Source organism: Triticum urartu, chromosome 3A (genome assembly GCF_056163025.1).
Source record: "Triticum urartu cultivar PI428250 chromosome 3A, HENAU_Tu73, whole genome shotgun sequence".
Lineage (NCBI taxonomy): Eukaryota > Viridiplantae > Streptophyta > Magnoliopsida > Poales > Poaceae > Triticum > Triticum urartu.
This window is the reverse complement of record NC_141875.1, coordinates 260,957,885-261,534,600: the sequence shown is the minus strand read 5'-3', so window position 1 is coordinate 261,534,600 and position 576,716 is coordinate 260,957,885. Positions and strand designations below refer to the sequence as shown.

The 576,716-nt window shown below is 46.7% G+C and overlaps 1 protein-coding gene across 1 annotated transcript; it reads left to right on the top strand.

Moving 5' to 3' along the window:
* Positions 1-33,861: 33,861 nt before the first annotated feature.
* On the top strand, positions 33,862-35,566 carry LOC147979392 (uncharacterized). Its single transcript, XM_087515182.1, has 3 exons — positions 33,862-34,182; positions 34,242-34,540; positions 35,548-35,566. Exons 1-3 carry the CDS (start codon positions 33,862-33,864, stop codon positions 35,564-35,566), a joined length of 639 nt encoding a protein of 212 aa, XP_087371308.1.
* The last annotated feature ends 541,150 nt before the right edge of the window (positions 35,567-576,716 follow it).

Genomic DNA, 576,716 nt, shown 5'->3' with positions numbered 1-576,716 from the left:
ATTGACAAGTTTGATATTCTTGTCTTCCATATTCTTGACGCGCGTTTAGAGCGCCGACAGCTCATCGGACGAAGACCAATCCAGGCCCTTCTTGGGCCAGGACGTAAGCCGCAGGGGGCTTCGGATCGGAATTCAGGAGTAGCGGCCCAATTCGTGTCGCGCGGCTCAGTGATGTAAAACCACTGCTGCTGCCACCCTTTGACGGAATCATTGAAAGTACCTGTTGGCCATGTGACGTTGGGCATCTTGCTCACCATGGCGCCTCCGCACTCGGCATGATCACCGCCCACTACCTTGGGCTTCACATTAAAGATCTTCAGCCATAAGCCGAAGTGTGGCGAGATGCAGAGAAAGGCCTCGCACACGACGATGACCGTCGAGATGTTGAGGAAGGAATTGGGGGATAGATCATGAAAATTGATCCCATAGTAGTACATGATGCCGCGAACGAATGGGTGGAGGGGAAACCCCGGCCCGCGGACAAAATGTGGGAGGAAAACAACCCTCTCGTGGGGTTCCGGAGTAGGAACAATCTGTCCTGCCGTCGGGAGATGATGGCTGATTTTCTGGGCCAGGTACTAGGCCTCCCGAAGCTTTTTGATATCCTTCTCCTGGACGGTAGAGGCCATCCATTTGCCACCTGCCCCGGATCCAGACATTTTCGGAAGGCCTTTGTGGCCGGAGAGGACGAATGCTTGGGCATTGGGGCTCGAGCGGAGGGGAAAGGATAAGCAGAAGAAGAAGGCGTGGGTGAAAAAGGCGGCAGGGATCCAACGCCTCCCACTTGCCCGGTAAACTCGCTTATTCCCCAAGCGTCCCGCTAAAGACGCGGTTGGATTACCCATACCCGTATTGATGAGAATCCCGAGATAGGGGGACACGATCGCTGCTTCGATAAGACATGCCCATAAAACCGCCTCGCGACATGCGTAGTAGCTGGTTAGGGAGAACAGTTCGAATAAAGACCGGATCATGGCATGGTGTCATGTTAGGAAAAGTTGTCAGCGGATTAGATTTGTGGAATATTGTACTCTCTGCAGTGGTATGTGGAATTTGTTTTCCAGAGCCGGACACGATCCTTGTATTCAAAATCTTCTATGGAGTATTCAGAGAAGGAACCCACCTTGCAATGCCGAAGACAATCTGCGCGCCGAACTCTTCATCATTGAAGCCTGGTTCAGGGGCTACTAGGGAGTCCTGGATTAGGGGGTCCTCGGACAGCCGGACTATATACTTTGGCCGGCCTGCTGGACTATGAAGATACAAGATTGAAGGCTCCGTCCCGTGTCCGGGTGGGACTCTCCTTTGCGTGGAAGGCAAGCTTGGCGATTCGGATATGTGGATCTCCTTCTCTGTAACCGACTCTATGTAACCCTAGCCCCCTCCGGTGTCTATAGTCCGTAGGACAACAACAATCATAATCATATGCTAGCTTCTAGGGTTTAGCCTCTACGATCTCGTGGTAGATCAACTCTTGTAATACTCATATCATCAAGATCAATCAAGCAGGAAGTAGTGTATTACCTCCATCGAGAGGGCTCGAACCTGGGTAAACATTGTGTCCCTCGCCTCCTGTTACCATCAACCTTAGACGCACAGTTCGGGACCCCCTACCCGAGATCCGACGGTTTTGACACCGACAGTGGCTGCCCCGCAGCCACTTGTGGCCTCGCCACCCGCCAAGCCGCCACCTGAGGCGTTTCCACGGGCCAACTGGGCGCTGCCACGTCGCCAAGCCGCCGCTCCCCCTCCAATCCGTGGCCTCCACATCGCCCTCCTGCTCCTCCCAGCCACGCCAGGCCGCGAAGCCCATCGTCGGCTCGCCCCGGGCCGCAACTGGGCCTAAGGCGCCCATCCTGCACCACAGCCCGTCCCGTCGCCTCCTTGCTCGCGCCGCCCGGCTCCCAAGCAGTGCCTCCCGCACCGAGCATCATCGCCGCCTCGCCAGAACCCCGCCACGTCGGATCCTCGCCGTTGGTGAGCAGCGCGCCGCCGCGCCACTTCTCCTCCTTCCCCCCCTCGGTTCCCCTCACCTCGCTCTCTGGTTCTCGCGCAGGTGCGCCGCCCCGCTATGGCTCTGAGCTCGCCGCCGGCCCCGTTCTGCCTCGCCCCGCCCTGATCCGGTGGTCCTCGCCGCGGATCCGCCGTCCCCGCCACCGGTCGCACTTCTCCACCGTCCTGCCGCAAGTCCCGCCTCCGCCGCCCGGCCCCATGCCGTAGCCTCGCCGTTCGCTGCCGCCGCCATGCCCAGGGTCGAGCAGTTGCTCGACCTGGCCTTGCGCGCGTGCGTGGGCCGCAGGAGCCGACGGCCCATCTCCCCCGCAAGGCCAAGCCGTGGCCTCCTCTCAGGCCAGCTAGGGTGACTGCCCTGGTCCAGTTCTCAGTTTCGGCCCGCCCCGTGTTTTTTTCCTTTGGAGCATTTAGCTATTTATCCAGGATTTATCTGTTTTATAGAATAGTCCCTAGAGTTCATGCATTTAATAACTCATCAACCGTGCATCATTTTAAAATGTTTTATATATTTAAAATGCTTAGAATTTTATCTAGTTTCATAATATGCAACTTTCAACCATGTTTAAAATGCGGTTTGTGTTTATTTTGTATAATGCCATGTTAAACTGATTTATTTCATAACTAAATAACCGTAGCTCCAAATTTAATAAACTCTATATGTAAATGGGGTAGAAAAATGCCTAGTTTAACATGGTGCACTCATCTTGCATGTTTAACAACTCTAAAAATATGGTTTAGGGTAGAACAGTACCAAATTCATAATATGCATGTCGGGATTTTCTAGAATTGTTGTTGTTGTTTCCGGCCTCATTTAAACTTGCTTAATTGTGTAGTTTTCATATGCTTCACCTCTTGCCATGCTTAACAACATTTAAAATTGTTGGGTACATAAACAAGACAGAACTAAATAATTGATGTGGTGTTTCGTCAATGTGCAACTCGTTGCATATTGAGCTCCATTTTATTTGTAGTATTGTTTGTGCACTTTGCCATGCCATGCCTCTTTAAACCGGGCATGCATCATTATGGGTTGCTTGCTTCTTTATGGGTTGCTTCTCTCATTAGCTTCGATTTCGTTTCGGAGTTGTGAGGATCCGTTTGACTACATCCGTTTGTCTTCTTCGTGGAATCGTTCTTCTTCCTTGCGGGATCTCAAGCAAGATGACCATACCCTCGAAATCACTTCTATCTTTGATTGCTAGTTGTTCGCTCTATCGCTATGTCGCGCTACCTACCACTCATTATATCATGCCTCCCATATTGTCATGTCAAGCCTCTAAGCCACCTTCCTAGCAAACCATTGTTTGGCTATGTTGTCGCTTTTGCTCAGCCCCTCTTATAGCGTTGCTAGTTGCAGGTGAAGTTGAAGTTTGTTCCATGTTGGGACATGGATATGTTGGGATATCACAATATCTCTTATTTTAATTAATGCATCTATATACTTGGTAAAGGGTGGAAGGCTCGGCCTTATGCCTGGTGTTTTGTTCCACTCTTGCCGCCCTAGTTTCCGTCATACCGGTGTTATGTTCCTTGATTTTGGGTTCCTTACGCGGTTGGGTGTTATGGGAACCCATTGACAGTTTGCTTTGAATAAAACTCCTCTAGCAAGGCCCAACCTTGGTTTTACCATTTGCCTAACAACCTATCACCTTCCCTTGGGTTCTGCAGACCCGATTGTCATCTTTATTTTAACCCCCCCAGGCCAGTGCTTCTCTAAGTGTTGGTCCGAACCAAGCCGCCTGTGGGGCCACGTTGGGGAAACTCGAGGGATGGTTTTACTTGTTGCCTGTCTCATCCGGTGCTGCCCTGAGAACGAGATACGTGCGACTCCTATCGGGATTGTCGGCACATCGGTTGGCTTTGCTGGTCTTGTTTTACCATTGTCGAATTGTCTTCTAACCGGGATTCCAAGACTGATCGGGTCTTCCCGGGAGAAGGAATATCCTTCGTTGACCATGAGAGCTTGTGATGGGCTAAGTTGGGACACCCCTGCAGGGTATAAACTTTCGAGAGTCGTGCCCGCAGTTATGTGGAAGATGGGAATTTGTTAATATCCGGTAGTAGAGAACTTGACACTTAACTTAATTAAAATGCATCAACCGCGCGTGTAGCCGTGATGGTCTCTTTTTGGCTGAGTCCGGGATGTGAACACGGTTTTGGAGTTATGTTTGAACGTAAGTAGTTTCAGGATCACTTTTTGATCACTTCTAGCTTCTTGACCATTGCGTTGCTTCTCTTCTCATTCTTATTTGCGTAGGTTAGCCACCATATATGCTTAGTGCTTGCTGCAGCTCCACCTCATTACCTAACCCTAGCCATAGGCATAAATAGTCTTGATCTCGCGGGTGTGAGATTGTTGAGTCCTCGTGACTCACAGATACTTCCAAACAGTTGTAGGTGCCGATGATACCAGTGCAGGTGACGCAATAGAGCTCAAGTGGGAGCTCAATGAAGATCTTGATCATTTTTATGTGTCTTTTTTGGTTGATCAGTAGTGATTCCCAGTTGGTACGATCGGGATCTAGCATTTGGGGTTGTCTTCTTTTATTTTGGTTCCGTAGTCAGACCTTGGTTGTACTCTAGATGATGTATGTTTAACTTGTTATTTGTGTGAAGTGGCGATTGTAAGCAAACTCTTTATCCCTTTCTTATTCAGTACATGGGATTGTGTGAAGATTACCCCTCTTGCGACAAAACCACCATGCGGTTATGCCTCTAAGTCGTGCCTCTACACGTGGGAGATATAGTCGCATCGTGGGTGTTACACCGCGGTTATGTGGGCAGATGGGAATTTGTTAATATCCGGTTGTAGTGGACTTGAACTAAACTCAATTAAAAGACACCAACCACATGCGTATCCGTGACTATCTCTTTTCGGGTGTGTCCGAGAAGAGAACATGGTTGGGTTATGTTTGAACGTAAGTAGGTTAGGATCACTTCTTGATCATTACTAGTTTGCGACCGTTGCATAGTTTCTCATCTTATTCTTGTACTCATAAGTTAGCGACCGTTGCAACCTCACCACTTACCCTTTCCTACCCATTAAGCTTTGCTAGTCTTGATACCCATGGTAATGGGATTGCTGAGTCCTCGTGGCTCACAGGTTACTACAACAACAGTTGTAGGTACAGGTAATGCGATGACCCGACGTGAGAGCGATGCTTGAATGCTTTTGGAGTTCTTCTTTGATCAAGGGATAGGTTCTGGTTCGGGGAGCCTAGGATTAGTAGGGTGGATGTCGTTCTTCTTTTTCGTTTGATTTCATCCGTAGTCGGATCCTGCTCTTCTATATGATGATTGCTATGCATTAATGAACTATTGTATTCATGTTGTAGCTTGTGGTGAGTGTAAGCCTTTATCTTGTATTCTCATCTGTTCACTACATGGTATGTTGTAATGATATCCACCTTGCTATGCGCTCGAAATGTGATTGTGCCCAAATCATGAATTCATCACGTGATTGGGATTGAATCACATCTTGGGCGCTACTAGTTGGTATCAGAGCCTTACCGACCTTAGGAGCCCCCTTGATTGATCGAACTGCTGCCGTTGTTGAGTCTAGAAGAACACTATTTTGAGTCTAGTTATATATCAGAGAGTAGGAATTCTTTTCACTCCTTATCCCCTTCGTCGCTCTGGTGAGGACTCGTGACGTAGGTGTTTTCCCACTCTTCTGTTCTTTTTCACCCAAATTTTTTTTAGGATCACACAGGTATTGATGGATCGTTGTGATATCATTGTGACATGAATTCTCTATTGGTGCCTCTTGACATTTAGGGGTTGTGACAGTGTCCTAGGAGTTGAGCTCCAAGGTGTTTTCGTCATAGTGCTCATCGTTTCAGTTCTGGAATACCAGAGGTCGCCGACATAAAAAACGCTTCTATACGCTTTGTGGTGAGAGTAGTTTGATGACACCCAGTACTAGGGAGAGCGATCAGATGTGTTGCCACATCTAGTATATCGGATGTTTTCAAAGGTCCGAGGTACATGATTTCTGAAGGTTTCTTGGATATGTACTGACGGATGGATACAGTTGGAGCATAGGGCTTATTAGTTGTGTGATATATTTGTGCCTCCCTGTATCCCAACACTAGATTGCATGACCAAAAAGTCTCAGGAGTTCTGAGGTGGGAATTCCGGTATCACGTAGGATATCCTTCCAACTCTCACATGATACGATATGGGGTCTATCATATGTTTGTTCCGGCTTATTCTGCATGCCAAATCCTTTGTTTTGTTTTGAGTTGTGGTATTCGAGTTGCTTCAATGTCATGTATTAATTCCATACCTTTTCCTAAGTGGTGTTCTCATATTTCTATGAGAGTGCTAATCTGTTCAGGATTGTCATGTCTTTTCAATCGGTCAGCTTCTCTTCAAATTAATCTAATCCTTTCGATAATTGAAAGATCAATTCTAAATTCTCTCAACGGTGTTCTTTTCTTCCGTTCCAACTTGCCTTTGTTTTCCCACCATCCCACCTGCTACTTCAAGGACTCATATATCTTAATCAAGTATCCATTTTATTCATGAGAAGCCTCTTCATTTTTCCTTTCAATGTTCTTATCCGGTTGAGGGAGTCCTGGATTAGGGGGTCTCCGGACAGCCGAACTATATCCTTTGGCCGGACTATTGGACTATGAAGATACAAGATTGAAGACTTCGTCCCGTGTCTGGATGGGACTCTCCTTGGCATGGAAGGCAAGCTTGGCAATACGGATATGTAGATCTCCTCCCTTGTAACCGACTCTGTGTAACCCTAGCCCCCTTCGGTGTCTATATAAACCGGAGGGTTTAGTCCGTAGGACAACATACAATAATACCATACGCTAGCTTCTAGGGTTTAGCCTCTACGATCTCATGGTAGATAAACTCTTGTAATACTCATATAATCAAGATCAATCAAGCAGGACGTAGGGTTTTACCTCCATCGAGAGGGCCCGAACCTGGGTAAACATCGTGTCCCCTGCCTCCTGTTACCATCCGCCTTAGACGCATAGTTCGGGACCCCCTACCCGAGATCCGCCAGTTTTGACACCGACATTGGTGCTTTCATTGAGAGTTCCACTATGCCGTCACCGTAAGGAGAGATTGCTCCTTCGATCATCGGTAACGATGCGATCCAGGGTGAGGTTTTCCTCCCCGGATAGATCTTCGTATTCGGCGGCTTCGCACTGCGGGCCAGCTCACTTGGCCATCTGGAGCAGATCGAGCGCTACGCCCCTGGCCATCAGGTCAGGTTCGGAAACTTAAACTACACTGCTTACATCCGCGGAGACTTGGTCTTTGATGGATTCGAGCCCATGTCAGGTGTGCCGCATGATCACGATGAGCATGATTTGGCTCTACCGTCGGACAGTGTTTGGGAGATCACACCTACAACTACTCCGGCCTTCAATCTGGAGAAAATTGCGCCATCCAAGGACAGAGAGATAGACCCCGCCATGGAGGCCGCACTCTCAGTGGCGATGGCGCCGGATACTGATTTCACCCCTTACGAGAGCCGTGTTGCCGAACTACTGGATTCGTCTCTGGCCACGGACTCCAAGTTGCCTACATCCGTGCCTATCGAATCCGATTGGGCGTCGATCATGGAGTTTACCTCCGCGGATATCTTTCAGCACTCGCCTTTCGGTGATGTGCTAAATTCATTAAGGTCTCTCTCCTTGTCAGGAGAACCTTGGCCGAACTATGTCCGGCTAGAATGGGATGCGGTTGACGAAGAAATTCACTCCCCACCCACCACCCACTTAGTAGCCAATGTCGACGATTTAACCGACATGCTCGACTTCGACTCTGAAGACATCGACGGTATGGACGATGATGCAGGAGACGAACAGGAACCACCGCCCACAGGGCACTGGACCGCCACCTCATCATATGATATATACATGGTGGACACCCCCAAAGAACGCAATGGCGACGAGACAGCGGAGGATGACCCCTCCAAGAAGCAACCCAAGCACCGACGTCAGCTGCGCCGCTCTAAGTCCCGCCACAACAAAAGTAGTGATACCGGCACAAGAGACAATAACACTCCGGATAGTGCCGAAGACAACCACAATACCCTCCAGCACGATGTAGAGCGGGAGGGTCCACAAGATAGCCCTCCAGAGCAGGTAGCAGATGGAGAATCAGAGGAGGACAATTACATGCCTCTCTCCGAAGACGAGGTGAGCCTCGGCGATGAAGAATTTATCGTGCCTGAGGATCCCGTCGAGCAGGAGCGCTTCAAGCGCTGGCTTATGGCCACAATAAATAGCCTGAAGAAAAAGCAACAACAGCTTAAAGATGATCAAGACTTGCTAGCAGACAGATAGACCGAAGTCCTTGTGGCCGAGGAATACGAACTCGAGCGCCCCTCCAAGAGTTACCCAAAGCGCAGGTTGCTACCTCACCTCGAGGAGGAAGCATTGAAACCTCCATCACCAGTGTGCGATGCGGCTGACCGACCACCGCGTGGCCGAGCCAGAGAGGCGTTTCAGCTTGAAGTTCAGCCTGCATCCCGCCGCCAATCAATCAAAAATACCAAGGCCCGGGGCAACACACGGGACCTGCGAGACGTATTGAACAGCAGGGCAAAACATGCAATGTCAATATACGGGTCACGGGGGCACGCGCCAACGCGGGATGATGACCGTCGCGCCAGATACACTAAAAGTAAATCCGACCGGGCCGAATACAGCAGACAAGACTCATATGAACTATGTCGTGATATAGCCCGGCACAGAGGCGCGGCACACCCCCTATGCTTCACTGATGAAGTTGTGGATCATGAATTCCCGGAGGGTTTTAAACCCGTAAATATCGAATCATATGATGGTAACACATATCCCGTTGTATGGATTGAGGATTTCCTCCTTCACATCCACATGGCTCGCGGTGATGATCTACATGCCATGAAGTACCTCCCACTAAAACTCAAAGGACCAGCTCGGTATTGGCTGAATAGCTTGCCAGCAGACTCCGTCGGCAGTTGGGAGGATTTGGAAGACGCATTCCTTGACAACTTCCAGGGCACTTATGTGCAACCACCGGATGCTGATGACTTGAGCCATATGACTCAGCAGCTAGGGGAATCGGCAAGGCAATTTTGGACACGGTTCCTAACTAAGAAAACCCAAATTGTCGACTGTCCGGATGCAGAGGCCTTAGCGGCATTCAAGCATAACTTCTGCGACGAGTGGCTTGCTCGGCACCTCGGCCAGGAGAATCCGAAGTCTATGGCAGCCCCCACGACACTCATGACCCGCTTTTGCGCGGGCGAGGATAGCTGGCTGGCTCGCAGCAACAACACATCAAGGAATCTCGGCACTCCGAATACCAAAGATGCCAACGGCAGACCCCGTCGTAACAGACAAAAGCACCACAACAACGGCGATAACACTGATGATACGGCAGTCAATGCCGGATTCAGAGGCTCTAGATCCGGTCAGCGGAAAAAGCCATTCAAAAGAAGTACTCCAGGCCCGTCCAGTTTGGATCGCATACTAGATCGCTCGTGTCAAATCCACAGCACCCCCGATAAGCCAGCCAATCACATCAACAGAGAATGCTGGGTGTTCAAGCAGGACGACAAGTTAAATGCCGAAAACAAGGACAAGGGGCTGCATAGTGATGACGAGGAGGATCCCCGCCCGCCGAACACGGGAGGATAGAAGAGGTTCCCCCCACAAGTGAAGACGGTGAACATGATATACGCAACCCACATTCCAAAGAGGGAACGGAAGCGTGCACTAAGGGACTTCTATGCGATGGAGCCGTCGCCCCAAAGTTCAACCCATGGTCCGCTTGTTCGATCACCTTTGATCGCAGGGACCACCCCACTAGTATCCATTATGGCGGATCCACCGCACTGGTCCTAGACCCCATCATCGACGGATTTCACCTCACTCGAGTCCTTATGGACGGCAGCAGTAGCCTGAACCTGCTCTATCAGGATACAGTGCGCAAAATGGGTATAGATCCCTCAAGGATCAAACCCACCAAAACCACCTTTAAGGGCGTCATCCCAGGTGTAGAGGCCCATTGCACAGGCTCAATCACACTGGAAGTGGTCTTTGGATCTCAGGACAACTTCCGAAGCGAGGAGTTAATCTTCGATATCATCCCGTTCCGCAGTGGCTATCACGCAATGCTTGGTCGAACCGCATTTGCTAAATTCAATGTGGTACCGCATTACGCATACCTCAAGCTCAAGATGAAAGGACCTAGGGGGTCATAACAGTCAATGGAAACACAAAACGCTCGCTCCACACGGAAGAGCACACTACGGCCCTCGCAGCAGAAGCACAAAGCAGCCTTTTAAGGCAAACCACCAATTCGGCGATACAGCCCCCAGACACTGTCAAGCGATTTCGGAGTAAACTACAATAGGATTGCATGTCACGTTTAGAGCTCGCCTAGCAATTCGGCCTTCGCCCTAGTCCCAGTCAAGCGACAAAATCGGTGCCGCGCGTACATAATTACGCATGGAAAATACCATGGGCATAGGTGGGGCACGATCAGGGCACGTCCCGCAATGCGGCTTAACCGCCCCAGGGGCTGTATACCTTTATCATTTTTTTCTCTTTTAGGACCTAACTCTCTGAAAGCCCTTTCCGGCAGTACTATTGCTGGACACATTACGGGAAGGAACAACCAAGGAGGCAAGAAACTAAGATGTACACAGGAACCCCGAAGTGGTCTCTAATAATAATCGATATACCCGCTCTCTACTATCCATACGCAGCTTGCCTTTGGGTAGGACACGTCAAATAGTCCTATTTTCTGCTTATTGCACTACTTGTATCAGTACGCTTCGATGTATTATTTAAATAACAATGCATAGCATTAGTCTATTATTGCATTATTCATCCCTTTTTTTCCTTATATGTTCATTTACGACAACTTGCACCCATACATTCTAGTACGGTCAGTGCGCAAGGGGCTCTCGTTTACCCCATAATACGGTGTGAGAAGTCCGAACACTTTCGACAGTGCGGCACCCCGAACTTATAGCATTATATGCATCAGCTCCGAATCATCTCTTGGGTCAATAGTTGGGTTTGCCCGGCTCCCATGCTTTGGTACCTTATGGTCCGCTATATCGGCTAAGGTAGCACTGGGAGAACTACTGCGATTGTGTCCCGGTTCTTCCGGACGAGCACCTCAGTAGAGAAAGCCGAAAACTGACTGTCATGATAAGGCGAGAGCTGGTCGCTGTTCGAGAGGTCTCAAGTCCTTAAAGAGTTTTTCCGCTTCGGGCGAGGAGTCGTCCTTGTCCGACTTTGGCATGTATGATCCTTGCTCACCGGCGGCCCTCCTTCACCAGCTTCACGGCGTCCAGCTTCGCCCAGTGCACCTTCGCCCGGGGCAAAAGCCCTGCACGCACCCTCGATGCAGACGGACCGCTTTATGACTTCAAGCCGAGGGCAGGCATCCACAAGCTACCTCACCAGACCAAAGTAGCTGCTGGGCAGGGGCTCGCCAGGCCACATCCGAACTATAAGACCCTTCATGGCATGTTCGGTCGCCTTGTGAAGCTCTACCAATTGCTTCAGCTGGTCGCTCAAGGGCATTGGTTGTTCGGTCCTAGTATATTGAGACCATAACAACTTTTTCGTCGAGCTCCCCTCCTCAGCTCGGTAAAACTCCACGGCATCCAGTGCACTGCGGGGAAGATTTGCGAACACTCCTGGAGAACTCCGAACTCGGGTAAGTAAAAGGAAAGTTTCCTTCACATGCTTGCCTTGCATAATGAATGCCTTACCCTCTGCTATCTTCTTCACCGCATCAATCTCCTGGAGGGCCTTGTGGGCTTCAGCCTTGGCGCTCCGGGCGCTTTCGAGCGCCTTCGCATGCTCGGACTCTCGCGTCTTAGAGTCAAGCTCCAAGGACTTGTGTTTTTTGGCGAGAGCCTCGAGCTCTTGCTGCACCTCGCCTACCCGGGCTTCTTTCTTTTCCCGCTCAATGTGCTTCTTGGCCACTTTGTCTTCGGCCTCGGACAACGCCTTCTTCAGGGTCGCCACTTCAGTCGTGGCCCCTGGCAAATTCATGATGATCCTATTAATTTACACCTGAACTTCTTTTTAAATATATAGACAAGGTATACTTACCTTTGCTCTCCTCGAGCTGCCTCTTGGTAAGGCCGAGCTCGTCCTCGGACCGCTCCAGGTCCTGCTTCAGTGCAGAGACCTCCGCAGCACGTGCGGCAGCGGCCAGCAGTGAAGCCTGCACATACACATAGACATATTCTGATTAGACTCCTGAGTCATCATTTGATCCTTTATTCGGCCTTTCTTCACGAACGCCGAACAGAGCATCAGGGACTACTGTCTATGCGGTAATATTTTCTTATATTTTGATTGTTTACCACAAAGCCTATTAGGAGGCTGGCGCTAGCTTCGGTCAGTCCGTTTTTGGCGGACTGAACTTTCTCGATCACTGCACTCATGATAGTGCGGTGTTCTTCGTCGATGGAAGCGCCACGAAGCGCTTTCAGCAAGTTGTCCGGTGCCTCTGGATGAACAGAGGACACCGGCACGGGCGGCATTCCCCCCTTAATGGGGCATCGCCTGCCGGAGTCCGGAACCACCGAAGGTTCCAGGGCAGTATTCTACTGGGGGACAAATTGGAGCCCGTGGGAGTCTTGCTCCCTTTGCGCCTAGGGTCCGGAAGGTCACCTCGAGGCGCCCCCGGGACTACCTCCCCTCGGCTCGGTGCCTTTCGGGACAACACCTCGACGTTGTCCGTAGGGCAAGGGGTGGAGGCGGTCGGAAGTGAATCACTATTCATATCCGACGAGTCCAATGAGCCGTCCGACGAATATATGTCAAGATGAGCTCGGGACGGACTGCATAATCATGTGCGGCGTAATGAGAAACAGTGCAATAAAACATACCATGAATTACTATGGTGTCCGGATACTTATGACTTCGCCAGGGGCTTCTCCCTGGGTAACCACTCGTCGCCGCTATAGGCGGCCGTCGTGGAGCAGTCCGGAAGGAGGGTCCTTCCCTTGTTGGACCCTTCGGCCTCCCCGGTTGGGTCGACCTTCCTTTTCTTGTCTCCCCCGGCTGGGGGGGAGAACTTTCCTCCTCCTCCTCCTCCTCCTCCTCGTTTTCGTGGGAGGAGTGTGCGTCGGAGTCATCGGACGATGAGTCCGATAATACCTTGCGCCGGAGACCCTTTCGAGTCCCCGTGGCCTTCTTCTTGGTCTTCTTCACCGGCACCTCGTAAGGTGTCGGAGCCAGCATCTCCGTTAGGAGAGCGTCTGCAGGGCTAGGCAATCGAGCTGCTCCGCTGTCTTTACCCAGTCCTGTCAATGGCGTGGAAGCTTAGATCCTACTTGGTTAATCCGGACATGCATCATACTTGGTTGTGCACCATGTCATGCTTATGTGGTGGTTGCATACTATGTTGTTTGCTTCTTTCCGGTGCTGCTTTTTCGGGTTGGTTCTGATAACGTCGTGTTTGTGAGGATCCGTTCGACTATGTCCGTTTGTCTTCTTCATGGACTCGTTCTTCTTCCTTGCGGGATCTCAGGCAAGATGACCATACCCTCGAAATCACTTCTATCTTTACTTGCTAGTTGCTCGCTCTATTGCTATGCCTATGCCTCGATACCTACCACATGCTTTATCATGCCTCCCATATTGCCATGTCAAACCTCTAACCCACCTTGTCCTAGCAAACCGTTGTTTGGCTATGTTACCTCTTTGCTCAGCCCCTCTTATAGCGTTGTTAGTAGCAGGTGAGGATTGGAGTTTGTTCCATGTTGGAACATGATTATTGTTGGGATATCACAATATCTCTTATTTAATTAATGCACCTATATACTTGGTAAAGGGTGGAAGGCTCGGCCTTATGCCTGGTGTTTTGTTCCACTCTTGCCGCCCTAGTTTCCGTCACACCGGTGTTATGTTCCTTGATTTTGAGTTCCTTATGCGGTTGGGTTATAATGGGAACCCCTTGACAGTTCGCCTTGAATAAAACTCCTCCAGCAAGGCCCAACCTTGGTTTTACCATTTGCACTAGCAACCTATCACCTTCCCTTGGGTTCTGCAGACTCAAGGGTCATCTTTATTTTAACCCCCCCGGGCCAGTGCTCTTCTGAGTGTTGGTCCGAAATGGTCAGCCTGCGGGGCCACCTCGGGGCAACTCGAGGGTTGGTTTTAATCGTAGCTTGACCTATCCGGTGTGCCCTGAGAACGAGATGCGTGCGACTCCTATTGGGATTTGTCGGCACATTGGGCAGCTTTGCTGGCCTTGTTTTACCTTTGTCGAAATGTCTTGTAACCGGGATTCCGAGCCTGATCGGGTCGTCCTGGGAGAAGGAATATCCTTTGTTGACCGTGAGAGCTTCTGATGGGCTAAGTTGGGACAACCCTACAGGGTTTTGAACTTTCGAAAGATGTGCCCGCGGTTATGGGCAGATGGGAATTTGTTAATGTTTGGTTGTAGAGAACTTGTCACTTGACTTAAATTAAAATGCATCAACCGCATGTGTAGCCGTGATGGTCTCTTTCCGGCAGAGTCCGGGAAGTGAACATGGTGTTGGAGTTATGCTTGAACGTAAGTAGTTTCGGGATCACTTCTTGATCACTTCTAGTTCACGACCGTGCTTTGCCTTCTCTCCTCGCTCTCATTTGCATATGTTAGCCACCGTATATGCTAGTGCTTGCTGCAGCTCCACCTCATACCTTTTCCCTACCCATAAGCTTAAATAGTCTTGATCACGAGGGTTTGAGATTGCTGAATCCCCGTGACTGACAGATTACTTCCAAAACCAGTTTGCAGGTGCCGATCATATCGTGCAGGTGACGCAACCAAGCTCAAGGAGGAGCTCGATGAAGATCGTGTTCGTTGTGTTGTTTCGTTTTCCTTTCGATCAGTAGTGGAGCCCAGTTGGGTCGATCGGGGATCTGTAGCATTAGGGGTAGTCTTCTTTTATTTTGGTTCCGTAGTCAGAGCTTGTTTGTATCTGAATGATGTAATGCTTTATTCATGTATTGTGTGAAGTGGCGATTGTAAGCCAACTCTGTACCTCTTTCTTATTTAGTACATGGGATGTGTAAAGATTACCCCTCTTGCGACATGCCTACAATGCGGTTATGCCTCTAAGTCGTGCTCCGACACGTGGGAGATATAGCCGCATCGTGGGTGTTACACATATCTTGCTGTTAGAATTTTTTTTCCTAATTGTTCACCTATGTCTATCCACTGTTTCAACCATAACACTTCATATAGTTTTTTTTGTTATCGTAATTCAATTTCATCATTAGTCTAATTTGATTCTTGATTCAACTTTCTTGAGAAGATCATTCGGAACCTCTCTGGTCATATGCTATCATTATACAAATTTAGACTTCACGGGATGTTACATACATTTTGCAACATAAATCTTTGTGCAACAAATTCCATCTACCATTTTCATTATAGACTTTGTCGTAGAACCTTGCCTCACAACTCTTCAGCCCGTGATCTTCACTTTGACCCAACCCTAGAACAAAACCTATATCATATTTTCATTCATGATCTTATCTCAACCCATTACCAAGTCCTAACAACTTATGTAGGAATGTTTTTTATTTATTTTGTATTGTAATTTGAATATTTTATTTGGATTCTTATTTGGATGTTGTTGTGTGTTAAAGTACTTTCTTATATCGTTAGATATATCGTAACGAGAAGGAGAGACGACTCAATATAATATTTCATGTTCATCAACAGTACAAGGCAAGTTACATATTCATCATATTTTTTATACCTATGTTTTATATATGCATTTAGTCCTTTGATGTAGGGTTTGCATGAATATGTTAATTGGCTATATTATAAACCTAGTAGTGCAATGAGTTAGGTCTGAGCCTTTACTTCTTTGTCGCCAACGTTGTAGGGATTTTTGCTATGCCATTGTAGACGGGGATTGGTATGTGAGATCATGAAAGTTATGAGTGATATAATAATTAAGGGTAACCTTAATGTGGCAACATTAACACACATCTGGGTGGATTGGTAAGGGGCACCCTGGAGAAACCAGTGGACTTGCCTGGGCACCCTAGAGAAACCAGTTGACTTGCCCAGGGGATCCCGGAGTACCCATGTGATCACCCTATGGACTGCCACCCAGGCTCAAAGGGATTCATCAATTTTTCATGACTAGAAGCTTACCTGCACAGCCACAAGCTATTATGGGCTCTGGCTTAGTTGATTACGTTGTGTGACCTCTTACAGTGGTAGACTAGCAGATGTAGTTATATATATGTTGGTGTACCGGTCTACCCAGGGTTAAGAGGGAACACTTCAGAAAGACTATGTCTCGATCTTTTGGCTCTCAAACACCAGGCAGTGCGAGGACTACAAAGGAGGTGATCGAGTCTTGTGGGGAAAATTGTGCAAAACTCTGCAGAGTGTAAAACAAATCGATTAGCCGTGTCCCCGGTTATGGACAATTTGAGCATCTGGAAAGTGGGAATTGAGCAATCTCATCACTCTAAATAATATAATGGGTTTTAATAAATTTGGGTATAAATTGAATGGAGTAACCATCTCAATCATATTATGATGAATTATGTGGTAACAATATGATATTATTTTGATGACAGTGACAAATCAGCTTTATGCAAATTAAATTTAGAACCAACCACTAGCCATATTGCATCTCTTGTGGTGTGACTTGCCAGTACATTCAACGTACTGACCTACACAGCTGCAACATATTATGTTGCAGGTATTATCCGACGAGTAAGTGATACGATAGGGTTACGGTCCGCACTCAACTTGCCGATAGCATTGATGGGACTCCACACCCGTTTGCCTGTTTCCGCTGAGATTCTTAAGGTATATATTAGTTTTTTGGTTACTTATACATGTGATTGCACTTTGATATATACATTGATGTACTATGTGTGCTAGCATACCGATCCAGGGATAGCACAGATACACAGAGACTTGACCGTTTGAGGTCGGGTCGCTACAAAAACAATAGCACTATTATGTCATGACACTAATAATATTCCCTCCCTACTCCAGCCCATGATTCACCTCCATAGACAAACATACACACATACATGATTCAGCATAAGGTGCTACAAAAGATTTGTTTAACTCCGACAGGAAAATTAGGCAGCAATAAATTAGTGGTACTTAAGTACTCCAAATTAATTAAGTGACCTTGCAGGAGAGACAACAAAAGTGGAAGGGCTCCCTGGAGGATCATGTCACATGTAAGGTAGACGTTGTCAGAGCCATTGAATGGCCTCGACTGAGGCCTCTGGCTTCAGCAAGATGACCATGGCACTCTTTCTTCTTCTTCTTCCTCTTCATGCTCTGTTTCTCTTTCTCCTCACCTGTTGGTGAAACCAAGTACATGATTGGCCTTCTATTCCGAATTGGTTTTGTCAGTGAGGGAGTGCAAGTGTACTAGTAAACAATAGCATTATTTTCTCATGGGAGTCGCAAAATAGAGATGAACACATCCATTAAATATCATTCTTACCTAAAGGAAGGTTATGGTGCCAATATGGATGATGAGGATTCGAACACATATCTCCCTTTGTGCAGTTCCACCGAAATGAATCAATTCTTGCATTCTGACATTCCAGTTAAACAACACAAAAGTCACTTCTTTTGAGAAGTGTTTTGTGCAGTGCACCAAAAGGTCACAACAGTAACCTGGTGAAACGGATATCCCTGTTTGCACAAAAAGCTACAATGGAAGAAGTCAGAGTCTCAAACAATTATAGGTAAAAACATTTGGCTAAACTTGTCATGGCTTATAACAGTGGCATGGCTTCATTTTACCAGAGGCAAAGATTAAGAACAGCTAAATATTTGGTATAAGGGCATGGGACAGTGGGTGCACCAGCAGTCTAGCACCATGTACCTAAATAGGGGCATAAAGTGGTGATTCAGAGTTTGTTGCCCCGAGAAACAAACATCCAAGAAACATATCTGGGTTGGTCCCATTTTTGTTAAATCTAGACACCTACTCCTATATGTGGATAGCAAATCTAGTCCTGGTCATACCACTATGTACAGCGTTACCCTGATATTTCCCTTTTCGACCAAGAGACCGGTTGGATGACCAGTCTGTACTACTTTCACCCCAATTCCATCCTGTTTGTACCAAGTCCGATGTACATACTAAATTCCCCCACCCCCACTTTATTTCTTGTTTGAACCAAGTACAAGATTCGACTCCATGAAGTACCTTTACCTCTAAAAATAGAAGAGAAAAAATAGGTGACGTTGGACCATCTGATCGAGAGGGGCTGAGAGGCAGAAAATGATGCACATGCAGTGACGTAGCGAGCTGGGGAAGTAGAGCTAAGGCGGTTTCGAAGGAAGATATACCTGAAGGTCATCGGGATGTGGATAGGTGGGTGGCCGGAGGCCGGATCCGCCCACACTAGGGCAACGACGAAGGGATCGGAGGACGTCCCGCGCTAGCGCTCAGCCAGAGATAATGGTGCGGCCGGCAGTGGGTCTCCTCCATCACTGTCGACGATGGCCTAAACGCTGCCCTTCACCGGCGGAGTGGGATACGTCCGGATCTGTAACCAGCGGTGAGGATAGAAAGATAGTGTGTTTTGAAGGGAGAAAGATAGTGTTACCACTGCAATCTTGTTTAGATCTGGAGAGGATGAGAGTGTGTGAATAGAGCAACCCTAGCAAGCAAGCGCGGAGGCTCCAGCCTATATATACGTAGCTGTGCGACCTCTTGGGAGGAGCTGCGCGACCACTTCATCACGCGCTTCGGGGGACGAGCGCCCCTGGTCGCCGCGCCTCTCCTCGGTGGCTCGCAAGCGCCACGCACGGTCCGTCACATCAAGCCGTTCTTTCGCCAGATCGGCGCCGCCTCCACGCGGCAGGGGCCTCCCCGGGGGTTGGCAGTGCCCAAGGCCGACCTGATCTGCGACTTAGGAGATCACCCAGTCAACACCGTAGGCTCGAGTGTGCTTCCAATGCTTTGCACGCTGACCATCTGTAGTGTAGTCATCACCAAGGCTCTCATCGATGGCGGCGCCGGCCTCAACGTGCTCTCTGTGGAGGCATTTAGTTTTCTTCACGTACCGCTCAAGTGGCTCCGCCCCAGCTGATCCTTCTCTGGAGTCGGCGGTGGCTCCTCCAACCCCCTGGGGCAAATCCGTCTCCCTGTGACTTTCGGCACACGTGACAACTACCGCACCGAGCTAATTGACTTCGACATCGCCCGCATCGGTTTTCCGTATAACACCAACCTCGGGTACACGGCGCTGGCCCAGTTCATGGCGGCGACCCATCCTGCCTAGAAGCACATGAAGATGTCAGGAAGCAGTGGCGTCCTTACCGTGGCCGAGGACACCAAGGAAGTTGTGGCGACCCTCAAGCTAGCCTTCAGGGCCACGGTGGTAGTTTGCCCGTCCGACAAGGCCATGCCCAGGGCCAAGGGGGTTGCGCCGACCAAGAAGAAGTAGTTGTTCAACCAAGGTGAAGCCAAGACGAAGCAGATACCGGTCGACGTGGACGAGGCCTCTGGCCCTACCTTTATCATAGGTGCCGACCTTGCCCCAGCTCAAGAGAAGGAGTTGGTGGACTTCCTGCGAGCGAACAAGGAAGTATTCACCGGGGAGCCCGAGCAGCTAGTTGGGGTCCCGAGAGGAGTAATTGAACATCATCTGAGGGTGTGCCCCAATGTGCACCCAGTGAAGCAGAAGGCAGGGAAACAATCCACGGAGAAGCAGTCCTTCATTGTTCAGGAAACCCGCAAGCTAAAGGCGGCAGGTGTCATTCGCGTGGTCTGGTACACGGAGTGGCTGGCAAACCCAGTTGTTGTTCCAAAGAAAGGAGGAAAGGAACGCATGTGTGTCGACTTCACCGACCTCAACAAGGCTTGCCCTCAAGACCCGTTTCCGCTACCACGCATCGACCAGATTGTGGACTCCACCACGGAGTGTGACCTGCTGTGCTTCCTGGATGCGTTCTGAGGATACTACCAGATCAAGATGGCAGTGGAAGATGTGGAGAAGACAGCTTTCTTAACCCCTTGCATGGTATACTGCTACACTTGCATGCCATTCGGACTTTGCAATGCAGGAGCAACCTTCCAACGGCTGATGCACATCGCCTTGGGGCAGCAGCTCGGGAGGAATGCTGAGGCCTACGTCGACGACATTGTGGTAAAGTCTCGGGAGGCAAGAACTTTGATGCAGGACATGGAGGAGACCTTCGCGAGGCTGCGCTAGGTGGAACTGTGGCTCAATCCAGAGAAGTGTGTGTTTGGTTTCCCTTCCGGCAAGCTGCTAGGCTTCCTCGTATCCCACAGAGGGATCGAGGCCAACCTGGAGAAGGTCAAGGCAATCGAAGACATGAGTCCACCAAAAACCTCAGAGAGATGCAGAAGCTTGCAGGCTGCGTGACTTTGCTGGGGTGCTTCATCTCCAAGTTGGGGGAGCGTGCCTTGCCATTCTTCAAGCTGATGAAGAAGAAAGGTCTGTTCGAGTGGACCCCCGAGGCCGACCTAGCATTTCAAGACCTCAAGAGATAGTTAACCAGCCCGCCGGCGATGGTGGCGCCTCGTCCTCGCGAGCCCTTTGTACTCTACCTCTCTGCCACACCCCATTCCGCTAGCGCGGCGCAGGTGGGCCTCAGATAGGAGCCCCAAGTCAAGGGCTCGCCAGATGAAGCCGCCAAGCCGGATAAGACTGCACACCACCAAGACGATGTTCCTAAAGCATCCGCTGGACTGGCTAGTCATCAAGCTACAGAAGCTGGGGATCCACAGGAAACACCTCGGTCCCCGAGAGCCGAAAACTCCGTCAGCTCTCCCACCCTTGTCGAGCACCCGGTATACTTCGACAACACGGTGCTGCGAGATGCGAGAGCACGATACCCCATGCCTTAGAAGCTCTTTCTCGTGCTCCTGGTGGCCTCGCGTAAGCTGCGCCACTACTTCCAAGGTCACCCCATCAAGGTCGTCTCAGCTTACCCGCTGGAGAGAGTGCTCAGGAGCCCCAATGCTGCAGGGAGGGTCGCCGAATGGAACATTGAGCTAGAAGCGTTTGACTTGGAGTTCAGCACAAGCAGGGTCATCAAGGGCACATCGCTCGCCGATTTTTTGGAGGAATAGACCAATATACCGGAGCTCGAAGCGGGCGAGAACCGACCCCTCTCACCAGGGAATGAAGCGCCTGACGACTGGGTCATGTACTTTGATGGCGCATTCGCACGCCAGGGCGCGGGGTCTAGAGCCGTACTCATGTCGCCCACTCAAGACAAAGTTTATTACGCCGTGCAGCTCTGCTTCCAGTGGGGCGAGAAGTTCTCCAACAACATCATAGAGTACGAGGGTGTAACGCCCTCGATGCAAGTATAGCTCCCACGTGTCGAAGCACGACTTAGAGATATAATCGCATTGAAGGCATATGTCGCAAGTGAGGTAATCTTCACACAACCCATGTAATACAATAGGGAAAAAGATACATAGATGGCTTACAATCGCCACTTCACACAATTACATGATTAAAGCATTACATCATCCAAATACAATCAAGGTCCGACTACGGAACCAAAATAAAAGAAGAACCCCAAATGCGACAAAGGTCCCCGATCGACCCCAACTGGGCTCCACTACTGATCAACTAGAACGGAACAACACAAAGGACAAGATATTCATCGAGCTCCTTCTGAGCTTGATTGCGTCATCCGCTCGGTCTCATCGGCATCTGCAAACTGGTTTTGGAAGTATCTGTGAGCCACATGGACTCAGCAATCTCGCACCCTCGCGATCAAGACTATTTAAGCTTCTGGGTAGGACAAAAGTATGAGGTGGAGCTGCAGTAAGCGACTAGCATATATGGTGGCTAACATACGCAAATGAGAGCGAGAAGAGAAGGCAAAGCACGGTCGATGAAAGTATGATCAAGAAGTGATCCTAAAACAACCTACGTCAAGCATAACTCCAACAACCGTGTTCACTTCCCGGACTCCGCCGGAAAGAGACCATCACGGTTACACACGCGGTTGATTCATTTTAATTACGGTCAACTTCAGGTTTTCTACAACCAGACGTTAACAAATTCCCATCTGCCCATAACCGCGGGCACGGCTTTCGAAAGTTCAAATCCCTGCAGGGGTGTCCCAACTTAGCCCATGACAAGCTCTCACGATCAATGAAGGAATAGACCTCCTCCCGAGACATTCCGATCAGACTCGGTATCCTGGTTCTACAAGACATCCTCGACAATGGTAAAACAAGTCCAGCAAGACCACCCGATGCGCCGACATCCTGATAGGAGCTGCACATATCTCGTTCTCAGGGCAACACCGGATAAGCAATCCGTACAACTAAAACCAGCCCTCGAGTTTCCCCAAGGTGGCGCTGCAAGGGGCTCTAGTTTCGACCAACGCTTAGATAAGCACTGGGCCGGGGGGGTTAAAATGAAGATGACCCTCGGGATGCGCGACTCCCAAGGGAAAAAAGCTAGGTGGCGAATGGTAAAACCAAAGTTGGGCCTTGCTGGAGGAGTTTTATTCAAAGCAAACTATCAAGGGGTTCCCATTATAACCCAACCGCGTAAGGAACGTAAAATCCGGGAACATAACACCGATATGACGGAAACTAGGGCGGCAAGAGTGGAACAAAACACCAGGCATAAGGCCGAGCCTTCCACTCTTTACAAAATATATAGATGCATTAATTAAATAAGATATAATGTGATATCCCAACAAGTAAACATGTTCCAACAAGGAACAACATCTCCGTGTTCCAACAAGGAACAAACTTCAATATTCACCTGCAGCTAACAACGCTATAAGAGGGGCTGAGCAAAGCGGTAACATAGCCAATCAACGGTTTGCTAGGACAAGGTGGGTTAGAGGCTTGGTTCAACAATATGGAAGACATGATAAGCAAGTGGTAGGTATCGCAGCATAGGAATAGCAAAAGAGAGAGCAACTAGCAAGCAAAGATAGAAGTGATTTTGAGGGTATGGTCATCTTGCCTGAAATCCCACAAGGAAGAAGAACGAGTCCATGAAGAAGACAAACGGACGTAGTCGAACGGGTCCTCACAAACGCGACGTTAACGGAACCAACCCGAAGAAGCAAACACCGGAAAAGAGCACACAACATAGTAAACAACCAACACATGAACAAGGTACGATATGCGGGATGCGGTATGCGATGCATATGCATGATGTGACAAGGAATGCATGAACCTGGTCTCAAATTGGAAATCCAAGTGTTCCACTGGAAAGATGAGATGAAGTCGCTTGAAAACGATATAAAGATCACCGGAATCGGAGTTACGGTTTGGAAGTGGCAAGCGATTCAAAATTGGCACCGGTCTATGATTTACAGCAAGTAGGCATCTAAATGCAATGAGATGAACATGCTACAGCACTCAAACATGGCATCAAAATACATGGCAGGGAAGCATTCAAGATGCTTAACAAAAGTCTAGCACTCAGCTACGGCCAATTCATCCATTAACAGGTTCAAACAAGCATGGCAAAAACGCAAATGGCAAACATATCCCAAATTTAGTGAAATTAACACTTGTCTGAAATTTCAGATCAGATAGCACTCTTCGGAGCAACAAAACTACATGCTACAGGACCTGAACATGGCAAATAAGAACATTGCATGGAGCTACTCAAATAGCTTAACAAAAGTCCCTTAGTGACCTTGAGCCAAAAGGGATCAGAAAATATACTAACAAGCACACAAACATAGCAAAAACATAATCAGTTTTCAGACTTAGTGAAAACTGGCACATTCTGAAACATAACTCAAGTAGGCATGTTTACGAGCTCAATGCACTCACTACGGTGCAAGTCATGGCAAGAAAAGCATACATCCGTTAAGAAGGCACAAAATGCAAGCTAGACATGGCAAGAACAATGGCATAGCATGCACGGATCAACTACAACAACATCGGCAAAATCGCAAACAAGTTGACGATCTGCCCAGATTCACAACGAAGCAAAAGTAGAGCTCATTTGACTCAAGCTAGGGTGCTCCATAATTGCAAACAAAGACATGGATGGATAGAGCACTACAATATTAACAAAACTCCTTTACTGATCATCCTCAAAAGAGGCACGGATCACTAGGAAACAGCATGAACATATGGCATCATGAACTAAACAATCCCAGGACTTAGTGAAATTACTAAGTCCCTGAAAACAGATTTACCGGGTGCCTCACTTTGCAAGCTTGCACTAGGCACCACACACATCAAAAAAATACATGGGTTGCACCTCTGGAAAGATGAAAAAACCCTTAACAAAACATATGTAGAACTCATGGTCATATCAAGCACACAATAATCATGGCAAAAATGACAAATGTCTAAGATAAAGTAGCAGATCTGACAATAAACTCAAGTAGCCCTCTTCTAACAGCATTTCGGGCATCAAGATGATCTCAAATGAAAATGATGCAATGAGATGAAATGATGTACTCTCTGAGACGAACATTTTCATATGCTATATGTATGAATCGGAGCTGCGATGCAAAGTTACAAGGCCTCGAAGAGGGCAACATGGATCTGCAATTCCGGGGACTTAGTGAAAATATACCCTCTGAAAACTGGACGGGGTGATGCGGGACGAGGAGATCCGGGCTCGGGCGGCGTGTTTGGTTGGCGGGCCGGGTGGATATCATCCCACCCGGCCGGATCTCGGACGGGGCGGCGGCCGGGTCCGGCGAGGTCGCCGGAGGCGCACGGGAGCCGAGGCAGCGTCGAGGAGGCGGTGGCGCACGGCCAGGGCGGCGGGGATCGCCGGAGTCCGGTGAGGCGCGGTCAGAGGAGGCGGCGACCGGCTTGGGCGGCGCAGCGACCGGCTTGGGCGGCGCGGCGACGTTGCATGGCGGCGGCGGAGCACGCGTCCCGCGGGGTGCCGGCGAGGAGCACACGCGGCGGGGCGGCGCGCTGCAGGCGGCGGCGCTGGCGATCCGGCCGGCGACCGGAGGCGGAGAAGACAACGGGCGCGAGGCGCGGGACGACTTGGCGGCGGCGGGTAGATCCGGGCCCGGGAGGGCCTGCCTCGGGTCCGGCGGGCCGCGGGAGGAGGCGCGGTGAGGTGGGGCGCGGCGCGGGCAACGTGGCACCGCGGGGTTGGAGGAGGGAGTCGGCGGCGCTGATGTGGCGGCGCGCGATTGGTCCGGGTGATGTGGCGGCGGGGTGGACGCATCCGGCGGCGGAGTGGACATGTCCGGCGGCGCTGAGGGAGTAGTTTTAGGGTTTGGACTGCGGGATTTCGGAGGGGATCACATATTTATAGGTAGAGGGAGCTAGGAGAGTCCAAATGAGGTGCGGTTTGCGGCCACGCGATCGTGATCGAACGCTCTAGATGATGGAGCAGAGTTAGGTGGGTTTTGGGCCAAATTGGAGGGGTGTTGGGCTGCAACACACACGAGGCCTTTTCGGTCCCTCGGTTAACCGTTGGAGTGTCAAATGAAGTCCAAATGATACGAAACATGACAGGCGGTCTACCGGTAGTAAACCAAGGTTGCTTGGCAGGTCTCGGTCCAATGCGGAAATGTTTAATCCCCACACACGAAAGAAAGGTAGAAATGACCACCGGAGGAGAACGAAGCACCGGAATGCAAAACGGACAACGGGGAAAACGCTCGGATGCATGAGACGAACACGTATGCAAATGAAATGTGCATGATGACATGATATGCAATGCATGACACGCAAGCAAAGACAAAGCAACAACATCGAATAACTGCACGACACCTGGCACATCGGTCTCAGGGCGTTACAACACTCCACCACTACGAGAGGATCTCGTCCCGAGATCTAGAATGGCACTGGAGGGAAAAACGGAAGAGAAAAGAGAAGAGGTAAAACTAAGTTGCTCCTTTGAAAAACGAGTGAAACCAAAGAACCTTGAAAAGGTTAAGCCATATCGAGAAAAGAATACAACGGAAATGAATGAAGTTGAAAACACTCCGTTAGAAAAGAGGGACAAAGAACATTGCAAAAAACCTTGAGGTTGAAGGGAAGATATATATTGAAACCACTCCGGTTAAAACAAGATAAAGAAGGATTAAGAATGATATAATTTGGGCAGCACTCCGACTGAAAAGAAAAGGAATTGAATAAGAACTTGATAAGATGAGAAGATACTTGATGAAATCACAATACACTTCCTCCAGAACGAAATAATAGACTATAGATAATTGAAATAAAAGAATGGAGAAGAAAAGCCAACTTCTGTCACAGAGAGTTTGAGAAGGCATCCTTAGAGAAGGGTCGGACAGAGTTGTTGGAAAACCAACAACGAAAAGAGTAATCTTGATATGGTCTTATGGAATACAACTCAAACATTATGAGGTGACCACCTGCCACTCACGGGAAGAAGAATTGGATTGGCATGAACAAGGAGACGAGAAGCTTATCACCGGAAGGATATATGAAGAACTTGGATCATATATGAGCACAATTATAGCAACAATCCTTAGAGAAGGCTATAGGTGAAATATAAACCAAGATACTCCGATGAAGAGATTGATGGATTGAGAACAGCTCATACTCGAAGAAATTGATGGGTTTAACTATCTTATTCCTGACAACTTGCGAATCATGAAACACGAAAGAAATTGTCAAAATGACATAACACCGCCTGAAAAGATAAGGTAGAAGGAATTGCGCTCCGGATTGCACGAAGAAGAATACTTAAGATCCTTTGAAAAGAATCTTGATGAACGCTTCAAGAAGGAATTAAATCCTTGATGAACCATCATGTAGAACCCTCATGAAGAACTCCGGCAACAAAAGAATGATCACACGAAAAGAAGGATGAAAAGAATAAGGTTGAAGCCTTGCGATGATTTAGATGGAGCTTCACGATGATATAATTGAGAGATCTTGGAATTTCGGGAAGAAAAGATGAAACAATTGAAACCGAAAATTTTGATGAGCGTCCAGAATAAGGAATTAATCGCTTGGATGAAACAAGAATAAGAATTACATTATGCTTATCCTTCATCAATTAAATTGATGCCAAGCAACGGATTTGGCACACTACTTATTCTCGTAGCAAGGATTAAGAGAGATATAGCGCCAACTTGGGAAGGTCTTCTTTGAACCACCGGTAGGATTGACAACGAATAAATTGATAAGGAAGAGAAACCCTGGAAGAACCACCGTAAGAAATGAAAATGAACAAAGATACTTGAGAGAATTTAGATACAACTGAAACGAAGAGATCACGCGTTGATTAAAGAATATTGAATGATGCACCGGTGAGATTTGGGGAACGAGAGCTGAAAGCTGAGAATGAACAAGTCTTCCGAAATGATGGGCTCCAGATAATGGAACTGAAAATACCCTTGAATATATCCTGATGGGTGAAAAAAAGATTGTCACAGTTGAAACTAATTATGAGAGGATGGCAACAAGCTAGCACCATGAATCTTGAAGAGAATGGAGCAAGATTAAAGAGAAACTCTTCTTCGGTCTTCAAATGTTGAGAATGACGACGAGAAACACCACCAAGAATTATTTGGACACTCCGGAAGATTCAAAACAAAGAGGTTTAGCCAACGATGAAAAGAATTTGAAAGATCTTGGAGAATTACATTTGACTAATGATAATTCATTATTACGTCAAACTTTATAAGATTTGAGGAAAACTCCGGAAAGATTAGAAAAGTCAGGTAAGATCCTAGAAAAAAAACCTGTGGGTTAGGGCCCACTCAAAAGATACACCGTTAAAAAGATTACTTGAAAAGAGAGATTGCACCGGTTGAATTAAAAGGCTTAAATGATATAACATCCTCAAAAGAGTTTGAACGAAAGCAGAGTGGTAACATGAATCTTCGAGACATCTTCAGCACTCCGGAACAATTGAATAGCGAGAGGAGAATGAATATGAGGTGCACCGGCATGAGAAGGTATTTGAAACGAGGAAAAAGGATATGGTCAACACCGCAAACATGGATTAAATCTACCGGAGAAGGGAAAAGAACGAAGGATGACGAACTTGATGCTCCGTTAGTATCTTCATGAGAATCACCGGATAAGAACATTGAAGGAAAAGAATGGAGAGACTTCACATCAATAAGATGGATACTTGATTAAGAAATCTTAGTCCTTGAAGAAAAACAAGGGAGGGAGGGTGGGAAAAAACAATGACAATTTGGAATGGATGAAACGAACACCGTTGAGAAACTTAGAATTGATCTTGCGGATGTTGAAATGATCGGATCCACTTGAAGAGAAGCACATCGGTGAAAAGGATTGACATGACAATCTCGATTATCATGAAGGATTTGTATTCACATTGGGGTATTAGAACACCGTTTAGGAAAGGTATGGAATCAACACTTGACTTCAAAGCAACTCGAATACCACAACTCAAAAACAAAACAAGGATTGGCTTGCCGAATAAGCCGGAACAAACATATGATAGAGATTTCGTCCGAAGTTTTCGTGGTGGGGCCTACACGGGCTCGATCGTATAGCACCATCATGTACAAGGCAGTGCACATGACATACGAAGCATCCCCGAGTCGGCATAGCCAAGGACTCTTTAAGACACAACGAGACCACTGTAAAACCGACCGTGAATAGGCGGATCACGAGACGTCGAACCCCAATTTCAAATCATACATCTGTCGGAAAGATATCCTAAGAACTACTTGAATTCCCACTTATAAACTCCCGAAATTTTTCCGGTTATGCAATCAGGTGTTGGGGATACAGGGGAAGCATAATATCTCACCCAAAACTAGCAAATCCTTCATCCAGCTGTATCCATCCTTCAACACATAACCAAGAAACCTTCGGAAATCATCTACCTCAACCTTCGAAAATCATCCGTTATACAAGTTATGGCGATACTCCCGAACTCCCGCCCCAGTACTGGGTGGCGTCGAGGTTATCTCACCAACGAACTACATAAAAGAGATTTTCGATGTCGGCGTACTAAACTCAGGTATTCCAGAACTGCAACGATAAAATTATGACGACAACACCTCAGAGCTCAACTCCCCGGGACACTTCCACAAAACCCCTGACAGGAGGCACCAAGACAATGTTCTCATCATAAAACCATCGGAACGATTCCAAGATACCCGCGTGATCCTAAAAATTTTTTTAGTGAAATTTGAGAAGAGAAGGGTCAAAACTCTACGTCAGGATGCCTTACCAGAGCGATGAGGAAACTGGGAAGTAAAAAGAATTCCTAAAGTCTACGATATATAATTCCTAATGACTCAAAAAAATTTTCTAGACTCGACTCGGCTGCTAAAAACGATCAAGCAATGGGGCTCCGAGGGTCGGGGAAGGCTCTGATACCAACTTGTAACGCCCTCGATGCGACTATAGCTCCCACGTGTCGAAGCACGACTTAGAGATATAATCGCATTGAAGGCATATGTCGCAAGTGAGGTAATCTTCACACAACCCATGTAATACAATAGGGAAAAAGATACATAGAGGGCTTACAATCGCCAGTTCACACAATTACATGATTAAAGCATTACATCATCCAAATACAATCAAGGTCCGACTACGGAACCAAAATAAAAGAAGAACCCCAAATGCGACAAAGGTCCCCGATCGACCCCAACTGGGCTCCACTACTGATCAACTAGAACGGAACAACACAAAGGACAAGATCTTCATCGAGCTCCTTCTGAGCTTGATTGCGTCATCCGCTCGGTCTCATCGGCACCTGCAAACTGGTTTTGGAAGTATCTGTGAGCCACATGGACTCAGCAATCTCGCACCCTCGCGATCAAGACTATTTAAGCTTCTGGGTAGGACAAAAGTATGAGGTGGAGCTGCAGTAAGCGACTAGCATATATGGTGGCTAACATACGCAAATGAGAGCGAGAAGAGAAGGCAAAGCACGGTCGATGAAAGTATGATCAAGAAGTGATCCTAAAACAACCTACGTCAAGCATAACTCCAACAACCGTGTTCACTTCCCGGACTCCGCCGGAAAGAGACCATCACGGTTACACACGCGGTTGATTCATTTTAATTAAGGTCAACTTCAGGTTTTCTACAACCGGACGTTAACAAATTCCCATCTGCCCATAACCGCGGGCACGGCTTTCGAAAGTTCAAATCCCTGCAGGGGTGTCCCAACTTAGCCCATGACAAGCTCTCACGATCAACGAAGGAATAGACCTCCTCCCGAGACATTCCGATCAGACTCGGTATCCCGGTACTACAAGACATCCTCGACAATGGTAAAACAAGTCCAGCAAGACCACCCGATGCGCCGACATCCCGATAGGAGCTGCACATATCTCGTTCTCAGGGCAACACCGGATAAGCAATCCGTACAACTAAAACCAGCCCTCGAGTTTCCCCGAGGTGGTGCTGCAAGGAGCTCTAGTTTGGACCAACGCTTAGACAAGCACTGGCCTGGGGGGGCGGGGGGTTAAAATGAAGATGACCCTCGGGATGCGCGACTCCCAAGGGAAAAAGGCTAGGTGGCGAATGGTAAAACCAAAGTTGGGCCTTGCTGGAGGAGTTTTATTCAAAGCGAACTGTCAAGGGATTCCCATTATAACCCAACCGCGTAAGGAACGTAAAATCCGGGAACATAACACCGATATGACGGAAACTAGGGCGGCAAGAGTGGAACAAAACACCAGGCATAAGGCCGAGCCTTCCACTCTTTACAAAATATATAGATGCATTAATTAAATAAGATATAATGTGATATCCCAACAAGTAAACATGTTCCAACAAGGAACAACATCTCCGTGTTCCAACAAGGAACAAACTTCAATATTCACCTGCAGCTAACAACGCTATAAGAGGGGCTGAGCAAAGCGGTAACATAGCCAATCAACGGTTTGCTAGGACAAGGTGGGTTAGAGGCTTGGTTCAACAATATGGAAGACATGATAAGCAAGTGGTAGGTATCGCAGCATAGGAATAGCAAAAGAGAGAGCAACTAGCAAGCAAAGATAGAAGTGATTTTGAGGGTATGGTCATCTTGCCTGAAATCCCACAAGGAAGAAGAACGAGTCCATGAAGAAGACAAACGGACATAGTCGAACGGGTCCTCACAAACGCGACACTAACGGAACCAACCCGAAGAAGCAAACACCGGAAAAGAGCACACAACATAGTAAACAACCAACACATGAACAAGGTACGATATGCGGGATGCGGTATGCGATGCATATGCATGATGTGACAAGGAATGCATGAACCTGGTCTCAACTTGGAAATCCAAGTGTTCCACTGGAAAGATGAGATGAAATCGCTTGAAAACTATATAAAGATCACCGGAATCGGAGTTACGGTTTGGAAGTGGCAAGCGATTCAAAATTGGCACCGGTCTATGATTTACAGCAAGTAAGCATCTAAATGCAATGAGATGAACATGCTATAGCACTCAAACATGGCATCAAAATACATGGCAGGGAAGCATTCAAGATGCTTAACAAAAGTCTAGCACTGAGCTACGGCCAATTCATCCATTAACAGGTTCAAACAAGCATGGCAAAAACGCAAATGGCAAACAGATCCCAGACTTGGTGAAATTAACACTTGTCTGAAATTTCAGATCAGATAGCACTCTTCGGAGCAACAAAACTACATGCTACAGGACCTGAACGTGGCAAAGAAGAACATGGCATGGAGCTACTCAAATAGCTTAACAAAAGTCCCTTAGTGACCTTGAGCCAAAAGGGATCAGAAAATATACTAACAAGCACACAAACATAGCAAAAACATAATCAGTTTTCGGACTTAGTGAAAACTGGCACATTCTGAAACATAACTCAAGTAGGCATGTTTACGAGCTCAATGCACTCACTACGGTGCAAGTCATGGCAAGACAAGCATACATACATGAAGAAGGCACAAAATGCAAGCTAGACATGGCAAGAACAATGGCATAGCATGCACGGATCAACTACAACAACATCGGCAAAATCGCAAACAAGTTGACGATCTGCCCAGATTCACAATGAAGCAAAAGTAGAGCTCGATTGACTCAAGCTAGGGTGCTCCATAATTGCAAACAAAGACATGTATGGATAGATCACTACAATATTAACAAAACTCCTTTAATGATCATCCTCAAAAGAGGCACGGATCACTAGGAAACAGCATGAACATATGGCATAATGAACTAAACAATCCCAGGACTTTGTGAAATTACTAAGTCCCTGAAAACAGATTTACCGGGTGCCTCACTTTGCAAGCTTGCACTATGCACCACACACATCACAAAAATACATAGGTTGCAGCTCTGGAAAGATGACAAAACCCTTAACAAAACATATGTAGAACTCATGGTCATATCATGCACACAATAATCATGGCAAAAATGACAAATGTCTAAGATGAAGTAGCAGATCTGACAATAAACTCAAGTAGCCCTCTTCTAACAGCATTTCGGGCATCAAGATGATCTCAAATGAAAATGATGCAATGAGATGAAATGATGTACTCTCTAAGACGAACATTTTCATATGCTATATGTATGAATCGGAGCTACGGATGCAAAGTTACGAGGCCTCGAACAGGGCAACATGGATCTGCAATTCCAGGGACTTAGTGAAAATATACCCTCTGAAAACTGGACGGGCTGATGCGGGATGAGGAGATTCGGGCTCGGGCGGCGTGTTTGGTTGGCGGGCCGGGTGAATCTCATCCCACCCGGCCGGATCTCGGACGGGGCGGCGACCGGGTCCGGCGAGGTCGCAGGAGGTGCACGGGAGCCGAGGCGGCGTCGAGGAGGCGGTGGCGCTCGGCCAGGGCGGCGGGGATCGCCGGAGTCCGGTGAGGCGCGGTCGGAGGAGGCGGCGACCGGCTTGGGCGGTGCGGCGACGTTGCATGGCGGCGGCGGAGCACGCGTCCCGCGGGGCGCCAGCGAGGAGCACATGCGGCGAGGCGGCGCGCTGCAGGCGGAGGTGCTGGCGATCCGGCCGGCGACCGGAGGCGGAGAAGACAACGGGCGCGAGGCACGGGACAACTTGGCGGCGGCGGGCAGATCCGGGCCCGGGCGGGCCTGCCTCGGGTCCGGCGGGCCGCGGGAGGAGGCGCGGTGAGGTGGGGCGCGGCGCGGGCAACGTGGCACCGCGGGGTTGGAGGAGGGAATCGGCGGCGCTGATGTGGCGGCGCGCGATTGGTCCGGGTGATGTGGCGGCGGGGTGGACGCGTCCGGCGGCGGAGTGGACATGTCCGGCGACGCTGAGGGAGGAGTTTTAGGGTTTGGACTGCGGGATTTCGGAGGGGATCACATATTTATAGGTAGAGGGAGCTAGGAGAGTCCAAATGAGGTGCGGTTTGTGGCCACGCGATCGTGATCGAACGCTCTAGATGATGGAGTAGAGTTAGGTGGGTTTTGGGCCAAATTGGAGGGGTGTTGGGCTGCAACACACACAAGGCCTTTTCGGTCCCTCGGTTAACCGTTGGAGTATCAAATGAAGTCCACATGATACGGAACTTGACAGGCGGTCTACCGGTAGTAAACCAAGGTTGCTTGACAAGTCTCGGTCCAATCCGGAAATGTTTAATCCCCACACATGAAAGAAAGGTAGAAATGACCACCGGAGGAGAACGAAGCGCCGGAATGGAAAACGGACAACGGGGAAAATGCTCGGATGCATGAGACGAACACGTATGCAAATGAAATGCGCATGATGACATGATATGCAATGCATGACACGCAAGCAAAGACAAAGCAACAACATCGAATAACTGCACGACACCTGGCACATCGGTCTCGGGGTGTTACAGAGGGCCTCATCGCCGGCCTCAAGGCGGCGGCAGCCCTGGGAGTGAAGCGCCTCACCATTAGGGGAGACTCGCAACTCCTCATCAACTTCTCCAACAAGGTTTACGAGCCAAAGGACGAGCACATGGAAGCATATCTCATGGAGGTACGCAAAATGGAGAAGCAGTTCCTGGGCCAGGAGCTGCAGCATGTGCCATGTGGCACCAACCAAGAGGTCGATGACATCGCCAGAAGGGCGTCTAAGCGTCTGCCCCAAGAGCCCGACGTCTTTGAGGAACGACTCTTCAAGCCTTCAGCAGCACCTCATCCTGCGGAGCCAGCGCCACCTCAGGAGGAGCGCCCTCAGCCGCAGGTGTTGGGAGCCCCCGCCTGCGGCCCAACCTTAGGAGCGCGCCTCCTCTTAGCACGTTGCTGGAGAAGGATGAAGATGCACAGCGCGTGGGCCGGTAGGCTACGACATATTGCATTCAGGACGGTGAGTTATACAGGAGGCGTCCAAATGATGTTTCTCCGCGGTGCATTTCCAGGGAACAGGAGAACGAGCTACTCGCTGACATACATGGTGGAGATTATGGGCACCACTCGTCGTCGCGCACCCTGGTCGGCAAGGCTTTTCGCAGTGGGTTCTACTGGCCCACAACACTCAATGACGCGGCCGGGCTGGTGAAGTCCTGTGAGGCATGCCAATTCCACGTCAAGCAGATCCACCAGCCGGCTCAGGGCCTCCAGACTATCCAGCTCTCATGGCCGTTCGCGGTCTGGCGGCTGGATATCCTGGGTCCATTCCCTCGAGCGCCTGCAGGTTACCGCCACCTCTACGTCGCCATCGACAAGTTCACCAAGTGGGCGGAAGTGGAAGCCGTCCGCACCATTCAAGCCGGGTCAGCAGTCATGTTCATCAAGGGCATTGTGAGCCGATTTGGGGTCCCTAACTGCATCATCACTGACAACGGTTCACAATTCACTAGCAATCTCTTCAAAACATATTGTGCTAACCTTGGGACACAGATCTGCTATGCCTCCGTGGCACACCCCTGGAGCAATGGCCAAGCCGAACGCGCCAACGCGGAAGGCTTGAGGGGTCTCAAGACAAGGACCTTCAAGAATAAGCTCGAGGCCTGCGGCAGGAGCTGGCACGACGAGCTCCAGTCCGTGTTGTGGTCCATCGACACCACCGCCACCAGGCCGACAAGCGAAGCCCCGTTCTTCCTCGTCTATGGAGAAGAAGCGATTCTCCCACACGAGGTCAGGCATCGCTCCACGCGGGTCCTGGCGTTTGATGAAACATGGCAGGGCACCATGCGGGGGATGGATCTCGTGCTGGGGGAGGAACGCCGCCGGGAAGCCTCGCTCCGAGCTGCGAGGTACCAGCGGGCGCTGCAGTGGTAGCACTCCCGCAGCGTCCACTCCAGGACGCTCGAGGTGGGTGACCTTGTCCTGAGGCGGGTGCTCTCCAGGGAAGGGCTGCACAAGCTCTTGCCCATGTGGTAGGGCCCGTTTCGGGTTGCCCACGTCTCTAGGCCTGGCGCCGCGCTCCTGGAGACGCAGGACGGGGTCCCCATCCAGAACGCCTGGAACATCCAGCACCTCAGGAAGTTCTACCCATTAAGCAAGGCCCGGTGCCTGTGAAGCAAGGCCCAGTGCATGTGAAGAATCTCCGCTCATGACACTCTCACGTAATAATGAGTGGGGCTGTACACGCCCCGGAGTCTCAGGAGTGCCGCCCTCGGGTCTAGGGGGCTCCCTACCACGACTAGTGGCAGCACTTAGCTCCGCGCTGGTGAGAAGACAAGAAGACTATACTAGGTGCCAGACGCGGCTTTTCATTTGCTTTCTGCAGTTGGCTTGCCGCTCTTTAATCGAAATTTGCTTTCCGGTGTTACTTGCTGATCTTGTTCCTTCAATTCTGCCCTTGTTTCTTCCTTCGGTTCTTCGTTTGACCTATACCCTCTCTCGCATCCCTCGCGAGGGGGCTGGACAGGTGCCCCTCGGGCCCTCGTGAGCGTCTTGTCTATTTTTCACGAGGCACCCTCGTGCGAGCCGCAAGCTGACGCACCACCTCGATCCGTTCCCTTCGGGTACTGCGACAGGAGGTGCTGGGTCGTGGCCATACGCAGGTGACGCGCACTAGCCAGCAGGCTAAATACGACATGGACCAGGTACGGATCTCCTAGCAAATTTTCGTAGTTCCTCCTTGTCAGGTACGGAGAAACGCGCGTCTTGCGAAGCAGGATCTACTTCTGGCACATCGAGCTAAGTCATTCTACGCGCAAGCATAGATCATAACGTTGCAACACATCACAGGAATGATAAACACAACATAACAACCCGGAAATCATAGTTTGTTGCACGCCCCCACGAGGCCCCAGACTTGTCTTTCTCTAATGCAGGAAGGAAAGGAAGAACGAAACAAAAGCGGGATGTGTTCTTGCAGCAGGTCGCGAGGAAGGGCTCGCGGTGCTCTCCTGATATCAGCTGGACCCCTCCTCGCCCTTCACCAGCGTGCGGCGACGAGCCGACCTGCTGCCACCTTCGAAGCGTGTGCGGCGGCATGGAGGCTAGTCGTAGCCACCGCTGCTCGATCTGCCACTAGAAGAAGAGTCGCTGTAGCTGGACGAGACATGGCCGGGCCCGCCTCCGTCCTCGTCACGACCATCGCTAAGGCCAAGCACCTCGTCGCCGTTGTTGTCCTCGGGGCAGCACCCGACATGACGACCATCTTCCCCAAACACCCTCACAAAGAGGGTCGCATGGCCGTCGTACTTGATGTGGAGGGCGCACCGCCTGCCCAGCCCGCGCGCGCGGGCGAACATCTCCCAGCCGCGGGCCAGGACCGCGTTGCCCGCGGCGGAGATCTCCACCGCGACCCATGAAGCCCTGCTACAGCAACCGTCCGCCTGCAGCCAAAGACCGCCTGGACCTACGGACGACAGTTCGCCGACGAAGAACCTCGGGAGCTAAAGCCAGGTGCCAGCCGGGTTCTCCAGCCACATGATGAACTTCGGCATCACCTCCGCCGAATGGAAGCGCAGTTGGGGAGGCCGCGCAACCACGACACGCCTCACCTCATGAACGGGGCTGCAGCGATCTCGGTGGCTGCCACCACATGAAGAGGCGCCACCGCGGCTGCGAGGGGCCGCAGCGGGTGTCACAGTGTGCTTGCGGGGGCCACTGCGCCCCCTCTTGGGTGGCGGTGAGCCAGGCCCCTCCTAGCGAGCTTTCCCCTTCTCTGCGACTAAGAGCCTCTTCACAGGTGCCATGGGTGTCGCTGCCGACGGTGGAGCAAGGAAGAAGAAGAAGCGGGAGAGGCAGAGGAGAGACGGATGATGGGGGCTCCGCCCCTACTTCCGATTTATAGCTAAGGGGAGGCCAGCCGTTGGCCTCCATGATCTAAGGTAATAATGATCTTTTTCCTACATGCAGTAACGACCGTCAAGTCGGGCAGTTGCCGAGGCAGCGTGGGGAAGCGGAGACGCCCATGTCCAATCAGTCGCCACATGTCGACCAAGGCCGCAGGATGTTGTGGCCTGCGGCGCTTCGCACTTGCCCTTTGGCTTCGCCTTGAAGCCAAGCCCGAGCTCGCCTTGGGCCCGGGGGCTACTCTCGGCATTCTGGGAACAGGGGTGTGGGAGTCCTGGACTAGGGAGTCCTCAGGCGTTCGACCTGTTAGCCATGGGCCGGACTAGTGGGCTATGAAGATACGAAGACCGAAGACTGCACCCGTGTCCGAATAGGACTCTCCTTCGCGTGGAAATCAAGCTTGGCGACTAGATATGTAGATTCCTTTCTTTGTAACCGACCTTGTGTAACCCTAGATCCTCCCGGTGTCTATATAAACCGGAGGACTTATTCCGGAGGACAGACATTACCATAACCATACAAGCTAGGCCTCTAGGGTTTAACCATTACGATCTCCTGGTAGATCAACTCTTGTAATACTCATATTCATGAAGATCAATCAAGCAGGACGTAGGGCATTACCTCCATAGAGAGGGCCCGAACCGTGGTAAAACATTGTGTCCCCTGTCCACTGTTACCATTGACCTTAGACGCACAGTTCGGGACCCCCTACCCGAGATCCGTCGGTTTTGACACCGACATTGGTGCTTTCATTGAGAGTTCTGCTATGCCGTCGTCGAGAGGGTTGATGGCCCGACTTATCATCAAGGAAACTATCATCTCTGGAGGAGCTCTGGCCTCAGGCCAAACCCTTCGGCTGGGCGGTTTTATCATCACCGCCCGTTCGGCCCTTGAGCTGACAAAGATGACCTCTCGAGTCATCGAAAATCGCCTCTATGTTGATTCTAAATATGCATAACGGATGGATCCGACGGAGTTATCATCTTTAAAAGAACTCCTAGATCGCATTGCCGCCTTGGGGTCGCTACAGACTATGATCGGATTGGGCTTAAACCTGACCAGAGAGAAATTAAATCTCCACCGATCACCCACCAGAGAGCGGTAGTCGAGGAGCAAGATAACTCTTCCTCTATATTGAGGACGAACTACGTTCGGATCTCCGACCTCGAGAAGCCAGACACCTACCGACAGAAAGACACGCCTTATCCTCCGAACATAGAATCGGGCGATAGGCTTCAAAAATCAGTTGATATCCCGAAGCTCGAGCCACTAAGTCCGGAAGATCTTCGGACTCCGGACCAAAAATTGGGTCAGGGTTCGGATTTAATTCCACCCACCCACCCAGACATAAGCGCTCTATTGAGCACGCAGTAGCAATCTTAGGAAACGGTCCACCACTTTTGGGCCAGATTCCTCCTTGTCAAAAACAAGATCAAAGATTGTCGCGATGAAGACGCAATCTCAGTATTTCGCAACAATTGCACGGACGAAGGAATCCTCAACGCCATTCGCCGTCACATATTACACTTTCCTGACTGCTACCTCTTGAGCACTGCGTTGGTTTTCCCTTGAAGAGGAAAGGGTGATGCAGCAGAGCAGCGTAAGTATTTCCCTCAGTTTTTGAGAACCAAGGTATCAATCCAGTAGGAGGCCGCGCGCGATTCCCTAGCACATACACAAACAAATAAAATCCTCGTAACCAATGCGATAAAGGGGTTGTCAATCCCTTCACGGTTACCTATGAGAGTGAGATCTGCTAGATATGATAAGATAATATTTTTGGTATTTTTATGGTAAAGAGAAATAAAGATGCAAGTGAAATAAATGGCAAAGGAAATAACTAAGTATTGGAAGATTAATATGATGGAAAATAGACCCAGGGGCCATAGGTTTCACTAGAGGCTTCTCTCGAGAGCGTAAGTATTATGGTGGGTGAGCAAATTACTGTTGAGCAATTGATAGAATTGAGCATAGTTATGAGAATATCTAGGTATGATCATGTATATAGGCATCACGTCCAAGACAAGTAGACAGACTCCTGCCTGCATCTACTACTATTACTCCACACATCAACTGCTATCCAGCATGCATCTAGAGTAATAGATTCAAGAGAACAGGGTAATGCTTTAAGCAAGATGACATGATGTAGAGGGATAAACTCATGTAATATGATATAAACCCCATCTTGTTATCCTCGATGGCAACAATACAATACGTGTGTTGCTGCCCTTACTGTCACTGGGAAAGGACACCGCAAGATTGAAGCCAAAGCTAAGCACTTCTCCCATTGCAAGAAAGATCAATCTAGTAGGCCAAACCAAACTGATAAATCGAAGAGACTTGCAAAGATAACGAATCATACATAAAAGAATTCAGAGAAGATTCAAATATTGTTCATAGATAAACTTGATCATAAAGCCACAATTCATCGATCTCAACAAACACACCGCAAAAGAAGATTACATCGAATAGATCTCCACAAGAGAGGGGGATAACTTTGTATTGAGATCCAAAAAGAGAGAAGAAGCCATCTAGCTAATAACTATGGACCCATAGGTCTGAAGGAAACTATTCACACTTCATCAGAGGGGCTATGGTGCTGGTGTAGAAGCCCTCCGTGATCGATGCCCCCTTCGGCGAAGCTTCGGAAAAGGCCCCAAGATGGGATCTCTTGGATACAAAAAGTTACGGCGGTGGAATTAGAGTTTTGGCTCCGTATCTGGTAGTTTGTGGGTACGTAGGTATATATAGGAGGAAGGAGTACGTCGGTGGAGCAACATGGGCCCGACGAGGGTGGAGGGCGCGCCTGGGAGGGTGGGGTAGGCGCACCCCCTACCTCGTGTCTTCCTGGTTGATTGCTTGACTTAGGGTCCAAGTCCTCTGGATCATGTTGGTTCCGAAAATCACATTCCCGAAGGTTTCATTCCGTTTGGACTCTATTTGATATTCTTTTCTATGAAACCCTAAAATAGGCAAAAAAAACAGCAATTCTGGGCTAGGCCTCCTGTTAATAGGTTCGTCCCAAAAATAATATAAAAGTGTATAATAAAGCCCAATAATGTCCAAAACAGGATATAATATAGCATGGAGCAATCAAAAATTATAGATACGTTGGAGACGTATCAAGCATCCCCAAGCTTAATTCCTGCTCGTCCTCGAGTAGGTAAATGATAAAAACAGAATTTTTGATGTGGACTGCTACTTGGCATAATTTCAATGTAATTCTCTTAATTGTGGTATGAATATTCAGATCTTAAAAATTCAAGACAAAAGTTCAATATTGACATAGAAATAATAATACTTCGAGCATACTAACTAAGCAATTATGTCTCTTCAAAATAACATGGCCAAAGAAAGTTATCCCTACAAAATCATATAGTCTGGCCATGCTCCATCTCAACCACACAAAGTATTTAAATCATGCACAACCCCGATGACAAGCCAAGCAATTGTTTCATACTTTTGGTGTTCTCAAACTTTTTCAATCTTCACGCAATACATGAGCGTGAGCCATGGACATAGCACTATATGTGGAATAGAATGGTGGTTGTGGAGGTGACAAAAAGGGAGAAGATAGTCTCACATCAACTAGGCATATCAACGGGCTATGGACATGCCCATTAATAGATATCAATGTGTGTGAGTAGGGATTGCCATGCAACGGATGCACTAGAGCTATAATTATATGAAAGCTCAACAATAAGAACTAAGTGGGTGTGCATCCAACTTGCTTGCTCACGAAGACCTAGGGCATTTTGAGGAAGCCCATCGTTGGAATATACAAGCCAAGTTTTATAATGACAAATTGCCACTAGTATATGAAAGTGATAGAATAGGAGACTCTCTATCATGAAGATCATGGTGCTACTTTGAAGCATAAGTGCGGAAAAAAAGATAGTAGTATTGCCCCTTTTTATTTATTTATTCTCTTTTTTTTGGGCCTTTTTTTGGCCTTTATCTTCTTTTTTTTCTTCTTTTTCTTTTTTTATTGGGACAATACTCTATGAATGATGATCATCACACTTCTATTTATTTACAACTCAATGATTACAACTCGATACTAGAACAAAGTATGACTCTATATGAATGCCTCCGGCGGTATACCGAGATAGCAATGATGCATTAGTGACTTATATGAAACAATTATGAATGGTGGCTTTGCCACAACTAGAATGCCAACTACACGATCATGCGAAGCAATATGACAATGATGGAACGTGTCATAGTAAATGGAACGGTGGAAATTTGCAAGGCAATATATCTCGGAATGGCTATGGAAATGCCATGATAGGTAGGTATGTTGGCTGTTTTGAGGAAGGTATATGGTGGGTGTATGATACCGGCGAAAGGTGCGCAGTATTAGAGAGGCTAGCAATGGTGGAAGGGTGAGAGTGCGTATAATCCATGGACTCAACATTAGTCATAAAGAACTCACATATTTATTGCAAAAATCTATTAGTTATCAAAGCAAAGTACTACGCGCCTGCTCCTAGGGGGATAGATTGGTAGGAAAAGACCATCGCTTGTCCCCGACCGCCACTCATAAGGAGGACAATCAATAGATACATCATGCTCCGACTTCTTAACATAACGGTTCACCATACATGCATGCTATGGGAATCACAAACTTCAACACAAGCATTTCTCAAATTCACAACTACTCAACTAGCATGACTCTAATATCACCATCTCCATATCTCAAAACAATTATCAAGTTTCAAACTTCTCATAGTATTCAACACACCCATAAGAATTTTTTTTTATAAATCTTGAATGCCTAAATTAATTAAACAAAATTACCATGCTATTTTGTAGGACTGTCAAAATAATATAAGTGAAGCATGAGAGAACAAAAGTTTCTATAGAACAAATCCACCATCATGCTCTAAAAGATATAAGTGAAGCACTAGAGCAAAAACTATGTAAATCAAAAGATATAAGTGAAGCACATAGAGCATTCTAACAATTTTCGAATGATGTGTGTCTCTCTCAAAAAGGTGTGTGCATCAAGGATGATTGTGGGAAACTAACAAATAAAGACTCAAATAATACAAGCCGCTCCAAGCAAAACACATATCATGTGGTAAATAAAAATATAGCTCCAAGTAAAGTTACCGATAGAAGTAGACGAAAGAGGGGATGCCTTCCGGGGCATCCCCAAGCTTTGGCTTTTAGTTGTCCTTAGACTATCTTGGGGTGCCATGGGCATCCCCAAGCTTTGTCTCGTGACACTCCTTGTTCCATAATCCATCAAATCTTTTACCCAAAACTTGAAAACTTCACAACACAAAACTTAAAGTAGAAAAGCTCGTGAGCTCCGTTAGCAAAAGAAAACAAAACACCACATCAAGGTACTGTAATGAACTCATTATTTATTTATATTGGTGTTAAACCTACTGTATTCCAAATTATCTATGGTTTATAAACTATTTTACTAGCCATTGATTCATTAAAATAAGCAAACAACACACGAAAAACAGAATCTGTCAAAAACAGACCAGTCTGTAGTAATCTGTAGCTAACGCAAGCTCTGGAACCCCAAAAATTCTAAAATAAATTTCTGGACGTGAGGAATTTATCTATTAATCATATTCAAAAATAATTAGCTAAATATCACTTTCCAAATAAAAATGGCAGCAGTTCTCGTGAGCGCTAAAGTTTCTGTTTTTTATAGCAAGATTAAAAAGACTTTCCCCAACTCTTCCCAACGGTTCTACTTGGCACAAACACTAATTAAACACAAAAAACACAACCAAAACAGAGTCTAGATAAATTATTCATTACTAAACAGGAGCAAAAAGCAAGGAATAAAAATAAAATTTGGTGGCCTCCCAACAAGGGCTATCGTTTAACACCCGTAGCTAGGCATGAAAGCAAGGATAGATCTATGTATTGCCATAATAATAAGATAGATCATTAAAACTCATTTCATATTCTCTACGTTCGGCAGCAAGTTTTCTTTGAGGCAAGAAAAATTAATCAAAAGGGCTAAATTTGATGGGACAAAAGTCCTCAAGATCAACTTTTTGAGGTATAGGTTCCTCCTTTGGCCCTTCGTATTGCACAACTAGTTCATCATTATAAGCATTCTTTTGACAGAAATTTGTGAGCCTATACTCAAGAGAATATCCTAGTTCATTATTTCAAATAGCAAAATCATTATTAAGTTCAGAAATTCTATCAACTAGTACATTTGTAGGAACCCTTTTTCTAAGATTTTCATTGAAAGCAACATAGTCTAGAGATTGAAAACACATTATTTCTTCTTGATCAAAAGGATAGACTCTATGGGAGGACGGAAATTGTCCACCCTATAATGCACAAAGATTTCTTTGGCCTCTTATGTTATGAATCTAAACTCATGAGCCAAAAAAATAGTAGCGGCACGCTTAACAGAAGAATACTCAGTATTAGAAAATTCTAAGAAAATCCTTTGTATGCAAGGATGCATGTGCATAAATTGTCTTTCAAGTTCAACTACAAGCATGGTGATAGCGTCCGTAAGACTACTAGTTCTACGAAGGATAGAGCTACCCAGGGAAGGCAAATCACCGGCACAAGTAAAGAAATCTTGGATAACTCCTTTTCCAATAATATTACCACTACCAATTCGGAATTTTTTGTATGTAAGATAGGGGGTTCTTCAGCAGGAGCATCAGAAATTTTAATGATATTATTATTGTCCATATCGACAATAATTTCCCTGATTTCAGACATAATGACGGAAAGTGCAAGGGGCAAAAAGAAGCAAATAGAGAAAGAGAGGGAGGAAGGAGATAGAGAGAGGGCGAATAGAACGGCAAGGGTGAAGTGGGGGGAGAGGCAAACGAGAGGCAAATGGAAAATAATGTAATGCGGGAGATACGGGTTTGTGATGGGTACTTGGTATGTTGACTTTTGCGTAGACTCCCCAGCAACGGCGCCAGAAATCCTTCTTGCTACCTCTTGAGCACTGCGTTGGTTTTCCCTTGAAGAGGAAAGGGTGATGCAGCAGAGCAGCGTAAGTATGTCCCTCAGTTTTAGAGAACCAAGGTATCAATCCAGTAGGAGGCCACGCACGATTCCTTCGCACCTACACAAACAAATAAACTCCTCGCAACCAATGCAATAAAGGGGTTGTCAATCCCTTCATGGTCACCTACGAGAGTGAAATCTGATAGATATGATAAGATAATTTCTTTGGTATTTTTATGATAAAGAAAAATAAATATGCAAGTAAAATAAATGGCAAAGGAAATAACTAAGTATTGGAAGATTAATATGATGGAAAATACACCCGGGAGCCATAGGTTTCACTAAAGGCTTCTCTCGAAAGCATAAGTGTCGGTGTCAAAACCGGCGGATCTCGGGTAGGGGGTCCCGAACTGTGCGCCTAGGTCGGATGGTAACAGGAGGCAGGGGACACGATGTTTTACCCAAGTTCGGGCCCTCTTGATGGAGGTAAAACCCTACATCCTACATGATTAATATTGATGATATGGGTAGTACAAGAGTAGATCTACCACGAGATCAAGGAGGCTAAACCCTAGAAGCTAGACTATGGTATGATTTTTGTTCGTCCTATGGACTAAAAACCCCCTAATAGTCCAGGAGTCCAGCCGGAGGTATAGTCCGGCTATCCAGACACCCCCTAATCCAGGACTCCCTCAGTAGCCCCTGAACCAGGCTTCAATGACGATGAGTCCGGCACGCAGATTGTCTTCGGCATTGCAAGGCGGGTTCCTCCTCCAAGTACTTCATAGAAGATTTTGAACACAAAGGTAGTGTCCGGCTCTGCAAAACAAGTTTCCACATATTGCCATAGAGAGAATAATATCTACACAAATCTAATCTGCTGACGTATTCCACAGCATGACATCACACCACAGCCAAGTCTTTATTCGAATCGTTTTACTGTTCCACCTCAGCGCGTTTAGCGAGGCGGTTTCCTTGGCATGTCTTGTCAAAGCAGAGATCATGTCCCCTTATTCCGGGATTCTCATCAATACGGGCGTGGGTAACCCAACCGCGCCATTGATTATGGCGCTTGGGAGATAAGCGAGTTTTACCAGGCTGGTGGGGACAAGTAGTCGCTTCCGCCCATATAAGGGGATAAGGATCCACCTTTTCATCCACGCCTTCTTCCTCCTTTGCCTATCCATTTCCACGCACTCGAGCTCCAGCGCCCAAGTCCGCACTCCTCACCTCAACCTTCTCCAGCCATGTCCGGAGCGGGAGGCAAGTGGATGGTTTCCTCCGTCATGGAGGGACACATGAAAAAACTAAGGAAGGCTGGATACTTGTCTAACGAAATTGCGCACCGGCTTCCCGAAGAGGGGCAGCTCATCCCCACCCCTAGGCCCCATGGGAGGGTGGTGTTCCTCCCCCATTTCCTCCGCGGACTTGGATTCCCTCTCCACCCATTTGTCCGGGGGCTCATGTTCTACTATGGCCTGGATTTACATGATCTAGCCCCGAACTTTGTCCTCAACATCTCGGCGTTTATCATCGTGTGCGAGGCCTTCCTCCGCATCCGCCCCCATTTCGGCCTATGGCTCAAGACTTTCAATGTCAAGCCGAAGGTGGTGCGCGGCACCCAGGCGGAGTGCGGAGGCGCCATGGTGGGCAAGATGCCCAACGTCCTGTGGCTCGAGGGCTCGTTCGTGGAGTCCCTAAAGGGGTGGAAATCGGGGTGGTTTTACATCACCGAGCAGCGCGACCCTAAATGGGTCGCAGCCCCTGAGTTCCGATCCTGACCCCCTACGAGGCTCTCCTCCTGGAAAGAGATGGGCCTGTCGTGGGGTAAAAAAGGAGAGCTGACCGGACTCCAAACATGCGTCCAAACCTTGGTGGACAAGAAGCTCAAACTTGTTAACGTAGTCCAGGTTATGCTCATCCGCTGGATCCTCCCGTGTCAACAACGGGCTTTCAAACTGTGGGAGTTCGACCCGGCGCGGCACCAAACTCTGAGCAGGCTCTTCGACACGACGTACGAAGATGCCTGGAAGGTGCTTTTCAAGGGCGCCGAGGCCCCCGCATCCGCTGCCGAGGATCGCGGATTCAGCACGCAGTGTCACGCTCGTGCGGTAAGCTATTTTTACCGTTACAGGGTATTAGTTTTTCATAGTTTGACTCCATGCAGGATCTAAGTTCCCTTACCCTTGACAGGATTGGCAGGAGACGTCTGGACAGATCAACTGTCCGGCTCCTTTGCCCGAAGGCCCAGCGGACGCTCGCTTGGCGAAGCTGCTGGTTCCGGCACCCTATGTGGTGCCGGAGAAGAAGGCCCAGAAGAAGGCCACGGGAACTCGAAAGAGTGCCCGGCGCCAGGAGGTGTCGGGTTCATCCGACGACTCCAAGGCGCCCTCCTCCCATGAAGACGAGGAGGAGGAAGAAGAGACATCTCCCCCTCTAGTGGGGGGAGAGAAGAAAAGGAAGGCCGCCTGACTGGGGAGGCCGAAGGGTCCAAGAGGGGGAAGACCCTTCCTCCGGACTACTCCACCAACGCCGACGACAGTGAAGAGGAGAGGCCGCACAGGGCCAAGCCCCTGGTGAGATCGTAAGTGTTCGAACACCAGAGCAATTCATAGTGTTCCTTTTTTGCACAGCTCCTCCTTACGCCGAATATGACTATGCAGTCCGCCCAAGGCCAGGCTCGATGAGTCGTCGAGCGGCTCCCTGGATTCGTCGGATGTGAATTCGCTTCCGACGGCTACCTCTCCCCACCCTACGGGCAACGCCGAGGTGGCGTCCCAACAGGTTCCAAGCCAGGAGGAGGTGGTCCTGGAGGCACCGCAAGGCGACCTCCCGGACTCCAGGGTTGAAGGGGATAGAACCCTCAAGGGCTCCAGGTCGGGCTTTGAGCCGGACACCGCGCCAGAACCTTCAACGGTTCCGGACTCCGGTAGGCATCCTCCTTCCAAGAGGAGCAAGCCTACCGAGCCGGTGACCTCCGTCCAACCGGAGGCACCGGACAACTTGCTGGAGGTGCTTAACGGCGCCTCCATCGACGAGGAGCACCGCACTATTATGAGTGCGGTGATCCATAAGGTTCAGCCCGCCAAGAGCGGACTGACTGAAGCCTGTGCCAGCCTTCTAACAGGCTTTGAGGTAAGTAAAGAATATGTAAAAATATAACCACATAGACACTAGCCCCTGATGCTCTGTTCGGTGTTCAGAAAGAAAAGCCGAATAGAGGATCTAAATGACATTCGCAGGAGTCTAACAGAAGTAAGTCAATATGTGTATGCAGGCTTCGCTGCTAGCATCCGCCGCACTGACTGCGGAGGTGGGCACGCTGAAGCAGAACCTCGAGCGGTCCGAGCAAGAGTTTGGCCTAGCCAAGCAGCAGCTCGAGGAGAAGGAAGCTAAGAAATACCTTATTTAAATATGTGGAAGGCACAATTGCAAAAAGTCACAGGATTAATGTGGCTATTGTAGGGGCCACAACTGAGGTGGCGACCCTTAAGCAAGCGTTGTCTGAGGCCGAGAAGAGGGCGGCCACGAAGCGCACCGAGCGAAAGAAGCATGAGACGCACGTTGGCGAGGTGCGGCAAGAGCTCCGGGCTCTCATGATAAGACATGAGAGTTTGGAGCTTGACTCGAAGACGCAAGAGTCTGAGCTCGCGGCGGCCATTGAAGATGCCAAGTCTGCCAAGGCCGAAGCCCATAAGGCCCTCCAGGAGGTTGAGGTGATAAAAAAGATAGCGGCGGGTAAGGCATTTTTTATGCAAAGCAAGCACGTAAAAGTGAATTACTTGTTACTTACCCGAATCCGGAGCTCTCCAGGAGCGTTCGCAGACTTGCCCCGTAGCATGTCGGATGCCGCCGCCTTCTACCGAGCTGAGGAGGGAAGCTCGACGGAGAAGGTGTTTTGGTCTCAATACGCTAAGGCCGAACACCCGGTGCCCTTAAGCGACCAGCTAAAACAGCTGGTCGAGCTCCATAAGGTGGCCGAACAGGCCATGAAGAGCCTCATAGTCCGGCTGTGGCCTGGAGAGGCCATGCCTGGGAGCTACTTCGGGCTAGTGAGGCGGCTGGTGGAGGCCTGTCCAAGGCGCGAAGTCATCAAGCGCTCCGTATGCATCGAGGGTGCCCGTAGGGCGCTTGCCCGTGCGAAGGTGCACTGGGCAAGCTGGATGCTGAGAAGCTTGTGAAGGACGGGCCACCGCCGGCAAGGAGCATCGCAAGCCCGAGATGTATTATGAGGGCGTTCTGAAGGGTGCCCGCCTTGTGGCGGATGAATGTTCCATGGATGTAATTTTTCATTAAACTCGCTTGTTTTGTCCTGTGCGCTGAAAACTTGTTCATGTGCGCCAAGCAATGCTTTTTGAATTTAAAATATTACCTTCTGTGTGGTCGTTTATCAAATTTGAGAGATGGCGAGTCGTCGGCTTCTGTCCCCATGCCATGAGTGCTGGGGTGTTCGAGATAAACATGAGCGCTCTTTTTCCCATTCTTGGGTCCTTCGAGGGAGGCGCTCAACACAACGAACAAGGCAATCAGACTATAATGCTTGAACACTCTCACTTAGCCATAGAATTCTATAATTTTAAATTTCGGCGAAGCCCCTAGTGTTCGGAAGATCGAGTTCGGGGCGCTATCCACACCTAGGCCGGACAAAGCCGGCTCCTCGCTCTAAGCGGCATAAGTCTTTAGGGACTCGAAAACCTCTCGAATAGCGACCAGCTCTCGCCTCATCGCGACGGTCAGTTTTAGCTTTCTCTACTGAGGTGCTTAGCCCAGCTCAACTGGGGCACAATCGCAGTAGTTCTCCTAGTGCTACCTTAGCCGATATAACGGAACGTAAGGTACCAAAACATAGGAGCCGGGCAAACCCAACTATTGACCCAAGACATGATTCAGAGCTGATGCATATAATGCTATAAGTTCGGGGTGCCGCACTTGTGAAAGTGTTCGGACTTCTCACACCGTATTATGGGGTACTTAAGCCCCTGGCGTATTGGCCGTACCAAAGTGTACGGGTGCAACATGTCATTAATGAACATATATTCGTAAAAAAGTAATGCGATAATAGATGGAAGCTATGCATTGTTTATTTAGAAAAGCTGCGATCAAAGCAGGACGATACAAATACTGCAATAAGCAAAGGATGGGACTATTTAACATGTCCTTTCCAGGGGCAAGCTGTGGAACGTTATGTGAAACAGGTATACTGCTCGTTATAGAGACCACCTTAGAGTTCCATAGTGCGGTGTAGTTTCTGCTTCCCTGGTTGTATCGTTTGTGCGGAAATTGTACTGCCGAACAAGCCTTCCGAAGAATGGGGTCCTGAAAATAAGAGAAAATTAAGAAATCGGCAGCCCCTAGTGCAGTTTAAGCCACGTTTCGGGCGTGTCGTGATGGTGCCCCTCACCCTGTGCCCATGGTATTTCCAGAGCGTAGTTATGTACGCGCAACACTGGTTTCGCAAATTCGCGAGGGCTGGGGTTGGGGCCGTATTGCTACGCTTGCTCGGAACGTGCCAGGCGGTTTTGTTGTAGGTTACTCCGGGCGCGCTTGATGGTGTCTAGACGTTTAATGGCCGCACTGGAGAATTGCCTTGAGAGGCTGCTTTGTACTTCCGCTGCGATAGCCGCCTTATGCTCCTCCGTTCGGAGAGAGCGTTCGGTGTTTCCATTGACCGTGATGACGCCTCGAGGGCCTGGCATCTTGAGCTTGAGGTATGCATAGTGCGGCACCGCATTGAACTTGGCAAATGCGGTTAACCCGAGCAGTGCGTGATAGCCACTGCGGAACGGGACTATGTCGAAGATTAACTCCTCGCTTCGGAAATTATCCGGAGATCCGAAGACCACTTCAAGTGTAACTAAGCCTGTACAGTTGGCCTCTACACCTGGTATGACGCCTTTAAAGGTCATTTTGGTGGGTTTAATCCTCGAGGGATCGAGGCCCATTTTCCGCACTATATCCTGGTAAAGTAGGTTCAGGCTGCTGCCGCCGTCCATAAGGACTCTAGTGAGGTGAAATCCGTCAATAATTGGGTCTAGAACCAATGCGGCGAATCCGCCATGACGGGTGCTAGTGGGGTGGTCCCTTCGGGCAGGAAGACCATGGGTTGAACTTTGGGGCGACTGGCTCCATCGCGTATACGTCCCTTAGCGCATGCTTCCGCTCCCTCTTGGGGACGTGGGTAGCGTATATCATGTTCACCGTCTGCACTTGTGTGGGAAAACCTTTCTGTCCACTGTTGTTCGGCGGACGGGGCTCCTCCTCGTCATCGCTATGCAGCCCCTTGTCTCTGCTTTCGGCATTTAACTTGCTTGCCTACTTGAACACCCAACAATCCCTGTTGGTGTGATTGGCTGGTGTTTCGGGGGTGCCATGTATCTGGCATGAGCGGTCGAGTATTCGGTCCAAGCTGGACGGGCCCGGAGTATTTCTTTTGAATGGCTTTTTCCGCTGACCGGGTTTAGAGCCTCTGAATCCGGCATTAACTGTCGTATCCTCAGCATTGTCGCTGTTAATGTGGTGCTTTTGCTTGTTCCGACGTGACCTCCCACTGCTGTCCTTGGTATCCGAATTACCAGGGCTCTTGGTCATGTTATTGCTGCGAGCTAGCCAGCTGTCTTCTCCCGCTCAAAAGCGGGTCATAAGCGTCGTGAGGGCTGCCATAGATTTCGGCTTTTCCTGTCCTAGGTGCCGTGCAAGCCACTCGTCGCGGATGTTATGCTTGAAGGCTGCTAGGGCCTCTGCGTCCGGACAGTCGACGATTTGATTTTTCTTGGTTAGGAACCATGTCCAGAATTGTCTGGCCGATTCCTCTGGCTGCTGAATTATGTGGCTGAGGTCATCAGCGTCTGGTGGTCGCACATAAGTGCCCTGGAAATTGTCGAGGAATGCGGTTTCCAGGTCCTCCCAACAATCAATTGATTCTGCTGGCAAGCTGTTAAGCCAATGCCGAGCTGGTCCTTTAAGCTTGAGTGGGAGGTATTTGATGGCGTGTAGGTCATCACCGCGGGCCATGTGGATATGAAGGAGATAGTCCTCGATCCATACCGCAGGATCTGTTGTGCCATCGTATGATTCAATGTTCACGGGTTTGAAACCCTCAGGGATTTGATGATCCATTACTTCATTTGTGAAGCATAGTGGGTGTGCGGCACCTCTGTATTGGGCTATATCACGACGCAGCTCAAACGAACTTTGTCTACTGTGTTCGGCCCGGCCGGATTTACTGTATCCGAAGAGATGATTACCGTCTTGTGCCGTGGGGCGCCCACGCGATCCATAGATTGATTTTGTTTGCCTTGCCTTGTCCTCCAATATATCTCGCAGGTCTGGCGCATTTTCCCATGCCTTGGTATTTTTTGAGCGGCGCCGGGGTGCGGCTTGAGCGGAGGGCCAAGAGGCCTCTCTGTCGCGGCCACGGGGTGGCCGGCTGGCCGCATCATGCGCTTGTGATGTAGGTTTAGGTGCTTCCTCCTCTAATTGGGGTAGAAACCTGCGCTTTGGGTAGCTCTTGGAGGGGCGTTCGAGTTTATGCTCTTCGGCCGCAAGGACTTCAGTCCATCTGTCGGCTAGCAAATATTGATCAGCTCTAAGTTATTGTTGTTTTTTCTTGAGGCTGCTCGCCGTGGCCATAAGCCTGTGTTTGAAACGCTCTTGTTCGACGGGATCCGCCGGCACGACAAATTCGTCGTCGTCGAGGCTTGCCTCGTCTTCGGAGGGAGGCATATAATTATCGTCCTCGACCTCTCTGTCTGCCGCTCTCTCATGAGGGCTGGCTTCTCGATCCTCCTGTGCTGAATCTTGCTGGAGGTGGTTGTCTTCGGCACTGTCCGGGGTGTTATTATCTCCCGTGCCGGAATCACCGTTTTTGCTTTGGCGGGATTTAGAGCGGCACCGCTGACGCCGGCGCTTAGGCTGCTTCTTGGAGGGGTCATCCTCCGCTGTTCCATCGCCATTGCGTTCTTTTGGGGTGTCCACCATGTATATATCATACGACGAGGTGGCTTTCCAGTGCCCTATAGGCGCTGGTTCTTGATCGTCTCCTGCATCGGCATCCATACCGTCGATGTCTTCGGAGTCGAAGTCGAGCATGTCGGTTAAATCATCGACAGTAGCCATGATGTGGGTGGTGGGTGGGTTTTGAATTTCTTCATCATCTGCATACCAACCTTGCTGACCATAGTCCGGCCAGGGCTCTCCTGATAAAGAGAGAGACTTTAGTGAATTCAGAATATCGCCGAGGGGCAAGTGCTGAAAGATGTCCATGATCGGTGCCCAATCAGATTCGATCGGTAGGGGCGCGGAGGGCTCAGAGTCTGGAGAGGAGGCCGTCTCCTTGGAGTCACGGGCTTCTCAGAGAATAGGGCTGGTGTTCGGCTCGATCACCATAGAGATTGCAGCCTCGAGGCCGTGTCTAACCACCCATCCTCGGTTGGTGTGATCGGCTCCGAGCTAAGGGTCGGAGCGGACACAGGTGCGGCCTCTAGGGCACTGTTCGGCGGCAGAGATAAATCATGCCCATCATGACAGTGCGGCGCACTCGGCTGTGGCTCGAATCCGTCGAAGATCAAGTCTCCGCGGATGTCGGCCGTGTAGTTCAAACTTCAAATCTGACGTGATGGCCAGGGGCGTAGCTTTCGATCTGCTCTAGATGACCAAGCGAATTGGCCCGCAGTGCAAAGCCGCCGAATACGAAGATATATCCGGGGAGAAAAGTCTCATGCTGGATCGCATCGCTGTTAATGATCGGAGAAGCCATCGGGCCTAAAAGTGACGACACAGAGGAACTCTCAATGAAAGCACCAATGTCGATGTCAAAACTGGCGGATCTCGGGTAGGGGATCCCGAACTGTGCGTCTAGGTCGGATGGTAACAGGAGGCAGGGGACACGATGTTTTACCCAGGTTCGGGCCCTATTGATGGAGGTAAAACCCTACGTCTAGTTGATTAATATTGATGATATGGGTAGTACAAGAGTAGATCTACCACGAGATCAAGGAGGCTAAACCCTAGAATCTAGCCTATGGTATGATTGTTGTTCGTCCTAAGGACTAAAAACCCTCCGGTTTATATAGACACCGGAGAGGGCTAGGGTTACACAGAGTCGATTACAATGGTAGGAGATCTACATATCCGTATCGCCAAGCTTGCCTTCCACGCCAAGGAAAGTCCCTTCCGGACACGGGACGAAGTCTTCAATGTTGTATCTTCATAGTCCAGGAGTCCAGCCGAAGGTATATGTGGGGACCCCGACTGATAAGTCGTGATCACCGAGTGCACGTGTATAGTGATCCCAGAGATCAATGCTCACTGAACACACAGAAGCTGAATAACAAGAGTCTTACATCCATACATATCGTCTTACACAAATTATGACCATTATGGTCAAGTCTTACATAGATAAAGCCTTAAGGGCTGAACATCAAATGAAACACAAGCAGCGAAAATCTTCGTTGATAAGTAGAACCCATGCCATCTGCCTTAACCCTACAGGCATTCTGACTGGGAAGCATCCTTGTTCGCATGCTCGTCTCCAAAGAATTCTTCTTCGAACTCTTGTTCTTCCATGCCTGGCCAATTAAATAACCAGTGGCAAGCCAATGAGTACTTTGAATGTACTTGCAAGCAACCCATGTTTTGGTTCAAGATACAACAAGGCATGATAGAGGTAAATTTTTGTGGAAAGCTAGTTTTGAGTGCAATGACATGTTCAACAGCATGTAAGACATGCATCAGGAGAATTCAAGTAACCATCAGGACAGGTTACAGATATCAACATAAATAGAGTGGGCACCAACCCAACTCAATTATGTCAAGTCCTTGACTTGATCCAAGTAGTTCTTCCCACTTATCCAACACACACACTGGTTTGTAAAAAGGTGGACGTAGCCCAAGAGCGGTTACCCAACTGTCCTTGACCGAGGACACGGCTATTCGAATAGTTTTACACTCTGTAGAGGTTGCACACTTTACCCACAAGATCCGGGGAACTTCCGGGTCATCCACGACCCGCGGTACCTCAAGTACCCGGGGTAAGCACCCGATCACTATCTTTCCCTAGACGACACTAACAAGGAGTCCACTCGTTGTTCCGTATCCTCACAATGTTCATCATATGAGATTCACTCGAGATCGTAACATCCGAGAGGGGACGCAACAGTGTATCCGGTGCCCTGTAAAAACAGTCATGGCCGCCCTACCTGGCACGACCCCGTCCCGAGAGAGAGCACCAACTCTCCCCCGTCACTAGTAATGCGGGCTCTGAGCTAGTATCGGCCTAGGTAATCAATAATGTCCTTTCCCATATAAGGGTAGAGTGGTTGCGCATGTAAGGTTGGAATAACGGTCGCAACTTAAACCAATCTGTTTTTGAAAACAACACATACACTTGCCTCAGTACACCACTTCGTCATCAAGTGGTTACCCAACTCATCATCTCCCTCGGGCATAAGTGTCACCCAACGGGGTTTTCGAAAAGTCCTTTGAAAATATTTTGTCTCCATCACTATGCATATTCCCGTCCCTTTTTGCGTCGCACTACTTAGCATCCTATCTACTCCCACTGGCATAAACCTCATAAGAAGGTAGGGTCATGCACAATGCAAGTATCAACGAGGAAGTAATAGAGGCAACCCATCAAAGTGGTTACCATCTCATCATGATTCCGATGGAACACTAATAAAGTTCTATATGACATGCATAAAAAGGGCTTCATAGACATGGTCAAAGGGCTGCTTTCCTGTTTTAACAAAGTCTTCGAGGTCTTCAAATAGCTCTGGTCCAACTCCAAGCATTTCGTTTACTCCGTCAACTATCGTTGAAAGCAACCATAATAAGCAACACAACAAGGCAGAAATAAAAGTGCGCCAAAAATATTGATTTGACTTTTCTAGGATACCTCTAGCCATGTGAGGAATGACCAAAGTGATTTCATTGGAATTGGATCAATGGATATTTCTAAACATTTTGATATGATGGAATCAAGGGGTTTATGGATTTGCAAGAAGTGTAGAGAAACAAATTTTTGAAAAATGAGCAAAGGCACCCATTTAACAAACCATGATTTTAGAAGCACCTAGGAGTTGGTTTCACTGGATTAGGAGTTCAAATGATTTTCCTATGAATTTACAAAGTTGGCTATATATGAAGAAATAGACCATTATTTGAGGTGATACAGAAAGTATTAGTAAAAATGTTCAAAAACTAAGTTTTAAACTTATAGACATCTAGGATTTTGAATCATGGAATTTGGATCAAAAATGGGCTCTCTGTGATTTCCTAAAGTTCAGCACAGAAATAAGAAAATAGGATTTATTTAATATGTGTGAAGGGAAATGTGCTAGAAAAATGTGCAAAAAGCACCATGTGATAGGGCATGATTTTAGGAACTACTAGAAATTTGAATCATCCAACTTGGAGTTAATTTGAACTATGTATGGATTTACAAAGGCATATTTAAATGCTTAAAATCACATTTAAATATTTAAAGTGAAGAAAAGGTTATTGGATTTGAATGAAAGTTGCACCATTAAATAGGTTGCAATATTTTAGGAATTTAGGAATTGGAATTAATTCATTTGGACATATATTCTGTCCTGTAGAATTTTTGGAAACATGACTGAAAAAGAAAAAGGGGAAGGAGCACTGTGCCTGCTGGGCCAGAACAGCCGCAGCGCAGCAGGCCCAGCCAGAGAGGCGGCCCAACGCACTAGTGCACGCGCGCGCGCCAGGTTTAAACCTGACGGGCGGGGCCCAGGCGTCGGCGAGAGAGAGGGGGGCAATGAAGGGGAGAGGCTGACAGGCGGGGCCCGCCTGTCATCCCTTACCCTGAGTCCAGGCGGCTGGCGAGCTCACCGGCGACCATGCAGGGCACGGCGAGGTCGGGCGAGGGCACGGCTGGGCTCAGCGTCGTGTCGCTGTTCGGGTGGTGGTGGTGGACGTCACCAGAGTTGCCTGGTTCGCCGGCGACGAGGTCTTGCGGCGGACAAGCTTCGGGCGTCGACGGCTCCGGCCGTTTTCGGCTGCAAAAGAGGCGGGGAAGAAGGGGGAAATGGTCAGGGGTGCTCGGGGGTTCCAGACTGAGGGAGAGGAGGAGCAGGGGAGGCTTGTACCATGGAATCGACGGCGACCCGAGGCGGCGGAGCTCGAGCTCGATCTCGAGCTCGGGCTAGTCTGGAGAGGGGTGAGTGGTGTAGGGGGGTGTTTAGGGGAGTGAGAGAGCGAGTGCTGAGGAGAGGGGGGCTCGGGGAAGCCTTTAAGTAGGCGAGCCACGGCTCACCGTAGACCCGTGCGCCGGCGAGGTCCTGCTCGTTGCCACAGGGCTCGGGAGGAGCTGGCGCCGTGTCTGGGGTGTTCCTGGGCGTGGTCTATGCCGAGGAGAGCTAAGGGAGAGAGCGGGGATGGGTCAGAGACGCGCGCATGTGAGCCGCACCATTGGCGCGCTTGGGTGGCCTCTGTTTGCTAGCGCGGAGGCGCGGGGAGGAGGAGAGAGGAAGGGGACAGCGCCGTGGCGTGTTGCAGACGGTGAGGCGCATCGTCGGGCGCGCTAGGGAGGCCCGAGGTGGCCGGTGGCGGTTGGAAGGGGGCGGCTATAGTGCGGGAGCGCACTGTAGTGCGCTCCAGAGCGCCCAAATGGCATGCCATGGCATAAAAAAAGGGGAAGTGGGCGCGACCACTTGTGTCCAGTAGCTCATGGGTGGAGTAAAGAAGTAGGGAGGGGCATTGGAAGCTCTGGATGGCCACTGGGGTGAGGAGAGAGGAAGAAGAAGTGTGCAAATGGCTGTCCAGAGGGGTAAATGAGGTGGGTTCACCCCTCAATCATTGGGCTAAGATGCAGCCATGTTTACTGGAGGTAGAGGGGGACTAGGAGGAGATGTGGTAAAAAGTGGAGCTTAAGGAGAATAGTTTAATGGTCAAAATGGGGATTTTTGAAAAGTGGCAGAAGGTGTTTGATAAGGTTTTGGCATGCAAATTATTTCCAATTGCAATGATACTCCACAGGGTGAAATGACACATATAATTAGGGCCTTCCACCAATTTGGAGCTTATTTGGGCAAAGTTGCCAATGCAACTTTTGTAAACCCTAGAAATGAGCAGAAATGCACTTGTGTAGATCCAGTTGAGCATAACACTTCTCCTTGATGCACTACTTGGTGTAGTGGCCTCATTTGGTCATATGAACATGTCCACAAAAGTTGAGATCAAAAGGAGAAAGTTGCCAATGTAGAGTTGTTCAAATTTGGTTCTGAACAGGAAGGCTTTTGGGGCACTTTGAGCAAGATAACATTCTCTCCAACTTGTGCCATTTGGTCTAGATGAATAATTAGACCATTTGAGCATGTTCACAAGGTTTGAGAACATTTGGACATGTTTGGCAATGTAAAGTTGCTGAAACTTCAAAATGGACAGAAATGGTTTTGGGGAGATTTTATGGGGTTATACTATTCTCCATGACATGATACTTGGCAAGATCATCAAACATGTCATATGTGACATGCTAGAATTTTCTTGGAATTGTTGGGGAATATTTCCTGTAGAAATATTTCAAATCCTTGAAATGGGCAGAAATGGTTTTTGAGGGATTTGACCAATATTTTGAACATTACCATGTGTTGAAACTCTTATATATGGACAATATATGTCCATTGAGTTTCCCTGATTTTTGTCAAATATTTTTGAAACAATAAAATAATTTTTCCCTATTAAAGACCATTTCTGGCCTTAAGAAAAAGCTTTTAAATAAAATAGTAAAATAACTTTTAAAATTTTATTTTTGTGGTTTCTGGGTATCCTATATCTAATAGGAGTCAAACATATTTTTGGAAAGATTTTTACTGCCCTGAATTAAGTACTTGCAGTACAAATCTTAATTCAGGGGTTTTTGGAAAACTAATTTTTGAAAATACTTTTTGGCCAAATTATTTTTGTAAAAAAATACTATATTGCTCTATACACATGGCATGATCATTGTTTCAAGAGTTTGGAGCAAGGAGATGAAGTATAGGAGTTGGAGGATTTATTTGATTTTTAGAGCACTTGCAAACAATAGACAAAAATCCAATCAAGGCAAGGTCCAAAACACTCAAAAGTTTTTGTCAAACCACATTTTATCATGATTGTTAGCTTAAGTGTTGTGGCATGAAAATCAGGGTGTGAAAGTATAGTCCGGCTGTCCGGACACCCCGTAATCTAGGATTCCCTCAATAAGTATTACGGTGGGTGAACAAATTACTGTTGAGCAATTGACAGAATTGAGCATAGTTATGAGAATATCTAGGTATGATCATGTATATAGGCATCACATCCAAGACAAGTAGACCGACTCCTTCCTGCATCTAGTACTATTACTCAACACATCGACCGCTATCCAGCATGCATCTAGAGTATTACGTTCAAGAGAACAGAGTAACGCTTTAAGCAAGATGACATGATGTAGAGGGATAAACTCATGCAATATGATATAAACCCCATCTTGTTATCCTTGATGGCAACAATACAATACGTGCCTTGCTGCCCTCACTGTCACTGGGAAAGGACACCACATGATTGAACCCAAAGCTAAGCACTTCTCTCATTGCAAGAAAGATCAATCTAGTAGGCCAAACCAAACTGATAATTCGAAGAGACTTGCAAAGATAACCAATCATACATAAAAGAATTCAGAGAAGATTCAAATATTGTTCATAGATAAACTTGATCATAAACCCACAATTCATCGATCTCAACAAACACACCGCAAAAGAAGATTACATCGAATACATCTCCACAAGAGAGGGGGAAAACTTTGTATTGAGATCCAAAAAGAGAGAAGAAGCCATCTAGCTAATAACTATGGACCAATAGGTCTGAAGTAAACTATTCACACTTCATCGGAGGGGCTATGGTGTTCATGTAGAAGCCCTCCGTGATTGATGCCCCCTTCGGCAGAGCTCCGGAAAAGGCCCCAAGATGGGATCTCGTGGATACAGAAAGTTATGGTGGTGGAATTAGGGTTTTGGCTCCATATCTGGTAGTTTGTGGGTACGTAGGTATATATAGGAGGAAGGAGTACGTCGATGGAGCAACGTGGGCCCCACGAGGGTGGAGGGCACGCCTGGGGGGGTAGGCGCGCCCCCTACCTCGTGTCTTCCTGGTTGATTGCTTGACGTAGGGTCCAAGTCCTCTGGATCATGTTCGTTCCGAAAATCACATTCCCGAAGGTTTCATTCCGTTTGGACTCCGTTTGATATTCTTTTTCTGCGAAACCCTAAAATAGGCAAAAAACAGTAATTCTAGGCCGGGCCTCCGGTTAATAGGTTAGTCCCAAAAATAATATAAAAGTGTATAATAAAGCCCAATAATGTTCAAAACAAGATATAATATAGCATGGAACAATAAAAAATTATAGATACGTTGGAGACGTATCACTGACTTGGCAACTATCGTGCAGAAGTACAGCGCAATGGAAAGCACGTGGAAAACTCAGGCAACACAGTGGGAACCAACAATCCCCACTCAATCCCTCGTTCAGAAGAAAAGGGTGCATCCTAATGGCATGCCGCGACAAATGGTAAAGAAACACAAGCCCGTTACGGGGCGCGGAACCGTTCTTGAAGGATGGCTCGACGGGCCATGCAAAATACACACAACACCGGATAGCATACCAACCCCCAGCCTTAGAGCATGTTGGATACTCCGGCAGGTGGCCAAGAGCGGTGAAGGTATCCACACCAGTAATACCCCAAAGCAACACCCCTAGAAGATGATGACATCAAAGTATTGACGGTCATCGAGACATTCGCCTCAAACAATAGGCGCAAAAGGGCACTCCACGAACTTGCCGAAGTCTGCCAGATTGCAACAATAAACCCTTGGAACGACATGGCGAAAACCTTTAATGTTGGTGACGAGCCAAAATACAGGACAGTCCAAGCACCAGCCGCCTTGGTTCTCAGCCCAATTGTGGACGGCTTTCGGCTCACCAAGGTTCTCATGGACAGCGGCAGCGGACTAAACCTCATCTATGAGGATACAATACAAAAATGGAAATAGATCGGAGCCGCATCGAACAAAGCAACAAGACCTTCCGAGGAATCATTCCCAGTCGGGAGGCACGGTGTGCAGGAAAAATAACACTCGACGTGGTATTCGGCACACCGTAGAACTATCGGTCCGAAGAAATAACCTTCCTAGTGGCCCCTTTCAACAGCGGATATCACGCCCTCTTAGGGAGAGATGCAATTACGCGCTTCCAAGCGGTACCCCATTATGGATACATGAAGCTTAAGATGCCTGTGCCCAATGGTATAATCACTCTAGCCAGTGATCCGGACAGAGCACTCCGCGCCGAGAATAAAACCGCTTCCCTGGCCCTCGAGGCATTATCTGAAGTCCTCGCGGCCGAAGAATTAACCGCGCTACGCTCCACGGTGGATAGGGATGATGTGGTCCTAGACAAACGACCCAAATCCACCTCCTTCAAACCAGCAGAAGAAATAGTCAAATTCCAAGTCCATCCAACGGACCCCAGGAAGACAGCATCCATTGGAGCACAACTAGACCTAATGGTTGATGCCGCGCTACGAGAGTTCTTGTGCGAGAATTGGGATATATTTTCCTGGCACCCTTCTGATATGCCAGGAATCTTGCGCGAGTTGGCTGGACACAGCCTCAATATATTGAAGGGATATAGACCGGTCAAGTAAACACGGTGGCGCTTTTCCGAACCCAAACGTCATGCTATGGGGGAAGAGCTAGCCAAGCTAATTGAGGCAGGATTCATTAGAGAAATAAAACATCCGGACTGGCTGGCAATCCTGGTGATGGTTCCAAAGAAGGACAAGTCCTGGCACCTGTGTGTCAATTTCAAAGACCTCGACAAGGCTTACCCTAAGGATCCCTTCCCCCTCCCCCGCATTGACCAGATCATTGATGCTAACACAGGACACGACTCATTATGCTTCCTTGATGCATATTCTTGGATACCATGAAATTAAAATGAAGGAGTCCATCAAGCTGCAACAGCATTCATCACCCCATATGGGTCATTCTGCTTCAACACCATGCCCTTCGGACTCAAGAACGCCGACGCCACTTATCAACACATGATACAAACATGCCTGGAGAAAACGGATTAGAAAGACAGTTGAAGCCGATGTTGATGACGTCATAATCAAGACAAGGCACGTCGAAACACTAATAGACGACCTATGCCTCACATTTGACAACCTCCGCGCATATGACATTAAGCTCAATCTGGAAAAGTGTGTTTTTGGCGTCCCCGCAGGAAAGCTGTTGGGCTTCATCGTTTCCAATAGAGGAATTGAAGTAAATCCAGCCAAAATCCTAGCTCTGTCACAATTGGCTACGCTAACAGACCTTAAACAAGTCCAAAAACTCATGGGTTGCGTGGCAGCTATAAGACGCTTTATCTCCAGATTGGGAGAAAAGGCACTGCCACTCTATCGTCTTCTACGGCTAACCGATAACTTCGAGTGGACAAACGCCGCAACAGCCGGACTAGAAGAAATAAAAACCCTTCTAGCGAGCAACCCAATCCTGGCCGCACCAAACATCGGCGAACCCATGTTGCTATACATATCGGCAACACATCAGGTGGTGAGCGCCGTACTCGTCATTGAACGAGAACATGATGTACACAAATTCCCGCTTCAGAAGCTGGTATACTACGTATCCACTGTCCTTACACCATGCAAATCTCGGTACCCCCATTATCAAAAGATAGCATACGCGGTCTTCATGGCATCCCGAAAGCTACAACATTACTTCTAGGAGTGTTCGGTCACGTTGGCTTCCGAAGTACCACTCAACGACATAATAAACAACCATGATGCCACGGGCCAGATTGCCAAATGGGCCATTGAGATCCTCCCATTTGACATTACATATAAACCACGTCGAGCTATTAAATCCCAAGTACTGGCTGACTTCGTCACCAAATGGACAGAGGCCGAACTCCCTAAAGTGTACGACACATATTCCAATTGGGTTATGTATTTCGATGGCTCCAAAATGCTGGCAGGACTGGGAGCGGGCGTCATTTTAACGTCCCCTACTGGAGACGGCATTCAATACGTACTCCAAATACTATACACAGACTCCAATAATGCAGTCGAATACGAGGCCTTATTGAATGGTCTCTGGGTCGCTGTCTCCATGGGCATACAGCGCCTGGAAGTGTGCAGGGACTAAAACCTTGCAATATCTCAAATAAATTGAGACTTCGATGCCAAAGACCCGAAGATGGCAGCTTATCATAATGTTGTCCTAAAAATGTCGGCTCGGTTCGAGGGACTCGAGTTCCATCATGTGGCCCGAGAAAGTAATCATGCGGCGGACTTTCTTGCTCGCATAGGCGCTAAGCGCGACCCAGTCCCACCTAACATTTTTTGGGAAGGCTTTTTAAGCCATCCGTGGTGTGTGTGTGGGGGGAAGGGCGGCAACACGCCGATATCGTCGGAGGCTCAACCACCGAAATAACACCATCGGCCCATCTCTTTATGGCAGTCATTGCCCAATGGACCGAACCATTCCTGGCCTACCTTAATAAGAAGGAGCTTCCCAAGGATCAGAACGAGGCCCGCTGCCTTGTCGGGTGCTCGAAGGCCTAGAAGGTTCATGACGGAGAGCTCTATAAGAAAAGCGCTACCGGAGTCCTTCAAAGATGTATCTCCGAAGAGGAGGGGTGACAGCTTCTGGCTGAGATTCATGCAGGTCTCAGCGGGCACCACGCCGCATCTCAGGCCCTTGTTAGCAAGGCCTTCCGTACATGGTTTTATTAGCCGACGGCCCGAGCAGATGCACAAGACCTTGTCCAACGTTGCTTCGGATGCCAACTCTTCGCCAACCAAAGCCATATGCCCCCTGAGGGAGTCCTGGATTAGGGGGTCCTCATACAGCCGTACTATATATTTTGGCCGGACTGTTGGACTCTGAAGATAGAAGATCGAAGACTTCGTCCCGTGTCCGGGTGGGACTCTCCTTTGCGTGGAAGGCAATCTTGGCAATTCGGATATGTAGATCTCCTCCCTTGTAATCGACTATGTGTAACCCTAGCCCCCTCCGGTGTCTATATAAACTGGAAGGTTTAGTCTGTAGGACGACAACAATCATAATCATAGGCTAGCTTCTAGGGTTTAGCCTCTACGATCTCGTGGTAGATCAACTCTTGTAATACTCATATCATCAAGATCAATAAAGCAGGACGTAGGCTATAACCTCCATCGAGAGGGCCCAAACCTGGGTAAACATTGTGTCCCCTGCCTCCTGTTACCATCCGCCTTAGACGCACAGTTCGGGACCCCCTACCTGAGATCCGTCGGTTTTGACACCGACATTGGTGCTTTCATTGAGAGTTCCACTATGTCGTCACCATAAGGTTTGATGGCTCCTTCAATCATCAGCAATGATGAGGTCCAGGGTGAGATTTTTCTCCCTGGACAGATCTTCGTATTTGGCGGCTTCGTACTGCTAGCCAACTCGCTTGGTCATCTGGAGCAGATCGATAGCCACGCCCTGGCCATCCGGTCAGGTTTGGAAGCTTGTACTATACTGCCGACATCCGCGGAGACTTGATCTTCGACGGATTCGAGCCCATGTCAGGTGAGCCGCACAGTCGCGATGAGCATGACTTAGCTCTGCCACCGGACGGTGTTCGGGAGATCACACCTGTGGCTACTCCAGCCCTTAATCCGGAGCAGATCGTGCCATCCGAGGACGGGTGGATGGACCCCGCCACGGAGGTCGCACACCCAGCAGCGATAGAGCCGAACACTGACTCCACCTCCTATGAGACCTGTGTTGCCGGATCCTTGGATTCGTCCCCGGCCACATGCTCTGAACTGCCTGCTTCTGTGCCTATCGAATCCAATTGGGCACCGATCATGGAGTTTACCTCCGTGGATATCTTTCAGCACTCATCCTTGGGCTACGTGCTAAATTCATTGAGGTCTCTCTCCTTGTCAGAAGACCCTTGACCGAACTATGTCTGGCTTAAATAGGAAGCGGACGACGAAGAAATTCATTCCGCACCCACCACCCACCTAATAGCCACTGTCGACGTCCTAACCGACATGCTTGATTTCGACTCCGAAGACATCGACAGTATGGATGACGATGCAGGAGAGGAAGAGGAACCACCGCCTAGAGGGCGCTGGACAGCCACTTCATCACATGATATATACATGGTGGATACACCCAAAGAAAACAATGACGAGGAACGGAAGGATGCAGCGGAGGATAATTCCCTCGAGAAGCAACCAAAGCGACGACGTAGGCGCCGCTCCAAACCCCGCCTCGGCAAAAACATCGATAACAGCGCAAGAAAGAATAATACCCCGGTCGACTCCAAAGCAAACGACGACCACATGGACCCAGTGACAGAGCAGGATAAACCGGTGGATGGCGAACATAGCACGGAGCCACTATCCGATTACGGCGACGCCGAGGGTAAAGCTCAGCAACCTGTCTCCGGAGAGGAGAACAGTCCGGACGATGATGCACACATCATCCCGGAAAGGAGCTTCGAGCAAGAGGACCTCCATAGAAGGCTTATCGCCACCGCGAGGAGTCTGAAGAAAGAGAAGCAAAGGCTTAAGGCCGCGCAAAATACACTCAACAGTAGATGGAAGGAAGTACTCGACACTGAAGAAAAATACGGGGGCGGCCGCCACACAAAGAGCTATCCAAAACGCAAGTTGCTGCCCGAATTCGATGACAAGGCCTTAGAGGCTATAAAGCCAAAACATAAAATGGACAATCAGCCGGATCGACCACCCCGTGGCTATGATAGGGCCGCTAACGATGTCGCACATAAGTCGGCACACGATTTACGTGAGGACTTGCACCAAAAAGCTAGTATGACCAGGTCCATCTACGGATCTAGGAAGCACGCTCCGACGCAGAATCAAAACCGAACACTACAACCGTCAGAATGCCATGACACATCCAAATATAGAGGTGCCGCGCACCCCCTATGCTTCACCGATGAGGTTCTGGATCACGAATTCCCAGAAGGACTCAAACCCGTGAACATAGAGGCATATGACAGAACGACAGACCCTGGGGTCTGGATTGAGGACTTTATCCTTCATATCCACATGGCTCACGGAGATGATCTCCACGCCATCAAATACTTACCCCTCAAGTTGAAAGGACCAGCTAGGCATTGGCTGAAGAGCTTGAAGTTGGGAAGAGCTTGAATATTCTTTTCGGGCTAATTTTCAAGGGACCTATGTCCGACCTCCGGATGCAGACGATTTAAGTCACATAATTCAACAGCCCGGAGAGTCAGCCCGAAAGCTTTGGAACAAATTCCTTACTAAAAAGAATCAAATTGTCAACTGCCCGGATGCCGAAGCCTTAGCGGCTTTCAAACATAGTGTCCGGGACGAATGGCTCGCCAGACACCTCGGCAGGAAAAACTGAGGACAATTGCAGGCCTAACAAGCCTTATGACCCGCTTTTGCGCGGGCAAAGATAGTTGGCTGGCCCGTAGCGGCACCAGCGAACCAGGCACATTCGAAGTCAGGGATGGCAATGAAAAACCACGATGCAATAAAAGCAAGCATCGAAACAAGGAAGACAGCCCAGACAACACGGTGGTAAACACCGGATTTAGGAGCTCTCGACCCGGTCAACGAAAAAAGCCATTTAAAGTTAGCAGAGATGGACCGTCCAGCCTAAACAAGATTCTAGATATATCATGTCAGATTCATGGCACCTCCGACAAACCCACAAATCACACCAACGGAGAATGCTGGGTCTTCAAGCAGGCCGGCAAGCTAAACGTCGAACACAAGGGGAGGGAGACACCAAGCAAAGACGAGGATTAGCCTCGCCAGCCGAACACTAGGGGACAGAAAAAATTCCCAGCGGAGGTGAAAAGAGTGAACATGATTCACCTAACGAAGAGGAGGAGCAAACACACACTCCGAGACGTATGCGCCGTGGAGCCCTCTACCCCCATGTTCAACCCTTGGTCAGCCTGCCCGATCACTTTTGATCGGAGGGATCACCCGACTAATATCCGGCACAGAGGATTGGCTGCCTTGGTACTAGACCAAATAATTGACGGATACCATCTCACCCGGGTCCTTATGGACGGCTGCAGTAGTCTTAATCTGATATATCAGGACACAGTCCGCAAAATGGGGATAGACCCGACAAGCATTAGCCAAAGCAATACTACCTTTAAAGGAGTAATACCAGGCTCAAAGGCCCGCTGCACGGGCTCTCAAGGACTAGAGGTTGTATTCGGTTCTCCCGACAACTTCCAAAGTGAAAAGTTAACCTTTGACATCGCTCCATTCTGAAGTGGCTATCAAGCACTACTCGGAAGAACGGCCTTCGCTCGTTTTAACGCAATACCGCATTACGCTTATCTTAAGCTTAAGATGCCCGGTCCACGTGGCATCATCATAGTTAGCGGAAACACAGAACGTACCTTATGTGCGGAAGAACGTGTGGCGGCTTTAGCAGCCGAACACTGAACGCCGTCTCCAACCAGAATAAACGAAAGGTCATCAAGACTGCGGACACGGCTAGACGAGTCCGTCGCACAACTAGCTGTAACAGCTGAGATAAACCCAAGACTAGGTCGATGGATACACCCCCATAGGTGGTGCTAAGGGATTCCCACATGTAAAAAGGACTACAGTTCGGCTTGATCTTATTTAGATTGAATTTTAAAGGTTTATTAAGAATAACCATTTTTTCGCACGAAAACATTCACGTTGGATTTTCTCTCTTAAATATGATCATCGTGCTACACCCTTCCATGATACGGCACAACGGAGACACAGGCGCAGACATGCAGTAGGCCCGTTCAAAGGTTTCTTTTTAGATTAAGACCCTGTGTAAACCTTTTTTACTGTCTCTTGTTGCTTCACCCCTTAGGATACTCAACATAACCAAGAGGGATGCTGGCGTTATTGACATTTTGTCACGTCAAACTAATGCACGTACCTGGAAATTCAGGGCTTATTATCGAGGGTGATACTCAGCCCAGTATACATTGTAAAGACCGAATACCTTAGGGAGTGTTCGGCGTCGCGAGTTTGGCCTTATATGCATCAGCTCCGAATCATGTCTTTGGTCAATAGTTGGGTTTGCTCGGCTCCCGTGTTTTACTACCTTACGTTCCGCTCTATCGGCTAAGGTGGCACCGGGAGAACTACTGCGATTGTGCCCTGGTTCATCTTGACGAGCACCTCAGTAGAGAAAGCCAAAAACTGACTGTCATGATAAAGCGCAAGACTGCTCAACCACTCGAGGACTCAGCGGAATCTTCGCGATTCCTCTGCATTAACGAAGGACCGGTTTCCCGGTCATGTATGTACGCGCACCGCATTCGGATAAGCACGGAAGTACCAGGGGCTATATAGTAGCCCCACTGTCAAACTCCTATGGCAAAGTGAAAGTGTTAAAGCAATATAGTCCGATTGCCTTGTTCACCGCGCTATCACCTCCTTAATGGACCAAGACGTTGGATCAAGTGTGAATACGCGCTTTTCCGAACACCCCCGCATTATATGCCTGGGGGCTGAAGCCGACAAGTGCAAACTTTCACGTTATATAAATACATAAAACGGCCGCACAGGAGGCATCATAATACTTTCAGGCAAAAGTATAAACACAGTCTTTTATAAGCCAAATAGCACTGTTTTTACAAATTGGGATACATGTCACTCGAACATGATACTCTTCGAGCATTGAGCCTCTAGTAGACGAGCGCCTTCTAGGACTTATTCAAAATACTGCTCGGACGAGACCTGGCCTATGGGTGGACCCCGGGTTGTAATAGAAGTGGCATCCATCTCTGCCAAGTATGTCTTAACACGGGAAAGAGCCATCCATGCACCCTCTATGCACACCGACCTCTTTACAGCGTCGATATGCGGCACAGCACCAAGGAATCTTTGCACTAACCCAAAATAACTATTCGGCCTTGGTCCTTTCGGCCAAAGTTGATCCACGACAGACACATGGAAAGCCCGGACAACCTATGGAGCTCAGCCCACTCGGCCATTTGCTCATTTAACAGTAGCGGACGCGTTGGAGCACTGAACTGCGACCAGAACAACTTTTCCACTTCGTGATCTTTTTAATCTTTGAAAAACTCAGTCGCATAAGCAGCACTCATTGCCAGGTCCGAATACGCGTCTTCAGCACTCCATAATTGATCTAGAGGGGCATACTTCGGATCTTCGAACTTTGTCCGCAACAAAAAGGGCTTCCCAGCTGTGATATCTCCGGCTTGACAAAGGTCCTCCATCGCCGCTCTGATTTTAGAGCGGGTCTCCTTGGCTGCTACCATGGTTTTCTCTAGGTCCGCCGCTTTCGCTTGGCTTTCCTTTTCAAGAAGCTCATACCGGTCGGCGGCATCCTTCAGCTCAATAGCCATCTTGGCTATTTTATCTTCGATCTGGCGACGAGCAGCCCGTTCGGCTCTTAACTCTTCGGCCGCCTTTAGGGCGGCCACATCACTCCTCCTGGCTTGTTCCTTGGCTTAGGCAAGTTCCGCCTGAAGGGTCTCCACGGCGCCAGCTCCATCTGCAGTCACAACACATTATAGATACTAGCATCATGCTCCTCTTAATATTTGTTGACCACCCAAAAATACATACCCTGTGCCTTGTCAAGCCGCTTGTTCACAAGCACGATGTCAGCATCTGCTGCGTCATGTTGCCGGCTAAGTCCGGCAAATTCAGCAGTCCGGCGAGCCACCGGACCGTCAGCCGCTTGCACATGAAAGCAGCGCAATCATTACCTGGGACTACGATCCTCTGTTTGCCACCTCTGGACAGCAACCAGAGTCTCAGGGGCTACTATTTGTATAGAGCACACTTAGTGTGTGCGGTACCATCAAAAAATTTATATATTACTTTGCGTACCTCAATGCCTCTTAGCAGACTCACAAAAGCTTCATGCAACCCACTTTTGGCAGATGAAATCCTCTCAACTACCGTACCCATTAATGTACGATGCACCTCTGAGATAGCCGCTTTCTCCAAAAGACTCATCAGTGCGTCCGGTCGCACACCGGACAGTCCCGGACTCTTTCTGTTGCTCTCCATAGGAGATGAATATTTCGGACATCGGGTGGCCGAAGGGTTACCTTCTGCCCTTGGCGGGTCAGGAGAAACCCTCCATGACGACACCTCAGGGTCGTCCGCCCCAGGAGGCGGGGAGGCAGGGGAGGCGTTTCGCTCTACATCATCTCCGGAAGAAGATCCCCCGAAGACGAACTCTGTTGAGAAGGGAAACGAGCCAGACTGCAAGATATATGTCTCGTTTATTGTCCTCGGAGATAAAGCAGGATATATTTTCCAAAAATACTCTTGATTCACTTACAGGTCGGTGGAGGGCTGGCCCCCTTGCAGGCACTGTGTGGTAAGGACGCCCTCTAGGGCAGGGCCCCCTGGCGAAGGTTTCTTCCCTCGTTTGGAATCCTTCGTTTCCAGGTCTTCAGGGGTGGTTCTTTTCCTTCCTTGGGGAGAGGGGATTCTAGATTCTTCTCCCCGATTATCCTCCTTCACGGAGACACTAATTCCCCCGGTTTGGATGAGTAATGCGTGAGGCCCACTTTCGGCTTATTTGTCTTTCCCTTTATCTTCCCCTGATGGCACTTGATAAAGTCGGTGCTCAAGCATCCTGGCTAGCACACGATCCGGTGAGCCTTCGGGAAGGGGGCCAAACACCTGATCATCTTCACCTTTCTTATACAGTCCTGGCCAACAACAATGTTTCCAGAACGATGTTGTGATAAATGAAAAGACAACATGTTCAGCCGCAAAATTACTTACATGGATATCTGGACGATTGCAGTTTAGACCCGCATCATCGGTGGTGTCCGGACACTTTATCCGTGATCCGAACAACAATCCATACATCCCTTCGAGCGTCATGCCGAAGAATGGCTGAATAGTTCGCGGTCCTTCTGGGTTGAACTCCCACATACGGAGAGATCAACGTTGGCATGGCAGGACCCGGCGAACTAGCATAACCTGCATTACCTTGACGAGACTGACATCCCTCTTTAGGAGATCTTGGATGCGACTTTGCAATGTCGGCACGTCATTAACTGGCCCCCAGTCCAGCCCCTTGTTGACCCATGAGGCCATTTGTGGCGGGGGCGCCAAACGGAAGGCAGGGGCAGCTACCCACTTAGTACTTCAGGGTGCTGTGATGTAAAACCACTCCCGCTGCCATAAGTTGGACACCTTCGGGAAGGAACCCTTTGGCCATGGAGCATTGGCGCCTTTGCTTATTATGGCACCTCCGCATTCCACGTTTAGCCCATCGATCATCTTCGGCTTCACATTGAAGGTCTTGAGCCATAAGCCGAAGTGTGGGGTGATGCAGAGGAAGGCCTCACACACAACGATAAAAGACGAGATGTGAAGGATGTAATCCGGGGCTAGATCATGGAAATCGAGCCCGTAATAGAACATAAGCCCTCTGACAAAGGGATCAAGACTAAAGCCTAGCCCTTGGAGGAAGTGGGAAACAAATACGACGCTCTCGTTGGGTTTGGGAATTTGGATGACCTCCCCTTAAGCAGGCAGCCTGTGCGAGATTTCGACGGTCAGATACTTAGCTTCTCTTAGCTTCTTTATGTCCCCCTCTGTGACAGAGGAGGCCATTCACCGGCCTTGAAGGTTGGATCCGGACATGGTTGAAGGTCCGAGGCGTTTAGCCTGAACCTTGGGTGTTGGAACTCGAGGTGGGGGAGGGGAAGGATTGAGTGTGAGAAGAAAAGGACAGGCCTGGGCCCCTTTATAAAGAGGATGAATATCAAGCGTCCTCCACATGGCCGTTCGGAACATGCCTAAAATCGAGGAGTCATACCAGCAAGCGCGGTTGGGTTACCCACACCCGTATTGATGAGAATCCCGTGATAAGGGGGCATGATCTCTGCTTCGACAAGACGTGCCAAGAAAACCGCCTCGCAATATGTGCGGTAGCTAGTTGAGAAAAACAGGTCGAATAATGACTCGGCCATGGCGTGATGTCACGTTATGAAAATTTGTCAGCAGATTAGATTTGTGGAAATATTGTACTCTCTATGGTGGTATGTGGAATTTCTTTTCCAGAGCTGCACACAATCCTTGTGTTCAAAATGTTCTATGAAGTATTCGGAGAAGGAACTCGCCTTGCAATGCCAAAGACAATTTGCGCGCCTGACTCATCGTCATTGAAGCCTGGTTCAGGGGCTACTGAGGGAGTCTTGGATTAGGGGGTCCTCGGACAGCCGGACAATATATTTTGGCCGGACTGTTGGACTATGAAGATACAAGATTGAAGACTTCGTCCCGTGTCCAGGTTCGACTCTCCTTTGCCTGGAAGGCAGGCTTGGCAACTCGGATATGTAGATCTCCTCCCTTGTAACCGACTCTGTGTAACCCTAGCCCCTCCGGTGTCTATATAAACCGGAGGGTTTAGTCCGTAGAACGACAACAATCATAATCATAGGCTAGCTTCTAGGGTTTAGCCTCTACGATCTCGTGGTAGATCAACTCTTGTAATACTCATATCATCAAGATCAATCAAGCAGGACGTAGGGTCTTACCTCCATCAAGAGGGCCCGAACCTGGGTAAACATTGTGTCCCCTACCTCCTGTTACCATTCGCCTTAGATGCACAGTTTGGGACCCCCTACCCGAGATCCGCCGGTTTCGACACTGACACCCCCACTGCCGTACAAACAATGCCCATCACTTGGCCTTTTGCGGTCTGGGGACTCAATATGGTCGGACCCCTTAAAGGAGTGGTACACCGTTATGGTGTTCCACACAACATCATCACTGATAATGGCTCCAATTTCACAGCCGATGAAGTGAAAACTTCGTGTGCTAATCTGGGCATTAAGCTTGATTACGCCTCTGTCTATCACCCGCAGACAAACAGTCAAGTCGAGCGGGCTAATGGTCTTATTATGAGCGGCATCAAACCTAGACTAGTGCGGTCTTTGAAAGAATCAGACAAGCACTGGGTGGAGGAACTTGACTTCATACTCTGGGGGCTGTGGACCACGCCCAACCGAACTACTGGATATACACCTTTCTTCATGGTGTACGATGCGAAAGTAGTGTTACCCTGCGACATTATTGATGACTCACTTCAAGTGCGCATGTACGAAGAGAGAGAGGGCGAGCTTGATCGGCAGGATAGCTTAGATGCCCTAGAGGAGTAGCGCAGCGTTGCAAAAGCCCGTTCCGCATTTTAACAATAGCAGGCTCGCATGTATCAAAGCAGAGAAGTGCGGGCCAAGACTTATAACGTTGGTGAACTCGTTCTACGCCTGTCGGAGAAGAAAAAGGACAAACTCAAGCCCAAGTGGGAGGGTCCCTTCATCATTGACGAAGTCCTCACTGGAGGAGTATACCGCCTGCGTGATGCGTCAGACAATCACTTGGAGCCGAACTCCTAGAATGCGGCCAGACTCCGATGATTCTATGCCTAGCGCCAAACTCTATGTTCGTCTCCTTCCTCCTGTTATTAACATTATTTTTTCTCTCTTTTCGCTTTTTATCTCTTTTCATTTTGCTCTTTAGCCCTACGGCTTTAGTATGGCTAGACCGTGCTCCGCTGATGCGTACATCTCCAAATATGTACGTCCATTATACCTGGGGGCTTCTTGTACATAAGCTTGCTATTATTCTTCAAGCATCATATTCACCACATATGCATTCTTCCCATATGTACCTTTTCTTCACCATTATATGCATCGATATGACTTATGTTTTGGCCAAGCTGGGTTGGCTGGCTCCTGTGCTTATGCCCTACGTTCCCGTTAGTTCGGCTAGGGCATAAAGGGAGCACCTCTGTGATTGTTACTGCCGGGTCATCCGGATGTGTACCTCAGACTGGGTGAAGGCAAAAGCTAGCGTTCTTAAGGGAATATTCGGTCGGTGAATTAAAGACGTTCCCGCATTCACTCCATTATGAAACCCTAGAAGTTACTTACTCTATGATTTTTTCAATCACAGTTCAGACGTGCACATTAAAGGCATGCACACCCAGGGAAAGGAACCCTTAACGGAACTATTCTCTCTGGAATTTGTTTCTTACATAATGAAATATAACATAACTAGCATGATACACATTGTCTGTTCAAGCAACTATGACCCCTATGCCTGGTTCCCATGCATACCCCGGTATATTTTACCACTAGGGTATTCGGAAACACTCCGCACCTTCGGGTCCAGAGGTCGAAGCGAAAAGGTCGGCCATGACAATTGTTTTTACAATCCAGCTTGAAGGAAAGTACATAGTTACTGAGGACTTAAAGACTTCCTCCTCCATACCGTCCAACATGTAGTCTAACGTACAATCCTGTTGGGAATATCTCGCGGCCACCTCTACTTGGTCATATACTAAACTAACGGGAATTTCTTCCCCATTTGACCCTTGGGGTCTAACCCGGGCCATGTGGTTCAGATCCATCTTGGTATACCATGTTACCATGGCCCGAGCCTCTCGCGCACCCTCTCGGCAGGCGGATATCTTCCATAGTCAGATACACCGTCGCGCTCCCTTGAACAGCTCTACAAGCTTCTCCATACTCCCTGGAGGGGAGGCGGATGGCGATAAGGCCTTGGCTACACTCCGCATTGCATGCCGATTTTGCTCGTGTAACTGCGACAGCTCTTGCAGAAGATCACTTGATGATCCGGACACTTCCTCTTCGGGATGGCCCGTCAACATACCTGCAATCACAGCTATATCAGCTAATTGTACCCCCAAACTGTTATAAGATAGATTTAGCCACATACTGAATATGCCACCTCGCAGCTTTTTGTTCTCCTTCACGGAATCGGCCAGCTGGGCTGGCACATCTTTCAGTTCTTCATCCAGTTTGGTGTTTGAATCCTGGAGTTTGTTTTTCTCCTCTCTGACTCGGGTCAAAACGCGCTCGCCTGCGGCATGTTGTCTCTTCGCCTCTTTTTCGCTCGTTTGAGCGGCCTTCAATTCCTCTCCCAGTTGGTCTGATGACCCTATTATGAGACAAGCAGCAGGGGCAATACAGCTGGTGTATAATTTTTTCTTTCTCGATGAAGTGAAATATTACTGGAGGACGCCTTCTTGAACTTTCCCAGTTCGGTGATAGTAGCAGATAGCTGTGTCCGGCACTGCTCTAGCAATTGGGCTAGCTGGTTGTTCTTCTCTGTAAGAAACTGGTTATACAATGATCCTTATAACATTTGTCCCAACTGCTTCAAGTCTCGGGGGGCTATGGGCACATGGTTATCCAATTCGGACAAGGTAAACTTACCTGCACATCTTTCAAATGTTTCTCGGTAGCTCTATTAAGCCCATCTCGAGCAGCTCCGATGTATGCATCAGCCGAGCTGAAGGCACCGAACGCCTCTTTTGAGAAGCGGGGATTTTATAAAATGGCCCTCCGGCGCCGGTGATTCATGGTGCTCTCCACTTCCGAATTGTTGGCGGACATATTTTCCGAACCCTCAGCAGAAGGACAGTCCGGCGCCACTCCGATATCGGGCCCCGTCTCTTCGGCTAGGACCAAATCTTGGTGAATAGGAGTTCGACTGGTCGGGTCCCCGGACACAGTCCGTCGAACCTTTTCCCTGATACAAAATGAACATATAAGTCACAGTTGGACGCGACTACTAAAAAGAGCATAACTGCAAACACATACCTCTTCAAGGAAGGCCCGACCGTATCTCTGTTTGCCTTCCTCTTCGAAGGCCTGCCCAACGCGGGAGCCGCTCTCTCTGGAGATGCCCCCAGGGCAGCACGATGTGCCAAACACCTCCCCTTCTGAGCACAGGATGGTGCGGTGAGTGAAGAAGAATGAGAAAACCCTCTCGGACAAAGTGTGTCCTGATTACTTACGTGCGAAACACGAAGGAGGCCGGGGTAATCGGCGATGATGGGTACATCCATGCCGTTATAGCTCGTCTGATAGAAAAATCCATCTTTGATCCCCACGAATATGTCCGGATCTTCCTCATATCCAGGGTCAAGATCCCGATTGTGATTCTCCGGCTGAGGGGCAGGGTCATGGATCCCCTTGACAGCCTTTCGCCATTCCTGTCATGAATGAATAAGATACCGCCCATCAAAATTAATTCAGGGAGAGGAGTCAAATAGTGGAGTTAGAGCTTACCCAGCTAGGAGGATTGTACATGAAAAACCCATATCAATTTTGAAAAACCCATTCCTGTTGCCCTTTATACAGTTTGGCCAATAATTTGGCCAGAGCGGCAAGAGTCTTCGGGCCCTTCCGACTGCAGCGGGAGGCGTCGTCTTCCCCATTGTAATGACACATGGGTAGCCCTCTATATTGGAGTGGTTGGACCCCCCGCGTTATGGAGACCGCCATTACCTCGACTATTGACAATCCGGACTGGGCGAGCATCTTAATCTTACCCAGCAGCAGACTGAGCTCTCCGCTATCCTCTTCCTCGAGGCTTCGAGGACGCCAGCTATAGAGTTTCTTCAACAGAGCACTTGAAAATTCGGGGAGGCCCATCCAGACTGGGTCATGAAGAGCGACGTCGTCAACAAAAAAACATTCAAAGGTCCACTCTTCGGAAGCTTTCTTAGGTGTGCCGGATAGGTATCCGGTCTCAGCAATGCACCACATTTCGGCCCCGCCCACTTCAAATATTGAGACCTCGTGGTTGCGCGGGACAAGACAAAACAACCTTCTCCACAGATCAAAATGGGCCTCACAACCCAGGAATAATTCACATAAAGCGACATAACCCGCAATGTGTAGGATGGAGGCTGGGGTAAAATTGTGTAGCTGGAGGCCATAATACTCTAGAAGCCCTCGGAGGAATGGGTGAATTGGAAATCCCACGCCCCTCAGCAGATAGGGGACGAAGTACACTCGTTCCCCTGCAGAAGGATTGGGGGAATCCTCCGTCTGGGTTTTGCCGTTGAAGGAAGCCAACCCTGCTCGAACAGGGGTCAGATCCGCGGGGGGGGGGGGATCCCTGCGTTTGAAACTTCGGCAATTGACTATGGGACACAAAGCACCTCTTCCACTCACCTTCTCTGGGTCGGAACGGGAGGAGCTGGGAATGCTAGCCATGTTGGAATGGTCTTTCCTAGCAATCTCTGAGGATTTTCTCCGCGTGGTGCTAAATGGATCTGAGACTCAATCTCTTTAAATAGACGCTCTTTCTTGCATGGCCAGGGTGTTATTTGCAAAAAATACCCTGGCCGTCTGCATTCGCCCGACACATGGAATCTGAAGTTATTGATGCACAGAAGCCAAGGGGCGCGACCTTGAATTAAAAACTAAATACATTACTTGGAAGTCATCGGAGGAGGAACCCGCCTTGCAATGCCGAAGATAATCTGTGCGCCGAACACCTCGTCATTGAAGCCTGGTTCAGGGGCTATTGAGGGGGTCCTGGACTAAGGGATCCTCGGGCGTCCGGTCTGTTAGCCATGGGCTGAATTGGCCGGCTGTGAAGATACGAAGACCAAAGACTGCACCTGTGTTGGGATAGGACTCTCCTTGGCGTGGAAGGCAAGCTTGGCGACTAGATATGTACATTCCTTTCTTTGTAACCGACCTTGTGTAACCCAAGATCCTCCCGGTATCTATATAAAGCGGAGGACTTATTCCGGAGGACAGACATTACCATAACCATACAAGCTAGGCCTCTAGGGTTTACCCGATATCCGCCGGTTTTGACACCGACATTGGTGCTTTCATTGAGAGTTCTGCTATGTCGTCGTCGAAAGGATTGATGCCTCGACTTATCGACAAAGAAACTATCACCTCTGGAGGAGCTTTGGCCTCAGGGTTTAGTCCGTTGGACGACAACAATCATAATCATAGGCTAGCTTCTAGGGTTTAGCCATTACGATCTCGTGGTAGATCAACTCTTGTAATACTCATATTTACCAAGATCAATCAAGCAGGACGTAGGGTATTACCTCCATAGAGAGGGCCCGAACCTGGGTAAAACATTGTGTCCCCTGTCTCCTGTTACCATCGACCTTATACACACAGTTCGGGACCCCCTACCCGAGATCCACCGATTTTGACACAGATAGGGGGTCCCCAGACTTGCCTGCCTGCGGCCCGCAGCGTGGCTCCTCCGGCGGCCACGTACGGCCCATCTTCACCGGCAAACACCCAAGGCCCTCACGAGGCGTACGATGCAAGACCTCCTCAGGGGCGGCCTCACCAGGCTGGCTCGCGAGGGGCGGAGAGATCAAGGCAAGGCGAACCTCGCGAGTTTCAACTGACGTAAGCCAGGATGATCAAGACCAGGCAGGCGCTAGCGAGTGTAGTGTCCTCGCTTCCTCTTTGGTGCTAAGGAGGCAAATGCAAGCGAGGAGTTCCAAGGTATCAGGCAAAGGTTTCCATATCGGTGCAACAAGACCAAGACCAACAGGACGGCAGGACGGTAGTCACCACGGAGCCCAAGACGACATCACAACCAGAGCCTTTGGTAGGCGAAGACTACTTTTGTCAGGATAACTTGTACTAGTTATCTCCCTTCGAATTTGGTCGTTGTGGGATCCCTTCCCGCTCCATATTTGGGAAGAGGACCAAGGCCACTATAAATAGGACTAGCGACCATAGAAAGAGGAGGATGGGTCGGAAGGAGAGAGAAAGATCATCCTCAACCACACAAGCTCACTGAGCACAAGAACACCTCTCCTCAGGAGGCTGTTCTTCCCTTATAACTGTTCATCCTCAGCTCAAGAGGCAATCCAGCACACCACACTGGAGTAGGGTATTACACCACAACGGTGGCCCGAAACAGTATAAATCTTGTGTCTTGTGTTCTTTGGGTCCATCAAGCTAGGCCGTGAGATCGTTGAGTGTGCGAGCTTGAGAGGGGGGAGATCCTCGCGCGCACCCCAGTGTTTGATCCTCAAGGGTTTTGCCAGAACCCAAAATCCGATAGAAGTATTCGGAGGAGTAACCCGCCTTGCAATACCGAAGACAATCTGCAAGCCAGACACATCATCATTGAAGACTAGTTTAGGGGCTGCTGAGGGAGTCCAGGATTATGGGGTCCTCAGGTGTCCAGGCTATGTGGTATGGGCTGGACTAATGGGCCGTGGAGAACAAGACAAAAGATTTTCCCTGTGTCCGGATGGGACTCTCCTTGGTGTGGAAGGCAAGCTTAGGCCCCTCCATTGTTTATATAAACCTGAGGGTTTAGTCTGTAGAGGCAGTCATAATCATACATGCTAGACAATTAGGGTTTAGCATTAAGATCTTGTGGTAGATCAACTCTTGTAACCCGTATACTCATCAAAGTCAATCAAGCAGGAAGTAGGGCATTACCTCCATCAAGAGGGCTCGAACCTGGGTAAACACCGTGTCCCCTGCCTCCTATTACCTTCGATCCTTAGACACACAGTTCGGGACCCCCTACCCGAGATCTGTCGGTTTTGACACTGACACTATGTGCTCGAAATGCGATTGTGCCCCAATCATGAATTCATCACATGATTGGGATAGAATCGCATCTTGGGTGCTACTTTACCGTCCTATCCCCAACCAACTAATATTGCTCTGATGTAGGAAATTTTAAACGGGGGCTAAGTTTGTAAATTTCCTCGCATTTGAGACAAGCCCGCTCTATAGACATGGTTCCCCCCTTCCACTCTCCCTCCATTTCGCCATTCATACTTTGTGGGCGCCAAAACACCCTCTCCACCCCAACCTCCTCCGTCCGCACCCCATCCATCACCGTCCTCCTCCACCATGCCAGAGCAGAAACCCCGACGCCGTCGTCCATTACAAGAGATTGACCTCTCTCATCCACAGCTTCGGACCAGGATCCTTGCATCCCGTCCTCTCGCTTCATCCCCGCCGTCGTCCACCTTGCCGGCGCCGCTCCTACGACTGTCTCATCCACTGCGTCGGGATATTTCCCCCGCCACCACCATCTACCATCCTAGATCTGCTTCCATGCCATTGGCAGCCATTGCTTCCGTAGCATCATCAAATTCTCAGCAGATGCATACATGGTGCTGCACCAGAGCTAGTGCTCTTTCGTATCTGCTCAAGTTATTTATCGCAGCAAGAAAATAGATCGCCACTTCTTTACTCTGATTTCTTGTCAATCACTTTTGTTAATTGAAAGAAAACATTGGTTGCGAAGTTGCCTTCGTCCAGTTTGCACCTTCAGATCCTCCATGGCATGCTCAGCACTATACTCGCAATGCTTATGGTTCTCCCCTTTTATATTCCACACTATTTAAATGACAGTAGACTAAATTTAAAAATTGGCTCAATCGATTTTTGAGAGCTCGCCGGAGTTTGCTAGTTCAAAGGAAGGGGCTCGGGTGTGGACGGTGGTTGTGGGGGAGGTGGTGGGGCCTCGCCCAACGAGGAAAAGTTGACACAGGTGGGGGCGAGGGTGGGGGTGGGGGTGGCGGAGGAACACAGGCAGTGGGGCGGTTCAGGGGAGGGCGGGGGTTGGGGGGTTGGGGCCGGTGGTTCGGGCGGTGGCCCGTGCGGTGTTCTATATGGGAAGAATCAGAGAAGAGGAAGAAGAATGGTTAGGAGACGTAGGATCTTCATCCAACCGCCTGAAATGGTTGACTGACCCAAATGGCAAAAATCACGCGACTTACATGCACACATGCCTTTATATTCAGTACCATCATCGTAGCTGCTTAGCACTGCTCCTGAATCTATCAAGCTAAACAACGTGCCACTCATAATTCCAAACTTGTTGCTCAAATACGAATCTGATATGATGCTGATATTACTAAAACAGATAACGTTTAATTGGTCATCTAATGTTCCTAATTTACTTTCGAAAAGCACGTGCACCACATATAGAGAGACAGCAGGTAGTTGCATTCTTAATGCGCTCTGGTTCATCATGTGTGGGCGGTGCGCAACGAACATTTTATTATCCAAAATATGCTTGCTCTTCTTTAGCATGTTCCTCTTCCATTCTTCTTCAATAAGTACTCTCTCTGTTCCTAAATAGAAGTCTTTTAATAGATTCCACCATGGACTACATATGGAGCAAAATGAGTGAATCTACACTCTAAAATGTATCTGTATACATCTGTATGTGATCCGTAGTGGAAATCTCTACATAGACTTATATTTTGGAATGGAGGGAGTATGATAGTAGTACAATATATTCCTTGTAGTGAAGAGGAGCAGGGACATTTGCAGTGTAGAGGTCTATTCGGTCGGTTGTGATGGACACTTTCAACTCTTCGGGCCTCTTTGATTCATAGGATTTTGTAAACATAGGAATAGGAATTGTAGTGGCCTTCCCACTTGAATCCTGTAAGATTAGCAAGGAAATTTGGGGAGTTGTGTCGCCTTTGAGAGATACACTGATATTAACAGTACTGCACTTTCAGTTGAAGAGAGCTGGTATCCGAAGCCTTTCTAGCTGTACCGGCAATACTAGCACATATATTCTAGCAAGTTGCACTTTCCTAATTTTACTCCTGATGCTTAGGGTTTTCCCATTATATCTACACTACGATCTGCGTAGGTGCTTTGTGTCCTACTAGCAGCTGTCCACCCTTTAAAGCTAAATAACACACCAATCATACGTCCTAAGGTTCTTCAAATACGAATGCGATATGATACTAACATTAGCTAACAGACACACATTTAGTTGGTTAGCTAATGCTCCCAATTGAGTTTCCAAATGCATGTGGCCACAAATAGAGAGACATCATGGAATTGCATTTCTTTGCGCACTCTGATTCATCATGGGTGGGCAACCAACATTGTATAGAAAGAAGGGGAATCTCAATAATATGCTTCCCCTTCTATTCTTTAACATTTTCCTCTTCTGTTCTTCTTTACTAAGAATAGTATGTTCCTTGTCAGGAAGGGGAGCAGTGACATGAGCAGTCGACAGCTCTATTGGACCAGTTCTGCTAAATGCCTTCGCACTTCGAGTTGGTCTGCCAAAATACCTCGGAAATGGTGGGAGCTACGCGGTCTTTGATAGACTAAACTGATAGTAACAGATGTGCGCCTTCAGATGAATAGAGCTGGCCTGTAGGTGATCGATATGCTGCATATTAGTAGCGGCAAACCCCTGTGTTTTCCAGCCAGTTCCGCTTTCCCGATTTATTTATGGTGGTTATGGTGTAGCCCTATTATCTACACTATGATATACCTACTGGCTCTGCACTCGCGTTATCATGTTTTGGCAATAAACTTCCTATACAATATATTATGAACCTATCATCTGCAAACTATCCTTACATTTGGGCACCCAACAGGGAGCCTATTTTTTGAGTAGTTGTGCCAGACTATATTAATCTACTCACCATATTACAGCACGCATGGGCTCTCTCACAATAATCCAGTGATAGCACACAAGGGTTTACAGGGAGCCTCTATTATATTACAATATCCTCTGCATTACAAAGATAATCTCACTACTATTTATGTTTTCACCCTTTACAGATATTGTACGTAATCACAATGAATATAAGAATGCGCACAGCAGAAGAATATTGCGGAACAGTTCAATGGGTAACAAACTTGGCATCAAGGGATTGAGTCCATTGTGGATGCAATGAAACCCACATGCTCCCGGCCTATAGATTCATATTCAAAAGATGATCCTAATGACTATTCTCTCAAGGTGTCAAAGGCAGATGGCCTATCCTGTTCACCCAATAAGGTGCCTGTTCTAATTTGGCAAGGTTTTATTGGTTGCACATATCTTGCATAAGGTGTCTTGCATTTCTTTTGCTTCGTTGCACTGCCATTTGCTTAGTTTACTCATGATATATGTGAAGATGCCATGCCCATCCATTATCAACACCTATTCCATTTGTTGTCATACCATGTTTTTCCATTCAAATGTTGTTCTTGTGTTTCAGACATCCAAAAGGAAGAGGGTGATTGCAGAACTTGAAGGAGTACAAGCAAAGTCCATGAAAAAGGTGATGCTACCGGAGAAATCACATAGCACCCGACGTATATTGGCAATAGAACCAGTCCCGCAAAACCTAGGATATCACAACTATGCTGGTCGCTGCTTTGCTCTTGTGAGTACCTATTGTCCTATCGCTATCCTTACATTCAATCCTGGTGGATTATGTACATCATTGTCCTATCGCTCCAAATTATCAGATCTATATTAATGCTTAAATTAATGTAGAACAAACCCAATGCTTATGAAGAAATTTAGTTCTGCATTGTTCTTGTAAGTATGTGTTGTCCTTCATCACTGTACTTATATTTGTTAGTTAGTTCTTCATGTACACTTTGTAGCTTATTTTCCCTTGTCCTCCATTTTTCTACACATCAGATCTACATTTACTCTTGCCAAAATATTGAATAAAACCAATGTTACTGAAGAAGTTTAGCTCCAGCATTGCTCTTGTCAGTGCCTTCTGCCTGGATGGTGTATTTACATTTGTACTCTGCATCTTAAGTTAAATCATCGCCATTTGTTCCTATATTTTCACATCTATATTTACTTCTTGAATTTCCCCCCATCAATATAGACAAGGCCTTTATAGAGGCTGTCTTCACTACTAATGTAAGTTTGTCCTCCTAGAGCCTTCAAATTTTTTTGTGTATATTGGGATAGCTATGAGTGCAAATGTTGTTTATTTTGTCGTCTGCATCAAATTGCTTGTTTAATGTTTATAAGGTAGAAGTACATGAACATAAGTTTGTCCTTCTCAATTTTAGTCTTTAGTTGTACAACCTAGTTCCTTATTCGTACCATGCAAATTAAACTAAACATAGATATTTATCTTCTTTAGCACTATCTGTATGCTTGTGTTCTTGATCTGTAATCCAGTGATGTGGTGAGACTACCAACAATAGCACAATTTCATATCCTGCTATGTCTCAACTATGAACAATGCCATATTAAATTAATGTTATTTAAATCATGTCTCTTTATTTACCAATTTGAAATGGTATAATTTGACAGTACAGCCACCATTCATGCTTATACGTTGTTTAGAACTACATCTATGCTTGTGTTCTTGATCTGTAATCCAGTGGTCTGGTGAAGCTGGCCGCTCCTGGACAGTGCCATTTCCTGCCTTCTTAACAATGAAAAATGCCTATTACGTTAATGTTATTTTAAACCATGTCTCTTTATTTCTGACAAAAAATTAGATGAATCGACAGCGCTGATGCTTATACGTGCAAAACCTATTATCTACCTACTTGTTTCTCTTTCAGGGTGAAAACACTGCTGCTCGGAAGAACTGCCACAATGATAGTGAGACGAACCCATTGTTTGTCCCTCTAACACATATTCCATAGGAGAACGCAACACATCTTTAAGTTAGGGATACATCCACGAAGTCGCATCATGATGTAGTGTCAAACTTACCCAGTGACACAAGCTCGATGAAGTCGCCACCTGATTCTGTTCGACTTCTTCAGTCTGAAATTCAAGAAGAAATACATGCTTCTGCTCAAATCCGACTGTAACTACAATCTCTTTGCAAGATTAACCCTAATTACATGACGTTTATTGATGCTATCCAGCTTAAGTTGGTGGATATGAGCGCCAAAGGAGCGCAGTCTCATCAGGTTGCTGAGCTGCTTGCGCTGCAGCTCCTGGGTCGGGCTAACCTTTCTTGAACTATGTTGAAGTGTTGTCGGTTCTGTCTATTATTTTGTCCGCCTGTTAACTTCCACTGGTGGCGACCTGCCCAGTTTATGTAATCCGCTGTCTGGTTGCCCTTTATTATCACTGGTGGCGAACTTTGATGCCTAGTGGATGTAATATGCTGTAATTTCTTTGTTGTATAGTCTAGGTTTATTCTTCATCATGATGTTGCAATTTATTTGTTGTTTCTGCTGTCGCCGCTCTGAGAAAAGGTCGTAATCTTCAATCGGTGTGCAATGAGCCAATATGTTAGGTTTGTAAAATAATAATTTCTGTACAAAAACTGGCCAGTCGCCAATCGCTAGTACGGGCCGAACCATAGGCCTACAATCATCTTGGGCCATTAGTTTGGTCTAGTCTTAATCTGGCCCACTATTAGTTTCGGGCCTTTAAAAGGCCGAGTAAACCGCTTGCCTTAATTGGGCCCCTAAAAAATAGGCCTTTAACAGATTGAAATGTTTTTGGGACTTGGCTGACCTAATTACATGATGGGCGGGTGAGGGAGTCCTGGACTAAGGGTCCTCGGGCGCGCGACCTATTAGACGTGGGCCGGACTGATGGACTCTGAAGATACAAAGACCAAAGACACCACCCATGCCCGGATAGGGCTCTCCTTGGCATGGAAGGCAAGCTTGGCAACCAAATATGAAGATTCATTTCTCTGTAACCGACCTTATGTAACCCTAGATCCCTCCGGTGTCTATATAGACCGGAGGGCTAGGTCCGTAGATAGATATCATCATAATCATAGTCAGACAGGCTAGACTTTTAGGGTTTAGCCATTACGATCTCATGGTAGATCTACTCTTGTAATACTAATATTTCATCAAGATGAATCAAGTAGGAAGTAGGGTGTTACCTCCATAGAGAGGGCCCGAACCTGGGTAAACATTGTGTCCCCTGTCTCCTGTTACCATCGCCCTTAGACGAACAGTCCAGGACCCCTACCCGAGATCCGCCGGTTTTGACTCCGACATTGGTGTTTTCATTGAGAGTTCCACTGTGTTGTCGTCAAAAGGCTTGATTGCTCCTTCAATCATCTACAACAATGTTGTCCAAGGGGAAACCTTCCTCCCTGGACAGATCTTTGTATTCGGCGGCTTCAACACGGGCCAAATCGCTTGGCCATCTGGAGCAGATCGAAAACTACGCCCCTGGCCATTAGGTCAGATTTGGAAGCTTAAACTACGACGTTGATATCCGCGGAGACTTGATCTTCGACGAATTCGAGACCACGGTAGCCGCTCCTTGCCACCACGATGAACATGACGTAAATCTGTCATCGAATCATACCCAGGAGATAGTACATGTAACTGCTCTAGACCTAGATCCGGAGCAGATCGCGTCATCCGAAGACGGGAAGCTCAATCCCTCCGCGGAATCCGCAGACTCAGTAGCGTTGGAGCCGCACACATACCTAACTTCAAGTGACACCTATGTCACTGGAACCAGGGACTCGTCTTCGGCTATAGGTTCCGAACCTTATGTGTCCGTGTACGTCGAGCTTGGTCGGTCATCGATCGTCTAATTCAGCTCCGCGGACATCTTCCGACACTCACCTTCGGGCGACATGGCAAACTCACTAAAAAAATCTATCCCTGGCAGTGGACTCTCACCCGAATTATATCCGGTTCGAACTGTAGGCTGATGATGGAGAATTTCGTTTCCTACCGACAGCCCACTTCATAGCCACTGTCGAGGACCTAACCGACATGCTCGATTACGACTCTAAAGACATCGACGGTACGAATGACGATGCATGAGAAGAGGAGGCCGAAAACCCGCCGTTCACCAGAGGATGGACGACCACCTCGTCATATGACGTATACATGGTGGATGCACCAAAAGAAAATAGCGGCGAAGAAAAAGAGAATCTAGTTGAAGATGAACCTCCTAAGACAGAACCAAAGCGCTAGTGTCAGCGGCGCCGCTCTAAATCACGCCGCAGCAAAGACAACAACACTGGCACGGGAGACGATAACACTCCGGACGGTGCTGAAGACAGAGAACATCCAGATGAATGAACTGCCGAACAGGATGACGAGAAGACAGTCAAGTTATCCCTGACGAACAGGCCATAAATGACGACTCAGAGGACAGTAATTATCTTCCACTCTGCAAGGATGAGGTGAGCCTCGGCAGCAAGGATTTTGTCGTGCCTGAGGATCCTCAGGAGCAGGAGCGCTTTAAGCGCCAGCTAATAGCCACTGCAAGGAGCCTAAAAAAGAAGCAGCAGCAGCTTCAAGCTGACCAAGATCTGCTCAATGATAGATGGACCGATGTCCTAGTAGCCGAAGAATACGGCCTCAAGCGCCCAGCCAAATGCTACCCGAAGCACAAATTGCTCCCTCAGTTCGACGACGAGGCACCGGAGCCCATACCATCATCGTGCAATGCGGCTGACCGACCGCCATGTGGTCGGGATAAAACGGCAACGCAAGCCGAACACCAGCCCACCCCGCCTCATCGTAAAGGCAAAGATAAAACAGGTCATGGTTATAAATATGACCTTCGGCAGGACATGGACAATAGAGCAGGACATACCAGATTGATCTATGAATGGCAAGGACGTGCCCTGACATGTGACGGCGGCTATCTATTCGGACGTGACAAGCCTAGTCATGCGCGGGCCGAAAACCGCAGACGGACTCCATCGGAGCTACGTCGCGATGTGGCCCGATATAGAGGCGCCGCACACCCTCTTTGCTTCACTGACAAAGTAATGGAGCATGAATTCCCAAAAGGGTTTAAACCCGTGAATATTGAATCATACGATGGAACAACTGATCCCGCTATGTGGATTGAGGATTTTCTTCTCCATATCCATATGGCTCGCGGAGATGACCTCCACGCCATTTAATACCTTCCGTTAAAACTCAATGGGCCAGCTCGGCACTGGTTAAACAGTCCGCCTAAAAACTCTAGTGACAGCTGGGAGGATTTGGAAGACGCCTTCCGCGACAACTTCCAAGGTACATATGTCCGGCCACCAGATGTCGATGACTTAAGCCATATAGTACAACAGCCCGGAGAGTCAGCCAGGAAATTCTGGACTAGGTTTCTAACCAAAAAGAACCAGATCGTCGATTGTCCGGATGCCGAAGCCCTAGCAGCCTTTAAACACAGCATCCGCGATGAATGGCTCGCCCACCACCTCGGCCAAGAAAAGCGGAAGTCCATGCCAGCCCTCACGACACTCATTACCTGCTTTTGTGTGGGTGAGGATAGTTGGCTGGCCTGTAGCAAAAACAATGCAAGCAACACCGGCACCTCTGAAGCCAGAAATAGCAACAACATGTCCCGACGCAACAGACACAAGCGTCGAAACAACAATGACAACACCAATGATACGACAGTCAGTGCCGGATTCAGTGGCTCTAAGTCCAGTCAGCGGAAGAAGCCCTTCAAAAAGAACAATTCGGGCTCATCCATCTTGGACCGCATACTCGATTGTCCGTGCCAGATCCATGGCACCCCAGACAAACCACCCAATCATACCAACAGAGAATGTTGGGTTCTTAAATAGGCTGGCAAGTTAAATGCCGAAAGCAAGGAGAAGGGATCGCAAAGCAAGGACGATGACAAGGAGCCACAACCACCGAACACAGGGGGACAGAAGAAGTTTCTCCCTCGGGTCAAAACGGTGAACATGATATACGCTACCCACATCCCCAAGAGGGGGCGCAACCGCGTGCTCAGGGACGTCTACACGGTAGAGCCAGTCGCGCCAAAATTTAATCTATGGTTGTCATGCCCGATCACTGTCGATCATCGGGATCATCTGACCAGTATCCGTCATGGTGATTCAGCCGCACTGGTCCTGGACCCAATAATTGATGGGTTCCACCTGACACGAGTCCTGATGGACGGGGGCAATAGCCTCAACCTCCTCTATCAGGATACAGTGCGCAAAATGGGCATTAACCCATCACAGATCAAACCCACAAAGACTACCTTTACAGGAGTCATACCAGGTGTAGAAGCCCGTTGTATGGACTCAATCACACTAGAGCTTGTCTTCCGATCTCCGGACAACTTCCTAAGTGATAAGTTAATCTTTGATATCGTCCTCTTTCGTAGCGGCTATCACGCACTGCTTGGACGAATCGCATTTTCTCGATTCAATGTGGTGCCACATTACGCTTATCTCAAGCTCAAGAAGCCCAGACCATGCGGGGTCATAACAGTTAATGGAAACATGGAATGCTCCCTCTGCGCCGAGGAGCATACTGTTACCCTAGCAGTAGAAGTCACAGCGGCCTTTTCAAGCAGAACCGTAATTCGGCGGCCGAGCTCCCGGACACTGTCAAGAGAGTCCGGACTATACTGCAACAGGACATCTCGGCTCGTCAAGAGCTCGACTAGAAATTCAGCCTTCGTCCCAGTCCCGACCAAGTGGTGGCAATTGTACCACGCGTACATAACTATGCACTCAAAATACCATGGGCATGGATGGAGTCATAACTAGCTTGTGATCCACAATACGGCTCGACCGCCCCCGGACACACGTACTTTCACTTTTTCTTCTTTCTCCTTTTTAGGTTTCTATTCCACATGCCTTTTTTGACGGCCTGACCATCGGTCCTTTTCGAAGGATAAACACACAAAGACGGCAAGAAGCATGGACGTACAGGGGGATTTTTAGGTGGTTTCTTTAACGATCCCTCTACCTATTTTCAGGACCCACACGCAGCTCTCCATTGGTTAAGGCATATTAAGTAGCCTCCTGCTTATTGCACTACGTGTATAAATGAGCTTTGATGCACTAATCTTTACCTAATATTAAGGAACGGATTGTTTCTCCACTTTTTCTGGTCCGTAAGATGTTTTTAGTATGTTTTATGTTTTTTTCGTCCACCGCCGTTTTACATTAATTTTTTTTGCCCTATATCGGACTCGAACCCTGTCCATTTAGTTTTAGCCACACAACACCAAGCAGTCCACCTAGCAAACTTACTGCTCCAAAAAAGGTAGGAGGCTTTTTATTCATATGCTTTCCTACCGCACGCCCTAGTGGGCCAGGCCATTAGCGGGGATCCCCTGTTTTCTTATTTCATTTTGGTTATTTTTTCCTTATTTAAAATAATTTGGGATTTCCGAAAATTTCCAAATTTTCAAAAGAAAATGTGAATTTTGAAAAAAGTTTCAGAAAACCATGTGCCCTGTTGGGCTGGCCCATGAGCGGGGAGGGACGACACTAGTTCTCTTATTTTGTTTTTCCTTTTTATTTTTTATTCTTGAAAATAATTTTGGATTTCAGAAAAGTTTCAAATTTCAAAAGAAAATGTGAACTTCTAAAAATGTTTCAGAAGTAGTAAAATGTTAATGAATTTGAACAAAGATTTCATGAATTCAAAACATGTTCATGAATTTATAAAACAACGTTCACAAAAACAGAAAATAATCATGAATTACGAAAATAAGAATTCATCAATTCAAAAAATGTTCGCTGGTTGAAAATCTTCATAGACATTAATTATTATATATCAATATTAAAGGAAGGAATGATTCTTCCCTCCAATTTTAGTTTCATCCATCATCTATCTTCCGATGGACCACACAACATTTCTGTTTCTCCGACACGTGGGCCGTGCTAGGCTGCTCCACACTTTTTTCTTTATTTGATTCAGTTGTGGATCAATGTAAATAATATGATTTTTGTTTTGCCCCTACATGGGCTGAGATGGCCCTATTCCAAAACTTCTTTTTATTTCTTTTCAATTGATCGTGGCATGGAGGTGGGAATGGAACTATGAGGCCGCAAACTGAATTGTAATCATTTTGCAAAGACAGTATGATTGAAAGCATCATTCTTTTCTATTTTGGGAAAAATTGTTGTGGATTATAAATTAAATAATGGTTTATATTTTAGCCTAGGCAAGGGAACTTAATTAAATTTTCTCCCATTGCAACGCACGGGCATTTTTGCTAGTGAAATTATCATGGAAATAGTTTGCAGCCCAAATTCTACGGCTCTAGCTTACTACCATTTCTTCTTTATCTTTTTGGATAACTTTGTCAAATAGCACCCGTACACTTTGGGATGTTTCAATTTGCTAGGAGCTTCATAGCACCGCACAACATGGCAACAAAGTCCGAACACTTTTTACAGTATAGTTCGGCACCCTGAATTTAGCACTATATGCATTGGCTCTGAATCATGTCTTTGGTCAATAGTTGGGTTTCCCGGCTCCTATGCTTGCTACCTTATTTTGCGCTGTGTCGGCTAGGGTAGTAAAGGGAGAACTACTGCGATTGTGCCCTGGTTTACTCGGATGAGCACCTTAATAGAGAAAGCCGAAAACTGACTGTCATGATGCGGCGAGAGGCGGTCAGCTCTTCGGACGTCTCAAATGTTTAGAGATTTTTGCCGCATTACGCGAGGGATCGGTACTTACCCGATCAGGTGTTTACAGCATCCTAGTTCGGATACTAGGGGCTGTGCCTATATTTTTATTGTCAAACTCCTATGGCTAAGTGAGGGTGATAAAGCCGCATAGTCCAATTTCCTGGTTCGTCGCGCTAAACACCTCCTTCAAGGACCAAACAATTGGATCAAGAGTGTTTAGATTACATCCCGAACACCCCCGTACTACCTACGTGGGGGCACAAGCCGATGATTGGCCAACTCTCAGATTTCACACAACACGGCCGCACAGGAGGTGAATTTTTTTTAATAACAAACATTATATTACATAATGACTTCGTTTCATCATACAAGGCAGAGACAACATGAATGCATTCATTCGAAAATAATGTCTTGCGCACATTGCTTTGCCACAATAGGAGACCCCTCCAAGACGTCTTCAAAGTACCGCTCGGGCATGCGGTGCTCCTTGCCCTCTGGCGGTCCCCCGGTCATAAGCTTGATAGCGTCCATCTTCGCCCACCACAGCTTGACACGGGCGAAGGCCATGCGTACGCCCTTGATATAGACCGACCGCTTGATGACGTCTAGCCGAGGGGAGGCATTCACCAGCCACTTCACGAGCCCGAAGTAGCTGCTGGGCATAGCTTCGATAGGCCACAACCGGATTATTAAATCCTTCATGGACAGTTCAGCCACCCAATGAAGCTCGACTAGCTATTTTAGCTGATCGCTAAAGCGCACTGGATGTTCTGGCACAAGATATGGCGACCAGAATAGCTTGTCCATTGAGCTCCCTTCTTTGGCTTGGAAGAACTCCGCAGCGTCCGACACACTGCGCGGCAGATCTGCAAACGCCCCTGGAGAACTCTGAATCTGGGTTAGTAAGAGATACTTCTTCTTCACATACTTGCTTTGCATACTAAATGCCTTACCCGTCATGATTTTCCTGACCTCCTGGATCTCCTAGAGGGCGCCCTTGGCCTCAACCCGGGCCTCTTCCGCGCTTTGGCGAGCCTTAGCGAGTTCGGTCTCTCGAGCTGAAACGTCGCGCTCCAAGGATTCACATTTCTTCATTGCATCCTGGAGCTCTTGCTGGACCTCATCAAGCCCGGGCTCGTGCTTCTCGCGGGCGGCATTTTCCTTGACAACTCTCTTCTCGGCCTCGGCCAGGGCCTGTTTAAGGACCTCGACCTTGGTTGCCGCTCCTACACATATCATGGCACTACGGTCAATACGCATCATTGATTCTTTCTGAATATATGACAAGTCATTTACATACCTTGCTTGTCTTCTAGCTGCTTCCTCACTTGGCCGAGCTCCTCCTCGGCCCGCTCCAGTCTTTGCTTTAGTCCAGAGACTTCGGCAGTGTGTGAGGTTGCGACCAACAACGATGCCTACTTATTCATATAAGACATATTTAGTTAGTTTCCTGCAAAAATAAATTGATCCTCTGTCTGGCTCTTCTTTCCGAACACCGGACAGTGTCTCAGGGGCTACTATCTATATTAGGACATTTTGTTTTGTTTTGCTTACCTCAAAGCCTGTCAGCAGGCTGCAGGCTTCGGTCAGTCCGCTATTGATGGACTGAACCCTCTCAATCACCGTACCCATAAGGATATGATGTTCACCCACAATGGAAGCGCCTCGTATCACTTCCAATAGATAATCTGGTGCCTCTGGTTGGACAGAGGTCACCGGCGGAATAGGCACACCCCCTTCTTTTGAAGGAGGTTGCTCGTTGGATTCCCAAGCCGTATAGGTCTCCGGAGTTGTATTCGGCTGGGGGCCGAATTGAGCCAGGCCCCCATCCCCAGTCGCCATATGGGTCTGCTCCCCCATGTGTCCGGCAGCCGATGTTCTGCCCTCGCATCCTGAACCTCTCCCTAGCCTGGGAAGGTCCTTCGGGACAACACCTCCTCGTCGCCCTTGGCCGTGGGAGAGTGAGCGGCCGGCGGTGACTCCCTAGCCATCGCCTTCGAATCCAACGAACCTCTTGATGAGTATCGCTGGGAGCTGTCGTGGGCCGGACTGCAATGGCATCATTTAAACATATTAATATCATGAAGCAAGAGAGGCCGGATGTATGGACATATGCGTGCTTTTAGTACTTACAATGCGGCCAGGGGCTTGTTTCGAGGGCGTCGCTCCGGGCCGCTGTCGACGTCCCACGCGATGTTATCCGCAAGGGGACCCTTTCCCCTCTTGGGTGCCTCCGCCTCCAGATTTGTGGAGGTCACCCTTTTCTTCCTCCCCCATCAGGGGGAGAGGTGCTTTCTTCCTCCTCCTCGTCATCGTCTTCAGCGGCGGAGGAGTGATTCTTGTCTTCGGATGACACGTCTGAAGCTCCCTTCTGGCGGGGGCCACTCCGGACCCCCTTGGCCTTCTTCCCAGCCTTTTTCTCCGGCGCCTTATAGGGCACCGGTACCAGCATCTTCGCCAGGAGCGGGATGGCTAGTTCCTCGGGCAGCGGAGCCGAAAATTGTATCTGCTCCACTCTCTCTATCCATACCTGAAAAAATAAAGTTTAGATATCCTCCTTGAAACAAGCAAATAGAGGATGCGCCTTGAGACGTGAAAGACTTACCGCATTGACATGATGTGTAATATCGTGCCCGCGGTCTGAGTCCATGGCTGGCGGCGTCTCGTTGCCTTTAAAGAGCAACTTCCAGGCATCGTCGTGAGTGGTTCCGAAGAGCCTTTCCAAGGTTTGGTGCTTCTTCGGATCGAATTCCCATAAAGGGTAGGTTCGGCTTTGGCATGGGAGGATCCGACATACCAGCATCACCTGGATTACGTCGACGAGCTTGATGTTTTTATCCACCATGCTTTGGATGTGCGTTTGCAGCACTATCAGTTCGTTCGGTGAAGACCAATTTGGGACCTTCTCTATCCAGGTGGTGAGCCGCATTGGATCTTCGAAGTTGAATTCGGAAGCCGCGGCCCAGGTGGCGTCGCGGGGCTCTGTGATGTAGAACCACAGTTTCTGCCACTCCTTGATGGTCTCCACAAAAGTACCTTTGGGCCATGTGACATTGGGCATCTTGCTCACCGTGGCACCTCCGCACTCCGCGTGCTGGCCATCCACCACCTTCGGCTTCACGTTGAAGATCTTGAGCCATAGTCCCAAGTGGGGTTGGATGCGGAGGAAGGCCTCACACACGACAATGAATGCCGAGATGTTGAGGAAAGAGTTCGAGGCTAGGTCATGGAAATCTAGCCCGTAATGGAAGATAATCCCACAGACGAAAGGGTGGAGAGGAAACCCTAATCCTTGGATGAAATGAGGGATGAACACCACCCTCTCGTTGGGCTTCAGGGTGGGGACGATTTCTTTCGCCAGATACCCGGCCTCCTGAAGGTTGGTGATGTCCTTCTCCCTTACGGAGGAGGCCATCCACTTGCCTTGCCCTCCAAATCCGGACATGGCTGAGTGCTTCCTTGAGGCGGAAAGAATGAGGACTTGGGCGCTGGAGCTCGAGAATGGAAGGACATAGAAAGAGAGAAGGCGTGGGTGAAGAAAGGGAATCCTTATCTCCTTATAAAGGCAGTGAATATCAGGTGCCTCCCCACTCGCCTTAAAACTCACATGTTCCCAAGGGCTGTGTAAATGGCACGGTTATATTACCCATGCCCGTATTGATGAGAATCCCGCAATAAGGGGACACGATCTCTGCTTTGACAAGACGTGCCTATTAAAGCCGCGTCTCAAAATGTCGAACGGCAGACGGAAATGGTTCAAAATGATGATCAAGCAAACGTGATGTCACATTACAAAAAGTTGTCAGTGGATTGGACTCGTGCAATATTATATTCTTTGCGGTTGTGTGTGGTACTTGTGTTGGAGATCCGAACACGTTCATTCCGTCCGAAGACTATCTTGGAGTATTCGGAAAGGGGAACCCGCCTTGTAATGCCAAAGACAATCTGCGCACCGGATACCTCGTCATTGAAGCTTGGTTCAGGGGCTACTGAGGGAGTCCGGGACTAAAGGGTCCTCAGGCATCCGACCTATTAGACGTGGGTCGGACTGATGGGCTATGAAGATACAAAGACCGAAGACTCCACCCTTGGCATGGAAGGCAATCTTGGTAACCAAATATGAAGATTCCTTTCTCTGTAACCGACCTTATGTAACCCTAGATCCCTCTGGTGTCTATATAAACTGGAGGGCTAGGTCCATAGACAGATATCCTCATAATCATAGTTAGACAGGCTAGACATTTAGGGTTTAGCCATTACGATCTCGTGGTAGATCTACTATTGTAATACTCATATTTCATCAAGATCAATCAAGTAGGATGTAGGGTCTTACCTCCATAAAGAGGGCCCAAACCTGGGTAAACATTGTGTCCCATGTCTCCTGTTACCATCGACCTTAGACACACGGTTCGGGACCCCCTACCCGACATCCGCCAGTTTTGACACCGACAGCGGGAAGCAGGCCGGATGTATAACGGGCCTAAATTAGGCCCAACACTCTCAAGGGCCTTTACGGGCCGATAAGCAGTTTGGGCTAGAATGTATCCACGAAGACTATGGGCCATTAAGAGGCCGAAAGTAACTACGGACCATAATTAGGCCCAGGTGCAACTCGGGCCTTTAAATGGCCGAAAGTGAAACCGGGCCAAAAGAGGCCCATCTATAGATAGGGCCGCTGACAGGTCGAAACTAGTATTGGGCCAAACTGTTGAATTGGCCATTAAGAGGCCGAAGAGAAAATCAGGCCGCCAATGGGCCCAATGGAACAATAATTGTTAGAAGGGTCGTATCTATTATGGGCCGTAATTTGGCCCAAGAAATAAAAGTTAGTTAACAGGCCGAATCAGGTGTGGACCGTAATTTGGCCCAAACTATTGCAGGATGTTAACAGGCCAGATCTAACATGGGCCGTAAACCGGACTAGAATATTGCAGTCATTTAACGGCCCGTATCTGATGTGGGCTATAATTTGGTCCAGAAAATGTTAGGTTGTTAACGGGCCGGCCAAATAGATCTGATGAAATCTTGTGGGCCTATTCCTAGGCCGGCTTTTAGACCTATTGAAAGTGCAAGTATCCCTGGCTGGTTTTGGTAATTCCTAACAACATATAGCTCATTGAGCTAATACTATTTCAAGATAAATATTTCAGGAAAGCTCAATGATTGGCATGCCATGGATTAGAAATGTGGACCCCTCAAAATGCTTAGGACAAAAGATTGGCTCAAGACTCTACATTTTACCATTTAGTGATCCAAGGTCACATTGAGTCCAGAGGAAAAGACAATACTATTAAAAGGGGATGAGGTGTTGCTTAATGGGTTACTTGCTCAAAATGCTTAGTGATATGCTCCAAAACCCTCAACCACTTTCTCATATCCACATATGTCCCAAACCAAAAGTCAAACTCGGCCCCACTGAAACTTTACAACCGGAGCCATCGAGTTTAGTTGACATAGCCACTGCCACAAAACCCTAGTCTTTTCGGTCTCGCCGATAGGGATCTCGGTCTCACCGAGATGGGATTGCAAAATCTTTGTTTCCCTTCATAACGTTTCGGTCTAACCGAGATGAGCGATTGGTCCCACCGAGTTCACAATGCAAACTCTCCATCTCCCCTTCGTAATATTTCGGTCCAACCGAGATGAGCGAATCGGTCCCACCGAGTTTGCCTGACCAACTCTCTGGTTAGCTTATAACCAAAATTGGTCCCACCGAGTTTGTGTAATCAGTCTCACCGAGCCCTAACCCTAATGAAATCAGTCCCACTGAGTTGACGTGTCGGTCCCACCGAAAAACCTAGCGTTCTCATTTTGAACAAAATCTGTCAGACTGAGTTTCACGATTCGGTCTCACCGAGTTTGGTAAATTGTGTGTAACAGTTAGATTTTGTGTGGAGTCTATATATACCCCTCCACCGACACTTCATTCATGGAGAGAGCCATCAGAACATGCTTACACTTCCAACTTACAATTTCTGAGAGAGAACCACCTACACTTGTGTTGAGATCAAGATCTTCCATTCCAACCACATAAACCTTGATTTCTAGCCATCGCCAAGTTGCTTTCCACTCAAATCATCTTTCCACTGCATATTTTTAATTTCAGCTCATCTTGATGTCCGAAATGCTGTTGGAAGAGGGCTATGTAATGAATTTGTCCGATCCGTTTCAGCAAATGGCATTTTGTCATTTTTGCCATGATTAATGTGTGCATGCTATGATTCTGAGCTTTGCATGTGTTTTGTTATATGCCATGCCATCTTTACAGAGGTGCTTGCCATGTATTTTTGTGATATTTGTGGTGACTAGCACAAGCTTGCAAAGTAGCGTAATCGGGAATGCTGATTTCAGGGACTTAGAATTTCACCAAGTCCTTGTCCGGTTTTCGTTGTTATGCCATATGTTCATGTTGTTTCCTACTGATCCGTGCCTCTTTTGAGGATGATCAGTAAGGATGCTTTGTTAACATTGTGGTGCTCTATCCATCCATGTCTTTGTTTGCATTTAGGGAGCAACCTAGCTTGAGTCAATCGAGCTCTACTTTTGCTATAAAATGATCCTGGCAGATTGTTGACATGTTTAGCGATTTTGCCCAGGATGTTACTATTGATCCGTGCATGCTATGTTCTTATTCTTGCCATGTCTAGCTTCTATGCCATTTCTTCTTGATGAGTGTATGCTTAGTTTGTCATTCCATAATTTGTAGTGAGTGCATCGAGCTCGTAAACATGCCTACTCGTTAAACTGTTTTGCATGCTCCAGTTTTTCACTAAGTCTGAATCTGTTTATGTTTTTCCATATTCACATGCTTGCAATTGTATTTTCTGATCCCTTTTAGCTCAAGGTCACTAAGGGACTTTTGTTAAGTGCTTTGAGTAGCTTCATTCCATGCCTTGCTTTACCATGTTAAGTTCCTGTAGCATGTGGTTTTCATGCTCTAAAGTATGCTTCCTGACGATAAATTCCAGACTTGTGTTGATTTCACTAAGTCTGAAACCTGCTATCATTTGCACTTTTGCCATGCTTGTTTGAACCTGTTAATGGATGAATTAGCCATAGCTCAGTGTTCAACTTTTGTCAAGCATCTTGAGTGGATCCCTACCATGTATTTTGTTGCCATGTTTGAGTGCAGTAGCTTATTTAACTTGTTGCATTCAGATGGCTACTTGCTGATTATCGCAGACCGGTGCCATATTTGTTTTGCTTGCCATTTCCAAACCGTGCATCCGATTCCGGTGATCTTTATATCGATTTCAACCGAAATCACCTCACCTTTCCAGTGGCACTCTTGGATTTCCATGTTGAAGCCAGGTTCAATCATTCCTTTCCAAATCATGCATATGCATCACATACCGCATCCCGCATATCATACCATGCTCGTGTGTTGGTTGTTTACTATGTTGTGTGCTTCTTTCCGGTGTTGCTTCTTCGGGTTGGTTCTGATAATGCCACGTTTGTGAGGACCCGTTCGACTACGTCCGTTTGTCTTCTTCATGGACTCATTCTTCTTCCTTGCAGGATTTTAGGCAAGATGACCATACCCTCGAAATCACTTCTATCTTTGCTTGCTAGTTGCTCGCTCTTTTGCTATGCCTATGCCGCGATACCTAACACTTGCTTATCATGCCTCCCATATTGTTGAACCAAGCCTCTAACCCATCTTGTCCTAGCAAACCGTTGTTTGGCTATGTTACCGCTTTGCTTAGCCCCCTCTTATAGCGTTGTTAGTTGCAGGTGAAGACGAAGTTTGTTCCTTGTTGGAACATGGAGATGTTGTTCCTTGTTGGAACATGTTTACTTGTTGTGATATCACAATATCTCTTATCTAATTAATGCATTTATATACTTAGTAGAGGGTGGAAGGTTCGGCCTTATGCCTGGTGCTTTGTTCCACTCTTGCCGCCCTATTTTCCGTCATATCGCTGTTATGTTCCCGGATTTTGCGTTCCTTACGCGGTTGGGTTATAATGGGAACCCCTTGACAGTTCGCCTTGAATAAAACTCCTCCAGCAATGCCCAACCTTGGTTTTACCATTCACCACCTAGCCTTTTCTTTCCCTTGGGTTCTGCAGACTCAAGTGTCATCTTTATTTTAACCCCCCCCCGGGCCAGTGCTTCTCTAAGTGTTGGTCCAACTGAGCGATGTCCGGGGCTACCAGGGGCAACTCTGGGCTGGCCCACCCAACGTCTAGCTCAGCCAGTGTGCCCTGAGAATGAGATGTGTGCAGCTCCTATCGGGATTTGTCGGCGCATCTAGGTGGCTTTGCTGGTCTTGTTTTACCATTGTCGAGGATGTCTTGTAATCGGGATGCCGAGTCTGATCGGATGTCTTGGGATAACGAATATCCTTCGTTGACCATGAGAGCTTGTGATGGGCTAAGTTGGGACACCCCTGCAGGGATTTGAACTTTCGAAAGCCGTGCCCGCGGTTATGGGCAGACGGGAATTTGTTAATGCCTGGTTGTAGAAAACCTGAAGTTGACCTTAATTAAAATACATCAACCGCGTGTGTAACCGTGATGGTCTCTTCTCGGCGGAGTTCGGTAAGTGAACACGGTGTTGGAGTTATGCTTGACGTAGGTTGTACTAGGATCACTTCTTGATCATAGTTTTATCGACCGTGCCTTGCCTTCTCTTCTCGCTCTCTTTTGCGTATGTTAGCCACCATATATGCTAGTCGCTTGCTGCAGCTCTACCTCATACCTTTTACCTTACCCATAAGCTTAAATACTCTTGATCGCGAGGGGGTGAGATTGCTGAGTCCCCGTGACTCACAGATACTTCCAAAACCAGCTTGCAGGTGCTGATGTTACCAAGAAGGTGACGCAACCAAGCTCAAGGAGGAGCTCGATGAAGACCTTGTCCTTTGTGTTGTTTCATTCTAGTTGATTAGTAGTGGAGCCCAGTTGGGGTCGATCGGGGATCTGTGTAGCATTTGGGGTAGTCTTCTTTTATTTTGGCCCCGTAGTCGGGCCTTGATTGTATTTGGATGTTGTAATGGTTTATTCATGTATTTGTGTGAAGTGGCGATTGTAAGACATCTATGTATCTTTTTCCCTTATGTATTACATGGGTTGTGTGAAGATTACCTCACTTGCAACATTCCTTTCAATGCGGTTATGCCTCTAAGTCGTGCTTCGACACGTGGGAGATATACCCGCATCGAGGGCATTACAAGTTGGCATTTTCTTCTCAATTCTCCTATTTCAATTATTTATCATCTATTCTTTTGCTCCGGAGTCAGTGTATTGTGATTTCATCAAGTATCTTCTCATCTTATCAAGTTCTTATTCAATTCCTTTTCTTTTCAATCGGAATGTTACCCGAAGTTGTTCTCCCTTGTTCCTCTTTTCTAACATAGTGTTTTCAACTTCGTCATCTCCATTGTATTCTTTTCTCGAAATGGCTTAACCTTTTTCAAGGTTCTTTGGTTTCACTCTTTGATCAAAGAAGCAATTTAGTTTTACCTCTTCTCTTTTCTCTTCCGTTTTCCCTCCGGTGCCATTCTAGATCTCGGGACGAGATCCTCTCATAGTGGTGGAGAATTGTAACGCCCCGAGACCGATGTGCCAGGTGTCCTCCAGTTATTCACTGTTGTTTCCTTGTCATTGCTTGCGTGTCATGCATCTCATATCATGTCATCATGTGCATTTCATTTGCATACATGTTCGTCTCATGCATCCGAGCATTTTCCCCGTTGTCCGTTTTGCAATCCTGCGCTCCTATGTCACCCGGCGTCCGTTTCTACGTTTTCGGATTGGACCGAGACTTGTCATGCGGCCTTGGGCTACTACCGGTAGACTGCCTGTCAAGTTTCGTACCATTTGGACTTCGTTTGATACTCCAATAGTTAACCGAGGGACCGAAAAGGCCTCATGTGTGTTGCAGCCCGACACCCTTCCAAAGTAGCCCAAAACCCACCTAAACCTCCTCCATCCTCTCGGTCGTTCGATCACGATCGCGTGGTCAAAAACCGCACCTCATTTGGACTCTCCTAGCTCCCTCTACCTATAAATATGCGATCCCCTCCGAAATTTGCAGTCTAACCCTAGCCTTCCTCTACCTCGCGCCACCGGACAATAATCCCCGCCGCCGGACATCTCCGCCCTCCACCTCGCTCCGGCCAGTGGCGTCGTGCCACGTCACCCCGGCGCCGCCGCAGTCCTATCAGTGTGCGCCACCTCACCCGGCCGCCTCCCTCTCCACCACGTGGCCCGCGGGGACCAGATCCGGCCCGCGCGGGCCCGGTCGCCGCCGCCGCCGCCTGCGGGCGTGTGCCCGCCCCCGCCGCCGCGCATCTCGCCGGAATCCCGCGCCGTCCTCTCCGGACCTTGCGCCGCCTACCCGCACCACCACGCAGCACCCCGCCGCTGTCTGCTTTCGCCGCCGTCGCCGTTTTCGTTCGCCAGCGACCCTGCGCCGCTCCGCCACCGAGCTTCGCCGCGGCGCCGCCCGGCCTCGTCGTCACCAGATCCAGGCGCCCCATGCCCGGACCTACCGCTTCTGCTCGCGGCGGTCCTGCCCTCGCCGGAGCGCCGCCAGGTTCTCGTCGGCCGCGCCCGCTAGCTCCGGTGGCCTCGTCCCGCTCGGGAGGACGACGTTCCCCGTCGGCCCGACCTCGTGGACCCGCGTAGGCCAGCGCATCGGCCCAGCGTCGGCCCATCTTCTCCGGGCCCAGCTCCACTTTCTCCGGCCTGTTGTGTTTTTTTCTCACGAGGGTATATTTCTCTAAGTCCCAGTAATTTTTGCACATGTTCACACCATCATAACTCCCTCATCGTGGCTCTGATTCGTGTTTGTATCTTATCAAAATGTCGTCTCAACGAGTACATCATTTCATCTCATTGCACCATTTTCATGTGAGCTCATCTTGATGCCTGAAATGCTGTTGGAAGAAGGCTATGTGATGAATTTGTTGGGGAACGTTGCAGAAAACAAAAATTTTCCTACGGTTTCACCAAGATCCATCTATGAGTTCATCTAGCAACGAGTGATCGGATTGCATCTACATACCTTTGTAGATCGCGAGCGGAAGCGTTCAAAGAACGGGGATGAGGGAGTCGTACTCGACGTGATCCAAATCACCGGAGATCCTAGCGCCGAACGGACGACACCTCCGCGTTCAACACATGTACGGTCAGCATGACGTCTCCTCCTTCTTGATCCAGCAAGGGGGAAGGAGAGGTTGATGAAGATCCAGCAGCACGACGGCGTGGTGGTGGATGCAGCAGTCACTGCAGCAGGGCTTTGCCGTTCTCTACGGAGGAGGAGGAGGTCTTGGAGGGGAGAGGGAGGCGCCAGGGGCATGGGGTGCGGCTGCCCTCCCTCCCCCCCTCTATATATAGGGTCCCCAAGGGGGGGGGCGCCGGCCCTGGAGATCCAATCTCCCAAGGGGGTGGCGGCCAAGGGGGGTGGAGTGCCCCCCAAGGCAAGTGGGGCGCCCCCCACCCTAGAGTTCCCAACCCTAGGCGCAGGGGGAAGGCCCAAGGGGGGCACACCAGCCCACTAGGGGCTGGTTCCCCTCCCACTTCAGCCCATGGGGCCCTCCGGGATAGGTGGCCCCACCCGGTGGACCCCCGGGACCCTTCCGGTGGTCCCGGTACAATACCGGTGACCCCGAAACTTGTCCCGATGCCCGAAATAGCCCTTCCTATATATAATTCTTTACCTCCGGACCATTCCGGAACTCCTCATGATGTCCGGGATCTCATCCGGGACTCCGAACAACTTTTGGGTTACTGCATATACATATCTCTACAACCCTAGCGTCACCGAACCTTAAGTGTGTAGACCCTACGGGTTCGGAAGACATGTAGACATGACCGAGATGGCTCTCCGGTCAATAACCAACAGCGGGATCTGGATACCCATGTTGGCTCCCACATGCTCCTCGATGATCTCATCGGATGAACCACGATGTCGAGGATTCACGCAACCCCGTATACAATTCCCTTTGTCAATCGGTACGTTACTTGCCCGAGATTCGATCGTCGGTATCCCAATACCTCGTTCAATCTCGTTACCGGCAAGTCACTTTACTCGTACCGTAATGCATGATCCCATGACCAGACACTTGGTCACATTGAGCTCATTATGATGATGCATTACCGAGTGGGCCCAGAGATACCTCTCCGTCATACGGAGTGAAAAATCCCAGTCTTGATCCGTGTCAACCCAACAGACACTTTCGGAGATACCCGTAGCATACCTTTATAGTCACCCAGTTACGTTGTGATGTTTGTACACCCAAAGCACCCCTACAGTATCCGGGAGTTACATGATCTCATGGTCTAAGGAAAAGACACTTGACATTGGAAAAAGCTCTAGCAAAATGAACTACACGATCTTGTGCTATGCTTAGGATTGGGTCTTGTCCATCACATCATTCTCCCAATGATGTGATCTCGTTATCAACGACGTCCAATGCCCATAGTCAGGAAACCATGACTATTAGTTAATCAACGAGCTAGTCAACTAGAGGCTTACTAGGGACATATTGGTGTCTATGTATTCACACATGTATTACGATTTCCGGATAACACAATTATAGCATGAATAAAAGACAATTATCATGAACAAGGAAATATAATAATAATCCTTTTATTATTGCCTCTAGGGCATATTTCCAACAGTCTCCCACTTGCACTAGAGTCAATAATCTAGTTACATTGTGATGAATCGAACACCCATAGAGTTCTGGTGTTGATCATGTTTTGCTCGCGGAAGAGGTTTAGTCAATGGATCTGCGACATTCAGATCCGTATGCACTTTACAAATATCTATGTCTCCATCTTGAACATTTTCATGGATGGAGTTGAAGCGACGCTTGGTGTGCCTGGTCTTCTTGTGAAACCTGGGCTCCTTGGCAAGTGCAATAGCTCCAGTGTTGTCACAGAAGAGTTTGATCGGCCCCGATGCATTGGTATGACTCCTAGGTCGGTGATGAACTCCTTCACCCAAATTGCTTCATGTGCTGCCTCCGAGGCTGCCATGTACTCCGCTTCACATGTAGATCCCGCCACAATGCTCTGCTTGCAGCTGCACCAGCTCACTGCCCCACCATTCAACATATACACGTATCCGGTTTGTGACTTAGAGTCATCCAGATCTGTGTCGAAGCTAGCGTCGACGTAACCCTTTACGACAAGCTCTTCGTCACCTCCATAAACGAGAAACATGTCCTTAGTCCTTTTCAGGTACTTCAGGATATTCTTGACCGCTCTCCAGTGTTCCTTGCCGGGATTACTTTGGTATCTTCCTACCAAACTTACAGCAAGGTTTACATCAGGTCTGGTACACAGCATGGCATACATAATAGACCCTATGGCTGAGGCATAGGGGATGACACTCATCTCTTCTATATCTTCTGCCGTGGTCGGACATTGAGCTGAGCTCAATTTCATACCTTGCAACACAGGCAAGAACCCCTTCTTAGACTGATCCATATTGAACTTCTTCAATATCTTATCAAGGTATGTGCTTTGCGAAAGACCTATGAGGCGTCTTGATCTATCTCTATAGATCTTGATGCCTAATATATAAGCAGCTTCTCCAAGGTCCTTCATTGAAAAACTCTTATTCAAGTAGGCCTTAATGCTGTCCAAAAGTTCTATATCATTTCCCATCAAAACTATGTCATCTACATATAATATGAGAAATTCTACAGAGCTCCCACGCACTTTCTTGTAAACGCAGGCTTCTCCATAAGTCTGCATAAACCCAAACGCTTTGATCATCTCATCAAAGCGAATGTTCCAACTCCGAGATGCTTGCACCAGCCCATAAATGGATCGCTGGAGCTTGCATACCTTGTTAGCATTCTTAGGGTCGACAAAACCTTCCGGCTGCATCATATACAGTTCTTCCTTAAGATAACCATTAAGGAATGCCGTTTTGACGTCCATTTGCCATATCTCATAATCATAGTATGCGGCAATTGCTAACATGATTCAGACGGACTTCAGCTTCGCTACGGGAGAGAAAGTCTCATCGTAGTCAACCCCTTGAACTTGTCGATAACCCTTAGCGACAAGTCGAGCTTTATAGATGGTAACATTACCATCTGCGTCCGTCTTCTTCTTAAAGATCCATTTGTTTTCTATCGCTCGCCAATCATCGGGCAAGTCTGTCAAAGTCCACACTTTGTTTTCATACATGGATCCTATCTCGGATTGCATGGCTTCAAGCCATTTGTTGGAATTGGGGCCCGCCATCGCTTCTTCATAGTTCGAAGGTTCACCGTTGTCCAACAACATGATTTCTAAGACAGGGTTGCCGTAGCACTCTGGTGCGGAACGTGTCCTTGTGGACCTACGAAGTTCAGTAGCAACTTGATCTAAAGTTTCATGATCATCATCATTAACTTCCTCTCTAGTCGGTGCAGGCACCTCAGGAACATTTTCTTGAGCTGCGGTACTTACCGGTTCAAGAGGTAATACTTCATCAAGTTCCACTTTCCTCCCACTTATTTCTTTCGAGAGAAACTCTTTCTCTAGAAAGGATCCATTCTTGGCAACAAAGATCTTGCCTTCGGATCTGAGGTAGAAGGTATACCCAATAGTTTCTTTAGGGTATCCTATGAATATGCATTTTTCCGACTTGGGTTCGAGCTTTTCAAGTTGAAGTTTCTTGACATAAGCATCGCATCCCCAAACTTTTAGAAACGACAGCTTACGCTTCTTCCCAAACCATAATTCATACGGTGTCGTCTCAACGGATTTCTACGGAGCCCTATTTAAAGTGAATCCGGCAGTCTCTAAAGCATAGCCCCAAAATGACAGCGGTAAATCGGTAAGAGACATCATAGATCGCACCATATCCAATAGAGTGCGATTACGACATTCAGACACACCATTATGCTGAGGTGTTCCAGGCAGCGTGAGTTGTGAAACTATTCCACATTTTCGTAAGTGTGTACCAAATTCGTGACTCAAGTATTCTCCTCCACGTTCTGATCGCAAAAACTTGATTTTTCTGTCATGTTGATTCTCAGCCTCACTCTGAAATTCCTTGAACTTTTCAAAGGTTTCAGACTTGTGTTTCATTAAGTAGACATACCCATATCTACTCAAGTCATCAGTGAGGGTGAGAACATAACGATAGCCACCATGAGCCTTAACACTCATTGGACCGCACACATCAGTATGTATGATTTCCAATAGGTTGGTTGCTCGCTCCATTGTTCCTGAGAACAGAGTCTTGGTCATCTTACCCATGAGTCATGGTTCGCACGTGTCAAATGATTCGTAATCAAGAGACTCTAAAAGTCCATCTACATGGAGCTTCTTCATGCATTTGACACCTATGTGACCAAGGCGGCAGTGCCACAAGTATGTGGGACTATCATTATCAACCTTACATCTTTTGGTATTCACACTATGAATATGTCTAGCATTACGCTCGAGATTCATTAAGAATAAACCATTCACCATAGGAGCATGACCATAAAACATATCTCTCATATAAATAGAACAACCATTATTCTCGGATTTAAATGAGTAGACATCTCGAATTAAACGAGATCCTGATACAATGTTCATGCTGAAAGATGGTACTAAATAACAATTATTGAGGTTTAAAACTAATCCCGTGGGTAAATGTAGAGGTAGCATGCCGACGGAGATCACATCGACCTTGGAACCATTCCCGACGCGCATCGTCACCTCGTCCTTCGCCAGTCTCCGTTTATTCCGCAGCTCCTGCTTTGAGTTACAAATGTGAGCAACCGCACCGGTATCAAATACCCAGGAGCTACTACGAATACTGGTAAGGTACACATCAATTACATGTATATCACATATACCTTTTGTGTTGCCGGCCTTCTTGTCCGCTAAGTATTTGGGGCAGTTCCGCTTCCAGTGACCACTTCCCTTGCAATAAAAGCACTAAGTCTCGGGCTTGGGTCCATTCTTTGGCTTCTTCCCGGCAGCTTGCTTACCGGGCGCGGCAACTCCCTTGCCGTCCTTCTTGAAGTTCTTTTTACCCTTGCCTTTCTTGAACTTGGTAGTTTTATTGACCATCAACACTTGATGTTCCTTTTTGATTTCTACCTCTGCTAATTTCACCATTGAAAATACCTCAGGAATGGTCTTTTCCATCCCCTGCATATTGAAGTTCATCACAAAGCTCTTGTAGCTCGATGGAAGCGACGGAAGGATTCTGTCAATGACAGCGTCATCCGGGAGATTAACTCCCAGCTGAGTTAAGCGGTTATGTAATCCAGACATAGTGAGTATGTGCTCACTGACAGAACTATTTTCCTCCATCTTACAGCTGAAGAACTTGTCGGAGACTTCATATCTCTCGACCCGGGCATGAGCTTGAAAAACCATTTTCAGCTCTTCGAACATCTCATATGCTCCGTGTCTCTCAAAATGCTTTTGGAGCCCCGGTTCTAAGCTGTAAAGCATGCCGCACTGAACGAGGGAGTAGTCATCAGCACGTGTCTGCCAAGCGTTCATAACATCTTGGTTCTGTGGGACAGGTGCGTCACCTAGCGGTGCTTCTAGGACATAATCTTTCTTTGCGGCTATGAGGATGATCCTCAGGTTCTGGACCCAGTCCGTATAATTGCTGCCATCGTCTTTCAGCTTGGTTTTCTCTAGGAACGCGTTGAAGTTGAAGACAACATTGGCCATTTGATCTACAAGACATATTGTAAAGATTTTAGACTAAGTTCATGATGATTAAGTTCATCTAATCAAATTATATAATGAACTCCCACTCAGATAGGCATCCCTCCAGTCATCTAAGTATAACATGATCCGAGTTAACTAGGCCGTGTCCGATCATCACGTGAGACGGACTAGTCAACATCGGTGAACATCTTCATGTTGATCGTATCTTCTATACGACTCATGCTCGAACTTTCGGTCTTCTGTGTTCCAAGGCCATGTCTGTACATGCTAGGCTCATCAAGTCAACCTAAGTGTTTGCATGTGTAAATCTGTCTTACACCCGTTGTATGTGAACGTTGGAATCTATCACACCCGATCATCACGTGGTGCTTTGAAACAACGAACTGTCGCAACGGTGCATAGTTAGGGGGAACACTTTCTTGAAATTATTATGAGGGATCATCTTATTTACTACCATCGTTCTAAGTAAACAAGATGCAAAAACATGATAAACATCACATGCAATCAAATAATAATAGTGACATGATATGGCCAATATCACATAGCTCCTTTGATCTCCATCTTGGGGCTCCATGATCATCTTGTCACCGGCATGACACCATGATCTCCATCATCGTGTCTCCATGAAGTTGCTCGCCAACTATTACTTCTACTACTATGGCTAACACGTTTAGCAATAAAGTAAAGTAATTTAGATGGCGTTTCTCAATGACACGTAGGTCATACAAAAATAAAGACAACTCCTATGGCTCCTGCCGGTTGTCATACTCATCGACATGCAAGTCGTGATTCCTATTACAATAGCACGAACATCTCATACATCACATATATATCATTCATCATTCATCACAACTTTAGCCATATCACATCACAAAACACTTGCTGCAAAAACAAGTTAGACGTCCTCTAATTGTTGTTGCAAGTTTTACATGGCTGCAATAGTGTTCTAGCAAGAACGTTTTCTTACCTATGTGAAAGCCACAACGTGATTTGTCAACTTCTATTTACCCTTCATAAGGACCCTTTTCATCGAATCCGCTCCAACTAAAGTGGGAGAGACAGACTCCCGCCAGCCACCTTATGCAACTAGTGCCTGTCAGTCGGTGGAACCGGTCTCACGTAAGTGTACGTGTAAGGTTGGTCCGGGCTGCTTCATCCCACAATACTGCTAAAGCAAAATAAGACTAGTAGCGGCAAGAAAGTTGACAACATCTACGCCCACAACAAATTGTGTTCTACTCGTGCAAAGAGAACTACGCATAAACCTGGCTCTGATACCACTGTTGGGGAACGTTGCAGAAAACAAAATTTTTCCTACGATTTCACCAAGATCCATCTATGAGTTCATCTAGCAACGAGTGATCGGATTGCATCTACATACCTTTGTAGATCGCGAGCAGAAGCGTTCAAAGAACGGGGATGAGGGAGTCGTACTCGACGTGATCCAAATCACCGGAGATCCTAGCAACGAACGGACGGCACCTCCGCGTTCAACACACGTACGGTCAGCGTGACGTCTCCTCTTTCTTGATCCAGCAAGGGGGAAGGAGAGGTTGATGAAGATCCAGCAGCATGACGGCGTGGTGGTGGATGCAGCAGTCACCGCAGCAGGGCTTCGCCGTTCTCTACGGAGGAGGAGGAGGTCTTGGAGGGGAGAGGGAGGCGCCAGGGGCATGGGGTGCGGCTGCCCTCCCTCCCCCCCTCTATATATAGGGTCCCCAAGGGGGGGGCGGCCCTGGAGATCCAATCTCCAAAGGGGGCGGTGGCCAAGGGGGATGGAGTGCCCCCCAAGGCAAGTGGGGCGCCCCCCACCCTAGAGTTCCCAACCCTAGGCGCAGGGGGAAGGCCCAAGGGGGGCGCACCAGCCCACTAGGGGCTGGTTCCCCTCCCACTTCAGCCCATGGGGCCCTCCGGGATAGGTGGCCCCACCCGGTGGACCCCCAGGACCCTTCCGGTGGTCCCGGTACAACACCGGTGACCCCGAAACTTGTCCCGATGGCCGAAATAGCACTTCATATATATAATTTTTAACTCTGGACCATTCCGGAACTCCTCGTGACGTACGGGATCTCATCCGGGACTCCGAACAACTTTCGGGTTATTGCATATACATATCTCTACAACCCTAGCGTCACCGAACCTTAAGTGTGTAGACCCTACGGGTTCGGGAGACATGTAGACATGACCGAGATGGCTCTCCGGTCAATAACCAACAGCGGGATCTAGATACCCATGTTGGCTCCCACATGCTCCTCGATGATCTCATTGGATGAACCACGATGTCGAGGATTCACGCAACCCTGTATACAATTCCCTTTGTCAATTGGTACGTTACTTGCCCGGGATTCGATCGTCGGTATCCCAATACCTCATTCAATCTCGTTACCGGCAAGTCACTTTACTCGTACCGTAATGCATGATCCCGTGACCAGACACTTGGTCACTTTGAGCTCATTATGATGATGCATTACCGAGTGGGCCCAGAGATACCTCTCCGTCATACGGAGAGACAAATCCCAGTCTCGATCCGTGTCAACCCAACAGACACTTTCGGAGATACCCGTAGCATACCATTATAGTCACCCAGTTACATTGTGACGTTTGGTACACCCAAAGCACCCCTACAGTATCCGGGAGTTACACGATCTCATGGTCTAAGGAAAAGACACTTCACATTGGAAAAAGCTCTAGCAAAACGAACTACACGATCTTGTGCTATGCTTAGGATTGGGTCTTGTCCATCACATCATTCTCCCAATGATGTGGTCTCGTTATCAATGACATCCAATGCCCATAGTTAGGAAACCATGACTATCAGTTAATCAATGAGCTAGTCAACTAGAGGCTTACTAGGGACATATTGGTGTCTATGTATTCACACATGTATTACGATTTCTGGATAACACAATTATAGCATGAATAAAAGACAATTATCATGAACAAGGAAATATAATAATAATCCTTTTATTATTGCCTCTAGGGCATATTTCCAACAGAATTTGGCAGATCTGTTTCAACAAATGGCATTTTGTCATTTTTGCCGTGATTAATGTGTGCATGATATGCTCGTGAGCTCTACATGTGTTTTGTTATATGCCATGCCATATTTACAGGGGTGTATGCCATATATTTTTGTGATAATTGTGGTGAATAGCAAAAGCTTGCAAAGTAGCGTAATCGTTAATGCTGATTTCAGGGACATAGAATTTCACCAAGTCCTTGTCCTGTTTTTGTCTTTATGCCATATGTTCATGTTGTTTCCTAGTGATCCGTGCCTCTTTTGAGGATGATCAGTAAGGATGTTTTGTTAACATTGTGGTGCTCTATCCATCCATGTCTTTGTTTGCAATTATGGAGCAACCTAGCTTGAGTCAATCGAGCTCTACTTTTGCTATAAAATGATCCTGGCAGATTGTTGACATGTTTAGCGATTTTGTCGGGGATGTTGCTATTGATCCGTGCATGCTATGTTGTTGTTCTTGACATGTCTAGCTTCTATGCTATGTATTCTTGGTGGGTGTATGCTTAGTTTGTCATGCCATGCTCTGTAGTGAGCGCATCGAGCTCATAAACATGCCTACTTGTTAACTGTTTTGCATGCTTTAGTTTTTCACCAAGCCTGAATCTGTTTATATTTTTGCCATGTTCACATGCTTGCAATTGTATTTTCTGGTCCCTTTTGGCACAAGGTTACTAAGGGACGTTTTTTAAGTGCTTTGAGTAGCTTCATTCCATGCCTTGTTTTGCCATGATATATTCCTGTAGAATGTAGTTTTCATGCTCTAAAAATTGCTTGCTGTGTATAAACCTATTAGTGAGTGAATTAGCCGTAGCTCTGTGTTCATCTTTTGTCATTTGCCATGTAGTGATAAAAATTGCTTCCTCCCGATAAACCTGTTAGTGATAAAAATTGCTTCCTGCTGATATATTCCTGTAGAATGAAGTCTGAAACCTGTTGTCATTTGCACTTTTGCCATGCTTGTTTGAACCTGTTAGTGAGTGAATTAGCCTTAGCTCTGTGTTCATCTTTTGTCAAGCATCTTGAGTGGATCCCTGCCATGTATTTTTTTGCTATATTTGAGTGCACTAATTTATTTATCTTGATGCATTTATTTGGCTACTTGCTATTTATCGCAGACCGGTGCCACATTTGTTTTGCTTGCCATTTCCAAACCGTGCATCCGATTCTGGTGATCTTTATATCGATTTTGACAGAAATCACCTCACCTTTCTAGTGGAACTCTTGATTTTCAAAGTTGAGGCCAGGTTCAATCATTCCTTTCCAAATAATGCATATGTATCACATACCGCATCCCGCATGTCAGACCATGTTCATGTGTTGGTTGTTTACTATGTTGTTTGCTTCTTTCCGGTGTAGCTTCTTCGGGTTGGTTCCGATAACCTCGCGTTTGTGTGGACCCGTTTGACTACGTCTGTTTGTCTTCTTCATGGACTCGTTCTTCTTCCTTGTGGGATTTCAGGCAAGATGACCATACCCTTGAAATCTCTTCTATCTTTGCTTGCTAGATGCTCGCTCTTTTGCTATGCCTATGCTGCGATACCTACCACTTTCTTATCATGCCTCCCATAATGTTCGCAAGCCTCTAACCCACCTTGTCCTAGCAAACCGTTGTTTGGCTATGTTACCGCTTTGCTCAACCCCTCTTATAGCGTTGTTTGTTGCAGGTGAAGATTGGAGTTTGTTCCATGTTGGAACATGGATATTTGTTGGGATATCACAATATATCTTATTTAATTAATGCATCTATATACTTGGTAAAGGGTGGAAGGCTTGGCCTTATGCCTGGTGTTTCGTTCCACTCTTGCCGCCCTAGTTTCCGTCATATCGGTGTTATGTTCCCGGATTTTGCGTTCCTTACGCGGTTGGGTTATAATGGGAACCCCTTGACAGTTCGCCTTGAATAAAACTCCTCCAGCAAGGCCCAACATTGGTTTTAACATTCGCCACCTAGCCTTTTCTTTCCCTTGGGTCGGCCAGCCCAAGGGTCATCTTTATTTAAACCCCCGGGCCAGTGCTTGTCTAAGTGTTGGTCCAACCCAGAGCACCGTGCGGGGCCGTCCCTTGGCAACTTGGGTTACATTGGCTCCCGTACGCTTAGCTTATCCGGTGTGCCCTGAGAACGAGATATGTGCAGCTCCTATCGGGATTTGTCGGCACAGCGGGTGGTCCTGCTGGACTTGTTTTACCATTGTCGAGGATGTCTTGTAACCTGGATGCCGAGTCTGATCGGATTGTCTTGTGAGAAGGAATATCCTTCATTGACCGTGAGAGCTTGTGATGGGCTAAGTTGGGACACCGCTGCGGGGATTTGAACTTTCGAAAGCCGTGCCCGTGGTTATGGGCAGATGGGAATTTGTTAATGTCCGGTTGTAGGAAACATGAAGTGGATCTTAATTAAAATACATCAACCGTGTGTGTAACCGTGATGGTCTCTTTCTGGCGGTGTCCGGGAAGTGAACACGTTGTTGGAGTAATGCTTGACGTAGGTTGTTCTAGGATCACTTCTTGATCATAGTTGTTCGACCGTGCTTTTGCCTTCTCTTCTCGCTCTCATTTGCGTATGTTAGCCACCATATATGCTAGTCGCCTGCTGCAGCTCCACCTCACACCTTTACCTTACCCATAAGCTTAAGTAGTCTTGATCGCGAGGGTGTGAGATTGCTGAATCCTCGTGACTCACAGTTACTTCCAAAACCAGTTTGCAGGTGACGCAACCAAGCTCAGGGAGGAGCTCGATGAAGATTTTGTCCTTTGTGTTGTTTCATTCCAGTTGATCAGTAGTGGAGCCCAGTTGGGACGATCGGGGATCCGTGTAGAATTTGGGGTAGTCTTCTTTTATTTTGGTTCCGTAGTCGGACCTTGATTGTATCTGGATGATGTAATGATTTATGAATTGTGTGAAGTGGCGATTGTATCTGGTTCATGTATTGTGTGAAGTGGTGATTGTAAGCCAACTGTGTATCCTTTTTCCATTATGTATTACATGGGATGTGTGAAGATTACCTCACTTGCGACATTGCTTTCAATGCGGTTATGCCTCTAAGTCGTGCTTCGACACGTGGGAGATATAGCCGCATCGAGGGCGTTACATATATATACCCCTACACCCCCTTCTCCATTTGCGAGAAAGTCATCAGAATGTGCCTACACTTCTACCATACATTTTTTGAGAGAGAACCACCTACTCATGTGTTGAGATCAAGAGAATCCATTCCTACCATTTGAACCTTGATTTCTAGCCTTCCCCAAGTTGCTTTCCACTAAAATCACTCTTCCACCATAGCCAAATTTGAGAGAGAGAGAGAGAGTTGAGTGTTGGGGAGACTATCATTTGAAGCACAAGAGCAAGGAGCTCATCATCAACACACCATCTATTACCTTTTGGACAGTGGTGTCTCTAGATTGGTTAGGTGTCGCTTGGGAGCCTATGTCAAGATGTGGAGTTGAACCAAGAATTTTGTAAGGGCAAAGAGATCGCCTACTTCATGATGATCTACCCGAGTGAGGCATGTCCATGGCCGATGGCCATGTTGGGATAGATAAGGTTACTTCTTTGTGGACCCTTTGTGGGTGGAGCCCTTCGTGGACTCGCGCAGCCGTTACCCTTCATGGGATGAAGTCTCCATCAACGTGGATGTAACACCCACAATGCAGCTACATCTCCCATGTGTCGAGGCATGACTTAGAGGCATAACCGCATGATGGTTTAGTCGCAAGTGGGGTAATCTTCACACAATCCCATGTACTGAATAAGAAAGGGATAAAGAGTTGGCTTACAATCGCCACTTCACACAAATACAAGTTAAACATACATCATCCAAAGTACAATCAAGGTCCGACTACGGAACCAAAATAAAAGAAGACAACCCCAAATGCTAGATCCCCGATCGTCCCAACTAGGCTCCACTACTGATCAGCAAGAAATGAAACAAAACAATGTTCAAGATCTTCATCGAGCTCCCACTTGAGCTCAGTTGTGTCACTTGCACTGGTATCATCGGCACATGCAACTGTTTGTAAGTATCGGTGAGTCGAGAGGACTCGGCAATCTCACACTCGCGAGATTAAGACTATTTAAGCTTAGGTAATGAGGTGGAGCTGCAACAAGCATTAAGCATATATGGTGGCTACACACGTGGTTGATTCATTTTAACTAAGTCAAGTGTCAAGTTCTCTACAACCGGACATTAACAAATTCCCATCTGCCACATAACTGCGGGCACGACTTTCGAAAGTTTATACCCTGCAGGGGTATCCCAACTTATCCCATCACGAGCTCTCACGGTCAATGAAGGATATTCCTTCTCCTGGAAAGACCTGATCAGTCTTGGAATCCCGGTTACAAGACAGTTCAACAATGGTAAAACAAGACCAACAAAGCCGCCCGATGTGTCGACAATCCCGATAGGAGTCGCACGTATCTCGTTCTTAGGACACACCGGATAGGTAAAGCTATGAGTGAAACCATCCCTCATGTTTCCCCAAGGTGACCCTGCCGCTTGCCTGGTTCGGACCAACACTTAGAGAAGCACAGGCCCAGGGGGTTAAATAAAGATGACCCTCGGGTTGGCCGACCCAAGGCAATGGTAATAGGTTGTTAGGTAAATGTAAAACCAAGGTTGGGCCTTGCTGGAGGAGTTTTATTCAAAGTGAACTGTCAAAGGGTTCCCATAATACCCAACCGCATTAGGAAAACAAAATCAAGGAACATAACACCAGTATGACGAAAACTAGGGCAACAAGAGAGGAACAAAACACCAGGCAGAAGGCCGAGCCTTCCACCCTTTACCAAGTATATAGATGCATTAATTAAATAAGAGATATTGTGATATCCCAACCAATCCATGTTCCAACATGGAACAAACTTTAGTTTCACCTGCAACTAGCAACACTATAAGAGGAGCTGAGCAAAGCGGTAACATAGCCAAAAAACGGTTTGCTACGATAGGTGGGTTAGATGCTTGACATGTCAATATGGGAGGCATGATAAACAAGGGGTAGGTAGCGCGACATAGCGATAGAGCGAACAACTAGCAAGCAAAGATAGAAGTGATTTCGAGGGTATGGTCATCTTGCTTGAGATCCCGCAAGGAAGAAGAACGAGTCCATGAAGTAGACGACCCAACATAGTCGAACGAATCCTCACAACTCCAGAACGTAACCGAATCTAACGAGAGAAGCAACCCGGAAAAAAGCAACAACATAGTGAGCAACCATCACATAACATGGCATGATGCGCAACCAAGTATGATGCATGTCTAGTTTAATGAGGCATGGCATGGCAAAGTGCACAAACAAAACTACAAGTTAAATGGAGCTCAATATGTAACGGGATGCATATTGACAAAGCACCATATTCGATTATTTAGTTCTATCCCGTTTATGTGCTTAACAATATTAAATGTTGTTACACATAGCAAGGGGTAAAGCATAAGAAAACTACCTATCTAGGCAAGTTTAAATGAGGCCGGAACAACAAGCAACAAGTCCGGAAAATCCTCATGTGCATATTTTGGATTTGGTAATGTTCTTCCCTAAACCATATTTTACAGTTTTTAAGCATGCAAAGTAAAGCCACCATGTCAAACTAACAAAAATTCTACCCCATTTACATATAAAGTTTATTTAAAATGGAGCTACGGTTATTTAGTTATTAAATGCATGAACATAGAGGGGGTAAACTGTAAATATGCAGTTTTCTGGAAATAGTGAAATTCGTCCTGTGGAAAAAAACATTACGCGGGCCGAATCTAAAATAGAGGCCGAACTATGCGGGGGGTCGGGTTTGAGCAGCGCTCACATCGGGCCGAAACTGGCCGGGCTGGCTAGACGCAGGCGCTAGGCCTCTTGGCCGTAATTGAAAAACAGATACAACAACAGGTCGTGGCGAAGCAGAAGGCAGGCAGAGGCATGATGCAGAGGCTCGGCGGCAGTGGGACTTGGCGAAAACGGGGCATCTTCGGCAAGGTGAGGACAGGGCGGCGGAACTTGGCGCGGTGCAGAATCTTGGCGGACGGTGATGAGCGGCGCTGGGCATTCGGATCCACTGGATCGAGACGAGGCAAGGGGTGCCATGGATGTGGGTGATGCTGCTCCTTCCGGTTCAACAGGGAAGGGGAGAGCAGGGGAGGTCAGAGAGGGAAAAAGAGAGAGAGAGTCGGGGATGCGCGACGGCGGGGTCTCACCGGCGAGGTCCGGCTTCGGACAGTGCAGACGGGAGGCCATGTGGACTGGGAGTGGCTGGGCTGTGGTCGATGGAAGGTGGACTTGGCGCGAGCTCCCGATGATGAGGCGTGAAGTAGGGGAGTGGGACGCGTTCTCGTCCTTGCACAAGCGCACGATGCAGGAGGAGGGAGACGTCCATGGCAAGGAACGGCGACGGCAGCAGGCATCGCACGAGGTCTGGGATGAGGCACCGGTGAACTTGGGGATAGGGCGGACCCGGTGCATGGAGGCAGAGGAGGCAGAGGCAACGCGAGGTCGCAGGTGGCCAGGGCGGTGTGGCGTGCTGGGGCCTCGGGCCCGAGGAGAGGTAGCCGGCGAGGAGGTCGCAGGTTAGGCCGACGACGCAGGAGAACTTGGTGCGTGGTCGAGGAGGTTGTGCCCGTGGTTGCCGGCGTGGCGAACGGCAGAGCAAGGAGACGAGGCCGAGCGCTCCTTCTCGGGCAGGAGCGAGGAGGGGGCCGCAGCCAGAGAGCTGCGAGAGGAGGAGACGTGCACGGGAGGGGCGCCATTGTTCTTGGGTGCATGCTCGAGCTCGAGCAGCGAGCTCCTCTTGCTCGGACGCGGGCGTGGCGAGGAAGAAGGATGGCGAGGTGGCGGCTCGGGCTCCGGTGGCTCGGTGAGGAGCTCGGGCAGGGAACAGCGGAGCTGCTGCTGGTTGGAGGTGCATCGAGGAGGGGATGGATTTGGGTTGGCTGGTGTTGAACGAGGGAGGATTTTGGATCAGGGAGGATCCCGATGTAGATGGTGGAGGCGCTACGGCAGGATCCCTAGAAATTAGGTGGTTTGTCTAGATTAGGTTAGGGGGGTCTATATATAGCAAATGGATTTTTGGATAGGGGCATCTGGACCCTTCGATCGAAATCAGATGGTTCGAGAAAAAACAGGCTAGAAGAGTCCAACAAGAAAAAGGAGATACTTTATAGATGTTTGGGGATGATCTGGACCCATCGGTCACGACTGCTCGGGTCGGGCTCGGGACTGCTTCGGACACACACTTGAGGGGGTCGATGCACTGTGCAAGGAGGGGTCAAGTGGTTAGGAGGGGTTTCGGGGCCCTCCGATCACAATCGGACGGCTCCGGACGAGAGGGGGGTTGGTTGGACCAAGGTGGTGTTAGAGGGCTGTGCAGATGGGCTGGACTAAGAGGAAATAGGATGAATGCAGCCCGGCGACTGTGTCCAGAGACCGAAAACGTCCGACGATAGACCGGCTATAATGCCGCTATAGTTAACCGTTGGGGTGACAAACGGACTCCGAATGCGATGGAACTTGGCAGGCGACCTACTAACAACGTAACAACACCGCATGCCAAATTTCAACCCATTCCAAGAACATTTTCCAGCCACTTATAAAATAATATTTCGGACGTGCCGCGGGCTCGTGCAAGTGTGTCTGGGCTCAGAACGGAGAGCGGAGAGAATTGGGGAACCCGGACGGATGCAAGTTTTGAAAACATGCAGATGCAATGCGGATGATGACATGGCAAGATGCAACACACAAGCGAATGACAAGGCAACAACAACGAATAACTGGAAGACACCTGGCGCATCGGTCTTGGGGCGTCACAACACTCCACCACTACGAGAGGATCTCGTCCCGAGATCTAGGACGACACCGGAGGGAAAATGGAAGAGGAAGAAAAGAGGTAAAACTAAGTTGCTTCTTGACAAAAGAGGGAAACCAATGAACCTTGAGAGGTTAAAAAATTTGAGAAAATAATACAACGGAGATGAACAAAGTTGAAAACACTCTGTTAGAAAAGAGGAACAAGGAATCTTACTAGAACCTTCTAGCTTGAAAGACATAAGAAAAGGGTTGCAATGGACATGAAGTACATGCAAGAACTCCGGTTGAAACGAGATGTACAAGGAATGATAAAGATCAATTACGACAACACTCCGGTTGGAAATGGAAGGTAAAGAATATGAACTTGGCAAAATGAAAGCACTTGGATGGGACTCTAGTTAAGAGAGGAATGACAGACACAACACTCCAGTTAAATGGATAAGCAATAAAAGAACATGTTCTTGACAAAACAAGATGATGGGTCGAAGAGAGTAACATCACAATGCCTCTTGAAGAAATGAAAGAATGGAATGGAATGAATGGATGAAAACAAGATCTTGAAAGAGCACGCTTACAAGAAATGCTAGAACGGAGTTGTTGGATTATCAACAAAGAAAGGATAAGCTTGTTGTGGGCTTATGGAAAACATCTCACAAATTATGAGGTGACAACCTGCCACTCACGGGAAAAAGATTTGATTGGGAGCACCAAAGAGATGAATAAAACACTTCTTCCACCAAGATGATAAAGAGATAACTTAGATCATGGGTATTCATCACAAAGAGCAACATTCCCAATGGAAGGCTTTAGGTGAAATCTAAACCAAGATAACTCCAATGAAGATATTGATGGATTGAAAAGATGTCTTGAGCAAAGAGAAGATGATGGATATAGATTTGTCACTCTTGAAAACTTGTGAATCGTGAAACACGCAGGGAAATTATCAACAATGACATGACACCACCTCAAAGATGAGATATGAAAGAATTGCACTTCGGAATGCAAGATGAAGAATGCTTGGACTCCAAAAAACAAGACATGTGTTGAACACCATGTTTATTTTAGAGTATAGCTTGGCGGACCATAACTTCGAGATATATCTTGAAGAACAATTGAAGAATGAAAAGAATCCTTGACGAAACACCATGTAGCCTCCATGAATAACTCTAGTAATAAAAGGATGATAAAAAGAAAGAGAAGTTGAAAACACAAGGTGAAGCCTTGCGATGATTTAGATGGAGCTTCGCGACGAGATAAAGCGGGATGCTTGGAACTCTGGAAAACAAAAGATGAAACAACTTGGAACCAAGAATTTCTTCCGCGTGAACAAACTCCGAAAGAAGGAATTGAATTTACTCGATGAAACAAGAATAAGAATTATTTATCCTTCACCAATTTAAATTGATGACAAGCAACGGATTTGGCATACTACTTATTTTCGCAGAAAGGATTAAGAGAGACATAGTGCAAACTTGAGAAGGACTTCAACGAACCACCGGTAGAACTGGAAACAACGAATGAATTGATATGATAACGAAGGCAAAGAAAATCTTTAATGAACCACAGTAAGAATTGAACATGACAGTAGCAAAAGCACAATTGACTGGGAAGAATTGGAAAACGAATGAAGATACTTGAGGGAATTTAGATACATCAGAACGAATAGATCACGAGCTGATTAGAGGATATTTGAACGATGCACCGGTAAGATTTGCAGAACGACAGCTGTAAGCTGGAATTTATAATTCTGAGATGATGGGCTCTGGAGAATCAAACTAACAAGACTCCTGAGTTGATCCGGATGGGTGAAAATTATTATCACAATCAAAAACAATTATGAGAGGATGGCATCAAGCTTGAACTACACATCTTTGGAAAAACGGGTAAGGATTTAAGAGGAAACTCCACTTTGGTCTATAAAATCCGAGAATGACGACGAGAAACACCATCACGAATTGTTTAGACACTCCGGGAGAATCAAAAGTGAATAGGTTCAGCCAACGATGTAAATAATTTGAGAGATCTTAGAGAAAGACATATGACTGATGATAATTCATACTTACGTCATACTTTGAAATGAATTTGAGAATAACTCTGGAAAAATTTAGAAGAGTCTGGTAAGATCCTGGGAAAAGACCTGTGGGTTAGGGCCCACTCAAGAGAAACACCGTTGAAATGATTTGAAGAGAGATTGCATCGGTTGAATCAAATAGCTTTTATGAGATAAAATCCTCGAAATAGCTTGAACGGATTAGGAGTGAAAACACGAATCTTCTGAGATATCTTCGGCACTCTGAAACAAATGAAAAGTGAGAGGTGAATGATAAAGAGGTGCACCGGCATGAGAAAACATTTGAAAAGAGGAAAAGGATATGATCAACAAAGCTTGAATTGAATCCAATGGAGAAGAAAAGAATGACGAATGATGAACTTGAAACTTCCTTAGTATCTTCCTGAGAATCAACGGATAATAACATTGAAAGAAAAGAATGAAGAGACTTCACATCGATAAGATGGATACTTGATTAAGTAATCTGAGTCCTTGAATAAAAGGGTGGGAGGCGGGAAAACAAAGGCAACTTGGGCAGATGGAACGGATACCATCGAGAAAACCTAGAGTTGATCTTGCGGATGTCGAAATGATCAGATCCACTTGAAGAGAAACACGCCGGTTGAAAAGGATTGACATGACAATCTCGATTATCATGAAGGATTAGTATTCACATAGAAATATGAGAACACCGCTTAGAAAGGGTATGGAATCAACACTTGACATTGAAGCAACTCGAATACCACAAACCAAAATAAAACAAAGGATTTGGCTTGCAGGATAAGCCGGAACAAACATATGATCGAGATTTCATCTGAAGTTTTCGTGGTGGGGCCCATACGGGCTTGATCTTACAGCACCATCATGTACAAGGCATTGCCATGACATATGAAGCGTCCCCGAATCAGCATAGCCAAGGACTCTTTAAGACACAACGAGACCACTGTAAAACCAACCGTGGATAGGAAGACCACTAGACATCGAACCTCAATCTCATATGATGCATCTGTCGGAAAGATATCCTAGGGGCTACTTGAATTCCCACTTATAAACTCCCGAAACTTTCTGGTTATGCAAACAGGTGTTAGGGATACAGGGAAAGCATAATATCTCACCCAAACTAATCCCTACATCCAGCTGTATCCATCCTTCAACACATAACAAAGAAACCTTCGGAAATCGTGTACCTCAACCTTTGAAAAGCATCCGTTATACGAGTTATGGCAATACTCCCGAACTCCCGCCCCAGTACTGGGTGGCATCGAGGTTATCTCACGAATAACTGCATAAAAGAGATTTTCGATGTCGGCGAACTCAGGTATTCCAGAACTGCAACGATAAAATTGTGACGACAACACCTTAGAGCTCAACTCCCCGGGACACTGCCACAACCCCTAAATATCAGGAGGCACCAAGAACAATGTTCTCGTCACAAGAATATCGGAACGATTCCAACATACCTGCGTGATCCTAATTTTTTTTGTGAAATTTGAGGAGAGGAGAGTCAAATCTTCTATGTCAGGAGGCCTCAGCAGAGCGACGAAGGGACTGGGGATTAAAAAGAATCCTACTCTCGAATATATGTAATCCTAAGACTCAAAACGTTTTAGTTCTAGACTCAGCAATGTCAGTGATTCGATCAAGCAGGGGGCTCCTAAGTCAGGGATGGCTATGATACCAACTTTTAACACCCACAATGCGGCTATATCTCCCACGCGTCGAGGCATGACTTAGAGGCATAACCGCATGATGGTTTAGTCGCAAGTGGGGTAATCTTCACACAATCCCACATACTGAATAAGAAAGGGATAAAGAGTTGGCTTACAATCGCCACTTCACACAAATATAGGTTAAACATACATCATCCAAAGTACAATCAAGGTCCGACTATGGAAACAAAATAAAAGAATGCAACCCCAAATGCTAGATCCCCGATCGTCCCAACTGGGCTCCACTAGTAATCAACAAGAAACAAAACGAAACAACGATCAAGATCTTCATTGAGCTCCCACTTAAGCTCGGTTGCGTCACCTGCACTGGTATCATCGGCACCTGCAACTTTTTGGAAGTATCCGTGAGTCACGAGGACTCAGCAATCTCACACCCTGCGAGATCAAGACTATTTAAGATTATGGGTAGGGTAAGGTAATGAGGTGGAGCTGCAGCAAGCACTAAGCATATATGGTGGCTAACATACGCAAGTAAAAGTGAGAAGAGAAGCAACGCAACGGTCGAGTAGCTAGAAGTGATCAAGAAGTGATCCTAAAACTACTTACGTTCAAGCATAACACAAGACCGCGTTCGCTTCCCGGACTCCGCCGAAAAGAGACCATCACAGCTACGCACGTGGTTGATTCATTTTAATTAAGTCAAGTGTCAAGTTCTCTACAACCGGATATTAACAAATTCCCATATGCCACATAACTGCTGGCACGGCTTTCGAAAGTTTATACCCTGCAGGGGTGTCCCAACTTAGCCCATCACAAGCTCTCATGGTCAACGAAGGATATTCCTTCTCCCGGAAAGACCCGATCAGTCTAAGAATCCCAGTTACAAGACATTCCGACAATGGTAAAACAAGACCAGCAAAGCCGCCCAATGTGTCGACAATCCAGATAGGAGTCGCACATATCTCGTTCTCAGGACACATCGGATAGGTCAAGCTACGAGTAAAACCAGCCCTCAAGTTGCCCCAAGGTGGCCCCGTAGGTTGCTCGGTTCGGACCAACACTTAGAGAAGCACTCGCCTGGGGGGTTAAATAAAGATGACCGTCGGGTTGGCCGACCCAAGGGAATGGTAATAGGTTGTTAGGAAAATGTAAAACCAAGGTTGGGCCTTGCTGGACGAGTTTTATTCAAAGTGAACTGTCAAGGGGTTCCCATAACACCCAACCGCATAAGGAACACAAAATCAAGGAACATAACACTGGTATGGCGGAACTAGGGCGGCAACGGTGGAATAAAACATCAGGCATAGGGCCGAGCCTTCCACCCTTTACCAAGTATATAGATGCATTAATTAAATAAGAGATATTATGATATCCCAACATATCCATGTTCCAACAAGGAACAAACTTCATCTTCACCTGCAACTAGCAACGCTATAAGAGGGGCTGAGCCAAGCGGTAACATAGCCAAACAACGGTTTGCTAGGATTGGTGGGTTAGAGGCTTGACATGGCAATATGGGAGGCATGATATAGCAAGTGGTAGGTATCACGGCATAGCAATAGAGCGAACAACTAGCAAGCAAAGATAGAAGCGATTTCGAGGGTATGGTCATCTTGCCTGAGATCATGCAAGGAAGAAGAATGAGTCCATGAAGTAGACGAACCAGCATAGTCGAACGAATCCTCCCAACTCCGGAACGAAAGCGAAGCTAACGAGAGAACCAACCCAGAAAGAAGCAAGCAACATAGTAAATAACCATCACATAACATGGCATGATGCGCAACCAAGTATGATGCATGTCTGGTTCAATGAGGCATGGCATGGCAAAGTGCACAAACAAAACTACAAGTTAAATGGAGCTCAATATGCAACGGGATGCATATGGACAAAACACAACATTCGATTATTTAGTTCTCTCCCATTTATGTACTCAACAATATTAAATGTTATTACACATAGCAAGGGGTGAAGCATAAGAAAACTACCTATCTAGGCAAGTTTAAATGAGGCAGGAACAACAAGCAACAAGTTCGGAAAATCCTCATGTGCATATTTTGGATTTGGTACTGTTTTGCCGTAAACCATATTTCAGAGTTGTTAAGCATGCAAAGTAAAGCCACCATGTTAAACTAAACATTTTTCTACCCCTCCATATTTATAGATCATGGCGAAGTAGAAGGCGGGCAGAGGCGTGATACAGAGGCTCGGCGGCAGCGGGACTTGGCGAAAACGGGGCATCTCCGGGAAGGTGAGGACAGGGCGGCGGAACTTGGTGCGGTGCATAATCTTCGTGGATGGCGATGAGCGGAGCTGGGCATTCGGATCCACTGGATCGAGACGAGGCAAGGGGCACCATGGATGTGGGCGATGTTGCTCCTTCCCGTTCAACAGGGAAGGGGAGAGCAGGGGAGGTCAGAGAGGGAAAAAGAGAGAGAGAGTCGGGGATGCACGACGGCGGGGTCTCACCGGCGAGGTCCGGCTTGGGACGGTGCAGACGGGAGGCCATGTGGACTGGGAGTGGCTGGGTTGTGGTCGATGGAAGGACGACTTGGCGCGAGCTCCCGACGACGAGGCATGAAGCAGGGGAGTGGGACGCGTGCTCGTCCTTGCGCAAGCGCACGATGCAGGAGGAGGGAGACGTCCATGGCAGGGAACGACAACGGCAGCAGGCATCGCACGAGGTCCGGGATGAGGCACCGGCGAACTTGGGGATGGGGCGGATCCCGGCGCGTTGAGGGAGAGGAAGCAGAGGCGACCCGAGGTCGTAGGTGACCATGGCAGCGTGGCGTGTTGGGGCCTCGGGCCCGAGGAGATGTAGCCGGCGTGGAGGTCGCAGGGAAGGCCGGCGAGGCAGGGGAACTTGGCGCGTGGTCGAGGAGGTCGTGCCCGTTGTCGCCGACGTGGCGAACGACAGCGCAAGGAGACGAGGCCGTGCGCTCCTTCTTGGGCACGAGTGAGGAGGGGGCCACATGCAAAGAGCTGCGGGAGGAGGAGACGTGCACAGGAGGGGCGCCATGGTTCTTGGGTGCGTGCTTGAGCTCGGACACGGGCGTTGCGAGGACGAAGGATGGTGAGGTGGAAGCTCGGGCTCCGGTGGCCCGGTGAGGAGCTCGGGAAGGGAACAGCGGAGCTGCTGCTGGTTGGAGGTGGATCGAGGAGGGGATGGATTTGGGTTGGCTGGTGTTGAGCGAGGGAGGATTTTCGATCAGGGAGGATCCCGATGTAGATGGTGGCGGCGCTAGGTTAGGGGGTCTATATATAGCAAGTGGATTTTTGGATAGGGGCATCTGGACCCCCCGACCAAAATCAGACGGTTCAAGAAAAACAGGCTAGAAGAGTCCAGCAAGAAAAGGGAGATATTTTATAGATGTTTGGGGATGATCCGGACCCACGGTCACAACTTCTCGGGTCGGGTTCGGGACAGCTTTAGACACACACTTGAGGGGGTAGCTGCATTGTGCAAGGAGGGGTCAGGTGGTTAGGAGGGGTTTCGGGGCCCTCCGATCACAATCGGATGGCTCCGGACGAGAGGGGGTTGGCTGGACCGAGGTGGAGTTAGAAGGCTGTGCAGATGGGTTGGACTGAGAGGAAAGAGGATGAATGCAGCCCGGCGACTGTTTCTGGAGACTGAAAACGTCTGACGGTAGACCCGCTATAATGCCGCTATAGTTACCCGTTGGGGCGTCAAACGGACTCCGAATGTGATGAAACTTGGCAGGCGACCTACTAACAACACAAAAACACCGCATGCCAACTTTCAACCCATTCCGAGAACATTTTCCGGCCACTTATAAAATAATATTTTGGACGTGTCGCGGGCATGTGCAAGTGTGTCTGGGCTCAGAATGGAGAGTGGAGAGAAGTGGGGAACCCGTACGGATGCAAGTTTTGAAAACATGCAGATGCAATGCGGATGATGACATGGCAAGATGCAACATGCAAGCGAATGACAAGGCAACAACAGCGAATAAATGGTAGACACCTGGCGCATCGGTCTCGGGGCTTCACAGTGGACGTACGATAGCACCACCTTTCGGAACCACGCCAAAAATCTCCGTGTATCCATTGCGTTTGCCTTCTCTGAACCATCCCTTTACCCACATATGCAATGTTTTACTTTCTGCTGCTATACTCTTAGAATTGCATGTGTAGGTTGATTGCGTGACTTGTTCTAATTGCTAAAATATGCCCACAACTAAAACTGGGAAAAGGATAAATTTTTATTTGGTCAAGTACTCTAATCACCCCCCTCTAGACATATTTTCGATCCTACAAGTGGTATCAGAGCTTTGGTCTCCATTTTCCTTGATTTCCATAGCTTTGGTGATCATAGCCTTGGTTTCACAACCTAGGAGACTATGGCGTCTAGCGAGGGAAATTATCACCGTAGAGGTCCTCACTTTGATGGTACCAATTTTGCTAGTTGGAAGCATCACATGAAAATTTGTATTCTTGGGCATAACCCCGCCGTTTGGACTGTTGTGTGTATTGTCTTGCAAGGTGATTTCTTCAAGGATGGAAAAGAACTAGATCATGAAGCGACAAACGGAAGAAATGAAGATGTTGCAATACAATACTCAAGCTTGCGATATTCTCTTCAATGGATTGTGCCCCAAAGAACTCAACAAAATCAGCCACCTTGAGAATGCAAAGGAAATTTGAAATTCTTTGGTTGATATGCACGAAGGTACCGAGTCGGTCAAGGAATCCAAGTTGGATGTACTTCAAAGTCAACTTCACAAGTTCAAGATGAAGGATGGTGAAGGAGTCGCTGAAATGTGCTCTAGGATTGCTCTGATCAAAAATGAGATTGTCGTCTTAGGAAATGAAGAGATGACCGATAAATTCATTATCAATAAGATCCTAAGAGCCTTGGCTGGAAAATATGATACCATGTGCACTTTGATCCAAATAATGCCCAATTACAAAGAGTTCAAGCCCACAGAAGTCATTGGTAGAATTATTGCTCATGAGATGTCACGCAAGGATAAGGAAGAGCTCCACAACAAGTCAAGTGGTGCTTACAAAGCTTCAAGTGATGCTCCCACAACATTAAGTGAGAAGCAGGTCTCTAATGAAGAATTGAGCTTAAGGGTGAAGAACTTCAACAAGTTCTACAAGAATAGAAGCAAAGAGAGAAGATCCAAGTTCTAAGTGCATCCAGTGCCACACCTAGTTGGTTTTGGAGTATTTACGACTAATGTGGTTGAGGGACTAATGTGTTCGTGAGAATTGTAGGATAACACAGGTAGTACTCCCTCATTGATTCGGTTTACCTACCAGAGATGAACCCAAAAAATGTATGAAGACATTGAAGACAACGGTGGTTCGTGAAGACATTCACGTTGAAAATAGTGACCTATGAAGACATTCACTTGAAGAGTATGGAGTGCGAAGACATAGTTTCTTTCATAGTTTCTTTTCTTCTTTCTTGAGTCACAGGAACCACCGTACTGATAAGTGGGGTCCAAGTGAACAAAGTCAGATGACTGAAGTGATGCTCAACCTAAATCCTATGTCTTCGAGTGAAGACAATGAGAGCACATCTTATACAGAGTTGGATGAGTCAGCTTTGCTTGTAGCCCAAGCAAGGCTGCCGCGTGTGTTTGAAATCCGACCGTTGGACACGTGTCGGTTCCGTAGTGACCCAGGGTCATTTTGGACATATCATGTCGGGTTGCCTCCAGGCTATAAATAGCCCACCCCCACACCATAAATTGGTGGCTGCTCAGAGTTAGTGCATGACTTTTGTCGTTTGAGAGCAACCCACCTTCGAAGCCTTTGAGAGAGAGATCCTTGCGAGGACAAAACCCAAAACACCCAGAGCAAAAGAGTGTTAGGCATCACTGAAATATTTGTGTCCACGCGACATGAAGACTTGTTACACTTGAGGACTGTGAATCCTCCAGCCGGTTAGGATTCACGTTCTAAGCATCCAAGAGTCATTATGGATTGCCGGTGAACGAAGTCTGTGAAGGTTTGGAAGTCTACCTTGAAGACTTACCAGAGTTATTGGGCATGGACTGGGTGTCCTTAGATCAAGGGGAATCAGGTGAAGACACAGTCTTCTGAGTTCAATCTCAGCCTCCATAACCAAACGTACAGTTGTGTAAGTGCATCTAGTGCCACCCTAGTTAGTTTTGGAGTAGTGACGATAAACTTGCTAGAGGGACTAATGCGTTTGTGATAAATGCAGGATAACACAGGTAGTAGTCCCTTATGGATTCTGTTTTCCTACCAGAGATGATCCCTAAAAATGTGTGAAGACATTGAAGACAATGGTGGTTCGTGAAGACATTCACGATGAAGATAATGACATGTGAAGATATTCACTTGAAGACTATGGAGTGCGAAGACACGGTTGTTTCGTAGTATCCTTTTCTTCTTTATTTAGTCATAGGAACCACCGTACTGTTAAGTGGGGTCGAAGTGAACAAAGTCAGAGTGACTGATGTGATTCTCAACCAAAATCCTATGTCTTCGAGCGAAGATAATGAGAGCAAATCTTATCCAAAGCTGGATGAGTCAGCTTTGCTTGTCGCCCAAGCGAACCTGCCACATGTGTTTGAAATCTGATTGTTGGACACGTGTCGGTTCCTTAGTGACCTAGGGTTATTTCAGACATATCATGTCGGGTTGCCTCCTGGCTATAAATAGCCCACCCTACACCATAAATTGGTGGCTGCTCAGAGTTAGTGCATGAATTTTGTCGTTTGAGAGCAACCCACGTCCGAAGCCTTTGAGAAAGAGATCCTTGCGAGGACAAAGCCCAAAACACCTAGAGCAAAAAAGTGTTAGGCATCACTAAACTCTTACTATCTGCATGACCTGAAGACTTGTTACACTTGAGGACCGCGAATCCTCCAAACCTGTTAGGCGTCACGTTTTGAGCATCCAAGAGGCATTATGGATCGGGGTGAATGAAGTTGGTGAAGGTTTGGAAGTCTACCTTGAAGACTTACCAGAGTGATTGGGCGAGGACTGGGTGTCCTTAGCTCAAGGTGAAGACACAATCCTCTGAGTTCAATCTCAGCCTCCCTAACCAGACATATAGTTGTCACAGCAACAGGAACTGGTCTACCAAAACCTTGTCTTCACCAAGCGACTGATTCTACCATCCACTTCCTTTACCTTTTAGTTTGTCTTCGAGAAGTCATTGCTTGCATGTCTGATCTGATTGACTTCACTATGTGAAGACTATTACCTGTTTGGCTTCATACTGTCTTCCATTCTAATCCATACTATCTAGCTGCTGATAGTCTTCGTACATTTCACTAAATTGCTTACCTGACTATGGCTGGTCTAGTGTAGTCTATCTGCCGCTACATATCAATAGGTTCATTTCATCAGTTTGTCTTCAAAGATCTTGTGTTTTGAAGACTTTCATAAAAATCGCCTATTCACCCCCTCTAGTCGATAACTAGCACTTTCAATTGGTATCACAGCAAGGTGCTCCCTTATTCTATGTGATTCAGTTTAACCACCTGGAGTTTTAGCTATGTCGACTGCAGGGATAATGAAGGTCTCCGTTGTGTGCCCCGTCTTTGATGGCACTGATTACCCCTACTAGAAGAATAGATGTGCATGCATCTTGAAGCCATTGACGTTGACCTCTGGTATGTCGTCAAGACAGGCATTCCCATGGTCGGTGAAGGTGTCACCACTGCTCATGTCAAGAGGTTCGCTCAATTGGACTCGACCGCCAAGAACATCACATGTGGTCATCTGACAAAAGGACAGTATGGCCGTGTGAGTGCACTGGAAACTGCGAAGCTAGTTTGGGACTGGTTGTCCAAGGTCAACGAAGGCGTCTCAACTCAGAGAGACTCAAGGATTGATGTTCTTCGCAATCTCTTCAACTGCTTCAGGAGAAACGACAATGCGAATGTCCATCTCACATTTGATTGCCTCACTGTAACACAAATGAGCTTCGCGCTCTTGGCGCCACTAAGATCACCAAGCACGAAATCGTGACGAAGCTTCTGATATTGTCGGTGTTCTGGGAACAGGGGTACCTAGACTTGCCTGCCTGCAGCCCACGGCGTGGCTCCATCGACGGCCTGGTATGGCTCAGCTTCAACGTCAACAACTCAAGACCCTCGCGAGGGGCCAAGCCTCGCGAGGCGGATGACACCAAGACCTCCACAAGGAGCAGTATCTCCAGGCTGGCTCCCGAGGAGCGAAGATTTCAATGCAAGGATCACCTCACGAGGTCCAGATGACATGAGCCATGACGACCAAGGCCAGGCGGGCGCCAGCGAGAACAGTGTACCAGTTTCCTCCTTGGTGCTAAAGAGGCAAGCGCAGGCCCGGAGTCTGGAGGAATGAACCAAATGTTTCCTTTCCTGTGCAAAAAGACCAAGACCGCCAGGACGGCAGGATGGAGGTCACTGCCGAGCCCCCCCAGCATCACGACCAGAGGATTTTGCGGGCGAAGACTAATTTTGTTAGGATAGCATGTACTAGTTGTCTCCCTTCGAATTTGGCCATTGTGGGATCCCTTCCCGCCTTCATTTGGTAAGAGGACGAGGCCCCCTATAAATAGGGCGTCACAGCCATCGTAGAAGGGACGGATCATTAAGCACAAGAACACTCCTCGTCTTGAGGTTGTTCTCCCACTGTACTAGTTCATCCTCAGCCCCTCGAGGCCAATCCACCACAAAGAAGGAGTAGGGTTTTACACCGCAAGGTTTCCCTAACCTGAGTAAATTGTCGTGTCTCTTTTCCATTTAGTTTGTCGAGCTAGGCTGTGAGATTAGTGAGTAGGCATATTGGGGAGGACGAGTTCTTGGCACGCACACCAGAGTTCGAACCTCAAGGGTCTGCGGAACCCGAAATCTGACATTTGGCGCGCAGGGTAGGGGGTCCGCCACTGCCCTGTAGTGCTCATGGCTATCGATCCGAGGACTCATATCAAGCACTGGGCTGCTTGGCCCACCCGGGCAGTGCCGTACCCCCAGGAGGATCTCCACTCCGCACTCCTGGCGGCCCGCATGCCGGCCCACGCCGTCGGACGCGGACGACACATGCCGGTGCCGTCCGCCCTCGCGCCGCGACGTGCGCGCGCCACCACACGATCTTCGGGCTACACAGCAGCAACGGCGCCACACACTCGCCGGGAGCAGCCGAACATGCGACCCACACTCATCATGGCGCGAGAGCTACTACGTTGCAGGTTGGCGGAGGGCGGCCATGACGCCCTGCTGGAGCGGGTCGCCAAGCTGCTTGATGCCGCCTGTAGGGGCGCGGCGCCTTTTTGCACCCTGCCCAAATCACAGGTTGTGGCGAGGGCGCGTCCCGGACCCCGCCGCGCTCGCGCACCCCCTCGTAGCACCTGGGGGACTCTATGGCGTCAACATGGCCCGCACTGCTGCTCGTGCTACCTCGACAATGCCGCCCCCTAGCAAGGCAAGCTCAGGCGGTCCCTCCTGGGGCCGCGCCGGGACGCTACCCCGTGGTCATCAGAGCCTGGCGCCGAGCCTGGTGGTCCACATCGCAGGGCACCCAGACGACGACCATGGCGCGGCAATTTTAGACGCCTACGTGCCCCCCTCATGATGTACCTGATGTATGCGCCGAGGAAAGGCCCCCTGTAATAGCCACGATGTGGCTATATCTCCCACGTGTCGGGGCACAACTTAGAGGCATAGCCGCATGGTAGGTTTGTCGCAAGAGGGGTAATCTTCACACAATCCCATGTACTGAATAAGAATGAGATAAAGAGTTGGCTTACAATTGCCACTTCACACAAATACAAGTTAAACATACATCATCCAGAATACAATCAAGGTCCGATTACAGAACCAAAATAAAAGAAGACAATCCCGAATGCTAGATCCCCGATCGTCCCAACTGGGCTCCAATACTGATCAATAGGAAACGAAATAATACAACGATCAAGATCTTCATCGAGCTCCCGCTTGAGCTCAGTTGCATCATCTGGACTGGTATCATCGGCACCTGCAACTATTTGGAAGTATCTGTGAGCCACGAGGACTCAACAATCTCACACCCACGAGATCAAGACTATTTAAGCTTATGGGTAGGAAAGGGGTAGTGAGGTGGAGCTGCAGCAAGCACTAAGCATATATGGTGGCTAACATATGCAAATAAGAGCGAGAAGAGAAAAACGCAACTGTCATGAAGCTAGAAATGATCAAGAAGTGATCCTGAAACTACTTACGTTCAAACATAACACAAGAACCTTGTTCACTTCCCGGACTCCGCTGATAAGAGACCATCACGGCTACACACGCGGTTGATGCATTTTAATTAAGTTAAGTGTCAAGTTCTCTACAACCGGATATTAACAAATTCCCATCTGCCCATAACCGCGGGCACAACTTTCGAAAGTTCAAACCCTAGACGGGTGTCCCAACTTAGCCCATCACAAGATCTCACGGTCAACGAAGGATATTCCTTCTCCCAGGAAGACCCGATCAAACTCGGAATCCCGGTTACAAGACATTTCGACAATGGTAAAACAAGACCAGCAAGACCTCCCGGGGGGCTCTAGTTCGGACCAGCACTTAGAGAAGCAACACCGGATGAGCAATCCACACAACTAAAACCAGCCCTCAAGTTTCCCGAGGTGGCGCTGCAGGGGGCTCTAGTTCGGACCAACACTTAGAGAAGCACTCGCCTGGGGGTTAAAATAAAGATGACCCTCGGGTTAATTACTCCCAATGGAAAGGTATAGGTTGTTAGGCAAATGTAAACCAAGGTTGGGCCTTGCTGGAGGAGTTTTATTCAAAGCAAAGTGTCAAGGGGTTCCCATAACACCAAACCGCGTAAGGAACACAAAATCAAGGAACATAACACCGGTATGACGGAAACTAGGGCGGCAAGAGTGGAACAAGACACCAGGCATAAGGCCGAGCCTTCCACCCTTTACCAAGTATATAGATGCATTAATTAAATAAGAGATATTGTGATATCCCAACATATCCATGTTCCAACAAGGAACAAACTTCATCTTCACCTGCAACTAGCAACGCTATAAGACGGGCTGAGCAAAGCGGTAACATAGCCAAACAACGGTTTGCTAGGGAAGGTGGGTTAGAGGCTTGACATGGCAATATGGGAGGCATGATATAGCAAGTGGTAGGTATCACGGCATAGCAATAGAGCGAGCAACTAGCAATCAAAGATAGAAGTGATTTCGAGGGTATGGTCATCTTGCCTGAAATCCCGCAAGGAAGAAGAACGAGTCCATGAAAAAGACAAGTGGACGTAGTCGAATGAATCCTCTCAAACGCGAGGTTATCGGAACCAATCCGAAGAAGCAACACCGGAAAGAAGCAAACAACATAGTAAAAACCATCACATAAGAATAGCATGATGCACAACCAAGTATGATGCATGTCCGGTTTAATGAGGCATGGCATGGCAAAATGCACAAACAATCCTACAAATTAAGTGGAGCTCAATATGTAACGAGTTGCATATTGACGAAACACCCACACTCGATTATTTAGTTCTCTCGTTTATGTACCTAACAATATTAAATTTTGATTAACATGGCAAGAGGTGAAGCATATGAAAACTACCTATCTAGCAAGTTTAAATGAGGCCGGAACAACAAGCAACAAGTCCAGAAAAATCCTCATGTGCATATTTTAGGTTTGGTACTGTTCTATCCTAAAGCATATTTTAGAGTTATTAAACATGCAAAATGAGTGCACCATGTTAAACTAGGAATTTTTCTACCCCGTTTACATATAAAGTTTGTTACAAACCGAGTTACGGTTAATTAGTTATGAAATAAAGTATTCAAACATGGCATTTATGCAAATTAAGGCAAACAACATTTTAAACATTGCAAACGTGCATGAAAGTTGGATATTATGAAACTATATGAAAATCTAAGCATTTACATATATAAATTATTTACATGCGATGCATGGTTGGTGAGTTATGATATGCATGAAGCTTAGGGGTTTTTCTACAAAACAAGTTTTCTCTGGATAATAGGAAATTCGCAGATCTGAAAAAATACTACACTGGGCCGAATCTGCTGGCCCAACAGCAGGAAAAAGACAAAGGGGTGTCGGCAGGGTGGCCTCACCATGGGCCATAGCAGGCCGGTTGGTGGAGAGGCCAGGCAGGTGGGGATGCAGCCCACGCGGCTGGCGAGGCGCGGTCAATGCACAACGAGCGGGACGAGCGAGCTGCTCTATGCATTTCTGAAGAATAGGAACAGCAGTAGGTCGAGGAAGCCAGGCAGGGGACAGGCGCGGTGGCAGCTTGGTCTCCGGCGGCGGAGCGGCGACCTGGAGGCAGAGACGAGACCGGGGCGCAGGGACTTGGCGCTGCTCGTCCTCGCTCGCAGAAGAAGTAGACAGAGGGTCGAGACGTGGGGCGGCTTCAGACAATGCAGGGAAGCAGCGGGTCAGCGAGGAGGTCCTGGAGATGGTCACCGGCGGCGACTGGCGTGGACAAGCGGGACGAGTTGGAGGGGCTCCGGTGAAGGAGAAGCAGAGGAGGGCTTCCGCGGCGACGCGACAGCAAGGCGCAGAACCAGCGCGGGGGCAAGGAGGACGAAGGACGCTGACGAGCTTTCTTGGGAACGAGGCGGCCATGGCGCTCATCCTCAGACGACGATAGCGGTGCCCGGTAGGGTTAGTCCCTCAAGGTGGAGCTGCACCAGGAGAAAAGGGAACTCCTCGAAATGGTTCCTCGGGCGCGGGGGCGCTGCTGGCCCGGTGGTGCTCCGACGAAGATGGCGGCGACGGGGTCGCGGACTAGACAAATCCGGCCGCGGGACACCGGTTCCCGATGGCGGCGAGGTGAACTGGACCTCAGGGAGGCATTCATGGCGTGCTCGAGAAGAAGCAGAGGAGGCGGGTGAGCTCCGCTGGCTCTCGGGAAGAATAAGAGGAGGCGCAGGATCTTGGCTCCGTGGAGGTGCTCGAAGCAGTGGATCCAAGGGCGTGATTCCATTTGAGCTCGAGCAGCACTTGGGGTTGGCTGCGGCTTGCTGGGGATTTGGGCAGCGCGGAAAACACGGGAGGTGGTCGGAGGCTGCGGTTGGAGGGGGTGGATTTGAGAAGGATGGTTGTTGGCTAGGTGGGGAAAATGAGGAGGAAGAAGATTGCGGCGGTGGCGATGGGATGGAAGGGATAGTCTGCCTAAAACCTAGGGTTAGACTATTTATATAGGTAGGTTCGTTAGGTTATGGGCTACTCGGTCCCTCTGACCGGAATCGGACGGTTGCAAAATAAATAGCTTAGGGAGTCCAAATAATAAAACGGAGATGTTTCATAGACGTTTGGGGATGATCCGGACCCAATGGTAGCGATAGTCCAGGTCGGGTTCGGGACACCTTCGGACGCGCGCGAGGGGGTCCGAGAGGGGGGGGGTCTGAAAAAAGGCCATGGACGTAGGGCTTTGATGGGCTGGTTTAGATTGGAAGTGGGATGTGAAGAGAGAAGAGAAGGAGAGCAGCCCGGCAACTGTTTTCGGAGACCGAAAACGTCCGACGATAGACCGGCTACTATTGCCGCTATAGTTTAACGGTTGGGCTATCAAACGAACTCCGAATACGAGGAAATTTGACAGGTGGTCTACTGACAATATAACAACACCACATGTCAACTTTCAACCCGTTCCGAGAACATTTTCTGGCCACTTATAAAATAATATTTCGGATGTGCCACGGGCGCGTGCAAGTGTGTCTGGGCTCAGAATGGACAACGGACGGAACGAGCAGACCGGGATGAATGCATGTTTCGAAAACATGATGATGCAATGCACATGATGACATGGCAATATGAAACACGCAAGCAAAAGACAAGGCAACAACACCGAATAACTGAAAGACACCTGGCGCAACGGTCTCAGGGCTTCACAACACTCCACCAGTACGAGAGGATCTCGTCCCGAGATCTAGGATGGCACCTGAGGGAAAACAGAGGAGGAAGAGAAAAGGTAAAACTAAGTTGCTTCTTGGTCAAATGAGTGAAACCAAAGAAACTTGAGAGGTTAAACCATTTTAAGAAAAGAAAACAATGGAGATGATCGAAGTTGAAAACACTCCGTTAGAAAAGCGGAACAAGGAAGAACAAATTCGGATAGCACTCCGTTTGAAAAAGAGATGTAAGACCTGATAAGATGAAAAGAACTTGAGCAGAGGGCACAACACTCTGGTTGAATGGATAAGCAATGGAAAGAACATGATCTTTGACAAAAATGAGATAATGGGTTGAATAGAACAACATCACAAAGCCTCCGGAAGAAATGGAAGAATGGAATTAAAGGAACGGAGAAGAAAATAACATCTTCTACCTCAAATGAGCTTGAAAAAAACATCTTTGGGAGAAGGGTCGAATGGAGTTGTTGGAAAACCAACAATGAAAAGAGTAAGCTTGTAGTGGGCTTACGGAAAACTTCTGAAAACTATGAGGTGAAATCATGCCACAAACGGAAAACAATTGCTTGCTTTAAATCGACGAGGAGATGAAAAACTTATATCACCGGTAGGATAAATGAAGAACTTGGGTCATTTTTGAGCACCATAAATAGCAACAATCCTTAGGGAAATCTTTAGGTGAAATATAACCCAAGATAACTCCAATGAAGAGGTTAATGGATTGCAAAGGATCTCCTGAACCAAAAGAAAATGAAGGGTTTACATATCTCATCCGTGACAACTTGCGAATCATGAAACATGAAGGGAAATTGTCAAGAATGACATAACACCACCTCAAAAGATAAGGTAGACAGAATTGCACTTCGGAATGCAATATGAAGAATGCTTGAACTCCTCAAAACAAGACATGTGTTGAGCACCATGTTTATTTGAGAGTATAGCTTGGCGGATCATAACTTCAAGAGAAATCTTGAAGAACAATTGAAGAATGAAAATAATCCTTGACGAACCACAAAGTAGAGCCTCCATGAAGAACTCGGGTAACAAAATGATGATAAAAGAAAGAGAAGTTGAAAACACAAGGTGAAGCCTTGTAATGATTTAGATGGATCTTCGTGGTGATATAGTTGAGAGATCTTGGAACTCCTGGAAAAGTATGAAGCACTTGAACCGAGAATTTAGTCATCGTGGATAAACTCCGGAAGAAAGAATCCATCATTTGGATCAATCAAGAATAAGGATTATGTTATGCGTATCCTTCACCAATTTAAATTGATGACGCACAATGGATTTGGCATGCCACTTATTCTCGTAGAAAGGATTAAGATAGATATAGCGTCACTTGGGAAGGTCTTCAACGAACCACCGGTAGGATTTGGAAACAACGAATGAATTGATATGAAAATGAAGGAAGAAGAATCTTGAACAAACCACCGTAAGAATTGAAAATGAAAGTGGCAAAAGCACAATTCGCCAGGAAGAATTGGAAAATGAATGAAGATACTTGAGGGAATTTGGATACATGAGGACGAATAGATCACGGGTTGATTAGAGAAAACTTGAGCGATGCACCGATAAGATTTAGAGAAAGAGAGCTGAAAGCTGAGAATGAATAAACCCGAAATGATGGCCTTCAGAGAATCAAACTGAAAAGACTCCTGAATTGCTCCGGATGGGTGAAAAGAATTATTATAGTCGGAAATAATTGTGAGAGGATGGCATAACGCTGGAACCATGAATCTTCGAGAGAACGTACCAAGATTTAGAGGAAACACTTCTTTGGTTTTCAAATGTTGAGAATGATGATGAGAAACACCAACATGAATTGTTGAGATACTCGGGAATAATGAAGAATATAAAGGTTGAATCAACAATGAAAATAATTTGAAAGATCTTGGAGAAATACATATGATTGATGATAATTCATTGTTACTTAAACTTTGAGAGAATTTGAAAATAACTCGGGGAAAATTAGAAGAGTCAGGTAAGATCCTGGGAAACGACATGTGGGTTAGGGCCCAATCAAAAGAAACACCGTTGAATGATTACTTGAAAGGGAGATTGCGCGGGTTGAATTAAGTTGCTTGAATTAGATAACATCCTCAAAAGAACTTGAGCGAACTAAGAATGGAAACAGGAATCTTCTGATACATCTTCAGCACTCCGGAATAATTGAATAACAAGAAGTAGATGATTAAGAGGTGCACCGGCATGATAAAACATTTGAAACGAGGAAAAAGATATGATCGACAAATCTTGAATTGAATTCACCGGAGAAGAAAAGGAAAGAAGAATGGTGAACTTGTAGAGCATCTTCATGAGAACCACTGGGTAAGAACATTGACGGAAAAGAATGGAGAGACTTCCCATCAATAGAAGGATACATGATTAAGAAATCTGATTCCTTGAAGAAACAAGGGTGGGAGGGTGGGAAAAACAAAAGCAACTTGGGAACGGATGAAATGAACCACGTTGAGAAAACTGAGATTGGGTCTTGCAGATGTTGAAAAAGATCGGAACCACTTGAAGAGGAACACACCGGTTGAAAAGGATTGACATGACAATCTCGATTATCATGAAGGATTAGTATTCACACAGAAGTGTGAGAACACCACTTAGGAAAGGTATGGAATCCACATCTGACTTCGAAGCAACTCGAATGCCAAAAACCAAAACAAAACAAAGGATTTGGCTTGAAGAATAAGCCGGAAACAAACATATGATAGATCCCATATCGTATTATGTTTCTGTTGGAAAGATTATTCTAGGAGCTACTTGAATTCCCACCTATAAAACTCCCAAAACTTTCTGGTTATGCAATCAGGTGTTGGGGATACAGGGGAAGCATAATATCTCACCCAAACTAACAATTCCTACATGCAGCTGTATCCATCCTTCAACACATAACCAAGAAACCTTCGGAAATCGTGTACCTCAACCTTCGAAAAGCATCCGTTATACGAGTTATGGCAATACTCCCGAACTCTTGCCCTAGTACTGGGTGGCGTCGAGGTTATCTCACCAACAAATGCATAACAGAGATTTTCGATGTCGGCGAACTCAGGTATTCCAGAACTGCAACGATAAAATTGTGACGACAACACCTCGGAGCTCAACTCACCGGGACACTGCCACAATCCCTAAATGTCAGGAGGCACCAAGAACAATGTTCTCGTCACAAAACCATCGGAACGATTCCAAGATACCCGCATGATCCTAATTTTTTTCATGAAATTTAAGGAGAGAAGGGTCAAAACTTCTACATTAGGAGACGTCACCAGAGCGATGAAGGGACTGAGGAGTAAAAAGAATCCTACTCTCCGATATATATATATAATCCTAAGACTCAAAACATTTTTTCTAGACTCAACAATGTCAGCAATTCGATCAAGCAGGGGCTCCTAAGTCGGGGAAGGCTCTGATTACCAACTTGTAACACCCACGATGCGGCTATATCTGCCACATGTCGAGGCACGACTTAGAGGCATAGTCGCATGGTAGGTTTGTCGCAAGAGGGGTAATCTTCACACAATCCCATGTACTGAATAAGATTGGGATAAAGAGTTGGCTTACAATCGCCACTTCACACAAATACATGTTAAGCATACATCATCCAGAATACAATCAAGGTCCGACTACGGAACCAAAATAAAAGAAGACAACCCCGAATGCTAGATCCCCGATCGTCCCAACTAGGCTCCACTACTGATCAATAGGAAACGAAATAATACAACGATCAAGATCTTCATCGAGCTCCCACTTGAGCTCAGTTGCGTCATCTGCATTGGTATCATCGGCACCTGGAACTGTTTGGAAGTATCTGTGAGCCACGAGGACTCAGAAATGTCGCACCCGCGAGATCAAGACTATTTAAGCTTATGGGTAGGAAAGGGGTAGTGAGGTGGAGCTGCAGCAAGCACTAAGCATATATGGTGGCTAACATACGCAAATAAGATCGAGAAGAGAAGCAACACAACTGTCATGAAGCTAGAAATGATCAAGAAGTGATCTTGAAACTACTTACGTTCAAACATCACACAAGAACCGTGTTCACTTCCCGGACTCCGCCGAGAAGAGACCATCACGGCTACACGCGCGGTTGATGCATTTTAATTAAGTTAAGTGGCAAGTTCTCTACAACCGTATACTAACAAATTCCCATCTGCCCATAACCGCAGGCACGGCTTTCGAAAGTTCAAAACCCTGCAGGGGTGTCCCAACTTAGCCCATCATAAGATCTCACGGTCAACAAAGGATATTCCTTCTCCCAGGAAGACCCGATGAGACTTGGAATCCTGGTTACAAGACATTTTGACAATGGTAAAACAAGACCAGCAAGACCGCCCGATGTGCCGACATCCCGATAGGAGCTGCACATATCTTGTTCTCAGGGCAACATCGGATGAGCAATCCATACAACTAAAACCAGCCCTCAAGTTTCCTTGAGGTGGCGCTGCAAGGGGCTCTAGTTTGGACCAACACTTAGAGAAGCACTCACCCGAGGGCGGGGTTAAAATAAAGATGACCCTCGGGTTAATTATGTTGGGGAACGTAGTAATTTCAAAAAATTTCCTACGCACACGCAAGATCATGGTGATGCATAGCAACGAGAGGGGAGAGTGTGATCTACGTACCCTTGGAGATCGACAATGGAAGCATTGACACAATGTAGAGGAAGTAGTCGTACGTCTTCCCGATCCGACTGATCCAAGCACCGTTACTCTGGCACCTCCGAGTTCTTAGCACACGTACAGCTCGATGACGATCCCCGGGCTCCGATCCAGCAAAGCGTCGGGGAAGAGTTCCGTCAGCACGACGGCGTGGTGACGCTCTTGATGTTCTACCATCGCAGGGCTTCGCCTAAGCACCGCTACAATATGACCGAGGTGGAATATGGTGGAGGCGGGCACCGCACACGGCTAAGGAACGATCACGATGATCAACTTGTGTGTCTAGGGGTGCCCCCCTGCCCCCGTATATAAAGGAGCCAAGGGGAGGGGGCGGCCGGCCAAGGTGGGGCGCGCCAAGGGGGAGTCCTACTCCCACCAGGAGTAGGACTCCCTTCTTTCCTAGTTGGACAAGGAGAGAGGGGGAAAGAGGAGGAAGAGAGGAAGGAAAGGGGGGGGCGCCGCCCCCCTTCCCTTGTCCTATTCGGACTAGGAAGGGGAGGGGCGCGCGGCCACCTCCTGCCTCCTTCTCTCTTCTCCCTCAAGGCCCATGTAGGCCCAATAAACCCCCGGGGGGGGTTCCGGTAACCCCCTGGTACTCCGGAAAAATGCCGATTTCACCCGGAACGATTCCGATGTCCAAATATAGGCTTCCAATATATCGATCTTTATGTCTCGACCATTTCGAGACTCCTCGTCATGTCCGTGATCACATCCGGGACTCCGAACAAACTTCGGTACATCAAAATGCATAAAACTCATAATAACTGTCATCGTAACTTTAAGCGTGCGGACCCTACGGTTCGAGAACAATGTAGACATGACCGAGACACGTCTCCGGTCAAAAACCAATAGCGGGACCTGGATGCCCATATTGGCTCCTACATATTCTACGAAGATCTTTATCGGTCAGACCGCATAACGACATACGTTGTTCCCTTTGTCATCGGTATGTTACTTGCCCGAGATTCGATCGTCGGTATCCAATACCTAGTTCAATCTCGTTACCGGCAAGTCTCTTTACTCGTTCCGTAATACATCATCTCACAACTAACATATTAGTTGTAATGCTTGCAAGGCTTATGTGATGTGCATTACCGAGAGGGCCCAGAGATACCTCTCCGACAATCGGAGTGACAAATCCTAATCTCGAAATACGCCAACCCAACATGTACCTTTGGAGACACCTGTAGAGCTCCTTTATAATCACCCAGTTACGTTGTGACGTTTGGTAGCACACAAAGTGTTCCTCCGAAAAACAGGAGTTGCATAATCTCATAGTCATAGGAACATGTATAAGTCATGAAGAAAGCAATAGCAACATACTAAACGATCGGGTGCTAAGCTAATGGAATGGGTCATGTCAATCAGATCATTCAACTAATGATGTGATCTCGTTAATCAAATAACAACTTTTTTGTCTATGGTTAGGAAACATAACCATCTTTGATTAACGATCTAGTCAAGTAGAGGCATACTAGTGACACTCTGTTTGTCTATGTATTCACACACGTATTATGTTTCCGGTTAATACAATTCTAGCATGAATAATAAACATTTATCATGAAATAAGGAAATAAATAATAACTTTATTATTGCCTCTAGGGCATATTTCCTTCAGTCTCCCACTTGCACTAGAGTCAATAATCTAGATTACACAGTAATGATTCTAACACCCATGGAGTCTTGGTGCTGATCATGTTTTGCTCGTGGAAGAGGCTTAGTCAACGGGTCTGCAACGTTCAGATCCGTATGTACCTTGCAAATCTCTATGTCTCCCACCTGGACTAGATCCCGGATGGAATTGAAGTGTCTCTTGATGTGTTTGGTTCTCTTGTGAAATCTAGATTCCTTTGCCAAGGCAATTGCACCAGTATTGTCACAAAAGATTTTCATTGGACCCGATGCACTAGGTATGACACCTAGATCGGATATGAACTCTTTCATCCAGAATCCTTCGTTTGCTGCTTCCAAAGCAGCTATGTACTCCGCTTCACATGTAGATCCCACCATGACGCTTTGTTTAGAACTACACCAACTTACAGCTCCACCATTTAATGTAAACACATATCCGGTTTGCGATTTAGAATCGTCCGGATCAGTGTCAAAGCTTGCATCAACGTAACCTTTTACGATGAGCTCTTTGTCACCTCCATATATGAGAAACATATCCTTAGTCCTTTTCAGGTATTTCAGGATGTTCTTGACCGCTGTCCAGTGATCCACTCCTGGATTACTCTGGTACCTCCCTGCTAGACTTATGGCAAGGCACACATCAGGTCTGGTACACAGCATTGCATAAATGATAGAGCCTATGGCTGAAGCATAGGGAACATCTTTCATTTTCTCTCTATCTTCTGCAGTGGTTGGGCTTTGAGTCTTACTCAATTTCACACCTTGTAACACAGGAAAGAACCCTTTCTTTGCTTGATCCATTTTGAACTTTTTCAAAACTTTGTCAAGGTATGTGCTTTGTGAAAGTCCAATTAAGCGTCTTGATCTATCTCTATAGATCTTAATGCCTAATATGTAAGCAGCTTCACCGAGCTCTTTCATTGAAAAACTCTTATTCAAGTATCCCTTTATGCTATCCAGAAATTCTATATCATTTCCAATTAGTAATATGTCATCCACATATAATATTAGAAACGCTACAGAGCTCCCACTCACTTTCTTGTAAATACAGGCTTCTCCAAAAGTCTGTATAAAACCAAATGCTTTGATCACACTATCAAAGCATTTATTCCAACTCCGAGAGGCTTGCACCAGTCCATAAAGGGATCGCTGGAGCTTGCACACTTTGTTAGCTCCCTTTGGATCGACAAAACCTTCTGGTTGCATCATATACAACTCTTCTTCCAGAAATCCATTCAGGAATGCAGTTTTGGCATCCATCTGCCAAATTTCATAATCATAAAATGCGGCAATTGCTAACATGATTCGGATAGACTTAAGCATCGCTACGGGTGAGAAGGTCTCATCGTAGTCAATCCCTTGAACTTGCCGAAAACCTTTGGCGACAAGTTGAGCTTTGTAGACAGTAATATTACCGTCAGCGTCAGTCTTCTTCTTGAAGATCCATTTATTCTCAATTGCTTGCCGATCATCGGGCAAGTCAACCAAAGTCCATACTTTGTTCTCATACATGGATCCCATCTCAGATTTCATGGCTTCAAGCCATTTTGCGGAATCTGGGCTCACCATCGCTTCTTCATAGTTCATAGGTTCATCATGATCTAGTAGCATGACTTCCAGAACAGGATTACCGTACCACTCTGGCGCGGATCTCACTCTGGTTGATCTACGAGGTTCAGTAGTATCTTGTTCTGAAGTTTCATGATCGTCATCATTAGCTTCCTCACTAACTGGTGTAAGTGTCACTGAAACAGTTTTTCTGTGATGCACTACTTTCCAATAAGGGAGCAGGTACAGTTACCTCGTCAAGTTCTACTTTCCTCCCACTCACTTCTTTCGAGAGAAACTCCTTCTCTAGAAAGGATCCATTCTTAGCAACGAATGTCTAGCCTTCGAATCTGTGATAGAAGGTGTACCCAACAGTCTCCTTTGGGTATCCTATGAAGACACATTTTTCCGATTTGGGTTCGAGCTTATCAGGTTGAAGTTTTTTCACATAAGCATCGCAGCCCCAAACTTTAAGAAACGACAACTTTGGTTTCTTGCCAAACAATAGTTCATAAGGCGTCGTCTCAACGGATTTCGATGGTGCCCTATTTAACGTGAATGCGGCCGTCTCTAAAGCATAACCCAAAAATGATAGCGGTAAATTAGTAAGAGACATCATTGATCGCACCATATCTAGTAAAGTACGATTACGACGTTCGGACACACCATTACGCTGTGGTGTTTCGGGTGGCGTGAGTTGCAAAATTATTCCGCATTGTTTCAAATGTACACCAAACTCGTAACTCAAATATTATCCTCCACGATCAGATCATAGAAACTTTATTTTCTTGTTACGATGATTTTCAACTTCACTCTGAAATTCTTTGAACTTTTCAAATGTTTCAGACTTATGTTTCATTAAGTAGATATACCCATATCTGCTTAAATCATCTGTGAAGGTGAGAAAATAACGATATCCGCCACGAGCCTCAACGTTCATCTGACCACATACATCTGTATGTATGATTTCCAATAAATCTGTTGCTCTCTCCATAGTACCGGAGAACGGTGTTTTAGTCATCTTGCCCATGAGGCACGGTTCGCAAGTACCAAGTGATTCATAATCAAGTGGTTCCAAAAGTCCATCAGTATGGAGTTTCTTCATGCGCTTTACACTGATATGACTTAAATGGCAGTGCCACAAATAAGTTGCACTGTCATTATCAACTCTATATCTTTTGGCTTCAACATTATGAACATGTGTATCACTACTATCGAGATTCATCAAAAATAGACCACTCTTCAAAGGTGCATGACCATAAAAGATATTACTCATATAAATAGAACAACCATTATTCTCCGATTTAAATGAATAACCGTCTCGCATCAAACAAGATCCAGATATAATGTTCATGCTTAACGCTGGCACCAAATAACAATTATTAGGTCTAATTCTAATCCTGAAGGTAGATGTAGAGGTAGCGTGCCGACCGCGATCACATCGACTTTGGAACCATTTCCCACGCGCATCGTTACCTCGTCCTTTGCCAGTGTTCGCTTAATCCGTAGTCCCTGTTTTTAGTTGCAAATATTAGCAACAGAACCAGTATCAAATACCCAGGTGCTACTCTGAGCTCTAGTAAGGTACACATCAATAACATGTATATCACATATACCTTTGTTCACCTTGCCATCCTTCTTATCCGCCAAATACTTGGGGCAGTTCCGCTTCCAGTGACGAGTCTGCTTGCAGTAGAAGCACTCAGTTTCAGGCTTAGGTCCAGACTTGGGTTTCTTCTCTTGAGCAGCAACTTGCTTGCTGTTCTTCTTGAAGTTTCCCTTCTTCTTCCCTTTGCCCTTTTTCTTGAAACTAGTGGTCTTGTTGACCATCAACACTTGATGCTCCTTTTTGATTTCTACCTCCGCAGCTTTCAGCATTGCGAAGAGCTCGGGAATTATTCATCCCTTGCATATTATAGTTCATCACGAAGCTCTTGTAGCATGGTGGCAGTGATTGGAGAATTCTGTCAATGACGCAATCATCTGGAAGATTAACTCCCAATTGAATCAAGTGATTATTATACCCAGACATTTTGAGTATATGCTCACTGACAGAACTATTCTCCTCCATCTTGCAGCTATAGAACTTATTGGAGACTTCATATCTCTCAATCCGGGCATTTGCTTGAAATATTAACTTCAACTCCTGGAACATCTCATATGCTCCATGACGTTCAAAACGTTGTTGAAGTCCCGATTCTAAGCCGTAAAGCATGGCACACTGAACTATCGAGTAGTCATCAGCTTTGATCTGCCAGACGTTCATAACATCTGGTGTTGCTCCAGCAGCAGGCCTGGCACCCAGCGGTGCTTCTAGGACGTAATTCTTCTATGCAGCAATGAGGATAATCCTCAAGTTACGGACCCAGTCCGTGTAATTGCTACCATCATCTTTCAACTTTGCTTTCTCAAGGAACACATTAAAATTCAAAGGAACAACAGCACGGGCCATCTATCTACAATCAACATAAACAAGCAAGATACTATCAGGGACTAAGTTCATGATAAATTTAAGTTCAATTAATCATATTACTTAAGAACTCCCACTTAGATAGACATCCCTCTAATCTTCTAAGTGATCACGTGATCCAAATCAACTAAACCATAACCGATCATCACTTGAAATGGATTAGTCTTCAATGGTGAACATCATTATGTTGATCATATCTACTATATGATTCACGCTCGACCTTTCGGTCTCCGTGTTCCGAGGCCATATCTGCATATGCTAGGCTCGTCAAGTATAACCCGAGTATTCTGCGTGTGCAAAACTGGCTTGCACCCGTTGTAGATGGACGTAGAGCTTATCACACCCGATCATCACGTGGTGTCTGGGCACGACGAACTTTGGCAACGGTGCATACTCAGGGAGAACACTTCTTGATAATTAGTGAGAGATCATCTTATAATGCTACCATCAATCAAAGCAAGATAAGATGCATAAAAGGATAAACATCACATGCAATCAATATAAGTGATATGATATGGCCATCATCATCTTGTGCTTGTGATCTCCATCTTCGAAGCATCGTCATGATCACCATCGTCACCGGCGTGACACCTAGATCTCCATCGTAGCATCGTTGTCGTCTCGCCAATCTTATGCTTCTACGACTATCGCTACGGCTTAGTGATAAAGTAAGGCATTACAGGGTGATTGCATTGCATACAATAAAGCGACAACCATATGGCTCCTGCCAGTTGCCGATAACTCGGTTACAAAACATGATCATCTCATACAATAAAATTTAGCATCATGTCTTGACCATATCACATCACAACATGCCCTGCAAAAACAAGTTAGACGTCCTCTACTTTGTAGTTGCAAGTTTTACGTGGCTGCTACGGGCTTAAGCAAGAACCAACCTTACCTACGCATCAAAACCACAACGATAGTTTGTCAAGTTGGTGCTGTTTTAACCTTCGCAAGGACCGGGCATAGCCACACTCGGTTCAACTAAAGTTGGAGAAACTGTCAGCCGCAAGCCACCTCTGTGCAAAGCACGTCGGGAGAACCGGTCTCGCGTAAGCGTACGCATAATGTTGGTCCAGGCCGCTTCGTCCAACAATACCGCCGAACCAAACTATGACATGCTGGTAAGCAGTATGACTTATATCGCCCACAACTCGCTTGTGTTCTACTCATGCATATAACATCAACACATAAAACCTAGGCTCGGATGCCACTGTTGGGGAACGTAGTAATTTCAAAAAAATTCCTACGCACACGCAAGATCATGGTGATGCATAGCAACGAGAGGGGAGAGTGTGATCTACGTACCCTTGGAGATCGACAACGGAAGTGTTGACACAATGTAGAGGAAGTAGTCGTACATCTTCCCGATCCGATCGATCCAAGCACCGTTACTCCGGCACCTCCGAGTTCTTAGCACACGTACAGCTCGATGACGATCCCCGGGCTCCGATCCAGCAAAGTCTCGGGGAAGAGTTCCGTCAGCACGACGGCGTGGTGACGATCTTGATGTTCTACCGTCGCAGGGCTTCGCCTAAGCACCGCTACAATATGACCGAGGTGGAATATGGTGGAGGGGGCACCGCACACGGTTAAGGAACGATCACGATGATCAACTTGTGTGTCTACGGGTGCCCCCTGCCCCCGTATATAAAGGAGCCAAGGGGAGGGGGCGGCCGGCCAATGTGGGGCACGCCAAGGGGGAGTCCTACTCCCACCGGGAGTAGGACTCCCTTCTTTCCTAGTTGGACAAGGAGAGAGGGGGAAAGAGGAGGAAGAGAGGAAGGAAAGGGGGGGCGCCGCCCCCCTTCCCTTGTCCTATTCGGACTAGGAAGGGGAGGGGCGCGCGACCACATCTTGCCTCCTTCTCTCTTCTCCCTCAAGGCCCATGTAGGCCCAATAAACCCCCGGGGGGTTCCGGTAACCCCCTGGTACTCCGGAAAAATGCCGATTTCACCCGGAACAATTCCGATGTCCAAATATAGGCTTCCAATATATCGATATTTATGTCTCGACCATTTCGAGACTCCTCGTCATGTCCGTGATCACATCCGGGACTCCGAACAAACTTCGGTACATCAAAATGCATAAAACTCATAATAACTGTCATCGTAACTTTAAGCGTGCGGAACCTACGGTTCGAGAACAATGTAGACATGACCGAGACACGTCACCGGTCAATAACCAATAGCGGGACCTGGATGCCCATATTGGCCCCTACATATTCTACGAAGATCTTTATCGGTCAGACCGCATAACATACATTGTTCCCTTTGTCAGCGGTATGTTACTTGCCCGAGATTCGATCGTCGGTATCCAATACCTAGTTCAATCTCGTTACCAGCAAGTCTCTTTACTCGTTCCGTAATACATCATCTCACAACTAACATATTAGTTGTAATGCTTGCAAGGCTTATGTGATGTGCATTACCGAGAGGGCCCAGAGATACCTCTCCGACAATCGGAGTGACAAATCCTAATCTCGAAATACGCCAACCCAACATGTACCTTTGGAGACACCTGTAGAGCTCCTTTATAATCACCCAGCTACGTTGTGACGTTTGGTAGCACACAAAGTGTTCCTCCGGCAAACGGGAGTTGCATAATCTCATAGTCATAGGAACATGTATAAGTCATGAAGAAAGCAATAGCAACATACTAAACGATCGGGTGCTAAGCTAATGGAATGGGTCATGTCAATCAGATCATTCAACTAATGATGTGATCTCGTTAATCAAATAACAACTTTTTTGTCTATGGTTAGGAAACATAACCATCTTTGATTAACGAGCTAGTCAAGTAGAGGCATACTAGTGACACTCTGTTTGTCTATGTAGTCACACATGTATTATGTTTCCGGTTAATACAATTCTAGCATGAATAATAAACATTTATCATGAAATAAGGAAATAAATAATAACTTTATTATTGCCTCTAGGGCATATTTCCTTCAAATTACACCCAATGGAAAGGTATAGGTTGTTAGGCAAATGTAAAACCAAGGTTGGGCTTTGCTGGAGGAGTTTTATTCAAAGCAAACTGTCAAGGGGTTCCCATAACACCCAACCGCGTAAGGAACGCAAAATCAAGGAACATAACACCGGTATGACACAAACTAGGGCGGAAAGAGTGGAACAAACACCAGGCATAAGGCCGAGCCTTCCACCCTTTACCAAGTATATAGATGCATTAATTAAATAAGAGATATTGTGATATCCCAACATATACATGTTCCAACAAGTAACAAACTTCATCTTCACCTGGAACTAGCAACGCTATAAGAGGGGCTGAGCAAAGCAGTAATATAGCCAAACAACGTTTTGCTAGGAAAGGTGGGTTAGAGGGTTGACATGGCAATATGGGAGGCATGATATAGCCAGTGGTAGGTATCGTGGCATAGCAATAGAGCGAGCAACTAGCAGGCACAGATACAAGTGAATTCAAGGGTATGGTCATCTTGCCTGAAATCCCGCAAGGAAGAAGAACGAGTCCATGAAGAAGACAAGCGGACGTAGTCAAACGAATCCTCACAAACGCGAGGTTATCGGAACCAACCCGAAGAAGCAACACCGGAAAGAAGCAAACAACATAGTAAAAACCATCACATAAGCATGGCATGATGCACAACCAAGTATTATGCATATCCAGTTTAATGAGGCATGGCATGGCAAAATGCACAAACAATCCTACAAATTAAGTGGAGCTCAATATGTAACGAGTTGCATATTGATGAAACACCACACTCGATTATTTAGTTCTCTTGTTTATGTACTCAACAATATTAAATGTTGATTAACATGGCAAGAGGTGAATCATATGAAAACTACCTATCTAGAAAAGTTTAAATGAGGCTAGAACAACAAGCAACAAGTTCGGAAAAATCCTCATGTGCATATTTTAGGTTTGGTACTGTTCTGTCCTAAAGCATATTTTAGAGTTGTTAAACATGCTAAATGAGTTCAACATGTTAAACTAGGCATTTTTCTACTCCATTTACATCTAAAGTTTGTTACAAACCGAGTTACGGTTAATTAGTTATGAAATAAAGCATTTAAACATGACATTTATGCAAATTAATGCAAACAACATTTTAAACATTGCAAATGTGCATGAAAGGTGGATATTATGAAACTATATGAAAATCTAAGCATTTACATATATAAATTATTTACATGCGATGCACGGTTGGTGAGGTATGACATGCATGAAGCTTATGGGGTTTTCTGCAAAACAGGTTTTCTCTAGATAAAAAGAAATTCACATATCTGAAAAAAATACTACACTGGGCCAAATCTGCTAGCCCAATAGCAGGAAAAAAACAAAGGGGCGTCGGCAGGGTGGCCTCAGCATGGGCCATAGCAGGCCGGTTGGTGGAGAGGCCAGGCAGGTGGGGATGCAGCCGACGCGGCTGGCGAGGCGCGGTCAACGCGCAACGAGCGGGACGAGGGAGCTGCTCTGCGCGTTTCTGAAGAATAGGAATAGTAGCAGGTCGAGGCAGCTAGGCAGGGGACAGGCGTGGCGGCAGCTTGGTCTCCTGTGGCGGAGCGGCGACCTAGAGGCAGAGACGAGACCGGGGCGCAGGGACTTGGCGTTGCTCGTCCTCGCTCGCAGAAGAAGTAGATAGAGGGGCAAGACGCGGGGCGGCTTTAGATGATGCAGGGAAGCGGCGGGTCAGCGAGGAGGTCCTGGAGATGGTCACCGGCGGCGACTGGCGCGGGCAACTGGGGCGAGCCGGAGGGGCTCCAGCGAAGGAAAGCAGAGGAGGGATTCCGCGGGAGGAGACAGCAAGGCGGAGAACTAGTGCGGGGGCGAGGACGACGAAGGACGCTGACAAGCTTTCTTGGGGACGAGGCGGCCATGGTGCTCCTGCTCAGATGACGACGGAGGTGCCCGGCAGGGTTAGTCCCTCGAGGTGGAGCCGCACCAGGAGACACGGGAACTCCTCTACATGGTTCCTCAGGCGCGGGGGCGCTGCTGGCCCGGTGGTGCCTCAACGAAGATGGAGGCAACGGGGTCACGGACTAGACAAATTCGGCCGCGGGACACCGGTTCCCGACGGTGGCGAGGTGAACTGGAGCTCGAGGAGGCATCCATGGCGTGCTCGAGAAGAAGAAGAGGAGGCGGGTGAGCTCCGCTAGCTCTCAGGAAGAACAAGAGGAGGCGTGGGAGCTTGGCTCCGTGGAGGTGCTCGAAGCAGAGGATCCAGGGCGCGATTCCATTTGAGCTCGAGTGGCACTCGGGGTTGGCTGCGGCTTGCTGGGGATTTGGGCAGCGCGGAAAACAAAGGAGGTGGTCGGAGGCTGCGGTTGGAGGAGGGTGGATCTGAGAAGGATGGTGGTTGGCTAGGTGTGGAAAACGAGGAGGAAGAAAATTGAGGCTACGACGATGAGATGGAAGGAACAGTCTACCTAAAACCTAGTGTTAGACTGTTTATATAGTTAGGTGGTTAGGTTAGGGGCTACTCGGTCCCCCTGATCGGAACTGGACGGTTGCGAAATAAATAGCTTAGGGAGTCCAAATAATAAAACGGAGATGTTTTGTAGACGTTTGGGGATGATCCGGACCCAACGGTAGCGATAGTCCAAGTCGGGTTCGGGACAGCTTCTGACGCGTGCGAGGGGGTCCGAGAACTGTGTGGAGAGGGGGGTCTGACAAAAGGCCATGGACGCAAGGGTTTGATGGGCTGGTTTAGATTGGAAGTGGGCTGTGAAGAGAGAAGAGAAGGAGAGCATCCCGACAAATGTTTCCGGAGACCGAAAACATCCGACGATAGACCGACTACTATTGCCGCTATAGTTTAATGGTTGGGCTAACAAATGAACTCCAAATGCGATGAAATTTGACAAACGGTCTACTGGCAACATAACAACACCGCATGTCAACTTTCAACCCGTTCCGAGAACATTGTTCTAGCCACTTATAAAATAATATTTCGGAGGTGCCACGGGCGGGTGCAAGTGTGTCTGGGCTCAGAACGGACAACGGACGGAACGAGGAGACAAGGACGAATGCAAGTTTTGAAAATATGATGATGCAATGCACATGATGACATGGAAAGATGCAACACCCAAGCAAAAGACAAGGCAACAACACCGAATAACTGAAAGACACCTGGCGCAACGGTCTCGGGGCTTCACACCCCCGCCCGTTCCCCGGGCCAGGTTGGGTAGCGGGGACGCAAGAGGCTGAGGCTTTCCACGAGCCGCACGGAAGCTTCACCGACCCCTTCAGCGACAGCAGCCGATGGTTACATCCGATATCTCAGGAGCATGATTATGGTAACAATGAACAATAGGTGAACTAGGCCACAGTTGTGGCCAGAGACCCCAGGGTGATGGCCCCGCTCCAGGTGAGCGAAGCGCACTGCGGGCTGCATGGGAGGAGCTTGGAGCCAGGGCCTCCCCCGCGCCGCATGGAGCATGGCGCTACATGGAGGTAGGCCCTCTGCCGGGGAAGGCACTAGAGAGCACTTCCCCCTCACGGAGGGCCTGCGGTTGTCGAGGGCACCGCTAGCGTCCCCCATGCCCCTTGGTATCGTCCTGGTTTCCAGACGCCCCAACAATGGTCGGGGGAAGCACAGTGCGGGGTCCTCGTCCGGCTAGATGAAGCAATGCCCCGTGCCTATGAAGGTTTCTGCTCGTGACACTCTCACGTAATAATGAGTGGGTCTGTACATGCCCCGGATTCTCATGAGCGCCGCCCTCAGGCCTCACAGGGGCTCCTACCGACGTCCAAGTGGAAGCACCATGCCCCGTGCTGGCCGTCGACACTGTACCCCAATGACTATGCTCACACCCAGTGAAAGCACTTAGATCCACCCTGGTGAGAAGACAAGAAGACTAGGTAGGTGCCGAACACAGACATTTGCTTTTGCCCCTTTTTCTATAACCCGGTTTGCCGCCTTTTGTACTGAGATTTAGAGTTCCTTGTGTTTGAGAAAAACAGGGGGAGCTTTTCTTGTCTGGTTGCGATTTCTTGCTTTCTGGTTTCGTGTTTTGAGAACCAGGCTCACGCCTATTACCCCTCCCTGCGAGCGAGGGCTGGGCCTAGTATGCGTGCGCCGAAGCACACTCTGGCTGGCCCCAGAAATGCCAGGGCCCCCAGGGGGCTGGAGGCTGGAAGCGCAACCACCGCAGGATCGTCACGAGCACACCTTGTTGTGATCCAACAATCGGGTCCCCGTGAGCCCTTTTGGCCGGGCCAGCAGGCCCTCGAGAGACCTAAAACCTCGTGAGCCCCAGAGGGCTCGCCTCAGGAGGAAGGCACATCTGCGACCTCAGGATCCGCTCAAGACCTACTAAACAAAGATAAGTCGCAACAACAACCCCGCTGGGAAGCTCGCAGGCTCGCGACGGCAAATTTCAAATGCTATTTTCAAAGACATATCATCATTTCATACATTACAAGGGCCCCCTTTTTTCAAAAATGCTTTCACGGCCCGTAGGGCTGCGCCTCGAAGGTTTTTACATGCAGATCAAGGCAAAGAGGAATGCAGGCCTAGCTGGAAGCACTGCTTCTGGCTCCGTCCTAGTCATCTTCGTCCGTGCCATCTATGCTGTCGATGGCGTTGTCTTCATCATCGTTGTCGGCATTCTGGGAACGGGGGTCCCTAGAGATGCCTACCTGCGGCCCACGGCGTGGCTGGGCTAGCAGGTCTATACAGCCCATCTTCATCGACGAGGTATTCAAGACCTTCGGGAGGGGCCAATCCTCACGAGGCAGACGACGCAAGACCTCCTCAGGAGTGCCCTCGCCCGGCAGGCTCACAAGGGGTGGAGAGATCAAGGCAAGGCAAACCTCGCGAGGTCCTCATGATGTGAGCCATGATGATCGAGACCAGGCGGGAGCCAGGCGGGCGCGAGCGCGCGCAGCGTCCTTGTTTCCTCTTTGGTGCCAAGGGGTCAAGCGCAGGCATGGAGTACCGAGGCAACAAGGAAAGGTTTCCATATCGGTGCAATGAGACCAAGACCAGCTGGAGGGCAAGATGGAGGTCACCATGGAGCCCAAGACGGCGTCACCACTAGAGCCTTTTGCATGCGAAGACTACTTTTGTCAGGATAAGCTGTACTAGCTGTCCCCTTTCAAATTGGCCGTTGTTGGCTCCATTCCCGCTCAATATTTGGGGAGAGGACCAGGGCCTATATAAGTAGAACTAGCCACCACACAGAGAAAAAGGAACAACTCATTCAGAGGCATCTCACCCACACAAGTTCGCCAAGCACAAGAACACCTCAACCTCAGGAGGTTGTTCTTCCCCTTGTACTGTTCACCATCAGCCCAAGAGGCAATCCACCACCACCACACTGGAGTAGGGTATTACACCACAATGGTGGCCCGAACCAGTATAAATCTTATGTCTTTGTATTGCAAGTTCGTTGAGTTCATCCGCGAGATCTTAGCGAGCTAGGGCGTGGATCGATAGGGAGAAAACCTTCACGCGCACCCCAGTGTTCGAACCTCGAGGGTTTTGCCAGAACCCGTGATCTGACATTTGGCGCGCCAGGTAGGGGTGCGACGTGTCCATGGCAGACGCGGGCCGCGCTCGTGCTGAGCGTCGGGCTGCCCTCGCCGCCCGCGTCGCTCAGACAGCTCCCATCGGCGGGCCACCTCGTCGTTCCCTGTCACCTGCCGCTAACGCCACAAGCAGCCCGGCAGGGAACAAGCAGCAAGCATCCTCGCTGCACCCTTCGCTGTGGCGGGACGGTCGCACTGCCACTCTATCGCTGACCCAGACGGTTCTTCTTCCCATGCACGTCGCCCTCCCATGGGTGCACAGGCCGTGCTCCTCATGGTGCACAAGCTCCTGCGCTACCAACCGGTCGATGACCTCTACGAGGACTGGCTCGACTGCATCGCCGAGATTCTCCGCGCCGCAGGTGGCTCCCCCGTGCCGTTCCTCTCTCTGCCTCGCCCTCCGCCCGCTACGGGCGATGTAGCTCACGGAGCGCCTCCACCACCTCTGCCCCAAGACGGCACCCTGGCACCAAGGCGCGTGGCTCCATGAAGCGATCCGCCATGTCCCGTGCCCGCACGTGAAGAAAGAAGCTATCAAGAAGTCCCTCGACCACAAGAAAACCCTCCGCCCCTCCTCGCGCCACCGCGCCAGGACCGGCTGCGGCGGCAAGACCGCGCGCCACCTTTAGTGGCAGGGCACGGACCCCATCAAGACCAAGCTCCACCCCCAAGACGGGCCCCGGTGACCACAGCTGATTGCAACGCTTTCACCCCCGAGCTGCGTAGTGTCGCATGGACGGGCAAGTTCAAGCCGGGTCTGCCTTCTCGCTACGACGGCGCCCCCGACCCCGCGGAGTTCTTGCAGCTCTACGAGCCGAGCATCGAAGCGGCCAACAGCGACAAAAAAGTCATGGAGAACTAGTTTCCCATGGCTCTCAAGGATGGATCCCGCTCCTGGCACCTGAACCTCCCATCGGGCTCGATCTCCTCCTGGGACGATATGCGCAACTGCTTCATCACCAACTTCCAGGGCACTCGCGACCGCCCGCCAGCTGTGGGTGACCTGCGCCGCGTTAGGCAGCAACCGGGAGAGACCCTCTAGAAGTACATCCAGCGCTTCAACAACGTCCTCCTCAAGATCCCCAAGGTGACGGACGAGGCCATCATCTCTGCGTTCTCTAATGGCGTCCGCGACGTCAAGATGAAGGGTGAGCTCACTATCCATGAGGAGCTGTGCACATCCCAGGAGTTGTTCAACCTGGCGACCAAGTACGCAAGAGCTGAGGAGGGGCGCCTCTCCCTCCTCGAGCTCCCAGCCGCATACCCGGAGGAGAAGAAAGCCAAGGCCAAGGACGTGAAGCGCAAGGGAGCAGCCATGCTCGCAGCGGAACCAGACACCAAGCATGGTAGAGACCAACCAGAGTCATCCCAGAGCAGCCGTTCATTCTGCACCTTCCACACCCTGAATAACCCCAACACCAGCGACTGTCAAGAACTCAGAGCCATTCGCAAAGGACGCTTCGGTCGATGCCCCGAGCGCGGCGATCGGGGCTACGGCCGAGGAGGAGGACGTGGTGGCGGACGCTGGGACGACCGTGGCCTGTGCCAGGAGTGGCGCGACCGGCCTCGTGAGGACCGCTGGCAAGATCAGCCTCGCGAGGGCGCCTGGAGGGATCAGCCTTGTGAGGATCGTCCTCAAGGCAACACTGGACTCCCTCCGCTGCCGCCACCGCTAAGAAGGAATGACAAACACCATCAAGACGAGGGGGCTGAGGGCTTCCAGGAACCGCGTGCTATCGCCTGCATCTTGGGCGAAGCCCAGGCCCCAGCCTCGCAGCGTATCTTCAAGCAGTTTGCTCGGGAAGTGAATGCAGTCCTCCCTAACCTCGAAGCCACACGCCCGCTCAGATGGTCCCAGTGCCACATCACGTTCAACTCCGCAGATCAGCTCAAATGTGCAGCTACCGCTGGCGCCCTCCCGATGCTTTGCTCCCTAGTCATCAGCAACATGCAAGTTACCAAGACCCTCATCGACGGCGGCGCAGGGCTCAACGTCCTGTCCATCGACACGTTCAACAACCTCCAAGTGCCATATGACTAGCTTCAGCCTACCAAGCCTTTTTCAGGAGTGACTGACGATTCCACCACACCGATAGGGCAGGCCCGCCTCCCTGTCACCTTGGGGGAATGCAAGAACTAATGAACCGAGCTCATCAACTTCGACATTGCGCACATCCGTCTGCCGTACAATGCCATCCTCGGGTATCCAGCCCTGGCCAAGTTCATGGTGGTGACCCATCACGGCTACAATGTCCTCAAGATGCCGGGAAGCGGCGGGATCATCACGGTCCCATGTGAAGAAAGAGATACGGTGTGCTCCCTCGAGCGTGCCTTCCAAGCTACAGCAGTCGACCACCCCGATAGCAAGGGCGAGGGCCCTCCTGAGGTCATCCCCAATTAGAAGAAGAAGTTGCACCGTGCAGGACCTCTGGAGGATGGCGTCATAGTCGGAGCCTCGTTAGGATCAGCACCCGCTCCCGGGGTGCCTCCCTCCATCGCATATGATGGCGCGCCCGGTGCCCTTCTCGGGCAGGGTTCGGGGGCTTTTTTCTGAAAGGCGTCAGACCTTGCCCACATCACGAGGTTGGCGCTTGAGCACCACTTGGAGGCATGCTTCACGACACGTTTCCCTCAGGAGGGCACAGGGCAAGGATCGCCCACCGTTCATGAGTTCATCACCAAGACCACCCAGGAATTGCAAGACGCAAGGGCCATGCACGGTGACCGCCGCTCACGAGGCGGAGCTTCCCATCCAGGCGAGGATGCCGGCCTACGTGTCTGCATTGATGTTCCAGGGCTCAACAGGGCCGCTTCTCAGGAGCTTTTTTGGCCTTGCGCGTGGGATGCTACGAAGGCCGACCGCACAGCTACATTCGCATGCGCTTCGGCCTGCCGAGCGTGTCGTCCGCCTACCAGCGCAACTTGCGGCGCATCCTAGCGGCTCAGGAGGCCAGGCACCACGCCATCCTGATGGAGATGCAGGCAGTCCTCAAGGATCCACCTTCGCTGCGCACCTTCAGCTGCCCCAACTCTCCTTTGTCAACATAACCAGGTGACATTTTCCAAGTTCATTTAGCTAGGAACGCCCCTCCGGCTGCATCATTCCCAAGCCGCGTGGGTCTGTCCCTGTGGCATGTGTCCCTTTTTATGTCTTTAACTTACCTTGTTGGGAGTGCCCCTCGGGCTGCATCTTCCCAAGCCGCTCGGGCCTGACCCAGTGACACGTATCTCCCATGCACTTACTTAAGCCTGCTACTCTCATGTTTAATCTACCTATGATTACTACCTGCTCAATCGCCGCCTCCCACAGGGCCTCCTCACGCCGGCACTGGGCTGGTGCACGGGTCCGTCCCTGCCACGTCGAAAAACCTGAGCGGTCGAGCTCTGGCTCGCGGTATGCCCCGCGCACGTCACCTCACCAGGCCCTCAGTGCCTTCACCCCCTCGCGGAGAAACTAGTGGCAGGCTGGTAACTATAACGGCAGATCGTGTTCTTCCTTGTTCTGGCTCGCAGGAATCTCACGAGGATAACACCAGGCGGCACCGCGAACTCCCACCTCTTCCAAGTAATCCGCTTGCGCGTGAAAATGGGGGCTCCTTAGCATCGCGACTCAGGAGCTCTTATTGGCTCTCTAGCCCTCACCCCCTGGCGTTGACCACGACCTGGCATACTAGCGGCGGTTGAGCTCGCTCGAGGGCCGGGACCTGAGGACATAGAGCACAAAGGAGAGCATAGGAAATGGGAAGGCTCGTATGGGCCTGACCTAGCTACGTTGCGAATTTTCGCGCACAGGTCTGGCGCATCACAAAGAATCGACTCGGACCGCCAAGATAAGTCACGAGCTCAGATCAACTAATCGCTGGAACCTAGGGGACACGCTCGCCGCACCCATGTTGCGGCAACGTCGCCTCCCTTTCTTATCTTACCATGGCTGCTTGAGCACTAAAGGGGCCCCCCTGAGCATCGCGCCTTAGGATCTCTTACTGGACCTCGGGCTGCTCACCTCCTGGCATTGACCACTACACGCGACCTCGCATACCAGCGATGGCTGAAGCTTGCCTGGGGACCGGGACCTGTCAGCGTAGAGCAACAAGCTGTCGCGAGATTGGAAAGGGAAGACCAAGCCTAAACAGGACTTGCGCTCACAAGGCTTCCATAGTTGGGATAATATCAACAAAAGACATTGCAGACTCTTTACACGCCCCCACGGGGTACTTCTCGATTCCTCGCAGGGAACAAAAGACGAGAACCTAGGAAAATCCTATCTACACACCTCCGCGGCCGACGCCATCATCAACACTGGGCCGCGGGAGGCCGGCGCCAACCCCATCCAGATCAGCGACGGCGGCAGCCGGACTTTGCGGCCCTGCTCCGGGCGCAGCGAGAGCTCGGGGGCATGTAGCTATCGTCACTCGTCTCCGGAATCTCATAGAGCTCGGGAGAACCACTGGACGCCCAAGAGTCACTGCTGCTGGAGCAGCCGCGAGCGGGGCGCGCCTCATCCTGGCGCTCCCCTTATGGGGAACACTCCAAGCGGTGACCCTCCGTGTCGAAGACCTTGAAGAACAGCGTGGAGGCGCCGTCGTACTCGAAGTGGATCGCGAGGGCGCCCTCCACACGACAAACTAGCGCGACCTCGGCCCAGCCACGGGTCATGAAGATCTTGCCGGTGGAGACTGCTTCGACCTCTGCTCTGGTCGCCGGAGCGTCGCAGTCGGCATGCTGCAACCAGAGCTCGAGAGGCCCCCTCGGCGGCATCACGTCAAAGAAGAAGCATGGGAAGCGGATCCAGGAGCTTGGGGGCATCGCCGCCCTTAGCACGAGATCGCGTGATGAGCCTGCAGTGTGGACTCCAGGAGCGACGGCACTCGTCGCCGCGGCACGTCGACCTTGACCGTGGTGCGCGCGCCGACGCTCGTTGCTCCTTCCTCCCGAGCCCCCGGCTTGGGCTTGCAAGGGCAGTGGATACCCAGGATGAGGCCGCTCACAACAAGGCCTCGTCACCACCTGCATCGCCGTAGCGTCGTGACGGTGGACCGACCTCTTCTTCGGCGGAAGCATCGCCGGCATGTCGAGGGGAATCTTTCCCTTCTCCTCTGTGGAGAACCTTCGTATCGGTGCCATTGAAGTTGCTACTAGTAGTAGAGCAGTGGAAGAAGAAGCAAGTGGAATGGGAAGGAGTGGGGGACGGGGGCTCCTCCACCTTCCTCATTTTTAGCAGGAGAAGGCCAACCAGCGCCCCCACGATCACAGGTAATGATGGTTTTCCTCGCATGTCGCATGGACTTGTCAAGTCGGGCAGTTGCCTAGGCAGCATGGGGAAGCAGAGATGCCCATGTCCAATCAACCTCCACGCGTCAACCGAGGCCACAGGCTTTTGGTGCCCGCGGCGCTCTGGGCTTGACCTTTGGCTTTGCCTCGAAGCCAAGCCCGAGCACACCTTGGGCCCGGGGGCTACTGTCGGCATTCTGGAACGGGGCTCCCCAGACTTGCCTGCCTGCGGCCCACAGCGTGGCTGGGCTAGCAGGTCTGTATGGCCCATCTTCATCGACGAGGTACTGAAGACCCTCGCGAGGTGCCAAGCCTCGCGAGGCAGATGACGCAAGACCTCCTCAGGAGCGGCCTCGCCAGGTAGGCTCACAAGGGGATGAGAGATCAAGGCAAGGCAAATCTCGCGAGGTCCTCGTGACGTGAGCCATGATGATCGAGACCAGGCGGGCGCAAGCGCGTGTAGTGTAACACCCCGGATATGATTTACCCAATATGTACTCCAACTCTTGCCGTTTCCGGCCTTAAGTTATTTTATTTTCTCGGGTTCGGGTTCTTTGTCTCCATGTGTTGTTATCGTTGTCATGCATCTCATATCATGTCATCATGAGCATTGCATTTGCATACGTGTTCATCTCATGCATCCGAGCATTTTCCCCGTTGTCCGTTTTGCCTTCCGGCACTTCGTTCTCCTCCGGTGGTCATTTCTACCTTTCTTTCGTTTGTGGGTATTAAACATTTCCGGATTGGACCGAGACTTGCCAAGTGGCCTTGGTTTACTACCGGTTGACCGCCTGTCAAGTTTCGTATCATTTGGACTTCCTTTGATACTCCAACGATTAACCGAGGGACCGAAAAAGGCGTCGTGTGTGTTGCAGCCCAACACCCCTCCAAGTTGGCCCAAAACCCACCAAAACCTTCTCCATCATCTAGAGCGTTCGATCACGATTGCGTGGCCGAAAACCGCACCTCATTTGGACTCTCCTAGCTCCCTCTACCTCTATATAAAGACCCCTCCTCCAAATTCGCGGATCCCCTCTCCGAAACCGTAGATCCATCCACCGCCGTAGCCGGACAACGTCCGCCCGCCACCGCCGCCCAACCACGTTCCGCCACGTGGCGGGGAGCCGCCCGTTCCGCCGCCGGCCCGGGGAGCCCGCATCTGGCCCCCGCGGCCCGAACCGGCGCGCCGCCGCCCGCCGTCGTCCCCTTCCTCCGCGCCGCCCGTGAACCTCGCCGCCTCCGCCTCTCGTCCGCGTCGCCGGCGAACTCCGCCCCACGCCGGACCGGTGCCCGCGCCTCGCCCACCGCGCCGAGCCGCCGCGGCCATCGCCGGCCCGTGCCGCCCCGCGGCATCCTCCACTTTGCTGCGCCGTCCACAGCCTCCTCCGGCCACTGGCGCTGCAGATCCGGCCGGCCCCTCCATCTCCGGCGGACCTTGCAACAGTAACTCGGGCAAGCTTGCTTCGGAATCCGTGCCAGATCCAGATCTGGAAATTGGGATGGTTGACTTTTGCCCCGAAACCCTAACTTTTTGGCTATGTTCATCACATCGTAACTCCTCATCTGTAGCTCCGTTTTGGGCATATAGCATATCAAAATGTTTGCCTCAGAGAGTAAATCATTTCATATCATTGCATCATTTTCATTTGAGTTCATCTTGATGCCCGAAATGCTGTTAGAAGAGTGCTATTTGAGTTAATTGTCAGATCTGCTGCTCCATTTAGCTATTTGTCATTTTTGCCATGATTATTGTGTGCATGTTATGCCCTTGAGCTCTACATATGTTTTGTTAAGGGTTTTGCCATTTTTCCAGAGGTGCAACCCATGTATTTTTGTGATGTGTGTGGTGACTAGCACAAGCTTGCAAAGTGAGGCACTTGGTAATGCTGATTTCAGGGACTTAGCATTTCCACTAAGTCCTTGAGCCGTTCATCTCAATATGCCATATGTTCATGTTGTTTCCTAGTGATCCGTGACTCTTTTGAGGATGATCAGTAAGGATGTTTTGTTAATTTTGTAGTGCTCTATCCATCCATGTCTTTGTTTGCAATTCTGGAGTACCCTAGCTTGAGTCAATTGAGCTCTACTTTTGTCATTTCGTGAATCTGGGCAGATTGTCTACTTGTTAGCAATTTTGCCGACAATGTTGTAGTTGATCCGTGCATGCTATGTTATTGTTCTTTCCATGTCTAGCTTGCATTCTGTGTATTCTTGATGGGTGTATGCTTGGATTTTCATGACTTGCTCTGTAGTGAGTACATCGAGCTCGTAAAGATGCCTACTTGATATCTGTTTTCACTAAGTCTGAGAACTGATTATGTTTTTGCCATGTTCACATGCTTGCAAATTTATTTTCGGATCCCTTTTGGCTCAAGGTCACTGAGGGACTTTTGTTAAGCTCTTTGAGTAGCTCCATGCCATGCTTTAATTTTCCATGTTCAGGTCCTGTAGCATATAGTTTTCATGTTCCAAAGCGTGCTACCTGATCTGAAATTACAGACATGTGTTAATTTCACTAAGTCTGAAATCTGTTTGTCAAATGCATTTTTGCCATGCTTATTTGAACCTGTTAATGGATGATTTGGCCGTAGCTCAGTGCTAGACTTTTGTTAAGCATCATGAATGGATTCCTTCCATGTATTTTATGCCATGTTTGGGTGCTGTAGCATGTTCATCTTGTTGCTTTTAGATGGTTACTTGCTGTAAATCGCAGAACATGGTCATATTTGAATTGCTTGCCATTTCCAAACCATAACTCCGATTCCGGCGTTCTTTATATCGTTTTCAAGCGATTTCCAAGCTGAGGCCAGGTTCATGCATTCCTTGTCACATCTTGCATATGCATCCCGCATCGCATCCCGCATAGCATACCATCCTTGCATCATATTGTTTGAGCCTTGCACGTGGTTGATAGTGTTTCGTTTGCTTGTTTGTCTTGTTTGGGTAGAGCCGGGAGATGAGTTCACTAACGAGGAGCCCGTTGAGTCTGCTTTCGAGGATCCAGTCAACTCTGACAACTTTGTAGGCAAGATGATCATACCCTCGAAATCACTACTATCTTTGCTTTGCTAGATGCCCGCTCTTTTGCTATGCCTATGCTACGATGCCTACCACTTGCTTTTCATGCCTCCAAAATTGCCATGTCAAACCTCTAACCCACCATGTCCTAGCAAACCACTGATTGGCTATGTTACCGCTTTGCTCAGCCCCTCTTATAGCGTTGCTAGTTGCAGGTGAAGATTGGAGTCCGTTCCTTGTTGGAACATTTATTTACTTATTGGGATATCATTATATTGCCTTGTTATCTTAATGCATCTATATACTTGGTAAAGGGTGGAAGGCTCGGCCTCTCGCCTAGTTTTTTGTTCCACTCTTGCCGCCCTAGTTTCCGTCATATCGCTGTTATGTTCCCGGATTTTTGTGTTCCTTACGCGGTTGGGTTATAATGGGAACCCCTTGATAGTTCGCCTTGATTAAAGCTTTTCCAGCAATGCCCAACCTTGGTTTTACAATTTGCCACCTAGCCTCTTTTTCCCTTGGATTTTCGGAGCCCGAGGGTCATCTTATTTAATCCCCCCCCGGGCCAGTGCTCCTCTGAGTGTTGGTCCGGACCAGGCATCCTGCGGGGCCACCTCGGGGAAACTTGAGGGTTGGTTTTACTCGTAGCTTGACCTATGTGAGTGTGCCCTAAGAACGAGATATGTGCAGCTCCTATCCGGATTTGTCGGCACATTTGGGCGGTGTTGCTGGATTTGTTTTAACCTGTCGAAGTGTCTTGAAGAACCGAGATACCGAGTCTGATCGGAACGTCTCGGGAGGAGGTCTATTCCTTCGTTGACCGTGAGAGCTTGTCATGGGCTAAGTTGGGACTCCCCTGCAAGGATTTGAACTTTCGAAATCCGTGCCTGCGGTTATGGGCAGATGGGAATTTGTTAATGTCCGGTTGTAGATAACTTGAACCTCAACTTAATTAAAATGAATCAACAGTGTGAGTTACCGTGATGGTCTCTTCTCGGCGGAGTCCGGGAAGTGAACACGGTGTTGGAGTAATGCTTGTCGCAGGTTGCCCTCTAGTTACTCGTTCGTGCTTTGCCTCCTCTTCTCGCTCTCTTTTGCGGACAGGATAGCCACCATATATGCTAGTCGCTTGCTGTAGCTCCACATATTTTTCCTGGCCTTACCTATAAGCTTAAATAGTCTTGATCACGAGGGTGCGAGATTGCTGAGTCCCTGTGGCTCACAGATTCCTATTACACCAGATGCAGGGCCTGATGATTCCGCTCCAGATGGCATGCTTGAGCTCAAGTGGGAGTTCGACGAGGACTCTCAATGATACTACGTGTCTTTCCCTGATGATCAGTAGTGGTGCCCAGTTGGGGTGATCGGGACCATGTCGCATGTTGGGTTATCTTTTATTTTGGCGCCGTAGTCGGTCCATGAGTGTCTGGATGATGTAATGCTATTTTATGTACTTGATTGACGTGGAGAGTGTAAGCCAACTATGTTATCTCCCCTTTTATTATCTATATTACATGGGATGTTGTGATGATTGCCTAACTTGCGACATATGCCTTCAATGCGATTATGTCTCTAAGTCATGCCTCGACACGTGGGAGCTATAGTTGCATCGAGGGTGTGACATGTAGCGTCCTTGTTTCCTCCTTGGTGCCAAGGGGGCAAGCACAGGCGTGGAGTACCGAGGCATCAAGGAAAGGTTTCCATATTGGTGCAACGAGACCAAGACCAGCAGGACGTCAAGACAGAGGTCACCATGGAGCCCAGGACGGCGTCACCACTAGAGCCTTTTGCAGGCGAAGACTACTTTTGTCAGGATAAGCTGTACTATTTGTCCCCTTTCAAATTGGCCGTTGTTGGCTCCCTTCCCGCTCAATATTTGGGGAGAGGACCAGGGCCTATATAAGTAGAACTAGCCACCACAGAGAGAAAAAGGAAGAACTCATTTAGAGGCATCTCACCCACACAAGTTTGCCAAGCACAAGAGCACCTCAACCTCAGGAGGTTGTTCTTCCCCTTGTACTGTTCATCATCAGCCTAAGAGGCAATCCACCACCACCACACTAGAGTAGGGTATTACACCACAACGGCGACCCGAACCAGTATAAATCTTGTGTCTTTGTGTTGCAAGTTCGCGGAGTTCATCCGCGAGATCTTAGCGAGCTAGGGTGTGGATCAATAGGGAGAAAACCTTCGCGCGCACTCCAGTGTTTGAACCTTGAGGGTTTTGCCGAAACCCATGATCCGACAATCGTCCTCCGCACCACCTTCATCGGCCGCGATCACGACCGCATAGTCCTCGTGGGCGAACTCTGTGACTAGGGTGTCAACCCAGTTCGCCAGGTTGTCCTGGATGATCCTAGGCACGGGGGCTATGGCAGCGTCGAAGTCAAATTGGGGGTCGAGGCTCATGAGGTGATTGGAGACGCATGAGAACGCGTGCCCGAGAAGGCCCTGGCTTCTCTCTTCGACGAGCTCGCGAGCTCTCACAGACCGGTCCTCCAGGCAGGTCACAATCTCGGTGAAGAAGCGGAGGTGGATGGCGTAGTCACCCTCTTGCCGGTGAGGGGTGCTCTCCTCGCAGATAGTGCGCAAGGCTCGGTTGGCCCTCACCCTGAGGGCCTGGAGCATCGAAGCAGGCTGGCGCTGCAGCGTCCGACGGCAGCACACTTCGACAACATTCTTTTTGCAAGAGAAGTGGCACCCTCGATCTACTACTTGAGTGAGAGCAGGTCGGCACGAGTGGAGGCAAAGTGAGCCTAGGCAGAGGCCTGAGTTTCCTTGGCGGCCTTCTCGCGCTGTGATACGTCTCCAACATATCTATATTTTTTGATTGTTCCATGCTATTATATTATCAACCTTGGATGTTTTATATGCATTTATATGCTATTTTGTATGATTTTTGGGACTAACCTATTGACCCAGAGCCAAGTGACAGTTTCGGTTTTTCCCATGTTTCAGTGTTTCACAGAAAAGGAATATCATACAGAGTCCAAACGGAATGAAACCTTCGGAAAAGTTATTTTTGGAAAGAAAGCAATACAGGAGACTTGGAGTGCACGTCAGGGGATCAACGAGGAGAGCACGAGGCAGGGGGGCGCACCCACCCCCTTGGGCCCGCCCTCCACCCTCATGGGCCCCTCGTGGCTCCCCTGATGTATTTCTTCCGCCTATATATATCCATATACCCTAAAACTATCAGAGACGAAAATAGATTGGGAGTTCCGCCGCCAGAAGCCTCCGTAGCCACCAAAAACCAATCTAAACCCGTTCCGGCACCCTACCGTAGGGGGAATCCCTCTCTGGTGGCCATCTTCATCATCCCGGTGCTCTCCATGATAAGGAGGGAGTAGTTGTCCCTCGGGGCTGAGGGTATGTACCAGTAGCTATGTGTTTCATCTCTCTCTCTCTCGTGTTCTTGAGGTGGTACGATCTTGATGTATCGCGAGCTTTGCTATTATAGTTGGATGTTATGATGTTTCTTCCCCCTCTACTCTCTTGTAATGGATTGAGTTTTTGCTTTGAAGTTATCTTATCGGATTGAGTCTTGCGTGGGATACCCGTGGTGACAATGGGGTATTCTATTGATCCACTTGATGTATGTGTTGCGTGGGATACCCGTGGTGACAATGGGGTATTCTATTGATCCACTTGATGTATGTGTTGGTGATCAACTTGTGGGTTCCGTGACCTTGGGAATCTATGCATAGGGGTTGGCACACGTTTTCGTTTGGACTCTCCGGTAGAATCTTTGGGGCACTCTTTGAAGTAGTTTGTGTTGGTTGATTAGATGAATCTAAGATTATGTGATGCATATCGTATAATCATACCCCGGATACTTGAGGTGACATTGGAGTATCTAGGTGACATTAGGGTTTTGGTTGATTTGTGTCTTAAGGTGTTATTCTAGTACGATCTCTATGGTAGATTGAACGGAAAGAATAGCTTCATGTTATTTTATTATGGACTCTTGAATAGATCGATCAGAAAGGATAACTCTGAGGTGGTTTCATACCCTACCATAATCTCTTCGTTTGTTCTCCTCTATCAGTGACTTTGGAGTGACTATTTGTTGCATGTTGAGGGATAGTTATATGATGCAATTATGTTATTATTGTTGAGAGAACTTGCACTAGTGAAAGTATGAACCCTAGGCCTTGTTTCAACACATTGCAATACCGTTTGTGCTCACTTTTGACATTAGTTACCTTCCTATTTTTATTTTTTCAGATTACAAAAACCATTATCTACTATCGATATTGCACTTGTATCACCATCTCTTCGCTGAACTAGTGCACTTATACAATTTAACATTGTATTGGGTGTGTTGGGGACACAAGAGACTCTTTGTTATTTGGTTGCAGGGTTGCTTGAGAGAGACCATCTTCATCCTACGCCTCCTACGGATTGATAAACCTTAGGTCATCCACTTGAGGGAAAATTGCTACTGTCCTACAAACCTCTGCAGTTGGAGGCCCAACAATGTCTACAAGAAGAAGGTTGTGTAGTAGACATCAAGCTCTTTTCTGGCGCCGTTGCCGGGGAGGTTAGCGCTTGAAGTTATATCTTTAGATCTTGCAATCGAATATTTTTGTTTCTTGTTTTAGCGCTAGTTTAGTTTTTCAAATAAAACTACAAAAAAATATGGAATTGAGTTTGCGTCATACGCTTCATCTTTTTTATATCTTTCGTGAGTATGATGGAAAGGAAAATTGTGCCAAAGTGTTAGAAGATGAATGCATTAAAATGTTTGGCACTAAATATTTGACTGATGAGCATGATTGCAATGTTGTTAGTATGAATTCCTTGAATATCCATGATCCTAATGATATGCAAAGCCACAAGCTTGGGGAAGCTATGTTTGATGAAGATGATATTTTTGTCCTGCAAGTTTTGATGAGAAAATTTATTATGATGAAAGCATGCCTCCTATTTATGATGATTATATTGATGAAAGTGGATTTGGAGAGGTCATGACTTTATTTTGTGATGAATCCACTATTCCGGAAGAGGTTCCAATTGATTATGAGAACAAAGTTGCTATCTATGATGATTATTGTGATGACTTGTATGCTATAAAGAATAATGATACCCATGAAACTTGTCATCATGATTTTAGTTTTCAGTTGGATTATGCCTCACATGATAATTATTTTGTTGAGTTTGCTCCCACTATTATTCATGAGAAATTTTTTGCTTATGTGGAGAGTAGTAAGATTTCTATGCTTGTAGATCATGAAAAGAATGCTTTATGTGATAGTTATATTGTTGAATTCATTCATGATGCTACTGAAAATTATTATGAGGGAGGAATATATGCTTGTAGGAATTGCAATAGTATCAAGTTTCCTCTCTATGTGTTTAAAGTTTTGAAGTTATGCTTGTTTTGCCTTCCTATGCTAGTTGATTATTGTTCCAATAAGTTGTTTGCTCACAAAATCCCTATGCATAGGAACTGGGTTAGACTTAAATGTGCTAGTCATATTCTTCATGATGCTCTCTTTATGTTTCAATTCTTATCTTTTATGTGAGCATCATCGAAATCATCATGCCTAGCTAGGGGCGTTAAACGATAGCGCTTGTTGGGAGGCAACCCAACTTTATTCCTGTTCCTTGCCTTTTGCTCCTGTTTAGTAATAAATAATTTATCTAGCCTCTGTTATGATTGAGTTTTTATGTTTTAATTAGTGTTTGTGCCAAGTAGAACCATTGGGAAGACTTTAGGAAAGTCTTGTTGATCTTGCTGTAAAAAACAGAAAGTTTAGCGCTCATGAGAGTTGCTGCCATTTTTATTTGGTTAGTGCTATTTAGTTAATTATTTTTGCAGATGATTAATAGATTAATTACTCACGTCCAGAAATTTATTTTAGAATTTTTGGGGTTCCAGAAGTTTGCGTTAGTTACAGATTACTCCAGACTGTTCTGTTTTTGACAGATTATGTTTTCTATGCGTTCTTTGCTTATTTTGATGAATCTATGAGTAGTATCGGAGGGGATGAACCATAGATAAGTTGGAATACAGTAGGTTTAACACAAATATAAATAAAGAATGAGTTCATTACATTACCTTGAAGTGGTGTTTTGTTTTCTTTCGCTAATGGAGCTTACGAGTTTTCTGTTAAGTTTTGTGTTGTGAAGTTTTCATGTTTTGGGTAAACATTCGATGGACTATGGAATAAGGAGTGGCAAGAGCCAAAGTTTGGGTTGCCCAAGGCACCCCAAGGTAATATTCAAGGACAACCAAGAGCCTAAGCTTGGGGATGCCCCGGAAGGCATCCCCTCTTTCGTCTTCATTCATCCGTAACTTTACTTGGAGCTATATTTTTATTTACCACATGATATGTGTTTTGCTTGGAGCGTCATTTTTTTTGCTTGATGTTTGAATAAAATACCAAGATCTGAAATTCTTAAATGTTAGAGAGTCTTCAGATAGTTGCATAATTATTTGACTACTCATTGATCTTCACTTATATCTTTCGGAGTAGTTTGTCATTTGGTCTAGTGCTTCACTTATATCGTTTTAGAGCACGGTGGTGGTTTTATTTTATAGAAATAGATGAACTCTCATTCTTAACTTATATTATTTTGAGAGTCTTAAAACAACATGGTAGTTTGCTCTGGTTATGAATTTAGTCCTAATATGATGGGCATCCAAGAGGGATATAATAAAAACATTCATATAAAGTGCATTGAATACAATGAGAACTTTGATACTTGATGATTGTTTTGAGATATGAGGATGGTAATATTAGAGTCATGCTAGTGAGTAGTTGTGAATTTGAGAAATGCTTGTGTTGAAGTTTTTGATTCCGGTAGCATGCACGTATGGTGAATTGTTATGTTAAGAAGTCGGAGCATGATGTATTTATTGATTGTCCTCCTTATGAGTGGCGGTCGGGGACGAGCGATGGTCTTTTCCTACCAATCTATCCCCCTAGGAGCTTCCAAGTAGTACTTTGTTTCGATAGCTAATAGATTTTTGCAATAAGTATGTGAGTTCTTTATGACTAATGTTGAGTCCATGGATTATACGCACTCTCACCCTTCCACCATTGCTAGCCTCTCTAGTATCGCGCAACTTTCGCCGGTACCATAAACCCACCATATACCTTCCTCAAAACAGCCACCATACCTACCTATCATGGCATTTCCATAGCCATTCCGAGATATATTGCCATGCAACTTTCGACCGTTCCGTTTACTATGACACGCTCCATCATTGTCATATTGCTTTGCGTGATCATGTAGTTGACATTGTATTTGTGGCAAAGCCACCGTTCATAATTCTTTCATACATGTCACTCATGAGTCATTGCACATCCCGTTACACCGCCGGAGGCATTCATATAGAGACATATTTGTTCTAGTATCGAGTTGTAATCATTGAGTTGTAAATAAATAGAAGTGTGATGATCATCAATAACAGAGCATTGTCCCAAAAAAGGCCAAAAAAATAAAAAAAGAAAGGCCAAATAAAAAAATAAAAAAATAAAAGGGACAATGCTACTATCCTTTTTCCACACTTGTGCTTCAAAGTAGCACCATGATCCTCATGATAGAGAGTCTCTTGTTTTGTTACTTTCATATACTAGTGGGAATTTTTCATTATAGAACTTGGCTTGTATATTCCAACAATGGGCTTCCTCAAATGCCCTAGGTCTTCGTGAGCAAGCAAGTTGGATGCACACCCACTTAGTTTCTTTTGTTGAGCTTTCATGCATTTATAGCTCTAGTGCATCCGTTGCATGGCAATCCCTACTCACTCACATTGATATCTATTAATGGGCATCTCCATAGCCTGTTGATACGCCTAGTTGATCTGATACTATCTTCTCCCTTTTTGTCTTCTCCACAATCACCATTCTATTCCACATATAGTGTTATGTCCATGGCTCACGCTCATATATTGCGCGAAGATTGAAAATTTTTGAGAACATCAAAAGTATGAAACAATTGCTTGGCTTGTCATCAGCGTTCTGCATGATTTGAATATGTTGTGTGATGAAGATGGAGCATAGCCAGACTATATGATTTTGTAGGGTTAACTTTCTTTGGCCATGTTATTTTGAAGAGACATAATTGCTTAGTTAGTATGCTTGAAGTATTATTATTTCTATGTCAATATTAAACTTTTCTCTTGAATCTTATGGATCTAAATATTCTTGCCACAATAAAGAAGAATTACTTAGAGAAATATGTTAGGTAGCATTCCACATCAAAAATTCTGTTTTTATCATTTACCTACTCAAGGAAGAGTAGGAATTAAGCTTGGGGATGCTGATACGTCTCCAACGTATCTATAATTTTTTATTATTCCATGCTGTTATATTATCAACCTTGGATGTTTTATATGCATTTATATGCTATTTTATATGATTTTTGGGACTAACCTATTAACCCAGAGCCCAGTGCCAGTTTCTGTTTTTCCCTTGTTTCAGTGTTTCGCAGAAAAGGAATATCAAACGGAGTCCAAACGGAATGAAACCTTTGGAAAAGTTAATTTTGGAAAGAAAGCAATACAGGAGACTTGGAGTGCACGTCAGCGGATTAACGAGGAGAGCACGAAGCAGGGGCGCGCGCCCACCCCTGGGTGCGCCCTCCACCCTCGTGGGCCCCTTGTGGCACCCCTAATGTATTTCTTCCACCTATATATATCCATATACCATAAAACTATCAGACACGAGAATAGATCGGGAGTTCTGCCACCAGAAGCCTCCGTAGCCACCGAAAACCAATCTAGACCCGTTCCGGCACCCTGTCGGAGGGGAAATCCCTCTCCGGTTGCCATCTTCATCATCCGGTGTTGTCCATGACGAGGATGGAGTAGTTCTCCGTCGGGGCTGAGGGTATGTGCCAGTAGCTATGTGTTTGATCTCTCTCTCTCTCTCCCTTGTTCTTGAGGTGGTACGATCTTGATGTATCACGAGCTTTGCTATTATAGTTGGATCTTATGATGTCTCTTCCACCTCTACTCTATTGTAATGGATTGATTTTTCCCTTTGAAGTTATCTTATCGGATTGAGTCTTTAAGGATTTGAGAACACCTGATGTATGTCTTGCGTGGGATACCCGTGGTGACAATGTGGTATTCTATTGATCCACTTGATGTATGTTTTGGTGATCAACTTGCTGGTTCCGTGACCTTGGAAATCTTTGCGTAGGGGTTGGCACACGTTTTCATCTTGACTCTCCGGTAGAATCTTTGGGGCACTCTTTGGAGTACTTTCTGTTGGTTAATAGATGAATCTGAGATTGTGTGATGCATATCGTATAATCATACCCACGGATACTTGAGGTGACATTGGAGTATCTAGGTTACATTAGGGTTTTGGTTGATTTGTGTCTTAAGGTGTTATTCTAGTATGAACTCGATGATAGATTGAACAGAAAGAATAGCTTCATGTTATTTTACTACAGACTCTTGAATAGATCGATGAGAAAGGATAACTTTGAGGTGGTTTCGTACCCTACCATAATCTCTTCGTTTGTTCTCCTATATTAGTGACTTTGGAGTGACTCTTTGTTGCATGTTGAGGGATAGTTATATGATCCAATTATGTTATTATTGTTGAGAGAACTTGCACTGGTGAAATTATGAACCCTATGCCTTGTTTCAACGCATTGCAATACCGTTTGTGCTCACTTTTATCATTAGTTACCTTGCTGTTTTTATATTTTCAGATTACAAAAACCATTATCTACTATCCAAATTGCACTTGTATCACCATCTCTTCGCCGAACTAGTGCTCCTATACAATTTACCATTATATTGGATGTTTTGAGGACACAAGAGACTCTTTGTTATTTGGTTGCAGGGTTGCTTGAGAGAGACCATCTTCATCCTACGCCTCCTACGGATTGATAAACCTTAGGTCATCCACTTGTGGGCATCAAGGCGGGCATCAACGTCAGCAAGCTCTTATCCAAGCCGACTCAGCGCGCCCACCGCCTTCGGAAGAAGCTCATGGCGGATGGCGTTGCGCCTGCCCGCAAGCCCCAACGCACGGCCAAGCCCATCCTCCGTGCCGGGGGCTGTCGGAGGGGCTTTGAGTGGCAGGGGACTGGAGGCCGGTGCCTTCCTGGCTGCTCTCTGGGCCTCGGCGAAGGTGCTATGCCGTGCGGTCTTGCACTCTAGGATGAAGCCGACGCTAGGCTTGCCCAACTACTGGCGACGATCAATAGAGGAGCCGTCGGCGCGCCTTCTACACCCCAGTACGGATTGTGAAGGAAGCATGCTGGAAACACAGGCTTACGACCCCTCGTCGACACTTCCGCCTCCTAGACCGGCCTCGCGCGGGAGTCCATTGCGGGGGGCTCAAAATCAAGAGCGAGCCAAGGACTTGTGGGGGTCACTTCTCTGGAGGCCCCGCCGCCACAGCCGAAGGGACCCTGACGAGCCATTGTCAATAAAAGACGTGATACATGGGAAATCACAAAGATAAGGTACTTACTCGTCTATGGATATGTATTTCCTCTGCTTCAGCGGCCGGTAGGCGCCACCACTGCATCTTGGAGGCCCTTTCCACTTGTGAAGTTCTTCGATGTTCATGCGAAGTTGGCCGAAGCTCGGGGCATGGCTGTCAATAGCTGGGGCGCTCGGCGAGGTTTCTTGGGCAGCAACCTCAGGAGCACCAAGCTACGCCAGATCACCAGCCACCACCTCGGGACCACTCGCCCGAGCTTCGGTGGCAATCACCTCAGGAGCGTCGGGCCGTTGCATAATCTCATAGTCATAGGAACATGTATAAGTCATAAAGAAAGCAATAGCAATAAACTAAATGATCATAGTGCTAAGCTAACAGATGGGTCTTGTCCATCACATCATTCTCTAATGATGTGATCACGTTCATCAAATGACAACACATGTCTATGGATAGGAAAATTTACCATCTTTGTATAACGAGCTAGTCAAGTAGAGGCATATTAGGGACACTCTGTTTTTCTATGTATTCACGCATGTACTAAGTTTCCAGTTAATACAATTCTAGCATGAATAATAGACATTTATCATGATATAAGGAAATATAAATAACAACTTTATTATTGCCTCTAGGGCATATTTCCTTGAGTCTCCCACTTGCACTAGAGTCAATAATCTAGTTCACATCGTCATGTGATTTCACACCAATAGTTCACATCTTTATGTGATTGGTTCACATCTCCATGTGACTAATACCCAAAGGGTTTACTAGAGTCAACAATCTAGTTCACATCACTATGTGATTAAGACACAAAGAGTGATCATGTTTTGCTTGTGAGAGAATTTTAGTCAACGAGTCTGCCACATTCAGAGCTATATGTATTTCGCAAATTTTCTATGTCTCCAATGCTTTGCACAGAGCTACTCTAGCTAATCGCTACCACTTTCAATATGTATCTAGATTGTGACTTAGAGTCATCTAGATCGGTGTCAAAAGCTTGCATCAACGTAACTCTTTACGACGAACTCTTTTATCACCACCATAACTGAGAAATATTTCCTTAGTCCTCTAAGATAATTTTGACCACTTTCTAGTGATCTACTCCTAGATCACTATTGTACTCCCTTGCCTAAATCATGCTAAGGTATACAATAGGTCTGGTACGTAGCATAGCATACTTTATAGAACCTTTGACTGAGGCATGTGGATTAACTTTTCATTCTCTTTCTATTTTCTGCCGTGGTCGGGTTTTGAGTCTTTACTCAACTTCACACATTGTAACACAGGCAAGAACTCCTTCTTTGACTGATCCATTTTGAACTCTTTCAAAATCTTTTCAAGGTATGTACTCATTTAAAAAACTTGTCAAGAGTCTTGATCTATCTCTATAGATCTCGATGCTCAATATGTAAGCAGCTTTACCGATGTCTTTCTTTGAAAAACTCCTTTGAAACACTCCTTTATTCTATCTAGAAAATTCGACATCATTTCCGATCAACAATATGTCCTTCACGTATACTTATCAGAAAGGTTGTAGTGCTCCCACTCACTTTCTTGTAAATACAGGCTTCACCGCAAGTCTGTATAAAAACTATATGATTTGATCAACTTATCAAAGCATATATTCCAACTCTAAGATGCTTGCACCAGTCCATAGATGGATCGCTGGAGCTTGCACACTTTGTTAGCATCTTTAGGATTGACAAAACCTTCTGGTTGCATCATATACAACTCTTCTTTAATAAATCCATTAAGGATTGTAGTTTTGATATCCATTTGCCAGATTTCTTAAAATGCGGCAATTGCTAACATGATTCGGATAGACTTTTAAGCATCGATACGAGTGAGAAAATCTCATCGTAGTCAACACCTTGAACTTGTCGAAAACCTATTGCGACAATTTGAGCTTTGTAGATAGTAACACTACTATCAACGTTCGTAGTTTTGTCATGGTCTAGTAACATGAGTTCCAGAACAGGATTACCGTACCACTCTAGTGTGGAACGTACTCTGGTTGACCTACGAGGTTCAGTAGTAACTTGATCTGAAGTTTCATGATCATCATCATTAACTTCCTCACTAATTGGTGTAGGCATCACTGGAACTCATTTCTGTGATGTACTCCTTTCCAAGTTTAACCTGAGTATTCTGCGTGTGCAAAACTGGCTTGCACCCGTTGTATGTGAATGTAGAGCTTATGACACCCGATCATCACGTGGTGTCTCAGCATAATGAACTGTTGCAAGGGTGCATACTCAGGGAGAATACTTATACCTTGAAATTTTAGTAAGGGATCATCTCATAATGCTACCGTCATACTAAGCAAAATTGGATGCATGACAGATAAACATCACATGAAATCAAAATATGTGACATCATATGGCCATCATCATCTTGTGCCTTTGTTCTCCATCTCCAATGTACCGTCATGATCTCCATCGTCACCAGCATGACACCATGATCTCCATCATCTTGATCTATATCAACGTATTGTCACATGGTCGTCTCGCCAACTATTGCTTTTGCAACTATTGCTATCGCATAACGATAAAGTAAAGAAAATATATGCCGCTTGTATCTTATGCAATAAAGAGACAACCATAAGGATTCGACCAGTTGCCAAAAACATTAATAAGACATGATCATATTATACAACAATTGATATCTCATGATGTCTTGACCATATCACATCACAACATGCCCTGCAAAAACAAGTTAGACGTCCTCTAGTTTGTTGTTGCAAGTTTTACATGGCTGCTACGGGCTTTGCAAGAACTGTTCTTAATAATAAACATTTATCATGATATAAGGAAATATAAATAAAAAAATTATTATTGCCTCTAGGGCATATTTCCTTCAGTTGAGCACGCCGGTGTCCACGTACACCCACCGCTTCCAGAACCCACTATAACACCCCGAGACCGTTGCACCAGGTGTCTTCCAGTTATTCGCTGTCAATTCCATGTCATTTGCTTGCGTGTTGCATTTTGCCTTGTCATCATCCGCATTGCATCTGCATGTTTTCATAACTTGCATCTGTCCGGGTCCCCTAGTTCTCTTCGTTGTCCGTTCTGAGCCAAGAGACACTCACATGCGCCAGCGACATGTCCGAAATAGTATTTTATAAGTGGCCGAAAAATGTTCTTTGAATGGGTTGAAAGTTGGCATGTAGTGTTTTTATGTCGTCAGTAGACTGCCTGTCAATTTTCATCGCATTCGGAGCTCGTTTGATAGCCCAACCATTAAATATATATAGCGACATTATAGCCGGTCATACGTCGGACGTTTTCGGTCTCCGAAGACTGCTGTCGGGCCTCTCTCTCTTGTCTCCTTTTAGCCCGAGGCCTTCTGCACAGCCCACATAGTCCTAGCCTAGACCCCCACTCTGACCGAAACCGTTCGATTGCGATCGGAGGGTCCAGAAACGGCCTCAAACCCGCCAAACCCTAACCCCTTCCTTATATAAACACCCCCACATGCTAATTTTGGCTTCCTCCAACCCCCACCTCGTTTTCCGCGCCCCAATCATCAGCCACCAACGCCCTCTTCGTGTTCCGCGCCAGCCACCTCCTCAGCGACACTTGGCGAGTCGCCAGTGGGTGCGCCACCTCCAGCCGACCCCCTCCAGCCAATCAGAGAAGGCCAAGTGCCCCCTACCTCCCCGCGCCGCCGTGGCCCGCCCAGGCCCGGGGCAAGCCCGTGGAGCCCATCTGGGCCTGCCCCCAAGCCCGCGCGTCACCGCCGCCGATCCAGATTGGGAGAGCCCCATTCTCTCCTCCTGCGCGCCGCCGACGAGCCACAGCTCGCCAGAGTTGTCCGCGGCCCGCTGGCGACCTCTAGGTCATGTTGCCGCCCCACGCACCTCCTTTTCCCTCCCCTGCTCTCCCTCTCCCTGCTCTCCCTATCCCTCTCACCACAGCCCCTCCTCGTGCCCTGCAGGTCGTTGACCTGCCGTCGGACCTCCCCGAGCTTGCCGGGATCCCCGCCACCGGCGCCAGAGATGGACGGATCGAGTGGATCCCATCCGATCTGCGCCTCGAGAGCCTCCTCTGGCCATCCCCACCGGAGTCAGCCGCGCCCATCACCGTTTCCCCGCGCGCCGCCCATGCCGGAGTTTGGCCGCTGCCACCGACGCTCTCCGTTGTCTGCACCCCTCATCGACCGCACGTGCTTGGGCCGCGTCTTGCATCCACGCAGGCCCAGCCGGCCCAGTTCGCCTCCGCCTCACCGGGCCAAGCCCATGGTGAGCTGCCCCAGCGCCCCCCTTGTTTTGCTCCTGTTGGGCCAGCCCGTAGTTTCAGCCCGTGACTTGTTTTTTCTTCTGCTTTGCGATTTTGTCATTAAATATCCTGGACATGCATATTACAGAGATGCCATTATTCTTGCATTGTTCACATCTAATAAACCGTGCATCGGATTAAAATGACTCATCTATGTAAAATGCTTAGAATTTCATCTAGTTTCATAATATCCAACTTTCATGCATGTTTAAAATGTTGTTTGATTAAATTTGCTCAAATGCCATGCTAAAATGTTTTATATCATAACTAAATAACCGTAGCTCCATTTTAAATAAACTTTATATGTAAATGGGGTAGAAAAATGCCTAGTTTAACATAGTGCGCTCATCATGCATGTCTAACAACTCTAAAATATGGTTTAGGGAAAAACAGTACCAAATCCATAAATTGCATATGGGGATTTTCCGGAATTGTTGCTTCTTGTTTCCGGCCTCATTTAAACTTGCCTACATAGGTAATTTTATTATGCTTCACCTCTTGCCATGTTTAACAACATTTAATATTGTTGAGTAGCTTAAACGAGAGTGAACTAAATAATCGAATGTGTCGATGTTATGGAAACAGGGGTCCCCGGACTTGCCTGCCTGCGACCTGCAGCGTGGCTCCACCAGCGGCCCTGTACGGCCCATTTTAGCAGCAAACACTCAAGACCCTCGCGAGGGGCCAAGGCTCGCGAGGAGGACAATGCAAGAACTCCTCAGGGGCGGCCTGACCAGGCTGGCTCGCGAGGGGCGGAGAGATCAAGGCAAGGGACACCTTGCGAGGTTTCTGTCACGCAAGCCATGACGACTAGAGCCAGGCGGGCGCCAGTGCACGCAATGTCCTTGTTTCCTCTTTGGTGCTAAAGAGGCAAGCACATGCGAGGAGTCCCGAGGCATTAGGAAAAGGTTTCCATATCAGTGCAACAAGAGCAAGACCAGCTGGATGACAGGATGGAGGTCACCATGGAGCACAAGACGGCGTCACCACAAGAGCCTTTGGCAGGCGAAGACTACTTTCGTCAGGATAACTTGTACTAGTTGTCTCCCTTTGAATTTGGCCAATATTTGGGAAGAGGACCAAGGCCTCTATAAATAGGACTAGCCACCACAGTAGAAAAGGGCCCATCCAGAGAGAGAGAGGAGAGATCACAACCAGATCATCCTCAACGGCTACGAGCATAAATGCATGAATATGCAGAGCCAGGTATAGCGAGTTTTATTTTATTTATTTTAATTGAGTCAATGAATATTTTTTGAATAGAAAGTCAATGTATCACACAAATTCGCCAAGCACAAGAACACCTCTCCTTAGGAGGCCGTTATCCCCTTGTAACTATTCATCCTCTGCCCAAGAGGCAATCCACCACACCACACTAGAGTAGGGTATTACACCACATCGGTGGCCCGAACCAGTATAAACTCTTGTGTCCCCTATTCTTTGGGTTCGTCGAGCTAGGCTGTGAGATCATGACATGTGCGAGCTGGAGGGGGAGAGATCTTCGTGCGCACCCCAGTGTTTGAACCTCAAGGGTTTTGCCGGAACCCGAAATCCGACATTTGGCGCGCCAGGTAGGGGTGTGTCAGAGCTTCTCTTCCACCAGTTGATCCGCTGACAATCCGAGGTTCCGATGTCCAGTGACCCGAGGACCAATGCCGACTGCTGGGCAGCTTGGCCGGCCCGGGGGGCGCCATCCGCCCAAGAAGACCTCAACCCTGCGCCCCAGGCGTCACGCGCACCGCCAAACGCTGCGGGGCACGGGCGGCGTCATGAAAAGCCATCCAGCCTTACTCCACGACAAGTGCAGGTAGCCACAAGGGCCTCAAGGCACGCTGTGGTCACAGTGCCGCACACCCGACGGGAACAAGCAAACCTGAGGGCCACGCTCACGGTGGCTCAGGAGTGGCTGCGATGCCGGCTGATGGAGAGCGGCCAGGATGTATTGTTGGAGCGCGTCACTGAGCTATTGGATGCCGCAGCCTCAGTAGCACCGCCCCTCCACTCCTTGCTTACGCCTCAGGCCATGGCCAGATCGCATGGCGGGCCTCGACGCGCCCGTGTGCCCCCAGGTGCGACACGAGGCTTCATCGACACCAGCGCGACCAGTAGCACTGGACGCCCAATCGCACCCGCACCACCTCCGATGAGCGCGGGCACGAGCGTTGCCACCCGCAGCCCCAAAGGAGTGCCGCCCAACCATCCTCAGGGTGGCGCGCTGGGCCTGGCAACGTGGAGCATGGGGTACTTCGGCGAGGACTTCGTGGCGACGGCCTCAGAGGGCTATGTGCCCTGCATGATGGATCATGAGTATGCGTTGCAAGAAGACCCTGTCTCATTCCTCGAGCCAGGCTTGGAGGAGGAGGTGCTAGAAGTTGAGGCCTTCCAGGAGCCCCCCAGGAGCCTCGCCAACCATGCCGGCGACAACAGCTACAGGGTACCACTAATCTCTCAGGAGCAAGCTTACGCTAACCATGGGTCGCAGGAGGATCAGGTCACAACGGCGGACGGTGGCCCCAGCCCAACTGCCTCCCTTCCACCAAGAGGAGCGCACTGCGGGCTACAGGGTAGGAGTTAGGAGCAAGGTACATCCCCGCGTCGCGTAGAGCAGGGCATCCCTCGGAGGTAGACCCTCTGTCGAGGAGGTGCTGGTGAGCCTTCCCCCGGCAGAGGACCCATGGTCATCGAGGGCGTCGCTGGCGTCCCCTTTGCCCCTTGGCTTCGTCCTGGTTTCTGGACGCACCTATGGTGGTCGAGGGTGGCGCAAGGCAAGGCCCTCGTCTGGCGATATGAAGTAAGGGTCGCACCTGTGAAGATCTCCACTCGTGACACTCTCACATAATAATGAGTGGGGCTGTACACGCCCCAGAGTCTGAGGAGTGCTGCAATCGGGCCTCCGGGGCTCCCTCCCACGTCCTAGTGGCAGCACTTAGCTCCGCGCTGGTGAGAAGACAAGAAGACTAGATTAGGCGCCGGACACGGCCATTTGCTTTTAATCTCTTTTCTGTAGTCCTGTTTTCTGGCTTTGGATTTAAATGTGGAGTTGAATTTTCGTTGGTATGCGCGGGGGGTGTCTTTTCTCGTTTGTGCGATTTCTTGCAATCCGGTTCCTTGCCCTGATTCTAAGTTTGCACCTGCTGCCTCCCCCTCACGAGCTCCTCGCGCGGTTGGCTGGGCGTGGCGCGCACACACTGCGCGCACGTCCTTCCATGGCTAGCCCTTGCTTCTTGCGAGGCCCTCTCAGATGGATCGACAGGCCCCTCAGAAGCTCATGACTTCACAAGCCGGACGGGAACTGGCCCTGACTAAGGTAAACTACAGTTGTAAGTGAGGGAGTCCTGCACTAAGCAATCCTCGAGCGTCCGACCTGTTAGCCATGGGCCGGACTGATGGGCTGCGAAGATACGAAGACCGAAGACTGCACCCGAGTCCAGATGGGACTCTCCTTGGCGTGGAAGGCAAGCTTGACGACCGGATATGTAGATTCCCTTCCTTGTAATAGAACTTGTGTAACCCTAGATCCTCCCAGTGTCTATATAAACCAGAGGACTTAGTACGCATAGGACAATCATTATCATAGCCATACAAGCTAGACCTCTAGGGTTTAGCCATTATGATGTCGAGGTAGACAAATTCTTGTAACACTCATATTCATCAATATCAATCAAGCAAGATGTAGGGTATTACCTCCATGGAGAGGGCCTGAACCTGGGTACACATCGTGTCCCTTGTCTCCTGTTACTATCGACCTTAGATGTACAGTTCGGGACCCCCTACCCGAGATCCGCCGGTTTCGACACCAACTTTAGTGCTTTCAATGAGAGTTCCACTGTGCTGTCGCCAAAAGGTTTGATGGCCCCTTTAATCGTCCATAATGACGCCGTCCAAGGAGAAACTTTCCTCCCCGGACAGATCTTCGTGTTCGGCGGCTTCGCACTGCGGTAATTCGCTTGGCCATCTGGAGCAGATCGAAAGCTACGCCCCTGGCCATCAGGTCAGATTTGGGAGCTTGAGCTACATTGCAGACATCCATCGAGACTTGATCTTCGCCGGATTCGAGACCGTGGTAGCCGCTCCCAGCCACCCTGATGATCATGACCTAAATCTATCATCAGGCTGCGTCCAGGAGATCGCTCTTGTAACCACTCTGGCCCTGGATCTGGAGCAAGCTGCACCACCCAAGGCCGGGAGGATCAATCCCACCATGGAGGCGACAGATTCCACACCGTTGGAGCCGCATACATACTTAACCTCTCACGATGTCTCTGTCAGCGGAACTCCGGACTCATATCCGGCTGTAAGTTCTGAACCACGTGAACCCACGAACGCCGAGCTTGATCGTTTATCAATCTTCAAATCCAGTGCCGTGGACATCTTCCAGCACTCGCCTTTGGGCGATGTGCTAAACTCGTTAAAAACCTGTCCTTGATAGAGGACTCACAGACGAACTATATCCGGCTCGAACTAGGGGCTGACGGGCGAGAATTTTGTTTCCCACCCGCCACCCACTTCATAGCCACGGTCGAGGATTTGACCGACGAGCTTTACTATGGCTCCATGGATATCGACGGTATGGACGACGATGCCAGAGAAGAAGAGGTCCAGAACCCGTCGTTCACCGGACGCTGGATGGCCACTTCCTCGTATGATGTATACATGGTGGATGCACCAAAGGAAAACAGCGGCGAGGACAAGGAAGAGCCAGCTGAGGATAAACCTTTTGAAATACAGTCCAAGCACCGGCGTCAGCGGCGCTGCTCTAAGTCACACCGCAACAAAGACAGCAATACCAGCAAAAGAGAAGACAACACTCCAGAAGGCACCGAAGACAACGAAGACCTCGTCGATATAGCTAATGAACAAGACGAACGGGAAGGCGAGCAGGCTAGCCCCAGTAAACAGGCCACGCACGAAGATTCAGAGGACGATAATTACCTTCCGCTCTCCGAGGACGAGGTGAGCCTCGGCACCGAGGATTTCATCGTCCCTGAGGAACCGCTTGAGTAGGAGCGCTTCAAGCACCAGCTAATTGCCACTGCACAGAGCCTGAAAAAGATGCAGCAGCAGCTTCAAGCTGACCAAGATCCGCTAAATGATAAATGGACCGATGTCCTAGTAGCCGAAGAGTATGGCCTCAAGCGCCAAACCAAAAGCTACTCAAAGCACAAAATACTACATCCGTTTGACGAGGAGGCGTCAAACTACATACCTCCATCGTACAATGCGGTTGACCGACCACCACGTGGTCGAGACAAACTGCAACTCGCGCTGAACACCAGCCATTCCAGCCCCAGCGCACAGGTAGAGGTAAAACAGCCCAGGGGCATGCATATGACCTCCGGCAAACCCTGAACAATAAACTAGGATACACCAGATCAATCTACGGATCGCGAGGGCATGCCTTCACACGCGACGACGGCCACCTATTCGGACGTGACAAAATTAGTCACGCACAGGCCGAAAACCACAGACAGACTCCATCTGAGCTACGTCACAATATGGCCAGATATAGAGGCGCCGCACACCCTCATTGCTTCACTGATGAGGTCCTGGATCATGAATTCCCAAAAGGGTTCAAACCTATGAATATATAATCATACGATGGAAGCACGGACCCCGTGGTGTGGATCGAAGACTTCATCCTCCACATTCATTTGGCCCCCGGCGACGACCTCCATGCCATCAAATACCTCGCTTTAAAACTGAAAGGGCCAGCTCGGCACTATCTCAACAGTCTGCCTGCAAATTCTATAGGCAGCTGGGAGGACTTGGAAGAGGCTTTCCTCGATAACTTCCAAGGTACATATGTTCGAGCTCCAGACGCTGATGACTTAAGCCATATAGTTCAACAGCCCAGAGAGTCCGCCAGGATATTCTGGACTATGTTATTAACTAAAAAGAACCAAATCGTCGATTGTCCGGATGCCGAATCCCTAGCAGCCTTCAAACACAGCATCCGCGATGAATGGCTCGCTCGCCACCTCAGCCAAGAAAAGCCAAAATCCATGGCAGCCCTCACGGCACTCATGACCCCCTTTTGTGCGGGCGAGGACAGTTGGTTGGATCATAGTAAAATCAATGCAAGCGACGCTGGCACCCCTGAAGCTAAAACTAGCAAAGACAAATCTCGATGCAACAGATACAAACACCGAAACAATAGTGATAACACCAAGGACACGACAGTCAATGCCACATTCAGAGGCCCTAAGTCCAGTCAGCGAAAGAAGCCATTCCAAAAGAACAATTCAGGCCCATCCAGCTTGGACCGCATACTCGATCGTCCATGCCAGATTCATGGCACCCCATACAAGCCACCCAATCATACAATTAGAGATTGCTGGGTTTTTAAACAGGCTGGCAAATTAAGCACCGAGAATAGGGAAACGGGATCGCAAAGCGAGGACGATGACGAAGAGCCCCAACAACCAAACACCGGGGGACAGAAGAAGTTTCCCCCTTAGGTCAAAACGGTGAACATGATATATGCTACCCACATCCCCAAGAGGGAGCGCAAGCGTGCGCTCAGGGACGTCTATGCGATAGAGCCAGTCGCCCCAAAATTTAATCCATTGTCGTCATGCCCGATCACTTTTGATCGCCGGGATCATCCGACCAGTATCTGGCACAGTGGCTCAGCCGCACTGGTTTTAGACCCAATAATTGATGGGTTCCACCAGACTCACGTCCTTATGGATGGAGGTAGCAGCCTTAATCTGCTCTATTAGGATACAACGCGAAAAACGGGCATTAACCCATCAAGGATCAAGCCTACAAGGACTACCTTTAAAGGAGTCATACCAGGCATAGAGGCCCGCTGTACGGGCTAAATCAGACTCGAGGTTGTCTTCGGATCTTCGGAAGACTTTCGAAGCGAGGAGTTAATCTTTGATATCGTCCCATTCCACGGTGACTACCATGCACTGCTCGGACGAACTGTGTTCGCTCGATTTAACACGATACCACACTACGCTTATCTCAAGCTCAAGATGCCCGGTCCACGTGGCGTCATAACAGTCAACGGAAATAGGGAACGCTCCCTCCATACACAAGAGCACACAGCTGCCTTAGCAGCAGAAGTACAGAGCGGCCTTCTCAAGTAGAACCTTAACTCGCCTGGCGAGCCCATGGACATCGTTAAGAGGTTCTGAACTACCCTGCAGCAAGAGAGCTCGGCTCGTCAGGACCTCGACTAGCAATTCGGCCTCTGTCGTAGTTTCGATCAAGTGGTGGCATTCATGCCTTGCGTACATAACTACGCGCTCAAAATCCCATGGGCATCGATGGAGGCATAGCTAGCTTGTGGTCCGTAGTACGGCTCAACCGACGTCGGATACACATATATTTTCATTTTTACTTGTTTTCTTTTCAAGTATCAATCCCACAGGCACCAAATGATGGCCTAATCCTCGGTCCTCTTGAAGGATAAACACACCAAGACGGCGAGAAATGCAGATGTATGGGAGACTTTTTAGGTGATTCCATTAACGATAACCTTACCTATTTTTCAGGTCCCACATGCAACTCTGCCTTGGTTTCGGCATGTAAAATAGCATGTTGCTTATCACAATACATGTATCGAAAGCCTTGACGTACTAATTAAATTACAATGAGAACAGTTTGCGGCTGGAGCTGTAGGACTCCAGCTTCTTTGTACGTTCTCTGTTTTCTTTCTTCTTTCTCTTTTTTCAGCTCCCCTATGGATAATCCTATCAGGTAGCACCTGGACTCCTTGGCCGAGTTCATGATATGGGCGGCGATGCCCCCGAGCACCTGGATTCGCCTCCCGTGGTTCTTCGACGCCGAGATGCGGCCGAGGGGCCTTCACGAGCTTTGGCTGCAACACGCCGACTGCGATGCCCCAGCAACTGGAGCGGAGATTGGGGGCTGGGGGGAGATTGCCCGAGTCTTCCATGCGGAGGGCGCCCTTGCGATCCACTTTGAGTACGATGGCGCCTCCGTGCTGTTCTTCAAGGTCTTCAACGAGGAAGGCCACCGCCTGGAGTGCTGCCCTGAAGGAGGTCGCCAGGATGACGATGTGGCGGGCGCTGTGCCCGTCGCAGGCCTTGCCTGTAGCTCCTCCAATGATAGCGGCGACTCCTGGTGGTCCAGCGACTCTCCCGAGCTCGTGAAGTCTCCAGAGACGAGCGACGGCAGCTACGTTCCCCTGAGCTCCCGCCGAGTCCGGAGCAGGGCTGCGACATCCAACCATCGTCGCCGCTGATCTGGATGGGGTTGGCGCCGGCCTCACGTAGCCCACTGTTGCTGATGGCGTTGGCGAAATGTGGTGCGTGTAGATAGAACTCCTAGGAATTCCTTCCGTTTTGTTCCCTCTGAGGAATCATGAAATGAACCCCGTGGGGGCGTGTAATGCCTTTTGTCAATATAGCCCTTATTATGAAGATTTGCGTGCGCATATCCTACCGAGGCTCGGTATCCCCTTTCTAATCTCGCGGCAACTTTGTGCTCTACGCTGACAGGTCCCGGTCCCCAGGTGGCTACAGCCGTCACTGGTATGCCAGGTCACGTGCCGTGGTCAAGGCCAGGAGGTGAGCGGCCCGAGGTCCAGTAAGAGCTCCTGATGCGCGATGCTCAAGAGGCCCCCTTTAGCGCGCAAGAAGCTGTCTTAGGATGGGAAAGGAAGATAGCGTTGCTGCAACAGGGCAGCGAAGGGAGTGAGCGAGGGTCTCGTGCCGTAGCGACTGGTGGATCCAGAGCGAGAACTTATCTTGGCTGCCCGGGGTTGGCTCCTCGAGTCATGCCGAACTCGTACGTCAGCCACCATAGTGTATCTTGGTCAGGCTCGTGCGGGCCTCCCCCCTCCATGTTCTTCTTGGTGCTCTGCGTCCGCAGTCGAGCGAGCCCAGCCGCCGCTGGTATGCCAGGTCGCGTGCCATGTTCAAGGGTAGGGGGTGAGGGCTAGAGACCCAGTAAGAGCCCCTGAGTCCCCCTTTTAACACGCAAGCGAATCGCATGAGAGAAGAGGGAGAGTCCACGGTACCGCCCGCTGTACCGTCCTGACATGTGGCTTGCACGACAAGGCTAGGCGAGGTGTGTTTGGGCACTCGCGAGCTAGCGCGGGACTCACGAGGCCCTACCTCAAGGCTGGTTGCGCCTGGTCTTGGTTCTTGTTTGCTGTCTTGGTCCTGCGAGGTTGTTAGACAACCTGCGCCGAATGAATCTCTTGAGGTTATCGTGTGAGCAAGATAAGCACCAACGGCCCTAGAAGGTGACGTGAATGGGGCCGGCCCGCGAGATAGAGCTCAGCCGCTGGATTTACCGACCTTGCAGGGACGGGCCCGAGCACAGACGCCATGCTTAATCATCTCAGGTGAAGGGTCCTGAAGAAAGACGACCGGCGCATGGCTCCCATGATGGGTGACAATCAAGCAGGTGATAGTCATAGATAGATTAAGAATGAAAGGCAACCTAGCTTAGGTAAATGCAGGGAAGATGCACGCCACTGGGTTAGGCCCGAGCGGCTTGGGGATGATGCAGCCCGAGGGGCGCCCCCAATGAGGTAAGCTAAAGACATAAAAAGGGATACATGCCACAGGGACGGACCCACGCGGTCTGGGAGTGATGCAGCCCTGGGGGTGCTCCTAGCTGAATGAACTTGGAAAATATCACCTGGTTCTATTGATGAAGGAGAGTTGTGGCAGCTGAAGGTATGCGACGAAGGGGCTACTCCTCATGAGCCACCGGGGCCTTGAGCCTCGGGAGACTCAGGGGTCCAGGGGGTTCCTTGAGGACCGTCTTCATCTCCGTCAGCACAGCATGGTGCCTGTCCTCCTGAGCCGCCAGGATGCTCTGCAGGTTGCGCTGATAGGCGGTCGCCCCGCTCGGTAGGCCAAAAGGCATGTGAACCTAGCTGTGAGCTGGGCCCTCGCAGTGTCCCACGCGCGAAGTCCAGAAAAGCTCCTGAGAGGTGGCCCGGTTGAGCCCTGGGACGTCGATGCAGATGCGCAGCCCGGCATCCTCGCCTGGATGGGGAGCTGCGCCTGTTGCGACAGGACGGCCGCCGTGCATGGCCCTTGCGTGTTGATGTTCCTGAGTGGTCATGGTGATGAACTCCTGAACGGTGGGCACTCCTTGCCCTGTGTTCTCCTGAGGGAAACGTGCAGCGAAGCACGCCTCCAAGTGGTGCCCAAGCGCCTCCCTCATGGTGTTGGCAAAGTCCAAGGCCCTCCATAAGAGAGCCCCCGAGCCCTGCCCGAGAGGGGCGCTGGACGCGCTTTCCTATGCGATGGAGGGAGGCACCCCAGGCGTGGGCGCCGATCCTGACGAGGCGCCGCTTGCCTGAGGCCCTGCGTGGCGCAACTGCTTCTTCTTCTTCTTCTTCTTCCCGAGGCCCTGCGTGGCGCTCGCCCTGGCTATCGGGGTCGTCGATTGCTGCAGCTTGGAAGGCACGCTCGAGGGAGCACACCGCGTCTCTTTCCTCGCACGGGACTGTGATGATTCCACCGCTTCCCGGCATCTTGAGGACATTGTAGCCATGATGGGTCACCGCCATGAACTTGGCCAGGGCTGGATACCTGAGGATTGCGTTGTATGGTAGGCAGATGTAGGCGACATTGAAGTCGATGAGTTCGGTGCGGTAGTTGTTGCGTTGTCCGAAGGTAACGGGGAGGCGGACCTTCCCGATCTGGGTAGTAGAGCCGTCGGTCACTCCCGAGAAAGACTTGGTAGGCTAAAGCTAGTCATATGGCACTTGGAGGATGTCAAACGTGTTGACGGACAGGACATTGAGCCCTGCGCCGCCATCGATGAGGGTCTTGGTAACCTACACATTGCTGATGACTGGTGAACAAAGCATTGGGAGGACGCCTGCAGTAGCTGCGCACTTGAGCTGATCTGCCGAACTGAATGTGATGGGGCACTTGGACCATCTGAGCGGGCGTGTGGCCTCGAGCTTGGGGAGGACTGCATTCACTTCACGAGCAAACTATTTGAAGATACACTGTGAGGCTGGGACTTGAGCTCAGCCTAAGATGCATGTGATAGCGCGCGGCTCGTGGAAGCCCCCATCCCCCTTATCTTGGTGGTGGTCGTCATTCCTTCTAGGTGGTGGCGGTAGTGGAGGAAGGCCAGCGTTGCCTTGAGGACGATCCTCATGAGACTAGTCCCTCCAGGCGCCCTCGCGAGGCTGATCCTGTCAGCGGTCCTCACGAGGCCGGTCACGCCACTCCTAGCACGGGCCACGGTCGTCCCAGCGTCCGCCACCACGTCCTCCTCCTCGGTCGTAGCACCGGTCGCTGCGCTTGGGGCGTCGACCGAAGTGTCCTTCTCGAATGTCTCTAAGGTCTTGAAAGTCGCTGGTGTTGTGGGTATGAAGGTTATGGAAGGCGCAGAACGGTCAGCTGCTCTTGGATGACTCGAGCTTGTCTTTCCTGCGCTTGGTGTCTGGTTCCGCCACGAGCACGGCAGCTCCCTTGCGATTCACGTCCTTGGCCTTGGTCTTCTTCTCCTACGGGTCTGCAGCGGGAGCTCGAGGAGGGAGAGGCACCCCTCCTCAGCTCTTGCACACTTGGTCGCGATGTTGAACAGCTCCAGGGTCATGCATAGCTCCTCATGGATGGCGAGCTCCTCCTTTATATTGACGTCTCGGACGCTGTCGAAGAACGCTGAGATGATGGCCTCATCGGTCACCTTAGGGATCTTGATTCGCGCGGTATTGAAGCGCTGGATGTACTTCTGCAGGGTCTCTCCCGGTTGTTGCTTGATGCGGCGCCGGTCACCCGCGACCCCGGGGCGGTCCCGAGGGCCTTGGAAGTTGGCGATGAAGTTGTTGCGCATCTCGTCGTAGGAGGAAATCGAGCCTGGAGGCAGGTTCAAGAGCCAGGAGCGGGCGCCATCCTTGAGGGCCACGAGAAACCTGTTTGCCATGGCCGCCTCGATAATTAGCTCGTAGAGCTGCAGGAACTCCGCGGGGTTAGGGGCGCCGTCATAGAGAGGAGGCAGATCTTACTTTAACTTGCCCGGCCAGGCGACGCTACGCAGCTCGGGGTTGAAGGCGCGGCAGCCGGCCGTGGTCACTGGGGCCTGCCTTGGAGGTGGAACTTGGTCTTGGCGCCCGCGCGCCGCTACGGCAAGTGATGCGGGGCCTTGCCGCAGCAAACGATCCTGGCGGAGTGGCGGTGTGGCCGTCCTGTCGCACCGAGGGGTGCAGCGAGGATGCTTGCTACTCGTTCCCCGCCGGGCCAGAGGCGGTGTTGGTGGCAGGCAATAGAGAGCGACGGGGTGGCCCGCCGACAGGGGATGTCTGAGCGACGCGGGTGGCGAGGGCAGCCCGGCGCTCGGCGCGGGTGCGGCTTGCGTCTGCCATGGAGACGATGAAGCGACTCAACGCGGACCGACGGAAGGGAAGTTTCGGCGCACCCCTACCTGGCACCCCAAATGTCGAATTACGGGTTCCGGCAATAAAATTAAGGTTCAAACACTGGGGCGCATGCCAAGATCCCCCCTACTGATCCACGTCCTAACTCAGCTAAGATCTTACGAAGTAACTCGACGAACTCGCAACACAAAGGACACAAGATTTATACTGGTTCGGGCCACCATGGTGGTGTAATACCCTACTCCAGTGTGGTGGTGGTGGATTGACTCTCGGGCTGAGGATGTAGAGTGCAAGGGGAAGAACAGCCGCCTGAGGAGAGGCGTTCTTGTGCTCGGTGAACTTGTGGTTGTTCTGGTCTCTCTCAATATCTCCTCCCCCTAGCTATAGTGGTGGCTCGTCCTATTTATAGAGGACCTGGTCCTCTCCCCAAATATCGAATGGGAAGGGAGCCAACACGGCCAATTTGAAAGGGGACAACTAGTATAGCTTATCCTGACAAAAGTGGTCTTCTCCTGCCAAAGGCTCTGGTGGTGACGCCGTCTTGGGCTCCACGGTGACCTCCGTCTTGCCGTCCTGCTCTTGGTCTTGTTGCACTGATATGGAAACCTTTGCTTCATGCCTCGGTACTCCACGCCTGCGCTTGCCACCTTAGCACCAAAGAGGAAATAAGGACGCTGCGCGCGCTGGCGCCCGCCTGGCGCCTGCCTGGCCTTGGTCTTCATGGCTCACGTCACTAGAACCTCGCGAGGTTTGCCTGGCCTTGAACTCTCCGCAACTCGCGTGCCAGCCTGGCGAGGCAGCTCCTGAGGATGTCTTGCGTCGTCCGCCTCGCGAGGCTTGGCCCCTCGCGGAGGTCTAGAATGCCTTGTTGATGAAGATGGGTTGTACATGCCTGCTAGAAAAGCCACGCCATGGGCCGCAGGCAGGCAAGTCTGGGGACCCCCGTTCCCAGAACACCGACAACCTCGGTGGCTATTCTATTGACAGAAGCCCGGGGCGTAGGCCAGGCCGCCGTCCCTTCCCATTCATTGAAGCCAGTGGTGAGCGCAAGGTGGAGCTTGTCCATGGCCTCCTAATTGAGCACTTGTGATCGGCCGACGGCGGGCTCGATGTCTAAAGGCGGGAAGGCTAAGGACAGGGGCTTCTTCCCTTTCTCCGTTCGGTTTGGCGCCATGGCAATGGAGAGGACTGAGCTCAGGTCGGATTGGGAGAGGAGGCTGAGGTTCGAAGAAGCGGAGGAGTCGGGGAGTGCGCTTCTAGCAATGGGGAAATAACTATGTGGGACTCCGTGGCCGCCTAGCCAGGCGGATATCAAGGCTGTGTGAGGAAGTGGGGTCACCCACGTCCAATCGATCGCCACGCGTCGAGCGGGGCTGCAGGCTGTTGGGTCCCACGATGCTCCGCGCTTGCCCTTTGGCGTCACCTCGAAGCCAAGTCCGAGCGTGCCTTGGGGCCCGGGGGCTACTGTCGGTGTTCTGGGAATGGGGGTCCCCAGACTTGCCTGCCTGCGGTCGGCAGCGTGGCTCCACCAGCGGCCCTGTACGACCCATCTTCATCAGCAAACACTCAAGACCCTCGCGAGGGGCCAAGCCTCGCGAGGCGGACGATGTAAGACCTCCTCAGGGGCGGCCTCACCAGGCTGGCTCATGAGGGGTGGAGAGATCAAGGCAAGGGACACCTCGGGAGGTTTCTGTGACGCAAGCCATGACGGCTGGAGCAAGGCGGGCGCAGTGTCCTCGTTTCCTCTTTGGTGCTAAAGTGGCAAGCGCAGGCAAGGAGTCCCGAGGCATCAGGAAAAGGTTTCCATATCGGGGCAATGAGACCAAGACCAGCAGGACGACAGGACGGAGGATACCGTGGATCCCAAGACGACGTAACCACTAGAGCCTTTGGCAGGCGAAGACTACTTTTGTGAGGATAACTTGTACTGGTTGTCTTCCTTTGAATTTGGCAGTTGTGGGATCCCTTCCCGCTCACTATTTGGGAAGAGGACCAAGGCCTCTATAAATAGGACTAGCCACCACAGTAGAAAAGGGCCCATCCAGAGAGAGAGAGGATAGATCACACCCAGATCATCCTCAACCACACAAGCTCGCCAAGCACAAGAACACCTTTCCTCAGGAGGATGTTCTTCCCTTGTAACTTTTCATCCTCAACCCAAGAGGCAATCCACCACACCACACTGGAGTAGGGTATTACACCACATCGGTGGCCCGAACCAGTATAAACTCTTGTGTCTCCTTTTCTTTGGGTTCGTCGAGCTAGGTCGCGAGATCATGACATGTGCGAGCTAGAGGGGGAGAGATCTTCACGCGCACCCCAGTGTTCGAACCTCAAGGGTTTTGCCGGAACCCGAAATCCGATAGAATGTGGTGTTTCATCAATATGCAACTCGTTGCATATTGAGCTCCCCTTAACTTGTAGTTTTGTTTGTGCACTTTGCCATGCAATTTTTCATTAAATTGGACATGCATCATACTTGGTTGTGCATCATGCCATGTTTATGTGATGGTTGTTTACTATGTTACTTGTTTCTTTCTGGGTTGCTTCTCTCGTTAGCTTCAGTTTTGTTCTAGAGTTGTGAGGATTCGTTCGACTACGTTGGGTCGTCTACTTCTTGGACTCGTTCTTCTTCCTTGCGGGATCTCAGGCCAGATGACCAATACCCTTGATATCACTTCTATCTTTGCTTGCTAGTTGTCCGCTCTATCGCTATGTCGCGCTACCTACCACTTCTATATCATGCCTCCCATATTGCCATGTCAAGCCTCTAACCCACATTCCTAGCAAACCGTTGTTTGGCTATGTTACCGCTTTTGCTCAGCCCCTCTTATAGCGTTGTTAGTTGCAGGTGAAGTCGAAGATTGTTCCATGCTGGAACATGGATATGTTGGGATATCATATTATCTCTTATTAATTAATGCATCTATATACTTGGTAAAGGGTGGAAGGCTCCGACATATGCCCGTTGTTTTGTTCCACTCTTGCCGCCCTAGTTTCCGTCATACCGGTGTTATGTTCCTTGATTTTGCATCCCTAACATGATGAGGGGTATTGGACCCTCTTGACAGTTCGCTTTGAATAAAACTCCCCAGCAAGGCCAGCCTTGGTTTTACATTTGCCTAACAACCTATAACTTTCCCTTGATGTCGCGACCCCGAGGGTCATCTTTATTTTAACCCCCCCAGGCCAGTGCTCCTTTGAGTGTTGGTACGAAACGGGCAACCTGCGGGGCCACCTCGGGGAAACTTGAGGGATGGTTTTACTCATAGCTTGTCCCATCCGGTGTGCCCTGAGAACGAGATATTTGCAGGTCCTATCGGGATTTGTCAGCACAGTCAGGCGGTCTTGCTGGTTTAGTTTTACCATTGTCGAAATGTCTTGTGCACCGGGATTCTGAGTCTGATCGGGTGTCCCGTGATGGAGGATTGTCCCCGCGGATCGTGAGCTTGTGATGGGCTAAGTTGGGACACCCCTGCAGGGTATAAACTTTCGAGAGTCGTGCCCGCGGTTATGTGGCAGATGGGAATTTGTTAATATCCGGTTGTAGATAACTTGACACTTGACATAATTAAAATGCATCAACTGCGTGTGTAGCCGTGATGGTCTCTTTTTGGCGGAGTCTGGGATGTGAACACGGTCTTGTCTTATGTATGAACGTAAGTAGTTCCAGGATCACTTCTAGCTTCTCGACCATGCATTGCATCTCTTCTCGCTCTTATTTGCGTATGTTAGCCATCATATTTGCTTAGCGCTTGCTGCAGCTCCACCTCATTACCTTATCCTACCCATAAGCTTAAATAGTCTTGATCTCGCGGGTGTGAGATTGCTGAGTCCTCGTGACTCACAGATTCTTCCAAACAGTTGTAGGTGTTGATGATACCAGTGTAGGTGATGCTACTGAACTCAAGGGGGAGTTCGACGAGGACCTTGGTCGTCACAATGTTTTGTTTCCTAATGATCAGTAGTGGAGCCCAGTTGGGACGATCGGGGATCTAGCATTTGGGGTTGTCTTTCTTTATTTTGGTTCCTTAGTCGGAACTTTGATTGTACTCTGGATGATGTATGTTTAACTTGTTATTTGTGTGAAGTGGCGATTGTAAGGCAACTCTTTATCCCTTTATTATTCATTACATGGGATTGTGTGAAGATTACCCCTCTTGCGACTAAACCACCATGCGGTTATGCCTCTAAGTCGTGCCTCGACATGTGGGAGATATAGCCGCATCATGGCGTTACACCCACTCACATCTGGCGAGAGCTCAAAGTCAATGCCCTAGCCAGCCGTCGCCGCTACGGCATGGAAGGCCACGCACCCTAAGCGCTGGCGGTCGTCAACCATATGAAGCGAGAAGAAATGGTAAAATAGGGATACGAAAAGGGTGATGCCCACCATAGCCTCACAAAAGAAGGAAAAGACGACAAGGAGGGTAATGGATTGGGGGTCTAGATGCAGCGCCCGGATTTGGTAATGCGAGAGTATAACATTGAAGAAATCGGAGAAAGGAGGGTTCAGGCCAGCCAGGAGGGCGTGAAGATGGATGGGGATCTTGGTGGCCTCCATGTCGAGGATGGCCCGAGAAGCGGGCCAAGCCACCGTCGCCTTACACTCATTGGAATCTGTGGCGAGGGCTAGACAAACCTTGGCCAATCCCTCTTGATTGATCACCGTCGACAACTCAAGGATAGGCTCCAAGACTGGCTGGGATTTGGTCAGAGCGCTGGTTTTCCCCTTCTTCTCCGACCGTGGGGCCATGGCGGCAAAAGAGGGTCGGTGCCGGCGTCGAACCTAGAAGAGAAGCCACGATTTCTAAGGAAGGTGGAGGAGCCAAGGGCGAGCACGACAAGCAATGAATGCGGAACTACGTTGACAATGGGCGGCCATCGTGCCGGACAGATATCAAGGCTGTGTGGGGAAGTGGGGACGCCCACATCTCATCAATCGCCACACGTCGACTGAGGCCATAGGCGTTTAGGGACCGTGGCGCTCCGCACCTGCCCTTTGGCTTCGCCTCAAAGCCAATATTGGGCGCGCCTTGGGCCCGAGGGCTACTGTCGGTGTTCTAGGAAGGGGGGTACCCAGACTTGCCTGCTTGTGGCCCACGGCGTGGCTCCATCGACGGCCAGGTACGGCCCAGCTTCAACATCAACACCTCAAGACCCTCGCGAGGCGGACGACGCCAAGACCTCCACAAGGAGCAGTCTCTCCAGGATGGATCCCGAGGAGTGGAGATTTCTACGCAAGGCTCACCTCGCGAGGTCCAGATGACGTGAGCCATGAAGATGAAGGCGAGGCGGGCACCAGCGAGCACTGTATACAGATAACCCACAATTATAGGGGATTGCAACAATTTTCGAGGGTAGAGTATTCAACCCAAATTTATAGATTCGACACAAGGGGAGCCAAAGAATATTGGAAGGTATTACCAGCTGAGTTTTCACTTCAACCACACCTAGATATTAATTATCTGCAGCAAAGTAATCAGTAGCAAAGTAGTTTGATAATAGTGACAGCAGCAATAGCAACAGTAACAATGATAGCAGTAATTTTGTAGCAAGTGTAACAGTGATGATAGCAGTAGTAACTTAGCAGAAACAATATGGAAAAGTTCGTAGGCATTGGATGGGTGACTTGTTGGATGATATTCATCATGAGACAGTTATAACCTAGGGCAATACGGAACTAGCTCTAGTTCATCGATATAATGTAGGCATGTATTCCATAAATAGTCATATGTGCTTTATTAAAAGAACTTGCATGACATCTTTTGTCCTACCCTCCCGTGGTAGCAGGGTCCATATTGGAAACTAAGGGATATTAAGGCCTCCTTTTAATAGAGAACTGGAAAAAAGCACTAACACATAGTGAATACATGAACTCCTCACTCTATGGTTATAACACATAGTATGTGACTATAACTTGCAAGATCGGATCTGGAACATGGATATAATGTTGATAACATAAACGGTTTAGATCTGATATCATGGCACCCGGGCCCAAAGTGACAAGCATTAAGCATAGCAAAGTCATAGCAACATCAATCTAAGAACATAGTGGATACTAGGGATAAAGCCCTAACAAAACTAACTCGATTACATGATGAATCTCATCCAACTCCTCACGGACCAGTGAGCCTACGAAGGAATTACTCACTCCCGGTGGGGAGCATCATGGAATTGGCGATGGAGAAGGGTTGGTGATGACGAAGAACGAAGATCCGCCTCTCCGGAGCCCCAAACGAACTCCAGATATGCCCTCCCGAGGAAGAACAGGGCTTGGCGGCGGCTCCGTCTCGTGGATCATGATAATTCTTTCTCCATAATTTTTTTTCTAGAAATATGTGATTTTATAGTATCAGGGCGGTCGTCAGCAGGGCCACCAGGTGGGTACAACCCACCTGGGCGCGCCAGGAGAGGGGGCGCGCCCTGGTGGGTTGTGCCCACCCAGGGGCCCCTCTCTGGTGTGTCTTGGCTCCAGAAATTCTTATTATTGATATAAAAAATCCTCGCAAAGTTTTGTTCCATTCCGAGAACTTTTATTTCTGCAGAAAAACAACACCATGGTAGTATTGCTGAAAATAGCGTCAGTCCGTGGTTAGTTTCATTCAAATCATGAAAATTAGAGTCCAAAACAAGAGGAAAAGCGTGTCAAAAAGTAGGTACATTGGATACGTATCAACTCCCCCAAGCTTAAACCTTTGCTTCTCCTCAAGCAATTCAGTTGATAAATTGAAAGTGAGAAAAAAAACTTTTACGAACTCATTTGCTCTTGTTTGCATAAATAAGCTTAAACAGCACCCAACTTTTCAGCCAACGTTATAACTAACCATGTCGACAATAACTCTTGAAGATTATAATGATTCATATCAATGACATAATCAGCTAGCGAGCAATAATACGATATCTCAAACAGCAACACGTTGTCAAAACAACCATGATATAATATGACAATAATGGTATCTCGCTAGCCCTTTCTGAGACTGCAAAACATAAATTTAGAGCACCTCCAAACTTCAAGCAGTGACTAAACATTGTAATTCATGGTAGAAAAGATCCAGTCATGATGCACCCAACATTAGCTACACAAAATTCATAAATCATGACCGTTGTGCTCTACACAGATTCTCGCACTTGTTTTTTAGAAGGTGATGACATAACATAAAAGTAAATAGAAAGTCCCTTCACAGAGAGAAGCATGGATTTGCAGAGGTGCCAGAGCTCAGTTTTTAAAACAGAGATAAATGATATTTTGAGACATGCACCCTTGTTATTCACTTCATGACCATTAGTTATCAACATCTTCCATGCTAAGCACGCTACTGGCGGTTCCCAAGCGGTAAAAGTAAAGGTTTTGACTCCATTGGGAGTTTTTGTATAGTTATTTCAGTGATGAACTCTTTTTCATGTTTGCAGTTTGGGACTGGGTATCCCTATTACCGCCCATTTTCTCGTGCAATGGCGAGTGAATAAACACTCGACGTGAGAATAACCTGCTTAGCACAGAAGATATCGACCACTCCTGTCGTTCCATGAACGATCTAGGAACACATAACGAATAATTTTTGAGAAGTTTTTAGAGGTGGCACGTGCAAATTTACTTAGGACGGGGGGTAATATCGTATATAGGTAGGTATGGTGGACTCATCTGGAATAACTTGGGTTCAAGGTTTTTGATGTACAAGCATAATCCCCACTTAGTACAGGAGAAGGCTAGCAATTAGATTGAGAAGCAGCCAGCTAGAGAGCAACAGCGATCATAACCATGCATTATGCGTAAGTAACATTGCACGCTAGTCTGAGTAGGATATGAACACCATGAACATAAACATTATAGAGGCTATGTTGGTTTTGATTCAACTACATGCACGAACATGTACCAAGTGATGCCACTTGAACATTCAGAGGAGGATACCATATCATCATACTACATCACAATCATTTTAATGCTATGCTGATATCCAAGCTAAATCATTATTAGCTCCCAGCTACTTATGCATGGCATGAGAAACTATAATCTCTAATTGTCATTGCAAACATGTTTAATCATAACGGGCTGAATCAATGACGCTAGGTTAAACATATTTACACAGACAAGACAAGTCGAGTTCATACCAGTTTCTCTTTGCCACGACCAATTCATCGAATGTCGTCATTATTTCCATTCACTTGCACGACCGAATGATATGGAAATAATAATAGTGCAAGAGTGCCATGGACTAAGATAGAATCTGCAGACATTTTATTCAATAGGAGAAGACAAGGTAAAATGGGCTCTTTACTAGTTCAACAATTATTCATATGGGAGCCACTCAACATTTTCATCATGGTCCTCTCCTCGGTACAACTCGAATAAAACATTATAAATGAAAAGAAACACACTGAAATATTTTTGGAGTTTTTGGTTTTCTTCAACAAGAAAATAAGGGAAAAGCAAAAACGAGAAAAACTATTTACACGGGAAAGCTCCAAATAAACAAAAGAAGAACAAGGAAATCTTTTTGGATTTTCTTTTTAGTACTACTAAGCATGCATAGAAATTAAATTAACTACAACTAAAAAAATTCTTAAGTTTTTCAAACACACAAGAAGAAAGCAAGAAAATAAATCTAAGCATGCATGATACAATGAAAAAGTGTGAACACCGACAATTGGAATAAATAGACATGAATGTAAAGTCGGTGGAAACACGTACTCCCCCAAGCTTAGGCTTTTGGCCTAATTTGGTAGTGAATTAGTAGCCTGGAGGGTAGTAAGGATCCTGAGGAGCGGGCATCCACTCATCCCACTGCGGATCTGCCTGTTGTGCTGCCTCAGCAGTAGCCTGAGCGTTTCGGTAGGCGATGATATCAACAGGCATAATCCTATATTTTCCCCTGGCAACAGAATTAAACAAAGCAGGAGCAGGAAATGGAACAACACCACGAGTCCTCACACTAAAAACTAGGTTATACAGAATAGGGATGTGAGGAGATTCGATATCAGTAAAATGGTGGTGATCCATGGCTGCACGGTCTAGGTAAACCTTGGTCAGAGGGAAATCATGAGGGCGTATCTCAACCTCGAAGTGAGCCGCCAAACGAGTAGCATAAATCCCACCATGTATTTCACCCTATGATTTATTAAGATGGAGGCGACGAGCCACAATAGCTCCCAAGCTATAGGTGTTGTCACCCTCTAGTTCTCGGCGTAAAACAACAAAGTCTGGTGCACTGAGCTCACCTACTTTCTTTCTAGCAAGCAAGCACTTAGCAACAAATAAAGTAGAAGAATGTACAGCAGGAAAGTGTATGCTAGCAGTCATAGTGGCTGACACTCCTCTCTCATCACCCACTGCCTGAGTGCGATAAAAATCCTTAAACCCACCCGGCCTAGGCTCGGCCAAAAGTCAGTAAGTGGTATCTGATGGTTTTTAGCATATAAATTAAAGCTCACTTCAGGGGGATTATTTCTAGGCAAGAAATTAAAGCTCTGAACAAAGATGTTTGTGAGGACGTGGTGCTGGTCACACTCATCTGCAATGAAGTTGGTGAGGTCGGCATTAGCAATATATTGCATGAACTCCTCAAGAATTCTAGCCTCTTGCAGGAACTGGGTGTGCGGCCATTCGCACGGCCGTACCTCTGCCAACCTCTGAGGGTGGAGAACATTGTCAGAAGACTCCCCAATAACACCCTTGGAGTTCTTCTTAGAGCCAAACTTCTTGAAGATATTCATGTTCGCGTACAATTTTCTGAAAAAAATGAGTGACAAAAATTTGTCAACAAAACTTTGTAAGGTTGATAGCAACTACTCATAGGGATACATAGAGGCCATAGCAAGCATTTAAACTACTTAGAACACTAACAATTCAACATGCAAGCACATCTATAGCAGCACCAAGAGTAGCTAATTATTCAAAGTATAAGCCACTAAAACAAAAACTAATTGGACAAATGGTGGAGTCACATACCAAGCAACAATCCCACGAAACAGTTCCGAAAATGGAGCTTCGAGCAAAGAGATCGAAATCTGCGGGTTTGAGCTCAAGAACACGAGAGAGAGCAATGGAGATCTTTTCTGGAGGTAAGTGATCATGTGGTATGAAGAGGTAAGTGAGAGGGCCCACATCGGGACCACAACCCACCAGGGCATGCCTGGGGTTGCTGGCGCGCCCAGGTGGGTTGTGCCCACCTGGTGCACCTCCCTCTGATGTTTATTGCACCAAAAATTCTGAAATATTCACAAAAAAACGTATAAAATTGTCAGGACATTCTGAGAACTTTTATGTTTGGGTCATTTTTTATTGCACAGAAAATTCAAAAAACAGACAAAATATTTTATTTTATTTAACTAATAAAAATAGAGAATAAAAAGTAGGGACATAAAGTAGTGCTTACTAAATTCATCAAGTTCATACCGTTCAAAAATGATCCATTAATAAGGTTGATCAAGTCTTATTAACAACCACTTTTGATTAGCATGAAACCAAAGAACTTTTGTAAACCACTAAGTTACCTCAATGGGGATATGCATTTCCCCAACAATAAGCATTTCATACTTCTTTTTGACAATGGGTAGAGGTATTAGAAAACTTCCAATAGTGATTGTCGAAGATTTTTCAATAACATTAATACCATTCACTTGGAATTGTTTCTTCGGAAAGTGCACCGTATGCTCATTACCATTAATATGAAAAGTGATCTTGCTTTTATTGCAGTCAATAACAGCCCCTACAGTATTCAAGAAGGGTCTACCAAGGATAATTGACATGTTGTCGTCCTTGGGCATCTCAAGTATAACAAAGTCAGTCAAGATAGTAACATTAGCAGCAACAACAGGTACATCCTCATAGATACCGATGGGTATGGCAGTTGATTTGTCAGCCATTTGCAAAGATATTTCAATAGGTGTGAGTTTATTATGGTAAAGTCTTTTATATAAAGAGAAAGGCATAAAACTAACACTAGCTCCTAAATCATGCAAAGCAGTTTTCACATAATTCTTTTTGATAGAGCAAGGTATAGTTGGTATTCCCGGATCTCCATGTTTTTTAGGTACTCCATCTTTTAAAGTGTAATTAGTAAGCATAGTGGAGATTTTAGCTTCCAGTATTTTTCTCTTATTTGTGATGATGTCTTTCATATATTTTGCATAAGGAGGCATTTTCAAGATATCAATCAAGCGAGTACGCAAAAAGACTGGCCTTAGCATTTCAGCAAAGCGTTCAAATTCTTCATCATCATTCTTTTTAGTTGACTTGGGTGGAAAAGGCATGGGTTTTTGAACCCATGGTTCTCTTTCTTTACCGTGTTTTCTAGCAACAAAGTCTCTTTTATCATACCTTTTATTCTTAGCTTGTGGGTTGTCAAGATCAATAGGTGGTTCTATCTCCACATCATTATTTGGTTCTTTATCATTGGTTGGTTGAGAGTCTTCATGAACCTCATCATTATATCTTTCATTTTTACTCGGTGTGTGTTCATTACCAAATTGAGTTTCAGCATCTGAGATAGAAACTTCATTATCATTATCAGGAGGTTTCTCTATTTCAGGTTCACTAGGAGTGTGCAAAGTCCTATCATTTTTCTTTGCTTTTTCTTCTTGGAAGGAGTATGTGCACTAGTGTTAGCTCTTTGCGAATCTTGTTCCATTCTTTTAGGGTGTCCCTCGGGATAAAGTGGTTCCTGAGTCATTTTACCTCCTCTTGTTGCAACTCTAACAGCAAAGTCGTGCATCTTATGATTCATTTCATCAAGCAATTCTCTTTGTGATTTAGGAACTTGTTCTAACTGAGTTTGTCCCATAGAAGCATGCTTTCCAACACCTCTCACAAGTGTCAGTACCCCGATTCTAAGTCACATCGATCTAGCATGTAACACGTCATATCACTTTGCGGCCTCACGCACGGTATTCCCATGGGTGTCGCCTTACCTGGCCCGGGACCATTTTCGCCTTTTGGCTCATGTATATGATAGTGTCGCTAGCATCCATATGACAGAGAACCCGGGCCGACATGACTAGTCGTGAACCCAAAGTGGCACTAACATACGAGGACAGGCATACATGAAACAACATCGAGCATGTCGGTCATCACCGTGTGAATCTGAGCTATAGCAACTTGGCTAACAGGACTCTGGGAATCCAGGCTATAGCAGGCTAGCAGGACTCCGGAAGTCACTGCGTGACATTCCCCCGAAGGGACAGGCACATGGACGATGTGAATCACATGTCGGCCAGTCTAAGTGTTCCGGAGCAATAGTGCTGGGCTAGCAGGACTCCAGTGAACCGGGCTGTAGCGGACTACCATGGCTCAGCGGAAGCACCAGACTACATTTCCCCATAAGAGAGGCTACCAAGGATAGACAACTAGGTTGTCGGATCCCACACATAGCAATACACGTCACACGTACGCATAACATGCAAGTATGTGTTGTACAACATGGCATCACAGCATAACTCAAACTCATATAGATCAAGGCCCAAAAGGACCACATAGCATTTAATACAAACAGGGGTCTCATGACCCATCATTCAGAGCATACAAGCAATGGAAGCATTACATGTCTGAGTACAGACAACTACAAAAGGAAAAGGCTGAGAAGCCTAACTATCTACAAGACCCTCCCAAGGGTACAAGATTATAGCTGAGGTAACAAACTAGTCATCGAAGTCTATGCAGAACTACTACTGAGACAGAAGTCTCATCTGCAAAAACATAAATTAAGCAACGTGAGTACAAAGTTACTAAGCAAGACTTACATCAAATCCTATCATACATGCATTAGTATAAAGGAGGTATTGTGGGGATCAGTTGCAGCAAGCCAGCTTTGACTCAGTGGCTAACCTATTCTACGACTACGAGTAACTTCTTTGAGGTAAGAAAGCGCACACGAGTCCAGTAATCACCACATCAATACACCACTATGGATTCATTCCCGTATCCCTACGAGAAGGACATCCGTAGAACTCACACTTGTCTTGAGCATTTTAGAGTATCCACTTCAAGTTGTCTATGTACCACATAAGCATCCAAGAAGTCCATAACCGTGGACCCGACTATTCGAATAGATCATGTTAACCCTGCAGGGGTGTACTTCTTCACACATGCTCTCGCCACTTACCACCATGTACATGTCGTGCATCTCGGCAACCTTCAAGTGGAATCCTGGCGAGGGAGTCGGCCACGACCTGACTAACCACACAAGACTCTAGTCGAGGTTTATCGCCTATTCGGGTTCCATCCGCAAGCAGATCCGGCTAGGGTGTCGCTCACGGCCCCAAACGATGTGAGCAGGGTTCCCAAGCCAACCATCCGGGTGCCACTCGGTACACCATGCCACTATGCCTAGTCTGTCCCAAGCCCACCTGGGCGGGTGCCACTTTGTAGACTACTAACACTACCTACAAACTCCAGAAACTAATTGCAACTCTTGGATAGAGATCAAGTTGGTTAATAAGTTGAGAGGGGCACTTAAGGATTCTAATGTGTGGTAGTAGCTAGTCATTGGACAACATACACATAACTCAGTGCTTAAGGGCGGTTCCAGTGAGACAACCCACCATGTACTCCTACATGGCCTCTCACCGCTACCTTTACCAAATCGTGTTCACACACTTAACTCTCAGCACCAGAACATATCATAACACTCCAATTCATTCCCAATGAATCATACCTGACACAACTCTAAGCAATATCAGGCATGCCATGGTAGGAACACAACATGGCTCAATCAACGCCTACACATGCTAGTTGGTTTCAACTATTTACTGTGGCAATGACAGGTCATGCAGAGGAATGGGTTCAACTACCGCAGGATAAAGTAGTAGTTGAATCGTTGTTGTCCTAATACAATAAAAGAGAGTAGGATCGAGAGAGTGGGATTGTATCAGAATGAACAAGGGGGGTTTGCTTGCCTGATAAATCGACAGTAGAGCACTCCTCTTCAGACAGGTACTCTTGAACACTCCCCGGAGTAGGACCTATCGAGAAGAACGATGCCGACAATCAATACACAAGCATATGCAACAATACAATGCATGATGATGGCATGTAGATGTGATGTTTTTTGTCCAAATGTAACCAGCAACAAGTTCAATGGAGCTCATTTGAATCAAGGATTCAAATGCAACTCCAAACTTAAGCATTTGAAATGCCCTTTATGTTTTTTCACTTAAACAACATGTATAAGTTGGTTTGTCATGCATGAAACTGGTATAGATGGATATATTGAATTTTTCTGATAATTTTTCATATATAAATTATTTTGATCTGAGCTACGGTTGAATTTCTGTGACTTTTAGAAGTTTTGCTAATTTTCTGGAATTTCCAAAATAGAAATAATCCAGAAAATGGTTAATTGCGTCAGCACTGTGTCATGCCTGCGGCAGCAAGTCAACTGCGCTGACTAGAGTCAAACCTGACTTGTGGGGTCCACATGTCAGTGGCACAATGTTAAACAGGGGGGTTATTACTAATCTAATTAAAATATTAGGGCGCAGGGGCCCACTATCAGTGTCAGGGTTTAGTTAAATGGTGATTAGCCTTAAGCTAATCACCTGGCAGGCCGGGCCCGCATATCAGGCCGGCGAGGTCGTCGCCGGCTACCTCTGGTCGCGGCGGAGTCCGCGCTGCAGGGCACGGGGGCGGCGGCTGAGAGCACCGGGGTGCAGCCCGGGCTCGCCCGCATCCAGGGGGTTAGGTGGGACACGGCGGGGACGCCGGATCTCGCCAGAGCGGAGCTCGCGGCGGCGGCCGAATCTCGGCTCGAGCGGCAGGATGGGCCAGAGGGCGTGGTGGCTCATAGCGATTCCGGGGAAGTCGTCAGCGAGCTCGGGGACGCGCTGAGGTCGACGGGGTGGCAGTGGCGATCTCTGGTGGTGGATGTTGAAGATGACGGCGGAGGTGGCTCCACAGGACATCCGGCGATGCGTGGCTGATGGAGACGATGCAGGACGATGGAGCGGAGCTCTTGGGAACGACATAGGGGCAAGGGGGTGGCTCTGGCGACGACTACGGCGAACAGCGGCGAGGATGGCGCTCAGCCATGGCTGCGACAAGCAAGGGAGAAGGCGAGGGGAAAAGTGAGGAGGTCGACCGGATCGGGACGGGACCCGTGACGTCGCCCAGCGCCTCACGCTGGCAGGGGAGAGGGTAGGCAGATTGGTGGCGTGGTGGCACGGCGGTGCGCGCGCGTCGGCCACACGCCTGTCCGACTGGCGCGAGGACAACGACGACTGGCACTGGGCCAGTGGGCCGGCTAGGCTGCACAGTGCCACGTAGGTCGGCCCATGTAAGCTTTCTTTTCTATTTTGTTTCTGTTTTCTATTTCTGACATTTGTTTTAAAACTAATACTAGACCAATTTATTTTCTTATGCCAATTTTTTAAGGAGCTAGTGGTATTATTCTAGAGCTCCTCAAAAACTGGCATAATTTTTGGACATATTATATATATATAACATATATATATCCAATGCAAATAATTATGCATTAATTCCAAATGACCAAAATAAATATTTATGATCTCTTAAAAATATTGGTTTGACTTTTACATCTGACCAATATTTTCAGAGAGAGACATGAACATTTTCTTGGACCTTTTTGGAGCAATTTTTATCTGGGTTATTACCAGGAATGATTTCTGAGGGTTTCGATGCACACATGACTAGCTAGTCTAGGTCATACTAGAACTAGGGATGTGACAAGAAGTCACTCATGTGAGCAATCATATCATAATTATATTTCAATTGTTTCATAACATTTGCATTGAAGTAATCTTGTTTTCTAATGTAGTTTTCAAACTCATAAAGGCATTGACTAGGATGCATATTGTGAGGATTATCATTATCATTAAACTTCATAAGAGAATTTACCTCTACCACCATAGGCTGTGGTGGTGTATTAAGCCCATGTATTTCTTCAATAGGGGGTAAAATTTTAAAATCATCAGCTTTAATACCTTTTTTCTTCATAGATTTCTTTTCCTCTTGCATATCTTCGGGACTGAGATATAATATACCCCTCTTCTTCGGAGTGGGTTTAGGCAGTGGTTCAGGAATATTCCAATCATCATAATTTTTCAATATGTTATTCAATAATTCTTTAGCTTGTCCAACAGTTCGTTCCCTGAAAACACAACTAGCACAACTATCTAGGAGGTCCCTAGAAGCATCGGTAAGTACATTATAGAAGATATCAAGTATTTAATTTTTCTTAAGAGGATGATTAGGAAAAACATTAAGTAACTAGCAGGGCCTCCCCCAAGCTTGTGGGAGACTCTCTTCTTTAGTTTGCACAATGTTAAATATTTCCTGTAAGGTAGCTTATTTCATATGAGGAGGAAAATATTTTTCAGAGAAGTAATAAATCATATCCTGGGGACTACGCACACAACCAGGAGCAAGAGTATTGTACCAAGCTTTAGCATCACCCTTTAATGAGAAAGGAAATAATTTGAGAATAAAGTAATAGCGAGTTTTCTCATCATGAGTAAAAAAGGGTGGCTATGTCATTCAACTTAGTAAGATGTGCCACAAAAGTTTCAGTTTCATAACCATGGAAAGGATCAGATTCAACCAAAGTAATTAACTCTGGTTTGACAGAGAATTCATAATCGTTATTATCAATAAATATAGGTTAAGTTGCAAACTTAGGATCACATTTCATTCTAGCATTCAGAGATTTTTCTTTATACTTGTGTAATAATTTCTCTAGATCATCTCTATCATTGCAAGCAAGAATATCTCTAGTTGCTTCTTCACTCATAACATAACCTTCTGTTATCTTAAGCAATTCATATCTAGGAGGGCTAGTTCTAGCAGGCGTTTTAGGAGTTTCAGTTTCAAGCTCATCATCACATTCAACAACATCATGTTGTATTAATCTAGCAATTTTTTTATCAAGAAATTCACCAAGTGGCACATCATCATTATCAAGCAAATCATCATAAGCATCATTCATAGTAGAAGTAGCATCATCAATAACTTGCGACATGTCATAATTAATAACATGTGGTGGTGTTGCAAGTTTACTTATAACATAAGGTGAATCTAAAATGGAACTGGATGGCAGTTCCTTACCTCCCCTCGTCTTTGAGGGAAATATTAAAGTCCTAGCATCCTTCAGATTCTGCATAGTGATAAATTGATAATAATCCCAAGTGACTCGATAAATATAGCAGTAATTTTGTAGCAAGTGTAACAATGATGATAGCAGTAGTAACTTAGCAAAACAATATGGACAAGTTCATAGGTATTGGATCGGTGACTTGTTGGATGATATTCATCATGAGACAGTTATAACCTAGGGCGATACGGCACTAGCTCCAGTTCATCGATATAATGTAGGCATGTATTCCGTAAATAGCCATACGTGCTTTATTAAAAGAACTTGCATGGCATCGTTTGTGCAACCCTCCTGTGGCAGCGGGGTCCATATTGGAAACCAAGGGATATTAAGGCCTCCTTTTAATAGAGAACCAGAACAAAGCATTAACACATAGTGAATACATGAACTCCTGAAACTATGGTCATCACCGGGAATGGGCCCGGTTGTTGTCACTCTGGGGTTGCCCAATCATAACACGTAGTAGGTGACTATAACTTGCAAGATCGGATCTAGAACATGGATATAATGATGATAACGTAAATGGTTCAGATCTGAAATCATGGCACCCAGGCCCAAAGTGACAAGCATTAAGCCTAGCAAAGTCATATCAACATCAATATAAGAACATAATGGATACTAGGTATCAAGCCCTAACAAAACTAACTCGATTTCATGATGAGTCTCATCCAACTCCTCACCGACTAGTGAGCCTACGAAGAAATGACTCACTCCCGGTGGGGAGCATCATGGAATTGGCGATGGAGAAGGGCGGGTGATACCCCGCCTCCGGAGCCCCAAACGGACTCTAGATCTTCCCTCCCAAGGAAGAACAGGGCTTGGCGGCGGCTCCGTCTCATGAATTGCGATAATTCTTTCTCCTTAATTTTTTGTGGAAATATGTGATTTTATAGTATCAGGAGGATCGTCAGCACGGCCACCAAGTGGGTACAACCCACCTGGGCATGCCAAGAGAGGGGAGCACACCCTGGTGGGTTGTGCCCACCTAGGGGCCCCTCTGTGGTGGGTCTTGGCTCCAGAAATTCATATTATTGATATAAAAAATCCTCGCAAAGTTTCGTTCCATTCTGAGAACTTTTATTTCTGCACAAAAACAATGCAATGGTAGTTCTGCTGAACACAGCGTCTATCTGGGGTTGTTTCATTCAAATCATGCAAATTAGAGTCCAAAACAAGATTAAAAGCATGACAAAAAGTAAGATACGTTGGAGGCGTATCATGTACCAGTTTCCTCTTTGGAGCTAAGGAGGCAAGCGCAGGCATGGAGTGTGGGGACCCCGACTCATAACTCAAGATCACCGAATGCACGTGTACAGTGATCCCAGAGATCAATGCTCACTGAAACCACATAAGATGAATAACAAGAGTCTTACATCCATACATACTGTCTTACACAAATTATGACCATTATGGTCAAGTCTTACATACATAAAGCCTGAGGGGCTGAACATCAAATAAAATCAAGCAGCGGAAATCTTCGTTGATAAGTAGAACCCATGCCATCTGCCTTAACCCTACATGCATTCTGACTGGTAAAGCGTCCTAGTTCACACGTTCATCACCGAAGTACTCTTCCTCATAATCTTGTTCTTCCATGCCTGGCCAATTAAATAACCATTGGCAAGCCAATGAGTACTTTGAATGTACTCGCAAGCAACCCATGTTTTGGAAGAAGTATGATAGGGAATGAAAGCACAAAATAGGAAATGTTTACAGAAAGCTAATTTTGAGTGCAATGAAATGTGCTACCTACTTGTGAGGCATGCATCATAAGAGTCCAGTTATCCAGGTGAATAGGTTACAGATATCAACACAAACCAAGTTTAGATTATCTCCAACTTAGTCAACCCATTGAGTCCTTTGACATGACTCAACCCACTCTCTTCACACACACACACATACACGCACGCACACACACACCAGGTTTTGCAAACATTGGACGTAGCCCAAGAGCGGTTACCCAACTGTCCTTGACTGTGGAGACGGCTATTCGAATAGTTTTACACCCTACAGAGGTTGCACACTTTACCCACAAGATCTGGGAAGCTTTTGTGTCATCCACGATCTCGCAGTACCTCAAGTACTTGGGGGAAGCGCCCAATCACTATCTTTCCCTAGGAGACACTAACATAGGGTCCACTCGTTGGTACACGGCCTTTGTGTATAAGCATCACGTTCCTGGGACTCTGCCCTTTTCATTATCACACATACACGCAGGGACCAATGGTGTGTCCTGTGAAAACAATCATGTCCGCCTATCCAAGCACGACCCCGTCCCGAGAGTGACCTCATGTCACCCCCGTCACTAGTAATGTGGGCACCATGCTAGTATCGGCCTAGGTAATCAATAATGCACCGTTAAATAAGGGGTAGAGTGGTTGTACATGTAATGTTAGATTAACGGTTGCAACATAAACCAATCCGTTTTCGAAAACAACACACTCACTTGCCTCGGTACACAACGTTTTCATCAAGTCGTTACTCAACTCAACATCTCCCTCGGGCATAAGTGGCACCCGACGAGGTTTTCATAAAGTCTTTTGAAAATACTTTGTTTTCATCAACATGCATATACCCGACCCATTTGCGTAGCCACTACTTTAGCATCCTGTCTACTCCCACCCGCATAACCCTCATAGGAAGGTAGGGTCATGCTTGATGCAAGTTTCAATATGAAAGTAACAAAGGCAAGCAACCAAAGTGGTCACCACCTCAACAAGATCCCGGTGCATTGATAATAAGGTGCTACATGAGATGCATGAAAAAGGTTTCTTAAACATGGTCAAAGGGCTGCTTACCTGGCTCAACAAACTCTTCTGGGTCTTCAAAGTCTTCTGGTCCAACTCCTTCGTCAGCAACACAATCTATCGCCGCAAAATAATAACTTGAAAAATAAGGCAATAGTAAAACAGAAAAATCAAAGCGCTCAAAAAAATATCAACTTATTTTTGTTAAATACTAGATGGAAAACTAAGAAGGGGAAAATTCTTAGTTTTCAATTTGGAGCTAAAGGGACAGAGTAATGGATTTTCAAATAGGGATTTAATTGCTCAAATTTGAATTTAAATTTGAATAGTACAGAAAAGTTTGATGGATATTTATGAAAGATACACCATTAAATAGGTGGGATTATTACAAGAATTTAGGAGTTGCAATTATTGCATTTGGATAAATATTTTATCCTGTGGCATTTTTACAAGATTGAAAGAAAAGAAAAAGAAAGAGGGCACTGTGACACTAGGCCAGAAAGGCCATAGTGCACTAGGCCCAGTGGGAGTCCAGCCCGCACGAGGCTGTCACGTCGAAGGCATAAAGGAAGATTATGCCTACAGCCGATGGAGCGAACCGATGCGCGCGCGTGCGTTTTTAAACCCGATAGGTGGGTCCCACCCGTCAGGACGTGAGGCTCACGGACAGGGCCCACGGCCGTTGTCGTCTACCCTTGCCCAGAGGTGACGGCGAGCTCGTCGGTGGCGATATAGGGCATGGATGGATGCATGGGTGGTACCGTTGAGCTCAGAGAGGTGCCGTCGTTCGGATGGAGGTGGAGTTGGTCGCCGGGGTGGCCTGGTTCGTCGGCGATGAGGAGGCAGGGCAACGGCGCTTCAGGAGGTGGATGGACTGCTCCGCTCGGCCTATAATCGATGCAGAAGAGGGAGGGGAAATGATCAGTGGGCTCTTGTGGCTCCAGATCGAGCGAGCGTGGGGCGGAGAGGGCCCGTACCCTCTGGATCGACGGTGACCCAAGGCGGCGGAGCTCGAGATCGACCTCGAGCTCGGGCGGCTCTGGGGATGAACATGAGGCACATAAGGACGATTTGGAGTGGGAGAGAGGGAGTGGTGCAGAGAGCTGAGCTCAGTATGGCCTTAAATAGGTTGGCCGAGGCTCACTGTGGATGTAGCCCACGGGTGCCTACGGCGATGGCTCTGGTGGCCACGGGAGAGAGCAGGGGATGTTGTGCGGTTCTCGTGGGGATGGTGCAGGGTGCTGGGAAGGGAGAGAAGGAGAAGCACAATCTCGAGGTGGGGTCCGTGCTCGAGAAGAGAGTGGCGGAGCTGGGCGGTGTTCTGCTCACGCGCGGGCTGGCCAGGGGAGAGAGAGGGAGGAGGGGCCGACCAGCTGCAGTGCTGCGGACGCTGAGGCGCATCAGCGGGCATGCTGGGAGGCCCGAGGTGGTCGTAGGGGGTTGGCAGGAGGCGGCTACAGTGCCTGACCGCATTGTAGCATGCTCTAGAGCATACAAATGGCCAGCATGGCATTGTTTAAGGGGCAGGGGCATGCCCACTCATGTCTGGTAGAGCTAGGGAGTAGTAAAGAAAGGGGAGGAAGCTTTGGATGCCATGGATGGCAACTGGAGTGAGGAGGGAGGTGAGAAAGAGAGAGGAATTGCTGACCAGGGAGGTTAATGGGGGTGTTTTACCACTCAATCTTTGAGAAATTGATAGGGTAGAGTTACTGGAGGTAGACGAGGACTAGGAGGGGCTGTGGCAAAAAGTTGAGCCTAGGGAGATTAGTGTAAGAGGTCAAAGTAATGCTTTTGGAAAATTTGCAGAAGGTGCTTGATGTTGGTTTGGGCTATCAAATGGATTCCATTTGGCATGAGACTTAACAGGATCAAATGGAATATGAAAATGATCCTGATCACTAAGTTTGAGCTCATTTGAGTAAAGTTGATAATGCAATTCTTGTAAACCCTAGAAATCAACAGAAATGGGGTTTTCAAGATCTAGTCATGCAAAACTATTCTCCTTGATGCTCCACTTTGTGTAGTGTCATCATTTGGAGATGTAAGCATGGCCATAGAATTTGAGGTAAAAAGGAGGATGTTGGCAATGTAAAGTTGTTCAATCTTGGATTTGGTCAGAGAGGGTTTTGGGGCACTTTTGTGAACAAAAACTATTTTGATTGAGTTGAAACTATGCAAAGTCATAATATTATGCATATGTGACTTCTAGAACTTTCCTGGAATTTTTGGAGAATATTTCCTTTGTAAATAATTCAAAGTTTGAAATATCTAGAAAGGGTTTTGAGGGATTTGACCAATATTTTGAACATGACCATGTGCTTAAACTCTTATATACGGAAAATAAATGTCCACTGAGTTTCCATAAATTTTATCAAATATTTTGGAAGCAGTTAAATAATTTTAACCTATTAAAGACCACTTCCGTGCTAAAGAAAAAGCCTTTACATAAAATAGGAAAATAACTTTTAAAATTATTATTTTTGTGGTTTAAGGGACTCCTATACCTAATAGGAGTCAAATATACTCTTTGAAAGGTTTTTCATACACCCAATTAAGTACTTGTAGTGCAAACCTCAATTCAGGGGTTTTTGGAAAACTAAATTTAGAAAATACTTTTCGGCCAAATTAATTTTGTAAGAAAATACTATATTGTACTATACACATGGCATGATCATTTGGCAGAAGTTCGGAGCAAGGATATGAAGTATAGAAGGTGGAGTTGTGCTGACTTTAAAGAGCACTAGAAATCACAGACAGAAATCCAACTCAAATAAAAAGCCAAATAATGCAAAAGTTTTTGTTGATCCAAATTTTTACGCTTTATTAATGCAAATGACATGTTACAAAATACTGGGTGTGACACGGAGTCTTGAGGAATCAGCCAAAGGTGTCCATTCCCATGCAATAAGACCAAGACCGCCAGGACGACAGAACGGAAGTCCTCGCCGAGCCCACCCCAGCGTCACGACCAGAGGCTTTTGCAGGCGAAGACTACTTTTGTCAGGATAGCGTGTACTAGTCGTCTCCCTTCGAATTTGGATGTTGTGGGATGCCTTCCTGCCTTCATTTGGGAAGAGGACCAGGGCCCCTCTAAATAGGGCAGGACCACCACTGTAGAAGGGACGGATCATTGAGATCATCCTCACACCCACCAGCTCATCGAGCACAAGAACACTCCTCTTCCTGAGGTTTTTCTCCCACTATACTAGTTCATCCTCAGCCCAAGGCCAATCCACCACAAAGCAGGAGTTGGGTTTTACACCGCAAGGTGGCCCGAACTTGGGTAAACTGCTGTGTCTCTTTTCCATTCAGTTCTTCGAGCTAGGCCGTGAGATTAGCAAGTAGGCAAACTGGGGAGGACGAGTGCTTTGCACGCACCCAGAGTTCGAACCTCTCAATGGTCTGTAGAACCCGAAATATGGGAGAGATCACTTGACAGCTCATTTCACACCCTAGCCCTGATGATTCAAGAACGTCTTGACTTCAAAGATCTCGATCCATCTAATATACTTGAGAGGCTCAACACACACGAGTTCTAGATATCTGAGAAGAGAAACATCTATGGTCATTTCCTCATCTGAAGAAGAATCTGACTACAGTTGAGGATCGTGAAGACATTGGAAAGGATCTAGCTATGCTCGTGAAGAAGTTCCAGAAGTTCTCGAAAAGGAATTGCTTTGGAAAGTCTTCAAGATCTAGCTCATGAAATGATGAGCCTTCCACTCATGACCACAAGAAGAGAACATGCCACAAATGCAAGAAGCCGGGACACTACATCTCTGAGTGTCCACAATGGGACAAAGAATCTAAGAAGAATAAGAAGAGCAAGGAATATGATTCTAATGACAAGAAGAAGAAGAAATCCTCAAAGTCCTCTTCAAAGTCTTCATCAAAGTCTTCATCTCACAAGAAGAGCTCATCTAGCAAGGCTCGTGCATTTGTTGGCAAGGATATGGATTCGGAATAGGATTCTGCTTCTGAGGAGGTGGAGGTAGTCCGAGGAGGAGCCTGATTCAGGCGTGGCAAGCCTGGCTCTAGCTTCGGCATTCGTCGCCAAGTCCATCTTCAACACTGAAGACAATGGTCAAGTCACCAATGCTGAAGCCGATGATGAGGACCACTCTGCTCTGACCTACTACTTCATGGCACGAGGTGCCAAGGTAAACTCACGCGATGCTTACTTTCAAACATCCAGTGAATATGACTCTGAATGTGAATCCAAACCTAGCTACAAGACCCTGGCTAAAATTGCAACTGAACAACAAACTACTATGGAACATATTCAAAAGTTGCTAGACAAAAGTGATGACCTGTTGGACGCAGAAATGAATGGAACTCGGTCCTTAATTGAAGACATTAAAAATCTTCATGCTAAGTACGAGGAACTTGAAAGCTTACATGAAACTCTCTCAGCTACTCATGAGAAGCTTTCCTATGATTATCTTCAAAGGAAGCAAGAACTTGAGAATCTAAGAGCGTCTCATGAAGATCTTCAAAAAGAGAACGATTCACTTCGCGTTCAACAGATCAGTTCCTCTCAAGAAGACTTTGTGCCACCATGTTTAAAATGCCTTGACTGTGATAATGTTGTCTCTGTTGCTAAATGTTCTACTGTTGTTAATGTTGCAATATCTTCAAATGCTGATGTGGTGACTAACCCCTCATCTGAGGACACCACTACTATTGCTGATGAGAATGCTAGGTTGAAGGCATTGCTTGAAACAGGGATGTACAAAAGCCTCAAAGGGCATCAGACATTATGTGATGTCCTCAAGAAACAGATTCTGAACTGAAACCCTAGAATAGAGGGTGTTGGGTTCAAGAGGAAAATGAATGTTGGTGGTTCACATAGGAAGCCTGAGCAGTACCCCAAAACCACATGGGTTGCTGCAAAGGGCCCTTTAGTGGATACATCTACCTTATCTGGTTTCACTTGTGCTAATCCCATTATCATTAATGAATGCTTTGATGCCAATTATAAGATGTTTAAGAATCAGAATGGTGAAGTGTTTGTCAGGTTTATTGGTACTAACTGCAGGAACATACCACTTTGAAGAAGATCTGGGTGCCCAAAAGTAGTCTTGGGAAGCTTCCCATGAATGTCATCATTACACCACCTGGGAAGAAGACAAACCCCAGACCAAAGGCTTCATATGGTCCAAAGGCTTCATAAAGACTAAGGACCTTACATGGTCACCCTAACGCCAATGTTTTGCAAGGAAACCATACTCGGACTTATGAATATGAACGTGTTTCTTCAAACCGCTATGTTCATAAAACCAAGAACTTCTCTGCCTATTGTTATGAGTATTATTCACCTCCTGCAAGGCTATTTGCTAGGGCCCCAAAGCCAAAGTTCTCAGATGTTTCTCTTAGACTCATTGCTTCTAAGCTACCCCTGAAGATGTGGGTGGTTAAGAAGAATTAACTTTCTTTCGCAGGTCTCCAGCCGGAAATCAAAGGATTCACACGCTAATGCCAGGGACCTAAACCATCTTGTGGGACGCAAGATAAAGTGCCAAAATGGTCTTACTATGTATTTCGTCCAAGGGTTTCTGGACAAACATCCTATATACCCCAACAAGGATCTGAACTTTGATAGTATGCTTGTTCGTCAAATGTTTATGCTTCACACTTCTCTTTGTGAAGCCTATCCCCCTTAATGAACTGTAGGGTACATCTCCGTAGGCTACTGAGTGGATTATGCACAGTGGATGCACTAACCACATGACTGGTGATCGAAGTATACTTATGGAGTCAACCCTACGTCCGTATGACAAAAGTCACATCACATTTGCTCACACTAGTAAAAGCAAGGTATTGGGCCTAGGTAGAGTTGCAATCTCAAAGGATTAGCACATGGATAAAGTGATGCTTGTGGAATCCCTTAGTTTCAACTTAATGTCTGTCTCAATGCTTTGTGAACTGTACATGATTGTGATGTTTGGAAAGTATCGTGGCCTTGTGCTTATGGAATCAGACAAATCTCTAGTGTTCGATGGGTGTTGAAGAGACGACCTTTATATGGTAGATCAGACAAATCTCTGCAGGACCACAACTTGCCATATGTCTTCTAGCAAAAGCTTCCGAGTGCTGGCTCTAGCATCGGAGGCTAGGGAAAGTAGGCATGAGGAACATGCACACTCTCATGAAGAATGAGCATGTCATTGGCATCGAGAACGTCAAGTTCAAGAAGGATCATCTGTGTGGTGCCTGTGAAGCTGGGAAGATGACAAGGGCAAAGCATCCCTCGAAGACAATCATGACGATAACACGACCCTTCGAGCTGCTTCATATGGACTTATTTGGCCCTACTCATTACTCCACCCTTGCTACCACTTCATGTCTCTATGGCTTCATTATTGTTGATGATTACTCAAGATACACACGGGTGCACATAATTCTCTACAAGACTGAAGTGCAGGATGTCTTCAGGCGATTCGCCAATCGTGCCAAGACCAACTATGGCATGAGGATCAAGCACATCAGAAGTGACAAGGGCATAGAATTCAAGAACACCGACCTCGACACTTATCTTGATACATTGGGCATCACACATGAGTTCTCTGCTCCATACACACCTCAGCTGAATGGCATCATGGAGCGCAAGAATAGGACCCTTGTTGAAATGGCATGTACAATGCTTGATGAATACAAGACTCCAAGAAAGTTCTGGCCTGAAGCCATTGGAACTGCTTGCCACATCATCAACAGAGTTTATCTTCATAAGTTCCTAAAGAAGACATCCTATGAGCTCCTGACTGGTAAGAAGCCAAATGTCAGCTATTTCCAAGTTGTTGGTGCTAGGTGCTGGATCAAGGATCTGCATCACACTTCAAAAATTGCACCGAAAGCACATGAAGGTTTAATGCTTGGTTACGAAAAGGATTTGCACTCATATAGAGTCTTCAACCTCTTTCACTATAAATTAGTTGAAACTGTAGATGTGTGGTTCAATGAGACTAATAGCTCGCAAAGAGAGAACCTGCCAAATGTGCTAGATGAAGCCTCACCAAGTGAATCTATCAAGCTAATGGGTACTGGAGAAATCATACCTACAGAGGAACATGCCGAAGAGGAAATCATCATTTCTGCACCTAACCAACATGAAGACAATGCTCAGCCTGAAGCCAATGCTCAGGATGAAGACAATGGTTAGCAAGGGCAAAATCTTCTTCCAATACATCCTCGGGATGCAAATGAAGTCCATATTGAGAATATAATTGATAGTATCAATGCACCTGGTCCACTCACTTGTTCCAGAGCAACACGGCTAGAAAACTTCTGTGGGAACTTTGCATTTGTGTCCATCTCTGAACCCAACAAAGTTGATGAAGCCTTTATGGAACCTAAATGGATTCAAGCTATGCAAGAAGAGGTTCAACATTTTGAGCTGAACAATGCATGGGAGCTTGTGAAGCGTCCTGATCCTGGCAAGCACAATATTATCGGCACCAAATGGATCTATCAAAACAAACAAGATGAGCATGGTTAGGTTGTCAGAAACAAGGCTCGGCTCATTGCTCAAGGTTACACACAAGTGGAAGGAATTGACTTTGATGAAACCTTCACTCCTGTGGCTAGGCTTGAAGCCATTCACATACTATTAGCCTATGCCAACCACAAAAAACATTCTTCCGTATCAAATGGATGTAAAGAGTGCCTTCCTCAATGGCAAAATTGAAGAAGAAGTGTATGTTGCTCAATCGCCTGGTTTTGAAGATCTGAAGTGTCGTAACATGGCATACAAGCTCAACAAGGCATTGTATGGCCTCAAACAAGCACCTCGTGTTTGGTATGACACACTCAAAGACTTCCTGAAGAGCAAAGGCTTCAAACCTGGTTCTCTAGATCTCACTCTCTTCACAAAGACATATGATGGTGAACTATTTGTATGCCAAATCTATGTGGATGACATTATCTTTGGCTGCACTGACAAGAGATACAATGATAAGTTTGGGAACATCATGCAAGAGCAATATCAGATGTCCATGATGGGTGAGCTGAAGTTCTTCCTTGGTTTTCAAATCCATCAACAGAGAAATGGCATCTTCATATCACAAGAGAAGTACCTCCAAGATTGCCTGAAGAAGTTTGGAATGCAAGACTGCAAAGGGTACACGATGCCAACCCCCCGCTCACTCCCTTTTTACCAAGGGCCACTGCGACCATCCAGGCCGAAGTAGCGTTCAAGACAAGGATGGGAGCACCCTAGTTCCGAGAGAGCGGCGAGGTTTCTCTATGCACAAGTTATAGCTTATAGAACAATAATGGATAAGAGGTAAACTTATTTGCTTGGCTTGCCAGGGATCACTGTGCCCTGCAATCTTCTCGACCCTTATTAGAGCCAAGTTCACAACAGGAACCTGCAACTTCATGTAGATGAGAATGGATGCAGGATGCAATCCTATCTATATGCATATGCAAAGGCTCCTGAAATGCTTATGCAATGATCTGGGTGTGCTCGTGCATGCATGCGATCTTGATTGGGGGCCCCCCACAACGCTTATTTATTTTCTCTTGCACAGGGTCATCGCCCCGGCTTTGTATAAGGGGTTACATGCAACTGAGGCAAGGCCTGTACAAAAGGGTGGCTATCGGGCAAAGCCCGGCAGCCTCGCACCTTATGGGTAGTATCTGCGGAGATGCTCAATGTTCCATGAGTTTTGCAACTTAGTGCTATCCCCGGTCTCCAGACAGACTGCGCCAGGTCTAGTGACTCATACCACCTAGTAAGGGCCTTCCCACTTTGGTGATAGCTTGTTTGTACCCTTGGCAGACTGAACGCGCCTAAGGACAAGGTCACCTTCCTCAAAACACCGGGCATGAACCCTGCGGCTATGATAGCAATGCAGGGCTTGCTGGTAGCGTGCAGCACGTGTAGCAGCCCGGAGACGGTTTTCCTTGAGTAGCACGGCGTCGTCACGCTGGTGCTGATCTTGCGCTACTTTAGCATAGGCAAGTACTCGAGGGGACCCGTAAATGAGTTCCGTGGGGATAACTGCTTCTGCCCCATAGACCAGGGAGAAGGGAGTTTTCCAGGTAGCTCGGTCAGGTGTTGTTCTGAGGGACCAAAGAACTACCGGCAGCTCCTCGATCCACCGCCTGCCGTGCTTCTACAGCGTATCAAAAGTCCGTGTCTTGATTCCACAAAACACTTCAGCGTTCACCCTCTCAGCTTATCCATTGCTCCCGGGGTGTGCCACAGAAGCGAATGAGATTTTGCATCCTAGGGTATGAACGTATTGCATGAAGGCGTGGCTCGTGAACTGGGTGCCGTTGTTAGTGATGATACTTGACGGAACTCCGAAACGACACACCAATTCTTTCAAGAACTTGATAGCTAACTGAGCAGTCACCTTTCTCACGGCAGTCACTTCCGCCCACTTTGTTACTTGTCGATGACAACGAACAAGAATTCAAATCCCCCGATTGCCCGAGGGAAGGGGCCGGGGATATCGAGCCCCTAGACCGAAAATTGCCATGATAGAGGGATTGTCTGAAGAGCTTGGGTAGGTAGGTGTATTTTCTAGGAATGGAACTGACAGGCTTCACATTTCATGACTAACTCACCCGCATCTTGGAGGGCTGTGGGCCAATAGAACCCTTGCCGGAATGCTTTGCCAACTAATTCCCTTGATCCAATGTGGGAGCCGCACATTCCTTTGTGAATCTCAGCCATCAGTTCCTTTCCATCCTCCCGGCAAACACACTTCTATTTCACACCATTGGGACTCCTTCTGTATAGAGTGTCATCGGCAAACTAATACATATTAGCCCTCCGGGCTACTCTTTCAGCTTCATTTAGTTGCCAGGGAGTTGTTCGGTTTGGAGGAAGTGCACAATGTGCCTTGCCCAAGTTGGAGCCTGGGGCTCGGCAACGAGGACTAGCGGCACCTCCTCTGCTGTGGGAGCACCACCCTCGTTTGCGGGGTCCATAGGCCCGGTTGGAGGGGGTGGTCCGGCAGGCTACGAGGAGTTGGTTTTGACAGGGTCTCTGCCAGGAGAAGCTTACCGTAGTCCAACTTTCTCCTCTTTCGGGCCATTGTGGTAGGTGATACGGAGGTTTGAGAGAGATGGAGAACAAAATTTCTTGGTTCCACAGGAAGCTTCTGCGCAGCACACTTTGACAGGTGATCAGCTATGTTGTTTTCCGCACGGGGTACGTGCTCTGTTTGCAACCCATCAAAGTGCTTCTCCAATCTCCTTACTTCCTCGACGTATGCTTCCATCAATGGGCTTTGGTAATCCTTGTTGACATGTCTTACCACAAGCTGTGAATCTCCTCGAATGAACAACTTCTTAATTCCCAATTCCATTGCAATCCCGATCCCGGCAAGGAGCCCTTCATACTCTGTTGTATTGTTGGTGGCTTCTTCCCGGGCAAAGATCATCTGGACGACATAGTTGAAGTGCTCCCCGGAGGGGCAACAAGAAGCACGCCAACCCCTGCACCTTATAGGGAAAAATCACGATCAAAATACATGATCCATTCTTGGGGTGATTCCTTGCCGGGGATGGTTGTCTCTTTCCGTTCCTCTTCAGGGGTCGGGGTCCATTCTACAATAAACTCTGCCAATGCCCTGCTCTGAATAGTTGATGTGATCTCAAACTTCAAACCAAAGCTGGATAACTCCAAAGCCCATCCCACTATTCTACCAGTTGCCTCGGGGTTTCAGAGTATCCTTTGTAACAGAAAACGAGTAACAAGCGTGACCTCATGGACTTGGAAGTACTAACGCAGTTTCCTTGAGGCCATAATGAGACCAAAGATCAACTTTCGCACACCAGACCCCCTGTAACAAGGAGTTGACGAAGTACACTGGGCGCTGCACTACTTTCTTCCTTGTCGTGTCCCTTGGGTTGTTTTCATTGTCGTGCTCACTGCTGTCCTGATCCTTCTCTGACTCTATTGTTCTCTGTTCTGTTTTTGTCTCATCCACCTCTCGCTGTGCTACCAAGGCTACACTGACCACTTGGTTTGGTTGCCGCCAAGTATAACGACAATGGTTCTTGGGGTTTGGGCGCAACCAAGGTGGGTATGGACGACATGTAGGCTTTTAACTCTTGTAGAGCTGCATCTACTTCCAGGGTCCACTTCATGGGCCCTACCTTCTTCAAAACCTTGAACAATGGCAGGGCACGCTCGGCAGACTTGGAGATGAATCTGCTCAGCATGTCAACACATCCCATCAAGCGCCTCACATCCTTAACTGTCCTTGGCGCTTGGATATGCTCAATGGCCTTGATCTTGTCGGGGTTGGCTTCGATCCCCCGATGGGACATGAAGAACTCAAGTAGCTTGCTGGAGGGAACACCGAATACACACTTCTCCAGATTAAGCTTCCGATTGATCTTGCGTAGATTAGCAAAGGTTTCTTCCAAATCCTGGATAAGGGTGGCCTTCTCCTTGGTTTTGACCACGATATCATCCATATAGCCTCTATATTTCTGTGCAATTGTGGCTCAAAACCGATCTGGACTGCCTTGCAAAACTGGACCCGACACTCTTTAATCCGAATGACATGCAGACAAAGCAGTACGTACGACACGGAGTGATGAATGATGTCTTCTCTTCATCTTCCTTGGACATGAAGATCTGATGATATCCGGAGTATGCGTCCAAAAAGGAGAGTAAATCACATCCCAAAGTAGAATCCACGATCTAGTCAATCTGCGGCAAGGGAAATGGGTCCTTCGGGCAAGCCTTGTCGAGGTCTGTGAAATTGATGCAAAGCCTCCACTTCCCCTTAGCCTTTCAGACCACTACTAGATTTGCTAACCATGTAGGATGCAGTACTCCTCTGACCAAACTAGCTGCCTCCAATTTCTTGATTTCTTCGGCGATGAACTGCTGCCTCTCCAAGGCCTTCTTCTGTACTTTCTGCTTGACGGGTCGGGCATGTGGCAGACAACAAGGTGGTGCTCAATTACCTCCCTGGGAACACCGGGGATATCAGATGGTTGCCAAGCAAACACATCGATATTCACCCACAGGAAGGCAACGAGCGTGCTTTCCTATTTGTCATCGGTGGCGCCGATAGTGAAAGTACCATCAACGTCAGCCAGCCCTGCTGGGACCTTCTTCACTTGGGTGCAGTAACCTTGGATCTCCAGCTGTTGGAACACTTCGGCACGTCGTCAACGGGTGCCGTGCACTCGGGGGGGGGGGGGCATGCTTCCCGGACTCCTTGTTGGAGGTCCTACAATCCCTCTTCTTTCCTTTGCTTTCCTTGGCGGGAACTTTCGTTGCTGCCGCTTCCGCTGCAACTGCATCCCGATACATCTTGTCGACACAGATAATTGCATCCTTCTCATCAGATGGGATAGTGAGGACCCCTAGTGGCCGAGGCATTTTCTTCAAGGTTTTGTAAGCATAGCGGGATGCTGCCATGAACTTGGCCAGGGCTGGTCGTCCAAGAATCCCATTGTACGGCAGGGGGAGATCAACCACATCAAACACAATCTTCGTGGTTCGATAGTTCAGTTCTCCCCCAAACGTCACCGGCAACGTAATCTTCCCTTTAGGATGACTCCTAGTGGGATTAACTCCTTGAAACGTGCTGGTGGCTTCTAGCTCTTCTTCTCCTATCTGAAGCTTGCTGATAACTCCTGGGGAAATCATATTCAAACTAACCCAGCCATCCACTTGGATCTTTGTAACCTTGAGGTTGCGAATTTTGGGTAGACCAACAACGGCAAACACCTTACCGCAGTGGTGCGATCAGGGTGATCCCCTTCGTCAAAGATGATAGGTCTATGGGACCATTTAAGTGGTTTTCGGGCCTCTAGCGCTAGTTCCACATCATTGACCTCTCGTTCCCATCGCTTGAGTTGGCGATGAGAGGTGTGCAAAGATGCACCCCCATCAATGCATATGGCATCAGTGGCCTTCTGAAATTCCTGCTCACTAGTTTCCTCTTCATCCCCTCCATCACTGGCATCATCACAGATTTCCTTCTATTGGCCCCTGGCAGGCTTTCCTTAGTTCCGAAAGGGTCTAACGGGGTGATTTGCTTCGCCACCCCGGCCCTTACCGCCAGCAGCATTCTGACCTTTCTCCTTGTCACGCTTATCATACTCTGCCCTCTTCTTCTTGATGAGCTACTCAACCTGATAACACTCCTTAAGGTCGTGGCCTTTGGTTCGGTGGATCTTGCAGTACGACCCATCGCCTTTCCCCACTTTTTCGGCGGTGGTGGCTTCCCGGGAGGCAGCACACGCGGCATCTTCCTTGCCGAGGGCCTCAACCTTGCCCTTATTGCTGGTACTTGGCGTGCCCGATCCTTCCACAATCATTACTACCTTATCCATTGGCTTCTTATTGCGCTTCTTGCCCTTTCTCTGACTAGCTGGTTCATCCTCATCTTCTGAATCAACATTAATGCAATCTTCTTCTCCGGGCAACTTCTTTCCTTCTTCCATCCGGGCACATTTATCCACCAGCGTATATAGTTCTATCGTAGTCTTGGGCAACCGCATGTTCATTTTGGAACAAATGCGGCGGTTGCGCACATCGGATTGGAAAGCTGCTATAACGGCTATCAGATGGATATTTTGAATGTTTCTATGAACTTTACTGAATCTATGCAAATACTTATGGAGGGTTTCTCCTTCCTTCTGGTGGAGAAGCTGCAGGTCGCTGGGCCTGCCGGTCTCTTGGTGGTGACTGGTGAAGGCACCGATGAACTCGTGGCACAGGTCTGCCTATGATGAAATGGAGTTTTCCAGCAGGTGCATCAGCCAAGACCTCACATTGGACTTGAGGGCCAAAGGGAAGTAGTTGGCGAACACCTTCTCATCTCTTCCCCCAGCAGCCTGAACAACGATGGTGTAGATGCTCAAAAACTCTGCCGGGTTTAGCCTCCCATCGTACTTCTCAGGTATCTCTGGCCTGGACATGCTCGAGGGTCAGAAGAGGCCACCGAGACATTGTCGGGGTCCTGATTTTGTTGTGCCCTCGCCATCTGCCATGGTGGGGACTGAACCATGGGGACGGCCCCCTTCGTACGGCCAGCAGTGCAGGTGGTGGCTGTCGCTTGAGGAGGTTGCAGTAGGAAAGCTCATCGTGAGCCCCCAGCTTCGGAAAAACCAAGCATACATTGGATGGTGTCACGCCATTCATCCATCTGCTCGGCTGCTGGCGGGAACCTCAGTAATAGTTGAGCTTGCGCCATAGCCTCCATGGCTGTGCTTGGCATGGATGTTGATGATGTCGACCGCTCCGCCGCCTGGCTCCGGATGGTGCCAGCGGTGGCGGCGGCACCGTGCCCACGCTGCTGTGAGGCAACCACCGGGGTGGCGGGGTCATGCAGTGGTGGTGCTCAAAGATCAGCGGCTCCGTTGAGCGCAGCGGTCTGGTTGGCTCATCCGGGAAGAGGCACATGCACCAAGGTTGCTCCCATGTTGGGGGCGACCGGAGGGCGATGGCTCGTCCCGGACCGAGCACCATTGTTGAGGCTGTGCCCGTCGGTAAGAGGGGGGGGGCGGGGGTGGACAGAGTGAACCCCTCGCCCGTACCTTGTAGAGCCTGACCATTGAGACGTTGCTGATGCTGTTCTCTCCCGGTAGCTCTGGCCCCCGTGTCGGCTGCAGGGGAGGTGGTAATGGCCCCACCTGCTCTAGTCATGTCCCCAGCAGCGTCCACGTCCTCGCGCGTCCCCGCATCCCCCACGGCCTTAGAGGCCGTGGATGGTGGAGCCCTCGAGGTGGATGGATGGGCCGAAGCACCAGATTTCTTCTTAGGCGTCATGGTCGATGGCGCCGTTGAAGATGAGGACGGTGATGAAGATGATTCGCTGCGCGCTTTTAGGTCCACGCAAGCGAACCACCTACCTGGCGCGCCAAAGATGTCGCGGGATATCCGTGGCCACCAATGGGACTGGGTAGCCCCTTGCTGTTTCGATAGGGGGACATCGCGTTGGACAAAGAGTAGACCAGCATACAATAGCATGGCAGAGAGCACACAAGCAAATTTACCCAGGTTTGGGCCGCCGCGAGGCGTAAGAACCTACTCCTGCTTTGGTTGATTGATGGTGGAATGAACATGCTGATGCATAGTACACTTGCCCGGCAGGGTTCACCTCGGGGCCGCACCGACTACACGCGTATGGTGGCTTGGGTTCATCAACTTTCCAACACCCCCCTACGAGTGCCATGGGACTCCTTTTATAGATTAAGGGGTCACCACAATGGAAAAGTAGTCATTATTCACTGATATAATAGCGAACAGTGCTATCATACCTAACTATGCGGGCATGCACCGCTTAGTGTCACATCATTGGTCGCCCGACAAGGCTTACCGGGCTATCTTGCCAGCTCCGCGCCTGTTCTCTTGACACGTCGCAGGACGGGTGTCATCTGTAGGCTTCTTTTATAGGAAATGGCTGCAATGTGGCGAATGACTGCCACTTAATCATATTGCGGCTTGACACCGCACTGATTGACGATGTGGGTCTTGCTTGAGTGGTTGGTGGGGTGGTTTTGCCCCCACGAGCCCCGGCAGACCTTGCCGGGGTACCTTGGTTGCCTGCTTTTTGCGGTGGCCTTCCCCCTTGTCGGGCTCGCCTGCCCGGCAAGGGAGGCCCTTCTCTTGTCGATATCTTGCTCTTCTGGCTCAATCTTGGTCTCTCTGGACTGCGTGTTTGTTCTTCAAATCTCTTGGTCCTTCAATCACTGACTTGGGTTGGTGCTTCAATCTTGATCTCGTGCCTGTGCACAGTGTAGGCAACAAACAAAGGGTTTGTTGAACCGACAAACTATGGAATCAAGATCAAACACATCAGAAGTGGCAATGGCACATAATTCAAGAGCACTGGCCTCGACACTTATCTTGATACATTGGGCATCACACATGAGTTCTCCGCTCCTTACACACCTCAGCAGAACAGCATCGTGGAGCGCAAGAACATAACACTCATTGAGATGGCACGTACGATGCTTGATGAGTACAAGACTCCAAGAAAGTTCTTGCCTGAAGCCATTGATACTGCATGCCACATCATCAATAGAGTTTGTCTTCATAAGTTCTGCAGGCAGACATCCTATGAACTTCTGACTGGTAAGATACCAAATGTCAGCTATTTCAAACTCTTTGGTGCTAGGTGCTGGATCAAGGATCCACATCACACTTCAAAATTTGCACCGAAAGCACATGAAGGTTTTATGCTTGGCTACAGAAAGGATTCGCACACCTACAGATTCTTCAACCTCTTTCACTACAAAGTGGTTAAAACTATAGATGTGCAGTTCGATGAGACTAACGGCTTGCAAAGAGAGCACCTGCCAAATGTGCTAGATGAAGCTACACTAAGTGAACCTATCAAGGTAATGGTTACTAGAGAGATCATACCCACCAAGGAACAGGCTGAAGAGGAAATCATCATATCAACACCAAATCAACATGAAGACAATGGTCAGTCTGAAGACAATGCTAAAACTAATGACAATCAACAAGAGCAAAGTCTTCGCCCTGCCCATCCTCATGTGGCAAATGAAGTACAGATTGAAAAGATCATCGATAGTATCAATGCACCTGGTCCACTCTGATGCGGAGCATCCTATGATCATCCCCATGTACACTCGAGCATAGGCCATTGGACACAAGGTTAACTCGATGCTACTTCAAGCGCGGACCTTGTGCATACTCACGTACACCCGAGGAGACCAAGGAGAGCCTATGGACCAAGGCCAAGTGTGTGCGGGAGCGAAGGAAGGAGAAGGAAGAAGAGACATCTTCTATAGGCCCCGGACATCCGGCCCCAGCCCGGACAACTAGACCAGCCCGGACATCCGGCCCTACCCCCGGAAATCCGGCCCCTTCCTATCCAGAGAGCTTCGGAAGCGACCCCGATAGCCCGGACATCCGGCCCCATGCCCCGGACATCCGGCTCCTCCCGAAGCCCCGGACATCTGGCCCCTTCGCCCGGAAATCCGGAGCACGCTAACCAGGGAGCAGAAGAATCGGGCAACTCCAGCCCAGACATCCGGCCAGAGGCCCGGACATCAGGCTCTTCGAGAGTCACCGGACATCCGGCACCCAGCCCGGACATCCGACACCTGCCTGTGCACAGAAATTGGGGCAAGGGCCCATGTATCCCCCCTCTCACTTACCCCTTTGTGGGCCAGCACTATATATAATCCCCCACCAATGATTGCTTGCATGATGTTGATCCACCTATTCCCATGGTTCATGCTAGTGTGAATTCTTCATGTCATGACTTACCAATTTATGATGAATATGATGATGAGCATGTTTAGTTTCCTAGTTGTGATGCTATGCTGCATAGGATATCATGTCAAAATTCTATTGGTCACATCATGTTTGATAATCCTTTAAACTTGTCATATGTTATGAATGAGATCTCCCATATTGCATCATTTCAATCTCAACATAGTAGCTATGCATGCCCCATTAAAATAAATCCCATTTGCACTTTATGGCATAGATGACAAGATGATGGTCATTGGCTTTTGTTTTTCATGTGATGATATTGCTATGCTTCGTTTACATGATTTGCGCAATTCATCTACTATGCCCTGCCATGATCACAATGTTCCAAATATGCATTGTTTTGGATGTTGCCAATATTCTCCGTCTGATGTTTCCATTAATGCTCAGGAGGAGACCCCCATAGATTCCTCATACATATTAGGAGATTTTGATGCATTCCATACTTCGCATGATTCCCATAATTACTTGCACCATATGCATTCCATGAATAACAATGATCTACATATATCCCATGATGCATTACACAATTTGAGTCTCCATTATGCTATACATAACAACAAACCTATCATGATGGATGCCATGTTTCTATATCACGCATCTCATTTATTTAAGCATTGGATATTTTGTGCTAACCAACACAAACACGTGCGCATCATGATGGATGATGTGTACTTATACCATGCACACAAAATTTTCTTGTCTTTGTTTTGTGTAGGTACTCACGTATACTCATCAACCTCTCAATCCCAAGAGTTGACGAAACGAGCTCTTGAGAGCAAAGATGACTTGGGATCCTGTGGATTGTCCTTCCCACCATTCCCTTCACGCAACGACTTCACGCATTCCTTTTACTTGGCTCTCACACGGCTTTGGGCTATATATCACTTGTTACGTTATGCCAATTTTCTCATGTTCACTTTGCATGCTATGCCTCTTTACATGATTTTGCCATGCAATTGTGACCCCTGCTTGCATCTACCCATGATTCACCATTTTACTACTCATATGTGTATTTGCATGCTTGGTGGAGATCCTTGTTGCTATTGCCATGTTTACCATGTGCCTCATGCTATTGTTGCTTGTTGTGTTGGGAGAGTCATGATGTCCCATTGCTATTTACATATGGCCTCTCATCAATACATTGATGATATTTTGCTCATATCATTCTTCCATACTTGTGATATGTCATGTGCATTATGTATGTCCACCATTTGCACACATGACATGCTTGCCATGATTACTCCTAGTATGTTGCATCTTTGCACTACTAGCTTGCTTGACTTGATCACTATGATTGATTGCTTTGTCGCATCACCCATGTTCCATTCTTACTCACTTTCTTGGGTTGATGACATATATGTTCATACCTCTCACGTGATACATCTTGTTCATTGTCCCTTGCCTCCAATTGTTGCATCTATGCTTATCGATCTCCGAGAATTGGACATACTACTTGTGATGCATGCTTGTTTACTTGAGCCGATTGTATTTGGTTGTTCTCGCACCATATGCATCCATACTATGAAATGCTCCCTTGTCCTTTCTTATGATGAGCATGATGTACACACTTGTTGGGTATCTTAGCACCTGAATGATAGGTTTTGCACTTCCGCTGACCTCATTTGTTTTTGCGAGTGTTGTCATGTTCTTTCCTATTGAAGGATTTACAAGGTGGTACCATCATGAGACATATTGGTTATGTGAAGGCATACAAGATGCTCAACTCCAACATCCTTGGGACATTTCTAAAGGTGACCTCCTTCCCTTTGAGCCATCTTCAAATAAGCATATTGGATGGGCCATTCTTTCATTGTTGTCTCCTTCTTGTTGTCTACATGATACATCTCGCGAACAGAGGAGCGACATTGGAGATTGGCTCGATGGACCTTCAAGTTGAGGAGCGCTCGGACTTATTGGATGCACCTTCGAACCTCCACTCATGCCACGACATCGAGCATTGGTACTCCAACACCTCCATATTTGTTGATTTTGCTCACACATGTCATGCTCGATGGACATATCATACACATGACAAATTTTCATCATATGCATGGATTGACTCACATCATCATTGCCTTGTTGCATCTTGTATTCCCATGTCCTCCATGATATATGAGCTTGTGCACTTTCTTAGCAAATTTGTTGTGATCTTTCTTGACGGCATATTTATACATCATGATCATATTTCCCACCATCAATTGCATGATCACATACTCATATTGAGCATCCATTGCCATATTCATGATATTGATAAACCGTCTCTCTATGACATCATTTTGTACCATGGTTGCATTGATCACATTCATAATACATTTGTGTGCACAATGAATGCTTTTGCTCCCATGAATGCTTTGCATACCATTCCATATCTTTTGGATAAGCTTCATGCACCTTGTCATGACCAATCTTGTCACACTGACTCTTTCTTATCTGATGGACACTTTGTGTGCGCTAACCATTGTATTTCCAAGTGTCGTTTGTGTTTGCTCCTTTTGCATGTACACCATTCCGGCGACACCTTGGAGTACTTGGATTGCGCAATGTCTTCAACTCCGTCTAACTACAAGTCCGTCCACAACAACCGTTTCCATGGTGATGAAGATTACGATCCAAGGTCGGATCTTTCCCAAGGGAGGGGAGATGATGCGGAGCATCCTACGATCATCCCCCTGTACACTCAAGCATACGCCATTGGACGCAAGGTGAACTCGCTCCTTTCCGAATCTTCCCTTTCCGCATGTAAGACATGGATGCTACTTCAAGCGCGGACCTTGTGCATACTCAGGTACACCCGAGGAGACCAATGAGAGCCCAAGGACTAGTGCGGGAGCAAAGGAAGGAGAAGGAAGAAGATCCAGCTGCTACAGGCCCCGGACATCCGGCCCCAGCCCGGACATCCGGCCCTACCCCCGGAAATCCGGCCCCTTGCTATCCATAGAGCTCCGGAAGCGACTCCGACAACCCGGACATCCGGCCACATGCCCCGGACATCCGACTCCGCATGAAGCCCCGGACATCCGGCCCCTTCGCCCGGAACTCCGGAGCATGCTAACCGGAGAGCAGAAGAATCGGGCAACTCCAGCCCACACATCCAGCCATAGGCCTGGACATCCGGCTCTTCATGAGCCACCGGACATCCGGCTCCCAGCCCGGACATCCAGCACCTGTCTGTGCGCAGAGATCGGGCCAAGGGCCCATGTATCCCCCCTCTCACTTACCCCTTCGTGGGCTAGCACTATATATACTCCCCCACCTCCTCCTAGTTAGGGTTAGCGTTGTGATAGCCCATTTGAGAGATAGAGCTTTGCTCAGCCATATCGGATCTACTCCACGAGAGAGACCGCGGCCCCTCTACGGAGAAGATCCACTTGGATTCAAGACCTCCTCACGGAGAAGACCGGTTACCATTTGTATCGTCCCTTGTTGACTTTGGATCCTGTATCTCCTCTCGTGTTTCGAGGATCTAGCACATTTGTGATTTCCCCTCGTGTTTCCCCTCGTGTTCTTCATGTTCATCGCGGGATCCGCTCCTTTCGTGAAAGATCAGCCGATTAGGGTTCTACCCTACATCACACTCACTCGCTCAAGAGCTACACAACTAGCAAATTTCTGTGGTCACTTTGCCTTTGTATCTATATCTGAACCCAAGAAAGTTGATGAAGCCTTCATGGAACCTGAATGGATTCAAGCTATGCAAGAAGAGCTTCAACAATTTGAGCTGAATAATGTATGGGAGCTAGTTAAGCATCCTAATCCTTGCAAGCACAATATTATTGGCACTAAATGGATCTATCACAACAAGCAAGATGAGCATGGTCAAGTTGTCAAAAACTAGGCTTGTCTTGTTGCCCAATGTTACACACAAGTAGAGGGAATTGACTTCGACGAAACCTTTGCTCCCGTGGCTAGGCTTGAAGCCATTCATATACTGCTAGCCTATGCTAGCCACAACAATATTCTTCTGTACCAAATGGATGTGAAGAGTGCCTTCCTCAACGGCAAAATTGAAGAAGAAGTATATGTTGCTCAACCTTCTGGTTTTGAAGATTCAAAACATCCTGACATGGTATACAAGCTCAACAAGGCACTGTATGGCCTCAAACAAGCACCTCGCGCTTTCTATGACACGCTCAAAGACTTCCTGAAGAGCAAAGGTTTCAAACCTGGTTCTCTAGATCCCACTCTCTTCATGAAGACATCTGATGGTGAACTGTTTGTATGCCAAATCTATGTGGATGACATTATCTTTGGCTGCACTGACAAGAGATACAGTGATGAGTGTCGGCATATGATGCAAGAGCAATATCAGGTGTACATGATGGGAGAGATGAAATTCTTCCTTCATCTTCAAATCCGTCAACAAAGAAATGGCATCTTCATATCACAAGAAAAATACCTCAAAGATTGCCTAAAGAGGTTTGGAATGCAAGACCGCAAACGAGACCTTTAAGCAGCCGAATACGAGGCCTTATTACATGGTCTCCAGATGGCTGTCTCTATGAGCATACAACGCCTGGAAGTGCACGGGGATTCAAACCTCGCAAGTTCTCAAATAAATGGAGATTTTTATGCCAAAGATCCGAAGATGGCGGCTTACTGCAATGCTCTCCTTAAAATGTCAGCTTGATTCGAGGGGCTTGAGTTTCACCACGTGGATCGAGAAAGTAATCAAGCGGAAGACATCCTCGCTCGCATTGGCGCCAAGCGCGACGCCGTACCACCTAATATCTTTCTGGAAAGGCTCTTCAAGCCATCTGTGGTGTGGCAAGGGGAGAGCAGCGACACCAATCTGGATCCAAACACAGCCCCAGCCTCGGAACACAACGATATAATCGGGGGCTCAACCACCGAAATAACACCATCGGCCCACCTAATCATGGAAGTCATTGCCCCATGGACCGAACCCTTCTTGGTCTACCTTAATAGGAAGGAACTCCCAGAGGACCAGAATGAGGCTCGCTGCATCGTTCGGCATTTGAAGGCCTGCAAGGTCCATGAAGGAGAGCTCTACAAGAAAAGCGCTACCGAAGTTCTTCAAACATGTATCCCCGAGGAAGAGGGGCGGTAGCTCTTGGCTGAAATTCATGCCGGACTTGGTGGGCACCATGTTGCAGCTTGGGCCCTTGTTAGCAAGGCCTTCTGTACAGGTTTTTACTGGCAGACGGCCGAGCAGATGCACAGGACCTTGTCCAACTTTGCATCGGATTCCAGCTATTCGCCAACCAAAGCTACATGCCCCCCACCGCTCTACAAACAATCCCCATCACTTGGCCTTTCGCGGTCTGGGGGCTCGATATGGTGGGACCCCTTAAAGGAGGAAGCAATAAGAGAAAGTACCTGCTGGTCATGGTGGATAAATTCACTATGTGGATAGAAGCCAAACCAGTCAAAACGGCTGAGGCGCGGACAGTAATAGACTTCATATCTGGCATGGTGCACCGTTATGGTGTTCCACACAGCATCATCACCAATAACGGCTCCAATTTCATAGCAGATGAGGTGAAAACTTGGTGTGCTAATCTGGGCATTAAGCTCGATTACGCCTCTGTCTATCACCCGCAAACTAATGATCAAGTCGAACGGGCTAATGGTCTTATTATGAGCGGCATCAAACCTAGACTAGTGCGGTCTCTGAAAGAATCAGACACGCACTGGGTTGAGGAGCTTGACTCCGTACTCTGGGGGCTGCGGACCACACCCTACCGCACTACTAGATCTACACCTTTATTCATGGTGTACGGTGCGGAAGCTGTATTGCCTTGCGATATTATCCATGACTCACCTAAAGTGCGCATGTACGAAGAGAGAGAGGCCGAGCTTGATCGGCAGGACAGCCCAGATACCTTGGAGGAGGAGCGCAATGTTGCCAAAGCCCATTCTGCATTTTATCAACAACATGCCTGCAGATACCAAAGTAGAGAAGTACGGGCCAAAACTTATAATGTCGGCGAACTCGTCCTACGCTTGCCAGAGAAGAAAAAGGACAAACTCAAGTCCAAGTGGGAATGTCCCTTCATAATTGACGAGGTTCTCACGGGGGGAGCATACCGCCTATGCGCCGCATCAGACAATCGCCTAGATCGGACCCCTGGAACACGGCCAGACTCCGAAGATTCTATGCCTAGCGCTGAACTATGTGTTTGTCTCCCTCTCCCTGTTGTCTCCTTTATTTTTCCTCTCTTTTCGTTTTTTTCTTTTGTCTAGAACTTAAACTCTTCCGCACATCTAAACCGTGCACCTGTGATGTACACATCCTTGAGCATGTACGTACACTATACATGGGGGCTTCTTGGACAGAAGCTTATTTTCCAAGCATCAAGCTCATCACATATGTGTTTCTTCCCATATGTACCTTTTCTTTTTTTTCTCCATTATATGTATTGATATGACTTATGTTTTGGCCAAGCTTGGTTGCCTGGCTCCTATGCTTATGCCCTACATTCCCGTTAGTTCGGCTAGGGCATAAGGCGAGCACCTCTACGATTGTTAATGCCTGGTCATCCAGATTTGTACCTCAGACTGGGTGAAGCCGAAAGCTAGCATTCTTAAGAGCATACTCCATCGGCGGACGAAAGATTCTTTACATTCCTTCCATTTTGAAGCCCCAGATGATTACCTATACTGTAATGTTATCAATCACATTTCGGACATGCACTTTAATGCATGCACACCCATGGAAAGGAACCCCTAACGGAACTATTCTCCCTTGAAAGATGTTTCTTACAATCATAATGTAATATAACATAACTAGCCGGATACACATTCTCTATTCAAGCAACTATGACCCCTATGCCTGGTTCCCACGCATACCCCGGTCTATTTTACCGCTAAGGTATTCGGAAACACTCTGCACCTTCGGGTCCTGTAACACCCACGATGCGGCTATATCTCCCACGTGTCGGAGCACGACTTAGAGGCATAACCGCATTGTAGGCATGTCGCGAGAGGGGTAACCTTTACACATCCCATGTACTGAATAAGAAAGAGGTACATAGTTGTCTTACAATCGCCACTTCACACAATACATGAATATAACATTACATCAACCCGATACAAACAAGGTCCGACTACGGAACCAAAATAAAATAAGACTACCCCTAATGCAAAAGATCCCTGACCGCCCCGACTAGGCTCCACTACTGATCAACTGAAACGAAACAACACAATGAACAAGATCTTCATCGAGCTCCTCCTTGAGCTCGGTTGCATCACCTGCACTGGTAGCAACGGCACCTGCAACTGGTTTTGGAAGTAAACTTTGAGTCACGGGGACTCAGCAATCTCACACCCTCGCGATCAAGACTATTTAAGCTTATGGGTAGGTAAAAGGTAAGTGAGGTGGAGCTGCAGCAAGCACTAGCATATATGGTGGCTAACATACGCAAATGAGAGCGAGAAGAGAAGAAAAAGCATGGTCGTGAACTAGAAGTGATCAAGAAGTGATCCTGAAACTACTTACGTTCAAGCATAACTCCAACACCATGTTCACTTCCCGGACCCCGCCGAGAAGAGACCATCACGGCTACACACGCGGTTGATGCATGTTAATTAAGTGTCAAGTTCTCTACAACCGGACATTAACAAATTCCCATCTACCCATAACCGCGGGCACGGCTTTCGAAAGTTGAAAACCCTACAGGGGTGTCCCAACTTAGCCCATCACAAGCTCTCACAGTCAACGAAGGATATTCATTCTCCCAGGAAGACCCGATCAGGCTCGGAATCCCGGTTACAAGACATTTCGATAATGGTAAAACAAGACCAGCAAAGCCACCCAATGCGCCGACATCCTGATAGGTGCTACACATATGTCGTTCTCAGGGCAACACCGAATAGGTCAAGCTACGAGTAAAACCAACTCTCAAGTTTCCCCGAGGTGGCCCCGTAGGCTACCCATTTCGGACCAACACTTAGAGAAGCACGGGCCCGGGGGGGGTAAAATAAAGACGACCCTTGAGTCTGAAGAACCCAAGGGAAGGAGGTAGGTTGTTAGTGCAAATGGTAAAACCAAGGTTGGCCCTTGCTGGAGGAGTTTTATTCAAAGCGAACTGTCAAGGGGTTCCCATTATAACCCAACCGCATAAGGAACACAAAATTAAGGAACATAACACCGATATGACGGAAACTAGGGCGGCAAGAGTGGAACAAAACACCAGGCATAAGGCCGAGCCTTCCACCCTTTACCAAGTATATAGATGCATTAATTAAATAAGAGATATTGTGATATCCCAGCAAAAATCATGCTCCAACTGGGAACATACTCCATCTTCACCTGCAACTAACAACACTATATGAGGGGCTGTGTAAAGCGGTAACATAGCCAAACAACGGTTTGCTAGGACAAGGTGGGTTAGAGGTTTGACATGGCAATATGGGAGGCATGATATAGAAAGTGGTAGGTTTCACGGCATAGCAAAAGAGCGAGCAACTAGCAAGCAAAGATAGAAGTGATTTCGAGGGTATGGTCATCTTGCCTGCAAAGTTCTCCGAGAAGACGAAAGCTTGATCCTCGAAAATGTACTCAACGGGTACCTCGAATACGAACTCGTCTCCCGGCTCTACCTAAGGCAAGAACACAAGCAAAGGGAACAACAATCAACCACGGTGCAATGCGCAAGCAACATGATGCAAAACATGGCATGATATGCGGGATGTAATTAATATGCAGTGCATATGCGTGCTCCGAAAGGAAAAGATTGAACCAGGCCTCAAATTGGCAAACCAAGTGTGCCGCTGGAAAGATGGGATGATTTCGGTCGAAATCGATATAAAGATCACCAGAATCGGATGCACGGTTTGCAAATGGCAAGCAAAACAATAATGGAACTAAGCTACGATTAACAACACGATTCCATCTAAAATGCAACAAGAAGATAAGCTACTGCACTCTAACATAGCAACAGAGCACATGGCAGTGATCCACTCAAGATGCTTGACAAAAGATGTACACTGAGCTATGGCTAAATCACACAAGAGCAGGGTCAAACAATCAGGGCAAAAGTGCAAAAGATAACAGGTTCGCAGACTTAGTGAAAATACTAACATGTTAGGAATTAACATTAGGAAGCAATGTTTAGAGCAAGATAACAAAATGCTACAAGAACATATCATGGGAAAGCAAGTCAATGCAAGAAACTACTCAAAGCATATAACAAAAGTACCTTACTGACCATAAGCCAAATGGGATCAGAAGATATGATGGCACCCATGTAAACATAGCAAATATCGTTAACAGATTCAGACTTGGCAGAAAACTGAACATGGCAAAAACAGAGTTACGAACGCATGTTTACGACATCGATGCACTCAACAAAAGGCATTTCATGAAAAGCTAAGCATACTACCAGAAAGAAGACATGATTATGAAGCTAACCATGGCAAGAACAATCTCATAGCATGCATGGATCAACTACAACAACCTCGGCAAAATTGATTAACACGTAAACAATCTGCCAGGAACATTTTATAGCAAAAGTAGAGCAAGATTGAGTCATGCTAGGGTACTCCATAATTGCAAACAAAGACATGGATGGATAGAACATGACAATATCTCAAAATCATCCTTACTGAACATGCTCAAAAGAGGCATGGATCACTCTGTAGCAACATGAATACATGGCATAAAATAACATCAGGGAAATGACTTGGAAGAATTCTAAGTCCCTGAAAACAGCAACATCACGAGAGCTACTTTGCATGCTTGTGCTATTCACCACATTGATCACAAAAATACATGGCATACACCCCTGTAAAGATGCCACGGCATATAACAAAACACATGAAGGTCTCATGCTCATAGGAGGCACACAATAATCATGGCAAAAATGATAAATGTCCATAATCTGTTAAGAAACAGACACTAGCATTACATAGCACTCTTGCATCAACATGTAGGGCATCAAGATGAACTCAAATGAACATTCTACAATGGAATGAAATGAAGAGGACATCGAGGCGAACAATTTGATATGCCATACGCATGAATCGGAGCAACGGTGATGGAGTTATGACATGCTGAAGTATGCATCAGAATGTAAGATTTAAAAGACTTAGTGGAAATTTGGACCTCGCGGGAAAAGTCAACGGGCGAGGTGGCGGCGGATCTCGCGGGAGCCAGGGAAGAAGATGGCTGGAGAGGATGGGGTTGCCGGTGAGGGGGCCGCCGGATACGGCCTTCCCGCGGCCGGATCCAGGGCCGATGCGGGTCGGGGAGGCCGCCGGGGACGAGGAAGACGGCGGGGCCTCCAGGCAGCGGCGTGGCGCACCAGCGCGGCGGCGGCATGGCGCACCGGCGCGGTGGCAGGATTCGGCACGCGCGCGGGGCGGCCTTAGGGTTCCGGCGGCGGGGATGGGGCGCTGAGGCGCGGGCTCGCGTGGGCCCGATCCTGGTCCCTCGGGCTGCGCGGTGGAGGAGAGAGAGGCGGCGACGCGTGGCGGCGACGCGTGGCGGCGAGCGATTGGACGAGGCGGTGGCGGAGCTGACGTGGCAGCGCGCCATTGGCTGGGGCGACGTGGCGGCGGGCGGTGGACATGTCCGGCGCGGCGTGGACGCATCCGGTGGCGAGGGGAAGGTGCGATCTAGGGTTCATCCGCGAAAATTCGAGGGGAGTCACATATTTATAGGTAGAGGGAGCTAGTAGAGTCCAAATGAGGTGCGGTTTTCGGCCACGTGATCGCGATCGAACGACCGAGACGATGGAGGGGGTTTGGATGGGTTTTGGGCCACTTTAGAGAGGTGTTGGGCTGCAAAACAAACAAGGTCTTTACGGTTCCTCGATTAACCTTTGGAGTATCAAACGAAGTCCAAATGGCACGAAACATGACAGGCGGTCTACCGGTAGTGAACCAAGGCCTCTTGGCAAATCTCGGTCCAATCCGAGAACGTTTAACACCCGCACACGAAAAGAGGTAAAAGGGGACATCGGAGGACATAGGAGTGCCAGATTGCAAAACGGACAACGGGGAAAAAGCTTGGATGCATGAGATGAACATGTATGCAAATGTGATGCACATGATAACATGATATGAAATGCATGACACGCAAACACATGACAAGGCAACAACAACGAATAACTCGAAGACACCTGGCGCAACGGTCTCGGGGCGTTACAACACTCCACCACTACAAGAGGATCTCGTCCCGAGATCTAAAATGGCACCGAAGGGAAAACGGAAGATAAAGAGAAGAGGTAAAACTAAGTTGTTTCTTTGACAAACGAGTGAAACCAAAGAACCCTGAAAAGTGTGAACAAATTGAAAGAAAGAATACAACGGGGATGAACGAAGTTGAAAACACTCCGTTAGAAAAGAGGAACAAGGAAGAACAAATTCGTATAGCACTTTGGTTGAAAAGAGATGCAAGACTTGATAGGATGAAAAGGACTTCAGCAAAGGGGCACAATACTCCGGTTAAATGGGTAAGCACGAAAAGAACACCATCCGAGATGATGAGAGAAAAGAGCAACATCACAACGCCTCCGGAAGAAATGAGAGGAAGGAAAGGAATGAATGGAGGAGAAAACAATATCTTCAACCTCAAATGATCTTGAAAATCAACTTTTGGGGAAAGTTCGAGCAGAGTTGTTGGAAAACCAACAACGAAAAGAACAAGGTTGTAGTGAGCTTATGGAGAATATTTCAAAACTATGAGGTGAAATTCTGCCACTAATGGAAACAATAGATTGGATTGATATGAACAAGAAGACGAGAAATTTATTTCACCAGGAGGATAGATGAAGAACTTGGGTCATTTATGAGCACCATAAATAGCAACAATCCTTAGGGAAGGCTTTAGGTGAAACATGACACACGATAACTCCAACAAAGAGGTTGATGGATTTAAAATACCTCATTCTTAACAACATGTGAATCATGAAACATGAACTCAAATTATCAAGAATGACATAATACTACCTCCAATGATACGGTAGAAAGAATTGCACTCTGGATTGCAAGATGGAGAATGCTTGAGCTCCTATGAAAAGAATCTTGAGGAACACTTCGAGAAGGAATTAAATCCTTGATAAACCAACATGTAGAGCATCCATGAAGAACTTCGGTAACAAAAGGATGATCACACGAAAGGAAAAGAGAAGTTGAAAACACAAGGTGAAGCCTTGCGATGATTTAGATGGAGCTTCGCTACGAGATAATATAATGCGGAAAACATGGAACTCCAGAAAAGAAAAGCTGAAACAATTTAAACCGAGAATTTGATGAGCCACCGGAATAAAGAATTAATCCTTTGGGTGAATCAAGAATAAGAATTATGTTATGCTCATGCTTCACCAATTTAGATTGATGACAAGCAATGGATTTGGCATACTACTTATTCCCGTAGAAAAGGATGAAGATAGATATAGCAACAACTAGAGAAGGTCTTCAACGATTCTCCGGTAGGATGAAGAATGAATGAATCTGTATGACAACGAAGGAGAAGAACTCTTGAACGAACCACCGTAAGAATTATAAATGAATGAAGTAAAAGGATGAATCACCGGTAAGAATTAGCAAATGAACGAAGATACATGAGAGAGTTTAGATACAAGAGAACGAAGAGATCATGAACTAATTAGAGGATACATGAATGATGCACCGGTAAGATTTGGGGGAACGAGAGCTGAAAGCTGAGAATGAATAATTCTGAGATGATGGGCTCCGGAGAATCAAACTGGAAAGACTCTTGAATTGCTCCGGATGGGTGAAAAGAATTCACACAATCAAAACAATTATGAGAGGATGGCATCACGCTTGAACTGAGAATTCTCGAGAGAATGAGTAAGGATATCAGAGGAACTCTTCTTCGGTCTTTAAGTGTTGAGAATGACGACGACAAACACCACCATGAATTGTTGAGACACCCCGGAATGAAGAATGGAAAAGTTGAGCCAACGATGAAAAGAATTTGAAAGATCTTGGAGGAAGACATATGACTGATGATAATTCATTCTTACGTCAAACTTGGAAAATAATTTGACAGTATCTCCGGTAAAATTAGAAGAGTTAGGTAAGATCCTGGGAAAAGACCTCTGGGTTAGGGCCCACTCAAAAGAAACATCGTTGATGATTTAAAAGATAGATTGCGCCAGTTGAATTAAATGACTTGAATGAGATAACATCCTCGAAAGAGCTTGAACGAATGTAGAGTGGAAACACAAATCTTCGAGATACCTTGAGCACTATCGAACAATTGAATAGCGAGAAATGAATGAATATGAGGTGCACCGGCATGAGAAGGTATTTGAAACGAGGAAAATGATCAACAAAGCTCGAATTGGATCCACCGGAGAAGATGAGAGAACAAAGAATGATAACTTGAAACTTCGTTAGTATCTTCCTGATAATCACCGGATAAGAATATTGACGGAAAGAATGGAGAGACTTCACATCAATAAGATGGATACTCGATTAAGAAATCTGAGTCCTTGAAGAAAAAGGGTGGGTGGGCGGGAAAGCAAAGGCAGCATGGAGACGGATGAAACAAACATCGTTGACGAAAACTGAGTTGATCTTGCGGATGTTGAAATGATCGGATCCACTTGAAGAGAAACAATCCGGTTGAAACGGATTGACATGACAATCTCGATTATCATGAAGGAGTAGTATTCCCATAGGAATACGAGAACACCACTTAGGAAAGGTATGGAATCAACACTTAACTTCGAAGCAACTCGAATATCACAACTCAAAACAAAACAAAGGATTGGCTTGCAGAAGAAGTCGGAACGAACATATGATAGAGATTTCGTCCGAAGTTTCCGTGGTGGGGCCCACACGGGCTCGATCGTACAACACCATCATGCACAAGGCAGTGCACATGACATACGAAGCGTCCCCGAGTCAACATAGCCAAGGACTCTTTAAGACACAACGAGACCACTGTAAAACCAACCGTGGATAGGCGAACTACTAGACGTCGAACCCCAATTTCATATCATACATCTGTCGGAAAGATATCCTAGGAGCTACTTGAATTCCCACTTATATACTCCCAAAACTTTCCGGTTATGCAATCAGGTGTTGGGGATACAGGGGAAACATAATATCTCACCCAAAACTAACAATACCTACATCCAGTTGTATCCATCCTTCAACACATAACAAAGAAACCTTCGAAAAGCATCCGTTATACAAGTTATGGCAATACTCTTGAACTCCCGCCCCAGTACTCGGTGGCGTCGAGGTTATCTCACCAACAACTGCATAAAAGATATTTTCGATGTCGGCGAAATTCAAGTATTCCAGAACTGCAACGATAAAATTGTGACGACAACACCTCGGAGCTCAACTCCTCGGGACACTGTCACAACCCCTAAATGTCAGGAGGCACCAAGAATAATGTTCTCGTCACAAAACCATCGGAACGATTCCAAGATACCCGCGTGATCCTAAAACATTTTTTAGTGAAATTTGAGAAGAGAAGAGTCAAAACTCTACGTCAGGATGCCTCACCAGAGCGACGAAGGGACTGAGGAGTAAAAATAATTATACTCTCTGATATATATATAATCCTATAAGACTCAAAACATTTTTCTACACTCAACAACGCCAGCGATTCGATCAAGCAGGGGGATCCTAAGTCGGGGAAGGCTCTGATTACCAACTTGTAACACCCACGATGCGGCTATATCTCCCACGTGTTGGAGCACGACTTAGAGGCATAAACACATTGTAGGCATGTCGCAAAAGGGGTAATCTTTACACATCCCATGTACTAATAAGAAAGAGGTACAGAGTTGGCTTACAATTGCCACTTCACACAGTACATGAATATAACATTAAATCAACCCGATACAAACAAGGTCCGACTACGGAACCAAAATAAAAGAAGACTACCCCTAATGCAAAAGATCCCCGATCGCCCGGACTGGGCTCCACTACTGATCAACTGAAACAAAACAACACAATGAACAAGATCTTCATCGAGCTCCTCCTTGAGCTCGGTTGCATCACCTGCACTGGTAGCAACGGCACCTGCAACTTGTTTTGGAGGTAAACTATGAGTCATGGGGACTCAGCAATCTCACACCCTCGCGATTAAGACTATTTAAGCTTATGGGTAGGTAAAAGGTAAGTGAGGTGGAGCTGCAACAAGCACTGACATATATGGTGGCTAACATACGCAAATGAGAGCGAGAAGAGAAGGCAAAGCACGTTCGTGAACTAGAAGTGATCAAGAAGTGATCCTGAAACTACTTACGTTCAAGCATAACTCCAACACCGTGTTCACTTCCCGGACCCCGCCGAGAAGAGACCATCACGGCTACACACGCGGTTGATGCATTTTAATTAAGTTAAGTGTCAAGTTCTCTACAACCTGACATTAACAAATTCCCATCAGCCCATAACCGTGAGCACGGCTTTCGAAAGTTCAAAACAATGCAGGGGTGTCCCAACTTAGCCCATCACAAGCTCTCACGGTCAACGAAGGATATTCCTTCTCACAGGAAGACCCGATCAGGCTCGGAATCCAGGTTACAAGACATTTCGACAATCGTAAAACAAGACCAGCAAAGCCGCCCGATGCGCCGACATCCTGATAGGAGTTGCACATATCTCGTTCTCAAGGCAACACCGGTTAGGTCAAGCTATGAGTAAAACCAACCCTCAAGTTTCCCTGAGGTGGCCCCGCAGGCTGCCCATTTCGGATCAACACTTAGAGAAGCACTGGCCCGCGGGGGTTAAAATAAAGATGACCCTTGAGTCTGCAGAACCCAACAGAAGGAGGTAGGTTGTTAGTGCAAATGGTAAAACCAAGGTTGGGCCTTGCTGGAGGAGTTTTATTCAAAGCGAACTGTCAAGGGGTTCCCATTATAACCCAACCGCGTAAGGAACACAAAATCAAGGAACATAACACCGGTATGACAGAAACTAGGGCGGCAAGAGTGGAACAAAATACCAGGCATAAGGCCGAGCCTTCCACCCTTTACCAAGTATATAGATGCATTAATTAAATAAGAGATATTGTGATATGCCAGCAAAAATCATGTTCCAACAGGGAACATACTCCATCTTCACCTGCAACCAACAACGCTATAAGAGGGGCTGAGCAAAGTGGTAACATAGCCAAACAACGGTTTTCTAGGACAAGGTGGGTTAGAGGTTTGACATGGCAATATGGGAGGCATGATATAGCAAGTGGTAGGTATCACGGCATAGCAAAAGAGCGAGCAACTAGCAAGCAAAGATAGAAGTGATTTCGAGGGTATGGTCATCTTGCGTGCAAAGTTCTCCGAGAAGACGAAAGCTTGATCCTCGAAAACGTACTCAACGGGTACCTCGAACACGAACACATCTCCCGTATCTACCCAAGGCAAGAACACAAGGAAAGGGAACAACAATCAATCACGGTGCAATGCGCAAGCAACATGGTGCAAAACATGGCATGATATGCGGGATGTAATATGTAATGCATGTGTGTGCTCCAGAAGGAAAAGATTGAACCAGGCCTCAACTTGGCAAACCAAGTGTGCCGTTGGAAAGATGGGATGATTTCGGTCAAAATCGATATAAAGATCACCGGAATCGGATGCACGGTTTGCAAATGGCAAGGAAAACAATAATTGCACTAAGTTACGATTAACAACACGATGCCATCTAAAATGCAACAAGAAGATAAGATACTGCACTCTAACATGGAAACAAAGCACATGGTAGTGATCCACTCAAGATGCTTGACAAAAGATGAACACTAAGCTATGGCTAAATCACACAAGAGCAGGGTCAAACAATCATGGCAAAAGTGCAAAAGATAACAGGTTCACAGACATAGTGAAAATACTAACATGTCAGGAATTAACATCAGGAAGCAATGTTTAGAGCAAGATAACAACATGCTACAGGAACATATCATGGCAAAGCAAGGCATGGCATGAAACTACTCAAAGCATACAACAAAAGATCCTTACTGACCATAAGCCAAAAGGGATCAGAAGATATGATGGCACCCATGTAAACATAGCAAGTACCGTTAACAGATTCAGACTTAGCAGAAAACTGAACATGGCATAAACAAAGTTACGAAGGCATGTTTACGAGCTTGATGCACTCAACACAAGTCATTTCATGACAAGCTAAGCATACTACCAGCAAGAAGGCATGATTATGAATCTAACCATGGCAAGAACAATCTCATAGCATGCATGGATCAACTACAACAACCTCGGCAAAATTGATTAACACGTAAACAATCTTCCACGAACATTTTATAGCAAAAGTAGAGCAAGATTGAGTCATGCTAGGGTAATCCATAATTGCAAAAAAGACATGGATAGATAGAACATAACAATATATCAAAATCATCCTTACTGAACATGCTCAAAAGAGGCATGGATCACTCTGTAGCAACATGAATACATGGCATAAAAATAACATCACGGAAATGACTTAGAAGAATTCTAAGTCCCTGAAAACAGCAACATCACGAGAGCTACTTTGCATACATGTGCTAGTCACCACATTGATCACAAAAATACATGGCATACACCCCTGTAAAGATGGCATGGCATATAAAAAAACACATGAAGGGCTCATGCTCATAGGAGGCACACAATAATCATGGCAAAAATGACAAATGTCCATAATCTGTTAAGAAACAGACACTAACATTACATAGCACTCTTGTATCAACATTTAGGGCATCAAGATGAACTGAAATGAACATGCTGCAATGGAATGAAATGAAGAGGACATCGAGGCGAACAATTTGATATGCCACACGCACGAATCGGAGCAATAGTGATGAAGTTATGACATGATGAAATATGCATCAGAATCTAAGATTTAAAAGACTTAGTGGAATTTTGGACCTCGCGGGAAAAGTCAACGGGTGAGCTGGCGGCGGATCTCGCCGGAGCCGGGGAAGAAGATGGCCGGAGAGGATGGGTTGCCGGCGAGGGGAGCGCCAGATCTGGCCTTCCCGCGGCCGGATCCAGGGCCGATGCGGGTTCGGGAGGCCGCCGGGGACGAGGAAGACGGAGGGGCCTCCAAGCGGTGGCGTGGCGCAACGGCGCGGCGGCAGGATCCGGCGCGCGCGGGGCGGCACTAGGGTTCCATCGGCGGGAATGGGGCATTGAGGCGCGGGCTCGCGCGGGCCCGATCCGGGTCCCGCGGGCCACGCGGTGGAGGAGAGAGATGCGGCGACGCGTGGCGGCGCGCGATTGGACGAGGCGGTGGCGGAGCTGACATGGCAGCGCGCCATCGGCCCGGGCGACGTGGCGGCGGGCGGTGGACACGTCCGGCGCGGCGTGGACGCGTCCGGTGGCGCGGGGAAGGTGGGATCTAGGGTTCATCCGCGAAAATTCGAGGGGAGTCACATATTTATAGGTAGAGGGAGCTAGGAGAGTCCAAATGAGGTGCGGTTTTCGGCCATGCGATCGTGATCGAACGATCGAGAGGATGGAGGGGGCTTGGATGGCTTTTGGTCCACTTTGGAGAGGTGCTCGGCTGCAACACAAACGAGGCCTTTACGGTTCCTCGGTTAACCGTTGGAGTATCAAACCAAGTCCAAATGGCACGAAACTTGACAAGCGGTCTACCGGTAGTGAACCAAGACCTCTTGGATAATCTCGGTCCAATCCGAGAACATTTAACACCCGCACATGAAAAGAGGTAAAAAGGGACACCGGAGGAGATAGGAGAGTCGGATTGCAAAACGGACAACGGGGAAAAAGCTCGGATGCATGAGACGAACATGTATGCAAATGCGATGCACATGATGACATGATATGAAATGCATGACATGCAAACACATGACAAGGCAACAACAACGAATAACTAGAAGACACCTGGCGCAACGGTATCGGGGTGTTACAGGTCCAGAGGTTGAAGCGAAAACGTCCGCCATGACAATTGTTTTTATAATTCATCTAGATTCACATATGTCAAGGAAAGTACATAGTCACTAGGACTCAAAAATTTCCTCCTCTATGCCATCCAATAGGCCGTCTAACTTACAATCCTACTGGGAATACTTGGCGGCTACTTATACTTTTTCCTATACGAAATTAACGGGAAATTCTTTTCTGTCTGACCCTAGAGGTTCGACTAGAGCCATATGATTCGGATCAAGCTTGGTATACCGTGTTTTCACTGTGGCACAGGCTTCCCGTGCACCTTCCCGACAAGCCGATATCTTCCACAGTCGAAAGCGCTCCCTTGAATAGATGTATCAGCTCATCCATCTTTCCTGGAGGGTAGGCGGATGGCCATAGGGCCTTGGCAACACTTCGCATCACCTGCCGAGCTTCTCATGCACCTGCGACAGCTCTTGTAGTAGATCACTCGATGGTCCGGACATCTCCTCTTCGGGACAACCGGTCAGCATACCTGCAGATATAACTCTATCAGCACCTTCTACCTATGAATTATTCGAAGGTAAGTTCGACCACATACTTAATATGCCGCCTCGCAGCCTTTTATTCTCCTTTACGAAGTCCGCCAGCTAGGCCCGTACATCTTTCAGTTCTTCGCCCAGTTGGGTGTTCAATTCCCGGAGCTTGTTTTCCTCTACGAAGACCTTTGTTAACACACGCTCACCCGCGGCTAGCAGTTTTTGGGATCCGTGTTCTCTGCTTTGAGCGGCTTCCAGTTGTTCTTGCAGTTGACCTAATGATCCAATTAAGAGGCGAGCAACCATGTTTGCATTATTGGTATACCATTATGTTTTCTCGATGGAGGGAAACATTATGAGGAGATGCCTTCCTGGATTTCTCCAGATAGGCATTGGTCGCATTTAGCTGGTCCGACATTTTTCCAACTCCTGAGATGACAGGTTGTTCTTCTCTGTAAGCACCTAGTTATACATTGATCCTTAAATCAGTTGTATAAACTACTTTAAGTCTCGGGGGCTACTGGTGTATGATTATTAAATCTATGCTTACCCACATATCTTTCCGATGTTGGTGTGTGTCTCGGACAAGCCCATCTCGAGCAGCTTAGATGTATGCATCGGCTGAATTAAAGGCATTAAACGCCTCTTTTGAAAAATTAGGGTTACGAAGAACGGCCCTCCGACGATGATCATTCATAGCGCTCTCCACTTCAGAGTTCGTGACGGACATGTCGTCCGAATCCTCTGTGGAAGGCCTGTTCGGTGCTACTCCTGTGTTAGTCCCCGTCCTTTGGGCAGGGTCCGGAACCTGACTAGTGGAGGCACGTCCGGTCGGATCTCCGGACACAGTCCGGCGGATACTTTTCCTGATAGGATACGGCGAATGGCATTACAATTTGATGTGACGATCAGAATGGATATTCTTGAGAAGAACAACCCTACCTCTTTGACAAGGGTTCTGCCATGTTATCATTTGCTTTCCTCTTCAAAGATGTGGCAGGCATGGACACTGCTCTCCTCAGAGATGCTTCTAGTGCACGTTGCAGTGCTGAGCGCCTCCCATTTGAAACACGGAATGGTGTGGTGGGTGAAGCATAGTAAGGGAACTCTTTCGAAGAAAGTGTCTTTTGAATTACATACATGCGAAGCAGGAAGGAGGCCAGGGTAATCGGCGATGATAGGTACATCCGTGCCGTCATAGCTCGTCTGATAGAATACTCCATCCTCGAGCTCCACAAATATGTCCGTATCTTGTTCGTATCTGGGGTCAAGATCCCAGTTGCGATTCTCGGCTGAGGGGCAGGGTCATGGATCCCCTCGACAGCCTTTCGCCATTCCTGTCATGAGTGGATAGGATACTCCTCGTCAAAGATAATTCAGGGACAGGAGTAACATAGTGGAGTCAGAGCTTACCCAGCTAGGAGGATTATACATGGAAAATCTGTCTCGATATTGGAGACGGGTGAACTCCTCCTTCCCCCCCCCCCTTTATATAGTTCGGCCAATATTTTAGCCAGAGCGGTGGGGGTCTTTGGACCCTTCGGACCGCAACGTGAGGTGTTGTCTTCCCCATTATAGTGCCACATGGGTAGCCCTCTGTATTGGAGTGGTTGGACCCCCGCGCTATGGAGATCGCCATTACCTCGACTATTGACAATCCGGACTAGGCGAGCATCTTAATATTGCCCAACAGCAGACTGATCTCTGCGCTATCCTCCTCCTCCTGGCTCCAAGGACGCCAGCTATGGTGTTTCTTCAACGGAGCACTTGAAAATTCGGGGAGGCCCATACGGACTGGGTCGGGAAGAGCGACGTCATCGATATAGAACCATTCAGAAGGCCACTCTTCGGAAGCCTTCTTCGGTGTGCCGGACAGGTATCTGATGCCGGCGATGTGCCACACTTCGGCTCCCCCCACTTCAAATATTGACCCTCCTTGATTACGAGGGACGAGGCAGAACAGTCTTCTCCATAAATCGAAATGAGCCTCGCAGCCCAGGAATAGCTCGCATAGAGCGACATAACTCGCAATATGCAGGATGGAGGCGAGAGTGAGATTGTACAGTTGGAGGCCGTAATACTCCACCAGACCTCGAAGGAAGGGATGGATCGGAAATCCAACACCTCTTAACAAGAAGGGGACGAAGCATACTCGTCCCCCGCTGGACGGATTGGGGAAGTTCTTCGCTTGAACCCCGCCATTGAAGGATGTCATCCCTACTCGTACGGGGACCAAATCCGCGGGAGGAAGAAAGCCCTGTGCTTGCAGGTTCACCAGCTAGCTATGAGAAACAGAACATCTCTCCCAATCCCCCTTTTTCAGAGTTATGGGGATGAGAGGAAGAGCTGGCAGCACTAGCCTTGTTGGGGTGGTTCTGCTCCGCAAGCTCTGAGGATTTTTTTCGTGGGATTTGGAAGGGATCTGAGATCTATTCTCTTTAAATAGGCACCTTTCTGGTGCGGTTAGGGTGGTATATGTAAAAATACCCCAGACCTCTTGTATTCACTCAACACGTGGAAGCTAAAGTCAAGAAGGCGCGAAAGCCGAGGGGTGAGACATTAAGTGGAGAATCGAATACATTACTTTAAAGTCATAGGAGGAGGAACCTGCCTTGCAATGCCGAAGACTATCTACACGCTGAACACCTCATCATTGAAGTCTGGTTCGGGGGCTACTGAGGGAGTCCTGGACTAAGGGGTCCTTGGGTGTCCGATCTATTGGATATGGGCCACACTATTGGGCCATGAAGATACAAATACCAAAGACTCTACCCGTGTCCGAATGGGACTCTCCTTGGCGTGGAAGGCAATCTTGGAGACCAACTATGAAGATTCCTTTCTCTGTAACCGACCTTGTGTAACACTAGATCCCTCCTGTGTCTATATAAACTGGAGGGCTAGGTCTGTAGATACTGTCCAAATAATCATAGAAAGGTTAGACTTTTAGGGTTTAGCCATTACGATCTCGTGGCAGATCAACTCTTGTAATACTCATATTCATCAAGATCAATCATGCAGGAAGTAGGGTATTACCTCCATAGAGAGGGCCCGAACCTGGGTAAACATTTTGTCCCCCGTCTCTTGTTACCATCGATCCTAGACACATAGTTCGGGACCCCCTACCCGAGATCCGCCGGTTTGACACCGACAAGAACAACACCTTCTTCGAGTCTTCAAAGAAACCACACAAGAAGCCCAAGATCTCCTCAGTTAGGTTTTGGAGCTACCAGCAATGCATCTACTACTCTTGCATACTGTATAATCAAGACATGATTTTTCAACACGTTGCTGGGCTGCCATGACTTGATTGCTTCAGAGAAGTTAGACTGCTCCAGTTTGTAACTGACAAGGAGCATTAGAATGAAGAGTTTCTGCTATAGTTCTATGCTACACTTCACATCAGAGGCTACAACAGGGATCCGAAGACATGGATCCTTGAGTGGATGATCGCCAATGTCCATCTTGAAGCCAAAGCTCAAGATATCCTCGAGCTAACTTCCCTTCCCACTCCTGGTGATCTATTTGAACTAGGTTGTCAGCTATATCATAATGAACTGCAGAGCATCTTTCAGAAGCCAGAACCCAACATGAGCCAGATGCTCAGTATGATGAAGCCATTGTCCATGGATGCTGAATATCCCAAGGAGTTCTTTGTCAAAGACCTTGAGTACCTGCCCTGCACCATCTATCATATTCTGAGGCGTACTCTCTGGCCTATCAAGGGATATTCTCTAGATGCAAAGCTTGAAGGCGCCATGAAGACATTGGTCTTCTACACTCTCAATGGCATCAGATTCAACACGCCAGATTTCCTCATCCGACACATGGCAGCTTCAGGAATTGATATGTTTGGCCTCAAATTCTATGCACCATGGGTCATGTGCTTTATAAAGCTTCACTCTACGGTCAACTATCAACCTTCAGCATGCAATCATGTTGTTGTCTTGCTTGATACCCTGTGCCTGCTAAGGCGCCAGTGCGTGAAGACAATGCTTCTTTTCAAAGCTTCACATAGCTAGTTGATGGAGTTCATGTGCCCAATCCTCCTGCTCCCGATGGGCCTCTAGCTGGTTAGCTACGCCTGCCGCATCATGCAAACACTTATGCGAATGCCAACACTATAGCTCAAAGGCCTTAGAAGCGTCCTCCTGTCCTCAACGACAAAGATCTTCTTGTATCACTTCATCAGAAGCAGGACGGACATCATGATTGGCTGAAGCGTCGGATGTAGAGTCTTCTTGTTGATGTAAATCGCATTTGCAATCTGGCTACCAAGAATTCATCCCTTGCGCATGAAGCCTGTCGACGATCCTGTAAGAGCCTCACACTGCTCTGTTCTGAAGATGATCTTCGCGAAGATGGCTTCACAGAACAATTCAAGTTTGACTCCAAGCCTCAATAATCTGCAAGTTGGCATCCAACACCTTCCATTGAAGATTCAGAGTATTCATCTTCCACTGCAACTGTTGTTGTGAGAGTCATTGATGAAGAAGACGACACCACTTCACCAGCGATGGATTCACTGCATCACAACTCTGCACCAGGCCCGTCTGTGCTGCCCGATACCAACGTCGACCTTGCTGCTCCAACATCTTCTCCGACTGGGAACGAGTAGATACTCTTTATCTTCAAACCTTTTTAGTCCTTAATGACTAAAGGGGGAGAAGCATATGAGTTGATAGTCTTCAAGCAGGTCCATATGGGTCGGTTGCTTATTTTTGCTAAGTCTTACAACTCTCATTCTTGAAACTTTTGCCTTTTCAGTTGTAGCACACTTAAAACTTAATGGTCGTCTACTACTTTTTGCTGCTACCCCGTGACATGATGATAAATTCCACATGAAGTCATTCTGCACACGCCCATTTCTCATTGTGCATTTCATTATTCTTCATTATTTATGTATGAATGATGAATTTTCTTCATGTGTTGAAGAGGAACTCCACAAAGTAAAACCTGCCATGTGCATTTTCTGTCAAAAGCAAACTACTTATATGCACATCTTCAGGGGGAGCCCTTTCTAACTCATGAAGACAATGCCTATGTACTTTAACTTTCACATACTTTTATCCCCGTTGAAAACTTCAACCAGTTTGTCATCAATCACCAAAAAGGGGCGGATTGTAAGTGCATCTAGTGACACCCCTAGTTGGATTTCGAGTATTGACGACAAACGAGGTTGAAGGACTAATGTGTTTGTGAGAATTGAAGGAAAACATAGGTAGTAGTCCCTCATTGATTCGGTTTACCTACCAGAGATGACCCAAAAAAATGTATGAAGACATTGAAGACGATGGTGGTTCGTGAAGACATTCACATTGAAGATAATGACCCGTGAAGACATTCACTTGAAGACTATGGAGTGCGAAGACATAGTTTCTTTCGTAGTTCTTTTTCTTCTTTCCTGAGTCATAGGAACCAACGTACTATTAAGTGTTGTCCAAGTGAACAAAGTTAGATGACTGCAGTGATACTCAACCTAAATCCTATGTCTTCGAGCGAAGACAATGAGAGAAAATCTTATCCAGAGTTGGATGAGTCAGCTTTTCTTGTAGCCCTAGCCAAGCTGCTGCGTGTGTTTGAAATCCGACTGTTGGACATGTGTCGGTTCCTTAGTGACCCACGTCATTTCAGACATGTCATGTCGGGTTGCCTCCAGCCTATAAATAGCCCACCCCTACACCATAAATTGGTGGCTGCTCAGAGTTAGTGCACGACTCTTGTCATTTGAGAGCAACCCACCTTCGAAGCCTTTGAGAGAGAGATCATTGCAAGGACAAAGCCCAAAACACCTAGAGCCAAAGAGTGTTAGGCATCACTGAATTATTTCTGTCCACGTGACCTGAAGATTTGTTACACTTGGGGACTGTGAATCCTCCAGCTGGTTAGGCATCGCATTCTGAGCATCCAAGAGTCATTGTGGATTGCCGGTGAATGAAATCTGTGAAGGTTTGGAAGTCTACCTTGAACACTTACTAGAGTGATTGGGCGAGGAATGGGTGTCCTTAGCTCAAGCGGAATAAGGTGAAGACACATTCTTCTGAGTTCAATCTCAGCCTCCCTAACCAGACGTACAGTTGTCACAACAACTGGAACTAGTCTACCAAATCCTTGTCTTCACCTAGCAACTGGTTATATCCCCTACTTCCTTTACATTTCAGTTTGTCTTCATGAAGTCATTGCTTGCTTGCCTGATCTGTTTGACTTCACCGTGTGAAGACTATTATCTGTTTGGCTTCATACCGTCTTCCATTCTGATCCATACTACCTAGCTGATGTTAGTCTTCGTACTTTCACTGTACTTGTTACTTGACTATGGCTTGTCTAGTGTAGTTCATCTTCCACTGCATATCATATAGGTTCATTTCAAAAATTTAGTCTTCAAAGACCTCGTCTTTTGAAGACTTACGTAACAATCGCCTATTCACCCCCCTCATGTCAATAACTAGCACTTTCACAAGTCAAGGTCATACAATGAAAAAAGATCTTCTAGTCATGATCGTAATTGCTACAATTGCGAAAGACCCGGACACTACTCCAATGAGTGTGCAGCTCCCTACAAGAAAAGAGAAGACTCACCAAAACGGAGGAGTAGAAGAGATGGCTCACCTCCAAGAGAGAGAAGGATTAGAGATGAAGATGATTTTCTGTGTGATGATGATTTACTTGTTGACAACACTACTGATTAAAACTATGAGGAACTTGCTAGTAATCATGCTAATGAAGATGAAACGAATGACAATGATAAGAAGGAGATTGAGCGTCTAACTAAAGAACTAAACACTCTTAAGTTAGCTCATCAAACAACTCTAGAGGATCATAGAGAGATCCTAAGGACTCATGAGAAGCTATGCTTCGAGAAGATAAATTTAGAGCAAGAGCACGAGATTCTAAAAGCTATCAATGATGATCTTCGAAAGAAGAGTTCTTCTTATCTTGCCAAATTTCACCTCTTGTCTACTTATATGCCACAAGTAAAATCTAGCAACAAGAGCAAGAAAGAGTCTTCCTATAGTAGTAACAGCAATCATGTTAAATCCAATATTGTTGCTTCTAGTACTTCCCTTGATTCCACTAATGATTCTCTTAGCCAAGTTACACCTGAGCAAGAAAATAGCTTATTGAAGGGAATTATAGATGAAGGTGTTTACAAGAGCCTTGCCGGGACCAAGCCATTTGAGGAAATTGTACGCAAGCAAGGAAGGCACCGGAAGAATCAAGGTGTTGGTTTTGAACAAAAGTTCAATGCCAATGGAGTTGAGCGGGAAGAAGAACAATACCCCAATACGAAGTTTGTTCCTCAACAAGAGAAGTATGACCCCACTTGTTTCAAGGGAACACAAGCTCAAGATGATCTTCCACCACAAGACCATGAGCTAAAAGGCAAGGATAAGCTTGAGATTGACTCATTTGAAGAAGCTCCTAAGGCCATGGTCAAGTGGGTTCCCAAGACTATGTCAAGCTCTACATCATCAAGTTTAACTACCACTCCAAGGGTTCCCATCAAGTTGTTGTGGATCCCAAACAAGAAGAACTAGAGTGTTCTCGAGGGTGACTCCACCAACATACTACACTCATATTCTTTTTGGCAAGGACTTGTGCAATCAACTTTCATATCTTCCACTAGTTCATGGAGTCACAAACCCTCTTGTTGGTAAGATAGGGGACAAGGTAACCTAATGCATTCATGGACATCATCATATGAGCAATTCAATCTATTTCTATGGATATCTTTGTATGTTCCTTGTGGGACTAACCCATGTAGGTATTGAAAGTGCAACACTCCAATGGTTTGCTTCAAATGATCTACATCAACATTGAACATCCACATCTTCACTATCTACATGAAGTAATCATCGACAAAACCCAAGGTTAGTTCATCCCTCTTAGGGGGGATATCACATCTAGGGGGAGATTTACTCTAAAAAAATATTGATCTAAAGCAACACTAATGGTGTGAACATATTAATGCTTTATGTAAAAGTGGTAACCCCACTTGTGCTTAAACGATGACTATGACCTACGATTAAATGTTCTCATTTGACTCCTCAGTCAATATACTCATATATAGATGACTTAGTCATTGCTATTTTCTTGATAGATGCTAGAATTGTTTGTGCATGCTTTGTCACATGTTTCATTTGCTATCTTATTGTGTGAGGATGTTGGTTGCATATTTACTCCATTCGAGGACATCCATTTGTTGTTTTTATTGTCTTGGTTTTTATTGTCCAAATGAATGGACAAGAATCCTTAAGAACTTTCTCTAGCTATCTATGCTCTTATTGTATCAAACTCTATTCATGCCACATCACAAAAATTGAACAAGTCTTTTCGGACCATCCGGGTGAGGAACACTCGGAGCCACCGATCCATCAAGGGCTGCTTTCCAAAACCTTCGTGTGCATTTCGGTCAGACCAACTCACTCAAAGTCTGTCACACCGAAAGCACTAGACTGACCTATGTTTTCATCTCGGTGCTACCAATTTTAATGACTATGTCCCACCGAGTTGCAATAACTGCACACAGTTTTGCATCTCGGCACCATCGAAACATTCCATTCAGTGCCACCGACAACACCTGGGTATATATACTCAGCAGATCCGTTCGGTTGAAATATACTTCAAACCTCATGAGCCCGCGCCTAGTGCCGTCGCCCCCTTGGTCTCCGAATCATCACCGTCTTCGCCTGTGCGCCTTCGCCGCAGGTCTGCATTGCCGTCTACGGGAATCTACACCACCGTTGCCGCCATAGAGAATCGTCACCGAACTAGGGTATGATTCGATCTCCTCGTGCTATCCCCTTCCGATTCTATGCACAAGGAAAATGCCTAGTACCTGCCACTTTTGAAATCATTCTATCCACTAAAATGTTCCAATAGATTAGACTCGAAGAAAAAATTTAGGGTTACGTTTCCGCCGAACTCATCTCAGACCGACCAAAATGAAACTTCTGGTTCCATCGATTGGCTATGGCCATTGCACTAAGTACAACTAGGTGCCACCGAAATGTACTAATCGGTGAGACCGACAGTAGAATCTCAGTGAAACCCTAGCATCTCAGATCCACCGAACCACAATCGGCCTGCCAGATCTTGTGTGTTTAGACTCTGTTAATGCTTCAGTGTCACCGAGATGTTCATGTCGGTAGCTCTGAAATGCTTTCTGCAGAAAACTAAAACTAAAGTTTTGATCCAATTTTTTGAAAAACCAACTGCTTTTTGTGATGCCCATCCACTCTGCCCATACCTATCTATTCATAGGGTCCGCATTGCAAGATGTCTGATGCAAGTGATAGCCAGAACTAGTCAGAGAGTGAGGGCACTAGCCCTAGCGGTAGTTATGATGAGGGAAGCATGAGCACACCGAGCGATCTGCCTAAAGCTGCCACAAGAACAAGGAAGAAGAAAAAGCTCAGAGAGTGAGGATGAGGTTTTCGTTGGTAATGAGGAAATAACCTAGAGGAAGGAAGTTCTAAAGAAAGAATATGGCACAACAGCTGCTACTAAACCAGGTCTCAAGAAGAAAGCCCCTTCCAAAAGGGTTCCTATGTCTAAAGCCATAAAATCTAAGTTCCACAAGAGACCATGTAATTCACTCTTTAGAAAATAGAAGAAGAAGATGCCATTGGAAAGAAAAAGAGGAAAGAGAGTGAAGAATACCATTGCCAGAGTGATTGGCAGACCATCTATGATGGTGGATGATGAAGAATAGGAGGAAGAGGAACCAGCTTCACCTCCTGCTAAATCTTAGAAGCTCATGGCAGATGCCATGAAGTCAGGTGTTGCTCCATCTAAGCCCAAGCCTAAACCTAAGGCTGCTCCACCCAAGAGGTCAACTAGGAACATCCCAGCTGCTGAAAAGAACAAGGCCCTAGTGCCATAAGTTCAAGAGGATGATGAGCCGCTAGTGCTCCGAAAGTTGAAGCCAAAGATTCCAGATCTTGATGATGGACATCTAGTTGCTGAAAATGTGATGCTCAGAAAGGACAAAGGTCTGACAGATTGGAGGAAAAGTGATCCTTGTTCTGCAAGGAGAAGAACAACTTGTGACTATCATTTCCATAACCGTGAATAGCAAGACTTTTATGAGACAGTGTTGCTTTACAAGAAGCCCATCATAAGCAACATGAAGTGGGTGGACTGGAAGTACATAGATGCAAATGAAGATTACTTCCCCCATGTTCATGAGAGCTTCAGGCTTACTGGATTTGATGCTTTAACTCTAGAGGCAAATGACAAGCTTTTCCATAAACCATTTTATAAGGAGACATGCCCGTAGGATTTTTATATGCTGTTCTAGAAGCCCAAAGTGCATCATCTAATTTCTTAGACCAATTGTTCCTAGACCTATTGACAATTTTTTGCAAAATTAACTTTATTTCCCTATTGCTAACTTCAACTTGACCACTAGACTGGGGATGATAAGGTGATGGAATTATATGGTTAACATCATACTTGGAAAGCACTTTACGAAAAGAACCATGAATAAAGTGTGAACCACCATCAGTAATTATGTAACTAGGGGCTCCAAACCTTGGGAAATTAACTTCCTCAAGCATTTTAATAGTGGTGTTGTGATCATCACTACTGGTTGGAATAGCTTCTACCCACATAGTAACATAATCAACAGCAACCAGAAGATGTGTATACCCATTAGAGGAAGGAAAATGTCCCATGTAATCAAATCCCCAAACATCAAATGGTTCAATAGCAAGTGAATAATTCATAGGCATTTCTTGACGCTTACCGATATTACCTATTCTTTGGCATTCATCACAAGGTAAGACGAACTTACATGCATCCTTGAATAGAGTAGGCCACTAAAATCCAAATTGCAATACCTTGTGAGCAGTTCTATCTCCAGCATGATGCCCTCCATAAGCTTCGGAGTGACATTTCCATAGGATTTGTCCTTGTTCCTACTCAGGTACAGAACATCTAATAATACCATCTACTCCTTCTTTATAAAGATGTGGGCCATCCCAAAAGTAATGTCTTAAATCATAAAAGATTTTTTTTCTTTTGTTGGTATGTAAAGCTAGGTGGTAAATATTTAGCAACAATGTAATTAGCATAGTCAGCATACCAAAGAGTATTACGAGCAACATTTGTTGCATCTAACTGCTCATTAGGAAAACTATCATCAATAGGTAGTGGGTCATCAAGCACATTTTCAAGCCTAGACAAGTTATCAGCTATGGGGTTCTCAGCTCCTTTCCTATCAGTGATATGTAAATCGAATTCTTGTAGCAAGAGAACCCATCGAATAACTCTAGGTTTAGCATCTTTCTTTTCCACAAGATATTTAATAGCAGCATGATCGGTGTGAACAGTTACTTTTGAATAATCAATATAAGATGTAAATTTATCACAAGAAAACACCACTGCTAAGAATTCTTTTTCAGTAGTAGCATAGTTTCGTTGATCACTTTCAAGAGTTTTTCTAGCATAATGAATAACATTCAATTTCTTATCAACTCTTTGTCTTAGAACATCACCAACAGCAAATCACTAGCATCACACATAATTTCAAAAGGAAAGTTCCAATCAGGAAGTTGAACAATAGGTGCAGAAATTAAGGATTTCTTGAGTGTTTCAAAGGCTTCTAAACAATCATCATCAAAAACAAAAGGAATATCCTTTTGCAAAAGATACGTAAGAGGCCTAGAGATTTTAGAATAGTCTTTGATAAATCTCCTATAGAAACTAGCATGACCTAAGAAACTACGAATACCTTTGATATCTTTAGGACATGGCATTTTCTCAATTGCATCAACGTTAGCTTTGTCCACTTCAATACCTCTTTCAGAAATTTTATGGCCCAAGACAATACCTTCATTAACCGTAAAGTGGCACATTTCTCAATTCAAGACAAGATTTCTTTGCTCGCATCTCTGTAAAACTCGGTCAAGATTGGTTAAACAATCATCAAAAGACTTCCCATAAATAGAGAAATCATCCATGAAAACCTCAACAAGAAAAGTCAGAGAATATAGTAGGTGCATTGTATAAACCGAAAGGCATATGTCAATAAGCATAAGTTCCAAAGGGTCAAGTAAAAGTGGTCTTTTTCCTTGATCAGGGCGAAAAATAGGTATTTGTGAAAAACCAGAATCTCCATCAAGTAAGCAAAAATGTGTGTGTTTAGATAATCTTTCTAGCATTTGATCAATAAAAGGTAGAGGGTAATGATCTTTTCTAGTTGCTTTGTTTAATTTTCTAAAATCAATTGCCATTCTATAGCCTGTAACAATTCTTTCTAGAATAAGTTCATTCTTATCATTAGGAACAACAGTAATACCTCCTTTCCTAGGGACACAATGAACAGGACTTTCCCATCTACTATCAGCTATATGATAGATTATATCTACTTCTAGAAGTTTTAATATTTCCGTTCTTACCACTTCTTTCATCTTCGGATTTAATCGATGTTGGTGATCAACAACGGGTTTAGCATGAGGTTCCTTATTAATCTTGTGCTGACATAGAGTGGGACTAATGCCCTTTAATCATCAAGAGTATATCCAATAGCAGCTCGGTGCTTCCTTAGAACTTTCAATAATCTTTTTTCTTCATGTTCTGAAAGTTTAGCACTTATAATAACATGATATACCTTCTTTTCATCAAGATAAGCATATTTCAAAGTCCTTGGCAATTGTTTTAATTCAAACACAGGATCACCTTTAGGTGGAGGAGGACCTCCTAGAGTTTCAATAAGCAAATTGTGTTTAAGCAAATGACGTTGTTAAAAGAAAATCTTATCTATTTCTTTTCTTTCATGCATATGTAAATCATTTTCAAGGTCTAGCAAATATTGTTCTAGTGGATCAGTAGGAGGCACATCAATAGAAGCAAGACCAATTATTTCATCCTCATTAGGCAATTCTTTTTCATGAAGCTTTCTACTAAACTTGGAAAAATAAAATTCATGAGACTCATCACGGAAACTAGCACCGACAATTCGTTTCTCACACACTATTGCAGGATGCTGCTAACGCGATACTACCAGCAGAGACCCTTCAATGAAACTGTGTGCGATGCCATAATCACAAATGGTGGTGTAAAAAACTGTCAAAAAGGTGGAAAACATTTGCGAAGGTGGAGCCATCAAACACGGTTCAGATTTTAGTTGCGTGTGCGACGCAGGGCATATGATTCAGTTCAATTAACTATTTGTGATGAGGAGGAACAACAGAAATGGGCAGCCAGATGGAGGTGTGTGCGATATACAGCATATGGTTCACTCAGATGAACTGTTTGTGATTAGGCAACACAAAAGAAACGGCCAGCCAGATGATGGTGTGTGCGATATACGACATGCGGTTCACTCGGATGAACTGTTTGCGTTGAGACATGAGAACATAAATGGTTGAAATTAACAAGATGTGTGTGATACGCGGCAAATAGGTCTGTAATCAGAAATGTGTGTGAAGACCAATAATAATACAGACGGTTGCTGCTAATATGACATGTGTGTTGTGTGATGGGATTGCATACAGAACAACAACATATACACACACACACACACACTTATAAGGACATGCTTGCATATCCAAATTAAACATCTAGTTACATAGGCGGCTACTACAACCATGGCATTTGCACATACCAAAGTAAACTATTGCATGCATAATTACATAGGTGGATACTACACACATGACATTTCCACACACATAATTACATAAGTAAACTATTTATTACATGCATGATGAACTAGCATAAACGATCATCTGATCATCCGGGCTCGTCGAATTGGATAACGAGGCACTTCCTCATGTCAATGATCTGCATGTGCATCTTGTAGCATGTGTACACACTCTTGGCCATGAACCTGAGGTGAGGTTCATCCAGTTGTCGTATCCAGGGCATGTGCCAGGATAGGGGACTTGTTCTCTGGGCATCCCGCTTTATCTTTTCATAGTAGGGGTCGATGATGGCCGAGGCAAGTTCGACTAGGGAGTCCTTCTTCTGCTGCCCCAGGCCCTGTAGTGGTCATGGATTTCGACAAGGTTCTTGCTGGCCAAGCCCGTAACACTAAGAGCGTTTACATCGTCGGTGGTTTCCACCATGGTGAACTTGTAGTCGGTGTTGTTGACAAACCTATTGAAACGGTCGAAAGGCTCTGTGACCATGCAGTAGTGGTAGATGAGGACATGATGGCGCACGCACAACTGGGAGACGACAACCTTCTGATCTATGCCGGGACGACCGGCGGTGTACTGGAGGTCGATGCCGACCACCTTATACTTGTCTCGAGCAAGCAACTGCTCAATGCTGTTGATCTAGTCGTCCACCACGGCCGGGTCGATGGTGTACACCACCGAGAGATCCGTCTCCCTCATGTGGGTCTGCAATCTATGCTCGCCAAACTAATTGGAGCGCCGCTGGACATCCCCTCTCTATGTGTCATCATGGGTGTGCTTGTTGTGTTGTGGGGCCCGATCGAAAGGTTGAAGAAACTAAGGTTATAATGGCCGCGGGAATTAAAGCGGTAGCCGGACGTTTAGGAATATCGACATGCCATGATGGCAATTCTAATTTGCAGTGCGTAAATCCATCGTGCCGCACGTAACTACATCGCATGGCAACGTGTGCGGCGCAACCGCCTGTATATGGGGCCCCCGACGTGATTGTGCGCACGCCCAACCACTGGCAGACCGCACGCTGAGGGACGCGAGCAGAGCGCCCCGCGATCACCTCAATGGCGAGAAACCATATATATATATATATGTGCATATAGCAGTTGAACACGCAAGGAAAAGCTATCCACAAGCCGAGCGCACCGACGGACGCGAGCAGAGCGCGCCGCGATGCCTAACGGCAAGCACATCATGCTGCGGCGCCTAATGGCGAGCAGAGCTTGCCGAGGGACGCGAGCAGAGGCCGACATAGTGATACGTGGAAAATAAGACGAACTATGAGAGCGATGTTGGAGACATCAAGCACGAATCAGATTAGAGTTGCGTGTGCGATACATGGCACATAGTTGATCCATCCGAGCTGTTTGTGATGGAATAAGCCGTGTATGTTGCGGGAAAACGCTTGCTAGTATATAACCTTAAATTTAACCAAAAAAGTGTTAATGCATGTTACAAAAATTGTATAGCTGGAAACTATGTTCAAATACGACTAAAACGATATAATCTTGGCGACATGTATTCATATTTTATTAGTTAAATATTACTTATAAACCAGGACAGGGGTACAGTAGGTAATTAAATGCAAAGTTTTTGGTATTAACTGTATGTAGACATGTCCTTTCCTCCTCCTCTCGCATGTCTTGGCACCCTGCTGCCGCAGACGGCTTACAACGCAAGCTTGCGCAACGTGCAGGGGCGTTCTTTTGGCCAGACGGTTTCGCCAATGAATCGTCGGTGAGCCCGTTCCCGCGCAACCCCGCAGGTTCCCGCGCAAGCTTCCTGCCTGACTTGACGAAATCCCCCAAAATCCCAATGATTACCGGCCTGCTATAAAAACCCTCACGGTCGGTGAGTCCTGTGTCGCATTTTCCCCTCCCTCCCTGTAGCTTATCTCGTGTGCTTCTCCCACAATCGCCAATGGCACAGGTCCGTCGTCGTCGCTCAGCCACTCCGCCGTCATTAGAGGACAGCTCCAGCTGGGAGGCTATAGCACGGCGGCGGCACAGTCCCCGACGTAGTGTAGTGCGCGTGGCGTCCCTGTTGGGTGTGCGCGAAATACACACCACACGCTCTGCCGCCACTGCCCGTCGGCAGCTGTTGCCGGCCGCCGTTCCCACCACACCACCTTCGAAAGCCAGGGCCATCTTTCGCTCCGCCGCGGCATCTCGAAGGCGGGAGGTGGCCGTCGTGGCCGCCTCCCCACTGCCGGCCACCATGCCCATCACTCGCTCCTCCACTACGGCCTGAAGGCGGGAGGTGGTGGTCGTGGCCGCCACCCCATCATCGGTCGCCATGGCCGCCAGCCCACCGTCGACCGCCGGGATCATCACCCGCTCAGCCACTGCCGCCCGAAGGAGGGAGGCGGAGGTGGAGGCCCGCATGTGCATCAGTGACCTTGCGCGCTACATTGAGATCCTGCGGGAGGAGGAGGAGCGCCTCGTTGAGCACGCAAATATCCTTACCACAGCCGTGGCCGTAGCACACGCCGACGCAGAGGTGAGGAATCAGGAGATCTACGAGTAGTCCGGCCGCTTCGAGAGGGATCATCTGGAGCGGCAGTGGGCGTTTGAGCTGGCGAGCATCGCTGAACGTGCAGCAGCGGTAGGCACCGTATTACATTTCTCCAGCTTCTCGATAGGCTCCTCCTGCTCCTCTGCCCCTTACTAAGCGCGCTCGACAGAGGAGAGGCTGCAGGAAGTAGCAGAAAGCCCCTCTATGGTAGTAGTAATATTTAGAGGCTATTTTGTTCAGTTCATCTCACTATAGATGTGTGGTCGAACTGTACAATGTACTTAAAACGAGAAAGTAACAATAATAGTAGCAAAGGTGCAGCAAGGTAACCCAATCCTTTTGAGGCAAAGGACAGGCCAAAACGGATCTCTTATGATAAGCAAAGCGTTCTTGAGGGTACTTGGGAATTTCATCTAGTCACTTTCACCATGTTGGTTTGATTTGTGTTCGTTACTTTGATAATTTGATATGTGGGCGGACCGGTGCTTAGTTGCTGTTCTTAATTGAACAAACCTCCTATTTATGAATAACCCTCCCACAAGCATCCGCAACTACGAGAAAAGTATTAAGAATAAATTCTAACCATAGCATTAAACTTTTGGATCCAATCGGTCCCTTACGGAATAGCTCATAAACTGGGGTTTAAGCTTCTGTCACTCTCGCAACCCATCATCTAATTGCTACTCCACAATGAATTCCCTTAGGCCCAAATATGGTGAAGTGTCATGTAGTCGACGTTCACATGACACCACTAAGGGAATCACAACACACATACTATCAAAATATCGAACACATATCAAGTTCACATGATTACTTGCAACATGATTTCTCCCGTGACCTCAAGAACAAAAGTAACTATTCACAAATGATAAACATGCTCATGATCAGAGGGGTATTAAATACTATATTGGACCTGAACATATAATCTTCCACCAAATAAACCATATAGTAATCAACTACAAGATGTAATCAACACTACTAGTCACCCACAAGCACCAATCTATAGTTCCGGTAACAAGATTGAACAGAAGAGATGAACTAGGGTTTGAGATGAGATGGTGCTGTTGAAGATGTTGATGGAGATTTCCCTCCCCAAGATGGGAGAGTTGTTGGTGATGATGATGACAATGATCCCCCCCCCCGGAGGGAAGTTCCCCCGACAGAATCTCTCTACCGGAGGGCAAAAGTGCTCCTGCCCAAGTTCCTCCTATAAACAGTGGCGCTCCATCCTGAAAATTCTCCCCTTGTTTTTTGTAGGTCAAAATGACTTATATACCATAAGATGGGCATCAGACGTGGGCCTGGGTGAGCACAACCCACCAGGCGCACCTGGGCTCCCTGGCGCGCCTAGGTGGGTTGTGCCCACCTGGTGGTCCCCCTCTAGTACTTATTTGCTCCAATATTCTTCATATATTCCACAAAAATTGTGCGTGAAGTTTTAGCTTGTTTGGAGTTGTGAAGAATAGGTAGCCTGACGTAGCTTTTCTAGGTCCAGATTTCCAGCTGCCGGAATTCTCCCTCTTTGTGTATACCTTGCATATTATGAGTGAGAAGGCATTGGAATTACTCCAAAGAGAATTATTATGGATAAAAACACCATAAATAACAGTAGGAAAACATGATGCAAAATGGACATATGATCTACCCACACCGGAGCAACAAGCCAAAAGAACCCTTCAGGAGCTCCCAGAGATTGTACCGAGAGTGTCGTATAACACTATACTTTTTCAAACTTTTTGGTAACTTGTTGCCAAAGGGGGAGAAAATTTATAGATCATATGCTTCGAGGGAGAGAGAGTGCGTGTCTCGTTCTTTGCTCGTTGGTTTTTATTGCCCATTTCTACTTTGTCCGTTTGGTTTGTGCTACTTATTGTTTTATGCTCGTTTGATACTTTGTGTGGTTGTGTGATTGATCATACTATGCTTAATGTGTGATTTATGCTTATCTCTACAATTTCTTGTGTATGATCATTCACTTATGTATTTGGTGATGTGTGCATATTATTTAACTCTTATCATTTTGTGCGCTCCACCAGGATGTATGTGACATGGAAGAGTGACCCATGATCCTAATCGGTTATGCATTTGCATTCAAACACGAATTTTAAGTAATGCACAAATTTAGGGGGAGCTCTTTCTTATCACATACTTCTCAAAGCGACGATGTATTTCATTAATTTTATCATTTGTTGGAGTGTCGGTGTACAAAAAGAGGGGTACACTTTTTGTACCCCTATAACTGTGCACGGGCAGTGCGAGCCACGGGCACCACCACACTGAGCAAGGCAAGGGAGGTGAGCCAAGGTAAGGCCGAAGATCAGGAGAAGCAGAACGATGCCAAGACCAAGAGCACAAAGAGCAAAGGGGACGAAGCGGACCACCCCCCCCCCCCCCTAGCAAGATCCTTGCCGGGAGGTGGTTTTAGCAAACCCGGCAAGACCCTTGCCGTGGCAGCTCGCCCCACACCTACGGAGTGAGTCACCCTTGAGTCCACTGCCCCCATGGGGCAAGGATTCGGGAGACATCCCCGTGGTGGCATGCAGATCTTTGTGAAGACATTCAAGATCAGATACACCCTTTAGAAGATAATGATCCTTGGCGGGATCCCAGCCAAGGAGGACCACAAGGCCCCCGGCAAGAGCCTTGCCGGGGATGACAGCAAGCGGCACGGCAAGACCCTTGCCGGGGCCCCGGCAAGGCCCTTGCCAAGAACACCCGTTGGGCCACCATCAGGCTCACGCCAGTCAACCCTCCACCGCCATTCGCATGCAGCTGCCGACCCAACCAGCTCGACAGGCACCTGCGTGGCGGCATGCGGATCTTCGTGGAGACCCACCACTGCGCCACCTCAGCTGCCTGCCTGCCTACATGGCACCGCGGGCACCGCTGGCCAGGGCGCGTGTCGACATGAGAGGGAGCAGCGACGGACGAGACAGGGCTCTCCCCCGTCCCCGATAAAGCAAGGACACCTGGGAAAGACGCATTAAATGCGCCTTGTCATGTAATGCGAGGGATAACCTCACATCACTGTACCCATTCCACCTCCTGTGTGCCACTGTGGCAACCCCTTTCCTATAAAAGGAGGCCCGAGCCGACCAGGAGGAGGATTCGGCTTTTTGGAGCTCCTCACGCCCCATAGCTAGCTCAAGAACACATATATACAATCCACCAAAGCAGGAGTAGGGTTTTACGCATCCTCGCGGCCCGAACCTAGATAAACGAACCGTGTGCTATCTGTTTGATCTGCTCTTCTCACGACCCCGCGCCCCGCAACCGTAGTGGGGATTCTTGTGATCCCATAGGTGTCGTTCCCACCGACATCTTTGGCACACCAGGTAGGGGGCGCAGTTGTGAGAATCGGCTCTTGCAGTTAGCCCGGCACTCCTTCATCTTTGTGACCCTTGAAGAAGAAAGGAGGCCAGAAGATCGACACTCAAGCGATCGCAAACAGAAGCTAAGTTACACTGAACCCTTATTTATGCTACCCTTCTTATTTGAGGTTATTCCACCCCCCCGGAGATATTTGCTTTGTATGAGAAACCTGCACGCCAGGGGGCTCTACCACGATTGGCAATGCCCTTGCCCTGTTTCGAGTCCACTCAACAACTCAAGGGGCTGCGTCGAGAATGGCACAGTAGCCTTCCGCGATCAGCAACGCCCCCGATTCTGACTCGAGTCAAGCTCGACAGTTCGAGCGGCCGCGTTCAAAACAGAAAGGTGGCTTGTCCGGCAGCACGCGTACTCGGCTGGCCATGAGGATCCGTCCCCAAAACGCCGCTAGGGGCTTCCGCGCCGGCAAGCCTTCCCGATCGACGTAGGGCACGCATACAAAGAGGAATTGAACGGGGAAATAACATGCATGAAAATTAAGAGTACTTCAAAGTTATATTACATCACATCATAGCTGCGGTTCTAACTAAAGATAAAAATTTGTCTTGGTCGGGAACCCGCAGCGGCGAAGAAGAATGGGATGCCTAATCCCGGCGTTGGCCTTCCACCCTCTTGATTTCGTGGATGCAGTCGGTGATGGGCTTGATGCGCTCCTTGAGCACCGTGAGGTCAGCACCATCTGGCAAGCTCTTCATCGCGGCCGCGAAGTCAAGATCGGGATTCCAGTACGCCATCTTGGTGACGACCTTGGTCACGACCCTCCGGCAAAGTCGCCGGGCCTCCTCGGCCAACATGGCCGTCCTCTTGGAGTGAAGATAAGCCAAGGCTCCGAGGACGCCCTCGAAGAACAGGGTCAACTTGGTGTTGACGGTCCCGCTGCGCTCAGGGGCGTACCTCACGTTTGGCATCCCCATGGTGGACAACTGCGAGGTGATCCTGCCGGCGACCTCCTCCAGACGGCTGATCCATCTATTCTCGCCCGCCACATAATCCTGGTGGGAGGCGGCCTCGTTCGCCCGTAGCTGCTTCTCCTCCTCCAGGCTCCTTGTCAAGGTCTCCTCCCGAGTCCTGCTCTCCGACAGCATCTTCTCGAGATCCTCCAGCTTCAGCTTGAGGTCTCTGACGGAGTTTTGTGCTTCAGAGAGCTACCCAGCCCTGCTGATGGCCGCTCCTTGCGCCTCCACCGAGGCGTTGTTGAGCGTGCTCTTCTCGTTGGACAGCTTGAGGGCCTACTCCTTCAGCTCGTCCTGCGCCACCTCCAACTCCCTTACCTTGCCGGCATGGGCCAGAGCCTGGGCATCGAGTGCCTCCTTGTGCCTCTGCTCTAGCTCACGAGTCCGCTGCGCGACAAGGGCCTCGAGCTCCTCATCCTTGCCACGGAGCACTGCAGCAAGCTTCGCCTCACGCGCGGTGAGGTCCTCTTCCTGGCAATCCAGTGCGGCTTGATGCTGGTTCCGGACGGCCTCGGCTGCGGCAGCCAAGTTCGCCGCCTGTTCCTGGGCCTTCTCGATGTCAGCCATCTTCATTGTGAGCTCGACATTGCGCTTGGCCAATTCCTGCTAAAGGGCCCTCTGCTCCTCACGAGTCTGGTGGAACCAGGTCTGCGTCTCAGCAACGCGCGCCTTGAAATCCACCTCCGCCTGGTCCACCGTTGCCATCCTGGACTTAACCTTGTCCAGACGGACACGGTAGAGCGCCTGGAGTTTTCGGAAGTTGCCCCCCATAGCGTGGAAAAGCTGCTCTTCTGGAGAACCGTCACCGCCAACGCCCGGCTCACCGACTACCTCTAGCCCGGTGGCGGCAAGCACCTCACCATCAAAGACTTCCCCTTCGGCGGGCGCCCGGGAACTTATCGCCCCTGGGAGGTTGACGAAAAGATCATTGCCCACCTTCAGATACCTGCTGGGGCCCGAGGTTGAGGAGGAGGGAGGCTGATCATCAACTGCCTCTTCCTCGGCGGTGGCCTTACCGGCTTCCCCGGCAGGCCCACCGTTGGCGCCCTCGGCAGAAGCCTCCCCGGTCGCCTTGGCGGCCCCCGCCTTGGTGTCCTTGGCAGCATCCTTGGCGGCCTCATCAGCGGTGACCTCGGCAGCGTCCTTGGCGGCCTCCTCAGCAATGTTCACAGCAACGGTATCCACGTCCTCCATACCTGTTGAAGGATGGTCTGGGTAGTAATGGGAGCATGGAATCCAAGAAAAGAATAAGGAAAAAACAGAGACGAAGGACAGGCGACTCACCAGTGCCAGGTTGTGAAGCAGAAGTCCCCTCTCCGCCAGCATTTGGTGCCGTGGCAGAGCCACCAGCGCCCAAGTTCCCCTCTTCCTCCATGGGTGTGGGCTCCGTGCCTAATGCCCTTGCCGGGGACGCCCCCCGCGGCGACGTAGTCAATGGGGGTGGTGTGTTAGGAGTAGCCCTCTGTGGCTCCTCCTGCTGTCGCTCCCCTCCTGCAAACCCGGCAAGGTCAGCATCATAGCATCGAGCGCCTACCACATGTCGAGTAAGAAGAGGGTGGCGAACTTACGCTGGGGGCTGCGCCGGGGGCTGCTGTCCGGGCTGCTCAGCACCACCAGTGGTGTCTTTGAAGCACCAGTCGGGGGCTGGCTGCTCGCCAAGGTCCTCGCCCTATTCACCCTCTGGGCCAACATCTCTGCCTCCCTACGGAAGCAAAAATGGATCAAGAAAAGTGACCCAATTCGAGGAAATGGAAATGACAGTAAGGAACGGAGAACTTACTCGTCATCCGTCTCCTCCTCTTCCACCAGTTTCCTTTTCATCTCCGGGCTGAGAGGCCCGAGATCAAAAGGGAGCTCCACATCATCATCCGAGTCGACGCCTGCCAGAGGAGGCGAAGGAGGCGGCGGGGTTTGTGCGCGCCCGGATGAGGAAGGGGCTATTGTCTTCTTCTTCTCAGCGGCCTTCGTCAGCCTCTTGGATGCCGTGGCCCTCGTGTGGCGCCCAGACCCCTCCAGGGTCAATTGAGGCCGTGCAGCCCTGCCATGCCAGACCGGCTCACCGGAGCCAGCGCGCAGCGAGGCTCGCCCTCTTCCCCTGGTTGGCGTCGAGCCCGCCGCCACGTCCTCCTCCTCCCCCGACGACTCGTCGGCCGCGTCTTCGACGAGTGGAGATCCAGTGTCGGCGCTGCTGACCTCCCCGGAGGCCGCTGCCCACCGGGTGAGGTCCTCTTCCTCCACCGCCGTTGCGGCCTTGTCCTCCACGCCCCCGGCGCTGCCGGCCTCCATGGCTAGCTGTGCCTCCCTCGCCCTAGTGGCGATGTAGTCCAGCTCTGCTTGGGTGGTGTCCATGATAAGCCACCGCTCGACATCGGCATTGACGTACACCTCGATCAGGGTGTCGAAGAATTGCTGCACATCCTCGTCCTTCGGCTCCTCCCAGCTCAGGACAGGGCTGTGCGCATTACAGTCTGGCATCATGGCGATGATCTCGGACCAACGAGAATTGTTGCACAACGGGACCACCCCCGCTGGCAGCTTGACAAATGGCCCCTTGAGGGCCTTGCCAACCTTTGCGGCAGCCCTCGCGGCCTTGCCGGTCCGCTCGACCTCGCCATCGCGACCCACATCAAGCTGGAAAAGCCGCTAGCAGAAGTGGGCATGCGCCAACACTGTGAAGTTGTGATCGAGGCCGGGGCGGAGTCGCATAATGTCAGCCGGGTTCGTAAAGAACCAAGTTGGCCTCCCCTTGTTCTGCAACGGGGCGATCCAGCGGCGAATGAAGTCCGCCTTGATCATCTCAAGGGTGAGTCTGGCCTGGGTGAGCCGGAGAATCCTGGTAGTGGTGATGGTGAGCCTCCCATCGGCGGCGTCGACATCGCTCCAATCAATGCCACGGACCGGCGGCACTCGGCGGACCTTGCAGAATTCCAGCGGGTTTTCATCTTCAATCCAGCACCACCGGCCACGCCATTCCTCCCACCTCTCCTTCACAGCACCGTCCGGGTACGCCCCCTTGGATCTTGGGATCCATGTGACGCAACCGGAGACGGCTCCTCCCGACTGGATTCGAGGGAAGAAGTAATGGCGGAAGAGTGCTGTCTTGGGCTGCACCCCGGCAAAGCCTTCGCAAAGATGCGCAAAGAAAGCCATGCACGCCACCACATTCGGAGTAAAACCAAGAGGCAAAACCTGAAGGTGCGCATAACGTCGCAGAAGAAATCGGAGAAAGGAGGGAATAACCCGCAAGAAAAGTAATCAACGAAGAAGGGGTACCGATTTGGGGCAGGATCAGCGCAAGCGGCAGGAATGACGCGCATCGCCGGGTGTCCCGAATCCTCTCCCCCCGTCTTCACTCCCCATAGGGGATTGAAGGAGGCCCGGAGCTCTTGAACATCAACCGTCAAGGGGAAGAAGAAGGCGGACTTCGTCCGGTCCCCCGACAGCGCGCTCTCCGGCGGCTCCACCGTCCCGGCGCCCTTAGCCACCCCCTTGCCCTTGGCGAATTTGGGAGTCATGGCGACCAAGAAGTTCAGAGGGTTGAGGAAGGGGGATGGGGAAGCAACGACGGAGGGCGACGACAGAAGCTTAGGAAGGAAGGAAGAGAGGAAACGACGGCTCGGAGATTGGAAAAGGCACGAGGAAAGAGGAGAAAGTGAGCAGCGCGCCCGCGGTTATTCCTTTCTTATGGGGGAAAACAATGAGCCGCCTCGTTTCACATTAACTGTGATGTGACGCATGCCCGCGGTAAGCAACCTCACGCATGCCGCCCACATCACACATGCCTCCCCACGCCGCGCCACGCGCGGGAAGCATGGAAAGCGCAGTGCTCGAAGAGACTTACCATAGTAAAAACCGCCCCGCCTGCCCGCGCACCGTTTTTGGGCCTAGCCCAACGACGCGATTGTGCTTACGTGTGGCCCAGGCCCGGGGGGCTCCTGTCGGTGTACAAAAAGAGGGATACACTTTTTGTACCCCTATAACTGTGCACAGGCAGTCTGAGCCACGGGCACCACCACACTGAGCAAGGCAAGGGAGGTGAGCCATGGTAAGGACGAAGCTCAGGAGAAGAAGTACGACGCCAAGACCAAGACCACAAAGAGCAAAGGGGACGAAGCGGACCCCCGCCCAGCAAGATCCTTGCCGGGAGGCGGTTTTAGCAAACCCGGCAAGACCCTTGCCGTGGTAGCTCGCTCCACACCTACGGAGTGAGTCACCCTTGAGTCCACAGCCCCCATGGGGCAAGGATTCGGGAGACATCCCCGTGGTGGCATGCAGATCTTTGTGAAGACATTCAAGATCAGATACACCCTTTAGAAGATAATGATCCTTGGCGGGATCCCAGCCAAGGAGGACCACAAGGCCCACGGCAAGAGCCTTGCCGGGGATGACAGCAAGCGGCACGGCAAGACCCTTGCCGGGGCCCCGGCAAGGCCCTTGCCAAGAACACCCGTAGGGCCACCATCAGGCCCATGCTAGTCAAACCTCCATCGCCCTCCGCATGCAGCTGCTGACCCAACCAGCTGGGCAGGCACCTGCGTGGCGGCATGCGGATCTTCGTGGAGACCCACCACTGTGCCACCTCAGCTGCCTGCCTGCCTACATGGCACCACGGGCGCCGCTGGCTAGGGCGCGTGTCGACATGAGAGGGAGCGGCGACGGACGAGACAGGGCTCTCCCCCGTCCCCGATAAAGCAAGGACACCTGGGAAAGACGCATTAAATGCGCCTTGTCATGTAATGCGAGGGATAACCTCACATCACTGTACCCTTTCCACCTCCTGTGTGCCACTGTGGCAACCCCTTTCCTATAAAAGGAGGCCCGAGGCGACCAGGAGGAGGATTCGGCTTTTTGGAGCTCCTCATGCCCCATAGCTGGCGCAAGAACACAGATATACAATCCACCAAAGCAGGAGTAGGGTTTTACGCATCCTCACGGCCCGAACCTGGATAAACGAACCGTGTGCTATCTGTTTGATCCGCTCTTCTCACGACCCCGTGCCCCGCAACCGTAGTAGGGATTCTTGTGATCCCATAGGTGTCGTTCCCACCGACATGGAGCTTTGATCTATATGTTGTCATCAATTACCAAAAAGGGGGAGATTGAAAGTACAACTAATCCCCAGGTGGTTTTGGTAATTCATAACAACGCATAGCTCATTGAACTAATATCCATTCAAGATAAATATTTCAAGAAGTTCAATGAATTGCATGGCATCGATTAGAGATGTGGACTCTTCAAAATGCTAAGGACAAATATTGGCAAAAGCTTAAGACTCTTCATCTTTATTTTAGTGATCCAAGATGACATTGAGTCCATAGGAAAGCCAATACTATTAAAAGGGGATGAGGTGTTGCATGATATTGCTCCAAAACAATCAACTACTTTCTCCATCCAAATATGTCAAAACCCTAAACTCCAACTCGGCCCCACCAATTCTTTGTACCCGGAGCCACCGAGTTCATATGACATAGCCACAACCAGAAACCCTACTAGTTCAGTAACACCGATATGGATCTCGTCTCACTGAGATGGCCTTGCCAACACTCTGTTGCCTGTTTCAATTATTTCAGTCTCACTGAAATAGCAATCGGTCTCACCGATATGGCTTGACCAACTCTCTGTTGCCTTATTGCTTCACTTCGGTCTCACTGAGTTGATGGAATCGGTGCCATCGAGACGAGGTTTGCCCTAAGCTCTAGCACATCGGTCCCACCGAGTTGTTCCAGTCGGTCCCACCGAGATTCCTAACGTTCACATTTTTGAACTAATCGGTGCCATCAAGTTTAACCATTCGGTCCCATCGAGATGAGTCAAATGTGTGTAGCGGTTTGATTTTGTGTGGAGGCTATATATACCCTTCCACCCCCTTCTCCATTTGCGAGAGAGCCATTAGAACGTGCCTACACTTCCATCATACATTTTCTGAGAGAGAACCACCTACTAATGTGTTGGGATCAAGAGAATCCATTCCTACCATTTGAACCTTGATTCCTAGCCTTCCCCAAGTTGCTTTCCACTCAAATCACTCTTCCACCATAGAAAAATATGAGAGAGAGATAGAGAGAGAGAGAGAGTTGAGTGTTGGGGAGACTACCATTTGAAGTACGAAAGCAAGGAGCTCATCATCAACACACAATCTATTACCTTTTGGAGAGTTTGGTCTCCTAGATTGGTTAGGTGTCGGTTGGGAGCCTCTGTCAAGATGTGTTGTTGAACCAAGAAGTTTGCAACGGCAATGAGATTACCAACTTCATGAAGATCTACCTGAGCTAGGCAAGTCCTTCGTGGGCGATGGCCATGGTGGGATAGACAAGGTTGCTTCTTCTTGGACCCTTCATGGGTGGAGCCCTCCATGGACTCGCACAACTGTTACCCTTCATGGGTTGAAGTCTCCAGCAACGTCGACGTATGATAGCACCACCTATCAAAACCAGCAAAAATCTATGTCTCTCCATTGCGCTTGCCTTCTCTAAACCCTTCCCTTTACCTTCATATGCAATGTTTTACTTTCCGCTGCTATAGTCTTAGATGCGTGTGTTGGTTGATTGCTTGACTTGTGCTAATTGCTAAAATCTGCCCACATCTAAAATTGGGAAAAGGATAGATTTTTATTTGGTCAAGTTGTCTAATCACGCCCCTCTAGACATACTTTCAATCCTACAGACGCCCACTTGGCAATGTCATCAGCCTGCTTGTTGACGCTGCATGGGATATGCTGCAACTCTAAACCCAGAAAACACTTCTCGAGCTTACGTACCTCCTCTAGATAGGCCGCCATGTGCTCATCCTTGGGCCTATATTTCTTGTTGGAGAAGTTGACCAGGAGCTAAGAATCACCCTTGAGGGTGACGACCCTTGACCCTCAAGGTAGAGGTGGCCTTGAGACCGGCGATCGGGCCCTCATACTCCACAATGTTGTTGGAGACCTTTTCGCCGTGTTGAAAGCATAGCTAGACAGCGTAACGAAGACTGTCATCGGCTGGAGAGACGAGCAAGACCCAGCCCCCAGGCCCTGCCTAGAGAAGGCACCGTCAAAGTGCATCTTCCAACCAACCGGCGCCTCATCCCCAGGCAGGGGGGACTTGTACACGTGGTGCTCCTCCTCATTGGTGTCTATCCATTCCGCCACAAAACCGGTGAGCGCCGCCCCCTTGATGACCCTAGTGGTGCAAAATTCCATACGGAACGCTTGCAGCTTGATGCTGCACTCGGCGACTCGAGCTGCGGCGTTAGGGCTGTGCAGAACTTTCTCCAGTGGGTATGTGGAAACGACCTTGATGGGATGTCCTTGAAAGTAGTGGCATAACTTCCTCGAGGCAACAAAAAGTGCCAGAAGGAGTTTTTGTTGCATTCAGTAGCACGCGCGTCCCTCGGGATCATGCTGACGAAGTACACGGGTTGCTCGACCAAGCACGTGACCTTCGTGAGCTCTTGCCCCGGCGAGGCACATGGGCCTCTGCGGCTTCGAGGGGTGTCGCGGGCATGGTCAGCCCAGGGGCACCGGCCTGAGGCACCGAAGGCTCGAGATGCTCCGCGGCCCCATGAGGCCCAGGGGACCTAGGGGCCGTCGGGCCTATGGGGCTCTGGGAGCTTTTCCTTGGTCTTCACAAGCTTTTCTCGTATCACCACAAGCAGAGCGCTGGCGGTCTACGGTGTAGGCACCAAATACAGGACCAAGGGCTCGCGAAAGTGCGGCGCCACCATTATGGGCAGGCTCGTGAGGTACCTCTTGAGGTGTTCAAAGGTTGTATCTGCATCCGGGGTCCACTAAAAAACCAGTTCTCTTCATGAGCTTGAACAACGGCAAGGTGTGCTTGCCTAGCTTGTAGATGAAGTGTCCCAAGGAAGCGATGCACCCGGCCAGCCATTGCATTTCCTTGAGGTTCTTTGGGGGCACATTTTCTCTATGGCCTTGATCTTCTCAGGGTTGGCCTCGATACCTCTATGGGAGGCAAGGAAGCTGAGGAGCTTGCCGGACGGGACCCGCACTACTGCAGGATACTGCTAACGCAACACTACAATCAAGGACCCTTTGCCGAGACTGTGTGGGATGCATTAATCGCAAACGGCGGTGTAAAAACCGTCAAAAAAGGTGCAAAACGTTTGCGATGGCGCAGCCATCAAACACGGTTCAGATTTTAGTTGCGTGTGCGATGTAGGGCACACGGTTAATCCATTCAAACTGTTTGTGATGAGGCAGAACAACAGAAATGGGCAGCCATATCAATGTGTGTGCGATGCAAGGCACACGGTTAATCCATCCGAACTTTTTGCGATGATGTAGAACAACAGAAACGGGAGGACATGTCAATGTGTCTGCGATATACAACATACGCTACACTCGGATGAACTGTTTTTTATTAGGAAACACAACAGAAATGGTTCAAGTTAACAAGATGTGTGTGATACGCGGCATACAGTTCACATGGACGAGCTATTTGCGATGAGCCAAAAGAACACAAATGAGTCGTGTAAACAAGATGTGTGTGATACGTGGCAAACAACCGACTCGGACGAACTGTCTGCGATGAGAAATTACAACACAGACGGTTAATACGGTTAGTTCGTGTGCGATTCTGTGTGTACAAAAAACTTTGAAAAATGCAAACTAGTTGCTTGCGGTGGCTAGGAGTATCGCACACGATGCGTCTATGAGTACTCGTGTGCGATGATTAGTAAGTTACACATACATTTCCTCATGTTAACATGTGTGTGAATTTGCAATATGGACAGTTAATATGCAAATGCCTTCTAGACATCGGGCACATGCTTAAACTCAATGAACTATGTACGATACTAATACTTTCCATGAAAATTTAAGAACTTGGCTAACAACATTTGAGGAACATATATATAGTGGTTACACTATTCGACAAAAGGACGATCTTCATAACACGGTTTTGACAACCATATGGTCCATATCTGCATACTTAACATAGTAACAACTATCACATTTTAAGAGGCTAAGGGCCAACCACCATATGGTCCATATCTACATACTTAATATAGTAACAGCTTGCACATTCTAAGAGGCTGAGGGCCAACAACCACAACTATCCGCTGGAAACAGCTTGATCACGGCGACTCGGCATCTCGTCAATGAAAAGGAATAGCCCTCATGTGCCTTGATAGAGCATGAGTAGAATAGTGTCTCCAATTTTCCAATATGGATACATTGCCACGACAAGTGAGAACTTGTTAATTTGAATGGTTCCATTTCTACGGGAAATACAATACCTTGCAATCACTTTGGCGTTATTAGAACGCACAAGTGTAATTCGACCACGCAAGGAAATTGATCCAGGAACTTCTACAACAGGCAATTTCTGTTGACATGTAGAATAAGAACCAATTGTAACATATCATTGAAGATATATATATAGTTTATGAGCATCAACATTAAAATAAGACTTTTTACCAGCGTTTTGTGCACACAATTGGTCTTGCTCAATGTGTGCACCATATGTCGAATTAATCCCATCCAAAATCCGGTGTTCATTCATTGTGCTAACTCTGTCAGATTATCAACAAAGTTTATGACATGCTTCAAGTGCTTCTAGTGAAATTTGATACTCTTAGTAACATACAGATCATTCACTATGCATCCAACATATCCTGCTCAAAAGGTGGAAAGGCATTATTTATTCAGAACATGGCAGAAGAATATATAGTGCCTAAATTGGTAAATAGAATTTGTAACTACCTAGGAATAGAGTCAGAATATGAAATCACAATTGGCTGCTTAAATAGTGATCAATTAGTCAGAACAAATAACCCTATTTTGCTAAGTAATATGACAGCATGGAGATAGTTGAAAGGACACTAACTTCGATCAGACTTTGATCTGTTGATGATGTTGGGGAAGTAAACATCCATGTTAATTAGACCAGGTTGTGGTGCACGCACTAGAATTTTGTTGCCAGCTTTCAGTTCATAACACTTAGATATTTTTCTCCAAAGGTCCGCATTAAAATAGAGGGGACCATCTTTATCAAGTTTTACGCTAACTGTCATTGTAAATCCATGTTGCATTGTCAATAAGACATCCTGGGAGTCATAAACAAAGTAAAGCCCAAGATTTCCTTCTACTCATGTTCATGCAAAGCAAGGGATGTACTACTTGAAATGAAAATTAAGATCGTAAATTAGATATATTGAAATAACAGAGCAAGATGCAAATATGGGAGTAACAGATAGAACAGATCAACATATAGATGAAAGCAAAGTACAAAAATATAGAATTAAAAATGAGATAATGTAACAAAGATTTGATGCAAATATATATATAATGTAGCAACAGACGGTATTATTTCACAAATTTAGGCCAAGCCGACCGTGGTAGGTTGAGATTGAACATACTGAGTGCTCCCTAAAGTCGTCTAGAATGGTGAGACAGAACTTTGTTTCCGACTAGCCATGACCACACTTGCCTGATTTGTACTCGCACTGTGGACACATGAATAAACACCCATGAATCATCTAGAACAAAAATGATTCCACGACAATTTCCGCTAGTTGATTAATAGCGACAGACGGACTATGATAAGAGATCAGTGAATATTTCTCTAAGTTGATTACCTTCTCCATGAGAAAAATCCCCGACCCAATCCCACCGAAAACGCCAGTCGACCAGAGTCTAGAATGTGGGTGCATATAGGCGGCGGAAAGCGGTAGGGGCGAAATCCCATGTCGTTTGGAGCGCGACCTACGCCCGCCGACAAGCCGTCGAGCTTAGGGTGGCTGTCGCGATAGAAATTTGATGAGGTGCAGAGTTGCGGAGGAGTCCGCGGCGAGTGGGTGGGGAAGAAGTGGGCAAGGGTTTTCTTTTTTCCTTTTGAATGTGTGAGTGAACACACACGGTTCGCAGAGGTGAAGGAGACTAATCGTGTGCGATAGTAAATCACCGAGATTGAACGGGAATCCAAATTTCCTTTGTCATTCATCCATGAGTTTTTTTCTACGATGAACATAAACCCTGCTAATGACTGTGTTCAAATTTTACAATTTTCTGGGTTCATTTACAATATTTAGGGGATTATGTGCATTTTGTAGGCATTAATGCACATAACTCAAATTCAAAAATTGGTGCTTGAAAAGGTGCATAAGAATGGTCTAAAAAAATCAAAATCATGGTCTTTAGTAATTTCTCAAGCCTTTTACAAGGAATGGGCAGGGATTTCAAGGGAATGTGTGGCAATAGTCAGCCACAAACACGTCATTTACTAGGTTATCAACTACAGAACAACGAAATACGTGCTTGAAAAACATGATGCCTGGCATGGTGCCATGGTATGGCCGCACCGTGCCCTGGTTAAAAGCTGAGAAGGTTTGATTTATGTCGTCATGCATTCCCTTCATAAATCGAACCATCACTAAGGAAGTTCAATGCTTTCGAGAGGGAAATCACCAACACTGAAGGGGAATCCAAATTTCCGTCCTAGTTTGTCATTCAGTTTTTTCCAACGATAAACGTACCGCCTCAAATGCAATGTGTTAAAATTTGATATTTTTTCAGGCTCATTTACCATATTTAGAGGATTATGTGCATTTTCTAGGCATTAATTAGGCACATAATTCAAATTCGAACAACCGGTGCATGAAAAGGTACACAAGAGCAGTCTAGAAAACTATGCTCCTTCTATTTAGTAATTCTCATGCCTTTTATAAGGAATGGGCAGGTATTTCAAGGAAATGTGTGGTAATAGTCAACCATAAATGTGTTGATTACTGGGTTAACAACTATACAAAAATGAAGTACATGCTTGGAAAACTTGACGCCTAGGGTGGTGCCATGGTATGGCCTCACCGTGCCCTGGTAAAATTTTGAGAATGTTTTCCTTATGTTGTCATGCACGCCTTTCATAAATCGAACCATCACCAAGGAAGTTTCATGGTTTCGAGGGGGAACTCACCAAGATTGAAGGGGGGGAGGAATTTCCTTTGTCCTTTGTCCATGAGTTTTTTCTATGATGAATATACACCCTTCAAATCACTTTGTTCAAATTTGGCACTTTTTCGAGTTCATTAACCATATTTAGGGGATTGTGTGCATTTCCTGGGCATTAATGCACATAATTCAAGTTCAAACAATCAGTGCATGAAGGGGTGCACAAGAACGGCCTGGGAAACTATCCTCGTGCCATTTAGTAAATTCTCATGCCTTTTACAAGGAATGGACATATATTTCAATGAAATGTGTGGTAATAGTCAACCACAAACGTTTGTTTATTGGGTTTTGAACTATTGAAAAAATGAAATAAATGCTTGAAAAACATGATGCCTAGCATGGTGTGCCACGGTAAGATCTCACCATGCCCTGGTAAAAGTTTGAGAAGGTTTGGCTTATGTCGTCATGCACGCCCTTCATAAATCAAACCATCACCAAAGAAGTTCCATGCTTTCGAGAGGGAAATCACCAAGATTGAAGGGGATCCAAATTTTGTTCGTTCTTTTCCCTAGAGTTTTTTTTTCTATGATGAAAATAGACCCTGCAAATCACCGTGTTCAAATTTGGCATTTTTCGGGCTCATTTACCATATTTAGGGGATTATGTGCATTTTCTAGGCATTTACCGCATACAAATCCAATCCAGCTATAGCTGCACTGGTGTGATGTGAGGGACGTGGATTTCTGTTCGATCGCGATGCATCCTACGGTGCACACTCGTGATCTGTGTGGCTGGGGTTCCAGCCAATCATAACGCAACACACAATAGGCTCAGTGCACACTATTTCTGGAAGCTACGAAGATGAACCGTGTGCGATAATGAACGAGCAAAATTATAAGGGAAGCAAAATTTCTGTTGTCGTTTGTCATTGAGCTCTTGAATACCACCGCCCTGTACGACTACCTGGCCCCTCCGTCCCAGATCTCTCTCCAGGCATCGTCCATGGCACCGCTGCACGCAGTAACTCATAAGGAAGCAATGGCATCCTACCGCACCGTGTTCCTCGCCGCCCGTGACCGCACACATGGTAAGGAAGTCGCGCCGAGTTCATCGCTACCGGCGGCCATACAGTTACATGGGCGGACTTTGAGGCTGCCATGGCCGAGTGGGTGGTGGATCTAGAGGCGTCCAAAGCTGCACAGAAGGAGCGGAGGAGGCATAGAGCAGTCAAGAAAAGAGAGTCCCGCCGCCGCAAGAAAGAAGAGGCCGCACGCTGTGGTGAGGAGAGCTTGGTGGAGATCGAAGCACAGTGGGCTGCCGCCTACAAGGTCGGGAAGGAGAACGCCGGCGTCTGGCCGGCATGCCACGATGGCAACGTGTGAGAAGTAGTTTAAGTTTGTAGTACTAGAGAAAATTACCAGTAGTACTTTAGGTTTGTAGTATTAACGTACAATGTCGGTAAGTGCATCCTTTCAGGGCTTTGAGCGTTGATTAGCATGTGTGCCCGTGTGCATTTTTTGCCTTAATCATTAGAAGATCACAAAGCACACAGTTTCTATGCCGTACCTGTCTGCGTTTTTTTGCGTTAATGATCCATAAGTCAGTTACGTGTGCAATGTTTCCTAATGAAGCAGGCGTACCATTGACCGAAAAAATCAACTACACATGTACATTTTTTTGGAGATGGGATCTGCCAATTTTCTGTTTTCTCGCACACGAGTATTTCACGCCCTTCATCTGCGTTGTGTGTTTCCCTCGCCCAAGTTTCAAGTTTCGAAGCGAAATTTTCATTAGGCGTGCGATTTCAGAATTTATTCCTCCAACCACATCCCCACCCATCAAATTTCCTCAGTATCTCCCCCGCACCTCCCGCTACCGGCATCTCAAGCCGATGTCGCCGCAACCACAGCGTCAACCACATCTATGTTCTACTCGGATGAAGTCAGGTAACCCACCGATCTCTATCACGGCTCCGGCCTGATTGCTTAAATGCCACCTTCGAAACATCTTCATGCCTCCAAATCCCCACCGCCAGGAGCTGATGGTGGTCCATGGGGCGATGGCCGCTGTGCATGTTGACCCGGAGGAACACCTCGCCTCCTCGGCCACCGACAGGGTGCAGGCTCTGGCCCAGATGAGGTGCCCCAATGACTACCCCCCCAGGACTTAACATGTTAGATCTGACAAGCTAAATCTTACCAATACCACTTACAACGGCTATGATTTGTACGGTTGATGTATTAAGCATGTTCGTGCCTTGTTTATTTCAGTACCGCACACTATGTGATGTTCAAATATTACCATGTCCATCTCAATTTCACCAATACCAGCAACAAACTTACAATACATGACTCAGGATATCACTAGAGATGCTGCCCATTTGCTATTTTTAGTGGATGCTAACCATATTGTACTTAACATGCCTGTCCATGTACTTATGCAGGGTCATAACGGCCAATGATGTTGTTTGCCGTCGAGGTTAGCTGCATCCCATGTCCTGCAGTATTTCGCATCATTTGTGCAATTGCATTTTAACTTCTACCATTTACTCGTTGCCTATAGTTACACATGTCAGTGGCACTGATCCACGCTTCGACCCGTAGGAACAGCTCGCCTCCGCCGTCGCTGACTTTGGGCGGGCTCTGGCCAAGATGAAGTGCCCCAGCAACTATCTCTCAGGACTTACCAAGTATGTACTCAGCAGTTCAATCCTACCAATACAAGTTGCAATTAATGGCTATGTTCTGTACGGTCGATGTATTAAGCATGTTCTAGTAAATATGCCCAACATGTTTTAGCTACTTTCCCTACCTTTTTATTAACATCTGGGCCATTCTCTGCTCAGGCAGCACCTGCCTTGTGATGTTTAACTATGCCAATTGCATTTTTATCAGTATCGGTTTCAATGGCTATTAAGCCTGTTGCAATTAATAGTTGAATCCATTTTTAAACAGTTGTATTTCAATGGCTACAAACTTACAAAACATGACTTAGGATGCTGTTAAGCCTGTTGCAATTAATAGTTGTATCCATTTTTAATCCGTCCCTTTGCTACCATGCTACTCTCAGCAATGAAGATATACTAGAGATGTTGCCCATTTGCTATTTTTGGTAGATGCTGACCCTATTGAACTTAACATTCCTATACATGTACTTACGCAGGGTCATACGGCCGATGATGTTGTTTGTCATCGAGGATAGTTGCATCCCATGTCTTATAGTATTCCACATCATTTGTGCAATTGCAGTTTAACTTCTACCATTTACTGGTTGCCTGTAGGTACACATGTCAGTGGCACTGATCCACGCTTTGACCCAGAGGAACAGCTCGCCTATGCCGCCGCTGACTTTGGGCGGACTCTGGCCATGATGAAGTGCCCCAGCAACTACCTCTGAGGACTTACCAAGTATGTACTCACCAGTTTAACTGTACCAATGCTAGTTGCAATTAATGGCTATGTTTTGTACAGTTGGTGTATTAAGCATTTTGTAGTAAACATGCCTACCACGTTTTAGCTATTTTCCCTACCTTTTTATAGACAACTGGGCCATTATCTGCTCTGGCAGCACCCGCCTTGTGATGTTTAACTCTGTCAATTGCATTTTTATTAGTACCGGTTTCAATGGCCATTAAGCATGTTGCAATTAACATCTGTATCCATTTTTAAAGAGTTGTATTTCCATGGCTACAAACTTACAGAACATGAATTAGGATGATGTTAAGACTGTTGCAATTAACAGTTGTATCCATTTTTTAATCCATCCCTTTGCTACCGTGCTACACTTCCGCAATGAAGATATCACTACAGATGCTGCCGTCTTATTACCATTTGCTATTTTTTGGTGGATGTTAACCCTGTTGTAGTTAACGTTGGCTTTCGATGTACTTACACAGGGCTACAGCGGTTGATGTTGTTGTTTGCCGTCGAGGTTAGCTGCATCCCATGACTTGTACACCATCTATTCCTAAATATAAGTATTTTTAAAGATTCCAATATAGACAACATAAGGAGCAAAATGAGTGAATCTTGATTCTAATGTAGACTATATCTATAATTCTATATACTTCTGTATGTAGTTCATATTGAAATCTATAAAAAAATACTTGTACTTAGGAACATAGGTAGTTGTATTTTACATCATTTGTGCAATCTCAGTTTAGCTTCTAACATTTACTGGTTGCTTGTAGGTACATATATGAGCGGTACTGATCCACGCTTCGATCCCTTTTGCGTATGGGGCAATGAGATATTCATGAACAAGCATCAAGTGAGGAAACTAAGAAAGATTGTTAGGCGAAAGAAACGGGTGATTGGAATTAAGCTCCTTATTTACACTTTGTCCAAGACAATAGTGAACCTTAGGATGGTAAGTAATGTGTTTCTTTTTACCCCAACCCACAACAAGTTACTCTATTAGACCTTAGTATCTAATATTTTTCTCTTTTCAGTGGTTTCCGAAGCTATTTACTGATGATTACCTTGCAAATTACATGACCAGAGTGGAGGCAACTAAGTTTAAAGTATATAATTCATTTTACCATGATAATGCTCTAGAAGTCTTCCTCAAGGCGGTGAAGGATGGGCGGGCGACCGTCACAAGGGGTTGGACAAACGCGGTTCGTGCCTATGGCAAGCAGGAAGGCACATTATGGGCATTCCACTTCTTCAAAACCATCAGTAGTCAAAATGATTTACACTTGTCTCTTCACCTTTACCGCCTTTGAATATTGTGGTTCATCATACTTAATTGTTGTCTAATCCTGTAATTACTGAACATATTGTATTGGCAATTTTATTTATGGATTCGTTGTTGAACCATTGTCCTGAGTATTTGGTGGCTGTTCGGAAACCCCCCAGCTCCTAGAAATTCTGAGAGTTGTGGAGCTGGTAAACATGTGCTCCACAAATTTCAACTAGGACTCCACCAGCTCCGGGAGTGGAGCTGCAAAGTGGAGTACCTCCGAACAGGGCCTTGAATTGCACGTTTCATATTTCAAAATTTCCAATTCGAATAATAAATTATAGGCAAAAATAAAAATATACAGGAGCTAATAAAATAGTGTGCACACGGTTCGAAAGAAAACAACGTGTGCGATGTAAAAAGAGAAAGACTATCATGGAACTTTGCAAATGGTTCTGGCAGTAAAAGCGCTTGTGATGGATAGCCCAATGCCACACAGTTTTCTTCATCAAATCGTGTGTGATGTAGTTGATAAAAGCAAACAGTTAACCGAGGCAGAGCGTGTGTGATAGTTACACCTTTCACACACGAGCCTATACATAAAACTGTATGGGATGTACATACGAATGGAAACGATTAGCGGGGACTGGTTGTGTGGGATTTACTTGTGACCGGAAACAATTTTGCCTATATAATTATATTTTTAGCTCTACTATACGTATTACCGTATTTGAGCGCTCGCCAGTTGCACACGACCTCATTTTGCCAAGTGTGTGTGCTAGGAGGGCATATCCCCGACAGTTTCTGAGTCGTGTGGGAAGGACCCCCCTATCACCCACACTCACTTGTCGATGATTCCAAATGCCGTTGCGGAAAGGGGTTAAAAACTGTTTGTATAGCACCTCGTTGTACCAGTGCCGAAAATGCATTTTTCGGGGTTGAGCTTCAGGTTAATGATGCATAAGATGTTAAACATTTCTTCCAGGTCTTCGATTAGAGTTCTTGCTTCACGCGACTTGACCACAATGTCATATACATAAGCCTATGCGTTCCTTCCCAACTGCGGCCCGAACGTAATGCGCATCAACCGCTGGAAGGTGGCCCCTGCGCTTCTCAAGCCGAAAGGCATGCGGCTATAGCAGAACACACGACACAGGGAGAAAAAGTCCATATTATCGATGTCCCCCTTCGCCATCTTGATCTGATGGTAGCTGGAGAAAGCATCAAAGAAACACAGCAGGTCGCACTCAGTGGTGGAGTGCATGATTTGGTCAATGCGCGGGAGCAGAAAGGGATCCTTGGGGCAGGTCTTGTTGAGGCTCATGAAGTCAATGCACATGCGGTCCTTTCCGCCTTTCTTGGGAACGATGACCGGGTTGGTGAGCCACTCGGGATGACGCACCTCCCGAATGACCCTAGCTTCATGCAGCTTGTGCACCTCTTGGATGATGAATGCCTGATTCATTGGCGCTTGGCACCACGCCTTCTGCTTGATGGGATGAGCGTTGGCACACACCACCAAATGGTGCTCGATTACTTCCCTCGGGACGGTGGTCAAATCAGATGCCTTCCTGGTTAACATGTCCTTGTTCTCTCGGAGGAAAGCGATGGGCACACACTCTTGCTTAGGGGGAAGGTCGGTGCCGATGGTGAAGTTAGGTCCTGCACTGCTACCGTCAATCGATAGACCGACCTTGGCGCGGTCTTGGCGCGGTCTTGGGAGAACAACAACTTCTTTCTTGCTAGACCGACCTTCGGAGGCTCGAACCCACCTTCAGGGCCCAGGCACGAGGCTGCCAGAGCCCTGTAGGCGTGCTGGAGGGCTCGAACCGCATCTTCCCTATCCCCGATGACTCTAATGACGCCGCCGCTGCCCAGCATCTTAATGATGTTGTAGAGGGGTGGGTTACCGCATGAATTTGGCAAGCGCGGGGTACCCCAGGATGGAATTGTATGGGAGCCCAATGTGAGCCATGTCGATGTCGATGAGCTTGGTGTGGTAGTTGTCATGAGTCCAGAAGGTGACTGGGAGGCGCACCTGCCCTAGGGGAGTAGTGGAACCGTCAGTCGCCCCTGATAAGGGTTTGGTGGGCATGAGCTGATCATAAGGCGCTTTAAGTGTCTTGAAGGTCTAAGGACGTTGAGGCCGGTGCCGCCGTGGATGAGGGTCTTGGTGACACAGACGTTGCTGATGGTGGGTACACATAACACGGGGAGCACGTCGGTGGCGGCCATAGACTTCTGGGGGTCCCGAAAGTTGAAAATGATGTCACACTCAGGCCGCTCGCGAGGTATGCGTGAAGAAGTCCACCAAACTACACCCCGCTACTCACTGCCTCATGGCGGTGCTCTGACGTTCTCGTGTGCTACCTCTTGAGCACTGCATTAGTTTTCCCTTGAAGAGGAAAGGGTGATGCAGTAGAGCAGCGTAAGTATTTCCCTCAGTTTTTGAGAACAAAGGTATCAATCCAGTAGGAGGCCACGCACGAGTCCCTCAAACCTACACAAACAAATAAACTCCTCGCAACCAACGCGATAAAGGGGTTGTTAATCCCTTCACGGTCACCTACGAGAGTGAGATCTAATATATATGACAAGATAATATTTTTGGTATTTTTATGATAAAGAGAAATAAATATGCAAGTAAAATAAATGGCAAAGGAAATAACTAAGTACTGGAAGATGAATATGATGAAAAATAGACCTGGGGCCATAGGTTTCACTAGAGGCTTCTCTCGAGAGCATAAGTATTACGGTGGGTGAATAAATTACTATCGAGCAATTGAGAGAATTGAGCATAGTTATGAGAATATCTAGGTATGATCATGTATATAGGCGTCACGTCCAAAACAAGTAGACCGACTCCTGCCTACATCTACTACTATTACTCCACACATCGACCGCTATCCAGCATGCATCTAGAGTATTAAGTTCAAGAGAACAGAGAAATGCTTTAAGCAAGATGACATGATCTACAGGGATAAACTCATGCAATATGATATAAAGCCCATCTTGTTATCCTCGATGGCAACAATACAATACGTTCCTTGTTGCCCCTACTGTCACTAGGAAAGGACACCGCAAGATTGAACCCAAAGCTAATCACTTCTCCCATTGCAATAAAGATCAATCTAGTAGGCCAAACCAAACTGATAATTCGAAGAGACTTGCAAAGATAACCAATCATACATAAAAGAATTCAGAGAAGATTCAAATATTGTTCATAGATAAACTTGATCATAAAACCACAATTCATCGATCTCAACAAACACACCGCAAAAGAAGATTACATCGAATACATCTCCACAAGAGAGAGGGAGAACTTTGTATTGAGATCGATGATCGATAACCATCTAGCTAATAACTATGGACCCATAGGTCTGAATTAAACTACTCACACTTCATCGGAGAGGCTATGGTGTTGATGTAGAAGCCCTCCATGATCGAGAACCCCTCCGGCGGAGCTCCCGAAAAGGCCCCAAGATGGGATCTCGTGGATACAGAAAGTTATGGCGGTGGAATTAGGGTTTTGGCTCCGTATCTCGTAGTTTGGGGGTGAAGGAAATAATAAAGTTATTATTTATTTCCTTATTTCATGATAAATGTTTATTATTCATGCTAGAATTGTATTAACCGGAAACATAATACATGTGTGAATACATAGACAAACAGAGTGCCACTAGTATGCCTCTACTTGACTAGCTCGTTAATCAAAGATGGTTATGTTTCCTAACCATGGACAAAGAGTTGTTATTTAATTAACGGGATCACATCATTAGTTGAATGATCTGATTGACATGACCCATTCCATTAGCTTAGCACCTGATCATTTAGTATGTTGCTATTGCTTTCTTCATGACTTATACATGTTCCTATGACTATGAGATTATGCAACTCCCGTTTGCCGGAGGAACACTTTGGGTGCTACCAAACGTCATAACGTAACTAGGTGATTATAAAGGAGCATTACAGGTGTCTCCAAAGGTAGATGTTGGGTTGGCGTATTTCGAGATTAGGATTTGTCACTCCGATTGTCGGAGAGGTATCTCTGGGCCCTCTCGGTAATGCACATCACATAAGCCTTGCAAGCATTACAACTAAGATGTTAGTTGTGAGATGATGTATTACGGAACGAGTAAAGAGACTTGCCGGTAACGAGATTGAACTAGGTATTGGATACCGACGATCGAATCTCGGGCAAGTAACATACCGATGACAAAGGGAACAACGTATGTTGTTATGTGGTCTGACCGATAAAGATCTTCATAGAATATGTAGGAGCCAATATGGGTATGCAGGTCCCGCTATTGGTTATTGACCGGAGACGTGTCTCGGTCATGTCTACATAGTTCTCGAACCCGTAGGGTCCGCACGCTTAACGTTCGTTGACGATATAGTACTATGTGAGTTATGTATGTTGATGACCGAATGTTGTTCAGAGTCCGGGATGAGATCACGGACATGACGAGGAACTCCGGAATGGTCCGGAGATAAAGTTTGATATATATGATAATAGTGTTTGGTCACCGGAAGGGTTTCGGAAATCACCGGAAGGGGTTTCGGATGTTTCCCGAAATGTTTGGGTACGAGAACATGTTATTTGGGCCAAAGGGGATAGCCCACAAGTTTTTGGAAAGCGCAAAAGGACGTTTTGCGGAGTCCAGGGGCCAGACGCCGGGAACCCTGGCGTCTGGCCCTGGAGTCCGAGAAGGACTCTTGCCTTTCGGGTGAAATCGACTTTGTGGAGACTTTTACTCCAAGTTTTGACCCCAGGGCTCAACATATAAATAGAGGGGCAGGGCCAGCACAAAGGAGAGATCAAGAAACACCTATCCGTGTGCCGGCAACCTTGTCTCCTCTAGTTTATCCTCTGTTATAGTTTTCGTAGTGCTTAGGCGAAGCCCTGCGGAGATTGTTCTTCACCAACACCGTCACCACGCCGTCGTGCTGCCGGAACTCATCTACTACTTCGCCCCTCTTGCTGGATCGAGAAGGCGAGGACGTCACCGAGCCGAACGTGTGCAGAACTCGGAAGTGCTGTGCTTTCGGTACTTGGATCGGTCGGACGTGAATACGTACGACTACATCAACCGCGTTGATATAACGCTTCCGCGAACGGTCTACGAGGGTACGTAGACAACACTCTCCCCTCTCGTTGCTATGCATCACCATGATCTTGCGTGTGCGTAGGAAATTTTTTGAAATTACTACGTTCCCCAACAGTGGCATCCGAGCCTAGGTTTTATGGTTTGATGTTATTTGCACGAGTAGAACACAAGTGAGTTGTGGGCGATATAAGTCATATTGCCTACCAGCATGTCATACATTGGTTCGGTGGTATTGTTGGACGAGACGACCCGCACCAACATTACGCGTACGCTTACGCGAGACCGGTTCCCCCGACGTGCTTTGCACATAGGTGGCTTGCGGGCGACTGTCTCTCCAACTTTAGTTGAACCGAGTGTGGCTACGCCCGGTCCTTGCGAAGGTTAAAACGGAGTCAAATTGACAAACTATCGTTGTGGTTTTGATGCGTAGGTAAGATTGGTTCTTGCTTAAGCCCGTAGCAGCCACGTAAAACTTGCAACAACAAAGTAGAGGACGTCTAACTTGTTTTTGCAGGGCATGTTGTGATGTGATATGGTCAAGACATGATGCTAAATTTTATTGTATGAGATGATCATGTTTTGTAACCGAGTTATCGGCAACTGGCAGGACCCATATTGTTGTCGCTTTATTGTATGCAATGCAATCGCGCTGTAATGCTTTACTTTATCACTAAGCGGTAGCGATAGTCATGGAAGCATAAGATTGGCGAGACGACAACGATGCTACGATGGAGATCAAGGTGTCACGCCGGTGACGATGGTTATCACGACGGTGCTTCGAAGATGGAGATCACAAGCACAAGATGATGATGGCCATATCATATCACTTATATTGATTGCATGTGATGTTTATCTTTTATGCATCTTATCTTGCTTTGATTGACGGTAGCATTATAAGATGATCTCTCACTAATTATCAAGAAGTGTTCTACCTGAGTATGCACCGTTGCGAAAAGTTCTTCGTGCTGAGACACCACGTGATGATCGGGTGTGATAGGCTCTATGTTCAAATACAACGGGTGCAAAACAGTTGCACACGCGGAATACTCAGGTTATACTTGACGAGCCAAGCATATGCATATATGGCCTCGGAACACGGAGACCGAAAGGTCGAGCGTGAATCATATAGTAGATATGATCAACATAGTGATGTTCACCAATGAAACTACTCCATCTTACGTGATGATCGGACATGGTTTAGTTGATTTGGATCACGTAATCACTTAGAGGATTAGAGGGATGTCTATCTAAGTGGGAGTTCTTAAGTAATATGATTAATTGAACTTTAATTTATCATGAACTTAGTCCTGGTAGTATTAGCATATCTATGTTGTAGATCAATAGCTCGCGTTGTTGCTTTCATATGTTTATTTTGATATGTTCCTAGAGAAAATTGTGTTGAAAGATGTTAGTAGCAATGATGCGGATTGGATCCGTGATCTGAGGTTTATCCTCATTGCTGCACAGAAGAATTATGTCCTTGATGCATCGCTAGGTGACAGACCTATTGCAGGAGCAGATGCAGACGTTATGAATGTTTGGCTAGCTCAATATGATGACTACTTGATAGTTTAGTGCACCATGCTTAACGGCTTAGAATCGGGACTTCAAAGATGTTTTGAACGTCATGGACCATATGAGATGTTCCAGGAGTTGAAGTTAATATTTCAAGCAAATACCTGAATTGAGAGATATGAAGTCTCCAACAAGTTCTATAGCTAAAAGATGGAGGAGAATCGCTCAACTAGTGAGCATGTGCTCAGATTGTCTGGGTACTACAATCACTTGAATCAAGTGGGAGTTAATCTTCCAGATAAGATAGTGATTGACAGAATTCTCTAGTCACCATCACCAAGTTAGTAGAACTTCGTGATGAACTATGATATGCAAGGGATAACGGAAACGATTCCCAAGCTCTTCGTAATGCGGAAATTGACGAAGGTAGAAATCGAGGAAAACATCAAGTGTTGATGGTAGACAAGACCACTAGTTTCAAGAAAAGGGCAGAGGGAAGAAGGGGAACTTCAAGAAGAACTGCAAGCAAGCTTCTGCTCAAGTGAAGAAGCCCAAGTCTGATCCTAAGCCTAAGACTAAGTGCTTCTACTACAAAGGGACTGGTCACTGGAAGCGGAATTACCCCAAGTGAGTGGCGGATAAGAAGGATGGCAAAGTGAACATAAGTATATTTGATATACATGTTATTGATGTGTACTTTACTAGTGTTTATAGCAACCCCTCAGTATTTGATACTAGTTCAGTTGCTAAGATTAGTAACTCGAAACGGTAGTTGCAGAATGAACAAAGACTAGTTAAGGGTGAAGTGACGATGTGTGTTGGAAGTGGTTCCAAGATTGATATGATCATCATCGCACACTCCCTATACTTTCGGGATTAGTGTTGAACCTGAATAAGTGTTATTTGGTGTTTGCGTTGAGCATGAATATGATTTGATCATGTTTATTGTAATACGGTTATTCATTTAAGTAAGAGAATAAATTTTTGTTCTGTTTACATGAATAAAACCTTATATGGTTACACACCCAATGAAAATAGTTCGTTGGACCTCGATCATAGTAATACACATAATCATAATATTGAAACCAAAAGATGCAAAGTTAATAATGATAGTGCAAGTTATTTGTGGCACTGCTGTTTAGGTCATATTGGTGTAAAGCGCATGAAGAAACTCCATGCTGATGGGCTTTTGGACTCACTTGATTATGAATCAGTTGATGCTTGCGAACCATGCCTCATGGGAAAGATGACTAAAACTCTGTTCTTCGGAACAATGGAGCGAGCAACAGATTTGGTGGAAATCATACATACTGATGTATGTGGTCCGATGAATATTGAGGCTCGTGACAGGTATCATTATTTTCTGATCTTCACAGATGATTTGAGCAGATATGAGTATATCTACTTGATGAAACATAAGTCGGAAACATTTGAAAAGTTCAAAGAATTTCAGAGTGAAGTGAAAAATCATCGTAACAAGAAAATAAAGTTTCTACGATCTGATCGTAGAGAAGAGTATTTGAGTTACGAGTTTGGCCTTCAGTTAAAAAACAATGTGAAATAGTTTCACTACTCATGCCACCTAGAACACCACAATGTAATGGTGTGTCCGAACGTCATAACCATACTTTATTAGATATGGTGCGATCTTTGATGTCTCTTACCGATCTACCACTATTGTTTTGGGGTTATGCATTAAAGACAGCTGCATTCACGTTAAAAGGGCACCATCAAAATCCGTTGAGACGACGCCTTATGAACTATGGTTTGGCAAGAAACCAAAGTTGTCGTTTCTGAAAGTTTGGGGCTGCGATCCTTATGTGAAAAGGCTTTAACCTGATAAGCTCGAACCCAAATCGGAGAAATGTGTCTTCATAGGATATCCAAAGGAAACTATTGGATACACCTTCTATCACAGATCCGAAGGAAAGAATTTTGTTGCTTAATTCGGAAACTTTCTGGAGAAGGAGTTTCTCTCGAAAGAAGTGAGTGGGAGGAAAGTACAAAACTTGATAAGGTAATTGTACCTTCTCCCTTATTGGAAAGTAGTTCATCACAGAAATTCTGTTCTTGTGACTACTACACCAATTAGTGAGGAAGCTAATGATGATGATCATGTAACTTCAGATCAAGTTACTACTGAATCTCGTAGGTAAACCAGAGTGAAATCCGCACCAGAGTGGTACGGTAATCCTGTTCTGGAAGTCATGTTACTAGACCATGACGAACTTGCGAACTATGAGGAAGCGATGATGAGCCCAGATTCCGCGAAATGGTTTGAGGCCATGAAATCTGAGATATGATCCATGTATGAGAACAAAGTATGGACTTTGATGGATTTGCCCGATGATCGGCAAGCCATAGAAAATAAATGGATCTTCAAGAGGAAGACGGACGCTGATAGTAGTGTTACTATCTACAAAGCTAGAATTGTCACAAAAGGTTTTCGACAAGTTCAAGGTGTTGACTACGATGAGAGTTTCTCACTTGTATCTATGCTTGAGTCTGTCCGAATCATGTTAGTAATTGCCGCATTTTATGAAATCTGGCAAACGGATAAACAAAACTGCATTCCTTAATGGATTTATTAATGAAGAGTTGTATATGATGCAACCAGAAGGTTTTGTCAATCCGAAAGGTGCTAACAAAATGTGCAAACTCCAGCGATCCATCTGTGGACTGGTGCAAGCATCTCGGAGTTGGAATATACGCTTTGATGAGTTGATCAAAGCATATAGTTTTATACAGACTTGCGGTGAAGCCTGTATTTACGAGAAAGTGAGTGGGAGCACTACAGCTTTTCTGATAAGTATATGTGAATGACATATTGTTGATCGGAAATAATGTAGAATTATTCTGTAAAGCATAAAGGAGTGTTTGAAAGGAGTTTTTCAAAGAAAGACTTCGGTGAAGCTGCTTACATATTGAGCTTCAAGATCTATAGAGATAGATCAAGACACTTGATAAGTTTTTTCAATGAGTACATACCTTGACAAGATTTTGAAGTAGTTCAAAATGGAACAGTCAAAGAAAGAGTTCTTGCCTGTGTCATAAGGTGTGAAGTTGAGTAAGACTCAAAGCCCGACCACGGTAGAAGCTAGAAAGAGAATGAAAGTCATTCCCTATGCCTTGGCCATAGGTTCTATAAAGTATGCCATGCTGTATACCAGATCTATTGTATACCCTACACTGCGTTAAGAAAGGGAGTACAATAGTGATCTAAGAGTAGATTACTGGACATCGGTCAAAATTATCCTTAGTAGAATAAGGAAATATTTCTCGATTATGGAGGTGACAAAAGGTTCGTCGTAAAAAGTTACGTCGATGCAAGTTTTGACACGGATCTGGATGACTCTAAGTCTCGATCTAGATACATATTGAAAGTGGGAGCAATTAGCTAGAGTAGCTCCGTGCAAAGCATTGTAGACATAGAAAATTGCAAAATACATAACGGATCTGAATGTGAAAGACCGTTGACTAAGATTCTCTCACAAGCAAAACATGATCACACCTTAGTACTCTTTGGGTGTTAAGCACATAGCGATGTGAACTAGATTACCGAATCTAGTAAACCCTTTGGGTGTTGGTCACATGACAATGTGAACTATGGGTGTTAATCACATGATGATGTGAACTATCGATGTTAATCACATGGTGATGTGATCTAGATTATTGACTCTAGTGCAAGTGGGAGACTGAAGGAAATATGCCCTAGAGGCAATAATAAAGTTGTTATTTATTTCCTTATTTCATGATAAATGTTTATTATTCATGCTAGAATTGTATTAACCGGAAACATAATACATGTGTGAATACATAGACAAACAGAGTGTCACTAGTATGCCTCTACTTGACTAGCTCGTTAATCAAAGATGGTTATGTTTCCTAACCATGGACAAAGAGTTGTTATTTGATTAACGAGATCACATCATTAGTTGAATGATCTGATTGACATGACCCATTCCATTAGCTTAGCACCCGATCGTTTAGTATGTTGCTATTGCTTTCTTCATGACTTATACATGTTCCTATGACTATGAGATTATGCAACTCCCGTTTGCCGGAGGAACACTTTGGGTGCTACCAAACGTCACAACGTAACTGGGTGATTATAAAGGAGCATTACAGGTGTCTCCAAAGGTAGATGTTGGGTTGGCGTATTTCGAGGTTAGGATTTGTCACTCCGATTGTCGGAGAGGTATCTCTGGGCCCTCTCGGTAATGCACATCACATAAGCCTTGCAAGCATTACAACTAAGATGTTAGTTGTGAGATGATGTATTACGGAACGAGTAAAGAGACTTGCCGGTAATGAGATTGAACTAGGTATTGGATACCGACGATCGAATCTCGTGCAAGTAACATACCGATGACAAAGGGAACAACGTATGTTGTTATGCGGTCTGACCGATAAAGATCTTCGTAGAATATGTAGGAGCCAATATGGGCATCCAGGTCCCGCTATTGGTTATTGACCGGACATGTGTCTCGGTCATGTCTACATAGTTCTCGAACCCGTAGGGTCCGCACGCTTAACGTTCGTTGACGATATAGTACTATGTGAGTTATGTATGTTGATGACCGAATGTTGTTCGGAGTCCGGGATGAGATCACGGACATGACGAGGAACTCCGGAATGGTCCGGAGATAAAGTTTGATATATGTGATAATAGTGTTTGGTCACCGGAAGGGTTCCGGAAATCACCGGAAGGGGTTCCGGATGTTTCCCGAAATGTTTGGGTACGAGAACACGTTATTTGGGCCAAAGGGGAAAGCCCACAAGGTTTTTGGAAAGCGCAAAAGGAAGTTTTGCGGAGTCCAGGGGCCAGACGCCAGGGTCCCTGGCGTCTGGGTCCAGACGCCGGGAACCCTGGCGTCTGGCCCTGGAGTCCGAGAAGGACTCTTGCCTTTCGGGTGAAACCGACTTTGTGGAGGCTTTTACTCCAAGTTTCGACCCCAGGGCTCAACATATAAATAGAGGGGCAGGGCTAGCACAAAGGAGAGATCAAGAAACACCAAGCCGTGTGCCGGCAACCCTGTCTCCTCTAGTTTATCCTCTATCATAGTTTTCGTACTGCTTAGGCGAAGCCCTACGGAGATTGTTCTTCACCAACACCGTCACCACGCCGTCGTGCTGCCGGAACTCATCTACTACTTCGCCCCTCTTGCTGGATCGAGAAGGCGAGGACGTCACCGAGCCGAACGTGTGCAGAACTCGGAGGTGCTGTGCTTTCGGTACTTGGATCGGTCGGACGTTAAGATGTACGACTACATCAACCGCGTTGATATAACGCTTCTGCGAACAGTCTACGAGGGTACGTAGACAACACTCTCCCCTCTCGTTGCTATGCATCACCATGATCTTGCGTGTGCGTAGGAAATTTTTTGAAATTACTACGTTCCCCAACAGGGGGTACGTAGGTATATATAGGAGGAAGGTGTACATCGGTGGAGCAACGTGGGCCCCATGAGAGTGCAGGGCGCGCCTGGGGGGTAGGCGCGCCCACTACCTCGTGCCTTCCTCGTTGATTGCTTGATGTAGGGTCAGAGTACTCTGGATCATGTTCGTTCCAAAAATCACGTTCCCGAAGGTTTCATTCTGTTTGAACTCCTTTTGATATCTTTTTCTGCGAAACCCTAAAATAGGTAAAAAAAACAGCAATTCTGGGCTGGGCCTCCGATTTATAGGTTAGTCCCAAAAATAATATAAAAGTGTACAATAAAGCCCAATAATGTCCAAAACAAGATATAATATAGCATGGAACAATCAAAAATTATAGATACGTTGGAGACGTATCATCGTGCGAGAGGAAGGAACACACAACATGGCGATTTAACCAGGTTCGGGCCACCTTGCGGTATAATACCCTACTCCTGCTTTATGCGGATTGCCTCGCAAGGGAGAATGAACATGAGATTACAAGGATGAACTGCCTCAGGAGGGATCAAGCTTCGACCCCTTCTATGGTTGAGACTAGCCTATACTTATATTGTCCTTGGCCCTCTTCCCCCGACATCTCCAGGTGGGAAGGGATACCACAACAGCCAATTTTAAAGGGGGACATGAGTACATCCTATCCTAACTAAAGGTCGTTTTCGCCTGCCAAAGTCTCCTACCATGACACGCTGGTGGGCTCGGTGCTGACCTCCGTCCTGGCGAGCCCGTTGTCCTGGCCTTCTTGCACCAAAGTGGCAACCTTTGGGGATTGCTTCGGAAACCCGCGCACCATCCTTGCCTCCTTAGCACCAAAGAGGAAAGCATCCTTATGCGCGCTCGCTGGCACCCTTTTGGCTCCGCTCGCCGTGGCTCACGTCACCCATGTGCATCACGAGGCAGGATGGCGAGCTCAGAGATATCCGCCCCGCGAGGGGCCTTGGGAGGCCGCCCACGTGAAGCCCTCGGGGGCACTTGACGACCCTTGCTGACGCTCGCATTGCGATGGTCTTTTTCGTGGAGCCTTAGAGCTAGGCCGTGCCGGGCCTTCCGTTGGTGCCACGCAATGGGCCGCAGGCAGACGGGCCTTGGTACCCGCAGTCCCACAGGCCCGACAGTAAATTGTGAGTTTTCTTTTTCCATACATTCGTTTATTCAAAACATTTTATCTCTTAAACCGTGCGTTCAAATCTTGAACTGTTTTCACCATTGAAGTCCTCTCGTCGAGATATTTAAAACTAGATCCATGTTTACAGGTTTTTATGAACTTTCTTCTTGAAAAAAACTGGACAAAAAAACCGAACTGGAGTTGTTTCCGAGAACTTTAGCATAGGAGCTTTTTTCCCCTTTCTGGAAGCCGTTTCCGAGAGGCACAATGGAAGAAAATCCGTACCTCTCGTAGAAGCAAAACCATGCCTCTCGCCAAAGACAAAAAAAGAGAATATGTGATTTTTTTCACCGTGAGACATGGCCGTGCCTCTCGCGGAAGCAAAACCGTGTCTCTCACGAAAGGAAAAAAGAAACACCATTTGTTGTCGTTTGCGAGAGGCACGACCGTGCCTCTCACGGAAGCAAAACTATGCCTCTTGCGAAAGGAAAAAAAATAAGAAAAACTCATTTTCTTCATTTTCAAGAGACACGATTGTGCCTCTCGCGAAAGCAAAACCGTACCTCTCACTGAAGAAAAAAAAAGTGAAAATGCATTTTTCCTGTTTCTGAGAGGCACGGCCGGGCCTCTCGCGGAAGCAAAACCATGCCTCTCGTGAAAGCAAAATTGTGCCTCTTAAGGAAGAAAAAAGACATGTATTTGCGCGCAAAAAATATTTCCAACTTTTTTCAAAAAGGTAAGAAAGACTGGTGGAAAACCAAAAAGTTCGAATTTTTTTTGGAAAAAACCATCTAGAAGATGAAAATGCATGCAAAACATAGAAAAAAAGGACAAAAATCGGAGGGAGCGCCCAAGGCGTGACATGGCCCACCGCAAGTGATTGTTGCGACGCTCCTAAAGGAGGGCTCGTCAACTAGTTGCTCTTGCCGTACCAGCTTGAAGGCTTCACCTCATGGATTGGTCTGGCATGCACCTCAAAAGGGCCGACCCTAGTTAATTTTCATGTTTTTTGTTAAATAATTTCAAAACCCCTAAAATAGCCAAAGCAGGGAGCAACTAACCGAGGGGCACTCCTTCGAAATGCCGCGAGCGAAAGTTCAGGGGCGCTCCGGGCACGACAAGTGTCACGCATAGAGCGCTCCCGCACATGAAAACCAACCGATGCGGTTGCTTCCCGGTTTTCCTTTCTGGTTTCTGGTTTCATACGTTTTATTGTTTTACCCTTGTAGCACATTCATTTTCCATTTTCCCATTCTACGCGATAACACATAGAAAAACCCAGGAAGCAGGTTGTTGGTTCCCTTTTCTCGTTACTTTTTCCTTTTTGCCCATTATATTTTCGGGAAATGGAGATTTATGGGGTAATTACGGGTGGGAAACATGAACTTTAGATAATATTCTGGTGCCTCTGGCGCGCGGCTCCTGCTCACATTGGACTCATTAAATTTTCATAAACATCTTGAAGGGGGCCATAGGTTGAAGTGTGTGTTGGTCCTGCAGCGTGTTGGTCATGAAACTTTCCGCATTCGGCTTCCCCGGTGCGCGGCTCCTGCTCGTCTTTGGCTCGTTAAGTTTTCATAAACATCTCTAAAGGGGGCATAGGTTGAAATGTGTGTTGTTTATGCAGCATGTTGGTCATGCAACCTGGTGCATCCAGCTTCACTAGCACACGGGCAGACGGCGCCTCCAGCGCGTGGCCCCTGCTCGCCTTCGACTCATTAAATTTTCATAAACACCATGAAGGGGGCATAGGTTGAAGTGTGTGTTGGTTGTGGAACACGTTGGTCGTGCAGAAGGCTTTGCCTACACATGGCACATCCAGAGGCACCGGTGTGAAGTGCTACCTCTTGAGCATTGCGTTGGTTTTACCTTGAAGAGGAAACGGTGATGTAGCAAAGCAGCGTAAGTATTTCCCTCGGTTTTTGAGAACCAAGGTATCAATCCAGTAGGAGGCCACGCACGAGTCCCTCACACCTACACAAACAAATAAACTCCTCGCAACAAATGGAATAAAGGGGTTGTCAATCCCTTCACGGTCACCTACGAGAGTGAGATCTGATAGATATGATAAGATAATAGTTTTGGTATTTTTATTATAAATAGAAATAAAGATGCAAGTAAAATAAATGGCAAAGGAAATAACTAAGTATTGGAAGATTAATATGATGGAAAGTAGACCCGGGGGCCATAGGTTTCACTAGTGGCTTCTCTCGAGAGCATAAGTATTATGGTGGGTGAACAAATTACTGTTCAGCAATTGACAGAATTGAGCATAGTTAGGAGAATATCTAGGTATGATCATGTATATAGGCATCACGTCCAAGACAAGTAGACCAACTCCTGCCTGCATCTACTACTATTACTCCACACATCAACCCCTATCCAGCATGCATCTACAGTATTAAGTTCAAGAAAACAGAGTAACGCTTTAAGAAAGATTGAACCCAAAGCTAAGCACTTCTCCCATTGCAAGAAAGATCAATCTAGTAGGCCAAACCAAACTGATAATTCGAAGAGACTTGCAAACATAACCAATCATATATAAAAGAATTCAGAGAAGATTCAAATATTGTTCATAGATAAACTTGATCATAAACCCACAATTCATCGGTCTCAACAAACACACCGCAAAAGAAGATTACATCAAATAGATCTCCACAGGAGATGGGGAGAACTTTGTATTGCGATCCAAAAAGAGAGAAGAAGCCATCTAGCTAATAACTATGGACCCGAAGGTCTGAAGTAAACTACTCACACTTCATCGGAGAGGCTATGGTGTTGATGTAGAAGCCCTCCGTGATCGATACCCCCTCCGGCGGAGCTTCGGAAAAGGCCCCAAGATGGGATCTCGTGGATACAGAAAGTTACGGCAGTGGAATTCGGGTTTTGGCTCCATATCTGGTAGTTTGGGGGTACGTAGGTATATATAGGACGAAGGAGTACGTCGGTGGAGCAACATGGTCCCCAACAGGGTGGAGGGCGCGCCTACCCCCCTCCCCCTAGGCGCGCCTCCCTACCTCGTGCCTTCCTCGTCTATTGCTTGACGTAGGGTCCAAGTCCTCTGGATCATGTTCGTTCCGAAAATCACATTCCCGAAGGTTTCATCCGCTTGGACTCCATTTGATATTCTTTTTCTGCGAAACTCTAAAATAGGCAAAAAAACAGCAATTGTGGGCTGGGCCTCCGGTTAATAGGTTAGTCCCAAAAATAATATAAAAGTGTATAATAAAGCCCAATAATGTCCAAAACAGGATATAATATAGCATGGAACAATCAAAGATTATAGATACATTGGAGATGTATCAAGCATTCCCAAGCTTAATTCCTGCTCGTCCTCGAGTACGTAAATGATAAAAACAGAAGTTTTGATGTGGAATGCTACTTGGCATAATTTCAATGTAATTCTTCTTAATTGTGGTATGATTATTCAGATCCGAAAGATTCAAGATAAAATTTCAATATTGGCATAGAAATAATAATACGTCAAGCATACTAACTAAGCAATTATGTCTCTTCAAAATAACATGGCCAAAGAAAGCTATCCTACAAAATCATATAGTCTGTCTATGCTCCGTCTTCACCACACAAAGTATTTAAATCATGCACAACCCCAATGACAAGCCAAGCAACTATTTCATACTTTTGGTGTTCTCAAACATTTTCAATCTTCACGCAATACATGAGCGTGAGCCATGGACATAGCACTATAGGTGGAATAGAATGGTGGTTGTGGAGAAGACAAAAAAGGGAGAAGATAGTCTCGCATCAACTAGGCGTATCAACGGGCTATGGAGATGCCCATTAATAGATATTAATGTGAGCGAGTAGGGATTGCCATGCAACGGATGCACTAGAGCTATATGAAAGCTCAAAAATAACTAAGTGGGTGTGCATCCAACTCGCTTGCTCACGAAGACCTAGGGCATTTTAAGGAAGCCCATCATTGGAATAGACAAGCCAAGTTCTATAATGAAAAATTCCCACTAGTATATGAAAGTGATAACATAGGAGACTCTCTATGAAGATCTTGGTGCTACTTTGAAGCACAAGTGTGGTAAAAGGATAGTAGCATTGTCCCGTCTATCTTTTTCTCTCATTTTTTTATTTGGGCCTTTTCTCTTCTTTTTTTATGGCCTCTTTTTTATTTAGTCCGGAGTCTCATCCCGACTTGTGGGGGAATCATAGTCGCCATAATTCTTTCCTCACTTGGGACAATGCTCTAAAAATGATGATCATCACACTTTTTTGTTTACTTACAACTCAACAATTTCAACTCAATACTTAGAACAAAATATGACTCTATGTGAATGCCTCCGGTGGTGTACCGGGATATGCAATGAATCAAGAGTGACATGTATGAAAGAATTATGAACAGAGGCTTTGCCACGAATACAATGTCAACTACATGATCACACAAAGCAATATGACAATGATGGAGCGTGTCATAGTAAACGGAACAGTGGTAAGTTGCATGGCAATATATCTCGGAATGGCTATGGAAATGCCATGATAGGTAGGTATGGTGGCTGTTTTGAGGAAGGTATATGGTGAGTGTATGATTCCGGTGAAAGGTGCGCTTTATTAGAGAGGCTAGCCATGGCGGAAGGGTGAGAGTGTGTATGATCCATGGACTCAACATTAGTCATAAAGAACTCATATACTTATTGCAAAAATCTACAAGTTATCAAAGCAAAGTATTACGCGCATGCTCCTAGGGGAATAGATTGGTTGGAAAATACCATCGATCGTCCCTGACTACCACTCATAAGGAAGACAATAAATAAATAAGTCATGCTCCGACTTCATCACATAACTGTTCACCATACGTGCATGCTACGGGAATCAAAAATTCAACACAAGTATTTCTCAAATTCACAACTACTCAAATAGCATGACTCTAATATCACCATCTCCATATCTCAAAACAATTATCAAGTATCAAACTTCTCATAGAGTATCCAACACTCATTAGAAAATTTTATTATTAATCTTGAATGCCTAACATAATTAAACAAATTTACCACGCTGTTTTTAGGACTCTCAAAATAATCTAAGTGAAGCATGATAGAACAATGGTTTCTATAAAACAAATCCACCAAACATGCTCTAAAAGATATAAGTGAAGCACTAGAGCAAAAACTATATAACTCAAAAGATATAAGTGAAGCACATATAGTATTCTAGCAATTTCCGAATCATGTGTGTCTCTCTCAAAAGGTGCGTACAGCAAGGATGATTGTGGAGAACTAACAAATAAAGACTCAAATAATACAAGATGCTCCAAGCAAAACACATATTATGTGGTAAATAAAAATATAGCTCCAAGTAAAGTTACTGATGGAAGTAGACGAAAGAGGGGATGCCTTCCGGGGCATCCCCAAGCTTTGGCTTTTAGGTGTCCTTAGATCAAATCTTTACCCAAAACTTGAAATCTTCACAACACAAAACTTAAAGTAGAAAATCTCGTGAGCTCCGTTAGCGAAATAAAACAAAACACCACTTCAAGGTACTGTAATGAACTCATTATTTATTTATATTGGTGTTAAAACTACTATATTCCAACATCTCTAAGGTTTATAAGCTATTTTACCAGCCATAGATTCATTAAAATAAGCAAACAACACATGAAAAACAGAATCTGTCAAAAACAGAATTGTCTGTAGTAATCTGTAGCTAACGCAAGATCTGGAACCCCAAAAATTCTAAAATAAATTTCTAGATGTGAGTATTTATCTATTAATCATCTGCAAAAATAATTAACTAAATAGCACTTTCCAAATAAAAATTACAGCAATTCTCCTGAGCGCTAAAGTTTCTGTTTTTTATAGCAAGATTAAAAAAACTTTCCCCAAGTCTTCCCAACGGTTCTACTTGGCACAAACACTAAATTAAACAAAAAACACAACCAAAACACAGGCTATATAAATTATTTATTACTAAACAGGAGAAAAAAGCAAGGAATAAAAATAAAATTCGGTTGCCTCCCAACAAGAGCTATCGTTTAACGCCCCTAGCTAGGCATAAATGCGAAGATATATCTAGGTATCTTTAGTTGGTAATTCTTTAATGAGACATGTATCACCTTTAGGAGGTTCTTTCCTTTTATCAATAATCAAACTTCTAGGCACAAAATTGAAAAAATCATTAGTAGCAAATGGTTCCTTAATGATAGAAAAAAGATTAGGATGAATGCTTATAGATTTGAGATTCGCAGTTTCTTTGCTAGAGGATTCACCCTTATATTTAGGAACATACATAAGCTTGGTAATTTTAGTTGGAGGACTTGGAGTATTCTTTACGGAAGAAAAAGTGGTTCCCAAGTTGGTAATGATACCCTCAAGTTTATCGGTTCTAGTGGAATCATGATTTATTCTTTCATTAACTATGGGTTCCTTCTCCTTAATATTTTTCAAAGTGACTCCTACTTTAGATACATATTGAGTAATTTGGTTGTGGATCTTTTTATCGAAATTTTCAATTAACTCTACGGTAGCAACTTTATTTTCCATAATTTGAAGTTTTTGCATTACATGCTCCAAAGTTAACATAGTTCCATTAACCAAAAGAGGGGGTGAGCCAAACAAATCTATCATAGCATTATAGGAATCAAAAGTGTGGCTACCCAAGAAATTCCCTCCGGTAATGGTATCAAGGACATATCTGTGCCAAGGAATAGCACCTACATATAAATTGCGGAGAAGAATAGAATTAGATTGCTTCCTGGTAGATCTATTCAGAGCATTGCAAATTCTATACCAAGCGTCTTTTAGGTTTTCTCCTTCCCTTTTCTTAAAATTAAGAACTTCATTTTTGGGAGACAACGGAGAAGATAGGGGACTAGCCATAATGACAAGCAAGCAAACCAACACACGAGACAACAAGAGACGGGCAAAAAGAGGCGAATAGAGAAAGAGGAGGAGTACGGAAAGAGAGAGGGCGAATAAAATGGCAAGGGTGAAGTGGGGGGAGAGGAAAACGAGAGGCAAATGGCAAATAATGTAATGTGGGAGATAAGGGTTTGTGATGGGTACTTGGTATGTTGTCTTTTGCATAGACTCCCCGGCAACGGCGCCAGAAATGGCTCGTTGTCGGGAGTCCAAATCTTGACTTGACCTTGCGTAAGCCTCCCCGGCAACGGCGCTAGAAATCCTTCTTGCTACCTCTTGACCACTGCGTTGGTTTTCCCTTGAAGAGGAAAGGGTGATGCAGCAGAGCAGCGTAAGTATTTCCCTCAGTTTTTGAGAACCAAGGTATCAATCCAGTAGGAGGCCACGCATGAGTCCCTCGCACCTACACAAACAAATAAACTCCTCGCAACCAACACGATAAAGGTGTTGTCAATCCCTTCACGGTCACCTACGAGAGTGAGATCTGATAGATATGATAAGATAATATTTTTGGTATTTTTATGATAAAGAGAAATAAGGTTAGAGTAAAATAAATGGAAAAGGAAATAACTAAGTATTGGAAGATTAATATGATGGAAAGTAGACCCGGGGGCCATAGGTTTCACTAGTGGTTTCTCTAGAGCATAAGTATTACGGTGGGTGAACAAATTACTGTTGAGCAATTGACAGAATTGAGCATAGTTATGATAATATCTAGGTGTGATCATGTATATAGGCATCACGTCCAAGACAAGTAGACCGACTCCTGCCTGCATCTACTACTATTACTCCACACATCGACTGCTATCCAGCATGCATCTAGAGTATTAAGTTCAAGAGAACGGAGTAACGCTTTAAGCAAGATGACATGATGTAGAGGGATAAACTCATGCAATATGATATAAACCCCATCTTGTTATCCTCGATGGCAACAATACAATATGTTCCTTGCTGCCCCTACTGTCATTGGGAAAGGACACCGCAAGATTGAACACAAAGCTAAGCACTTCTCCCATTGCAAGAAAGATCAATTTAGTAGGCCAAACCAAACTGATAATTCGAAGAGACTTGCAAAGATAACCAATCATACATTAAAGAATTCAGAGAAGATTCAAATATTGTTCATAGAAAAACTTGATCATAAACCCACAATTCATTGGTCTTAGCAAACACACCGCAAAAGAAGATTACATCGAATAGATCTCGAGAAGGGAGGGGGTGAACTTTGTATTGAGATCCAAAAAGAGAGAAGAAGCCATCTAGATAATAACTATGGACCTGAAGGTCTGAAGGAAACTACTCACACATCATCGGAGAGGCTATGGTGTTGATGTAGAAGCCCTCCGTGATCGATACCCCCTCCGGTGGAGCTCCCGAAAAGGCCTGCAGATGGGATCTCATGGATACAGAAAGTTACAATGGTGGAATTAGTGTTTTGGCTCCGTATCTAGTAGTTTGGGGGTACGTATGTATATATAGGAGGAAGGAGTACGTCGGTGGAGCAACGTGGGCACCACGAGGGTGGAGGGCGCGCCTGGGGGGTAGGCGCGCCCCCATACCTCGTGCCTTCCTGGTTGATTGCTTGACGTAGGGTCCAAGTCCACTGGATCATGTTCGTTCCGAAAATCACGTTCCCGAAGGTTTCATTCCATTTGGACTACATTTGATATTCTTTTTCTGCGAAACCCTAAAATGGGCAAAAAAACAGCAATTCTGGGCTGGGCCTCCAGTTAATGGGTTAGTCCCAAAATAATATAGAAGTGTATAATAAAGCCCAATAATGTCCAAAACAGGATATAATATAGCATGGAACAATCACAAATTATAGATACGTTGGAGACGTATCATGAAGCACCAAGAGGCACGGGCGAGAGGCATTTGGAGGCATGGGTGTGCAGCACCATAGGGCCATGGGCAAGGCATGTGTAACAACCTGAGTCCGACACTCCAGATGCCTTCTATGTTTTTAGTGATCATCGTGTGTTTTATTTGTTTGTTGCATTCATCATTTCATCATTCGCATTGCATCAGTAGTTCATTACCGTCATTTTTCAAAACATACATCCACTTGAGGTCACCGCTTATCCCCGTTGCTTCCGTTGGTCATTACGAGACCAACCACACTTGCACACGCTCGCGTCATTGTTCAAATATTATTTTCTAAGTGGGAATAAAATATCCTAGGAATTGGTTGGAAGTTGGTGTGTGGCCTTGTTATATTGTAGGTAGATGGCCTGCCAAATTTCGTCGCATTTGAAAGTCATTTGATACCCCAGCCATTAAGTTATAGTGGCACTCTAGCCAGCTTAATAAGTAGATATTTTCGCAAATAAAACTATCACTGGGCCGCACCACTTCCCGCTCCTCTGAGCTCAACCCTAGCTAAATAGCCCACCTACCACCTAACCTAGCCCCCTTGGTTCAGAACCGCCCGATCAAGATTAAACAGTCCAAAATTAGCTCAAAACAGCCTCAAATTCATCCCTGCCTATAAAGGAAAGCCGTCCCTCCTCCATTTCCAAACCCTAGTTGTAGCCTCATCTTTGCGCCCCTCCACTAAGACGCCTCCACTTGAATGCCACTGTCTCCCAACATGCGCATGGCCTATGAAGCCCATCTGGATGCCCACCGTGTCGCCCCGCATGCCTGGACCTCCGGGCCCCATCGTCACATCTCCGACGACCAGCAGGCTAGTCTGCTGTCCACTCCTTCTCCCTCCCCGCCTTGCCTCTTCTTCTCTCCCTCTTTCTCACGATCTCTCTCTCTCTTTCCATCACTACAAAAAAAGACACATCCATGACATTTTGGGCCGAACAATTTTTTTTCTGTCATACTTATGACACTTCTGTGAAAATAATTGTGACAAAACCCGGTATCATCATAGATGTGGTGGGGTCCTACTTCTATGACAAAAAATCATGACACAAAATGGGCTTTTCGTCCTGGGTGGGCTGGAGACGCAGCTGCATGACATTCTTTGGGCCGTCCATGATGGAAAAAACCGTGGTAGAAGTGAGGGCGAGAAAAATATCGGGGAGTTCCCGGTTACGGTGGCTGGTCGGGGGCCGAGCAATGCGCGTTTCTCTCGTACGTACGCGCGTGTGTGCAAGGCGTTGCGCTCTCACTGAACCCGAGCGAGGCGTTGAGCTCTTACTGAACCCGAGCGATCGACCGATGGCTGTTAACTGAACCCGATCGAGCGATTCCTTCGCTACTCCTGCTAACCGAAGCCGATCGATGTTGCCTCCGGATGAACAGTGAGCGTTGTTGGGGGGTTTGGATGAACAGTTCCCGGTGGGGGTTGGATGAACAGGAACCCGTGGTAGTAGAGGCCGTTGCCGCTAGATGAACAGTACCCCGATCGATCAAGCTGGTGGATGAACAGGACCCCGTGGAGGGTTGGATGAACAGGACCCCGTGAAGGGCTGGTTGAACTGTAGCCGGTGGGGGCTGGTTGAACAGTAGTCAGTGGAGTGCTCGATGAACAGTAGCACGTGGAGGGGTGGTTGAACAGGACCCCCATGGAGAGGGCTAGTTGGACAGTAGCCGGTGGAGGAGCGCGCGGTGGAGGCTGGATGAATAGGAGCCCGTGGATGAACAGTCGCAGGTGGAGGCTGGAGGAGGTCGGCGTTGGATGAATAGTACCTCGTGGAGGATGTAGGAGGTCGACGGTGGAGATGAACAGTATCCCGTGGAGTCCCATTTTGCGGTACGACACACCCCTCCGGATGAAAAGGTCCCCTGTTTCGAACATAGCGCTCCAACACAAGTCCGTTTCCTCCGTTATGCGGTACGCCACACCCCTCCCAGTCAAAGGACCCCGTTTCGACCATAGGAGGTCCAACAGAAGTCTGTTTCCTGCGTTTTACGGTATGATAGATCCCTCCCCATGAACAGGATCCTGTTTCGACCGTGGCCGGTCGAACACAAGGCCGTTTCCTTCGTTCTGCAGTACACCAGGCCTCGTTTCCATCGGCTGTTCCCTCCAAGCCGGTTGGCTCCCGATGAACAGCACGCGTTATGTTGCCTCCCAATGAACAAGACGCATTCCGTTGCCTCCCCATGAACACGACGACGGCGCAGCTTCTCCGTTCCTACCCAGCCATGTACACGAGCTGTGGCCGTACGTATGCGCGAGTAGGCATTCGAGACCCCGCCCGTATGCACGTATGTGGCCATATTTTCTTTCTTGCACCTTGGCCGCTGTACGTACGGGTACATGCTACGTGCGCACCTCTACTACGACACGTGCGTGCCTCTACATCGACCAGTATGTACGTACACGTTCGCGGCCAGAATGACAAAGCTACGTATGCTTCGACCAGGTGGGTCCCGACTGTTAGGCACTTCCTTGCGTGCGAAGATGTGGCTGGTGGGTCCCTGCAGTAAGGGGGGCGAATCATTTTTTTTGCCCTAGTATGGACGCACTTCCTTGCATGCGAAGATGTAGCTGGTGGGTCCCAGCAGTAAGGGGGAAACGTTTTTTTCGTGAAATACGGTGGCCCGTTTGGCCCCGCTATCAGGTGGAGGAATAACTATTTTCTGCATGATAAGGAGGCACTTCCTTGCTACGGCCGTGGACCCAACTGTCAGCCTCTCCACGTACAGTACTCTTCCGATGGAAGTCGGTCGTTGACCACATTGACCACGCCACCCCGAGAGCACCAAGGCGGTGGACAACGGCGAGGCCTAGGAAGGGGACGATGCGGAGCCAGGGAAGACGCGGCAGTGGATGCCCACACGAAGAGGAGTACCAGGGTTCACTGGTTCGGCTGCGGTGTGAGGATGCCGTCGCTGCAGGGCCTGGCCAGCGGTGGGAGTGGTAGGGGGAGGTGAGGCCTCTGCGGCAGCACAGCCGGCCACGAGAGGCAGGAGCAGGCGGCACGACCGGCACTGCTTTGGGCCGCTGGAGCAAGAAGAACAGAGGTTGAAGAATCACAACGGCCATTGGATGGACATCGTACGGTCACTGCAGCTAGAATCGTTTATATTGACGAAGTTGACAAAGCCATTGGTACGCGTCAACTTAGTAGGCCCATAGGTTAGCCGCCGAAACGGTGCACCCTAGATGTCAGGGGGAGGAATCATTTTTGGGGCGGCTAAAGCTAGAATATCTGATATTGAAGAAGAAGCATGATATCCGTTGGATGGACATCCAACGGACATTGCTGCTAGAACCGTGTGCTGACTATAAGTTGACAAAGCCTTGCATACGCGTCAACTTAGTAGGCCAACAAGTGTGTGGCAGAGAACTTATAGCCCATTTGCGATTTGTAAGAATGCACAACCCATTTTTGAATTCTAATGGAATTTACTACAACCCATTTACAGTTTGTTAAAAGTACAACCCATTTTCTAGCTAGGACAACGATTAATAATTTTAACCAACCGTTCAAAACAGAATTCAATAAAATTTCCCACATTTTGATAGGATCCTAAATATTTTTGTCCTGAAATTTCTAGTCAGATTAAATACAATTTCAATATAAATTTGTATTATGTAAAAATCCAACGAAACATTGCGCATGCAACAATTAATGAAATTAAAATTTTCAAAATGCAAAAGTAATATTTTATAAACTAATTACGTGTTTGGTGCATTTTTTATAGTTACTGCCCAATTTTTATAATTACATCCCATTTATTATTTATTAAAGCCCATTTTCATGTTAAGCCTAATGCATCCCTCCTAGGAAAGATTTGCAGCTCAGCGGGTCGGAGAATAACAAGTTGACCTGGATTGTGTACAACTGTCGGCCCAGTTGCATTGCTGATATTGAAAAAAAGGCCTGTGTAGTACAATACAACCTTACATGGCTACTCAGACCACATTCAACGACGTCGGAAAGGCCCAAACGAGGCTTCTATACAACTTTTTGAAGTCACTAAGCTCAACTAATAACTTAAGAAAAATTTAGAGTACAGTGGAACCTAATTAAAAGTTGTCACGAGCGAGGAAATAATTCAACGGGTCCCACTTGTGCATGTGTGTGTGTATGTGTGTGTCTGAGAGAGAGAGACCCATCAGTCGATGCTCGTAAATACATCTTTCAGCCATATGCACTGATGATGCTCAGTAAAAACTTATATAGTTGACACAATCATATAGAGCATCATAGCACATTAAACTTGCATATAAAAATTTCATGCAGGCGGCACAATCCGGGTGGAAGTAGTGGATCGCTAGGGGTAGGGCTATGTTGAAACCTGAAAGTGCTAGTGATCGACTAGAGGGGGTGAATAGGCGATTTTTATGGAAGTCTTCAAAACATGGAAGTTTCGAAGACAAATGATAGAAACAAACCTATTACCATGCAACGGAAGGTAGACTACACTAAGCTAGCCATAGTCAAGTATTCAATGAAATGAAAGCATAAGGACTAATAGCAGCTAGGCAGTACAGATCAGGATGGAATATAGTATGAAGCCAATCAGAACAAGCAGTCACACAGTGAAGACAAATAACTAATGCAAACATGCAATGACTTCACAAGGACCAATCAGCACATAAAGAGATGGGAAGGATGGAACCAGTGGCTCGTTGAAGACAATGATTTGTTGGACCAGTTCCAGTTGCTGTGACAACTGTACGTCTGGTTAGGGAGGCTAAGATTCAACTCAGAAGACCGTGTCTTCACCTTATTCCCCTTGAGCTAAGTCTTCAAGGTAGACTTCCAAACCTTCACAGACTTCATTCACCGGTGATCCACAATGACTCTTGGATGCTCAGAACGCGACGCCTAACCGGATGGAGGATTCACAGTCCTCAAGTGTAATAAGTCTTCAGATCACACAGACATGAAGGCTTCAATGATGCCTAACACTCTTTGGCTCTGGGTGTTTAGGGCTTTGTCCTCGCAAGGAATTCTCTCTCAAAGGCTTCGAGGTGGGTTGCTCTCAAACGACAAAAGCCGTACACTAACTCTGAGCAGCCAACCATTCATGGTTGTAGGGGGTGGGCTATTTATAGCCACTAGGCAACCCAACCTGATTTGTCTGAAATGACCCTGGGTCACTAAGGAACTGACACGTGTTCCAATGGTCAGATTTCAAACACACACGGCAACTTTACTTGGGCTACAAGCAAAGCTGACTTATCCAGCTCTGGATAAGTTTTGCTCTCATTTTCTTCACTTGAAGACATAGGATTTTGGTTAAGCATCACTTCAGTCATTCTGACTGGTTCTCTTGGACCCCACTTAATAGTATGGTGGTTCCTATGACTCAACAAAGAAGAAAAAGAACGACGAAACAACTAAGTCTTCGCGCTCCATAGTCTTCACGCGATGTCTTCTCTTGTCATAGTCTTCAATGTGAATGTCTTCACATACCACCTTTGACTTCAATGTCTTCATAAATTTTTAGGGGTCATCTCTGGTAGGAAAACCGAATCAATGAGGGATTCTACCTGTGTTATCCTGCAATTCTCACAAACACATTAGTCCCTCAACCAGGTTTGTCGTCAATAATCCAAAACCAACTAGGGGTGGCACTAGATGAACTTACAATCTCCCCCTTTTTGGTGATTGATGACAAACTGGTTGAATTTTTCAACGGGGAATAAAATATGTGAAATTGTAACGGATAGTGTATTGTCTTCATAAGTGGCAAAGGCTCCCCCTAAAGATGTGCATATAAGTAATTTGCTTTTGGAATGCAAATGCAGATGGCAGGTTGTACTTGTGGAGATCCTCTTCAACTTATGATGACAATTCATCATGCATGCTTTTATATAACAAAGATAATGACATGCATAATGAGAAATGGACGTCTACAAAATGACCTAAGTGCGGAACTTATCATCGCACATGCGGAATTTATCATCGCATCATAGCATAGCAAATAAGTAGCAGACGACCATCAAGTTTAAGTGTTAGAACTCAAAGAACCAAATGCATTGAAAGGCAAGAGTTGTAAGCACTTGGCAAAAGTAGCAAAAGGTAAAGCAACCACCCATATGGACCCGCTTTAAGACTATCAACTCATATGCTTCTCCCCCTTTGTCAGTAAGGACCAAAAAGGTTTGAAGACATAGAGCGCCTACTCGTTCCCATGAGGTGCAGGCAAGGCAGCAGGGTCGTCGTTGAGGTCTGGTGGTGCAGAAGAACTTGGTGCAGTGTCGACATGCGCTGAAGTTGGAGGAGGTGAACTTGCATCATCTTTGTCATCGATGACTCTGGCATTCACTGTCGCAGCTGAGGACAAATAGTCAGAGTCTTCAAGTGAGTGAGTCCAATGCAAGTGAGCATTCCTGGGAGGAGTTGAGTCAAACTTGAACCTTTCGGTGAAGCCATCGTCTTGGAGATCAGCTTCAGCACTAAGCAATGTCAAACTCTTCCACGACCCCCGACAGGTTTCATGAGTGACAAAGGAATTCTTGGTGGCAAGAATGCATATGTGGTTGACATCCACCAAGAGGCTTTGCATATGACGCTTAAGCCAGTTGTGATGTTTGTCCTGTTTCGGATGTAGCACGACGAGAAGTTCTCGGTCATTAAGCACACGAGATCGCCTTTGAGGCCTTTGCGCAATGGTGCTACCAGTGGCATCAGTTTGAGCGCGAGGGGCACGTGTGTTCCCAGCCAAGGGATAAACACGCGAGACTTCCTAAACTTCTTCAATGGGCTGGGTGAAGCTTTGGTGATCAACATTGTGAAGATAAATGGGTTCCTTAGCAAGCTCTAGGTAAATAGCTTCAACAGATAGATCAACCTCTGGCAAGAAGACAAGATGATTGCGCGCAGACGGCTAATAGTTGATGGCAGAGTGAAGCTTGATAAGGCGCATTACCCATGGAGCATAGATCTTCAGACCAAAAATGTCGGAGCCAGATGCAGCCAACTGCCTAATGAAGAAGTCTTGAGCATTTAAGCTAATGCCATTGAAGATGTAGAAGACCAAAGTCTTCATTGCTCCTTCAAGCTTCACTGCAGATGAATGTCCTTTGATGGGCCATAGAGTTTTTCTGATGATATGATAAATGGTGCGAGGCAGATACTCTAGGTCTTCAACAAAGTATTCATATGGGTAGTCAGCGTTGTGAGGCAAAGGCTTCATCATGCTCAACATTTGGCTCATGTTGGGTTCTGGCTTCTAAAAAATGCTCTCCAAAGCATTCTGGTGTTGTTGACAACCTGGCACATAGTATTCACCGGGAGTGGGCAGGCCTGTGAGCTCAATGATATCAAGAGCTTTGGCTTCATGATGGACATTGCCTGTCATCCACTCAAGGACCCAAGTCTTTGGATCCCTGTTGTAGCCTCGAATCTGAAGAGTTGCATAGAACTGTAGCAGAAGCTCTTCATAACAGTGTTCCTTATCTGTGACAAACTTCAGGAGTCCAGCGTCTCTGAAGCAATCCAACGCTTCTTCAAGGCAGGGCAGGCCAGCTATAGCTTCAGTGTCGAGACGCATATGTGGAAATATGCGCCCCTGATTGTATAAGACGCAGGAATAGTAGCTGCGCTGCTGATAGCTCCAGAACCGATCTGATGAAATGCGAGGTTTGGTGTAAGGGTTCTTGGCGCTGTTGAAGAAGTTGTTATGTGCCACGAAGCCATTCACATTGAAGACCCCAGGTGAAGTTGCAGTTCCTGGGAATCGTGGAAGTCTTGGCTTGGGCTTCTGGATGGGAGGTATGTGCTCGACATGATAGTCAAATTGTGGGGTCGCAGCAGGTGGAGGAACCAGAATGGGCCATCGGACCATAACAGTCTGACCATGATCAAATGCCAGCTCAATTGTATGAGGTCTTGGAGGGGGTACGGGATCATTGACATTGTTGTTGATTTGGGCTTCAGGGGCCACATTAGCTTCAGGTGCTTGCACTTCTGGCACCGCAGTAGTTTCAGGCGCCATATCAGCTTCAGCCATGACAACGTCATTGGCTTCAGTGTTGATGTTGGTGGCCGCTTCAGAAGCTGGAGGGTCGGACACGTTCTCCTCGAGAGCAACATCTTGGTGGGACGGGGGTGTAGCAACTCTTTCAACTTCAACTCTTGGTTCTTCTTCTTCATCTGCTGATGCAGCCAGAATATCTTCAGTGGTTTTGGCTTCAGACTCTAACACGTGCACAGTGGGAGTGACTTGGGGCCTTTGTCCTTTGCGAAGCCTGCGTAATGCTAGCGACGCTTGCGGAGATGGAGTTGGCTGGGCCTCAAAGTCATCGTCATCTTGCATGGGTGAGGTGACTTGTGGTTGGGGAGAACTTGGGGTGTCTTGTCGTTATGGGTGATTAGCCCACGATGCATCCTGAGCAGTTGGCGTTAGAGGACGACCAATGCTGATGATTTCGCTGTGTGTGAGCACAGGCGATGATACCAACTGGTGCTCGATCTGAGGAAGGACTTCATCATCTTCAACATTGTCGTGAGGACCAATGTCTTCAGCTGCGGTGCGGTCAACAGCTGGATTGTCTTCAGCTTCATGAGCCTTTGTGGAAGTAGGCTCAAGAACTATCACTTGGTGTTCTTGATGTTCAGATGCAGGACGAGCCACTGAGATTGGCTCGACCTCAAGGGGCTTTGTGGGAGCAGCCCGGTCTCTCTTCTTGGTTTTGCGTTTCTTGGTTGGAGGAGCATCATTAGTGGTGGCCTTGGTTTTGCGCTTTCTGGCTTCTGCTTTAGCTTCCCTTGTTTTCTACAGTTCTGAAGCCACTGTGGGGACCTTAGGCTTCGAGCCTGTCATACTGGCTGGGAAGACAATTGGATGTACTTCCTGCCTTGGTGCTCCGGGTTCTGCCACAGCTGGCTTCTTCTTCTTCTTGGCCGCCACTCGTGGGTCGATGCGTGGTCGCCCCAAAGCCTTGTGCTTTTCAGCTTCATTGTATCCCTGAACACATTTAGTAGCAAGATCCTTCATGCGCTCACGAGAACCTTTGGCTTCTTCGCGTTTTGTTCGGAATGCTTCCTTGAGCTCATGCATCATGACCTGGATGTTCTGAATGTCTTCAACATTGAGCTTGGCCATATGCTTCTTGAACTGAGCCTTTTCATAATCTATCTTATGCTTCAGCTCAACAATTTTTTGAGCTAGAGCGAGCTCAGCAGCAATGGCTCCGTGGAAGGCGACGCTCAGGCCAATGGGAAGCTGAAGATCATCAAAGCTAACATTTGGGCTGTCAAACCACTCATCAATGAACTTGTTAATGATTTCAACATCAAAGAGAGGAAGGTCATTGAATATTTCAGCCTCTTGCTTTCTCTTGATCAACTGCTCAAGAGCGTCATCGCCAAGGTCATCGTCGTTGGATATATCAATGGCGTCATTCTCGTTGCGCAGAACAGCAGCAGGGGTCAGTGCTTGGCTGGAGGGTTGCATGGGCATCTTCAGTTTGGAGGTCTTGGAGATGCGTGATAGATCTTCAGACTGCACACTGTGTTCAGGAGGTGCAGTGGCCAGAGGCTTCGCCCGTGAAACTTTTGGTGCAGGGGCAGGCTTCGAAGCTTTAGGTTTCTTCAGATTCTTTGGCTTTCGGTGGTGCAGGTGCTTCGCCAGAATCAGCGACATCTGCAGGTTGATCCACGACTGCCCCTTGAACCTTTATGTGAGTAATGAGACCTTCTAAGTTATAGAAGGGCCCAACCAGATTGGGTTCAGCTTCGCGTGTGCCATTAGCACGAGGAGCAGAGGGGCCCGGATTGAAGTCTAATCCCCATGACTTCTTGTTTTCTTTGGCCGAGTTCTTGGCAAACTGGAAGTTGCGCTTGAACAGATTGTCGTCACGACACCATAGCAATGAAGATGGGTCTGCATCGGCAGGCTGTGGTCCACGGACCATGCAAGGATAGAATCCTTGTTCAATGGCTTCAGCTCTGGATCGGGGTTGAAGATTTCTGTACAAGATGTCTCCCCACGGTCGCTTGATGGCCTTTTTCTCAGCATATTCCTGGGTCACAAACCTGTACTTGAACCATTGTTCTGCCCAATATCTTCGAATCCATTGGATTCGGGTTTTCCGCTGATTGTAGTCCTCCTCTGGATCTGTCTTGTACAGCTCATAGAGGTCAGGAGGCAAATCTCTTGAGGTGTTCCCACGACACTGTCTGCCACCCTTCCTTGCAGATTTCTCTGTTGCCATGAAGTTTAGACTGAAAGGCTTCAAAGCTATCAAAGTCTTCCGTCTACTGGTTAGACAAGAACTGGCTTTAGGAGAATTTATATGATGCTGTAAGAACTCTGCAAATGAATGCAGACTATGAGAACCAAGGGATTCTCCCACGGACATGTACCTGTGACAGCATTAAAGTTGCGAGGGAAGGGGAAGAGGTCATATGCATTCTCAGAAGATTTTTGAAGATAAATCAGTTTAGACGACATTGACCTCATAGTACGAAGACATTCACTCATAGGTAGAGAGTTGGTTCCAGATTTGTACGAATCCACGAATAAGTACAAGTGAGGAATCTAACTACTTTGTGAAGCATAAGTGAATATACTAGGCATGTTATGAGATGCAGTATGAGATAGATCCAACTTGTGTGAACAAAAACTACTTGTGGTTGGAAAGGATGAATCTATCGGATCAAAAGGACTGTAAAAAGGAGGTTTTATTTACCACATGAGGAACTGCTAGACGGAGTGGGAGAGGAGGCCAAGCAGTTCGATCTTCCGTGCCCTAACTTGGCGACGGAGGACACCTACGGCGACAGCGGAGAAGATGATGTCCGCGGTCGGCGTGAGGACGGCGTCGGTGAGGTTGCGGCAGCTAAGCGCTTCGTTGCCAGCATCGTCGAGGGCTAGCGGTGGCGCTAGTGTTTGTGCGAGGGTGGAAGAAGAGATAATGACTGGGGTGAGGCGTGTATTTATAGGGACAGGGACGGCACAGTGTTATTACACAGGTACCCCTGGCGGTTCACATATGAAGGACACGTGGCTATCATGCAACACATTGGAGGTTGTTCCACATTCCCACGCATGCCTGGATTGTCGGATTGTCATTCCCACTTCTTCGGGTTTCAGGTTGAAGGATTTAGCATTGAAAACAGATTAATGTTTGTCTCTGTGTCTTCTGCGGACAAGGACGCAGAGAAGACATTTTGACAGTGTCAATAGAATGCATATGATTTGGATAGATAGACTTAAGATAGAAGCATAGAGGGGTTAGGGTCCGATCACATTCACTTAGTTCAAAAGATTCAACAAGAAGCCATAGCTTGTCAGGACAAGGATTCTAAGTCACACCGATCTAGCCTGTAACACCTCATATCACTTTGCGGCCTCACGCATAGTATTCCCACGGGTGTCGCCTTACCATGGCCCAGGACCGTTTGCGCCTTTTGGCTCACGTATATGATAGTGTCGCTAGCATCCATTTGACAGAGAACCCGGGCCGACATGGCTAGTCGTGAACCCAAAGCGGCACTAACCTATGGGGACAGGCATACATGAATCACATCGAGCATGTCGGTCAGCAGCGTGTGAATCCGGGCTGTAGCACTGGGCTAACAGGATTCCGGGAACCCGGGCTGTAGCAGGCTAGGCAGGACTCCGGATGTCACCGCGTGACATTTCCCCGAAGGGACAGACACAGGAACAAAGTGAATCACATGCCGGCTAGTCAGGTGTTCCGGAGCAGTAGTGCTGGGCTAGTAGGACTCTGGTGAACCGGCTGTAGCAGACTACTATGGCTCATGGAAGCACAAGACTACATTTCCCCATAAGAGAGGCTACCAAGGATAAACAACTAGGTTGTCGGATCCCACACATACCAAGCATTTCAATCATACACACAATATGCTCAATATGTGCAATACAACATGGCATCACAACAAGACTCTACGACTCAGAGTAGTTATTCATTAGGCTCCGAGGAGCCAAGTATTACAAACATGGGTTTCATGACCCAACATACAGAGCATACAAGCAACAAGCACATGCGGAAGATTAACTTGTCTGAGTACAGACAACTACAAATGAAGAAGGCTCAGAAGCCTGACTATCTACAAGACCCTCCCAAGGTACAAGATCGTAGCTGAGGTAACAAGCTAAAAGTCGAAGTCCACATGGAACTACCAGCGAGACTGACGTCTCTCTGTAAAACATAGAATAAGCAAACGTGAGTACAAATGTACCCAGCAAGACTTACATCAGAACTATCTACATATGCATCAGTATCAACAAAGGGGTGGTGGACTTTAACTGCAGCAAGCCAGCTTTGACTCAGTGGCTAACCTGAACTACGACTGCAAGTAACTCTTTTGAGGTGGCGCACACGCGTCCACATATTCACCATACCAATACACCACTATGGATCCGCTCCCGTCTCCCTGCGAGAACGCCCTCCATAGAACTCACACATATCTGGCGCATTTTAGAGTATCAACTTTCACTTGTCTATGAACTATGCAAGGGGTCCAAGTTTCCATATCCGAGGAATCCGGCTATTCGAATAGATAATGATAACCCTGCAGGGGTGTACTTCTTCACACATGCTCTCGCCACTTACCACCATGTACACGTTGTGTATCTCGGCAACCTTCAAGCGGAAGCCTAGCGAGGGAGTCGGCCACGACCTAACTAACCAACAAGTCTCTAGTCTAGGTTTATCGCCTATTCAGGTTCCATCCGCAAGGAGATTCGGCTGGGGTGTCGCTCACGGCCCCAAACGATGTGTACAGGGTTCCCAAGCCCACCATCCGGGTGCCACTTCGTACACCAGGCCACTGTGCCTAGTCTGTCCCAAGCCCACCTGTACCGGGTGCCACTTGGTAGACTACTAACACTACCTACAAACACCAGAAACTAGTTGCAACTCCTGGACAGAGATTAGGTTGATTAATAAGTCGAGAGAGCTTGGAGCGCCCGGAGCCCAATGTGTGGTAGTAACTGTTCATGGATCACAAACACAGAACTCAGTTCCTGAGGACGGCTGCAATGCGACAACCCACCATGTACTCCTACATGGCCTCACACCGCTACCTTTACCAAATCGTGTTCACACACTTAGCTCTCGACGGTAGGACATGTTCACCATGTTCCAATTCATTCCCGATGAATCGTACCCGACTCAACTCTAAGCAGTAGCAGGCATGACAACAAGCATGAATGAGTAGGCACATCAGGGCTCAAACAAGTCCTACTCATGCTAGTGGGTTTCATCTATTTACTGTGGCAATGACGGGTCATGCAGAGGAAAAAGGTTCAATTACCGCAGCATGTAACAGTTGAATCGTTGTTGTCCTAATGCAGTAAAAGAGAGCAGGAGCGAGAGAGTGGGATTGTATCAGAATGAACAAGGGGGGTTTGCTTGCCTGGCACTTCTGAAGGTATTATAGCTCTTCATTGGTGTCATCGAACTCATCGCCGAAGCATACACCTACCGAGGGGGAACAACCACCGGCAAACAAGAGGGAACACATTCAATGCAATGCAACAATATGATGCATGATCATGACATGGCAATATGATGTGATTTGGCCTAATGCAAGTAGCAACACAATTAAGTGTAGTTGGTTTGAACCCAAGGTTCAAATTCAAACTCCACATATGGTTATTTAAATGCCATTTATTTGATTTGTCCTAAACAGTAGCTATAAGTTGTTCTAACATGCATGAAAATGGTACAAATGGATAGATTGGATTTTTCTGATCATTTTTTATATATAATTTGTCTTATTTGGAGTTACGGTTGAATTTTTATCATTTTTAGAAGTTTGGGGTATTTTCTGAAAATAATAAATCATTTAAGATTTATTTAAATTCCAGAAAGGAATTATTGCGTCAGCATGACCTCACAGTGACGTCAGCAGGTCAACGGCTCGGTCCAGGTCAAACCTGACGTGTGGCGTCCACACGTCAGTGACACAGTTAACTACCAGGGTTAATTAAAATTAAACTAACCTAATCTAGATTAGTTAAGGCCTGGGCCCACATGTCAGTGGCACTTGCTCTAATTAGTGATTAAGTTAAAACTATTAGGGCACTGGGACCACTAGTCAGTGACTATACTAATTAATCTAAGTTAGTTAGCACTAACCTAAAACTAATTAGAGATTAACAGGGCGGGCCCGCGCGTCAGTGACACTGGGAGGTCAAACAAGGTCAGATTGGGTTAAACCCCCGGGTCAACTCGACGGAGTTGACCCTCGGCTCGTCACCGGCAAAGCCCAAGACGACGGAGGGGCTCGGAAATTACCCACGGTCGACCAAATTGGCCGTGGTTTGGTCCTACGCGTAGTTGGGGCTCGCGCGCATCTAGTAGGGCATGCGGGAGGAGGTGGGGTGGAGTGAGCTCGCCGGAGTTGAGCTCGTGGTGGCGGCCGGCGTTCGGCGTTAGCGGGTTAGGCGCTACGGCGCACCTCATGAAGAGCGAGTGGGTGCGTTTGGCTCCTGGGAGCGTGCTCATCACGAAGACAAGCTCGGACGCGAGCTTTGCTAGCTCTGTCTACGACGGCCTCATGACCGGCGGCGAAGAGCTCCGGTCACGTTTGGGGATCGGGGCTAGAGCACGCGCGGAAGTGAGGGGACAGGGGGAAAAGAAGGAGCAGCTCACGGCGATCTCGCATAGCAGCTCAATGGGCTCGGGGAAGCTTTGGTTGCCGCGAATTCGACGGTGGCGATCCACGGCGACCGAGGCCGAAGACGACGATGGTGGCGATGAAGCAGGTCCTCCGGCATCGTGTAGCTCGGTGGAAAGGACGAGGAAGATGCGGCGGTGCTCGTGGACACGTCGGGGAAGCGAGGGGGAGGCGGTGGCCGCGGTGGTGCTTGTCGGCGGCGACGGTCTCCTCTCGAGCTGCGCGGGAGGGAGAGCCAGGGGAGGGGAAGAGGTCCAGGGAGAGAGGGGAGAGATGCAGAGGGGTCGAGGCGATCCTGGGCGACGGAGCAGGATGAGGGGGAGCAGCTGCGTGGCTAGCAGGAGGTGGCCGCGGCTCGGCTGTGCGCGTGCCACGTACTTTGCCAGAAGGCGCGAGGAAGACGACGAGGTGGGGAGGTGAGCTAGGCCCTCTACGGTATTGGGCTGCAGTTGGGCTGCGCCAGGTAAAGCCGGGTAAGTGGTTGGGCTTCTCTCTCTCCTGTCCTTTTCTAAATTTCTTTTTCTTTTGTTTTTCTTTTACTTTGCCACTGTTTTCAAGTTTAAACAAATTCAAAACAGTGACAATTATCCTCTGAATAATTTATGTTGCTAGATGGACTTTTCCAACAGCACATAAATTTTTTCAAAGTTATTTGAAAATATATCCCATATAATATGAATATAATTCCAAATTTAAATACAATAGTGATTTAAATTCAGTGCCAAAATAATACCTTAAAAATGTTCACTATTTTTGGTTTGGATCCAAACCCTTGCCAAAATTATCAAACATTAATGAATGCCATTTTGGTTTCATTGAATGCAAGTTTAAGGGTTCTTGCCCTTCTTTTAATTAAAATTTTGAGGCTTTCAAATTTCCTCAATTCAAGTTTCTCGAATTTAAACATGATGCATGGATGCAATGCCACTAACTGCAACCAAATTCTAGGGCTGTGACATAGCTATAAGTGAATGCTGTAGAGGACAGAAACCAAATCAGTACATTGAAGATAATCATGAAGCCATGTTAACATTAAAGACAAACAGAAAGCGAAGACTTTGCAAATGTAACGCCATGTGAAAAACACTTCTAAGGGAAGAATTTGGTGGTGGCATTACCCACCGTATAGGAAGTACTAGACCCAGACATGGCGCACAATTATCGTGGCGCTCCGAAGTCAAATTCCATGTTAATGTATTCACACTCAGAATGCAAGTCCTCATTGATTGAAGACATACTTTACTTCGTGTGTTGCACATCTAAGTCATCAACATGCATAAGTGTTAGGATGTGTGCCTGATCACAGGACATTTGAGGATTCCAAGATATTTAGCTCACATCGTAACTTGGAAAACCTCTTCTCATCCAAGGGCTTTGTGAAGATATCTGCCAGTTTCTCTTCAGTGTTGACGTGTATGATATCAATATCTTCCTTCATGACATGATCTCTGAGAAAGTGATGACGAATTTCAATGTGCTTTGTCTTCGAGTGCTGAACTTGGTTGTTAGCAATCTTGATGGCGCTCTCGTTGTCGCAGTAGAGTGGCACTTGCTTCAGATGAATGCCATAGTCCTTGAGAGTTTACTTCATCCATAGAAGCTGAGCGCAGCAAGATCCAGCAGCAATGTATTCAGATTCAGCAGTGGAGAGAGATACAAAGTTCTGCTTCTTTGAAGACCAACATACAAGTGATCGTCCCAGAAAGTGACATGTGCCTGATGTAGACTTGCAATCCACCTTGTCACCAGCATAATCAGCATCCGAGAATCCAATTAGATCAAACTCTGAGCCCTTTGGATACCATAATCCTAGTGTTGGGGTGTCAGCCAAATATCGAAGAATTCGCTTCACAGCTAAGTGATGCGATTCCTTTGGTGCCGCTTGCAATCGGGCACACATGCAAACACTAAGCATGATATCTGGCCTAGATGCACATAAATAAAGAAAAGAACCAATCATGGAGCGGTATACCTTTTGATCGAACTCTTTACCATTGTCGTCGGGACCCAGATGGTGTTTAGCTGGCATTGGCGTCGTGCAACCTTTGCAGTCTTGCATTCCAAACTTCTTCAGGCAATCTTTGAGGTACTTCTCTTGAGATATGAAGATGTTGTTGCATTGCTGTCGTATTTGAACATCTGATATTGCTCTTGCATCATATATCCAAAATCATCACTATATTTCTTGCTGGTGCAGCCGAAGATAATATCATCCACATATATTTGGCACACAAACAGTTCACCATCATATGTCTTCATGGAGAGAGTGGGATCCAGGGAACCAGGTTTGAAGCCTTTGCTCTTCAGGAAGTCTTTGATTGTGTCATACCAAGCTCGAGGGGCTTGTTTAAGGCCATAAAAGTGCCTTGTTGAGCTTGTAAACCATGTCAGGATATTTTGGATCTTCAAAGCCAGGCGGTTGTGCAACATACAGTTCTTCTTCAATCTTGCCATTGAGAAAAGTGCTCTTCACATCCATTTGATACAGAAGAATGTTATGATGATTTGCATAGGCCAGCAGTATGCTTATAGCTTCAAGCCTAGCCACAGGAGCAAATGTTTCATCGAAGTCAATTCCTTCAACTTGAGTGTATCCTTGAGCAACGAGACAAGCTTTGTTTCTGACAACTTGACCATGCTCATCTTGCTTGTTGTGATATATCCACTTAGTGCCTATGATATTGTGTTTACGAGGATCAGGACGCTTGACCAGTTCCCATACATTATTCAACTCAAATTGTTGAAGCTCTTCTTGCATAGCTTGAATCCATTCAGGTTCCATAAAGGCTTCATCAACTTTCATGGGTTCAGATATTGAGACAAATGCAAAGTGTCCACAAAAATTTGATAGTTGTGTTGCCCTTGAACGAGTGAGTGGAACAGGTGCATTGATGCTGTCAATTATTCTCTCAATCTGTACTTAATTTGCAACACGAGGATGAACAGGATGAAGATTTTTCTCTTGCTGATCATTGTCATTGTTAGAAGGATTGTCTTCAGGCTGAGCATTGTCTTCAGGTTGATCAGGTGTAGAGATGATGAGTTGCTCTTCAGGCTGAGCTTCAGACGGTATGATTTCTCCAGTTCCCATAAGCTTGATGGTTTCACTGGATGGAACTTCATCTAGCACATTTGGCAGGTGCTCTCTTTGCGAGTCGTTAGTCTCATCGAACCGCACATCCACAGTTTCAACCAATTTATTGTGGAAGAGGTTGAAGACTCTGTAGGAGTGTGAATCCTTTCCGTATCCAAGCATAAAACCTTCATGCGCTTTCGGTGCAAATTTTGAAGTGTGATGTGGATCCTTGATCCAGCACTTGGCACCAAATACTCTGAAGTAACTGACATTTGGCTTCTTACCAGTGAGGAGCTCATAGGATGTTTTGTTCAGAAGCTTGTGAAGATAAACACGGTTGATGATATGGCATGCAGTATCAATGGCTTCAGGCCAGAAGTTTCTTGGAGTCTTGTATTCATCGAGCATCGTCCGGGCCATCTCAATAAGTGTTCTGTTCTTGCTTTCCACGACGCCATTCTGCTGCGGTGTGTACGGAGCTGAGAATTCATGAGTGATGCCCAAAGTAACAAGATAAGTGTCGAGGTCAGTGTTCTTGAATTCAGTGCCGTTGTCACTTCTGATGTGCTTGATCTTGATGCCATAGTTGTTCATGGCTCGATTGGCGAAGCGTCTGAAGACATCCTGCACTTTAGTCTTGTAGAGGATTATATGAACCCAAGTATATCTTGAATAATCATCAACAATGACGAAGCCATAGAGACAAGCAGTAGTAGTAAGAGTTGAGTAGTGAGTGGGACCGAAGAGGTCCATGTGTAGCAGTTCGAAGGGTTGAGTCGTTGTCATGATTGTCTTTGAAGGATGCTTGGCCCTCGTCATCTTTCCAGCTTCACAGGCACCGCATAGGTGATCGTTCTTGAACTTGATTCTCTCGATGCCTATGACATGCTTCTTCTTTGCAAGAGTGTGCATGTTGCTCATGCCAGCATGCCCTAGCCTCCGATGCCAGAGCCAGCATTCTGAAGCTTTTGCAAGAAGACATACGGCAAGCCATGGTCCTGCTGAGAAATCTACCACGTACAAATCATCTTTCTGATACCCTTCAAAGACTAGAGACTTGTCAGATTCCATTAGAACAAGGCAACAATATTTCCCAAATATCACAATCATGTTTAAATCGCAAAGCATTGAGACAGACATTAAGTTGAAACCAAGGGATTCAACAAGCATCACTTTATCCATGTGTTGATCCCTTGAGATTTCAACTCTACCTAGACCCAATACCTTGCTTTTACCAGTATCAGCAAATGTGATGTGACTCTTGTCAGATGGACGTAAAGTTGATTCCATGAGAAGACTTTGTTTGCCAGTCATGTGATTAGTACACCGACTGTCAATAAACCATTCTGAAGCAGCAGGTGTCATACCCTACAGTGTAGTTAGGGGGATAGGCTTCACGAAGAGAATTGTGAAGCATAAACATTTGACAAGCAAGTGGATTATGAAAGCTTAGATCGAGGTTAGGAATGATAGGGCAAGTAGCAAGCGACTCAGGAACATAATACATAATAAGACCATTTGGGCATTTGATCTTGCGCCCTACAAGATGTTTAAGGTCCCCAGCAATAGCTTCAGATGAATTTGATTTTCGGCTAGAGACCCTTCCCTGCAAAAGAGAGTTAAACTTTCTTAGCCACCCACATCTTCAAGGGTGGCTTCGAAGCAATGAGTCTAAGTGCAGCATATGAGTACTTTTGCTTTGGAGCCCTAGCAAATAGTATTGCAGGAGGACAATAGTACTCATAAGAATAAGCAGAGTAGTTCTTGGTCTTATGAACATGGCTGTTTGATCAAACGCACTCATATTCATAGGCCTGAGTATGATTTCCCTGCAAAACATTTGCGTTAGTGCGACTCAGGTGAGTCCTTTGTGTGTATGAAGCCTTTTGACCATATGAAGCCTGTGGTCTGGGGTTTGTCTTCTTCACTTGTGGTGTCATGACGACATTCACAGGCAGATTCTCCAAACACTTTTTCGGTACCCAGACTTTCTTCATAGGTGGCCCATTCCTGTAGTTAGTACCAATATACCTGGCAAACACTTCACCATTCTGATTCTTAAATAGTTTATAGTTTGCATCAAAGGATTCATCAATAACAATGGGATTAGCACAAGTGAAGCCAGATAGGGTGGATGGATCCACTGAAGGTTCCTTTGCAGCAACCCATGTGGTTTTGGGGTACTGCTCAGGTTTCCAGTATGATCCATCAACATTCATTTTCCTTTCGAACCCAACACCCTCTTTCCTAGGGTTTTGGTTTAGGATCTGCCTTTTGAGGACATCACATAGTATCTGATGCCCTTTGAGATTTTTGTACATCCTTGTTTCAAGCAATGTCTTCAACCTAGCATTTTCATCAGCAATAGCAGTGGTATCCTCAGCAGAGGGGTTAGTTACCACATCAACAGTTGAAGATATTGCAATAGTAGCCGAAGTAGAACATCCGGCAACAGAAGTAGCGTTGTCACGCTCAATGCATTTAAGACATGATGGTTCAAATCCTTCCTGAGCGGAACTGATCTGTTTGGTGTGAAGTGACTCGTTTTCCTTTTGAAGATCTTCATGAGCCGCTCTCAACTTCTCAAGATCTTGCTTCCTTTGAAGATAATCATAGGAAAGCTTTTCATGAGTTGTTGAGAGCGTTTCATGACGACTTTCAAGTTCCTCATACTTAGCATGAAGATTTTTTTATGTCCTCAATTAAGGACTGAGATTGAGTCATTTCAGCATCTAACAGGTCATCACTTTTGTCAAACAGTTTTTGAATATGTTCATAGCTTTCTGTTGTTCAGTTGCAATTTTAGCAAGTGTTTTGTAGCTGGGTTTGGAACCACAATCAGAGTCATCTTCACTGGATGTTTGATAGTGAGTAGTGCGTGTGTTTACCCTGGCACCACGTGCCATGAAGCAGTAGGTGGGAGCGGAGTAGTCCTTGTCATTTGCATCGGCGTTGGTGATGAAGTCATTCTCTTCAGTGTTGAAGATGGACTTGGCAACGTATGCTGTAGCCAGACTTGCAATGCCAGAGTCGGACTCCTCCTCAGACTCCACCTCCGCCTCCTCAGAACCAGATTCCTCCTCTGAATCCATTTCCTTGCCAACAAACGCATGAGCCTTGCCAGATTAGCTATTCTTGTGTGATGATGACTTTGAGGAAGATTTGGAAGAAGACTTTGAGTATTTCTTCTTCTTCTTGTCGTCAGAATCATACTCCTTGCTCTTCTTCTTCTTGTTGTTCTCATTGTCCCACTGCGGACACTTAGAGATGTAGTGGCCAGGTTTCTTGCACTTGTGGCATGTTCTCTTCTTGTAGTCATGAGTAGAAGCTTCATCATTCCTTGAGCTTGATCGTGAAGACTTTCTGAAGCCCTTCTTTTTGGTGAATTTTTGGAACTTCTTCACAAGCATAGCAAGATCCTTTCCAATGTCTTCAGGATTATCAGAACTGCTGTCAGATTCTTCTTCAGATGAGGAGACAGCTTTTGCCTTCAAGGCACGAGTTCGCCCATAGTTGGGACCGTAGTTGTCTCTTTTCTCAGAAAGCTGAAACTCATGTGTGTTGAGCCTTTCAAGTATGTCAGACGGATCGAGTGTCTTGAAGTCAGGGCGTTCTTGAATCATCAGGGCTAGGGTGCCAAACCAGCTATCAAGTGATCTTAGGAGTGTCTTGACGACTTCATGCTTGGTGATCTCAGTAGCGCAGAGGGCTTGAAGCTCATTTGTGATGTCAGTGAGTCGATCAAACGTGAGTTGAACATTCTCATTGTCGTGTCTGTTGAAGCGATTGAAGAGGTTGCGAAGGACACTGATTCTTTGATCTCTCTGGGTTGAGACGCCTTCGTTGACCTTGGAGAGCCAGTCCCAGACTAGCTTAGATGTTTCCAGCGCACTCACATGGCCATACTGCCCTTTGGTCAGATGACCACAGATGATGTTCTTGGCAGTGGAGTCCAGTTGAACGAACTTCTTGAAATCAGCAGCGGTGACACCTTCACCAGCCTTGGGGATGCCATTCTTGACGACATACCAGAGGTCGACATCAATGGCTTCAAGATACATGTGCATCTTATTCTTCCAGTAGGGATATTCAGTTCAATCGAAGACTGGGCATGCAACGGAGAATTTGATTATCCCTGTAGTCGACATAGCTAAAACTCCAGGTGGTTAAACCGAATCACACAGAACAAGGGAGTACCTTGCTCTAATACCAATTGAAAGTGCTAGTGATCGACTAGAGGGGGGGTGAATAGGCGATTTTTATGAAAGTCTTCAAAACATGGAAGTTTCGAAGACAAACGATAGAAATAAACCTATTACCATGCAGCGGAAGGTGGACTACACTAAGCTGGCCATAGTCAAGTATTCTATGGAATGAAAGCATAAAGACTAATAGCAGCTAGGCAGTATAGATCTGGATGGAAGATAGTATGAAGCCAATCAGAACAAGCAGACACACAGTGAAGACAAATAACTAATGCAAACAGGCAATGACTTCACAAGGACCAATCAGCACATAAAGAGATGGGAAGGATGGAACCAGTGGCTCGTTGAAGACAATGATTTTTTGAACCAGTTCCAGTTGCTGTGACAGCTGTACGTCTGGTTAGGGAGGCTGAGATTCAACTCAGAAGACCATGTCTTCACGTTATTCCCCTTGAGCTAAGGACAACCAGTCCTCGCCCAATCACTCTGGTAAGTCTTCAAGGTAGACTTCCAAACCTTCACAGACTTCGTTCACCGGTGATCCACAATGACTCTTGGATGCTCAGAACGCGACGCCTAACCGGATTGAGGATTCACAGTCCTCAAGTGTTATATGTCTTCAGATCACACGGACAAGAAGACTTCAGTGATGCCTAACACTCTTTGGCTCTGGGTCTTTAGGGCTTTGTCCTCGCAAGGAATTCTCTCTCAAAGGCTTCGAGGTGGGTTGCTCTCAAATGACAAAAGCCATGCACTAACTCTGAGCAGCCAACCATTTATGGTTGTAGGGGGTGGGCTATTTATAGCCACTAGGCAACCCAACCTGATTTGTCCGAAATGACCCTGGGTCACTAAGTAACTGACACGTGTTCCAACGGTCAGATTTCAAACACACATGGCAACTTTACTTGGGCTACAAGCAAAGCTGACTTATCCAGCTCTAGATAAGTTTTGCTCTCATTGTCTTCGCTCGAAGACATAGGATTTTGGTTAGGCATCACTTCAGTCATTCTGTCTGGTTCTCTTGGACCCCACTTAACAGTACGGTGGTTCCTATGACTCAACAAAGAAGAAAAAGAATGACGAAACAACTAAGTCTTCGCGCTCCATAGTCTACACACGATTTCTTCTCTTGTCATAGTCTTCAATGTGAATGTCATCACATACCACCTTTGACCTCAATGTCTTCATACATTTTTAGGGGTCATCTCTGGTAGGAAAACCGAATCAATGAGGGACTTCTACCAGTGTTATCCTGCAATTCTCACAAACACATAAGTGTCTCAACCAGGTTTCTCGTCAATACTCCAAAACCAACTAGGGGTGGCACTAGATGCACTTACAAAACCAACAAACTCGTACATAATGGTTCATCTTGTTTATCAATGACGGGGAAATATCTTGAACGTTGTGCAAAGAAAACAGTCAGACAACACAATATATAAGTTCTGCTAGAACATTAAGTTGACGTACAACCCTTTCTAAAAAAAGTTCAGGTAAAATAATAGAACAGGTCATCTGACAAGATTTAGTTGTTACCTCAAATTAGAGCACATCCAGGCAGCCAGCCCTGCCTCTTCTCCCAAAGAAGTAGTGGCCTCCGACGCGCGATGGAGTAGGGCCTGTGCCATCCATCTTTCTGAGCAACATGGAGAAAGCCTGACGTTGACTCCTGTAATGGACGTCGTCGACGGACCCGGGCACCAGCGGCGGCGGCAGGACTTCAATTGATGGGTTGACCACTTCTTCGACATGCACGAACACTCGATAAAGGTACATACCTAACGTGGTCCGCGACGGCCTTGGTGGTGATGAATAGTACAACCCCAGTTCCTGCACCAGTATCTCAACACCAATCACCTTTGGTATGGTGGACAACTTCTTCATCCATGCCATAACCATCAGGGCCCAGCTGTCTGGAGGAACAAACATACTTACAAGCTCACCTCCAAGGTCGTTGATAAGCTCATTCATGGACTCGTGGTTCCAAGCACGTCGAGGCATGCCGTGGAAGGTAAGCTTTGTTAAAACTCAAGCTAAGAGGGCACCGAGCCCCATACTGGGCGCCACCGATCGAAGTTCACCAGCGCGCCACCGCAGAACAAATGCTGGGAAGATTCAAACACACGACTGCAGTCGAAAGTTGTCTGGAACTTGATGAAGAAATCAGCCGGTGGCGGACAGACTTCGAGAAGCAAGTCACTTATTTGGATGTTGTGTGAAATGCCAAGAGCTTTGACAAGGTCATCCGGCGAGACGGGAGGTTGATCACTGTTGATGGTTACCATTAGCAGTTTGTCGTCAAACTGGTCGTCAAGCGCGACCATGCCACCGTTGAGCGACAACACGCAGCACATGAAGGCAGAACGAACCTCCGGATCTCCGCATTGACCGGCGACATGATAGTGCGCTTGAGTACTGATAACCCTCAAGTATAGGGGATCGCAACAGCTTTCGAGGGTAGAGTATTCAACCCAAATTTATTGATTCGACACAAGGGGAGCCAAAGAATATCCTCAAGTATTAGCAGCCGAGTTGTCAATTCAACCACACCTGGAAACTTAGTATATGCAGCAAAGTGTTTAGTAGCAAAGTAATATGATAGTGATGGTAACGGTAACAAAAGCGTAATGAATGCAAAGTAATGTTTTTGGTGTTTTGTGGTGATTGTAACAATAGCAACAGGAAAGTAAATAAGCGTAAACAAGTATATGGAAAGCTCGTAGGCATCGGATCAATGATGGATAATTATGCCGGATGCGGTTCATCATGTCATAGTCATAACATAGGGTGACATAGAACTAGCTCCAATTCGTCAATGTAATGTAGGCATGTATTCCGAATATAGTCATACGTGCTTATGGAAAAGAACTTACTTGACATCTTTTTTCCTACCCTCCCGTGGTAGCGGGGTCCTAATGGAAACTAAGGGATATTAAGGCCTCCTTTTAATAGAGAACCGGAACAAAGCATTAGCACATAGTGAATACATGAACTCCTCAAACTACGGTCATCACCGGTAAGTATCCCGATTATTGTCACTTCGGGGTTAATGGATCTTAACACATAATAGGTGACTATAGACTTGCAAGATAGGATCTAGAACTATCATATATTGATGAAAACATAATAGGTTCAGATCTGAAATCATGGCACTCGGGCCCTAGTGACAAGCATTAAGCATGACAAAGTCATAGCAACATCAATCTCAGAACATAGTGGATACTAGGGATCAAACCCTAACAAAATTAACTCCATTACATGGTGAATCTCATCCAACCCATCACCGTCCACCAAGCCTACGATGGAATTACTCACGCATGGTGGTGAGCATCATGAAATTGCTGATGGAGGATGGTTGATGATGAAGACGGCGATGAATCCCCCTCTCCGGAGCCCCGAACGGACTCCAGATCAGCTCTCCCGAGAGGTTTTAGTGCTTGGCGGCGGCTCCGTATCCTAAAACGCGATGATTTCTTCTCTCCTATTTTTTTCTCCCCGAAAGCAGTTATATAGAGTTGGAGTTGGATTCGGGGGGTTTCCAGGGGGCCCACGAGGTAGGGGGCGCGCCCTAGGGGGGGTGCCCCCCACCCTCGTGAGAAGGGTGTGGGCCCCCTGGTCTTCATCTTTGGCGAGGATTTTTTTATTATTTATTGTAAGGTATTCCATCGAGTTTCAGGTCATTCCGAGAACTTTTGTTTTCTGCACATAAAACAACATAATGGCAATTCTGCTGAAAACATCGTTAGTCCGGGTTAGTTCCATTCAAATCATACAAGTTAGAGTCCAAAACAAGGGCAAAAGTGTTTGGAAAAGTAGATACGTTCGAGACATATCAACTCCCCCAAGTTTAAGCCCCTGCTTGTCCTCAAGCAATTCAGTTGACAAACTGAAAGAAATAAAGAAAAACTTTTACAAACTCAATTTGCTCTTTGTGTTGTAAATATGTCAAGCTAGCGTTCAAGTTTTCAGAAAAGATTATAACTAACGACATTTGCAACAATTCTCAGGTCTCATGTTTACTGATATCAATAGCATAATCAACTAGCGAGCCATAATAATAAAACTCGGATGACAACACTTTCTCAAAACAATCATAATATGATATAATAAGACGGTATCTCGCTAGCCCTTTCTGAGACCGCAAAACTTAAATGCAGAGAACCTTTAAAGATCAAGGACTGATTAGACATTGTGATTCATGGTAAAAGAGATCCAGTCATAGTCACACCCAATATAAATTAACAGTAATGAATGCAAATGACAGCTTCGCTCTCTAGCTAGTGCTTTTTAATAAGAGGGTGATGACTCAACATAAAAGTAAATGGATAGGCCCTTCGCAGAGGGAAGCAGGGATTTGTAGAGGTGCCAGAGCTCGGTTTTGAAACAGAGGTAAATAATATTTTGAGCGGTATACTTTCATTGTCAACATAACAACCAAGAAATGGCGATATCTTCCATGCTACACACATTATAGGCGGTTCCCAAACAGAATGTTAAAGTTTATACTCCCCCTCCACCAACAAACATCAATCCATGGCTTGCTCGAAACAACGAGTGCCTCCAACATACACCAGGTCCCAGGGGGAGTTTTGTTTGCAATTGTTTTTGATTTAGTTTTCATAAAGCATGGGACTGGGAATCCCGGTGACCAGCCCTTTATCTTGTGAGTGAGGAGCGGAGTCCACTCCTCTTGAGAATAACCCGCCTAACATGGAGGATACAAACAGCTCTAGTTGATACATGAGCTATCCGATCATACAAAACAGGATATTTATTTGAAGGTTTAGAGTTTGGCACATACAAATTTACTTGGAACAGTAGGTAGATACCGCATATAGGATGGTATAGTGGACTCATCTGGAATAACTTTGGGGTTTTAAGGGATTGGATGCAAAAGCAGTATTCCCGCTTAGTACAGGTGAAGGCTAGCAAAAGACTGGGAAGCGACCAGCTAGAGAGCGACAACAGTCATGTACATGCATTAAAATTAATAAACATTGGATGCAAGCATGAATAGGATATAATCCACCATGAACATAAATATCGTGAAGGCTATGTTGATTTGTTTCAACTACATGCATTATCATGTGCCAAGTCAAGTCACTTAAATCATTCAGAGGAGGATACCACCCTATCATACCACATCATAACCATTTTAATAGCATGTCGGCACGCAAGGTAAACCATTATAACTCATAGCTAATCAAGCATGGCACAAGCAACTATGATCTGTAATTGTCATTGCAAACATGTTTATTCATAACAAGCTGAATCAAGAACGATGAACTCATCATATTTACAAAAACAAAAGAGGTCGAGTTCGTACCAGCTTTTCTCATCTCAGTCAGTCCATCATATATCATCATAATTGCCTTTCACTTGCACGACCGAATGATATGAATAATAATAAGAGTGCACGTGCATTGGACTAAGCTGGAATCTGCGAGCATTCAATAAACACGAGAAGACAAGGCAATATGGGCTCTTTTGTCAGATAAACAATAATGCATGTAAGAGCCACTTCAATAATTTAATCATGGTCTTCTCCTACTGACCCCCAAAGAAAAGAAAAGAAATCAAACTATTTACACGGGAAAGCTCCCAACAAGCAAAAGAAGAACGGGAAATATTTTTGGGTTTTCTTTTTAATTACTACTACAAGCATGGAAAGTAAATTAATTAAAAGCTACAACTAATTTTTTTTTCTTAAGGTTTATCAAACACACAAGAAGAAAGCATAAAAGGAAATAAACTAGCATGGATGATATAATGAAAAAGTATGAGCATCGACATCTAGCAATGAGTGTGTGTGAACATAAATGTAATGTCGGTGAGAAATACGTACTCCCCCAAGCTTAGGATTTTGGCCTAAGTTGGTCTATGACCACGACTGGCCTGGCTGATATCCATAATAATAGTTGTTGGGGTCGTACTGTGATGAGGAAGAAGAAGGCTCTGATTGCCACTGGCTGGCAATCATCTCCGTATCCCATTGATAGTTAGACTGCCATGAAGGATCAAATTGTGGTTCTGGTTCTGGCTCCTCAGCTAGTGCAGGGTTCCGGTAGGCGTGAATAGCCGTCAACGGAACAAGGTACTTGCCTACAGTCAAATCAAACAAAGCAGGAGCAGGCAAGGTAATGGTCTCAGGATGATGTTTATTAAAGAACAATTGATATTTAAGCTCTCCTGTCCTATTCTTAACAATAAAATCATGTGACACCATACGTTTATAATCTAAATAAACACGAGGCATCACTTTTTCTTCCTTCTCAGCATGCTAATAGGAATGTTAAAATGTGCAGCTAGGCGTGTGGCATAGATGCCTCCAAAGATGGGACCCTCAGTACGGTTCATACTTAACCGTCTAGAAATAATGCCGCCCATACTAAAAGTGTTATCACTGTATAAACCTTGGAGCAAAATAATAATATCAGGGATACTAAGGTTTCCACAGTTTCCGCGACCAATTAAGCAACGACTAGCAAATAATGCAAAGTAACGTAAAACAGGAAAATGTATGCTAGTGATCCGTGCATCGGAAACCTTCCTAGTTTCCCCTAAAGTGATAGTATTAATAAATCCCTCCACATTATCATGATGTGGTTCTTCTGTCGGACTAAACAAATCCGACAGAAATCATAAAGCGACATCTCCTTATGCTCATCATATAAATGAAACTCCACCGTAGGTGGTGAGCTCCTAGAATGAAAATGAAAGTTTTGCACAAAGGTATTTGTGAGCAAGACATGCTGATCGCATTGGTCGTGGAGGAAAGCAGTGAGGCCTGCATTATGAGCCAACTCATGAAAATCTTCAGAAATCTCGGCTGCTCTCAAGAAATCCTCGGAAGGCCATTCACACGCCCGAACCTCCGCGGTGCGCGGCAAATTATACATAGGCTTTGGTGCCTTTTCCTTCGAGCTTTGGCTCGATGAGCCCCTCAATAATCTCCTCATCATTTTCTAAAAAATTCTGAAATTTTTAGTGACCTCAAAATAAAAGTAAACCAAACTCAATAATATTGATAGCAGCTACTCCTACAAGTGCCTAGGGCCTATATCATGCATCAAAACTACTTTTGACCATATAAATTTGACATGCAAGCTCAAGAACAGGGTCACCTAAGCAACACAAATTTGCAATGAATAAAGCACTAGAACTAAAAATAATTGGACCAATGGAGGAGTCACATACCAAGGAACAATCTCCCCAAGCAGTTTTGTGAGAGGTGCTTTGAGCAAGGAGATCGAAAATGGCAGCAAAACAAGCTTGGACTCGGGTTTGAGTTGGTTTTTCGTGTTTGGGGGAGGAAGATGAAGTGTGTGGCTGAAAGAATAAGTGGAGGAGGGCCACCGTGGACCCACGAGGCAGGGGGCGCGCCCTCCACCCTTGTGGAAAGGTGGTTTGGCCCCCCTGGTGTGTTCTTTTTTCCATAAATCCTCAAATATTCTAGAAAAAATCATATTTAATTTTCAGGGCATTTGGAGAGCTTTTATTTTCGAGGTATTTTTATATTGCACGGATAATCAGATAACAGACAGAAAATTATTTATTTTTACTCTATTTAATATAAATAACAGAAAGTAAAAGTGGGGTACAGAAGGTTGTGCTTCTAGTTTCATCCATCTCATGCTCATCAAAAGGAGTCCACTAACAAGGTTGATCAAGTCTTGTTATCAAACTCATTCCGATTAACATGAAACCGGAGAAATTTCGAATAACACTAGGTTACCTCAACGGGGATATGCACATCCCCAATAATAAGTATATCATATTTCTTCTTGACAGTAGGAAGAGGATATTCAAAACCTCCAAATATAATCGATGGAATTTTTCCGATAGAATTGATACTATGAACATGAGGTTGTTTCCTCGGAAAGTGTACCGTATGCTCATTACCATTAACATGAAAAGTTACATTGCCTTTGTTGCAATAAATAACAGCCCCTGCAGTATTAAGTAAAGGTCTTCCAAGAATAATAGACATACTATCATCATCGGGAATATCAAGAATAACAAAGTCTGTTAAAATAGTAACGTTTGCAACCACAACAGGCACGTCCTCACAAATGCCGACAGGTATAGCAGTTGATTTATCAGCCATTTGCAAAGATATTTCATTAGGTGTAAACTTATTCAAGTCAAGTCTACGATATAAAGAGAGAGGCATAACACTAACATCGGCTCCAAGATAGCATAAAGCAGTTTTAACATAGTTTCTTTTAATGGAGGATGGTATAGTAGGTACTCTTGGATCTCCAAGTTTCTTTGGTATTCCACCCTTAAAATTATAATTAGCAAGCATGGTGGAAATTTCAGCTTCCCGTATCTTTCTTTTATTTGTAACAATATCTTTCATGTACTTAGCATAAGGATTCATTTTAAGCATATCAGTTAATCGCATACACAAAAATATAGGTCTAATCATTTCAGCAAAGCGCTCAAAATCCTCATCATCCTTTTTCTTGGATGGTTTGGGAGGAAAAGGCATGGGTTTATGAACCCAAGGTTCTCTTTCTTTACCATGTTTCCTAGCAACAAAGTCTTTCTTATCATAACGTTGATTCTTTGATTGTGGGTTATCAAGATCAACAGCAGGTTCAATTTCTACATCATTATCATTAGTAGGTTGAGCATTATTATGAACATCATCATTAACATTTTCATTAGGTTCATGTTCATTACCAGATTGAGTTTCAGCATCAGAAATAGAAATATCATTTGGACTATCAGGTGGTTCAGCAATAGGTTCACTAGAAGTTTGCACAGTTCTATCATTTTTCTTTTTCTTCCTTTTTGAAGACCTAGGTGCATCAAATTTATTTCTCTGAGAATCTTGCTCAATTCTCTTAGGGTGGCCTTCAGGACACAAAGGTTCCTGAGTCATTCTACCAGTTCTAGTAGCCACTTTAACAGCATAATCATTTTTCTTACTATTCATCTCATTGAGCAATTCTTTTTGAGCATTAAGTACTTGTTCTACTTGAGTGGTAACCATAGAAGCATGTTTGCTAACAAGTTTAAGTTCACCTCTAATATTAGCCATATAATCACCCAAGTATTTAATCATATCAGCGTCTTGTTTTAATTGTCTACCAAAATAAGCATTGAAGTCTTCTTGCTTAAACATAAAAGTATCAAACTCATCCAAGCATTGACTAGCAATTTCAGTAGGAGGGATTTCACCTTTATCATATCTATAGAGAGAATTTACCTTTACTACCTCTGTCGGGTTATCGAGGTCTGGAGGTTCTTCAATAAATAAAGGATTAAGATCATATATTTCTTCATTAGGCGGTAAATTGAGACCATGTATTTCTTCAATAGGAGATAAATTATTAACATCTTCAGCTTTAATACCTTTTTCTTTCGTAGATTTCTTTTCCTCTTGCATATCTTCAGGACTGAGAAGTAGAATTCCTCTCTTCTTCGGAGTTGGCTTAGGAATAGGATCACTAATTGGAGCAGGAGCTGTCTTAGGAGGTGCCCAATTATTTTCATTTGTCAACATATTATTCAATAAGATTTCAGCTTCATCTGGTGTTCTTTCCCTGAAAAGAGAACCAGCACACCTATCCAGGTAATCTCTGGAAGCATCGGTTAGTCCATTATAAAAGATATCATGTATTTCATTTTTCTTAAGAGGATGATCAGGCAAAGCATTAAGTAACTTGAGAATCCTCCCCCAAGCTTGTGGGAGACTATCTTCTTTAATTTGCACAAAGTTGTATATTTCCTTTAAAGCAGCTTGTTTCTTATGAGCAGGGAAATATTTAGCAGAGAAGTAATAAATCATATCCTGGGGACTACGCACACATCCAGGATCAAGAGAATTAAACCATATCTTAGCATCACCCTTTAATGAGAACGGAAATATTTTAAGGATATAAAAGTAGCGAGATCTCTCATCATTAGTGAACAGGGTGGCTATATCATTTAATTTAGTAAGATGTGCTACAACAGTTTCAGATTCATAGCCATGAAAAGGATCAGATTCAACCAAAGTAATTATATCAGGATCAACAGAGAATTCGTAATCCTTATCAGCAACACATATAGGTGAAGTAGCAAAAGCAGGGTTAGGTCTCATCCTAGCATTTGGAGATTGCTTATTCCATTTAGCTAATAACCTTTTGATTTCATATCTATCTTTGAAGGCTAAAATAGCTAAAGAAGCATGTTGATCAAATAAAAAACCCTCAGGAATAACAAGTGATTCTTCATCATCACTTTCATCTTCATAATCAGATTTAATATTTTCAATCTCTCTAGCCCTAGCAAGTCATTCCTCTAGAAAATCGCTAAGTGGCATAGTAGTATCAGGCATAGAGGTAGTTTCATCATAAGTATCATGCATAGCAGAAGTAGCATCATTAATAACATGCAACATATCAGAACGAATAGCAGAAGCAGGTGTAGGTGTCGCAAGCTTACTCATAACAGAAGGTGAATCAAGTGCAGAGCTAGATGGAAGTTCCTTACCTCCCCTCGTAGTTGAGGGATAGATGTTGGTTTTTGGATCTCTCAAGTTCTTCATAGTGTCCAGCAGATATAAATCCCAAGTAACTCAAAGAATAGAGCTATGCTCCCCGGCAACGGCGCCAGAAATTAGTCTTGATAACCCACAAGTATAGGGGATCGCAACAGCTTTCGAGGGTAGCGTATTCAACCCAAATTTATTGATTCAACACAAGGGGAGCCAAAGAATATTCTCAAGTATTAGCAGCTGAGTTGTCAATTCAACCACACCTGGAAACTTAGTATCTGCAGCAAAGTGTTTAGTAGCAAAGTAATATGATAGTGATGGTAACCGTAACAAAAGAGTAATGAAAGCAAAGTAATGTTTTTGGTGTTTTGTAGTGATTGTAACAATAGCAACGGGAAAGTAAATAAGCGTAAACAAGTATATGGAAAGCTCGTAGGCATCAGATCAATGATGGATAATTACGCCGGATGCGGTTCATCATGCCACAGTCATAACATAGGGTGACATAGAACTAGCTCCAATTCGTCAATGTCATGTAGGCATGTATTCCGAATATAGTCATACGTGCTTATGGAAAAGAACTTACATGACATTTTTTTTCCTACCCTCCCGTGGCAGCGGGGTCCTAATGGAAACTAAGTGATATTAAGGCCTCCTTTTAATAGAGAACCGGAACAAAGAATTAGCACAGAGTGAATACATGAACTCCTCAAGACAGGATCATAACACATAATAGGTGACTATAGACTTGCAAGATAGGATCTAGAACTCTCATATATTGATGAAAACATAATAGGTTCAGATCTGAAATCATGGCACTCGGGCCCTAGTGATAAGCATTAAGCATAGCAAAGTCATAGCAACATCAATCTCAGAACATAGTGGATACTAGGGTTCAAACCCTAACCAAACTAACTCGGTTACATGGTGAATCTCATCCAACCCATCATTGTCCAGCAAGCCTACGATGGAATTACTCACGCACGGCGGTGAGCTTCATGAAATTGGTGATGGAGGATGGTTGATGATGACGATGGCGACGAATCCCCCTCTCCGGAGCCCCGAACGGACTCCTGATCATCCCTCTTGAAAGGTTTTAGGGCTTGGCGGCGGCTCCGTATCGTAAAACGCGATGATATCTTCTCTCCTATTTTTTCTCCCCGAAAGCAGTTATTTAGAGTTGGAGTTGGAGTCGGGGGGTTTCTAGGGGGGCCCACGAGGTAGGGGGCGCGCCCTAAGGGGGCGCCCCCCACCCTCGTGAGAAGGTTGTGGCCCCCCTGGTCTTCATCTTTGGCGAGGATTTTTTATTATTTATTGTAAGGTATTCCGTGGAGTTTCTGGTCATTCCAAGAACTTTTGTTTTCTGCACATAAAACAACATCATGGCAATTCTGCTGAAAACAGCGTCAGTCCGGGTTAGTTCCATTCAAATCATACAAGTTAGAGTCCAAAACAAGGGCAAAAGTGTTTGGAAAAGTAGATACATTGGAGACGTATCAAGTACAGGGAGTACAGGAGGGGGATTTGGGGAAACTGGAGTAAGAATCGAGATTCCAGAGGTGTGGCGGGGGCAGTTGATTGGGGATGAAAAGGTAGCATGAATTTCGAACATGCGCCAATATTCTCTTGGCGCGCAAGTGCATGAAAACACCGGTGGCGCCCACATGTCGGCCTAAGAGTTCCTATCCTTTCGTTTTTTGAGAGCCCGACCTTTTTTTTAGGATCTTTTAAGAGCCTGGCCTGAGAGTCATAATTGACCTATTTGGCATTGCATTACTACTCAGCCCATATTCAAAGACACCTCACTGGCCCAAACAAGTGTACATCATCGAAAAGACACTGAGCTCAAATTATAACTTGAAAAAAGAAGATATACTCTAAACACTAGAGAATGGTGATGCCCTCATTTAGCCCACCAGCAGTTCGACACAATAAACAGTTCGAAACAACGATATATACAACATTCAAACACTGACTAGTGACTACTACTGACATAAACAACAAGACATGATAGTTCATAAGAAGTCTTGCTACACCACGAAAACGCACCCATCTGCAGCGCTCAGGCTCTCGTGATCCGGACCAGAATGACATTCTAAATAGAGGCAACTATTAAATAGTAAGAGTGACATAGACGAGGATGACCAAATGACAAGGAATATGCATAACAAAAGAGAGAACTACCCATCCAGAACAAGCAGCAAAGACAACAAGTCATTCGAAGAGGGATGATACAACACCATCAAAATTTTTAGCCCCGGTTCAGCCACTAGTGATCGTGAGACACCTGTACTCCACCCTTTCAATGCAACAGCCCAATTACCTATCAACCGAAAGGCTTGAACCACATCACTGACTGTCGGACTCGACACATCCAAGGATCAAAGTTAATCCAGATACCTTTGTCATTCTCACCTTGTTTCGGCTGCAGGTTGTATCGTTGACAATCAGGGTAGTTTGCTCCCAAAATCCTAGGGCTTGCCGTGTAGACACAATTTTCCATAGGAAACAGAGCCTCTCTGCTATCAAGGTCCTTGCCAATGGTGATCTCCTGGTTAATCGGATAATTGAGTACGAGAAACAGAGAGTATGAACCAAGGCTGTTTACCCGCCTCCAACTCAAAAATCCTACATGCCCCAACAAGCTGGTATCTTGCTCATAGACGTAACAGCCACTGTTCGGATACTCACATATTTCACGGTGCTTGCATACAGTGCGGTTTTTGCAATATAACTTTTCTGGCCCATGTGTACGAATTATCATCAGTCTTTTTTCGTCCTCTGATCGAGCGAGGAACCAGTGGTGCTTCCCTGTTTTTGCCAAAGGTGGTGTGATTACAAAGGGCAGTAACTATAGGGACACTGCATCATATCAAAAAGGACAAGCATTGTTAATGTAAGATCAGCATTGTTTAGAGTATGAGTAGGATAATGCAAGAAACATCATTGATATGTCCCTGTTGGAACTTGGAGGAAAAACAGGGAAATATATACTCAGTTCGAAAATATAGAAGTGCCATGCATGGTTATACTCATGTTATCTCACAATCGATTCTTCAAAAGAAACTACCATGTCATGCATGTTATGTAATCATATTCTGTCCTCACAAACAAATTCTTCAAGGAAACTAACAGACCATGGATTGTTATATACTCATGTTCTATGGGCAAAAAATGTGTGAGCATATTATTCTAGCTATTGATTGCTGAAGGGCGAACATAGGTATGTACACATGGTAAGTATTACAGGATTTCACTACTTCAAAATATAGAGTTCTCCGTATGCACATTTACTTCCCTAATGTATGGTTAGATGAAATCAGCAGTGTGATGCATGTTTCTACATCATGAAAATAAGGAAACTAACATGGCCATTGATACACACTCATATTTAGTAGTATATAGCTTATTATTAAATAAGGAGACTATCAATGTCTTCCTAACAGTTTGATTATTCAGGGGTACAAATTGGCTGTAATGACATGGTCACAATCGCATGAATTAACTCATTCCAAATATTGCTGATTTACGGTGTCTCTAATACATTTCCATAGTTCTACACTAATTCTGATCAAACAGGGATATGTCAATCATCACAAAAAGTTCAAACAGTGTGTAACATCCCAAATTTTCAATTTGGAATGTTATACATAGTCATCCATGCATATCATATTTCATTTGCTTATCGTCTTGTGATCCTCGAAAATCCTAAGCAACTCAAGGACCCTCGGAGAGAATTGGGGATTTCCCTGTTTTCATATTTGATTTTTATCAACTATTGAAACGAGGATTTTTGATTTTAATTATTTTTCTCTCCGGAAAATATTTCACATTAAAATAAATGAGAGGAGATAATATGACTTCTCCAAAATAATTGAAATATTCGAGGAAAAATATTAAAATCATTTATTTGATTTTATTCGGATTTTATTTGCATTAGAAAAATTGCGCGTTTTCAAAATTGCATTTTGGGGCCAAGAAAATGTTCATCCCATTCTAAATATTTTATTTAGATGGTGAAAATTTGTTTTGGTATTTTTAGATTTTTATTTTTTTAGGATTTTATTTCGGAAGGCGAAAATTTGTTTAAAAAAAAAGGTTCCCGCGCCCGACTGGGCCTAAGGACTAGCCGAGTCAGGCCGGCCCGCCCGCGCCACCGCCTCCCTCGCCCGCGCCGCTATGCCCGGCATGGACACTGTGGAGAGTCTGGCTCGGACTCCTCCCCGGGCGCCCCCTCGCCCAAGCAAGCCGCCGCCCCCCCCTTTAAAGCCCGCCGCCGAGCCCCCCCCCCCACCACCACCGCAGCCGCCCCGCAGCCACCGCGCCGCCGCCCGCAGCCGCCTGCCGCCGCCGCCACGAGCCGCCGCCGGCCTCGCCTCGCCGGAGCCCCGCCGGAGGTAGCCGCTGGATCCGCCACCGGTTTTTCTTTCTAAAACCGTTGGTTTTTTTTTAGAAAACTCTAGATTCGTTTTTTTTGGATCGCCGGTTTTTCTCAGTTCTTCTAGTCAGCGGACGTTCGTCCGTACGTTCGTCTTAATGAACGGGTTTTCGCCCGTTAGTTGCAGCTAACGAACGCTCGTTCGTTAGTCTATTCGTCAGATTTCTTTTATCGGATTTATTCCGTGAGTTTTTCTCGATTGCGATTTCTGATCCGATCTTAGTTTCTGTTTATCTTTTCGCTTGTTAGTCGGAATCAGGCGATTCAAGTGCCTAGATCTTCGTCTCGAAACCCTCTTTCGGTTTAACCAACTCAAATAAGTTTTTGCTACTGTAAAATTTGACCTAGGTTCAGATTAGTAAACGAAGCTTCTCTTTTTCACCGTTTGACTTTCGTTGCTCCGTTTGATTTGATTCTTTTTGTGAACCGGAGTTCTTAGGTTGAACCTTCTGGTCAATCTCTTTTATTTGAGTTTTTATTGTGCATCTCTTGCTTGTTGCTTATGTATATTATTGTTTGTTTGCGATAGAACACCCGGAGTGCGAAGCATGCTACTACGAGTCCCTAGGTTTCGCAGACCGTCAGCAAGGCAAGTAACACTTTGATCATATCCCTTTTATCACCCAGTTTTTACGCATTAGTTCCAATCCTCACACATTGCATGATTAGGATGGCATTAACATGTGGGTTGGGAAGTAGTTGTTGATTTAGAACCTATTACCCTGTTACATTCAAACCCTGGGAGTTACTTCTACGCTACTTATATTACTATGCTATGCTCGTAGAAGTGGTTTGGGTTTGAGTGAAATCCATGACAGCTGCGAGATTGTTAATTAAGGGTTCAACTTAAGATGGCAACTTAATTTAACATCTGGGTGGATTGAGGCACCTGGGAACCCTATGTTGCCTGTATTTTTTTGGAAATCCCGGAGTACCCATGTGATCTTCCTATGGACTGTTGGAAATATGCCCTAGAGGCAATGATAAATTGATTATTATTATATTTCCTTGTTCATGATAATCGTTTATTATCCATGCTAGAATTGTATTGATAGGAAACTCAGATACATGTGTGGATACATAGACAACACCATGTCCCTAGTAAGCCTCTAGTTGACTAGCTCGTTGATCAATAGATGGTTACGGTTTCCTAACCATGGACATTGGATGTTGTTGATAACGGGATCACATCATTAGGAGAATGATGTGATGGACAAGACCCAATCCTAAGCATAGCACTAGATCGTGTACTTCATATGCTAAAGCTTTTCTAATGTCAAGTATCATTTCCTTAGACCATGAGATTGTGCAACTCCCGGATACCGTAGGAGTGCTTTGGGTGTACCAAACGTCACAACGTAACTGGGTGGCTATAAAGGTACACTACAGGTATCTTCGAAAGTGTCTGTTGGGTTGGCACGAATCGAGACTGGGATTTGTCACTCCGTGTGACGGAGAGGTATCTCTGGGCCCACTCGGTAGGACATCATCATAATGTGCACAATGTGATCAAGGAGTTGATCACGGGATGATGTGTTACTGAACGAGTAAAGAGACTTGCCGGTAACGAGATTGAACAAGGTATCGGGATACCGACGATCGAATCTCGGGCAAGTATCGTACCGATAGACAAAGGGAACTGTATACGGGATTGATTAAGTCCTTGACATAGTGGTTCATCCGATGAGATCATCGTGGAACATGTAGGAGCCAACATGGGTATCCAGATCCCGCTGTTGGTTATTGACCGGAGAACGTCTCGGTCATGTCTGCATGGTTCCCGAACCCGTAGGGTCTACACACTTAAGGTTCGATGACGCTAGGGTTATAAAGGAAGTTTGTATGTGGTTACCGAATGTTGTTCGGAGTCCTGGATGAGATCCCGGACGTCACGAGGAGTTCCGGAATGGTCCGGAGGTAAAGATTTATATATGGGAAGTCCTGTTTTGGTCACCGGAAGAGTTTCGGGGTTTATCGGTAACGTACCGAGACCACCGGGAGGGTCCCGGGGGTCCACCAAGTGGGGCCACCAACCCCGGAGGCTTGCATGGGCCAAGAGTGGTGAGGGACCAGCCCCTGAGTGGGCTGGTGCGCCTCCCACAAGGCCCAAGGGGCAGCTAGGAGAAAAAAAAGGGGAAACCCTAGGCTTAGATGGGCCTAAGGCCCACCCTAGGGGGCGCCTCCCTCTCTCCCCCTCTTGGCCGCCCCTTGTTTCCCATCAAGTTCTGCCGCCCCCCTAGGGGTGGGAACCCTAGAGGGGGCGCACCCTCCTCCCTCTCCCCTATATATAGTGAGGCCTAGGGCTGCCCATAACACACGATTCGATCTCCCCGTTGGTGCAGCCCTGCCTCTCTCTTCCTCCTCTTCTGCGGTGCTTGGCGAAGCCCTGCAGGATTGCCACGCTCCTCCATCACCACCACGCCGTTGTGCTGCTGCTGGATGGAGTCTTCCTCAACCTCTCCCTCTCTCCTTGCTAGATCAAGGCGTGGGAGACGTCACCGGGCTGTACGTGTGTTGAACACGGAGGTGCCGTCCGTTCGGCACTAGGATCATCGGTGATTTGGATCACGACGAGTACGACTCCTTCAACCCCGTTCTGTTGAACGCTTCCGCTTAGCGATCTACAAGGGTATGTAGATGCACTCTCCTTCCCCTCGTTGCTGGTTTCTCCATAGATAGATCTTGGCGACACGTAGGAAAATTTTGAATTTCTGCTACGTTCCCCATCAGTGGCATCATGAGCTAGGTCTATTTCGTAGATTCTATGCACGAGTAGAACACAAAGTAGTTGTGGGCGTTGATTTTGTTCAATATGCTTGCCGTTACTAGTCTTATTTTGATTCGGCGGAATCGTGGGATGAAGCGGCCCGGACCGACCTTACACGTACTCTTACGTGAGACTGGTTCCACCGACAAACATGCACTAGTTGCATAAGGTGGCTGGCGGGTGTCTGTCTCTCCCTCTTTAGTCAGATCGGATTCGATGAAAAGGGTCCTTATGAAGGGTAAATAGCAATTTGCATATCACGTTGTGGTCTTTGCGTAGGTAAGAAACGTTCTTGCTAGAAACCCATAGCAGCCACGTAAAACATGCAAACAACAATTAGAGGACGTCTAACTTGTTTTTGCAGGGTATGCTATGTGATGTGATATGGCCAAAGGATGTGATGAATGATATATGTGATGTATGAGTTGATCATGTTCTTGTAATAGGAATCACGACTTGCATGTCGATGAGTATGACAACCGGCAGGAGCCATAGGAGTTGTCTTTATTTATTTATGACCTGCGTGTCAACTTAAACGTCATGTAATTACTTTACTTTATTGCTAACCGTTAGATGTAGTAGTAGAAGTAATAGTTGGCGAGACAACTTCATGAAGACACGATGATGGAGATCATGATGATGGAGATCATGGTGTCATGCCGGTGACGATGATGATCATGGAGCCCCGAAGATGGAGATCAAAAGGAGCAAAGTGATGATGGCCATATCATGTCACTATTTGATTGCATGTGATGTTTATCATGTTTATACATCTTATTTGCTTAGAAGGACGGTAGTAAATAAGATGATCCCTCATTAAATTTCAAGAAAGTGTTCCCCCTAACTGTGCACCGTTGCGAGAGTTCGTTGTTTCAAAGCACCACGTGATGATCGGGTGTTTGATTCAGACGTTCACATACAATGGGTGTAAGACAGATTTACACACGCGAAACACTTAGGTTGACTTGACGAGCCTAGCATGTGTACAGACATGGCCTCGGAACACAAGAGACCAAAAGGTCGAGCATGAGTCGTATGGTAGATACGATCAACATGAAGATGTTCACCGATGTTGACTAGTCCGTCTCAGGTGATGATCGGACACGGCCTAGTTGACTCGGATCATGTAATCACTTAGATGACTAGAGGGATGTCTATCTGAGTGGGAGTTCATAAGATGAACTTAATTATCCTGAACATAGTCAAAAGGATTTCGCAAATTATGTCGTAGCTCACGCTTCAGTTCTACTGTTTAGATATGTTCCTAGAGAAAATTTAGTTGAAAGTTGATAGTAGCAATTATGCGGACTAGGTCTGTAAACTGAGGATTGTCCTCATTGCTTCATAGAAGGCTTATGTCCTTAATGCACCATTCAGTGTGCTGAACCTCGAACGTTGTCTGTGGATGTTGCGAACATCTGACATACACGTTTTGATAACTACATGATAGTTCAGTTAAATGGTTTAGAGTTGAGGCACCGAAGACGTTTTAAAACGTCGCGAAACATATGAGATGTTTTGAGGGCTGAAATTGGGATTTCAGGCTCGTGCCCACGTTAAGAGGTATAAGACCTCTGATGATTTTCTTAGCCTACAAACTAAGGGAGAAAAGCTCAATTGTTGAGCTTGTGCTCAGATTGTCTGAGTACAACAATCATTTGAATCGAGTGGGAGTTGATCTTCCAGATAAGATAGTGATGTTTCTCCGAAGTCATTACCACCAAGCTGCTAGAGCTTCATGATGAACTATAACATATCGAGGACATATATGATGATCTTTGAGATATTCATGATGTTTGACACCACAAAAGTAGAAATCAAGAAGGAGCATCAATTGTTGATGGTTGGTGAAACCACTAGTTTCAAGAAGGGCAAGGGCAAGAAGGGATACTTCATGAAGCGGCAATTCAGCTGCTGCTCTAGTGAAGAAACCCAAGGTTGAACCCAAACCCGAGACTAAGTGCTTCTGTAATAAGGGGAACAGCCACTGGAGCAGAATTACCCTAGATACTTGGTAGATTAGAAGGCTGGCAAGGTCGATAGAAGTATATTGGATATACATTGTGTTGATGTGTACTTTACTAGTACTCCTAGTAGCACCAGGGTATTAGATACCGGTTCGGTTGCTAAGTGTTAGTAACTTGAAATAAAAGCTACGAAACAAACAGAGACTAGCTAAAGGTGAGATAACGATATGTGTTGGAAGTATTTCCAAGGTTGATCAAATATCGTACGCTCCCTCTACCATCGAGATTGGTGTTTGCGTTGAGCATAGACGTGATTGGATTATGTCTATCGCAATAAGGTTATTCATTTAAGGGGAATAATCGTTACTCTGAATAATACCTTCAATGGTCTTATGCCTAAAATGAATGGTTTATTGAATCTCGATCATAGTGATACACATGTTCATGCCAAAAGATATAAGATAGTACCACCTACTTGTGGCACTGCCACGTAAGTCATATCGGTATGAAACGCATGAAGAAGCTCCATGTTGATGGATCTTTGGACTCACTCATTTTTTTGAAAAGTTTGAGACATGCGAACCATGTCCATTGGTGTATATGCATGCAAATGGACCATTTGGACTCACTTGTTTTTGAATCACTTGAGACATGCAAATCATACCACATGGGCAAGATGACTGAAAGCCTCGGTTTCAGTAAAATGAAACCAGAAAGCAACTTGCTAGAACTAATACATTTTGATGTGTGCAGTCCAATGAGTGCTGAGGCATGTAGTGGATATCGTTATGTTCTTACTTCACAGATGATTTGAGTAGATGTTGAGTATATTTACTTGATGAATCACGAGTCTGAATTATTGAAAGGTTCAAGTAATTTCAGTGTGAAGTTGAAAGATCGTCGTGACAAGAGGATAAAAGATCTATGATACGATCATAGAGATGAATATCTAAATTACGAGTTTGGCACAGAATTAAGACATTGTGGAAACTGTTTCACAACTAATACAGCCTGGAACACCATAGTGTGATGGTGTGTCCGAACATCATAACTGCACCCTATTGGATATGATGCATACCATGATGTCTCTTATCGAATTACCACAATAGTTTATGGGTTATGCATTAGAGACAACCACATTCACTTTAAAAGGGGCACCACGTAATTCTGATGAGATGACACCGTATGAACTATGGTTTAGAGAAACCTAAGCTGTCATTTCTTAAAAGGTTTGGGGCTGCGACGCTTATGTGAAAAAAGTTTCAGGCTTATAAGCTCGAACCCAAAGCGGATAAATGCATCTTCATAGGACACCCAAAACAGTTGGGTATACCTCCTGTCTCAGATTCGAAAGCAATAAGGGATTGTTTCTAGAATCGGGTCCTTTCCCGAGGAAAGGTTTCTCTCGAAAGAATTGAGTGGGAGGATGGTGGAGACTTGATGAGGTTGTTGAACCGTCTCTTCAACTAGTGTATAGCAGGGCACAAAGATTTGTTCCTGTGGCACCTACACCAATTGAAGTGGAAGCTTATGATAGTGATCATGAAACTTCAGATCAAGTCACTACCAAACCTCGTGGGATGACAAGGATGCGTACTACTTCAGAGTGGTACGTAATCCTGTTTTGAAAGTCATGTTGCTAGACAACAATGAACCTACAAGCTATGGAGAAGCGATGGTGGGCCCGGATTCCGATAAATGGCTCGAGGCCATAAAATCCGAGAGAGGATCCATGTATGAAAACAAAGTGTAGACTTTGGAAGAACTACTTGATGGTCGTAAGGCTGTTGAGTACAGATGGATTTTAAAAGGAAGACAGACAATGATGGTGAATGTCACCATTAAGAAAGCTCGACTTGTCGTGAAGATGTTTTCCGACAAGTTCAAGGAGTTGACTGCGATGAGACTTTCTCACTCGAAGCGATGCTAAGAGTCTGTTGGAATTATATTAGCGATTACTACATTATTTATGAAATCTTGTAGATAGGATGTCAAAACATTGTTTCCTCGACGATTTTCTTGAGGAAAGGTTGTATGTGATACAACCGGAAGGTTTTGTCAATCCTGAAAGATGCTAATAAGTATGCAAAGCTCCAGCAATCCTTCTGAGGACTGGAGTAAGCATCTCGGAGTTGGAATGTATGCTTTGATGAGATGATCAAAGATTTTGGGTGTATACAAAGTTTATGAGAAACTTGTATTTCCAAAGAAGTGAGTGGGAGCACTATAGAATTTCCGATGAGTATATGTTGTTGATCGGAAATGACGTAGAATTTCTGGAAAGCATATAGGGTTATTTGGAAAGTGTTTTTCAATGGAAAGCCTGGATTAAGCTATTTGAGCATTGAGCATCAAGATCTATAAGGATAAACGCTTAATGGTACTTTCAAATGAGCACATACCTTGACATGATCTTGAAGGTGTTCAAGATGGATCAGTCAAAGAAGGAGTTCTTGCCTGAGTTGTACGGTATGAAGTTAAGACTTAAAGCTCGACCACGGCAGAATAGAGAGAAAGGACGAAGGTCGTCCCCTATGCTTAAGACGTAGGCTCTACAGTATGCTATGCTGTGTACCGCACCTGAAGTGTGCCTTGCCATGAGTCAGTCAAGGGGTACAAGAGTGATTCAAGAATGGATCACAGGACAGCGGTTAAAGTCATCCTTAGTAACTAGTGGACTAAGGAATTTTCTCGATTATGGAGGTGGTAAAAGAGTTCGTCGTAAAGGGTTACGTCGATGCAAGCTTAACACCTATCCGGATAGCTCTGAGTAGAGATACCGGATACGTATAATGGAGCAACAATTTAGAATAGCTCCAAGTAGAACAGTTATTTGGAATAGCTCCAAATAGAGCGTGGTAGCTGCATATAGGAGATGACATAGAGATTTGTAAAGCACACACGGATCTGAAAGGTTCAGACCCGTTGACTATAACCTCTCTCACAAGCATAACATGATCAAACCCAGAACTCTTTGAGTGTTAGTCACATGGGGATGTGACCTTGAGTGTTAATCACATATCGATGTGAACTAGATTATTGACTCTAGTGCAAGTGGGAGACTGTTGGAAATATGCCCTAGAGGCAATGATAAATTGATTATTATTATATTTCCTTGTTCATGATAATCGTTTATTATCCATGCTAGAATTGTATTGATAGGAAACTCAGATACATGTGTGGATACATAGACAACACCATGTCCCTAGTAAGCCTCTAGTTGACTAGCTCGTTGATCAATAGATGGTTACGGTTTCCTAACCATGGACATTGGATGTCGTTGATAATGGGATCACATCATTAGGAGAATGATGTGATGGACAAGACCCAATCCTAAGCATAGCAGTAGATCATGTAGTTCATATGCTAAAGCTTTTCTAATGTCAAGTATCATTTCCTTAGACCATGAGATTGTGCAACTCCCGGATACCGTAGGAGTGCTTTGGGTGTACCAAACGTCACAACGTAACTGGGTGGCTATAAAGGTACACTACAGGTATCTCCGAAAGTGTCTGTTGGGTTGGCACGAATCGAGACTGGGATTTGTCACTCCGTGTGACGGAGAGGTATCTCTGGGCCCACTTGGTAGGACATCATCATAATGTGCACAATGCGATCAAGGAGTTGATCACGGGATGATGTGTTACGGAACGAGTAAAGAGACTTGCCAGTAACGAGATTGAACAAGGTATCGGGATACCGATGATCGAATCTCAGGCAAGTATCGTACCGATAGACAAAGGGAATTGTATACGGGATTGATTAAGTCCTTGACATCGTGGTTCATTCGATGAGATCATCGTGGAACATGTAGGAGCCAACATGGGTATCCAGATCCCGCTGTTGGTTATTGACCGGAGAACGTCTCGGTCATGTCTGCATGGTTCCCGAACCCGTAGGGTCTACACACTTAAGGTTCGATGACGCTAGGGTTATAAAGGAAGTTTGTATGTGGTTACCGAATGTTTTTCAGAGTCCCGGATGAGATCCCGGACATCACGAGGAGTTCCGGAATGGTCCGGAGGTAAAGATTTATATATGGGAAGTCCTGTTTTGGTCACCGGAAGAGTTTCGGGGTTTATCGGTAACGTACCGGGACCACCAGGAGGGTCCCGGGGGTCCACCAAGTGGGGCCACCAACCCCGGAGGCTTGCATGGGCCAAGAGTGGTGAGGGACCAGCCCCTGAGTGGGCTGGTGCGCCTCCCACAAGGCCCAAGGGGCAGCTAGGAGAAAAAAAGGGGGGAAACCCTAGGCTTAGATGGGCCTAAGGCCCACCCTAGGGGGCGCCTCCCTCTCTCCCCCTCTTGGCCGCCCCTTGTTTCCCATCAAGGGCTGCCGCCCCCCCAGGGGTGGGAACCCTAGAGGTGGCGCACCCTCCTCCCTCTCCCCTATATATAGTGAGGCCTAGGGCTGCCCATAACACACGATTCGATCTCCCCGTTGGTGCAGCCCTGCCTCTCTCTTCCTCCTCTTCTGCGGTGCTTGGCGAAGCCCTGCAGGATTGCCACACTCCTCCATCACCACCACGCCGTTGTGCTGCTGCTGGATGGAGTCTTCCTCAACCTCTCCCTCTCTACTTGCTGGATCAAGGCGTGGGAGACGTCACCGGGCTGTACGTGTGTTGAACACGGAGGTGCCGTCCGTTCGGCACTAGGATCATCGGTGATTTGGATCACGACGAGTACGAATCCTTCAACCCCGTTCTCTTGAACGCTTCCGCTTAGCAATCTACAAGGGTATGTAGATGCACTCTCCTTCCCCTCGTTGCTGGTTTCTCCATAGATAGATCTTGGTGACACGTAGGAAAATTTTGAATTTCTGCTACGTTCGCCATCATGGACCGCCACCCAGGCTCAAAGGGAACTCAGGTGATTCATGCTAGAAACTTCCATGTGCAGCCACAAGCTATTATGGGCTCTAGCATAGTTGAGTAAGTTACGTGAAGCTCTTGAAGAGGCAGATCAGCAGGTAGTGGGATGTAGGTTTGGTATGGTCTGTCCGGAGTAGAGAGTCAATGTTTTTGAAAGACTATGTCTTGGTCATCCGTTTCTCAAACACCGTGTAGTGCGAGAAATCCAACGGAGGCGATCGTGTCTTGTGGGGAAAAGTGCGCAAACCTCTGCAGAGTGTATAATCTAATCATGGTTAGTCGTGTCCCTGGTTATGGACAATTCTTGAGTATCTAGTATTCTGCAGAGTGTATCTCACCATTCTTAATTATTACTGTTGGGATGTTAATCACTTTAATTGGGAATGAGTTGGAGGAACCTTCTCAATGATGTTTCAACTACCGTGATAGTTAAAATTAAAATCTATTCCTTTGTTGTAGGAAAAAATTAGCTTTTCGCAAAAACTATAACCATAGAGCTTTCCACCAGCCAAATATGCATGTAGTGATAGCATTATTCTGTTCTTGCTCTACTGTGTTACATTGCCAGCATATTCCATGTGCTGACCCATTTTCGGGCTGCAACGTATGATGTTGCATACTTTTCAGACGAGGAGTAAGGTTCGTTAGGTCGTTGCCGTGCAGCTCAGCTATGCCGTTGGAGTTGATGGACTCACTTTATCTTCCAAGCCTTCCGCTGTTATCGTATTAGATGGCCTTAAGCCATGTTATTGTACTAAGTTCTCTCTTGAGACATTCGATGTAATAGGTGTGTGATTGCCACTCTGTTATAAATCCTTCGAGTACTGTGTGTCAGCATTACCGATCCAGGGATGACACTGAAGCACAGAGACTTGACCATCTGAGGTCGGGTCGCTACAAGATGGTATTAGAGCACACGCTGAGTGGAGGACACGACCACTAAGATAAACCCTAGGCCACACTTCTCTTCTCATTTCTGACTTCTCTCCATTTTCAACTCTTTAGGATGGCGGAGATGAAGAACTAGTTTGTGCAACCAGATGAAGACACACCTTTTGGACGCCACTTGAAGGAAGTCACCGGAGCATACAACGCCACTTTACCTGAAGACGAGCGCTGGATGATTCAAGTACAGGTTCCAGGAAGGACGTTCTCGCCAACTTCTAAACCCATAGAGTTTTCTTTTGAAGCACCCACCTGGAGTCTAGGCAAGAGCATGGCAGCCCACATTACCATGGGACGCATTGGAGAAGTCTACAGCAGGGAACTCAAGGACACTATCTACCAAATATGTGGGCATCGAGACGAGCAATGGGAAGTAATTAGCACCAAGAAGGATAGATCCATTGCCGCTTTCATCCAGGAGTTAAACCAGCACATTCGACGTCAGGAGAACCAGATGTGCGCGAACATGATGGACTTGAAGAAGGCGAAGACTAGAATCATCGAACTGGAGGAAGAACTCAAGTTTACACGCGATGGATATGAGGAGGAAATCAAGACACTACTGGAGAAGAATGATGACTTAGTCAAGAAGATCAGAGTATTCATGGGAGGACCAGCACCAGTGGAAGAATACGAGGAAGAAGAACCCAAGGAGATATGCCCCGAGGATTGCATCATCATCCACGACACCGATTCCGATCCTAGTGATCATGACTTTGAAGACGAAGCTGGAGCAGACATCATGGAGTCTTCCACCGATCAAAATTTCTAGATGACCACCAAATATTAGTAGCATTTCCCCATGTAATTAGTGTTAGATGAGCACTTTGCGATAGTCCTAGGCCGTTTGTATGCCCTTGATTGATTTATTGAGTGAAATGTTTGTGTTTGTCTCATGTGCATATGGGTAGTGCTTTCTCATTAGACCCCTTTTCTATTCTGATATCTTCCATCTAAACCCATCAGATGCCTCCGAGACGTGACCCCGGTTTTGTTTTCCCACCGGAGCTCACCCAGTTGATCTAGTAGCAGAATACTTTGATGCAATTGCTAGTTCAGAACAAGGGCAACAACAACAACAACCCGCCGCCAGTGGACAACCTAGCTCGTTTTCTAAGGTTACAGCCGCCGGTGTTTTCCAGTAGCACCAAGCCTATATTTGCAGATGATTGGCTACGCTGTGTTGGAAGGGAGTTGACCACCGCAGGTTGCACGGATGCTGAGAGGGTGCACTTTGCCACACATCAATTGGATGGACTTGCAGCCTCATGGTGGGAGAATTACACAGCCACTTTCCCCATAGCCACGGTCAAATGGGACCAGTTTCAGCAAGCTTTTCACATGGCCCATGTCTCAACTTGAGCTATGAGTATGAAGAAGTGGGAGTTTTGCAACCTACGTCAAGGGAACCGAACTATGGCACAGTACGTGGATGAGTTTAGCAAGTTATCTCGCTATGCCCCTGATGATGTGGCCACAGATGCCGCAAAGCAAGAGAAGTTTATGGAAGGGATGAATGATGAGATGAGCATACAGTTGATGGTAGCAACCTTCAACAACTACCAGGAGTTGGTAGATAAGGCTCTTATGATCGAAGGGAAGCAGCAGCAGATTGAGAGCTGCAAGAGAAAGTATGGACAAGGGAAGTATAACTCAGGAGCTCAGCAGAGGCCTCGCCTAACCCCAAATTCGGGATGACTTGTCCATAACCATGGAGGTCACAACCACACTGGAGGAGGATCTCATAATCACAATGGCGCTAAGAATGGGAATGGGAACGGAGCCAACAATAATCAGAACCGCCCCAATCCAGCCACACCCACCAAAAGGGATCTAACTCACGTTACTTGCTTCAAGTGTGGGAAGACTGGACACTACGCCACGGAGTGCCCTGAAGGAAAGAATGGAAATGGAAATGGGAGCACTGGGAAGAAGCCTAATCCATTCAACAAAGGACAAGTGAACCACGTTAACGTGGAGGAGGTTGAAGAGCAGCCGGACGCGGTAATAGGTAAGTTTTTGGTTAAGTCATTTACCGCTCTTGTTCTTTTCGATACTGGTGCATCGCATTCATATATATCAAGGGGATTTGTGGATAAGTTTAAACTACCAACCCAAACCCTTAGGACCCCTCTCTTAATGAGCTCGCCCGGAGCAGAATACATGGCTAGCCGATGGTGCGACCAGGTACCCTTAACCATTGGCACACATGTTTTTCTGTCCGACCTAATTATCTTGGAGTCACAAGGATTGGATGTGATATTAGGTATGGACTGGATGTCAAAGTTTGGAGGGAATATTGACTGTGCTAGTAAGTCGATTTATCTTACTACCCCGGAGGGAAAAAGTATTAAGTATGTGTCTAGGCATGTGCCTAGGAGGAGCCAAGTGAATACCCTCACGGGAGTTGTTCAGGAGGAAGTGCCTGTAGTAAAGGATTATCCGGATGTCTTTCCAGAGGAGTTACCAGGCATGCCACCGGATAGAGACATTGAGTTTTTGATAGAGCTGTTGCTAGGAACAGGACCAATATCCAAGAGACCCTATCGGATGCCGGGAAATGATCTGGAGGAAATTAAGAAATAGATCAACGAGTTATTGGAGAAAGGATACATTTGAAGAAGTTCATCACCTTGGGGAGCCCCAGTGCTTTTGGTTGAGAAGAAGGATAAATCCCTAAGGATGTTTGTTGATTATCGAGCCTTGAATAAAGTGACGATCAAGAACAAGTACCCACTGCCGATGATCAACGATCTGTTTGATCAGTTGCAAGGAGCTAAGGTGTTTCGAAGATCGATCTGTGATCAGGATACCATTAGTTGAATATACGGGAGAAGGATATACCAAAGACAACATTCACAATGCGGTATGGATTATACGAGTACACGGTCATGTCATTTGGACTGACTAATGCCCCTACCTATTTCATGAGCATGATGAACAAGGTGTTCGTGGAATATTTGGACAAGTTTGTGGTGGTGTTTATTGATGATATTATGGTATACTCGAAGAACGAGGAGGAGCACAAGGAGCATTTGCGCTTAGTTCTCGAGAAACTCAGGGAACACCAGCTGTATGCTAAGTTTAGCAAATGTGAGTTTTGGTTGAAGGAAGTTGGATTCCTTGGACATGTTATATCGGGAGAAGGTATAGCAGTAGACCCCAGCAAAATTCAGTCAGTCACTGAATGGTTGGAACCCACCTCAGTTAGCGAGATCCGCAGTTTCCTTGGACTTGTGGGTTACTATCAGATATTCATTGAGAATTTTTCCAAGATTGCGAAGCCAATGACTGAACTATTAAAGAAGGATACTAAGTTTAAATGGACAGAAGATTGCCAGGCAAGTTTCTAGGAGTTCAAAAATGGTTGACTACAGCACCAATGCTAACACTGCCGGATATACATAAGGAATTCCAAGTGTATTGCGACGCCTCTCGCTTAGGGCTTGGATGTGTACTTATGCAGGATGGAAGAGTTGTTTCGTATCCCTCACGACAACAAAAACCCCATGAGTTGAACTATGCCACGCATGATTTGGAATTAGCAGCCGTAGTGCATGCATTGAAGACCTGGAGACATTACCTTATTGGAAACCGATGTGATGTATACACGGACCATAAGAGTTTAAAGTACATTTTCACCCAGAAGGAACTGAACCTTAGACAGAGGAGATGGTTGGAGCTTATAAAGGATTATGACATGAAGCTACACTATCATCCTGGAAAGGCCAATATTGTAGCAGCTGCCTTGAGCAGGAAGAGTTATGCTAATATCCTTGAAAGTAAGGGATTGCCAAAGGAGTTAGCAGAGAATATCATGGAACTTCGATTGGAGATTGTTCCTAGAGGATCCGTTGCAACAATGGAGGTCCAGTCGACATTGCTGGACAAGATTCGGGAAGCTCAGAAGGAGAACAAGGAGATTGCCGAGATAAAGGAGAATATGAGCAAAGGAAAAGCCAAAGGTTTTCGTGAAGATGAGCACGATACCCTATGGTTTGGGGACCGAGTCATGTGCCCAATAACCAGGAAATCAGGAAGTTAATACTTCAAGAGGCTCATGACTCACCCCGGAAACACCAAGATGTATCTAGATTTGAAGGAACATTTCTGGTGGACCGGTATGAAGAAGGATATTGCTGAGTATGTAGCCGTATGTGATGTATGTCAGAGAGTGAAGGCAGAACATCAGAAGCCAGCAGGATTGTTACAGCCTATGCCGATACCCGAATGGAAGTGGGATAAACTTGGCATGGACTTTATCACTGGATTGCCCAGGACTAAAGCAGGATATGATTCCATATGGGTAGTAGCTGATCACTTGACCAAAGTGGCTCATGTCATCCCAGTGAAGACCACTTATACCAGTGCAAAGTTGACCAAGATTTATATGTCCAGGATCGTATGTCTGCATGGAGTTCCGAGGACCATCGTATCAAATAGAGGAACACAGTTTACTTCAAAGTTCTGGCATCAGTTACATCAGAGTTTGGGAACAAGGTTACAGTTCAGTATAGCTTTTCACCCACAGACAGATGGACAAACTGAGAGAGTGAACCAAATTTTGGAGGATATGTTGAGAGTCTGTGCGCTAGACTATGGATCTAGTTGGGATGACAATTTGCCTTATGCTGAATTCTCGTACAACAATAGCTACCAAGCCAATTTGAAGATGGCACCGTTTGAAGCCCTGTATGGACGCAGGTGCAGAACACCTTTGATGTGGGACGAGGTAGGAGACCGACAGTTGTTTGGACCAGACTTGATCAAGGAGTCTGAAGAGAAGGTCAAATTGATTCGTGATATATTGAAGATTGCTCAGTCCAGACAGAAGAGTTATCCGGACTCCAAACGCAAAGAGGTAACCTACGAAATTGGAGAAAGAGTATATCTGCGAGTATCTCCCTTGCGAGGAGTGAAACGTTTTGGATTTAAGGGAAAATTAGCTCCGAGATTTGTAGGACCGTATCGTGTTTTGGAACGGATGGGAGAAGTTGCCTACAAGTTGGAATTACCCGAAGGATTGTCAGGAGTTCATGATGTGGTTCACGTTTCACAGCTGAAGAAGTGTCATGCTGAGATGGCCGATATACCGTTAAGAGATAAAGTACCCTTGGAGGCAATTCAGTTGGACAGTGATTTGACCTACGAGGAAAAGCCAGTAAAGATTCTTGAGTTTGCCAGCAGAGTCACCCGCAGTAAGGTTATCAAGTTTTGCAAGGTTCAGTGGAGCCACCACACCGAGGATGAAGCCACCTGGGAACGAGAGGATGATCTTCGCAAATACCACCCACACCTATTTTCTAGCCAACCCGAATCTCGAGGGCCAGATTCATCTTAAGGGGGCTAGGTTTGTAACATCCCAAATTTTTAATTTGGACTGTTATACATAGTCATCCATGCATATCATATTTCATTTGCTTTTCGTCTCGCGATCCTCGAAAATCCTAAGCAACTCAGGGACCCTCGGAGATAGTTGGGGATTTCCCTGTTTTCATATTTGATTTTTATCAAATATTGAAACATGGATTTTTGATTTTAATTATTTTCTCTCCGGAAAATATTTCACATTAAAATAAATGAGAGGAGATAATATGACTTCTCCAAAATAATTGAAATATTCGAGGAAAATATTAAAATCATTTATTTGATTTTATTCGGATTTTATTTGCATTAGAAAAATTGCACGATTTCAAAATTGCATTTTAGGGCCAAGAAAATGTTCATGCCGTTCTAAATCTTTTATTTAGACGGTGAAAATTTGTTTTGGCATTTTTAGAATTTTATTTTTTTAGGATTTTATTTCGGCAGGCGAAAATTTGTTTAAAAAAAAGGTTCCCGTGCCCGACTAGGCCTAAGGCCCAGCCGAGCCAGGACGGCTCGCCCGCGCCACCGCCTCCCTCGCCCGTGTCGCCGTGGCCGGCACGGATGCCGAGAAGAGTCCGGCTCGGACTCCTCCCCAGGCGCCCCCTCGCCCAAGCAAGCCGCCCCCCCTTTAAAGCCCGCCGCTGAGCCCCCCCCACCACCACCGCAGCCGCCCCGCAGCCACCGCACCGCCGCCGCCTCCCGCAGCCCGCAGCCACCCGCGCCGTCCGCCGCCGCCGCCGCCCTCGCCTCGCCGGAGCCCCACCGGAGGTAGCCGCCGGATCAGCCGGCGGTTTTTCTTTCTAAAACCGTTCGTTTTTTTATAAAACACTAGATTCGTTTTTTTTCGGATCGCCGATTTTCCTCGGTTCTTCTAGTCAGCCGACGTTCGTCTGTACGTTCATTATAACAAACGGGTTTTCACCTGTTAGTTAGAGCTAACGAACGCTCGTTCGTTAGTCTATTCGTCAGATTTCTTTTATCGGATTTATTCCGCGAGATTTTCTCGATCGTGATTTCTGATCCGATCTTAGTTTCTGTTTATCTTTTCGCTCGTTAGTCGGAATCAGGCAATTCAAGCGCCTAGATCTTCGTCTCGAAACCCTCTTTCCGTTTAACCAACTCAAATAAGTTTTTGCTACTGTAAAATTTGACCTAGGTCCAGATTAGTAAACAAAGCTTCTCTTTTTCGCCGTTTGAGTTTTGTTGCTACGTTTGATTTGATTTTTTTGCGAACCGGAGTTCTTAAGTTGAACCTTCTGGTCAATCTCTTTTATTTGAGTTTTGCTTGTGCATCTCTTGCTTGTTGCTTATGTATGTTATTGTTTGTTTGCAATAGAACACCCGGAGTGCGAAGCGTTCTACTACGAGTCCCTAGGTTTCGCAGACCGTCAGCAAGGCAAGTAACACTTTGATCATATCCCTTTTATCACCCAGTTTTTATGCATTAGTTCCAATCCTCACACATTGCATGATTAGGATGTCATTAACATGTGGGTTGGGAAGTAGTTGTTGAGGTAGAACCTATTACCCTGTTACATTCAAACGCTGGGAGTTACTTCTACGCTGCTTATATTACTATGCTATGCTCGTAGATTTGGTTTGGGTTTGAGTGAAATCCATGACAACTGTGAGATTGTTAATTAAGGATTCAACTTAAGGTGGCAACTTAATTTAACATCTAGGTGGATTGAGGCACCTGGGGAACCCAGTGTTGCCTGTATTTTTTTTGGAAATCCCGCAGTACCCGTGTGATCTTCCTATGGACCGCCACCCAGTCTCAAAGGGAACTGAGGTGATTCATGCTAGAAACTTCTGTGTGCAGCCACAAGCTATTATGGGCTCTAGCATAGTTGAGTAAGTTACGTGAAGCTCTTGAAGAGGCAGATCAGCAGGTAGTTGGATGTAGGTTTGGTATGGTCTGTCCGGAGTAGAGAGTTAATGTTTGTGAAAGACTGTGTCTTGGTCATCCGTTTCTCAAACACTGTGTAGTGCAAGAAATCCAACGGAGGCAATCGAGTCTTGTGGGGAAAAGTGTGCAAACCTCTGCAGAGTGTATAATCTAATCATGGTTAGCCGTGTCCCCAGATATGGACAATTCTTGAGTATCTAGTATTTGGATTATCACATGTATCTCACCATTCTTAATTAATAATGTTGAATGTTAATCACTTTAATTGGGAATGAGTTGGAGGAACCTTCTCAATGATGTTTCCACTACCATGATAGTTAAAATTAAAATATATTCCTTTGTTGTAGGGAAAAAATGGCTTTTCGCAAAAACTATAACCATAGAGCTTTCCACCAGCCAAATATGCATGTAGTGATAGCATTATTCTGTTCTTGCTCTACTGTGTTACATTGCCAGCATATTCCATGTGCTGACCCGTTTTCGGGCTGCAACGTATGATGTTGCAGACTTTTCAGACGATGAGTAAGGTTCGTTAGGTCGTTGCCATGCAGCTCAGCTATGCCATTGGAGTTGATGGACTCACTTTATCTTCCAAGCCTTCCGGTGTTATCGTATTAGATGGCCTTATGCCATGTTATTGTACTAAGTTCTCTCTTGAGACATTCAATGTAATAGGTGTGTGAGAGCCACTCTGTTATAAATCCTTCGAGTAATGTGTGTGTCAGCATTACCGATCCAGGGATGACACTGAAGCACAGAGACTTGACCATCTGAGGTCGGGTCGCTACCAGCAATAAGCAGTGCCATCTGCTTTGTCGATCGTGTAGATGATGCCATTGTGTTCAATAGCATCACAGAAGTGTGTATCAATTTGGATGACGATCCACTGCGAGCTGAGCTGTCTCCAGCTAAAGAAGGCACCGACGGAAAGATAGGTGAGTCCCTTGTCAAACAACGCAACTAGCTTGAAGTCTGTGTAATCCGCATGTCGTGTGGGCACTTGGACCGGGAAGGTAAAACTCTATATCATCCAACGGAGGAAGGATAATCTCATGGGAGGTCTGGAAGTTCACGAGCACCAATGTTTCCCCGTCTTCTCTGACGGCAGCCATCAAGTGCGAGTTCATGCCGACCCAGTACATACCTGCAAGAAATTTTGGGCGATGGTGATCATATCAAAATCGAGGGAAATGATGTATGGCAACCCACTACATACCTGCAAAGAAGTTTCAGCTAATGGAGGTCGGATTGAAGTCGAGGGGCATCATGTACGCCTCTGTATCATTGTGAGAAATCCAGCAAGACCAGATAGCAGCAAGCAGGGTGTCTGGAAAAGCTTAGGCCTCGCTTCGACGATGGCCGTGTGCATGCCCTCGAGCATGCAGCCAGCCACAGGGCACTCAACATATCCATATATGAACAACAGAGGTCGAGGACATCACTGGGGAGATTGCTCCAATCGCGGCTCATGTGGATGTTGCGTGGTTCGCGTTCAGCCATGGTGGAGTTTGGAAGGTGGGGTTTTGGGGAGCTTGATTTACGGCGGAGAAGGCTTTTGGTGCTGGAGCGGCCAGCGAGGGAATAGTGGTACTGGGGAGGCGAGGGTATGCGGGGGTACAGTGAGATGATGAAGAGGGACCTCAGGATCTCTGGCGAGACAGAGATGAAGATGGGGTGGTGCTAGGGGAGAGGGAGACGAGGCAAGGAATGCTATACAACGGCGGTGACAGTGACTACACAGTGCACAAGGTGAGGCCGACTTTGGTAACCCGGACACACCGCCTGGACTGGTGTCACCTCGGGCGCGGGGTCTTGTCACTTCACTAGGAGGACCGGATGAATAATAGTATTTTACCATCAAGTGTACCACAACTGTACTATGACTACTGTCGTGGAATTGTCACGATAGATGTCCTAGTGAAAGAACTTAATCGTGGAGCCATCGCAACTGAGAAGCTTAAAGGGGTTAAATGGGACAAAGGACACGAGAGGTTTATACTGGTTCGACCCCTTGTGCTGAAGGTAAAGGCCTAGTCCAGTTGAGATGATATTGTTAGTTTTCGATGACCAAGGAGCGAATACGCTTAACCTGGCTCTCGATCTATTTTCTCTAGCCCTAAGCCACCGCCGGGTCGTCCCCTTATATACATAGGTTGATGCCCTGCGGCCTACAGAGCCCCGGCTGGCTCATACAACATGGCCGGCTCGGTGATGTATCTTACATGCCTTATAATACAAGTCTACTCATACATGGCGGTTTATACTTACGGGCCTTAAGCCGCCTATGGACTTGGGCCTATTATAAGCCTAACTATGAACCGCCTTCTTGTACACTCTTGGGCTTCATTTAGGTAAACCGCCATTGTGGTTGACCCGGCCCCTCCTTGGCGGGTCATATCTGGTAATCATATCCCCAACAACTACTAGTAGGAGTAGTAGCAACATGAGTAGTACTCTCGTGCTAGCTTGCCTCTGGGTTCACTTGATCCTCCAGGTATCATCCATATTGCGAGCAGAACCAAATTCTCGTGCATGCAGAAGCGCGAAGAAGGACTTTTCTTTTTTGAGGATAACTGCATATTCCATAACTAGAGAATGGTGTGTCTCCCACACACGCGCGTATATCCATCCGAACCAGCTATGACACATTTTTATCCATTTGCATTGGTCCCACCTGTAAGGAGGGGTGCAGAAATAAAAAGGAATCATAAAATGTCTCACCACAGTGATTCAAAAGAGTGACCTCAACTAGCTAGTGGCACATGTAGCGCTGGAAGGATGGGCACGGACAGGGACAGGACCCACTCCTCAGTCTACCCGCGTAGCCTTTTCGTTTAGTCTACCTAGCCGTCTAATCAACTGCCTGCAGCCCACTTCTCCCATTTAGTTCTCCATCGGGAACCAATTTTCCTCGACTTCTTCACTACTCCTTGATCTTCATTTGCATCCAAACCACACTGCATTCACATTGTTTTAACCTCTTCGCCGCGCTGGAGAGACCCCCAAGGAAACATCCTCGTACGTTGCACAGAACATCAAGATGCATTTGTATGAGTAGTTTATCTTGTGAGAGAAAAGGATGAACGTGGGAAGGCTTTTTTGCAAATGTGGAGGGGGTGTAGTTTTCTTTTTGAAAAATTTCCACGGTTTTCTTCCTACCCATCAGATATAAATCGGACGACCTATAAAAAAGCAGAGTTGGTGATGATGGTGTGCCTGCCATCCTACAATATGGGCCGTCCGATCTATATCTAACAGATAGGAAGGAAACTATGACAATTTACCCACACTCCACTCCACATTTGCATATAAGGCATTCCTTCGTTCATCCTTTTCTCCCACAAGATCTTGATGTTCCGTGCAACGCACGGGCATCTTGCTAGTATAAGAGTGGTGTGGGTATTTTTTTTGCAAAATTGCCATAGTTCCCTTCCTATCCGTCAGATATAAGTCGGAGGCCTATACTGCAGGATGGTAGGCACACCATCATCAACAACTCTGTCTTTTATAAGAGTAGAGTAGAGACAGAGATAGAGACTACTAGTACCAATGTGCTGGCCAGTGCATTGCAATGGATCCAAAGTAGTAGAATAATGCTTGTTCATGGGCTTGAAATATAAACACTCTAGTTTTGATATACACAGATATCAGTAAAAGTAAATCATGCTTTACTCAAAATATATTCCTCGGGCTATTTTGATGGTTTGAAGATAACAGGTTTTAAAAATTTTGGAGTTGTTTTTTTAACATTTTGTAGCATGGCACGGCATCCGGTGCACCTAATCGTCTGAAAAGAAAATTGAGCTTGGGTCGGTGGCACACCCTGTGGCAAGATGCCCGTGTGGCCTTCTTCTATAACTAGCAAGATGCCCGTGCACTGCAGGGAACATCAAGATGCATTTTCTACAAAACACCTGTTGTGATTGACCCTTGCAGGAGTAATCCCATGTGTAAAAAGTAATGATATCTCGAGAATTTTATCGGAAAAATGGTATCTTTGGAACAAGTTTTCTCTACTATTGCTCCTTGTAGTGAGATGTATGCAACGCATGTGTCAGCAGACATGACAGCTTGTCCATGGAAGTTGAACCACAACGACCATCACTTTTCTTGTTTCTACCACTGCCACACCCACATGCGATTCCCATGACGCCGCTCCAACCCAGGGCACGATGTCCCCCGACGTGCGCCTCATCCTCTCGGCCCCACCACTCCTCTGCCTTTGTGTGCATGACATGCGGGCCAGCTGAACTGCGGCGACCATCAACCTTCTACCACAGCCACACCCGATTGGACGCGGTTTTCCTGCTCCGATCCGTACTCCCGCACCATCGAATTTTCATCCAACGGCTATGACACATTTCGTCTCGGGCATCAATCCTCCACTTGAGTACTTCTGTACTACAGGTAGTACCCGCCGGTGTGGCCATCTACACCTCATAACGAATCGACGCCCAGTTGTGGCACCCTCGCCATGGCCACCCCACCACCGACCGGTTCATCTCAAACGAGTGAGTCGTGAACCACGCCACCACCATGAGAATGACATGTGGGCCAGCTGCATTTAAGGTCTGCATGTCATTGACTCATAGGCCGATGCACTAAGCCACTGAAGCTCGGCCCCGTGGGCCCCAAGAGGGAAATGGTAACTCCTGCGGGAGGCCTTGTGGTGCTCCCGCAGAACGAGCTCGTGCCAAACCCGGATGAGATTGGGTAACCAACTAGTAAGCTACACGTGCATTGCACACATGAGATTTGGTAACCAAATCTCTACTCTCTATATCTATATATATATATCTATCTATATCTATAGTCTTATAAAAAACAGAGTTGGTGATGATGGTGTGCCTGCCATCCTGCAATATAGGTCGTCCGATTTATATCTAACGGATAGGAAGGAAACTATGGAAATTTTGCAAAAAGATGCCCACACCCCTCTCCACATTTGCAAATAAGGCCTTCTCTTGTTCATCCCTTTCTCCCACAATATAAACTACTCATACAAATGCATCTTGATTTTCCGTGCAACGCATGGGCATCTTGCTAGTTATGAATAAATAACACTCTATCAATGAGCCCCATCAGATACAAAATTTATTGGCTTACGTGCTATAACTAGATCTTCCCCTCGTTTATGTTTTCCAACCCGGCGGCGGGCGGGTGCAGTTTTCCAATGGTCGGTATGCTCAACGGAGCTCCCACATGAAAGTGAAAATGCTAGGCAACACGCCTTCCCTAGCTATGTGGCGTGCTGGACGGGTCGTGGAGTACTCCCGATTCTCGAGCGTGTGTGGGTTCGACACGAACGCGGCATGCCTTTTCCTTTTACTGGCAACGTGCCCGTGCGTTGTGACGGATCCAAAGTAGTAGAATAGTAGTACTTGTTCACAAACTTGAAATAAATCATTCTTGTTTTGATATACTCATAATATATTACTTGTCACTCAAAACATATTTCTCAGGCTGTTTTGATGAGGTGAGGGAGGGATGTGGTTTCTTTCAAGATAATAAGGGGTTTTCTGCAAATTGGAGCAGAGAAGTCGGCTATTGTTGCAAAAATGCCACAACTTACCTCACAGCCGTTAGATGCAGATCTAATGGTCAGAAATGACGGATGGCAGACACACCACCATCACCAACTGAGTCTTTTATAGGGGTAGGAGTAGAGAAAAATGTATAAATTGTGACATTTGGTTCTGCTCCTTGGCACAATCGATCGATAAAAATAACAATTGGAAACGCTAGGGAGGGGCTATTTCCACCAGATAAGCAGGGTACGTAGTAGCTAGGTTGGCGCATCGTCAGTTTGGTCACATGCGGTTCGACATGTTCTAGTGTTTCTAGCAAGATGCCCGTGCGTTGCACGAAGTTGATGGAAAAGGTAAGCACAACTTAGAAATTGACAAATGGAGTACTAGTTAAAGTGATGCATAAAATTAAGCAAAGGGATCGCACATGTTAGTATTGATTGGAACGAGAATGCAATAGCACAATAAGAATTAAGGCCACGGTGATGTGATCGCAGTGGTGGTTACAAGAGGCAAGAAGAAAGATGCATCCATCAACGTACGACATCCTCCTCCTCAACTTAGTGCGCCGGGCCACCGACCGGCGGCTAAGGAGCGGCGGATTTTGTGGTGAGGTCAAGGTGCTTCTCAGCAAAGGCATCCAAGGCTTCCAGCCGGTTGAGGAAGGCCAACATTGTAGCATCCTCAATGGCCTTGTAGATACATATGTACATGATTTTCTCGTAGATGGGGATGTGTAGGTTGACGAATTCTTGCAAGGCGAGGCGCCTCGCAGTGAGCGCGGCCTCCAGGTGGACATTCTTCACGGCGTCGGCGGGCAGTCACGGGGCCACCAATGCTTGAAAGAGGTTCCGGCCATGGAGTTCGATTAGGGTGGCAGGCAATGTGGAGCCCGGGCGCGCAGGCTGGAGGAGTACGGCGATGTCATTTCTGAGCTTCTTGAGGACAGTGAACTTGTTGGTGGTCGCAACGATCATATGGTCCAACTAAGAGTCGTAGTTGGCGTCGACGGCGGCCATCCACCAGCCGATCATGAACACCGTCTGGAGACGATCCTCAGTGCCATGCCGCAGGCGGATGTCATGGACCATCTGGCACAGCCATTTGCCGCTCGAGCGCATCACCACCATGGGTCTAGAGTGAGCTCTTTTGTGATAGTGTAGGTGCTTAGGCAAATGCTTAGGTCCTTACGATGTGGTAGATGCATTGGAATGGAGGGGCGCCTTTATATGAGTGCAAACTGCGTTGCATTGACATCGTGCAGCCTCTTTTCCTGGTTCTCCTCCGGCGGAGCTCCGGAAAAGGCCCCAAGATGGGATCTCGTGGATACAGAACGTTACAGCGGTGGAATTAGGGTTTTGGCTCCGTATCTGGTAGTTTGGGGGTATGTAGGTATATATAGGAGGAAGGAGTACGTTGGTGGAGCAACAAGGGGCCCACGAGGGTGGAGGGCGCGCCTGGGGGGGGGGGGGTTAGGCGCGCCCCCCTACCTCATGCCTTCCTCGTTGATTGCTTGACGTAGGGTCCAAGTCCTCTGGATCATGCTCATTCCGAAAATCACGTTCCCGAAGGTTTCTTTCCGTTTGGACTCCGTTTGATATTCTTTTTCTGCGAAACCCTAAAATAGGCAAAAACATCAATTCTGGTCTGGGCCTCCGGTTAATAGGTTAGTCCCAAAAATAATATAAAATGTATAATAAAGCCCAATAATGTCCAAAATATAATATAATATAACATGGAATAATCAAAAATTATAGATACGTTGGAGACGTATCAAGCATTCCCAAGCTTAATTCTTGCTCGTCCTCGAGTAGGTAAATGATAAAAACAGAATTTTTGATGTGGAATGCTACTTGGCATAATTTCAATGTAATTCTTCTTAATTGTGGTATGAATATTCAGATCCGAAAGATTCAAGACAAAAGTTCAATATTGACATACAAATAATAATACTTCAAACATACTAACTAAGCAATTATGTCTCTTCAAAATAACATGGCCAAAGAATGTTATCCCTACAAAATCATGTTGTCTGGCTATGCTCTATCTTCACCACACAGTATTTAAATCATGCACAACCCCGATGACAAGCCAAGCAATTATTTCATACTTTTGGTGTTCTCAAACTTTTTCAATCTTCACGCAATACATGAGCGTGAGCCATGGACATACCACTTTAGGTGGAATAGAATGCTGGTTGTGGAGGAGAAAAAAAGAGGGAACATAGTCTCACATCAACTAGGCATATCAACGGGCTATGGAGATGCCCATCAATAGATATCAATGTGAGTGAGTAGGGATTGCCATGCAACGGATGCACTAGAGCTATAAGTATATGAAAGCTCAAGAAAAGGAACTAACTGGGTGTGCATCCAACTCGCTTGCTCACGAAGACCTAGGGCATTTTGAGGAAGCCCATCATTGGAATATACAAGCCAATTTCTATAAATGAAAAATTCCCACTAGCATATGGAAGTGATAACATAGGAGACTCTCTATTATGAAGATCATGGTGCTACTTTGAAGCACAAGTGTGGTAAAAGGATAGTAGCATTGTCCCTTCTCTCTTTTTCTCTCATATTTTTTTATTTGGGCCTTTTTTATGGCCTCTTTTTTTTATTTGGGCTTCTTTGGCCTCCCTTTTTTCGTCCGGAGTCTCATCCCGACTTGTGGGGGAATCATAGTCTCCATCATCATTTCCTCACTTGGGACAATGCTCCTAAAAATTATGATCATCAGACTTTTATTTACAACTCAACAATTACAACTCAATACTTAGAACAAAATATGACTCTATGTGAATGCCTCCGGCGGTGTATCGGGATATGCAATGAATCAAGAGTGACATGTATGAAAGAATTATGAACGGTGGCTTTGCCACAAATACAATGTCAACTACATGATCATGCAAAGCAATATGATAATGATGGAGCGTGTCATAGTAAATGAAAGGGTGGAAAGTTGCATGGAAATATATCTCGGAATGGCTATGGAAATGCCATGATAGGTAGCTATGGTGGCTGTTTTGAGGAAGGCATATGGTGGGTGTATGATACCGGCGAAAGGTGCGTGGTATTAGAGAGGCTAGCAATGGTGGAAGGAAGAAAAGTGTGTATGATCCATGGACTCAACCTTAGTCATAAAGAACTCGTATACTTATTGCAAAAATCTACAAGTTATCAAAGCAAAGTATTACGCGCATTCTCCTAGGGGGATAGATTGGTAGGAAAAGACCATCGCTCATCCCCGCCCGCCACTCATAAGGAAGACAATCAATAAATAAATCATGCTCCGAGTTCATCACATAATGATTCACCATACGTGCATGCTACGGGAATCACAAACTTTAACACAAGTATTTGTCAAATTCACAACTACTCAACTAGCATGACTCTAATATTACCATCTCCATATCTCAAAACAATTATCAAGTATCAAAATTCTCATAGTATTCAACACACTCATAAGAAAGTTTTTACTAGTCTTGAATACCTAGCATATTAGGATTATTTAAGTAAATTACCATGCTATTTAAGACTCTCAAAATAATCTAAGTGAATCATAAGAGAATAATAGTTTTTATAAAACAAAACCACCACCGTGCTCTAAAAGATATAAGTGAAGTACTAGAGCAAAAACTATATAACTCAAAAGGTATAAGTGAAGCACATAGAGTATTCTAATAATTTCTGAATCATGTGTGTCTCTCTCAAAAGGTGTGTACAGGAAGGATGATTGTGGTAAACTAACAAATAAATACTCAAATAATACAAGATGCTCCAAGCAAAACACATATCATGTGGTGAATAAAAATATAGCCCCAAGTAAAGTTACCGATGGAAGTAGACGAAAGAGGGGATGCATTCCGGGGCATCCCCAAGCTTTGGCTTTTAGGTGTCCTTAGATTATATTGTGGTGCCATGGGCATCCACAAGCTTAGGCTCTTGCCAGTCCTTGTTCCATAATCCATCAAATCTTTCACCGAAAACTTGAAAACTTCACAACACAAAACATAAAGTAGAAAATCTCGTGAGCTCCGTTAGCGAAAGAAAACAAAACACCACTTCAAGATACAGTAATGAACTCATTCTTTATTTATATTGGTGTTAAACCTACTGTATTCCAACTTCTCCATGGTTTATAAACTATTTTACTAGCCATAGATTCATTAAAATAAGCAAATAACACATGAAAAACAGAATCTGTCAAAGAAAGAATAGTCTGAGGTAATCTGTAGCTAAAACACGATATGGAACCCCAAAAATTCTAAACTAAATTTCTGGACGTGAGTAATTTATCTATTATTCATATTCAAAAATAATTAACTAAATATCACCTTCCAAATAAAAATGGAAGCAATTCTCGTGAGCGCTAAAGTTTTTGTTTTTTACAGCAAGATTAAAAAGACTTTCCCCAAGTCTTCCCAACGGTTATACTTGGCACAAACACTAATTAAACACAAAAAACACAACCAAAACAGAGGCTAGATAAATTATTTATTACTAAACAGGAGCAAAAAGCGAGGAATAAAAATAAAATTCGGTTGCCTCCCAACAAGCGCTATCGTTTAACGCCCCTAGCTAGGCATAAAAGCAAGGATAGATCTAGCTATTGCCATCTTTGGTAGGCAATCCATAAGTGGCTCTCATAATAGATTCATAAGGTAATTTAATTTTCTTTCTAGGGAAGTGTTCCATGCCTTTCCTTAATGGAAATTGGAATCTAATATTCCCTTCCTTCATATCAATAATTGCACCAATCGTTCTAAGGAATGGTCTACCAAGAATAATAGGACATGAAGGATTGCAATCTATGTCAAGAACAATAAAATATACGGGCACATAATTCCTATTTGCAACAATAATAACATCATTATTTCTTCCCATAGGTTTCTTAATAGTGGAATATGCAGGGTGCAAGTTTAAAGAGCAATCATCAAAATCACGGAAACCTAGCAAATCACACAAAGTATTTGGAATCGTGGAAACACTAGCACCCAAATCACACAAAGAATATCATTCATGAGCTTTAAACTTAATTTTAATAGTAGGTTCCCACTCATCATAAAGTTTTCTAGGGATATAAACTTCCAACTCAAGTTTTTCTTCATAAGATTGCATCAAAGCATCAACGATATGTTTAGTAAAGGCTTTATTTTGACTATAAGCATGAGGAGAATTTAGCATGGATTGCAACAAGGAAATACAATCTATCAAAGAGCAATTATCATAATTAAATTCCTTGAAATCCAAAATAGTGGGTTCATTAATATTTAATGTTTTGACTTCTTCAATCCCACTTTTAACAATTTTAGCATCAAGATCTAAAGACTCTGAATTTTTGTAACGCCGTCTAGGTAAAGGTGGATCATATTCAGTCCCATCATTATCAAGATTCATATTTCAAAACAAAGATTTAATAGGGGACACATCAATAACTTTTAGATCTTACCTTTATTATCATGGAAACTACAAGAACATGCTTTTATAAAGCAATCTTTCTTAGCACGCATCCTAGCGGTTCTTTCTTTGCACTCATCAATGGAAATTCTCATGACTTTGAGAGACTCATTGATATCATGCTTAGGTGGAATAGATCTAAGTTTCAAAGAATCAACTTCAAGAGAAATTCTATCAACGTTCCTAGCCAACTCATCAATCTTAAGCAATTTTTCTTCAATCAAAGCATTGAAATTCTTTTGCGAAGTAATAAATTCTTTAATATTAGTTTCAGAATAAGAGGGCATATTGTTAAAATTTCCATAAGAATTGCTGTAGGAATTACCATAATTATTAGAGGAATTACTAGGATACGGCCTAGGATTAAAGTTTCCTCTATACTCGTTGTTACCAAAATTATTCCTACCAACAAAATTCACATCCATAGATTCATTATTATTTTCAATCAAATTAGACAAAGGCATATCATTAGGATCAGAAGAAACACTTTTATTAGGAAATCATTTCATAAGTTCATACATCTTTCCACTCAAAACATTAATTTCTTCTACCGCATGCACTTTTTTATTAGATCTTTCAGTGTGCCATTGAGAATAATTAACCAGAATATTATCTTGGAGTTTAGTAGCTTCTCCTAAAGTGATTTCCATAAAAGTGCCTCCCGCGGCCGAATCTAAAAGATTTCTAGAAGTAAAATTCAATCCGGCAGAAAATTTTGTATAATCATCCACAAATTCAACCCATGCGTACGGCAATTATGTATCATTTATTTCATCCTCTCCCAAGCTTGTGCAACATGTTCATGATCAAGCTGCTTAAAATTGATAATATCATTTCTAAGAGAGATGATCTTAGCGGGAGGAAAATACTTAGAGATAAAAGCATCTTTGCACTTATTCCATGAATCAATACTGTTTTTAGGCAAAGACGAAAACCAAGCTTTAGCACGATCTCTAAGCGAAAAAGGGAATAGCTTCAATTTAACAATATCATTATCCAGATCTTTCTTCTTTTGCATATCACATAAATCAACGAAGCTATTTAGATGGGTAGCGGCATCTTCACTTGGAAGGCCGGCGAATTGATCTTTCATGACAAGATTCAATAAAGAAGCATTGATTTCACAAGATTCAGTATTGGTAAGAGGAGCAATCGGAGTGCTAACGAAATCATTGTTGTTGGTATTGGTAAAGTCACACAATTTAGTATTATCTTGATCCATCATGACAAGCAAGCAATCCAAGACACGAGCAAACGAGAGACGGGCAAAAAGAGGCAAACAAAAAAGAGAGGGCGAATAAAACGGCAAGGCAAATGGCAAATAATGTAATGCAGGAGATAATGGTTTGTGATGGGTACTTGGTGTGTTGACTTTTGCATAGACCTCCCCGGCAATGGCGCGAGAAATGGCTCGTTGCCGGGACACCAAATCTAGACATGACCTTGCGTAAGCCTCCCCGACAACGACGCCAGAAATCCTTCTTGCTACCTCTTAAGCACTGCGTTGGTTTTCCCTTGAAGTGGAAAGGGTGATGCAGCAAAGTAGCGTAAGTATTTCCTTCAGTTTTTGAGAACCAAGGTATGAATCCAGTAGGAGGCCCCGCACGAGTCCCTCGCACCTACACAAACAAATAAATCCTTGCAACCAACGCAATAAGGGGTTGTCAATCCCTACACGGTCACTTACGAGAGTGAGATCTGATAGATATGATAAGACAATATTTTTGGTATTTTTATGATAAAGATGCAAAGTAAAATAAAAGGAAAAGGAAATAACTAAGTATTAGAAGATTAATATGATGGAAGATAGACCCGGGGGCCATAGGTTTCACTAGTGGCTTCTCTCAAGAGCATAAGTATTCACAGTGGGTATACAAATTATTGTTGAGGAATTGACAGAATTGAGCATAGTTATGAGAATATCTAGGTATGATCATGTATATAGGCATCACGTCCGAGACAAGTAGACTGACTCCTGCCTGCATCTACTACTATTACTCCACACATCGACGAGCTATCCAGCAAGCATCTAGAGTATTAAGTTCATAAGAATAGAGTAACGCTTTAAGCAAGATGACATGATGTAGAGGGATAAACTCATGCAATATGATATAAACCCCATCTTGTTATCCTCGATGGAAACAATACAATACGTGCCTTGCTGCCCCTACTGTCACTGGGAAAGGACACCGCAAGATTGAACCCAAAGCTAAGCACTTCTCCCATTGCAAGAAAGATCAATCTAGTAGGCCGAACCAAAATGATAATTCGAAGAGACTTGCAAAGATAACCAATCATACATAAAAGAATTCCGAGAAGATTCAAATATTTTTCATAGATAAACTTGATCATAAACCCACAATTCATCAGTCTCAACAAACACACCGCAAAAGAAGATTACATCGAATAGATCTCCACAAGAGAGGGGGGAACTTTGTATTGAGATCCAAAAAGAGAGAAGAAGCCATCTAGCTAATAACTATGGACCCGAAGGTCTGAGGTAAACTACTCACACTTCATCGGAGGGGCTATGGTGTTGATGTAGAAGCCCTCCGTGATCGATGCCCCCTCCAGCGGAGCTCCAGAAAAGGCCCCAAGATGGGATCTTGTGGATACAGAAAGTTACGGCGGTGGAATTAGGGTTTTGGCTCCGTGTTTGGTAGTTTGGGGTACGTAGGTATATATAGGAGGAAGGAGTACGTCGGTGGAGCAACAGGGGGCCCACGAGGGTGGAGGGCGCGCCTAGCCCCCTAGGCGCGCCCCCTACCTCGTGCCTTCCTCGTTGATTGCTTGATGTATGGTCCAAGTCCTCTGGATCATGTTTGTTCTGAAAATCACGTTCCCGAAGGTTTCATTCCGTTTGGACTCCGTTTGATATTCTTTTTCTATGAAACCCTAAAATAGGCAAAAACGGCAATTCTGGGATGGGCCTCCGGTTAATAGGTTAGTCCCAAAAATAATATAAAAGTGTATAATAAAGCCCAATAATGTCCAAAACAGAATATAATATAGCATGGAACAATCAAAAATTATAGATACGTTGGAGACGTATCATAGTGAAAGAAGTATATATTAAATAACTAATATATAATATAAAAACCTAAAGTTCAAGACAGAATTCGAACTTAGGTCATCGCGTTGCGAGCATTCGGCGCTAACTAGTTGAGCACATTTTTGTTGTAGACCATGCTGGAGATATATCTCCATGTCTACTCCTATACTCCATCTGTTTCTAAATATTTGTCCTTTTTAGATTTCAAATGGAGCACCACATACGGATGTGTATGTAGCCATATTTTAGAGTGTAGATTCACTCATTTTGCACCGTATGTAGTCACTTGTTGAAATCTCTAAAAAGATAAATATTGAGGAACAGAGGGAGTAGAAAATAGAGTTGGTGATGATGGTGTGCATGCCATCCTGCAATATAGGCTGTCGGATTTATATCTAACGTATAGGAAGAAAACTATCGCAATTTTGCAGAAAGATACCCACACCCCTCTCCATGTTTGCAAATAAGGCCTTCCCTCGTTGATCCTTTTCTCTACTCTTACTAGAAATGTGCCCGTGCGTTGCAACGGATCCAAAATAGAATAATACATGTTCACAAACTTGACAGAGAAACACTCTAGTTTGGTGTATATATCACTCAAAATATATTCCTTGTGGCTGTTTTGATGAGGTGGGGGAGGGATGTGGTTGGTTTCAAGATACTAAGGGGTTTCTGCAAATTGGAGCGGAGAAGTGAGGTCTTGTTGCACAAATGCCACGACTTACATCATAGTCGTTAGATGCAGATCTCATAGTCAGAAATGACGGATGGCAGACACACCATCATCACCAATTGAGTCTTTTATAGGAGTTAGAGATAAAAAACAAAGTTTGTGATGATGGTGCGCCTGCCATCCTGCAATATAGGCTGTCTGATTTATATCTTACGGATAGGAAGGAAACTATGGCAATTTTGCTAAAAGATACCCACACCCCTCTCCACATTGGCAAGTAAGGCCTTCCCTTGTTCATCCTTTTCTCTCACAAGATAAACTACTCATATAAATGCATCTTGATGTTCCGTGCAATGCATGGGCATCTTGCTAGTCTCTCAGAAGATAAACTACTCATACAAATGCATCTTGATGTTCTGTGCAACGCACGGGCATCTAGCTAGTTTCTTTTAAAATAGTTACTGCGATAATTGGGTTGAAGTGATATATTATATGTCTGCCCCTAATGATTTCAGATTCACTAGTAGTAACAAAGAAAAGGTTGCCTTGTTAATTAACAGACAACAGGGTGAAAACTATCACATGAGGCCGGTGAAGACAAGGCACATTGGGTTCAGCGTCATTGTCACTACAGCTGTGCATGCGCGAGAAGTCTACATATTGAGGGGGCTACAGAGAAAAAGACGTATCTCATGTGTTTGAGCGAGGCACATAGACACAATTTTGAGAGAGAAATTGATTGATAGATTAAGATCAGATCGAGTTGTCGCCCTTCTGCTGTCATTGTTGGGGTTGGGGGTGGGTAAGGGGAGGGAGAGAAAGACGTATCGAGAGTGTGCGCGGTAGGCACAGAGGCACAACTAGCGAGTGTGTGTGTGTGTGTGTATCTGTGTGTGTTTGAAAGAGGAGTAGATAGATTACTATGAAGATCAAGGTGCCACCCTACTCCTTCGGTGTTGGGGCAGTGTGTGTGTGTGTGTGCGTGTGTGTTTGTTTGAGAGAGAAGCCAGTCAATATATTAGTATCAAGATTGAGGTGTCACCCTACTCCTTCTGTGTTGGGAAGTGTGTGTGTGTGGGTGGGTGGGGGGCAGTGACACTTACATATCTTTACTCTTATAAAAAACAAAGTTGGTGATGATGGTGTTCCTGCCATCCTGCATTATAGGCCCTCCGATTTATATCTGATGGATAGGAAGGAAACTATGGCAATTTTGCAAAAAGATACCCACACCCCTCTCCACATTTGCAAATAAGGCATTCTCTTGTTCATCTTTTTCTCCCACAAGATAAACTAACCATACAAATGCATCTTGATGTTCTGTGCAACGCATGGGCATCTTGCTAGTAGGGAAAAAGAGTTTGTGTGACCCATATCTATATTAAGGGATAGGTAGATAGGATGTGTGCGAGGCATACTTAAAGCATCACGGAGATAAACAAACGGTGTGCATGCAAGTTCCGGAAAAATGAAGCGAGAAACAATATCTACGCGCACGTGTGTGTGTGTGTCTGAGAGAGAGGGATAGAGAGAGAGAGAGCGAGATCTCAAAACAAAAGGTGTTGTGCTGGAATCCCATTGTATGTATTCATATGGTTTCGGAACTCGAGTTAACCTTAGGCATATGTGTGAGACACATAATTATCCTTTGAGACATTAGTGGCTGTGGGTTGGCGGAATTAAAGGGGTGGGCATGTTCGACAGAGAGAGTGTGTGTGTTTCTGTGTGAGAGACTTATAGGACAGGGTAGAAAGACAAATTCTAACCTTGACAGAGGGAGTGAAATACACGAAGTGCGCTTATGTGATTCCGAAATGGAGGCTATGTAATCATATGAGGTAACACTTTTAAGTAGCGGACTACAATATCCATTTCTTTTGTGGGACTACAATATCCATTTCTTTTTGTGCGCCCCTACACTAACACGTGAGTGCATTATGTTTAAAGTAAATAAAAAATGGCAATAAATTATCTATTAACACGAGAAATACATAGAGTGAGCGCTTGATCCCTTTTTTTGTGAACGCGCCTCTAGAAACGTATGATTGGATGCGCCCATGTGAACGTACAAGTTATTGGCGCATCATCTCAATTTATTATCTTATTTCTCGGGTGGACTTCACACCAGTTATTAACTGCTGACGCGTGCCCCGTGTACACAGTCTTGCATGACCTTCCCGCTAGCACGGTCCAAAATTAGTTGAAACTGGATACGAACGATCCCACGGGCGGCAAAATCTCCCGCCTCCTTCTAAAATTTCCGCCACCTAGTCTTTAGCATGCGAAATTCCCCTTTTGTCCTTGGTACACGGAGAACAACAGTAACAATACTGCCCTCATCCACATAATAGGTTGGGCCTGCTTTGGTAACTTCCGGTTCCCCCCACCACACGGCATCTCCATTTCCTCTCACCCTCTGGCAAAAATGACCAACTCCACAACACCAGAGCATCTTACATCACGCCATCTGTACTTCATTGGCCTTTCTACCCCTCCCCTCTCGAAACCCTAGACTACTCATCCACCAGCGTACCAGAGCCCATTCGCAGCCAGCGGCGTCCACCTCACCGGATCTACTTCTGCAGCCGCATCTACCCCTCCCACCTCCACTAGAAACAAGCAGACTACTCATCCACCACTATACCACAGCCCATTCAGTGCCGGCCTTGTCCACGGCGCCGGATCTGCTTCGCCGGTTCTCTCGTCAACCGCAGTGCATCTGCAGTAGCTCATTCGTATTCCCCACCGGAGATGCTTCGTCCACACCCGCACGGAGCCGCCCCACTGACGGCCTCTGATCCTCTTCGCCGACACCTTCCTCAACCCTACCAGAGCCGCTTCGCCGACACCATCATCAACCCTACCGGAGTAGCTTCGCCTATACCATTCTCAACACTACTGGGGCCGCTTTGCCAACTCACAAGTCCACAGCCACAGATCCCCTTTGTAGCACCCTCATCCAACCCACCGGAGCAGCTTCTGACGCCCCATCCATGGCCGTAGATCCGCATCGTCGACACCATCCTTAACCCAACCACCGGAGCAGCTTCACCGACACCCTTGTCCACGGCCATAGATTTGCTTCGCCCACACCATAGTCCACCCTACCGGAGCCGCTCCACAAACACCCTACTCGACGGTTCTAGATCTCCTTACCGGACCACGACAGCCAGTGCAGCGTCATCACCCTTGACGTTTCTAACCTGATTCCCACCGTCTGGCAAGATGCCAACCACGCACCACAACCTAGGTACTTGTCACCTTTAAACCCGTCCAGCATCACATGCCCGATGTACTTCAAATATACTAATAAGTCGCTGTTACCTTTATGTAGCTGGCAAAAACTACAAGGACGATGTTTCTTCTGGATCTAACAGCTTGGCCAACCAAGATCCTGGACTGAGGCATTGCTATGATCTTGTAAGTGTGTCTCTCTCTCTTGTATTGTTGTGTGCCTGCCAGCGTGCTTTGCTAGGATTTTCGACCAGTAATCCCTTTGTGCAGATAATGATTTCTACTACTGAATACTAAATTAGATATGTAGATGTCATACATGATACTACCTCGTACCTCCGTTCCTAAATATAAGTCTTTCTAGAGATTCCACTATAGGCTACATACAGAGCAAAATGAGTGAATCTACACTCGAAAATGCATCTATATACATATGTATGTGGTCCATACTGGAATCTCTACAAAGACATATATTTAGGAACAGAGGCGGTACATTACACAAAATCGTAGGTGGCAAGTAGGAATTACAGTGCACTACATTAGGGTCCCTTAGAGTGCCTGCTAGTCCAGCACACAGAGTCATGGCTAGTTTATGCTACGCACACAATCATTAATAGGACCCAAGTAAGTTCCCTCTTAGGAGTTGTTCAGGAGGAGGTGCCTGTAGTGAAGGATTACCCAGATGTATTTCCAGAGGAACTACCAGACATGCCGCCGGATCGAGACATTGAGTTTCTGATAGAGTTGTTGCCAGGCACCGGATCGATATCGAAGAGACCATACCGGATGCCCGCAAATGATCTGGAGGAGATTAAGAAGCAGATTGAAGAGTTATTGCAGAAAGGATACATTCAACGAAGTTTGTCACCATGGGGAGCCCAGTGCTCTTGGTTGAGAAGAAGAATGGATCGTTAAGAATGGTTGTTGACTATCGTGCTTTGAACAAAGTGACAATAAAGAACAAGTAGCCACTACCGATGATCAATGATTTGTTTGATCAGTTGCAAGGAGCTAAAGTATTCTCGAAGATCGATCCACGATCAGGATACCAACAGTTGAAGATCCGAGAACAGGATATACCTAAGACAGCTTTCACCACAAGGTACGGGCTATATGAGTATACGGTTATGTCATTTGGATTGACTAATGCCCCTGCCTATTTCATGAGTATGATGAATAAGGTGTTCATGATGTTCTTGGATAAGTTTTTCATGGTGTTCGTTGATGATATCTAGGTATACTCGAAGAATGAAGAGGAACACAAGGAACATTTGCGTTTAGTTCTCGAGATGCTCAGGGAACACCGGTTATATGACAAGTTCAGCAAATGCGAGTTTTGATTGAAGGAAGTAGGATTTCATGGACATGTTATATCAGGAGAAGGTATAGTCATCGATCCTACCAAGGTTAAGTCAGTCACTGATTGGCTATCACCCACCATAGTTGGAGAGATCCACGGTTTTCTTGGACTCGCGGGATATTATCAGAGATTCATTGAGAATTTTGCTGAAATTGCGAAGCCTATGACGGAGTTTCTGAAGAAGGACACCAAGTTCAAATGGACAGATGAATGTGAGGCAAGTTTTCAGGAGCTGAAGAAATGTTTGGTTACATCCCTAGTGCTAATTCTACCGGATATACGCAAGGATTTCCAAGTGTATTGCGACGCTTCTCGCTTAGAACTTGGAGGTGTACTTATGCAAGATGGAAGAGTGGTTTCATAGGCCTCACGTCAGCTTCGACAGCATGTGTTTAATTATGCCACACATGATTTGGAGTTAGCAGCTATCGTGCATGCATTCAAGACCTGGAGACATTTTCTTATTGGAAACCGTTGTGATGTGTACATGGATCATAAGTGTTTGAAGTACATTTTCACACAGAAGGAGCTGACTCTCAGGCAAAGGAGATGGTTGGAGCTTATAAAGGATTATGGTACGAAGTGGCACTATCATCCAGGCAAGGCCAATGTCGTAGCAGACGCTTTGAGTCGGAAGAGTTATGCCAATACCCTCATAAGCGGAGGATTACCAAAGGAGTTGGCCGAAGATCTCAGGGAGCTTCGGTTGGAGATAGTCCCTAGAGGTTTTGTTACAACATTGCAAGTTCAGTCAACATTATTGGGAAAGATTCGAGAAGCTCAGAAGGATGATAAGGAAATTGCTGAGATAAAGGAGACGATAAGTAAAGGAAAAGCCAAAGGTTATCATGAGGATGAGCACGACACCTTGTGGTTTGAGGACCGTGTTTATGTACCCAATAATGTAGAGATCAGGAAGTTGATACTTCAGGAAGCTCATGACTTGCCATACTCGATACATCCTGGAAACACCAAGATGTATTTGGATTTGAAGGAGCGTTTCTGGTGGACTGGTATGAAGAAGGATATCGCCGAGTATGTAGCCGTATGCGATGTATGTCAGAGAGTGAAGGCAGAACATCCGAAGCCAGCAGGATTACTGCAACCTATGCCGATACCCGAATTGAAGTGGGACAAGCTTGGCATGGATTTCATCACCGGATTTCCTAGGACCCGATCGAGATATGATTCTATTTGGGTAGTAGTTGATCGTTCGACCAAAGTGGCTCACTTTATCCCAGTGAAAACCACCTATACAAGTGCAAAATTGCCCAAGATATACATGACCAGGATTGTATGTCTGCACAGAGTTACCAGGAACATCGTATCAGATAGAGGAACCCAGTTTACTTCAGAGTTTTGGCACCAGCTGCACCAGACTTTGGGTACTAGGCTAGAGTTCAGTACGACTTTTCATCCGCAGAAAGATGGACAAACCGAGAGAGTCAATCAGATTTTGGAGGACATGTGGAGAGCTTGTGTGCTAGATTATGGATCTAGTTGGGATGATAATTTGCCTTCCGCAGAGTTTTCATACAACAACAGCTACCAGGCCAGTTTGATGATGTCACCTTTCGAAGAGTTGTCTGGAAGAAGGTCCAGGACACCATTGATGTGGGATGAAGTTGGAGAGTATCAGTTATTTGGACCATATCAGATCAAAGAATCCTAAGAGAAAGTAAAGTTGATTCGAGACAGACTGAAGGTAGCTCAGTCTAGATAGAAGAGTTATGCAGACTCAAAACGCAAGGAGGTAGTCTATGAAATCGGAGATAGAGCATATCTCCGAGTGTCGCCTCTGCGAGGAGTTATACGTTTTGGAGTTAAGGGAAAGCTAGCCCCGAGATTTGTAGGACCATACCAAGTTTTGGAATGTATGGGAGAAGTGGCCTACAAGTTGGAGTTACCCGAAGGACTGTCAGGAGTTCATGATGTGTTTCATGTTTCCCAGTTGAAGAAGTACCATGCTGAGATGGCTGATATTCCTCTAAGAGATCCAGTGCCCCTGGAAGCAATTCAGTTGAATAGTGATCTGACCTACGAGGAGAAACATGTCAGGATTCTCGAATTTGCCAGCCGAGTTACACGCAGCAAGGTTATCAAGTTTTGGAAAGTTCAGTTGAGCCACCATACCGAGGATGAAGCCACCTGGGACCGAGAGGAAGATCTACGGAAAGACCACCCACACCTATTCTCTAGCCAACCCGAATCTCGAGGGCGATATTCATCTTAAGGGGGGTAGGTTTGTAACATCCCAAATTTTCAATTTGGAATGTTATACATAGGTCATCATAAGCATATCATATTTTATTTGCATTTTGGTTCTGATCCTCGAAATTCTAAGCAACTCAAGGACCCACGGAGAGAATTGGGGATTTCATTTATTTTCATATTTGAATTCTTTTCTCAAATATTGAAAAGAGGATCATTTTTGTTTAAATATTTTTCCTCTCCGAAAATATTTCCAATATTAAAAATAAAAGAGAGGAGATAATATGACTTCTCCAAAACAAAAGAAATATCAGGGGGAAATGTTAAAATCAAATAATTATTTTATTTGGATTTTATTTGTTATTTTATTTGAATTATAAAAATATATATGCATTTTTCAAAATTGCATTTTAGGCCAAGAAAATGTTCACTTTGTTCTAAATATTTAATTTAGACGCTTGAAATTGTTTTTGGCATTTCTTAGAATTTTTTATTTTTATTTAGGATTTTTCATTTTCAGCGGAATTATTTATTTACGTAAAAAAAGAGTTGCACTCGACTGGGCCAACGGCCCATCCAAGCGGGCCGAAGCCCAGCTGCCGCCGCCGCGTTCCCCGCGCGGGAGCGCGCCGCAGCCGGACTCATCCCCGAGCCAGACTCTGCCTCACCCCACCGCGTTGCCCCCTCCCCCAAGCCATCTTGGACCCCCGGCATCCTATAAGTACCCCGCTACCCCGCCGCGTCCCACCTCGTCCCGCCTCGCCGCCTCAGCTCCACCACCGAGCCGCTGCCACCGCACTTGCTGCCGCCGCCCGCGCTACCGCTGCCGCGCTGCGCCATCCCGCAGCCGCGCTGGAGCCTCGCCACCGCGGACTCGCGACGACGCCACCGCCGCCAGTTTTTTGGTCTGTCCGAGTTGTTTTTAGAAACCCTCGATTTGGTTTTTTGGATCGATTCGGTTTTTCCCCGGTTTTCATGGTTTAGGTTAAATAACGAATGTTCGTTCATTACTTCGTTTTAACGAATGAATTATGCCCGTTTGCCTCTGTTAGCGAACGTTCGTGCCATAGTCTTTTCATTTTTATTTTATTTTTGGCCAGGGACCTATCCGCGATTATTTTTATCGCAGATTAGCTCCTGATCTTCAAACCCTCGCAACTATTTAATCGTTCGTCCAAACCTAGTGAAACCAATGCCAAAATCTTCGTCTCGAGCTTCTCTTTCTGGTTAATCAACTTGAACATGATTTTGAAAATAGATTTTGAAGTTCTTTTGTGTGTAGTTTCAGTTCCGTAGCTCCAATTTGACTAATTCTTTTTGCAAATCGAATCTCTTTAGTTGAACTTTCAGATTGGATCTTCCTATTTGAGTTTGACCCTTGCATCTATGCTTGACTGCTTATATATGCTATTGTTTGTTTGTGATAGAATTTCCGGAGTGTGAACGTGCTATTACGAGTCTTTAGGGTTTGCGAGTCGTCAGAAGGGCAAGTAACACATTGATCATGCCCTTTATTACCCAGTTTTTATGCATTAGTTATAACCCTCCAGCACCGCCTGATTAGGATGTGATTAACATGTGGTTACTGGGAAGTAGTTGATGAGGTAGAACCTATTGCCCTTTTATTATCAAACCCTTGGGAGTTACTTCTACGTTATTCTTATATTGCCATGCTATGCTCGTAGACGTGGATTGGGTTTGAGTGTATCCATGATAGATGTGAGATTGTTAATTAATGGTTAACTTAAGGTGGTGATACGTCTCCGTCGTATCTATAATTTTTCATTGTTCCATGCCAATAATATGCAACTTTCATATACTTTTTGGCAACTTTTTATACTATTTTTGGGACTAACATATTGATCTAGTGCCCAGTGCTAGTTTCTGTTTGTTGCATGTTTTTTGTTTCGCAGAAAACCCATACCAAACGGAGTCCAAACGGAATAAAAACTGACGGAGGTTTATTTTGGAATATTTATGAATTTTGGGAAGTGGAATCATCACGAGACGGTGCCTGAGGGGGGCACGAGGTAGGGGGGTGCGCCCTAGGGTGTCAGGCGCGACCCTAACCCTCGCCGCAAGAAAGCTAATATCCGGATAGAGATCGTGTTAAAATTTCAGCCTAATCAGAGTTATGGATCTCCGGGAATATAAGAAACGGTGAAAGGGAAGAATCTGAGAACGCAGAAACAGAGAGAGACAGAGAGACAGATCCAATCTCGGAGGGGCTTTCGCCCCTCCCGTGCCATGGAGGCCATGGACCAGAGGGGAAACCCTTCTCCCATCTAGGGAGGAGTTCAAGGAAGAAGAAGAAGAAGGAGGAGGGGGCTCTCTCCCCCTCGCTTCCGTTGGCACCGGAGTGCCACCGGGGGCCATCATCATCACTGCGATCTACACCAACACCTCCGCCATCTTCACCAACATCTCCATCACCTTCCCCCCTCTATCTATAACCATCCACTCTCCAGCAACCCACAGTACCCTCTACTTGAACATGGTGCTTTGTGCTTCATATTATTATCCAATGATGTGTTGCCATCCTATGATGTCTGAGTAGATTTCTGTTGTGGTATCGGTGGTTAATGAATTGCTATGATTGATTTAATTTGCTTGTGGTTATGTTGCTGTCCTTTGGTGCCCATCATATGATTGTGCGCGTGGATCACACCATAGGGTTAGTTGTATGTTGATAGGACTATGTATTGGAGGGCAAGAGTGACAGAAGCTTCAACCTAGCATAGAAATTGATGCATACGGGATTGAAGGGGGACCAATATATCTTAATGCTATGGTTGGGTTTTACCTTAATGAACATTAGTAGTTGTGGGTGCTTGCTAATAGTTCCAATCATAAGTGCATAGAATTCCAAGTCAGGGATGACATGCTAGCAGTGGCCTCTCCCACATAATACTTGCTATCGGTCTAGTAAAGTAGTCAATTACTTAGGGGCAATTTCGCAACTCCTACCACCACTTTTCCACACTCGCTATATTTACTTTATTGTTTATTTATATAAACAGCCCCTACTTTTTATTTACGTACTCTTTATTATCTTGCAAACCTATCCAACAACACCTACAAAGTACTTCTAGTTTCATACTTGTTCTAGGTAAAGCGAACATCAAGCGTGCGTAGAGTTGTATCGGTGGTCGATAGAACTTGAGGGAATAATTGTTCTACCTTTAGCTCCTCGTTGGGTTCGACACTCTTACTTATCGAAAACTGTTGCGATCCCCTATACTTGTGGGTTATCAAAACCTTTTTCTGGCGCCGCTGCCGGGGAGCAATAGCGTGGGGTGAATATTCTCGTGTGTGCTTGTTTGCTTTATCACTAAGTAATTTTTATTTGCTGTTCTTAGTTGTTTTCTATCTTTAGTTATGGGTAGGAAACGCAAAATACCAAAAAAAATTAGTTGTACCTACTGAACCAATGGTTGAAGAACCACTCAAAATCTATCACACTGCTGAAGCTTATTACTTGGATCATCTTCGATCCCTTTGTGCTCGTGCCAAAACCCCAACTAGCTTAGTTGAGGGCAAATCTTTAGATGAGCATGCTTGTTATGTGCGACACCGTATATCTGAAAAGGGAAACTATTATGGGGTCAAATTCAACGTTTGCAATGCTATGCTTGGAATTTATGTGAAATATATGATTTTACTTGTTGTTCTGAAAACCCTAAGAAACACCTTCCCTATCAATGTGAATTTAGTGATAATGGAATCGTATCTTCGTATGCTAAAGGTGTTTATAGTTACTATGATGTTCAACAAATTGAAGAATTTTTTGCTTTTAAGGGTGCTTTTGAAATTGCTTCTTTGATTGAAAAGTATGATGCTACTCTTTACAAATCTGAAAATTTTGCCATACTTAACTATTGCTATGATAATTATGCTTCTAATGCCTATGTTGAACAATATATTGAAGAGTACTCCGCTGCCCAAGAAGAAATTAATATTTTGCTGCAGTCTATGGAAGAAGAAATTGATGAAACTATGAGCACATTGGATGAAAAAGATGATGAGGAGAGCGAAGAACAAAAGGAGGAAGAGCGGATTAGCTACCCATGCCCACCTTCTAATGAGAGTAACTCTTCAACTCATACATTGTTTGAATCCCCTTCGTGCTTACCGAAGGATGATTGCTACGATGACTGTTTTGATGCCATTGATTCTTTTGAATATCCCTTTGGATGATGCTTGTTATGCTTGTGGCCAAGATGCCAATACTAATTATGCTTATGCAGATGAACTTGCTATAGTTCCTTATGTTAAACATGAAATTGTTGCTATTGCACCCACACATGATAGACCTATTATCTTTTTGAATTCTCCCGACTACACTATATCGGAGAAGTTTGCACTTATTAAGGATTACATTGATGGGTTGCCTTTTACCGTTGCACATGATAATTTTGATGAATATAATATGCATGTGCTTGCTGCTCCTACTTGCAATTATTATGAGAGAGGAACTATATCTCCACCTCTCTAGGTCTCCAACACGATAAAATTGCAAGAAACTGTTTATACTATGCATTGGCCTTTACTACGTGTGCATGAATTGTTCTTTTATGACATGCCGATGCATAGGAAGAGAGTTAGACTTCGTCATTGCTTGATATATGTTGCTTTGTGCTCACTACTAAATTACAAATCATTGTTAATTAAAATTGGCTTTGATATACCTTGGGATCCGGGTGGATCCATTACTTGAGCACTATATGCCTAGCTTAATGGCTTTAAAGAAAGCGCTGCCAGGGAGACAACCCAGAAGTTTTAGAGAGTCATTTATTTCTGTTGTGTGCTTTTATAAAGTTTAAATATAAAAATAATGTGCCAAGGTTTTCCTTTAGGATGTTTACATTTGCTTGATGGTTTGTACGGTGCAGGACAGAAAATTTGGCTGTAGTGCCCAATTTTACATTTTTAGGTGGAACGTCAAATGGTTCTGATTCTTTTTGCACTGTATTCCTATACAAATTATTTATTTTTCCTAATTTTGGTAGAATTTTTCAATTATCATAAGTATGGTGAATGTTCAGATTTCTACAGACTGTTCTGTTTTAGACATATTCTGTTTTTGATGCATAGTTTGCTTGTTTTGATGAACCTATCAATTTATATCAGTGGATTAAGCCATGAAGAAGTTATATTACAGTAGACACAATGCAAAAAACAAAATATTAATTTGTTTGCGACAGTACTTAGAGTAGTGATTTGCTTTATTATACTAACGAATCTTACCGAGTTTTCTGTTGAAGTTTTGTGTGGATGAAGTGTTCGATGATTGAGAAGGTCTCGATGTGAGAAGAAGGAAGAGAGGCAAGAGCTCAAGCTTGGGGATGCCTGAGCCACCCCAAGTAAATATTCAAGGAGACTCAAGCGTCTAAGCTTGGGGATGCTGGGGAGGCATCCCCTCTTTCTTCAACAAGTATCGGTATGTTTTCGGATTCGTTTCGTTCATGCGATATGTGCAAGTCTTGGAGCGTCTTTGGCATTTAGGTTTTTAATTTCTTTTATGCACCATGATGGTATGAGATAGTCCTTGGTTGATTTATAGAATGCTGATTGCACTTCACTTATATCTTTTGAGTATGGCTTTATAGAATGCTTCGTATGCTTCACTTATATCATTTGAAGTTTGGATTGCCTGTTTCTCTTCACTTAGACAACCGCCATTTGTAGAATGCTCTTTTGCTTCACTTATATTTGTTAGAGCACAGGCACATCTTTTGTAGAAAGAATTAAACTCTCTTGCTTCACTTATATCTATTTAGAGAGATGACAGGAACTGGTCATTCACATGGTTAGTCATAAAATCCTACATAAAACTTGTAGATCGCTGAATATGATATGTTTGATTCCTTGCAATAGTTTTGCGATATAAAGGCGGTGATATTAGAGTCATGCTAGTCGAGTAATTGTGAAATTGAGAAATACTTGTGTTGAGGTTTGCAAGTCCCGTAGCATGCATGTAGGTGAACCGTTATGTAACGAAGTCGCAGCATGAGGTGTTTATTGATTGTCTTCCTTATGAGTGGCGGTCGGGGACGAGCGATGGTCTTTTCCTACCAATCTACCCCCCTAGGAGCATGCACGTAGTACTTTGTTTCGATAACTAATAGATTTTTGCAATAAGTATGTGAGTTCTTTATGACTAATGTTGAGTCCATGGATTATACGCACTCTCACCCTTCCACCATTGCTAGCCTCTCTAGTACCGCGCAACTTTTGCCGGTACCATAAAACCACCATATACCTTCCTCAAAACAGCCACCATACCTACCTATTATGGCATTTCCATAGCCATTCTGAGATATATTGCCATGCAACTTCCATCATCATCATATACATGACTTGAGCATCATTGTCATATTGCTTTGCATGATCATAAGATAGCTAGCATGATGTTTTCATGGCTTGTCCGTTTTTTGATGTCATTGCTACGGTAGATCATTGCACATCCCGGTACACCGCCGGAGGCATTCATATAGAGTCATATATTTGCTCTAGTATCGAGTTGTAATATTGAGTTGTAAGTAAATAAAAGTGTGATGATCATCATTATTAGAGCATTGCCCAAAAAAAGAGAGGCCAAAGAAGCCCAAATAAAAAAGGGGGGCCAAAGAAGCCCGAAAAAAAAGAAAAAAAAGAAAAAGGGGCAATGTTACTATCCTTTTACCACACTTGTGCTTCAAAGTAGCACCATGTTCTTCATATAGAGAGTCTCTTGAGTTATCACTTTCATATACTAGTGGGAATTTTCATTATAGAACTTGGCTTGTATATTGCGATAATGGGCTTCCTCAAATGCCCGAGGTCTTCATGAGCAAGCAAGTTGGATGCACACCCACTTAGTTTCAGTTTGAGCTTTCATATACTTATAGCTCTAGTGCATCCATTGCATGGAAATCCCTACTCCTCACATTGATATCTATTAATGGGCATCTCCATAGCCCGTTAATACGCCTAGTTGATGTGAGACTTTCTCCCTTTTTGTCTTCTCCACATAACCCCTATCATCATATTCTATTCCACCTATAGTGCTATGTCCATGGCTCACGCTCATGTATTACGTGGAAGTTGAAAAGGTTTGAGAAACGTCAAAAGTATGAAACAATTGCTTGGCTTGTCATCGGGGTTGTGCATGATGTGAATATTTTGTGTGGTGAAGATGGAGCATAGCCAGACTATATGATTTTGTAGGGATGAGCTTTCTTTGGCTATGTTATTTCAATAAGACATAATTGCTTGGTTGGTATGCTTGAAATATTATTGTCTTTATGTCAAAGGATAGATTATTGCTTTGAATCACTCGTGTCTTAATATTCATGCCACGATTAGACATATGATCAAGAATATGCTAGGTAGCATTCCACATCAAAAATCATCTTTTTTTACCATTTACCTACTCGAGAACGAGCAGGAATTAAGCTTGGGGATGGTGATACGTCTCCATCGTATCTATAATTTTTTATTGTTCCATGCCAATAATATGCAACTTTCATATACTTTTTGGCAACTTTTTATACTATTTTTGGGACTAACATATTGATCCAGTGCCCAGTGCCAGTTTCTGTTTGTTGCATGTTTTTTGTTTCGCAGAAAACCCATACCAAACAGAGTCCAAATGGAATAAAAACTGACGGGGGTTTATTTTGGAATATTTATGAATTTTGGGAAGTGGAATCAACACGAGACCGTGCCCGAGGGGGCACGAGGTAGGGGGCGCGCCCAGGCTGTCAGGCGCGCCCCTAACCCTCGTGGCCACCCCGTAAGGCAGTGGGAGCCCTTCTTTCGCCGCAAGAAAGCTAATATCCGGATAGAGATCGTGTTAAAATTTCAGCCCAGTCGGAGTTACGGATCTCCGGGAATATAAGAAACGGTGAAAGGGAAGAATCTAAGAACGCAGAAACAGAGAGAGACAGAGAGACAGATCCAATCTCGGAGGGGCTCTCGCCCCTCCCGTGCCATGGAGGCCATGGACCAGTGGGCAAACCCTTCTCCCATCAAGGGAGGAGGTCGAGGAAGAAGAAGGAGGAGGGGGGCTCTCTCCCCCTCGCTTTCGGTGGCACCGGAGTGCCACCGGGGGCCATCATCATCACCGTGATCTACACCAACACCTCCGCCATCTTCACCAACATCTCCATCACCTTCCCCCCTCTATCTACAGCCGTCCACTCTCCCGCAACCCGCTGTACCCTCTACTTGAACATGGTGCTTTATGCTTCATATTATTATCCAATGATGTGTTGCCATCCTATGATGTCTGAGTAGATTTTCGTTGTCCTATCGGTGGTTGATGAATTGCTATGATTGATTTAATTTGCTTGTGGTTATGTTGCTGTCCTTTGGTTCCCATCATATGATTGCGCGCATGGATCACACCATAGGGTTAGTTGTATGTTGATAGGACTATGTATTGGAGGGCAAGAGTGACAGAAGCTTCAACTTAGCATAGAAATTGATGCATACAGGATTGAAGGGGGACCAATATATCTTAATGCTATGGTTGGGTTTTACCTTAATGAACATTAGTAGTTGCGGATGCTTGCTAATAGTTCCAATCATAAGTGCATAGAATTCCAAGTCAGGGATGACATGCTAGCAGTGGCCTCTCCCACATAATAATTGCTATCGGTCTAGTAAAGTAGTCAATTGCTTAGGGGCAATTTCGCAACTCCTACCACCACTTTTCCACACTCGCTATATTTTCTTTATTGTTTCTTTATCTAAACAGCCCCTACTTTTTATTTACATACTCTTTATTATCTTGCTAACCTATCCAACAACACCTACAAAGTACTTCTAGTTTCATACTTGTTCTAGGTAAAGCAAACGTCAAGCGTGCGTAGAGTTGTATCGGTCGTCGATAGAACTTGAGGGAATAATTGATCTACCTTTATCTCCTCGTTGGGTTCGACACTCTTACTTATCGAAAATTGTTGCGATCCCCTATACTTGTGGGTTATCAGGTGGCTACTTAAACACACATCTGGGTGGATTGGTTGCAGGCACCTGGAGAACCCAGTGTTGTCCTAGGATATGCCAGAGTACCCGTGTGATCATCCTATGGTTCGCCACCCAGCCTCAAAGGGATCATCAGATTATTCATGCTAGAAACTTCCGTGTGCAGCCACAAGCTATTATGGGCTCTAGCATAGTTGACTAAGTTGCATGACCTCTTTCAGTGGTGGGCTAGAAGATGTAGAAGAAAGTAGGTGTAATTGTCCACCCAGAGTAAAGAGTTAATGTTTCTAAAAGGCTGTGTCTCGGTCATTCATTTCTCAAACACCATGTAGTGCGAGAAATTCAATGGAGGAGATTGATTCTTGTGGGGAAAAGTGCGCAAACCGCTGCAGATTGTACAAACTAATCATGGTTAGCCGTGTCCCCGGTTATGGACATCTTGAGTATATTGTTCTTGGATTATCATGTTGATCTCATCATTCTAAATTAATTTGTTGGGTTTTAATACTGCTTAATTGGGATTGAGTCTGAAGAACCTTCTCAATGTTTAACAACTACCATGATAGTTAAACAAAATATATTCCTTTGTTGTGGGGAAAAATTGGCTTTTCGTAAAAACAATATAACCATAGAGCCTCCACCAGCCTCATATGCATGTAGTTATAGCATTTATTTTGTTCATTGCTCTACTATGTTATATTGCCAGCATATTCCATGTGTTGACCCATTTCGGGCTGCAACATATCATGTTGCAGACATCTCAAACGAAGAGTAAGGTGCCCTAGGTCGTTGTCGTGCACTCAGCTATGCCGTTGGAGTTGATGGCCTCACTTTATCTTCCAAGACTTCTGCTGTTATCTTATTTAGCTGGCCTTAAGCCATATTATTTGTATTAAGTTCTCCTTTGAGATATTCGATGTAATAAGTATGTGATTGCACTCTGTTATAAATCCTTCGAAGTACTGTGTGTGTCAGTATTACCGATCCAGGGATGACACTTATGCACAGAGATTTGACCATCTGAGGTTAGATCGCTATAGACTCCTGCCTGCATCTACTACTATTACTCCACACATCGACCGCTATCTAGCATGCATCTAGTCTATTAAGTTCATGGAGAAACGGAGTAATGCAATAAGAACGATGACATGATGTAGACAAGATCTATCCATGTAGATATAGACCCCCATCATTTTATCCTTAGTAGCAACGATACATACGTGTCGGTTCCCCTTCTGTCACTGGAATCAAGCACCATAAGATTGAACCCACTACAAAGCACCTCTTCCCATTTCAAGATAAATAGATCAAGTTGGCCAAACAAAACCAAAATATCAGAGAAGAAATACGAGGCTATAAGCAATCATGCATATAAGAGATCAAGGAAACTCAAATAACTTTCATGGATATAAAAAATATAGATCTGATCATAAACTCAAAGTTCATCGATCCCAACAAACACAAAGTAAAAGACTTACATCATATGGATATCCAAGAGACCATTGTATTGAGAATCAAGAGAGAGAGAGAGGAAGCCATCTAGCTACTAACTACGGACCCGAAGGTCTACAAAGAACTACTCACGCATCATTGGAGAGGCACCAATGGAGGTGGTGAACCCCATCTGAGATGGTGTCTAGATTGGATCTAGAGGTTCTGGACTCTGCGGAGGCTGGATCAATAGTTCGTCGACTCCCCTATGGTTTTGGGAATATTGGGGTATTTATAGAGCAAAGAGGCGGTCCGGGGGGTACCCGAGGTGGGCACAACCGCCCAGGCGCAACCACGGCCCATTATGTTCCTTCTGGTCCCAAAAAATCTCCGTAAAGTTTCGTTGCATTTGGATTTCGTTTAATATTGATTTCCTATGATGTAAAAAACATGCAGAAAACAACAACTGGCACTTGGCACTATGTCAATAGCTTAGTACCAAAAAATGATATAAAATTATTATAAAACATCCAAGATTGATAATATAACAGCATGGAACAATCATAAATTATAGATACGTTGGAGACGTATCAGCATCCCCAGCTTAACTCCTACTCGTCCTCGAGTAGGGAAGTAATAAAAATAGAATTTTTGATGTGGCATGTTGCCTAACATGTCATATCACATTCTTTCTTTATAGCATGGACATTTGGACTTTTATGTGATTCAAAGCAATGGTCTAGTTTTGACATGATAATTTAAATACTCAAGCATATCAACAAGCAACCATGTCTTTCGAAATATCAACGCTAAAATAAGTTATCCCTAGCCCATCATGCTCAACCATTGATCCATTCATGAAACACACTCGCCTATTAGCTACACCCGATACTCAAGTATGATCATATTGCCTCCTAGTTCATGCTTTTATAAGAGAAGATGGAGACTCAAATTCAAAAAAAATGAATAATGTAAAAGAAAGGACCTTCGCAGTGGGAAGTAGGGATTTGTAGAGTTGCCAGAGCTAAAAGCGAAAAACTTAGAGATAAAAAGATTTTGGGAGGTGTATCCATACCACCAACGAAAATGACTTAGAGTTACCAACACTTTCCATGCTAGATATATCATAGGCGGTTCCCAAACAGAAAATAAAGTTTATTCATTTTTCCACCATACTTTCACTTTCCATGGCTAGCTGTATCGACGATTGCCCTCCATACCAACACTTTCCAAGGAATTTATTATTTGACAACATAAAGTAAATTCATTTTTCATTCGGGACTGGGTATCCCTAATACCTTTGCCTTACTCTCGTGCAATGACAAGTGAATAAACACTCATCGTGAGAATAACACATCTAGCATGGAGAATATTAGCCACCCCTTACCGCTCCATGAGCGAAATGAACACACAAAAGAGAAGTTTATTTTGAAAATTAGAGATGGCACATGCAAATTTTCTTAGAACGGCAAAAGAATACCGCATATAGGTAGATATAGTGGACTCATGTGGCAAAACTGGTTTAAAGGATTTTGGATGCACAAGTAGAGATCATACTTAGTGCAAAATGAAGGCTTGCCAAAAATTTGAGAAGCGACCAACCAAGAAACGGATAACCTCATAAGCAAGCATTAAGCATAATTAACACCAAATAATGCACCACAAGTAGGATATAATTTCATTGCATGACTATTGACTTTCGTGCTTGCATAGGGAATCACAACCTTAACACAATATTCTTACTAAAGCATAATTACTCATCAACATAACTCACATATCACATCATCATACCTCAAAACTATTACTAAGAATCAAGTTTATTTTGTCCAATGATCTTCATGAAAGTTTTTATTATATCCTTCTTGGATATCTATCACTTTGGGACTAATTTTCATCCGTTGCTTTTCATAAGCTTAGACAAATATAAGTGAAGATCATGAGCATAATATTTCTTTACTTCTCTCAAATTAATTTAAGTGAAGCAAGCGAGAAATTCTTGAAAATTTTACTAACTCTCAAATAAATCTAAGTGAAGCAAGAGAGCATTTCTTCAAAAATACTAAAGTACACCGTGCTCAAAAAGATATAAGTGAAGCAGTAGAGCAAGTCCATAGCTCATAAATTTTAAGTGAAGCAAAGAGAAAAATTCTAACAAGTCATGACATAATTTTGGCTCTCTCAAATAGTTGTGTCCAGCAAGGGATCAAGACATAAAACACAAAATAAATCAAGCAGAAAATCATATCATACAAGACGCTCCAAGCAAAACACATAGTATGTGACGAATAAAAATATAGCTTCGAGCAAAATATCGAAGGTTGTTAGAAGAAAGAGGGGATGCCATTCGGGGGCTTCCCCAAGCTTAGTTGGTTGCTCATTTTTGGATAATAGCATGGGATGCCGGGGCATCCCCGAGCTTAGGCTCTTCTACTCCTTATTCCTTCATCCATCGTAAGATAACCCAAAACATGAAAACTTCAGTAACACAAAACTCAACAAAAAGTTCGTGAGATCCGTCGGTATAAGAAAATAAATCACTACTATAAGCGTTGTATCAAACCAATTCATATTTTTTTCTGGCATTATATCTACTGTATTCCAACTTTTCTATGGAAAAAACTCATCAAATAAAACCATAGAGCCATCAAAACAAGCAAACAATGCAAAGAAAATAGAATCTGTCAAAACAGAACAGTCTGTAGCAATCTAACTATTTCGAATACTTCTGTAACTACAAAATTTCCTAAAAATTAGGACGACATGAGAAATTTGTATATTGATATGCTGCAATAGGAATCGGTATTTTATCTCTCTCTTGTTAAAAATGAGATTATTTTCGTGAGCGCAAAAGTTTCTTTTTTTCAGCAAGATCAAACAACTATCACCAAAGAAGATCCTAAAGGCTTTACTTGGCACAAACACTAACTAAAACATAAAAAACACAATCATAACAGTAGCATAATTGTGGAAACACTCAAAAACAGGAAGCAAAAAGTAAAAAATAAATTTTATTCATTGGGTTGCCTCCCAACAAGCGCTACAGTTTTACACCCTTAGCTAGGCATAAAGCAAGGATCTAAGTTTTGTCTTCCGAAGTTTTGGCAACTTTTGTAAGGGTTTTCTCAAACCCGTGTGGCTCTTTATGCTTCCCTAAATTCTCCGGGAAAGAAACCATCTTAAGATCCAAAATATCCAATCGCTTGTTGCAAAGAGTAATTAGGGTATTCATGCGATTGATACTACCATTGAGATGTTTGGGCGGTTCATTATATTTCTATATTTCAACCATATGTTTATGCAAATCACCATGTTTATCCAACATTTGAGCTCCCTCAATGGTAAAAGAAAACCCCTTCTTTTGAGGTGGAATTCCCAAAATTACTTCTAAAAGTTCATAGGCAACATTGTCATCAAGCTCAATGAAATTTTCTTTAGCGGCAAAATCTAGAAGTTGTCTATGATGCAAAGCTAATTGTATGTAAAAATTACGAAGAAAAACCTTAGCATCACCCTTTAAATTGGAAATACGATATGATTCCATAAGCCTATACCAGGCATCTTTCAAATTTTATCCTTGTATTTGCTTGAAGTAAAGAACTTCAAAATCTGATGACAAAGGAGGAGTAGGAATGCTAGCCATCAAGTCTGAAAAGCAAGAGAACGATGAATGAAAAAGAAGGGCGAATAAAACAGCAAATTTTTGTGAATTGGCACCAGAAATTCCTTTTGATGTGGCTTGAAGCTACGTCAGTATTTCCCCAAAGAGGAAGGGATGATGCAGCACATCAGCGGTAGGTATTTCTTCAGATGTGAAACCAAGGTTATCGAACCAGTAGGAGAACGAAGCAACACAACATAAATAACCCATGCACTCAAATAACAACCACTCGCAACCCGACGTGTTAAAGGGGTTGCCAATCCCTTTTCAGGAAACGGTGCTAGAAATTGGTGCATGGATGGGAGAAAGTTGTAATAGATTGATAGATCCAACACCAAATAAGAATAAATTGCAGTAAGGTATTTTTGGTTAAATAGATCTGAAAATAAATGCAAAGTAAAATAGATCGCAAAGGCAAATACATGAGAAAGAGACCCGGGGGCCGTAGGTTTCACTAGTGGCTCCTCTCGAGAAAAATAGCAAATAGTGGGTGAACAAATTACTGTTGGGCAAGTGATAGAACTTCAAATAATAATGATGATATCCAGCCAATGATCATTATATAGGCATCATGTCCAAGATTAGTAGACTGACTCCTGCCTACATCTACTACTATTACTCCTCACATCGACCACTATCCAGCATACATCTAGTGTATTAAGTTCGTGGAGAAACGGAGTAATGCAATAAGAACGATGACATGATGTAGACAAGATCTATCCATGTAGAGATCGACCCCATCATTTTATTCTTAGTAGCAATGATACATACGTGTCAGTTCCCCTTCTGTCACTGGGATCAAGCACCGTAAGATCGAACCCACTACAAAGAACCTCTTCCCATTGTAAGATAAATAGATCAAGTTGGCCAAACAAAACCAAAATATTGGAGAAGAAATACCAGGCTGTAAGCAATCATGCATATATGAGATCAAAGAAACTCAAATAACTTTCATGGATATAAAAAATATAGATCTGATCATAAACTCAAAGGTCATCGATCCCAACAAACACACCGCAAAAGACTTAAATCATATGGATCTCCAAGTGACCATTGTATTGAGAATCAAAAAAGAGAGAGAGAGAGAGAGGAGAGAGAGAAAGCCATCTAGCTACTAACTACGGACCCGAATGTCTACAAAGAACTACTCACGCATCATTGGAGAGGCACCAATGGAGGTGGTGAACCCCATCCGAGAGGTGTCTAGATTGGATCTAGTGGTTCTGGACTCTGCGAAGGCTGGATCAATATTTTGTCAACTCCCCTAGGGTTTTGGGAATATTGGGGTATTTATAGAGCAAAGAGGCGGTCCGGGGGCCACCCGAGGTGGGCGCAATCCACCAGGGCGCGCCTGGGCCTCCTAGAGCGCCCTGGTGGGTTATGCTCTCCTCGGAGCACCCCCCAGGGCAACCATGGCCCATTACGTTCCTTCGAGTCCAAAAAATCTCCGTAAATTTTCGTTAAGAGCACAACCCTGGTGGCCCAGGCGCACCCTGGTGGGTTGTGCCAACCTCGGGTGCCCCCGGACCGCCTCTTTGATCTATAAATACTTGAATATTCCCAAAACCCTAGGGTAGTCGAAAAAATATTGATCTAGCCACCATAGAGTCTAGAACCACTAGATCCAATCTAGATACCATCTCGGATGGGGTTCACCACCTCCATTGGTGCCTCTCCGATGATGCATGAGTAGTTATTTGTAGACCTTCGGGTCCGTACTTAGTAGCTAGATGGCTTCATCTCTCTTTGTCTTGATTCACAATACAATGGTCTCTTGGAGATCCATATGATGTAACTCTTTTTGCGGTGTGTTTGTTGGGTCGACGAACTTTCAGTTTATGATCAGATCTATGTTTTTATATCCATGAAAGTATTTGAGTTTCTTTGATATCTTTTATGCACGATCTCTTATAGCCTCATATTTCTTCTCTGATAATTGGGTTTTGTTTGGCCAACTTGATCTATTTATCTTGCAATGGAAAGAGGTGCTTTGTAGTGGGTTCGATCTTACAGTGCTTGATCCCAGTTGCAGAAAGGGAACCGACATGTATGTATCATTGATACTAAGGATAAAATGATGGGTCTATCTCTACATAGATAGATATTTTCTACATCATGTCTTCATTCTTATTGCATTACTCTATTTCTCCATGAACTTAATACATTAGATGCATGCTGGATAGGGGTCGATGTGTGGAGTAATAGTTGTAGATGCGGGCAGGAGTCGGTCTACTAATCTTGTACGTGCTGCCTATGTAATGATCATTGCCTGGATATCATCATGAGTATTTGACGTTCTATCAATTGCCCAACAGTAGTTTGTTCACCCACCGCTTTGCTATTTTTCTCGAGAGAAGCCACTAGTGAAACTTGCGGCCCCCGGTTCTCTTTCTCGTGTTATTTGCCTTTGCGATCTACTTTTATTTGCTTTTATTTTCAGATCTATTAATCCAAAAATACAAAAATACTTTGCTGCACTTTATTTTATTTGCGATCTATTTATCCAATCTATTACAATCTTTTACCCGTCATGCACCAATTTCTAGCAATGGTACCCGAAAGGGATTGACAACCCCTTTAACACGTCGGGTTGCGAGGATATGTTATCTGTGTGCAGCGGCTGTTTACGTTGTGTTGCTTGGTTCTCATACTTGTTCTATAACCTTGGTTTCATATCTAAGGGAAATACCTACCGTCGCTGTGCTGCATCATCCCTTCCTCTTTGGGGAAATACCGACTTAGCTTCAAGCGACATAAAAAAGAATTTCGGGCGCCGTTGCTGGGGAGGACCTTCAACATATACTAGGTTCCTAATCACAAATCTCATCTCCTCTCAATTTACATTATTTGCCATTTTCCTCTCGTTTTCCTCTCCCTCACTTCACAAAAATTTGCCGTTTTATTCGCCCCTCTTTTCCGTTCGGCGTTTTCTTGCCGGATCTTTTTTAGTGCAATCTTGTTGTGTGGTCATCATGACCCAAGATAACACCAAGTTATGTGATTTATCAAATACCAACAATAATGATTTTATCGGCACTCCGCTTGCTCCTCCCGCCACTAGTGAGGAGACTTGTGATATTAATATTGCTTTGCTGAATCTTGTTATGAAAGACCAATTTTCTGGTACTCCTAATGAGGATGCCGCATCCCATCTTAATACCTTCGTGGAATTATGTCATATGAAAAAGAAAAAGGATGTGGACAACGATGCAGTGGAGATGAAATTATTTCTGTTTTCTTTGTGGGATTCTACAAAAAATTGGTTCTCTTCTTTGTCGCGCAATAGTATTGATTAATGGAATAAGTGCAAAGATGCTTTTATCACTAAGTATTTTCCGCCCGCAAAAACTATTTCCCTTAGAACATAGAACATGAATTTCAAGAAACCTGAACATGAGCATGTTTCACAATCTTGGGAAAGGATGAAAATGATGCTAAGGAATTTCCCAACTCATGCGTTAAATCTTTGGATGATCATACAAAAATTTTATGCGGGGTTGAAATTTTGTTTCTCATAATCTTTTAGATTCCGGCGCATGTGGTACTTTTGTGGAAATTACTTTAGGTGAAGCCACCAAATTGCTTGATTATTATGTCAAGTTACTCACAATGGCATACCGAAAGAGCTCCTACTAGTAAAAAGGTTAATTCGGTTGAAGAAATTTCTTCTTTGAGTGAAAAAGTTCATGCTCTTGTGAAATTGGTTGTCAGTAGAAGTGCTCCTATTGATTTTAATGACTTTCCTTTGTCTACTTTTATTGAGCAAAATAGTGATGCCATAGATGTGAATTTTATCTCTCGACATTATTTCAACAACAATGCTTATAGAGGTAATTTTAATCCTAGGCCATTTCCTAGTAATTCCTCTAATAATTATGGTAATTCCTATGGAAATCAATAGTATAATAATAATAGGAACACCTCTTATATTGAGAATAATATTAAAGAATTTATCAATACACAAAAAGTTTTCAACACTTCCATAGAAGAAAAGTTGAGTAAGATTGATGATTTGTCTAGAAGTGTTGATAGAATTGCGCATGATGAGGAAAATCTCAAGATGAAATTTTTTGTGTCTAAGGTTGATGAATCAATTAAAGCTCTTTATGTTTCTATGGATGAAAGTAAGAAAACAACTGCTATGCTTAGAGCTAAAAGAGAATTTTTTTTAAAAAAAGCGTTTTCTAGTGATCTCTTTCGCAAAAGTGATGAAGATCTTAAAATGATTGGCATTTCTTCTATTGATTCCTTGTTTAGTAAAGTTAATATTGGTGAAAATGGCTAGGATAAGAGTCAACTTTAGGTAGAAATGGTCCCAATATTTCAGAGGGTAGAAATCTTGTTGAGAAAACTGATAAAAGTGCGTTTGAAGAGGTCAATACTTTAGCTAGTGATGTGCCCACTCTTTTGGATTACAAAGACTTTAATTATGATAGTTGCTCTTTGATTGATTGTATTTCTTTGTTGCAATCCATGATAAATTCACCCCATGCTTATGAACAAAATAAAGCTTTTACTAAACATATTGTTGATGCTATGAAGAATTACATGATGAAGGGGAACCTACTATCAAAGTCAAGATTAAAAATTATGAGTGTTTTGCTTTCTCTGACTTGGGTGCTAGTGTTTCTACAATTCCGAAATATTTATGTGATGTGCTTGGTCTTACTGATCTTGAATCCTATTCTTTTAATTTGCACTTGGCAGATTCCACTATTAAAAAGCCTATGGGAATAATTAATGATGTTCATATTCTGGCAAATAGGAATCATGTGCCCATAGATTTTATTGTTCTTGATATTGATTGCAATCCGTCTTGTCCAATTGTTCTTGGTAGACCATTTTTACACACTATCGGTGCCATGATTGATATGAAACAAGGCAATATTAATTCCAATTGCCTTTGAGGAAGGGTATGGAACACTTTCCTAGAACGGGAATTAGGCCACCATATGAATCAATCATGAGGGCATCTTATGGATCTCGAACCAAAGATGACAAAACTTAGACCCTTGCTTTATGCCTAGGTAAGGGCGTAAAACTATGCTTGTTGGGAGGCAACCCAATGAATAAAATTTATTTTTGCTTTTTGCTTCCTGTTTTTGAGTTTTAGCAAAATTATGCTACTGTTATGATTGTGTTTTTTATGTTTTAATTAGTTTTTGTGCCAATTAAAAGCCCTTAGGATCTTCTTGGGTGATAGTTGTTTGATCTTGCTGAAAAAACAGAAACTTTTGCGGTCACGAAAGTAATTATCATTTTTTAACAGAGAGCGTTAAAATACCCATTCCACTTGCATTAGATCAATATATGAATTTCTCAGGTCGTCCTAATTTTTCAGAATTTTTGGCGTTATAGAAGTATTCAAAATTGTCAGATTGCTACAGACTGTTCTATTTTTACAGATTCTGTTTTCTTTGTGTTGTGTTCTTATTTTGATGGCTCTATGGTTTTCTTTGATGAGTTTTTGCCACAGAAAAGTTGGAATATAGTAGATATAGTACAAGAACAAAAAATGAATTGGTTTTATATAGTACTTATAGTAGTAATTTATTATTCTTATACTAATGGATCTCACGAAGGTTTTGTTGAGTTTTGTGTGACTGAAGTTTTCAAGTTTGGGTTATCTTAAGATGGATGAAGGAATAAGGAGTAGAAGAGCCTAAGCTTGGGGATGCCCCGGCACCCCAAGCCATTATCCAAAAATGAGCTACCAACTAAGCTTGGGGATGCCCCCGAATGGCATCCCCTCTTTCTTCTAACGACCATCGGTATTTTACTCGAAACTATATTTTTATTCGTCACATACTATGTGTTTTGCTTGGAGCGTCTTGTATGATATGAGTGTTTGCTAGTTTTATTTTGTGTTTTAAGTCTTGATCCCTTGCTGGACACACCTATTTGAGAGAGCCAAAATTATGTCATGACTTGTTAGAATTTCTCTCTTTGCTTCACTTAAAATTTTATGAGCTATGGACTTGCTCTAGTGCTTCACATATATCTTTTTCAGCACGGTGTGCTTTAGTATTTTTGAAGAACTTCTCTCTTTCTTCACTTAGATTTATTTGAGTGATAGTAAAAAATTTAAGAAATTCTCTGTTTCTTCACTTAAGTTAAATTTGAGAGAAAGAAATAAATATTATGCTCATGATCTTCACTTATATTTGTTTAAGCTTATGAAAAGCAACACATGAAAATTACTCCCGAAGTGATAGATATCCAAGGAGGATATAATAAGAACTTTCATGAAGATCATTGGACAAAATAAACTTACTATTAGTAATAGTTTTGAGGTATGATGATGTGATATGTGAGTTATGTTGATGAGTAATTATGCTTTAGTAAGAATATTGGTGTTAAGGTTTGTGATTCCCTATGCAAGCACAAAAGTCAATATGTAAGTGCATCTAGTGCCACCCCTAGTTGGTTTTGGAGTATTGACGACAAACCTGGTTGAGGGACTAATGTGTTTGTGAGAATTGTAGGATAACACAGGTAGAAATCCCTCATTGATTCGGTTTTCCTACCAGAGATGACCCCTAAAAATGTATGAAGACATTGAAGTCAAAGGTGGTATGTGAAGACATTCACATTGAATACTATGACAAGAGAAGACATCGCGTGAAGACTATGGAGCGCGAAGACTTAGATGTTTCGTCATTCTTTTTCTTCTTTGTTGAGTCATAGGAACCACCATACTGTTAAGTGGGGTCCAAGTGAACCAGTCAGAATGACTGAAGTGATGCTTAACCAAAATCCTATGTCTTCGAGCGAAGACAATGAGAGCAAATCTTATCCAGAGCTGGATAAGTCAGCTTTGCTTGTAGCCCAAGTAAAGTTGTCGTGTGTGTTTGAAATCTGACCCTTGGAACATGTGTCAGTTCCTTAGTGACCGAGGGTCATTTCGGACAAATCAGGTTGGGTTGCCTAGTGGCTATAAATAGCCCACCCCCTACAACCATAAATGGTTGGCTGCTCAGACTTAGTGTACAGCTTTTGTCGTTTGAGAGCAACCCACCTCGAGGCCTTTGAGAGAGAATTCCTTGCGAGGACAAAGCCCTAAACTCCCGGAGCCAAAGAGTGTTAGGCATCACTGAAGTCTTCCTATCTGTGTGATCTGAAGACTTATTACACTTGAGGACTATGAATCCTCCAGCCGGTTAGGCGTCGCGTTCTAAGCATCCAAGAGTCATTGGGGATCGCCGGTGAACGAAGTCTGTGAAGGTTTGGAAGTCTACCTTGAAGACTAACGAGAGTGATTGGGCAAGGACTGGGTGTCCTTAGCTCAAGGGGAATAAGGTGAAGACGCGGTCTTCTGAGTTGAATCTCAGCCTCCCTAACCAGATGTACAGTTGTCACAGCAACTGGAACTGGTCCAACAAATCATTGTCTTCAACGAGTCACTGGTTCCATTCTTCCCATCTCTTTATTTGCAGATTGGTCCTTGTGAAGTCATTGCCTGTTTGCATTATCTATTTGTCTTCACTGTGTGACTGCTTGTTATGTTTGGCTTTGTACTATCTTCCATCTTGATCTATACTGCCTAGCTGCTATTAGTCTTTGTGCTTTCATCTCATTGAATACTTGACTATGGCTTGCTTAGTGTAGTATACCTTCCGCTGCATGGTAATAGGTTTGTTTCTATCGTTTGTCTTCGAAACTTCCATGTTTTGAAGACTTTCATAAAAATCGCCTATTCACCCCCCTCCAGTCAATCACTAGCACTTTCAATTGGTATCAGAGCAAGGTACCCCCTTGTTCTGTGTGATTCGGTTTAACCACCTGGAGTTTTAGCTATGTCGACTGCAGGGATAATCAAAGTCTCCGATGCGTGCCTAGTCTTTGATGGAACTGAATATCCCTACTAGAAGAATAAGATGTGCATGCATCTTGAAGCCATTGATGTCGACCTCTGGTATGTCGTCAAGAATGGCGTCCCTAAGGCTGGTGAAGGTGTCACCGCTGCTGATGTCAAGAAGTTCGTTCAACTGGACTGCACTGCCAAGAACATCATCTGTGGTCATCTGACCAAAGGGCAGTATGGCCGTGTGAGTGCTCTAGAAACATCTAAGCTAGTCCGGGACTGGCTTTCCAAGGTCAACGAAGGCGTATCAACCTAGAGAGATCAAAGAGTCAGTGTCCTTCGCAACCTCTTCAACCGCTTCAAGAGCAACGACAATGAGAATGTTCAGCTCACGTTTGATCGACTCACTGACATCACAAATGAGCTTCAAGCCCTCGGCGCTACTGAGATCACCAAGCATGAAGTCGTCAAGACACTCCTGAGATCACTTGACAGCTTGTTTGACACCCTAGCCCTGATGATTCAAGAACGCCCTGACTTCAAGACACTCGATTCGTCTGACATACTAGAAAGGCTCAACACACATGAGTTTCAGCTTTCTGAGAAAAGAGACATCTACGGTCCCAACTATGGGCGAACTCGTGCTTTGAAGGCAAAAGCTATTTCCTCATCTGAAGAAGAATCTGATTGTAGTTCTGATGATCTTGAAGACATTGGAAAGGAGCTTGCTATGATTGTGAAGAAGTTCCTCAAATTCACCAAGAAGAAAGGCTTCAGAAATTCCTCACGATCTAGCTCAAGGAATGATGAAGTTTCTGCTCATGACTACAAGAACAGAACATGCCACAAGTGCAAGAAACCTGGCCACTACATCTCTGAGTGTCCGTAGTGGGACAATGAGAACAAGAAGAAGAAGAGCAAGGAATATGATTCTGACGACAAGAAGAAGAAGAAATACTCAAAATCTTCTTCCAAGTCTTCATCAAAGTCTTTATCACACAAGAAGAGCTCATCTGGCAAGGCTCGTGCGTTTGCTGGCAAGGAAATGGATTCAGAGGAGGAATCTGCTTCTGAGGAGGCGAAGGTGGAGTCTGAGGAGGAGTCCGATTCTGGCATTGCAAGTCTGGCTACAGCCTACGTTGCCAAGTCCATCTTCAACATTGAAGATAATGACTCCATCACCGACGTCGATGCTAATGACCAGGACGACTCCGTTCCCACCTACTGCTTCATGGCACGCGGTGCCAAGGTAAACTCACGTCACTATCAAACATCCAGTGAAGATGACTCTGATTGTGGTTCCAAACCCAGCTACAAAACACTTGCTAAAATTGCAACTGAACAACAGAAAGCTATGGAACATATTCAAAAACTGTTAGACAAAAGTGATGACCTTTAGATGCTGAAATGACTCGATCTCAGTCCTTAATTGAAGACATAAAAAATATTCACGTTAAGTATAAGGAACTTGAAAGTCGTCAAGAAACGCTCTCAACACGTCATGAAAAGCTTTCCTATGATTATCTTCAAAGGAAGCAAGATCTTGAGAAATTGAGAGCGGCTCATGAAGATCTTCAAAAGGAAAACGAGTCACTTCGCGCCAAACAGATCAGTTCTGCTCAGGATGGATTTGAACCACCATGTCTTAAATGCATTGAGCGTGACAATGCTACTTCTGTTGCTGGATGTTCTACTGCTGCTACTGTTGCAATATCTTCAACTGTTGATGTGGTGACTAACCCCTCTGCTGAGCCACTGCTATTGCTGATGAAAATGCTAGGTTGAAGACATTGCTTGAAATAGGGTTGTACAAAAGTCTCAAAGGACATCAGACACTATGTGATGTCCTCAAAAGGCAGATCCTGAACCGAAACCCTAGGAAAGAGGGTGTTGGGTTCGAAAGGAAAATGAATGTTGATGGCTCTTACTGGAAACCTGAGCAGTACCCCAAAACCACATGGGTTGCTGCAAAGGAACCTTCAGTGGATCCATCCACCCTATCTAGCTTCACTTGTGCTAATCCCATTGTTATTGATGAATCCTTTGATGCAAACTATAAACCGTTTAAGAATCAGAATGGTGAAGTGTTTGCCAGGTATATTGGTACCAACTACGGGAATGGGCCACCTATGAAGAAAGTCTGGGTGCCAAAAAGGTGTTTGGAGACTCTTCCTGTGAATGTCATCTTGACACCACAAGTGAAGAAGACAAACCCCATACCACAGGCTTCATATGGTCCAAAGGCTTCATACAGATAGAGGACTCAGCTGAGTTGCACTAACCAAAATATTTTGTAGGGAAACCATACTCAGGCCTATGAATATGAGTGTGTTTCATCAAATCGCCATGTTCATAAGACCAAGAACTACTCTTCTTATTTTTATGAGTACTATTGCCCTCCTGCAAGACTATTTTCTAGGGCTTCAAAGCCAAAGTTCTTAGATTCTGCACTTAGACTCATTGCTTCGAAGCCACCCTTGATCTGGGTGGCTAAGAAATCTTAACTCTCTTTTGCAGGGAAGGGTCTCCAGCCGAAAATCAAATTCGTCTGAAGCTATTGCTGGGGACCTTAAACATCTTGTAGGGCGCAAGATCAAATGCCCAAATGGTCTTATTATGTATTTTGTTTCTGAGTCGCTTACTACTTGCCCTATCAGTCCTAACCTCGATCTAAGCTTTCATAATCCACTTGCTCGTCAAATGTTTATGCTTCACAATTCTCTTTGTGAAGCCTATCCCCCTAACTGCACTGTAGGGTATGACACCAGCTGCTTCAGAATGGATTGTTGATACTGGGTGTACTAATCACATGACTGGCAAGCGAAGTCTTATCATGGGCTCAACTTTACGTCCATCTGACAAGAGTCACATCACATTTGCTGATACTGGTAAAAGCAAGGTATTGGGTCTAGGTAGAGTTGCAATCTCAAGGGATCAACACATGGATAAAGTGATGCTTGTTGAATCCCTTGGTTTCAACTTAATGTCTGTCTCAATGCTTTGCGATTTAAACATGATTGTGATATTTGGAAAATATCGTTGCCTTGTTCTAATGGAATCTGACAAGTCTCTAGTCTTTGAAGGGTATCGGAAAGATGATTTGTATGTGGTAGATTTCTCAGCAGGACCACAGCGTGCCGTATGTCTTCTAGCAAAAGCTTCAGAATGCTGGCTCTCGCATCGGAGGCTAGGGCATGCTGGCATGAGGAACTTGCACAGTCTTGCAAAGAAGTAGCATGTCATAGGCATCGAGGGCGTCAAGTTCAAGAAGGATCACCTATGTGGTGCCTGTGAAGCTAGAAAGATGACGAGGGCCAAGCATCCCTCGAAGACAATCATGACAATGACTCAACCCTTCGAACTGCAACACATGGACCTCTTCGGTCCCACTCACTACTCAACTCTTACTACTACTGCTTGTCTCTATGGCTTCGTCATTGTTTATGATTATTCAAGATATACATGGGTGCATATAATCCTCTACAAGACTGGAGTGCAGGATGTCTTCAGACGCTTCGCCAATCGAGCCATGAACAACTATGGTGTCAAGATCAAGCACATCAGAAGTGACAATGGCACTGAATTCAAGAACACTGGCCTCGACACTTATCTTGATACTCTGGGCATCACTCATGAGTTCTCGGCTCCGTACACGCCGCAGCAGAATGGCGTCATGGAATGCAAGAACAGAACACTTATTGAGATGCCCGGACGATGCTCGATGAATACAAGACTCCAAGAAAGTTCTGGCCTGAAGCCATTGGTACTGCATGCCATATTATCAATCGTGTTTATCTTCACAAGCTTCTGAACAAAACATCCTATGAGCTCCTCACTAGTAAGAAGCCAAATGTCATTTACTTCAGTGTATTTGGTGCCAGGTGCTGGATCAAGGATCCACATCACACTTCAAAATTTGCACCGAAAGCACATGAAGGTTTTATGCTTGGATACGAAAAAGATTCGCACTCCTACAGAGTCTTCAACCTCTTTCACTATAAAGTGGTTGAAACTTTGGATGTGCTATTCGATGAGACTAACGGCTCGCAAAGAGAGCACCTGCCAAATGTGCTAGATGAAGTTCCATCCAGTGAATCCATCAAGCTTATGGGAACTGGAGAAATCATACCATCTGAAGCTCAGCCTGAAGACGAACTCATCATCTCTACACTTGATCAACTTGAAGACAATCCTTCTAACAATGACAATGATCAGCAAGAGCAAAATCTTTGTCCTGTTCATCCTCTTGTTGCAAATGAAGTACAGATTGAGAGAATAATTGACAGCATTAATGCACCTGGTCCACTCACTCGTTCAAGGGCAACACAACTAGCAACATGCATCATCGGAGAGGCACCAATGGAGGTGGTGAACCCCATCCGAGATGGTGTCTAGATTGGATCTAGTGGTTCTAGACTCTATGGAGGCTAGATCAATATTTTTTTGACTACCCTAGGGTTTTGGGAATATTCAAGTATTTATAGAGCAAAAAGGCGGTCCGGGGGGCACCCGAGGTGGGCACAACCCACCAGGGTATGCCTGGGCCACCAGGGTTGTGCTCTTAACGAAAATTTATGGAGATTTTTTGGACTAGAAGGAATGTAATGGGCCATGGTTGCCCTGGGGGGTGCTCCGAGGAGAGCATAACCCACCAGGGCGCTCCAGGAGGCCCAGGCGTGCCCTGGTGGGTTGTGCCCACCTTGGGTGCCCCCTGGACCGCCTCTTTGCTCTATAAATACTTGAATATTCCCAAAACCCTAGGGTAGTCGAAAAAATATTGATCTAGCCGCCATAGAGTCTAGAACCACTAGATCCAATCTAGACACCATCTCGGATGGGGTTCACCACCTCCATTGGTGCCTCTCCGATGATGCATGAGTAGTTATTTGTAGACCTTCGGGTCCGTACTTAGTAGCTAGATGGCTTCATCTCTCTCTGTCTTGATTCACAATACAATGGTCTCTTGGAGATCCATATGATGTAACTCTTTTTGCGGTGTGTTTGTTGGGATCGACGAACTTTCAGTTTATGATCAGATCTATGTTTTTATATCCATGAAAGTATTTGATTATCTTTGATATCATTTATGCACGATCTCTTATAGCCTCATATTTCTTCTCTGATAATTGGGTTTTGTTTGGCCAACTTGATCTATTTATCTTGCAATGGAAAGAGGTGCTTTGTAGTGGGTTCGATCTTACAGTGCTTGATCCCAGTGACAGAAAGGGAACCGACATGTATGTATCATTGATACTAAGGATAAAATGATGGGGTCTATCTCTACATAGATAGATATTTTCTACATCATGTCTTCATTCTTATTGCATTACTCTATTTCTCCATGAACTTAATACATTAGATGCATGCTGGATAGGGGTGATGTGTGGAGTAATAGTTGTAGATGCAGGCAGGAGTCGGTCTACTAATCTTGGACGTGCTGCCTATGTAATGATCATTGCCTGGATATCATCATGAGTATTTGACGTTCTATCAATTGCCCAACAGTAGTTTGTTCACCCACCGCTTTGCTATTTTTCTCGAGAGAAGCCACTAGTGAAACTTGCGGCCCCCGGTTCTCTTTCTCGTGTTATTTGCCTTTGCGATCTACTTTTATTTGCTTTTATTTTCAGATCTATTAATCCAAAAATACAAAAATACTTTGCTGCACTTTATTTTATTTGCGATCTATTTATCCAATCTATTACAATCTTTTACCCGTCATGCACCAATTTCTAGCAACGGTACCCGAAAGGGATTGACAACCCCTTTAACACGTCGGGTTGCGAGGATTTATTATCTGTGTGCAGCGGCTGTTTACGTTGTGTTGCTTGGTTCTCCTACTTGTTCTATAACCTTGGTTTCATATCTAAGGGAAATACCTGCCGCCGCTATGCTGCATCATCCCTTCCTCTTTGGGGAAATACCGACGTAGCTTCAAGCGACATAAAAAAGAATTTCGGGCGCCGTTGCTGGGGAGGACCTTCAACATATACTAGGTTCCTAATCACAAATCTCATCTCCTCTCAATTTACATTATTTGCCATTTTCCTCTCGTTTTCCTCTCCCTCACTTCACAAAAATTTGCCGTTTTATTCGCCCCTCTTTTCCGTTCGGCGTTTTCTTGCCGGATCTTTTTTAGTGCAATCTTGTTGTGTGGTCATCATGACCCAAGAGAACACCAAGTTATGTGATTTATCAAATACCAACAATAATGATTTTATCGGCACTCCGCTTGCTCCTCGCGCCGCTAGTGAGGAGACTTGTGGTATTAATACTGCTTTGCTGAATATTGTTATGAAAGACCAATTTTCTGGTACTCCTAATGAGGATGCCGCATCCCATCTTAATACCTTCGTGGAATTATGTCATATAAAAAGAAAAAGGATGTGGACAACGATGCGGTGGAGATGAAATTATTTCGGTTTTCTTTGCGAGATTCTACAAAAAATTGGTTCTCTTCTTTGTCGCGCAATAGTATCGATTAATGGAATAAGTGCAAAGATGCTTTTATCACTAAGTATTTTCCGCCCGCAAAAACTATTTCCCTTAGAACATAGAACATGAATTTCAAGCAACCTGAACATGAGCATGTTTCACAATCTTGGGAAAGGATGAAAATGATGCTAAGGAATTTCCCAACTCATGGGTTAAATCTTTGGATGATCATACAAAAATTTTATGCGGGGTTGAAATTTTGTTTCTCATAATCTTTTAGATTCCGGCGCATGTGGTACTTTTGTGGAAATTACTTTGGGTGAAGCCACCAAATTGCTTGATTATTATGTCAAGTTACTCACAATGGCATACCGAAAGAGCTCCTACTAGTAAAAAGGTTAATTCGGTTGAAGAAATTTCTTCTTTGAGTGAAAAAGTTCATGCTCTTGTGAAATTGGTTGTTAGTAGAAGTGCTCCTATTGATTTTAATGACTTTCCTTTGTCTACTTTTATTGAGCAAAATAGTGATGCCATAGATGTGAATTTTATCTCTCGACATTATTTCAACAACAGTGCTTATAGAGATAATTTTAATCCTAGGCCATTTCCTAGTAATTCCTCTAATAATTATGGTAATTCCTATGGAAATCAATAGTATAATAATAATAGGAACACCTCTTATATTGAGAATAATATTAAAGAATTTATCAATACACAAAAAGTTTTCAACACTTCCATAGAAGAAAAGTTGAGTAAGATTGATGATTTGTCTAGAAGTGTTGATAGAATTGCGCATGATGAGGAAAATCTCAAGATGAAATTTTTTGTGTCTAAGGTTGATGAATCAATTAAAGCTCTTTATGTTTCTATGGATGAAAGTAAGAAAACAACTGCTATGCTTAGAGCTAAAAGAGAATTTTAAAAAAAAAGCGTTTTCTAGTGATCTCTTTCGCAAAAGTGATGAAGATATTAAAATGATTGGCGTTTCTTCTATTGATTCCTTGTTTAGTAAAGTTAATATTGGTGAAAATGGCTAGGATAAGAGTCAACTTTAGGTAGAAAGGGTCCCAATATTTCGGAGGGTAGAAATCTTGTTGAGAAAACTGATAAAAGTGGGTTTGAAGAGGTCAAAACTTTAGCTAGTGATGTGCCCACTCTTTTGGATTACAAAGACTTTAATTATGATAGTTGCTCTTTGATTGATTGTATTTCTTTGTTGCAATCCATGATAAATTCACCCCATGCTTATGAACAAAATAAAGCTTTTACTAAACATATTGTTGATGCTATGAAGAATTACATGATGAAGGGGAACCTACTATCAAAGTCAAGATTAAAAATTATGAGTGTTTTGCTTTCTCTGACTTGGGTGCTAGTGTTTCTACAATTCCGAAATATTTATGTGATGTGCTTGGTCTTACTGATCTTGAATCCTATTCTTTTAATTTGCACTTGGCAGATTCCACTATTAAAAAGCCTATGGGAATAATTAATGATGTTCATATTCTGGCAAATAGGAATCATGTGCCCATAGATTTTATTGTTCTTGATATTGATTGCAATCCGTCTTGTCCAATTGTTCTTGGTAGACCATTTTTACACACTATCGGTGCCATGATTGATATGAAACAAGGCAATATTAATTCCAATTGCCTTTGAGGAAGGGTATGGAACACTTTCCTAGAACGAGAATTAGGCCACCATATGAATCAATCATGAGGGCATCTTATGGATCTCGAACCAAAGATGACAAAACTTAGATCCTTGCTTTATGCCTAGGTAAGGGCGTAAAACTATGCTTGTTGGGAGGCAACCCAATGAATAAAATTTATTTTTGCTTTTTGCTTCCTGTTTTTGAGTTTTAGCAAAATTATGCTACTGTTATGATTGTGTTTTTTATGTTTTAATTAGTTTTTGTGCCAATTAAAAGCCCTTACGATCTTCTTGGGTGATAGTTGTTTGATCTTGCTGAAAAAACAGAAACTTTTGCGGTCACGAAAGTAATTATCATTTTTTAACAGAGAGCGTTAAAATACCCATTCCACTTGCAGTAGATCAATATATGAATTTCTCAGGTCGTCCTAATTTTTCAGAATTTTTGGCGTTACAGAAGTATTCAAAATTGTCAGATTGCTACAGACTGTTCTATTTTTACAGATTCTGTTTTCTTTGTGTTGTGTTCTTATTTTGATGGCTCTATGGTTTTCTTTGATGAGTTTTTGCCACAGAAAAGTTGGAATATAGTAGATATAGTACAAGAATGAAAAATGAATTGGTTTTATATAGTACTTATATTAGTAATTTATTATTCTTATACTAATGGATCTCACGAAGGTTTTGTTGAGTTTTGTGTGACTGAAGTTTTCAAGTTTTGGGTTATCTTAAGATGGATGAAGGAATAAGGAGTGGAAGAGCCTAAGCTTGGGGATGCCCCGGCACCCCAAGCCATTATCCAAAAATGAGCTACCAACTAAGCTTGGGGATGCCCCCGAATGGCATCCCCTCTTTCTTCTAACGACCATCGGTATTTTACTCGAAACTATATTTTTATTCGTCACATACTATGTGTTTTGCTTGGAGCGTCTTGTATGATATGAGTGTTTGCTAGTTTTATTTTGTGTTTTAAGTCTTGATCCCTTGCTGGACACACCTATTTGAGAGAGCCAAAATTATGTCATGACTTGTTAGAATTGCTCTCTTTGCTTCACTTAAAATTTTATGAGCTATGGACTTGCTCTAGTGCTTCACATATATCTTTTTCAGCACGGTGTGCTTTAGTATTTTTGAAGAACTTCTCTCTTCCTTCACTTAGATTTATTTGAGTGATAGTAAAAAATTTAAGAAATTCTCTGTTGCTTCACTTAAGTTAAATTTGAGAGAAAGAAATAAATATTATGCTCATGATCTTCACTTATATTTGTTTAAGCTTATGAAAAGCAACACATGAAAATTACTCCCGAAGTGATAGATATCCAAGGAGGATATAATAAGAACTTTCATGAAGATCATTGGACAAAATAAACTTACTATTAGTAATAGTTTTGAGGTATGATGATGTGATATGTGAGTTATGTTGATGAGTAATTATGCTTTAGTAAGAATATTGGTGTTAAGGTTTGTGATTCCCTATGCAAGCACAAAAGTCAATATGTAAGTGCATCTAGTGCCACCCCTAGTTGGTTTTGGAGTATTGACGACAAACCTGGTTGAGGGACTAATGTGTTTGTGAGAATTGTAGGATAACACAGGTAGAAATCCCTCATTGATTCGATTTTCCTACCAGAGATGACCCCTAAAAATGTATGAAGACATTGAAGTCAAAGGTGGTATGTGAAGACATTCACATTGAAGACTATGACAAGAGAAGACATCGCGTGAAGACTATGGAGCGCGAAGACTTTGATGTTTCGTCATTCTTTTTCTTCTTTGTTGAGTCATAGGAACCACCATACTGTTAAGTGGGGTCCAAGTGAACCAGTCAGAATGACTGAAGTGATGCTTAACCAAAATCCTATGTCTTCGAGCGAAGACAATGAGAGCAAATCTTATCCAGAGCTGGATAAGTCAGCTTTGCTTGTAGCCCAAGTAAAGTTGTCGTGTGTGTTTGAAATCTGACCATTGGAACATGTGTCAGTTCCTTAGTGACCGAGGGTCATTTCGGACAAATCAGGTTGGGTTGCCTAGTGGCTATAAATAGCCCACCCCCTACAACCATAAACGGTTGGCTGCTCAGACTTAGTGTACAGCTTTTGTCGTTTGAGAGCAACCCACCTCGAGGCCTTTGAGAGAGAATTCCTTGCGAGGACAAAGCCCTAAACTCCTGGAGCCAAAGAGTGTTAGGCATCACTGAAGTCTTCCTGTCTGTGTGATCTGAAGACTTATTACACTTGAGGACTATGAATCCTCCAGCCGGTTAGGCATCGCGTTCTAAGCATCCAAGAGTCATTGGGGATCGCCGGTGAACGAAGTCTGTGAAGGTTTGGAAGTCTACCTTGAAGACTAACCAGAGTGATTGGGCAAGGACTGGGTGTCCATAGCTCAAGGGGAATAAGGTGAAGACGCGGTCTTCTGAGTTGAATCTCAGCCTCCCTAACCAGATGTACAGTTGTCACAGCAACTGGAACTGGTCCAACAAATCATTGTCTTCAACGAGTCACTGGTTCCATTCTTCCCATCTCTTTATTTGCAGATTGGTCCTTGTGAAGTCATTGCCTGTTTGCATTATCTATTTGTCTTCACTGTGTGACTGCTTGTTATGTTTGGCTTTGTACTATCTTCCATCTTGATCTATACTAACTAGCTGCTATTAGTCTTTGTGCTTTCATCTCATTGAATACTTGACTATGGCTTGCTTAGTGTAGTATACCTTCCGCTGCATGGTAATAGGTTTGTTTCTATCGTTTGTCTTCGAAACTTCCATGTTTTGAAGACTTTCATAAAAATCGCCTATTCACCCCCCTCCAGTCAATCACTAGCACTTTCAATTGGTATCAGAGCAAGGTACCCCCTTGTTCTGTGTGATTCGGTTTAACCACCTGGAGTTTTAGCTATGTCGACTGCAGGGATAATCAAAGTCTCCGATGCGTGCCCAGTCTTTGATGGAACTGAATATCCCTACTGGAAGAATAAGATGTGCATGCATCTTGAAGCCATTGATGTCGACCTCTGGTATGTCATCAAGAATGGCGTCCCTAAGGCTGGTGAAGGTTTCACCGCTGCTGATGTCAAGAAGTTCGTTCAACTGGACTGCACTGCCAAGAACATCATCTGTGGTCATCTGACCAAAGGGCAGTATGGCCGTGTGAGTGCTCTAGAAACATCTAAGCTAGTCCGGGACTGGCTTTCCAAGGTCAACGAAGGCGTATCAACCTAGAGAGATCAAAGAGTCAGTGTCCTTCGCAACCTCTTCAACCGCTTCAAGAGCAACGACAATGAGAATGTTCAGCTCACGTTTGATCGACTCACTGACATCACAAATGAGCTTCAAGCCCTCGGCGCTACTGAGATCACCAAGCATGAAGTCGTCAAGACACTCCTGAGATTACTTGACAGCTCGTTTGACACCCTAGCCCTGATGATTCAAGAACGCCCTGACTTCAACACACTCGATTCGTCTGACATACTGGAAAGGCTCAACACACATGAGTTTCAGCTTTCTGAGAAAAGAGACATCTACGGTCCCAACTATGGGCGAACTCGTGCTTTGAAGGCAAAAGCTATTTCCTCATCTGAAGAAGAATCTGATTGTAGTTCTGATGATCTTGAAGACATTGGAAAGGAGCTTGCTATGATTGTGAAGAAGTTCCTCAAATTCACCAAGAAGAAAGGCTTCAGAAAGTCCTCACGATCAAATTCACCAAGATGAAGCTTCTGCTCATGACTACAAGAAGAGAACATGCCACAAGTGCAAGAAACCTGGCCACTACATCTCTGAGTGTCCGTAGTGGGACAATGAGAACAAGAAGAAGAAGAGCAAGGAATATGATTCTGACGACAAGAAGAAGAAGAAATACTCAAAGTCTTCTTCCAAGTCTTCATCAAAGTCTTCATCACACAAGAAGAGCTCATCTGGCAAGGCTCGTGCGTTTGCTGGCAAGGAAATGGATTCAGAGGAGGAATTTGCTTCTGAGGAGGCGAAGGTGGAGTCTGAGGAGGAGTCCGATTCTGGCATTGCAAGTCTGGCTACAGCCTACATTGCCAAGTCCATCTTCAACATTGAAGATAATGACTCCATCACCGACGCCGATGCTAATGACTAGGACGACTCCGTTCCCACCTACTGCTTCATGGCACGCGGTGCCAAGGTAAACTCACGTCACTATCAAACATCCAGTGAAATGACTCTGATTGTGGTTCCAAACCCAGTTACAAAACACTTGCTAAAATTGCAACTGAACAACAGAAATCTATGGAACATATTCAAAAACTGTTAGACAAAAGTGATGACCTTTAGATGCTGAAATGACTCGATCTCAGTCCTTAATTGAAGACATAAAAAATATTCACGTTAAGTATACGGAACTTGAAAGTCGTCAAGAAACACTCTCAACAACTCATGAAAAGCTTTCCTATGATTATCTTCAAAGGAAGCAAGATCTTGAGAAATTGAGAGCGGCTCATGAAGATCTTCAAAAGGAAAATGAGTCACTTCGCGCCAAACAGATCAGTTCCGCTCAGGAAGGATTTGAACCACCATGTCTTAAATGCATTGAGCGTGACAACGCTACTTCAGTTGCTGGATGTTCTACTGCTGCTACTGTTGCAATATCTTCAACTGTTGATGTGGTGACTAACCCCTCTGCTGAGGATGCCACTGCTATTGCTGATGAAAATGCTAGGTTGAAGACATTGCTTGAAACAGGGTTGTACAAAAGTCTCAAAGGACATCAGACACTATGTGACGTCCTCAAAAGGCAGATCCTGAACCGAAACCCTAGGAAAGAGGGTGTTGGGTTCGAAAGGAAAATGAATGTTGATGGCTCTTACTGGAAACCTGAGCAGTACCCCAAAACCACATGGGTTGCTGCAAAGGAACCTTCAGTGGATCCATCCACCCTATCTAGCTTCACTTGTGCTAATCCCATTGTTATTGATGAATCCTTTGATGCAAACTATAAACCGTTTAAGAATCAGAATGGTAAAGTGTTTGCTAGGTATATTGGTACCAACTACGGGAATGGGCCACCTATGAAGAAAGTCTGGGTGCCAAAAAGGTGTTTGGAGACTCTTCCTGTGAATGTCATCTTGACACCACAAGTGAAGAAGACAAACCCCATACCACAGGCTTCATATGGTCCAAAGGCTTCATACAGATAGAGGAGTCAGCTGAGTTGCACTAACCAAAATATTTTGTAGGGAAACCATACTCAGGCCTATGAATATGAGTGTGTTTCATCAAATCACCATGTTCATAAGACCAAGAACTACTCTGCTTATTTTTATGAGTACTATTGCCCTCCTGCAAGACTATTTTCTAGGGCTTCAAAGCCAAAGTTCTTAGATGCTGCACTTAGACTCATTGCTTCGAAGCCACCCTTGATCTGGGTGGCTAAGAAAGCTTAACTCTCTTTTGCAGGGAAGGGTCTCCAGCCGAAAATCAAATTCGTCTGAAGCTATTGCTGGGGACCTTAAACATCTTGTAGGGCGCAAGATCAAATGCCCAAGTGGTCTTATTATGTATTTTGTTTCTGAGTCGCTTGCTACTTGCCCTATCAGTCCTAACCTCGATCTAAGCTTTCATAATCCACTTGCTCGTCAAATGTTTATGCTTCACAATTCTCTTCGTGAAGCCTATCCCCCTAACTGCACTGTAGGGTATGACACCAGCTGCTTCAGAATGGATTGTTGATAGTGGGTGTACTAATCACATGACTGGCAAGCGAAGTCTTATCATGGACTCAACTTTACGTCCATCTGACAAGAGTCACATCACATTTGCTGATACTGGTAAAAGCAAGGTATTGGGTCTAGGTAGAGTTGCAATCTCAAGGGATCAACACATGGATAAAGTGATGCTTGTTGAATCCCTTGGTTTCAACTTAATGTCTGTCTCAATGCTTTGCGATTTAAACATGATTGTGATATTTGGAAAATATCGTTGCCTTGTTCTAATGGAATCTGACAAGTCTCTAGTCTTTGAAGGGTATCGGAAAGATGATTTGTACGTGGTAGATTTCTCAGCAGGACCACAGCGTGCCGTATGTCTTCTAGCAAAAGGTTCAGAATGCTGGCTCTGGCATCGGAGGCTAGGGCATGCTGGCATGAGGAACTTGCACACTATTGCAAAGAAGTAGCATGTCATAGGCATCGAGGGCGTCAAGTTCAAGAAGGATCACCTATGTGGTGCCTGTGAAGCTAGAAAGATGACGAGGGCCAAGCATCCCTCGAAGACAATCATGACAACGACTCAACCCTTCGAACTGCAACACATGGACCTCTTCGGTCCCACTCACTACTCAACTCTTACTACTACTGCTTGTCTCTATGGCTTCGTCATTGTTTATGATTATTCAAGATATACATGGGTGCATATAATCCTCTACAAGACTGAAGTGCAGGATGTCTTCAGACGCTTCGCCAATCGAGCCATGAACAACTATGGTGTCAAGATCAAGCACATCAGAAGTGACAATGGCACTGAATTCAAGAACACTGGCCTCGACACTTATCTTGATATTGTGGGCATCACTCATGAGTTCTCGGCTCCGTACACGCTGCAGCAGAATGGTGTCGTGGAATGCAAGAACAGAACACTTATTGAGATGCCCGGACGATGCTCGATGAATACAAGACTCCAAGAAAGTTCTGGCCTGAAGCCATTGGTACTGCATGCCATATTATCAATCGTGTTTATCTTCACAAGCTTCTGAACAAAATATCCTATGAGCTCCTCACTGGTAAGAAGCCAAATGTCATTTACTTCAGTGTATTTGGTGCCAGGTGCTGGATCAAGGATCCACATCACACTTCAAAATTTGCACTGAAAGCACATGAAGGTTTTATACTTGGATACGGAAAAGATTCGCACTCCTACAGAGTCTTCAACCTCTTTCACTATAAAGTGGTTGAAACTCTGGATGTGCTATTCGATGAGACTAACGTTTCGCAAAGAGAGCACCTGCCAAATGTGCTAGATGAAGTTCCATCCAGTGAATCCATCAAGCTTATGGGAACTGGAGAAATCATACCATCTGAAGCTCAGCCTGAAGACGAACTCATCATCTCTGCACCTGATCAACCTGAAGACAATCCTTCTAACGATGACAATGATCAGCAAGAGCAAAATCTTCGTCCTGTTCATCCTCGTGTTGCAAATGAAGTACAGATTGAGAGAATAATTGACAGCATTAATGCACCTGGTCCACTCACTCGTTCAAGGGCAACACAACTAGCAAATTTTTGTGGGCACTTCGCATTCGTCTCAATATCTGAACCCAAGAAAGTTGATGAATCCTTCATGGAACCTGAATGGATTCAAGCTATGCAAGAAGAGCTTCAATAATTTGAACTGAATAATGTATGGGAACTGGTCAAGCGTCCTGATCCTCGTAAGCACAATATCATAGGCACTAAATGGATATATCACAACAAGCAAGGTGAGCGTGGTCAAGTTGTCAGAAACAAAGCTCGTCTCGTTGCTCAAGGATACACTCAAGTTGAAGGAATTGACTTCGATGAAACATTTGCTCCTATGGCTAGGCTTGAAGCTATAAGCATACTGCTGGCCTATGCAAATCATCATAACATTCTTCTGTATCAAATGGATGTAAAGAGCTCTTTTATCAATGGCAAGATTGAAGAAGAAGTGTATGTTGCACAACCGCCTGGCTTTGAAGATCCAAAACATCCTGACATGGTTTATAAGCTCAACAAGGCACTATATGGCCTCAAACAAGCCCCTCGTGCTTGGTATGACACACTCAAGGACTTCCTGAAGAGCAAAGGCTTCAAACCTAGTTCTTTGGATCCCACACTCTTCACTAAGACATATGATGGTGAACTGTTTGTGTGCCAAATATATGTGGATGACATTATCTTCGGCTGCACCAACCATAAATACAGTGATGAGTTTGGATATATGATGCAAGAGCAACATCAGATGTCCATGATGGGTGAACTGAAGTTCTTCCTTGGTCTTCAAATACGACAGCAACGCAACGACATCTTCATATCTCAAGAGAAATACCTCAAAGACTGCCTGAAGAAGTTTGGAATGCAAGACTTCAAAGGTTACATGAGACCAATGCCAGCTAAACACCATTTGGGTCCCGACGACAATGGTAAAGAGTTCGATCAAAAGGTATACCGCTCCATGATTGGTTCTTTGCTTTATTTATGTGCATCTAGGCCAGATAGCATGCTTAGTGTTTGCATGTGTGCCCGATTCCAAGCGGCACCAATGGAATCGCATCACTTAGTTGTGAAGCGAATTCTTCGATATTTGGCTCACACCCCAACACTAGGATTATGGTATCCAAAGGGCTCAGAGTTTGATCTAGTTGGATTCTCGGATGCTGATTATGCTGGTGACAAGGTGGATCGCAAGTCTACATCAGGCACATGTCACTTTCTGGGACGATCACTTGTATGTTGGTCTTCAAAGAAGTAGAACTGTGTATCTCTCTCCACTGCTAAATCTGAATACATTGCTGCTGGATCTTGATGCGCCCAGCTTCTATGGATGAAGCAAACACTCAAAGACTATGGCATTCATCTGAAGCAAGGGCCACTCTACTGCGACAACGAAAGCGCCATCAAGATTGCTAATAACCCAGTTCAGCACTCGAAGACAAAGCACATTGAAATTTGTCATCACTTTCTCAGAGATCATGTCATGAAGGAACATATTGATATCATACACGTCAACACTGAAGAGCAACTGGCAGATATCTTCACAAAGCCCTTGGATGAGAAAAGGTTTTGCAAGTTACGGTGTGAGCTAAATATCTTGGAATTCTCAAATGTCCTGTGATCAGGCACACATCCTAACACTAATTCATTTTGATGACTTAGATGTGCAACACACGAAGTAAAGTATGTCCTCAATCAATGAAGGTTTACATTCTGAGTGTGAATACATTAACGTGGAATTTCACTTCGGAGCGCCACGATAATTGTGCGCCGTGTCTTGGTCTAATACTTCCTATATGGTGGGTAACGCCACCACCAAATTCTTCCCTTAGAAGTGTTTTTCACATGGCGATACATTTGGAAAGTCTTCGCATTTTGTTTGTCTTCAATGTAACATGGCCTCATGATTATCTTCAATATACTGATATAGTTTCTGTCCTCTACAACATTCACTTATAGCTATGTCTTCACATTGAATCTTTTGAACTAAGTGAATGTGATCGGACCCTAACCTTTCTATGCTTTCATCTTAAGTCTATCTATCCAAATCATATGCATTCTATTGAAACTATCAAAATGTCTTCTCTGCGTCCTTGTCAGCAGAAGACACATAGACAAACATTAATCTGTTTTCAATGCTCAATCCTTTTTGCCTGAAACTGGAGAAGTGGGAACGACCACCCGACAATCTAGGCGTGCGTGGGAACATGGAACAACCTCCAATGTGTTGCATGATCGCCATGTGTCCTTCAGATGTGAACCGCCAGGGGCACCTGCGTAATAACGCTGTGTCATCTCTATCTCTATAAATACACGCCTCACCCCAGTCATTATCTCTTCTTCCACTCTCGCACAAACCCTAGCGCCACCTCTAGCACTCGATGACGCCGGCGACGAAGCGCTTAGCTACCGCGACCTCACCGACGCCGTCCCCACGCCGGCCGCGGACATCGTCTTCTCCGCCGTCGCCGTAGGTGTCCTCCGTCACCGAGTTAGGGCACGAAAGATCGAACTGCTCGGCCTCCTCTCCCATTCCGTCTAGCAGTTCCTCGTGTGGTAAATAAAACCTCCTTTTTACAGTCTTTTTGATCTGATAGATTCATCCTTTTCAACCACAAGTGGTTTCCATTCCCACAAGTTGGATCTATCTCATTCTGCAACTCATATCATGCCTAGTATATTCACTTATGCTTCACAAAGTAGTTAGATTCCTCACTTGTACTTATTCGTGGATTCGTACAAATCTGGAACCAACTCTCTACATATTAGTGAATGTCTTTGCACTATGAGGTCAATGTCTTCTAAATTGATTTATCTTCAAAATCTTCTGAGAATGCATATGACCTCTTCCCCTTCCCTCGCACCTTTAATGCTGTCACAGGTACATGTCCGTGGGAGAATCCCTTAGTTCTCATAGTCGGCATTCATTTGCAGAGTTCTTACAGCATCATATAAATTCTCTTGAAGCCAGTTCTTGTCTGACCAGTAGATGGAAAACTTTGATAGTGTTGAAGCCTTTTAGTCTAAACTTCATGGCAACAGAGAAGTCTGCAAGGAAGGGTGGCAGACAGCACCGTGGAAACACCTCAAGAGATTTGCCTCCTGACTTCTATGAGTTGTCCAAGAGAGATCCCGAGGAGGACTACAATCAGTGGAAAACCAGAATCCAATGGATTAGAAGATATTGGGCAGAACAATGGTACAAGTACAGGTTCGTGACACAGGAATATGCTGAGAAGAATGCCATCAAGCGACCCTGGGGAGACATCTTGTACAAAAACCTTCAACCCAGGTCCAGAGCTAAAGCCATTGAACAAGGCTTCTATCCTTGCATGGTTCGTGGACCACAGCCTATAGATGCAGACCCATCTTCATTAGTGTGGTGCCGTGACGACAATCTATTCAAGCGCAACTTCCAGTTTGCCAAGAACTCAGCCAAAGAAAACAAGAAGTCGCGGGGATTAGACTTTAATCCAGGCCCCTCTGCTCCTCGTGCTGACGGCACACGCGAAGCTGAACCCAATCTGGTTGGGCCCTTCTATAACTTAGAAGGTCTCATCACTCACATAAAGGTTCAAGGGACAGTCGTGGCTCAACCTGCAGACGACGCTGATTCTGATGAAGCGCCTGCATCACCGAAGCCAAAGAAGCTGAAGAAACCTAAAGCTTCAAGCCTTCCCCTGCACCAAAGGTTTCACGGGCGAAGCCTCTAGCCACTGCACCTCCTGAAGACAGTGTGTAGTCTGAAGATCTTTCATGCATCTCCAAGCCCGCCAAAGTGAAGAAGCCCATGCAACCCACTGGTCAAGCACTGACCCCTGCTGCTATTTTGCGAAATGAAAATGACGCCATTGATCTGTCCAGTGATAACGATCTTGGCAATGACGCTCCTGAGCAGTTGATCAAGAGCAAGCAAGAGGCGTAAATCTTCAATGACCTCCCTCTCTTTGATGTGGAAATCTCAAACAAGTTTATTGATGCGTGGTTTGACAGCCCAAATGTCAGCGTTGATGATCTTTAGCTTTCTATTGGCCTCAGCGTCGCCTTCCACGGAGCCATTGCTCCTGAGCTGGCTCTAGCTCAGAAAATTGTTGAGCTAAAGCATAAGATCGATTATGAAAAGGCTCAGTTCAGGAAGCACATGGCCAATCTCAATGTTGAAGACATTCAAAACTTCAAGGTCATGATGCATGAGCTCAAGGAAGCATTCCACAAGAAACGCGAAGAAGCCATAGGTTCTCGTGAGCGCATGATACAATGAAGCTGAAAAGCGCAAGGCTTTGGGGCGACCAGGCATCGACCCCAGAATGGCTGCCAAGAAGAAGAAGAAGCCAGCTGTGGCAGAACCAGAAGCATCAAGGCAGGAAGAACCTCGCATTATCTTCCCAGCCAGTATAACAGGCTCGAAGCCTAAGGTCCCCACAGTGGCTTTAGAACTCAAGAAAACAAGGGAAGCTGAATCCGAAGCCAGAAAATGCAAGAGCAAAGCCACCACTGATGATGCTCCCACAGAGCCCCTTGATGTCGAGCCAATCTCTATGGCTCGTCCTGCGTCCAAACATCGAGAGCACCAGTTGATAGTTCATCAGCCTGCTTCCATAGAGGCTCCTGAAGCTGAAGACAATCCAGCTGTTGACCCCACCATAGCTGAAGACATTGGTCCTCACGACAATGTTGAAGATGATGAAGTCCTTCCTCAGATCGAGCGCAATTTGGTATTATCGCCTGTGCTCACGCACAGTGAGCTCATCAGCATTGGTCATCCTCTGACGCCAACTGCTCAGGATGCATCATGGGCTGATCACCCACAACAACAAGACACCCCAAGTGCTCCCCAACCACAAGATGACGATGACTTTGAGGCCCAGCCAACTCCATCTCCACAAGCGTCGCCAGCATTCCGCAGGCTTCGCAAAAGGATCAAGGCCCCAAGTCACACCAACTGTAAATGTCTCTGAGTCTGAAGCCAAAATGGCTGAAGATATTCCGGTTGCATCAGCCGATGAAGAAGAAGAACCAAGAGTTGAAGTAGAAAGAGTTGCTACACCCCCGTCCCACCAAGATGTTGTTCTCGAGGAGAACATGTTTGACCCTCCAGCTCCTAAAGTGGAGGTTAACAATCCTGAGGCGGCCACCAACATCAACACTGAAGCCAATGACGTTGTCATGGCTGAAGCTAATGTGGCGCCTGAAGCTAATGCGGTTCCAGAAGTGCATGCACCTGAAGCCACTGCAGCGCCCGAAGCCAATACTGAAGCACCTGAAGCCAATGTGGCCCATGAAGCCCATGTCAACGACAATGCCAATGCTCCTGTACCCCCTCCAAGACCTCATACAATTGAGCTGGCATTTGATCGTGGTCAGCCTGTTATGGTCTGATGGCCCATTCTGGTTCCTCCACCTGCTGCGTGTCCACAATTTGACTATCATGTCGAGCACAGACCTCAAGTCCAAAAGCCCAATCCAAGACTTCCAAGATTCCCAGGCACTGCAACTTCACCTGGGGTCTTCAATGTGAATGGCTTCGTGGCACATAACACCTTCTTCAATAGCGCCAAGAACCCTTACACCAAACCTCACATTTCATCGGATCGGTTCTGGAGCTATCAGCAGCGCAGCTACTATTCCTGCGTCTTATACAATCAAGGGCGCATATTTCCCCATATGCGTCTTGACACTGAAGCTCTAGCTAGCCTGCCCTGTCTAGAAGAAGCGTTAGATTGCTTCAGAGACGCTGGACTCCTGCAATTTGTCACAGACAAGGAACACTGGAATGAAGAGCTACTGTTATAGTTCTATGCAACTATTCACATTCGAGGCTACAACAGGGATCCAAAGACTTGGGTCCTTGAGTGGATGACAGGCAATGTCCATCATTAAGCCAAAGCTCTTGATATCATTGAGCTCACAGGCCTGTCCACTCCTGGTGAATAATATGAACCAGGTTGTCAACAACACCATAATGCTTTGGAAAGCATTTTTCAGAAGCCAGAACCCAACATGAGCCAAATTTTGACCATGATGAAGCCTTTGCCTCACGACGCTGACTACCCATCTGAATTCTTTGTTGAAGACCTAGAGTATCTGCCTTACACAATTTATCATATCATCAGAAAAACTCTATGGCCTATCAAAGGAGATTCATCAGCAGTGAAGCTTGAAGGAGTAATGAAGACTTTGGTTTTCTATATCTTCAATGGCATCATCTTCAATGCTCAAGACTTTTTCATCAGACAATTTGCTGCATCTGGCTCCGACATTTTTGGGTTGAAGTTCTATGCTCCATGGGTCATGCGTCTTATCAAGCTTCACTCTGCCTTCAACTATCACCCGTCTGCGCGCAATCATCTTGTATTCTTGCCAGAGGTTGATCTGTCTGTTGAAGCTATTTACCCAGAGCCTGCTAAGGATCCCATTTATCTTCACAATGCTGATCGTCAAAGCTTCACCCAGCCCATTGAAGGAGTTCAGGAAGTCTCTCGTGTTTATCCCTTGGCTGGTAACACACGTTCCCCTCGCGCTCAAAATGACACCAATGAAAGCACCATTGCCCAAAGGCCTCGGAGGCGATCTCGTGTTCTCAATGACCGAGAGCTTCTCGTTGCGCTACACCAGAAATAGGACAAGCATCAAAACTGGCTTAAGTGTCAGATGCAAAGCCTCTTGGTGGATGTCAATCGCATTCGCAATCTTGCCACCAAGAATGCCTTTGTTACTCATGAAACCTGTCGGAGGTCTTGGAAGAGCTTGACATTGCTTAGTGCTGAAGCTGATCTGCAGGACGATGGCTTCACCGAAAGATTCAAGTTTGACTCAACTCCTCCAAGGAATGCTCACTTGCGTCGGACTCCCTCACTTGAAGACACTGACTATTCGTCCTCATCTGCGATAGTGAATGCCAGAGGAATCGATGACCAAGATGATGCAACTTCACCTCATCCAACTTCAGCGCGTGTCGACACTGCACCAAGTTCTTATGCACCACCAGACCTCAACAACAACCCTGCTACCTCGCTTGCACCTCATGGGAACGAGTAGGCACTCTATGTCTTCAAAACTTTTTGGTCCTTACTGACAAAAGGGGGAGAAGCATATGAGTTGATAGTCTTCAAGCGGGTCCATATGGGTGGTTGCTTTACTTTTTGCTACTTTTGCCAAGTGCTTACAACTCTCGCGTTTTGATACATTTGGTTCTTTGAGTTGTAACACTTAAACTCGATGGTCGTTTGCTACTTATTTGCTATTCTGTGATGCGATGATAAATTCCAGATGTGCGATGATAACTTCCGCACTTAGGTCATTTTGCAGACGTCCATTTTTCATTATGCATGTCATTATCTTCGTAATATCAAATCTTGCATGATGAATTGTCAACATAAGTTGAAGAGGATCTCCTCAAGTACAACCTGCCATGTGCATTTGCATTCCAAAAGCAAATTACTTATACACACATCTTCAGGGGGGGAGCCTTTGCCACTTATGAAGACAATACCCTATCCTTTACAATTTCACATATTTTATTCCCCGTTGAAAACTTCAACCAGTTTGTCATCAATCACCAAAAAGGGGGAGATTGTAACTGCATCTAGTGCCACCCCTAGTTGGTTTTGGAGTATTGACGACAAACCTGGTTGAGGGACTAATGTGTTTGTGAGAATTGTAGGATAACATAGGTAGCATTCCCTCATTGATTCGGTTTTCCTACCAGAGATGACCCCTTAAAATGTATGAAGACATTGAAGTCAAAGGTGGTATGTGAAGACATTCACATTGAAGACTATGACAAGAGAAGACATCGCGTGAAGACTATAGAGCGCGATGACTTAGTTGTTTCGTCGTTCTTTTTCTTTTTTGTTGAGTCATAGGAACCACCATACTGTTAAGTGGGGTCCAAGTGAACCTGTCAGAATGACTGAAGTGATGCTTAACCAAAATCCTATGTCTTCAAGCGAAGACAATGAGAGCAAATCTTATCCAGAGCTGGATAAGTCAGCTTTGCTTGTAGCCCAAGTAAAGTTGCTGTGCGTGTTTGAAATCTATCCGTTGGAACACGTGTCAGTTGCTTAGTGACCCAGGGTCATTTCGGAAAAATCAGGTCGGGTTGCCTAGTGGCTATAAATAGCCCCCCCCTACAACCATAAACGGTTGGCTGCTCAGACTTAGTGTACAGCTTTTGTCGTTTGAGAGCAACCCACCTCGAGGCCTTTGAGAGAGAATTCCTTGCGAGGACAAAGCCCTAAACTCCCGGAGCCAAAGAGTGTTAGGCATCACTGAAGTCTTCCTGTCTGTGTGATATGAAGACTTATTACACTTGAGGAGTATGAATACTCCATCCGGTTAGGCGCCGCGTTCTGAGCATCCAAGAGTCATTGGGGATCGCCGGTGAATGAAGTCTGTGAAGGTTTGGAAGTCTACCTTGAAGACTAAGGAGAGTGATTGGGTGAGGACTGGGTGTCCTTAGCTCAAGGGGAATAAGGTGAAGACGCGGTCTTCTGAGTTGAATCTCAGCCTCCCTGACCAGACGTACAGTTGTCACAGCAACTGGAACTGGTCCAAGAAATCATTGTCTTCAACGAGTCACTGGTTCCATTCTTCCCATCTCTTTATTTGCAGATTGGTCCTTGTGAAGTCATTGCATGTTTGCACTATCTATTTGTCTTCACTGTGTGACTGCTTGTTCTGTTTGGCTTCGTACTATCTTCCATCCTGATCTACAGTGCCTAGCTGCTATTAGTCTTTGTGCTTTCATCTCATTGAATATTGACTATGGCTTGCTTAGTGTAGTCTACCTTCCACTGCATGGTAATAGGTTTGTTTCTATCGTTTGTCTTCGAAACATCCATGTTTTGAAGACTTTCATAAAAATCGCCTATTCACCCCCCTCTAGTCGATAATTAGCACTTTCACAATAGTCATGCAATGAAATTATATCCTACTTGTGGTGCATTATTCGGTGTTAATTATGCTTAATGCTTGCTTATGATATTATCCATTTCTTGGTTAGGCGCTTCTCAATCTTTTGCTAGCCTTCATTTTGCACTAAGTATGATCTCTACTTGTGCATCCAAAATCCTTTAAACTAGTTTTGCCACATGGGTCCACTATATCTACCTATATGAGGTATTCTTTTACCATTCTAAGAAAATTTGCATGTACCATGTCTAATTTTGAAAATAAACTTCTCTTTTGTGTGTTCGTTTTGCTCACGGAGAGGTGAGGGATGGCCAATATTTTCCATGCTAGATGTGTTGTTCTCACGATGAGTGTTTATTCACTTGTCATTGCATGAGAGTAAGGCAAATGTATTAGGGATGCCCAGTCCCAAAATGAAAAAATGAATTTACTTTATGTTGTCAAATAATTAATTCCTTGGAAAGTGTTGGTATGGAGGGCAACCGTGGATACGTTTAGCCATGGAAAGTGAAGTATGGTGGAAAAAGCATAAAACTTTATTTTCTGTTTGGGAACCGCCTATGATATATTTAAGCATGGAATATATTGGGACATCTAAGTCATTTTTGTTGGTTGGATGGATATACCTCCCGAAATGTTTTTATCTCTAAGTTTTTTTTGCTTTGAACTCTGGCACCTCTACAAATCCCTACCTCCCTCTGCGAAGGGCCTATATTTTACTTTATGCAATTTTTATTTTGAATTTGAGTCTCCATCTCCTCTTACAAAAGCACCAACTAGGAGGCAATATGATCGTACTTGAGTGTTGGACATAGCTAATATGCGAGTGTGTTTCATGAATGGATCAATGGTAGAGCATGATGGGTTAGGGATAGCTTATTTTAGGGTTGATATTTTGTTGATATGATTTAGTATTTAAATTATCACGTCAAAACTAGACTATTGATTTGAACAATATAAAAGTCCAAATGTCCATGCTATAAAGAAAGAAATATGATATGACATGTTAGGCAGCATTCCACATCAAAAATTCTGTGTTTATCACTTCCCTACTCGAGGATGAGTAGGACTTAAGCTTGGGGATGCTGATATGTCTCCAATGTATCTATAATTTTTTATTGTTCCATGTTGTTATATTATCAATCTTGGATGTTTTATAATCATTCTATAGTCATTTTATATCACTTTTTGGTACTAACCTATTGACATAGTGCCAAGTGCCAGTTGTTGTTTTTTCCATATTTTTTACATCACAGAAAATCAATATCAAATGGAGTCCAAATGCCATGAAACTTTACGGAGAATTTTTACGGGCTAGAAGGAACACAAAGGGCCATGGCTGCGCCTGGGGGGTGCCCCGAGGGAGGAACAACCCACCAGGGCGTGCCAGGAGGACCAGGCGTGCCCTGGTGGTTTTTGCCCACCTCGGGTGCCCCCGGACCACGTCTTTTCTCTATAAATACCCTAATATTCCCAAAACTCTAGTGGATTTAGCAAAATATTGATCCAGCTGCCACAAAGTCCAGAACCACCAGATCCAATCTAGACACCATCACGGATGGGGTTCACCACCTCCATTGGTGCCTCTCCGCATGAGTAGTTCTTTGTGGACCTTCGGGTCCGTAGTTAGTAGCTAGATGGCTTCATTTCTCTCTCTTGATCCTCAATACAATGGTCTCTTGGAGATCCATATGATGTAACTCTTTTTGCGGTGTGTTTGTTGGGATCGATGAACTTTGAGTTTATGATCAGATCTATGTTTTTATATCCATGAAAGTATTTGAGTTTCTTTGATCTCTTATAGCCTCGAACTTCTTCTTCGATATCTGGGTTTTGTTTGGCAAACTTGATCTATTTATCTTGCAATGGGAATAGGTGCTTTGTAGTGGGTTCGATCTTACGGTGCTTGATCCCAGTGACAGAAACGGAACCGACACGTATGTATCATTGCTACTAAGGATAAAATTATGGGGTCTATATCTACATAGATAGATCTTGTCTAGATCATGTCATCGTTCTTATTGCATTAATTCATTTCTCCATGAACTTAATACACTAGATGCATGCTAGATAGCGGTCGATGTGTGGAGTAATAGTAGTAGATGCAGGCAGGAGTCGGTCTACTAATCTTGGACATGATGCCAATGTAATGATGATTGCACGGATATCGTCATGAGTATTTGAAGTTCTATCAATTGCCCAATAGTAATTTGTTCACCACCGCTTTGCTATTTTTCTGGAGAGAAGCCACTAGTGAAACCTACGGCCCCCGGGTCTCTTCTCATATTATTTTCCTTTGCGATCTACTTTTATTTTCTTTTATTTTCAGATCTATTAATCCAAAAGTACAAAAATACATTGCTGCACTTCATTTTATTTGTGATCTATTTATCCAATCTATGGCAACCTTTTACCCGTCACGCACCAATTTCTGGCACAGTTACCCGAAAGGGATTGACAACCCCTTTAACACGTCGGATTGCGAGGATTTGTTATCTGTGTGCAGGGGCTATTTACGTTGTGTTGCTCTGTTCTCCTACTGGTTCGGTAACCTTGGTTTCATATCTGAGGGAAATACCTACCGCCGCTGTGCTGCATCATCCCTTCCTCTGGGGAAATTCCAACGTAGCTTCAAGCGACATCAACAGGACCTAGTCCCTGGGCAGGCTTCAGCCGTTGTCGGTATGCCAGGTCGCGATGTCGTGGTCAAGGCCAGGAGGTGAGCAGCCCGAGGTCCTGTGAGAGCTCCTGAGGTGCGATGGTCAAGAGGTCCCCTTTGGCGTGCAAGCAGCTCCCTGAAGGCCGAAAATGAAAGCGTCATTGCAAGAGCGAGGTTGCGAGAGTTGAGGGATCGGGTAGTGGAGTTCTTGCCGATATGCGAGGGTGACTTATCTCAGTGAGCCTGCGACGGCTTTCTTGTGGAGTGCCTGATCGTGCCTTTGTTGTGACGCTTCTAGGTAGGGCTCACGCCGGCCTCCCCCTTTCCTCGCCCATCTAAGTGCTCTATGTCCCCAGTGCTAGCCCTCGAGTGAGGCTCAGCCGCCACTAGTTTGCCAGGTTGCGCTGCCGTGGTCAGGGCCAGGTGGTGAGGGCTCGAGAGCCAGTAGGAGCTCCTGAGGTGCGATGCTCGGGAGCTCCCCCTTTAACGTGCAAGAGAATTGCCCGAAAAGGGGTGGCTGGCGGGCCTGCCTGTAGTTAGGCTCCGGAGGTTCTTGCAGGTTAGTCCAAGGAGGAGAACATGACACATGACCACACTTGTCGTCCTGCCGCTGATCATTCCGTAAGAAGATGATGGCACTGAGGACCCAGTGAGGTGACGTGTGCGGGGCAGGTCACGAGCCAGAGCTCGATCTCTCAGATTTGTCAGTGCTGCAGGGACGGACCCGAGCACAGGCGTCGTGCCAGCATGTGTAGCCTCCGTTGCGGGATGAGTGCGAGGCGGGTCAGCAACGCGGGGAGGCCATGAAGGGCGATAGAGCACCAGGCAAGCAGGTGATAATCATAAAGCAACTAATGATTGAAGCTAAAGCCAGTTCTGATAAATGCAAGAAGGGTACATGCCACAGGGACGGACCCATGTGGCTTGGGGATAAAGCAGCCCGAGGGGCGCCCCCAACTGGACAAACCAAAAGATGTCACCTGGCACCGTTGTTGAAGAGATGTTGGAGTAGCCGAAGACATATGTTGTAGAAGTCGCTCCTGATGAGCCACCAGGGTCCTGATCCTCGGGATGCTCTGGAGGCCCGGGGGGCTCGCCAGGAGCCATCGCCATCTCCGTCAGTATCGCTTGGTGCCTGGCCTCATGAGCTACCATGACGCCCTGCATGTGGCACTAATGCACGGCAGCCCTATTCAACAAGCAGAAAGGCATGCAGACAAAGCTTTGGGGCGGCCCCTCGCATCGGGCAACACGGGATGACCAGAAGAGCTCCCGAGACGCGACCCTGTTGAGCACAGGGATGTTGACGTAGGCGCGTAGCTTGCTGTCCTTGATGGGGCATGGAGCCACGCCGGGTGGCAGGCGACGGTCGCCCCACATAGCTCTTTCCTCTTGAAGCTCCTCGGTTGCCTTGGTCATGAACTCCTGAGCGCCTGGCGCCTCGCGCCCTGTCCTTTCCTCGTGGAAGCGCGCGTTGAAGCATGGCTCCACATGGTGCCCGAAGACCTCCCTTGTAACGCTGGTCAGATCGGAGGTCCTCCAGAGGAGAGCCCCAAGCCCAGCCTGAGAGGGGCGCCGGGCGCGCCTTCCTAGGGAGAGGGGAAGGCGCCCCATCAGTGGGCGTAGAGCTTGAGGCAGCACCACTGAGCGCCCCGCCCTCCTGAGGTCCTTGGCGGAGCAGCTGCTTCTTCTTTCTTCTTCTTCTTGGGGACAGCCTCAGGAGGGTAGACAGCGCCCTCGTTGTCCAGGTCCTCGATCGCCGCAGCCTGGTAGGCGCACTCAAGGGAGCACACCGCATCGGCGTTGTACGGGAGGCGGATGTGGGCGATGTCGAAGTCGATGACCTCAGTGCGCTAGTTGTCCCAGGTGCCGAAGGTGACAGGGAGGCGGATCTGCCCTATCGGGGTGGTGGAGCCATCGTTCACTCCTGAGAAGGGCTTGGTAGGCTACAACTAGTCGTAGGGCACCTGGAGTCGGTCAAACGTGTCGATGGAGAGGACATTGAGCCCCGCACTACCATGGATGAGAGTCTTGGTGACGAGAACATTGTTGATGGTAGGCGAGCAGAGCATTGGAAGGGCACCGGCAGTTGCCGCACACTTGAGCTTGTCGGAAGAGCTGAAGGTGATGGTGTACTTGAACCACCTGAGTGGACGAGTTGCCTCGACCTTGGGGAGGGCCGCTTTCACCTCACACGCGAACTGCTTGAAGATGAGATGAGAGGATGGGGCTTGAGCGCCGCCTAGGATGCAAGCGATGGCACGAGGCTCTTGGAAGCCCCCATCCCGCTCCTCGTGGTAATGATCGTCATTCCTTCTTGGCGGTGGTGGCAGCGGGGGAAGGCTAGCATTGCCCTGAGGACGGTCCTCACGAGGCTGATCTCTCCAGGCACGCTCACGAGGCTAGCCCTGCCAGCGGTCCTCACAAGGCTGGTCGTGCCATTCCTGGTGAGGGTGGCGACCATCCCAACGTCCTCTGCTTCAGCTTCCTCCGCAGCCGTAGCTTCGATCGTTACGCTCTGGGCGACGACTGAAGCACCCATCGCGGATGGCCCTGAGCTCTTGACAGTCGTTGGTGTTGTGGCTGTGCACGTCGTGGAAGACGTAGAACGGGCAACTACCCTTGGATGACTTCGGGTGGTTGCAGCCTCGCTTCATTTCTGGCTCGGCCGCGAGTACGACTGGCCCCTTGCGCTTCGTGTCCTTGACCTTGGTCTTCTTGTCTTTTGGGTCAACCTCAGGGAGCTCGAGGAGGAAGAGGCGTCCCTCCTCAGCTCTCACACACTTGGTTGCCATGTTGAACATATTCAGGGCCGTGCACAGGTCCTCGTGTATGGAAAGCTCCTCTTTCATATTGATGTCACGGACACCATCAATGAATGCCGAGATGATGGCCTCGTCTGACACCTTGGGGATCTTGAGGTGAACATTGTTCAAGCGCTCGGTGTACTTCTGCATGGTTTCTCCTGGCTGCTGCTTGATGCACCACAGGTTATCGCACCTGGCAGGCGGTCGCGAGTGCTCTAGAAGTTGGCGACGAAACGCTCTCGCATCTCGTCCCAGGAGGAGATCGATCCCGCGGGGAGGTTCAGGAGCCGCGAGCGCGCGCCGTCTTTGAGGGCCATGGGAAACCAGTTCACCATAAACTTCTCATCGCCGTTGGCCACATCAATGCTCAGCTCGTAGAGCTGCAGGAACTCAGCAGCGTCGGGGGTGTCGTCATAGCATGGAGACAGGTCGAGCTTGAACTTCCCTGGCCAGACGACGCTGGGCAGCTCCGGGGTGAACGCACGGCATCCAGCTATGGTCATGGGAGCCCGCCGTGGAGTTGGAACCTGATCTTGGCGCCTGCACGCCATCACCGCAGGCGGCGCGCGGTCTTGATGTGGTGGTGCTGGGAGCGCACGCGCCTCTCCTTGTGGCCACTGCCCCACCTGGCAGCTTTTCTCGTCGTGCGCCGGTGCCTTGGGCGGTGGGTCACACCATGGAGCCTCGCACCTTGGCTCGAAGATGGTGTCCTACCTGGGAGGTGGCAGAGGTCTTCCATGAGCCATGTCACCCGCGGCAGGTGGAGGCTGAGGCAGCGAGCAAGATGGTGCACGAGACTCTCCGGCGGCGCTGGCAAGCTCGGTGATGTGGTCCAGCCAGTCCTCGTAGAGGTCGCCAATGGGGCGGTAGCACAGCAGCTCGCGTGCCATGAGCAGCGCGGCCTGCGCGTTCACTGGCCCATGACAAGCATGAGACGACGAAGCGGCCGCCGAAGTCAATGACGGAGTGGCGGTGCATCCATCACGCCACGCGGAAGGTTGCATCGATGAAAGCTGCTTCTCGTGGGCCACGGGGCCGGTGGCAGCGTTGGCTGCAAGCGACGGGGAACGACGGGGAGCACCGTCGCCAGGGGGTGCAGTCTGGGCGACACGGGCGGCGAGGGCGGCCCGACGCTTAGCATGAACTCGACGAGCATCAGTCATGGGGATGGCGAAACGATGGAGAATCGACTAGAGGAAGAGAGGCTCCGACGCACCCCTACCTGGTGTGCCAAATGTCGGATTTCGGATTCCGCAGACCCTTGAGAGGTTCAAACTCTAGGGTGCGTGTGAAGAACTCAACCTCCCCAGTCAGCCTTGTCGCCAATCTCTCGGCCTAGCTCGATGAACAGGAAGGAAACGAGGCACAACAGTTTACCCAGGTTCAGGCCATCTTGAGGTGTAAAACCCTACTCCTGCTTTGCGGTGGATTGTCCTCGAGCGGCTGAGGATGAACTAGTACAGTGGGAGAACAACCTTAGGAGGAGGAGTGTTCTTGGGATCGAGGGATCTTGTGAGTGTGAGGATGGAATGGATCTCCTCCCCTCTATGGAGGTGGCTAGGCCCTATATATAGTGGCCTTGGTCCTCTTCCCGAAATGAAGGCGGGAATGGTTCCCACAATGGCCAAATTCGAAGGGAGACAACTAGTGCATTATATCCTGACAAAAGTAGTCTTCGCCTGCAAAAGCCTCTGGTCATGACGCCGCGGTGGGCTCGGCGATGACCTTCGTCCTGCCGTCCTGGCGGTCTTGGTCTTGTTGCACCGGAATGAGAACCTTTGGCTGATTCCCTGGGACTCTGCACCTGCGCTTGCCTCCTTAGCACCAAAGGGCAAACTAGTACACTGCGCCCGCTAGCTCCCAGCTGGCCTTGGTTGTCAGTACCCCGATCCTAAGTCACATGGATCTAGCATGTAACACTTCATATCACTTTGCGGCCTCATGCACGGTATTCCGACGGGTGCCACCTTACCTGGCCCAGGACCATTTGCGCCTGTTGGCTCACGTATATGATAGTGTCGCTAGCATCCATATGATAGAGAACCCTGGCCGACATGACTAGTCGTGAACCCAAAGTGGCACTAACTTACGGGGACAGGCATACATGAAACAACATCAAACATGTCGGTCATCGGCGTGTGAATCCGGGGTGTAGCAACTGGGCTAACAGGACTCCATGAACCCGGGCTGTAGCAGGCTAGCAGGACTCTGGAAGTCACCGCGTGACATTTCCCCGAAGGGACAGACATAGGAACGAAGTGAATCACATGTCGGCTAGTCTAAGTGTTCCAGAGCAGTAGTATTGGGCTAGCAGGACTCCGGTAAACCGGGCTATAGCAGACTACCAAGGCTCAGTGGAAGCACCAGACTACATTTCCCCATAAGAGAGGCTACCAAGGTTAACAACTAGATTGTCGGATCCCACACATACCAAGCATTTCAATAACATGCACACAATATGCTCGATATGTGCAAATACAACATGGCATCACAACAAAAATCTACGACTCAAAGTATTTATTCATTAGGCTTCGAGGAGCGAGATATTACAAACATGGGTCTCATGAACCAACATTCAGAGCATACAAGTCAAAGCACATGCAAAAGCTTAACTTGTCTGAGTACAGACAACTACAATTGAAAAGGGGCTGAGAAGCCTGACTATCTACAAGACCCTGCCGAGGGCACAAGATCGTAGCTGAGGTATCAAGATAAACGTCGAAGTCCACACGGAACTACTAGCGAGACTGAAGTCTCACTGCAAAAACATAAAATAAGCAAACGTGAGTACAAATGTACCCAGCAAGACTTACATCAGAACTAACTACACATGCATCAGTATCAACAAAGGGGGTGGTGGAGTTTAACTGCAGCAAGCCAGATTTGGCTCAATGGCTATCTTAAACTACGACTGCACGTAACTCTTTTGAGGTGGCGCACACGAGTCCTCATATTCACCATATCAATACACCACTATGGATCCGCTCCCGTCTCCCTATGAGAACACCATTCATAGCACTCACGCTTATCTTGCGCATTTTAGAGTATCCACTTTCACTTGTCTATGAACTGTATAGGCAACCAAGTACTCCTTTACCGCGAACGCTGATATTCGAATAGATGATGTTAACTTGCTCAAACATGCATGAACATGGCATAAACAGATTCTTCATATTTTTCTTATAATTTTTCATATATAAATTATTTCATTTGGAGTTACGGTTTTAATTTCTATGATTTTTGGAAGTTTAAAGCAATTTCAGGAATTTCCAGAATTGTTTTTAATCCAGAAATTACATTATTGCGTCAGCGCTATGTCAGGGTGACGTCAGCAGTCAACAGGCGTCGACCAGGTCAAACCTGACTAGTGGGACCCACTGGTCAGTGACCCATTCAACTAACTAAGTTAGTTACCCCTAACTAACTGGGAAGGGCCCACTAGTCAGTGACTATAGTAACTAACCTAACTAGTTAATTAGTGCTAACTAGAGTATTTAGTCGGGTGAGGCCCACAAGTCAGTGAGAGAGAGGGGGAAGGTCAAACCGGGCAGTGGGTTCAACCCACGCCGGTCAACGGGTCAAGGGTCGCTGGCGTTTAGCCGCCAGCGACGACACGGATGGCGGGGTGGCTAGAAAATGCTCTACAGGGCACCATTCGATTCGCGGGTTGCACCGATGGGTTCCTGGGAGTGAGGCGCATCCATTGGTGGTGGTGGTAGGAGCTGCGGTGGTCAGGATCGACGGCGGCCGGAGTTCGGGCGGGTTCAGTTTGGCGCTAGGGGGCACAGTAGGTCGAACGGGTAGGGGCGCCCGGCTCCTAGGAGAGTGCTGAGCACAGAGCAAAGCTCGGACGTGGGTGGCAGCAGCTGTGGCTGCGGCGGCGATGAGGCACGACGCCGGCGAGCTTCGGCATCCGCGCAACTACGGCCTAGAGGAGGCGGCGAGCAATGGGGTTCAGAGGAGGAGGAAGAGAAGCTCACCGTGAGCACGATGGGAAGGTCAGTGGGCGCGGGGGAGGTCCGGAGCGAGCAGGGCGACGGTGGCGATCTCGGCGACCCGAGGAGGAAGAAGAGGTCAGGGCCGGCGCTTCGGGACGTTTGGCGTCGCGTGAGTCGACAGAGAGACGTCGGAGATGGTGGCGGAGCTCCTGGGCATGTCGGAGAGGCGAGGGGGAGACGGTGGCCATGGTGAACTTTGTCGGCGGTGATGAGCTCTGCTCAGGCTGCGCGGGAGAGAGAGCAGAGGAGGGGGAAAAGGTCGGGAGAGAGTGAGTGGGTTCCAGGGGGTGCGTGTCGCCCTCGGGTGTCTCCAGCGGCGAGCAGGGAAGCAGGAGGTGGCCGGCGTGTGCTCGCGCGTAGCGGCCACGCGCGCGCTGTCCTTCTGTCAAAGGAGGAAGAAGACTGGGGAGCCCCTGGTGGGCTGGGCTAGAAGATAACACCGGTATGACGAAAGCTAGGGCGACAAGAGAGGAATAAAACACGAGGCAAAAGGCCAAGCCTTCCACACTTTACCAAGTATATAGATGCATTAATTAAATAATAGACATTTGTGATATCCCATGATATCCATGATATCCATGTACCAACATGGAACAACCTGCAACTGTACCTTCAACTAGCAATGTTATAAGAGGGGCTGATCAAAGCGGTAATATAGCCAAAGAACGGTTTGCTAGGATGGTGGAAAAGGTTAGAGGTTATTTCATGGCCTATTGGGAGGCTTGATAAACAAGTGGTACGTAGCGCGACATAGCGATAGCATCGAGACAACTATCATAGCAAAGAGAGTAGTGAGATCCAAGGTGACGGTCATCTTGCCTGAAATCCCGCTAGGAAGAAGAACAGGTCCATGAAGAAGACAATCGGGCGTAGTCGAACAAATCCTCACGATCGCAACGAAACAAGAACTATCAAGAAAGAGCATGACCGGAAAGAAGCTAACAACATGGTAAACACGCAACACATAAACATGACATGATGCTCAACCAAGTATGATGCATGACAAGGCTACATTATGTTACTCATCACAAGAGATGACGCATACAAGAAAAACACATCAAAGCATGTTTAAATGAGGCCGGAAACAACATATAACAATTCCGCAAACTCCCCATATGCAAATTTCGACTTTCATACTGATCTGAACACAACATTATCTTAAATTTGTTAAGCAGCAAGTTAAGGTGCATCAAGATGATCTACACGTCTTTCTAGTCAAGTTACATCTAAGGTTCAATTAATTCAGAGCTACGTCCTACAAGATATGAGCAAAACAAGTTAAACATGGCATTGATGCAAATGCAAGCAAGACACAATCACAAGCACTCCAAAACATGGATGCAACATGGCATGATGAAACTACATGCAATACCAAGCAAGTTTCATGTAGAGCATGCTCCAAACGGAGCCACGGTTCAACACATACACTCCATACAAGTTTCAAACACAATCTGCCCAAAACAAAAACTAAGCACTTTGCAATCAAGAAAACAACATGCTACAGGAAACATATCGACACAAACTTGAGATGCACTCAAAGTACAGATTACATGCTTCAAATAACATCAAGGATCTGGTTCATAGGCATCAGGATTAATCCAATGAGATCAATGCAAAAAGCAACTTTATAACACAGATTAAGTATTAGTGAAAAACTGGGCATACATGTGAGTAGGAATAACATGTTGACTTGTTGGGGGCATGGAACAATGAGGCTATGGTGCAAGAAAATAATAAGCAAAAGCATGGCATCAAAGTACAGGTTAAACATGGAAAACATGATTACTAAGCATCTCCATATAACCTCTAGATCAATGGCATTAATCAAGACAAGTAAGCAAGTCATAACAGATTCTCAGACTTAGTGAAAAACAGAGTAAGGCTAAAAACAGATTCATGATGCATACTTTGTGATAACAGAAGGGTATGCTACAGGAACATTTCATGGCATCAAAGGGCCTGGCAATAATGTACAGGTAGAGCACTACAAAACATGATCACTGAGCTACTGCTAGAAACCAATGAACTCGTGGCACAGGTTTGCCCATGACGAAATGGAGTTCTCTGGCAGGTGCATCAGCCAAGACCTCACATTGGACTTGAGGGCCAAAGGGAAGTAGTTGGCGAACACGTTCTCGTCTCTTCCCCCGGCATCCTGAACAACGATGGTGTAAATGCTCAGAAAATCTTCCGGGTTCAGCCTCCCGTCGTACTTCTCAGGTATCTCTGGCTTGAATGTGCGAACGGACGGCCAACGGACTTGCCGCAGCTCTCGTGTGAAGGCAGGGCAGCCAACCTCTAAAGGCAGGCACACACCAACTTCGAGCAGAGGCTCATCGACGTTGAGGCCGTCGCACCCGTCGGTCTAGCGGGGGTCGTTGCGGCACCGTTCGACGACGATGCGCGCGTCTCCTCGCCGCGTGTCTTTCAGGGTTCGACATAGGCCTGGGCATGCTCGAGGGTCAGAAGAGGCCATCGAGACGTCGTCAAGGTCCTGATTCTGCTATGCTCTCACCGGCTGCCATGGTGGGGAGTAAACCGTGGGGACGGCTCCCTCCATATGGCCAGCAGCGCGGGCGGTGGATGTCACTTGGGGAGGTTGCAGTGGGCAAGCTCATCATGAGCCCCCAGCTTCGGTGAAACCGAGCAGGCTTTGGATGGTGGCACGCCATTCATCCATCTTCTCGGCTGCTCGCTGGAACCTCAGTAATAGCTGAGCTCGCGCCATAGCCTCTGTGGCTATGCTTGGCATGGATGTTGATGACATCGACTACTCTATCGCTTGGCTCCGGATGGTGCCAGCGGTGGGCGCGGCGGCGTGCCCGCACTGCTGTGAGGCGACCACCGAGGTGGCGGGTCGTGCAGCGGTGGTGCTCAAAGATCATCGGCTCTGTTGAGCACAGCGGTCTGGTTGGCTCATCCGGGAAGAGGCGCATGCGCCGCGGTCGCTCCCATGGTGGGGGCGACTAGAGAGTGATTGACGGTGTCCTGGACTAGGGGGTACTCACCACGTCATCTCCCGGTCTATTAGATTGGGCCGAGGACCCCCATGGTCGTATACTCATGGGCCAGTTCGGACAGCTACCGCATACAAGGAATATTCCACAAGACTTGGCGATCAAGACAAGGACTTCTCCCCACCGGCGTATTCGGCTAGGACTCTTGTTATCCTAGGCCTCCGGTGCATTATATAAACCGAGGCCAGGCTAGTTGATAGATATACAATATATACAACAATCATACCATAGGCTAGCTTCTAGGGTTTAGCCTCCTTGATCTCGTGGTAGATCTACTCTTGTACTACCCATATCATAAATATTAATCGAGCAGGACGTAGGGTTTTACCTCCATCAAGAGGGCCCGAACCTGGGTAAAACATCGTGTCCCCTGCCTCCTATTACCATCCGCCTTAGACGCACAGTTCGGGACCCCCTACCCGAGATCCGCCGGTTTTGACACCGACATTGGTGCTTTCATTGAGAGTTCCGTTGTGTGATCGACAAAAGGATCAATGGCTCGCCTGCAGATCAACTGCGACTTCGGCATCTTCGTCACCAGCTCGACTGGTCACCTTGGTTCTACCAAGAATTGCGCCCCGTGTTCGGATCACCATGTCCGGACGAGGGCCTTCATCAAACATCAACTCCGATCTCTATCAAGATCACGGAGGAATCATCTATGGAGCTCGGGGGCTCAACGTCAACATTGCCCTCAAGCGACCGTGCTGTTTTTATGGACAGCGAACTCGTATCTGCCACCACCACCTCCTCGTGTATCGCTTTGACGATTGCTTTGGTGGAATTGTGCGGAATTGAGTCTACAACAACCCTGGAAAATTTCGTCGAGTTTCGATGGAAGAATCTCTGGCAATCCACGATATACCGGAGCTCTGTCAAATCTGGACGGGAATTTGGATGAGTTTAGGGCATGGTGTCCAACTTCTATCTCGGACGTCCTTTGGAAGATCCAATAGTTGATCGGCTGCGGAATTCCTATATCTACCACGTCTCAAAATTTCGGCTCGATCCGACCGTCCAAACTCTGGGAACCTTCCGATTAGTGCATCACTTTTCGGATCTGTTTTCTGCGCGAAAACGAATCCGACCCGAATTCATCTTTTTTATGAACAGGATTTCCGACATCCCTTTTGAAGGAAGTTTTGTATGGGGTATTGTGTTTTGTTCCCGAACACATCCCACTAACTGTAAGATCTTTTGAACATGATCTTCAATATCATGCTGGTGTCAAACCAGTCCGGCAATATTACTCCAAGGCTGCCGACCTGCGCTAGACACGGCGTCACTTAGTTGAGCCGAGCTCAACTTCTTCGGATCATCATCTCGGCATGCCGAACAAGAGCCCGGCATCGCGAAGGATAAATCATCAAGCCGGCATCGACCACGTCACGACCTGCATCGACAGGGCCGCACTATTGCTTCTTCAAGCTCGTGTCCATCACGCCGACCTACTTCGACTCATCGTCTGACATCAAGGCTTCGACATCTCGGCTGGACCGGGGGCTTCGCCATCTCTTCATCAACCTACTCCGGACACTTCGGCGTCACTAGCCGACCAACTCCGTCACGTTAGCTGGGCCGAGGGCTTTGCCTCGGCGAATCAACCTTTACCAGCATTGCCATGCCGTCGTTTTATCGCCCATCAGGCAATGGGTATGCGGAGCGGGTCCCAATTTTAGGAATCACCTTCCTTCGGATTGCTACAACAAATAAACTAGGTGCTATTAATCCCAGTATTTTTTTCTTGTTTGGGTTCATTTTTCCCAAGGAATTATTACTCTAGTTTGTCCGTCATATGTACACAGGTCTATCAAATGGTGGCCGCATTAACGACAGTCGCATGGTGGTTCGGTCAGTTTCCGTACATAGTTCGGCGAACGCCGCACTCGGAGCTCGGACCGACCTGCGAATTCAGGCTTTGCCACGCCTTTACCGCATCACGCCGACGCCCTGCATCGACATTGACTTCGGCGCCAGGCCATATTTCTTTTATTACTCACTTTGCATAAATTATTTATTATGCAACGATTTTTTAATTGTCATTATTACTAATATCTCCGGTTTGCACTATTTTTTGTGCACAGGAAAATGATCCGGGGACTTCGGTGTCACTCTGCCGGTCTGCATTGATCGTGCTATGTCACCACTTCGGCGTGTCAAGCTCTCCGCTCCGCCACCTCGGGACCGGCTTGAGGGATGGAACCTTGCCCCGCATCAAGCTCGGACCGCGTCATCAATACCGAACACATTAACCAGCTAAGTCGTTTTCATGCTCAAAGCTTTAATTTCTAACTTGTGCTCGGTTCGACCAAGCATTATACTTTTTTGGAAAAAAGTTGCTTGTAAAAAATTTCCTTGCCCAAACTTTGTTTGTGACGCATAAATTCAAATACCCCGTTTACTTGGGGGCTTCCTTCATGAAGCTTTTCCTGTTGCATATTGTTATACTTGTACGGCTTCGTTCCTTGTTCGTGTATTACGCCACAATATGCACCATATTGACTTAAGCGATTTGCAAACTGGGTTGCCTCGCTCCTGTGTTTACCCCTACGTTCCTGATTGTTCGGCTAGGGAGTAAAGGGAGCACCTCTGCGATTGTCACGATCGGGTCACCCGAGCCGGACCTCAGACTGGGTGAAGCCGAAAGCTAGTGCTCTTATAGTTATTCAATGATGGTCGGCACACAACGGAACTCATGAGTACAAAAAATCTATTGCACAAGTCTCCTAATAACAATGAGCACCGAAGAAAGGTATCGGTGGGGGTACTATTTTCTTCGAAGATGCTTCTTACTCTTCGCAGTAATATAGCATAAGTTCCCTGAGCGCGCTTTGTCTGTTACAGGCTTATGGCCAGATTGCCTGGTTATTGGAAACACCATCGATATTCTCGACCGATGGAGTACATAACACTTTTCGGTCCTTAACCAAAGAGGGAGAAGCCGACGGTCGGTTAAGACGCGTTTAAAGTTCGGTTGAACATAGATATGACATAAGTACTTCGGTACATACAATCATTCTTCTACCCAAGTCACTTGGGGGCTCTTAAGTTTATTTGAGCCGTTTCATAATAAGTGTTCTTCTTCTTAGTCGTTGCAGAGTTTTATTATTATTATTTATCACTCCTTTTTTCGACGCGAGTGTGCGGTCACTAGCCGGGGAGCCTAATTTCTCTCTCAAAGCCGCTAGAGTTTAGTTTGCTAAACTGGCCTAATGAGAAGTACTCCGCCCTCGGGATAGGAGGTTGAAGCCGTAGGCTGACCCGCTCGAAGTCTTGAGATAGGATGTGTCATGTTAAAGGACGACAGAAGCACTTCTTTTTTCTAAGACCAATTTTCGGATTGGCACCGAACACTTGATCTTGTTTGGACGTCATGTTTTTACCGACGTTTCTTGGTTTTCCAAGCTTTTTGGCACTTTTAAACTATTTGTGCTTTTCCAGCATTAGTCTCGCACTGCAACGCCGGACACCTTTAGGGATTCGGCAAAAACATTCTCAGATATTGCTATATATGCATCGGTTTCGAATTGTGTCTTCGGTCAATAGTTGGGTTGCCCGGCTCCTGCACTTGCTTCCTACGTTCCATTTTGTTCGGCTAGGCGTGCAAAGGGAGAACCACTGCGATTGTGCTTCCAGCTCACATGGTTAAGCAGCTTAGTGGAGAAAGCCGAAAACTGACTGTCACAATAAGCGTAAACTGGTCAGCGATCCGATGACTATGACGGGCCATTCATAACATTGGCCGAAGTGTTTACGGCTTGATCTCGACTGTCGCCGAACACTACCGGGGGCTATTAACTGGCCTCCCAAACTAAATCCTCGATATTTTGCTCTTACATTCGAGCTGAGGTTTCATGATCATGCTTAGCATGACAACCCAAAGAAAGGAACCGATAGCGGGACTATTTTCTTTGGAATACATTTCTTCTGTTAAACAGTAATATAATATATCTCTCTGCGTACCTTTGTTTATAAAACTGTGTGGCCAGATTGCCTTGTTTATCGTAAATGTTTGCCCTCATAAAGGCTTTATAAAGTAGGACAAACACTCCTCGGCTACTGGCCAAGGAGGTGGAAGCCGATGGTCGGTCAACAAAGTTTTGTACAGTGCGGATCCGAGCATTAATGACGTAAAGTACTTGGAAACATAGAGTCATTACACATAATTTGTGATTTTACTATGGATATTGATCCTTAATTCGGCCACCCGTGCCCGCATTAAGGCTTGGGGGCTACTGGGCTTCGGGCTTATTATTTACAAATATTAAAGGGGCACATCGATCCCCTGATCTAGTGTTGCCACCCGACCAGTGTCTCGGGGGCTACTGCATTGCTTTTCTAATGCAGAAAATTTTATGTGCAATATAGTTTCCGAGGAGATTTTGATCCTCAGGTTGGTCGGCTGCACCCAACCTGGGTCTTGAGGACTGAGCACGCCGCTTTTGTGTCCCGAAGTATTCTGCCGAGCTAGGACTTGATCCTCGGGCCGATTTGCAAATCAACCTGAGTCTCAGCGGCTACTGGGATCAGCGGTCTTATGTCATCCTTCATGTGCATCTCGGGTTTTAGACCGATACACACCTTGAGGGCTACTGGCTATATATCTCGGCAGAGAATAAATTGCACCAATAAAAAATATTGACAAAAAATCGGCCCATAGTCGGGGTGGTGCACCACCTCGGAAGCAGTCCGGCATAAAGCTCGGGCGCTAGTGGCTGGCTCCATAGAGGGCATTTCCGGCATTAAGCTCGGCTAAACTCCTTCAACTTTTTTGAACCAAGGTGATATGACACCTCGGATATACAGTCCGGCGTTGGAGCTCGGATACATAGTCTGGCGTTGGAGCTCGGATACATTCTGGCGCTAGAGCTGGGAAGCGGTCCGGCGTTGGTGCTCGGCTGCAAAAGATACCTCGAATGCAGTCCGGCGTTGGAGCTCGGACGCAAGAGGACCCTGCCTCCCGGGAACAACTTCAAACCCGAGGTGTGGCATAAAAATAAACAAGGCATTGATAAAGGCCGGAAACTTAAAGGGGCTCCTCGGATACCCGACATGTAAACTCGTCGAATGCATTTCGGCGATCCTCAAGATCGAAGATAAAGAAGATTTGTTGAACCAGTTTTCAAGACCGGCAACCGAAGATGAAGAACAGTTCGGAAAAATCGAGGAGCGTGCCTAACTTGAAGTCTGGTTCAGGGGGCTACTGATGGTGTCCTGTACTAGGGGGTACTCACCACGTCATCTCCCGGTCTATTAGATTGGGCCGAGGACCCCCATGGCCGTATACTCATGGGCCAGTTCGGACAGCTGCCGCATATAAGGAATATTCCACAAGACTTGGCGATCAAGACAAGGACTTCTCCCCACCGGCGTATTCGGCTAGGACTCTTGTTATCCTAGGCCTCCGGTGCATTATATAAACCGAGGCCAGGCTAGTCGATAGATATACAATATATACAACAATCATACCATAGGCTAGCTTCTAGGGTTTAGCCTCCTTGATCTCATGGTAGATCTATTCTTGTACTACCCATATCATCAATATTAATTGAGCAGGACGTAGGGTTTTACCTCCATCAAGATGGCCCGAACCTGGGTAAAACATCGTGTCCCCTGCCTCCTGTTACCATCCACCTTAGACGCACAGTTCGGGACCCCCTACCCGAGATCCGCCAGTTTTGACACCGACAGCGATGGCTCATCCCGGACCGAGCACCGTTGCCGTGGCTATTCCCGTTGGTGAGAGGAGGGGGCGTGGATGGAGTGACCCCCTCGCCCGTACCTTGTAGAGCCTGATCGTCGAGACATTGCTGATGTTGTTCTATTTCGGTAGCTCCGGACCCCGTGTCGGCCGCGGGGGAGGTGGTAATGGCGTCACCTGCTCCAACCACGTCCCCAGCAGCGCCCACGTCCTCATGCGCCCCCGCATCCCCTGCGGCGTTAGAGGCTATGGGCGGTGGAGCCCTCGAGGTGGATGGATGGGCCGAAGCAATAGATTTCTTCTAGGCTTGATGGTGTCGTCAAAGATGAGGATGGTGATGAAGATGACGCGTTGCACACACTTTCAGGTTTGCGCAAGTGAGCCCCCTACCTGGCGCTCCAAAGATGTCACGGGATATCCGCGGCCACCTATAGGACTGGGTGGCCCCTTGCTGGTTCGACAGGGGGACGTCGCGTTGCACAAAGATCCGACTAGCGTATGGCATCACGGAAGAGAGCACACAAGCAATTTACCCAGGTTTGGGCCACCGCGAGGCATAAGACCCTACTCCTTATTTGTTGGATTGATGGTGGAATGAACATGGTGATGCGTAGTACACTTGCCTGGCAGGGTTCGCCTCCGGGCCGAAGCAACTACGCGTATATGGTGGCTTAGGTTCATCAACTTTCCAACCCCCCCTACGAGTGCCATGGGCCTCCTTTTATTGATTAAGGGGTCACCACAATGGCAAAGTAGTCATTATCCACTGATATGATAGCGAACAGTGCTATCATACCTAACTCAACGGGCTGACAGGGTGCATTAAATGCACCGCTTAGTGTCACATCATTGGTCGCCCGACAAGGCTTGCCGGGCTATCTTGCCAGCTCCGCGCCTGTTCTCTTGACACGTCGTAGGACGGGTGTCATCTCTAAGACTCTTCTGTAATAAATGGCTGCCATGTGGCGAATGGCTACCACTTAATCCTCTTGCATCTTGACACCTCACTGATTGATGACGTGGGTCGCGCTTGAGTGGTTGGTTTGGTGGTTTTGCCCCCGCGAGCCCTGACAGACCATGCTGAAGGAAATATGCCCTAGAGGCAATAATAAAGTTTTTATTTATAGTTCCTTATATCATGATAAATGTTTATTATTCATGCTAGAATTGTATTAACTGGAAACTTAGTACATGTTTGAATACATAGACAAACAGAGTGTCACTAGTATGCCTCTACTTGACTAGCTCGTTAGTCAAAGATGGTTAAGTTTCCTAACCATAGACATGAGTTGTCAATTGATAAATGGGATCACATCATTAGAGAATGATGTGATTGACATGACCCATCCATTAGCTTAGCACTATGATCATTTAGTTTATTGCTATTGCTTTCTCCATAACTTATACAAGTTCCTATGACTATGAGATTATGAAACTCCCGAATACCGGAGGAACACTTAGTGTACTATCACATGTGACACCGTAACTGGGTATTATAAAGATGCTCTACAGGTGTCTCCGATGGTGTTTGTTGAGGTGGCATAGACCGAGAATAGGATTTCTCACTCCGATTGTCGGAGAGGTATCTCTAGGCCCTCTCGATAATGCACATCACTATAAGCCTTGCAAGCAATGTGACTAATGAGTTAGTTACGGGATGTTGCATTACATAACGAGTAAAGAGACTTGCCGGTAACGGGATTGAACTAGGTATGATGATACCGACGATCGAATCTCGGGCAAGTAACATACCGATGACAAAGGGAACAACGCATGTTGTTATGCGGTTTGACTGATAAAGATCTTCGTAGAATATGTAGGAACCAATATGAGCATCCAGGTTCCGCAATTGGTTATTGACCGGAGATGAGTCTCGATCATGTCTACATAGTTCTCGAACCCGTAGGATCCACACGCTTAACGTTCGATGACGATTGGTATTATGAGTTTATGTGATTTGATGTACCGAAGGTAGTTTGGTGTCCCGGATGTGATCACGGACATGACGAGGAGTCTTGAAATGGTCGAGACATGAAGATTGTTATATTGGAAGGTTATGTTTGGACACCGGAAAGTTATCCGATTAGTTCAGGCATTTTCCGGGGTACCGAGGGGTTACCGGAACCCCTGGGGGCTTAATGGGCCTACATGGGCTTTAGTGGAAGATAGGAGGACGCGTCCAAGAGGTGGGGCGCCCCCCCAAGCCCAATCCGGATTGGGAGGGGGGCCGGCCCGCCTTTCCTTTCTCTCCCTATTCCCTTCCTTCCCCCTCCTTGTTGGACTAGGAAAAGGGGGAACCTACTCCTAGTAGGGGTAGGATCCCCCCCTTGGGGTGCGCCTTGTGAGGCCGGCCAGCCCCCTCCTCCACTCCTTTATATAAGGGGAGGGGGCACTCCATAGACACACAAGTTGAAAATTGTTTTAGCCGTGTGCGGTGCCCCACTACACAGAACACACCTCAGTCATATTGTCGTAGTGATTAGGCGAAGCACTGCGTCGGTAACTTCATCATCATCGTCACCACGCCGTCTTGCTGACAAAACTCTCCCTCGACCTCAGCTGGATCTAGAGTTCGAGGGACCTCACCAAGCTGAACATGTGCACATCGCGGAGGTGTCGTGCATTCGGTACTTGATTAGATGGATCGCGAAGATGTTCGACTACATCAACCGCGTTACTAAATGCTTCCGCTTTCGTTCTACGAGGGTACGTAGACACACTCTCCCCTCTCGTTGCTATGCATCTCCTAGATAGATCTTGCTTGATCGTAGGATTTTTTTGAAATAATGTGTTCTCCAACAGTGGCATCAGAGCCAGGTCTATGCGTAGATGTTATATGCATGAGTAGAACACAAAGGAGTTTTGGGCATGGGTATATACATATTGCTTGCCGTCACTAGTTATTTCTTGATTCGGCGGTATGTTGGATGAAGCAGCCCGGACCGACATTACATGACCGCGTTCATGAGACTGGTTCTACCGACGTTCTTTGCACACAGGTGGCTGGCGGGTGTTAGTTTCTCCAACATTAGTTGAATCAGATTCAATGAACAGGGTTCTTTCTGAAGATCAAAAAGCAATCACTATACCGCGTTGTGGTTTTTGATGCATAGGTAAGAATGGTTCTTAGTAAGCCCGTAGCGGCCACGTAAAACTTGGAACAACAAAGTAGAGGACGTCTAACTTTTTTTGGCAGGGCATGTTGTAATGTGACATGGTCAAGACGTGATTATATAAATTATTGTATGAGATGATCATGTTTTGTAACACAGTTATCGGCAACTGGCAGGAGCCATATGGTTGTCGCCTTATTGTATGAAATGCAATCGCCATGTAATTGCTTTACTTTATCACTAAGCGGTAGCGATAGTCAAAGGATCAATAGTTGGCAAGACGACAATGATGCTATGATGGAGATCAAGGTGTCAAGCCGGCGACGATGGTGATCATGGCGATGCTTTGGAGATGGAGATCGAAGGCACAATATGATGATGGCCATATCATATCACTTATATTGATTGCATGTGATGTTTATCCTTTATGCATCTTATTTTGCTTAGTACGGCGGTAGCATTATAAGATGATATCTCACTAAATTTCGAGGTATAAGTGTTCTCCCTGAGTATGCACCGTTGCAACAGTTCGTCGTGCCGAGACACCACGTGATGATCGGGTGTGATAAGCTCTATGTTCACATACAACGGTTGCAAGCCAGTTTTGCACAAGCATAATACTCGAGTTAAACTTGACAAGCCTAGCATATGCAGATATGGCCTCGGAACATTGAGACCGAAAGGTCGGCGTGAATCATATAGTAGATATTATCAACATAGTGATGTTCACCATTGAAAACTACTCCATCTCACATGATGATCGGACATGGTTTAGTTGATTTGGATCACGTGATCACTTAGATGATTAGAGGGATGTCTATCTAAGTGGGAGTTCTTAAGTAATATTATTAATTGAACTTTAATTTATCATGAACTTAGTACCTAATAGTATTTTGCATGTCTATGCCGTTGTAGATAAATCGCCCCTGTTGTTGTTCCGTTGAATTTTAATGTGTTCCTAGAGAAAGCTAAGTTGAAAGATGATGGTAGCAATTAGACGGACTGGGTCCGTAACTTGAGGATTATGCTCATTGCTTCATAGAAGAATTACGTCCTAGAAGCACCGCTAGGCCTGCTGAAGATGTTACTGATGACATTAAGAACGTCTGGCAGAGCAAAGCTGATGACTACTCGACAGTCCAGTGTGCCATGATTTATGGCTTAGAAACAGTGTCGGCGTTCTGGGAACGGGGGTCCCCAGACTTGCCTGCCTGCGGCCTGCGGCGTGGCTCAAGTGGGGGCCCAACATGGCCCATCTTCATCAACACAAGACTCAAGACCCTCGCGAGGGGCCAAGCCTCGCGAGGCGGACGACACGGCGCATCCTCAGGAGCAGCCTCATCAGGTTGGCTCGCGAGGAGGAGGAGACATCAAGGCGGGGTACCTCGCGAGGTGCCCATGACATGAGTCATGACGACTAGGGGCGCCAGGCGGGCGCCAGCGCGCGCAGCGTCCTTCTTTCCACTTCGGTGCAAAGGGGACAAGCGCAGCCGCGGAGTACCGAGGCATCAGGGAAAGGTTGCCACATTGGTGCAACGAGACCAGGACCAGGAGGACTACGAGACGGAGGTCACCATGGAGCCTAGCACGGCGTCATCACCAGAGCCTTTGCAGGCGAAGACTCTTTTGTCAGGATAGATGTACTCGCTGTCCCCCTTCAAATTAACCCGCCATTGTTGGATCCCTTCCCGCTCAATATTTGGGAGAAGGACCAGGGCCTCTATAAATAGGACTAGCCACCCACATTGCAGGGGGACCCGAGGGATTCGGATTAGAGGGATCAGCTCATGGCCATAGACAAGAGCGAGAGAGAGATAGAGAAAGGTGGCTGCGTTCCCCCTAGCAGTTCATCTCCCTAGCCAAGAACAGACCCTCGCGAGGCTGTTCTTCCTTGTATCGTTCGTCCTCACCAGCCCCAAGAGGCAATCCACAAACCACACACTGGAGTAGGGTATTACACCACATCGGTGGCCCGAACCAGTATAAATCTTGCGTCTCTTGTGCATTACTGTCAGTAGTTTAGATCCTTGTGAGACGGAGAGGTTGGAGGCGTAATCTCCGCGCGCACCCCAGTGTTCGAACCTTAAGGGTCTGCCGGAACCCGAAATCCGACATTTGGCGCGCCAGGTAGGGGTGCGCCGGAATTCGTCTTCCACCACTCCGTGCCCCGTCGCGTCTTCATCACCATGCCCGGCGACCAGGAGGGCAACCCCGACCCGTGGGCTGCGTGGCCCAAACGCGCGAAACCGCTCGCCTCGGGCGACCCCGCGCCCCAGGCAGCTCGCGGTCCTTAGGGCGCTGCGAGCCGCGGGCGACGCGGACATGCTTCGGCAACTCTTACGCCGCGATAGGCTCAGTCGGCAGCAAGGGCCTCCAATCACGCCGCGACGACGACGCCATACACCCGCTGGGAGCAGGCAAACTCGAAGGCCGCGCTCACGGTGGCCCGAGAGCTGCTACGGTGTAGGCTACTGGAGGGCGGCCACGACGTGCTACTGGAGCGGGTGGCCGAGCTCCTGGGCTTCGCCGCCTCGGGGGCTCACCCCTTCTCCACCCAGCTCCCGTCTCAAGCCCAGGGCGACCCGCACAGGGGCTCCGCGAGGACCCGCGGGCCCCAAGGCTACTCCGACGCCAGTGAAGCTGTCAGTACCGGGCCGGTGGCGGCGCTGCCCCCGCCGCCAGCCCACGAAGAAGAAGGACACAACGCGACCCGTGGCCCCGGAGGACGGCCGCATTGCCACCCCGCAGTAGGCATGGCAGGTGGGACCGCGTGGCAGGCGGGGCGTCACGGCATGGCATATGGGATGACGGCGATGGAGGAGTACGTGCCCCTCATGATGGACCGAGGGCACCCTCACGAGGACGGACAAGGCTCGCTCCTCGGCTCAAGCGAGGGGAACGAGGTAATGGAGGCTGAGCCCTTCCGGGAGCCCGTGGACGAGCCCGCTGATCACGCTGGAGGCAGCGGTCATCGGGCGCCGCTAACTCTTTAGGGGCAGGTATGCGCTAACCATGGGTCGCAGGAGGTGCAGGTCGCTGCAGCAAGCGGCTGCCCCGCTCCTACAGTCTCCCACCCCTCAGGAGGAGGGTGCAGGGGGCTGCAGGGGAGGGGCCGGAATCCGACATCACCACTGCGGCGTTCGGAGCAAGGCGTTCTCAGGAGGTAGGCCCTCTGCTGGGGAGGTGCCTCAGGGCCTGCCCCTGGCAGAGGACCCGTGGTCGTCGGGGGAACCGCTGGCGACCGCTCTACCCCATCGGGCGGCGTCCTGGGTTCCGGTCGTTGCTGATGGCACTAGAGTGTGGCGCAAGGTGGGGCCCTCGTCTGGCGATATGAAGCAAGGCCAGGACCTGTGAAGAAGGCCCAGTGCCTGTGAAGCTCGCCGCCCCGTGACACTCTCACGTAATAATGAGTGGGGCTGTACACGCCCCGGAGTCTCAGGGGTGCCGGCCTCAGGCCCTGGGGCTCCCTCCAACGCCCAGTGGCAGCACTTAGCTCCGTGCTGGTGAGAAGACGTCCAAGACTAGATTAGGTGCCGGACGCGGCTTTTTGTCTACCTTTTGTTGCCTTTCCCTTTGGCTGTATCTTTTCTCTCGCTGGATTTAAGTTGGATTCGAATTTGAGCTTTGCGTATGTTCGGGGAAGGGGTGCTTGTTTTCGCTTGAGCCATTTCTCACGTTCTGGTTACCGCTTCGCCACAGCTGCCTCCCCTCGCGAGCCCCTCGCGAGTCGGGTCAGGCCAGGCTCGTGCGCAACCCAGGCTGCCGGGGTTGCTCCCCCTCAGGAGTATTTTCGAATGCCTGCGGAGGTTGTCCTGCAAGGAAAACGCCCAGAGCCTGTGAAGCAAGGCGAGTGCCTGTGAAGCTCTCGCGCTCGAGGAAAAGGCACAGAGCCTGTGAAGCAAGGCGAGTGCCTGTGAAGCTCTCGCGCTCGAGGAAAAGGCCCAGAGCCTGTGAAGCAAGGTGAGTGCCTGTGAAGCTCTCGCGCTCGAGGAAAAGGCTCAGAGCCTGCGGAGAAGGCCAACGCATGTGAAGTTCCTCATCAGCGATGATCACACATCCGGAGGACCCAACTAGAAAGCACCTAAGGCGTCGCACCCTCTCGCGGACTGCCCCGGAACCAGCATGGGACAAAGGTAAACCAGCCCACCGTTGGGCGCGCGTGCAATTTGATTACTACTGATATGAAGAACACAGATTTTTACATGAGGGGCTTCCCCTCCAAAAATGCTCTCACAAGCCACCAGGTCAAAAGCCTGAATTCTATTCATGCAGGGCAAAAAAGACAGGAACGGTACACGCTCAGTCGGACCAATCCCCCAATGCGTCCCTGGAAGCACCTCCTGAGCCTTCACCGGAGTCGCTAAGCTCGCCGTCGACGACTGCATCGCCGGCGGCGGCGTCAGAGCCGCTAGCCGCGCCATCCTCGTCGGCACCCACGACCACGTCGCTGTTGTCCGAAGCGAAGGCCCTGACGAGGGCGTCCACGTTATCCTGCACCCAGCGCGATAGGTCGCCTCAGACGGCCTGGGGGACTGGGGCGATGACGGCGTCGAAGTCGAAGCGGGGGTTCATGTTCTGGAGATGGCTGAAGACGCGGGAAAAGGCGCGCTTGAGCAAGGCGTGGCTCCTCTCCTCCACCAACCTGTCGGCCGTGGCCGACCGAGCCTCCAGCTGCGCCACCACGGCGGTGAAGAACTGCAAGTTGCCGGCATAATTGATCGTGTGCGGCTCACCGACGGAGGCCTCGCAGATGTTGCCCAAGGCCACGTTAGCCCTCTCCCTGAGCGTGGTGAGCATGGGACCATGTGCGTGCTCCAGGAGTCGCCGTTGGCGTATTTCATCGGCGTTCTGGCGCTCAACGGCCTCAGCCTCCTCCACCCGCTGGCAAAGATGGAGCACCCCGGCCTGGGAAGCGGCCAACTCCCTCTGCGCAGCTTCGAGAGCAGCCTGGGAGGCGTCGGCCCGCTGCATCGCCTCGTCCGGTTGGGCCCTCAGGGCTGTGGTTCTGCCCTCGGCTTCGACCCGGATCATCCCCAGCTTCCCCTCAAACTCACGCACGAGGCCTTGGCGCGTCATCGCCACCCGACGACAAAACTCCTCCAGGACACTCGCTTCCCGTGCGGCGACATCGTCTTCCACCTGCGTCACCAGGCGCTCCCTTGTCTCCAGCCGCTCGTACTCAAGGGTGCATTCGGCAGCCTCCAGCGCTAACGCTTCCTCGCGCTTCTAGAGCTCGACCGGGTCACCAGAAGCCACCGCCATCGACACGAGGGCTGCCTCGCGCAGCTTCGCTCGTTCCTCCAGAGAGTGGCATCGGGCCAGGAGCTCACGGGCCCGCTCCTCTGCTGCCTCTCGCCGCCCGTCAGCTCTTCGGGCCTCCTCAATGGCCTGGGAGCGGGCCACTCGAGAGGCCTCCAGTGACGTCTTCGCCTCTTCATCATCAAGGTCACGCTGGCGGCGTGCAAGGATGACGGCGGCCTCCAGCTCACGCCTCCCTGCGGCCAGGCGCAGGCCCTCGGCCTCCAGGCGAGCATCTTCATCAGCAAGCTCTTCCCCGAGCAAGTCCACCGCGTCGGCTGCTCGCCGAAGGAACCCATGGCGGCGAGCGCAGCGCTCCCGGGCGTGTTCAAGCACATCTTCTGCGCCATCGCCTGCCCCGAGCAAGCGCTGGGGGCTGCGAGCCACAGCTCCTCCTCCGGGCAAGGGGCTGGGGGCTGGCGCCCTCGTGACGGTCGGGTGTGCCGCACCAGAAGCCCGGCCTAAGGTCAGCTCGTCTCCGGATGAGGGGCGCAGGAGGCGCCTCAGCCAGTCGCAGTCCAAGACCAGGCGGGAGATGCCCGACAGACCGGCTATCCCCCGGGAAGGCTCGCGAAGGAGAAGCGCGTGGAACGGAGGGCCGCGGCGAACCTCAGGATGGTCCGCCCCATCAGACGCCCTCACCACGAGGGCAGAGCTGCTCGGAGCACTTGAGGATGGCAGAGGAGGCGAAGCCAAGGGAGGCGGTACCTCGACAACTCCCGTGACCTCAGTCAGAAGGGGCCTGCAGAGCAAGGATCAGCAAGAGCAGCAAGGGGATAAGGAGCCTGAAAGGGGAAAGACTTACTCATCAGTGGCGAAGTACTTCCTGCGCTTCAGCGCGCGACAAGGGGAGTCGTCACCCAGGGCCTCCCTCTTCCTCCGGAGGGCCTCAAAGTCCACGCGGAACCGGCCCAAGAGAAGGGCGCAAGGATCAACCTGTCGCGAGGATTAAGCATCGGGATGATCCGCGTCGAGAGCGCCCGCCTGTCGTGCACAGTCCATCATCTCGCCAGAGGACGCGGCCGGGGCCTCCAAGGCCTCGGCCCCGGGCGCTGCAAGCAGCTGCCTGCCACCTTCAGCCATGGCGGTGCGGGCCTCAGGAGTTGTCCCCTCGCGAGCGGCACCCGGCGCTACCACCTCCTCAGGAGCTGCCCCCTCGCAAGCGGCACCTGGCGCTACCACCTCCTCAGGAGCTGCCCCCTCGCGAGCGGCACCTGGCGCTACCACCTCCTCAGGAACCCCCTCGGCCTCAGGTGCCTCCTGCCTCCCTGCCCCACCACTCGAGGAGGAGTCGCCTTGACCGATTGGGAGGGGAGTCACCACTACAGGGTTCTCACGAGGTCCTTGGAGGCCGGCGGGGCGCAGCCCCCACTCATCAAAGACGGGCATCTGCCTCACGAAGTCAGCCTTGCTCTCGCAGAGATACAGCAAGGCTCCTCCCTGCCGGATGTTGCCGGGGTTGAGGTCCCCAGCCAAGGTCAAGAGCGTCGACTTCAGCACCGCAGGAGCCAGGTCTTCTTCCTGGAGCCTCATATCATCCTCGCGCCCACGGAAGGCCCACATTCGGCGAGAGTGGCGCTGCAGGGGAGCGACGCGGCACAACAAAAACTCCTTCACCACCTTAGGTGCTGTCACGCCGAGCCTTCTCAGGAACGCGAAGCGAGACCAGGCGATGACAAGCCGTGGGTTCTTCAGCGTCTCCTGGCCCCGACCCGAATTGGGGACGGCTGGTGAGGTCGGCTCTGATAGCAGGGGGCTGGGCACCCCTGCGTCCACATACAACCACCGCTCGCGAAACCCGGCCGCGGGCTGGGGGTGATTGAAGTCAATTCCAGAGGCCTCTGTTCTAGGCTCGACAGCGAAGCTCGCGCACGCCCAGCGCTGGGAAGAATCGACGAGACGCAGCGAGAAGAAGTGACGCAGCAAGGCAACCGAAGGAGGGATGCCCACCATGGCTTCGCAAATGAAGGCGAAGACCGAAAGGAGGGTGATGGATTCAGGACATAGATGCAACAAGTGGATCTGATAATGGGAAAGCACGACATTGAAGAAATCGGAGAAGGGGGGAACCAGACCCGCCCACAAGGCGTCGGTAAAGCATGGGACCTCGGTTGCTGTCCTGTTCATGGAGAAGTGGGATGCGAGCCAGGCAGTCGTCCTCCCGCACTCATTGAAGACGGAGGCCAGGGCCAAGCCGTCCCTGCCCAGGCACCCTTGATTGAGCACGGTCGACTGGCCGACGACGGGGGCCGCCGATGGCGGTGCACAAGACGAAGGCATGCGATTCTCCTCTCTCTCCTCCCTCGTCGGAGTCATGGCGATGGGAAGGAGAGGGAAGATTTGAGATTGGATTGAAGGCGGGAGCAGGCGTTTGAAGGAAGGAAGAACAGGGGACGTCTGAGCAACAGGAAGGGGAGCGGCTGTGTACAACTACTAGTCCGCCTAGCAGGGCGCGCGATAAGGAAGCGTGGGGGAACGGTGCTGCCCACGTCCAATCGACCGCCACGCGGCGCCCAAGGCCGCAGGCTGTTAGGGCCCGCGGCGCTTCGCCCTTGCCCTTTCGCCTCTCAGCATGGCCAAGTCTAGGCGCGCCTTGGGCCCGGGGGCTACTGTCGGCGTTCTGGGAATGGGGGTCCCCAGACTTGCCTGCCTGCGGCCTGCGGCGTGGCTCAAGTGGGGGCCCAACATGGCCCATCTTCATCAACACAACACTCAAGACCCTCGCAAGGGGCCAAGCCTCGCGAGGCGGACGACACGGCACATCCTCAGGAGCAGCCTCATCAGGTTGGCTCACGAGGAGGAGGAGACAGCAAGGCGGGGTACCTCGCGAGGTGCCCATGACGTGTGCCATGACGACTAGGGGCGCCAGGCGGGCGCGAGCGCGCGCAGCGTCCTTCTTTCCTCTTCGGTGCAAAGGGGACAAGCACAGCTACGGAGTACCGAGGCATCAGGCAAAGGTTGCCACATCGGTGCAACGAAACCAGGACCAGGAGGACTACGAGACGGAGGTCACCATGGAGCCCAGCACGGCGTCATCACCAGAGCCTTTGTAGGCGAAGACTGCTTTTGTCAGGATAGATGTACTCGCTGTCCCCCTTCAAATTAACCCGCCATTGTTGGATCCCTTCCCGCTCAATATTTGGGTGGAGGACCAGGGCCTCTATAAATAGGACTAGCCACCCACATTGCAGGGGGACCCGAGGGATTCGGATTAGAGGGATCGGCTCATGGCCATAGACAAGAGCGAGAGAGAGAGAGAGAGAGAGAGAGAGAGAAAGGTGGCTGCGTTCCCCCTAGCAGTTCATCTCCCTAGCCAAGAACAGACCCTTGCGAGGCTGTTCTTCCTTGTATCATTCATCCTCACCAGCCCCAAGAGGCAATCCACAAAACACACACTGGAGTAGGGTATTACACCACATCGGTGACCCGAACCAGTATAAATCTTGCGTCTCTTGTGCATTACTTTCAGTAGTTTAGATCCTTGTGAGACGGAGAGGTTGGAGGCGTAATCTCCGCGCGCACCCCAGTGTTTGAACCTTAAGGGTCTGCTGGAACCTGAAATCCGACAACCAGGACTTCAATGATGTTTTGAACGTCATGGAGCATATGAGATGTTCCAGGAGTTGAAGTTAATATTTCAAGCAAATGCCCGGATTGAGAGATAGGAAGTCTCCAATAAGTTGTATAGCTACAAGATGGAGCAGAATAGTTCTGTCAGTGAGCATATACTCAGAATGTTTGGGTACCACAATCACTTGACTCAACTGGGAGTTAATCTTCCAGTTGATAGTGTCATTGACAGAGTTCTTCAATCACTGCCACCAAGCTACAAAAGCTTCATGATGAACTATAATATGCAAGGGATGGATAAGATAATTCCTGAGCTCTTCGCGATGCTAAAAGCTACGGAGGTAGAAATCAAGAAGGAGCATTAAGTGTTGATGGTCAATAAGACCACCAGTTTCAAGAAGAAGGGCAAAGGGAAGAAGGGGAACTTCAAGGAGAACGACAAACAAGATGTTGCTCAAGTGAAGAAGCCTAAGTCTGTACCTAAGCCTGAGACTGAGTGCTTCTACTGCAAAGGGACTGATCACTGGAAGCGGAACTGCCCCGAGTATTTTGTGGATAAGAAGGATGGAAAAGTAAAAGGTATATTTTTATACATGTTATTGACGTGTACCTTACGAATGCTCGCAGTAGCGCCTGTGTATTTGATACTGTTCTGCTGCTAATATTTGCAACTTGAAATAGGGGCTACTGATTAAGCGAAGATTTCCTAAGGACGAGGTGACGATGCATGTGGGAAATGGTTCCAAAGTCGATGTGATCGCCGTCGGCACACTACCTCTACATCTACCTTCGAGATTAGTTTTAGAGCTGAATAATTGTTATTTGGTGCCAGCGTTAAGCATGAACATTATATCTGGATCTTGTTTGATGCGAGACAGTTATTCATTTAAATTAGATAATAAAGGTTGTTCTATTTATATGAGTAATATCTTTTATGGTAATGCACCCTTGATGAGTGCTCTATTTTTACTAAATCTTGATAGTAGTGATACACATATTCATAGTATTGAAGCCAAAAGATATAAGTTTAATAATGGTAGTGCAACTTATTTGTGGCACTGCCGTTTAGGTCATATTGGTGTAAAGCACATGAAGAAACTCCAATATGATGGGATTTTGGAATCACTTGATGCTTGCGAACCATGCCTCATGGGCAAGATGACTAAAACTCCGTTCTTCGGAACAATGGAACGAGCAACAGACTTATTGAAAATAATACATACTGATGTATGTGGTTCAATGAGTGTTGATGCTCGTGATGGGTATCATTATTATCTGACCTTCATAGATGATTTGAGTAGATGTGGGTATGACTACTTGATGAAACATAAGTCTGAAACATTTGAAAAGTTCAAAGAATTTCAGAGTGAAGTGGAAAATCATTGTAACAAGAAAATAAAGTTTCCACGATCTGATCGTGGAGAAGAATATTTGAGTTACGAGTTGGTCTTCATTTGAAACAATGCGGAATAGTTTCGCAACTCACGCCACCTGGAACACCACAGCGTAATGGTGTGTCCGCACGTCGTAACCGCACTTCATTAGATATGGTGCAATCTATGATGTCTCTTACTGATTTACTGCTATCATTTTGGGGTTATGCTTTAGAGACGGCTGCATTCGCGTTAAGTAGGGCACCATCGAAATCCATGGAGACGACACCATATGAATTGTGGTTTGGCAAGAAACCCAAGTTGTCATTTCTTAAAGTTTGGGGATGCGATTCTTATGTGAAAAAGCTTCAACCTGATAAGCTCGAACCCAAATCGAAGAAATGTGTCTTCATAGGATACCCAAAGGAGACTATTGGGTACACCTTCTATCACGGATCCAAAGGCAAGATATTCGTTGCTAAGAATGGATCCTTTCTAGAGAAGGAGTTTCTCTCGAAAGAAGTGAGTGGGAGGAAAGTACAACTTGATGATGTAATTGTACCTGCTCCCTTATTGGAAAGTAGTTCATCACATAAATCAGTTCCAGTGATTCCTACACCAATTAGTGAGGAAGCAAGTGATGATGATCATGAAACTTCTGATCAAGTTACTACCGAACCTCGTAGGTCAACCAGAATAAGATCCGCACTAGAGTGGTACGGTAATCCTACTCTGGAGGTCATGTTACTAGACCATGATGAACCAACAAACTATGAGGAAGTGATGATGAGCCCAGATTCGGCAAAATGGCTTGAGGACATGAAATCTGAGATGGGATCCATGTATGAGAACAAAGTGTGGACTTTGGTTGACTTGCCCGATGATCGGCAAGCCATAGTGAATAAATGGATCTACAAGAAGAAGACTGACGCTGACGGTAATATTACTGTCTACAAAGCTCTACTTGTTGCGAAACGTTTTCGACAAGTTCAAGGAGTTGACTACGATGAGACCTTCTCACCCGTAGCGATGCTGAAGTCCGTCTGAATCATGTTAGCAATTGCCATATTTTATGATTATGAAATTTGCCAAATGGATGTCAAAACCGCATTCCTTAATGGATAACTTAAAGAAGAGTTGTATATGATGCAACCAGAAGGTTTTGTTGATCCAAAAGGTGCTAACAAAGTGTGTAAGCTCCAGTGATCCATTTATGGACTGGTGCAAGCATCTCGGAGTTGGAATATACGCTTTGTTAGTGTGATCAAAGCATATGGTTTTATGCATACTTTTGGAGAAGCATGTATTTACAAGAAAGTGAGTGGGAGCTCTATATCATTTCTAATATTATATGTGATGACATATTATTGAATGAAAATGATACTGAATTTCTGAATAGCATAAAAGGGTACTTGAATAAGAATTTTTCAATGAAAGACCTCGGTGAAGCTGCTTATATATTGGACATAAAGATCTATAGAGATAGATCATGATGCTTAATTGGACTTTAACAAAGCACATACCTTGATAAAGTTTTGAAGAAGTTCAAAATGGATCAAGGAAAGAAAGGGTTCTTGCCTGTGTTACAGGGTGTGAAGTTGAGTCAGACTCAATGCCGACCACTTCAGAAGATAGAGGGAACATGGAAGTCATTCCCTATGCTTCGGCCATAGGTTCTATCATGTATGCAATGTTGTGTACCAGACCTGATGTGTGCCTTGCTATGCATTTAGCAGGGAGGTACCAAATTAATCCAGGAGTGGATCACTAGACAGCGGTCATGAACATCCTGAAATACCTGAAAAGGACTAAGGATATGTTTCTCGCTTATGGAGGTGACAAAGAGCTCGTAAATTAACAGTTACGTAGATGCAAGCTTTGACACTGATCCGAATGACTCTAAGTCAGAAACTGGATACATATTTTTATTGAATGGAGCTGTCAGTTGGTGTAGTTCTAAGCAAAGCATCGTGGCAGGATCTACATGTGAAGCGGAATACACAGCTGCTTTGGAAGTAGCAAATGAAGGAGTCTGGATGAAAGAGTTCATATCCAATCTAGGTTTCATACCTAGTGCATTGGGTCAATACTGGTGCAATTGCCTTAGCAAAGGGATCCAGATTTCACAAGAGAACCAAGCACATCAAGAGACGCTTCAATTCCCATCGCGATCAGGTCAAGGAGGGATACCTAGAGATTTGCAAGATACATACGGATCTGAATGTTGCAGACCTGTTGACTAAGCCTCTCTCATGAGCAAAACATGATCAACACCAAGACTCCATGGGTGTTAGAATCATTACAATGTAATCTAGATTATTGACTCTAGTGCAAGTGGGAGACTGAAGGATATATGCCCTAGAGGCAGTATAAAGTTGTTATTTATATTTACTTATATCATGATAAATGTTTATTGTTCATGCTAGAATTGTATTAACCGGAAACTTAGTACATGTGTGAATACATAGACAAACAGAGTGTCATTAGTATGCCTCTACTTGACTAGCTCGTTAATCAAAGATGGTTAAGTTTCCTAACCACAGACATGAGTTGTCATTTGATAAATGGGATCACAACATTAGAGAACTATGTGAATGACATCACCCATCCGTTAGCTTAGCACTATGATCGTTTAGTTTATTGCTTTTGCTTTCTCCATAACATGTACATGTTCCTATGACTATGAGATTATGCAACTCCCGAATTCCAGAGGAACACTTAGTGTGATATCAAATGTCACAACATAAATGTGTGATTATAAAGATGCTCTACAGGTGTCTCCGATGGTGTTTGCTGAGTTGGCATAGATCGAGATTAGGATTTGTCACTTCGATTTGTCGGAGAGGTATCTCTGGGCCCTCTCGGTAATGCACATCACTATAAGCCTTACAAGCAATGTGACTAATGAGTTAGTTACGGGATGTTGCATTACGGCACGATTAAAGAGGCTTGCCGATAATGAGATTGAACTAGGTATGATGATACCGACGATCGAATCTCGGGCAAGTAACATTCCGATGACAAAGGGAACAACATATGTTGTTATGCGGTTTGACCGATAAAGATATTCGTATAATATGTAGGAACCAATATGAGCATCCAGGTTCCGCTATTGGTTATTGACCGGAGATGAATCTCGGTCATGTCTACAAATTTCTCGAACTCGTAGGGTTCACACGCTTAACGTTCGATGATGATTGGTATTATGAGTTTATGTGATTTGATGTACCGAAGGTTGTTCGGAGTCCCGGATGTGATCACTGACATGACGAGGAGTCTCAAAATCGTCGAGACATGAAGATCGATATATTGTAAGGTTATGTTTGGACACCGGAAAGGTTTCGGATTAGTTCGTGCATTTTCTAGAGTACCGGGGAGTTACCGGAACCCCCCGGGGGCTTAATGGGCCTGCATGAGCTTTAGTGGAAGAGAGGAGGAGGCGGCCAAGAGGTGGGGCACGCCCCCCAAGCCCAATCCGAATTTGGAGGGGGGCCGGCCCCCCTTTCCTTTCTCTCACTCTTCCCTTCCTTCCCCCTCCTATTTGGACTAGGAAAGGGGGGGAACCTACTCCTAGTAGGAGTAGGATTCCCCCCTTGGGGCACACCTTGTGAGGCCGCCCGGCCCCCTCCTCCATTCCTTTATATACGGGGGAGGGGGCACCCCATAGAGACACGAGTTGACAATTGTTTTAGCCGTGTGCGGTGCCCCCCTCTACAGAAACACACCTCGGTCATATTGTCATAGTGCTTAGGTGAAGCCTTGCGTCGGTAACTTCATCATCACCGTCACCACGCCGTCGTGCTGACGAAACTCTCCCTCGGCCTTAGCTGGATCTAGAGTTTGAGGGATGCCACCTAGTTGAACGTGTGCAGATCGTGGAGGTGTCGTGGATTCGGTACTTGAGCAGTTGGATCAGGAAGAAATTCGACTACATCAAATGCGTTACTAAACTCTTTCGCTTTCGGTGTACGAGGGCACGTAGACACACTCTCCCCTCTCGTTGCTATGCATCTCCTAGATAGATCTTGCGTGATCGTAGGAATTTTTTTGAAATACTGCGTTCTCCAACACTTGTCGGGCTCGCCTGCCCGGCAAGGGAGGCCCTTCTCTTGCCGATATCTTGCTCTTCTGGCTCGAACTTGGTCTCTCTGGACTACGTGTTGGTTATTCAAACCTCTTGGTCCTTCAATGACTGACTTAGGTTGGTGCTTCAAACTTGATCTCGTGCTTGTGCATAGTCTGGGCAACAAACCCAGGGTTTGTTGCACCGACAAACTATGGCATCAAGATCAAACACATCAGAAGTGACAATGGCACATAATTCAAGAACACTAGCCTCAACACTTATCTTGATACATTGGGCACCACACATGAGTTCTCCGCTCCTTACACACCTTAGCAGAACGACATCGTGGAGCGCAAGAACAGAACCCTCATTGAGATGGCATGTACGATGCTTGATGAGTACAAGACTCCAAGAAAGTTCTGGCCTAAAGCCATTGATACTGCATGCCACATAATCAACAGAGTTTATCTTCATAAGTTCTTCAAGAAGACATCCTATGAACTTCTGATTGGTAAGATGCCAAATGTCATCTATTTCAAAGTCTTTGGTGCTCGGTGCTGGATCAAGGACCCGCATCACACTTCAAAATTTGCACCGAAAGCACATGAAGGTTTTATGCTTGGCTACGGAAAGGATTCGCACACCTACAGTGTCTTCAACCTCTTTCACTACAAAGTGGTTAAAACAGTAGATGTGCGGTTCAAAGAGATTAACGGCTCGCAAAGAGAGCACCTGCAAAATGTGCTAGATGAAGCTACACCAAGTGAATCTATGAAGCTAATGGGTACTGGAGAGATCATACCCACCGAGGAACAGGCTGAAGAGGAAATCATCATATCAGCACCAAATCAATATGAAGACAATGGTCAGTCTAAAGACAATGCTGAAACAAATGACAATCAACAAGAGCAAAGCCTTCACCCAGCCCATCCTCATGTGGCAAATGAAGTACGGATTGAAAAGATCATCGATAGTATCAATGCACCTGGTCCACTCACTCGCTCAAGAGCTACAAAACTAGCAAATTTTGTGGTCACTTTCCATTTGTATCTATATCTAAACCCAAGAAAGTTGATGAAGCCTTCATGGAACCTGAATGGATTCTAGCTATGCAAGAAGAGCTTCAATAGTTTGAGTCGAATAATGTATGGGAGCTAGTTAAGCATCCTGATCCTCACAAGCACAATACTATTGGCACCAAATGGATCTATCGCAACAAGCAAGATGAGCATGGTGAAGTTGTCAGAAACAAGGCTTGCCTCGTTGCCTAAGGTTACACACAAGTAGAGGGAATTGGCTTCGATGAAACCTTTGCTCCTATGGCTAGGCTTGAAGCCATTCATATACTGCTAGCCTATGCTAACCACAACAATATTCTTCTGTACCAAATGAATGTGAAGAGTGCCTTACTCAATGCCAAAACTTAAGAAGTATATGTTGCTCAACCTCCTAGTTTTGAAGATCCAAAACATCCTGACATGGTGTACAAGCTCAACAAGGCACTGTATGGCCTCAAACAAGCACCTCACACTTTGTATGACACGCTCGAAGATTTCCTGACAAGCAAAGGCTTCAAACCTAGTTCTCTAGATCCCACTCTCTTCATGAAGACATATGATGGTGAACTATTTGTGTGCCAAATCTATGTGATGACATTATCTTCGGCTGCACTAACAAGAGATATAGTGATGAGTTTCGGCATATGATGCAAGAGAAATATCAGATGTCCTTGATGGGAGAGCTGAAATTCTTCCTTGGTCTTCAAATCCGTCAACAAAGAAATGGCATCTTCATATCACAAGAAAAATACCTCAAAGATTGCCTGAAGAAGTTTGGAATGCAAGACTGCAAAGGGTACACGACGCCAATGCCAACCAAAGGCCAATTAGGACCTCATGACAATGGTAAAGAGTTCGATCAAAAGGTATACTGCTCCATGAGTGGTTTTTTATTATACTTATGTGCATCTAGGACTGATATAATGCTTAGTGTTTGCATGTGTGCCCGATTCCATGTGGCACCGAAGGAATCGCATCACCTCGCTGTGAAGCGAATTATTAGATATTTGGCTCACACCCCAACACTAGGAATATGGTATCCAAAGGGCTCAGAGTTTGATCTAGTTGGATTCTCAGGTGCTGATTATGCTAGTGACAAGGTTGATCGCAAGTCCACATCAGGCACATGTCATTTTCTTGGATGATCTCTTGTCTGTTGGTCTTCAAAGAAGCGGAACTATGTATCCCTCTCCACTGCTGAATTTGAATACATTGCTGCTGGATCTTGCTATGCTCAGCTTCTCTAGATGAAGCAAACTCACAAGGAATATGGCATCAACCTGAAGCATGTGCCACTCTACTACCACAAAGAAAGCGCCATCAAGATTGCCAACAATCCAGTTCAGCACTCGAAGACAAAGAACATTCAGATCCGTCATCACTTTCTCAGAGATCATGTCGTGAACGAAGAAATTGATATCATTCACGTGAACACTAAAGAGCAATTGGCAGATATATTCAGGAAGCCCTTGGATGAGAAAAGGTTCTGCAAGCTGCGGTGTGAGCTAAATATCTTAGAATCGTCGAATGTCCCGTGAATGGATACACATCCTAAAGCTACGCATGTTGATGACTTAGATGTGCAACACACGAAGTAACCTATATCTTCAATTCATGAAGACGTACCCTCTAAGTTTGAACACATTAATGTGGAATTTGACTTCAGAGCGCCACGATAATTGTAACACCACCACCACATTTTCTTGAAGAATTTTCATTTGGCGTCATGATTACATTATCTTCATGTTTGATTTGTCTTCAACATTGATTTGACTTCAAGGTTTATCTTCACAATGTTGATTTGGTCTTCACAAACATGTGTGTATGTGTGTTCTTTCCTCTACAACATTCACTTATAGCTGTGTGTTCATATTTGCTATCTTTTGACCTAAGTGAATGTGATCGGACCCTAACGTCTTCTATGCTTATCCCTCAAATTCTCTCAATCTCTTCATATGCATTATGTTCACATGTGTCGAATGTCTTCATTGTGTCCTTGTCAGCTGAAGATACAAAGGAACACATTTAAAATGCTTTTAATGCACTTATCCTTTTTGCCTGAATATCGAAGAAGGCGAAACGACCACGCGACAAACCAGGCGTGCGTGGGAATATGGCTCAACTCTCAATAAGTTGCATGCTTGCCATGTATCCACCAGATGTGAACCGCCAGGGGCACTTGCATAATTTCCCTACACTGCCGCCCCTCATCCTTATAAATACTCCACCCCGTGCAGTCATAATCTGTAACACCCACAATGCGGCTATATCTCCCATGTGTCGGGGCACGACTTAGAGGCATAGCCGCATGGTAGGTTTGTCGCAAGAGGGGTAATCTTCGCACAATCCCATGTACTGAATAAGAAAGGGATAAAGAGTTGGCTTACAATCGCCACTTCACACAAATAACAAGTTAAACATACATCATCCAGAATACAATCAAGGTCCGACTATGGAACCAAAATAAAAGAAGACAACCCCAATTGCTAGATCCCCGATCGTCCCAACTGGGCTCCACTACTGATCATCCGAAAAAGAAACATAGAAACGTCCAAGATCTTCATCGAGCTCCCACTTGAGCTTGGTTGCATCACCTGCACTGGTATCATCGGCACCTGCAACTGTTTGGAAGTATCTGTGAGTCACGAGGGCTCAGCAATCTCAAACCCGCGAGATCAAGACTATTTAAGCTTATGGGTAGGGTAAGGTAATGAGGTGGAGCTGTAGCAAGCACTAAGCAAATTTGGTGGCTAACATGCTCAAATAAGAGCGAGAAGAGAAGCAACGGAATGGTCGAGAAGCTAGAAGTGATCAATAAGTGATCCTGAAAACTAGTTACGTTCAAACATAACACAAGACCGTGTTCACTTCCTCGACTCTGCTGAAAAGAGACCATCACGGCTACACACGCGGTTGATTCATTTTAATTAATTTAAGTGTCATGTTCTCTACAACTGGACATTAACAAATTCCCATCTGCCACATAACCGTGGGCACGGCTCTCGAAAGTTTATACCATATAGGGGTGTCCCAACTTAGCCCATCACAAGCTCTCATGGTCAACGAAGGATATTCCTTCTCTGGGGAAGATCCGATCAGTCTCGGAATCCCAGTTACAAGACATTTCAACAATGGTAAAACAAGACCAGCAAAACCGCCCGATGTGTCGACATATCCCGATAGGAGCTGCACATATCTCGTTCTCAGGGCACACCGGAATGTCCAAGATTTTGGTAGGCCAACCCAGAGTTGCCCCTGGTGGCCACCGGTGACTAACAGGTTGGACCAACACTCAGAGGAGCACTGGCCCGGTGGTATAAAATAAAGATGAACCTTGAGTCTGCATAACCCAACGGAAAAATTCTTAGTTGGCAAATGTTAAAACCAATGTTGGGCCTTGCTGGAGAAGTTTTATTCAAAGCGAACTGTCAAGGGGTTCCCATAACACCCAACCGCGTAAGGAACGCAAAATCAAGGAACATAACACCAGTATGACGGAAACTAGGGCGGCAAAAGTGGAACAAAACACCATGCATAAGGCCGAGCCTTCCACCCTTTACCAAGTATATAGATGCATTAAAGTAAATAAGATATAGTAATGATATCCCAACAATATCCATGTTCCAACATGGAACAAGCTTCATCTTCACCTGCAACTAGCAACGCTATAAGAGGGGCTGAGCAAAAGCGATAACATAGCCAAACAACGGTTTGCTAGGAAGATGGGTTAGAGGCTTGACATGGCAATATGGGAGGCATGATAAACAAGTGGTAGGTAGCATGACATAGCGATAGAACAAACAACTAGCAAGCAAAGATAGAAGTGATTTTGAGGGTATGGTCATCTTGCCTGAGATCCCGCAAGGAAGAAGAACGAGTCCATGAAGAAGACAAACAGACGTAGTCGAACGAATCCTCACAACTCTGGAACGAAACCGAAGCTAACGAGAGAAGCAACCCGGAAAGAAGCGGGCAACATAGTAAACAACCATCACATAAACATGGCATGATGCACAACCAAGTATGATGCATGTCCGGTTTAAAAAGGCATGGCATGGCAAAGTGCACAAACAAAACTACAAGTTAAGTGGAGCTCAATATGCATCGGGATGCATATTGACAAAACACCACATTCCATTATTTAGTTCTCTCTCGGTTAGGTACTCGACACTATTAAATATTGTTAAACATGGCAAGAGGGTGAATCATAAACAAACTAACTATCTAAGCAATTTAAATGGGGCCGGAAACATCCAACAACAATTTTGGTAAATGCCCATATGCATTTAGAAATTTTATGCAACAACAATTTTAAACATTTTAAAGGTTATTATCATGATGCGGTTGGCATGTGCAAGTTTTATGCATTTTTTATGAAAAAGTTGACATAAGCATATTATGTAGCATTTGTCACCATGGTGGAAAGAAAGAGTGCCACGGCGAGGAATCCAAAAATGATGCCACGACAACATATTGGTTCCGGTATCTCATGGAGATATCGGTGCAAAAGGAAATGTGGCGGGAGCATGCAAAAGATGGTGGGGTGATCGCGGTTACCGGGTTGCCACGAGTCGATGGCACGGAAGCGAGAGACACTACGGACACGGTGCAGACAAAGGGTGCATCTCATACAACACAAGCAATCGTTCTTGGACGGTCGTCTCGGGGTTATACCTTCAAAGCATGCAAACGGGATAGTTCGAATTTGATGGGATGTAGTAGTTCTCTCGACGATAGTGATTCACGTTCATAGTGGAAGTAGTCGTTCACGTTCGTAGTAGAAGTAGTCGTTCACGTTCGTTCGGAGAGGTACTTGATGACTCCAAGCCCATCGCGGTCGACGGTAGTCGTGCACAGGTCTTCGGTGATAGTAGGCATACACACGTTGTAGTCAAACTTGATGTTGCGTAACACGTGTGTTCGCTGACGTTTGTGGTACACTAGTCGGCGTAGTGGAACTTGACTGATCCGAGCTCTTCGAGGATCGTTGTGGTACTCGTTCATGTTGTAGTCGTACATGTTCAAGAAGAAACTTATGCGGCGTCATGGAACTTGGCACATCCAAAGGGTACTTGACGGGTCCAAGGTCTCCGGCCGTAGTGGTACTTGCTATTATCGGTAGTCAAATTTGAGGTGCTCCTGGCGTCTGACTTGCAGCGTTGGACAGAACCATGGCGAGGTTCAGCACGAGAGGAGGGACGCGAGCAGCAAGGCTACGATAACAGAGCAGCCGTGGATGGCAGCAGCGCCATGGGAGGCAGCCGAAGGGAGCAACTCGGGCGTCGGGCTACGGGACGGAGAAGAAGCGAGGCAGGCTTGTAGAGCAACAGGAGTGAGGCGAACCAGGCCGGCAAGGCACTAGAGGCTGGCGATGAAGCAATAGAGGCATGGGTGTCGGGCCATAGTGATGGGGAGACGACGTAGAGGAGGTTCGGAGGCGCCGGAAGCAGACGATGGAGGGCGTGGGGAGGTGACCGACGGGCACCGACTCGGGGAGCTCCTGCTCAAGCCCGCCCGCGGAGGGGGGCGCAGGGCTACAGGCCTCGGGCGGCGAGGATGTGCCATGGAGGAAGGAGGCTGGCTGAGAGGAGAGCTTGGGGAGCCGGCGGCGGCCTCGAGAAGGAGAAGGCGGCTTGGCGAGGAGGAGGAGGAAGGAGGCAGAGGGGAATCGAGAAGGAGAGTGGGGTTGAGCACGATGCACTCCTCTCCCGGGGGCGCTGGAGGGAGGATGAGAGGGAGAGGGTGAGGGAGAGAGATCGAGGAGCGGGTGGCTGCATGTGCGTGCGGCGCTGGAGGCGGACGAAGGGAAGGAGCAGCTCGCTAGGGTTAGGGGGAAGTGGGCCCTGGAGGCCGTCCCAGTAGAGAGGGGGGGGTCGGCTGGGCCTTAAGGCAAACGGACCAGCTTGGTAGGCCTAAGAGGCTGGTGGGTGCTTCTGGTGGAGCAAAAGGGCCGGACTGATTGGGCTGCTCTCCCTCTCTCTTCTCTCCTTATTTCCTTTAACAAAAAACAAATAAAGAGGAGAAAAAGAAAGAGGGGGTTAGGGGAAGAAGTTTGACACGCGGATAAATTTCCCGGACTCACAAAAATGTGCTTGTTCCGAGAAAACAGAAATGGCCATCATTGAAAGATGTAAATTCAAACTCATTTGAATTTAATTCAAATGGGTGTGAACTAGGACTTGGTTTTAGAAGTGTCCAAAAATGTTCGGATTTTTGGAGAAACCTTGGTAAATGGTAAGAGAATAGTGAGCAAGGTTTGAAGGTAAAGCTCGAAGAGGAAATAAACATGGGAAATATTTTGCACGTGTGTTATTGTTAATTCCAAAAGAATAGAATATTTATAATAGCTCCCTAATAATAGTAGGAGACTTTTATATGTTATAAAGAGAATTTCACCATGTGAACTCCCTCGATTTAAATGGATCAAAGATCCATGCCATTTATTTATTGAGTGTTTTTAAAAAATGAAATGGCATGATGGCATGATGACATGATGCAATTCACATGATTCGAAGATGGATACAACAGACAAAACAAAACACACGGCAAAATTCGGAAAACATGGAAGGCATCTGGAGCTCCGGTCTTCGGGCGTCACAACACTCCACCACTACAAGAGGATCTCATCCCGAGTTCTAGGATTGCACAGGAGGAAAACGGAAGATAAGAGAAGAGGTAAAACTAAGCTGTTTCTTTGACAAATTAGTGAAACCAAAGAACCTTGCGAGGTTGAATAAATTCAAAGAAGAATACAATGAAGATGAACAAAGTTGAAAACCGTCCGTTAGAAAAGAGGAACGAGGAACATTACGGGAACCTTGTAGGTTGAAAGAGATAAGAAAAAAGGGTGCAATGGACAAGAAGTACATGCAAGCACTCCAGTAGAAACAAGATGTACAAGGAACGATAAGGATCAATTACGACAACACTCCGGTTAGAAATGGAAGGTAAAGAATATGAGCTTGGCAAAATGAAAGCACTTGGATGAGAGTATGGGTTAGGAATGATAGACACAACACTCCGGTTAAAACAAGATAGAGAAGGAATCAGAATGATTTAATTTCGACAGCACCCCGACTGCAAAACGGAAGGAATTAAACATGAATTTGACAAGATGAGAGGACATTAGATGACATCAACAACATACTACCTCCGGAACTATTGAAAGAATGGAACAAGGGGTAAGAAAGATCTCAGATAGCACTCCGATTGAGAAGGAACGAAAAACTTTATAAGATGAGAGAAATTGAATGAAAACACGACACTCCGGTTGAATGGATAAGCAAAAGGAAAGAACATGATCTTTGACAAAAAAATTATGATGGGTCGAAGAGTGCAACATCACAATGCCTCCAGAAGAAATGAAAGAAATGAATTTATTGAATGGAGGGAAACTAGATGTTAGAAGAGCACGCTTACACAAAATGCTATAACGGAGTTGTTGGATTATCAACAACGAAAGGATAAGCTTGTTGTGGCCTTATGGAAAAGATCTCAAAATTATGAGGTGACAACCTGCCGCTCATGGGAATTTTTTTGGATTGAGAGCACCAAAGAGATGACAAACTTCTTCCACGAAGAAGATAAAGAGATAACTTGGATCATTATTAAGCACCGCAATAAAAACATTCCTTAGGGAAGGCTGTAGGTGAAATATAACCCAATATAACTCCAATGAAGAGATTGATGGATTGAAAAGATGTCTTGAGCAAAGATAAAATGATGGATTTAGATATGTCACTCTTGAAAAACTTGTGAAACATGAAACACGAATGGAAATTATCAACAATGACATAAAACCACCTAAAAAGATAAGATAGAAAGAATTGCACTTCGGAATGCGAGATAAAGAATGCTTGAAGTATAGCTTGGCGGATCATCGCTTCGAGAGAAATCTTGACGAACAATTGAATAATGAAAGGAATCCTTGATGAAACACCATGTAGAGCTTCCATGAAGAACTCTGGTAATAAAAAGTATGATAAAAAGAAAGAGAAGTTGAAAACACAAGGTGAAGCCTTGCGATGATTTAGATGGAGCTTCGTGGTGATATACTTGAGAGAGCTTGGAACTCTGGGAAAAGAAAAGATGAAACATTTGAAACCGAGAATTTTTTGATGAACCTCCGGAATAAGGAATTGAATTTACTCGATGAAACAAGAATAAGAATAACATTATGCTCATCCTTCACCAATTAAATTGATGACAAGCAATGGATTTGGCATACTACTTATTATCGTAGAAAGGATTAAGAGAGATATAGCGCAAACTTGGGAAGGTCTTCAACGAACCACCGGTACGACTTGGAAACAACGAATGAATTGATATGAAAACGAAGGAAGAAGAATCTTGAAGAAACCACTATACGGATAGAAAAATAGACGAAGTTAATGGGTGAATCACCGGTAAGAATTAGAGAACGAAAGAAGATACTTGAGGGGATTTAAATACATGAGACCAAAAAGATCACGAGCTCATGAGAGAATAGGTGAATGATACACCAGTAAGATTTGGAGAACAATAGTTGAAAGCTGAGAATGAATAATTCTGAGATGATGGGCTCCGGAGAATCGAACTAAAAAGACTCTTGAATTGCTCCAGATGGGTGAAAATAATATCTCACAATCGAAAATAATTGTGAGGATGGCATCGAGCTAGAATCACGAATCTTTGAAAGAATGGATAAGATTTGCAGGAAAACTCTTCTTCGGTCTTCAAATGCAGAGAATGACGATGAGAAAACACCACCATGAATTGTTGAGGTACTCCGGAATTATTAGAAGAGGAAATGTTGAGCCAAAGATCAAAAGAATTTGAGAGTGATATTGGAGAAGGTAATTGACTAATAAAAATTCATTAGTTTGAAAGTGATATTGGAGAAGGTAATTGACTGATGAAAATTCATTCTGACGTCAAACATTAGAAGATTTGAGAATAGCTCCGAGAAAATAGAAGAGTCAGGTAAGATCCTGGGAAAAGACATGTGGGTTAGGGCCCGCTCAAAAGAAACACCGTTGAACGATTTAAAAGATAGATTGTCGGTTGAATTAAATGGCTTGAATAACATAACAACCTCGACATAGCTTAAGCGAATTAGCAATGGAAACGCGAATCTCCTGAGATATCTTCAGCACTCCGGCACAATTGAATAGCAAGTGGGGAATGATTATGAGGTGCACCGGCATGAGAAAGCATTGGACAAATGAAAGGACTATGCTCAATACCAAAGCTTGAATTGAATCCACCGTAAGAGAAAATAAAGAAGAATGATGGAGTAGTAGAGCATCTTCATGAGAAATACCGGATAAGAACATTGATTGAAAAGAATGAAGAGACTTCACATGAATGAAAGGGTACTTGATTAAGCAATCCGAGTCCTTAAATAAAAAGGGTGGGAGGGCAGGAAAACAAAGGCAACTTGGGACGGATGAAACAAACAACGTTGAGAAGACTTAGAGTTGATCTTGCGGATGTCGAAAATGATCGGATCCACTTGAAGGGGAGCACACCGGTTGAGAAGAATTTGAGATGACAAACTCGGGGATCAAGAAGGATTGGTATTCACATAGAAGTGTGAGAACACCACTTAGGGGAGGTATGGAATCGACACTTGACATTGAAGCAACTCGAATACCACAACTCAAAACAAAACAAAGGATTGGCTTGCAAAATAAGTCAGAACAAACATATGATAGACCCCATATCGTATCATGTGTCTGTTGGAAAGATATCCTATGATATACTTGAATTCCCACTTATAAACTCCCGAAACTTTCTGATTATGCAATCAGGTGTTGGGGATATAGGGGAAGCATAATATCTCACCCAAATAACAATTCCTACATCCATCTGTATCCATCCTTCAACACATAACCAAGAAACCTTCGGAAATCATGTAGCTCAACTTTCGAAAAGCATTCATTATACGAGTACTGGGTGGTGTCGAGGTTATCTCACCAACAACTGCATAAAAGAGATTTTCGATGTCGGCGAATTCGGGTATTCAAGAACTGCAACGATAAAATTGTGACGACAACACCTCGGAGCTCATCTCCCCGGGACACTGCCACAACCCCTAAATGTCAGGAGGCACCAAGAATAATGTTCTCGTCACAAGAATATCAGAACGATTCCAAGATACCCGCGTGATCCTAAAAAAATTCATGAAATTTGAGGAGACAAGAGTCAAAACTCTACGTCAGGAGACGTCACCAGAGCGACGAACGGACTGAGGAGTAAAAAGAATCCTACTATCCGATATATATAATCCTAAGACTAATTTTTTTTGTTCTAGACTCACCAACGTCAGCGATTCGATCAAGCAGGGGGATCCTAAGTTGGGGAAGGCTCTGATTACCAACTTGTAACAACCACAATGCGGCTGTATCTCCCACGTGCCAGGGCACGACTTAGAGTCATAGCTGCATGGTAGGTTTTTCACAAGAGGGGTAATCTTCACATAATCCCATGTACTGAATAAGAAAGGGATAAATAGTTGGATTACAATCGCCACTTCATGCAAATAACAAGTTAAACATACATCATCCAGAATACAATCAAGGTCCGCCTACGGAACCAAAATAAAAGAAGACAACCCCAATTGCTAGATCCCCGATCGACCCAACTAGGCTCCACTACTAATCATCCGAAAAAGAAACATAGCAACGGCCAAGATCTTCATCGAGCTCCCACTTGAGCTCGGTTGCATCACCTGAACAGGTATCATCGGCACCTGTAACTGTTTGGAAGTATCTGTGAGTCACGAGGGCTCAACAATCTCACACCCGCGAGATCAAGACTATTTAAGCTTATGGGTAGGGTAAGGTAATGAGGTGGAGTTGCAGCAAGCATGAAGCAAATATGTTGGCTAACATACGCAAATAAAAGCGAGAAGAGAAGCAACAAAACGGTCAAGAAGCTAGAAGTGATCAATAAGTGATCCTGAAAACTACTTACGTTCAAACATAACACAAGACCGTGTTCACTTCCCGGACTCCACCAAAAAGAGACCATCACAGCTACACAGGCGGTTGATGAATTTTAATTAAGTTAAGTGTCAAGTTCTCTATGACCGGACATTAACAAATTCCCATCTGCCACATAACCGCAGGCATGGCTCTCAAAAGTTTATACCCTATAGGGTGTCCCAACTTAGCCCATCACAAGCTCTCATGGTCAACGAAGGATATTCCTTCTCCCGGGAAGACCCGATCAGTCTCGGAATCCCGGTTACAAGACATTTAGACAATGGTAAAACAAGACCATCATAGCCGCCCGATGTGCCGACAAATCCTGATAGGATTTGCACATATCTCGTTCTCAGGGCACACTGGATTGTCCAAGCTTCCGGTAGGCCAACCCAGAGTTGTCCCTGGTGGCCACCGGCGACTGACAGGTTGGACCAACACTCATAGGAGCACTGGCCCAGGGGTTTAAAATAAAGATGACCCTTGAGTCTGCAGAACCCAAGGGAAAAAGGCTTAGGTGGCAAATGTTATAACCAAGATTGGGCCTTGCTGGAGGAGTTTTATTCAAAGCGAACTTTCAAGGGGTTCCCATAACACCCAACCGTGTAAGGAACGCAAAATCAAGGAACATAACACCGGTATGACGGAAACTAGGGCGGCAAGAGTGGAACAAAACACCAGGAATAAGGCCGAGCCTTCCACCCTTTACCAAGTATATAGATGCATTAAAGTAAATAAGATATAGTAATGATATCCCAACAATATCCATGTTCCAACATGGAACAAGTTTCATCTTCACCTACAACTTGCAACGCTATAAGAGGGGCTAAGCAAAAGCGGTAACATAGACAAACAACGGTTTGCTAGGAAGGTGGGTTAGAGGCTTGACATGGCAATATGGGAGGCATGATAAACAAGTGGTAGGTAGCGTGACATAGCGATAGAACGAACAACTAGCAAGCAAATATAGAAGTGATTTTGAGGGTATGGTCATCTTGCCCGAGATCCCGCAAGGAAGAAGAACGAGTCCATGAAGAAGACAAACGGACGTAGTCGAAAAAATCCTCACAACTCCAGAACAAAACCGAAGCAAACGAGAGAAGTAACCCGGAAAGAAGCGGGCAACATAGTAAACAACCATCACATAAACATGGCATGCTGCACAACCAAGTATGATGCATGACCGGTTTAAAGAGGCATGGCTTGGCAAAGTGCACAAATGAAACTACAAGTTAAGTGGAGCTCAATATGCATCGGGATGCATATTGACAAAACACCACATTCCATTATTTAGTTCTCTATCGGTTAGGTACTCAACACTATTAAATATTGTTAAACATGGCAAGAGGGTGAAGCATGAACAAACTAACTATCTAAGCAATTTAAATGGGGCCAGAAGCATCCAACAACAATTCCGGTAAATCTCCATATGCATTTAGCAATTTGATGCAACAACAATTTTAAACATTTTAAAGGTTATTATCATGATGCGGATGGCATGTGCAAGTTTTATGCAATTTTTATGAAAAAGTTGATATGAGCATATTATGAAGCATTTCTCGCCATGGTGGAAAGAAAGGGTGCCACGGAGAGGAATCCGAAAATGATGCCACGACAACATATCGGTTCCGGTAGCTCACGGAGATACCGGTGCAAAAGGAAATATGGCGGGAGCGTGCAAAAGATGGTTGGGTGATCCCGGTTACCGGGTTCCCATGAGTCGATGGCACGAAAATGAGAGACACTATGGACACGGTGCAGACAAAGGGTGCATCTCATACAACACAAGTAATCATTCTCGGATGGTCGTCTCGGGGTTAAACCTTCAAAGCGTGCAAACGGGACGGTTCGATGTTTGACGGGATGTAGTTGTTCTCGCAACGATAGTCGTTCACGTTCATAGTGGAAGTAGTCGTTCACGTTCATAGTGGAATTAGTCGTTCACGTTCGTTCGGAGAGGTACTTGATGACTCCAAGCCCTTCGCGGTCGATGGTAGTCATGCACGGGTCTTCGATTATAGTAGGCATACACACATTGTACTCGAACGCGAGGTGATGGGGAGACGATGCAGAGGAGGGTCGGAGGTGCCAGAAGCAGACGATGGAGGGCGTGGGGAGGTGACCGATGGGCACCAACTCGGGGAGCTCCTGCTCAAGCTCGCCCACATAGAGGGGCACGGGGCTGCAGGCATCGGGCGGCGAGGAGGCGCCATGGAGGAAGGAGGTCGGCTGAGAGGAGAGCTTGGGGAGCTGGCGGCGGTCTCGGGAAGGAGAAGGGGGCTTGGCGCGGCGAAGGAGGAAGGAGGCAGAGGGGGGTCGAGAAGGAGAGCGGGGTCAAGCGCGATGCACTCCTCTCCTGGCGGCGCTGGAGGGAGGATGAGAGGGAGAGCGTGAGGGAGAGAGATCGGGAGGAGAGGGTGGCTGCGTGCACGTGCGTTGCTGGAGGCGGCCGAAGGGAAGGAGAAGCTCGCTAGGGTTACGGAGGAAGTGGGCCTTGGAGGCCGGCCCAGTAGAGAGGGGGGTCGGCTGGGCCTTAAGGCAAATGGGCCGGCCTGGTAGGCCTAAGAGGCTGGTGGGTGGTTCTGGTTGAGCAAAAGGGCTGGACTGATTGGGCTGCTCTCCCTATCTCTTCTCTCCTTATTTCCTTTAACAGAAAAGAAATAAAGAGGAGAAAAACAAAGAGGGGGTTAGGGGAAGAAGTTGGACACGCGGATAAATTTCCCGAAGTCACAAAAATGTGCTTGTTCCGAGAAAACAGAAATGGCCATGATTGAAAGATGTAAATTCAAACTCATTTGAATTTAATTCAAAGGGTTTTGAACTAGGACTTCGTTTTAGAAGTGTCAAAAAATGTTCAGATTTTTGGAGGAACCTCGGTAAATGGTGAGAGAATAGTGGGCAAGGTTTGAAGGTCAAACTCGAAGAGGAAATAAACATGGGAAATATTTTGCACGTGTGTTATGGTTAATTCCAAAAGAATGGAATATTTATAATAGCTCCCTAATAATAGTAGGAGAATTTCACCATGTGAACTCCCTCGATTTAAATGGATCAAAGATCCATGCCATTTGTTTAGTTGAGTTTTTTTTTAAATGAAATGGCATGATGACATGATGCAATGCACATGATTCAAAGATGGATGCAACAGACAAAACAAAACACACGGCGAAATTCGGAAAAAATGGAAGGCATCTGTGTCGGATTTCGGGTTCCGGCAGACCCTTGAGGTTCGAACACTGGGGTGCGCACCGAGATTTCGCCTCCTACCTACCTGCGCCCCTTCCCCTTGCTAGGATCTAAACTACGGAAAGAACAACACAAGAGACACAGGGTTTATACTGGTTCGGGCCACCGTTGTGGTGTAATACCCTACTCCAGTGTGTGGTGTGGTGGATTGCCTCTTGGGCTGATGATGATGAACAATACAAGGAAAAATAGCCTCGCGAGGGTCTGTTCTTGGCTGGGGCGATGAACTGCTGGGAGGAGTTCAATCACCTTTCTCTCTCTCTCTGATCCTTTCTTTTATCCTTCGATCCCCCCTCTTTTCATCCAACCCCCTTGCTCTGTGGGTGGCTGGTCCTATTTATAGAGGCCCTGGTCCTCTTCCCAAATATCGAGCGGGAAGGGAGCCAACAATGCCGGGCTAATTTGAAGGGGGACAGCTAGTAGTAGCTACCCTGACAAAAGTAGTCTTCGCCTACACAAAGCTCTGGTGATGACGCCGTCTCGGGCTCCACGATGACCTCCGTCTTGTAGTCCTCATGGTCTTGGTCTCATTGCACCGAAATGGCAAACTTTGCCTGATGCCTCGGTACTCTGCGGCTGCGCTTGCCCCCTTTGCACCAAAGAGGAAAGGAGGACACTGCGCGGGCTGGCACCCGCCTGGCGCCCTCGGTCATCATGGCTTGCGTCATGGGCACCTCGTGAGGTACCCCGCCTTGATCTCTCCGCCTCCTCGCGAGCCAGCCTGGCAAGGCCGTGCCTGAGGAAGCTCCGCGTCGTCCACCCCGCAAGGCTTGGCCCCTCGCGAGGGTCTTGGGTTTGTGTTGGTGAAGATGGGCCGCGCTGGGCCCCCCTTTGAGCCACGCCGCAGGCCGCAGGCAGGCAAGTTTGGGGACCCCCGTTCCCAGAACACCGACAGTAGCCGCCGGGCCCAAGGCGCGCCCGGACTTGGCCGTGCAGGGAGGCGGAAGGGCAAGAGCAAAGTGCCGCGGGCCCTAACAGCCTGCGGCCTTGGGTGCCGCGTGGCGGTTGATTGGACGTGGGCGGCACTGTTCCCCCACGCCCTCCTTATTTTGCGCCATGCTAGGCGGACCCGTAGTCGTACACAACCGTTCCCCTGTTTGGTTGCTCGAGCGCCCTCTGTCCTTCCTCCGCTCGAACTCTGGTTTCTGTTTTCAACCCAATCTTGAACCTTCCCCCCCTTCCCATCGCCATGTCTTCGACGAAGAAGGGAGGAGGGAAGAAACCCGTGTCTCCGCCTTGCCCGCCGCCGTTGGCGGCCCCCGCCGAGGGCTTGGGCAAGGTCAGCTTGGCTCTGGCCACCATCTTCAATGAATGCGGGAGGACGACGGCCTAGCCCGCGTCCCATTTCTCCATCGACAGGATAGCCACCGAGGTCCCGTATTTTTCCAACACCCTGTGGGCGGGTCTGGTTCCTCCCTTTACTGATTTCTTCAATGCCGTGCTTTCCCATTATCAGATCCACATGATGCATCTAGGTCCTGAATCCATCGCTCTCTTTTCGGCCTTCACCTTTGTTTGCGAGGCTATGATGGGCATCCTTCCTTTGGTTGCCTTGTTGCGCCACTTCTTCTCGCTGCGCCTTGTTGACCCTACCCAATGTTGGGCGTGTGTGAGCTTCGTTGCCGCGACTGAGACGGTGGCCTCTGGGATTGACTTCAAGCTCCCTCCGCCTGCGGCTGGGTTTCGCGAGCGGTGGCTGTATGGGGATGCTGGGGTGCCCAGCCCCCTGCTGTCGGAGCCAACTTCGCCTGCTGTCCCCAATTCGGGCTGGGGCCACGAGACGCTTGATAGCCCCCGGCTCGTCTTCGTCTAGCACCGCCTCGCGTTCTTGAGGTCGCTTGGCGCGACAGCGCCCAAGGTGGTGAAGGAGTTCCTGCTACGCCGCGTTGCTCCTCTCCAGTGCCACTCCCGTCGGATGTGGGCCTTCAGCGAGCGCGACGATCGTATGAGGCTCCAGGAAGAGGACCTGACGCCTGAAGTGCTGAGGACGGCGCTCTTGACCCTGACGGGGGACCCCAACCCTGGCAGTATCCAACAGGGAGGGGCCTTGCTGTACCTCTGCCAGAGCGGGGGCGACTTTGTGAGGCAGATGCCTACCTTCGATGAGTGGGGGCTGCGCCCCACCGGCCTTCAGGGGCCTCGCGAGAACCCAGTGGTGGTGACTGCCCTTCTAGTCGGCCAAGGCGACTCTTCCTCAAGTGGCGGAGCAGGGAGGCAAGAGGCGCCAGAGGCCGAGGGGGCTCCCGGCGGGGTGACAGCGCCGGGCGAGGCTCATGAGGAAGTGGTTATCGGGGCCCGTGCCGCCGAGGCTGAGGGTGACAAGCAGCTGCCCTCTGCGCCTACGACCGAGGCCACTGAGGCTCCGGCGGCTTCTCTTGGTGAGGCGATTGGCGGCGCACGTCAGGCAGGCGCCCCTGCCGCAGATCGCCTTGACGCTCCATCTTCGTCGCAAGTTGATCCCTGTGCCCGACTCTTAGGCCGCTTCCGCGTGGACTTTGAGGCCCTCCAGAAGAGAAGGGAGGCCCTGGGCGACGATTACCCTTGTCGCCTGCTGAAGCGTAGGAAGTACTTCACCACTGATGAGTAATCCTTCTCCTTTCCCAGCTCCCGATCCTTCTGTTGCTCTTACTGACCCTTGCTCCGTAGGCCCCTTCCAGCCGAGCTTGCGGAGACGGCTGAGGAGCCGTCCCCCTTGGCTTCGCCCCCTCCATCGTCTTCCAGCACTCCAAGCAGTGGAGCCCTTGTGGTGAGGGCGATCGACGAGGCGAACCGTCCCGAGGCGTATCGTGGCCCCGCGCACCTCGCGATCCTTCGCGGGCCTTCTCGTGGCATAGCCAGCCTGCCGTGGGCTTCTCGCCTGGTCGTGGACTGCGATTGGCTGAGGCGCTTATTGCACTCTTCACCTGGGGACGGGCTGGCCCCCGGCCGGGCTTCTGACGCGGCGTGCCCGGCCGTCGCGAGGGTGCTAGCCCTCAGCCCCCAGCCCGGAGGGGGAGTGCTGACTGGCGGCCCCCGGCGCTTTCTTGGGGCAGATGATGGTGTGGAAGACATGCTCGAGCGTGCTCGGGAGCTTCGCGCTCTCCGCCAAGGATTCCTTCGAAGGGCGGCTGACGCGGTAAGCCTGCTTGGAGAGGAGCTTGCTGATGAAGACGCGCGCCTTGAGGCCGAGGGCCTACGCCTGGCTGCAGAGAGGCGCGCGCTGGAGGGCGCCATTGCCCTTGCGTGCCGTCAGCGTGATCTTGACGATGCAGAGGCCAAGGCGTCGCTGGCCACCTCTCGGGAGGCCCGATCTTGGGCCGCTGACGAGGCTCGGGAAGCTGACCAGCGGCGAACGGCGGCGGAGGAGCGGGCTCGGGAGCTCCTGTCCTGGTGCCACTCGCTGGAGGAGCAGGTGGAGCTGCGCGAGGCAGCCCTCGCGTCGATGAAGGTGGCCTCCGGCGACTCAGCAGAGCTCCAGAAGTGTGAGGAGGCGCTGACGCTGGAAGCCGCCAAACGTACCCGTGAGTACGAGCGTCTGGAGACGAGGGAGCGCTTGGTGACGCAGGCGGAGGATGATGTTGCTGCACAGGAGGAGGAGGTCGGACGTCGAGTAGCGATGGCGCATTTGAACCTCGAGCACGAGTTCGAAGAGAAGCTGGGGTTGGTCCGGGCCGACGCTGAAGGCAGGACTGCTGCCTTGAGGGCCAAGCTGGAGGAGGCGACGTGGCGGGCCGACGCTTTCCGGACCGCTCTTGAGGTGGCGCAAGGTGAGTTAACTGCCTCCCAGGCCGAGGTGCTCCTTCTCCGCCAGCGGGTGGAGGAGGCTGAGGTCGCCGCGGGCCAGAACGCAGACGAGATCCGTCAGCGGCGGATCCTGGAGCATGAGCACAGCCCCATGCTTGCCACGCTCCGGGAGAGAGCCAACACAGCCTTGGGCAACATCTGCGAGGCGGCTGTTGGCGAGCCGCATGCAGTCAACTTTGCTGGTAATCATCAGTTCTTCACTGGCATGGTGACGCAGCTAGAGGCGCGGTCGGTCAGGGCTGATAGGTTGGTGGAGGAGAGGAGCCGCGCCCTGCTTGGGCGCGCCTTTTCTCGCGTCTTCAGCCACCTCCGGAACATGGATCCCCACTTTGATTTTGACACTGCCATCGCCCCAGTCCCCCAGGCCGTCCGAGGCGACCTGGCGCACTGGGTGGAGGACAATGTGGATGCTCTTATCAGGGCCTTCGCTTCGGACAACGATGATGTGATCGTGGCGGCCAACGAGGGCGGTGTGGTGAACGGCCCTGACGCCACTGGCGGCGACGCGGACAGCGATGGCGAGTTCAGCGACGCCAGCAACGGCTCGGGTGGTGCTCCTGAGAACACATTGGGGGATTCATCCGACTAATTGTGCATCGCTCCTACTTCCTTACCCTGCATGAATAGAACTCAGGTCTTGGCCTGATTGTAGTGAGAGCATTTTGGAGGGGGAGCCCCTTATGTAAAACTTGTGCTCATCGTATTAGTAGATGCTACATTGCCCATGTGCCCGCGCCAAGAGGTTGGCCCAAGCGACGCGCTGGTTGGCTAGTTTACCTTTGCCCTGTGCTGGCCCTGAGGCAGCCCGCTGGGGGTTGTGGTGTCTCGAGTGTTCCCTGATTGGGTTCGTAGGATCTACAGTAAAACACCCTCCTGAGAGGTCACGTCGGCGGCAGTCTGGGCTACGCGCAAGCTAGGCCTGACCCGGCTCGCGAGGGGCTCCCGAGGGGAGGCGGCTGAGGTCAAGCGGTAACCAAAACGCGAGAAATTGCTCGAACGAGACTAAGCACCCCTTCCTCGAACACACGCAAATCTCAAATTCGAATCCAACTTGAATCTAGCGGGGAAAGCGACAACCAAAGGGAAGAGCAATGAAAGCAAACAAAAGGCCGCGTCCGGCACCTAGTCTAGTCTTGGATGTCTTCTCACCAGCGCAGAGCTAAGTGCTGCCACTGGGCGTGGGAGGGAGCCCCAGGGCCTGAGGCCGGCACCCCTGAGACTCCGGGGCGTGTACAGCCCCACTCATTATTACGTGAGAGTGTCACGGGGCGGCGAGCTTCACAGGCACTGGGCCTTCTTCACAGGTACTGGCCTTGCTTCATATCGCCAGATGAGGGCCCCGCCTTGCGCCACACTCTAGTGCCATCAACGACGACCAGAAATCAAGACGCCGCCGATGGGGTAGAGCGGTCGCCAGCGGTTCCCCCGATGACCACGGGTCCTCCGCCGGGGGCAGGCCCTGAGGCACCTCCCCAGCGGAGGGCCTAGCTCCTGAGAACACCTTGCTCCGAACGCCGCGATGGTGATGTCGGATCCCGGCCCCTCTCCTGCAGCCCCCTGCGCCCTCCTCCCGAGGGGCAGGAGACTATGGGAGCAGGGCAGCTGCTCGCTGTGGCGACCTGCACCTCGATCCATGGTTAGCGTATACATGCTCCCGAAGAATTAGCGGTACCCGATAATCGTTGCCCCCAGCATCGCCAGTGGGACCGTCCCGGGGCTCCCGGAAAGGCTCAGCTTCTGGCGCCTCGTCCCCCCAGCTTGGGCTGAGGAGCGAGCCTTGTTCGCTCTCGTGTGGGTGTCCTTGGTCCATCATGAGGGGCACGTATTCCTCCGGCGCCATCATCCCGAATGCCATGCCGTAATGCCCCGCATGCCACGCAGTCCTGCCTGACGCGCCCACCGTGGGGTGGCAGCACGGCTGTCCACTGGGGCCGCGGGCCGCGTTGAGTCCTTCTTCGCGGACCGGGAGCGGGGGCAACGCCGCCGCTGGTCCGGCGCTGACAGCTTCGCTGGCGTTGGAGTAGCCTTGGAGCCCATGGGCGCGCGCGGAGCCCCCGCGCGGGCCGCCCTGGGCTTGAGATGGGAGCTGGGTGGAGAAGGGGTGAGCCCCTGAGGCGGCGAAGCTCAGGAGCTCTGCCACTCGCTCCAGCAGCATGTCGTGGCCGCCCTCCAGCAGCCTGCACTGCACCAGCTCTCGGGCCACTATGAGCGCGGCCCTCGAGTTCGCCTGCTCCCTGCGGGTGTATGGCGTCGTGGTCGCGGCGTGATTGGAGGCCCTTGCTGTTGACCGCGCCTGCCGCGGTGTGGGAGCTGTCGAAGCCTGTCCGCGTCGCCCGCGGCCCGCAGCGCCCTGCGGACCGTGAGCTGCCTGGGGCACGGGGTCGCCCGAGGAAAGCGGCTCTGTGCAGGCGGGCCATGCCACCCACGGATCTGGGTTGCCCGCCTGGTCGCCGGACATGGTGATGACGACGCGAAGGGGCGCGAAGCGGTAGAAGGTGGATTCCGGCGCACCCCTACCTGGCGCACCAAATGTCAGATTTCAGGTTCCGGCAGACCCTTGAGGTTCGAACACTGGTGTGCACGTGGAGATTTCGCCTCCTACCTACCTGCGCCCCTCCGCCTTGCTAGGATCTAAACTACGGAAAGAACAACACAAGAGACACAGGGTTTATACTGGTTCGGGCCATCGTTGTGGTGTAATACCCTACTCCAGTGTGTGGTGTGGTGGATTGCCTCTTGGGCTGATGATGATGAACAATACAAGGAAGAACAGCCTCGCGAGGGTCTGTTCTTGGCTGGGGCGATGAACTGCTGGGAGGAGTTCAATCACCTTTCTCTCTCTCTGATCCTTTCTTTTATCCTTCGATCCCCCCTCTTTTCTTCCAACCCCCTTGCTCTGTGGGTGGCTGGTCCTATTTATAGAGGCCCTGGTCCTCTTCCCAAATATCGAGCGGGAAGGTAGCCAACAATGGCGGGCTAATTTGAAGGGGGACAGCTAGTACTAGCTACCCTGACAAAAGTAGTCTTCGCCTGCACAAAGCTCTGGTGATGACGCCGTCTCGGGCTCCACGATGACCTCCATCTTGTAGTCCTCATGGTCTTGGTCTCGTTGCATCGAAATGGCAACCTTTGCCTGATGCCTCGGTACTCCACGGCTGCGCTTGCCCCCTTTGCACCAAAGAGGAAAGGAGGACACTGCGCGGGTTGGCACCCGCCTGGCGCCCTCGGTCGTCATAGCTTGCGTCACGGGCACCTCGTGAGGTACCCCTCCTTGATCTCTCCGCCTCCTCCTGAGGCAGCCTGACAAGGCCGTGCCTGAGGAAGCTCCGCGTCATCCGCCCCGCGAGGCTTGGCCCCTCGCGAGGGTCTTGGGTTTGTGTTGGTGAAGATGGGCCGCGCTAGGCCCCCCTTTGAGCCACGCCGCAGGCCGCAGGAAGGCAAGTCTGGGGACCCCCGTTCCCAGAACACCGACAATCTGGAGCTCCAGTCTTGGGGTGTCACATAATATTTTCTCCCACCTCGCCGTCGCGCTCAAACCCTAGCACCTCTGCTAGCCTCAATCGACGCCGGAGACGAAGCGCTTAGCTGTCGCGACCTCTTCAACGCCGTCTTCACGCCGGCTACGGACCTCGTCTTCTTCGCCGCCGTCGTAGGTTTCTTCCGCTTCCAAGTTAGGGCATGGGAGATTGGACTGCTCGACGTCCATTCCACCTCGTATAGCAGTTTTTCGTGTGGTAAATAAACTCGCTTTTTACCGCTTATTCGATCACTTGAATCTGTCCACTTCTTCCAAAAGTGGTTTCTAAACTTCCAAATCCGGATCTTTCTGTTTCTGCATCTCATAACCTGCAAGTATATTCACTTATGCATCACTACTAGTTATATTCCTCACTTGTACTTATTCATGGATTCGTACAAATCTGGAAACTACTCACTTCGATAAGTGAATGTCTTCGCACTATGAGGTCAATGTCTTCAAACTGATTTATCTTCAAAATCTTCTGAGAATGCATATGACCTCTTCCCCTTCCCTGACATCTCTAATGCTATCACAGGTACATGTCCGTGGGAGAATCCCTTGGTTCTCATATTCTGCATTCATTTGCAGTGTTCTTACAACATCATATTGACTCTCCCGAAGCCAGTTCTTGTCTGACCAGCAGATTGAAGCCAAACACTGTCTTGATGCCCTTATGTTTAAGTCCAATGGCATCAAGCAAGTATGCAAAGAACAATACAAGTCTGACCTAGAGGAAACACTGCTATGGACCTACCACGAGTCTGACCCAAAGAACAATACAAGTATGCAAAGAACAGTACAGTACAAGTCCAATGGCATCAAGCAAGCAGGGCCGAGCGAACACTGCTATGGACCTGCCATCAGATATCTATGAATAGTACAAGTCTAACCCAGAGGAAACATATGGAGAATGCAAGACTCGAGTCCAATGGATTCAAAGATATTGGGCAGAGCAATGGTTTGTCTACAAGTTCATCACAAATGAATATGCAAAGAAGAATGCTGTGAGGGCACCTTGGGCCGATATTGTATACACGAAGCTTATGCCCAAGACAAAGGCTGAAACCATTGCCATGGACTTCTACCCCTGCATGCTCAGAGGACCATAGCCTGAGAATGCTGATGCCTGCAGTCTCAGATGGTGTCCTGACGATGAATTGTTCGAGCAGAATCTTCAGTTTGAAGAGCTTCATCTTGGGATTGACTTCAATCCTGGCCCAAAGCCCCAGGGCCAGATGGCAGTCATGAAGAACATCATTGGCCTCTTTGATAGCTTCGACGGGCTTCTCTCACATTGCTTCCCAAAGGGCCAATGTCGAAGTGGCTACTGCTGAAGAGGAGCATGAGGATGAACCTGTAGCTCCAAAGCCAAAGAAGAAGTCTAAGCCTTCAAAATCTTCAACTGATCCAAAAGCTTCAAGAGTGTAGCCATTGCAATATGCACCTCCTGAATCCAATGTGCAATTTGAAGATCAATCCCGCGTCTCCAAGAAGACCAAGAAGCCCAAGAAGATTTTGGGCATGATCTCACTCATGCCAGCATTCTGCGCAATGAGGAAAATTTCATTGATTTCTCAAATGACGAAGATCTTGTTGATGATGCTCTAGAGATTCTCATCAAGAGCAAGCAGGAGACTGAAATCATCATGGATTTGCCTCTGTTTGATGCAGATATTCTCAATCACTTCATTGATGAATGGTTTGAAGATCCCACAATAAACATTGATGATCTGCAGTTGCCTGTTGATATAAGCGTCACATTTTAGGGCTGTATTGCCAAGGAACTTGCCATAGCTTAGAAGATTGTTGAGATGAAAAACAAAATTGACTATGAGAAGGCCCAATTCAAGAAGCATATGGCCAAGCTCAGCATTATTGATGTCCAAAACTTCAAACAAATGATGATTGACCTCAAAGCTCAGTTCAACAAGAAGCATGAGGAAGCTAAAGGCTCCCGTGACCACATGAAGTACTACGCTGAGAAGTGCATCCAAGCTCACAATGAGGCTGAGAAGAAAAAGGCACTTGGGCATCCAGACATCGACCCCAAGCTTGCTGCCAAGAAGAAGAAGAAGCCTGCTAAAGCTGAACCAGAAGCCCCAAGGCAGGAAAGACCAAGCATAATCTTCCCTGCCAGCATGACTAGCTCGAAGCCAAAAGTCCATTTGGCAGCTTCAGAGAAGAAAAAGACTAGGCAAGCTGAGGCTGAAGCCAGGAAGAGGAAGCAGCATGACACCTCTGAAGCTGCTCCGTCCAAGAACAAGATGAAGACAAAGTCTTCAAAGTCTTCACGCAAAGAGCATGCTGCTTCCCAAGATCCTTTGAATATTGAAACCATTTCTGTTGCACTTCTTGCCTCCACAAATCGCGAGCGCCCTCTCGTTGTCCTTGAGCCTGCTTCCACAGAGGTTCCAAAGTTTGAAGAGATTCTAGCTGCCGACTCCATCGCAACTGAAGACATTGGTCATGAGGACCATGTTGAAGATGATGAAGTCCTTCCTCAGCTTGAGCCCAAACCGTGTCATCGCCTGCTCCAAGGAGCAGTGAACTGATAAGCATTGGTGGTCCCACGACGCCATTCACTCAAGATGAATTTTGGGAAGAGCAACACCCCAACTCCCCCCTGCATGAAGTGATTCCCCGTACTCCACCAGCTCATCTCACCACTCTGGTGCTTGAGACCTCACAAGCAACAGATGAAGACATGGAGAAGACCACCCCTTCACCACAGGAGACACCTCCGCCTTGAAGGCTTCGCGTAGGCCCTAGGCCCCAGGTCTCCATGTCGAGCATTCCTGAAGAGGATGTGCAACACACAAGCTCGGTAACACATCAAGTGTTCCCTGAAGCCATCCCTTCTGAGTTTGCTCATGAATCTGAAGCCCAAATAGCTGAAGACATTTCGGCTGCATCAGCCGATGAAGAAAGAGAAGAAGAATGAGATATTATTCCCCATTCTAGTGATCCCGCTGTACAAGAAGAGGATGTGATTGTGCCAGACCCCCTGTTCATGAAACAACTCAAGATGAAGCTAATACGGCTGCCACCACCATCACTACTGAAGCCAATGACGTTGTGATGGCTGAAGAGAATGTGAAGCCGGAAGTCAATGCTACAACCGAAGAAAATGCGCAGCCAACCACTTCTGATGTAGCCATTCCTCCACCAGTGCCTCACACTATGGAGCGTGCTTACAACCGTGGTGGTGAGCTTGTTACTATTAGGTGGCTCATTCTGATTCCACCCACTATTCCAGGTCCACAATATGACTATCATGTGGAGCGTGGGCCTCAAACACAGAAGCCGAAGCCCAGGCTACCAAGGCTTCCGAATGTTGCAACAAACTCAAGGCTCCTTCAGAGTGCTCAACTTTAGAGAGCACAACACCTTCTTCGACTCTGCAAATAATCCAGACAAGAATGCCATGATCTCCTCAGATAGGTTTTGGAGCTATCAGCAATGCAGCTACTACTCTTGCATACTCTATAATCAAGACATGATTTTTTCCACACCAACGTCCTGACTACGAAGCCATTGTTGGGCTGCCATGCCTTGAAGAGGCTCTTGATTGCTTCAGAGAAGTCGGACTGCTCCAGTTTAAACTGATAATGAGCATTGGAATGAAGAGCTTCACATCAGAGGCTACAACAGGGATCCGAAGACATGGATCCTTGAGTGGATGATAGGCAATGTCCATGATGAAGCCAAAGCTCAGGATATCCTCGAGCTAACTTCCCTACCCACTCCTGGTGATCTGTTTGAACTAGGTTGTCAGCTATATCAGAATGAACTACATAGCATCTTTCAGAAGCCAGGACCTAATATGAGCCAGATGCTTAGTATGATGAAGCCATTGCCCATTGTTGCTGAATATCCCAAGGAGTTCTTTGTCAAAGACCTCGAGTACCTGCCCCTCACCATCTATCATATTCTGAGGCATAGTCTCTGGCCTATCAAAGGATATTCTCCAGACGCAAAGGTTGAAGGCGCTATGAAGACATTGTCTTCAACATTCTCAATGGCATCAGGTTCAACACGCAAGATTTCTTCATCCGACAGTTGGCAACTTCAGGAATTGATCTGTTTGGCTTCAAATTCTATGCACCATGGGTCATGCACTTGATAAAGCTTCACTCTACGGTCAACCATCAACCTTTAGCGCGTAATCATGTTGTTTTCTTGGCTGATGTTGACATGTCTCATGAAGCCATATACCCTGTGCCTCCTAAGGCGCCAGTGCGTGAATACAATGCTGCTTTTCAAAGCTTCACACAGCTAGTTGATGGAGTTCATGTGCCCACTCCTCCTGCTCCCGATGGTCCGTTGGCTAGTTAGGTATGCCTGCCGCATCGTGCAAACACTGATGTGACTGCCAGCACTCTAGCTCAAAGGCCTCAGAAGCGTCCTCATGTCCTCAATGACAGAGAGCTTCTTGTATCACTTCATCAGAAGCAGGATAGACATCACGATTAGCTGAAGCGCCATATGTAGAGTCTTCTTGTTGATGTAAATCGCATTCACAATCTAGCTACCAAGAATTCATTCGTTGTGCATGAAGCCTGTCGACGGTCCTGGAAGAGCCTCACACTGCTCTGTTCTGAAGATGATCTTCACAAAGATGGCTTCACAGAACGATTCAAGTTTGACTCCAAGCCTCTACAATCTGCAAGTTGGCGTCCAACACCTTCCATTGAATATTCAGAGTATTCATCTTTGGCTGCAACTGTTGTTGTGAGAGTCATTGATGAAGAAGACGATGCCACTTTACCAGCGATGGCTTCACTACATCACGACTCTACACCAAGCCCATCTGCGCCGCCCAACACCAACGTCAACCCTGCTGCTCCAACATCTTCTCAGACTAGGAACGAGTAGATACTCTATGTCTTCAAACCTTTTTGGTCCTTACTAATAAAAGGGGGAGAAGCATAGGTGTTGATAGTCTTCAAGCAGGTCCATATGGGTCAGTTGCTTATTTTTGCCAAGTCTTACAACTCACATTCTTGAAACTTTTGGCTTTTGAGGTGTAGCACACTTAAAACTTGATAGTCGTCTGCTACTTTTTGCTGCTACCCCATGATGCGATGATAAATTCCACATGAAGTCATTCTGCAGATGCCCAATGTGCATTTCATTATTCTTAATTATTCTTATGTATGAATGATGAATTGTCTTCATGTGTTGAAGAGGATCTCCACAAAGTAAAACCTGCCATGTGCATTTTCTTTCAAAAGAAAACTACTTATATGAAAATCTTTAGGGGAGCTCTTTCTAACTCATGAAGACAATGCCTAGGTACTTTAACGTTCACATACTTTTATCCCCGTTGAAAACTTCAACCAGTTTGTCAGCAATCACCAAAAAGGGGGAGATTGTAAGTGCATCTAGTGCCACCCCTAGTTGGTTTGGAGTATTGATGACAAACGTGGTTGAGGGACTAATGTGTTTGTGAGAATTGCAGGATAACACGGGTAGTATTCCCTCATTGATTCGGTTTACCTAGCAGAGATGACCCCAAAAAATGTATGAAGACATTGAAGACAATGGTGGTTCGTGAAGACATTCACATTGAAGATAATGACCTGTGAAGACATTCACTTGAAGACTATGGAGTGCGAAGACATAGTTTCTTTCGTAGTTCTTTTATTCTTTCTTGAGTCATAGGAACCACCGTACTATTAAGTGGGGTCCAAGTGAACAAAGTCAGATGACTGAAGTGATGCCCAACCTAAATCCTATGTCTTCGAGCGAAGACAATGAGAGAAAATCTTATCCAGAGTTGATGAGTCAGCTTTGCTTGTACCCCAAGCCAAGCTGCCGCGTGTGTTTGAAATTTGACTGTTGGACATGTGTCGGTTCCTTAGTAACCCACGGTCATTTCAGACATATCATGTCAGGTTGCCTCCAGGCTATAAATAGCCCACCCCTACACCATAAATTGGTGGTTGCTCAGAGTTAGTGCATGACTTTTGTCGTTTAAGAGAAACCCACCTTCAAAGCCTTTGAGAGAGATAGAGAGAGTGCAGGACTCGAGGATATAATGTTTTATTCGTTGCCCATTAACAACCTTCGGGTTAGTACCTTCGGCATTATTTATTTTGATGCCTCTAGACCGATAAACCTCCTTGATAATATAGGGTCCTTCCCATTTTGAGAGGAGTTTTCCTGCAAAGAATCTGAAATGAGAGTTGTACAAAAGAACATATTCTCCAACTTTAAACTCACGCTTTTGGATTCTCTTATCATGCCATCTTTTGACTTTTTATTTAAATAACCTATCATTTTCATAAGCTTGGCGTCGGTGTCAAAACCGGCAGATCTCGGGTAGGGGGTCCCGAACTGTGCGTCTAGGCGGATGGTAACAGGAGACAAGGGACATGATGTTTTTACCCAGGTTCGGGCCCTCTTGATGGAGGTAAAACCCTACTCCTGCTTGATTAATATTGATGATATGGGTAGTACAAGAGTAGATCTACCACAAGATCAAGGAGGCTAAAACCTAGAAGCTAGCCTATGGTATGATTGTTGTTCTGTCCTACGGACTAAAACCCTCCGGTTTATATAGACACCGGAGAGGGCTAGGCTCACACAGAGTCGATTACAATGGTAGGAGATCTACATATCTGTATCGCCAAGCTTTCCTTCCATGCCAAGGAAAGTCCCTTCCGGACACGGGATGTAGTCTTCAATCTTGTATCTTCATAGTCCAGGAGTCCGGCCGAAGGTATAGTCCGGCTATCCGGACACCCCCTAATCCAGGACTCCCTCAGTAGCCCCTGAACCAGGCTTCAATGACGACGAGTCCGGCGCGCAGATTGTCTTCGGCATTGCAAGGCGGGTTCCTCCTCCAAGTACTTCATAGAAGATTTTGAACACAAAGGTAGTGTCCGGCTCTGCAAAATAAGTTTCCACATATTGCCATAGAGAGAATAATATTTACACAAATCTAATCTCCTGACATATTCCGTAGCATGACATCACACCACGGCCAAGTCTTTATTCGAATCGCTTTACTGTCCCACCTCAGCGCGTTTAGCGAGGCGGTTTCCTTGGCACGTCTTGTCAAAGCAGAGATCGTGTCCCCTTATTCCGGGATTCTCATCAATATGGGCGTGGTAACCCAACCGTGCCATTGATTACGGTGCTTGGGAGATAAGCGAGTTTTACCAGGCTGGTGGGGACGCATAGTCGCGTCCACCATATAAGGGGATAAGGATCCACCTTTTCATCCACGCCTTCTTCCTCCTTTTCCTATCCATTTCCGCGCACTCGAGCTCCAGCGCCCAAGTCCGCACACCCCACCTCAACCTTCTCCAGCCATGTCCAGAGCGGGAGGCAAGTGGATGGTCTCCTCCGTCACGGAGGGATACATCAAAAAACTGAGGAAGGCCGGATACTTATCTAATGACATTGCGCACCGGCTTCCCGAAGAGGGGCAGCTCATCCCCACCCCTAGGCCCCACGAGAGGGTGGTGTTCCTCCCCCATTTCCTCCGCGGACTGGGCTTCCCTCTCCAACCATTTGTCCAGGGGCTCATGTTCTACTATGGCCTGGATTTCCACGATCTGGCCCTGAACATTGTCCTCAACATCTCGGCATTTATCGTCGTGTGCGAGGCTTTCTTCTGCATCCGCCCCCATTTCGGCCTATGGCTCAAGACTTTCAATGTCAAGCCGAAGATGGTGCGTGGCACCCAGGCAGAGTGCGAAGGCGCCATGGTGGGCAAGATGCCCAACGTCCTATGGATCGAGGGCTCCTTCGTGGAGACCCTAAAGGGGTGGCAATCAGGGTGGTTTTACATCACCGAGCCGCGCGACCCTAAATGGGTCGCAGCCCCCGAGTTCCGATCCGGACCCCCTACGCGGCTCACCTCCTGGAAAGAGACGGGCTTGTCGTGGGGTAAAAAAGGAGAGCTGACCGGACTCCAAACATGCGTCCAAACCCTGGTGGACAAGAATCTCAAACTTGTCAACGTAGTCTAGGTTATGCTCATCTGCCGGATCCTCCCATGTCAACAACGGGCTTTCAACCTATGGGAGTTCGACCCGGTGCAGCACCGAACTCTGAGCAGGCTCTTCGACACGACGTACGAAGATGCCTGGAAGGTGCTTTTCAAGGGCGCCGAGGCCCCCGCATCCGCTACCGAGGATCGCGGATTCAGCACGCAGCGTCACGCTAGTGCGGTAAGCTGTTTTTACCTTTTACAGGGTATTAGTTTTTCATAGTTTGAATCCATGCGGGATCTAAGCTCCCTTACCTTTGCCAGGATTGGCAGGAGACGTCCGGGCAGGTCAACTGTCCGGCTCCTTTGCCCGAAGGCCCAGCGGACGCTCGCTTGGTGAAGCTGCTGGTTCCGGCACCCTATGTGGTGCCGGAGAAGAAGGCCACGGGGACTCGAAAGAGTGCCTGGCGCTTGGAGGTGTTGGATTCATCATCCGACGACTGCAAGACGCACTCCTCCCGTGAAGACGAGGAGGAGGAGGAAGAGACCTCTCCCCCTCCAGCGGGGGGAGGGAAGAAAAGGAAGGCCGCCCAAACTGGGGAGGCCGAAGGGTCCAAGAAGGGGAAAACCCTTCCTCCGGACTACTCCACCAATGCCGATGACGGCGAAGAGGAGTGGCCGCTCAGGGCCAAGCCCCTGGCGAAATCGTAAGTATCCGGATACCAGAGTGATTCATAGTATTCCTCCATTGCACAACTTTTCCTTACGTTGAACATGTTTATGCAGTCCACCCAAAGACCGGCTCGACGTGTCATCGAGCGGTTCCCTGGATTCGTCGGATTTGAAGTCGCTTCCGACGGCTACCTCCCCCCACCCTATGGACGACGCCGAGGTGCTGTCCCAACAGGTTCCAAGCCAGGAGGAGGTGGTCCTGGAGGCACCGCAAGGCGACCTCCCGGACTCCAGGCGCAAAGGGGATAAAACCCCCAAGGGCTCCGAGTCCGGCCTTGAGCCGGACACCGCGTCGGAACCTTCAGGGGTTCCGGACTCTGGTAGGCAGCCTCCTTCCAAGAGGAGCAAGCCTACCGAGCCGGTGACCTCCGTCCAACCGGAGGGACCAGACAATGTGCTGGAGGTGCTTAACGGCACCTCCATCGACGAGGAGCACCGCACTATTATGAGTGCGGTGATCCAGAAGGTTCAGTCCGCCAAGAGCGGACTGACTGAAGCCTGTGCCAGCCTCCTAACAGGCTTTGAGGTAATTAAAGAATATGTAAAAATATTACCGCATAGACAGTAGCCCCTGATGCTCTATTCGGCATTCGGAAAGAAAAGCCGAATATAGGATCTAATAACATTCGTAGGAGTCTAACATAATCAAGTCAATATGCGTGTGCAGGCTTCGCTGCTGGCCTCCGCCGCATTGACTGCGGAGGTGGATACGCTGAAGCAAAACCTTGTGCGGTCCGAGAACGAGCTCGGCCATGCCAAGAGGCAACTCGAGGAGAGGGAAGGTAAGTAATACCTTGCACAAGTATATAGAGAAGATGTGGTTGCAAAAAATGACAGGATCAATGTGCTATTATAGGGGCCACGACCGAGGTGGCAACCCTTAAGAAAGCGCTGTCCGAGGCCGAAAACAGAGCGGCCGTGGAGCGCATAGAGAGAGGGAAGCAGGAGGCGCGGGTGGAGGAGGTGCAGAAAGAGCTCCAGGCTCTCGTGAAAAAACACGAGAGTTTCGAGCTTGACTCAAAGACGCAAGTGTCCGAGCTTGCGGCAGCCCTCGAAAGCGCGAAGTTTGCCAAGGCCGAAGCCCAGAAAGCCCTCCAAGAAATTGAAGCAATGAAGAAGATAGCGGCGGGTAAGGCATTCATTATGCAAAGCAAGCACGTGAAAGTGAATTACTTGTTACCTACTCGAGTCTGGAGCTCTCCAGGAGCATTCGCAGATTTGCCCCGCAGTGCGTCTGATGCCTCCGCCTACTACTGATCCGAGGAGGGGAGCTCGACAGAGAAGGTGTTCTGGTCTCAGTATGCTGAGGCCGGACACCTGGTGCCTTTGAGCGACCAGCTGAAGCAAATGGTCGAGCTCCACAAGGTGGCCGAACAGGCCATAAAGGGCCTCATAGTTTGGTTTTGGCTTGGAGAGGCTCTGCCTGGGAGCTACTTCGGGCTGGTGAGGCAGTTGGTGGATGCCTATCCACGGCTTGAAGTAATCAAGCGCTCCGTCTGCATCGAAGGTGCCCGTAGGGCACTTGCCCGTGCTAAAGTGCACTGGGGCAAGATGGATGCGGAGAAGCTGCTGAAGGACGGGCCGCCGCTGGGCAAGGAACATCGCGTCCTGGAAGCGTATTATGAGGGTGTCCTGAAGGGTGCCCGCCTTATAGCGGATGAATGCTTCAAAGATGTAATTTTTGAGTAAACTCGCATTTGTGATCCTATAGGCTGAAAACTTGTTCATATGCGCTAAGCAACGCTTTTGAATTTAAAATATTACCTTCTATGCGGCCATTTATCAAATTTGAGAGATGGCGAGTCGTCGGCTTCTGCCCCCATGCCACGAGTGCTGGGGTGTTCGGGATAAACATGAGCGCTCTTTTTCCCATTCTTGGGTCCTTCGAGGGAGACGCTCAACACAACAAACAAGGCAATTGGACTATAATGCTTGAACACTCTCACTTAGCCATAGAATTCTATAATTTTAAATTTCGGCGAAGCCCCTAGTGTTCGGAAGACCGAGTTCGGGGCGCTATCCAAGCCTAGGCCGGACAAAGCCGACTCCTCGCTCTAAGCGGCATAAGTCTTTAGGGACTCGAAAACCTCTCGAACAGCGACCAGCTCTCGCCTCATCATGACAGTCAGTTCTAGCTTTCTCTACTGAGGTGCTTAGCCCAGCTCAACTGGGGCACAATCGTAGTAGTTCTCCTAGTGCTACCTTAGCCGATATGACGGAACATAAGGTACCAAAACATAGGAGCCGGGCAAACCCAACTATTGACCCAAGACATGATTCGGAGCCGATGCATATAATGCTATAAGTTTGGGTGCCGCACTTGTGAAAGTGTTCGGACTTCTCACACCGTGTTGTGGGGTACTTAAGCCCCTGGCGTATTGGCCGTACCAAAGTGTACGGGTGCAACATGTCATTAATGAACATATATTCGTAAAAAGAGTAATGCAATAATAGATGGAAGCTATGCATTGTTTATTTAAAAAGGTTGCGATCAAAGCAGAACGATACAAATAGTGCAATAAGCAAAAGATGGGACTATAACATGTCCTTTCCAGGGGCAAGCTGCGGAATGGTATGTGAAACAGGTATACTGCTCGTTATAGAGACCACCTTAGAGTTCCATAGTGCGGCGTAGCTTTCTGCTTCCCTGGTTGTATCGTTTGTGCGGCAATTGTACTGCCGGACAATCCTTTCGAAGAATGGAGTCCTGAAAATAAGAGAAAATTAAGAAATCGGCAGCCCCTAGTGAGGTTTAAGCCGCGTTTCGGACATGCCGTGATGGTGCCCCTCCCCCTGTGCCCATGGTATTTCCAGAGCGTAGTTATGTACGCGCAACACTGGTTTTGCAAGTTCGCGAGGGCTGGGGTTGGGGCCGCATTGCTACGCTTGCTCGGAACGTGCCAGGCGGTCTTGTTGTAGGTTACTCCGGGCGCGCTTGACGGTGTCTAGACGTTTAATGGCCGAACTGGAGAATTGCCTTGAGAGGATGTTTTGTACTTCCGCTGCGATAGCCGCCGTATGCTCCTCCGTTCGGAGAGAGCGTTCGGTGTTTCCATTGACCGTGATGACTCCTCGAGGGCCTGGCATTTTGAGCTTGAGGTATGCGTAGTGCGGCACCACATTGAACTTGGCAAATGCAGTTCGCCCGAGCAGTGCGTGATAGCCACTGCGGAACGGGACTATGTCAAAGATTAACTCCTCGCTTCGGAAATTACTCGGAGATCCGAAGACCACTTCAAGTGTAACTGAGCCTCTACAGTTGGCCTCTACACCTGGTATGACGCCTTTAAAGGTCGTTTTAGTGGGTTTAATCCTCGAGGGATCGATGCCCATTTTCCGCATTTTATCCTGGTAAAGCAGGTTCAGGCTGCTGCCGCCGTCCATAAGGACTCTAGTGAGGTGAAATCTGTCAATAATTGGGTCTAGGACCAATGCGGCGAATCCGCCATGACAGATGCTAGTGGGGTGGTCCCTTCAATCAAAAGTGATCGGGCAGGAAGACCATGGGTTGAACTTTGGGGCGACTGGCTGCATTGCGTATACGTCCCTTAGCGCACGCTTCCGCTCCCTCTTGGGGACGTGGGTTGCGTATATCATGTTCACCGTCCGCACTTGTGGGGGAAAACCTTTCTGTCCACTGTTGTTTGGCGGCCGGGGCTCCTCCTCGTCATCGCTATGCAGCCCCTTGTCTCTGCTTTCGGCATTTAACTTGCCTGCCTGTTTGAACACCCAACAATCCCTGTTGGTGTGATTGGCTGGTTTTTCAGGGGTGCCATGTATCTGGCATGAGCGGTCGAGTATTCGGTCCAAACTGGACGGGCCCGGAGTATTTCTTTTGAATGGCTTTTTTCCGCTGACCTAGTTTAGAGCCTCTAAATCTGGCATTAACTGCTGTATCCTCGACATTGTCGCCGTTAATGCGGCGCTTTTTCTTGTTGCGACGCGACCTGTCACTACAGTACTTGGTATCTGAATTACCAGGGCTCTTGGTCATGTTATTGCTGCGAGCTAGCCAGCTGTCTTCTCCTATGCAAAAGCGGGTCATAAGTGTCGTGAGGGCTGCCATAGATTTCGGCTTTTCCTGTCCTAGGTGTCGTGCAAGCTGTCGGCGTTCTGGGAACGGGGTTCCCCAGACTTGCCTGCCTGCGGCCTGCGGCGTGGCTCAAAAGGGGGCCAGCACGACCCATCTTCATCAACACAGACCCAAGACCCTCGCGAGGGGCCAAGCCTCGCGGGGCGGATGACATGGAGCTTCCTCAGGCACGGCCTCATCAGGCTGGCTCGCAAGGAGGCGGAGAGATCAAGGCGGGGTACCTCACGAGGTGCCTGTGACGCAAGCCATGACGACTAAGGGTGCCAGGCGGGCGCCAGCCCGCGCAGTGTCCTCCTTTCCTCTTTGGTGCAAAGGGAGCAAGCACAGGCGAGAGCATCAAGCAAAGGCACCCGTTTCGGTGCAACGAGACCAAGACCAGTCCAACGGCAGGGAGGAAGTCATTGTGGAGCCCAAGCCAGCGTCACCACCAGAGCCTTTGGCAGGCGAGGACCAACTTTAGTTAGGATAAGTGTACCAGATGTTCCCCTTCAAAATGGCCAATTGTTGGCGCCCTTCCCGCTCAATATTTGGGAAGAGGCCCAGGGCCTTTGCCTATAAATAGGACTAGCCACCCACAGGGTAGTTGGATCGAAATCGGAGAGAGAATCGAGAAGAGAGAGAGAGAGAAGGGTGACTGAACTCCTCCTAGCAGTTCATCCCCTCAGCCAAGAACAGACCCTCGCGAGGCTGTTCTTCCTTGTATTGCTCATCATCATCAGCCCAAGAGGCAATCCCCCACACCACACATTGCAGTAGGGTATTACACCACAACGGTAGCCCGAACCAGTATAAACCCTGTGTCTCTTGTGCTGTTCTTTCCATAGCTTAGATATTAGCGAGGCAGAGGGGTGCAGGTAGGTAGAAGGCGAAATCTCCGCGCGCACCCCAGTGTTCGAACCTCAAGGGTCTGCCGGAACCCAAAATCCGACATTTTGCGCGCCAGGTAGGGGTGCGCCGGAATTCGTCTTCCACCACCCCGTTCTCCTCCGACCATTGCGTCCATGTCTGACGCTCGTCGGGCCCGCGCCAAGCGCCGGGACGCTCTCGCTTCCCGCGTCGCCCAGACGGCTCCTGTCGGTGGGCGTCCTCGCCGTTCCCCGTCACCTGCCGTCAACGCCGCCACCTGCCCGGCGGGGAACGAGATGCAAGCGTCGTCTCAGCATCCGCCCATGCGGCAAGACGGCCGCACCGCTACTCCCTCGCTCACCCCAGCTGGTTCTTCGTCCCGCGCGCTCCGCACACCCATGGAGGCTCGAGCTGCGCTCATCGCGGCAAATGAGCTCCTGCGCTACCGTCCCGTCAACGACGTCTATGAAGAATGGTTCGACCACGTCACCGAGCTCGTCCACGCCGCAGGGGGCTCTCCTGCGCCGTCCATTCCGCTGCACCACACCGCACCCCGCCCCGCGCCGGCGACGAAGCTCCGGGGGCGCCCCAGCCGCCTCCTCCTCAAGAAGGCGCCGTGGCTCCAAGGCGCGTGGCCCCTGGGCAGAACCCGCTCCGTCGGGTGCCCGCGCGGCAAGAGCAGAACTGCCAAGAAGTCCCTCGCCCGCAAGAAGCTGCCCGGGCGCTCCCTGCTCCAGCACGTCGCGACCATGCTCCCGCTCCCGCACGTAAAGACCCCGCGCTGCTCCCAGCTGCGGCGCGTGGGGACATGCAAGACCAAGCTCTCCGTCACCCAAGGCCTCCAGTGGCCACAGCAGGCTGCCGTGCCTTCACCACCGAGCTACGCAGCGTCACATGGCCCGGCAAGTTCAAGCCAGACCTGCCTCCTCGTTACGACGGCACGGCCGACCTTGCGGAGTTCCTCCAGCTCTATGAGCTGGGCATTGAAGCTGCCAACGGAGACGAGAAGGTCATGGCGAATTGGTTTCCCATGGCGCTCAAGGACGGGGCCCGCACCTGGCTCCTGAACTTGGCTCCAGGCGCGATCTCCTCCTGGGACGAGATGCGCACCCGCTTCATCGCCAACTTCCAAGGTACTCGCGACCGGCCACCCGCCGTGAGCGACATGCGCCGCATCAAGCAACAACCCAGAGAGACCCTACAGAAGTACATCCAGCGCTTGAACAACGCACGCCTCAAGATTCCCAAGGTGACCGAGGAGGCCATCATCTTATCCTTCTCCGACGGCGTGCGCGATGTCAAGATGAAGGAGGAGCTGGCGATGCATTAAGACCTGTGCACTTCCTTGGAGTTGTTCAACTTGGCAAACAAGTGCGCCAGGGCTGAGGAAGGGCGTCTCTCCCTCCTCAAGCTGCCTGCCGCAGACCCAGAAGAGAAGAAGCCCAAGGCCAAGGATGTGAAGCGCAAGGGGACTGCCGTGCTCACGGAAGAACCAGACACCAAGCGGGGCAGAGATCAGCCCGAATCTTCCAAGGGAAGTCGGTACTGTGTGTACCACGACCTCCACACCCACAGCACCAACGAATGTCAAGAGCTCCGAGCTGTGCGAGAAGGAAGGATCGGCCGTCGCCCCGACCACGGTGACCGGGGCTATGGTCGAGGAGGAGGATGGAACGCAGGACGCTGGGAAGACCGCGGCCCGCGCCAAGGGTGGCGCGATCAACCTCGCGAGGATCGCTGGCAAGACCCAACTCGCGAGGGAGACTGGAGGGATCAGCCTCGCGAGGATCGCCCGCAAGGAAACGCAGGCCTCCCTCCGCTACCGCCGCAGCCAAGGAGAAACGAGGACCGCCATCAGCGCGAGGGGGCTGGGGACTTCCAGGAGCCACGCGCGATTGCCTGCATCCTGGGCGGGGCTCAAGCCCCAGCCTCTCAGCGCATCTTCAAGCAGTTCGCCCGCGAAGTGAATGCAGTCCTCCCCAAGCTCCAAGCCACGCGCCCTCTCAGGTGGTCGGCTTGCGCCATCACGTTCAGCTCAGCAGATCAGCTCAAGTGTGCGGCCACAGCCGGAGTCCTCCCGATGCTTTGTTCCCCAATCATCAGCAACGTGGTGGTCACCAGGACCCTCATCGATGGCGGGGCAGGGCTCAATGTCCTGTCCGTGGAAACATTCAACAATATCCAAGTGCCCTACAGCCAGCTTCAGCTAACCAAGCCTTTCTCCGGAGTCACAGACGGCTCCACGGTCCCGATTGGGCAAGTCCGCCTCCCTGTCACCTTCGGGGCATGCGACAACTACCACACCGAGCTCATCGACTTCAACGTCGCTCACATTCGCCTACCGTACAATGCCATCCTTGGGTACCCAGCGCTGGCCAAGTTCATGGCCGTAACTCACTACGGCTACAACGTCCTCAAGATGCCAGGAAGTGGCGGAGTCATCACGGTGCCCTGTGAAGAGGAGGACGCGGTGTGTTCCCTGGAACGAGCCTTTCAGGCCACATCATTGGAAGACCCGGATCGCGGAAGCAGGAGGCTTCCCGAGACCGCCCCCAAGAAGAAGAAGACATCGTCCGCCCAGCCCCTCAGGAAGCAAGCCCCTCAGGGCCCGCGCCTGCCCAGGGGGAACCTCCTTCCATCGCATAGGAAAGCGCGCCCGGCGCCCTCCTCAGGCAGGGCTCGGGGGCTCTCCCCTGGAGGGCCACTGACCTGGCTAAGGTCACGAGGGAGGCGCTTGGGCACCACATGGAGGCATGTTTCGAAGCACGTTTCCCTCAAGGAGTAAGGCAAGGAGGGCCAGACCCTCAGGAGTTCGTCAGCAAGGCCATTCAGGAGCTACAGGAGTCAAGAGTCATGAAAGGTGGCCACCGCCTACCAGCTGTGGCTCCCCATCCAGGCGAGGATGGTGGGCTGCGCGTCTGCATCGACATACCAGGGCTCAATCGAGTCACCTCTCTGGAGTGCCTCTGGCCCTCGCGAGTGGGGCGCTGCGAAGGTCCACCCCACAGCTACGTTCGCATGCCTTACGGCTTGCCGAACGTGGCTGCCATGTACCAGCGCCTCATGAGGGGCCTCATGGAGGTTCAAGAGGCCAGGCGTTCCGCAGCCCTGGCGGAGATGGAGATGGTCCGCGAGGAGCCACCAGCGCCTCCGGAGCCTCCCGAGGCCCCTGGGCCTGGGGGCTCGTGAGGATCGGCTTCCGCAGCCCACCGAGTCTGCTGCACCAACACTCCTTCGTCCTCAACATCATCAGGTGACATCTTTCAAGTTTCATTTCCAGCTGGGAGCGCCCCCAGGGCTGCATTATTCCTAGGCCGCGTGGGTCCGTCCCTGTGGCATGTATCCCTTTTATTTCATGTTGTTAGCTTACTCTGTGGGGGCGCCCCTCAGGCTGAATCATCCCCAAGTCACTCGGGCCAGACCCAGCGGCATGTATCCCTTTTGCGTTTATTTCTTGCTATGTGTTCGACCCACCATGCTTGATTATTTGATGCCTGAAAGTGCGTTATATCGACTAAAGGGGGGGTGAATAGGCGATTTTTATGAAAGTCTTCAAAACGTGGAAGTTTCGAAGACAAACGATAGAAATAAACCTATTACCATGCAACGGAAGGTAGACTACACTAGGCAATCCATAGTCAAGTATTCAATGGAGTGAGAGCACAATGACTAATAGCAGCAATGTAGTAAGGATCAGGTAGGCAGATATTATGAAGCCAAACAGAACACGCAGTCACTCAGTGAAGACAAAAGATAGTGCAAACATACAATGACTTCACAAGGAGTAACAGTAAGTAAAGGGAAGGGAAGGATGAAACCAGTGACTCGTTGAAGACAATGATTTGTTGGACCAGTTCCAGTTGCTGTGACAACTGTACGTCTGGTTAGGGCGGCTACGTATTTAAACCTGAGGAAACACAGTCCCGGACACCCAGTCCTGAACACGCAGCTCAGGACACCCAGTCCTCACCGTATTCCCCTTGAGCTAAGGTCACACAGACCTCGCCCAATCACTCTGGTAAGTCTTCAAGGTAGAATCCCAAATCTTCACAGACTTCATTCACCGGCGATCCACAATGTCTCTTGGATGCTCAGAACGCGACGCCTAACCGGCTGGAGGATTCACAGTCCTCAAGTGTAATAAGTCTTCAGATCACACATACAAGAAGACTTAAGTGATGCCTAATTCTCTTTGGCTCTGGGTGGTTAGGGCTTTATCCTCGCAAGGAATTCTCTCTCAAAGGCTTCGAGGTGGGTTTCTCTCAAACGACAAAACCCATATTCTAACTCTGAGCAGCCAACCATTTGTGGTTGTAGGGGGTGGGCTATTTATAGCCACTAGGCAACCCGACCTGATTTGTCTGAAATGACCCTGGGTCACTAAGGAACTGACACGTGTTCCAACAGTCAGATTTCAAACTCACACGGCAACTTTACTTGGGCTACAAGCAAAGCTGACTTGTCTGACTCTGGACAAGATTTGCTCTCATAGTCTTCACTCGAAGACATAGGTTTTGGTTAAGCATCACTTCAGTCATTCTGACTGGTTCTCTTGGACCCCACTTAACAGTACAGTGGTTCCTATGACTCAACAAAGAAGAAAAAGAACTACGAAAGATCTAAGTCTTCGAGCTCCATAGGCTTCATGCGATGTCTTCTCTTGTCATAGTCTTTAATTTGAATATCTTCATATACCACCTTTGACATCAATGTCTTCATAGATTTTTAGGGGTCATCTCTGGTAGGAAAACCGAATCAATGAGGGACTTCTACCTGTGTTATCCTGCAATTCTCACAAACACATTAGTCCCTCAACTAGGTTTGTCGTCAATACTCCAAAACCAACTAGGGGTGGCACTAGATGCACTTACAATCTCCCCCTTTTTGGTGATTGATGACAAACTAGTTGAAGTTTTCAACGGGGAATATAATATTTGAAATTGTAAAGGATAAGGAATTGTCTTCATAAGTTGCACGGGCTCCCCCTGAAGATGTGCATATAAGTAATTTGCTTTTAGAATGGAAATGCACATGGCAGGTTGTGCTTGTGGAGATCCTCTTCAACTTATGATGACAATCCACTATGCATGTGAAGGTATGTGAAGATAATGACATGCATAATGGAAAATGGACGTCTGCAAAATGATCTAAGTGCGGAATTTATCGTCGCACATGCGGAATTTATCATCGCATCACAAGGTGGCAAATAAGTAGCAGACAACCATCGAGTTTAAGTGTTACAACTCAAAGAACCAAATGTATCAAAACGAGAGTTGTAAACACGAAGCAAAATATAAAGCACCCGCCCATATGGACCCGCTTGAAGACTATCAAACTCATATGCTTCTCCCCCTTTTGTCAGTAAGGACCAAAAAGGTTCGAAGACATAGAGCATCTACTCGTTCCCATGAAGAGTGGGTGAAGCAGCAGGGTCGTCAGTGGTGTTCGGCGGTGTAGAAGAACTTGGAGCAGTGTCGAAGCGTGCTGAAGGAGGTGGCGGTGAAGTAGCATCGTCTGCATCCTTGATCACTCTGGCATTCACAGTTGCAGCAGAGGAAGAGAACTCAGAGTCTTCAAGAGATGGAGTTCGTCGCAGCACTACCCTTCGAGGAGGTGTGGAGTCAAACCTAAAGCGTTCAGAGAAGCCATCCTTCAGAGCACATTAATGTCAGCCCTTTCCAGGTGCGTCGAGAGGTTTTGTGTGCAACAAAGGCATTCTTGGTGGCAAGATTGCGAATGCAATTAACATCCACCAAGAGGCTTTGCATTTGACGCTTCAACCAGTCATGATGCCTATCCTATTTCTGATGAGGAGCCACAAGAAGCTCTCGGTCATTGAGAACACGAGTGCGCTTCTTGGGTCGTTGGGCAATGGTGCTATCAGTGGATTTAGTGAGAGCAGGATGCGGTGCACGTGTAGTTCCAGCCAAAGGATACACATGAGTGACTGCTTCAACTCCTTCAATGTTCTGAGAAAAACTTTGATGCTCCGCATTCTGAAGACTTAGAGGTTCCTTGGCAGGCTCAGGATAAATTGCTTCAACAGACATATCCACATCAGGCAAAAAGATCCGATGATTGCGAGCAGATGGCTGATATGAGATAGCGGAGTGGAGTTTGATCAGCCGCATTATCCATGGAGCATAGAACTTCAAGCCAAAAAGATCAGAGCCTGATGCAGCAAGTTGGCGGATGAAGAAGTCCTGTGCATTGAAGAATTTGCCATGAAGAATATAGAAGACCAAAGTCTTCATTGCACCTTCCAGCTTGGCATGTGGAGAATGTCCTTTGATGGGCCAGAGAGTTCACCGTATGATGTCATAGATAGTCCTTGGCAGATACTCAAGGTCTTCAACAAAGAACTCCATGGGATATGCAGCATCTTGGGGCAATGGCTTCATCTTACTGAGCATCTGACTCATGTTAGGTTCAGGCTTCTGAAATATGCTCTCCACAGCTTCACTGTGAAGCTGACAGCCATGTTCGTAGAGATCGCCAGGAGTGGGCAGACCAGTGAGATCAATGATGTAAAAGGCTTTGGCTTCGTGATGAACATTTCCTGTCATCCACTCCAGGACCTAAGTCTTCGGATCTCTGTTGTACCCACGGATGTGAAGTGTGGCATAGAATTGGAGCAGCAACTCTTCATTCCAATGCTCTTGGTCGGTGACGAACGGCAGCAATCCAACCTCTTTGAAGCAGTCCAGAGCTTCTTCCAGACAGGGCAGACCAGCTATTGCTTCAATGTCAAGACGCTTATGTGGGAAGATGCGACCTTGATTATATAGAATGCAGGAGTAATAGCTTCGCTGCGGATAGCTCCAGAACCGATCAGATGATATTCTTTCCCTTGAGTAGGGGTTCCTGGAGCTATTGAAGAAAGTGTTGTCTGCTTTGAAGCCATTGATATTGAAGGATCCAGGTGCTGATGCAGGACCTGGAAACCTGGGCAATCTTGGGATTTTCTTCTGGACCTGAGGCCTGTGCTCAACATGATAGTCGAACTGAGGACCAGCAGCAGGCGCAGGAACAGAAGCAGTGGGATCAATGGCTTTGCTGACTTCTGGTGCTTGGGTTGGTGAAGGCTCCACATTAGCTTCACCCATGACAGCGTCATTGGCTTCATTGGTGTTAGTGGTGGCAGCCTCGAGATTCTCAACCTCCACTAGAGGAGCTGGATGGTCGGTCACAGTCATGTTCTCCTCGAGAACAGCTTCTTGGTGAGACAGGGGAGTAGCAGCTTGTGGGGCTTCTTCTTCATCGGCTGATGCAGCCGAAATGTCTTCAGCAGCTTTAGCTTCAGACGCAGAGACTGGAGGCCTTGGTCCTTTGCGAAGCCTACGCAACGCTGGCGACGCCTATGGAGTTGGTGTTGGCTGGGCCTCAAAGTCTTCTTCCTCTTGTGGGCGATCAGCCCATGAAGCATCCTGAGCAATTGGCGTTAGAGGACGACCAATGCTGATGAGTTCGCTGTGCGTTAGCACAGGCGATGATACCTGTTGGTGCTCGAGTTGAGGAAGGACTGCATCATCTTCAACATGGTCATGGTGACCAATGTCTTCAGCAGCGATGGGATCAGCTGCTGGAAAGTCTTCAGCCTCATGAGCCTCTGTGAAAGCAGGCTCATGGACAATCAGTTGACGTTCTTGCGGTTCAGCATCAGGGTGAACCATGGAGATGGGTTCAACAATCAAGGGCTCTGTGGGAGCAGCCCGTTCCTTCTTGGTCTTTCGCTTCTTCTTGGAGGGGGCAGTAGCAGAGGCTTCAGGATGTTTCCTCTTCCTTGCTTCAGCCTCAGCAGTCCTCGTCTTCTTCAGTTCTGAAGCAGTAGACCTGGCTTTTGGCTTCAAGCCAGTCATGCTAGTTGGGAAGACAATGGGAACTGCTTCCTGCCTTGGTGCGTCGGGTTCAGCCGTAGCGGGCTTCTTCTTCTTCTTTGTAGCCATCCTGGGGTCGATGCCAGGACGCCCAAGGGCCTTGCGCTTCTCAGCCTCATTGTAGGCTTGCACACACCTGTCAGCCAGGACCTTCATGCGCTCACGAGAACCCTGAGCTTCTGCACGTTTCTTGAGAAAGGCTTCCTTGAGCTCGTGCAGCATAATCTTGAAGTTCTTCACCTCTTGCACGCTGAGCTTGGCCATATGCTTCTTGAACTGAGATTTCTCAAAGTCAATCTTCTGCTTCAGTTCAACAATGCGCTGGGCGATAGCTAACTCTGAAGCAATGGCGCCATGGAAGGTGACACTGAGGCCAATGGGAAGTTGCAGATCCTCGAAGCTGATGTTGGGCGTGTCAAAACATTCATCAATGAAGTTGTGGATGATTGCCACGTCAAAGAGAGGCAGATTATTGAATATTTCTGCTTCTTCTTTGCTCTTTGATCAGTTGCTCAAGAGCGTCATCTGGAAGATCTTCATCACTGGATAGATCAATGGCATCATTACGCAGAATAGCAGCAGCTGTCAGTTCTTGGCCGGTGTGTGGCAGAGGCATCTTGACCTTCCGGGGCTTGGAGATGCGTGACAAATCTTCAGACTGCACACTGTCTTCAGGAGGTGCAGTTACCAGTGGCTTCGCCCGTGAGATTTTTGGAGCAGAGGCAGGCTTTGAAGCTTTAGGCTGCTTCTTTGGCTTCGGCGCTGCAGGCGCTTCATCTGATTCAGCGTCATCTGCAGGCTCATTCATGGCCGTCCCTTGAACCAAGATATGGGTGATGAGACCTTCAAGGTTGTAGAAAGGACCGACGACATTGGGTTCTGCATCTCGTGTGCCGTCAGCCCTTGGAGCAGAAGGACCAGGGTTGAAGTCTAGTCCCAATGTCTTCTTGTTCTGCTTTGCTGAGTTCTGGGCAAACTGGAAGTTGCGCTTGAACAGAATGTCGTCACGACCCCATAGTAGTGACGATGAGTGTGCATCTGCAGGCTGTGGCCCACGGACCATGCAGGGATAGAAGCCTTGTGCAATGGCTTCATCTCTGCTCCTGGGTTGAAGATTTTTGTAGAGGATGTCTCCCCATGGTTGCTTGATGGCATTCTTTTCAGCATATTCCTTTGTCACAAATCTGTACTTGAACCACTATTCTGCCCAATAGCGTCGAATCCATTGGATTCGTGTCTTGCGCTCATTGTAATCCTCTTCAGGATCTGTCTTGTACAGCTCTGAGAGGTCATCGGGCAGATCTCTTGATGTTTCTCCACGACGCTTTCTGCCACCCTTCCTTGCCGATTTCTCTGAAGCCATGAACTTTAAACTGAAGGGCTTCAATACGTTCAAAGTCTTCAAAGGCTTTCGCTTGCTAGACAGACAGGAACTGGCTTCGGGAGAATTTATGTGATACTGTAAGAATTCTGCAAATGAATGCAGAATATGAGAACCAAGGGATTCTCCCACGAACATGTACCTGTGACAACATTAAGGTGCGAGGGAAGGGGAAGGGGTCATATGCATTCTCAGAAGATTTTGAAGATAAATCAGTTTAAAAGACATTGACCTCATCATGCGAAGACATTCACTCATAGATAAGGAGTTGGTTCCAGATTTGTACGAATCCATGGATCAGTACAAGTGAGGAATCTAACTACTTTGTGAAGCATAAGTGAATATACTAAGCATGTTATGAGATGAAGTATGAAAGAGATCCAACTTGTGTGAATAGAAACAGCTTGTGGTAGAAAGTGATAAAGCTATAGGATCAAAGGGGCCGTAAAAAGGAAGTTTTATTTACCACACGAAGAGCTGCTAGACGGAGTGGAAGAGGAGGCCGAGCAGTTCGATCTTCCGTGCCCTAACATGGCGACGGAGGACACCTACGGCGACGGCGGAGAGGACAATGTCCACGGTCGGCGTGAAGACGGCGTCGGAGAGGTTGCGGCAGCGAAGCGCTTCGTCGCCGGCGTCGTCGAGGGCTAGCGGTGGCGCTAGGGTTCGTGTGAGAGTGGAACAAGAGATAATGACTGTGGTGAGGCGTGTATTTATAGGGACATGGGCGGCTCAGTGTTATTACACAGGTGCCCCTAGCGATTCATATTTGAGGAACACGTGGCCATCATGCAGCATATTGGGGGTTGTTCCACGTCCCACGCACGCCTGGATTGTCGGGTGGTCGTTCCCACTTCTCCGGGTTTCAGGTGAAGGAATGAGCATTGAAAACGGACTTAATGTTTGTCTCTATATCTTCTGCTAACAAGGACGCAGAGAAGACATTAGACAGTTTCAATAGAATGCATATGATTTGGAGAGATAGAGTTTGAGATAGAAAGCATAGAGAGGTTAGGGTCCGATCACATTCACTTAGTTCAAAAGATTCAACAAGAAGACATAGCTATAAGTGAATGCTGTAGAGGACAGAACACTAGTATATACATATATAATCAACATAGTGAAGATAATCATGAAGACATGTTGAGATTGAAGCCAAACCAAATGTGAAGACATAGCAAATGTAACGCCATGAGTGAAACACTTCAAACAGAAAATTTGGTGATGGTGTTACCCACCGTATAGGAAGTATTAGACCCAGACATGGCGCACAATTATCGTGGCGCTCCGAAGTCAAATTCCACATTAATGTATTCACACTTAGAATGTATGTCTTCATTGATTGAAGATATACTTTATTTCGTGCGTTGCACATCTAAGTCATCAATATGCATAAGTGCTAGGATGTGTGTCTGATCACAGGACATTTGAGGATTCCAAGATATTTAGCTCACACCGTAACTTGCAAAATCTCTTCTCATCCAAGGGCTTGGTGAAGATATCTGCCAATTGCTCTTCAGTGTTGACGTGTATGATATCAATATCTTCCTTCACAACATGATCTCTAAGAATGTGATGACGAATTTCAATGTTCTTTGTCTTCGAGTGCTGAACTGGGGTGTTGGCAATCTTGATGGCGCTTTCATTGTCGCAGTAGAGTGGCACTTGCTTCAGATGAATGCCAAAGTCCTTGAGTGTTTGCTTCATCCACAGAAGCTGAGCGCAGCAAGATCCAGCAGCAATGTATTCAGATTCAGCAGTGGAGAGAGATACACAGTTCTGCTTCTTTGAAGACCAACATACAAGTGATCGTCCTAGAAAATGACATGTGCCTGATGTAGACTTGCGATCCACTTTGTCACAAGAATAATCAGCATCCGAGAATCCAACCAGATCAAACTCTGAGCCCTTTGGATACCATAATCCTAAAGTTGGGGTGTGAGCCAAATATCGAAGAATTCCCTTCACAGCTAAGTGATGCGACACCTTTGGTGCCGCTTGAAATCGAGCACACATGCAAACACTAAGCATAATATCTGGCCTAGATACACATAGATAAAGCAAAGAACCAATCATGGAGCAGTATACCTTTTGATCAAACTCTTTACCATTGTCGTCAGGACCCAGATGATGCTTGGCTGGCATTGGCGTCGTGAAGCCTTTGCAGTCTTGCATACCGAACTTCTTTAGGCAATCTTTGAGATACTTCTCTTGAGATATGAAGATGCCATTGCGTTGTTGTCGTATTTGAAGACCGAGGAAGAACTTCAGCTCTCCCATCATGGACATCTGATATTGCTCCTGCATCATATATCCAAACTCTTCACTGTACTTCTGATTGGTGCAGCCAAAGATAATGTCATCCACATATATTTGGCACACAAACAGTTCACCATCATATGTCTTCGTGAAGAGAGTGCGGTCGAGGGAACCAGGTATGAAGCCTTTGCTCTTCAGGAAGTATTTGAGTGTGTCATACCAGGCCCGAGGGGATTGTTTGAGGCCATACAGTGCCTTGTTGAGCTTGTATACCATGTCAGGATGTTTTGGATCTTCAAAGCCAGGCGGTTGTGCAACATACACTTCTTCAATCTTGCCATTGAGTAAGGTGCTCTTCACATCCATTTGATATAGAAGTATGTTATGATGATTTGCATAGGCCAGCAGTATGCGTATGGCTTCAAGTCTAGCCACAGGAGCAAATGTTTCATCGAAGTCAATGCCTTCCACTTGAGTATATCCTTGAGCAATGAGACGAGCTTTGTTTCTGACAACTTGACCATGCTCATCTTGCTTGTTGTGGTATATCCATTTGGTGCCTATTATGTTGTGCTTCCGAGGATCAGGACGCTTAACCAGTTCCCATACATAGCTTGAATCCATTCAGGTTCCATGAAGGCTTCTTCAATTTTCTTGGGTTCTGTTATTGAGACGAATGCGAAGTGCCCACAGAAATTTGCTAGCTGAGTTTCCCTTGAACGAGTGAGCGGACCAGGTGCATTGATGCTATCAATTATTCTCTCAATCTGCACTTCATTGGCAACACGAGGATGTACAGGGCGAAGATTTTGCTCTTGCTGATCATTGTCATTGTTAGAGGGATTGTCTTCAGGCTGAACATTGTCTTCAGGTTGATCAGGTGCGGAGATGATAAGTTCCTCTTCAGGTTGAGCTTTAGAAGGTATGATTTCTCCAGTTCCCATTAGCTTGATTGTTTCGCTGGATGGAACTTCATCTAGCACATTTGGCAAGTGTTCTCTTTGTGAACCGTTAGTCTCATCAAATCGCACATCCACTGTTTCAACCACTTTATAATGAAAGAGATTGAAGACTCTATAGGAGTGCAAATCCTTTCCATATCCAAGCATAAAACCCTCATGTGCTTTTGGTGCAAATTTTGAAGTGTGATGTGGGTCCTTGATCCAGCACCTGGCGCCAAATACTCTGAAGTAACTGGCATTTGGCTTCTTGCTAGTAAGGAGCTCATAAGATGTCTTGTTCAGAAGCTTGTGAAGATAAACACGATTGATTGTATGGAATGCAGTATCAATGGCTTCAGGCCAGAATTTTCTTGGAGTCTTGTATTCATCAAGCATCGTTCGGGCCATCTCAATGAGTGTTCTGTTCTTGCGTTCGACGACGCCATTCTGCTATGGCGTGTACGGGGCTGAGAATTCATGTGTGATGCCCAAGGTATCAAGATATGTATCAAGGCTAGTGTTCTTGAATTCAGTGCCATTTTCACTTTTGATGTGCTTTATCTTGGCGCCATAGTTGTTCATTGCTCGATTGGCGAAGCATCTGAAGACATCCTGCACTTCAGTCTTGTAGAGGATTATGTGCACCCAAGTATATCTAGAATAATCATCAACAATGACAAAGCCATAGAGACAAGTAGTAGTAGTAAGAGTTGAGTAATGAGTGGGACCGAAAAGATCCATGTGGAGCAGTTCGAAGGGTCGAGTAGTAGTCATGATTGTCTTCGAGGGATGTTTGGCCGTCGTCATCTTTCCTGCTTCATAGGCACCGCATAAGTGATCTTTCTTGAACTTGATGCCCTTGATGCCTATGACATGCTTCTTCTTTGCAAGGGTGTGGAGGTTCCTCATGCCAGCATGCCCAAGCCTCCGATGCCAGAGCCAGCATTCTGAGGCTTTTGCTAGAAGACATACGGCAAGCTGTGGTCCTGCTGAGAAATCTACCACGTACGAATCATCTTTCCGATACCCTTCAAACACTAGAGACTTGTCAGATTCCATTAGAACAAGGCAACAATAGTTTCCAAATATTACGATCATGTTCAAATCGCAAAGTATTGAGACAGACATTATGTTGAAGCCAAGGGATTCAACAAGCATGACTTTATCCATGTGTTGATCCTTTGAGATTGCAACTCTACCTAGACCCAATACCTTACTTTTACCAGTGTGAGCAAATGTGATGTGACTCTTGTCGGATGGACGTAAGGTTGAGTCCATAAGAAGGCTTCTTTTGCTAGTCATGTGGTTGGTACACCCACTATCAATAATCCATTCTGAAGACGCTGGTGTCGTACCCTACAGTGCAGTTAGGGGGATAGGCTTCATGAAGAGAATTGTGAAGCAAAAACATTTGACAAACCAGTGGGTTATGAAAGCTTAGATCCAGATTAGGACTGATAGGGAGAGTAGCAAGCGATTCAGGAACGAAGTACATAGTCGGACCATTCGGGCATTTGATCTTGCGCCCTACAAGATGTTTAAGGTCCCCAGCAATGGCGTCAGACGATTTTGGTTTTCTGCTGGAGACCTTTCCCTGCAAAAGAGAGTTAAGCTTTCTTAGCCACTCACATCTTCATGGGTGGCTGAGAAGCGATAAGTCTAAGTGCAGCGTCTGAGAACTTTGGCTTTGGAGCCCTAGCAAAAAGTCTTGCAGGCGGACAATACTACTCATAAGAATAAGCAGAATAGTTCTTGGTCTTAGGAACATGACGGTTCGATGAACCGCGCTCATATTCATAGGCCTGAGTATGATTTCCCTGCAAAATATTTGCGTTAGTGCGACTCAGGTGAGTCCTCTGTCTGTATGAAGCCTTTGGACCGTATGAAGCCTGTGGTCTGGGGTTTGTCTTCTTCACCTGTGGTGTCATGATGACATTCACAGGAAGATTTTCCAAACACTTTTTCGGCACCCAGATCTTCTTCATAGGCGGCCCATTCCTGCAGTTAGTACCAATATACCTGGCAAACACTTCACCATTCTGATTCTTAAACAGCTTATAGTTTGCATCAAAGGATTCATCAATGACAATGGGGTTAGCACAAGTGAAGCCAGATAGATTGGATGGATCTGCTGAAGGTTCCTTTGCAGCAACCCAGGTGGTTTTGGGGTACTGCTCAGGTTTCCAGTAAGAGCCATCAGCATTCATTTTCCTCGGGTTTCGGTTCAGAATCTTCCTTTTGAGGACATCACATAGTGTCTGATGCCCTTTAAGACTTTTGTACATCCCTGTTTCAAGCAATGTCTTCAACCTAGCATTCTCATCAGCAATAGCAGTGGTATCTCAGCAGAGGGGTTAGTTACCACATCAACAGTTGAAGATATTGCAACAGTAGCAGCAGTAGAACATTCAGCAACAGAAGTAGCATTGTCGCGCTCAATGCATTTAAGACATGGTGGTTCAAATCCTTCCTGAGCAGAACTGATTTGTTCGGCGCGAAGTGACTCGTTTTCCTTTTGAAGATCTTCATGAGCCGCTCTCAATTTCTCAAGATCTTGCTTCCTTTGAAGATAATCATAGGAAAGCTTTTCATGAGTTGTTGAGAGCGTTTCATGACGACTTTCAAGTTCCTCATACTTAACGTGAAGATTTTTTATGTCTTCAATTAAGGACTCAGAGCGAGTCATTTCAGCGCCTAACAGATCATCACTTTTTTCTAAAAGTTTTTGAATATGTTTTAGCTTTCTGTTGTTCAGTTGCAATTTTAGCAAGTGTTTTGTAGTTGGGTCTTGAATCACAATCAGAGTCATCTTCACTAGATGTTTGATAGTGAGTAGTGCGTGTGTTTACCTTGGCACCGCGTGCCATGAAGCAGTAGGTAGGAGCGGAGTAGTTCTTGTCATTTGCATTGGTGTCGGTGATGAAGTCATTGTCTTCAGTGTTGAAGATGGACTTGGCAACGTATGCTGTAGCCAGACTTGCAACGCCAAAATCGGACTCCTCCTCAGACTCCACCTCCACCTCCTCAGAAGCGGACTCCTCCTCTGAATCCATTTCCTTGCCAACAAACGCACGTGCCTTGCCAGATGAGCTCTTCTTGTGTGATGAAGACTTTGAGGAAGACTTGGAAGAAGACTTTGAGTATTTCTTCTTCTTCTTGTCGTCAGAGTCATATTCCTTGATCTTCTTCTTCTTTTTGTTCTCATTGTCCCACTGCGGACACTCAGAGATGAAGTGGCCAGTTTTCTTGCACTTGTGGCATGTTTTCTTCTTGTAGTCATGAGCAGAAGCTTCATCATTCCTTGAGCTTGATCGTGAAGACTTCCTGAAGCCTTTCTTCTTGGTGAATTTTTAGAACTTCTTCACAAGCATAGCAAGTTCCTTTCCAATGTCTTCAGGGTCATCAGAACTGCTGTCAGATTCTTCTTCAGATGAGGAGACAGCTTTTGCCTTCAAGGCACGAGTTCGCCCATAGTTTGGACCGTAGATATCTCTTTTCTCAGAAAGCTGAAACTCATATGTGTTGAGCCTCTCAAGTATGTCAGACGGATTGAGTGTCTTGAAATCAGGACGTTCTTGAATCATCAGGGCTAGGGTGTCAAACGAGTTGTCAAGTGATCTCAGTAGTTTCTTGATGACTTCATGCTTGGTGATCTCAGTAGCGCCGAGGGCTTGAAGCTCATTTGTGATGTCAGTGAGTCGATCAAACATGAGCTGGACATTCTCATTGTCATTTCGCTTGAAGCGATTGAAGAGGTTGCGAAGGACACTAATTCTCTGATCTCTCTGGGTTGAGACGCCTTCATTGACCTTGGAGAGCCAGTCCCAGACTATCTTAGATGTTTCCAAAGCACTTACACGGCCATACTGTCCTTTGGTCAGACGACCATAGATGATATTCTTGGCAGTAGAGTACAGTTGAACGAACTTCTTGACATCAGCAGCAGTGACACCTTCTCCAGCCTTGGGAACGCCGTTCTTGACGACAAACCATAGGTTGACGTCAATGGCTTCAAGATGCATGCGCATCTTATTCTTCTAGTAGGGATATTCAGTTCCATCAAAGATGGGGCATGCGGTGGAGACTTTAATTATCCCTGCAGTCGACATAGCTAAAACTCCAGATGGTTAAACCGAATCACACAGAACAGGGGAGTACCTTGATCTGATACCAATTGAAAGTGCGTTTTATCGACTAGAGGGGGGTGAATAGGCGATTTTTATGAATGCTTCAAAACATGGAAGTTTCGAAGACAAACGATAGAAATAAACCTATTACCATGCAGCGGAAGGTAGACAACACTAGGCAATCCATAGTCAAGTATTCAATGGAGTGAGAGCACAATGACTAATAGCAGCAATGTAGTAAGGATCAGGTAGGAAGATATTATGAAGCCAAACAGAACACGCAGTCACTCAGTGAAGACAAAAGATAGTGCAAACATACAATGACTTCACAAGGAGTAACAGTAAGTAAAGGGAAGGGAAGGATGAAACCAGTGACTCGTTGAAGACAATGATTTGTTGGACCAGTTCCAGTTGCTGTGACAACTGTACGTCTGGTTAGGGCGGCTAGGTATTTAAACCTGAGGACACACAGTCCCGGACACCCAGTCCTGAACACGCAGCTCAGGACACCCAGTCCTCACCGTATTCCCCTTGAGCTAAGGTCACACAGACCTCGCCCAATCACTCTGGTAAGTCTTCAAGGTAGACTCCCAAACCTTCACAGACTTCATTCACCGGCGATCCACAATGTCTCTTGGATGCTCAGAACGCGACGCCTAACCGGCTGGAGGATTCACAGTCCTCAAGTGTAATAAGTCTTCAGATCACACAGACAAGAAGACTTAAGTGATGCCTAATTCTCTTTGGCTCTGGGTGGTTAGGGCTTTATCCTCGCAAGGAATTCTCTCTCAAAGGCTTCGAGGTGGGTTGCTCTCAAACGACAAAAGCCGTATTCTAACTCTGAGCTGCCAACCGTTTATGGTTGTAGGGGGTGGGCTATTTATAGCCACTAGGTCAGATTTGTCCGATATGACCCTGGGTCACTAAGGAACTGACCCGTGTTCCAACGGTCAGATTTCAAACTCACACGGCAACTTTACTTGGGCTACAAGCAAAGCTGACTTGTCCGACTCTGGACAAGATTCGCTCTCATAGTCTTCACTCGAAGACATAGGTTTTGGTTAAGAATCACTTCAGTCATTCTGACTGGTTCTCTTGGACCCCACTTAACAGTACGGTGGTTCCTATGACTCAACAAAGAAGAAAAAGAACTACGAAAGATCTAAGTCTTCGAGCTCCACAGGCTTCATGCGATGTCTTCTCTTGTCATAGTCTTCAATGTGAATATCTTCATATACCACCTTTGACATCAATGTCTTCATACATTTTTAGGGGTCATCTCTGGTAGGAAAACCGAATCAGTGAGGGACTTCTACCTGTGTTATCCTACAATTCTCACAAACACATTAGTCCCTCAACTAGGTTTGTCGTCAATACTCCAAAACCAACTAGGGGTGGCACTAGATGCACTTACAATGTCGGTCCACGACACCTCTTCTTCTCCATGCCGACCACTTGCACGTTAAAGGGGGGGTACCTAAGCATCGCGACTCAGGGCTCTTATTGGCTCTCCAGCCCTCACCCTCTAGCCTTGTCCACGGCATCGCGACCTGGCATACCAGCGATGGCTGAGACCAGCTCGAGGTCCGGGACCCGAGGACGTAGAGTGCCGGCATCTAACCAAATTTGCAGGAACACATCACAAGATAAGGCCCAGTGCCAGGCGCAACCCGCCTAGAGGTAGGGCCCCGTGAGTCCCGTGCTGGCTCACGGGTGCCCAGATACACCTCGCCAGGCCCTACCGTGCCAACCACGTGTCAGGGCGGGGCTGTACACGCCCCGGGGGCTCCTCCCGGAGGGGAGCCCCCTCCCACGTACCAGTGGAAGCACCATGCTCCGGGCTGGCTGACGACACTGCCGAGGAGCGGCTATGCCCGTACACATACGGAAGCGCTATGCTCCGCGCTGGTGATAAACAACTGAGGGTGGCCCCGGGGCCGCATCAACCTCAGGGAGCCCAGAGCTCAGTGTCTAGCCTCATCGTAACGCCTCCCCTTGGGAGTGCCGCGCGAGGGGGCTGGGCACGGGGGCTGCGCCTGGGTCACGCCTAGACGCACGCCACCCAGCCAGGCCCCCCAGGGCCTGGTTCGTCGCACGTCTCTTCCCGAGTGGAGCCAAGGTGCGAAGGCCGTTTGAGCGTCAAGGGGGACTCCTGAGCATCGCGACTCAAGAGCCTAATTGGTCACGTAGCCCCTCACTCCTTAGTTCCGAAAGGCTAACGGCGGTTGAGGTATGTGCGCGGCCGGGCTCTGCAGACGTAGAACGGTAGATCCACCCACATCACACCTCCCTACTTGCTGTTCGTGCGCCAAGGGGGACTCCTAAGCATCGCGACTCAGGAGCCTAACTTGTCACGTAGCCCCTCACTCCTTGGTCCATCCTGGTTTCCGGTCGGGGCTAACGGTGGCTGAGGTATGCGCGGGGCCGGGCTCTGCCGGCGTAGAACATAAGCAAGTATGAAGGAAAAGCGTAAATTTCAAGGAATTCAAAAGCAAATTTTACAGTCCACACTGTTATCTCAATGCCAAACGCAAGTTTAAACGCCTCCCAGAAGCATGATACATGTGCAGGAATTAAAGGAAGGACAAGAGCCACAACGGAGTCACTTGTCGGCGGTGGAGCAGCGCGGAGTGAGTTCGCCTCATGGAGCAGCGGGGTCGGCAGCGCCTTGCTTCGGCTTTGTAACGCCCTCGATGCGGCTATATCTCCCACGTGTCGAAGCACGACTTAGAGGCATAACCGCATTGAAAGCAATGTCGCAAGTGAGGTAATCTTCACACAACCCATGTAATCATAAGGGAAAAGAGATACATAGTTGGCTTACAATCGCCACTTCACATAAATACATGATTAAAGCATTACATCAACCAAGTACAATCAAGGTCTCACTACGGAACCAAAATAAAAGAAGAACCCCAAATGCGACAACGTCCCCGATCGACCCCAACTGGGCTCCACTACTGATCAACTAGAACGAAACAACACAAAGGACAAGATCTTCATCGAGCTCCTCCTTGAGCTTGGTTGCGTCATCTGCACGGACTCATCGGCACCTGCAAGCTGGTTTTGGAAGTATCTGTGAGCCACGGGGACTCAGCAATCTCGCACCCTCGTGATCAAGAATATTTAAGCTTGTGGGTAAGGTAAAGGTATGAGGTGGAGCTGCAGCAAGCGACTAGCATATATGGTGGCTATCATACGCAAATGAGAGCGAGAAGAGAAGGCAAAGCACGGTCGATAAAAGTATGATCAAGAAGTGATCCTAGAACAACCTACATCAAGAATAACTCCAACACCGTGTTCACTTCCCGGACTCCGCCAAGAAGAGACCATCACGGTTACACACGCGGTTGATGCATTTTAATTAAGGTCAACTTCAAGTTTTCTACAACCGGACGTTAACAAATTCCCATCTGCCCATAACCGCGGGCACGGCTTTCGAAAGTTCAAATCCCTGCAGGGGTGTCCCAACTTAGCCCATGACAAGCTCTCACGGTCAATGAAGGAATAGACCTCCTCCCGAGACATTCCGATCAGACTCGGTATCCCGGTTCTACAAGACATCCTCGACAATGGTAAAACAAGTCCAGCAAGACCACCCGATGCGCCGACATCCCAATAGGAGCTGCACATATCTCGTTCTCAGGGCAACACCGGATAATCAATCCATACAACTAAAACCAGCCCTCGAGTTTCCCCGAGGTGGCGCTGCAAGGGGCTCTAGTTTGGACCAACGCTTAGACAAGCACTGGCCCAGGGGGGGGTTAAAATAAAGATGACCCTCGGGATGCGCGACTCCCACGGGAAAGAAGGCTAGGTGGCAAATGGTAAAACCAAGGTTGGGCCTTTCTGGAGGAGTTTTATTCAAAGCGAACTGTCAAGGGGTTCCCATTATAACCCAACCGCGTAAGGAACGCAAAATCCGGGAACATAACACAGATATGACGGAAACTAGGGCGGCAAGAGTGGAACAAAACACCAGGCATAAGGCCGAGCCTTCCACCCTTTACCAAGTATATAGATGCATTAATTAAAATAAGATATATTGTGATATCCCAACAAGTAAACATGTTCCAACAAGGAACAACATCTCCATGTCCAAACAAGGAACAAACTTCAATCTTCACCTGCAACTAACAACGCTATAAGAGGGGCTGAGCAAAGCGGTAACCTAGCCAATCAACGGTTTGCTAGGACAAGGTGGGTTAGGGGCTTGGTTCAACAATATGGGAGGCATGATAAGCAAGTGGTAGGCATCGCAGCATAGGCATAGCAAAAGAGCGAGCAACTAGCAAGCAAAGATAGAAGTGATTTCGAGGGTATGATCATCTTGCCTGAAATCCCGCAAGGAAGAACGTGTCCAAGAAGAAGCCAAACGGACGTAGACGAACGGGTCCTCACAAACGCGATGTTATCGGAACCAACCCGAAGAAGCAAACACCAGAAAAGAAGCACACAACATAGTAAACAACCAACACATGAACATGGGATGATATGCGGGATGCGGTATGCGATGCATATGCATGATATGCAAAGAAATGAAAGAACCTGGCCTCAACTTGGAAAACCAAGTGTGCCACTAGAAAGATGAGGTGAAATCTCTTGAAAACGATATAAAGAACGCCGGAATCGGAGTTACGGTTTGGAAATGGCAAGCAATTCAAATATGACACCGGTCTGCGATTTACAGCAAGTAGTCATCTAAATGCAACAAGATGAACATGCTACAGCACTCAAATATGACAACAAAATACATGGCAGGGATCCATTCATGAAGCTTAACAAAAGTCTAGCACTGAGATACGGCCAATTCATCCATTAACAGGTTCAAACAAGCATGGCAAAAATGCATACGGTAAACAGATTTCAGACTTAGTGAAATTAACACTTGTCTGGAATTTCAGATCAGGTAGCACACTTCGGAGCAACAAAACTACAGGCTACAGGACCTAAACTTGGCAAAGTAATGCATGGCATGGAGCTACACCAAGATCTTAACAAAAGTCCCTTAGTGACCTTGAGCCAAAAGGGATCAGAAAATACAATTGCAAGCATGTGAACATGGCAAAAACATAACCAGATCACAGACTTTGTGAAAACTGGAGCATGCTGAAAACAACTATCAAGTAGGCATACTAACGAGCTCGATGCACTCACTACAGAGCAAGGCATGACAATCTAAGCATACACCCATCAATAATACACAAAATACAAGCTAGACATGGCAAGAACAATAGCATAGCATGCACGGACCGACTACAACATCCTTGGCAAAATTGCTAACAAGTAGACAATCTGCCCAGATTCATGAAATAGCAAAAGTAGAGCTCGATTGACTCAAGCTAGGGTGCTCCATAATTGCAAACAAAGACATGGATGGATAGAGCACTACAATATTAACAAAACATCCTTACTGATCATCCTCAAAAGAGGCACGGATCACTAGGAAACAACATGAACATATGGCATAATGAGATAAACAGACTAAGGACTTAGTGGAAAAGCTAAGTCCCTGAAATCAGCATTACCAAGTGCCTCATTTGGCAAGCTTGTGCTAGTCACCACACACATCACAAAAATACATGGGTTGCACCTATGGAAAGAAGGCAAAACCCTTAACAAAACATATGTGGAACTCATGGGCATATCATGCATACAATAATCATGGCAAAAATGACAAATATCCAAATGGAGCAGCAGATCTGACAATTATCTCAAGTAGCACTCTTCTAACAGCATTTCGGGCATCAAGATGAACTCAAATGGAAATGATGCAATGGAATGAAATGATGTACTCTTTGAGACAAACAATTTGATATGTTATATGCCAAAAACGGAGCTACGGATGCGGAGATACGACATGACGAACATAGCAAAATAGTTAGGGTTTCGGGGCAAAAAGTCAACCTCTCGTCTAGATCCAGATCCGGATCTCGCCGGAGCACTGTAGCAGTTCGTCGGAATTACTATTCACCGAAGAAGCAAAACGAGGAGGAAGCCGGAGGAGGGCCGGATTCGGTGGCCGGAGAGGGTGCTGGCGACGAGGAGGGCCCGGCACAGTGGCGCGGCTGCAAGGCGCGGCGAGGCTCTGGCAATGGGCGGCGGATGCGGCGTGCCGCGGCGGACGTCGGCGGCCGGCGAGCTCCGGCCTCAGGAGTGGGGCGGCGCGTGGAGGAGCAGGCGCCCGAGGCGGCGGCGAAGAGCAGCGCCGGCGACCTCCGGCGAAGGGCGGCGGCTAGCGGGGAGGTTCGTAGGCGGCGCAGGCATCTTCCGGTGGTGGCGGCGGTGGCCGGCACAGCTCCGGCGGCCGGAAGCAGCAAAGACGGCGGGCGGCGCGCGCGGGATCTCCCTCGGGTGGCGGCTGCGGCGGTTGGGCCCCGCGGGCTCAATCCGGGCCGCGCGGGTCGGCGGCGGGGACAGCGGGCGTGGGACACGTGGCACGTTGCCACTGGCCAGGAGCGGCGGCGGGATTTCGTCCGGCGGCGTGCGGGGGGAGTTTTAGGGTTTCATCTGCGGAAATTTTGGAGGGGATCACATATATATAGGTAGAGGGAGCTAGGAGAGTCCAAATGAGGTGCGGTTTTCGGCCACGCGATCATGATCGAACGACCGAGATGATGGAGGAGGTTTAGGTGGGTTTTGGGCCAAATTGGAAGGGTGTTGGGCTGCAATACACACGAGGCCTTTTCGGTCCCTCGGTTAACCGTTGGAGTATCAAACGAAGTCCAAATGGTACGAAACTTGATAGGCGGTCTACCAGTAGTAAACCAAGGACGCTTGGCAAATCTCGGTTCAATCCGGAAATGTTTAATCCCCACACATGAAAGAAAGGTAGAAATGACCACCGGAGGAGAACGGAGCGCTGGAATGCAAAACGGACAACGGGGAAAATGCTCGGATGCATGAGACGAACATGTATGCAAATGAAATGCACATGATGACATGATAAGCAATGCATGACACACAAGCAAAGACAAGGCAACAACAGCGAATAACTGGAGGACACCTGGCACAACGGTCTCGGGGCGTTACAACACTCCACCACTATGAGAGGATCTCGTCCCGAGATCTAGAATGGCACCGGAGGGAAAACGGAAGAGAAAGAGAAGAGGCATAACTAAGTTGCTCCTTTGACAAACGTGTGAAACCAAAGAACCTTGAAGAGGTTAACCCATTTCGAGAAAAGAATACAACGGAGATGCACGAAGTTGAAAAACACTCCGTTAGAAAAGAGGGACAAGGAAGAACAAATTCGGACAACACTCCGGTAGAAAGAGATATGAAACTTGATAAGACAAAAAGAACTTGAACAGAAGGGCACAACACTCCGGTTAAATGGATAGGCATGAAAAGAACATGATCTTGACAAACAAGAATATGGTTGAAGAGAACAACAACACAATGCCTCCGGAACGAAAGAATAGAAGTTGTATCGACGGAACAAAAGAACGGAGAAGAAAACAACATCTTCTACCTGAAAACATCTTAAAGAGAAGGGTCACACGGAGTTGTTGGAACAATCCACAACGAAAAGAATAAACTTGATATGGTCTTATGGAACACATCTCAAATTATGAGGTGACAACCTGCCACTCACGGGAAGAAGAATTGGATTGATATGAACGAGGAGACGAGAAAGTATATCGCACCAGAAAGGATAAATGAAGAACTTGGATCATTTATAAGCACCATAATAACAACCATCCTTAGGGAAGGCTTAAGGTGAAATATAACCCAAGATAACTCCAATGACGAGATTGATGGATTTGAAATATCTCATTCATGACAACATGTGAATCAAGAGACATGAATTCAAATTATCAAGAATGACATAATACCATCTCCAATGATACGGAAGAAAGAATTGCACTCCGGATTGCAAGATGAGAATGCTTGAGCTCCTTAGAAAAGAATCTCGATGAAAACTTTGAGAAGGGATTAAATCCTTGATGAATCCATCATGTAGAACCTTCATGAAGAACTCCGGTAATAAAAGAATGATCCAAAATAATTGAATGATGAAAAGAATAAGATTTAAGCCTCGCAATGGTTTAGATAGAGAACTCCGTGATAATATAATTGAAAGAGGTTGGAACTCTGGGCAAAAAGAGAAGATGAAACAAATGAAACCGAGAGTTTGAAGGTCCTCCGGAATAAGAATTAATCATTTGGATGAAACAAGAATAAGAATTACATTATGCTTATCCTTCACCAATTAAATTGATGACAATCAACGGATTTGGCACATCACTTATTCTCGTAAAAGATCAAGAGAGATATAACATAAACTTGGAAAGGTCTTCGACGAATCCACCGTTAGGATTGACAACAATGAATGAATTGATATGATAACAAGGTAAGAAGAATCTTGAGCGAACCACCATAAGAATTGAAAATAAACGAAGAAGAAAAATAAAGAAGCACCGGGAAGAATTAGAGAGAAAATGAAGATACCTGAGGGGAATTTACATAAAAGAGAACGAAGAGATCACGAGCCGATTAAAGATCACTTGAGCGAAACACCGGTAAAATTGGAGAATGATAGCTGAAAGCTGAGAATGAAAAATCCTGAAATGATGGCCTCCGGACAATCAAATTTAGCAGAATCTTGAATTGCTCCGGATAGGTGAAAAGAATTCTCATGATGAAGACAATTACGAGAGGATGGCAACAAGTTAGAATCACGAATCTTGAAGAGAAAAGAGCAAGATTAAAGAGAAACTCTTCTTCGGTCTTCAACATCCGAGAATGACGACGAGTACACCACCAAGAATTATATCAACCAAGAATTATTGAGGCACACCGGAATGAAGGATGGAAAAGTTGAGCCAACGATGAAAAGGATTAGAAAGATCTTGGACAAGGGCATCTGACTGATGATAAATCATTCTTACGTCCAACTTCAAAAGAATTTAGGATAGCTCTGGGAAAATAGAAGAGTCAGGTAAGATCCTGGAAAAAGACATGTGGGTTAGGGCCCACTCAAAAGGAAACACTTTTGAATGATTTAAAAGATAGATTGCGCCGGTTGAATTAAATGGCTTGAATGAGATAACAACCTCGAAATAGGTTGAACTGATCTTGAAAGACAAGACGAGCCTTTTGAGATATCTTGAGCACTCCGGGACAATAGAATAGCGAGAGATGAACGATTAAGAATTGCACCGGCATGAGAAAGCATTGAAATACGGAAAAGAATATGATCAAACACCAAAAGCTTGAATTGAATCCACCAGAGAAGATAAAAGAACAAGGAATGATAACTAGAAGTTCCGTTAGTATCTTCATGAGAATCACCAGATAAGAATATTGAAGGAAAAGAATAGAGAGGGACATTCATCAATAAAATGGATAGTGATTAAGGAATCTGAATCCTTGAAGAAAAAGGGGCGGGTGGGTGGGAAAACAAAGACAACTTGAAGACGGATGAAACAACCAACGTTGATGAAAAACTGAGATTGGATCTTGCGGATGTTGAAATGATCGGATCCACTTGAAGAGAAAACACGCCGGTGAAAAGGATTGACAAGACATACTCGATGATCGAGAAGGATTAGTATTCACATCGGAGTATGAGAACACCATTTGGGGAAGGTATGGAATCAACACTTGACATTGAAGCAACTTGAATACCACAACTCAAAACAAAACAAAGGATTGGCTTGCGGAATAAGCCGGAACAAACATATGATAGAGATTTCTCCCGAAGTTTTTGTGGTGGGGCCTACATGGGCTCGATCGTACAGCACCATTGTGTACAAGGCAGTGCACATGACATACGAAGCGTCCCCGAGTCGGCATAGCCAAGGAATCATTAAGACACAACGAGACCACTGTAAAACCGACCGTGAATAGGCGGACCACTAGACGTCGAACCCCAATTTCATATCATACATCTGTCGAAAAGACATCCTACGAGCTACTTGAATTCCCACTTATAAACTCCCGAAATTTTCCGGTTATGCAATCGGGTGTTGGGGATACAGGGGAAGCATAATATCTCACCCAAACTAGCAAATCCTACATCCAGCTGTATCCATCCTTCAACACATAACCAAGAAACCTTCGAAAATCATCTACCTCAACCTTCGAAAAGCATCCGTTATACAAGTTATGGCAATACTCCCGAACTCCCGCCCCAGTACTGGGTGGCGTCGAGGTTATCTCACCAACAAAATGCATAAAAGAGATTTTCGATGTCGGCGTACTAAACTCAGGTATTCCAGAACTGCAACAATAAAATTATGACGACAACACCTCGGAGCTCAACTCCCCGGGACACTTCCACAAAACCCCTGACAGGAGGCACCAAGACAATGTTCTTGTCACAAAACCATCGGAATGATTCCATGATACCCGCGTGATCCTAAAAAAATTGTAGTGAAATTTGAGAAGAGAAGAGTCAAAACTCTACGTCAGGATGCCTTACCAGAGCGATGAGGAGACTGGGGAGTAAAAGAATTCCTAAACTCTCCGATATATAATTCCTAAATGACTCGAAACAGTTTTTCTAGACTCAACAACGGCTGCTAAAAACGATCAAGCAATGGGGCTCCTAAGGTCGGGGAAGGCTCTGATACCAACTTGTAACGCCCTCGATGCAGCTATATCTCCCACGTGTCGAAGCACGACTTAGAGGCATAACCGCATTGAAAGCAATGTCGCAAGTGAGGTAATCTTCACACAACCCATGTAATACATAAGGGAAAAGAGATACATAGTTGGCTTACAATCGCCACTTCACATAAATACATGATTAAAGCATTACATCAACCAAGTACAATCAAGGTCCGACTACGGAACCAAAATAAAAGAAGAACCCCAAATGCGACAACGTCCCCGATCGACCCCAACTGGGCTCCACTACTGATCAACTAGAACAAAACAACACAAAGGACAAGATCTTCATCGAGCTCCTCCTTGAGCTTGGTTGCGTCATCTGCACGGACTCATCGGCACCTGCAAGCTGGTTTTGGAAGTATCTGTGAGCCACGGGGACTCAGCAATCTCGCACCCTCGTGATCAAGAATATTTAAGCTTGTGGGTAAGGTAAAGGTATGAGGTGGAGCTGCAGCAAGCGACTAGCATATATGGTGGCTATCATACGCAAATGAGAGCGAGAAGAGAAGGCAAAGCACGGTCGATAAAAGTATGATCAAGAAGTGATCCTAGAACAACCTACATCAAGAATAACTCCAACACCGTGTTCACTTCCCGGACTCCGCCAAGAAGAGACCATCACGGTTACACACGCGGTTGATGCATTTTAATTAAGGTCAACTTCAAGTTTTCTACAACCGGACGTTAACAAATTCCCATCTGCCCATAACCGCGGGCACGGCTTTCGAAAGTTCAAATCCCTGCAGGGGTGTCCCAACTTAGCCCATGACAAGCTCTCACGGTCAACGAAGGAATACACCCAGGGGGGTTAAAATAAAGATGACCCTCGGGATGCGCGACTCCCACGGGAAAGAAGGCTAGGTGGCAAATGGTAAAACCAAGGTTGGGCCTTTCTGGAGGAGTTTTATTCAAAGCCAACTGTCAAGGGGTTCCCATTATAACCCAACCGCGTAAGGAACGCAAAATCCGGGAACATAACACCGATATGACGGAAACTAGGGCGGCAAGAGTGGAACAAAACACCAGGCATAAGGCCGAGCCTTCCACCCTTTACCAAGTATATAGATGCATTAATTAAAATAAGATATATTGTGATATCCCAACAAGTAAACATGTTCCAACAAGGAACAACATCTCCATGTCCCAACAAGGAACAAACTTCAATCTTCACCTGCAACTAACAACGCTATAAGAGGGGCTGAGCAAAGCGGTAAACTAGCCAATCAACGGTTTGCTAGGATAAGGTGGGTTAGGGGCTTGGTTCAACAATATGGGAGGCATGATAAGCAAGTGGTAGGCATCGCAGCATAGGCATACCAAAAGAGCGAGCAACTAGCAAGCAAAGATAGCAGTGATTTCGAGGGTATGATCATCTTGCCTGAAATCCCGCAAGGAAGAACGTGTCCAAGAAGAAGACAAACGGACGTAGACGAACGGGTCCTCACAAACGCGACGTTATCGGAACCAAGTTGAAGAAGCAAACACCGGAAAAGAAGCACACAACATAGTAAACAACCAACACATGAACATGGGATGATATGCGGGATGCGGTATGCGATGCATATGCATGATATGCAAAGAAATGAAAGAACCTGGCCTCAACTTGGAAAACCAAGTCTGCCACTGGAAAGATGAGGTGAAATCGCTTGAAAACGATATAAAGAACGCCGGAATCGGAGTTACGGTTTGGAAATGGCAAGCAATTCAAATATGACACCGGTCTGCGATTTACAGCAAGTAGTCATCTAAATGCAACAAGATGAACATGCTACAGCACTCAAACATGACAACAAAATACATGGCAGGGATCCATTCATGAAGCTTAACAAAAGTCTAGCACTGAGATACGGCCAATTCATCCATTAACAGGTTCAAACAAGCATGGCAAAAATGCATACGGTAAACAGATTTCAGACTTAGTGAAATTAACACTTGTCTGGAATTTCAGATCAGGTAGTACACTTCGGAGCAACAAAACTACAGGCTACAGGACCTGAACATGGAAAAGTAATGCATGGCATGGAGCTACACCAAGAGCTTAACAAAAGTCCCTTAGTGACCTTGAGCCAAAAGGGATCAGAAAATACAATTGCAAGCATGTGAACATGGCAAAAACATAACCAGATCACAGACTTTGTGAAAACTGGAGCATTCTGAAAACAGATATCAAGTAGGCATGTTAACGAGCTCGATGCACTCACTACAGAGCAAGGCATGACAATCTAAGCATACACCCATCAAGAATACACAAAATACAAGCTAGACATGGCAAGAACAATAGCATAGCATGCACGGACCGACTACAACATCCTCGGCAAAATTGCTAACAAGTAGACAATCTGCCCAGATTCATGAAATAGCAAAAGTAGAGCTCGATTGACTCAAGCTAGGGTGCTCCATAATTGCAAACAAAGACATGGATGGATAGATCACTACAATATTAACAAAACATCCTTACTGATCATCCTCAAAAGAGGCACGGATCACTAGGAAACAATATGAACATATGGCATAATGAGATAAACAGACCAAGGACTTAGTGGAAAAGCTAAGTCCCTGAAATCAGCATTACCAAGTGCCTCATTTGGCAAGCTTGTTCTAGTCACCACACACATCACAAAAATACATGGGTTGCACCTCTGGAAAGATGGCAAAACCCTTAACAAAACATATGTGGAACTCATGGGCATATCATGCGCACAATAATCATGGCAAAAAATGACAAATATCCAAATGGAGTAGCAGATCTGACAATTATCTCAAGTAGCACTCTTCTAACAGCATTTCGGGCATCAAGATGAACTCAAATGGAAATGATGCAATGGAATGAAATGATGTACTCTCTGAGACAAACAATTTGATATGTTATATGCCAAAAACAGAGCTACAGATGCGGAGATACGACACGACGAACATAGCAAAATAGTTAGGGTTTTGGGGCAAAAAGTCAACCTCTCGTCTAGATCCAGATCCGGATCTCGCCGGAGCACTGTAGCAGTTCGTTGGAATTACTATTCACCGGAGAAGCAAAACAAGGAAGAAGCCGGAGGAGGGCCGGATCCGGTGGCCGGAGAGGATGCCGGCGACGAGGTGGGCCCGGCACAGCGGGGCGGCTGCAAGGCGCGGCGAGGCTCCGGCAATGGGCGGCGGATGCGGCGTGCCGCGGCGGACGTCGGCGACCGGCGAGCTCTGGCCTCACGAGTGGGGGGGGCACGTGGAGGAGCAGGCGCCCGAGGCGGCGGCGAAGAGCAGCGCTGGCGAGCTCCGGCGAAGGGCGGCGGCTAGTGGGGAGGTTCGGAGGCGGCGCAGGCATCTTCCGGTGGTGGCGGCGGTGGCCGGCACAGCTCCGGCGGCCGGAAGCAGCGAAGACGGCGGGCGGCGCGCAGGGGGTCTCCCGCGGGTGGCGGCTGTGGCGGTTGGGCCCCGCGGGCCCGATCCGGGCCGCACGGGTCGGCGGCGGGGACGGCGGGCGTGGGACACGTGGCACATTGCCACTGGCCAGGAGCGGCGGCAGGATTTCGTCCGGCGGGCGCGGACATGTCCGGCGGCGTGGGGGGGTGTTTTAGGGTTTCATCTGCGGAAATTTTGGAGGGGATCACATATATATAGGTAGAGGGAGCTAGGAGAGTCCAAATGAGGTGCGGTTTTCGGCCACGCAATTGTGATCGAACGACCGAGATGATGGAGGAGGTTTAGGTGGGTTTTGGGCCAAATTGGAAGGGTGTTGGGCTGCAACACACACGAGGCCTTTTCGGTCCCTCGGTTAACCGTTGGAGTATCAAACGAAGTCCAAATGGTACGAAACTTGACAGGTGGTCTACCGGTAGTAAACCAAGGCCGCTTGGCAAATCTCAGTTCAATCCGGAAATGTTTAATCCCCACACATGAAAGAAAGGTAGAAATGACCACCGAAGGAGAACGGAGCGCCGGAATGCAAAACGGACAACGGGGAAAATGCTCGGATGCATGAGGCAAACATGTATGCAAATGAAATGCACATGATGACATGATAAGAAATGCCTGACACACAAGCAAAGACAAGGCAACAACAGCGAATAACTGGAGGACACCTGGCACAACGGTCTCGGGGCGTTACAGGCTTGGTGCTGAAGGCCCGGAACTTCCCCAGCAGAGCCTCCGCGCGACCCTTCACGGCCTCAGCAGCGGCAACGGCACGCTCGCCACCTCCTGGCTCCAGCAGGCTGTCGAGGTCGACGCCGGGATCGCGGAGGTAGATGTGGGTGAGGACCCGTGTCAGCGCTGCAGAAGACAGGACACGCGCCTCGGCCTCGGCCGTGGGGCCAAGGCCAAGGCCGTGGGGCCAAGACCAGGAAGGGAAGCAGCTTGGCGGGGCCGTCCTCGGCGCCAGCCAGCGGGCTCTCCAGGCCGCTGTCGTAAAGCGTCCTCAGCGAGGAGCGAGCCTTCGCCTCCATCTCCGCGAAGGCCACGCGGTCCTCGGCAAGAACCTGGGCCTTGTCGTCCAGCTCGACCTTCCTCGCCCCCAACTCCTGCTCCAGCGCGCCTAGGCGGTCACGGCGCCTCCTGAGCTTGACCTCCCTCTCCTTGACGGCCGCCTCGCGAGCCTTCACGCCTTCTTCCTACTCTTGGCGAAGGCAGGCCTCTTTCGCGAGCTAGTCCCGCAGGCCTTGCAGCTCTTCCTTCAGCGCCTTGCAGCGACCACGGACGTCGACCACCTCCCCCAGGGCTGCATCACGAGCAGCCTTCGCCTCAAGGACAGCCCGCCTCTCCTCATCGCAAGCCGTCGAGGCCTGGACCAGCGCCGCCCGAATCGAAGCGTCGGAGTGAATCCATCCTGAAGCCAGCTCCAAGCGCCCGGCCACCAAGCGAGGATCGGCGCCAAGAAGATCCTGCCGCAGCCGGTCCAGTTCAGCAGCAGCACGATCCAGAACGGCAGGAGGAGTCGGAGAGACAGCAGTCGGTGGAGTAGGAGGAGAAGGCGGCAGTGCGACGACAGCATCCTAAGGCGGAGCCTGCTGTGCCCCAATGGCTGTAGTGGCGGCAGCAGGCAAAGGCACCTCAGGAGTCACTTGGGCCATGGGGGCTGAGCTCGCCCCAACCGGCTCAGCCAGGTCTCACGAGGACGACCGGGCAGGAGAAGCCCGTGCGTCGCGGTCACCTTCCTTCACGGGCAGAGGCGCTGCCACGGATGGAACCTCAGGAGCTCCCTTCGGCTTCTTTGCTGCGGGCGCCAGCCTGTCCAAGAGGTGTGGATGTCAAGCCTCAGCAGCAGAATAAGAAATAAAGACAAGAATCAAGCGCTTACGGGTCGTCGCCAGTGAGCTCAGGAAGCCTCCGGCCAAATTTGAAGCCTGAAAGCCGGCTGGAAGGGTCAACCTTGGGAAGCTCGGGAGAGGAAGGCGCATCTGCGGTCCACCTCGGGGCCGGGGCAGACCCGCGGGAGATCAGCCTAGTCCTGTCCTTCTTCGGGATCGGGGGCAAGCTCCCGCCGCCCTGCTCGTCATCATCCTCGTCGTCATCGCTCGGAGAGAGGCAGAGAGCGCGGGACCTGCGCCGGGGAAGGGAGCCCTCGACTCTCCGTCACTGCCGAAGCGGAGCCAGCTGGTGCTCCAGGAATTCCCTCAGCAGCGACGCGCCGGTCAGCTTCGCCACCGCCATGTTGGCTGGCCTCAGATCCGCGTCCATCTTCTCCAACACCAGCTTCCCGCGGGGGTCCACGAGCTCCGCTTGACCCCAATCGCTGGAGCTCGTGGGTTGCTCCGTGGGGAAGATCAGCCAAGGGTGGATGCGCCCAGTGTCTGCCAAGACCCACTTGCTCCTGAAGCCCTCAATCCTTTTCCCGGGGTTCGAAATGGCAATGCCGCCACCGTACGCGATGAAGCTCGCGCACGCGGAAGCAGGACCGCGAGAGGTCCGGAGGTAGAAGTAGTGGCGCAGCAAGGCCACTGAGGGCTGCACCCCTACGTGAGCCTCGCAGTAATAGGCGAATATTGCCAGGAGAAGGACGGAGTTGGGGTGGAGATGCAGAGCCTGTAGCTTATAATGGCGGAGGACAGAGAAGAACAACTCGGAGAAGGGAGGCACCAGGTCAGCAGCAATAGCACTTACAAAGAACGGATAGAAGGTGCTCCCTTGGCCCTGAGGGGTGGCGGAGCCGGCCTTGAACACCTTCGCCCCGTCGATGCCCTGCGCCGCCACCATCCGGCGCAACCGGGCGAGGCTCGCCTCCGACACGTTAGCGAGTCCAGGGCAGATGAGTACCAAGCTCCGGCCGGGGACTGACGTGGCGCCATGGATTCCTAGGTCACGCGGTCGGAGTAGATCTGGAAATTTTGGAGGAAGGAAGGAGAGGCGCAAGAAAGGGGATCTGAGGAGCAACCGGAGAAAGCAAAAAAAAGCAAAGCCTAGGCAGATGTCGCCCCCTTATCAATTCGCACGGTTGCTGAGGCGCCCACGTCCAGTCAACCGCCACGCGGCGCCCAAGGCCGCAGGCTATTAGGGTCCGCGGTGCTTCGCTCTTGCCCTTTTGCCTCCCTGCACGGCCAAGTCCGGGCGCGCCTTGGGCCCGGGGGCTACTGTCGGCGTTCTAGGAACAAGGGTCCCCAGACTTGCCTGCCTGCGGCCTGCGGCGTGGCTCAAAAGGGGGCCCAGCACAGCCCATCTTCATCAACACAGACCCAAGACCCTCGCGAGGGAACAAGCCTCGCGGGGCGGACGACATGGAGCTTCCTCAGGCATGGCCTCATCAGGCTGGCTCGCGAGGAGGCGGAGAGATCAAGGCGGGGTACCTCACGAGGTGCCCGTGATGCAAGCCATGACGACCAAGGGTGCCAGGCGGGCGCCAGCCCGCGCAGTGTCCTCCTTTCCTCTTTGGTGCAAAGGGAGCAAGCGCAGGCGAGAGCATCAAGCAAAGGCACCCGTTTCGGTGCAATGAGACCAAGACCAGTCCAACGGCAGGGAGGAAGTCATTGTGGAGCCCAAGCCAGCATCACCACCAGAGCCTTTGGCAGGCGAGGACCAAGTTTAGTCAGGATAAGTGTACCAGATGTTCCCCTTCAAAATGGCCAATTGTTGGCGCCCTTCCTGCTCAATATTTGGGAAGAGGCCCAGGGCCTTTGCCTATAAATAGGACTAGACACCCACAGGGTAGAGGGATCGAAATCGGAGAGAGAATCGAGAAGAGAGAGAGAGAGAAGGGTGACTAAATTCCTCCTAGCAGTTCATCCCCTCAGCCAAGAACAGACCCTCGCGAGGTTGTTCTTCCTTGTATTGCTCATCATCATCATCCCAAGAGGTAATCCAGCACACCACACACTGGAGTAGTGTATTACACCACAACGGTGGCCCGAACCAGTATAAACCCTGTGTCTCTTGTGTTGTTCTTTCCATAGCTTAGATCTTAGCGAGGAGGAGGGGTGCAGGTAGGTAGAAGGCGAAATCTCCGCGCACCCCAGTGTTCGAACCTCAAGGGTCTGCCGGAACCAGAAATCTGACAAAGGCCACTCGTCCCGGATGTTATGCTTGAAGGCTGCTAGGGCCTCTGCGTCCGGACAGTCGATGATTTGATTTTTCTTGGTTAGGAACCGTGTCCAGAATTGTCTGGCCAATTCCTCTGGCTGCTGAATTATGTGGCTAAGGTCATCGGCGTCTGGTGGTCGCACATAAGTGCCCTGGAAATTGTCGAGGAATGCGGTTTCCAGGTCCTCCCAACAACCAATTGATTCTGCTGGCAAGCTGTTAAACTAATGCCGAGCTGGTCCTTTAAGCTTGAGTGGGAGGTATTTGATGGCGTGTATGTCATCACCGCGGGCCATGTGGATATGAAGGAGATAGCCCTCGATCCATACCGCAGGATCTGTTGTGCCATCGTATGATTCGATGTTCATGGGTTTGGAACCCTCGGGGATTTGATGATCCATTACTTCATCTGTGAAGCATAGTGGGTGTGCGGCGCCTCTGTATTGGGCTATATCATGACGCAGCTCAAACGAGCTTTGTCTACTGTGTTCGGCCCGGCCGGATTGACTGTATCCGGAGTGACGATTACCGTCTCATGCCGTGGGGCGCCCACGTGATCCGTAGACCGATCTTGTTTGCCTTGCCATGTCCTCCAATATATCTCGCAGGTCTGGCGCATTTTTCCGTGCCTTGCTATTTTTTGAGCGACGCCGGGGTGCGGCTTGAGTGGAGGGCCGAGAGGCCTCTCTGTCACAGCCACGGGGTGGCTGGTCGGCCGCATCATGCGCTGGTGATGTAGGTTTAGGTGCTTCCTCCTCTGATCGGGGTAGCAACCTGCGCTTTGGGTAGCTCTTGGAGGGGCATTCGAGTTCATACTCTTCGGCCGCAAGGACTTCAGTCCATCTGTCGGCTAGCGAATCTTGATCAGTTCTAAGCTGTTGCTGTTTTTTCTTGAGGCTGCTCGCCGTGGCCATAAGCCTGCGTTTGAAATGTTCTTGTTCGACGGGATCCTCCGGCACGACAAATTCGTCGTCGTCGAGGCTTGCCTCGTCTTCGGAGGGAGGCATATTATTGTCGTCCTCGACCTCTCAGTCTGCCGCTCTCTCATGAGGGCTGGCTTCTCCATCCTCCTGTGCTGAATCTTGCTGGAGGTGGTTGTCTTCGGCACTGTCCGGGGTATTATTATCTCCCATGCCGGAATCACCGTTTTTGCTTTGGCAGGATTTAGAGCGGCACCGCTGACGCCGGCGCTTAAGCTGCTTCTTGGAGGGGTCATCCTCCGTTGTTCCATCGCCATTGCCTTCTTTTGGGGTGTCCACCATGTATATATCATACGACGAGGTGGCTTTCCAGTGCCCTATAGGTGCTGGTTATTGATCGTCTCCTGCATCAGCGTCCATACCGTCGATGTCTTCGGAGTCAAAGTCGAGTATGTCGGTTAAATCATCGACAGTGGCTACGAAGTGGGTGGTGGGTGGGCTTTGAATTTCTTCATCATCCGCATCCCAACCTTGCTGACCATAGTCCGGCCAAGGCTCTCCTGATAAAGAGAGAGACTTTCGTGAATTCATAATATCGCCGAAGGGCGAGTGCTGAAAGATGTCCGCGGTGGTGAACTCCATGATCGGTGCCCAATCGGGTTTGATCGGTAGGGGCACGGAGGGCTCGGAGTCTGGAGAGGAGTCCGGCTCCTTGGAGTCACGGGCTTCGCAAAGAATAGGGCTGGTGTTCGGCTCGATCACCGTAAAGATTGCAGCCCCCGAGGCGGTGTCCAACCACCCATCCTCGATTGGCGCAGTTGGCTCCGAATTAAGGGTCGGAGCTGATGCGGGTGCAGCCTCCAGGGCACTGTTCGGCGGCAGAGCTAGATCACGCCCATCATGACAGTACTCCTGATGATATGGGTAGTACAAGAGTAGATCTACCACGATATCAAGGAGGCTAAACTCTAGAAGCTAGCCTATGGTATGATTGTTGTTCCGTCCTATGGACTAAAACCCTCCGGTTTATATAGACACCGGAGAGGGCTAGGGTTACACAGAGTCAGTTACAATGGTAGGAGATCTACATATCCGTATCGCCAAGCTTGCCTTCCACGCCAAGGAAAGTCCCTTCCGGACACGGGACGAAGTCTTCAATCTTGTATCTTCATAGTCCAGGAGTCCGGCCGAAGGTATAGTCCGGCTATCCGGACACCCCCTAATCTAGGACTCCCTCACTTGGGTTCTCCATTCAGCTAAAGAGCTAATATCAAATAACCTCTTTTCACCAGCAAGTTTGAAATCGTAGTTGAGCTATTTGATAGCTTTATGTTTTAAATCTAGAGGCAAATGACAAGCTTTTTCATAAACCATTTTATAAGTAGACATACCCATAGGATTTTTGTATGCTGTCCTATAAGCCCAAAGTGCATCATCTAATTTCTTAGACCAATTCTTCCTAGACCTATTAACAGTTTTTTGCAAAATTAACTTTATTTCCCTATTGCTAAGTTCAACTTGACCACTAGATTGAGGATGATAAGGTGATGCAATTATATGGTTAACATCATACTTGGCAAGCATTTTACAAAAAGCACCATGAATAAAGTGTGAACCACCATCAGTCATTAAGTATCTAGGGACTCCAAACCTTGGGAAAATAACTTCCTTAAGCATTTTAATAGAGGTGTTGTGATCAACACTACTGGTTGGAATAGCTTCTACCCACTTAGTAACGTAATCAACAATAACCAGAATATGTGTATACCCATTAGAGGAAGGAAAAGGTCCCTGTAATCAAATCCCAAACATGAAATGGTTCAACAGCAAGTGAATAATTCATAGACATTTCTTAACACTTACCGATATTACCTATTCTTTGGCATTCATCACAAAATAAGACGAACTTGCATGCATCCTTGAAGAGCGTAGGCCAATAAAATCCAGATTGCAATACCTTGTGAGCAGTTCTATCTCTCTCATGATGCCCTCCGTAAGCTTCGGAGTGACATTTTCGTAGGATTTGTCCCTGTTCATGCTCAGGTACACAACGTCTTATAATACAATCTACTCCTCCTTTATAAAGATGTGGGTCATCCCGAACGTAATGTCTTAAATCATAAAAGAATCTTTTTATTTTGTTGGTATGTAAAGCTAGGTGGTAAATATTTAGCAGCAATGTAATTAGCATAGTCAGCATAACAAGGAGTATTATGAGCAACATTTATTCTGGCTAACTGCTCAGCAGGAAAACTATCATCAATAGGTAGTGGGTCATCAAGCACATTTTCAAGCCTAGAAAAGTTATCAGCTACGGGGTTCTCAGTTCATTTCCTATCAGTGATATGTAAATCGAATTCTTGTAGCAAGAGAACCCATCGAATAAGTCTAGGTTTAGCATATTTCTTTTCCATAAGATATTTAATAGCATCATGATCGGTGTGAACAGTTACTTTTGAATCATCAATATAAGATGTAAATTTATCATAAGCAAACACCACCGCTAAGAATTCTTTTTCAGTAGTAGCATAGTTTCCTTGAGCACTATCTAGAGTTTTGCTAGCATAATGAATAACATTCAATTTCTTATCAACTCTTTGTCTTAGAACATCACCAACATCATAATCACTAGCATCACACATAATTTCAAAAGGCAAGTTCCAATCAGGAAGTTGAACAATAGGTGCAGAAACTAAGGCTTTCTTGAGTGTTTCAAAGGCTTCCAAACAATCATCATCAAAAACAAAAGGAATATCCTTTTGCAAAAGATTCTTAAGAGGCCTAGAGATTTTAGAAAAGTCTTCGAGAAATCTCCCATAGAAACCAGCATGACCTAAGAAACAACGAATACCTTTGATATCTTTAGGACATGACATTTTCTCAATTGCATCAACCTTAGCTTTGTCCACTTAAATACCTCTTTCAGGAATTTTATGGCCCAAGACAATACCTTCATTAACCATAATGTGGCAATTTTTCTGACTCAAGAAAAGATTTGTTTGCTTGCATCTCTGCAAAACTCGGTCAAGATTGCTTAAACAATCATCAAAAGACTTCCCATAAACAAAGAAATCATCCATGAAAACCTCAACAATCTTTTCACAAAAGTCATAGAATATAGCAGTCATACATCTTTGATAGGTAGCAGGTGCATTGCATAAACCGAAAGGCATATGTCAGTAAGCATAAGTTCCAAAGGGACAAGTAAAAGTGGTCTTTTCTTGATCAGGCGGAGAAACAGGTATTTGTTATAAACCAGAATATCCATCAAGGAAGCAAAAAATGTGTGTGTTTAGATAATCTTTCTAGCATTTTATCAACAAAAGGAAGAGGGTAATGATCTTTTCTAGTTGCTTTGTTTAATTTTCTAAAATCAATTACCATTCTATAGCCTGTAACAATTCTTTGTGGAATAAGTTCATTCTTATCATTAGGAACAACAATAATACCTCCTTTCTTAGGGACACAATGAACATGACTTACCCATCTACTATCAGCTATAAGATAGATTATACCTGCTTCTAGAAGTTTTAATATTTCCGTTCTTACCACTTCTTTCATCTTCGGATTTAACCAACATTGGTGATCAACAACAGGTTTAGCATCAGGTTCCACATTAATCTTGTGTTGACACAGAGTGGGACTAATGCCCTTTAACTCATCAAGAGTATATCCAATAGTAGCTCGGTGCTTCCTTAGAACTTCCAATGATCTTTCTTCTTCATGTTCTGAAAGTTTAGCACTAATAATAACATGATATACCTTCTTTTCATCACGATACGCATATTTCAAAGTGTTTGGCAATTGCTTTAATTCAAATGCAGGATCACTTTTAGGTGGAGGAGGACCTCCTAGAGTTTCAATAGGCAAATTGTGTTTAAGCAAAGGACGTTGTTCAAAGAAAATGTTATCTATTTCATTTATTTCATGCATATGTAAATCATTTTCATGGTCTAGCAAATATTGTTCTAGTGAATCAGTAGGAGGCACCTAAATAGAAGCAAGACCAATTATCTCATCCTCATTAGGCAATTATTTTTCATGAAGCTTTCTACTAAACTTGGAAAAATTAAACTCATGAGACTCATCACCAAAACTAATGTAACGCCCCGAGACCGATGTGCTTGGTGTCTTCCAGATATTCACTGTTGTTGCCTTGTCATTTGCTTGCGTGCCATGCATTTCATATCATGTCATCATGTGCATCGCATTTGCATACATGTTCTTCTCATGCATCCGAGCATTTTCCCCGTTGTCTGTTTTGCAATCCGGCGCTCCTATGTCCTCCGACGCCTCCTTTTGTCTGTTTTAGTGTGTGGGTGTTAAACGTTCTCAGATTGGACCGAGACTTGCCAAGCGGCCTTGGTTTACTACTGGTAGACCGCCTGTCAAGTTTCGTGCCATTTGGACTTCGTTTGATACTCCCATGGTTAACCGAGGAACCGAAAAGGCCTCGTGTGTGTTGCAGCCCAACACCCTTTCAAAGTGGCCCAAAACCCACCTAAACCCCCTTCATCATCTCGGTCGTTCGATCACGATCGTGTGGCCGAAAACCGTGCTCAATTTGGAGTCTCCTAGCTCCCTCTACCTATATATTTGTGGTCTCCTCCGAAAATTCCGCGCAGATCAAACCCTACCCTAACCTCCCTTCGCGCAGCCGGACATGTTCGTCCGCGCCGGACGCGTCCACCGGCCACCTCACTCCTGCGAATCAGTGCCCGACACGTCACCTTCCCTGACGCCGCGGCCAACCGACGCCCGCCATATCAGCCCGCGCGCCGCCCCACTTCGTCGCCGGGCCCGCGGGGCCCGATGCTGGCCCGCCCGAGTCGCACGGGCCCGAGCCACCAGCGCGCATCGCAGCCGCCCGCGCCGCGCGTGCACCGCCGCCGCCCTGCCTGCTTCCGCCGCCGTGCATGCCGCCGACCACCGCCACCTCGCAGCGCCTCGCCGTTCGGCCGCCGCAGCAGCGCGCCGCCGCCCCGCTTTTTCTCCTCCGCGGCCGCGCCCTCCGCCGTCTTGCTGTGATCCGGCCCGGAGCTCCCCTATCCGGTCATCTCCTTCCACTTCGGCCGCCGTCCCTGTCGTCTCCGGCGAGATCCGCCGTCCTCGTCATCCGCGCCAACCGGGACCAGATCCACCACACCCTCCATCCAAACGCCGCGTCTACATCCGGATCCCTCCGTCCCGGATCGAGCCCGTCCTGCGTTGACTTTTCTCGGAGGTCTAATTTTTCTCTAAGTCCCAGATCTGTGTTATTTTCATGCATCCTTCATCATGCCATAACTTGATGCTTGTTGCTCCGATTTGTGCGTGTAGCATATCAGATTGTTCGTCTCGACGAGTACTTCATTTCATTCCATTGAACCATGTTCATTTGAGTCCATCTTGCTGCCCTAAATGCTGTTGCAAGAGTGCTATGTGATGTTAGTTTCAGATTCTAATCAGAATTTGAGCATTTGTCATTTTTGCCATGATTAATGTATGCCTCCTATGAACTTGAGCCCTACATGTGTTTTCAAGTATGCCATGCCATCTTTACAGGGGGTGTATTCCATGTGTTTTTGTGATCTTTGTGGTGACTAGCACAAGCATGCAAAGTAGCTCCCGTGATGTTGCTGATTTCAGGGGCTTAGAAATCTCCTAAGTCTTTTCCCTGATAATATTTTTATGCCATGAATTCTTGTTGCTACAGAGTGATCCATGCCTCTTTTGTGCATGTTCAGTAAGGATCATTTTGAGATATTTTTATGCTCTATCCATCCATGTCTTTGTTTCCAATTATGGAGCACCCTAGCATGACTCAATCGAGCTCTACTTTTGCTATAAAATGTTCCTGGCAGATTGTTTACGTGTTAAGCAATTTTGCCGAGGTTGTTGTAGTTGATACATGCATGTTATGAGGTTGTTCTTCCCATGTTTAGCTCTTATGCCATGTCTACTTGCTGGGTGTATGCTTAGTTTGTCGTGCAATGCCTTGTGGTGAGTGCATCGTAAACATGCCTATGTGTGTCTGTTTTGCCATGTTCCAGCTTTCTGCTAAGTCTGAATCCGTTAACGAAACTTGCTATGTTCACATGGTTGCCATTGTATTTTCTGATCCCTTTTGGCTTATGTTCAGTAAGGGACTTTTGTTGTATGCTTAATTAGCTTCAGGCCATGCTTTGCTTTGCCATGATATGTTCCTGTAGCATATTGTTATCTTGCTCTAAACATTGCTTCCTGATGTTAAATCCCTGCCATGTTATTCTCAGTAAGTTTGTAACCTGTTATCTTTTGCACTTTTGCCATGCTTGTTTGAACCTGCTAATGTGGGATATAGCCGTAGCTCAGTGTTCATGTTTTGTCAAGCATCTTGAGTGGATCCCTGCCATGTGCTTTGTTGCTATGTTTGAGTGCAGTAGCTTGTTGTTCTTGATGCATTTAGATGGCATCGTGCTGTTAATCGCACCTTTGTGCCATTATTGTTTTGCTTGCCATTTCCAAACCGTGCATCCGTTTCTGGTGATCTTTATATAGATTTCAACCAAAATCAACTCATCTTTCCAGTGGCACTATTGGTTTTCCAAGTTGAGGCCAGGTTCTATCTTTCCTTTCCGGAGCATGCATCTGCATCGCATATCACATCCCGCATATCATGCCATGTTTTGCATCATATTCCTTGCGCATTGGACCGTGGTTGATTGTTGTCTCGTTTGCTTGTGTTCTTGCCTTGGGTAGAGCCGGGAGACGAGTTCATGTTCGAGGTACCCGTTGAGTACGCTTACGAGGTTCAAGCTTTCGTCTTCTCGGAGAACTTTGCAGGCAAGATGACCATACCCTCGAAATCACTTCTATCTTTGCTTGATAGTTGCTCGCTCTATTGCTATGCCTTTGCTACGATACCTACCACTTGCTATATCATGCCTCCCATATTTCTAAGACAAGCCTCTAACCCACCTTGTCCTAGCAAACTGTTGTTTGGCTATGTTACCACTTTGCTCGGCCCCTCTTATAGCATTGTTAGTTGCAGGTGAAGATGGAGTTTGTTCCATGTTGGAACATGGGTATTTGTTGGGATATCACAATATCTCTTATTTAATTAATGCATCTATATACTTGGTAAAGGGTGGAAAGCTCGGCCTTATGCCTGGTGTTTTGTTCCACTCTTGCCGCCCTAGTTTTCCGTCATACCGGTGTTATGTTCCTTGATTTTGCGTTCCTTACGAGGTTGGGTTATAATGGGAACCCCTTGACAGTTATCCTTGAATAAAACTCCTCCAGCAAGGCCCAACCTTGGTTTTACCATTTACCTAACAACCTAGCCTTTTTCCCTTGGGATTCGGGAGCCCGAGGGTCATCTTTATTTTAACCCCCTGGGCCAGTGCTCCTCTGAGTGTTGGTCCGAACCGAGTAGACTGCGGGGCCACCTCGGGGCAACTCGAGGGTTGGTTTTACTCGTAGGATGTCTCATCCGAGTGTGCCCTGAGAATGAGATATGTGCAGCTCCTATCGGGGTTTGCCGACACATTCAGGCGGCTTTGCTGGTTTAGTTTTACCATTGTCAAGATGTCTTGTAACCTGTATTCCGAGTCTGATTGGGCCGCCCTGGGAGAAGGAATATCCTTCATTGACCGTGACAGCTTGTGATGGGCTAAGTTGGGATACCCTTGCAGGGTTTTGAACATTCGAAAGCCGTGCCCGCGGTTATGTGTAGATGGGAATTTGTTAATGTCCGGTTGTACAGAACCTGAAACATATCTTAATTAAATTGCATCAACCGCGTGTGTAGCCATGATGGTCTCTTCTCGGCGGGGTCCGGGAAGTGAACACGGTGTTGGAGTTATGCTTGAACATATGTAGTCTAGGATCACTTCTTGATCATAGATTCTTGAACGTGCTTTGCCTTCTCTCCTCGCTCTCTTGTGTGTATGTTAGCCACCATATATGCTAGTGCTTGCTGCAGCTCCACCTCATACCTTTTCCCTACCCATAAGCTTAAATAGTCTTGATCGCGAGGGTGTGAGATTGCTGAGTCCCCGTGACTCACAGATTACTTCCAAAACTAGTTTGCAGGTGCCGATGATACCGTGCAGGTGACGCAACCGAGCTCAAGGAGGAGCTCGATGAAGATCGTGTTCGTTGTGCTGTTTCATTTCCTTTCGATCAGTAGTGGAGCCCAGTTGGGACGATCGGGGATCTGTAGCATTAGGGGTAGTTCTCTTTTATTTTGGTTCCATAGCCGGACCTTGATTGTATCTGGATGATTGTAATGTTATATTTATGCTTTGTGTGAAGTGGCGATTGTAAGCCAACTATGTACCTTTTTCTTATTCAGTAAATGGGATGTGTAAAGATTAACCCTCTTGCAACATTGCCTACAATGCGGTTATGCCTCTAAGTCGAGCTCCGACACGTGGGAGATATAGCCGCATCGTGGGTGTTACAACTAACACCGACAGTTTGTTTCTCACAGTCTATTCTAGCATTAATAGTGTTCAAGAAAGGTCTACCGAAGATAATGGGACAAAAGTCATCTTGTGGGTAACCAAGAACAAGAAAATCAGTAGGGTATTTTATTTTACCACACAAGACTTCAACATCTCTAACAATCCCAATTGTTTATATAGTGTCTCTATTAGCAAGTTTAATAGTAACATCTATGTCTTCTATTTCTCCGGGTGCTATGTCATTCATAATTTCTTGATAAAGGGTAAAGGGAATAGCACTCACGCTAGCAACTATGTCACATAAACCATGATAACAGTGTTCTCATATTTTAACTAAGACAAAGGGCTTGGCAACAATAGGTCTATGTTTATCCTTTTTATCTAGTTTGTCACTTCTAGCAACTTCTTCGCAGAAGTAAATAACATGTCCATATACATTTTCTTCCAAGAGATCCTTAACCATAGCAATACAAGGTTCTACTTTAATCTGTTCATCAAGTTTAGGTGTTCTAATGTAACTTTTGTTGAAGACAGTTGAAACTTTAGCATGTTCCTTTATCCTAACAGGGAAAGGTGGTTTCTCAATGTAAGCAATAGGAACAACTGGATGAACATTATAAAGAATAGTTTCTTCTTTAACTGACACTCATTATTTAATTTCTTTTTTGATAGGTGGGTGATATTTAAACCACTGCTCTTTAGGGAAATCAACATGAGTAGCAAATGATTCACGAAAGGAGGCTACTATCTCAGAGTCAAGTCCATATTTAGTGCTAAATTTTTGAAAAGCGTCGGTATTCATAAAAGATTTAACACAATCACACTTTAGTTTAATACCTGACTCTTTAACTTCGTCGAGTTCGCAATCTTCAGAGTTGCATTTATTTCTTTCCAAAAGATCCCACTAGAATTCAATAGTCTTCTTCATAAAAGAACCAGCACAAGAAGTATCAAGCATGGTTTGATCATTACGAGAAAGCCGAGCATAAAAATTCTGGATAATAATTTCTCTTGAGAGCTCATGATTGGGGCATGAATATAACATTTACTTAAGCCTCCCCCAAGCAAAGAGCGATACTAGATGCATAGGATAATTTTTTTTTATGGAACTCCAATTTCAATAGATTCCAATTCTAGGAACCAATATCATCGCATAGCCTATACGATGCCAATGCTTTTGCCTTCAAAGATAAAGGGAAACCTCCTTCATAACTTCATCTCCGGGTAAACCTGCAAGCTTGAACAAATCACAAATTAGTTCTACATATATCAAGTGCATATCAGGATGTCCGGTTCTGTCTCATGCATAAGGATTAGCTAGCAGTTGTTCTATCATACCCGAAGGAATTTCATATTCCATATTTTCAGTAGGTGCAGTAGGTTGAGGGGTAGCTACTTGAGGTTCCGGTCGAGGTGAAGATACCCCTAACAAACCCCTCAAAGGATTGTTTTTCCATAGTAACAAGTGACAGTAAATTTCAGCACACTATATAAATGTTTCCTTACCAAATTCCACTTACCAAGGGTGCTTCACTCCCCGCCAACGGCGCCTGAAAATAGCCTTGATGACCCACAAGTATAGGGGATCAATTGTAGCTCTTTTCCATAAGTAAGAGTGTCGAATCCAACGAGGAGAAGAAGGAAATGACAATTGGTTTTCAGCAAGGCAATGTCTGCAAGTGCTGAAATTGTAAGTAACAAAGTAGTTTGATAGCAAGATAATTTTTAATGAGCAAGTAACAATAATAGTAGAAAAGGTGCATAAAGGTAGCCCAATCCTTTTGAGGCAGAGGACAGGCCAAAACGGTCTCTTATGATAAGCAAAGCGTTCTTGAGGGTACACGGGAATTTCATCTAGTCACTTTCACCATGTTGGTTCGATTTGTGTTTGCTACTTTTATAATTTTATATATGGGTGGACCGGTGCTTAGGTGTTGTTCTTAATTGAACAAACCCCCTACTTATGATTAACTCTCCCGCAAGCATCCGCAACTATGAGAAAAGTATTAAGAATACATTCTAACCATAGAATTAAACTTTTGGATCCAATCGGTCCCTTACGGAATAGCGCATAAACTAGGGTTTAAGCTTCTATCACTCTCGCTACCCATCATCAAATTGCTACTCCACAACGCATTCCCTTAGGCCCAAATATGGTGAAATATCATGTAGTCGACGTTCACATGACACCACTAAGGGAATCACAACATACATACTATGAAAATATCGAATACATATCAAGTTCACATGATTACTTGCAACATGATGTCTTCTGTGACCTCAAGAACAAAAGTAACTACTCACAAATGATAAACAATTTCATCACCAGAGGGGTATTAAATAGCATATTGGATCTGAACATATAATCTTCCACCAAATAAACCATATAGTAATCAACTACAAGATGTAATCAACACTACTAGTCACCCACAAGCACCAATCTATAGTTCCGGCAACAAGATTGAACACAAGAGATGAAATAGGGTTTGAGATGAAAAGGTGCTGTTGAAGATGTTGATGGAGATTGCTCTCCCCAAGATGGGAGAGTTGTTGGTGATGATGATGACAATGGTTTCCCACTCCGGGAGGGAAGTTCCCCCGGCGGAATCGCTTCGCCGGAGGGCAAAAGTGCTCCTGCCCAAGTTCCGCCTCGAGACAGCGGCGCTCCGTCCCGAATGTCCTCCCCTTATTTTTTCTAGGTCAAAATGACTTATGTACCAGAAGATGGGCACCGGAGGTGGGCCAAGGTGAGCACAACCCACCGGGGCGTGCCTGGTCTCCTTGGCGCACCTAGGTGGGTTGTGCCCACCTGGTGGGGCCCCTCTAGTACTTATTTACTCCAATATTCTTCATATATTACATAAACATTATCCATAAAGTTTCAGCTCGTTTGGAGTTGTGCGGAATAGGTAGCCTGACGTAGCTTTTGCAGGTTCAGATTTCCTGCTGCCGGAATTCACCCTCTTTGTGTATACCTTGCATATTATGAGAGAAAAGGCATTAGAATTACTCAAAAAAGCATTATTATGGATAAAAACATCATAAATAATAGTAGGAAAACATGATGCAAAATGGACGTATCATCTACGCACACCGGAGCAACAAGCCAGAAGAACCCTCCAGGAGCTCCCAGAGATCGTGCCGAGAGTGCCGTATAGCACTATACTTTTTCAAGATTTTTGATAACTTGTTGCCAAAGGGGGAGAAAATGTATAGATCATAGGCTGAGAGAGAGAGAGTCTATCTCGTTCTTTGCTCGTTGGTTTTTATTGCCCATTGCTACTTTGTCCGTTTGATTTGTGCTACTTATTGTTTTATGCTTGTGAGATACTTTGTGTGGTTGTGTGATTGATCATACTATGCTTAATGTGTGATTTATGCTTATCTATACAATTTCTTGTGTATGATCATCCACTTATGTATTTGGTGATGCGTGCATGTTATTTAACTCTTATCATTTTGTGCGCTCCACCAAGATGTATGTGACATGGAAGAGTGACCCATGAACCTAATCGATCGTGCATTTGCATTCAAACACAAATTTTAAATAATGCTCAAATTTAGTGGGAGCTCTTTATTATCACATACTTCTCAAAGAGATGATTTATTTCATTCATTTATCATTTGTCGAAGCTTTGATCTATATGTTGTCATCAATTACCAAAAAGGGGGAGACTGAAAGTGCAACTAATCCCCGGGTGGTTTTGGTAATTCATACCAACACATAGCTCATTGAACTAACATCCATTCAAGATAAATATTTCAGGAAGTTCAAGGAATATCATGGCATGGATTAGAGATGTGGACCCTTCAAAATGCTAAGGACAAATATTGGCAAAAGCTTAAGACTCTTCATCTTTATTTTTGTGATCCAAGATGACATTGAGTCCATAGGAAATCCAATACTATTAAAAGGGGATGAGGTGTTTCTTGATATTTCTCCAAAACTGTCGGGGATATACCCCGTGGCGTAAACCGGCCGGAAGTATAACCCGGCAGTACTAGGCGTTTCATTGGTAAACCGCCAGAGAATTGGCGGTTTACATGATTGGCGGTTTATGATTCATTGGTAATCCGGCAGGCGGGTCAGAGGAGCGACAAGACCCGGTGGCCCAACGGGCGGTTCATGAAGGCCGGTTCATACTATGGTGGGCCAGTTTAAGAGGAAAGGCATGAGGAATATTTGTCTTACAAAGAGTTAAGACCTGGACTTGTATCCGGTTTGTATTAGAGATAGACTAGTCCTAATCCTAATAGGACTCCACATGTAAACCGCCCCTTCAACATATATAATGAGGGGCAAGGCTCCTCAAAGGGGGACAAGATTGACAAGTTCCACGAGTTGGACAAGTTAGGTTTAGACAATAGCTCTCAAGATAGAGCACTCTTGTAACCGTGATCATCATCATCAATATCAATGAAGCAGGATGTAGGCTTTTACCTCCACCGTAAGGGGCCGAACCTGGGTAAAACCTCACGTCTCTTGTCCCGCTCAACCCCTCTCAAGCTAACACATAGATGCGTTGGCCTCGCGACTAAGTCCGGACACTAAGGACATCTGCCGTGACAATTCCACGACAGTTGGCGCCCATCGCGGGGCTTGCGCACGGTGGTGATGAGTTCTTGGAGGGATCTCTTCCGGAATCGAGGAGTTTGCAATTTTTTAGATGAAGATTTTACAATCCGGGAGATTGAAGTCGAAGAAGAAAGATAGGGTTGTGCCTATACGCCGCCGACACAAGTCTTCGTACGATTCAACGAAATCCGATCGGTAAAAGTTTTGAGTGTGAGCCGGCAGCAATCCATCAAGTCATCAAATCACCAAGTCGCTGACACCTTTGAAATCAGATCTACGCATAGCTGGTATTGTTATTTCCCTCAATATACAACAATCTGAACCCAGATCGAGGTTGGAAATTACCACCTACAAGAGGCCGAGACCGACAGGAGTTCTATACGCGTGCAAGTCACCGAGTTTTGCTGCTCCAACGTCCCATATACTTTTCTGCTGTCAATACATTGACCAAGTCCAAGTGCTAGTCACGTAAGGAAAAAACTGAGGAGAAAGATTCCATCAGCGACGGCCCACAACGCCCGTTCACATGGGCTGCTAGCCCCATTTTGGCCTTGCCTTCATTCGATGTGGCCGCTTTGGGTTGCTGTGTCGAGCCGCCAGCACGCCTCACTCGTCGCCTGCCCTTGAGTCGCTCCTACCACGGCTGTCTCTGCAGCCGTGAGTTCCTGTCTCCGATGGCGCTGGCAAGCCGCCTGCTTCCACTACCACGGCCGTGTCCCTGCGACCACGTGCTGGCTCGCGCACATACTACATCACCAAGTCACCGCGCCACAGGTTGTTCTGTTGCGCCCACGAGCCCGAGCCGCCCAATCATCAATTTGGTTGCGCCTCGCTGTGCCATTGGATGCCCCGCTAGTTCTATCTGAGGCGCTGCCTCTCCGATTTTCTAGCCTTGCTCCAAGTCGCCATCGGATTTATGCAGCTGTCCGCGCTATGACTCTCACTTCTGCGCTAAGCCGCTTTGTCTCGTCCTCAAGCTGCAGGGCTCTATCTCCACTGCCCTGAGCCGCCCGCGCAGGCTGGCTGCCGCCTCCATGCTCAAGGCGCTCACCGACTCGCCGCCCACGCCAGCTGCTTCGCTGAACCACTGTGGTCCTTCGTCGAGTTGCCAGTGTGCTTCACCTCAGCCGTGGCCGGGTCAAACCGCTCTCGCCTTTGTCGTCCCAGCCTGCGAGACACAGTCCACATCATGGTATTAAAGTAAGTCAAAAGTGCTACTAGGAAAAGACAAAGCTACTACTACTTTGCTCAAGCCTGGGAAGTACCTCCCTCATGTGGATAATGGATTCTATCATGTAAGATGCAAGTTTCAGTACTCCGGTCATCAAGGGAAAATTACTATTGAAAAAAAAGGAAAAAGAAAGAAAGGAGTGAATTCAGTACCTCACTAAATCGTCAAGCAAAATCATCGGATGCTCTTTGTACTAGTGCTCTGGCCGCTAGGATTGTTATTCCCGTGGAGGTTATCTGCATGAGGATAACAGTTTTTGGGAGGCTAACATTTTTTGCAAAATTATCTACAGATGCCACGTACTGATCGTCCATCATCCAGACGAATCAGGTGAAATCCATCCGATCAATTTTTATGATATTTTTTTTCATTCTTTCGAGAACAATTACTCTCGCTTGTGATCTTTATGCAGGAAAATTACTCATTATAAGAGTGGCTACCGTGCCACAGATACGGAGAGCACATTGCTGGCGTCTGTCTACACTGACGATCGATCACGCTGGTTTTACAATGCCCGCGGCCAACTCTCCGTCCGCGCCGGTTTACAATGCCCGCGGCCAACTCTCCGTCCGCGCCGGTTTACAATGCCCGCGGCTGGTTCATGCGTCCACACCGGTTTACAACACCAGTGCCGACTCTCCTCGTCCGCACCGGCTTACAACGCCGTGGCCGACTCATCTGTCTGTGCCGCCTGTGATGCTGCGGTCATCTTTGTCGTCCGCCCCCGCGGCCTGGTCTACATCAACATACCAGGCCGCACCTGTCTGCATGAGCTGTTTATTGGGTATGAGCAAGTCACAGCTTGGGTAGCCCGGTTTTCTTTCAAATTGGAGACAAATTATCATCAACCACCGTTTGCACTGGATGGTTCAATGGGCAGGCGCACAAGTCGCCGCCACTACAGTTTTGATTAACTTCAAATCGCCAGTTGGAAGGAACAATTGGCCGAGTTATTGACACGGCTCATATGGGATCACTTACAGCCCGCCGCAGTCACCTCAACCTTCTATGGATTCACATCGTGCTATCAACGCCAATGATATACAAGTTATGCCGGTTTATATCATGGTCAAATATGGAGAGTCTCAAGCCAACTCCTCGAGTCACCTTTGAAACTCGGGGGCTACGATGACATGACTCAGCGAATCTTGCCAGTTTTAGCAAATTTAAGAACCCCAGGACGATGGAGGGAAGGATAACCCGGTCCCGGAGGCTACTGTTATATTGATAAAAGTTTAAAGGCCATCAGCAAATTTCCGGCTTAGAAAGTATATGACAGTTATAAAATCCCGGCTCGATGAAGAAGTTCCAGGTCATCAGAAATGACTCCGGTTTAGAATCCGGCTCAAGAGACATCTTTCTCCCACAAAGCTCTTAAGCGCTCAAATCCGGTTTAACAATGTCCGGTTCAAAAAGGGATTAACTTCTCGCAAGTTCGAGTTTAAAGACCGTCAGAAAATTTTCCAGCTGAAAATGAGGATTCCGGTTTAAAATCCGGTTCAAGGGAAAGATGTCTCCCACAAAGCTTTGAAGCTCTTAATATCCAGTTCAAGATCCCGGGTCAAGAAGAATTTATCTCTTGCAAAAAGTTAAAAATTGCCAAAGAGGACCTGCTGCCATGATGCGCGGTTCAAGCATGGTATCCCGCCTTACTGGCCTGACATATTATTGATCACATGGGGGCTTCTGTTTCATAAAGCGGGGTCTCTGTTCTTTTAAATCATGTGTGGTTACACGGAGTTGTTCTAAAACGGCCTCCGGTTTACCCCTTGAGTTAGCTTTTCAAAAACATCATGTTATATCACTTGGGGGCTTGGTCATGTCTGAACCAATGCAATACCTCTTGATAGGCGAAGAGCCACCAGATCACTTGGGGACTTGGTCACGTCTGAACCAGTCATGCCTCTTAATCGGCCTAAGGCCACAGAATCACTTGGGGGCTTGGTCGAACCCGAACCATTGCCATGCCACTTGATCGGCATAAATGCCACGGTTTCATTTGGGGACCTGGCTGACTTGCACCATAGCTACACCTATCGGGAGCTTGGTCGTGTCTGACCATGGTAACGCCATCTGATCAGCTCAAATAAGCCTCTTTTTCCAAATGGTTTGATCACTGCCTTTGCTTCAATATTTTCCTTGATAACTGTTTCTTTTATTTTTGTTGCGTTTTTAAACCGACAACATTTTAAACCGGCCCAAACTGTCAATTACAAATTGACGGAACACGGTCAAATCTTAATCCAGAGACTATCTACCCAGTTTGATTTTCTGTTACCATCCTATTATGGAGTAAACCGGTGTTTATCACAACCCGGCATGGTTTTATCATAAACCGGCACAATATGGAAGGAGTTATCAGTACTCAAGATTGGGGTTATCACCTTTACTACAAAAAGTTGGTAAAACCAACAATGTGATTCAATGTCATAGGTATGATATATTTCATATTTGATTATTTTTAAGTACAACCTTGGTTATAAACCTGGGTTATATGTTGGGCATTATGACCCGTCCGACGGTCAACCGCCCGGACACTTTAAACTTGTTGTATGCAAAAACAGGTTGAATAAAGCATGATTATAAATCACCGGTGTTTACTAACCCGACCTGGCTTTTGACTATAAGTCGCCAGTATGATGATAAATTATCCGGTGTTTATTAAACCGTCTAGCTTTAAGACGATAAGTCGCCAGTATATGATGAGAAATTATCCGGTGTTTATTAAACCGGTCTGGCTTCGGACTATAAGTCGCCAGTATATGTTTGGATTGCGCCATTGGAACTATGCGCTTATAAATCATTGGGTATATTATTCAAATAGCCAACATGGCTGGATTTTATTATGGTTATCAATAACCAGTATTATGATTAAGGTTTTCAAAGTCGCTTAAGCGCAATGGCTATTATTTTATCAAAGGATATGATTTATTCTACAATTGAAGGAATAGTCCCGCGTCGCTGCAGGCTTACAACCCGGCACTTGGGGGCTACAGTATTCAAATTGAGATTACATGCAAGTCTCATGTCGCTGCAAGCATGCACCATGACACTTGGGGGCTAATGCAAAGTCATTTTTACTAGTCTTATTGAAGACCCGACTCATCATATTATTGGTGAGCCGGCCCTTGGGGGCTACAAATTGCTCCTGTCAACAATTCAAGCTACACAAGTTTTCGTCCATAATATTGAAGAATCCATTGCTCAGTTGGTAAAGCACAAAGCTCTTAACCTTGTGGGCGTGGGTTCAAGCCCTACGATGGAAGCTACATTATAATATGTTATTTTCATTAAAGTATATATATCAAGTCCCGGTTCAGTATTATCTTACTAAGCCGGCCCTTGGGGGCTACATGTTGCTGTTCAAAGTTTACAAGATTATATTTACAAAGTCCCTGCTCATTATTGCATAATGACCCGGCCCTTGGGGGCTACACTGGTTGAAGTTTTTACGAGCATCAAGCAATTACAAGTCCCAGGTTGCTGCAAACATGACAACCCGGCACTTGGGGGCTACATATATGGAGTATTCAGTTTTGAGATGAACAAACCGGATTTCTTCAAGGTTGAAACACTTATTGGAGCAAGTCTTAAGTTATCACTATGTTCTCCTCTTAAGACTTGGGGGCTACAGGTATTATGCATATAAAGGAGGAACATCTTCATTTTATTAGTTTTGAGCAAATCAGGAAGATCAATTACATGACCCGGTGTCGACAACAATTATGACCCGGCTCCATCAATATTTATAAGCCGGCCATTTTGGTAATATTAAACCGGCAAGTTTTATATCTTCAAACCGGCTGAATATCAGATAATTATTTTCAGACCCATATTTCTTAAACCGGTGCTTTGGGAGATGAGTTAAAGGAGTTATTCCTCACAATATTTCTCGGTGACAAACCAATGTCGGCAAATTGATTATGAAGTTGGTTTGTTGACCCGGATTTCCCAGAAGGAGGAAATAACAAGGACTTAAGGATGATCAAGTACCGGTTTACAAAAATTCTTAACCCGGAGCATAACCTGTCAAATTTGTTCTTGTGTTTATTTTGCAGCATAAGTTTACCATGAATAAATCCAAGCTAAACATGGGGGCTAATTTCAGGGATATACCCCGCGATGTAAACCGGCCGGAAGTATAACCCGGCCGGACTAGGCGTTTCATTGGTAAACCGCCAGAGGATTGGCGGTTTACATGATTGGCGGTTTATTACTCATTGGTAATCCGGCAGGCGGGTCAGAGGAGTGACAAGACCCGGTGGCCCAACGGGCGGTCCATGAAGGCCGGTTCATACTATGGTGGGCCGGTTTAAGAGGAAAGGCATGAGGAATATTTGTCTTACAAAGAGTTAAGACCTGGACTTGTATCTGGTTTGTATTAGAGATAGACTAGTCCTAATCCTAATAGGACTCCACATGTAAACCGCCCCTTCAACATATATAATGAGGGGCAAGGCTCCTCAAAGGGGGACAAGATTGACAAGTTCCACGAGTTGGACAAGTTAGGTTTAGACAATAGCTCTCAAGATAGAGCACTCTTGTAACCGTGATCATCATCATCAATATCAATGAAGCAGGATGTAGGCTTTTACCTCCACCGTGAGGGGCCGAACCTGGGTAAAACCTCGCGTCTCTCGTCCCGCTCAACCCCTCTCAAGCTACCACATAGATACGTTGGCCTCGCAACAAAGTCCTGACACTAAGGACATCTGCCGTGACAATTCCATGACAAAAACCATCAACCACTTCCTCCATCCAAATATGTCAAAACCATAACTCCAACTCGGTCCCACCGATTCTTTCTATCCGAAGCCACCGAGTTCATATGACATAGCCATAGCCATAAACCCTAACAGTTCGGTGACATCGATACGGATCTCAATCTCATTGAGATGGCCTTGCCAACACTCTGTTGCCTCTTGCAATTATTTTGGTCTCATCGAAATAGCAATCGGTCTCACCGAGATGGCTTGACCAATTGTTTGTTGCCTTATTGCTTCACTTCAGTCTCACCGAGTTGATGCAATCGGTGCCATCTAGACGAGGTTTTCCCTAAGCCCTAGCACGTCGATCCCATCGAGTTGTTTCGGTCGGTCCCACCAAGATTCCTAACGTTCACATTTTTGAACTAATTGGTGCCACCGAGTTTAACCATTCAGACCCACCGAGATGAGTCAAATGTTTGTAGCGGTTGGATTTTGTGTGGAAGCTATATATACCCCTCCACCCCTTCTCCATTTGTGAGAGAGCCATCAGAACGTTCCTACACTTCCACCATACATTTTGTGAGAGAGAACCACCTACTAATGTGTTGAGATCAAGAGAATCCATTCCTACCATTTGAACCTTGATTTCTAGCCTTCCCCAAGTTGCTTTCCACTCAAATCACTCTTCCACCACAACAAAATATGAGAGAGAGAGAGAGTTGAGTGTTGGGGAGACTACCATTTTAAGTAAGAAAGCAAGGAGTTCATCATCAACACACCATCTATTACCTTTTGGAGAGTGGTGTCTCCTAGATTGGTTAGGTGTCACTTGGAAGCCTCTGTCAAGATGTGGAGTTGAACCAAGAAGTTTGCAAGGGCAAGGAGATTGCCTACTTTGTAAATATCTACCCGAGCGAGGCATGTCATTTGTGGGCGATGGCCATGGTGGGATAGACAAGGTTGCTTCTTCATGGACCCTTCGTGGGTGGAGCCCTCCGTGGACTCGCACAGCCGTTACCCTTCGTGGGTTGAAGTCTCCATCAACGTGGATGTACGATAGCACCACCTATCGGAACCATGCCAAAAATCTCCGTGTCTCCATTGCGTTTGCCTTCTCCAAACCCTTCCCTTTACCTTCATATGCAATGTTTTACTTTCCGCTGCTATACTCTTAGAATTGCATGTGTAGGTTGATTTCTTGACTTATGCTAATTGCTAAAATTTGTCCACATCTAAAATTGGGAAAATGATAGATTTTTATTTGGTCAAGTAGTCTAATCACCCCCCCTCTAGACATACTTTAATCCTACAGATGCCCGCTTGGCAATGTCGTCGGCCTCCTTGTTGACGTTGCACGGGATATGCTGCAACTCTAAACCCAGAAAACACTTCACGAGCTTACTTACCTCCTCCATATAGTCCGCCATGTGCTCATCCTTTGGCTTGTATTTCTTGTTGGAGAAGTTGACCAGGAGCTGAGAATGACCCTTGATGGTGAGGCCCTTGACCCTCAAGGTAGAGGCGGCCTTGAGACCGGCGATCAGGCCCTCATACTTCGCGATGTTATTGGAGAACTTTTAGCTGTGTTGAAAGCATAGCTAGATGGCGCAACGAAGCATTTCATCGGCTGGAGAGATGAGCACGACCCAGCCCCCACGCCATGCCTAGAGAAGGCACCGTCGAAGTGCATTGTCCAACGAACCGGCGCCTCATCCCTAGGCAGGAGGGACTTGTCCACGTGGTACTCCTCCTCATTGGTGTTTGTCCATTCCACCGTGAAATCGGTGAGAGCCGCCCCCTTGATGACCCTGGTGGTGCAAAATTCCATCCGGAGTGCTTGCAGCTCGATGCTCCACTCGGTGAGTCGACCTACGGTGTTAGGGCCACGCAAAACTTTCTCCAGGGGGTCTGCGGAGACGACCTTGATGGGATGTCCTTCAAAGTAGTGGCGCAACTTCCTGGGGGCAACAAAAAGTGCCAAAAGGAGTTTCTGCTGCACTGGGTAGCGCGCGCGTCGCTCGAGACCATGCAGATGAAATACATGGGGTGCTCGACAAAGCATGTGGCCTTCGCAATCTCTTGCCCCTGCTGGGCACATGGGCCACTGCGGCTTCAAGGGGTGTCGCTGGCATGGACGACCCAAGGGCACCAGCCTGATGCGCCGAAGGCTTGAGAGGCTCCGTGGCCCCGCGAGGCCTAGGGGACCCAGGGGGCGGCGGGCCTATGGGGCTCTAGGAGCTTTTCCTTGGCCTTCACAATCTTTTCTCGTATCGCCACAAGCGCAGCGCTGGCGGTCTACGGTGTAGGCACCAAATACATGACCAAGGGCTCGTGAAAGTGCGGCGCCAGCATTATGGGCAGGCTCGTGAGGTACCTCTTGAGGTCTTCAAAGGTTGCATCTGCCTACGGGGTCCACTCAAAAGAACCAGTTCTCTTCATGAGCTTGAAGAACGGCAAGGCGCGCTTGCCTAGCTTGGAGATGAAGCGCCCCAAGGAAGCGATGCACCCGGCCAGCCATTGCATTTCCTTGAGGGTCTTTGGGGGCACATCTTCTCTATGCCCTTGATCTTCTCAAGGTTGGCATCGATACCTAAATTGGATACTAGGAAGCCGAGGAGCTTGCCGGACGGGACCCCACACTACTGCAGGATACTGCTAACGCAACACTACGACCAGGGACCCTTTGCCGAAACTGTGTGCGATGCATTAATCACAAATAGTGGTGTAAAAAACCGTCAAAAAGGTGCAAAACGTTTGCGATGGCGGAGCCATCAATCACGGTTCAGATTTTAGTTGCGTGTGTGATGCAGGGCGCACGGTTAATCCATTCAAACTGTTTGCGATGAGGCAGAACAATAGAAACGGGCAGCCATATCAATGTGTGTGCGATGCAGGGCACACTGTTAATCCATTAATACTATTTGTGATGAGGTAGAACAACAGAAATGGGAAGCCGTATCAATGTGTGTGTGATATTCGACATATGATTCACTCGAACGTACTTTTTTCAACTAGGGAACACAACAGAAATGGTTCAACTTAAGAAGATGTGTGTGATATGCGGCATACAGTTCACATGGATGAACTGTTTTCGATGAGCCAAAAGAACACAAATGAGTCATGTAAACAAGGTGTGTGATACGTGGCAAAAAACTGACTCGGATAAACTGTTTGCAATGAGAAATTACAACACATGCGGTTAATACAGTTAGTTCGTGTGTGATTCTGTGTGCACAAAAACTTTGAAAAATGCAAACTAGTTGCTTGCGGTGGCTAGGAGTATCGCACACGATGCGTCTGCGAGTACTCATGTGCGATGATTAGTAAGTTACACATACGTTTCCTTATGTTAACATATGTGTGAATTTGCAATATGGACAGTTAATATGCAAATGCCTTCTGGACATCAGGCACATGCTTAAACTCAATGAACTATGTACGATACTAACACTTTCCATGAAAATGTAAGAACTTGGGTAATAGCATTTGAGTAACATATATATAGTGGTTACACTATTTGACAAAAAAGGATCTTCGTAACACGGTTTTGACAACCATATGGTCCATATCTACATACTTAACATAGTAACAACTATCAAATTTTAAGAGGCTAAGGGAAAACAACCATATGGTCCATATCTAGATAGTTAACATAGTAACAGCTAGCACATTCTAAGTGGCCGAGGGCCAACAACCACAACTATCCATTGGAAGCAGCTTGATCACGGCGACTCGGCATCTCGTCAATGAAAAGGAAGAGCCCTCTTGTGCCTTGGTAGAGCATGAGTAGAACAGTGTCTCCCATTTTCCAATATGGATGCATTGCCACGACAAGTGAGAACTTGTTAATTTGAATGGTTACATTTCTACGGGAAATGCAGTACCATGCAATCACTTTGGCGTTATTAGCAGGCACAAGTGTAATTCGATCACACTGGGCAATTGATCCAGGAACTGCTACAGCGGGCAATTTCTGTTGACATGTAGAATAAAAACCAATTGTAACATATCGTTGAAGATATATATAGTTTATGAGCATCAACATTAAAATAAGACTTTTTACCAGTGTTTTGTGCACACAATTGGTCTTGTTAAATGTCTGCACCATAGGTCTAATTAATCCCATCCAAAATCCAGCGTCCATAAGTTGTGCTATCTCTATCAGATTATCAACAAAGTTTATGACATGCTTCAAGTCCTTCTAGTGAAATTTGGTACGCTTAGTAACATAAAGATCATTCACTATGCATCCAACATATCCTGCTTAAAAGGTCGAAAGGTATTATTTATTCAGAACAGGGCAGAAGAATATATAGTGGATAAATTGGTAAATAGAATTTGTTACTTCCTAGGAACAGAGTGAGAATATGAAATCACAATTGGTTGCCTAAATAGTGATCAATTAGTCAGAACAAATACCCTGATTTTGCTAAGTAATATAACACAGTGGAGATAGTTGAAAGGACACTAACCTAGATCAGATTTTGATCGGCTGATGATGTTGGGGAAGTAAACATCCATGTTAATTAGACCAGGCTATGGTGCACACACTTGAATTTTATTGCCAGCTTTCAGTTCATAACACTTAGATATTTTTCTCCAAAGGTCCGAATTAAAATAGAAGTGACCATCTTTATCAAGGTTTACGCTAACCGTCATTGTAAATCCATGTTGCGTTGTCAATATGACATCCTGGGACTCAGCAACAAAGTAAAGCCCAAGATTTCCATCTACTCCTATTCATGCAAAGCAAGAGATGTACTGCTTGAAATGAAAATTAAGATCGTAAATTAGATATATTGAAATAACAGAGCAAGATGCAAATATGGGAGTAACTAATAGAACAGATCAATATATAGATGAAAGCAAACTACAAAAATATATAATTAAAAGTAGATAATGTAACAAAGATTTGATGCAAATATATAGATAATCTAGCAACAGATGGAATATGTTCACAAATTTAGGCCATGCCGACCGTGGTAGGTTGAGATTGAACATACCGAGCGCTCCCTCAAGTCATCCGGAATGGTGAGAACTTTGTTTCTGACTGGCCACGACCACACTTCCCCGATTTGTGCTTGCACTATGGACACATGAATGAACACCCACGAATCAGCTAGAACAAAAGTGATTCCACGGTGATTTCCGCCAGTTGATTAATAGCGACAGACGGACTGCGATAAGAGATGAGTGAATATTTTGCTAAGTTGATTACCTTCTCCATGAGAAAAATCCCTTGCCCAATCCCGCAGAAAACCCTAGTCGGCCAGAATCTAGAATGTCGGTGCAGATAGGCGGTGGAAAGCGGTAGGGGCGAAATCCCGTCTCGTTTGGAGCGCGGCCTATGCCCGCCGACAACAGCCGTCGAGCTTAGGGTGGCTGCCGCGATAGAAAGTAGATGAGGGGCAGAGTTGCCGAGGAGTCCATGGTGAGTGGGTGGGGACGAAGTGGGCGAGGGTTTTCCCTTTTCCTTTTGAATGTGTGAGTGAACACACGCGGTTCACAGAGGCGACGAAGAAGAATCATGTGTGATAGTAAATCACCGAGATTGAATGGGAATCCAAATTTCATTTGTCCTTCATCCATGAGTTTTTTTCTATGATGAACATAAACCTGCTAATCACCGTGTTCAAATTTGACACTTCTCCAGGTTCATTTACAATATTTAGGGGATTATGTGCATTTTGTAGGTATTAATGCACATAACTCAAATCCAAACAATTGGTGCTTGAAAAGGTGCACAAGAATGGTCTGGAAAAACCATACTCGCGGTATTCAATAATTTCTCAGGCCTTTTACAAGGAATGGGCAGAGATTTCAAGGGAATGCATGGCAATAGTCAACCACAAACGCGTCATTTACTGGGTTATCAACTATCGAACAATGAAATACATGCTTGAAAAACATGACACCTGGCATGGTGCCATGGTATGGCTTCACCGTGCCCTGGTTAAAAGCTGAGAAGGTTTGATTTATGTTGTCATGCACCCCCTTCATAAATCCAACCATCACTGAGGAACTTCAATGCTTTCAATAGGGAAATCACCAAGACTGAAGGGGAATCCAAATTTTCGTCCTAGTTTGTCATTCATTTTTTTTCCAACGATCAACATAACGCCTCAAATGCAACATGTTCAAATTTTAGATTTTTCCGGGCTCATTTACCTTCTTTAGGGGATTATGTGCATTTTCTAGGCATTAATTCTACACATAATTCAAATTCGAACAATCGGTGCATGAAAGGTGCACAAGAACGGTCTGGAAAACCATGCTCGTGCTATTTAGTAATTCTCATACCTTTTACAAGGAATGGGTAGATATTTCAAGAAAATGTGTGGTAATAGTCGACCATAAACGCATCGTTTACTAGGTTAACAACTATACAGAAATGAAACACATGCTTGGAAAACATGACGCCTGGTGTGGTGCCATGGTAGGGCGTCACCGTGCCCTGGTAAAATTTTGAGAATGTTTTCCTTATGTCGTCATGCACGCCTTTCATAAATCGAACCATCACCGAGGAAGTTTCATGGTTTCAAGGGGGAACTCACCAAGATTGAAGGGGGGTCCAAATTTCCTTTGTCCTTTGTCCATGAGTTTTTTTCTACGATGAACATACACCCTAAAAATTACCGTGTTCAAATTTGGCACCTTTCCGGGTTCATTTGCCATATTTAGGGGATTATGTGAATTTCCTACGCATTAATGCACATAATTCAAGTTCAAACATTCGGTGCATGAAAGGGTGCACAAGAACGGCCTAGAAAACCATGCTCTTGCCATTTAGTAAATTCTCATGCCTTTTACAAGGAATGGACAGATAATTCGATTAAATGTGTGGCAATAGTCAACTACAAACATTTGTTTATTGGGTTTTCAACTATAGAAAAAAATGAAATAAGTGCTTGAGAAACAAGACGCCTAGCATGGTGTGCCATGGTATGACCTCACCATGCCCTGGTAAAAATTTGTGAAGGTTTGGCTTATATCGTCATGCACGCCCTTCATAAATCAAACCATCACCAAAGAAGTTCCATGCTTTCGAGAGGGAAATCACCAAGATTGAAGGGGAATCCTAATTTTCTTCGTTCTTTACCCTAGAGTTTTTTTATACGATGAACATTCACCCTGCAAATCACCGTGTTCAAATTTGGCATTTTTTTCGGGCTCATTTACCATATTTAGGGGATTGTGTGCATATCCTAGGCATTTAGCGCATACAAATCCAATCTAGCTACAACTGCACGGGTGTGATGTGACGGATGTGGATTGCCGTTCGATTGTGGCGCATCCTACGATGCATACGGCCGATCCGCGTGGCTGGGGTTCTGGCTAATCATAACGCAACACACCATAGGCTCAGCGCACACTATTTCCCGAAGGGACAAAGATGAACAGTGTGCGATAATGAACTAGCAAAATTGTAAGGGAAGCAAAATTTCTGGTGGTGTTTGTCGTTGAGCTCTTGAATACCACCGCACTGTACGGCTGCCTGGCCCCTGCATCCCTAAGCTCTCTCCAGGCATCGTCCATGGCACCACGGCGCACAGTAACTGGTAAGGAAGTGATGGCATCCCGTCGGGCCACGTTCCTCACCGCCCACGACCGCACACATGGTAAGGAAGCGATGACATCTCGCCGCACCAAGTTCATCACCGCCGGCGGCCATACAGTTACATGGGTGGACTTTGAGGTTGCCATGGCTGAATGGGTGGTGGATCTAGAGGCGTCCAAAGCCGGACAGAAGGAGCGGAATAGGCGGAAAGCAGTCAACGAAAGAGAGTCCCGCTGTCGCAAGAAAGAAGAGGACGCACGCTGTGGTGAGGAGAGCTTGGTGGAGATCGAAGCACGGTGGGCTACCGCCTACAAGGCCGGGAAGAAGTATGCCGGCGTCTGGTCACCATGCCCCGATGGCAGCATGTGAGAAGTAGTTTAAGTTTGTTGTATTAGAGCAAATTACCAGTAGTACTTTAGGTTTGTACTATTAACATACAATGTTGGTAAGTGCATCCTTTGAGGGCTTTGAGCATTGATTAGCATGTGTGCCAGTCTGCGTTCTTCTGCGTTAATCATTAGAAGATCACAAAACACACGGTTTCTATGCCGTACACGTTGATGTCTACTACACAACCTTCTTCTTGTAGACGTTGTTGGGCCTCCAAGTGCAGAGGTTTGTAGGACAGTAGAAAATTTCCCTCAAGTGGATGACCTAAGGTTCATCAATCCGTAGGAGGCGTAGGATGAAGATGGTCTCTCTCAAGCAACCCTGCAACCAAATAACAAAGATTCTCTTGTTTCCCCAACACACCCAATACAATGGTAATTGTATAGGTGCACTAGTTCGGCGAAGAGATGGTGATACAAGTGGTATATGGATAGTAGATATGAGTATTTGTAATCTAACAATAAAAAAACAGCAAGGTAACTAATGATAAAAGTGAGTGTAAACGGCATTGCAATGCTAGGAAATAAGGCCTAGGGTTCATACTTTCGCTAGTGCAAGTTCCCTCAACAATAATAACATAATTGGATCACATAACTATACCTCAACATGCAAGAAAGAGTCAATCCAAAGTCACTAATAGCGGAGAACGAATGAAGAGATTCTGGTAGGGTACAAAACCACCTCAAAGTTATTCTTTTCAATCATTCGTTGGGCTATTCCTGTAAGTGTCACAAACAACCCTAGAGTTCGTACTAGAATAACACCTTAAGAGACAAATCAACCAAAACCCTAATGTCACCTAGATACTCCAATGTCACCTCAATTATCCGTGGGTATGATTATACGATATGCATCACACAATATCATATTCATCTATTCAACCAACACATAGAACCTCAAAGAGTACCCCAAAGTTTCTACCGGAGAATCACGACAAAAACGTGTGCCAACCCCTATGCATAGGTTCATGGGCGGAACCCGCAAGTTGATCACCAAAACATACATCAAGTGAATCACGTGATATCCCATTGTCACCACGAATACGCACGGCAAGACATACATCAAGTGTTCTCAAATCTTTAAAGACTCAATCCGATAAGATAACTTCAAAGGGAAAACTCAATCCATTACAAGAGAGTAGATGGGAGAAGAAACATCATAGGATCCAAATATAATAGCAAAGCTCGCGATACATCAAGATCGTATCACCTCAAGAACATGAGAGAGAGAGATCAAACACATAGCTACTGGTACATACCATCAGCCCCGAGGGAGAACTACTCCCTCCTCGTCATGGAGAGCACCAGGATGATGAAGATGGCCACCGGAGAGGGATTGCCCCCACCGGTAGGGTGCCGGAACGGGTCTAGATTGGTTTTCGGTGGCTACGGTGGCTTATGGCGGCGGAACTCCCGATCTATTGTGCTCCCCGATCGTTTTAGGGTATATGGAGATATATTGGTGGAAGAGGTACGTCAGGGGAGCCACGAGGGGGGTGGGCTCCCCCCTGCCTCGTGGCTTCCTCGTTGCTTCCCTTACATGGACTCCAAGTCTCCCAGGTTGCTTTCCTTCCAAAAATAAGTTCCGTGAAGTTTCAGGTCAATTGGACTCCATTTGATTTTCCTTTTCTGCGATACTCTAAAACAAGGAACAAACAGAAACTGGCATTGGGCTCTAGGTTAATAGGTTTGTCCCAAAATTAATATAAAATATCATATAAAGGCATATAAAACATCCAAGGTTGATAATATAATAGCATGGAACAATCAAAAATTATAGATACATTGGAGACGTATCAGCATCCCCAAGCTTAATTCCTGCTCGTCCTCGAGTAGGCAAATGATAAAAACAGAATTTTTCATGTGGAATGCTACCTAACATATTTATCTAAGTAATTCTTCTTTATTTTGGCATAAATGTTCAGATTCAAGACAAAAGTTTAATATTGACATAGAAACAATAATACTTCAAGCATACTAAGTAAGCAATCATGTCTTCTCAAAATAACATGGCCAAAGAAAGCTATCCCTACAAAATCATATAGTCTGGCTATGCTCTATCTTCACCACACAAAATATTTAAATCATGCACAACCCCGATGACAAGCCAAGCAATTGTTTCATACTTTTGATGTTCTCAAACTTTTTCAATCTTCACGCAATACATGAGCGTGAGCCATGGACATAGCACTATAGGTGGAATAGAGTGGTGGTTGTGAAGAAGACAAAAGGGAGAAGATAGTCTCACATCAACTAGGCATACCAACGGGCTATGGAGATGCCCATCAGTAGATATCAATGTGAGTGAGTAGGGATTGGCATGCAATGGATGCACTAGAGCTATAAATGTATGAAAGCTCAAAAAGATACTAAGTGGGTGTGCATCCAACTTGCTCGCTCACGAAGACCTAGGGCATTTTGAGGAAGCCCATCATTGGAATATACAAGCCAAGTTCTATAATGAAAGATTCCCACTAGTATATGGAAGTGACAACATAGGAGATTCTCTATCATGAAGATCATGGTGCTAGTTTGAAGCACAAGTGTGGTAAAAGGATAGTAGCATTGCCCCTTCTCTCTTTTTCTCTCATTTTTTAATATATTTTTTATTTTTTATTTGGGCCTTCTCTTTTTTATGGCCTCTTTTATCTTTTTTTATTTGGGCTTCTTTGGCCTCTTTTATTTATTTATTTTCGTCCCGAGTCTCATCCCAACTTGTGGGGGAATCATAGTCTCCATCATCCTTTCCTCACGGGGACAATGCTCTAATAATGATGATCATCACACTTTTATTTTCTTACAACTCAAGAATTACAACTCGATACTTAGGACAAGATATGACTCTATGTGAATGCCTCCGGCGGTGTACTGGGATGTGCAATGACTCATGAGTGACATGTATGAAAGAATTATGAACGGTGGCTTTGCCACAAATACGATGTCAACTACATGATCATGCATAGCAATATGACAATGATGGGGCGTGTCATAATAAACAGAACGGTGGAAAGTTGCATGGCAATATATCTCGAAATCGCTATGCAAATGCCATAATAGGTAGGTATGGTGGCTGTTTTGAGGAAGATATATGGCGGGTTTAAGGTACCGGCGAAAGTTGCACGGTACTAGAGAGGCTAGCAATGGTGGAAGGGTGAGAGTGCGTATAATCCATGGACTCAATATTAGTCATAAAGAACTCACATATTTATTGCAAAAATCTATTAGTTATCGAAACAAAGTACTACGCGCATGCTCCTAGGGGGATAGATTGGTAGGAAAAGACCATTGCTCATCCCCGACCACCACTCATAAGGAGGAAAATCAATAAATAAGTCATGCTCTGACTTCATCCCATAACGGTTCACCATACGTGCATGCTACGGGAATCACAAACTTTAGAACAAGTATTTATCAAATTCACAACTACTCAACTAGAATACTCTAATATCACCATATTGATATCTCAAAACAATTATCAAGTATCAAACTCCTCATAGTATTCAATGCACTTTATATGAACGTTTTTATTATATCCCTCTTGGATGCCCATCATATTAGGACTAGTATCATAACCAAAGAAAACTACCATGCTGTTCTAAAGAATCTCAAAATAATATAAGTGAAGCGTGAGAGTTCATCTATTTCTTCAAAATAAAACTACCACCATGCTCTAAAATATATAAGTGAAGTACTAGAGCAAACAACAAACTACTCCGAAAGATATAAGTGAAGATCAATGAGTAGTTGAATAATTATGCAACTATGTGAAGACTCTCTAGCATTTAAGAATTTCTTGGTATTTTATTCAAACAGCAAGAAAAACAAAATGAAATAAGATGACGCTCCAAGCAAAACACATATCATGTGGCGAATAAAAATATAGCTCCAAGTAAAGTTACCGATGAACAAAGACGAAAGAGGGAATGCCTTCCAGGGCATCCCCAAGCTTAGGCTCTTGGTTGTCCTTGAATATTACCTTGGGGTGCCTTGGGAATCCCCAAGCTTAGGCTCTTTCCACTCCTTATTTCATAGTACATCGAATCTTCACCCAAAACTTGAAAACTTCACAACACAAAACATAACAGAAAACTCGTAAGCTCCGTTAGTATAAGAAAATAAGTCACCATTGAGGTACTGTTGTGAACTCATTCTAAATTAATATTGGTGTAATATCTACTGTATTCCAACTTATCTATGGTTCATACCCTCCCATAGTACTCATAGATTCATCAAAATAAGCAAACAACACATCAAAAACAGAATCTGTCAAAAACAGAACAGTCTGTGGTAATCTGGATCAAACGTATACTTATAGAACTCATAAAATTCTCAAATAAATTCGTGGACCTGAGTAATTTATCTATTAATCGTCTGCAAAAAGAATTAACTCAATATCACTCTCCAATAAAAACTGGCAGCAATTCTCGTGAGCGCTAGAGTTTCTGTTTTTTACAGCAAGCTTAACAAGACTTTCCCCAAGTCTTCCCAACAGTTCTACTTGGCACAAACACTAATTAAAAGAATAAAACCACATATAAAGAGAGGCTAGATAAATTATTTATTTCTCAACAGCATCAAAAAGCAAGGAACAAAAATAAAATTGGGTTGCCTCCCAACAAGCACTATCGTTTAACGCCCCTAGCTAGGCATGATGATTTCAAAGATGCTCACATAAAGGATACGAATTGAAACATAAAGAGAGCATCATGAAGAATATGACTATCAAATTTAAGTCTAACCCACTTCCTATGCATAGGATTTTGTGAACAAACAACTTGTGGGAACAATAATCAACTAGCATAGGAGGGCAAAACAAGCATAACTTCAAAACTTTAAGCACATAGAGAGGAAACTTGATATTATTGCAATTCCTACAAGCATATATTCCTCCCTCGTAATAATTTTTAGTAGCATCATGAATGAATTCAACAATATAACTATCACATAAATCATTCTTTTCATGATCTACAAGCATAGAATTTTTATTACTCTCCACACAAGCAAACTTCTTCTCATGAATAGTAGTGGGAGCAAACTCAACAAAATAACTATCATGTGAGGCATAATCCAATTGAAAACTAAAATCATGATGAATAGTTTCATGGATATCATTATTCTTTATAGCATACAAGTCATCACAATAATCATCACAACTTTGTTCTCATAATCAATTGGAACCTCTTCCAAAATAGTGGATTCATCACAAAATAAAGTCATGACCTCTCCAAATCCACTTTCATCAATATAATCATCATAAATAGGAGGCATGCTTTCATCATAATAAATTTGCTCATCAAAATTTGGGGGACAAAAAATATCATCTTCATCAAACATAGCTTCCCCAAGCTTGTGGCTTTGCATATCATTAGCATCATGGATGTTCAAGGAATTCATACTAACAACATTGCAATCATGCTCATCATTCAAATATTTAGTGCCAAACATTTTAATGCATTCTTCTTCTAACACTTTGGCACAATTTTCCTTTCCATCATACTCATGAAATATATTAAAAAGATGAAGCGTATGGCACAATTTTCCTTTCCATCCATATTTTTTGTAGTTTTCTTTTATAAACTAAACTAGTTCTAAAACAAGAAACAGAAAGATTCGATTGCAAGATCTGAAGATATACCTTCAAGCACTCACCTCCCCGGCAACGGCGCCAGAAAAGAGCTTGATGTCTACTACACAACCTTCTTCTTGTAGACGTTGTTGGGCCTCCAAGTGCAGAGGTTTGTAGGATAGTAGCAAATTTCCCTCAAGTGGATGACCTAAGGTTTATCAATCCATAGGAGGCGTAGGATGAAGATGGTCTCTCTCAAGCAACCCTGCAACCAAATAACAAAGAGTCTCTTGTGTCCCCAACACACCCAATACAATGGTAAATTGTATAGGTGCACTAGTTCGGCGAAGAGATGGTGATACAAGTGGTATAAATTGTATAGAAGTAACCATTTACGACGAGCTCTTTGTCACATCCATAAATGAGAAACATATCCTTGGTCCTTTTCAGGTACTTCAGGATGTTCTTGACCGCTATAAAGTGATCCACTCCTGGATTACTTTAGTACCTCCCTGCCAGACTTATGGCACACATCAGGTCTGGTACACAACATATCATACATGATAGAACCTATGGCTGAGGCATAGGGAATGACTTTCATTTTCTGTCTATCTTCTGACGTGGTCAGGCATTGAGTCTGACTCAATTTCACACCTTGCAACACAGGAAAGAATCCTTTATTTCATTAATCCATTTTAAACTTCTTCAAAACTTTGTAAACGTATGTGCTTTGTGAAAGTCCTATTAAGCATATTGATCTATCTCAATAGATATTGATGCCCAATATATAAGCAGCTTTACCGAGGTCTTTCATTGAAAAACTATTATTCAAGTATCCTTTTATGATATCCAGAAATTCTATATCATTTCCAATCAACAATATGTCATCCACATATAATATTAGAAATGCTACAGATCTCCCACTCACTTTCTTGTAAATACAAGCTTCTCCGAAAGTCTGTATAAAACCACATTCTTTGATCACCTCATCAAAGTGTACATTCCACCTCCGAGATGCTTGCACCAGTCCATAGATGGATCGTTGGAGCTTGCACACTCTATTAGAACCTTTAGGATCGACAAAACCTTCTGGTTGGATCATATACAACTCTTCTTTAAGAAATCCATTAAGGAATGCAGTTTGGACGTCCATTTGCTAGATTTCATATTCATAAAATGTAGTAATTGCTAACATGATTCGGACAGACTTAAGCATCGCTAGGGGTGAGCAAGTCTCATCGTAGTCAACTCCTTGAACTTGTCGAAAACCTTTTGCGACAAGTCGAGCTTTGTAGACAATACCATTACCATCAGCGTCAGTCTTCTTCTTGAAGATCCATTTATTCTCTATGGCTCGCCGATCATCCGACAAGTCCACCAAAGTCCACACTATGTTCTCATGCATGGATCCATTCTCAGATTTCATGGCCTCAAGCCATTTATTGGAATCTGGGCTCTGCATAGCTTCTTCATAGTTCGTAGGTTCGCCATGGTCTAGTAACATGACTTCTAGAAGAGGATTACCATACCACTCTGGTGCGAATCATGCTCTAGTTGACCTGCGAGGTTCAGTAGTAACTCGATCTGAAGTTTCAGGATCATCATCATTAGCTTCCTCTCTAGTTGGTGTAGGCATCACGAGAACAGTTTTTTGTGATGAGCTACTTTCCAATTCTAGTGAAGGTATAATTACCTCATTGATGTGGCTTCAAGCTACGTCGGTATTTCCCCAAACAGGAAGGGATGATGCATCACAGCAGCGGTAGGTATTTCCCTCAGATGTGAAACCAAGGTTATCGAACCTGTAAGAGAACCAAGCAACAAAACGTAAACAACCCCTACACACAAATAACAACCACTCGCATCCCAACGTGTTAAAGGGGTTGTCAATACCTTTCGGTAACGGCGCCAGAAATTGGTACGTGGACGGGAGAAAGTTGTAATAGATTGATAGATCGAACACCAAATAAGAATAAATTGCAGCAAGGTATTTTTGGATTTTTGGTTTAATAGATCTGAAAATAGATGCAAAGGAAAAAAGATCGCAAAGGCAAATATATGAGAAAGAGACCCGGGGTCCGTAAGTTTCACTAGTGGCTTCTCTCGAGAAAAATAGCAAAAGGAGGGTGAACAAATTATTGTTGGGCAAGTGATAGGACTTCAAATAATCATGGCGATATCCAGGCAATGATCATTATAGAGGCATCACGTCCAAGATTAGTAGACCGACTCCTGCCTACATCTACTACTATTACTCCACAAATCGACCGCTATCCAGCATGCATCTAGTGTAGTAAGATCAGGGAGAAACAGAGTAATGCAATAAGAACGATGACATGATGCAGAAAAGATCTATCTATGTAGAGATAGACCCCATCGTTTTATCCTTAGTAACAATGATACATACGTGTCGGTTCCCCTTCTGTCACTGGGATCAAGCACCGTAAGATCGAACCCACTACAAAACACCTCTTCCCATTGCAAGATAAATAGATCAAGTTGGCCAAACAGAACCCAAATATCAGAGAAGAAATACAAGGCTATAAGCAATCATGCATATAAGAGATCAAAGAAACTCAAATAACTTTCATGGATATAAAAAGATAGACATGATCATAAACTCAAAGTTCATCGATCCCAACAAACACACCATAAAAGAGTTACATCATATGGATCTCCAAGAGACCATTGTATTGAGAATCAAGAGAGAGAGAGAGTAAGGCATCTAGCTACTAACTATGGAGTCGAAGGTCTACAAAGAACTACTCATGCATCATCGGAGAGGCACCAATGGAGGTGGTGAACCCCATCTGAGATGGTGTCTATATTGGATCTGGTGGTTCTGGACTCTACGGCGGCTGGATCAATATTTCGTCCACTCCCCTAGGGTTTTGGGAATATTGGGGTATTTATAGCGCAAAGAGGTGGTCTGGGGGGCACCCGAGGTGGGCACAACCCACCACGGCGCGCCTGGTCCTCCTGGCGTGCCCTGGTGGGTTGTACTCTCCTCGAAGCGCCCCCCAAGTGCAGCCAAGGCCCATTATGTTCCTTCTGGTCCAAAAAAATCTCCATAAATTTTCATTTCGTTTGGACTCCATTTGAAGTTGATTTCCTGCGATGTAAAAAACCTGCAGAAAACAACAACTGGAGCTTGGCACTATGTCAATAGGTTAGTACCAAAAAATGATATAAAATAACTATAAAATGATTATAAAACATCCAAGATTGATAATATAACAGCATGGAACAATTAAAAATTATAGATACGATGGAGACGTATCAACATCCCCAAGCTTAACTCCTACTCATCCTCGAGTAGGGAAGTGAGAAAAACAGAATTTTTGATGTGGAATGCTGCCTAACATGTCATACCATATTCTTTCTCTATTGCATGGACATTTGGACCTTTATGTGATTCAAAGCAATAGTCTAGTTTTGACATGATAATTTAAATACTCAAGCATGTCAACAAGCAAACATGTCTCTCAACATACCAACGCTAAAATAAGTTATCCCTAGCCCATCATGCTCTACCATTGATCCATTCATGAAACACACTCGCATATTAGCTACACCCAATACTCAAGTATGATCATATTGCCTCCTAGTTGGTGTTTTGTAAGAGAAGATGGAGACTCAAATTCAAAAATAAATAAATAAATAAAGTAAAGAAAGGCCCTTCGCAGAGGGAAGTATGGATTTGTAGAGGTGCTAGAGCTCAAAGTGAAAACCTTAGAGATAAAAACATTTTGGGAGTTGTATCCATCCCACCAATGAAAATGACTTAGAGTTCCCAACACTTTCCATGCTGGATACATCATAGGCGGCTCCCAAACATAACATAAAGTTTATTCCCTTTTCCACCATACTTTCACTTTCCATGGCTAGTCGTATCCACGGTTGCCGTCTATACCAACACTTTCCAAGGAATTTAATATTTGACAACATAAAGTAAATTCATTTTTCATTTCGAGACTGGGCATCCCTAATACCTTTGCCTTACTCTTGTGCAATGACAAGTGAATAAACACTCATCGTGAGAATAACACATCTAGCATGGAAAGTATTAGCCACCCCTTACCGCTCCGCGAGCGAAACAAACACACAAAAGAGAATTTTATTTGTAAAATTAGAGATGGCAGATGCAAATTTGCTTAGAATGGCAAAAGAATACCTCATATAGGTAGATATAGTGGACTAATGTGGCAAAACTGGTTTAAAGGATTTTGGATGCACAAGTAGGGATCATACTTAGTGTAAAATGAAGGCTAGCAAAAGAGTGAGAAGCGACCAACCAAGAAACGGATAATCTCATAAGCAAGCTTTAAGCATAATTAACTCCGAATAAAGAACCAAAACTAGGATATAATTTCATTGCATGACTATTCACTTTCGTGCTTGCATAGGGAAACACAACCTTAACACCAATATTCTTACTAAAGCATAATTACTCATCAACATAACTCACATATCACATCATCATACCTCAAAAATATTACTAAGAATCAAGTTTTTTTTATCCAATGATCTTCATGAAAGTTTTTATTATATCCTTCTTGGATATCTATCACTTTTGGACTAATTTTCATGTGCTGCCTTTCATAAGCTCAAACAAATATAAGTGAAGATCATGAGCATAATATTTCTTTCTTTCTCTCAAATTAATTTAAGTGAAGGAAGAGAGAATTTCTTGAAAATTTTACTAACTCTCAAATAAATCTAAGTGAAGTAAGATAGCATTTCTTCAAAAATACTAAATCACACTGTGCTCAAAAAGATATAAGTGAAGCACTAGAGCAAGTCCATAGCTCATAAAATATTAAGTGAAGCAAAGAGAGCAATTCTAACCAGTCATGACATAATTTTGGCTCTCTCAAATAGGTGTGTCCAGCAAGGGATCAAGACTTAAAAAACAAAATAAATCAAGCAAAAACCCATACCATAGTAGAAAGTCCAAGCAAAACACATAGTATGTGACGAATAAAAATATAGCTTCGAGTAAAATACCGATGGTTGTGAGAAGAAAGAGGGATGCCACTCGGGGGCATCCCCAAGCTTAGTTGGTTGCTCATTTTTGGATAATAGATTGGGATGCTGGGGCATCCGCGAGCTTCGGCTTTTCTACTCCTTATTCCTTCATTCATCGTAAGATAACCGAAACCTTGAAAACTGCAATCACACGAAACTCAACAAAACCTTCATGAGATCCATTAGTATAAGAAAATAAATCACTACTATAAGTGTTGTATGAAACCAATTCATAATTTGTTCTTGCATTATATCTACTGTATTCCAACTTTTCTATGGAAAAAACTCATCAAAGAAAACCATAGAGCCATCAAAACAAGCACACAACGCAAAGAAAACAGAATCTATCAAAACAGAACAATCTGTAGCAGTCTTACTATTTCGAATACTTCTGTAACTCCAAAAATTCTAAAAAATTAGGACAACCTGAGAAATTTGTATATTGATCTAATGAAAGAGGAATCGGTATTTCATCGCTCTCTTGTTAACAATGAGAATTATTTTCGTGAGCGCAAAAGATTCTGTTTTTTAGCAAGATCAAACAACTATCACCCAAAAAGATCCTAAAGGCATTACTTGGCAAAAACACTAATTAAAACATAAAAACACAATCATAACATTAGCATAATTGTGCAAACACTCAAAAACATGAAGCAAAAAGTAAAAAAAAATTATTCATTGGGTTGCATCCCAACAAGCGGTATAATTTTACGCCCTTAGCTAGGCATAAAGCAAGGATCTAAGTTTCGTCTTCAGAAGTTTTGGCAACTTTTGTAAGGGTTTTCTCAAACCCGGGAGGCTCTTTATGCTTCCCTAAATTCTTTGGGAAAGAAACCATCTTAAGATCCAAAATATCCAATCGCTTGTTGCAAATAGTAATTAGGGTATTCATGCGATTGATAGTACCATTGAGGTGTTTGAGGGGTTCATTATATTTCTGTATTTCAACCATATGTTTATGCAAATCACCAAGTTTGTCCAACATTTGAGCTCCCTCAAGGGTAAAAGAAAACCCCTTCTTTTGAGGTGGAATTCCCAAAATTCCTTCTAAAATTTCATAGGCAGCATTGGCATGAAGCTCAATGAAATTTCCTTTAGCGCAAAATCTAGAAGTTGTCTATGATGCAAAGCCAATCCTATGTAAAAATTACGAAGCAAAACCTTAGCGCCCCCCTTTAAATTCGAAATACAATACGATTCCATAAGCCTACACCAGGCATCTTTCTAATTTTCTCCTTGTCTTTGCTTGAAGTAAAGAACTTCAAAATCTGGTTACAAAGGAGGAGTAGGAACGCTAACCATCAAGACTAGAAAGAAAGAGAACGGCGAACGAAAAATAAGGGCAAATAAAATGCCAATTTTTTCTGAAGTGGGGGAGAGGAAAACGAGAGGCAAATGGCAAATAATGTAAATTGCTAGGAGATGAGATTTGTGATTAGGAACCTATTATATGTTGAAGATCCTCCTCGACAACGGCGCCAGAAATTCCTTTTGATGCGGCTTGAAGCTACGTCGGTATTTCCCCAAAGAGGAAGGGATGATGCAGCACAGCAGCGGTAGGTATATCCCTCAAATGTGAAACCAAGGTTATCGAACCAGTAGGAGAACCAAGAAACATAATGTAAATAACCCGTGCACAAAAATAACAACCACTCGCAACCCGACATGTTAAAGGGGTTGTCAATCCCTTTTGGGTAACGGCGCCAGAAATTGGTGTGTGGATGGGAGAAGCTTGTAATGGATTGATATACCGAACGCCAAATAAGAATAAATTGTAGAAAGGTATTTTTGGATTTTTGGTTTAATAGATCTGAAAATAAATGAAAAGGAAAATAGATCGCAAAAGGAAAATATATGAGAAAGAGACCCGGGGGCCGTAGGTTTCACTAGTGGCTTCTCTTGAGAAAAATAGCAAAAGGTGGGTGAACAAATTACTGTTGGGCAAGTGATTGAAATTCAAATAATCATGATGACATCTAGGCAATGATCATTATATAGGCATCACGTCCAAGATTAGTAAACCGACTCTTGCCCGCATCTACTACTATTACTCCACACATCGACTGCTATCTAGCATGCATCTAGTGTATTAACATTAGGGAGAAACGGAGCAATGCAATAAGGAAGATGAAATGATGTAGACAAGATCTATCCATGTAGAGAGAGACCCCATCGTTTTATCCTTAGTAGCAACGATACATACGTGTCGGTTCCCCTTCGGTCACTGGGATCAAGCACTATAAGATCGAACCCACTACAAAGCACCTCTTACCATTGCAAGATAAATAGATCAAGTTGGCCAAATAAAACCCAAATATCAGAGAAGAAATACGAGGCTATAAGCAATCATGCATATAAGAGATCAAAGAAACTAAAATAACATTGATGGATATAAAAAGATAGATCTGATCATAAACTCAAATTTTATCGAACCCAACAAACACACGGCAAAAGAGTTACATCACATGGATATCCAAGAGACCATTCTATTGAGAATCAAGAGAAAGATAGAGGAAGCCATCTAGCTACTCACTACGAACCGGAAGGTCTACAAAGAACTACTCATGCATCATCGGAGAGGCACCAATGGAGGTGGTGATCCCCATCTGAGATGGTGTCTAGATTGGATCTAGTGGTTCTGGACTCTGCGGCGGCTGGATCAATATTTCATCGACTCACCTAGGGTTTTGGGAATATTGGGGTATTTATAGAGAAAATAGGCGGTCCGGGGGGCACCCGAGGTGGGCACAACCTCGAGCAAGGTTGCGAGAGTCGAGGGATCAGGTCGGGGAGTTCACGCCGATATGCGAGGGTGACTTATCTCAGTGACTCTGCGGTGGTTTTCTTGCGCAACGCCTGACCATGCCTTAGTGGTGACGCTTCTAGGTAGGGTTCATGCCGGCCTCCCCCTTTCCTCGCTCAGCTAAGTGCTCTACGTCCTCGGTCCCAGCCCTGAATAGAGGCTCAGCTGCCACTAGTATGGCAAGTCGCGTTGCCGTGGTCAAGGCCAGGGGGTGAGGGCTCGAGTGTCACACCCTAGCTAGTTCATGTATTAGAGTGTTGCATCATGTCTTCTTTTCCAGAAAACTGAAATGGGGATGACATAACCCCTAGCACCCCAGAACCCCCAGCCCCCCCCTGGAACCCAAAATGCCCTTCATAAATGTTCACCATCTTTGGTCCTGGCTAAAACCTCTGCCAAAAATGGTTTCATATTTTTGGAGGCCATTCTGGATTTTTGCACCAAGCCATAAGTATTTGTATTTGGGCAATTTAAATCCTATAAATATTCGAAAATGCCCAAATAACCTTGAAAGTATTTTTAGGCTGTTGAGATTATTCTCAAATGTGCCTCTGAATATTTTCAGGTTTTTCCTAAATGGAATAGTATTTTTACTATTTAAAAACACAGAACAGGAATAAATAAAAAGAAAAACAAAAGCAGAGAGCAGAGGCTTACCTGGCGCTCAACTAGCAGGCCCACCTAGCCGGCCCAGCCCAGCCACCGCTCCAGCGAGCTGCTTGGCTTGGCCAGGCAGGCAGGCAGGTGCTCGACGCCGGCACCAGCGCGCGCCACGCAGCTGCCCGCCGCCCTGCTTCCTCCACTCACCGTTCTGCTGCCCTGGTTCGGTCACCCACTTCTCTCCCGAGCTCACAGACATGCCTCTTCCTCCCCAACTCATCTCCCTCGCTCTCCCGCACCATGGCCGACGCTGCCGCGTCAGCACCACCGTGATAACCGCGTCCGTCATCGTCTCCGTGCCGCGTCACCGTGTCCCTTCGCTCCACCATCTCGACTATGTCGAGGAGGCCGAGCCCCGAGCGCTCGCCTGCTCTAGAGTCACCCCCGACCCCGTCTTCCCCAACTCTGGCCACTGAGATCTCCATCGTCGCCCCGCTCAGCTCCGGCCTTCCCCGAGCCGCTTCGACGCTTGTTGCAATCGCCGTGAGCTCAGCTCCGTCCTCGCCCTCTCCGTTTACTCTCTCGTGCACCGTATGCACCGCAACACGTTCACCCACACCCGCCGCCGCTGAGTTCGTCGCCGACGTGACTCCGGCCACCCACCGGCCACACCACCATGACCAACGCACTCACCGCACTCGCAGGAACCCGTAGCACTACTCCATGCGCCTCGCCGTGCCCCGTAGCCTCGGGTTCGACCTCAACCGAGCTCCGGCAGCTCCACAGCTCATTGCCGGTGACGTTTCTGGCCACCCCGAGCTCCACCACTGCCCCCAAACGATGCGGCTTGCTCCCAGCTACGCGTAGATACTCTCCGCCGCCCATTTGGTCGCCGGAGCACGAAACCCGCGCTGCTCCGCCGCGTCTGGCCTCGCCGGCGGCTAAACGACGGCGAGTTTGACGTCGTTTGACCCTGGTTGACCCCATGTAGGCCCAGGTTGACTTCCCCTGAGTCTATGACAAGTGGGACCGCTCTGCTAATTAACTTAGATTAGCACTAACTAAATTTAGTTAGTTAATTAACTACTGACATGCGGGTCCCACTGGTCAGGTTTGACCTGGACCGGCTCCGTTGACCGCTGACGTCACCCTGACGCAATACTGACGCATTAATTCAATTACTAGAATTATTCTTATACAGGAAATTCCAGAAAATATTACAAACTTCAAAAATTCATAACTTTTAATCTGTAACTCCAAATGCAATGATTTATATATGAAATTTGATCAAAAAAATTCAATCTTTCCATCTATAATGGTTTCATGCATGACAAAACACTTTAACCTTGCTGTTTAGGTGAAAAAAGCTAATGCACTTAAATGGCTTAATAACAGAAGCTTTCATTTGAATCCATGATTCAAATAGACTCAAACCAGCTTGTTTCACAATGCATTAGGTAGGACACCTCATATTGCCATGTGATAGCATGCATCATATTGTTGCATATTGCCATGTGATGATTGTGTTCCGTGGTGTCTTTCGTGGTAGGTTCTGCCTCCGAGGATAATCTCGAGTATCCAACTAAAGGGCAGTACCCT

Coding starts and splice junctions, on each gene's coding strand:
- LOC147979392 (XM_087515182.1), top strand. CDS start 33,862: ATGGAGAAGCAGTTCCTGGGCCAGGAGCTGCAGCATGTGCCATGTGGC. Junction 34,183..34,241: donor GACATATTGCATTCAGGACG/GTGAGTTATACA, acceptor TCCAGGGAACAG/GAGAACGAGCTACTCGCTGA.